Here is a 574,645-nt window from a genome sequence, read left to right as displayed (position 1 = left end):
ATGCAGAAAGCAAACCCCAAGTCTACAGTAGCTCCCAAAGTCCATCTCATCAAATTTGGGATGATTCGTTGTCTATTCAGGTATTCCACAGATGCAGGTACGTCAAGTTGATTGTAATTTAATCCGCTGCTCCTGAGGCTGCTGGGAGGGATTTCCCTTTCTCTTCTTTGTTCACACAGCTCCCGGGGCTCAGCTTTGGATTTGGCCCCGCCTCTGCGTGTAGGTCGCCGGAGGGCATCTGTTCTTCGCTCAAACAGGACGGGGTTAAAGAAGCCGCTGATTCGGGGTCTCTGGCTCACTCAGGCCAGGGGGAGGGAGGGGCACGGAGTGCGGGGCGAGCCTGCGGTGGCAGAGGCCAGCGTGACGTTGCACCAGCCTGAGGTGCGCTGTGCGTTGTCCCGGGGAAGTTGTCCCTGGATCCCGGGACCCTGGCAGTGGCGGGCTGCACAGGCTCCCTGGAAGGCGGGTGTGGAGAGTGACCTGTGCTTGCACACAGGCTTCTTGGTGGCGGCGGCAGCAGCCTTAGCGTCTCATGCCCGTCTCTGGGGTCCGCGCTGTTAGCCGCGGCTTGCGCCCGTCTCTGGAGCTCCTTTAAGCGGTGCTCTTAATCCCCTCTCCTCGCGCACCAGGAAACAAAGAGGGAAGAAAAGGTCTCTTGCCTCTTCGGCAGGTGCAGACTTTTCCCCGGACTCCCTCCCGGCTAGCCGTGGCGCACTAGCCCCCTTCAGGCTGTGTTCACGCCACCAACCCCAGTCCTCTCCCTGCGCTCCGACTGAAGCTGAGCCTCCGCTCGCAGCCCCGCCCGCCCCGGCGGGGGAGCAGACAAGCCTCTCGGGCTGGTGAGTGCCGGTCGGCACGATCCTCTGTGCGGGAATCTCTCCGCTTTGCCCTCCGCACCCCTGTTTCTGTGCTCTCCTCCATGGCTCCGAAGCTCCCCCACCACCACCCCCGTCTCCACCAGTGAAGGGGCTTCTAGTGTGTGGAAACCTTTCCTCCTTCACAGCTCCCTCCCACTGGTGCGGGGCCCGTCCCTATTCTTTTGTCTCTGTTTTCTCTTGTTTTTCTTTAGCCCTACCCAGGTACGTGGGGAGTTTCTTGCCTTTTGGGAGGTCTGAGGGCTTCTGCCAGCGTTCAGTAGGTGTTCTGTAGGAGCTGTCCCACGTGTACATGTATTTCTGATGTATTTGTGGGGAGGAAGGTGATCTCCACATCTTACTCCTACGCCATCTTGAAGCATACCTCGAAACTCAAATTTTAAATTGAATCATAGTCTAGTTAATCTTTTATAATTAATTACTCCACGTACAGCCACTGATCATTTCAGCATCCTAAGTCCCAAATCTGAGGTAACTGACGTTTGGCGAAGTTGTTATCTGCTTTTGATTCCATCTGTGCTGTCTTAACTGCTCTTTGAAATTACAGGGTCCAGGTGTCGTGCAGGTTAGACTTTTTTTTTTTTTTTTTTTTTTTTTTGCGATACGCGGGCCTCTCACTGTTGTGGCCTCTCCCTTTGCGGAGCACAGGCTCCGGACACACAGGCTCAGCGGCCATGGCTCACGGGACCAGCCGCTCCGCGGCATGTGGGATCTTCCCAGACCGGGGCACGAACCCGTGTCTCCTGTGCATTGGCAGGCAGACTCTTTGCCACTGCGCCACCAGGAGAGCCCTAGACTTTTTTTTCCGTCTCTTTGTTAGTCTTATTTATATAAATGGGTTAATACTGTTTTAGTTGTGACTCATCTAATTTTTTAGAAAGCACCTAATATTTGGATAGCCTTAGGTTTAGGTCAGAGTTTACAGAGATGCAGAGAGTTCAGACACACCGTTCCCATTTCCCCCGTTGCCGACATCTTACTACAGCAGGGTCTGCCCCAGGAACCAACAGTGGTACGTTGCCAGTAACCTGCATTCTGTTGTCAAATTTCATCAGTTTCCCCCAATGCTCTTCTCCGTTCCAGGATCCTGTCTAGGTTCCTAGATTACATTTAGGTGTCATGTCTCTGTAACCTCCTCTGGTCTGTGACAGTTTGTCAGGCTTCCCTCCCCTTGTGCTGCCCACTGACCAGGAACCCTGGAGGGCTTCATGGAAGAGGTCACATCCAGGATCTTTGCTTTACGGCATCCTTTTGATGGCAAACTGATCACTCACTTCTCTGAGAGTGAAAAGGACCCCAACCCTTTGCTTGTCCCAGTCAGCACCACCACCCGTGATAAAGGGAGATGTCACCAGTGTTGATGTCAATCTTCTCTCTTCTGCTGCTAAGAAGCAGATGCCTCTTCTGTGAAGCCTGGTCCCCAGTGCAGTTTGTAACTGTCGCTGGTCCCCCGTGTGGCCCCTTCCACTACGGCGTGAAGCTGGGACCCGGCCATGTCTTCATACCCCTGGTAGGGCTCACCGATGGGTGGAAGCCTGTGTGGTATGAGGGGTCAGAGCAAGGACCCTGTAGAGGCACGATGTCCCCACTCTGGACAGGCCCTGTAAGTCCTCAGCTGCTCTGGGGTTGGCCCCATCAGCTGCTCTGAGGTCAGGACCAGAGGGTCTCTGGAGGCCCCCAGGGGAGATGAGGTTGCCCAGCCATCTGGGAGGAAAGCGGGAAGAGGGGATAATATATGAGGACTGAGCCTTTTGCCGAAGGGAATGAGCAGGTCCCTGAGGGTAATGCTTCAATAATCCCATCAGACTGGTTTGACTGAATCCTGGGAAATTCCGTCCCCACCGCCTCTCTGCAGTGCCCGGGGCTCCTGGGGACAGGCAGCTCAGGGATGGAGAGGGGCAGAGGAAGGGGTGGGGGGGTGGGCGCTGCACGGGCCGTACATGCCCCAATCAGGTTCATCGTGGGCTGCAGCTGCTGGGGCAGAACCCCAGAGCATCCTCTGTTTCATGTCCCCAGCACTTCTGTAAGTATTGGAGGATAGATGGGCTTCTGCATTTCCTAGTTAATAAATTTCATCTTGAGTCATCACTCCTGCAAAAGGGACTCACTACGGGTTTCCAGATAATCACAGAACAATGTGACAGATGGAGCTGCAGACCTACTTTATGGGACACGAGGACGCTTTGCCTAATGAGGGAGATGAAACATTTATGACCCTCATGTTTCACTTCCAACCCAAAGCCTAGGATATTTCATAAATATTATTTTATATCAAAGCTTGCGGAATCACCATCCCAGGAGCATTTGCTCAGTCAGTTATTTCCTCTCTGGAAAGGCTCTTGTGAGATCAGAGCCATGTGTGTAGCTACACAGGACACACACGTGCAGTGGGGAGGCCGACTCCCAGCCTGGGCTGTTCAGCTGAGAGCTGCCCCGGGAAGGAAACACAAGGCTCTGCTCTGTTTCATCAGCACCAGTGCTGCGGGGAAGGGCTGAAGTCTGCAATGGAATTTAAACAGCTATGCGAGCTTTGGAGAGGTCCAATCCTTCCTGCGCTCTGGGGCACACAGAGATGCAATTTTCAGCACCTGGAAGGGAGAAAAATGGGGGATCATGGCATAGGATGTAAGCGCTGGGGTTTGCCGCGAGGGGGTGTGCTCACGCCAATGTCACCAATGAGGAAGCAGAGTCAGGGAGGTGCCGGGGATTTGGACCGAGGTCCCAGGGCTGCTCTGTGGGAACCAGGGCTCACAGCAACCTCTGGGCAAAACCAGAACAAACCCCCGACACTTCATCTGTGTAACTTTACCAGGAACTGTACTGCTTAGCATCTCCTTTAGTCTTCACTACAACCCTATAGATGATGTATAGCAAGAAGTCTTGTTCTCATCTGATGTAAGGATCAGAAGCTCAGAGGGACCAGTTTCCCAGCTTAGAGCTGGGCTAAGCCTCCTTCTGGCTCCACTGTGTGGTGCCCATTTCCCAAGAGTGGGTGAAGCTGGCCGAGGGCAGCTGCTTCTGACGTTTCCCACTGGCTCTCTAAAGGGGGCTGTTCTCTCCTCCTTCAGATCATGGCACTGCAGGGGGACAGGCCTGGTGGACAGTCAGGCTGAGAGCATCCCAACCACCCTCGGACAACCTGACACCGCCAGGCCGACTTCCTGGACATTGTTTGTCACCCTCACCCGCCAAGCCCCAGTTTCCTCCTTTGTCCAACGAGGATGCGTGTAAATCAGTAAACGCACACGCGGGCCCACATGCACACCCACCCTGTTTGCTGGTGAATAACAATGACACTTGCAAGACTTTTCTCAGGCTGAACACGCAACAAGCCTCAGTCACCGCATCCTTGCAGGGGCCCTGAAGTAGGGTGACCGTGATCCCCAGTTTGTGAAGGAGGAGGCTGGGGCATGGGGTCCCCACCTGGGGTCAGCAGAGCTTTTGCCCCCCAGTCCTGCCTCAGGGTGCCTGGCAGGTGGGGACCGTGCAGGGATGGTGGGGCCCACTGTGTCCATAGCCCTGACCACCTACGTAGAATCAGGAGATTTTTTTTTTTCACATTTTATTTTTTTTTAACATCTTTATTGGAGTATAATTGCTTTACAATGGTGTGTTAGCTTCTGCTTCATAACAAAGTGAATCAGCCATACATATACATATATCCCCATATCCCCTCCCTCTTGCGTCTCCCTCCCACCCTCCCTATCCCACCCCACTAAGGGGGTCAAAAAGCACCGAGCTGATCTCCCTGTGCTATGCAGCTGCTTCCCACTAGCTATCTATTTTATGTTTGGTAGTGTATATATGTCCATGCCATGCTCTCACTTCGTCCCAGCTTACCCTTCCCCCTCCCGGTGTCCTCAAGTCCATTCTCTACAGCTGCGTCTTTATTCCTGTCCTGCCCCTGGGTTCTTCAGTACCATTTTTTTTTTAGATTGCAGGCGATTCTTTGAGTATAACGGCCAACTGTTGCAAAAAGTAAGAAAAATCATTCCAATCGTTCCTGTCTCCTTTTTGAAAGTGTGCTTAGAGTCCATTTCTCATGTCCGGGTCAGAAGGATTCTGAGCGGGCACATGAATGAGCGGACTTCTGAGTGATGCCACGTCCTCAAAGGATCACGTCAGTGAAGCAGCCGAGCCCGGCGTTCAGGCGTAGATGTTGGCCTTGAATCAGGCAGCCAGTTAGCTGCAGCAGATCCTTCTTAATTATCCAAACTGTAACTGGGAAGCCTTGGTCAACCACTCGGTATAGGAACACCTGGCATCTGACACCAAAGTCACGTGTCCTTCCCTTGGAACACATCTGGAACCCCGGTACACACACCCTCACTCCTCCAGAAAGTGGACAGGCCACTCACAACACTTCGCTATTATAAAATACCTCTACCATTTTTCAGGTTCAAAAGCCAAACACACAGCCATCTCTGTGCAGAGCGCAGGCCTTGTTCTCACCACCTGGTCCTCGGACGCCCCATCCCCGAGGGCACGCAGAGCCGGCGGCTAGGCTCCCTCTGCCGGAAGCCCCAGGGTGCGAGGGGCCTTTCAGCACTGGGGGTGCTGGCGGGATCAGTTCCAGGTTGTCCCCAGGACGGGCTGCCTGTCTGGAGAGGACCGCCTACCTGGGGCCTGAGGTGCACGCCTGGCTGACCCCACGTCCCTCCCACCGCCACCGTGACACGGATGCCTCGCGGCCCTCTCTCCTTGCTTCTTCTTCCCAGGAACCAGTGAGCATCTTTTGTCATCTTTCTTCCTCCAGAGCTCACTTGTTTTTGGTTTCAGTCTTTCCACGCTCTTCTCTAAAGCGTCAAATATTCCGGATGGACCTGTGGCATTTTGATGCCACTTTGCTCACCCTGGACATCCCCTAATGTGACACCCAGGGCAGATTAAATACATGCTGAACAAACGAATGACCTGTTGGAGGAAGGGGGACCCCTTCCAGGGCCCGAGGGCGGGCTCTTGTCTAACACTCGGAAATGAACTGTCCGAGGAGACACACGTGCTGACAAAACAAAAGGCTTTACTGGGAAGGGGGGCCCGGGCGGAGAGCAGGAGAGTAAGGGAACCCAGGAGAACTGCTTTCCGCGTGGTTCACATTCTTGGGGTTTACGGTGACGGGGTTACTTAACGGGTTGTCTCTGGCCAATCATCGCCCTCGGCCCATATTTGGTCTGACTCGGTCCTTCCTGGTGGCGCGCGCATCTCTCGGCCAAGATGGAGTTCAGCGCGAGGGTTTCTGGGAGGCTGGCAGGACCAATCGTCTCTTCCCTCCTCCTTGCGGCCCCGCCCGAATTCTCCGGGTTAGTCCTCAGCGGCAGCGCTGCGTTCTTTTTGCGGCCCTCCTGTGGTGAGACGACTCACGGAAGTGGTTAGCGTCCTGTGGCCCAGGCAGGCCGTTTCAGTCAGCGGTTCCCTAACAGGACGAAGGAGTGAACTTCATTTTTGGCCACACGAGCCACACCAGCCAGGCCAAATCCCAGGCGACCATGTCGTTCACGAACAGAGAACTGGGACATATTTCACTTGCTGATTTGGGATCGAAATTGAGAAGCAAGACATTGAAGAAGGTTAAAAAACAGTAAGTACCGATTAAGATCTTAACGAGCTTTTTAGTGCTAAAAAAGGCCCTCACCTGGTTCCCTTGTGTAAGGAGGGCTCATTAACGGATATGTGAGGAGATGACGACGTGAGGCTGGGTCCTGTGGCCTCAGGAGGACAGAGCAGAAGCCTGTCTCTCTCAGTCTGAATGGGCCTCAGCTCTCAGGGCAGGACTGCCGAACGCCTTCTGTCTTTCACTTTGCTTCCACTATTTTCTGCTAACTCTGTCCCTGTATTTCACATTCAAACTCCCCAAGAGGAGAATCCGATTAGTCTATTCCAGTGGTGAAAATTAAATTAACCCCCAGCCCAGAGCAGGGATATTCAAACTAATTAAACCATGCTCTGGGCTTCCCTGGTGGCGCAGTGGTTGAGACTCTGCCTGCCAATGCAGGGGACACGGGTTCGTGCCCTGGTCCGGGAAGATCCCACATGCCGTGGACAAACTAAGCCACATGCCACAACTACTGAGCCTGTGCTCTAGAGCCCGCGAGCCACAACTACTGAGGCCGCGAGCCACAACTACTGAAGCCCGCACGCCTAGAGCCCGTGCTCCACAACAAGAGAAGCCACCGCAATGAGAAGCCTGTGCACTGCAACGAAGAGTAGCCCCCCCTCGCCGCAACTAGAGAAAACCCGTGTGCAGCATTGAAGACCCAACATATTTTATTAATTAATTTAAATTAATAAAATGAATTAATTAATAATTTAATTAATAAATATAAATTTTTATAAAATAAAAATAAATTAATTAATTTAAAAATAATATAATAAATTAATAAAAATAAATAAATTAATTTAAAAAATAATAAAATAAGCCACGCTCTAACCTGCTTAAGTGTTCATCATAAACCAGCAGAAAACAGAAGTAGAAGTAAAATCTGTAAACGCGACCCTATGAATCCAGAGGGAACGGCCCTTTCTCTTTCCTCCTTCGTCCTCCCACCCCCTCCACCTCCCTCTCTCTCCTGTACATACCCCAAACCACACTTGGTGGCTGTGTCAGTCCTTAGCATGACCCCCTCCCTGGCTGAGCAAACCCAGTCTCCCAGCCGGGGACGTGGGAGGGGAGAGGAAGCCGGGCTGGCAGTGTTGCCCAGAGGAGGGGCCGGGGTTGCCAATCCCCAGGTGAGATGGAGGACCCTGCAGCCAGGGCACGTATCCTGGTGTGGCGCCCTGACATGGGGCCCGCTGTGTGACAGCCTGTTCAGAGGATGTACCATGCAGAAACAAGCCTGTTAAGGCTGGAGGACTCAGCTCCGGTCCCATCACCCAAACCACGCTTGAGTGTGACTGTTTCATTTCGAAGAAGAAGGCCTGACGTTGCTATGATTTGCCCTGGGCGAAGGGTGGTATTTGTCTCTGGTGCCCGTGGTCCACTGACAGCCAGTTCTTCTTTTTCCTTGGGTAATGAAATCTCATTTCCATTCTGGGATTGGCTGACTGAGGGGAGATGGAACCAGCTCCAGAGGATGAATCATGATGGGTCTGGTCTAAGACAGTCCTGAGAATCCTATTCCCCTTTGTTAGTGATTGGGTTTGGGCAGCAGTGGAGTGAGGGCGTGCAACCCTGTCTGGCCAGTGAGATGTAAAGGAAAGTCTTGGAGAATTTGGGGAAATATTTTCCTTTTTGATGAGAACAGATGTACTTGAAGTGAATTTACCCTTTCCGTCCAGCCTTTGTATATTATTGTGGATGATGGGATGTTTGGAACTGTGGCAGCCATCTTGGGACCACGAGGAGAAAAAACAAACAAACAAAAGAAGACAATGCAGAGAGGCTGACCTAGAACCCTGATATCATCAAACCACTGGATCAATGTGGAATTTTCTACCTCTATACTTATTATATATAATAATAAGTCACTATTGCTTATGTGCTCTTAGTCAGGTGTCCTGTTACTTGCTATCAAGAGCTGGTTGACTGATACATCAGGCACCAACATGCCTTGGGACTTTCTTGGAGAGGCCCACAGTGGTGATGTAGTCTGGTGAAGCTTTTGCATACATGGCAGAAAGCAAGAATGACAGGAGAAGACGGAACAGGTTCTTTTATTTAAAAATGTTTTTTAATTGAAGTACAGTTGACATACAGTGTTCTTTTAATTTATGCTGTATAGCAAAGTGATTCAGTTTTACATACATATACATTCTTTTTTAAAATATTCTTTTCCCATATGGTTTATCATAGGATATTGAATATAGGTCCTACAACAGTAGGACCTTGTTGTTTATCCATCCTGTATATAATAGTTTACATTTGCTAATCCCAAACTCCCAATCCTTCCCTCCCTGAAACCCCTCCCCCTTGGCAACCACAAGTCTGTTCTCTATGTCCATAAGTCGAACAGGTTCTTTTTTTTTTGATAACCCCTAGCTGAGAAACAGCACTAGCTCCCAGAAAATGTCAGGATCCTCTGTTGTCCCCACCCCTTCCCAGATGGTATCCCAGTCAAGGGGACCTATTTGTCTCTCTTGGGAGAATTTGGAAAGGAAACGAATGAAGAGACCCCAAAGTCAAGGAATACCCTGTATCTTGCTTCTGGGACATTGGGCTAGGATGAGCTGTGTCTACATGGAAGAGAACCAGCCTGGAGCCATCTTAAAAGGGCCTTCATCCGACAAGGTCCCAGGCAGGAACACTGGGACAATGACAGAGGGTCTCTGTATGTGGGCAGGGGGTGCACTGCTGGAAACCTGGACCCTGTGGGACTGGGGCTGTGGCTGTGGTGGGGAAGATGAGGGCCAGCCTGGGGCATTGCCCACATTAAGGGGCCAGTGGGTGAAAAGACTCAACAAAGGAGAGTCTCTAAACAATAATTACGTAAAATCCACCCCTACCTGGAAGGAGAGTGAGCTTCGTACACCTGCCAGGTTCACAAGACACCAGCATTAGACGCAAGTGCACCTGTCAGGTGAGACGCTTCCTGCCCTTGTTTCCCCTCTGGTCCTCCTCCCAGCCAGACATCAGGTGTGGGCGGAAGGAGGGGAGAAGAGCCCTTTCACTCCGGTCCTCAGGCTAGAATAGAACCGGGCTAGAGAGAAGCATTGGCTTGTTAATAAAAAATTCTTTTAATTATTATGGAAATGGGTCTCACGTATACACAAAGGTAGAAAGGATAGAGTAATAAACCCCCATTTACTCATCCCCTAATTTCAACAGTTATCGATATTCTGCCTTTTATGTTTTACCTCTTCTTCCCCAATGTGGTTTCTCCTGGAGGATTTTAAGGCGAATCCCAGACATGGCATCACAGTACTGATCAGCACTTCAGCATGTGTCTCTAATACATAAGGACCACAATGTTGTTATCACACCCAACCACGCTTAGCAGTATCCCCATAATATCTAATATTTGAGAGGCAGCGCATGCTAGATCTTCCCCTTGACTCAAAAGTGAGTGCTTCGGTTCATTTATTCAAATCAGGCACCAGACGGGACTCCCTGTTGCCTTGCATTCCCGGGATAGGTCTCTTAGGTCTTCACGTCCTCCTGATGGCTTTTAACAGCCACTGATGCTCGTTCCCAAGCTCCACCGTTTCTTTGCAAGATTGTGATCTTCTAAGAATATAATTACTTGCATATTAATTATCTGGGTTCTTCTATTAAGAATTTTCCCCATCAACTGCTGGGAAAGGAGTCTTCTTTACATTCCGTCTTCAGAATAACATGTAGGTGTCCTAGCTGCCTCCAAAGATAACCAGTAGGTTTGGGACTTTTGTTCTTAGTATGTTTAATTTTGTTTGTTTCCATATTACTATGAACCCGTGAGTTGGTATATATTTGGTTGTCATCACCCTCCGTTTGGGCACTCAAATTATCCACTTTTTGGTGAACTGATGAGCCTTGAGATTGGGTCTTGTGGTCGTTTTAAAAATACTCTGGGCTCTTAGATGGTTTCCTATGTTCAGGCGCAGGATGTCAGTTTCATCTTGTACATTTCCTGCCCCAAATCTGACCAAAGTAATTGCTTCAAGGAGCCCTGGTTCCTTTCAGTGGAAAGTGATACTTAGAAACCACATCTAGATGGAGAAGCATTTCACTTTAAATGAATTTGGAGCCTCAGATAGCACATGGAACTGGACATTTTTAATTATGGAGAAGTAAGACCGTGCTAAAATTGATGGGAAGACTTCTATTTTCCAAGGCTGATGAGAGTGGCAGGAACTGCTCTAACTCATGCCAAGCTCTGCACAATTGAATGAACATTTCTAGCCTCAGGTTTTCTCATTTGTAAAATGGGAATAGCCAGTACCTACCAGTGGGCTCTGATGAGGAAGAAGTAGGAGTGCGCGTATCATTCTTATGCTAATGAATGCTCCCCAAATGGCGGACGTCGTGATAATTATTGTTGTCTCTGAAACACAGAGGAGAGACTCGCCCTTCTTGGAGACAGGAAAGTCACCCAGAGGATGGAGGGTTCAGCTGGGTAGGTAGGAGCCTTCTCACGGTTGACCAGAGGCTGACTGTGTACCCTGTGGATGACAGACACCAGCTCTGCAGCAGGATGGAAGGTCCCCATGAGACAGCACGTCGGGCATTCTGATCTACGGGCTGTTACTAATAGGAATTGCACTAATCACACACAAAGCCAGCATCTGAGATGCAACCGTCGCCCTGAGAATTGAAATAATGGACATAGAACTACGTGGAGCAGTGGACAAAAAGGAAGAAACCCCGCATCTGGCCGTTTAGAGAGCTGGTTGATTTTACCCACTGCTTCATGTCGAGCTTCTTGCTGAGTATGTAGCTCCGATGCCCGGCAGCCCTGCTGGGACACAGGGCTACAGGCAGCAGATGAGCCCCGGTCCCCACCTTTACCAAGCAGGCCCACCGGGTGTGCTGTGGAGTTGCGAGTGCTGGGGAGGCAGCATCAAAAGAGCAAGGCCGCGAGGAAGGGCGGGCGTTTGGCCACGAGAAACCTGTTTTCGGTGGGTGTCTCCTGAGATTTGGGCTGCTTTGTTACTCCGCACTATGGCAGCAAAAGCTCACTCGTGTGGCGTTGTTGCAGAACGTTGCCTGCAACTTCGTGGTGAAGAAACAGACGTTTATGTGCCGACCCCACGGGCCTAAGGGATGCCCAGAGAGCCAGTAAAAGAGGAGTTCCGAGTGTGTCTGTAGGGTGTTTCCAGAAGAGATTAGCATTTGAACTGGTGGAGTCAAGACCAGCCTCACCAATGTGGTGGGCGACATCCAACCCGTGGGAAGCCTGAGTAGAACAGCAGGGGGAAGGAGGGGGAGTCTGCCCGTGCCGCTTCAGCTGACCCTGCCCTCGATATGAACGCTTCTGGTCTTCAGACTGGCACTCACACCACTGGCCTCCCCCTCCCCTTCTTGGGCCTCTGACTCAGGCTAAACTGTATCACCTGCTTTCCTGGGCCTCCAGCTTGGAGATGGCAGATCCTGAGACTTCTCAGCCCCCATAACCGTGGGAGCCAATTCCTGTAATAAATGTCCTCTTATCTATATCTAGTTTTATATCTGTATCTATTGACATATCATTGATCTCTCAGTTGTGTTTCTCTAATGCATTATTTTGGAAAAAAAAAAAAAGAGCACGGATGCCAAAGAAGGTATGCTTTCTCTACTCACATAATTTTTTTTTCTGCGGCATGTGGGCTTCTCTCTAGTTGTGGCGCCCAGGCTCCAGGGTGCACGAGCTCAGTAGTTGTGGCGCGCAGGCTTAGTTGCCCGACCAGGGATTGTACCTGCATCTCCTACAATGGAAGGCGGATTCTTTACCACTGGACCACCAGGGAAGTCCCTACTCACATAATTTTTATCCTTTGACATTCATGTCAGAAATCATTTCTCTTTTAAAAAAAATGGTATAGATTACCTTATTTGCAAAGCAGAAATAGAGACACCCCAGCACAGACCCTCCCCCTCTTGCCCCAGGCAGGCAGGGCATCGGCTGTTTCTCCACATCAGAGGCTGTTTCTCGCCAGACAGAAGCTTCCAAACGCCACAGCCAAGGGAAGTACTTTGTAAAAGGCCTTCCAGGGAGGAAGGGAAAGCCAGCAGGCCCTCTGGCTCTGGGAGTGGAGGGGTGTCCTTCCTTCAGGATGGAGAGCATGACGTAGATGCGGTCTGTGTCCTCCTGATTCTCCTCAGCTGCCCTCTCCATGGAGACATGAGGACCAGCTGATGGTGGTGGCTGGGGGAGAGGTGGTTTGTGTCCCAGCAAATGTGGGAGTGGAAGCAGTTCAGCTGGGGGAGATTATACTTGGAACCCTGAGCATAGTGTTACAATGTTACAATGTTATGTTTGCCAGTGACTTAATGTTTAGGGTGTTATTTTATTTTGAAAGGTTATAATTTTCATTTCATATTATTAACTTTTATATAGTCACATCTTTTAATCATTTCCTTTCCTCACTATATATATTTTTTTAATAGACTGTTTTTTTATGAGGAGTTTTAGGTTGACAGAATTGAGTGGAAAGTGCAGAGATTTCCCGTATACTTCCTGCCCCAACATATGCACAGCCTCCCCACTATCAAAACCCTGCACCAGAGTGGCATATTTCTTACAGTCGATGAACCTGCATCGACCCAGTGTCATCCAAAGACCAGAGTTTACACTAGGATTCACTCCTGGCATTGTGAATTCTATGGATTTTGACAAATGCATAATGTGTAATCGCATATATCCACCATTATAGTGCCATACAGAGTAGTTTCACTGCTTTAAAAAATCCTTCCTTCCCATTCACCCCCTGGGAACCACTGATCTGTTTATGGTCTCCATGGTTTTGCCTTTTCCAGAATGTTGTAGAGTTGGAACCATACAGTAGGTAGGCTTTTCACATTGACTTCTTTCACTTAGTCGTATTCATTTAAGGTTCCTCCCCATCTTTTCATGGGTGACAGCTCATTTCTTGTTATTGCTGAATAATATTCCACCGTCTGGTTGGACCACAGTTTATTTATCCATTCACCTGTTGAAGGACTTCTTGGTTGCTTCCAAGTTTTGGCAATTATGAATAAAGCTGTTATGAACATATGTGGGTAGGTTTTTGTGTGGATATAAATTTTAGTTCATTTGGGTCAATGTCAAGGAGCGTGATTGCTGGATTGCATGATAAGAATATGTTCAGTTTTGTGGGAAACTTCCAAACCGTCTTCCAGCGTGGCTGCACCATTGTGCGTTCCCACCAGCAGTGAATGAGAGTTCCCGTTGCTCCACAGCCTCGCCAGCATTTGGTGTTGTCTCCGTTGGGTTATGGTCATTCTAAAGGTATGTACTTCCCTCATGACATCTCTTCCTATGCTTATTTGCCATCAGTGCATCTTTTTTGGTGAGGTATCTTTTCGGGTCTTTTGCCCATTTGTTAATCCAGTTGTTCATTTCCTTGTTGTCGAGTTTAAAGAGTTCTTTGTACATCTTGTATAGCGGTTGTTAATCAGACGTCTTTTGCAAATACTTTTTTCTCAGTCTGTGCCTTGTCTTCTCATTCTCTTGATGTTGTCTTTTGCAGAGTACAAGTTTTTAATTTCAGTAAAGTCCAGATTATTAATAATTTATTTCATGGATTGCTACTTTGGTGTTCTTTAAAAAGTCATTGCCATACCCAAGGTCACCTAGACGGTCTCCTCTGTTGTCTTCTAGGAGTTTTATAGTTTCGCATTGCACATTTAGGTCTACAGTACATTTTGAGTTATTTTGTGGGAAGGGTGTAAGGTATGCATCTAGATTCATTGTTGTTGGTGGTTCTGGCATCATTTGTTGGACAATGATCTTTGCTTCATTGTATTGCTCTTGTGCCTTTGTTAAAGATCAGTTGACTATATTCATGTGGTTATGTTTCTAGACTCTGTATTCTCTTCTATTGATCTGTTTGTCTTTTTTCCCCTCAGATACCATGTTGTTTTGATTGCCATAGCTTTATAGTAAGTCTCAAATTCAGGGAGTGTCAGTCCTCTGACTTTGTTCTTGTCCTTTAATATTGTGTTGGCTCTTCTGGGTCTTTTAATTCTATAAACATTAGAGTCAGTTTGTTAATATCCACAAAATGAATTGCTAGGATGTTGATTCAGATTGCACTGAATCTACAGATGAAGTTGGGAAGAACTGGCCTGATGACAATATTGTATCTTCTATCTGTGAACATATCATAGATGTTTACCAGGAGAGTCACCCTCCTGCAGGACTAATGCAGTGCCCGACATTCGATTTTTATTGAGTCAGAGAGCCCTCCAGTGCAAGCAATAGTACTGATGTCACATTCCTCCTAAAAGATGACAGGAAATTAATTCCATGCTTGTTTTCACAGCGGTTCCCATTTTAACCTCAAAATAAAAATAGAAGTAAAAGATGTTAGTCTAGTGACATGGTTAAACCGAGCTACTATAAATCTTTAATCAGCTTAAGTATTAATATGATTTGGGCATCTGTTACCTCCCAGAGGACCCTGTTATGTTTCCACTGCCCGACAGTAAGAACTAGTTCTTGGCTCAGCAAATGCCTTGACCACAGGGAAGTACCCTGTCTCTCTCTGAAATCAGACCCAGTTCATCACCCAAGTTCAGCTGCATTCTCCTCTTCGCTCCCTAGAATCTCCTCTGTTGAGGGTTTTCCAGCCTTGTGTGAAACACCCGCATCTGGACTGTAGTGGCTACCGGGATCCACAGCACAGAATGTACCACTGTTTCGTGCTCAGCTGACGCCGGTCCCTCCTTTTTGCAGCCCCGCCCAGACCCTGCTGCACATCTGTGGTTGACAATGCGTCTGATTTCACATTTTGGCTCTGCCGTGGCATTGTCATGGGAACTGAGCACATGCCCAAAGGTTATAAACAAGGGGCTCTTCAGCAACAAATATTAAAATGAAAAGAAAAGAAAAGCTATTTGTCTTTCCCTGTTGTTTTTGGTTCCCCAGGATTCCTTCTCAAGGCTTCATGAAAACGCTCTGGCTCTGTCCACCACACTGGTTTCCACCTAAATGGAAGCTCAAAGGCTTCTCTGGAGACAGATGGCAGGGCGGCATCTGTCCCGGGGCCAGTGTGCCCCTCCAGGACGTCTGCCCTCGTGAACTTTGTCCAAATGCCCGCGAGGGACAGCAAAGCACAGGAGGTAGTCCGGGACTCTTAGAACAGTCCTGCTGGGGTCAACAGCAGGAGAAGAGGGGGTGTCCTGGAGTGGTCAACCAGAGCAGTGGTCCCTGCTTCCCGCTGTTGAAAGGGTCCAGTGTCGTTGGGGGGAGTCATGGGATGGTGGGGGGAGTGAGGGAGAGGGGTACCCGTCCCTCCCAGGGCGCTCCCACCTGCAGGCAGCCCCGCCCTCACTCCCATCTCCTCTCTCCATCCTCGGGGCTTTGGAAGGTCCTCCTCTGGGCCTGTCTTCCCCCAGGTTGGCCCCTATTCACCTTGGGTCCTTAGGGACTCACAGTACTGAGATGTGAGTCCTGAGCACACTGCTTACCTCGGGGACCCCTCGGCCTCTGTGGGCGTGGGGCATACACAGAAGGCTGCACAGGAGCTGGTGTTTGTTCGGCGCGTCCACACACAGGGGTGCATGTATTTTCTTTTCAACATACGCAGTGATGCTGCTTGCTTTTCTACCCATGGAATGACCAACTCACCCTGGTCTGGCAGGGATTTTTTTTTTTTTGGCTGCATTGGGTCTTCGTTGCTGCGTACGGGCTTTCTCTAGTTGCAGCAAGTGGGGGCTACTCTTCATTGCGGTGCACGGGCTTCTCATTGCGGTGGCTTCTCTTGTTGCGGAGCACGGGCTCTAGGCATGCGGGCTTCAGTAGTTGTGGCACGTGGGCTCAGTAGTTGTGGCTCGCGGGCTCTAGAGCGCAGCCTCAGTAGTTGTGGTGCATGGGCTTAGTTGCTCCGTGGCATGTGGGATCTTTCCGGACCAGGGATCGAACCCGTGTCCCCTACATTGGCAGGCGGATTTTTAACCACTACGCCACCAGGGAAGCCCTGGCAGGGATTTTAAAATTAAAAGACACATCTCAGGAAACCCCTCAGTTCCAGGCAAACCAGGATGGTTGGGCTCTGTCTCTCTAAAGGAAATCTGGAAGATTTGCTTATGATTTCTGAAGGTAGGGTCTGTGTTTTTCTGATCTTTGTGTCCCCGAGTGGACTGCCAGCCTCACACGTAGCAAAGAGTGCTCAACCATGACGTGAGAGCTTTTTCTTCCTGGTGGTGTGGACCAAGGGCGCTGAGCGCTCACACTGTCTCAGCCGTCGCTCTGCATGTGGAGAACTCACAGGTAGCGCTTGGCTGTTCTGGAGCTAAGTCAGGGGACAGAGATCTTCCTACAGAAAAGAACCTAAGCGATGCCCGGAGCCCTGGGACTGCCTGGGCCAGATCCTCCCTCCGCTTGCCAGCTGGGCCCTGGCTAAGGGCAGAGCTGGTCTGGCCCCGATTCCCTCATTTCCAGCAGTGGGGGTCCCTGCCTCTTGTGATCGGGAGAATTAAGTAATAATATATACAAAGCCCTCTGCCTGGTGCCTGACGCATAGGGTAGGCACTCGGCCAACACTACCTCTTACTGCTGTTGTCATTATTCTTATTATTATTAACCAACTGGGCTCTTTGTAAATGGTTCCTGTATTTTCTAATAATGTTTAGGAATTAAATTACATGGGTGGAAAACAAAGCCCTCTAAAGAGAGAAACAGATGATGCCTGGAACTAGCCTACTGTTTGGATTCATATTTAAAAGATACAGAAAATGAATCGATCAACTCCAAAGGGGAGAGAATGACTTCCTCTCAGTTATTTGAAGAGAAGGTGGAAATATCTCATAAAGGACGATCGTGATTGGTAGGAAGACGGGTGGATGAAACCGAGGATCTCTGCATTTCATAGGCTTGCCCAATGTTATTGAGATGTATGTGTCTCAGGGAAATAATTTATATAGTTTAAAGGTTAATGAGTGAATTTTCCTCATTTATAGAATTGTGAGGACAAAGGACAAAAAGGGCTTGGTCTCTCTTCCGCTAACCTCAGCCCGTTTCAGGAGACGTCTGTGTATGGTGACATTTATGGTTCATAAATGTTCCTTAAACAAGAAAACCCTGAGGTTCACAAGGGTCTTTCAGGACTAAGGGACTATTTCAGCACAACTGGTTTGCAGTTGTCAGTAAATAAAAAATGAGAACGTGATTGACTTATTTTAAAGGCAGTATGGTTTCACCTCATCTCAAACATTCAAGGCTAAGGAAAATCAGTTCCTTTCATAAAGTTTAAAAAAGAATCATACAAAGATGTTGCCTGGCTCATATATCAAAAAACAAAACAAAACACATATGCCACAAAGTCACCATCATCTATTTATTCTGGGACTAGACACAGGACTGGACCAAGAACAGATTAAAATGGCTTGACTTCATTAGCTTAATTAGGGAGTTCCAAATTAGATTTTTGCATCTAAATTCTTCAGCCGGGCAGGGTGAGCAGCTGTTGCCAGGCGCAGCCTCAAAGGGAGAGCTCGCCCGGCCGTCTGGCCAGCCCCTGGCTCTCCCCAAGCTCATCTCAGAGGACCACTGTGCGGGCAGCCCAGGGCGCCACACCCCATGGTCCTGGCTCACTTTGACCCAAAGAGCCACTGCCAACACTGTTTGCAGGAGAGACCCCAATGACCTTTTCTGTTATTCCTGGTACCTTGAGCTCTGCAGCAGGGGCTGGCTTCAGAATCTGCAGGGCCCAGCACAAAATACAAATGCAGGGCTCCCTGTTCAAAATATATTAGCAATTTCAAGATGTGACAGTGGGCCATTAGCCCAGCGGGGGCCCTGTGACACTGGCCATGCCACGAAGCCGGCCCTGCTTTGTGGTCTGAACCAGGCACATACTTACCATCTGAGCTGTGGTTGCTTCTCTCTCGCCCCTCCCAGGTCCTACCTCACCCTTCTACTCAGGAAGGATGCTGAGGTCTACAGTAAGTGTGTTTTGTACATAATGCATGCAGGATTAGATTATTTACTGGGTGAACACCTTTATTTTGATCTTGATAACACATAAACATGGCAAGATTTTGGGGAGGGATAAACTAGGAGTTTGGGATTAATATATACACACTATCGTATATAAAATAGATAACCAACAAGGACCTACTGTATAGCACAGGGAACTCTACCCAGAATTCTGTAATAACCTATATGGGAAAAGAATCTCAGAAAGAAGAGATATATGTATATGTATAACTGAATCACTTTACTATACACCTGAAACAAACACAACACTGTAAATCAATCCAATGTAAAATTTTTTTAAAAAGCAAGATATCATCCCTAGAAGTAGTATTCATGAACGGCAATGCACTGTCACCAACCAAAAATACCAACAGATAACACTAACCTAGGGTTTGAGGAGCACTGAATGACTTTGAGATAGCCAGGAAGGCATAAATATATAGAATTCTGGAGGCCTAAAAATGCAGAACTATTGTATGATTTGAAAAATGAAGATCAGCAAGGTCATGGAACCAAATTCTGTGATGCAAATTTTGCCAAAGATCTTTCTCAGCAACAGTACATGCTATTACTTGGGAATCATAGTGTCCAACGAAGTAGAGACAGAAAACCCAGCCCAGCAAACCAGGAGGAACACTGTAAGCCAGCTGTGTGGGAGGGCGACATCAAGTTAAAGGTCCTGTTACAGAGCAAAGATATCAGCCCAACTCTCTGGATAGCTTCTATGCTGACCCTCTCTCCTTCCAGCTCCTTAGCTGTGGGTTTTTTCCGTCCCTCCTCTCTGACGAAAGAAAGCACCCGGGGGCTTCCCTGGTGGCGCAGTGGTTGAGAATCTGCCTGCCAATGCAGGGGACACGGGTTCGAGCCCTGGTCTGGGAAGATCCCACATGCCGCGGAGCGGCTAGGCCCGTGTGCCACAACTACTGAGCCTGCGCATCTGGAGCCTGTGCTCCGCGATAGTGAGAGGCCCGCGCACCGTGATGAAGAGTGGCTCCCGCTCTCGGCAACTAGAGAAAGCCCTCGCGCAGAAACGAAGACCCAACACAGCCATAAATGAATTTTTAAAAAATTTTTTTAAGAAAAGAAAGCTCCCAGGACCCAGAACACTGACTTTTCATCAGAGTTGAGGTTGCTACGGGACGGCTGATGGAGAATGCTGAGGTATTCCCCAAACCACACGGGCTGCTGCTGGTACCCGATTCACACCTGGAGTGTGTTTACGTGGGAAGAACCGGAAAGGAGGCGGAGACCTCTGCCCATCGGGGCCCTGCCCTGGTCCGCGATCTACCAGAGGGTCCTCTCTCCAAGCCCCTCCCTCTTCCTCTTTTGTGTTCCTTCCGCGCTGACTCTCAGATCCTCCAGCCCCTGCGCTGCCTCCGTCTCCCCCGGGGGGCGAGGGGGCGGGAGCCGCATGTCTAAGTGGGGCCCCTTTCTTTCGGAGTATTTCTCTGGGTCTCCGCAAGGACAGGGGATTCTTGCCTGGCTTCCTTGGGCCTTGGTCCTGCCTGAGGGCGAGCGGCGGTTGGCAGGAGACGTGGCGGGAGTGCTGGTGTGGAGCGGGGGCCCTGGAGGATTCGCACAGGTGAACGGGCAGTGCTATTCACCCCGAGTGACAGAACAGCATCACTTTCCCAGGTGCAGGAAGAATCGCTTCTGGGCTGCCCAGAGAACCAGCCTCTCGTAATGATTTAAGGAAATAAAAGAAGAGCGCACACCACCTACGAGAAATGTGCACATTCCGAACAAGGAAAAGCATTTTCTTTCCCCTCGTGCTTCCTGTCGGAGGTCAGAAGGGAGGAGAGAAGCTTACTCAGGAATCACCACCTACGAGCCGTGTCTGGCCTCAGACGAGCTGTGAACAGCTGCCTCCGAGACGTCCAGGACAGTAAGATGTGTGTGTGCTTCCACGGTATGCCCTGCGAAAAGTCAGGGAAACCGCTTCGGACTGAGATCGTAGCGGTCCTTCCGTATCCTCGCGGATGCTTGCGTTTCCTCTGGAAACACGCCTGCCAGCTGCGCAAGGCTGCGTCTGCATCCCGGCCTTGGCTGTCAATTAATCGGAAGCTACACGTTTGGCAGAAGTAATAAGCCCAGAGCCGCCCTGGTGAATGCCCTGACTGCTGCTCCGAGGAAAGAAGGGAACGCGTGGGCGTGAGAACCTCATTGGGCGGCTCCAGCTCTAGGGAGAAAGGATGCTCTGTGCGCCTGGGAACCAGCAGGTGCGCCCTCGGGTCTGCAGGGACTCGGGGCCACCATTCCGGCAGGAGCCACGTCCTCGAGGCGTCAGGTGGCCGGGGGCAGTCTGGCAACAGGATGAGGAGGAGTCATATAAGTAGATCTGCCTTTAAAAACATCGGGACCCTCAAGCTTTCACGTGAGGTCACGTGAGGTCGCTGGTTATCAGCAAGTGGGGCCGGAGCATCAGCCTGTCTGCGCCCTGGGTGGGAAGGAACCGCATTTTCCTGCCCCACACTGGCTTTTTGACTTTTTAATTTTTCCAGATGGTAATACCATTCTCTCAGGTACTTCCAAATATTTTCATTACCTCTGAAAACTTGGAAAATAAAGCCATGGACATACAGGAGAATAGAAATCACCCAGAGTCCAGTGACCAGAGATGGCCACCGCTACTGTCTGATTAAAGTCCCACCTGGATGCACGTCGTTTTGCATAGTTGAGACTACCCTGGGCATGATGTTAAGATGGTATCTTGCTTTTTTCCTGCTTAGCTCATGTTATCATAAGCATTTTCCCATGTCACGAGAAATTCCTCATACAATAATGTAAGGGGGGGAAATGTATATTATTAGCAACTGATACAAGAATTCCTTTTAGGGAAAAATTTGCCCCCTTTTTTGAGGAAAAAGCTCTGGAGAAGCGTGGAGACTGATTTGTCCGTTTCTCCAGGGAATGGAGAGTGGGCTGGCACCCAGCAGCCTCATCTAAGCCCCTCTGCACATCCCCATAATGACACTAAAGTCACCCAAACCATGAAATGCTTGGGGGCCGTGGAAGCTGAGTTTGGGCAGCCCTGGACAAGGGGCTTAGACAGAAAAAATGCATTTGGGAGGAAGGAAGTTCTTGATCATCCACACAATGAGCGGGAAAGCATTGCATTTTCATAACGTGTGGAAAGGAGAATCAGGGCACGTTAATCCCTGATTATCTGAGACAGCAAGGGACACCCTCTTAGGTCCCTAAGCTGAGATCAGGTTTGCGTCCACCATGGTCTTTTGCTGGTTGCCTAGTATTCCATTCAACGGTGGTATCATTTAAATAGCAGCTTGAACAACTTTGTGTTTGGATGACTTCCTCGGACTTTGAAAGCACTAGGTCAAATGGTACAAGCGCTTTAAAGAGATCTGTTACATCGTCACTTGGCTGTTCTCAGGAATGTCCGTGAACGTATAGGCCTGCAGGCAGCGGTGCTGGAGCCATCTCTCTGCATCCTCGCCAGCACTTAGCTGCTGTTTAGGATCTACTCCATATGCCTCCAAGAAGCTTTTTCTCTGCCCAAGGAGAAGTAATTTGTCTTATAAACCCTGTAATGGCTCACTTGCGGCCCTGTAAAGGTGGCGGTTATATTCTTTTTATCTTATTGTTACAAGCATGCACCTTGAACTAGACTGTAAGCAGCCTGAAGGGAGCATCTGCGCCTTTCTCGTGCTTGCCGTGCAATAAACGTTGAGGGGAGCAGAGATCCCCTTTTCTTGGAAAGAGTTGGCAGTGCTTGCTGCTCTAACTTTACATCTGCTGACCCAGATTCATAAGAGGATCAGACTGTAAGCAGTGTTGTGATTAATTCCATGAGCGCATCCCTGAGGTTCTCTCTGGGGGCTCTGGAGCCCAGGAGGAGTTCTGGAGGGCTTCAGATGGGTGGACGGTGCAGTGGTGTCCAGACAGGGCAGCAGATGGACGAGATGGGGGCAGGAGTCCACCGTCGGATGCTAAAGGGACGATTGGGGCAGGGGGGGAACTTGCCATCACTGGGAGTCAACAGGGGCTCCATGAGAAAATCAAACTGACTTGAATTCCTCGTTCTGCCAGGATCACGGTTGCAGCCCACCTGGGGAAGGCACACAGCAGGAAGTTTCTGGAACTTGAGCAAAGTGCCAGTGGTGGTTCTTATGCAAAAACGGAAAGAGGTGGGTTGGATGAAAGGACAAGTTAGTGAAGCCAGAGCTGCCTAGCAACCGCCCCATCATTTGCAGAGCTGCCGATCCATGTCTAGATTGTAGTGTGGAAACAGGCTTTAGTGGTGGTTCTCAGAGCTTTGTTCTTGTCTCCAAACAGGCCAATAGTTTTATTGGTCATGTGGCAGAAGATGTAGAGGGAGGAGGTAAGTCGTGAGTCAAATGTAGGTTTGACTGAAAGCTGGGAAGGGCGTGAATACAGTGGCAGACAAGATCAGGAGCCGGAAAGGCTCAGTGGATCAGAGAGCCAGGCTGGATTTCATAAGATGGAATTTAACGTGGGTCCCTGGAAACAACGGCACAAGTGCAGTGTGGGGGATGGGATTTCAGGTGAGAGAATTGCCACGTGCGGCTGTGTGGCAGTCAGCAATTCCCATCTGATCCAGTATCCACAGCTGCAAGACAGGGGATGATGGTCCTTCTGCCCTGCACCCGCCTAGGTACAGCCTGGACCATGACCCTCAGTTCTGAGCACATCAGAGGAGAAGGATAGCGTGGGTCCCTGTCTCATAAAGAACACTTGAAGGAACAAGAAGGCTAACTTCACAAACAGAAGACTAGGAGAGACATGGGAGGTAGAGCTTTGACTATGTGGAGAGGTGTCATTTGGAAGGTTCATGGACTTCTCTTCTGGAGAGGTGGTGTGGTGGTGTGGTTTTGGTAGATGGTGTGTCCCCACGTGGCCAAGACAATGTCTCTCATCTCACATGTCCTTTTGTGTTATGATCTTGCCATCCTTTGATAAATAAGTGGAGTTTGGTCATCCTCTGCTTGAGGCTGGGTCGCGCTGAGACTTGTTTTGACCGATAGAATTTGGTGGATGTGTCAGGTAACTTCTGGGTCTTGGCAGGTACGCAGCTTTTGCCTTTGCAGGCTGAAACGCTTGCTTTTGGGGTCCAGTTGTCATGAAAAGAAGCACACACTGGTCATTGGGCAAGAGCCGTGTGGAACGTCAGCTGTCCTTGTCACGTGCCAGATGTGTGAAGCCACCTGCACATCCCAGTTCTAGCTGCCGTCACACCTCGGTCCTCGAGGGACCTCAGTTGGTGCCAGTGGGACAGAAGATCTGCCCAGCTGAGCCCTGCCGAAATATCTGACACACAGGATTCCGAGCAAATCAAATGGTCCTTGTTTTAAGCCACTGACATTTTGGAGAGGAGTGTTATTCCACAATAAATATACCAGACGGTGATTGGGAACATAGGCTTGGAGCCAGCTGCGTGGCCACTTACTGGCTGTTTGATCTGGAGCAAATCACTTAATTTCTTTGTCCCAGTTTCTTCTGTAAATCAGGGAGGGCCCACCTCATGTGGTGACTGTGGGGATTAAATAATTTAGTGCGTGAGAATCACTTGGAACAATCACTGTTCCATAAAGCCTGGGGTAGAACGAGGAGGGAGGGATGGGAGCTGTGAAGGTACAAAATAATCCAACTCTATTAAAAATGCCTCCAATGGCATCATCCAGATGCAGAGTGAGCTGCCTCCGGAGGTGGTGAGACCCCTCCCCTGGGAGCCTTCCAGTCACGCATAGGCAGCTGCTTGTAGGGCGTGGAGCTCGAGGTCCTCGGTCCCGCCGTGCCGTGCGGGGGCTGTATCTTGCTGGAGGAGGTGCCCAGTGTGCTCCATGCGCTGCTCTTGAGTCGACAGATAAGAAAGAGCCCTCATCCCGCTCAGTCATTACAATTTCGAGATCAGCCAACGCATCTGACCTACCGTAATGCCTTCCCATCAGCCATGAGTGTTCCTGGACCGCTCCTCGTGAGGTCAGCGTCACCCCTTCTGTATGATCAAGGCCTTGAAGAGCCACGTGGCGTATTCATTACCGAAGGGGTTGCTTGCAGCCCATTCCTGCCTGTGAAGTCACAGCTGGACCACGAGGCCCTCACCTCTGGGTTTCCTTGCCCAGACCTTGTCCAGACTGTCCCGACCTCCCCAAATGCAGGGCCGAAAAAGCACAAAGACACAGAACATAGCTCTCTTCACTTCTCTCCAGCTTCTGAGACAAAGAAATAGCCCAGGTAGCCCCTGAATCACGGAGGCCAAGAAAGGAGCTGCCCACACAGAAGTTCACAGAGAAAGGGAGGCCTGGGTGAGCTGGGGCCAGTGTGATGGGAAAAGGCAGGGAAAACTTCCTGTCCGTTCCGATCTGATAAAGTGTCCCAGCCCTGGTCCCAAGGGCCCCGAGAGATAACAACCCCAAAGTCGCTTGCAATTCAGCTGAACACTTCTTACCAGGTCATTCTAGGGCAGGGCACAAGATAGGGAGAGAGAAGCCAGGGGGACAGGGGCCCCGGGCGAGCCTGGGGCGGTTCACTCTCTCCACATGTGGGCCTCAAGGGCAGCAGTCCTGGCGCCTTAAACGAGGACAGACTGACCCAAGAGACAGGGACAGGTGGTCACTTTGCCACTCAGTCTGAAGGCCCCCAGGGGGTACTTTCAGAGTGTGCCCCATCTGTGCCACCTTGGGGGTTCATCCCTGCCTCGTCTGAGCTGTAATCATTGGCTAATCAGACAAGGCACTCCAAGAAGCCCAGGCCACGGTTTTTGCTTGCTGTAATGACTTTTCTTTCATTAGAGCAGAGAGTAGGTGACCTAGAAATCTCCTGTGTGAGCTTCTGTCTTCCCCTAAACAAAAGCAGGCACTCTGAAGAAGCAGGCGTGTTTAGAATGCACAGCCCTCCCTCCCCGAGGGTGATTTTAGTCCCCGCTCCCTGAACAGACAGGAATGAGAGCCGCAAGGAGATCACATGATTCTGCGCTTTGCTGCAAACTGGAAAAAAAGAAAAAAAGAAAAAAGGGAGGGGGGAAAGAAAGCCTCCTGGTATTAGCTTGGGCTAATGAGCTCACTGGTGTGTGTCTGGGAAACATCCCAGAATGAATTCATCTGCTGAGATGTCTGTCTTTTGAAAAAAAAGTACCCTTGTAGTGGTGGATGGCAAAGGAAACACAAATGGGAGCCGCGTGAAGCCAGATCAGGGGCTGAGCCCAAAGCAAGGAGGCCCAGGAGGTGGCCAGCATCTGGGCACAAGCTAAGCCTGCCGTTTGGGGATTAACCCATCGTGGAGGTAAACATAGGGTTTGGTTTTTTTTTTTCCAAAGGAGAAAAATCTAACATGTAAGCTGCCATGTCCCCGTCATACTGGCCCAGCACCTGGGATGGAACAAGGTCCTGTCAGTCTGACCAGGTGGTAGCGTTTCACATTGAACTAAGTGTCACAGTGACGCATCTTCTGGTCAGCATCCAGGGCTGGCATCGTGCTTGCTTCACGCCAGCCCCCAGCACACGGTAGATGCTCCGTTAAATGCAAATGGACACAGCTAAGGTGACCTGGAGGCCCTTCCTAAGATACTGGAGGTGGCAGTAACCATGGTCAGGTGGTTAATTCGGTCTCTTTCAAACATTGGAATGTAATGTTTGTAATTACAAGCATTACATGTATGTAATGTAATTGCCTTAAACAGAAAACATTCTCTTTGAAGGAGAAGGCTGCAGGGTATGAGAGAGCTGGACGTGGGTGATGGAGTTGGGGACCCAGAGGTCTTGGGATCTAAGACGCCGGCTTGTGCAAGAGGAGGTGGGAAGGAAGGTGAACCCCGGGGGGGAACTCCCTTCCCCGCGTGGCTGCAGGGTGGGTGGATCTGTGGCAGCTGTCAGCTCGAATCTCTTCTCTCCTTCCCCAGTCGTAGGAATGCGGCCGGGCACGGATCCGACGGAATTTCCCACTCTCTCTGTCGCTAGATGCGGCCATATGACTAGGTGTCACCAACAGAACGTGAAAGGAAGTGAAATGCACCACATCTGAGCCAAAGCTTCTCCCAGGGTTTCTTCTCCCTTCCATCAGCTGGATGTGGATGGCAACAGGACCCCGGGGAGACACGGGGGTGTGGTGCCTGGGACCCTGCGTGGTTGATCACGTGGAGGAGACCCACTCCACTGACATGGACACTCACCCCGGACTGGGGGTTGAGCAAGAAACAGTCCTCCGCTGGGTTGAGTCATTATATTGGGGGATCTGTTTGTTTTAGAAGCCAGCACAATTCCAAATTAACACCTTAGAATAACCGAGGGAAGTAACCCAGCAGCCCACGAGACTCAGAAGGGGGAGATGGCGGCCCCAGAAAGCGAGGCATCAGCCTCTGATTGAGGTGATGGAGCGACTCACCTGCAGGGGAAGAGCCACACTCTCCACTCATCACCGCCTTCGTTTCCCAAAAGTCAGGGTCCACTTCTGGGAGGTGGGCCCTGGGGCGCCACAAGGACTGACACTACACAGAAAACTGCCTGACCATCTGTGATGTACCATGGCAATTTGCTGCAGCTCAGAGAGACACAGAGGAGCTGGGGTCCCAGCCATCACGGGGTGCATATGATTCGTTAGCTGTACGGGGGGGGCGAGGGGAGGACAGTGCTATCCCAGATGGTTAGTATCCAAGCTCCAGTGGTTCAAAGCAGGACAATACGTATCAGGGATTATGTTCAGACTTGTTGGAACACACAGACTGTGAGAGCGAGTGTGTTTGTGTGTTGTGTGTAGGGGGTTAGGGATGGGACAGGGCCAGGAAATTAGAGTAGCGTAGGTAGGCAGAGATGCAGGAAAAAAGAGAAGACTCACCTATTGAAGTCCAAAATAAACTTTGTAGCCCATGGCTAACACTGCCTCCAGGTCAGCCCCAAAGGAGTGGGGCTGGGACACCCCACGGGCTTAGGAAGGTGAGCGCCCTTGTGTGTGTCCCTGTGCCATTGCAGTAGCGGGGGTGGGGGGGGGGAGGTGCTATGACGTGGGGCGGGGCAGGGAAGCAGGGCAACTTTCTCGAATCTCCGAGTCTGAAGGGGAAGGGAAGTAGCTGAGAAAGGCAGCCAGCAACCCCTCAGGCATCTGCGTGGCCGTGATGAGGCGGTGCCGGGGCAGAGCGCCTACCTGAGCCGTGCAGGCGGTTCCTGCGCACTGCCTGCCTGCTGAGAAGGCTGGACCAGCCCTGTGTGTGGTGCTGCTTCCTGTGGAGAAGCTGATACGGAGTGGAGCTCCTTTGAGAGGACAGAAGCACACCGAGCGGCCGGGTGCTTGGACTTCCGTGGCTGTTTGCAGCCTCTCCGGCTCACTCTGGAGAGTTCCGGTGCCTGGCCTCCTGTTAACACATGTGGGCCCACATCTTGGGCTCTGGTTCTGCTTAGCGTCCCTGCTAAGATGACATGATTCCCGCGGCTGAGTCTGGCCTTCCCGAATGTGCGTTCATCCGCGACCGGGGCCTGGTGTCCGTCCACACGCCCTCTGCTACCTGACCTCATTCTGCCTGTTTTTGGCTTCCCTGCGGCCACCTTGGTGCCGACAGCTTGGAGAGACACTGCCCTACTCTGCAATCTGGGATGGAATATTTTTTTCTTTTAACATTTTATTTTATATTGGAGTATAGTTGATTAACAATGTTGTGTTAGTTTGGGGATGGAATATTTTCTGAGTAGCTCCACCCAGGTAGCAGACCAGGAGAAACGGGAACCGTTGAGTTACGTCCCCTCTGGATAATCCCGAGAGACCCCAGGATCTCACAGATGGATGTCAGGACCTAGTCCTCGCGGCCACCCCCATTTTCTTATTTATTTATTTATTGGCTGCATTGGGTCTTCGTTGCTGTGCACGGGCTCTTTCTAGTTGCGGCGAGCAGGGGCTACTCTTGTTATGGTGCGCAGGCTTCTCATCGCGGTGGCTTCTCTTGTTGCGGAGCACGGGCCCTAGGTGCATGTGCTTCAGTAGTTGTGGCTCGCAGGCTCAGTAGTTGTGGCTCGTGGGTTCAGTAGTTGTGGCTCGTGGGCTCAGTAGTTGTGGCTTATGGGCTCAGTACTTGTGGTGCATGGGCTTAGTTGCTCCGTGGCATGTGGGATCTTCCCAGACCAGGGCTCGAACCCATGTCCCCTGCATTGGCAGGCGGATTCTTAACCACTGCGCCACCAGGGAAGCCCCCATTTTCTTTCTTGTTCACTCTGGCTGGCAGTGGTACTGTCCCCTCATTGCTGGCAACTCCAGAAGTGCCTCGCATGACCTTGAAATCTGCCAAGGGCCCACACTTGCTGGAGCACCCATGCCCAGTTTGAGCCCACCAATGTGGATGTCTGTGTCGAGGGCACTGGTGACTGCACTGAGGAATGGAGGGGAGGGGTGCCATCACCATGCTGACAAGGATGCTTGTTGCGGGTAGAATCGTGTCCCCACAAAGATCTGTTGAAGTCCTAACCCCTGGCACCTGTGGATGCGACCTTATTTGGAAGCAGGGTCTTTGTAGGTGTGACTAAGGTGTAAGTTCAACATTGCATGGAGGTGAAGGCAGAGTTTAGGATGACGTGTCTAGAAGCCGAGGGACGCCAGGATTGCAGCCATCATCAGAAGCCACCAGAGAGGCATGGCCTCTGCCCAAATGCAGCACTGCCAGCTGCTGCATGGCCCCTGCTCCCGGATCCCCGGCATTGCAGAGAAGCGCTCATTTTGCTCTTATTTGGTCTCCTGTTGCACACCCCCGTGCCCCAGAATCCAGGTACAAACCCACGGGCCCCAGGCCGAGTGACATCTTCTGAGTGATGACCTGCTGAGCCCAGACCACCTCACGCACTGAGCTTCCCAGTCATTGCAGAACCCACGTGGGTTCTCGCTCCTCATGGGACGAGCTGTCTCTCCTCAGCAGCCCCAGTTGTGCACCGGGTTAATGTGGGAAATTACGCGTCATGCTGGGCTTTTTACACCTGCATGCGACTCGTTAGAAATGAGTTCCTCCTCTGAATACACATATACCCAGAACAGCTATTAACCCACAGTGAAAGCTGATGTTCGGGAAAGTCAGGAATCAAAGTATGAAAAAGAAAACATAAGACCTTCAATCTAGCTTGGGGCCTGCTGTGCTGAGGTCCCTGTAGTCCCCATCCTCCCGGCCCTGGCCCACGGCCCCCCTTCCTCAGGAAGGAGGGCACGGTAACCCCTGGCCAGGCTCCCTGCAAGGGGCACCCACTTGGGTCTCTCCTGACAACTGTGCACTTCTTCTTGTGGTCTCAGCTTGTACGAGGCCCACAGCATTCCTCAGAGGGCAGGGCCAGGCCTGGGATTTGTGGACAGAGTAGACGCTGGCTAAGGGTCAAGGCTCGCAAAGCTGGGGCTGTTCCTAACAGTCCCCATAACAAGGACTTCGGTTTGGAGCACGGTTGAGGTCTTCACTTACATCACAGGGCTTCTGACGCTTGCCCTGGAGAATAATCGTGGGGGTGGGAGTACAGATGGACAGGAGTGGGGAGCTGGCATTTCCAGTGGGGCTGGGGTCCAGAGCAGCTAAGTGGTCTGAGGATGAGAGGTGTTGGTCCCAAGTCAAGCATCATTTCCAGACTTCATTGATTAAACATTATCCCTTTAAAGACCTGAAGCAAATTTAAAGTAGAGCCCGTGGTCTCCTTAATGGGGATGCTGTTGCAGGGGCAGCTCCTCTGGCAGCCACACTGTGGCTTGAAGGGCAGCTTGGAGCCCCCCCTTCTCCACGTTATGTTCTGGGTGGTTCCCTTGAGATGGAAAATTCCCCTCAGGAATCTTAGGACAAAGGCAAGGGACAGGCTGGTTGGAAGACACCTGAGAAAGCAGTTGATGGTGATGGTGATGATGCTGGTGGTGGTGGTGATGGTGGTGGTGATGGTGGGCTCGCATGCATTTCTCCAGTTTTCTTGTTTTGATTATCCTCCTCCAATGGCACGCACTGCCTTGTGCAGAAAAGACAAGTGTGCACACATCTCCAGCAGAAGGCATGCGCTGTGTACATTTGTGATGCATCCCGCCATTTTGGAAGAGCTTTACCCTGAAGCCCCAGAGACGCTTCCTCTATTCCCTTCTCCTCTAATTTTCTGTTCACTCTCTAAATTTGGGGCAGTGGCAAGCTGGAGGAGAAAGAATGAAAGAAGAAAGCATAACCTAAACAGAGGTGCTTCTGGTAAATGATCTTCACGGTCACGATCTGTCTTTCAGAGAAGCAGTCACCATTCTGTGCAATCTTTGCGTCCCCACGCTTGCCTGTGAAGAGCAATGTAAGGTGTGAGAAGCCTTTGCAGGGATTCGTGACAATGGCCTTGACTTCAGTCTGCCACCCACCAGCATGATTGGACCCTAACCATCACCCTCCCGAGTGGCCGGAGGGTCTCCCCATCTGTCTGGTCCTTTTGGCAAAGTCCTTGTAAGCTGGCCTCCCTCTTTTCTCTCTTCCTGGTCCCCGTAACCAGGCCCTTGGGCTGGAGGACATCTGCGGGTCCCCTCCCACACCACAGCTTCTAAAGCTCACCTTCCCCGGGGCCCTTGGATGCTTCCTGCATGCGGGCTCCCTTCCACCTCAGGACCACCAGGGCACCTGCCCTAGGCTGAAGACTGCTTTGTCCCTTTCTCTTTGCGTTAGGTTCTGTGTCCTAAAGGAATGATGTCCATCCCAAAGTCCTGGCCAGACTTCTTCCTGGGGTCCCAAGGATTCTCACGTAAATGAGACTCATTCGGTCCGTCCTGTGAGATCAGAGCTCTCCAGTGGAAAAGCAGGTCCACCTTCTCCCAAATCTCAGGCTCAGGGATGGGGAAGGGAAGAGTTTCTATAGACCACTTCATTTCCTTCTGATTCCAGTCATCAGCTCTTTCAGACCCTGCAAGAGTTTATGAAAGAGTTTATTTAGCCTTCCACCCCAGGGTTACTACAGTTCTGTAGTAACCCACGTAGCTAAGCAATTGCATGGTGTGTGTAAAAGAGTTGAGAGGTTTTCAATGTCCCCCAAGAGGCTGTGAAGAAATAACAAATGGGTTTCTCTTTATGGTGCTTCATACCTATTTTCTCCCTATGGCAATGAGGACTCTGGCTCATCAGGGCAAGTGGTCAGTTAGAATTGGGAAAAGTCTGTCTGGTCTCAGCTTTGCAGTCTGTCCTGGCAGAGATGCATGCAAATAGTGGGAGAGAGCTGGGAAGAAAACCCTTTCCTGAATCCAGACTCTGATTTCTCAATTTTAAAAGAGTGTCTTTGATCGAAATCAACAGAAGAGGGCAACTATACAACTAGTAACCCCAAGGCCTAAATTCACACCGTGTTCCACGCTACAGAAGCTGCAATGGTCCATATGTTATTATGGACCATTATTATGAACACTCCAAGTTCAGTCCATGGGGTTGGGGTTTCTGAGGCTTCTGAGTAGTGCACATAAGACAGAGCTCAAGATGATTAGGGGAAAGATGGATATTTGTGTATATGTAAATATCACATGCTATTAAGTAATATTTAATGAATAACAATAAATACTGTGTAATAACTACTATTATTACATATTTATTACGTATCACTAAATAATATGAAACATAGATTATATGTAGGCACATGCTTCTCCAAATCTGCAGCCACTTTCAAAGTCAAAACATAGCAGAGATCCCCACATTGGGCTGTTCCCTGGGACAAGATTTCCTTTTTCCCAGACCAAGCAGCCAGACCAAGTGGCACTCAGGGACACTGCCAGGCTTCTCCTTGCCCCACAGGGGAGAGGACTGCAGGACAGTCCTGGGAGGTGGTGAACGGGGCTTGCAGCAGCAGGGGCAGGAGTAACGCATGTGTCCCGCTGGATGGAAAAGGAGAGGGTAGACCCTGGACTCCAAGGACCACCTGTGGAGTGGACCTCAAACCGGGTCCTCCGTCCTCAGCTCGGTCAGACTGGGTGGTGTCTTCTGTGACCTCAGCCCCAGTAGCTGGAGTCTGGGATAAAAGCCAAGGTTGTCCCAAAGGACCAGTCAACTTCCACCCCAGGGAACTTGCACTTTCATTGCAGAGTTGCTGACTGGTATCTGACTGATGGCCGATGCTTTTGTAGCAAGAATCTGAACCTCAGTGATCCGAGTTCCCCATCGACCCGGAGGCTGTGCTCAGCCCTGGACAAGACAGATGTAAACAGACATCCTCCGTGCCCGCCGGGCTTGGTACCCAAATGATAAAAACGGACATGCAGGGCGTGGGACAGGCATGAGGAGTCACGAAGTCCGGGGCCGGTGGTTAGAGAAATCAGTGTTTTGTGTTGGGTTGGATTTCTTTGTCCAGTCGGGGGTATTTTGCGATCCACGATTGGGCCTCTGAAAAGAGCGATCAGGAGGAGGAATCTGAAGGTGGGTGAGACTGGATGGAATTTGTATTGCAAGATTACGGCTCTAATTTCTGCAATCAGCTCGAGGAGGCTCCGCCGCCCGCTCTCGCCGCAGAAGAGCTGCAGCACAAAGCCGAGCCGGACGCGAAGTGGGTTAGGGCGTTATATAAGCCCCGGCGGGAGGGGAGATGGTCTTTTCTGCGCGCTCCTCCCGCGGCGGCGGCGGCGGCGCGGCTCGGGTTGATTTAGAGCGCGGCTGACAGCGGGCTGGCGCGGCCGCGCTGACGCCAGGCTGCTGCGTCGCCATGGAGACGGGCGGGCGCGGCGCGGCTGTCAGCGGCGGGCGCGCGGCCGCTGGGGGCCGCCGGAGGAAGGCGCGGGCCGCGGCCGGGACCCTCGCGGCAGACATGGACTTGCATTGTGATCGCGCCGCCGAGCCGCCGGCCGCCGAGCCGCCGTCGGGCAAGATTAACAGAGCCGCCTTCAAACTGTTCAAGAAGAGGAAGCCGGGCGGCGCGATGCCTAGCATCTTCGGGGTCAAAAACAAAGGGGACGGGAAGGGCGCGGGGCCCGCGGGGCTGGTGCGCAGCCGGACGCACGACGGGCTGGCCGAGGCTCTGGCGCTGGAGGGCGGCCGCCGCGAGGAGCCGCGCGCGGTCGGCGGGGACGGGGCGCGGCCGGGCCCCGCGGCCCCCCGGGCGGCCCCGGGCGGCGCGGGCCCGGCGGCCGGCGGCTCGGTGGCCAAGTCGCACAGCTTCTTCTCGCTCCTGCGGAAGAACGGGCGGCCCGAGAGCGGCGGGGCGGAGCAGGCCGACGCGGGCAAGGCCGGCGGCAGACAAAAGCGGGGGCTGCGGGGGCTTCTGGGCGGCGTGCGCTGGCGCAGGAAGGACCGGCGGCCCAAGGATGCGGCGCCGGCCGGGCGCGCGGGGGCCCAGGGCAGCCTGGCGCTGCCGGGCTCGCTCACCGCCAGCCTGGAGTGCGTCAAGGAGGAGGCGCCCGCGGCCGCGCGCGAGCCGGAGCCAGCAGGTGAGCCCGCGGCGGGGGAGCCGGAGCCGGCCTGCGCCCCGGGAGAGGGCGCCGCGGGACCCGGGCGCGCCGAGCGGCCCCGCGCGCCCCCCGAGCCCGAGCCCGAGCCGCGCGCCGGGGAGGGCCGGCCGGCCGAGGACGTCGCGGGGCCCGGGGCCGCGCCGGCCGAGACTGCGCCCCGGCCCGACTCCGAAGGCGGACGCGCGCCCGCCGCCCCCGACCCTTCTTCGGCCGATCCGCCCTCCGACCCATCGGCCGATCGTATTTGTCTGATGTTCTCTGACGTGACTTCACTGAAAAGCTTTGACTCTCTTACAGGCTGCGGAGATATTATCGCAGACCCCGAGGACGAGGCAGGGCCCAGCTGTGCCAGGCATGCCCCCGCGCCGGGCCAGCCGGGCCCCGCCCAAAAGCCCCCCGGCGTGGTGGCCTACCAGGGAGGCGGGGAGGAGATGGCGAGCCCGGCCGAGGCGGACGACTCGTACCTGCAGGAGTTCTGGGACATGCTCTCCCAGACCGAGGACCAGGGCCCGGGGCCCCAGCAGGGGGCGGCCCCGGCGGCGGCGGCGCCCGAAGCGCAGGTGGCCCCCGAGACCCCCAAGGACGCCAGGCGGGCCGAGGGGGCCAAGGACGCGTCCTCGGTCAAGCGCCGGAGGCTGCACCGGCTCCCCACGGAGCTCCAGCCGAAGGAGGAGCCCAAGCACCCGGACGAGGAGCCGCAGGAAGGCGTCCCCAACAGCGACGAGGGCTACTGGGACTCCCCCACCCCCGGGCCGCGGGAGGACGGCTCGGGCGGCGGCGTGAGGAAGGCGGGCCTCCCCCAGGACAGCGACAGCGGTGACGCGCTCTACGACCTCTACGCCGAGCCCGATGGAAGCCCCGCGGCCCTGCCCGCCGCCGCCGAGGACACGTCCTGCTCGTCCAGGTTAAAGCCCGTGTCTCCGGTCACCGTCACCTGTGCCCTGCGAACGCCGGGGAGCTTGCTGAAGGACTCCAAGATCCCGATCAGCATCAAGCACCTCGCGAACCTTCCACCCAGCCACGCGGTGGTGCACCAGCAACCAACCAGGAGCGAGCTGCCCAGAACCAAAATCCCGGTGTCCAAGGTGCTGGTCCGCCGGGTCAGCAGCCGGGGCTTGGCCGGGACCACCCTCCGGGCCGCGGCGTGCCACGACAGTGCCAAAAAGTTGTGAGGTCTCCGAGGCCGAGGTGGAGGGGCCGCTTGTCGAGGAACACAACTTTCCTCGGAAACCACTGCAGCAAGTTTTGCACCCCTCAAAGAAAGGTCTTTCGGACCGTCCCTGCTCCGAGCCTGGACCAAGGAGGTCTTTGTGTCGCCAGCAGGGGCAGGATACACCAGGCAGGGGATGCCACACGCGGGATTTCCCCTCCAGATAAGTCCCTGAGAATTATTTTCAAGCACTTTTTTTTTCTTTTTTACCTTTTTAAAAATCTTTTTTTTTCTTTCTTTCTTTTTTCTTTAATGCACTGAACGCTAGGAAGTCACCTTTACTTGCCTTTGCAGAAAACAGAACTTAACCCAATCTAAGGAAGCGTCACGCCATGATATTTGGCTGTGCCGGTGTCCAGCGGGCCAGCAGGAACCATGGGGAGAATCAGAGGAGCCCTCCTCTTCCTGACACTTTCCTCCCTTCTTTTCCTTTTCCTTTCCAGGAAAAAAAAAAAAAGGACCCTTTGCTGTATCACTGTGTGGAAAACATCTACAAAGCTGAGTCAGGTAATTTACCTGATGAGCGGAAGCATCGCTGATTGGCAGAAACCCCCGGTACTTTCAGTTGCTGGGTATGCAGATAGGTATTTATCTACCACTAGGACGATCAAGGAGAGTTTGGATTTGGTGGGTTTATTTAGATCATTTGTTTGGAGAGAAAAAAAAAAAAAGCTCAGCAGAGCAGGTTTCCCTCCCTTTTTTTTTTTCCACCCAGTGCAGAGATCAAGATCAGGAAAAGATTGCACTAAACACCAACAGACACAGTGTTTTAGCGTTTATAAACTGTAACCTTTTCATGTGTACATGATGCATATTTTACAGATTATTCAGCTGTCAACCTTTTATAATCTGTCAGTAACCTCGAGTTTAAAATCTGGTTTTATAGCTAGACACGATAACCATTCCCAAACCATTGGTGGTCTTTTATGTGCTCTAAGCGGAAGCAGTTCTGTTTTTGTTTCATGTGGGTTCTCTGGCTTTCAGTGCAGGAAAAAAAAACCCTATTGTGTTGATGTCCCAAAGGAATGGTTCTGCCTTGTCTTGGGTTAAGAGTCTGTTTCTCACCCCAGACCCTGGTTTTCAGAGATTTTACCTTGGTTATAACAATTTTGGATTCAACCGTTTCTCAGTATGGGGAGTCCAAAACGAGGAACACATAAAGAAAAACAATAGAAAATGTAGTTTTTCCTGTCATTTGACGTCTGCTTTATAGACTTAGGACTGAGCCACATATGTTCAGAATATGACACTGGGAAGCTTATGTATCATGAACATTGTGTGCCAAGATTATTTTTGAAAAGTGGTGACTTACATGTGTGTTTTCTATTATTGTAGATGAAATGTTTATTTCAGAAAGCATTACCATATGCCTCGATAGTTTGAATGATAAACTGAAGCCGTTCCTAGAACGCTCTTAGGGTCTAATGATTATAGAATATCCTCTTTGAAATGTATTTGAGTGTATTTAATCAAAAGACCAGAGCTTCTACTAGGAGATGATTCACAGTATCGGGAAGATGACACATATTCAAGTGAACATGTACACACGTAAGAGACACGCACACTTCTCTCTAACTCTCGTTTTCCAGAGAGATTCCCTGAGTCATGAACTGGTAGTACCCGTTTTTTAAGTTCATTTTCTGTTTTATAAAGGAAAGAAAAAGGCAAGTTAAGTATATGAAAACTTATTTTAATAATATGAAAGGAGTAACGAAATAAACAGATGTCAGAGGAATACAGATCCGGGCCAGCAGCACAAAGCAGGTTGTTCCCCGTTTTAAATATGCAGTGATTCAATTAGAAGAGGTGGTAGAGATTGGCTAAATCTCTGTATTATTCAGACTACTGGCTTTTATTGTGTCATGTCAGATCCTTAATGTGATTTTAAAGTAGTGTTTTAATATTTAATTTCCTTATGTCTGTAGATGAGGTCTGATAGGCAGACATAGCCTTAAGCACTCTGAATACACCACCAAGAATTCATAAAGCGGCTCACACTCACACGTGCTCATGCACTCAGCTGTGTACAACTAACAGACAAAGGCGTTCACCGTACACTTGGAGATGTTTCAGAAATTAGTTCTGTCTTGAGAAAGGGATTTGAATATGATTCAACGCTGGTAGTACTACTTAGACTCCAGATACATTCATTTCCCCCCAGTGAATGGGAAGAGCACACCTTTTATTCCTAGCTGTAAAACAAAGGATCTTTATTTTCTTCCTGTGCATCTTCTTGCAGGGGTTAGAAGGGTCTCCCCTGCATGAATCCATGACAGAGTTGGATCTGTGCACTTGTTCAGTTGAACAGGGACGGTAGGAGGCCCTGAAGGACTCATGAGGATACTGTAGTAGTAAAGGCCACCTACTTGTCTATTTTGTAAGCACTGGAACAAAGTATTTTTGCTTTCACTCACAGTTTTGGGACTTACTTCTGCATTTACCCCACTGTGCTGTGTCTTGTTTTTATAAGTAATGGAAAATGTCAGCAGCGTTTGCTTTATTTTCCCCCTGCCTGTCAGTGAACCACTTATGCAAGATTTAAACTATTTTCTTTTTTGTTCTTTTTTCCATATATTTTCCATGGTTTTTTGTTTTGTTTTGTTTTGTTTTTTTAACTCTATCTCTAAGAATTCCACCCACACCAGTCAAATGAAGGATTCAGGCAATGAATTAAATGGCCTCAGTCACTTGATGGGAAATCAAGACCAGTACAGGGAGGTGTGTCTTAACCTTTTCCAACCACAGACAAGGGATGGTAGTTGCCTTTTTGTACCAAGGGCTACTTTCTCTCATTCATGTTCATGGAGATTGTTTCCTAGGATTTTAATGGATTTACATTCCAATTGTTATGGGTTGGCCAAAAAGTTTGTTCAGGTTTTTCCGTAAGATGTTACTTTTTGGCCAACCCAATATTAATGCATTGTCTAATTTGGCCATATTTCCTGATTTTTTAAGGAAAGGATTGGATGTGGGGCTGCTGACACCTTTCCTGTGTATCTGTGTGTCTGAGATACTTGGTTGATTAAGTCCCTTTAGTCAGAGTTGGCCAAATTCTATCGGAAAAAGTCACATCAAAAAAAAAAAAAAAAAGTCACATCGACAGTTGGCCCTCAATTTGTCAGCCATCTCAATAGCCCTGCGCAAAGACAGCCTGGCCTCAGCGTCTGCGTTACCTGGGCAGTGTTACTTGGGCCACTGTGCTTCGGTACTAATGCTTTCCTGCTTCCGTTAGCCCTATAGCATTTTGAGTAATCGCAAGAGGAAAGAGATTTGTGTTATTTCACCTAACAACAACAATGGAATGTAGACTGTTGAGGACTTCCTTTAGCTCCATTTCCCACAAATTATCTGCCTATTTAAATACAGAGTGTGTGAGATCTATGGAAGTGATGACTTAGAAGTTTAAGGGTATCTGCCTATTTAAATACAAAGTGTGTGATATCTGTGTAAGTGATGATTTAGGAGTCTAAGGGTTTATTCATTAATCTCAGAAGTAGTGTTTCAGGTATTGGCGCTCCCATGAATATTCATATAACCCTTTGCCTACACAGTTGTCAAAGTAAAAAGGTGGTATTAGGGACCAAGACGTCTTTGGCTGAACTTTCCAAGTTTTCATTATTTACGTCTTTGTCAGATGGATTTTCAGCAACCTTTTACTGTTAACTTTGTATGAAGAGATTGGTTAATGAGCGTATGCTGTCTTCTCCCTCGGTTTCCATCATGTCTGCCTGGTGCCCTCAGGTAGCAGTACTGGGGCATGCTCAGGACGTTTGCCCGTTTTGACGTTCGTACAGTGGAACTCAGTCCCCGTTTATAGTCGTTGCTGATTTCTCTCCTGAATTAGGACTATCTGGACGCGGCCCCCTGTGCTTGGCTTCTACATTCGCTCGTACTTAGCTCCCCTATCACTGTTAAGGAATTAATCCAGAAGTTTATGCCCTTAAACATATGGAAAAAGAACCACAGTTGCCTCTTATTTCCCACCACTGAAGACGGCCCATTAGAAGTACCTGAATGAAATAAGAGGAGAAACCCAAATACCCGGCCCAAGCCCATTTCTCTCCCCCTAGCCAGGCAGACCGAGGGATGAACAACACAGTTCTTATTTAGGAATTTTCAATTCTCCACGCACGAACGTTTATAAAGCAGTTCAGGAGCCAAAGGCTAGCATGGCAGCTTGGTTTCTCAGGTGGGAAAGCCAGAGGCCGGCATTCACTTTGGTGAAGAGAGGAGGCTGTAACAGTGTCAGGTGCCGTGGCCATGTGGTCCCTCCTCGGGGCAGGCGCCCGTTCCGCGACCCGTGCTGCTCTGAAGGTTCTCCCATGGCCGCGCTGGATGGCTTCTTACAGCCTTTTCACTGTGATGACCACGGAGATGAGACAGTTCTTCCGTTGTAACAATAGCCACTTACAAGGAAAGATGTTATCTCCCTGCAGATAAGGCTTCTAAGGACTGATTCAGAATGGTTGTTTCATGATTACGGAAAGCAGCTCCTTCTCAAGCTGCAAAGCAAAAGGTTAAAGTAGCCACTAAAGCCTCTAGAACTGAAACTGGGCACATTTCATGACTGATATTTACTTTAATTCAGTGCAACACATATTCACGGGGCATATACTGGATCTCATGCTTAATAAAAACCCGTTCAGTTTGGAGCTCACAGGTAGCTGTACTGTAACCAGGCATTCTTAATATTCATTAAAAACACCTTTATTTTATTTTACCTACTTTTATTTTGTATTTTTTGCTGCTAGTCTGTGGGGTGGAGCAGGGTGGGGTGAGATTGAACAAGGGTGCTGTGGATTAAGTCACACAAATTCCTCTAAAAGTAAGAGTAGTAATTACAACAAGGATTAACGTGTGTTGAGTACTTACTACGTGTCAGCCCCTTCCAGGAGTTTAACAAATATTTACCTAGCCCTCTCACAGCCATGTGGGTTAGGTAATACTGTCTCCCTCACAGAGCATATTTAATTCATCCTTTTGGTTTGTTTCTCCCCCATTCATTCCATCCATGCATCCATCCATCTCTCTCTCTCTCTCTTCACCTAGGACAGGGATAGACACTCTTTAGTGACTTACAGTCATAGGAGAGCTAAGAGCTGCTAAATCTCATCACCAGCTCACTTTCAATAGAAAAAGAGCCAACCCGTGTCACGCAGCTGAGAACTGGTTTTGTGTCCGAGATGTTGGTACTCACATCATTCCGGGGGAAGGCTGCTGCTGGGTTCCAGAGGCAAACAGTCTGCCTTGCTTTGGAGGGAGCCTCACCTTTTGAGGATTAACTTCAGAAGTGTAGACAGACATCTCTTCTGTTGTCATGATGATACCTCTGCCCTGATAGGATTTCAGTCACGTCGAGCACGTTTCACTTGTTTTTCTACCTTAAGCCCAGTCCAGGCTGGTTCTGGGTGTCCTGGGTTGTTTGTTGAGATAGTAGCTGGCTCCGTGACGCCTCGCCTTGACACAGTTCTGAACTGCAGAGACAAGCTCCTGGCTCTTTAGAAAGTAGCGCATCCCATGTTCTGTCTCCAACCATTGAATCCTGGCCTAGATTTTCTGATTCATTCATTCGTTCAACTACTATTTTTTGCACGCCTATAAGTCAGTCACTGTGAGTTTGAGTATTTTATATTTAATTAAACTAGCCTAACCTATGCTGTGTGTTTACTGCGAGCTGGGGTGATGCCCTGTTTTCTTTGACAGTCTTTCCCGAGAACCAGGCAAGGTGGGGCTCGGCTTTGTTCTACAGAGGAAGAAAATAACGAAAAGGTAGAATACCTTGTCCGAAGCCACCCATTTAGCAAGCAGTGGACGGAATATGAACCAGAAATCTAACTCTCCTGCTTGTGCTTTAATTATAAACCTTTTCTTTTTAGCCATGTGATTCAATTTTTGTATCATTTAGTAAGAAACTGATCAAAATTCTGAACCGCAAGAACCAAACCAGATTTTTATGATGGCGGATACCATTAAAAGGACGACTATTTCAGTTAAAAGTGAACTTGGTTTTTTAAAAAAATTATTTGATGCCTTTTGTACATGCAAGGCCGAAAGGTAGATCTCAGAGCTAGCAGGGTTTTTTTTTTTCACACCTGACCAGTCAAAAATGTGGGCCATAGTCACCCATTATTACATGCTAGCAGGTCTGCATACAGATTTTATAATCTGATGACTGCTTTGTCAATAATAAAAACCTACAGAAGCGTTTTATTCATATACGGGCTATACCCACGCTTGACGAAATGCTTTTTTAATGAGAAGCAGTGAAAGAATTCAGTCACAGGTGATGAGTGTGTTGAATTGGTTATTTTTGGAAATTATTCAGTAATTGGGTAGAGTAACTTTCTGCTCTATGTGAGAAGATAGAGTCTTAATAAAATACAGCCTAGGTCATTGGTTATTAGAGGCATAATAAACTTTCTCAGATCCCTATCTGGTTGATTAATACACTAAAAAAGAAAATACTAAAGATATCTGGTCAGATTATACAAGGGTCTTGAAGTGACACACAGGAAATACTTGTTATCATGTCATAAGATGAAATGGACCCAGGGAGCCTGGAGGAATTCGTAAACTTCCTCAAATAACTACCTTACAAACCACAAATCCCCCACTACACAGTTATTTCTAAATAAAGGAGGAGAAACTCTAACAAAATAATATCTAGCATGTTCATTGCTTCCAGGATACATTTAACTGAACATGGAGGATCTGATCTTTTTACCAAGAATATCGGGGAAAATGGTTTAGATGTTATAGACAAAGTAAATTCCTGTCATTTTTTAATGGACTCCAGCTACGGACCGGGCTCATTGCTGACTTCAGGTTTTGCCCGAGTTATTTATAGGACATATCTCAGTGTAATATAGGGAATTGCAGGTTATTTGAAAATAAAGACAAAGAGAGCCCAAATGAGAAACTCCATTTCTAGAATTAGTTTTCCTGAAAGTCAGGCATGTCTCTGAGGACAGACTTTTGGCTGTATTATTTTTGTGCACAGGAAGAAAGTTGTGAGTAGGTTTATAGATATTATTTTTATAATAGAATGTTAAAGTCCCCCCAGACATCAAAAATTGTCTCCTAAAATTACTCTATGTTTTTAAGACTTGTTTTAAAAAAGGGTTCTAAATAGCAATAGGGTCTTTTCTCTTTTCTCCTCTCCAGTGGTTTAATGGGATAGATGAACCAATGTTTATATTTTTAAACCTGTAAATATTTTATTTTGGGTATTTTGTATATTTGTCGATATAATTCCATTTCGTGCATATGTATCACCGTGCATGTTGCTGGTTTTGATAGTCATTCTCTTAATGAATGTAAGAAGCTTGGACTAATTAGCACTTTTCTTCTTTCAAACATCTTAAAATGAAAATACAGCACTGCCATTTGAAATGTTGTGTTTAATTCAGTCAATAAATTTTGTTGCTCCTTTACATTGATTGTGAATTCTGCCGGTGGTTATTCTTCCAGGATAAATCTTATTTCCAGCCTCTTCAATATTTAGAATTTATACTAATGATGATAATGACTGTGTGTGTGGTGTGTGTGGTGTGTGGTGTGTGTGTGTGTGTGTGTGTGTGTGTGTGTGTGTGTTTGACCAACAGGAGGCCTGTATTTCTTTCCACACTTTGTGAACAGGTGAAAAGTTACTGTTTGCTTTGAACAGGTGCCTTTGGAAAAGCTTGTTCGTTGTTCTGACTCTGATCTGATTTCTGAGCCGTTTTACGCAGAAAATCTCTGTTCCTTATAACTCTCCTTGAGTTGGACTCGCCTGCCGTGTGTGACTGCAGCGAGCAGTGAACCGGAGTCTTTCTGAAGAGCTGTTTTCTGTTTTGTTTTGTTTGGGGGGGCTTGTTTTCACTTCATCTGTCCAATAATTCAAATCCATAGTACTTCTGAAACCTAATGTGAAGAATAATGAGATTGCGCCATCTTGTTTGAAAATAAGAATTGGAGTCTGCCCAGATTGTCTGGAAGTCTACTTCCCTGAGAATGGGCTTGTCCACACTGCAGTTACTTACATTTCTCTTAAATAACAAGAAAAAACTCATACTTATCTTTAGAACCTGATTAGCATAAACTTCCAAAGGGAGATCTGATTGGTACAGAGAAGAGGTAGAGTAAATGGACATAGAACCACAAAGAGTGAGACAAGAGGTTCACAAAGCCTGGATGCCTTTGCTGGCTCCCCCTTTTTCCAGCCCATGTCGTCCCTCCTCTTCCCCGCTTGTCCTAGAATTCACACAGAAGGCACCTCACGATAACACACTCAATCTCCCTTTCATGAGGCCACGAGGAAACTAAAGCCCAGGGATGCCATGACCTTCCTGAAGCCTCTGAGGTGGTGAAGTTGGTAAAAAAGAGACCGAGTTTGGCAACCAAACAGAATCTGGGTTTGAATTCTGGTTTGGACACTTACCAGCTCTGTGAATCCAGGCAGTTTCCCGAACTTCTCTGAGCCACAGTTTCCTGCTCTATACAAGGAGGATAAGGAGATTTAATTTACAGGGTATTCGTACCATGATTAACTTTCAGAAAGATAGGTGTTGAAGACATAGTGTATTTTTTGTATATGTTAGTTGAGCTCCTTTTGCTTTTTAAAAAGGGGGTATTTATAAACATTAAAACTTCATGGGTTAGAGTTGAAATACTCTTGAACAGAGAACTTGCTTTGGTGTAGGTAGAGGTAAATCAAACTTCTCGGATTGGTGAAGAGAGAGAAGTGTGCTGAGGAGTAGAGGGCTCTGAAGTGTGTTACTCTGAGACATTACTCCGAAATGAAAAGCCTACGTGTGCTTAGGGGAGACGAGGGGACGACGTCACGGATACCAGCTGAGTATGTGGGGTCTTGGCAGCCTCAAGAGCAATGATCAGACACCATGGTAGTCAAGTCAGAAGGCGGCTTCCTCCCCTAGACTCCAGACAACGGGCTGTAAGACTTGGTGCACGCAGAACCTCGGGCAGAGAGCCGGGTGGCTTAGTAAAGTGGAGAGAAATCAGTGGTGCATTAAACCTGAAAAAAAAAAAGTAACTGTATGGGCTTGAGAGATAGGAAATAATTTAAGCTCAAGGGCAATTTCCTTCTGCCATTTCAAGCAACGGCTGAGCAAGGCCTGTGCTCTGAATTGGCCTCAGTTCCTGAATGCCCCCCTCCCTCCCCGAGTGAGCATCGCCCTGCCCTGGGATGTGGGATTCTGGGGCTTAAGGATAACACCGTTTTCATACAACATGGCTGTCAAACTCAGAGCATCTCATCTCTCGCCAGGCCAGAGACACACCATCTATTCCTACACCGAGGGGGTTGGTGGCCGCTCTGGACAGGCTGGATGGGTGTCAGCCTCCGGTGTGGGCTTCTCAGCGGATTTTCAGGGTGTCCACAATCCTTACCTTTTATGCTGTTTTCACCGTAGGGAGAACTTTAGGCTGCAAGTTTAGAGTCCCGTGGAAGCAACTGTGTCAGGAATCTAACCCAAGAGAACAGAGCAGTGGAAAAGTGTCCTGGAACCTTTCCCTCCACCTAGGCCCTGCACTTGCAGAGGGCATGTTGGTGCTCATGACCAGCAGGGGTGTTGGGTGACACGTGGTGGGGTGGGGAGAGGGGTGTCCCCAAGAAAGAAGGCGCCTGGGCGAAGACCAGGGTTCAGGGCTGCCGACAGAGCCCGTTGACCTTGTTAATCCGGGGAGAAGCCCCAAAGAGTGTTTGGGCTCCATCAGAGATGGTTCCCCATTTCAGATCAGCTTTTCTATGTTTTTCTGGCTTCTAGTCCTAGGATTTGAGAGGTTAGTTTCCTCCTCAGCTCCTGAGGTCTTTCTAGCCCTGCACCCTGGGTGAAGGTGGCCTTTAGAAGTTAATTCAGAGTCCTTGGTGGTTATTCTCATGCCAGAAGCCACCTCTGTTTTGGGTTAGTTGTTTGGTGGAGCGAGGCACTTCTTAGACGTCTCTGGTCCTCGTGGGCAGCTCAGGGACGACCCTGGCAGGTGTTCACGTGGTCCCAGGCCCGAGGTCACATGCTTCTTCGAGCCTTGTCCATCTGACAACACGTCATATCCATCACATGTGGCAGTAAATGGATTCACAACTTTGGTTCAGCTCAACAAATATCTAGAACTTAATGTGTTGGGCTGTGTGCTAGGCGTGGTGGGTGCGGGTGAGACATAACACTGGCGCCTCTGCTAAGGTTGCTGTAACTTCCCAGTTAACTGCCTGTGCAAATCTGTGTCTCAGTGTCATCTCCCAGGGAACTCCAACCTATTCTGATTTCCATTTTCCGGTGAAAAAGTGAAGCTTAGAGATCTTAAGTGTTTTTGGCAACAGAAGGTTGGATAGAGTTAAATTTTTTTCTTGTACAGAATACTTACCAATGCCTGACAAAATTAATTTTTATTTCTTTAAATGCACAGTTGAGCTCTCCAGGAAGGGAGGCCAGTAATCCCCAGCTGTAACTACTGATGCCTGGAGGCCTAGAACATGGAAGAATGAGCTGGGGCCACATGGGAGACTTTAAATCCACAGCCAAAGCAGAAGGGCTATTTTGTAGACCTTCTTTTGGTAGTTGAAAGATCGAGCAGGCACAAAATCTTTATAGATAAAGATTTGAGCAACACATTTGCACACATATATAACCCTGGACCAAACAGTTAGAGAATCCACACTCTTTTCAAGTACAAATGAAACACGAAAACTGACCACATCCTAAGGCACGAACTAAGTCTTAACACGTTTCAAAAAAATCAGTTGCATACAGAACATCTTCTCTGACTACAATACAACTATGCTAGAAATTATCAGTAAAAAGATAACTAAAGCCACTCCATACATTTGCAAGTTTTTAGAAAATACACCTTTCAACAACTTATGGACCAAAGAAATGAGTATAAATATTAGAAAACAATTAGGAGTACTCATTATGAAAACATTGTATGTTAAAATCTGAAATGTAGCTAAAGGTTACTTAGAAGGAATTTTACAGCCTAAAATGCTTAGATGAGGAAAAAGTAAGCTGGGGATTAATGAGTTAAGAATCCATTTTAATCAACTGTAAGAAAAATTAGAAAAAGAATAAACCTATAGAAAGTATAAGTAAGAAGTAATATAGACAACGACAGAAAGTCGTGAGACAGAAGACAAAAATACTCTAAAGTGGGTGAACGAAGACAAACATTGATTTTTGGGGGGAAGAATATCTAATAATATTAAGAAAGAAATAGAGAAGATACAAGAAAGGTATGGAATGAGAAGATGGGTGTAACTATAGCTGCAGCAGAGATAAAAAGATAATGCTATAGAAGTTATGCCAATGGGTTTTAAAATTTAGACAAAATATACAAATTCCCCCCCCAAAAAATTGACAAAAGTGACTTGAGAAAAAGTAGCCTAAGGAGTCCTAAACCTGTGAGAGGCATTGAATTGGCAGGTAAACCTCTTCCTGCCTCTCCAAACAAAGCAACACCATAAAACCAGGTGGCAGAATGGGTGCGCCACCAAACTCCTAGTCATCAGATAACTTCAGCCCAACCTCTTTCCTAGAAGGAGGGAAACCCTCAGTGCATTGTCTGCCATCAGCAAGAGAGGAAAACTACAGACATCTCTCCATCATGGAATTCAGCATTTCTGTATAAGCTGTTGGAAAACCGAAATCTAGTGGTCTGTAAGACCGATCCTCATTCCAGGAATGCAGATATGGTTCACCTTAAAAAAAGAGTCTATTAAAATAATTCACCACATTAAGCGATGAAGGAGAAGCATATGACATCTCAAATATGTGGATTCACATGCCTAAGGCAGTTTTTAAGGTTCCTTAACAAATCCAGAATCCGAACACTAAATCCTGTCGTGTTCTTGAAACATTCAAGGTCTTAGGACAATGGGTTTCTTTCTTTTTTAAATTTTATTGAAGTACAGTTGATTTACGATGTTGTGGACACTGGGTTTCTTAAAACATTTTGTCTCGTAACATTCTTTCAAGCAGTTGACCGTATTTCATCCAATCTAAGATGCTATAGGTACACCGTTCTCTTCTATATCGTGAAGGAAGAAAAAAGTGCTGGCAGTTATCATTGTAAGACACCACTGATTGAGAGAAGCGCCCAATGTAAGTTGTTAAAATGCGCATCTTAGAATGGAGGAAATATTGATGTGTTTGTTAAGAGTTTTAATAATCATATTCTTCCTCCTCACTTAGGGAAACAAAGATTTACATGAAAAAAAGACAGTTATCTAAATGTTGGGTCTACAGCTACCAAATGTCCAGATGTTTGGAAGCAATTAATATTTAGTGAAGAAGATACCAAACAGACACAATCAAGGTCTCAAACTTTAGGGAAATGGTCTATTCCTTTTTGTGCAGAATTATACGCTGAAAAAAATTCACACATATGTAAAGTTATTTCTCAAGCTTCTCACTTTGAAGAAAACGAAGGCCTGCACATTTGACATCTTTGCTTCTTGTCTTTCTCTGTCTACCAGGCCCTCCACGTTGGCAGGCAGGAGCAGAATGATAATCTAAAAAGATCCTTGGCGGCGGCTAGCACCTTAGGGTTTCCCAGAAGACACCAGTTTCTCATAGGTGTACGTCTCATACTTATTTCCAGATGGTAATGTGCTTCTTAACAAGCGTCGAAATCTTGCTTCTGCCCACGGGACTGCGTTTCAGAGGCCTCCTGTCGCATCTTGTTTTCTTATTCTTGGCCTGATGCGCGGCCACACTCACCAGGACGTGCCTGGTCAGTGGGTGTCGGGGAATTTCTTCTGCGTGGGGAGCCTGTCCACTGGCTGCTCCAAGCCCAGCATTTTGCTCCAGGGTGTTTGTCTCCGGACTGTGATAACCCTCCACCTGTAGGTCTTTAAACAGCAATAAGAGGCGAAACCCTAGCTGGTTCCACCCTTTTCCCTGTGGTCTAAGTGCTCCCATTCCAAGGACTTGCATCTTTTACTTGATCACTCCTTTTCAGACTATGTATTTTGGTCGAGATCTTTCTTTCTTCTTACCATCTTTGCTCTTTGTTCTCTTAACGACCTTCTTTCCTACTGACCTTTAGCCCAGAATTATCTTCCCAGCAATTCATTTGTTCTCCTTTAGGGGAAAATCCATATAACATCTGCTTTTTCTGGGAGGCCTGTCCTGAGAGTTTTGTACTGATAAACTAGTGTTGTCAGGGACTGTTGTATAATAAAGGAGTTGCTTGGTCTTTGTTCCTGCTTCCTGGGAGTTAGCCTCGAAATCCTTGGAATTTCCTGAGTTACAGGAGTGTCTTTGCTGTTCATGGCGGGTCTCTCAGCCACACCCGAATTTACGCTGGTGAGGTGACTCAGGGTGGTCACCCAGAAAGACCGGCTGTGTGACTGGAGGGGTGCGGCTCTGAGCCATGTGATATCAGCTGGCCTCCTGACTTCCTGGGAGGGGAAGGGGCTGGACATTGAGTTCAACCACATGGCCAATGCTTGAATCACTTATGCCTATGAAGTGAAAGCCCAGTCAAGTCCCTGGGCACTGAGGCTTCTCAGGGTAGCCTCCTGGTGGGTGAGCAGAGAGGGGGCACGAAACTATGCTCATTTTGCGTGGCTAGCATCAGAAGCGGACTGCAGTATTGCAGGGACACGGTGAAAAGGAAGGCTTGATTCCAACAGGCCCAAATAAAACCTTTTTAAAAATTATTTTTATTCTATTATCTATAATGAAAGAAAGAAAAATTGGTACTCCATTCTCATAGCTTATATATCTAACTGATCGACCAGCTACGCTTGAACCTGAGTCATTTTAGGAGGCTGTTTCTCTGAGCTTTTAAAGACTTACTTTTCCACTCACTGCTTATGGCTTTAACTGGATATTACTCAGAGGTCTGCTGGGAGGACCTGATCTCCTCAGCCCTTTGGGCAGCCTGGCAGGGCCTGGAGTGGCTCTCCAGCACCCCGGTTTGGGGGTCCTTAGAGTATGGCTGGGGCAGAGGATGGGGGTCCTGACATCATCCCATGGTACCCACAGGCATGAGCACATGGTACCCACAAACCTGGGACCCCCTGCCATGCTGGAAAGGGCAGGCAAGGTGACCCAGCATCTGCTGCCCATTTGATGGGCAAAGGGTGGGGCTGTGAGTGGGGTTTGGGCTTGACAGGGCAGGGAGCAGGGCTCCACAGTCCAGGGTACAGCCAGGCTTGGGGTCAGGAGGCCAGGCCGCCATCGGCCCACCCACCTTGCGTGCTTCTGTCTGTTTCTGGCTGAGGGGACTTTCAGCAGAGTGGCTGCCCCCAGCGTGACTGTTCTCACACTCACGAGACAAGCAAAGGAGAGCTTCCACACTGCGGAGTCGCTGGTGTCAAAAAGTCCCACGGGGTTCAAAATCCGCTCGCTCTTCTTCCGAGAACTTCCATCACGAAAGAAAAGGCAGAGCTCCTAGACTGCTGAAAGCTAATCTCAACTGTTATAAATGTTTGAGAGGTTTGCAAAGTGGTTTTCAATTTTTTATCACCCATCTGTGTGAACACGTTTTCTCCTAGATGGTGACTGTCACGAGCTGGAAAAGAAACATAGAGCCAGGTAAGGCTGAAACCCCAAGAGACACGAGCTACGTACAGGAGAGCAAGCTGGAGTTTCTCAGGCCAGTTCTCGAAGAGATTTTATTGAAAAGTTTTATAGAAGGTCAGTGTTACGTATTTCCCCTGATACGTCCTATCTTATTTTTCTTGACATAATTATATAATATGAAGAAGATGTAATGTTTTTACCCAGTCCCATGTGGTTGTTCCCAGGCCCCCTCTGCCTTGCCCCCCAGTGCTGTGTTCCGATTGTCATTCTCTACCGGCCGGTTGTAAAGGGAAAAGCTTGGGGCCCGGCTCTCTTCGGTAGGAGGTGCCCAGGCTCAGGTGAGATTCACTCACATTTTAGGGAAACTCAGGATGTGGTCTGCAGTTACCCTCCCTGGTTCACATCAGAAAAACCCATTGATATTGTTCCATACCCCTCCCCCGACAGCTGTTACATAATAACAGTACCAACACCATAAATCTCAATGGATTCTCGTGTGACGTGTAATAGCGAACACTGGCAAATACACAGGTTTAATACTTTTTTTTACTCGTTTATTTATTTTTGGCTGCGTTGGGTCTTCATTGCTGTGCCCAGGCTTTCTCTAGTTGCAGCGAGCGGGAGCTACTCTTCGTTGCAGTGCGCGGGCTTCTCATTGTGGTGGCTTCTCTTGTTGCGGAGCACGGGCTCTAGAGCGCAGGCTTCGGTAGTTGTGGCTCTCGGGCTCAGTCGTTGTGGCTCGCGGGCTCTAGAGCGCAGGCTCAGTAGTTGTGGCGCACGGGCTCAGTTGCTCCACGGCGTGTGGGATCTTCCCGGACCAGGGCTCGAACCCGTGTGCCCTGCATCAGCAGGTGGATTCTTAACCACTGTGCCACCAGAGAAGTCCCTTAATACATTTTTTTTTTTTTTAATTTTTTGTTTAAATATTTATTTATTTATTTGGCCACACCGTGTCTTAGTTGCAGCACGTGGGATCTTTAGTTGCGGCATGCAGGATCTAGTTCCCTGACCAGGGATCAAACCTGGGCCCCCTGCATTGAGAGCACAGAGTCTTAACCACTGGACCACCAGGGAAGTCCCTTAATACATTTTTAATTGAAGGAGATCAGAGAGCAATGCCATTGTGTTATGTTACTAACGTAAGTGACAGCTGGAGTGGCCTGGGCCTCTGCGTTTAAATGCCATCCTTCAAATGGTGGGAAACCCAATTAAGCCAGGATGTGGTTTCAGGGGAAGCCCCCTCCACATGCCCCTTGGGGGCTCTGGAATGTGTAATTCACCAGAAAGTCACCCCTCCCTGAGCCCAGGGGCAGGGCTTTGCACCCTCCCCACCATCAGCCGTGGGTGTGAGGCCAGCATCTCTGTCTAGGTTTCTTGGCCACGTGGGTTTCTTTCTCTTTGCGCCCCTGCCCAGGCTTCCCCCTGGGTTTCCCCGACTTCCGAGGGACCACGCTGTCGCCCAGCCCCAGACAGGCCGAGTCAGGGCCTCTCGTACACAGGTGTTTCCTGAGTAGAAATCCGTGCAGCCAGTGACCCCACCCTTGCCATCTAGGTTGTTAAGTAAGAGAAAACGGGGAGGAGAGGAGGCGTCGCAGGTGCTCTGAGCCCTGCCGGGCCCAGGGGTGTTCACAGACAGCTCCCTGCTGCTGCCCAGGAAGCCTCCGAGCGTGCTTGGCTGGAGCTACGTCCCGGGCCTGCCTGCCGTGACTCGGGAGGGCGACAAAGCCCTGTCCCCAGGCTGAAGTCAGGACAGACCGCGCGGTGAAGCATGTGCCCTGGGCCCCCGTGGGGTCAGGCAGCGGGGAGACCCCCAGGAACCATATCCAGGCTTGGTCTCCTCTTCCTTACAGGATGCTCCTGGGGCCACCTGCCCAGGGTCCCTGATTCCAGGGCGCCCAGCCTGAGGCCGAGGTTCAGAGGAGGAGGGTCACGAGGATAGGGGGATACATGGGAGCATCAGGGACCGTCTGATTTGAAAGTAACAGCTGTGAGGGGAGAAAGGCGAGCAAAAGAGAAAAGGGGGCCACATCCTGCCTTTTGGGGGCGAGCTGCACTGGGGTTCGTGGTCCCCGCCTGTGGAGGCCGTAGGAACGTTCTCGAAGGCACCTGGGGAGGTTTGCAGCGCGTGTCCTTGGCCTTAGCAGGCGGGGCTGCAATTTTGCCCCCCGAGGACGCGGTTACGGAAAGCTGCGCCCCGGCAGGGCCCGGGGGCCTCGTTTGTCCGCGGTCCTGCTGCGCGGGAACGCTTCCGCGCAGCTTTCGCTTCACCTGCTCTGTCTTCCTGCCTCTGCTCACCTCCGGGGCAGCAAAAGCGGAGCCTCTGACAGCAGGCAGAGCGCCTTCTGAGAACTGGTGAGCGTCGGGAGACTTCCCCTTTTATATGAGCTCACAAAAGTGCTAACGGATGTAGGCAGCTGAGCAAACGTCTTGTACACAGTAAGCGCTCGGTAAATATCAGCGGTTATCTGTTGTGACGAGATGAATGAATGGTAATTAACCACCTGCCTGGAGATCTGGAAACTAATACGGCAGGGGGTCAAGGACATTCTCACATTTTCACAACAACCCTGTGAGCTAAATGGGGCAGGATGGTTAGAACCAGAATCCCAGAACTGTTGGGCTGAGGGGTCCTTGGAGATGATGAACGCCAGCCCCCTCACTTACAAATGAGGAAAGTGAGGTCCAAGGAAGGGAAACGATCTCCTCGGGATCCCACAGTGAGTGAGGGGACAGGTCCACAGGCAGAGCTGAAGGCAGGGCTTTGTCTGGGTCTTTTCCAGAGATGGATGGGATGGAGAAGGGCAAGGCTGGCGACGTGAAACCCGTTTTCAGGCTTTTGCTATAAATTCAAGTGAGATGTCGGCAATTCCTGGAAAGGGCCTTATTAATGAAGGCAAGTGCAGAGGAGGAGGGAGAGACCCAGAGATGAGAGGGGTTGAGGAGATAGTAACACTACTTGATGACCAGCCCTCCTGGTGCCCGGGCTCATGGCCGTGGTGTGGCCAAGCTCGCTCTGTGACTGAGCTGATCAGTCCCCTCTTGTAGTCAAGGTGATTTCAGTAGCCATGTGACACCTGTGACCAAAAAAAGGATCCTGACTAGGGCACTAGGAAACATTAACATTTAAAATGTGGTTCTCAAACTCGTCTTTGGACGTTGCGTGTACATGCACGGGGGCTCCGGGGGCTTGGTGAGGTAACGCTCCCTTCCTACAGTGCAGAGCTGGGAAGATGGAAATGACATTTCCCGTTCCCCATTGAAGCTCGGCTTCTGGGTGGGATTGAGATCCTGCCAGTAAGGTGAGCCGTAACAGACCTTGATGAGAAACTGGGCTGCCTCCTGCGACCCCGTGGGCCTCATGTGCGATTGATCTGGGACAGACTGAGAGCAGAGCGGGCTGCAGGCACCCCCTGCCCGCGCCGTTCCTGCCGGAGCTGGTAGAAATTTTGTGCCAGCAGCCCAGTGGTGGCTTTTTGTTTGGAAGCCTTCTCCCTGGGCAGAGGCAGAGCGGTTCCAGTGCGTGGGTTAGGCTTCCTGAAGTTTCACCCTCCCAGCCCTCGTGGGAACTCTGTCCTCTTAGGATAGTCCTTTCTGATTAAACTAGCTGAAGGAGAGTCTGCAGTGTGCCGCTAACAACCTTGACCAATACTGTGCAAAGCACATGTTTCTAGGGAAACAAACCACAGGCTTTGTCAAATTTTCAATAGGCTTGTAATCCCCAAAAGGCCATGCCCTGTTGGCTTGAGGGATGGAGGGTGGAGGAAGGAGCCCTGGGAAGGAGCAGTGAGATCTCTGGGGGCAGGGTGCTGGAGGGGCCATTCTGAGGAGGATAAATCAGCAGAATCGACTGTTCTAGAGGAGAGAGATGCCGGAATTAGGTCACTGCACTTGGCCGTTTCAGGAAAGTGGAAGCAGAACCCTAATTGCAGCATTCTGAGGAGTGAATGAGGATGAGAAAGTACAGGGGGTATAGAATGTTTTTGAAGCAAACACGCGAAGTAAAGAAAAGAAAAAGGATGATAGATTGATCTTCAGAAAGAAGGGAAATTGTTTTCCTTTCTTTCCTTCCCTCCCCCCACTTCCGCCCCTCCTCGTGCCTAATGGCTTCTCTTCTCTGTGGTAAGCAGGAGGACGACGGGGTGTGTGTGTGGGGCCTGGCAAGGAATGGCGGGGGCTGCCTTGGGGAGTGGAGAGGATTCGGGATCAGTCAGGCTTGTCCAACAACAGTGACAGAAAACCCTGCTCATCCTGACCTGAACAGAAGGGAAAGCTACTGGTCATGCAATGGAAAGTCCAGGGCAGGGCTGCACCCAGGAGTTCAGACAAGGCCATCAGAACTGGCTTCTTTCCCTCCCTCCTTTATGTTGGCTCCAGTTCTCAGTGCCACTGACCGGTCCCTGGCAACTTGATCCTTTGCTTGGGATCAAGTACAGTGAAAAAGGAGAGGTTTCCTCCTGGAGATCCTGCCTCAGTCCTGCATTGGCCTGGACTAGACCACTTTGGATCTTAAGTTCATCCTTGAGCCCATCACCGTGGCCAGGGATTTGAATGGCTCTGATTGGCTGGCCCCCAGAACATGTGACTGCCTCTGATCCAATCACATCGCTGGGAGATTTCAGAGGGAGGAAAAGCCAAATCTGCGTCCCACATTCTAGCCCTAAAGACTGCTGGGACCCGTGGTCAAACCAAATCACCAAAGAGGGAGGAAGATGAGGTTGATGGAGGGGAGGGAGACAATCGATGTGAACTACAGGCGTTGCTTTAGTACAAACAGGGCTCATATGTTCTTAGTAAAGGGAACGGGAAGCCTTCTGCTGCCAGGACCAGAGTGTGGGAGGAGCTTCAGATGACCTACAGTCAGAAACAGCCCATGAGGACCCAGCAGAAGAGACTGAAATATGAATTAAAGGATTGTGCGCCCGGCCCTGAGGTTAGAGAGCACAAATACACAGTTGAGTCCATCGGCACAGTTGTGAGACTTTTTTTTAGCAGCACTTGGAGTTTGAGGGGGGAAAGCCAAAATGTTGGTAGAAATAGACCCACTGCAGACACTTCTAGCCAGGATGTAAAGTGTTCTGTCTCATCGACAGTGCACTGACTCATGAGAGATTCCCAACCTGCCCTTGGAGGCCCTCGTTTGGGGCACACACAGACCAAAGACAAGGGCGGATGTGGCCCGTGGCTTCCTCATTTATGCTTGGGAAAAGTGTAACAACATGCTTTGGAATGGTCCCCAAACAAGGAGGAACAAGGAATGATGAGATGTGCCCTTCTTAGATTTGATGTGTTCGTGTTAATCACATGTAGCTAAGCCGGTACTTAAAATAGCTGGGCCACCAGTGAATTGGTATGTAATTCACATAAACTCTGCTTTCAGTTTTAATTTTATGTTGCTCCCCTTAGGGTATTTTTAATAGCAGCAATAATGTTTCTGGATTCCTGATCCCCTCCCTACCCTCAGTCTGAATTTTTCTCATTCACTCTCTACAATAACTAAGTCTTCTCTCTCAAAGATCTACAGCTGAGTCAAGAAACATTGACCCCGGTGGTGAAATGGGACAGTGAGGGTTCCAATAATTCCCGTGGAATAACTCTGAGACTAAGATATCAGAGTATAGGGATGGAATTAAGTATGTGTCAGAGGAAGAGCGAGAGAATAATGTTTTATCTATTGATACTGTAAGCAAATATGTGTATGTTCCCGAACTAGTATGGTAGGCTGCACCCTATCTCTTATAATGGGCATTTTGCGGCAACTTCCAAGCAAATCTCTTTGCCTCCAGACCTCTTCCTTCGTATCAACTCTGTGGCTGGTAGAATAATCTTTCTAGAGCACAGCTCTGCCAAGGCTGCGCTCTGCTCAGATACTTTTAATGCCTAGAGGGTAAAGTTCAGAATCCTAGGCATGACAGTCTAGATCCTTCCAACTCTGTCCTCAAACTTCCCTTTCATTGTTTTAATTTTTTATGTTTAAATATTAAAGATTTCAATACACAGAAAAGTTCAGAGAAGAATATAACAGACATCCAAGCGCTCACAACCAAGATTAGACTGTTAATTAGTTTGCCTTGTTTATTTCATATCTTTGTTTAAAGAGAGCCTTACAGGTCCAGCGGAAGTTCCCTGATGCCCTGCATGCCCAGTTGGCATTCAGTGTCACTGCCACAGCATCCCTGTCTGCTCCCTTGAGGGAATCACTATCCTGAAGTTGTTCTGTATCCTTCCCACCCAAGTTTATGTGTTTTTGTTAATCATATGTGTCTATAGACACTATCTAGCATTATTCAAGGAGACAAATTTTTAGATCAATTAAATCATACTATATGTATCATATTCCAACTTGCTTTTTAAGAGTCAATATTTTTGAGATTTATCCATGTTAATAATGTAGATCTAATTTATTTCAACTGCTGTATTATATTCCCGTGTATGGATATATCAAAATTTATTTATGCATTCTTCTAATGATGAACATTTATTTTGTTTCTATGCAGCAATGCTCTCATGCATATATGTGGGTTTCTCTAGGGCAGTGGTTTTTCAAAATTGTGTTCTATTAACCTATTTTGAAAACAATACAGATAAGTGCAGAAAGTAATGAAACAGAAAGCACAAATGTTACTATTATTTACCAAATCCCTCAAGAAATTGCCATTACGAGGCAGAGCAGAGAATGTTCTTTCAGTTTTCACAATCAAGAAACACTCTACTTCTGAACAACTTTTTTTTTTTTTCTGTGACCCTTATAGTAATTGGAGCGTGCTTTTTGCTTTGGCTGCTAAGAAGCTTGGCACCAGATTTGTAGCCCACACTGGGAACTCCATAGCACTGCATGGCAGGGATTCTGTGTTCTAATCTCTCCCTGGTCTTTTTCCTCCACTTTATCACCTCAAGTACCGTGCGTGTGTTGTATGTGTGTGTGCTTCCCAGAAGCATTTGTGGAGTGCAGCATAAATGAATCAGTGAATAAATAAACAGATTATTTCAGCAAGACTGCAAGACTAGACAGGGTAGAATGAGCCGATCACATTAACTGTACCCACTACAGAATACTGCCTAAAAGCTTATTTTTGTCAAGACAAAATTCCCCTTTCAAAATTAATATAGTTTATAATTTCTTTTTTTTTTAAATACTGATACTTTAATCCCAGAAATGGGACTTGAAATAAATCCAAATTCTTTTTTTTTTTTTAATTTCTTTATTTTTGGCTGTGTTGGGTCTTCGTTGCTGCGCGCAGGCTTTCTCTAGTTGCGGCGAGCGGGGGCTACTCTTCCTTGCGGTGCGCGGGCTTCTCATTGCGGTGGCTTCTCTTGTTGCGGAGCACCGGCTCTAGGCTCTCGGGCTCAGTAGTTGTGACTTGCAGACTCTAGAGTGCAGGCTCAGCAGTTGTGGTGCACGGGCCCAGCCGCTCCGGGGCATGTGGGACCTTCCCGGACCAGGGCTCGAACCCGTGTCCCCTGCATCGGCAGGCGGACTCCCAACCACTGCGCCACCAGGGAAACCCTGTAGTTTATAATTTCTTAACTTTGGTGTTTTCTACTGGGGAACTAAGCTCAACGCCATCCTATATAACTGTCTCCAAGATTAAAGGTTGGAGTGTCATGTTTCCTTGCTTTATCAGTGTTAGTAAAAACATCAGAAGGACAATTCATGAGCTTGCTAATATCCAGAGGTTAGAGGCGGGAACGACAAAAGCTGTTATAACTAACCCACACCGTTAGTCAGTGGATCCTTCCCTTTGAAGAAAAAGAATAATAAAAAGTTCAGGCTTGTGACTAACATAATCTGCCTGCAGAAGGGTGTATGTAAATCATATGCAAATTAGCACACTTTGCTGAAAGTGACTGAAAGCAGTTTCATGTCTCCCACGTTCAGCTAACAAGAAACGTGGGGTCTAACTAGTTCTTTAATAGTAGTTGGGGATCTAGGCCGTTCGTTGGCCTCAAATGAATAGGACTTTTCAGTGTCTTGCCCTGATTAAACTTTTGTGTTTTTCCACCTCAACTTAATAAGAACTTCTGATGTTCGGCCACTTCATTTCATTATCAAGGTCCTATTTTTTCCTTTTCTGATGATGGAAGCTGTCTGTCCGTAATGTGGAAGGGATTTTAAGTGCTTACTTTTCCCCCTCTGAGCTACTGTTCTGCTTCGGTTCTGTTTCACACAGAGATCAGTTTGGCAGTTTTGAATGACTTGGCAGGGCAAAGCATTTTCTGGGGAAAAAAAAATTGTTTTAAAGGAAAAACCAGTCAAACCAGAAATTTTTTTCCCAACGGACCTAACTGGTCATGGCAGCCACTGTCATTTTCTGGTTTAATGAACAATGAAGTAAAAATGAAATGCATATAAAAACCCTACTTAAGTTATTTTCATCTGGATGGACTTTCTCACCCCTCCCCCAATGGTGGTGTCTCTTAGAGGGCAGGGGATGCGGACAAATTGACCCATCGGGTGAATGGGGAGAGTTGAAAGGTCATTGAATCTACGAGTCTGGTTATCTTGTTTCAATTACCAGCTGAATCTTGTGCCACACTCTAGAATAATTCATTTCTTCTTCTTTATCTGTTGCCCGAACAACCCAACGGGAAGATTTAAAATGCAAGAAGAGGGCTTCCCTGGTGGCGCAGTGGTTGAGAGTCCGCCTGCCGATGCAGGGGACGCGGGTTCGTGCCCCGGGCCGGGAGGATCCCACATGCCGCGGAGCGGCTGGGCCCGTGAGCCATGGCCGCTGGGCCTGCGCGTCCGGAGCCTGTGCTCCGCAATGGGAGAGGCCACAACAGTGAGAGGCCCGCATACCACAAAAAAAAAAAAAAGCAAGAAAAATCAACTGAGATCTTATTCTCCCGATAACAAGTCTCGGTTCTCTTTTCAGAGACTTGTCCACAAGTGCACTTTGTACGTAGTTGTCTCCAACGGTCTTCCCATCCCCCCGGAATAAGAAATGCCATTTGATCTGAGAGCACGTACCTTCTGGATACAAGGTCTGTTTCAGTCTTTGACCTCAGCTCATGAGCGCTTGGGGCTGATGGTTCTTTGTGGCAGGGCCTGTCCTGTTCGTTGTCTGATGCTTAGCAGTATCCCTGCTCTCACCCACCAGGTGCTGGTAGCACCCCAGGCCCCCCGGTTGTGACAGCCCCACATGTCTCCAGACATGGCCCAGAGTCCCCTGGAGGTGGGGGACTTGGCAAAATTATACGAGGGAAGGCAAGGGTGATGAGAGGGAAATCCTGCGGTCCGGGGCCGTGGTGGCAGCCCCTGAGGACGGCACGCGGGCCTGCGTGGCTGATCCCCACGGGAAAGCCCACCAGGTGGACACGGGAACCCCAAACCCAGCTCTGCCCAAATCAGGAACAAATAGTCACTCTCTGTTGGAAATGTGCATTGTACCAGGTGCTGGATCTTAACCATAGTTCTCTGAGAGGTAATAGCATCCTTGGTTTACAGATGGGGAAACTGAGGATCGGAGAGGTTAAGGAACCCGCCCACTAGTAAGCAGGGGACCCAAGATTCAGGAGGACGTAAAGCGCGTGGTCTACTTCCCACCACTGGACAGATCCAGACCTGCAGGCAGGTGCAGTGGGAGGTAAGCTGCACCCGCCGGAGGGAAGTGGGGGGCAGGGGGGGAGCACCTTGTGTCCTGCCAGAAACCACGCCTGTGGCTGGATTACTCACAGGCGCTCCCGGCCTCTTGCTCTGGTTCGCTTTATGTCGTGGCTGACGGAGTTGATCTGGGCGTGTCCAGTGTTCTCATTAAACTGCGCCTGCCCCGGGGCAGGGCGGCGCAGAAAGGCAGTTGTCCCCTTAAAGCCCAGGGGCGCACAGGAGGAGGGCAGGACAGGTAGGCCCTTGCAATCGCAGGCCTGGATGGGCAGCCCTGAGCCCACCTTGCTGTGCGGACTCAGCAGCCCCAGAGAAGCTGTCAGAGAAGCTGGTCGCTTCTCACGTCGGAGTTGCCTGTGTCTTTCTTCCCTGAGGGTCGGAGAGCCCCAGCGAGATGTCTGGGGTCAAGCCGTGGGGTTTCAGGTCCACACCAGCTGGTTTGAGGTTGATTGCAGTCGAGGGAAACTTCTGAGGTGTTAAACGGGTGTACACGGGGCACTGAGTCCTCTTTACTGAATCCTCATAAAATCTTGAATAAAATCCACGTTTCACGTGATTGCCCCATGCAGTTGGGTCAGCGATGGGAGATGGGTCTGATGCCGCCCAGTGGGGCCCGGGGCATGCGCAGAGGCGGCCAGGCGGGGCTGGTCCATCCAGGTGTTACGGTGACCATGGGGGAACAGTCAGGACAGAACCCCCAGGGTCTCTGTGCCCTCCACGCTCTATGCTCACTGGCACCACCTTGTCACAGCCTTGTGTGGTTGGTGATAACTTTTGCCGTTTTACAGTGACAGGAACTAAGGCTAGGGAACTTATGCAACTTTCCTAAAACGATGCAGGTAGTAAGTAGCAGGGATTGGAATCCCCCTGTGACGGGCTGCCAGCCAGGCTCTTCCCTGCTCCGTGGTGCTGTCTGCTGAGAAGGAAGACAGGACCGAAGCGTTTGTCAGTTCTCAGGTGTCTTCATGGGCAGAGGTGTGTTAATATTCTTTTGAGGCAGAGAAATGAGGGCCCTTACAGGGGCTCTGCACCAGCCAAGCTCTATCAGCCCAACTTCACGGGAGACAGGGCAGGCCTCCCGGAGAGACGAACACCCCCATCATCCTGTTCTGTATCGCCCCCCGGCCTCTCTGCCCCAGAGGCCAGACAAACACATGATTGTACTCAGGCCTGGTTAATCTCAGAATGTACGTAACTCCTTAAAAGAGAAAAAAGCAGAGTTTAATGATTGCTGTATCGGCGCCTTCAGGTGAAGTCTGTTTGCAAGTTGTCATGTTAGCAAGCCCAGCAGTTTAGCCAGTCTGCAGCCTTTGGGCCACTCTCGTTCTGGTTGACCATATGATGGTGTGCAGAGGGCGTTACCCAGCAGCTGGCTTTGTTCCCTGAGAGCTCTTAGTTGCATATCATCAAATACCAACCATTAGCACCAAGCAGCAGCTAAAAAGGATGCTGTAATGCTTGAAGAGACCAGAAGCCAGGTATGTCATGTTTAGTTACTGTTTGGAGCTTCAAAGAAGTACATCAAAGTGAAGCAAAGAAGAAGCAAGGGCCCTTTGCAAGCTGGGTCTGGGGACCCGAGTGCGGAGGTGAAGCAGAAGTAACCCACAGGGCCAAGCCAGGACCCGGTGGACCAGAATCAAATCCGAGACGCCAACAGCAAGAATCAGATGAGCCCTCGCTGGCCGCCGGGGCGGCGAGGGATGCCCAGAACTGTGAAGCCCCATTACAGCCTTGAGGGAGGGAGAGCTCCGGTCCTCCCCAAAAGAAAACACAACGAAGACCCATCAACAACATTTTGAATTCGGGGGTAGAAGGAGGGAACCTTCACATTCATTTGTGTGTGTGTGTGTGTGTGTGTGTGTGTGTGTGTGTGTGTGTGCGTGCGTGCAGATATTAGGAAACTATGTGCGGTTATACCTTCGATGTGCTGGCGCTTTTCCAGGTGCTTGGGATAAACGGACAACATAAACCAAAAACCCTTGCTCACGTGGAGATAACACTGAAACCGCACACCTCAGATTGGGACTTGAATCCACGGTCTTTTAACTGAGATTACACATCTGGTCTCAAGACTTAATGAAGCTTAGGTTCTTGATGTCTCATTGCAGAAAGAATTCAGTGAGAGACAAAGTGATAGGTAAGAAGTGGATTTATTTAGAGAGAAACACACTCCACAGAGAGAGCATGGGCCATCTCAGAAAGCAAGAGGCCCTGAAATATGGCATGGTAAGTTTTGTTTTGTTTTGTTTTTTTTTTGCGGTACGCGGGCCTCTCACTGCTGTGGCCTCTCCCGTTGCGGAGCACAGGCTCCAGACGCGCAGGCTCAGCGGCCATGGCGCACGGGCCCAGCCGCTCCGCGGCACGTGGGATCTTCCCGGACCAGGGCACGGACCCGTGTCCCCTGCATCGGCAGGCGGACTCTCAACCACTGCACCACCAGGGAAGCCCAGGCATGGTTAGTTTTTATGGTCTGGGTAATTTCATAGGCTAATGAGGGGGAAGATTATTCCAACTATTTTGGGGAAGGGGCAGAGATTTCCAAGAATTGGGCCACCACCCCCACTTTTTGGTCTTTGATGGTCAGCCTTGGAACTCTCATGGCACCTATGGGTGTGTCATTTAGCTGATATATTACAATGAGTGTATGATGAGGCTCAAGGTCCATCATCTTGGACCTGGTTGGTTCAAACCAGTTTTTGTCATGTCCTATGGCTATGTCATTCTTTGAAAGGTTGTGCCCTGCCCCTTTCTCTCCTGTTTCAACATTATATATATATATATATATCTACTTTTCTATGTATATATGTGCAGAATGTATCTGTCTGTATTTATCAAATCACATCCACTTGAGACCATCCTAGCAGCTAATAAAGTATTGATAAACTGCTATTCTTTCTTTAAATAATAGATGATAAACATGAAATAAAGAGCCTTTTCACTGACTTTGAAGATTATATTGCAAAATGCAAAAGCACTTTGTTCCTATAGTTAGATTATTATCTTATTGATACTACAAATTGATTTAACAACTTTTTTTTTTTTTTTTTTTTTATGCGTTACGCGGGCCTCTCACTGCCGCGGCCTCTCCCGTTGCGGAGCACAGGCTCCGGACGCGCAGGCTCAGCGGCCATGGCTCACGGGCCCAGCCGCCCCGCGGCACGTGGGATCCTCCCGGACCGGGGCACGGACCCGCGTCCCCTGCATCGGCAGGCGGACTCTCAACCACTGCGCCGCCAGGGAAGCCCCGATTTAACAACTTTTAATGAGAAATGATGCTGTAGGAAGTAAACTTCTGTCCATTGAACACTTGAGCGATTGTGACAGGAATTAGGGTCCAGGTTCTACCGCAGGCATTTCAGCACAACAGGGTAGGGCTTTGGGAGGTACTGGGTTTGGACTAGAGTGTTTGAAAGCCTGGGTTGCCTCAAGGTGTTGACGTTCTTTAGACAGAATAAAATATGTACAGTAAATGACTCATCCACTCAGTCAAAGCTTTCTTATGGGAATCCATCTGACTTCCTATTTCAAGACTTGGAAAATAATCCACTGCAGTTGAAAATGTAACCGTTGTCATTTAACAACCACACTTCCTTTCCTTGAAGTTCTTTACCCTTATTTTGTTATTAAGACGTAACAGCATTTGACTGTAATAATATATGGCTGTAATACACTGCGTTTTCCAAAGCCCTGTGCAGAAACTGTGGGGAACTCTCATTCATGCTAGTGGGCAGGCATGATGGCGCAGCCTCTTTGGGAGAAGCTCGCAGTTTCTTACAGAACTAAGAACCCTCTTTTGCCGTATGATCCAGCAATCGTGCTCCTTGGTATTTACCCAAAGGAGTTGAAAACGTCTGTCCACACAAAGAATTGTGTGCAGATTTTTTTTTCATTCTTTTCTGTTTTTTAAATTTTTAAGTTTTTTTGAGGTATAGTTAATTTACAATGTTGTGTTAGTTTCAAGTGTGTAGCAAAGTGATTCAGTTATACATATAATGTATGTATAAATTCTTATGTATATATATTCTTTTCCAGATTCTTTTCCATTATAGGCTATTACAGGATATTGAGTATAGTTCCCTGTGCTATACAGTAGGTCCTCGTTGTTTACCTACTTAATATATAGTAGTATGTCTCTGCTAATCCCAAACTCCTAATTTATTCCTCCCCCGCCTTCCCCCTATGCACTTTGCCATAAGCTTGTTTTCTATGTCTGTGAGTCTATTTTTGTTTTGTAAATAAGTTCATTTGCATCATTTTTTTAGATTCCACAAATAAGTGATATCATATGATATTTGTCTTTCTCTGACTTACTTCACTTAATATAACAATCTCTACATCCATCCACGTGGATGTTTATAGCAGCTTTGTTCACAACTGCCAAAACTCGGAAACCACCTAGATGTCCCTCAGTAGGTGAACGGATAAATTAAACGGTGGTCCATCCAGACAATGGAATATTATTCAGCACTAAAAAAAAAAAAAAGAGCTATCAGGCCATGAAAAGACACGGAGGAAGCTTAAGTGCATATTGCTAAGTGACAGAAGCCAATATGAAAAAGCTACCTACTGTGTGATTCCAATGCTATGACATTCTGGAAAAGGCTATGGAGACAGTATGAAGGCCAGTGGTTGGCAGGACTTAGTGGGGAGGGAGGGATGAATCGGAGGAGCACAGAAATCTTAGGGCATTGAAAGTACTCTGTATGATACTGTCATGGCGGATACATGTCTTTATGCATTTGCCCAGAGCCATAGAATGTACGACACCGAGAGTGAACCGTGTGGTAAACGATGGACTCTGGGTGATGAAGATGCGTCCATGCAGGGTCATCAGTTGTTACCAGTGCACCATCTGCTGGGGGATGCTGGGGGAGTGCACTGGAGGGGCCACAGGGGCTGTATTAGAACTCTCTGTGCTTTTGCTCAATTTTTCTGTGACCTTAAAACTGGTCTAAAAAATAAAGTTTATTCGTTTAAAAAAAGAACTTAACAAAAACTGACTGTGGGTTTAATGAAGTTGACCATTCAAAGATGACCAATCAGACAGGCGTTCTTCTCACTTTGCCCGAGTGACCGGTAACAAATCTGTACAGAGATGTTTGTGGGTAGGGCCTTCGGCTCCCCGCCGAACACGAGCGTCTTTTTTGCTTTCTGCAAGATTGGCTGGTGCAGCCATGGTGCACGCCCCCCACCCCTTTTGATGCCCTGAAAGCAGCATTGTGTAAGTGCAGCCTCCGTGCCCGTTGGCAATGTTCACTAATTGTTGACAGTGCTCTAATTTTTACACTCTCTTTAAAGGATCTTTGTGTGTGCTGATTGCAGAGGTAATATTTCTGGTATCAGTAACCATGGGAATGAATCATCTGTCAGAATGGGTGCCAGCTGCACCAGTGTCTGGATAGCAGCATCCCCTGCGTCTGCTAACGAGCCACTTCCCTTTTGCTGGAGGGAGGACATTCCCGCTTTTCCACATTTGCTTGGGTTTGGTTAAGGGCTCTTCCTCGAGAACAACATTAGATAAAATAAATCCCATTTGCTAAAACCTGGATCTTAAGAGGAAAACATCCCTAGTTTCAGAAAGTAGAGCAAGCCTTTTGTAGAACGAAAAGCCCTTGAAGGTTGCGTGGGGAGGCCGACCCACCCGCACTCCCCCTGGGCCTTGTCTCCAGCCCCCAGCATCGCCTGGAGTCTGTTCCAGGCGTGCAGAGAGCTTTCCATCAACATTCTCCTCTGGCCATTGGAGAAAGGAGTGTAAATATTTCAAAGATTGCTGTTATGAATAATTGAAGAGAAATACAGAAAAAAGCTCCTAAACTCTCTTTGAAGTATGTAATGAGAGCTTTGAAATATGGTAGCATTTTGCCTTATCAGATTGAACTCTTTTCTGTGAGAAGATTGAAGTGGGAATGTGAGCCATTGTTTTCCTCGATGCCACTGACTAATGAGGGGACCAGGAGAGACGGAGAGCTTCCTGACCTTGGCAGAGATCAGAGCCTGCAGGAACGGATGCCCTTTGCATCCATGAACAGACAGGAGACCCTTACCAGCTTTTTCAACACTTGAATCCCTAACCACGGCTGCTTCAGCCCAGTGGCTTTTTTGCACAGAACTAAGGAAAACTGATATCCAGAATACCCGCTGAGTATCCGTTTTTCCTAGTCATTTAGACACGGACACGGGGTCATATGGTCCTGGTGTGGACCCTGGTCTTTATGCTGAGTGCTCACCAGTAGAGCGGCGTGTGAGACGCAGCACGTGTGTATATAAGTCTAACCTGTGGCGCTTTCCACGCCGTCCTGTGTGCTTTACACATGCCCACTTGTTTTCTCCTTCAGCTCACTCTTTTTTTTTTTTTTTTTTTTTTTTTTTTTTTTATGCGTTACGCGGGCCTCTCACTGCTGTGGCCCCTCCCGTTGCGGAGCACAGGCTCCGGACGCGCAGGCTCAGCGGCCACGGCTCACGGGCCCAGCCGCTCCGCGGCATGTGGGATCCTCCCAGACCGGGGCACGAACCCGTGTCCCCTGCATCGGCAGGCAGACTCTCAACCACTGCGCCACCAGGGAAGCCCCAGCTCACTCTTTGATGGGGACATCATTATTTCCATTTTACAGATGAGAAGGCAGGTACGCAGGTTAAGTAACTGGTCCAAGGTCCCCTGGCGGGTAAATGGCAGCATCAGGGTTCATATCCAGGAAGCCTGAGTGCAGAGCTCTTGATATTATCTATCTCTCTGTCTCTCTATCTCTCTGTCTCAACACTGTACTGTGTAAGGAGGCACCCAGGCAGGCTCGATTTCAAACCTCAGTGCTGCCACTTGCAGCTTGTCCCGTATAAATTCCTTTATCTCACTGCATCTAGGCTTTCTTCCCCATGAAATGGAAATCCTAGGCCTGGCTTCACAGGGTCCTTGGAAGCATCAGATGAGATTAGACAGCGTCTTCCCTGGTGGTCCAGTGGTTAAGACTCCACTCTCCCAATACAGGAAGCCCGGGTTCAATTCCTGGTCGGGGAACTAGATCGCTCATTGAATGCCGCAACTAAGAAGCCCTCATGCTGCAACTAAATATCCGACATGCTGCAACTAAGACCCAGCGCAGCCAAAATAAATACTAAATAAATATTTTTAGGTCTTCCCTGGTGGCGCAGTGGTTGAGAGTCCGCCTGCCGATGTAGGGGACACGGGTTTGTGCCCCGGTCCGGGAAGACCCCACATGCCGCGGAGCGGCTGGGCCCGTGAGCCATGGCCGCTGAGCCTGCGCGTCCGGAGCCTGTGCTCCGCAACAGGAGAGGCCACAGCAGTGAGAGGCCCGCGTACCGCAAAAAAAATTTAAAAAAAAGAGATGAGATTAGGCACATAAAGCCTTTTAGAAAATCTAATGTGCTGTGCAGATGGGTGATGTACAGGTGAAGATGATAACTATAATGATGATTGCTGGAAAGGAGAATCATAAAAAAATGCATCCCTAAAGGATATTAAAGTAAGTGACAAGGATTCAAGTTTCTCAGAGTTAGGTGATTAAGAACTCACTTATTTCAAAACATTGTTCCTATTGAATTAGTTCGTGAGTTCAAGATGCATCGTTCCAGGACAAGTCTGAGTCAGACACATTAAAAGTAGGGTCTTGGGCTTCCCTGGTGGCGCAGTGGTTGAGAGTCCGTCTGCCGATGCAGGGGACACGGGTTCGTGCCCCGGTCCGGGAGGATCCCACGTGCCGCGGAGCGGCTGGGCCCGTGAGCCGTGGCCGCTGAGCCTGCGCGTCCGGAGCCTGTGCTCCGCAACGGGAGAGGCCACAACAGTGAGAGGCCCGCATACCGCAAAAAAAAAAAAAAATATATATATATATAAAATAAAAGTAGGGTCTTGGGATTTCCCTGGAGGTCCAGTGGTTAGGCTTCTGCGCTTCCACTGCTGGGGGCGCAGGTTCGATCCCAGGTCGGGGAACTGAGATCCCGTGCGGATCGACCAAAAAAAAAAAAAAAAAAGTAGGGTCTTGCCCTGTCATGGTTATTGTCGGAAAATGTCCATCCTTTTCAGAGAGATTAATATGTCGCTTAAGAAAACAAGCCATAGGTCCTTTTCTCTATGCTTTGAGGCAACTTAGTGTAGGAACGAGAAACAACTGGCCAGCGAAGTGAGGCCCTTGATGGGAGCTGGTGGAACCAGAATAGTGCGACTCAGTAGTTAGCGCTTCAGCTGATGCAGGGAGGGGTTACAGCTCGGCTGCAGCTCGGGGACTTGGGGAAGGACAACATGAAGTGGCATAAATGGGACCGAGTACACGGTTTAAGGCTTAGTTAGCAGGATGTGTTTGGGAGGGGAGGGAGGAGTTAAGAGAGGGTGAGGGAAGGGCAAAGAGAGACAGAAATGAGAGAATTTCGAGTTTCAGGCTCAGTAAAGATCTCATGTTCCACAGCAGGGGGCTCATTTTTCTTCCTTGCAGAAATGGTAACCCGACTCTGATTTCCCCTTCGGATGTATTCCCAGTAGAAGAAAGAGCTGCAAGAATATTTACTATCCTTATGCATTTCTCTTAAGTGAACTCAAATCATCAGTTGCCTTATTATTTTTTTATTTTATTATTTTATTGAAGTATAGTGGGCGTACCGTATTACACGTTACAGGTGTGCAATATGGTGATCCACGATTTTTAAAAGTTATATTCCTTTTATAGTTATTATAGAATGTTGGCTATATTCCCTGTGTTGTATAATACATCCTTGTAGCTTATTTATTTTATACCTAATAGTTTGTACCTCTTAACCCCCTACCCCTATATCGCCCTTCCTTTCCCTCTCCCCACTGGTAACCGCTAATTTTTTCTCCATATGTGTCAGTCTGCTTATTTTTTGTTATATTTACTAGTTTGTTGTATTTTTTAGATTCCACATATAAGTGATATCATACAATATATGTCTTTCTCTGACTTATTTCACTTAGTCCATCCATGTTGCTGCAAATGGCCATATATATATATATATATATATATATATACACACACACACACACACACACACACACACACACATACACACAGACCACATCTTTATCCATTCATCTATTTATGGGCACTTCGGTTGCTTCCGTATCTTGGGAATTGTAAATAATGCTGCCGTGAACAGTGGGGTGAATCTATCTTTTTGAATTAGCATTTTCATTTTCCAGATATATACCCAGGAGTGGTATTGCTGGGTCATATGGTAGTTCTATTTTTAGTTTTTCGAGGAACCTCCATACTGTTTTCCACAGTGGTTGCACTAATTTACATTGCCACCAACAGTGTATGAGGGTTCCCTTTTCTAATAATCACTTATTTAAATGGAGATTTGTTTTTTGAACTTAGCTACTAGTGGCCAATAGTATTAAATCTTTTATTATCATAGCTGTATTCCAGAATCCAATTGACAGGTGGAAAATGTGGAGACTTTGGTCTTTCTAGCAGTGAATCACAGTGGAACCAGCTTTACTGGTGTTATCCTTTCAGAGATCATGACTATATTCCCTTGAAAAGTCAATTTTAGCATTGAGTGCCTGAGTCATGAGTGCTCACAATTTGGAAAAGCAGAGAACAGGTAACAAGGTCTTTTCTGGCACTGGTGAGGGTGGGAACAGAACAGTCCTCTTGGCGGTGGAGCATTTTTGAGCACATTCATCCCACTTCAAAACCTTTGCATGTCTTAGAAGGGATCCATTGGTAGAGACGCAAAAGGACAGATGGTGCGTGAAGGAGAGAGACCGATACCATAGAACATGAATTTGCTTATTAAGAAATCAGCTGCTTGAGATACCATGGCAAGGTTCCACGGAAGATGCATGGGGTGTGATTCAAAGAGGAGAGGGATTTCCCAGCTGCTCGCTCTGAAGTCAGGGTTTGTCTTTGGATCACCATAATTTACAGTCACTTTCTGAAAGGCTCCTTTGTGAGTCTGGGATTCTCGCGTCGATTCCTTGGCCCTCACTTCCAGGCCACTCCTCCCGGGCCCTGCCCCTCCCATGGATGCCCGGAGTAGGTGCCGAGAGCAGGAAGCACTGATCTGGCTTCTCCCCCGCTCTGGGCCCCGCGCTGGGCTTGGAGGGGGGCACGGGTGACTAGGAGACATGGCTCTGTGAGCTTGTAGGTCAGAGGAGACTAGGGGGTGGGGGAGATGCCCTGTGGAGGTGGAGACAGCAGATGTGAGCACACGAAGCGGCCTCCCAGGCGTAGGACGTCAGGGAGCCGGGAGGGGGGAGGACTGAGGCAGCAGATGTGAGCAGGGAGATTTTTGTGCGCAGACGTCTGGCTTTTAAAACACCTCTGGTGAAGCAAAACACACGGGGGGCTGAATCGACCCCCTGGCCGGCCAGCTCTCACATCGCCATGAGATGTGGGAGCCCAAGAGGCTGGAGGAAGAACCGGTCCAGGACACACCTGTCCTGTCCCCTTCCCCCTCAGAGCAGTAGACTTAGGATGTTAATATTAACAAACAAAACACTCCAAGGAGAACAAAAAGCAAATATGAACAGCTTAAGCTCCTACACAGCCTCAGCACACGGTGGTGAAGCCTACGGCATCGGGATGTCGGTTTGAATCCCGGTCTGGGGCTGGCTGGCTGTGTGCACATGGGGAGCCACGTCACCTCAGCCTCTTGGTTTTCTCATCTGCGAGATGGAGGTAATAGTAATCACCACCTTACAGCTGTCACGAGGATCAAATGAGTTGATACACGTGAAGGTGCTGGAAGTGTGTCTGGCACCATAGAAGTGTTAGCTGTTGTCAGAGTTATGGAGACAGATGGTTTCAGACAGGGGGGATCCCAGAAAAAGCACGAAGAGGCGACTCAGCTCCAGATGCCCTCAGTCCCCAGGCATCCTCTCCACCAGCATCTCCTCGGCTGGCTTGCGTGGTCCCTCCCCTCCCGTCCTTGTCTCCATCCTTGGCTGCGCCTTCTTCCCGGATTTGAACCAGCACCACTGGCGCTGTTATGTGTATATGAGCCACCTGGAGATCTTGCTGAAAAGCATATTTGAGTTTTATGGATCCGGCTGAGACCTGGGATTCCGCACGTGTAACAAGCACCCAGGTTTTGGCAACTCTGAGAAGCGAGGAACTGAAGGACACGCCACCCCCACATCCTCTTCTCAACAAAATTTTGTGTCCGCTCTTGCCTTTTAGTTTCAAGTCTCCTTCAGCCCCCGAGGTGCAGCCCGCGTGCAGCGTCCTTCCCCTCCCTTTGCACAGCTGTCCTACGCGGCAGCCGGGAAGGTGGACCCTGCACCCACAGAGCATCCCAGCTCGGGGCATCGCTCCATCCGCCTCCCCGGCTCCCCGTGACTCAGGCCGCACGTCCTGCTGTGGGAGCATCTCGTGTGAATAGAGTTTCAGAGCCATCCTCCGATCTCAAGCCACTGTGAAGAGAGTCATTTTTTCCCCAGAATAGACACAACACAACGGAGCCTTATGCCGTAGGCTTGCTTCCCCGGGACGCCCACCTTCCTGGCTCTGTTACACCCGCCGCGTGCAGTCTGCGTTCGGCAAACGTGTGAGGAGAGTGTGAAAGCATCTCCACCCCACGTGAGCGACTTGGACACAAGCCACACCTCATTTTTGCCCCAAGATGCCCAAGCCGCAGATATCCCATGAATTTATGAGAATGTCACAATTCTCTAGGCTAAAACTCCCCCCCAAATCCAGGAATATGGGGCCATAAGGCCTCTCTGTGTGTTGGTACTAACTAACCAGCATCCCAGCCACAAAGTAGCAGAAAAGAGTGTTATTAACAGAAAGAAGACTCTGTGAATGTATTTTTTTAATGGGAAAATGGCAATTCTCAAAGCACAATAACATGGCATTGTATTCCAAAGTTCCAGTGTAGGTAGCCCCAGTGCCACCGATACTTTGTCAGGGTCAAGGTCTCTTAGGGGAGTTTTACGGTTGGTCTCCATCCCCACCCGGACCCCATACAGCTTCAGGAATTAGCTATCACATCAGTGACCCTCCTGGTCAGTATCTTGTTTGATCGTGGACCTGTCCATTCTGCAAACATTTATTTCAGCCTGTTCACTGGCTGACGTGTGGGAGTGTAGACAAGAGAGTAGATTCGAGGTGGAACAAAAGGAAAGGAAAACACAGATGATGTGGGTGTCGTGTGATGGGAAGTTTGGGAAGAACAGAAATGAGGTCTGGTATGGATCCTGCCCCCCAGCCCAGCCCCTTGGGAAGTGTGCTCTACACACCCAGGGAAGATTCTAGACCATTCTGGTGGAGGATACAAAAGGTTTCGTGTGGAAAAATGGGATTTTAATTACACAACGATCCTGCAGGTGCAGGAGCGCGTTTCCCATGTGATGTTACAGAGACTGGCTCCTTCGTCCCCACTGAGGCCCCAGGAAAGACTCAGGGAAGGTCTGATTCTAAGCTAACCCATGAGAAACCAATCTCAGTTTTCCTCAAATTACGGCCCAGAGACCGTCCGCCTTGGAATCACATGGGAGCATTTGTTTAAAAATTGGGTTCCTGATCTCAGTCAGAAGCTCTGGGGTGGGGCTCCGGAATTTGCATTTTTAATAAACTCTCCAGGTGATTTGTCAGCACATTCAAGTTTGAGAACCACTGGCTCCAGAGGTGGAGGAACTTGCCCGCCACACACACACACACACACACACACACAGACATAGACACACACACACACACACAGACACACATACACAGACATAGACACACGCACATACACACACAGACACACACACAGACACACACACAGGCACACACACACACACACACACAGCCAAGACCAGGACTCAGCCCTTCTGGTCTGGTGGGCTTCCCACTAAACCCTTCCATCACTCACTAAACCGGGGTGCCCAGCGCCATCCATTGACACTGGTGTTTCTAAGATACTTGTCAAAATTCAAGTTCTCTCTTTTTCTTTAGGGAGCAGGGTTCAGATGATGTCTTGCAGGGCATATGAGTAAAAGAAAAGTATCTCCAAAGAGAAACCCAAAGGGAATGGGTTTGGTAAATGGGTGCAGCCACTATGGGGAACAGTATGGATGTTCCTCAGAAAACTAAAAATAGAACTACCAGATGATCCAGCAATCCCATTCCTGGGCATATATCTGGACAAAACTCTAATTCGAAAAGATACAAGCACCCCAATGTTCATAGCAGCACTATTCACAATAGTCAAGAGATGGAACTAACCTAAATGTCCATAGACGGAGGAACGGATAAAGAAGATGTGGTACATATATACAATGGGATATTACTCAGCCATAAAAAAGTATGAAATAATGCCATTTGCAGCAACATGGATGGACCTAGAGATTATCATACTAAGTGAAGGAAGTCAGACAGAAAAAGACAAATACCGTAGGATATCACTTATATGTGGAATGTAAAATACAACACAAATGAACATACCTATGAAACAAAGCAGACTCACAGACCTAGAGAACAGACCCGTGGTTGCCAAGGCAGGGAATGGAGCAGGGAAGGATTGGGAATTTGGGATTTGCAGATGCAAACTGATATATATAGAATGGATAAACAAGGTCCTACTGTAGAGCACAGGAAACTATATTCAGTATCCTGGAATGAGCCATAATGGAAGAGAATACGAAAAAGGATGTGTATATATATATATGTATAACTGAGTCACTTTGCCGTACAGTAGAAATTAACACAGCATTGTAAATCAACTATGCTCCAATAAAATTAAAAAATAAAGAGAAACTCGTTTGTTGAGAGTGGCCCCTGCCGTCTTGGTCAGTTGACGTCTTAGAACCTGCCCCTCCATCCTTCTTTACCACCAAGGGAAAGAGGTTGGTTGGACCTAGAAGTTAAGTTCTACGTTTCGTGGTGAAACTCTTGCTTTACTTGTGAAGCCTGCATACTACATGCTGGGATGAAGGTTTTCCTCACGTGGGATGTCTTGTTCTTGGTGAAGGAAGCGCCTTAGTTTGAGCCTCAGCACCCACTCTGGTCCTGATGGTGACGTGGGTGACGCAGCTCCACCCCCTCTCCTCTCAGGGCTGGCTCCCAGGTGGGACATGTCCTGCAGGGCCCCTGCAGGCTTCAGGTTTCCTGGGGTGGCCCTACCTGGACAGGGTGGGCACAGCACCCTCATTCCGGGGTCCGACACGAGGACGCCCACTCTTCCACGGCCATAAGCCCCATCCTCCAGTAATGGCCTTGTCTGTGATAAACGTGACATTTTGGTGTCCCGTCAGCCTTACTCTCTCTGTTTGAACTGAATTACCTGCATTTGATTGAGTTTGTTTCCTTCTGGAGCTAAGATGAGACAGAAGCTTGCCACCATGAGTTGTGTGAAAGGACCCCAGGTGTTCTGATGGACAGGGAAACACGGATTTGTTTAGTGGGCAAGGCTGTTCTTCCACGTGGCCTGCTGTTACTGAAGCCACAGAACCATGGCAGCCCCGAGCCCGTGGCAAACATCCCCCAACAGCTCTTGCAAAAAACAAGTCCCAGAGTCCAGGCCGTGAAGACAGGTGATGTTCCTAAGAGGGGCTGTGAGTCCCTGGTCTGGGAATGGTCTCCCTCAGAGCCTGCACTCTTTGACTTTTTTCACGTGGTCTAACCTTAAAAGTGATGTCATCTCCTGCTCTCGCTAACACATCAGGCCTTCTGGGTACCGACTAGACTGTTACAGATGCAGGATGAGTCAGGCATGACCCCGTAAGCGCCATATTCTAAAGTCCCGAGCACAGGACGCCTGTGACCTGCTTTCCTGGCCTGGGGTTTGTCACTTCCAGCCTGAGACTCCACTGGGAGGTCAGGGACCCTAGGCTGTGTTGTAAGCCTCATGAATATGCTGTTGTCTGACTCTGAAGTCTGCCTGGCCCCTGCCCTCTTCCAGAGGAAAACTCCTAGAGGCTTCCGGCTGTGCAAATGTGCGGGGAAATCATTCCTTCAAACACACATCAGAGTTGACACCTGTGCACATCTGGATGCTGAGTGGACAGGCCTGTATCCCAGCTGGAGAGTTGGAGCTGTGCCATGGTGAGAGCAACAGGGGAGCAGAGGGTGCCCGGCCAGCAGCGAGAGGCAGGTGACAGTTACGACAATGAACACGGCAGGTGTGGGAGAAGGGGTCCCGTAGACTGGAGTGCCCAGAGGGAGGGTCTAGGGGCCACGGCCCTGCAGAGGGGATGAACTGAGGCCTGGAGTGAGGAGGGGCTGCCATGCAGGTCGCCGGCCCTGCTGGTCTTGCTTCCCCTTCCTTTTTCTCTGCCAGCTCCCACCCGACCATCACCTTCACCTTTTCAGCTCAGGAGCCAGGCAGAGGTGACCCAGCCCCCAGGGAGCACACGTCCCATGCCCTCCCCCGCTCACCTTGATGTCCCCTGGGACGCCGTCTACCGTGTGATGCTCCTGGTTTGCACTGGGGGAGCTGATAACAGCGGGACGGCCGGGCCCTCCAGAGGCCTCCCTCCTTCCCGCCCTGTCCCCTAGGTGCCGCCTCAGATTGGAGGTGACGATGCCGAGTTCCTTTATCTGCTAGGAATGCTGGGACCAGGGCCTGGAGAGCCAGGGGTGGGGGGGGATGAGGGATTGTCGTCAGAGGGCTGGGGTCCTAGCCAGAGCCCTGGGGCCACCTGAGGGCTGGGGCACGGGTTGGGGTGGTGGTGGACCAGGCCCCGCCTTGAGGTGCAGAACGATGCCTGTGGACAAGCCGGGCTGCCATGTCCGCACAGGTGATCTGCGTCATCTTCTCTGCGACCGTGGCCACATTTTATTAATTCCAGGGCTCAATAAATGACTGTCCGTGGAATGAGCGAGTGGGTCATTTACTGCAAGAACTTTGGGGGTTTTCTTTGTTTCCTTTGCTTTTTGAATAATCTAAGAACTGGACAGAGTTTCTATGGAACTTGTTGCCCAAGTGGTGTTTCTTAGTGCAGGAGCCACGGCCCCTGAGTTCCAGCCCAGATACACTGGGTTCCTCTCCTTTCTCTGCCTTGATTCCTGGGCAGGTGGAGGGGGTCCAGCTGCCTTGTGGTCCTCAGCAGCCTGCCTGGAGAGCGTCCAGAGGCAGTGTCAGATGTGGTCCAAAGGGCAAACCCTACTTTACCCGTCTCTACCTTGAGGATGTGTGCTGGGTGGATGCACCTCTTTGGGCCTCAGTTTTGTCCTCTGTAAAATGGAATAGTAATCTCTCCAGAATTGCGGTGCGGGAGCCGGGCACCCAAAGGCAGGCAGTCCCCGGCACCATTCTGCCCAGTGGTGCCAGGGACACAGCCAGACCTTCGTGGTGTCATTTATTTGCACACCTGTCTCTCCCGCATAAATAACTCTGTCTTTGAAACCTCAGTGTCTGACACAAAGGAAGGGCTCAGTAAATGTTTGTTGAGTGAATAAATGATCTTAAGAAGAGGGAGAGAAAGGAATAGATGAAGTACAGCAGGACCTTCAACAGGACCTGTGATGTATTTTGTTGCGCTTTGTCAATGAGCTTTTCAAATCTTATTCAGATGTCGAATCACTGGTACCAAATTTCTGAGTATGTAGGTCACTTTTAGAGAAGTGGAACTTAGCCCTGTGGGGTTTATTTCTCACCTAGAGAAAGCTGTGCCTTCTGCAGGCCCTGAGGGAGAGAGCCTCTAGAGGGTGGGTGGTGTCCTCAGAGAAGTGGGTGGGGATGAGCCAGTTCTGAGGGAATCTTGGTGTCAGAGTTTGGCCCCGGAGCTGGCCCTGCGTGGGAACCGGGTGGACCGCGTGGAGGGGAAGCAAGTGGTCATGCCCTCGGCTGTACTTGGACTAGAGGTTGTTGCCCATCGGTGCCTGAGGCGCCCTCCCCGTGGTTCTGGGGACTGGGCCCTGTGTGAGCTACAGCAGATGCCCTCACCTGGGCCTGGGATTCATTGCAGGACTGCTGTTCCTCTCAACGTCTCCTTTCAAAATCTGCATGGGGAGTTTGCTGGGGAAAGAGGCCTGGATAGAAAAACGCTTCCTCCGAAGTGAGGGCGTGCCACTGCGGAATCTCCATCACCTCTGGCTGACAAACAAAAATACAGTTCTGACCGTGTGAGGTCAGGGGCCACGGGGGCACCTAGAGCATTGTGACCTGGCACAAAGGGAAGAAGCAGCTGCCCCAGTTCCAGCAAAGCCTCTGGCTGCTTTGACAGCTCTATAAAATACAGGGTTATCTGCAAAGACGGTCAGAGGGGAACCAGTGTCTCCACCGCTAACACCTCAAATACCGATGGCACACAGGAACTTGGGGGTTCTGAGCTACTTAATCACTTCACAGCAGAAGGGAGTGATTTTTTTTTTTTTTTCTCCCCCCATCCCCGGGAGTGATTTTTTAAAAGTCCCAGTGTGGCAGAACATAAAGGAACCTGAGGGAAACATCTGGTCCAACGCCTTACTTCTGGCTGAAGGTGCAGAGGCATGGGAAGGCCCTCGGCAGGTGCAGAGCCCCCTAACTGCAGAATTGGGGTTCGAATCCCTAATTTGGGGCTCTGTCTGCTCTGCTGTTGCTTCCCCTCACTAAGATGGGGTCAAACTGTCTACTTTGTGATTTCTAAACCTACATCTAGACATGCCCATAGACCTGTGGCCTTCTAAGTTCCGCTTGCAAGTTGCACTTCATAAATTTTGCTGAAATGAGATCATCAGCCTTTGTAGGAACAGAGTCTTCCTGAAAGGACTCAACCTGACATAGAACTTGTCCACTGGCGCCTCTTCTGGGGCATTTCACTGAGAATATGGGACTTTTCTGAGGAGTCCAGACCAAGAAGGTGCATCGGGTCGCGGAGGGACAAAGGCCCACCGGGCAGGGGCGGTGCTGGGCCTGCTTCAGAGATGAGGGAGGGGTTGAGGGCCTTGCGGTCCACCGAGCGGGGGGCTCTGCAGCCCCAGCAAGCGGGCTCCAGACTGTGTGGGCCCCGGAGGCCAACCCAGCTACGGCAGGGGGAGGGGGGAGGGGGCAGCTCTTCCCAGCAGAGGGCACCTGGTGACGCTGCAGGGCGTTCAGCCGGCACTGATGGCCCTGGATGGAAACAGATACCACCTCCCACATCCTCGACCCACTGAGAAAGCTCGGCAGCCAGCCTGGGGCAGTGGGCTGGACCAGGTGAGACCTGCAGACGCACAAGGCAAACGAGAGGGATGGCACCAGGCAGGAGAGGAGAGATGTTGGGATTTCCAGGAGGCAGATGGGACTTGGCACCAGCAAAACCGAGGCCCAGAAGTGCAAAGCATTCACCAAAGGCCTGACTGGGCAGTAGAAATATAGAAAAGGGCCATTTTGATTTCCACGTACCTGCCTCTGCGTCTTGTGCGGCTGAGCACTTGTGCATTTATGTGGCACCGCGATGCTTTCCGTCTTAGGGGCTCCAAGGCCTCAACTCGTGGCTGGGGATGAGGCCGCCACGAGTTAAGGGCTGGAAAGGGAAGATGAAGCAAACCGCTTCGGGCGGGGGGCTCAGGACCTCAGGTGCTGGAATCCGGCCCCCACCAGCCTCCCCTCCCCTACCCTACCCCCTCCCGCCCCAGCCTGAGCTGGGTTAGGATGTGAGATGCCCCAGTTTTGCCAGGATTCAACTCACTCTCCCTGCCTTCTCATACCCACGCCCTCCTCCAGACTCACACTCGTCCCCTGGCTCAGAAGGCAGGTTTGGCCCCGAGCTTTGGTGCCTGACATGCTTTTCCCAGCTTGTTGCCCACTGACCAGGGGTGTCTGGAGGAAATGACTTTGCCACAGTTACAATCATGGTGTGTCTCTTCCTATCTCATCTCCCACCGCTTTAATTCACCTTCGTACAGATTTTCCCAAATACCCTCTCTAGTCTGACCCTGCCCGCTTGACCCAAACCCAGTCCCTTGTGTCTAAGGGCCAGTTACACCGTGTCTCCCTGTCTTTTAAAATCATTGTGTTTCCAAATGAACTATCATCCTCATGACAGTAGCTCTGCTGGCTTCTCTGTGTCCATCCCAGGCACCCCATCTCCTAGCCACCTAGCGTTATAACCAAAGATCATTTTTGATTTTATCTTAGCATTTTTGTGCTGTAAATCCTTCCTTCCAATGTCTCATCACATCTGCATTTTCCTTTCTGGAAATAAAATTGCTGCAAGGATCCCGGCCCTCGCATGAGTTCATGTTTGGCAAGGATCGGTTATCAGTTGGTAAATGTTTGTTGGCAGAAATGATGAAGAGAGAGTCTGCTAGTTTGCAAGCCCTCGTTAGACGGTGAGTGACCGGATGTCAGGGGCAGTGTCTCATCCCCAGTGTATGACAATGTGATGGCACGGAGTAAGCCTTCTGAACAGGTTGATGGATGCTGGTTAGAAGGAAAAGACACATCTACCTGGTCCTGTTACCGAGTCCAAGCTGATGCTGCTTGCCACATACAGGCCAGTAAATTGAGAGACAAGGTGCTGGGACAAGGAATCGTGACTTCATTCGGAAATCCAGCAGACCAAGAGGACGGTGGGCTTGTGTCTCAAAGAACCATCTTCCCTGAGTTAGAATTCAGGCTTCTTTTATACTAAGAGAGGAGGCAGTGAAGTCCTGGTTCCGGCCAGACTCCGGAGGGGATGTGTTATTTCTTCCTTCCTGAGGTCATTCCTACCCGGGCCTAGTCAGAATGTTCCCTGTGAGCTAAGCAAAGGTGTTTTAGCTTAATGCTCATTACCTGGGGGGCAGGGGTCCCAGAGACGGGCCGTTATGTGTAATTTAAGCTTCTAGGTAACATCCCTTTAGTGATGAACTTGTAGTAGAACACAGGCTTCTCCCTGTTACGGTCTCTACCCCTGCTAATCCACCTATGGAACTTCCATAAATAGGTTTTTTTTTTTTTTTGTGGTACGCGGGCCTCTCACTGTTGTGGCCTCTCCCGTTGCGGAGCACAGGCTCCAGACGCGCAGGCTCAGTGGCCATGGCTCACGGGCCCAGCCACTCCGCGGCATGTGAGATCTTCCCGGACCGGGGCACGAACCCGTGTCCCCTGCATCGGCAGGCGGACTCTCAACCACTGCGCCACCAGGGGAGCCCCATAAATAATTTTTATTTTCAGGTTTTCTCCTTCTTCAAAAATTTCAGTTTTCTCTTAAAAATCTTTGAGTGTCTTTTGAGAACTCGTGCATTTGGCTCAAGGCAGAGGAGAGACGAGTGAGTGTGTGAGCGTGTGTGAGCGTGAGTGTGTGTGGTTAGAAAGACGTTGAGACTAGGCTGTATGAGGAGATGGAGTGAGGACAGAAAGCAAACTGCCCATCTCACACATTTCCACCCCCTTGGAATTCAATCACTGAGGTTCTGAGCTTTGGAAATGATGACTTGATTGGTCAAGAAGCAGTTCTCTGTTTATTTCCACGGCAAGTTCTCTCTTGTGCAACCTCCTAGGATGGGATTTACATCCAGGACTTACCTTTGAAGGATCTGCCTTTGGTAAAGGCTGAGGCTTTACCAGGTGGATTGGTGACTATGGGCTGGGCCTCTGAGAACGTCTCCTGTGCTGTCACTGAGTTAGAGAGGCCGTGTGGAGGAGGGGACGGTCAGAGCTGACCACTGAAGCAGGGCACAGAGCGCTTACCTAGTGAGCTCTCCCGACGTGGGCTCTAGCCTGCACAGAGGGAGGAGGAAGAAGCACCGCTGATGACGAAGGTGCTGACAAAGATGGAGATGATGATTTCAACAACAGAACCCTATCAGGCAGCCTGACATCCTGAGAATCAGGTGGGAGACCAATTCTCCAGCCCCATCAGTATCACCAGGAGTTGAAGCAGCCTTCAGGCAAAGAGCATATTCCCCCTTGTGGCTGCCGGGCACAGGGCTGTTTCAGCTCCTGTACTTGGAAACAGAAGCAGAGGCAGCGCGGGAAATGATTTGGAGAACTCTGATCCCATTTCTGATTTAAGTGGCCGTAGGGAAGGGAGAAGATAGGAAGGTGCTTTTACATCAAGATGGGTTCTCCCATGAGCTACAGTAGTCATTTATAGGACAGAGCAGGAATGGCGCCTTCTATTCTATGATCAGTCCTGTGTGATTTTCCTTCCATATTTCAGGAAGCCAAGCCTTTCCCCCATAAACACCCTGAAGCCACAAATGTAGCCCTGTTGGCTTTTCCAATAAGTGAGATTAATTATTCGGAGGTAATTTGAGTTTTAAAACCGTCTGGTCAATATTGCAGAGAATGGAGTGTCCAGATGATGGCAGCAGGGAGACACTCTCGGCCCACAGTCTTGGAACCTGCATGACTACTCACGCCAATGAAAACAATCACTAGATATAGAATAATAATAACAGGTAAGTCTTTCACTCAGTATTACTGAATCACAAAATGTGAGAAATAGGGAAAAACACATTTCCTGTGATTTCCCAATTTCCAGAAAGTAAATATTGCATATGCTGTCGAAATTCATTGCTTCAGTAGTGAATGAGGTCTACTGCTTAGAAATCTGCTTTTGCTACAACAGCTGGAAAACTGGAATTTTGGAAATATCCTATCAAATGTAAACTTTTGGGGAGAAGGGTTTTCTGTATTTTGGTGCGTCTCAGAAAGGGCACCAGTCTTTTTCTTACACAAGGAAAGACTGAACTTAGTTGTTTTATTGCCAGTATAAGAGTTAATTTTATTCCCAGAAAGACATCATTATGTGGGATTGTATATGCTCTTCTTGTTAATGTAAATAGGCTGAAGTATAAACTAATTATTATTCAAAAAGAAATGCAAGGTGTCTTCAAGAAAGTTGCCTATATAAGCATGTATATATGTAAATACATATATTTATAGTTTAACACACTTTTCTACTTTAAGAATATTTAAGAGATATATATCCACCATAAATATCCGGTATACAGATATAGGTCATAATTCACCTAACAGGAAAGTTCTTTTAAGCCCAATTTCATTTTATATTAAGATTGCAGGGGCTTCCCTGGTGGCGCAGTGGTTTAAGAATCTGCCTGCCAATGCAGGGGACATGGGTTTGAGCCCTGGTCCGGGAAGATCCAACATGCCTCAGAGCAACTACGCCCGTGCGCCACAACTACTGAGCCTGTGCTCTAGAGCCCATGAGCCACAACTACTGAGCCCGTGTGCCACAACTACTGAAGCCCGCACGCCTAGAGCCCATGCTCCGCAACAAGAGAAGCCACCGCAATGAGAAGCCTGCGCACTGCAACGAAGAGTAGCCCCCGCTCGCCGCAGCTAGAGAAAGCCTGTGCACAGCAACGGAGACCCAATGCAGCCATAAATAAAGAAACAAATAAATAAATAAATAAAAATAAATAAAATAAAAGATTGCAGATGGCTGCTGCTTTGGAGGTCTGTACCTTAGCTCAGTGGTATTTTTTAAAGCAGCTGGTCTCCATCTAGCTGTTTGTAGCTGGCAAATCCTGAAACTCATTGTGAAGCAGAGGGCACCTTACCTTAGTGCATGGTCCTGAGTGATGGAAATTGCAGTAGGGACAATGCCCATTAGTCTGGATGTACCTGAAACTCCTTGGAGGGCCACAGTGGGGATGATCAGTTGTTCTTTGGAACGGACTCCGCTAACTCTTACTGTCAGCGACCCTCTGTGTGTTCCGTGCTATTTTGTTATCATTCGTATACATAGGAACATATACACACATAAAAACATACCAACCCAGAACATACACACACATGAGAAAATCATTTCTGCATTTGTTTCGTCTCAATTGCAAAGGACCCAAGTTCCAGTCCCACCAGCAAAACTTCCGGGCATCACTTCTAAATGACAGACAGAAAAGCAGGGATGACAAAGGATCCAGAAGCTTCAACCAAAGTCCCCTGCAACCTTTGCCTCCATTTCATTTCCTTGTCTGTAAAAATAAGGGCTGTGGATGACATGGCTTCTGAGGGCTCTTTCAGGTTTAACATTTCAGTATTTCTTTTTCTGGAGGCATTGTGAGAGGATTAAGGATTTACTTCCTCCCCTGACTTCTGCCCAGCGCTACCAGAAGAAAGAGAGCACACTCTCTCTGCTTCAGCACATCCAGACAAGCCAGCTGAAGAGACACCACACCAAGGAAATATAGGACTTCCACCGACTTCCCAAACCTACGTTCTCATTTGGAACATACAGCTTTTACTTTTAGATTCATAAGTCTCAGATCCCTACAAAGGTGAATGTTGTATTTTCCGTAACTACATTCAGAAAAGCAATTCTTCCTATCAGTGCATATTACCACTGGCAGGAAGCCAGTGTCAGCTCACTCCTGTGTAATTGATCTGTGGCATCTTAGTTTCGAGGCTTAGCCAAAGTAGTTACTAATAGATTTTAGATGACAGATACGGAATTTTCTTCTCTCATCCTTCAGTGGGAGAATAAGAAGGATGAACTGCAATTAGGTTTTACGTCTTGATGGTAATTTTTGGAAAGCTTAAAATAATATTAAGAAAAAATATTGGAATAGGTATATATGAACAATGTTTTAGTAGTCTGTTTAATGAACACAAATTTATTGAATTGACTTGGCAGGTAAAGTGATTATTTTCTTTCATTATTATCGAATTTCACTCAGCTGAGGATTATGTATAAAAGCACCAGAACAATGCATGGAATGTAGTCACTCAACAAATGTTAATGCCATTTTTTTGTAGAATGTACTCGAAGGGTGATTATTTGTAATCATCTCAGGAATACCCAGATTATTTATGTGATAGCAGCTCACATTAGGAGACTAAAGATCTACAGATTGTCTTAAATCAACGTTGGCTAGTTTCGCAAAGGATTTTCTTAAACTAAGGTCTGCTGAGGCCTAAGAACTTTGAAGATGAATCATCCTGGCAGTGAGAAAGTGTTCATGGTCTGTGGAGCCCATTTTTTCCCATCTGGTCTGCTTTCCTTTAATTTCGGCTACAAAAGCTCAAAGACCAACGTCTCCAGGAAGTTCTGTTCTTGAAGCTTTCCTTGTAAACTCTGGAAGGTACAGGAAGCGTCACATAGGTACTAAGGGTTCATCAGATTTTCTAGTGTCACGAGATCTCTAGAAGAAATAGAATGTATATTTTACTATAGTAAGAAACGGACCTGCCTATCTCAATAGTTAGGAAAACTTGTGAGTAGTTGTTATATTTCCTCAAGATCTGCCCCAAAAGAGCCCTCTTTCTTTAAAAAATTTATTGATGTGTAGTTGATCTACAATGCTGTGTTAAAAAGAGCCTTATTCTTGATGGACAGCTGAAACTTCTCTCAATAAGTACCAGATGGCAGAGTCTCAGCATTTGTGACATGGGTGGAGGGACAGCAGGTTCTCTACTCATCCCCAAGGTGCCTCGAGATGTGAGCAGTAGAGCGAGGAGTACTGAGCACAAAGATGCTGGGACTTGGGGGCTCACTGATTATGACAGAGGCGAATTCAGTGAACCTTTGACAGAGAGACAGTATGTATTTTTCTAAAGGGAAACAAATGCCTTTTGGATTGTGAGATTCCTCTGACAAAGTAAATGTCAGGGTAATGCAAGTAATAGCCTGTGCTATCTTCTATCACCATGGTTACTGATGTAGTGAGTCATCTTAACTCTTTGGAGAATCAGTATTGAACGGCTTGATTTTTCCATTAACAGCCCTTAGCTGTGCTCTGTTGAACATCACCCCTCCTTTCTCTCTGTGAGGAGCCAATCCGATTACATAAAACTTTAGTATTTCCAGTTATTGAAACAATCTCATTCTAAAAATAACCAGTCCTGTTTATTTGCTTTAAAACCGTATGTTAATATTTTTTTACTGAGGTAAACTTTATGAAGTAAAGTGCATGTAGCTTATATGCAAGATTCAATTACTTTCAACAAATGTATATACCTATGTAGGATACAAGATTAATATCCAAAAGTAAATTGTATTTCTGTGTACGAGCTCTTAAAAATCTGCAAGTGAAATTAAGAAAACAGTACAGTACTGTACTGTTGCTGACAGAATTTAAAGAAGACCTAAATAAAAGAGAAGACATCCCATGTTAATGGATGGGGTGACTTAATACTGTCAACATGGCAATATTCCATGAATTGATCTACAGATTAAACATGACTCCTATAAAAATCCCAGCTACCTTTTTTGGGGGGCAGACATTGACAAGATGATTCTAAAGTGGAAATGCAAGGGACCCAGAATGACCAAAATAATCTTGAAAAAGAAGAACAAAGTTGGAGAACTCACACTTCCCAATTTCAAAACTTACTTTAAAGACCCAGTAATCAAGACAGTATAAAACTGGCATAGGATAGACATATAGATCAATGAGATTGAATCCAGAGTCCAGACATAAACCCTAACATTTATTGTCAAACGATTTTTTAAATAGGTCTTTATTGGAGTATAATTGCTTCACAATACTGTGTTAGTTTCTGTTGTACAACAAAGCAAATCAGCCATATGCAGACATATGTCCCCATATCCCCTCCCTCTTGAGCCTCCCTCCCACCCTCCCTATCCCACCCCTCTAGGTCATCGCAAAGCACCGAGCTGATCTCCCTGTGCTATGCTGCTGCTTCCCACCAGCTGACTGTTTTACGTTCGGTAGTGTATATATGTCGATGCTACTCTCACTTCGCCCCAGCTTCCCCCTCCCACGCCATGTCCTCAAGTCTATTCTCTACGTCTACGTCTTTATTCCTGCCCTGTAACTAGGATCATCAGTACCTTTTTTTTTTTTTTTAGATTCCATATATATGGATTAGCATACGGTATTTATTTTTCTCTTTCTGACTTACTTCACTCTGTATGACAGACTCTAGGTCCATCCACCTCACTACAAATAACTCAGTTTCGTTTCTTTTTATGGCTGAGTAATATTCCATTGTATATATGTGCCACATTTTTTATTTATTTATTTTTTTTTTGCGGTATGCGGGCCTCTCACTGTTGTGACCTCTCCCGCTGTGGAGCACAGGCTCCGGACGCGCAGGCTCAGCGTCCATGACTCACGGGCCCAGCGGCTCCGCAGCATGTGGGATCCTCCCGGACCGGGGCACGAACCTGTGTCCCCTGCATCGGCAGGCGGACTCTCAACCACTGCGCCACCAGGGAAGCCCCATGTGCCACATCTTTATCCATTCATCTGTCGATGGACATCTAGGTTGGTTCCATGTCCTGGCTATAGTAAAGAGTGCTGCAATGAACACTGTGGTACATGTCTCTTTTTGAACTCTGGTTTTCTCAGGGTATATGCCCAGTAGTGGGATTGCTGGGTCGTATAGTGGTTCTATTTTTAGTTTTCTAAGGAACCTCCATACTGTTTTCCATAGTGGTCGTATCAGTTTACATTCCCACCAACACTGCAGGAGGTTCTCTTTTCACCACACCCTTTCCAGCATTTATTGTTTCTAGATTTTTTGATGATGGCCATTCTGACCGGCATGAGGTGATACCTCATTGTAGTTTTGATTTGCATTTTTCTTATAATTAGTGATGTTGAACATCTTTTCATGTGCCTCTTGGCCATCTGTATGTCTTCCTTGGTGAAATATCTATTTAGGTCTTCCAGCCATTTTTTTAATTGGATTGTTTGTTTTTTTGATATTGAGCTCCATGAGCTGTTTGTATATTTTGGAGATTAATCCTTTGTCTGTTGTTTCATTCGCAAATATTTTCTCCCATTCTGAGTGTTGTCTTTTTATCTTGTTTATGGTTTCCTTTGCTGTGCAAAAGCTTTTAAGTTTAAGTCCCATTTGTTTATTTTTATTTCCGTTACTCTAAGAGGTGGGTCAAAAAAGATCTTGCTGTGGTTTATGTCGAAGAGTGTTTTTCCTATGTTTTCCTCTAAGAGTTTTATAGTGTCTGGTCTTACATTTAGGTCTTTAATCCATTTGGAGTTTATTTTTTGGGTATTTTTGTGTATGGTGTTAGGGAGTGCTCTAATTTCATTCTTTTACATGTAGCCATCCAGTTTTCCCAGCACCACTTATTGAAGAGGCTGCCTTTTCTCCATTATATGTTCTTGCCTCTTTTGTCATAAATTAGGTGCCCGTATGTGCATGCGTGTATCTCTGGGCATTCTATCCTGTACCATTGATCTATATTTCTGTTTTTGTGCCAGTACCATACTGTCTTGATTACTGTAGCTTTGTGGTATAGTTTGAAGTCAGGGAGCCTGATTCCTCCAACTTCATTTTTATTTCTCAAGATTGCTTTGGCTATTTGGGGTCTTTTGTGTTTCCATACGAATTGTAAAGTGTTTTGTTCTAATCTGTGAAGAATGCCATTGGTAGTTTGATGGGGATTGCATTGAATCTGTAGATTGCTTTGGGAGTATAGCCATTTTCACAATATTGTTTCTTCCAATCCAAGAACATGGTATATTTCTCCATCTGTTTATGTCATCTTTGATTTCTTCCATCATTGTTATACAGTTTTCTGAGTACAAGTCTTTTGCCTCCTTAGGCAGGTTTATTCCGAGGTATTTTATTCCTTTTGTTGCAGTGGTAAATGGGAGTGTTTCCTTAATTTCTTCTTCTGATTTTTTGTTGTTGGTGTATAGGAATGCCAGAGATTTCTGTGCATTGATTTTGTATCCTGCAACCTTACCAAATTCATTGATTAGTTCTAGTAGTTTTCAGGTGGCATCTTTAGGATTTTCTAGGTACAGTATCATGTCATCCTCAAACAGTGACAGTTTTACTTTTTCTTTTCCAATTTGTATTCCCTTTATTTCTTTTTCTTCTCTGATTGCCATGGCTAGGAATTCCAAAACTATGTTGAATAAGAGTGGCGAGAGTGGACATCCTTGTCTTGTTCCTGATCCTAGTGGAAATGCTTTCAGTTTTTCACCATTGAGTGTGATGCTTGCTGTGGGTTTGTCATATATGGCCTTTATTATGTTGAGGTAGTTCCCTCTATGCCCATTTTCTGGAGAGTTTTTATCATAAATGGGTGTTGAATTTTGTCAAAAGCTTTTTCTGCATCTATTGAGATGATCATATGGTTTTTATTCCTTAATTTGTTAATGTGGTGTATCACATTGATTGATTTGCATGTATTGAAGAATCCTTGCATCCCTGGGATAAATCCCACTTCACATTGATCATGATATATGATCCTTTTAATGTGTTGTTGGATTCTGTTTGCTAGTATTTTGTTCAGGATTTTTGCATCTATGTTCATCAGTGATATTGGTCTATAATTTTCTTTTTTTGTGATATCTTTTCCTGGTTTTGGTATCAGGGTGATGGTGGTTTTGTAGAATGAATTTGGGAGTGTTTCTCCCTCTGCAATTTTTTGGAAGAGTTTGAGAAGGATCGGTGTTAGCTCTTCTCTAAATGTTTGATAGAATTTGCCTGTGAAGCCATCTGGTCCTGGACTTTTGTTTGTTGGAAGATTTTTCATTACAGTTTCAATTTCATTACTTGTGATACGTCTGTTTATATTTTCTAATTCTTCCTGGTTCAGTCTTGGAAAATTGTACCTTTCCAAGAATTTGTCCATTTCTTCATGGTTGTCCATTTTATTGGCATATAGTTGTTTGTAGTAGTCTCTTATAATCCTTTGTATTTCTGCAGTGTCAGTTGTGATTTCTCCTTTTCCTTTCTTTTTTTTTTTTTTTTGCGGTACACGGGCCTCTCACTGTTGTGGCCTCTCCCGTTGCGAAGCACAGGCTCTGGACGCGCAGGCTCAGTGGCCATGGCTCACGGGCCCAGCTGCTCCGCGGCATGTGGGATCTTCCCGGACCGGGGCACGAACCCACGTGCCCTGCATTGGCAGGCGGACTCTCAACCACTGCACCACCAGGGAAGCCCCGATTTCTCCTTTTTCATTTCTAATTTTATTGATTTGCATCCTCTCCCTTTTTATCTTGATGAGTCAGGCTACAGGTTTATCAATTTTGTTTATCTTCTCAAAGAACCAGGTTTTAGTTTTATTGATCTTTGCTGTTGTTTTCTTTGTTTCTATTTCATTTATTTCTGCTCTGATCTTTATGATTTCTTTCCTTCTACTGACTTTGGGTTTTCTTTGTTCTTCTTTCTCTAGTTGTTTTAAGTGTAAGGTTAGATTATTTATTTGAGATGTTTCTTGTTTCTTGAGGTAAAATTGAATTGCTATAAACGTCCCTCTTAGAACTGCTTTTGCTGCATCCCATACGTTTTGGGTTGTTGTGTTTTTGTTGTCATTTGTTTCTATTATTTTTTAATTTGTTCTTTGATTTCTTCAGTGATCTCTTGGTTATTTAGTAGTGCACTGTTTAGCCTCCTTGTATTTGCTTTTTTTTACAGTTTTTTTCCTGTAACTGATTTCCAATCTCACAGCGTTGTGGTCAGTAAAGATGCTTGATGTGATTTCAATTTTCTTAAATTTTCTGAGGCTTGATTTGTGACCCAAGATGTGATCTTTCCTCGAGAATTTTCCATGTGCACTTAAGAAGAAAGTGTATTCTGCCACTTTTGGGTGGAATGTTCTATAAATATCAATTAAATCTATCTGGTCTATTGTGTCATTTAAAGCTTGTGTTTCCTTATTTATTTTCTGTTTGGATGATCTGTTCATTGGTGTAAGTGACGTGTGAAAGTCCCCTATAATTATTGTGTTACTGTCGATTTCTCCTTTCATGATTGTTAGCATTTGCCTTATGTATTGAGGTGCTCCCATGTTGGGTGCATAAACACTTATAATTGTTATATCTTCTTGGATTGATCCTTTGATCATTATATAGTGTCCCTCCTTATTTCTTGTAACAGTCTTTATTTTAAAGTCTATTTTATCAGATATGAGTATTGCTACTCCAGCTTTCTTTTGATTTCCATTTTCATGGAATACCTTTTTCCATCTGTTCACCTTCAGTCTGTATGTGTCCCTAGGTCTGAAATGGGTCTCTTGTAGATGGCGTATATATGGGTCTTGTTTTTGTATCCATTCAGCCAGTCTGTGTCTTTTGGTTGGGGCATTTAATCCATTTACATTCAAGGTTATTATATTTTATTTTATTTTATTTTTTAAATTTTTCTTGCAGTACGCGGGCCTCTCACTGCTGTGGCCTCTCCCGTTGCGGAGCACAGGCTCTGCATGCGCAGGCTCAGCGGCCATGGCTCACGGGCCCAGCCGCTCCGTGTTATGTGGGATCTTCCCGGACCGGGGCACGAACCCACATCCCCTGCATCGGCAGGCAGACTCGCAACCACTGCGCCACCAGGGAAGCCCCAAGGTTATTATAGATATGTATGTTCCTATGACCATTTTCTTAATTGTTTTGGGTTTGTTTTTGTGGGTCTTTTTCATCTCTTGTGTTTCCTGCCTAGAGAAGTTTCTTTAGCATTTGTTGTAAAGCTAGTTTGGTAGTGCTGAATCCTCTTAGCTTTTGCTTGCCTGAAAAGCTTTTGATTTCTCTGTTGAATCTGAATGAGATCCTTGCTGGGTAGAGTAATCTTGGTTGTAGGTTTTTCTCTTTCATCACTTTCAATATTTCCTCCCACTCCCTTCTGGCCTTTAGAGTTTCTGCTGAAAAATCAGCTGATAACCTTATGGGGATTCCTTTGTATATTATTTTTTGTTTTTCCCTTGCTTCTTTTAATATTTTTTCTTTGAATTTAATTTTTGTTAGTTTGATAAATATGTGTCTTGGTGTTTTTATCCTAGGGTTTATCCTTTATGGGACTCTCTGTGCTTCCTGGACTTGGGTGACTATTTCCTTTCCCATGTTAGGGAAGTTTTTGACTATAATCTGTTCAAATATTTTCTCAGACCCTTTCTTTTTCTCTTCTTCCTCTGGGACGCCTGTAATTCAAATGTTGGTGCATTTAGTGTTGTCCCAGAGGTCTCTGAGATTGTCTTCAATTCTTTTCATTCTTTTTTCTTTATTCTGTTCCTTGGCAGTTACTTCCACCATTTTGTCCTCCAGCTCACTTATTCGTTCTTCTGCCTCTCTTATTCTGTTATTGATTCCTTCTAGTGTAATTTTCATTTCAGTTATTGTGTTGTTTATCTCTGTTTCTTTGTTCTTTAGTTCTTCTAGATCTTTGTTAAACATTTCTTGTATTTTCTCAGTCTGTGCCTCCATTCTATTTCTGAGATTCTGGATCATCTTTTTTTTTTTTTTTTTTTTTTGCGGTACACGGGCCTCTCACTGTTGTGGCCTATCCTGTTGTGGATCACAGGCTCTGGACACACAGGCTCAGCAGCCATGGCTCACGGGCCCAGGCAGACTCTCAACCACTGCGCCACCAGGGAAGCCCCCTGGATCATCTTTATTATCATTACTCTGAATTCTTTTTCAGGTAGATTGCCTATTTCCTCTTCATTTATTTGGTCTTGTAGGTTTTTACCTTGCTCCTCCACCTGTGACATATTTTTTTGCTGTCTCATTTTTTTTTTTTATGAGTGGGATTGTATTCCTGTCTTACTGGTTGTTTGGCCTGAGGCTTCCAACACTGGAGTTTGTAGGCTGTTGGGTAGAGCTGGGTCTTGGTGCTGAGATGAGGACCTCCTGGAGATCTCACTCTGATGAATATTCCCTGGGGTCTGAGGTTCTCTGTTAGTCCAGTGATTCCAACATTGAACTCCCACCACAGGAGCTTTGGCCCAGCCCCCAGTTCATGAACCCAGATCCCGCAAGCCATATGGGGTGGCAAAAAAAAAGAGAGAGAGAGAGAACAATAACAAGGTAAAAAATAAAATTAGACTAGGAAACTAACAGATGTCTTAGAAAGAATATAAAAATAAAAATACACATGAATCAACAACTGGAAGGTACAACACTACCACAATAGTAAAAAAGGGGAGGAGGAAAAAGAGAAAAAAAAAAAAACGAAGGGGGAAAAGCTCTTGGCTGTGGAGGGCGGGGCCTAAGCACGGGCGAGGTTTGGGCAGTGGGCGGGGCCAATGCTCAGGACCCACAAGGCTGGAAAAGGCCCTGGGGGCCATGGGGGGGGTGGGGCTTAGGCTCAAGGAACAGAAGCGGCCCAGGCGTGCCCCCGACCCCTGGTCTCAGAGGGCAGGGACCTCACCTGGGAGCCCAGCAGGCTTCCTGGGCTCGAGTGGGCGGGGCAAATGCCCTCCTCTCCTGTTCCTCCGTCCTGGAGGGCCCCTCCGTCCTGCCTTTCCTGATCTCCCCGGCCTCCCTCCTATGCCCCCAAGGACCCACAAGGCCTGGAGGGGGCTTTGTAAGGGGCGTACCGGTCTGGGAACTCAGCAGGCTCTCCCGCCCGCGTGGGCCAGGCCATCGCCCTCTGTTCCTCTCCCGCTCCTCCCGGAGGGTCCCTCCCGCCTGCCTCTCCTGATCTCCCCGTCCTCAGGGGCGCTGTCCCTGTCTGGCCTCTACTTCTCCTCCCCGCTCAGTTCCCCTAGTCCTACTGGTTCACTTGGGGATTCCTCCCGTCTCCTTGGGCGTCAGGGTCCCCCACCAGCAGCTGGCAGGCGCCCTAGTTGTGGGGAGATGCTAACTCCCTGTCTTCCCACACTGCCATTTTTGTCGATCGATTTTTTACGAGGGTGCCAAGACCATTTAATGAGAAAAGAATACTCTTTCCAACAAATGGTGTTGGGACAATTGGATATCCACATTAAAATAAAGTTTGACTTTTACCTTATACCATATACAAAAGTTAACTCAAACCATATCATAGACTTACATGTAAGAACTAAAACACCCTGAAGCAAACTCAGGACTAAATATTCATTACCACGAGTTAGGCCTTGATTGCTTAGATATGACACCCAAAACACAAGCAACAAAAGAAAGAAGTAGATAAATTGAACTTCATCAAAATCAAAAACTTTTGTATTTTCAAAGCACACCATCAAAAGAATGAAAAGAAAACCCATAGAATGGGAGGAGATATTTGCAAGTCATATCTGACAAGGGGCTTGTATCCAGAATATATAAAGAACTCTTACAACTCAACAGTAAAAAGACAACCTGATTAAAATATGTTATAAAAAATGTATACACCTATGTAATCACTGACTTGTTCATTTTTAAGCTTCAAGCTCGTGTTCAATTCATATCCTTACTCCAACTCCAAGCTAGACTTCTGTTCTCTCCTTCTACCCCATTCCAGATCCCTTACTGGGAGGGCAGGGAGAAGGGAGAGAAAAAGATATTGTCTTCTTAGTTGACTGTCTGTTGCAGGTTATGAGGTCCTCCTTGATTGGCTGTGACTTCTCTTCTAGCCCATTGTCTACAGGCTTGATATGGACAAGGCTCTGTCCAGTAGGAGCTGTTGTCTTCCAAACTCTTCTAAACTTTGGGACGCTCTTGGGAGCCTTAGCCACATCTCTGGACTATTAGCCAGCTGATGGCATCAGCTGCTATTCCTCTGATGTGTGGAACTCTGAGGTCCTACACACCCCTGTCTCATCTGTCTTTCATGGTCCCCAGACAGTACAATATTGTGGGGATAAACACATTCACTGATACCTAGGTGCTTAAAATCTTGTTGAGGGAATGGTATTGAATATCACTGGTGGTCAAACCAACATCCCTTTTCTAGGCCCCCTTTCTCTTTCTAAGCAGCACCCTGATTTTTTTCCCCACTATCCAGCTCATCATCAGTCCTAGGGTTGGTACTCCTTAGACCAAACCCATCTTTGCAATCTCACTGATCCTTCCCTCCTCCAGCCAGCACTTGGTTTAGATGGAACTAGGACAAAACTTGGGCCAAGTCTCACTTCTCACGAGAAGTGATTTGCTGGAGGTTCTGGGGAAATTCTTCCTTACTATTCTGGGAGATCTTCCAGTAGCAATTCTGCCCACAAGGATGAGAAAGAAAGTAGCCTCCCCTGCAACTGTCTCACCCCCATGCATCCCTCTGGTGGTACAGAGGTGAGATGGAATGGTGGGATACCTTGGTGCAACTGGTCAAACAACCAAGAAGACCTTAGGGCTTTCCTTTAGGGAGGCCATATATTTCTTGGCTATTTAACCCAGTTGGAGTTGGATTTTCTGATGTTTTCAATCAAAAGCAAACTAACTGAGTCAGAAGCAAAACAGATATGAAGGGCAAAACCATCACTTACAGGATGGGGGAGATCAAAACTCAAAGCTGTTCGCTCTTCCATCTCACGCTACGAACCTAACTAGCAGTGTATCCTCACACTTGCAGACAATTAATTTGGGGTGCTTGCTACTGAGCGTGATGTTCCCCTTACTAAGAAGGTTTCTTGGTTTTAGATTAGTACCAGCCTGTCACTAGGGCAGGAGCTTGGTTTCGCAATTCTGAGGGGAATGTGTTGCTCTCACTTCTCCTCCTCCTTTAATTTTTAAAAGTCAATGCATAACTTACAAACAATATGGTGCACACATCCTAAGTGTACATCTTGGTGAATTTTTAGTTTTACTGTATTTTAAAAAAATTTTAATTGGAGTATAGTTGATTTACAATGTTGTGTTAGTTTCAGGTGTAATTTTTAAACACGTATATACTTATTCATCTACGACCCAGATGAAGATATAGAAAGTTATCAGCGTTCCAGAAAGTTCTCTCTTATCTCTGTTAGTCAGTGCTCCCACCCCTGCAAAGTTTAGCTGCTATTCCTTTTCTTTCACCATAGATGACTGTGGCCTGTCCTTGACCTTCATAGAAATGGATCACAGAGCATAGACCTTTTCAGTTATGATTTCTTCAGTTTAACACAATATCTGCGGATGTCATCCATGTGAATGCGTTCATCGTAGTTTGCCTTTTCGCCTCACCGCTGTGTGCTGCTCCATTCTTTAATATCCCTTTAATTAATTTATTTATTTTTGAATTTATCCATTCTTCTTCTGATGGGCATTTGGATTTTCCCGTTCCAGGGTGTTATGAGTAAAGCTGCTACGAACATTCTTGCACGTGTCTTTTGGATCTAGGAACTCATTTATGTTGGGTAGACGCATACAGATGGAGATGCTGGATCATGGTACGTACATCTGTTTTTGTAGAACGGCAAGCAGCTCTCCAGAGTGGTTGCCTCCATTAATACTCCACTAGCAATATAACCACATTTTATTTGCTTCACACCCTCTCACTTGGTTCTGTCAGTCGTTTTAATTTTAGCCATTCAGGTAGGGACGTAGTGATCTAACTGTGGCTTTAATTTGTGCTGTCGTGATGACTATACATGATGTTCAACATCTTTTTAGTACTTTCTGGCTATTTGGATATTTGTTAACTGCCTGTTTGAGTCTTTTCCTCATTTGATAAAGTAAAAATGAAATAAAATTGGATTGAATTTTACTATTATTTTGTAGTTCTTTGAAGAGTCTGAAATGAGTACTTCATCAGACATATGGACTGCAAATATCTCCTCCCCGTCTGTGACTTGCCTTTTTGCTTTCAATGTTGTCTTTTTTCAACAGAAGTTCTTAATTTTTTTTTTTTTTTTTTTTTGCCACATTGTGCAGTTTGTGGGATCTTACTTCCCTGACCAGGGGTTGAACCCAAGCCACAGCTGTGAGAGCGCCGAGTCCTAACCACTGGACTGCCAGGGAACTCCCAGAAGTTCTTAATTTTAATGAAGAGCAACTTATTAATCTTTTCTATCATGGCTACTTCTTTTTGTGCCTTGGTTAAGGAATTTTTGCCCACCCTCAATCCTAAAATTTGTATGAACCGCAAAAGACCCCAAATAGCCAAAGCAATCTTGAGAAAAAAGAACAAAGCTGGAGGCATGTCTTCCTGATTTCCAACTATATTATAAAACTATAGGAATTAAATGCATTCTTTACATGAAAAAAATTCTGACTCTACAGGTTTTTTGTTCAGTGTTATTAAGAAATACCTAGCCCACCTCACTTCCCAATATCTTTTAGTCTTGAGGGAGCAGGGGAGTTGAAATCCTTCTCCTTTGTGAACCTTGTCGATTTGCACGACCTATCCAGAGGACTCCGCGCTGACGGATGCTACCTGGACAGTGATCTAACCTGCAAAGTTTGCCCAATTTTTCAACACTGGCATGATACCTAGACCTGACGGAAATTCTGCTGCACATCCAAGATGTCTGATTAAGACAAGATTAACAACTAGCTGTGTCCTTATGCCAAGTTCATTATTCCTGCATCCGAACAGGAGGTAATTTCTCAACCTGCTTGGCAGTCTTCCCTAGGAAGAAATAAGCCCTCACGTGGAATTTCTCTTGGCCCCTGCACTGGAGGCGAGCAGTGGCATTTGTATTTGGTGGGCGAAGCCCAAGAGAGAAAATCCAAAATGGAGCTCATGCAAATGAGTCAGTATTGGGCAAAGACGTTGAAATGAACTCCGTGCCTCCTGATTCCCTTTCTGTGGAATGCGTCTGGGGAATCTGGGTGCAGCAGAGAGCTCTGGGGCTGTCCTATCCTGGTGGCGTCCATGGCTCTGGAGCGAGGGCTCTTGGATTTGAGAACTTCTTCCTTGATCAAGGAACCACTACTCAAGTCTTGTCTGTTTCCTGATCTTTAAAATATGCAAAGAAATAGTATCTGGGGGTGAACTAGATGAGAGAATTAGTATAACATGCTTATTATGGTATCTGGTAAAGTAAATGCTTAATGAATGATAGCCATCATTATCTGCTCAAAGATTTTTGTGCTCCTTTTTTCTAGTAAAATGGGTGTGGGAAGTAGATGCCTCAGCCTTGCTGTCCAATATGTGACACTAGCCGCTTGTGACTACCGGGCTTTTGAGATACGGACATCTGAATCGAGATGTACTGTCAGTGTAAAATTACCGCCGGATTTTGAAGTCTTAGTTTGACTTTTAAAAAAGAACGTAAAACATCTCATGAATAATTTTTATATTGAGCACACGTTAAAACAATATCTTGGATGTATTGGCTTAAAGAAAACAAGCTATTGAAATTAATTTTACCTCTTTCTTTTTATTTTTTAATGCAGCTACTAGAAAATTCAAAACGAAACACGGGGCCACTTTACAGTTCTGGCCCCAGAGCTGGCTTAGGCGGTGTCCACGCAGACCTGGGCAGTGGAGGCTACGCGTCCCACCTGTGCACCAGTGAACGCGTGAAAGGTCACCCCGCACTGCTGAGTCGGACCCGTGCTCAGCTCTGGCGTAAGTATGACGTGTTCTTGCGCCGACATGGTTCAAGCCCCAGGGAACCCACGTTTTACATCCTCATGCATGCATGTTGGGGGCACTGCCGCTGACTTTGGAGATGGACCTTGCTCCAGATTAACAGGAGGGATCGAGGGCCAGGGGTTGGGGGTGGATGAAGTATTTTGATAAAAGACACCTAACTTAACAAAGGCGTCCTCTCAGCGAGCGTGCGATGGGTTTTGTGTAACAGAGCATCACTTGCCCGGGGTGCGCACATCTCCCTTTCCCCGCTGCGGTCCTGAAGCATCGTGAATGCATAGATGCATGCTGGGCGGAGGAACCCAGTGGACACGCGGGGCCCCAGATCCTCTTCCCAGCCGCACACCCTACCCCTCCCTGGGGTCTCTGACAGGTGCTCACACCTGTGACCATCCCAGACACCTGTCCTCGGGATCCTGGGAGGTTCCGGAGCCCCCATAGATGTGGCCAAAGCTAGACTTGCCGTCCCTAACGCAGGAGTATTCTACAATATTAACGTGTATGTGTGTATATGTGTTTCGGTGTACACATAACGTGTGAGTATTTATCAACTTTACATTAGCAGCTAGATGGGCGTGAAACACTAGACCTGTGATAGCTTCATTTGTATAAATATGGTATATGTTTATATATTTGTATATATATTATACTTTGTGATAATATTTAATGAAATTTTGGAGAGAACATGATTTTCAGCTTTACTTTATTTTGGATTAAAATTTTGATCTTAATTAACTATAACTTATATCTTGCCTTTACATTTTAATAGTCAATTTTAATATGATAAAACTAACTTTTTTTGGGAAATTGTATATTAAAATAATTTAATTTCTTCATGTACTCTTCATCATATATATTTAAAATTTTCACACTTCAGCTACACTTACATTTTATTTTTAATCCCTTAGACAATAATTGTCGAAGAACACAAATTCTGTAAATGGCTTGATGATGAAAACCTAAATAGTGATTTTTGGACTTGAGTCCAAAATCTAAAAATCATAACTCTACACATCTTTTTCTGTTCTCCTGTTATGAAGCTCTATTTGACAAGGCAATGGATAGACCATTTTATTTATCTGTTGGTTGAGTTATAACTTTTAGTATTTATAACTTTTAAATACTTGGACAGATAGTAGGTGAGCCTCTGTTCCCTAACTGCAGGCCTGTAAATATCAGGAAGTGCCAGTCTGGGAGGCTAGATGGGCTTTTGGTGGCATAACTGATTTTTGACGTTTGTTCCATAAGCTATTTTATAAAATGCATTAGAAGGAAATAGTTCCTTTTAAATTGTGGTGACATTTCCTTGGAGGATGTGTGTGTTTCTCCCCAGCTTCCTACGTAGACGCGTGTGCCTGGTCACTGCAGCCTCCTGGGCCATGTTCTCATGAGTGTCCTGGTGTCATGTTAGTCATATCATGGTATATTTCTAAGAATGCGTAGTGCCTACGGATTCTTTTTTTTAAAATAAATTTATTCATTTATTTATTTTTGGCCACGTTGGGTCTTCATTGCTGCACGCGGGCTTTCTCTAGTTGTGGCGAGCGGGGCTACTCTTCGTTGCGGTGCGCGGGCTTCTCATTGCAGTGGCTTCTCTTGTTGCAGAGCACGGGCTCTAGGGGCGCGGGCTTCAGTAGTTGTGGCACGTGGGCTCAATAGTTGTGGCTCGCGGGCTCTAGAGCACAGACTCAGTAGTTGTGGCGCACGGGCTCAGTTGCTCCGCGGCATGTGGGATCTTCCCGGACCAGGGCTCGAACCCGTATCCCCTGCATTGGCAGGCGGATTCTTAACCACTGTGCCACCAGGGAAGTCCCATGCCTACGGATTCTGTTTTTAATAAATTCCATTGGAAGCTGCTTAATGGTTTCTCCTGCTTACTGACTTCCTGCCCCTTGAAAGCACATCTGTGTCCACTCCTCAAATACCGTGAATACTGCATGAGGTAGAAAGCCCATGATACCTGTATTGATGCTGTAAAAGTACCTCCATCTTTCTTTGGTCTAAATGCACTAATCTAGGTGCACTCTGTCTATTTAGGCAGGCGTATTCTGGGGAGTCATGGCTGGACCTTCTGAATTGCCCTCGATCGAAGCCCCAGATTTCTCGTTCCTTCGGCCAGGAGAGCTCATCACCCAACAGATACAATCCCTTTCTGACATACACAGTTTCTTGCCTTTTGCAGGAAAATGCTTGTCTCAAAAGCTGCGTAACCTTCTCCTTGAAGTGACAGCCATCGTATTTATATGTACATACATTTAAAAGGCCAAGCAATAACTCTTGAAAACATTCTGTCTCATGGCAAATCCTGGTGAAGCAGAAGCACTGACAGGTCCTTAGCAAAGTATGTTCTGAGCCTTTTTCTCAGTGTCTGTCTCCTTTAGGTTGACTGTTAGGTGGTATTTGGTCACCACTTTCCTTTGGTTGGAAATAAAAGCCAAGGGACAGGACGGGTAGCTCATCCCTTTTTTATCCAGGGTGCTTAACCACGTGACTCCTCCCAAATTATTTACAATAAAAATGATATGTTATTATAATGGCCATTAGCCCGGTGGTAGATCCCAAATGTGTCTGGATTTTCATCTAGCCCCGGGTGTTTTGTGTCAACATACGTATGTGTATGGGCCCGAGAAGAGTGGCTCATTACAGAGGTTTGTGTGCAGTTCTGTGTATGTCTTAATGGGCGTGTGATTTCGGAAAGGAGTCCCTATTTATTTAGAAGCTTCTTCTTTTCGAATGTCTTAGACTTGACGTATTCTAAAGGCTAATGTTAAATGTTAACTGGCTAGTGTCAACTTAAGTCTAATGATAAAATCAGACTTGACTGTAAGTTTCTGATCGAATTGCCGGCCTATCTTTCCCAAGGCAGGCCTGTCCCCTCCGTGGACTTTGGTCTCCTTGGAGCAGCATAATTACTTCCCATCTCCCATCAATTGCATTGTCCAGAAAGCCCTGGTAGCTTTCTTTGCCTTTTGCCGTTAGGCGTGATGCCCCAGGCAGGGATTCCCCAGCGAGCTCTTGGAAAAGAGGACAGTTTTGCTTACCATTCAACGACCCAGTTTTCCCAGCGGTAGTAGGAGCCACGGACAGCCCAAGGGAAACTAAAAACTAAAACTGAGGTTTGTCAGGTACAACCTCTGGCCGTGGTGGGGAGAAATGAAATCATCCTTTCGGGGGTGCCTTTTCTTCCCTTGCCCTCAACTTTCAGACCATGCCGTTTCCAAACACCTCCCACATCCCAAAGGACATATTTTATGGGAAGATTGTAGTGGAGAAGATGAGTATTTTTTCTTTCATCATTTTAACAGATTAGAAGCTTGTTGGTTTAAGGGTCTCTTGATGTCTCTCCCCCTTTGAGTGATAGATGTAGTGTGCTGTGATGATGTGACCGCAGCCCGTATCGCTCACTTCGTGCTTTCTTTTCTCTCCAGTTCAAGGAACGTGTTCCTAGTTGCTGAGCAGCTTTGTTCTTGGAGTGACTCTGGGGCCAAAGATTCTGTCTCTGACTCCTCTTTCTCTTAGGGGATTGGAATGCTTCAGGAGATGGGGGGAGAGAGAATGGAAATACACCTGTTTCCTAGCTGCCCATCACTCCTTGGGAGAGAACTAATGACATGGCCATTTCTAGATGTAACAAGGAGCTGAGAAGGACAGCCTTGGGAAGGGCAGCTACTTTCCAGAGACGACTCTACTCCACGGAAGGGAGAGGATGGTGAGGTTTGGCGAAGAGCCATCTGCCTTTGGACAAATCCCCTCAGCCTGTAACATCTAGTCTCCTCTTTAGCATCTAGCAAAATCCTGCTCACCTTAAAGGCTCGGCTTCAGTGCCATCTCATTCACCAGGTCCTCCAAAGCTCTCACTTTGGGAATTAATTGTCCTTCTCCCGTATACTGGGCTCGTGCCCCGTTACAGTCCAGGAAGCTTCTTGTTTCCCTGTCTGCCTTCCCAACTGTAGAGGGTGGGTCCTTAAGACCAAGGACCAGAAGCTATCTCTTCCTGTGCCCCCCATGTCACCTAAAATCGCACTGCACGCTCAAATCAACGTTTCCTCAGTTATCCTGAGAAATATTATTAGAACTGATGCACTTGAGCTTTAAGTATATAACCTTCCTCAGGAAGTATGATACCAGCCAATCGATAGGCACTTGTTAACTACTGACTACGCCAAAGCCAGTTTCTGTATTTAGGATGCTTATAACCTAAAAGAGATGTAAACTGTAAGCCCATTTTAAAAAAAAAAGAAGAAAATATTTAAACTCTTGAGGTACTGCTTTCAAAACCATCAGCAGACTGGTATTTAACAACCTGGAAACTGGGGAGGTCTCAGGGTTGCAGCACTGCTGTGTACATGGTATGTACATCAAACAGTATCTGTCAGTGAATAAATAACACAACCCAAATCCTTTTTTATGTTTTTTGTGATATAAATGTTCTGATTTCATGAGTTTTAAAAATCCTTTAAGTATAACTGCACCATATATAAAGTATATATAACCATAATTAAGTTCTCTATAACTTACCTATATATTGAATCCAAAAGTTGAAATCTATAAAAAACATTTATATCATTATGATATATATATACTCTATATGTACATGTTTGTGTACATATGCACACATTGTATTTACATGGTGATTCTCTATATATAGCTTATTGCAAAGAATATATGATTACATATAATGCAACATTATAACCTCTGTTCATCTCAAAGGAAAATGCTCATATGAGCTGTCCTTTTATACATTTCACCATTAGTGATGGAACATTAGTTAATATAAAGTAAATGTCTCTGTTAATTAATATAACCAATAAAGTAACTAGAGATGTGATAACTTATACTGGGAAGAGCGGCAGGAATGGTAGGAAGTGGTAAATAAAACATTCTCATCTATCGTAGCAGGAAATCAATAGTTCCATTGTAAGGCTGATAAAACAATAAATAACCGTGTATACTTATTATTAGAGAAAACCAACTGCTAGAAACACTAAAATCAAAACGTTAAACATCTGATAAGAAGTCAATATCAAAAATGTATGAGCACCTCCTACAAATCAGTGCAAAAAAACAAATAAGATGATTAAAAGTGGGCAAAGGACCTGAATAGACATTTCACCAAAGAAGATGTACAAATGGCTAACATGTATATGAAAAGATGCTCCACATCACTAATCACTAGGGAAACGTAAATCAAAACCACAGTGAAATATCACCTCACACCTGTCAGAATAGCTATCATCAAAAAGACAAGAACGAGAGGGCTTCCCTGGTGGCGCAGTGGTTGAGAGTCCGCCTGCCAATGCAGGGGACACGGGTTCGTGCCCCGGTCTGGGAGGATCCCACATGCCGCGGAGCAGCTGGGCGCGTGAGCCATGGCTGCTGAGCCTGCGGGTCTGGAGCCTGTGCTCCGCAACGGGAGAGGCCACAGCGGTGAGAGGCCCGCGTACCGCAAAAAAAAAAAAAAAAACAAGAAAAACGAGAACGAGGGCTTCCCTGGTGGCGCAGTGGTTGAGCGTCCACCTGCCGATGCAGGGGACACGTGTTCGAGCCCTAGTCCGGGAAGATCCCACATGCTGCAGAGCAACTAAGCCTGTGCGCCACAACTACTGAGCCTGCGAGCCACAACTACTGAGCCCGTGCGCCACGACTACTGAAGCCCGCGCGCCTAGAGCCCGTGCTCCGCAACAAGAGACGCCACCGCAATGAGAAGCCCAGTCACCACAACGAAGAGTAGCCCCCGCTCGCTGCAACTAGAGAAAGCCCGTACACAGTAACGAGGACCCAATGCAGCCAAAAATAAAAATTAATTAATTAATTAATTAATTTAAAAAAAAAAAGAAAAGAATTACCACTTGACCCAGCAACTCCACTCCTGGGTATTTATCCAAAGGAATTGAAGTCAGGATCTCAAAGAGATACCACATTCCTGTGTTCACTGCAGCAATATTCACAGTAGCCAAGAGGTAGAAGCAAACTAAATGTCCGTCACTGGATGAATGGATAAAGAAAATGTGGTATACACATACACAGAACATTATTCAACCTTCAAAAGAAGGCAGTGCTGCCATCTGAGACAACGTCGATGGACCCAGAGGGCATCACACTAACTGAAATAAGCCAGACAGGGAAGGACAAATACTGCGTGATCCCACTTTTATGAGGAATCTGTAATAGTCAAACTGATGCAACCAGAGAGTAGAATCGTTGGCACCAGCGGCGGGAGTGGGGGACATGTCCGTGACAGGTTACAAAGTTTCATTTGTACAAGAGGGGTAACTTGGAGATCTCTGTACAACTAGAGCCCCTGGTTACAACACTCACTGTGCCCTTAATTTGGTAAGAGGCAGTCGTTATGTTAAGTGCTCTTACTGCGAAAGGAAAAAAAGCTATTAATGAAAGTAAATGAATAAAGGAGGCAGAAAGAAACTTCAGGAGGTGATGGATAAGTCATGGCCTTGGTTGTGATAGTTTCAGGGATGTAATACTTATCCCCCAACTCATCAAGTTGCATACATTGAATGTGTACAGCTTTTTGTGTGTCCATCACACCTCAGTAAAGTGGTCTTGAAAAAAAGTGGTTTAACGTGATTACCTTGGGACTTCCCTGGGGGTCCAGGGGTTAAGACTTTGCCTTCCAGTGCAGGCGGTGAGGGTTTGATCCCTGGTCGGGGAGCTAAGATCCCACAAGCCTCGTGGCCAAAAAACCAAAACATAAAATAGAAGCAATATTGTAACAAATTCAATAAAGACTTTAAAAATGGTCCACACCAAAAAAATCTTTAAAAAAATAAAATAAAGTGATTACCTTTGTTATCAGGACAAGGCATGCCCCCTATTCAACTAGACTTTAAAAATTACGTGTGTATTTATCTTTGATTAATTATCTTTAAAAAAACATAAAATTTAAAATTAATTCTTATGATTTTTAAAAATGTTCCTGAATTTATAATAGCTATTTTTCATTACATAGTTATGTATCCTCTTCATTTATGAATATTAAAAATAAACTCTATCATGTAAAGATCTGAAATTTTGGTTGAAAAAAGTGATTTTCATTTTGGAAAGATATTGGGGGATACAAAAATCATAGTTCAGAAAAAGTAGAGAAAGGCCAGTAAAATTAGTGATTTTCTGAGGATAGCTTTCAGACCCCAAATTTAATATATCTAGGAAAAAATAGATCAAATGAAAAATTTTCTTTTTCCTTCCTACTTTATTAATATACACATTATGTGGGTTTTCAAATGTTTTAATTTGTATATATATAATGCATTCTGCTTTATATATAATATAAATGTATAACTATATAGTAAATATATGACAAATATGTAATGTTAATAATATAATATATATGTGTTCTCTTGGAGTCAGACTGGGAATTCACATGTTAAGTATGAGTTTTATACTCAAAAATACACAGCCTTGATCTTGGGACTTAATGTTGGTAGGTATCTAAGTAACTGACAATCTGAAATAAATCTGTTAAGAAAACCCTTTAAAAAAGGTCCAGTCCTGCAAAGAAGATCAATTAGGAGGATCTGTTCTTGTTACAAAGAATCCATTACAGAGCTTCTTTAAATAATGGTCTTCACGAATATAAAATTCAATTAAAGTTTTAAAAATTAGATTTATACACAGCTTTTTAGGAACACATCATTTGAAGAATGTAGTCTTGGAAAAAGCAAGTGCTAAGCAGGGTGTGATTAAGATGTGTGATGAATTTTCTGCCTCATTAACAAATGCAAAACGCTCTTTTCTTTCAAAGAAAGGCTGCATAGTAAAGCCATTTCAATGTGTAAATGGATAGGAAAGCAGATTCACAAAGATGTGAATACAGACTGGCTTTTATTGCCTAGACATGCTGCTCACGGACTGTTCACGTGAGTGGAGACCTATGATTCAATCTGTTAACTTCGTTTTCACATTTTCCAGACGTTTGGAGGATTGTAATCCCATGCCCAGGGACACTAAGGCATTTGAAACAAGGCTAGACTAGGCATCGGAAGGGCATTTCTGCTGGGCAACTAGTCGGTCCATTGTATTTTGGTTTATAGAAAACCTGACAGTGGTTGGCAAATGTCGATTTCTGAGGAAAATTTTTGTCTGGTAGGAAAAGGAACTGAACATACCAAAGGGATATATTCCTTCCAAGATGCTCCTGAGTCGTTGCTGGTGTATTGTATGGCTTCATCAGAGCTCTCAGTCACCATGGTTTCCAAAATAAAAGGAAAAATAGATTCGCACGTCTAATTCCTACAGTTTCCCTCTCCCTTTTGTGGAGTTTTCTGTTCATTTCATGATTTTCTCCAGTGACAGATTTGTATGCTCATCTGCTGGAGAGCCCACGATCTGTAGAAAACATCTCCTCCTAGATGGTTTTATAGGTAAAACTTACGGTAGTCTTATGTACAAATAAGGCTGAATGAAGTAGGTTCTTATGCAAAAAAAGAAAAAAAAGGGTAAAAGGAGAAGTATCACTCATGGGCTGTCAGGCTAAACTAAAGACCTATCATTTTTGGCAATGGTGTTGAATCGTATGGTGGGGTTGAAAATATTACAGCTGCGTATATTAAGTTGCTCAAAGAGAGAAGTACAACAGTGCTACGAAAATCAGTGCACGTGGGGACCCCATGACAAGAATGGAGAGGGGATCATACCTAGGGTGGTTCTCCTGCCTCTGAGTCCTGAGTCTGGGTTCTCCTGCCTCTGAGTCCTGAGTCCGGGTCAGAGCTGAGGAATAAAAGTCCTAATCTCATCTCATTAGCCAAACTGGAAACAAGGGCTACAGACCTGCTCTTGTTCGTTCTCTCTGGATGAGGACAGAAAATGTTCACGGTACAACATGGGCCCCAGGGGGTGTGAAGAACCCATTCTAAGTTAAGGAGTAATTCTTAGGTAACATACTAACCTCCATCATTCTGGGGTTCTGTTTTTAAGATTAATATGTCTTTACATTTTGAAAATTTTGCATAGAGGATATAGTTACAGGGTTCAACCTCTCTAAATATAAAAAGGTAAATGATGCAAGCCACTCTCCCATCTCTGTTCCTCATCCACCTAGCCATCACCCAGCCTTACCTTTGTCCCTCAGATAACCACTGTGACTAGTTTCTTGCCTGTCCTTTCAGAGTACTCTTTTTTTTTAAATTTAGTTTATTGAAGTATAGTTGATTTACAATGTTGTGTTAGTTTCAGGTATACAGCAAAGTGATTCATATATATATATGTATATATTCTTTTTCATATTCTTTTCCATTATGGTTTATTACAGGATATTGAATATAGTTCCCTATTATATTCAGTAGGACCTGTCATTCAGAGTATTCTTGTTTACCTACAAGCAAATCTATATATTCTTACCTTCCTCGCCTTTTTTGTTCATACAAACAGTAATGCACTACGCGCCCTCCTCAGAACCTTGCTTTTTTCAATTAACATTTCCAATGAACATTCTGCCATATCAGTACACGGAGGGCATTCTCCGTGTTTGTTCAGGCTGCAAAATATTGCATTCTATAGATACATGTTAATTTATTCCATCATTTCTTCATTGTTAGATATTTGGGTTGCTTTGGGGTTTTGTTTTTGTTTTTTGCTATTAACAACATGCTGAGATGGAATGTTTCTAATTTTGCACTTGTGCAAATATGTCTGCAGAATAAATACCCAGGGATTGCATAGCTGGATCAGAGAGTAAATGCATTTGGAATTCTAATAGACGTTGTCAACAGTCCTCTGCAGAGCTGGTACCAGTTTACTCCTAAGAGCCTTGTATAGAGGAACCTGTTTGTTCACAGGCTCACCAGGAACCCTTTATCACGTTTCTAAGTTTTCCTTCCTGATAAGTGGACAGTAATTTCTCAGCGTTGTTTTAATTTGCATTTCTTTTATTATGAGAAAAGTTGAGCATTTTCTCATGTGTAAAACTCTTTTGTTTTTATTTTCCTGCTAACTGATTTTCTGGTCATTTTTCTACTGGGTTGTTGGTCTTTTTCTTATGGATCTCCAGGAACATGTTATTTTATTCCCACTTCCTCTTTAGACATTACTTCTAGTTAAAAAAATTTTTTTTTGTAATATACTATTAAACAATTTTTGTCATGACTTCTGGGTTTTCACTTACAATTAGAAAGACTTTTACCACTCCACAATTATAGCAAATTCTCTCACATTTATTTCTAATACTTTTATGACTCCATTTTTACATTTAAATCTGTGATTCATTTGGATTTTTTCCTGATATATGTTAAAATGTTCAGCTGCATTTATTTTCCAGAATGCTGCCTGTTGTCCCCAAACCATTTATTAAATAGTTCTTTTCCCCACTGATTTGAGATGCGATGTTTATTGTAATGTTTCGTAGGTATTTGTGTATATTTCTGGGCTTTTGTTTAATTACATAGGTCTCTCTATTGACGTGTCAGTACGATAGGTTTCTTTAATTAATTAATTAATTAATTAATGTCTGCGTTGGGTCTTCGTTGCCGCGCGTGGGCTTTCTCTAGTTGCGGCAAGCAGGGGCTACTCTTCGTTGCGATGCGCAGGCTTCTCATTGCAGTGGCTTCTCTTGTTGCGTGGCACGGGCTCTAGGCGTGCGGGCTTCAGTAGTTGCAGCACGCAGGCTCAATAGTTGTGGCTCGCGGGCTTAGTTGCTCCGCGGCATGTGGGATCTTCCCGTACCAGGGCTCGAACCCGTGTCCCCTGCCTTGGCAGGCGGATTCTTAACCACTGCGCCACCAGGGAAGCCCGGTACCATAGGTTTTTTAAAAAAAAAATAGTGATAACGATTTTATGTTTTAATATTTACCCTTCTTTTTCAGAGTTTCCCTAGCGATTCTTGTTTGTTTGTTTTCCAACATGAATGGTAAAACGGGTTTAATTAAAAAATGAAACAACAACAATAATAGCAACACAACAATAAAAGTACCTGTTGGCATTTAACTTAGAAATTAACCAAGGAGGAACTGACGTCTTTATGATGTTGAGGCTTCCCGTTCAAGTACATGGATGTCTTTCCATTTAAGTCTTCTTCTGTAGATTTTGAAATGTTCTTTACATAATTCCTGCAATTTCCGGTTTGTTAATTTTGATGTATTTTTCCTTTTTTGTTGCTGTTGCGATTGGGCTCTGTATCAGTAAGGGCTCTGATAAGTAAAGAAACGACATCATTTAAGTTAGACAACTTGGGGCGATAAAGAAGAGAAAGGAGGGCTTCCCTGGTGGCGCAGTGGTTGAGAGTCCGCCTGCCGATGCAGGGGACGTGGGTTCGTGCCCCGGTCCGGGAAGATCCCACATGCTGCGGAGCAGCTGGGCCCGTGAGCCATGGCCGCTGAGCCTGCGCGTCCGGAGCCTGTGCTCCACAACGGGAGAGGCCACAGCAGTGAGAGGCCCGCATACTGCAAAAAAAACAAAACAAAAAAGAAAACAAAAAACCTGCAGAAAAGGATAAGACATTGACATGAGTGACTGAAAAACAAGGCAGCTGGACTAACAGGGGTTTAACTGAAGGCATTAAGGGAAATGTAGACGTCTCTTCTGTCTTGTGATCTTGTATTTTCACGTCGTTCAGGTTAGCGTATTTTTATCCTGTGATTTTTATGGCCATGTAAGTGCAAATGGGGCTTATCTTAAGAGGACTTTTACAGAAAAAAAAATAGCAGACAAGTGGTATTTTTAAAAATTCAATTAGTTTGCTCATCCCGGGTACAAATTTGTTCTTCAAAGAAATATGATTTGGCTTCCCTATTGCCCGTGTGTGTGTGTGTGTGTGTATGTTGTTAGTTTACACCGGCTAATCAGAGGCTCCTTCCTGAAAGGGTGTCAGTGGCCAGGAGACGTGAAGGGAGTGAGATGAGCCGGGCTGCTCTGTGGGGAGAGGTCCAGAGGAGAGCCAGCAAGTGTGTGAGGCCGGAGATGCACAGTTTAATGGACCGAAAGCATCAACATTGCTGGTTAAATGGCATAAATCCATGTATTCAACTTTGTATTTTCATTGCTTTGTCTTTATTCAGGCCATAAACACTTCTTAACTCAACCTGCCTCCTTCTGTGCTCATGAAATAGAAAGATGTGACGGCAGACTTCCAACATGTGATTTGTCAGTTTCCAAAAGGAAGCTGGTGATGTGTCCACGGGCCCAGCAGGAAAAGCCTCTTCAGCAATCACGCCTGCTGAGCACGGGTCTAAAGGTAACTGTAAAAGCATGTGGGGAAAGCCTTCCAGAGCTTTCTCCTGTCAGGACGGTCCAGGAGCCTTCAGCGTCTGTGAGCTGAAATCACAAACTTCAGAGCAGTTATTCGTTTTTCAAATGTGAATCAGTCGATGTCAAGTTGGCTGGAGATGACCCTGGGGTTTTCCTCTCTGGCTTGTCACTGATACGTTTTATCTCCACTCAAATCTCTTAAAAGAAAATACCTGTGTCCTTTTAGGATCACTTAGCTGCCAAGGATGACATCCTTGCCTTATAGGTTCTGGGCGAGGGGTTTAAGTATTTATGAAAGGATCTAAGTGACTTCAGCCTCAGCAAACCAAAAAAACAGATGGACGGACAGACACATACACACACACGCAGACGATCAGATCATGACAGCAGACCTAGAGTGCTGGGTTCTCAACATTTACAATTTAAGTGCATTTCAAAAGAAAATGAGATCAGTTCTGCAGTGCATGTCACTAAACCGTTTGTTAGGTTGGCATGAAGAGTGAAATAGCCTTGAGGGCATAACCTGAACTTTTTTGTCACGTGTCCACAATTGAAAGATTCTTCCATTTCAGGTCCAATGCCAAGAAAGAAATAATAAACCTTAAATTTAAAAAGTCAAGCGTCTAAAGAGACTTCCATAAAGGAGCCGGATAAAAAGATAACGGTTATTTACATGGAAAAGGGGAAGACCGAAAAGACAGACTATCAAAACCAAAAACCTGGCGTGCAGGGACAGGCGAGCTCCTGCAGTGGCTCGTGTTTGATTAGGGAGGCATCTCTCCTCGCTGCGCCCATGGCACCGGCTCAGATGTTCACACCTGCCTTCCAGCGGTAGGGTCGGTTTCCCAGTCTCTCTGCCATCAGTCTGTGAATTCCTGGAGAGTGGGAGCACATTGCTTTGCTTCCGCTGCGCCGGGCCCAGAGTCTAGCACAGGGTTTGTGCGGAATCAGTGCATACTGAGCACATGAATGAAGGCTGGATGGGGGGCCAACAGTGCTGACTGAGGGTGTGCTCTGGTGCAAGGTGCATCCTATCAAGGTCAGCCAAAAAAAGTGCCCGTGTAGACGATGACTGTAAAGTAGATGCAACTCGTTCTTCCCAAGAACAAGCGCAGGCTAAAATTAGACACCGTTCAGGAAGCATTTAAATAAGCTAATGGATGATGGATTATTTGAAGGAAGCTAGGAACAGAAAAGATAATACATGTCACTCAGATATGTGTATCCAGGGAGGTGAACAAAGGTGATGGTGCCAGGTATGCTGAAGGTGCTCAGTAAGAGCCTTTCCACCTTCCTTTGTGGCCGAGGGCAAACAGCCTGCGTCAGTTGGAGACCGTCCCCAGCCGTCTCCTCTGACTTACTCTCTCCCCACGTTCCTTGAACCTGCCTGACCCTGCCTTGCCCGGGCTGAGCCCTGTGACATCAATTCCTGTGCGACCAACAGCAGTGCTTGTTTTGCTGCCAAGATGGGAGCTCTGACCTAAGACCACCGACCACACCACCAGCCCCTCTTGGGGGATGCTGGTCACTGAATCGTATTAGCCAGAACCTCCCTGCCTTGATTAGAGGCCCCTTTGAATCTGGTGCCCTCACCTCTCCTCACTCTTGGGGGTCCCCATTCCCACCCTGGCCATCTCCCCACCTGCCTCTGCCGTGCTCTTGGCCAGTCCCTCGCTGTCTCCAATGCCTTTCCGCCCTTGGGTCATCCAGGAGATCTTTCAGGAAGAAATGTACTCCTCAGCCTCCTCTCAAACTTACAAATGCATTTTATCCCCAAATTCCAACTTACAAATTAAGAAAAAGCCGTTATTCATATTACAATTGGATTCTTAGCTTTATAAAACCGTGTTTTACAGAATTCTTCAAATTGTGTCTTCTTTTGATCAGAAATTGCCCTTTATAGTTTTTAATTGAGATACAATTGACATGTAACATTATATTAGTTTCAGGTGTACAACATAATGATTTGATATAGGTATATATTGCAAAATAATTACAAGTCTAGTTAACATTCATCACCACACAGTTACAATTTTTTGTAATGCAAAGTGTGTGTTTTAAAGCCACACTGAAACTATTTAATTTACAGGAATTAGATTTACACGTATATGTTATCTCCTCACTATATTTTTTTTGTTGTTGTTGTTTTTTTTGTGAGATGGAGATCTTTTATTTATTTTTTTTTTAATTTTATTTTATTTTATTTTATTTTTTTTTAAACATCTTTATTGGGGTATAATTGCTTTACAATGGTGTGTCAGTCTCTACTTTATAACAAAGTGAATCAGCTATACATATACATATGTTCCCATATGTCTTCCCTCTTGCGTCTCCCTCCCTCCCACTCTCCCCATCCCACCCCTCCAGGCTGTCACAAAGCACCGAGCTAATATCCCTGTGCCTTGCGGCTGCTTCCCCCCAGCTATCTACCTTACTACGTTTGTTAGTGTGTATATGTCCATGACTCTCTCTCGCCCTGTCAAAACTCACCCCTCCCCCTCCCCATACCCTCAAGTCCGTTCTCCAGTAGGTCTGCGTCTTTATTCCTATCTTACCCCTAGGTTCTTCATGACATTTTTTTCCCTTAAATTCCATATATATATGTTAGCATACGGTATTTGTCTTTTTCTTTCTGACTTACTTCACTCTGTATGACAGACTCTAGGTCTATCCATCTCATTACAAATAGCTCAATTTCATTTCTTTTTAAGGCTGAGTAATATTCCATTGTGTATATGTGCCACATCTTCTTTATCCATTCATCCGATGATGGGCGCTTAGGTTGTTTCCATGTCCTGGCTATTGTAAATAGAGCTGCAATGAACATTTTGGTACATGACTCTTTTTGAATTTTGGTTTTCTCAGGGTATATGCCAAGTAGTGGGATTGCTGGGTCATATGGTAATTCTATTTGTAGTTTTTTAAGGAACCTCCATACTGTTCTCCACAGTGGCTGAACCAATTCACATTCCCACCAGCAGTGCAAGAGTGTCCCCTTTTCTCCACACCCTCTCCAGCATTTATTGTTTCTAGATTTTTTGATGATGGCCATTCTGACTGGTGTGAGATGATATCTCATTGTAGTTTTGATTTGCATTTCTCTAATGATTAATGATGTTGAGCATTCTTTCATGTGTTTGTTGGCATTCTGTATATCTTCTTTGGAGAAATGTCTATTTAGGTCTTCTGCCCATTTTTGGATGGGGTTGTTTGTTTTTTTGTTATTGAGCTGCATGAGCTGCTTGTAAATTTTGGAGATTAATCCTTTGTCAGTTGCTTCATTTGCAAATGTTTTCTCCCATTCTGAGGGTTGTCTTTTGGTCTTGGTTATGGTTTCCTTTGCTGTGCAAAAGCTTTGAAGTTTCATTAGGTCCCATTTGTTTATTTTTGTTTTTATTTCCATTACTCTAGGAGGTGGGTCAGAAAGGATCTTGCTGTGATTTATGTCATAGAGTGTTCTTCCTATGTTTTCTTCTAAGAGTTTGATAGTTTCTGGCCTTACATTTAGGTCTTTAATCCATTTTGAGCTTATTTTTGTGTATGGTGTTAGGGAGTGATCTAATCTCATACTTTTACATGTACCTGTCCAGTTTTCCCAGCACCATTTATTGAAGAGGCTGTCCTTTCTCCACTGTACATTCCTGCCTCCTTTATCAAAGATAAGGTGTCCATATGTGCGTGGGTTTATCTCTGGGCTTTCTATCCTGTTCCACTGATCTATCTTTCTGTTTTTGTGCCAGTACCATACTGTCTTGATTACTGTTGCTTTGTAATATAGTCTAAAGTCAGGGAGCCTTATTCCTCCAGCTCCTTTTTTCGTTCTCAAGATTGCTTTGGCTATTCGGGGTCTTTTGTGTTTCCATACAAATTGCGAAATTTTTTGTTCTAGTTCTGTGAAAAATGCCAGTGGTAGTTTGATAGGGATTGCATTGAATCTGTAGATTGCTTTGGGTAGTAGAGTCATTTTCACAATGTTGATTCTTCCCATCCAAGAACATGGTATATCTCTCCATCTATTTGTATCATCTTTAATTTCTTTCATCAGTGTCTTATAATTTTCTGCATACAGGTCTTTCGTATCCTTAGGTAGGTTTATTCCTAGATATTTTATTCTTTTTGTTGCAATGGTAAATGGGAGTGTTTTCTTGATTTCACTTTCAGATTTTTCATCATTAGTATATAGGAATGCCAGAGATTTCTGTGCATTAATTTTGTATCCTGCTACTTTACCAAATTCATTGATTAGCTCTAGTAGTTTTCTGGTAGCATCTTTAGGATTCTCTATGTATAGTATCATGTCATCTGCAAACAGTGACAGCTTTACTTCTTCTTTTCCGATTTGGATTCCTTTTATTTCCTTATCTTCTCTGATTGCTGTGGCTAAAACTTCCAAAACTATGTTGAATAAGAGTGGTGAGAGTGGGCAACCTTGTCTTGTTCCTGATCTTAGTGGAAATGCTTTCAGTTTTTCACCATTGAGGATGATGTTTGCTGTGGGCTTGTCATATATGGCTTTTATTATGTTTAGGAAAGTTCCCTCTATGCCTACTTTCTGGAGGGTTTTTATCATAAATGGGTGTTGAATTTTGTCGAAAGCTTTCTCTGCATCTATTGAGATGATCATATGGTTTTTCTCCTTCAATTTGTTAATATGGTTTATCACATTGATAGATTTGCGTATATTGAAGAATCCTTGCATTCCTGGAATAAACCCCACTTGATCATGGTGTATGATCCTTTTAATGTGCTGTTGGATTCTGTTTGCTAGTATTTTGTTGAGGATTTTTGCATCTATGTTCATCAGTGATATTGGCCTGTAGTTTTCTTTCTTTGTGACATCCTTGTCTGGTTTTGGTATCAAGGTGATGGTGGCTTCGTAGAAGGAATTTGGGAGTGTTCCTCCCTCTGCTATATTTTGGAAGAGTTTGAGAAGGATAGGTGTTAGCTCTTCTCTAAACGTTTGATAGAATTCACCTGTGAAGCCATCTGGTCCTGGGCTTTTGTTTGTTGGAAGGTTTTTAATCACAGTTTCAATTTCAGTGTTTGTGATTGGTCTGTTCATATTTTCTATTTCTTCCTGATTCAGTCTTGGCAGGTTGTGCATTTCTAAGAATTTGTCCATTTCTTCCAGATTGTCCATTTTATTGGCATAGAGTTGCTTGTAGTAATCTCTCATGATTTTTTTTATTTCTGCAGTGTCAGTTGTTACTTCTCCTTTTTCATTTCTAATTCTATTGATTTGAGTCTTCTCCCTTTTTTTCTTGATGAGTCTGGCTAGTGGTTTATCTATTTTGTTTATCTTCTCAAAGAACCAGCTTTTAGTTTTATTGATCTTTGCTATTGTTTCCTTCATTTCTTTTTCATTTATTTCTGATCTGATTTTTATGATTTCTTTCCTTCTGCTAGCTTTGGGGTTTTTTTGTTCTTCTTTCTCTAATTGCTTGAGGTGCAAGGTTAGGTTGTTTATTCGAGATGTTTCCTGCTTCTTAAGGTGGGCTTGTATTGCTATAAACTTCCCCCTTAGAACTGCTTTTGCTGCATCCCATAGGTTTTGGGTCGTTGTGTCTCCATTGTCATTTGTTTCTAGGTATTTTTTTATTTCCTCTTTGATTTCTTCAGTGATCACTTCATTATTAAGTAGTGTATTGTTTAGCCTCCATGTGTTTGTATTTTTTAAAGATCTTTTCCTGTAATTGATATCTAGTCTCATGGCGTTGTGGTCGGAAAAGATACTTGATACAATTTCAGTTTTCTTAAATTTACCAAGGCTTGATTTGTGACCCAAGATATGATCTATCCTGGAGAATGTTCCATGAGCACTTGAGAAAAATGTGTATTCTGTTGTTTTTGGATGGAGTGTCCTATAAATATCAATTAAGTCCATCTTGTTTAATGTATCATTTAAAGCTTGTGTTTCCTTATTTATTTTCATTTTGGATGATCTGTCCATGGGTGAAAGTGGGGTGTTAAAGTCCCCTACTATGAATGTGTTACTGTTGATCTCCCCTTTTATGGTTGTTAGTATTTGCCTTATGTATTGAGGTGCTCCTATGTTGGGTGCATAAATATTTACAATTGTTATATCTTCTTCTTGGATCGATCCCTTGATCATTATGTAGTGTCCTTCTTTGTCCCTTTTAATAGTCCTTATTTTAAAGTCTATTTTGTCTGATATGAGAATTGCTACTCCAGCTTTCTTTTGGTTTCCATTTGCATGGAATATCTTTTTCCATCCCCTTACTTTCAGTCTGTATGTGTCTCTAGTTCTGAAGTGGGTCTCTTGTAGACAGCATATATAAGGGTCTTGTTTTTGTATCCATTCAGCCAATCTGTGTCTTTTGGTGGGAGCATTTAGTCCATTTACATTTAAGGTAATTATCGATATGTATGTTCCTATTTCCATTTTATATATTGTTTTGGGTTCGCTACTATAGGTCATTTCCTTCTCTTGTGTTTCGTGTCTAGAGAAGTTCCTTTAGCATTTGTTGTAAAGCTGGTTTGGTGGTGCTGAACTCTCTCAGCTTTTGCTTGTCTGTAAAGGTTTTAATTTCTCCATCAAATGTGAATGAGATCCTTGCTGGGTAGAGTAGTCTTGGTTGCAGGCTATTCTCCTTCATCACTTTCAGTATGTCCTGCCACTCCCTTCTGGCTTGTAGGGTTTCTGCTGAGAGATCAGCTGTTAACCTTATGGGGATTCCCTTGTGTGTTATTTGTTGTTTTTCCCTTGCTGCTTTTAATATGCTTTCTTTGTATTTAATTTTTGACAGTTTGATTAATATGTGTCTTGGCGTGTTTCTCCTTGTATTTATCCTGTATGGGACCCTCTGTGCTTCCTGGACTTGATTAACTATTTCCTTTCCCATATTAGGGAAGTTTTCAACTATAATCTCTTCAAATATTTTCTCAGTCCCTTTCTTTTTCTCTTCTTCTTCTGGAACCCCTATAATTCGAATGTTGGTGCGTTTCATGTTGTCCCAGAGGTCTCTGAGACTGTCCTCAGTTCTTTTCATTCTTTTTTCTTTATTCTGCTCTGCAGTAGTTATTTCCACTACTTTATCTTCCAGGTCACTTATCCGTTCTTCTGCCTCAGTTATTCTGCTATTGATCCTATCTAGAGTGATTTTAATTTCATTTATTGCATTGTTCATCGTTGCTTGTTTCATCTTTAGTTCTTGTAGGTCCTTGTTAACTGTTTCTTGCATTTTGTCCATTCTACTTCCAAGATTTCGGATCATCCTTACTATCATTATTCTGAATTCTTTTTCAGGTAGATTGCCTATTTCCTCTTCATTTGTTAGGTCTGGTGGGTTTTTATCTTGCTCCTTCATCTGCTGTGTGTTTTTCTGTCTTCTCATTTTGCTTATCTTACTGTGTTTGGGGTCTCCTTTTTGCAGGCTGCACTTTCGTAGTTCCCGTTGTTTTTGATGTCTGTCTCCAGTGGCTAAGGTTGTTTCAGTGGGTTGTGTAGGCTTCCTGGTGGAGGGGACTAGTGCCTGTGTTGTGCTGGATGAGGCTGGATCTTGTCTCTCTAGTGGGCAGGTTCACGTCTGGTGGTGTGTTTTGGGGTGTCTGTGGCCTTATTATGATTTTAGGCAGCCTCTCTGCTAATGGGTGGGGTTGTGTTCCTGTTTTGCTAGTTGTTTGGCATAGGTTGTCCAGCACTGTGGCTTGCTGGTCGTTGAGTGAAGCTGGGTGCTGGTGTTAAGATGGAGGTCTCTGGGATATTTCCACCGTTTAATATTATGTGGAGCTGGGAGGTCTCTTGTTGACCAGTGTCCTGAAGTTGGCTCTCCTACCTCAGAGGCAGAGCCCTGACTCCTGGCTGGAGCACCAAGAGCCTTTCATCCACACAGCTCAGAATAAAAGGGAGAAAAAGTAGGGAGAATTAGTAGAAGTATGAGTAAAGAAAGAAGGAAAGGAGGAAAGGAAGGAAGGAAGAAAGAAGCAAAGAAGGAAAGAAAGGAGGGAGGGAGGGAGGGAGGGAGGAAGGAAGGAAGGAGGGAAAGAAGGAAAAAAGACAGAAAGAAAGATGATACAGTAAAAATAAAATAAAGTATAATATAGTTATTGAATTAAAAAATATTTAGAAAAAAAAAAAAAAAAAAAAGGGACGGATAGAACCTTAGGACAAATGTTGGAAGCAAAGCTATACAGAGAAAATCTTACACAGAAGCATACACATACACCTTCACAAAAAGAGGTAAAGGGGGAAAAATCATAAATCCTGCTCCCTGAGACCACCTCCTCAATTTGGGGTGATTCGTTGTCTAAAGGAGGGAAGGAAGGAAGGAAAGAAAGAAAGAACGAAGGTAAAGTATAATAAAGTTATTACAATTAAACTTAATTAAGAAAAAGAATTTTTAAAAAAAAGTCATGGACGGATAGAGCCCTAGGACAAATGGTGGAAGCAAGAGTATACAGACAGGATCTCACACAGAAGCATACACGTACACATTCACAAAAAGAGGAAAAGGGAAAAAAATCATTGATCTCGCTCCTAAAGTCCACCTCTTCAATTTGGGATCATTCCTTGTCTATTCAGGTATTCCACAGATGCAGGGTATATCAAGTTGATTGTGGAGCTTTAATCCGCTGCTTCTGTGGCTGCTGGGAGAGATTTCCCTTTCTCTTCTTTGTTCTCACAGCTCACAGGAGCTCAGCTTTGGATTTGGCCCTGCCTCTGCGTGTAGGTCGCTGGAGGGCGTCTGTTTTTTCGCTCAGACAGGACGGGGTTAAAGGAGCTGCTGATTCGGGGCCTCCGGCTCACTCAGGCCGGGGGTTGGGGGATGGGGGAAGGAGGGGCACTGCGTGCGGGGCCGGCCTGCGGCGGCAGAGGCAGCGTGACGTTGCGGCAGAGGCCGGCGTGACGTTGCACCAGCCTGAGGCCCGCCGTGCGCTGTCCCGGGGAAGTTGTCCCTGGATCCCGGGAACCTGGCAGTGGCGGGCTGCACAGGCTCCGCGGAAGAGGGGTGTGGAGAGTGACCTGTGCTCGCACACAGGCCCCTTGGTGGCGGCAGCAGCAGCCTTAGCGTCTCCCGCCCGTCTCTGGGGTCCGCGGTTTCAGCCGCGGCTCGCGCCCGTCTCTGGGGTTTGCGCTTTCAGCCGCGGCTCGCGCCCGTCTCGGGGGCTCGCGCCCTCAGCCGCGGCTCGCGCCCGTCTCTGGGGTTCGCGCTTTTAGCCGCGGCTCGCGCCCGTCTCTGGAGTTCCTTTAAGCAGCGCTCTTAAACCCCTCTCCTCGCGCACCAGGAAACAAAGAGGGAAGAAAAAGTCTCTTGCCTCTTCGGCCGGTGCAGGCTTTTCCCCGAACTCCCTCCCGGCTAGTCGTGGTGCACTAACCCCTTCAGGCTATGTTCAAGCCGCCAACCCCAGTCCTCTCCCTGAGCTCCGTCCAAAACCAAAACCCGAGCCTCAGCTCGCAGCCCCGCCCGCCCCGGCGGGTGAGCAGACAAGCCTCTCGGGTTGGTGAGTGCCGGTCGGCACCGATCGTCTGTGCAGGAATCTCCCCGCTTTGCCCTCCGCACCCGTCGCTGTGCACTACTCCGCGGTCCCGAAACTCCCCGCTCCGCCTCCCGCAGTCTCCGCCCGCGGAGGGGCTTCCTAGTGTGTGGACACTTTCCCTCCTTCACAGCTCCCTCCCACTGGTGCAGGTGCCGTCCTTATTCTTTTGTCTCTGTTTTTTCTTTTGCCCTACCCAGTTACGTGGGGAGTTTCTTGCCTTTTGGGAGGTCTGAGGTCTTCTGCCAGCCTTCAGTAGGAGTTCTGTAGGAGTTGTTCCACGTGTGGATGTATTTCTGGTGTATCCGTGGGGAGGAAGGCGATCTCCGCGTCTTACTCTTCCGCCATCTTCAAGGTCCCCCCTCCTCACTATATTTTTATGTCCTTATGGACAACTGCTTTTTTGAAAAAACTCCCCAGGTGCCTGGCATCTTCCTCAAACATAGTTACTGGATAAACAGTTGCTGAATGAACCAGTGAACAAAAGTCAAAGTGGAGAGTAACAGTTTGTTATTGTGTCTTCGGTAGCCACAGAGCCACGTGCACAATTAATGCTTTGAGAGAAATCTGACTAACAATTCTTAAGGGTTTACTCTGGGGTGAATTTACTAGGAAACCTCAATTTCAATCTCTCTTCTCTGCCCTTCATGTCTGCCTGGTACACTGAGGGCAGCAGGTGCTTGTACGGGGCAGCATAACCACAAGGGGATTCCGTGCTACAACGATCCAGTTTGGCGTTGGTGGTTAATAACACTGTCAGAGCTTGTCGATTTTGTTTATGTGCCTATTTCTCTGGGGTACGCGATGAAAATGATAAAAAGTGACTTCAGGATCCCAAGGTGACATGATTGTTTGATGCTGAGAATAATTTAGGGCAGTCGACATGAGTCTTTCTTACCCACTTTTGATTTCCTCTCATTTAATTCAAGTCCCAATAATGCACTAGAGCAATTCATGGGAATAATATTACATCTGGAAATTTGGGGAGATTCTAGCTTGTGTATTTCTGTCTGCATATGGCTTAGATAAGGATCTTCCCACATAATTAGCCTAACATTACTTGTGGATTAACTTGGGAGTCCAGGGAGGGGATACAATGCATTTCTGTGTATTTCAAGTGCAGAAGAAATGTTTATCCAAATTAGTTAACCATAGATGATCACAGAAGCTGAGAAAAGAATTAACAAGAGTGGTAATTAAGCCAAATCTCATAGATGACAGTATCCTGCAAAGTATTGGGTCCATGACAAGATTCAGGATCTCCAGACAAGTGGACGAACATTTCACTGTGTTAGCATATGCTAGTGAGAGGCGTCATTTGTGTTCAGCTACTTCCTTGAGGTCTAGTTGGCATCTCCGGTTGTGACACTAACTTCTGTCTTTCCCGGGTCCCAGTGCTCGTGATTCATGGAACTGTGTTTCAGGGCGGCCAGCTCCTCCCAACTGGGCCTCCCCACCCTCTCTCTGTGGCCTCTTTGGTCTCTAACTCATCCTTTGGGGGAAGGGCGATCTGAAATCCAGAAGCATTGTCTGCACGCTTTCACAGACAGATTGACAGCCAGTGCCAGAAACGTTCCTCACCAGACGCTGTCAAGGTGGGCCCTGAGAAAAGATGGGGAAACATGTTTCCAAGTCGTTTACGGGAATCCACATTAGGAGAAAGGCTGGTCGACAGGACAGTTAACAAGCACTTACTGCACACACAGAGTGCAGAGCATCAGGTTAGACTAGGGCAGGGGTGCTTGTTTGTCCCTAGGTCCCACAGTGATTTTATTAAGTCTTCAGAAGTGACTAGAGCACTAGGGAAAACCGTGCTGTGTGTTGTCGGTGAGGAAATCGACCTCTCGGATCCTCTTTTGAATCTGTACAGCGGTTAGTGGTGGCTGCGGCCAAGAGATAATGCGCGTAGAGGGCCAGCGGGGGCCTCTGTTGGCGTTAGCCTGTCCCCTCACATCCTATTTCCCTCTGCAGGGAGAGGACTAGAGATAAGGGTCAAAGTTAGAAAGCGAGGTTAGTTCTCACAATCAGATAGCCACCACTTTCCAAGGATGTGCCATTGGGCCACCCTCCGGAAGGTGAGAAATTATTACAATAGCTAGCCCTATTATTTTTGTACCCCTCATTTATTCTCAGCAACCTCTGAGGTGGGTATTATTACCCCTGTTTACAATGGGGGCAACCTGACTTGGAGGTGAAGGACCTTGCCCAGCAGTCTGACCGCAGCATCCATGCCATGACCATCCGGCCACATGGACAAACCCTCTGCCCCTGTGTGTGCACGCCATCAGCGTGGCAACCTTCCCTGCCCACTAAAACTACTGAAAACATAGCCTAGCCTTTTGTTTGTTTGGTTGAAGAGGAAACAAACTCAGAAGGGTACCTGTATGCCTAAGGTTACACAGCTGGTGACCACAGAATTGACCTGAAACCCTGACAGAACACTTGGACTTAGTCTCAGTTGGTTCCATCCAGGAAGTCACGGCACCTCTATACCCTCTGGACTTCCAGCACCTGCCTTTCTAAATGGCTTTATTTTACTTTATAGCGATGATAACTCCCTGATTTTTTGTTCGCTTGAATTCTGTCTGGCACTAGAAGGCTGGCCCCCAGGGCAGTGCCCTGGGCTGTTTCATTATCATTTATCTCCCCAGAACCCACCATCCACTAGTAGATGGGCACCAGTGAGAACCTGCAGAAGTGGATTTCTAACGTCCGAGAGTCTAAACACCTGTAAATAGTGAGGGGAAAGGAGCATGGGCCACCTTTTTGGGTTAACAAATTTACATCTTAACAGGGATTTTTCCATAGGACTTTAACACAGAGGGGTAGATTCTATGGTGAAAGCATCGTGGCAGGTCGTTTGGGGGTCGAGTGTTAAGCAGAAGAATTTTGCATCCCTGTAAGTCACCTCCTCAGGGAACAACCTGTACTGTGAGGGGCAGCTGGATCTGAAGTCCATGATGTAATTTAGTGACGATTCCTATGATGGACATTTCAGGGAGGAGAGAGAAGCCATTCTGGAAGACCACTTGTCATGTCTGGGGGAAAATAGCTCCCCACCGATGGCTTTTAGCGCTTCTCAATCCGACTGTTCCTGCCCTCATGTGAAGTTTCCTAAGCCTGTCCTTTTCCTTGTGCTAGTTTTATTTTCTGAAAATGGGTTCCCATTAGCAACATAATTGTTTATAAATCAGAAAATCTTTTTTTTTGAGCATGGTGGAGGGCTGCACCACATTAAAAGCAGACAATCAATTATGATGAAATTCAATAAAATCACTGTAATTAGTAAGGCCTGCATATATAATTTTCAACAGCCATGAGGAACACATAGGTCAAATCATCTGTTAAAAATCCTTGCCTCCCCCCAAGTTCTCCAATTAGTCTACTACTATAATTAGGGCCAAGGGACTTAGTGAGGTCTTCCTTGAAGTTTCCTTTGCTCACTTCAGGAATGGAGGAAGGTAGTGTGTGTGTGTGTGTGTGTGTGTGTGTGTGTGTGTGTGTGTGTGTGTGCGCGCCCTCGAAGCCTGAATGTGGGGAAAGAAACTGTGAAACAGGACTCCTATGTTTGCTTATTTATGTTACCACTTCCTCCCCACCCTGTCCCCTCTTCTTCGCCTCGGCTTCCTCAACCCCGAGGATTCAAAAGAGACGGCAAGCGGCCCCGCCTTCTTATGAATATGCAACAGTAAGGGGCTGGGAGGAAGCCGGAGAGGAAAACCCTGCAAGAAATTCACCCTGTCTGCCTGAAACGGCTCCGGGCCGCTCCCAGCCTCTACCACGCCCTGCACCAGCCGGCGAACAATAGCACAGCCCCGGGGCGCGGAGGCGCGCGCCGCGGCACAGGAGCCGCTGGATGTTCGTCGCCCGGGAAACGTGGAGTCTGAACAGCTCTTCAGAGCCAGTCTGAACTCCGGCCGGGAAGGTAGCAAACGGACGGGTTCACCGTCTCCGGCCCGAGGGGCCCGAAGGTCCCGTCTTTTGCCCTGCAAATGAGGGGGGCGCAGGGGCCCTCGCGGCGGCGCCCGCCGGGGCCGAGTTCCCCACCTGCTTCCCCGTGACTTCCTGCCCACCGGAGCTCGGCGCGGGGTAGGCAGTCCCTCAAGAGAGCCCCGCTAACGTGCAGGAATGCTGAGAAAGGTAGGCGGGTTTTCTGTGCCTCTGGTCACCCCTCCCTCACTTTTGGGGAGGGGACCACCCAGCAGCAGGTGGCTGAACTCCTGCGTCCGTGGCACGCTTTCTGAAGCGAGGGTGAGAGGAGGCGAGGGGGAGCGGAGCGCTGGGTGAGCTGAAGGTTTGAGAAGTTGCCGCGGCCCCAACAGGTGCAGCGCAAGCGCCACGCTGCGCCCGGGAGGCGCGAGCACCCGCCGGCGGCCCGCGTCGCCATGGCAGCGGGGGCGGGGCCGAGCCGCAGCATGCGTCGCCACGGCAGCGGGGGCGGGCCGAACCGCGGCGTGCCCGGGTTGCCTGGCGACGGAAGGGCGCGGGGAGGGGCTCGCGGTGTCCCCGGGAGATTCTCCGAGGACCAGCCACCAAGTCTGGGGTTTCTTTGACGCTCGTTTCCTGGCCGTTAACTTCAGCCTATTGGCAGCGCTGGCCTTTGGTTAGGGAATCAGCCTTCTCGGCTACCGCCTACTCAATGCCATAATACTCTTCTTTTGAAAATACTCGGATTGTGGTCTGATGGAAGACGTGAAAAAGTAGGAAGATATTCCTTTCTAAAGCAACAACAAAAACGTGTACTGTTTCCTCGTTTTCAAGGATATTCCTTAATTATTATCATGTTTAAAAACTAAAATAGAGTACGTGGTTTGGATCCATGAAAACGAATTGACCTTGGGCCTTTCCGACACATTAACCAAAATCTTTGCTAAAGAACAGCGCATGCAACAGACAGCACTATTAAAAATTCAGACAGTCGCATCTTAAAATGTCTTAGAAAGACACGACTCTCACAATGCACGTGAGAGAATTAATTTCATTTCACTGGGTATTTTCTTGCATGTAAATGTACCTGATAATTTTGGCTTCTTATTTTAAAGGTTGTTTTAGCTCTACACTACGGAATAAAGTTGACAAGGACTTTGCATGACCTTTTCCAGGGCAGTGACTGACAGCGACCATAGTACTTCCCCCTACTCTTTTTTCCTTTTATCCTCCTATAGCTGAAAGTATCTTTTGGTGTTTTGCCAAAGACACAGGTCTGTTACCAGTACTTAAGATTTGTTTCACACACTAGTTTATTTCTTCTTCCTCCATTTTAAAATTATCTACGTATTATTTATTTATTTGTGTATTCGTTCATCAGACATGGATTGAGGTTCTGATACGTGCTGTGTACCTTGCTAGACTCCAGGGAAGAGGAGTAAGGGGTGGGAGGGATACACAAAGTTGCATCAGAAAAATTCACCGTTTAGGGAGAGGCAAAGGCTGGGAAGTCGTCAGAATCCACTATGATACTTTCTCATCTAGAAATTCCACCCAGGATGACCCCTGCTACTGGACAGGAGAGGTGCACTGATTATTCTTGCCCTTTCAAGGCAAAAGTAGCCATTTAAAATATGAGGAAGATGACACTCATAAAAGTACAGTAATATGGCCCAGGACTTACAGTCAGTAAGTGGTAAAGTCAGGATCCAAATTCAAATATGGCTCCTAAGGCATGTGGCTTCTGAAGCATTGAGCCATTTGACCCTATGTCCCTACTAACCAAATTACCATATTTTGAATTTTGTGAATTTCCACCAAAAAAAAAAAAAAAAACACAACTATACAGTTTCCTTTTTGGTTGAGCTGTTTTTAAAGTCAAGTATTTCAAAAGTCAGATATGAATTGCATTTCTCAAGAGTGTATGGTTTTCCTACTGAAATGTTGCTATCGTCAATAATCTTGTTTTCAAGGGTTCCCAAGTAGTTAATGAGAAAATTAAGATTTGGTTATTCAAATCGTGTTTTAAGAATATTGGAGGTACTTGAGTATTTTTTTTTTTTACTTATTTATTTATTTTTGGCTGCATTGGGTCTTTGTTGCTGCGCGGGGGCTACCCTTCGTTGCGGTGCACGGGCTTCTCATTGTGGTGGCTTCTCTTGTTGCGGAGCACGGGCTCTAGGCATATGGGCTTCAGTAGTTGCAGCACGCGGACTCGGTAGTTGTAGCTCACGGGCTTAGTCGCTCCAAGGCGTGTGGGATCTTCCCGGACCAGGACTCGAAGCCATGTCCCCTGCGTTGGCAGGTGGATTCTTAACCACTGTGGCACCAGGGAAGTCCCGGTACTTGTGTATTAAAGGATTCTGTTGTACAAATTGTTACACAATTAGATTTCTTTAAAGCAAAATACATTACTTCATTAGCATTCAGGTTTTTATTACCTTCCTGATTTTAAATGTTTTCAATCAGATTGGTTAGCTTCTTCTGGCATTGTCTTTAGATAGGTGATAATTGGAAATTGCTGTGTGGAAAGTTGTCCTAAAAAGTTCAGGTATGGGGCTTCCCTGGTGGCGCAGTGGTTGAGAGTCCGCCTGCCGATGCAGGGGACACCGGTTCGTGCCCCGGTCCGGGAAGATCCCACATGCCGTGGAGCGGCTGGGCCCGTGAGCCATGGCCGCTGAGCCTGCACGTCCGGAGCCTGTGCTCCGCAACGGGAGACGCCGCAACAGTGAGAGGCCCGCGTACCGCAAAAAAACCAAAAAGTTCAGGTATGTACCTGGCTTGACCTGCAGTGAGGTTTGGCTCCATACACCCCGTCACAGCCCTGAAAACCACGATGAACTAATTTCATAAGTGTTTTTCCAATTAAAGTGTTATTTTCCTGAATAGATTGCAGGATCGATGAAGGCAGGAACCAGATCTTTCGTGTCTTTAGAATCTTTCTCTTAATATCAGCTACAACACTTCATAAATCTTAACTGGCAGGAGAAACAAAAAAAAAAACTTTATCAGGCCAACAAAATATAGAGTAGAAGAAATAACCCTTTAAAGTATATAATATTCAGAGTCACAGAAGTTCTAATTATTTGTTGATTATTTTTTTGTTTGTTTGTTTTTTGGTGGGTTTTTTTTATTTTTTTTGCGGTTACGCGGGCCTCTCGCTGTTGTGGCCTCTCCCGTTGCGGAGCACAGGCTCCGGACGCGCAGGCTCAGCGGCCATGGCTCACGGACCTAAACGCTCCGCAGCATGTGGGATCTTCCCGGACCGGGGCACGAACCCGTGTCCCCTGCATCGGCAGGCGGACTCTCAACCACTGCGCCACCAGGGGGACCCTGTTGATTTTTTTTTTTCCTTGATACCTCACTATAAAATTCCAGGTAGTACCTATTTTGCAGATAGAAATTTTTACCGCAATTAATTATCCATAGATGATCACAGAAGGTAAGAAAAGAGTTAACAAGACTTACGGTGACTAGTATTTAAGTATTTTCCAGTGTGTTATCTTTTTTTTTTTTTTTTTTTGCGGTACGCAGGCCTCTCACTGTTGTGGCCTCTCCCGTTGCGGAGCGCAGGCTCAGCGGCCATGGCTCACGGACCTAAACGCTCTGCAGCATGTGGGATCTTCCCGGACTGGGGCACGAACCCATGTCCCCTGCATCGGCAGGCGGACTCTCAACCACTGCGCCACCAGGGAAGCCCCAGTGTGTTATCTTAATTGAACCTCACAACAACCCTGAAAGCGTAGGGGAGGAAATCTTTTTCCTCTACCCTCTGGGTTTTTTGGCTGGTCTAATAATCTAATTGACATAAGACAGATTAACAGGAGAAAAACAAATTAGGTATGTACGTAGGGGGGGTCCCAAAGATATGAGACCCAAGGGCATGTCGGGCAGCTGAGGCTTCTCTACTATCCTGAGCTGAGGAATGGGATGGGGGCCTGAGGCGTCCAAGGGGAGGAGGTGATGAACAGGACAATAAGAAGACAGATGTTTGGTAAGTTGACGGTTGCCCTGCCATATAGATAGGTCATTCAGATAAAAGGGATCTCTGGTAATAGCTCTCTCTCTCTGAGTCTGGCCCCAGTCTCAATTCCTTCAGGAAATTGAGGGGGAGGTAAAAATCCCCTCCTGGGTCTCTTGGGCCCTGATTCTCTTTAGCTCAAAGCAATCCACGAGCCAAAGTGGCACATTTTGGGGAGGCTCATTCTGAACCCCTTCAAAGGGATTCACAACACCAGTTTTTTTTTTAATGTATGAGAAAACAGAAGCTCAGAGAAGTTGAGCGACTTGGTCAGAGTCACCCAGCAAGGGAGAGTCACATCTTCTGATGAAGTCAAGTGATGCCCTTGCAAACCAGACACGCCTGTGAGCTCTGGGGGCCTGAGCCTCTTGACAGACTCGGGGAGTCAGGATGCAAAATGCCTTCTCTCCCTCTCACCTCCCCCAGGCTCCCCCTCTGTCTGGGAAGAAGGCGAGGGAACCTCTTTTAAAAGACAAGTAAAGAAAGAAGCGGGGCAGAAGGAAGGGGGAGCCAGTGTTCAAAATTGGTAGTGGGGAGACCCAAAGAGAGGGGTGTGCTAGTCTACTAGGGCTTCTGTAACAAAGTATCCCAGACTGGCAGACTTAAACCCCAGGCCTTTACTGTGTCACAGCTCTGGAGGCTGGAAGTCATCAGGGTGGGTTTCTTCAGAGAACTCTCTCCTTGGCTGGCTGATGCCTCCTCTTCGCTGTACCCTCATTTGGTCCTCCCTCCGTGTGTGTCTCTGTCCTAATCTCTTCTTGTTATGACACCTGTCATATTGGATTAGGGCCCACCCATCTGACCTCATTTTACCATAATTGCCTCTTTAAAGGCCCCAGCCGCCAAATACAGTTACGTTGGGAGGTCCTGGGGGTTAGGACTTCAGCAGATGAATTTTGAGGGAACTCATTTCAGCCCATAATAGAGACTAAGGAAGGTGAACTTGGTCCATGACCCAGAAGACAAGACATTGCAGTTGCTTTACGGTTCCCGTTAGTACTCTCTCCTGGCACCGATCAACGTTTGGGTGAGTTGTGGCAGTCTTTTACAACAGTGTGTTCCACCGGACGTATAAAGAAAACAAAGAGATTCAGAGCTGAACTCTTCTGTATTTAGCTTGCTTTATACTCCATTTTCACTCTCACCTCTGCAGGGCCAGCTTCCAACCTTGTCACATTTTGACGGGGGCAGACAAAGCTGACGATGACCCCCGTTTCCAGCTAGGTATGACCTGTCTCTCTGCCTTTTTTAGTGCCATGGAGTGATTTGAGTCACGTGTACTGCCTGGGGAGCATGATAAATCCCCTGAAAATGAAATCACAATACCGAAAGGACAGGGAAGCGTGGATTTTACAGCCCTCAGAGCCACGAAGATAAAAGCTAGGGCAACCTTCCATCTGAATGGCATTCTCCGTGCTTATTTCTAACAAAATATGCTCAGCCTCGTGTTTCAGACCGTGGAAGGTAGCCAGAAGAATTTGAAGGTTTTCTCTGAGGCACTGAACAACTTACAAGGTTATAATTGGAATGTATTGCAAAGACTCAAATTATGAAAATACTGTGGTCATAGGATATCAGGGACCAAGGGAAGCCTGCAGGTCTTGTAGGCAGTGCCTGGCCCTTGTCTGGACTCCACAGAACCTGCTTTGTGAAGGCAGGAATCCAGCCTAGGTTTCAAGGTAGCCCGAGAAGGCTCCAGAGTTTCCTGCAATAAAGGTTTCAGTATTCACTGAACATCAGGGTCTCAAAGGACTTTTGTTTGTTTCCTCGATTTCCTTCATTACTTCATATGGTACAGCATGGGTGTCCACTGTTTTGCATGGAATAGCTTGTCATTTGCTAGAAGAATCTTCATATGTCATTTCTTGGCTCTTTTTGGTAAGTTGAATGGAAACTCTGTCCATTGTGACGAATCTGTTTCTATCACAGTCCCAGGGAAGCCGCCCCTCACCATCCTGAGTTGTGGGTTGTTTTTTATGTCTTCACCGCACCTGCTTGAGTTGTGACTTTTGAGGGCTGTCCTATTTACTTCTAATCGTGAGGCCCTGGACTCTATTCTGAAATATCCTTACGGAAGAATGTGTATCCCGTACACTTGGGGAAGCTTTTTCCAGGAATACCAAAAGCTTTCAAAATGTGCTCTTTGGATGGGATCCAGCAGCTTTCTTTTTTTTCCTTTTTTTTTTTTTTTAACATCTTACAATGGTGTGTTAGTTTCTGCTGTATAACACAGTGAATCAGCTATACATATCCATACATCCCCATATTCTCCTCCCTCTTGCGTCTCCCTCCCACCCTCCCTATCCCACCCCTCTAGGTGGTCACAAAACACCAAGCTGATCTCCCTGTGCTATGCGGCTGCTTCCCACTAGCTAGCTATTTTACACTTGGTAGTGTATATATGTCCATGCCACTCTCTCACTCCCAGCTTACCCTTCCCCCTCCCCGTGTCCTCAAGTCCATTCTCTACGTCTGAGTCTTTATTCCTGTCCTGCCCCTAGGTTCTTCAGAACCATTTTTTTTTTTTTTTTAGATTCTGTATATATGTGTTAACGTACGGTATTTGTTTTTCTCTTTCTAACTTACTTCACTCTGTATGACAGACTCTAGGTCCACCCACCTCACTGCAAATAACTCAGTTTTGTTTCTTTTTATGGCTGAGTAATATTCCATTGTATATGTGTGCCACATCTTCTTTATCCAGTCATCTGTCGATGGGCGCTTAGGTTGCTTCCATGTCCTGGCTAGATCCAGTAGCTTTCCACAATGGGTGCTTTCAGAAATAGGTTCATGTGTGAGCCAGCTATCATTATCCCAGCCCAAAAGGAATGTGTCCTCCTCAGAGCAGTGCGTGCTTAATCAGTGAGGGGCTGGGTGCTGGTGCCTGAAGTTTGAAAAGTCAGCCTGGAAAGTTAGTGCAAGTTCCTGAAGGGCAGAACTGCACATTTCCCCTTCTGATTCGAGCCAGATATTTGTCTCCCTGGTCGGTTGCGCATATCGGCCGGCACAGGTCCAGGAGGTGGGTTGGTCTGTTCAACGGCTGCTTCTAGAACACCTTTAATTAAGATCTCCCCTCAGAGGCACTCCCCTCAACTTAGGAGAAAAGGCAACACTGATGTACGAAGAGTGAGGAGGAGTTGCTGTCCATGTCTGTTCGTGACTGCCCCAGGTTTTGGCTCAGTGAAGTCCCCTTCATTCCTCTACACTACTGGAGAGGGTCATGACCTTGAAGTGGCCTGGAAGTTCCCAGGCTTTCAGGGAGCATTTATCAGTCATTCCCGATCTTCTCAGGCTGCAGGGCATGAGAAGACATGTCATGGACTTTCTCCTCAAGCAGCTGATACTCTAGTTCAGGGTAAACAGATGTGAAAATGAGAAAGCACAATTCAGGGCTGTGTCGTGTACACGCTGGTAGGTGTGCTCCAGACACTACGAACAGCTGCTCGAGGTGGGCTCGGCAGCCAGAGAATTGCGTCCTCTTTTTTTTTTCTTTATTTTCTTTATGTTTAAAAAATTTTTATTTTTTATTGGAGTCTAGTTGACTTACAATGTTGTGTTAGTTTCAGGTGTACAGCAAAGTGATTCAGATATATATATATATATATCTCTCTTTCAGGTTCTTTTCCCATATAGGTAGAGTTCCCTGTGCTATACAGTAGGTCCTTGTTGATTATCTATTTTATATATAGTAGTGTGTATGTGTTAACCCCAAACTCCTAATTTATCCCTGCCCTCCATGTTTCCCCTTTGGTAACTGTAAGTTTGTTTTCTAAGTCTGTGAGTCTGTTTCTGTTTTGTAAACAAGTTCATTTGTATCATTTTTTTAGATTCCACATACAAGTGATATGGTATGGTATCTGTCTTTGTCTGACTTACTTCACTTAGTCTGATAATCTCTAGGCCCATCCATGTAGCTGCAAATGGAATTATTTCATTCTTTTTACGGCTGAGTGGTAGTCCATTGTGTATATGTACCACATCTTCCTTACCCATTCCTCTGCTGATGGACATTTTAGTTGCTTCCGTGTCTTGACTGTTGTCAATAGTGCTGCTATGAACATTGGGGTGCGATGCATCCTCTTTCCTCACTGTGGCTTCTCAGATGCGGATCTCCTTCAAGTTCCCATCACCCCAGCCCCTTAACCTGGCCCTTTCCTGCTTTTCCAGTGAGGCTGCTCAAGAAATCCTATCTCAGATGAGTTTAAACCAGGGTGAATCTGGCCACAGGATTCGAAGCCTTTATACTCCTGGGAGCTCCCTCAGGATTTGATGGAAATAAAGGAGGGACTGGGCTGAAGGAGCAGAAGAGAGAGCCATTTCTACTGTCTCATCATGGATAGTTCATAAATCCTTGGAAAGCCATAAAAAGACTGCCTGAGTATTCATTTCAAGGACAGAAGGATATGTAGGCAACATAAGAACAGGAGACTGTGTGCATGGCCACAGCAGGGCAGAGAGGAGAAAAAAGCGGTCCAAACCCTAGATGGTGATAGGATAGGGCACCTGCAACTGGTCCTTACCGCGAGACCACGGGAAGAAAGTAAACATGGCGGCTAGGAAGCCAGCTCTGGGATACAGACGTGTCCCCTGGGGTTATACCCCTGGAAGCTCTGTGCTCCCCGCTCCTGAGCTCTGTACTCCCCACCCACTGGGGCCCAGACCCCCCTCCCCCATGATGAGCAGCAGTGATTTGGAGCTGGAGGGTCCGCTGCAGGGAGAACAGAGTCTCTGATTCCATTGGTCCTGGCACGTGGAGCTGGCACAGTCAATTCTGTTGTAGGGGGTTAGGTGTGCAGGTGATTTTTAGCACACCACTGTTTCTTGTGCTTGTGTTAGGTATTTGGGGCTGGCCCAGGGACCAGTTCTGTATATCCTATTTGTAAGGAAAATATATGCTGAACCTGAAGCAAGTGAAATGTGTGTCTGAGCAGCAAGCCTTTGTGAAGTGAAGATCAGAGCAACTGGGAATTTTATCTGGACCACCAAGGCATAGAGGAATGAGCGTTAGAGGAAGGTGCGGAGACCTGGGTACAAATATCATCTCTAATACAAATTCACAGATTTTAGCAAAAAGCGAAATTCCCCGCGAGTTGTTATCTGTAAGAGGAGGGACTTGATTAGATGATTTCTGAGGTCCCGTTGTGTTCTGGAATTCTGCTCTTTCTGAAAGGCAGCCTAAAATGGGATGTGTCACCTCTAAGAATCCCAAATGCCGGTCAGGTATCCATCCCTTTGCCTTTTATTCGTGAGTCTCCTGGTGTCCCCATGAGTCTGTCATAGTCAGCGATGCTGTTTCCTCCCGGTCTCTCTGTACACAAGGTTGGGAACGTCTCTCCAGGAAAAGGTTTAGAGGTGAGAATTTCTCAGTTTTCTTTAACTGATTCTTTTGTTTCATGCCTTTGTAAAAATAAAATTGTCTCCACATGTTCTTGGCTTCCATGTCTTGGCTGTGAGGTCTCAGCCTTGAGAAACCATCAGGCCAGGTAAGCTGTTTTTATTGTTATTATATCACATCTCAAGGGGAGCATCCCAGGATGCATCCCCAGATCAAATGCCTGTAATTTCCTTTGATTGGAAACATGGAAGGATCTCCTTGTGCAGTGAATTACAGCATATACAAAGTGAAGGACAATTCTTGGTCACTTTACACGGAGCAGGGAATTTTGAAAAGTTTGGAATTTTGGTATTTTGGATGTATACCTTAAATGAACAAGGGGCTCAAACTAAATGGAACCTACACTGAATCTGGCTAGTGAAAATAGATCTCTTAGTTTATAGAATTTATCATCTTGGGATCTTATGTATCAGGTTTCCTTGTAGTGTCTCTATTTAGGTAGTAAATGTGGTGTTTTAGAAACATTTTTCCTTTCTAATTATATATTTATTTATTTATTTTGAAAGGAAAAAGAGAAATCCACACAAACACTTCTCGAAAGCTTCCAACTAGGCAAATCTTAGGAAAAACGCATATTACGATCTGAAATGCATATTATGATCTGTAGGTAAATAAGCATGTTTTGGTTTATAAGCTGAGTGCACCCATACCATCAGCATGAGATGTATATACAGTTTTCCCTTTGAAAACATTTCTGTCCAGGATCCAGGCGATGGACCTTTATTTCCTTTCTCTGGATCAGAGAGATCATTAAAAGGAATTCTAGCTCGGTACTTTGCTTACTTTCCCATCAGAGATAACTAATTCCGTCTCACCTGTGTTACAACCGGGTCGAAGCATTTGATAGTGTTTCTTTCACAAGCTAAGGAGTGGAGAAACGAACAAAATTTCTGACTGTGTTGGTTACAGTTTTGAGAACTGTAGTGGAATACACTTAATTCTTAGCATAAAAACATGTCATTGATTTTTTTTTTTTTTAAAGAAAGGGAAATAACATTAATGAGTGCTGACTGTGAACTGGACATTGATGTATTTATGGTATTTGGAGGTGTTGTTGCTTTTATGTTGGAAGTTAGTAAAGTGAGACACGGAGAAGTTACATCACCTGTCAGAGGACACACTGAATAAGCGGCAAAGCTGGTGTCCAACCTCAGAAAAAAAAAAAAAAGAAAAGAAGAGTTTTTACTGTCTAGCTGTTGAATATGTATTTCACTTGCAAATGAGGAACCACATTATCTCTAAGATACCCACCCATGTTTTTTGTGGGATGAAAGACAGCTGGAATAATGTGAAAATCAGCGGTTCCCCTGATTGTGGGAATATATTCTCTGGAGTAAAGTTTAAGCACTTCTAACATTAAATATTATATTAATCACTGTTAGCTCTGGGAATCTGCCCAAACAAGTCATTCTTCCAACAATGTTTGTCTTCAGCCAACTTAGGCAATCAGCCACTGAATGAGGCATTTTTCCCCCAAAAGACATGATTTGACCAGTAAGAATTTGGTTTTGCAATTCAGTGTTGAGAAATTGGGAGGTAAAAGCTCTGGACTTGGAAATCTTGGTATTTTGATGATCTAAAGTATAAACAGTTTTTCCCCCTGCAGTAAATAACAGCTGTACAAATTTTAATTTCAAATCGGCCAATCTTCCAAGCTACACTGCAAGCTATAAGTTAAGATATGAGGATAATAATTAAGAAAAGTCAAAATGCCATCAGCAGTGAGAACCTGTTTTTTAAAAAAGAAAAGGAAAAGAAGGGAAAATTCCTTTAGAAAATGACCTAAGCCTTTTTTTTCCTGTTAAAAAATGAGAAAAGTGAAAGAATTTTCAAAGAATGTCGACCGGTGATAGAGTTTCTTGTAAAAACTATACTTTTTAGTGGAACTCTAGTCAGAAGTTTAGGGGTCAGTAGCCTCTTCTAAAGGCAACAAGAGATAGTATTATCAGGATTTTATGAGTATGATATCTGCCATAATCTAGTCGGCGGCACTTTGTTTTAGTTGTGGAGTGACGGGCTTGGTAAAGTGGGCATCCACGGCTGCTGGAGGGAAGATGCCAGCCAGCAGGGTCATGGGCACCAGTGGAGCCACAGTGGGACCAGGGGATGCCAGGGTGCACCGGAAGGAGGGCGGGGCCTTCACTTTCAAATAGTTCATCCTTGATTATTTCTTTGGAAAAGGTGCTTCTGGAATTTCCATTGGTATCTGATATATGAGGACAGATGATGAGGGGCGAGAAAGATTTAGCCCAAGTAGTTGGGCTGAAAGCAATGTATGAATTAGACACATGATAGAAAACAACATCTTTTGTTAATATTTTTATTCAAGTGGTTTTATATTAAAAATGTAGTGTTCCTGATAGTTTAATTGCTAATTGAACGTAAAGATATATCCCACTAGTTTACTAAAGATCTATTTTTAATAAACTGATTATTTCAAACATAGATTTTCATAGTAGGAAAGATGGCAGCTTTTAGGAAAGCAAGAAAAACTCTATTAAAATTTTTTTTAATTATATTAATTTAAGATTTTTAATTGTTTTTATTTTTAAAAATATATAATTTATTTACATGCTATGAAATGAGAGGGTTATGAGACAGAATCTGCTGAAAAGTAATCTCTCTCCTCCGGCCTTTCACCCCACCGACCCTTCCAGGCCACCCAGCTGCCCCTCTGGGAGGGGCTGCCATTACCAGGTTTCCCGTATGCTTCAGAGAAGCTCTGCGCTTTTATAAGGAAATATGTTTTCTTCTATCCCCCTCTATTTTTTACACAAGTATTGACATAGTATACATAGTATATTGGATCCTTTATTTTTACTTAATGATATATTTCAGAGATGATATATTATGGTATATTTGACATATTACGATATATGATGTATTAATGATATATTTCATATCAGTACATAAAACGCTTCTCCATTCTTTTATTTCTATTGTGGTGAAGCAGACATAACATGAAATTTTCCGTTTCTAAGTGTACGGTCCTGTGGCATTACGTACACTCACATTGCTGTGCAACCATACCACCATTTATTTCGAGAACTGTTTCATCGTCCCAGCTGAAACTCTGTACCCATTAAACAATAACTCCCTCTACCCCCAGCCCGCAGTAACCACCATTCTACTTTCTCTCTCTAAGAATTTGACTATTTTAACTATCTCAGAATGAGTAGAATCATATAAATGTTATCCTCTTGTGTCTGGCTTATTTCACTTAGCATAATATCCTCGAGGTTTATCCATGTTATAACATATATCAGGATTTCATTTCCTGTTAATGGCTGAATACCATTGTATGCATATACCGCACTGGGTTTATCCATTCATCTGTCAACGGACATTTGTGTTGTTTCCACCCTTTTTCATTCTTTTTAATGGCTGTGTAGTATTCTGTTCTATGGTTGTAGCATATTATATAAACCGGTTCCTAGTGATGAGCGTCAGGTTATTTCCATGTTTAGTGAATAACAGTGAACCTACACTCTTTGACACATGCGTGTATCTAGTAAACAAATTTCTTGAAATGGATTGGCTAAAACGAAATGTTATGGGCATCACAAATTTTGGGCTCTTGCCAACTTGTCCTCCATGGACCTTGTCCCCATTTGCACCCCCCTAGAGACTGCCTGCTTCCCGACCCCTCACTAACACAGCGTCGCCAAACTCCCTTGCTCATCTCGCGGTGGAAAACGCTGTCTCAGCGCAGTTGTAATTGACATTTCTCTGGGGTGAACTCCGAGTGTTTCAGGGTCATTGTATTGTCTTTCACTGGGACTATCTTCATTTCTTTTGTTCATATCTCAGGTGGGCTGCTGAGTTTTTTCCTCCCTCTTCTCTATATTGGCTGTTGCTGAAAAATTTGCTTTCCTTTGGCCTCCTTACCACAGCCTGTGGGAAGCTTTTGGAACCCTGCTGTGAAACGGGAATTTTGTCTAAGAATAGTGAAACCTGCTTTTCAACACCATTGGCCAAATACCGGCTCAGTGACAATAGTTTTGTTAAGGGGACAGACTTTAGGAGGCAGGAGCTGTAGGGGGCTTTATATTCAGAAGAAAGTTTATCTACTCTCACAGTGTGTTTAAAGGACTTATTCATCTTTCAAAAGGTGGATGCATAAACACGAGACAATACATAACGTGAGATGTACTGAAAAAATAACCGAAAGATAGCAGGCTTTCACACCCACCCACGGACCAGGGCAGGGTGTTGGCAGGGGGTGGTTTCGGGTATGATGAGGCCTGAACAGAATACGGTTAGGAGGAAGCTCTTTAAGAAAAAGAATCCCAAGTGACCAGATTGCTAGCTCCCCTCGCAAGCCTGGGGAGGGGCCCTGCAGCCCCAGATTCCGTGGCCTCTTGGCACGTGGGACTCTGGAGTGCAGGCCGCACCAGCTGGGCCTCGGGGTCACAGCCACGCTGCCCGCAGGGTCCTGGGAGCACGTCCAGCGAGGCAGGTGACAGCTAGAGGTCTCAGTGCAAGCACCAACGTGCTTCCAACAGCGTCCACAGGGGGCGAGGGTGAGATGGCCCCTTTAGTGATGGGGATGTCCGTGTCACCTGCCTGCCCTCGGTGACTTCTCAGTACCGTGTCACCGACGTGCTCCGCGCACCCAGCCTCATGCTGGCACCACAGAGAAGCTTAAGGTCAGTGGTAAGTCTAGCTGAAGAGAGCGAACATACAGAAGCCTGACGTCAAAGAGACTCTGCAGCGTCTATACCTGTCATGTCCAGAGCGGGAGTGGTGAGTACTCCTCTTGGGGTGGGTAGATGGTATCAGAGTGTGTGTGTGTGTACACAAACATACATGTATGTACACATATGTACACATGCGCACATGTATGTATGGCAGAATGTATGTATATACCTCCACATCTAATAGAACCTTAATACTATTTATAAGTTAATAAATAAATGTGTGTAGGGATGTTCAGAGTTTTAACACTTTTTGCATATTGGGATGTGTCATTGGAAAGGCACGGAGACCATTCATCTTGACCGACAATGCCCTAGAAGCGGAACTGATGATGTAGCCCTTTAGGGTTGTACGTGCAGACATTTGAGACCCAGGGAGGGAAGACACTGTGCGGGCAGGGCTGTGCGGTGGTGAACTCTCTGTGTCCACTAGTCTGGGCCACAAGGTGCCCAGGTACTTGGTGAAACACTTTTCTGGGTGTTTCCGGGAGGGCATTCCTGGATGAGATGAACGTTTGAGTTGGTGGACTCAGTAACGCAGACGATCCTTCCCGACGTGGCGGCCTCATCCAATCCGCCAAGGCCTGAATAGACAGCAAGGCAGAGCGAGGAGAATTTGTCCCCTCTGCCTGCCTGTCCTCCAGCTGGACAGCGGTCTGCTCTCGCCTTCGGACTGGGACTAGAACGAGACCTTCAGGCCTCCTGGGTCTCCGGCCTCCAGACTCACGCTGCAGCTCGTGGACTTGTCAGCCTCCGTGATTGTGCGGACCAATCCCTTGTAATAGATCCCTATCCGTCGTCTGTTGTTTCTGCGTCTCTGGAGGACCCTGGCCAGCAACTGCTGGGCCCCCTGTAATCTCAGGCTGGCCCACGTTCCTGAGCCCCGGATCCCTGCAGAACCACGCGGGGAGCTTTAAGAAATACCAGTGCTTGGGTTTCTCAGAGAGTCTGATTGATTGACGGATTGATTGATTTTACAACACTAAACATTTATTACTTTCCGTGATTCTCTGAGTTGTTTGGATATAGTTCTCTTGGTCTGTGTTGGCTTGGCCAAAGCTGGATAGTCTACAAAGGTATCATTCACATGACCGGCCATTGTTAGACCTGTTAGTCCTGTTTAAAGCTTCTCTAGAAGCTTCCTTGGCCAGAGACTCTGATTGAATTGGTAGTTTTCAAAAGCTCCCCCAGCAGTCCGGGTGGAGAACAAGTGATGCAAATTCTAGCGTCGCAGTTGTTGGAAACCTGATCTGTCAGCTCGGAGACACTGCCTCCCATCTCAGGTGTGGCCTCAGGCTGGCCAAGCATGCAGGACGGAGGAGGACACCAGACACCTGGTTACACACCCTCCTGCCTGACGCTGACCGAGGGGGTTTAGAACCGGTTCTGAACTGGAAGGATGGCTCTGTGAGCCTGTGGGCGGGAGGGAGGGGCTGAGAGGCTGGGCGGGGCTGTGGTCAAGGGCCCGGCCTCCTGACTCTGCCACCTGCGTCCACCAATCCTCAGTTTACCCTTCTGTCGAATGGACACGGCTAAAGACAGAACCACCTCCTGGAGTTGTTGGGAAGATTCAGCTGACACAGAAAAAGTCCTTAGAGTGATAATTAGTTGTCACCTGCACAGGTGTTGGTTACTGTCACTGAGACACGCGTACCCCTCCACGTACACGTGCACCTGCCCCCAGGTTTGCGTTCTTGCCACGTTTGCCTTGCTGGCCAAAACGCTTTGGCTAGTTCCTTGTTGTTCATGTTAGCTGAAGTCCTTGTCTGGCTGTACTCGAGTTCTCCAGGCCTAGGGGTCCATCACATATGTAAGGCGACTTTGGATGTCTCTGCTCTGGACCAGTCTGTGCTCATTTTCAAGGTGCAGTTTTCAAGGGCGTCTTCATCTGGTTGTATTTCTAGGAGGGATGTTTCACTTTTACTCATGTCGTGTGCTGACAACACATGATGGTGCTGTCACCTGTGCTTTCGGGAAAGACTGGAAGCACCAGAAAAGATGGGGTTTAAAAACATCAACAACCTGAGTTGCCACACGGAGGGCAAAACGAGCCAGCTCTGTGGCCCGCGTGGCCCCTCAGGATCCCACGCCTGACGCTTTGTACCTGTGGGGTCACAGCTTATGGCCCCGCACGGGAGGACAGAGCATCCTGGGGCTGGTTCAGTGACACTGGACATCAGTCCAATGCAGCAGTTTTATATGGACGGCTACATTTTTACTGATGGTTTTAGTAGATCTGACGCCCACTAGTCTGTGACCCGTGTAAGTGGTATTAATATGCTGTTATTTTTAAGTGGGTTGTGCACGGAATCAGGCATACTGTCTTGTCAGCACATTGAATTTAGCCCAGTAAAGGAATTTACAGCAGCACTTCCTTCCTTCTGGAGGCCCTTGGAGAGAATCCATTTCTTTGCTTCTTCCAGCTTCGAGGTGCTGCCTGCATTCCTTGGCTGGTGGCCCCTTCCTGCATCTTCAAAGCCAGCCATCACCTCACTCCGACCTCTTCTTTCATCCTCACCTCTCCTTCTCTGACTCTCCTGCCTCCCTCTTTTCCTTATAAGGACCTTTGTGATGGCATTGGCCCATCCGGGTAATCCGGTAGGTAGGCGTTGCTATTCCCATGTTATGGGTTGGAAAACACGGCTCAGAGGGTCCTTGCTGTTCCTGGTGCCCCATTCCTCTTGAGAGCAGTGGATGATGGAATAGCCGGTACTCGTTCTGAGTTTCTCATCACTCTTGTAAGGATCCATTGTGAGTTAAAGAAAAATCTGGGCTTTTAAAATGATTATTTTTCTACTCTTTCCTTCCAGTTTTATTGAGGTGTCATTGACATACAGCACTACATAAGTTTAAGGTGTACAGCATAACAATTTAACTTACAGACATCGTGACATGGTGACCGCAATAAGTTCCGTGAACATCCATCATCTCGTAGAGATACGAAATAAAGGAAAAAGAAAACGTATTTGTTCCTTGTGATGGGAGCTCAGGATTTATTCTCTTAACAACTTTCGTATATAACATACAGCAGTGTTGATTATGTTTGCTGTTGTACATTACCTCCCTAGTACTTATTTATCTCAAACTAACAATACTGTGAGTGAGATGGTCTCCATTTTTGTTTTTCCTTTGCTTTTTTGTCTACTGAGGTATAATGGACATACAATACATTGCACGTGAATTGAAAGCGTACAGTTTGATCCGTGCGTGGATCTAGTTCCTATCGCTGTAGATTACACTGCATTTTCAAGGACTTTATATAAAAGGAATCACACGGCGTGAACTCTTTTTGCGCCCACAGCCGTGTTGGGATTCATCCTGGTCTTCGTGTGTGTCACTGGTTCGCGCCTTTGTGTTGCTTGGTGGCAGTCCCTCGTTGGTCCAGTCACCTGTGAATGGCCATTTAGCTTGTGTCCAGTTTGGGGCTATGACACGTACAAGCGTTCGTGCACGAGTCTGGGTGTGGGCCTGTGCTTTCTTTTCCCCTGTGGTAACGCCTCCTAACTGAATGTTGGGCCACGTGGCAGATTGTTTAACTTTTCAAGAAACTGCCCAACTATTTTCTGCCATCGCTGTACCATTTTACACCCCCGCCAGCCATGAATGAAAGTTCCAGTTGCTCTGCCCTTCTAGAGAACACTTGGTGTGGCCAGTTTTTCAGTTCTTGCAATTCTGACACGTGTGTGGTGGTATCTTAGAGTTTTCATGTGCATTTCCTTAATGCCTAAGGATGTGGGGTGTTTTTTCACGTGCATATTTGCCATCTATATATCTTCTTCCGTGAAGTATCTATACAAATATTTTGCCATTTTTTTAATTGGATTGTTTGTTTTCATATTATAGCATTTGAGAGTTCTTTATATATTCTAGACAAAAGTCCTTTATCAAGTATGTGATTTGCAAACATTTTCTCCCAGCCAGTGGGCTTATCTTTTCATTCTCCTAATAGTGTCTTTCAAAGAGAAGAACTGAATCTTGATGAAATCCAATTTATCAATTTTTTCTTCTGTGAATTGTGCTTGTTGTTGTATCTATGAGATTTGCCCAATACAAGGTGGCAATGCTTTTCTCCTGTGTGTTCTTATGGACGTTTTATCTATCTAGTTAAGTTTTATATATTCAGATTTTACATTTAGGCCAGTGATCCAATTTGAATTAATTTTTGTATATAGTGTGAGATATGAATCAAGAGTTAAAAAAAAAATATGTACTGGACCATTTGTTTCAGGACCATTTGTTGAAAAAGCTATACTTTCCCCACTGCGTTGCTTTTGCGTTTTTGGTGAAAATCAATTGACCGGGGGCTTCCCTGGTGGCGCAGTGGTTGAGAGTCTGCCTGCTGATGCAGGGAACACGGGTTCGTGCCCCGGTCCGGGAGGATACCACATGCCGCGGAGCGGCTAGGCCCGTGAGCCATGGCCGCTGAGCCTGTGCATCCGGAGCCTGTGCTCCGCAACGGGAGAGGCCACGGCAGTGAGAGACCCGCGTACCACAAAAAAAAAAAAAAAAAAAAGAAAGAAAAGAAAAAGAAAAAGAAAATCAATTGACCATATAGGCATGAGTCTATTTCTAGACTCTCTATTTTGTTCCATGATCAATTTTCCATCTTTCCATCATTACCAGGCTGTCTTGATAACTTTCTAAGTCTCAAAATCTCAGGTACTGTGGGCCCTCCATCTTTTTTCAAGGTTGTTTTAGCTATTCTAGGTACTTTGCCCTTCCACATATTTTAGAAACAGCAGAAAGGGCAACTGTTTGGAAGTAACTCAGGGGCTAAAATATGACGATTGGGTTTCACAGCGCCCTTTGCCCGAGCTGTTTTGGGGGTGATGGAGGAAGCCAGCCAAGGACGGAGCCGGGGGAGACGTAGGGGCAGGTTTGTGTTCAGCAGAGGGGGAGGCGGAAGCTAGAGACGCACATGGGGTTCAGAGGGGAGAGAGCCCTTTCAAATTGGGGGGATTTTAGTCTGTTAAGATGGAAAGGTTCACATTTCAAGGAAGTAGTCAAACACACAAGAACAGAGAGAGAAATACTAGTGTCGGGTTATTGTGGGGATGGAGGGCGGGCCCCTCCCTGCCCACAGTGGGATGCTGGGGAAGGTATAAATAGTTATAGGGATGGTGAGGGGATTTGATGGGGCTTCTGTCTGATGACATCTGTTTTCTCTGAGGATTAGGGGCTGAGGTCTGCTGAGTAGGGGGAAGTTGGGGGCGGAGTGGTTGGAAGTTTGAGGAAAGTGCGGAAAGGATGAAGTGGTCCGCAAGGCAAGTTAGGAGAAGGAGTTGACCCGAGAAATGGGACAGGACTACCACCCGGCTGGGGGATCCTGAGTCACCTTTTCTGAGCTGCTGGGCTGCTCCCTGGGAGGGAGAGCCCTGCAGCAGATAAAGCAGGGAGCTGAGCTGGTCCAGGCGAGCATGGGGGGAGTTGGGGGTGTGTGTGCAGGCCGGGCTACGGATGCTGTTCAAACAGCAGGTTGTCTACATGAGAAAGCAGGGGACTGATGGTTTGGAGAAAGTAAAGGAGTTGGTGCCTGAGCTCCTCTGGATGGAGCAGTGGGGATGCCTGAAGAGGCTGCGGGATGCGTACTCTCCAGACTCGGGCATGAATGTCGGGAGGACAAGACCCCGCTTGTGCCTGGGGAGGATGGGGGGACGCAGGGAAAGATCATGGGAGCTGGGGAGTCGAGGGGGCCAAGAGATCAGGAGGCATCCGCGTGGACCCTGACCTCGCCCGAGCGATGGTGGGACCCAGGATGGAGAGGGGGGCTGAGCCAGGAGCCAGGGGCAGGAAAGGACAATGGCAGAGACAGGCTCAGGAGCACGGTTGAGGCGTGAGCTTCAGAGAAGCAGCGTTAGAATTCTCTTCCTCTGACGCAAGAGGTAGCGGTACCAGAAGAGGGTTAAGATTCATGTGAGGGACTCACCCATACAACCCTTCAATAGCTCACCCTAGCACCAGGGCTGTGGTGCAAAAGACTTTCAAAATTTTCTTTATTTGTGGGAGAAATTTATTTATTTTTTGAGTGAAAATAAATTGAATGACGGGAGTTAGGCTTGCAATCACAGGGGTAAAGAAAAAACGGAAAGAAAAGAAAGAAAAAGAAAAGTCTCTTCTGGAGCTATTCACAGTTGTAAGCAAGACTGGCGCGTCAGCACATGAATTCCGGAGGCAGATAATGTCTGCTGATCTGTATTCCAGAGACAAGAGAGAGTCAGGCATTCGGCTGGGTGAAGCAGGGATTCTGGTGATGGTTTTGTAAGACAACACCTGGGACTTGGGCAAACACACGATTGTCCTCAGTGGCTTGAGATGTGGACAGAAATGGGAGTTTCACTGGACTTTGGGGTCCCTCAATCCCTCCTGTTGGACCAGCCTGACTACCAGGAGGCCAATGAAGTTCCCCAATTCCCTCTGAGAGCCTCTTTGAAAGAAGACTGCCTTGTCTAGTCTGGCTTCTCCAGGGAGGGAGCCGGTATCTCAGGGCACCGGGAGGCCGTCCCACAGGGAGATGTGGGCTGTGCTCTCTGATGAGGTACCACCCCCCCCATGCTGCTCTGCTTCCCTTATTCCTCAGCCACATCCTTAAGAAGCCACACCTCCCAGTCTCCCCAGTAGGTAATTACATGCATTATTGGTAAAGCATTAAAGTCACAGGCCAGCCCCTATCAGAACATTTGCTTCTCACGTTCCCAGAAGCGGTGCAGTTAAATATTCTTCTTTTTCAGACCCTGGGGGCAAACAAAGAAAATCACTGTTATTTCTTCTGTTGATTCTCCGTGTGAACTCAGGGCTGTGTGTGCAGATCTAGGTTCCCCAGGCCATTGGTTCCTTCTTTAAAAAGGCAGCCTCGGACTTCCCGGCTGGCGCCGTGGTTGAGAGTCCGCCTGCCGATGCAGGGGACACGGGTTCGTGTCCCAGTCCGGGAAGATCCCACATGCCGCGGAGCGGCTGGGCCCGTGAGCCATGGCCGCTGAGCCTGCGCGTCCGGAGCCTGTGCTCCGCAACGGGAGAGGCCACAATAGTGAGAGGCCCGCGTACCGCAAAAAAACCCCAAAAAACAGATACACAAAATACTTTTCCTTAGCCATAACTAAATGAAGAGTTAGTGAAATAGTGCCTCCATGTACCCGCAGCCTATACGCACACTTTGAACAGATACCCTTTCTACCGATGTTCCAAAGTTTTTAACCTGGTAGATAATGCTTGCTTCTTGCTTGCCGAGTTGATCAGTGTAGGTTGGGGTGGCATCCGTCTGTGTGAGATTCATGTAGTATGGAAGCTGTGCCGTGGCTCCTTTATTTTCAGGCTGTACACTTCTCAAGGTTTTGTTGTCTTAACTCACTGGCCATCCAGGACTGTGGTGCTTCCCTCAGGGGAGAAGATGCAAAGTCACGAAAGAAGACGGGTATTGGAAAAGAATCTGAAAAAGAATGAATATATATATATATGGATGGATGTATATGGATAACTAAATCGCTTTGCTGTACACTTGACACTAATGCAACGTTGTAAATTAACTATACTTCAATTTAAAAAAATAATAATATTTAAAAAAGTAAAGAGGATGGGCCCTCCCCTTTCATGAATGTTCTTTGAGGTCTCCTCCCAGAACTGGCAGTAGGCAGTACAGGTATTACCAGGAAGACTTGGGATGGGCCAGAACATTGCATCAATTTAATCAATTCCAAGACGACTCCGTTACACAGGCCTGAAAATCCGCTTTCCATCCTATTTATCATCCCAAATTACGTTCAGTCACGTTATCCAAGGTGAACTACCAGAGATTCTACAGTGAGAGAAAGCCAGTAGTAAAATACAACAGGGCCCTCAGATAGCAAGGCGCCACCCACCTGGAAAGCCCCAATTGGACTATAAACCCCTTCCCGCCATCAGATTCCCAGCGGAAACTTAAAGCTCGTCTCCTGCCTTTAGCGTCTCTGTTATTATTACAACCTACTGTGTGTTCGAATAAGCTCAAGGAATTAATTGATATGCATTTGAAAAATGCGTCCACATTCCTTTTATGTTACTACCTTCTTCTAACCTATAAATTATCTTTGCCGACTTGCTTTCAATTTTAAAAGCTGTAAGATTTCCTCAAAGTAAGTAATATTTTAGCATCCGGATTTTAAGAGGGATGCCTCTCTAGGGAAGGAGTTAAACGCTGGAAGAAGACACCAGCATTTAATGGTAAAGAAATTCTGCTCTTGGGCAGCCGGTATGCGGTGCTCACATTTCAAAATTGTTTTCATTCTTACGTTTTCGTAATTTTTTTTTTTTTTTATAAATTTATTTATTTATTTTTGGCGGTGTTGGGTCGTCGTTTCTGTGCAAGGGCTTTCTCTAGTTGCGGCGAGCATGGTCCACTCTTCATCGCGGTGCGCGGTGCGCGGGCCTTTCACTGTCTCGGCCTCTCTTGTTGCGGAGCACAGGCTCCAGACGCGCAGGCTCAGTAGTTGTGGCTCACGGGCCCAGTTGCTCCGCAGCATGTGGGATCTTCCCAGACCAGGGCTCGAACCCGTGTTCCCTGCATTGGCAGGCAGGTTCTCAACCACGAGCGCCACCAGGGAAGCCCCGTTTTCGTAATGTTTAACCAGTCTGGATGGACATAAGAAACCATGGTCCTAAAAGAAATGCATCTGCTTGGAGGCAAGAGTCAGGGATCCATTTGGATGGAGTGAGAGTTGCCCGGTGTCTTAGACCAACCGAATGCCCACCGGGTGCCTGGCGGGGGGCCGGGGTCCTGGGCAGGGGCTCACACTGAAGCAGGAGAGAGAGAGTATTTGCAGTTATAAAGTGAAAACAAGTTTAAGGATGCTTGGGGACTATGGAATGGTTGGTGATGAGGTACAGCTACATAGCTTTCTTGCCTGTGAAGGAACGAATTCGTGTGTTTTGATCACTCTTGGAGCAGAGAACGGGCAAAGGACAGGGACACAGGGGCGAGAAAGCTTTGCGTTCATGAAACTGTCTTTCAAATAGTCACTGTGAAGAAGAACAGCTGCTAAATGTCACGAAAAGGCTCTGAGGACACAGCGTTTAAAAGGGCATTTCCCAAGGGCTGCACATTCTTTCAGATTTGTCAACAAACCATCAAAGTTGCATACAGGACACAAGAAGTAACAGCCTCGGCATTTTTGTCAGTGGAGGAGAGGATTCCTTGCTCTGCACACGGCAGCATAACTGACATTTTTTTCCTCCTTAGTAAAGACTTCCGCTCCCTTGACCTTGCGAGTTGACCTCCTAAACTACAGTACAGTGTTTCTCGCATAATTATCACCTGTTCCGATACGAAGTCACCGCGCTCAGACTCACTTCTGGACAGAAGAGACATTCAAAAATGTTCCGATACGAAGTCACCGCGCTCAGACTCACTTCTGGACAGAAGAGACGTTCAAAAATGTATGAAAAAACACAACACACATCTGCGTACACAGTACCCATAAAAAAGAACCAATACAGGTAAGGCCCTGTTCAGAGCAGTTGGCTACGGGAACGGCCGTAGGTCTGCAGCATTCTGTGGGGCTTCAGTTGAAACGCAGGGAAAATACGACAACTTGTGAGTAACTACCTATGATTCTATTATTAAGTGGGAGGCTGATGATGGACGTAGTAAAGTGTATCTGAGAGGCTACGTGGAGGGTAAGTTACATATCCGCCTTGTCTCCCCACCCCCGTGTCTCTGTGAGCTGTCACCCTTGAATCTTAGGAGACCCACCAATTGATTGGCAGGGAAGCATCCAGGCCTTCCTAGCATCCTTGAGCATCTTACAACGTCAGGCTTCCTTGGATTGAAAATGTGGTAGAAAAAAAAAAATCTGTAAATGGTCTTAATGAGCAACAGTTTCAGATAAGGGCGTGGCAGGATTGCCGCAGCCTGTTCCCAATTTCACCTACTGTGACACACGGAGGAGGGAAAGGCCAGAGGAAGCAAACGGAGGGGGTAGGGGCCCTCTGGGGCCAGCGCCAGGCCAGGCCCGTCCTCGTGGCAGCTGCGTCGGCTCCTGATAATAACAGGCATCGCCACAGCCCCTGTGGGGTCCCGAGCACCGAGGCCCTGAGCTGCCGATCTGAGCCCCCGCCCGGCCCAGCTCATCGACTCCTGGCAGGAACCCCGGGGCGTGGGGGGCTATGATCCCATCTCACCCAGAGCAGCTCAGTCTCGGGGAGGCTGGCACCTCACTCACGGGGCTGCGAGGTGGCCCCAGGGGCCCACCTGACGCCAGCCCGGCTCCTCACGCCGTCTCCCCTGCGTCTCCCAGGCAGGGTGTGGGCGACACTCTAAGTGGGAAGAGACGATGCTCCCCGTCAACTGGAGAGGAGGCTCTTGCTGTGCGAGGAACAGAAGACGCCTTCCTCCTGGAGGCCGCAGGTGTGCCCACTCCCTCCTGGGCTCCCGCTGTACCCCTTAGGACCGGTCGCTCTCCAGGGACCCACAGGTACAGGACCTGGCCTCACCCACGCCGCATCTGTAAGTAAAGCTTGGCGATGGACTCACGGAGAGGGTGGGGCCTTGGGCGTCCTGTGGGCGTTGCCTCTGGCCGTTGCCTGTCACCACGGGCCCCAGCAGGGGGTGAGGGACCCAGGCACCGGCAAACGCGGCCAAGAAGCCAAGGGTGTAGCTGACCTACGATGAAAGGTTGCTGCGGGATTCGGTCACCTGCTGCCTCCACCTTGCATCGCGGCCAGACCCTCCATCCCGCATCGCGAGCACGGGCGTCTCTGGACCACTCCAGAGCAGGGAGCTTCCTTCCACTTTCCAAATGAAACACTTTTAGACTTGGGGGCACAGGGCAGCTCAAGGACAAAACTCTCATCTGTCTTGTCCAAGGTTGTCCCTGGGAAGGAGAATGTCGGCCTCAGATGGTCCCTGCTGGTCAGTATCTGGGGGACCCTGTTAGGGCGTGCCCCAGTGTCACTGCGACGGGTACAGAGTTTACACCTACTGGCTGCCCATTGGCGGTGGGTTAGGACCCTTCGAGTTGGCCAAGGTGACCAAGGTCGTGGCCCTCCAATCTCCGTGGCTCCCAGGGCCCACCTGCCTCTGCTCGGACGAGCTGTGCCCTACTGTCTCCAAAACCAGCCCCATGAGGGACCTCCCTGGCGGTCCAGTGGTTAAGACTCCGCACTTCCACTGCAGGGGGTGCAGGTTCGATCCCTGGTCCGGGAACTAAGATCCTGCATGCCGCGTGGTGCGGCCCCCAAAATGAATAAAATGATGAAAAAAAAGTCAAATGTTAAAAAATAATTAAAAACCCATCCCCACGAGCAAGGAGGGGCTGCAGGCCTCAGGGCAGCCGTGGGCACTGCCCATCTCCTGTTCCCACAAAAACGCCACCTAACAAACCACCCAAGTCCAGGGGCTAAAGCAGTAGCGTTCATTTAGCCCACGTGCCTACAGGATGGGCCTCAGCTGGGCTTGCCTGGTTGGTTCTTCTGGGCCTGACTAGGCTCACCCCCAGGCTGGCAGCCAGCTAGCTCTGGGGCTGCAGCTGGGCAGGTGCCCCCTCCTCCAGCTGCCCCTCCTGGACGCGCTCTGAGTGGGACGGCAGAGGGAAGGCCGGCAGGTCCAAACCATGCAGGAACTTTCCGAGCCTCTGCTGTGCCCCGTCTGCCGATGCCCAGCCCACATCTGAACCCAGAGCCAGGGCAGAGGCCAACCAAGGTTACGTGGCAAACCTTTGCCAACGGGAGAAACCTCAGCGCCATCCGTGTGAGGCTGGAGCGCGCACTCCCCTTTCAGGCTGTGCAGTTCCTGGGCCCTTTCCCTCGGGCCCCACTTCCCACTCCTGGAGCAGGCCTCTCTCACCTGGACGTGAGTTCCCTGGTCTCCCCAGCATCCGATCCATCTGCCTGGCTGTCCCTCCTCTTCCTGACTCCTTCAAGCTGACCGTGTCCACACCCTACTCCGTTTCTCCCTCTGCCATCCCAGCTCTGGGCTGGGGAGCCCCCAGGCAGCCACGCCTCGCCCTGTACTTCCACCCGGCACCTGGGACAGAGTTTGGGGACTGTGTCCTGGGTTCCACCTATTCTGAAAATGGGGACGAGATAGCTACAAACAATCTTCAGTCCCACTTAGCCTAAAAAAGTACTTTTTTCTTGACCTTGTGAATCCATCAAGGTCTCATTTCTCTCTGACTTTCCTTTTCCCAGAAAAAAGCTTTGAAAGCGTAATCCACACCCACTTTCTCCCTGCTTCCCCGCAAACTGAGTTTTTCTCTACTGTTTTGCCCTGAAAACTACTCTCTCAAAAGCGGGCAGAGTTAGGAAGGTCACGTGCATGCTTTTATTTAATCCTCGCAAACCCCCTATGAGATGGGTCCGAAGATGATCGTGGCCGTCTTACAAATGAGGGAATCAAACCTCGGGCTGCTTGAGGAGTTTATGAAGTTGCTCAGGGCAGGTAGCGGCAGGTAGGCCTGTCTGATTGCAGGGTCTCTTTGGGACCATTTTCCTGACCCTGACTGCGGCACTGGAGTGAGACCCTCCACTTCTGGCCACGGGAAGGGCAGTGCGTTCGTCTGCTCAGGCTGCCAGGAAGAGTGTGGGACAGAGGGCCTGACAGTAGACTCGGTTCTTCCTCACAGCTCTGGAGGCTGGACGTCCACGATCAAGGTGTCCTCAGGGCCCCGCTCCCTCTGCAGGCGCTCGGGAGGGACCTGCTCCGGGCTGTCTCCCAGCTTCTGCTGGTGTATAACCCCATCTTCAGTGGCTTCCTGTGTGTGTGTTTGTCTGTGTCAGATTCCACCTTTTTATAAGGATAGAATTTAGTTTGGATTAGGGCCCAGTCAATGACCTCATCTTAACTGATTACATCTGTACCAACCCTATTTCCAAATAAGGTTCCATTTACTATGCATCCCAACACGTGAATTTGGGGAGGACACAGTTCAACTAATACCAGGGGTCCATGGATCACCCATAAGCGGGCAGCCCAGGTGTCACCCGGGAGCCCCTCCCCAGATGTACTGGACCAGAATTTGCATTTTAACAAGATACCCAGGCAATTCCAACACACATTAAGGTGTGGGCAGTGCTGGTCAGAAAGAAGTGTGACAGCATGAAGTAAGATTCTCAGGATGGTCTTGACTCTTGAATTTCACTTAGGATAGAAATAATTTTAAATACGGGCAAAGCAATGCGTACAAAGATGTTTATTCCAGGCCATGCCATAGAAATAAAACATTTCTGTGCAGTAAGTGTTACTTTCTACTGTTTTTTAGCTGGAAAATTGTTCTGTTTCTGGTGACATGTAAGTTAAAGATGCATATGTGGGCAATGGTTTCTGAAATCTAAACAATGGACTTATAAACAAATTTCTGGAACAACATCTATTTGTTTTTTTTTAAAATTTAATTTAATTTTTTTATACAGCAGGTTCTTATTAGTTATCTATTTATACATATTAGTGTATATAAGTCAATCCCAGTCTCCCAGTTCATCCCACCACCACACAACATCTATTTGTAAATTTGGGTATTACAGCAAATAAACCACTGGACAAAAGAGTGAACTAAAGAATAATAATTTTGGTTAATGTGTTAATGGCATTGTGACTATGTAAGAAAATGTCCTTTTTGAGAGGATATTGAGTGATTTAGCAGTGAAATGGCATGAGAAACTGGATTTACTTTTTAAAAAATACAGCAAAATAAAAATAAATGAAATGGGTGTAACAAAATGGAGATGGTTGTTGAAGCTGGGTGAGGAGTTCACAAAGGTTCCTTGAAGTCTACTTTTGAGTATATTTGGAAATTTTTACGATAAAAAAATTTGAAAATACAGTCATATAAAGTATTTAAAAATTAACTAATTTCCCCTCAGGTGTTCTCTCGACCGCTACTTCTTCTCAGTTATTTTGGTCAGACTATTTAGAAGCCTGTTTACCTGTTTCCGTAGTTTCTTCGTTTGTAACAAGATTGTGTGTGTCTTCCGCCAAAGTTTATTACTGTTATTTCATAGTCTCCTTTAAAAGCACGATTGTGTGGTGTAGCTGGGACTGAGGAAGTAATTGCTTTAATTGTTAAGGAAAGCTGTAATTCACACAGTATTTATCCTCATGCTGTCTTCTCTTTCTGGTTATAGTTTCTGTGGGATTGGTGTAGTTCTGGAAGATCTACCTTTCTGGGCACTCTCTGAGTTTTTATGGTAATAGCGATATTTTCTCGACAGAAAATATTTTCTGTCGAGAAAATATTTCCAAATGATGACCTCTTTGAAGTTTTACAACTTCAAGGTTGTAAAGTCAAAATGTCTTTTCTGATGGATGGGTGGAAATGTTGCAAAAGATCATGTTTTCCATCTTAGCATTATTTATAGCTGTGATTTATCTATTGGGTAACTAGGGACTAACAAGTGAGGTATCTAAGGAAGGCCATTTAGGTATTGAATGAAATATCCTTTCGTATTCCTTATTCTCCAAGTAAAGTAGATGTCAGAGTGTGAAAAGCTTTAACTGAGCTCAGCCATGCAAAGTTTAGAAAATTTAGCCTGAGATCACATTTATACGTCAGAAACCCAAAGAGGTCTACCGTTAATAGCCACTGATGACAACTAAATTACAGCTTATCAGCTTGGCGACCTGCTGGGCTTGTTTGAAGTTCAAACGGGATTGTCACTTGGTGCACCATCCGCCTTCCCTGAAGTTGACATTCATTTGCTGTTTACCGCTGACCTGAAATAAAGAGGCAGTTTTTTCTATATTTTGCCGATTTAATGCATTCTTTTTGAAATTTTAGCTATTTGTGTTTGTGGAAAAATGATATTATGGCATTTGGATTCCAAAGTTTTGCATGTTATATGAATGGATCATCACAGCTTACTTCAGAAGCCTTTGGTGTACACTCAGGTGAAAAGAAATTATGAAACACTATTAAACATGGACTCGGTCTGTTTTATAAGGATGTTTTCAATATTTAGGATGAAGGTGAATACTTAGCCCCCATCCACCCCCTGACTTCAGAGGACATATGGTCATAGCTTGGGTGGTACTGAGTGCAAGTCAGTGTGTTTCTAGAGAAGAAGAGGGAGGCTGAAGGCTTATGACTTTTTGTATGAAAGAGAAACATAGTATTTTTGTAACGGTATAATCAGTACAAGTTTGATGACTAGTAAAACTAGTTATAATTTCTAGATGTTTTTTGCTGTTTTGTTTTTTGGTAAACTCACCATTAAAGAAATCTATTATTCAGCCATATTTTTATGTATATTTTAAAACATTTTTAATGTCATGTGCTAAACGGTTATCACACGTATCAGACAGTGGGTTTCCTTTTTTTCCTCTGTGCAGCCTTCGCAAATAGGATAAATATCATGAAGGAAAATGCTTCTCTGAGGTTAGATTTTATTTAAAAATAAAACCGTAAGGGGAAAACGCTATAGAAATATTTCTAAAAGTGTGATGTTTGGAAATAATTGTTGGACTCCCGGGCAGTTTAGAGGTTCTGTGCAACCATGGGAATCCAGGGGGAAAGGGACATTCTGGGAACAGGAACAGCGTCTATTAAATAGATTTCTAATCTTCCAGACGAGGCCGCATTGGCAATCATGGCACAGATTCCTGTGCTACCTCCCTTTATTCTGTCCTCTCTGGAGCCCGCGAGGCCTGGGGGGGTCAGGGTGGCCACCTGTTTCTCCCTGAAGCCCTTCTTTGGAGTCCTCTGGCCAGCTGGATCTCTTTGTTCATGGGATTCAGACTCTCTACCTTTATTGAACTTCTGCCCTCACCGTGCAAGAGGGACTCCAGCTGCCCCACTAGGAAGCCCGCCTCAGAACGCAGACCCACCAGGAGCCAGAACTGCTGGCATGAAGCCTCTACCACAGACACTGGTGACTTGAGGGACTTGGACCTCAGCGGGAGCTGTACTTTGGGTTGAAGGTTTTAGAATGTTACTTAGTTTCTTGTTTTAAGTTGTTGCGTTTCCATCTTGAGCATTTGCTTGTCCAGTTAGCATGCTTGAACTTTTAACTTATCTGCAATTGATATTGTTCCAAATTAGGAAAAAAGCAAAAGTAGAATGCTATATATATTCTCACTGAAATCCCGGATTTATTCACTCCCACGCACTGAAAAAGAATATGTGACTTTCTGAAAAAGTTTGCTTTTTAACCTTTGCGGTACGCAGGGCTCTCACTGTTGTGGCCTCTCCCATTGCGGAGCACAGGCTCCAGACGCGCAGGCTCAGCGGCCATGGCTCACGGGCCCAGCCGCTCCGCGGCATGTGGGATCTTCCCGGACCTGGGCTCGCACCCATGTCCCCTGCATAGGCAGGCGGACTCTCAACCACTGCGCCACCAGGGACGGAAGCCCCTATACGAATATCTTTTAAAGTAGGTTTACAGTCATTTGAGATGGAAACCACTGACCTAAGTTTCAAATAACTGCTTGTGTTTATTCTCGGCCTAGAAACGACACTTTCTGCCAAATAAAATTTACCATCAGTGGTAATCTGAAAAGTGAAGTTTTTTGATAACCTCAAAACTGAAATTGATTGAGAATCACTTCAAATTCAACTTCGAAAAACAAATTGGAACTCTGGCTTGACTGTTAACCTCTCGCGGCCAGCAAACCCAGTTTCCCTCAGAGGCCACCAGAGGGAGCTGTTGAATTTTAAATGAAAAGTTTGTTTCATTTAAAAAGCCAGGTAAACTAGGCCAGATAATTGGCCCATAAAATGTAATGTGATGTAGTAAGCAGTAGCATAGTGTTTAATTCCTATTAAAACAAAAGTTATGCATATGGGCTTCTCTGGTGGCGCAGTGGTTGGGAGTCCGCCTGCCGATGCAGGGAACGCAGGTTCGTGCCCCGACCCGGGAAGATGCCACATGCTGTGGAGCGGCTGGGCCCGTGAGCCATGGCCGCTGAGCCTCCGCATCCGGAGCCTGTGCCCCGCAACGGGAGAGGCCACAACAGTGAGAGGCCCGCGTACCGAAAAAAAAATAAATAAATAAAAATTTATGCATATAATTAAGAGACACTGCAGTTAAATTCAGTGAATACTTTTTTTTTAACGTCTTTATTGGAGTATAATTGCTTTACAATGGTGTGTTAGTTTCTGCTTTATAACAAAGTGAATCATCTATACATATACATATGTTCCCATATCTCTTCCCTCTTGCGTCTCCCTCCCTCCCACCCACCCTCCCTATCCTACCCCTTTAGGTGGTCATAAACCACCGACCTGATCTCCCTGTGCTATGTGGCTGCTTCCCATATAATATGTATGTCTATGTGTGTGTACATTTGCATTACAAAGTAGAACGTGATCTATAAGAACCGTAAAAAAGAAGCAAAGTACTACGGGGTTTCAGAACAGAGAGGTGGCCCCAGAAAAGGCAGTGTGGACGAGGTGTCATTTAGTAATGGCCACAGTCAGGAGAGAGGGGCTTCTGGGGTGTGACAGATGGAATGGGGAAATAGTCTAAGCACAGAACCAGGTAAGTGTAGAGAAGCCTGAAGAATCCGGTTTGCCTGAAGCAGAGGTCGCAGAAAGGTGATTACAGGGATACCAGGCAGAAAAGGTCCCTGGGGCTGCACTGGGATCGCCCATAGATGCCAGAGGGCTTGTTTGTCCCTTTTCGCTCGTGAATGTTGAAGTGTGGCCGGGTGAATCCTTGGCTGGTGGGTGCAGACCCCTGGGTGGGAAGCATGTCTTCTACCACCTGTGGCTTCCCCTGTCACCTCTGATCGGGTTGGGTCTCAAACCCACAGAACATGCCAGTAGTGTTTAAAGGTCAGCAGGGCTAGATTTAGATAAAATGCCAGTATTCCCTGTTCAAGGGCGTTATTCACCAAGCATCTACTGAGCACATAGGTTCTTAGAAAATCTTCATATTTCTTAATTTTAGTATTATAAATCTGATGAAGCATTTTTAGAATCTAAAAAAGTAGTTGAGGGTCTTCCCTGGTGGCGCAGTGTTTAAGAATCTGCCTGCCAATGCAGGTTCGTGCCCCGGTCCGGGAAGATCCCACATGCCGCAGAGCGGCTGGGCCCGTGAGCCATGGCCGCTGAGCCTGCGCGTCCGCAGCCTGTGCTCCGCAACGGGAGAGGCCACAACAGTGAGAGGCCCGCGTACCGCAAAAAAAAAAAAAAAAAAAAAAAAGTAGTTGAAAGTGATCTTCTTTTAAAAATGATTAATAGGTGCTTTATCTTTATTAAGACAATGGCGACTCCTTAGGGTACTTGAAGTAGCTTTAAAAATCTGTGGCCAGTATGTTTTTTCATTTGGTGATCACATGCAGAATCAGAAGCTACCCTGGAATTAAACTCAAGCAAAAATGTATAGTGTAGGTTCTTATATAAAAGGAGCAGTACAATAACTTCCATTATTGTTTGTAAAACACACATAGCGGTGGTTCAAACATGCTTGGGTCCTTTGCAAAGGTTGCTCTTTAGAGCAAAGGGACATCCTCCTTCTAATTGCTCTTTAGTAACCAGACTGTATACATTTTTTTTTTTTTTTTTTTTTCACAGTGTCAGACTTTCTGATTTATTAACATTTATCAGATGTCCCAGAGCTCTCCCTTGTCTCCTCTCTGCCAACTCAGGGGCCCTCTGCCCTAGGTCAACAGCCCCTGAGAGCTCATCTACTACAGAACCCCTCCTCCCTGCCAGGGAAGGGGCAGCCTGGAGGCCGGAAGGGCTTGGTCACATGGGAGCGAGGGCAGGTGCAGATCCCTGAGGGATGACTTCCTGCCCTCACCATTCCTGAGATGCCCCAGCCCAGGACGGGCATGGAAACAAGGCCTCTTGTCATTTCTCCTCAGGCCTGAGGAATCAAGCCAAGCTGGCTCCCTGCTGTGCTTTCTCATCCAGTTAAGACCACAAATAGGCTGATGAAGCCCCCAAGTCAAGCCTTTGCTGGAACTGCTCACACACTGGGGGCAGCTCCGCCCTGTGCAGTGTGCCGGCCCTCTCAGCCATGGCAATAGGAACGGCACCGCCTCACCAGTCTGAGGAGTAAATGAGCACTGGAGGGGGCGTTCTCCTGGGGCCACCTTCGGATTCACCCGAATTCAACTCTGCCCAAGTTGACCTATCAAATGAAAGACACTGTGCTATAACCAAGCCCTCGCATCACAGCTCCTCCCTCACCCTTTGCCCCGTGGCAGGGAGCCCACGTGCAGGCTCACAGGTTATTCCGCTGGAGCGCCTCGCACAGGTTCTGGTTGGCGTCGGGCTCCTCCGTCAGCACCTCCACAGCCTCCCACTCCCCGGATCGGCTCGACCGTTTGATGGCATCCACCACGCTCTGCATGTAGAGCCCATCCTCGAATGAGGCGGCCATGGAGACGGGGGTATGGTCCCACGTGCGGCGGTCACCCTGCCCCTGGAAGGACTGGCGCAGGGCCTGCACCATGTAGACCATGCCCTTCAGGTAAAGCAGCGGGACATCCTGGGGCCCCTGCTCGGGGAGCCCCGTGCCCACAGCCAGCGAGTCCCTCAGCAGCAGCTCCTCTTGTGTGGCAGAGTTCTTCTGCCCGTAGAGGTCAGCTCCCCGGGCAACAAGGCGTCCCGCAGAGCCCACCACCATGACCTCGTGCACGAAGGCGCCTGGCATGTTGAAGTTGAGTGTTACTATGCTGCACACACCCCCGCCCATGAGCATCTTCTCGGCTTTCTGGCCAGTCAAGTGGGTCAGCAGGTCCACAATGTAGGTGCCCATGGTGTGTAGGCCCCCACCGCCCATGAGCTCATCACAGATCCAGCCGTAGTTGGGGCTGAGCAGGCTGCCCGAGCAGACGCGGGCATCACAGATCATCACTGCACCCACGTAGTGCTCGGCAATCAGCTGCTTCATGCGCACGAAGGCAGGCAGGAAGCGCAGCACGTTCCCCACCAGGCTCATCAGCTGCGGGTAGTAGCGCGAGGCTGTCACCATCCGGAAGGCATCCACCGAGGTTGCTGCCTTCTCACAAACCACATTCTTCCCAATGCCTAGAGCCTTCACAGATATCTGTCGGGTAAGCGGAGGGGGGATGTTGATGCACACCAGATCCACGTCTTGATGCAGCAAGACGTCATCGGTCCGGCTGGTGTAGAAGGTGATGTTCATCTCGTCGGCAAGCTGCTTCGCCTCCTCCTCAGTCTTCCCCCACAGGGCCTCCACCGTGAACCCTTCTGCCCGCAGCAGTGGGACCAGAACCCGGGCAGAGCTGCCAGTCCCAAACACGCCCACTCCGGGAAGCTTCTTCATGCTGGCTTCTCTGTTCACCAACTCATCTCCTCACAAGAGTCTCCAGCATGAGTACGACCATCCCACAGTCCTGGTCACACATGGCTCCTGGATGAGTGCAACAACCTTCTACTTGATCTCTCTTGCTTCCATTCTTTCCTTCCTTCATCCATTCCTCATACTGCGCAGAGATCTTTCTGGCAAACTGGCATGCCCCGCCCTGCGCCGCACCGGAGACCAAGGGTCTGGACGGGTCTCGGCGGCCACCAGCCCTCCTTGAGGAAGGCTGGCGGGGACGCACGGGCCCCAGAATCTAGCGCGCAGCCACCGGGAACGCGCCGCCTGGTTTCTCTGTATACATTTTCACTAAAGTATCTCATTGTACTTAATCCCAGAAAGTGCTCATATGCATCTTTTTTCTCCTATGGATGAAGATTTATTTCCAGTCTTACCTATCATGGACACGCTTCTGTGGACATTCTGTTCATGTCTCCCAGAATCCATGTATGAGTTTTTTAGGGCACCCATTTAGGAGTTACTGGATTATACTGGAGTTGATGTTCAGCTATAAAAAATAATCCTAAACTCTTTCCCAAAGTGTTTGTACTAATTCATACTTAAAACCAGTTGTAGATACAACTGAAATTCAGTATTCTTGGTTTTCAAATTTCTGCAGTTTGGTGGATAAAAAATGGTATCTCATTATGATTTGAAGTTTACTTTTTGTGTCTTCTAAGGAAGTTGAGCATTTTTTAAAATAATTATTAGCCATTCACATTTCTTTTTAAGAAAATATGTGATCATATATTTCGTCCCTTTTTAAAAATATTGACTTGCTTGTTATTCATATATTTTGGATACTAATTCTTTGTCCATTATGTAAGTCCCAAATATCTTCTCCCCAACGAGTGGCTTGACATTTCAGCTGCTTTTACGGTATCTTGAGGAACAGAAGTTCTTAATGTATTCAGTCTTTTTCCTTTTATGATCAACGCTTCTTGTGAGTTAAGAAGTCCTTTCCTATCCCAAAGTCGGGGTCTCCTATATATATTCTTCCAGAAGTTTGTTGTGTGCCCTTCACATTCTGGGCATGTGAACTATTGTTTGTTTCTGATGTGGGCAGGGAGGTAGAGTTTCTCTCCCACCTCCCAGGTCTGCTTTCAGTATTAGTTATTGATTCTTTTTCTGTTCTCTGATCGAGTTTGGGTGAGATAGAATTATCTGATCCTTTACTGTTTGGTAAGATTGGTTATAAAACTGTGTATAGAAACTGGTTACAAAACTATGGTTTCTTCTATAGGAAGATTTTAAACAAATGATTTACTTTCTTTAATTCTTATGGGTATTATTTCTTTGTAAGTCAATTTTCGACTATTTTTTCTAGGAATGTGTGCATTTTGTTTGTGTTTTCAAATATGTAGGTCAAAAAATGATTATAGGTTAGTCTTATCTTTTAGATCTGTGTTATGTTACTGTCATATCACTTCATTCCTGATATTTTTGGTTTTGTCTTTTTTTGGGTTAATCTTCCTAGAGGTTTATTAATTTTATTAATATTTTCAAAGCATCAACTTTTGACTTCCACCATAAACTTTGGGAAAGAAAAGGATTTTTGTTTTAATTCTTATTATATTTTTTCTTTGATCCATGAATTATTTAGATGTTTTTATAATTTCCAAACATATAAGAAGGGTTTTTTAGTTATTTTAAAAATTGACTTATTAATTATATTGTGGTCAGAAAACATGGTCTATTTGATACCAGTTTTTCAAAATTTGTGAGACCTGATCTGTGGTGTAATACGTCCTTTTGTAAGCTTTGGTTTGTTTTGTTTTGGTTTTATCCCCACAAGGTAGACTAGCACTTTCTTTGCTCATCATTCCCTTTTGTAAATGGGCTCATTTTCTCTCCTCCTGTAGTAAATTCTTCCAAAAGCCTTTTACAGAGAGTCTCTTGTTTATATACTGCTCCCAATTTATCTGAATGTGTCTGTGTATCTGACAATGTCTATATTTTGCCATCATTCTTGAGAGATAGTTTTGCCGAGTGCGGAATCCTAGATTGACGGTTATGTTTCTCCTAGTATCCATAGTTTACAGATCATATTCTTCTGACTTCCATGGTTGCCGTGGTGAAGTCAGCTGAGAGTCTAATTAGATACAAGGTACTATCTCTTTTTTTCTTTGACTGCTTTTAAATCTTTTCTTTGGCTTTGGCATCCTTCAGTTTTTTAGTAATGTGTCTAGGAGTGGATTTTGTTTTGTTTTTAAGTGATCTTGCTTAGTATTCTTTATGCTTTTTAATTCTGAGGATTGATACCCACTGTCAATTTTGGAAAATTCTAATTTCCTGTCCTTTATTCATTTTACTATTTCTTTATGGAATTTCAGTTAAATGTTTGTCGGTTCTCGTTGAAGTTTCAGTATGTTTACCTTTCCTCCATATTTTTCTGTCTGTTTCTCTGTGTTGGACTGTGGCTTCTAGATCATTGATTTTTTATCCAATCATGTATGATCTGCGATTTAACCGTTTCTTTGAATTTTTCATCTCAATAATTATATTTCTTTATTTTAGAGGTTTGTTTGTTAATGTTTCTGGTCATTTTTAAAACTCTCCTTGCTAATGGTTTCAGTTTCCTCTTTTATTTCTTTAAACATGTAAACATTTTATTTTTTATATCTGACAATTCTAACATCTAAAGTCCTGGAGTCTGGTTCATTATTTATTTTTTTTCTGTGGCTCTTTTGTTTCCTGGTATGTTTGTTGTAAATCTATTTGTGGGAATTCTTTGAGTCCTGGGGAAAAGATGCATTTTTAGAGGGAGAATTTTTTTTTTTCTTTTACCAGGACTGTAGGAACATTTAAATTTTGATCTATTTAATGTAAACATTTGGCCTACAGTTTTTTGGCAGATAATGTGAATTCGAGACCCAGATACGTGTTAGGGCTGACTAATAGCCATGGATTCTCAGGAAGTAGGGTTGCCATAAAAAATACCGATGCTCAGTTAGATTGGATTTTCCAATAAACAATGAATACTTTTTTAGGAAAAGTATGTTGTTTATATAAAATTGAAATTTAACCGGGCACCTCGCATTTCTTCACATATATAGACTTTATTTTTAGAGCAGCTTTGGGTTCACAGCAAAATTGAATGCTAAGTATAGGGCTCTCACATTCCCTGCCTCCTCAGAGGTACACACAGCTCCCCCCAGCATCAGCACACCCCACCAGACGGTGCGTTTATGACGATTAGTGACCTGACATTGACACGTCATCGTCACCCAAAGTCCATAGTTTACAGTAGGGTTTATTCTTGGTGTTGCACAGTTTATGGATTTTGGCAAATGTGTAATATTCTGTATCCACCATTATAGTATCATATGAAATAGTTTCACTGCCCTGGAAATCCCCAGCACCCTGTATTTTTATTTGCTATGTCCGACAACCAACTTGGGAGATTGTTTTCCTTCCACTGAAAGCCAAACCACGACAGATCACTTTCCTTGTCAGCTGCTTGTAGGGTGTTTATGTTTCCCCATTAACATTTCTCTAAGGGCAGAGCCTTTTATGTGTCTTGCCTTTCTTGGTCTCTCTGGTTGTCCCCGCACCTAACCACCCACCACCCAGGTTTCCATTGAGATTAAAGCTCTCAGCCCTCAGGGGCTGGAAGATGCCTCCCAGCTAGAAAAATGGTCAGTAATCTCTCACTTCCTTTGGTCTGTCTTACAGCTTCATTCCTGATTCCTCAGGAACGCTTTATGCTCTTGCTACTCAGCCATATATTTTATTTTATTTTATTTTATTTTATTTATTTAGTTAGTTATTTTTACATCTTTATTGGAGTATAATTGCTTTACAATGGTGTGTTAGTTTCTGCTTTATAACAAAGTGAATCAGTTATACATATACATACGTCCCCATATCCCCTCCCTCTTGCGTCTCCCTCCCTCCCACCCTCCCTGTCCCACCCCTCTTGGTGGTCACAAAGCACCGAGCTGATCTCCCTGTGCTATGCGGCTGCTTCCCACTAGCTATCTATTTTACGTTTGGTAGTGTATATATAAGTCCATGCCACTCTCTCACTTCGTCCCAGCTTACCCTTCCCCCTCCCCATATCCTCAAGTCCATTCTCTAGTAGGTCTGTGTCTTTATTCCTGTCTTACCCCTAGGTTCTTCATGGCATTTTTTCCCTTAAATTCCATATATATGTGTTAGCATACGGTATTTGTTTTTCTCTTTCTGGCTTACTTCACTCTGTATACATTTTAAAAGACGATTTAAAAAATGTTGACTCTCGCGTTCTTATCTGTTCTGTATCAGGAGGCTTTTTAGGATCTCTTGTCCATTCTGTTGCCAGCAGTGGAAGGTATAATGTAGATTGTCTCTTTCAATCCTCACAACCTAAGGAAATAGACGGTATTTTTATGTCAATTTCACAGAGAAACTCGAGATTTGGAAACGTTCAATAATTTGCTCAAATCCACAAAGCAACACCCCCAATTCAACCCTAGCTCTTCTGATCTCCAAAGCCTGCATTTTCACCCAGTTGGCTGCATTCTCTTCCATTTCTCAATACCTTTTACTATTCAAAGTAGCCCAAAGTGTTAAACCTTATGTTTGTTTACTTAGTTATGATTTCTTGATTTATTTATGCCTCGGTCGACCCGCTGCCTGTGGGAAAAGCCCTCCCGTGGCTGGCCTTCGTGCTAGGGCCGGGCCTGGCCTGTGGTTTAGGCAGGACCTCCCCTCTGCTTCGAGGGTCGCCTGAGGGATTTAGCATAGACCAAGATCTTGTCCTCGGCTTTACTGGTTCGGAAACTTGACCGTGTCAGTTTACCTGGAGCTAATCTGACTCTAGTGAACTGATTCATGTGGACAGATCTCAGAGGCCAGAATTCCAATTCAAGGGTATTAACTTACCCTGGGGGGTGGTCTTTTTTCAGTGACCAGAATCCTCGCGTCCACTCTCCAGGGCCTTTCCAGGTGGCAAGGCAGTGGGGGAAACAGGTCGGTGACGGGCTTGGTGAACTTGGAATCAGCAAAAGGAAAATTCGGTGACCTAAGAAAATGACATGACCTTCAGGCTGTGGAACATCTGACAAAAGTTAACATTTGTAGGGCTTCCCTGGTGGCGCAGTGGTTGAGAGTCCGCCTGCCGATGCAGGGGACGCGGGTTCGTGCCCGGGTCCGGGAAGATCCCACATGCCGCGGAGCGGCTGGGCCCGTGAGCCATGGCCGCTGAGCCTGCGCGCCCGGAGCCTGTGCTCCACAACGGGAGAGGCCACAGCAGTGAGAGGCCCGTGTACCGCAAAAAAAAAAAAAAAAAAAAAAAAAAAAGTTAACATTTGTAACAGCGGAGATTCCCACCGCAGACAGGGATAGCGAGGCGTGTACACTGAGCGCCTGTGTGATCACCACGCCACGCACTGTGGGTGCGAAAGAGAGTAAGATGGTGACCTGCCCCCGGGGAGCTGAGCATCTCGGATCCACTCTCTCCCTCAATCAGCTCTAGAAAATTCTCTTATGTCTGTGTGCAGCGTGCTTCAGTTAATTCCGGGCCTGGGAAACCACATGCCCGGGTCTCCAGGGTGCTCTCAGCACTGTGTGTACAAGCTTCTCTGTAGGCAAGCTGCTTCTCCGGGCCCCTCTCCTCCGTTTTTAGGTAATCCCTCACCCGTCGTTGTTCTCTGTGTGCTGAGTGCACAGGGCGTTGCTTCTCAGCAATGACTCACGTGGCACCGGCAGGAAGGGGGGATACACCTCCTGAGTTAGTCCCCTTTTGCTTCTGCCAGAGCGTCCCCAGGAGCGACGGCAGACGTCCTGGGTTCCCTCACGTGTTTGTTCACAGGGTGGCCTGCTGGCGTATCCCTGTAGTGATGGAAAACACGGAGGCTTTGGGTTACAAGTAAGACATTAGAGTTTTGGGGAACATGGGAACGTCTAGTTCGTGAGCAGAATAACTTCAAAATAACTTGACACTTGACAGCTCAGTTTGCCCCAAATAGGAGGAAACTTGAATGCACTCGGTCCATTGTGTGGCCCTGCCCTAGAGGGTCGCTGTAGTTCTGGCTGGTTCTCGTCCTTACAGTTCAGTGAGTCAGTAGGTCTGAGGCTTGATCTTTGTTTTCTGGGTCATCAAAACTGGGCTTTTTTTTTTTTTTTTTTTTTTTTTTGCGGTACGCGGGCCTCTCACTGTTGTGGCCTCTCCCGCTGCGGAGCGCAGGCTCAGCGGCCATGGCTTACGGGCCCAGCCGCTCCGCGGCATGTGGGATCTTCCCGGACCGGGGCACGAACCCACGCCCCCCGCATCGGCAGGCGGACTCTCAACCACCGCGCCACCAGGGAAGCCCCGTGCTTGTTTTTTGATGGGGCCAGAAGGGCACCAGGGTTATCGAGGGCCAGACACCTTGGGAATAGAGGGAAACTCATTTCCACTAGTGAGAATGCTAATGGGACCTGCGTGCACAAGACTCTCTGGCGCCTTCCCCAGCCCCAGTGTTCTGCTAACCTCCTGGTTCCCGCTCAGGCTGGTAAACTGACTTTGTACTTGACCTGACATGAAGGAGGACTTAGTAGAAAATGGACACAAAGCAGCTGATTTCGCCTCAGGCTCTGGGTCCCTGGCCCAGTCCCTGCTGAGGGGCTGCCCAGCATCCGCAGGTCTCATGCCAAGTGAGGGGCAGCTCCGTTCAGGATGTTGCTTGGTGTATTGCTGGGAAGATCACCTTGGCCCCGGCTGCCTTGCCATCCACCTGTTTTGGCAGGTAAGTCCTATGGTTCGACTGCATGACAGCCTTGGGAGGTGAGTGCCAGGAGAGACGTGATAAAGTGAGGTCCGGAGGCCTGGGTAACTGCAGTTATGGGAACCACCCGTTCGCTTTCCTCATTTATCAAGAATGGGGCTTTTCCCTAAACAGAAGGATGGAGGCTTTAGGTTTAGCTGTAGCAAGTCCTTATTTATGGAAGAGAAGGCTGTTTATTGACACCGAGATTCTGAGAATTCCATCCTATTTCTTTCATCCCCGCAGTCAGCCTTCAACATGTACCAGACTCGTGGGCGGTGGCTTCCCCCACCCACAGACAAATTCCTTTAAGGAATCATGAGAGCATCAATACTCAGCAGCTGTTTAAAAGACTGTTTAGACTCCTGGAAGGATGCTGGGAAATTCTTGGATTTGTGGTCTTGGGCAAGAAGGGAACTCAAGAGTGAGAAATCAAACAGTGAGAAACCAAGCAACGTAATAATCTCAGTTGAGACCCAGGGGAACCTTCTTTACAAAAACTACTAGTCTGCTCCTCTTAATAAAGTTACTGCCAAGTAGCAGAGTTTAATGGGAAAAAAAAAAAGTTACTGTCCTTTCTGCTCTGGATCACGTATAACAAGGGAGACCAAATTCTCCATGAAATGGATTCAGTCATTTCAGGCTAAATGCTTACTTTAGAGACTATAGTTCTCATTGTTGGTTACGAGCCAGTGAATTCTAACAGGTCCTGATAAAGTGGTTTGGGATGCTGGTCACTTCTCCATCAATTCAAGTGCTCTCTCCCTATGTGATATTCTTAAGCCACCTGGTTTAGCTTTGGCCATGGAGACTTGGAACAGAGCGGTGGGAACCTTAGGGGCAGGAATTCCTGGACACACAGCCTAACTTAGAAGAAATAAGAAGCAGACATGAGCAAACACATGCCAGAGCAACAAGACTAATGGGATGCGTGTTCCTGAGTGTATCTCGTTCATACGAGCCAGGGGTTCTCAAACCTGCTGGTCTCAGGACTCCCTTTTGCTCTTAAAAACTGAGGATTTCGAAGAGTTTTTGTTTATAGTGGGCTAGATTACTAATATTGACAATATTAAACAAAAATAAAATTGAGACGCTTTCAAAATGCTTATTAACTTATTTAAAAAGCACAGTAATAATCCCAAGACATAAATAACATATTTTTATGAGAATTAAGTATATTTTTTCAAGACAGAAAAAAAAAAAGGAGTAAGGAGAGTGTCACTGTTTTGAACTTTGCAAATGTCTTTAATGTCCATCTTAACAGAAGACAGCTGGATCCTCAAACCTGCTTTTGCATTAAACCTGAATCTGTCACAATATGTTGTCTTAGTTGAAGAATAAGGAGAAACAGAAAAAGATAATTTGCGGGGCCCATTGCAAAGCGAAAATGCTGTCCCTTTTTTAAAAATTATTAGAAATTTTAAGAAAGTAGGGACTTCCCTGGCGGTCCAGTGGTTAGGACTCTGAGCTTCCACTGCAGGAGGCACGGGTTCCGTCCCTGGTCAGGGAACTCAGATCCCGCAAGCCGAGTGGCACGGCCAAAAAAAAAAAGAAAAATTTAAAGAAAGTGACGGCAGAGTATCAAGCCAGACACCCATGAAGCCTCCTCTGCCCAAGATAGGCTGTCGGCCCAAACACAAGTCATAGTGGCGCTGATAGTCAAGGTATGAGACGTGGGGACAGTTTGCAAAGATCTCTGAAGCCTCAAATTCTGGTGACTTTTAAGGTGACTGCCTTTTAGGTGTGTTTTAGGTGCTTCTCTGCTAGGGGCCCACACATAAGAACCCAAGACTCAGAACTCTCTGAACCTTGAAGACATTTGTAGTCCAATCCTCCCTGCCCCTTTCTGCTTGCCTGAAACCTAGCCGTTCTTTCAGATCTCAGGCAAATCACGTTATTTCTGTGAGGCCTCCTCACGCTTAACAACAATAATCTTTCTTCTCCCAATTCCAATAATGTTGTTGTCTGTACCACTTATTTGGCACTTAGTAGATGCTGTTAATTTTAAATTAATCGCCAAGAGCTTGCTAATTGCTAATTAAGCTAATTGGAAAAGATTCTTTGACTAGTGCTTTAAAAAAATTTTTTTTTTTTTCTGGCCGAGCATCGTGTGGGATCTTAGTTCCCCGACCAGGGATCGAACCCGTGCCTCCTGCATTGGAAGTGCAGAGTCTTAACCACTGGACCGCCAGGGAAGTCCTTTTTTTAAAAAATTTGTTTTCCTCACAACTAGCAAAAAAAAAATTTGATCAGTGTTTCTTATTCTCGTGGATTAGCTTCTGGGGGTTCAAGTGCCCCCAGAAATTATAAGTAAAATTGTGAATGGCTACGTATATGTCACTTTTTCAGAAGAATGACCCTCTCTTTTCCCCATAAAAAGGTTAATAACAACTAAGCTAGATCCTCAACAGATTGGTCATTGGGGCATATTAAACCCAAGATCTGCTATCGTGTGGTCAGGAAGGGTCACACAGGCAGCCCAACCTTCAGACCCTCAACTCTAGAAGCAATTCCTTCCTTGAGTGGGCCAGTGGGCGTTATTTTCTCTGCTGTGTGTTTATGTGGGAAGTCCCGTCATCTGGTCACCTTTGAAATTCCAAGGTGGGGGGCTCTACGTTTGGAAGAGAAGAAGCCTTGGTTTACCTCCTGCTTCTGTCCTGTCTCACGCAAACATGTGCTTAGTTCCAGGGAAGCAGGACATGTGCTGAGCCGGGCACCTCCTTTCTGCTGGGAAACAAGCAAGAGGTCAGCAAACTTTTCCTGTAAATGGTAAATATTTTAGGCTTTTTGCAGGTCATATGGTCTCAGTGGCAACTACTCAATCTACCACTGTTGCAGGAACGCAGCCAGAGAAGACAGACTTGGGTAAACAGTAGGTGTGGCTATGTCCAAGCTCAGCTCTATTTACAAAAACAGGCAGTGGCTGCATTTGGCCCCTAGGCCAGAGTTTGCCGACCTCTGATCTAATTCATGGCTGCCTGGGACCTAGGAAGTCCCAGTTATAATCAAAGAGCATAACACTGAGAAGGCGGGCAGGTCTTTCCGATCTGTGCATTTCACCCACAGCACGTCATTGTAACCTTGGCCGCAAACGTGAGTGCACAGACAGAGAATCCTCCTTGTCTCAGGTAACGGCCCAGACAGGCAGCCCCAGTGACGTCTGCAGGGAAATAGGGGCGATTTTGTTATCACCCTGCCAGTTCTCATGCACCCTTTATCGGAGACAATGAAAAAGGTTATTGTTTACACCATCACAAACAAGGAGAGGGCAGGTCCTGGTGTAAAACCCGGATCACTCCCTCATCAGCCTCCTCTGTAATTACTGACCCTTTCTTTCTCTGTCCTGGGCAGAGGATGAATAAAAAGTTCACGGTGTGTGATGTCACCAGGGCTCTGAAAACAGTCTCTCAATTGTTTAAATTCTGCCTTTGCGCCCGCTGTCACTGGACCGCTGGCCAGCTCTCCATCAGCTACTCACTCGCGCTCGCCCGGGCTTCGTCAGTGCCCCTCACCGACCTTCCTGGCGGAAGCAAGGCCCAGGTGGGAGCAGGGATCGGAGGTGGAAACTCATAAATGTGGAAGCTGATTCACAACTTTTAATGATCTGAAAACACAGATTTGCAAGTTCAACTTGCAAATCTGCATCTGAAAACTTGGCAAGTGCTCAGACTTCCTTAGATTCCCTTTTCTTACAGTTTCACCAAAGGCAGCATTTCTGGTTTATTCTCAGCAGGAAGCCTTGGATTTCACTGGTCTTGTAACTCGCTGCTCTGTCCCCTCGCGGGATCCATCAGTTGTGCGTTTCTTGTTTGCCTCTAGTAAGTTGCGCGGGACCGGGACTAGGGGGGAGATTGCGAAGCTCGCTCTGCCTGAACTTGGTTTCCCGGCAACTGTCAATGCTGCCCTCCTGGATTTGCCCCAAGAAAGCCCCCTTCCCGTCACCCCCGGTGCTGGCTCCACTGCCCTCGCCTGGCGTTGCTCTCCTGCGTCAAGGTGCGCGGGGGGGTCCCTGAGGCCGGCGGGGGCCAGCTGTGCCCCAGAAGCCGGGCAGCCTGCGAGGAGGCTGCGTTCGGACACCCTCCCCGGCCCCGCCCAAGCACCATTTGGTCCGATTGGCACCTTCAGCCACGACTCTCCTAAACTTCCACTAAACCCCATTTGGCAGCGATTCCCCAAACAGAGGCCCGGCGGAGATGCTGGGCGGCGGACCAAATGACCAGCGCTTCTGCGGCTGCTGAGCCGGTGCAGGGCAGAGGGTTCTGGTCCTGGAGGGGCGGCGGAGGGAAACACTGTCCTCACGACTCGTCCGGCTGGGACGGGGCACGGTGTATCTACCTGCACAAACCGTACTTCTACACCAGGCACCTGGGGCTTTGAGCGGAGAGGTCCCGAGGCCTCACTGGCCGGTAGGCGGCCGAGCCAGGATTGGAAGCAAAGTCTGTCCGAGCTCTTTTTGAGAGGACACAGGTAGTAATTAAAGTTTGGGGTGGAAACTCATGACACCCCCGTGCAGGGAAGCCGGCAGACTCCGCTTCTGTGTCCTCGGGCAGGATGGGGTTGGCGAGGGAAAATCGCCACCATTTGCTGACGCCGCAGAAGATGTGGACCCAGCCGTCCCATCGGTCCAGGGAGGGCGGCGAACGAAGCTCAGCTTGGATGATGGGAGATTACCCGAAGAGGATCCAGGTAGGATTTCTTTGTTACGGATGAAAATCTTGCCAATTGAAAGGGAGAAAATAAGGACTTCAAGGCACTTCAGTTTTAAATCCTTGAATAGTTTAAATCTCTCCTCTCTGGCTCTGGCTAATCGTTGATTATAATTCCTTTATAAAGCTTTTTCGAGATCAGAGACTGTGGTTGGCCAATCACAAGAAACTTGCTCAGGTTAGACCACCACGTGAACTAAAACACTGTAGTCGTGGCTCCAGCAGGGGACCCCAGAGTGGTGATGGCAGCAGAGAGAGGGCGGCGTGGGGGTAAGGTGCGCGCAGACCCTGCAAAGCTCCATTTAGACGAGAGCAACGGAAGCGGTTTTACTTTCTGAAGCAGCAAACAGAGCAACCTGTGCTGTTATCTGTAGGGACTTTGTGGGATGGGGCTAGGCTGGAGCCCAGGTGGTCCCAATAGATCCACTTCTCTTGGTTCAACCTTCAGTGTGCTGGAAACACACAGGAAAATTGGGAAAGCTTGACTCTCATAATCAAGGTGACATGTCCTCTTTGTACCAATATAACCTCCTGGCAGTTTCAACGTTATACAGGTTACTTGGATTTTTAAAGGGGTTTTCAACCTGAATTTTCGATAGAAAGGGTTTCTGGTTTTGCTTCCTCCCTCCCTCCTTCCTTTCTAATTGTAGTTGATACGATGTTTCAGGTGTACAGCAGTGTTTTAGCTATATATATATGTATAGAATCTTTTCCATTATAGGTTATTATAAGATATTGAATATACTTCCCTGTACTATATAGTAGGTCCTTGTTGTTTATCTTTTTATATGTTCTTTCTTTCCTCCTTCCCTCTCTCCGTCCCTCCCTCTCCCTCCCTGCTTCCTTCCTCCCTTCCTTCCTTCTTTCTCTCTCTCTTTCTTTCTATATTTTAACACTCATTTTCCCAATTGAAAACCCTTGACTAGCATTAGATCAGCATAACCTATGATGCCTATGTCAAAGTTAAACTCCCCAGAATCAGACTCTCACGATTAAATAGCCCTGGTATAAAAGACGTTGTTATATAAAACGAACCAAAAAAGTATCAGTTTTGTCAAATAGCTTTTAGCTCAAAGGTTTAAAGGTATTGGAAACACAGACAAACCTAGAGTTGGGTTAGGAAATCATCGTGGTGTTAGGAAAACGCTTTCTTTCCCGTCTCTTTGCTCTTCTCCCCGCCCCCTCCCCACTTCCATAGCTCGTATTTTCATGCCTCCAAATCTGTGGGGAAAGTGTCAGAGAGTAGGAAAGTTGGGAGGTGAGGGCTGGTGTGGGAAGGGCCGCTGTCAGGGGCGTGAGGTTCAGCCTTACTCAAGGACATGGTCACCCTCACTGCACCTAAAAGGACGGAGGGAGGGGGTGGGCACAGGAAGCCTGCCCCCAGCCTGAGGACGCCCAGGGCACCTGGTAACCAACCGCAGCTTTGCAAAGGCCAGTTGGGGTCAGAATGAGCGTAAAGGTCAGTATTAATGTGTTTGACATTCAGCCTCCGCCTTTTCATCATCGTATTGGGAAAACGCAATGGGAATTCCTTGCTCTGGGATTGTGTGTGGGACACGAAGCAGGCTGTGTGTGTCTCACCTCTTAAGGTGTGTGGACCAACTTCAGTCACAGGGTCAGCCTGCCCTCGGGCACATTTGCTGAGAAATTGTGACATCCTCTGTGTTACAGGAGCGCAGGCTGTGGTCGATTCGTGAGATCATCACAGAGAAGGAAGAGACGGTTTTGTGACTTTTCTTCTTATTCCCAAATTTTAGGGACACAGTATTTGCCCTGAAGGCTTATGGATAAGCAACGTTGGTCTCATTGGGAATGTTAAACTCTAATATTCCCAATGGAATGGGAGAAGGGAAAAGTACCCTAAAATTAAAAAGCACAGTGGGAAGCCCGGAGACGAAGTGCTAGGCCACATTCTTAAATGCTGTGTGTTTAGAGTACCGCAGTTTTCAAAGCACATCAGGTTTCCAGACGAAATCGCTGTTTTCTCCCCACCGACCACTTAGATCAGAGACGGGATGGCACGCTCACACACGTACCTGACTCACCATTTCACAGCACGGGTTCACACGTAGTCATCAGGTGTCCTGACTGTGAAGACATGAGCCTTCCTGAATTAACTTAAAGGACAGACGTCAGAATGCCTTGTGCATGGACTTAATCTGAGCAGCTTGATCAAAACAGAAATTCCTCCATGTTAACCAAAGAGTCATGTACCACAACGTTCATTGCAGCACTATTTACGATGGCCAGGACATGGAAGCAACCTAAGTGTCCATCGACAGATGAATGGATAAAGAAGATGTGGCACATATATACAATGGAATATTACTCAGCCATAAAAAGAAACGAAATTGCATTGTTTGTAGTCAGGTGAATGGCCCTAGAGTCTGTCATACAGAGTGAAGTAAGTCAGAAAGAGAAAAACAAACACCATATGCTAACGCATATATATAGAATCTAAAAAAAAAAAAAGTTCTGAAGAACCTAGGGGCAGGACAGGAATAAAGACACAGACGTAGAGAATGGACCTGAGGACACGGGGAGGGGGAAGGGTAAGCTGGGACGAAGTGAGAGAGTGGCATGGACATATACACACTACCAAACGTAAAATAGATAGCTAGTGGGAAGCAGCTGCATAGCACAGGGAGATCACCTCGGTGCTTTGTGACCACCTAGAGGGGTGGCATAGGGAGGGTGGGAGGGAGACGCAAGAGGGAGGGGATATGGGGGTATATGTATATGTATAACTGATTCACTTTGTTATAAAGCAGAAACTAACACACCATTGTAAAGCAATTATACTCCAATAAAGATGCTAAAAAATAACAAAGCAAAAAACCAGAGAGGCTGCCCCAACCAGCCAGTGGCAGAGCCCGGGAATCTGCATTTGATCAGGCCCTTTGGGTTGATTTCGACACTGATGCTCTAAGAAACGCACTTAGAGAAACACTGCTGGGAACTTCCATTAAAAACTGGTTTGCAGAGGTCTGCTGTTGGCTAAATTCAAGTTCAAAGCTTTAACAACAGTGCAGCAGTTGACGGGATGATGCAAATGTTGTATGAAGATATATGTGTAAACATATTTTAAACGGGTCTGAGTCGATAATGAAGCCTTTTTTTGCACATGGGTCTTGGTTAATGATGCCAATCGTGGCTTAGTTGAGCGGAACGTACAAACTCACTCAATCTAAGTGCTTCCTGTTTGGTGTTGCCGTAGTCCTTTCCTTCTTCAGGGTACATTCGCAGACAGAGGGATGTCCCAGCCTAGCTCGGCTTCCTCCTCGTCCCGCTCTCTGACTTGGTGCTGTGTTACTTGTCTGCTCGACCTGACGTGGACCCTTGCTTTGGAAAACGACATGTGGGGGACATGGGGGTACAGGGGCTTAGGTGATGAAATGTCAGCCTTGGTTTCTCTTCCAGGGTTATTGAGACGTTATTAACATATAACACTGTGTAAGTTTAAGGTGTACAACATAATAATTTGACAAATTGTGAAATGATTACTACCAGTTTAGTTAACCTACTGTGAACTCGCAGTTACAATTTTTTTCTTTCTTGTGATGAGAACTTTAAAGATCTGCTCTTTTAGCAGCTTTCAAATGTCTTTTTAAAAAAATTTATTTATTTATTCATTTATTTAATTTTTGGCTGCATTGGGTCTTTGCTGCTCCACGCGGGTTTTCTCTAGTTGCTGAGAGTGGGGGCTACTCTTTGTTGCGGTGCACGGGCTTCTCATTGCGGTGGCTTCTCTTGTTGCGGAGCATGGGCTCTAAGTGCGTGGGCTTTGGTAGTTGTGGCGCATGGGCTTCAGTAGTTGTGGCTCGTGGGCTTAGTTGCTCCGCGGCATGTGGGATCTTCCCGGACCAGGGCTCGAACCCGTGTCCCCTGCATTGGCAGGCGGATTCTTAACCACTGTGCCACCAGGGAAACCCAATGTTATCTTTTTAAAAAATCAAACTTCTCCAGTCTCAGCAGCTGTGGCTGAGAGATGCAGGAGATGGGAGATGCAGGAAAGAGTTTTTGGCAACCTCTTCTCTACTCAGTGGGGGGAGAAAAGAGAACGCTCCATCTCCCAGATTCTGGACAGGGATTGTTTGATGGTTACATACACACACGTACATGAATACACATTTACATGCATACATATCACACACACACACACACACACACGCAGAGTGTCAGGTTCACTGGTAATTTCCAGGCTGTAATCCATGACGGTTGGCTTCTAGGAACGGAGCGTGCTGCTCTGGAAGAGCAAGTGCTCAGTGAGTTTCACGCCACGTTTTGTGTCTCTCGTAATTTTAAGTGGGGGACTTTTGCGTTTATAGGCTCGTATGGGGGGGGCAGAACATAGGGCCAGCACAACTCAGAAGGAAGGGTCGCATGGTTTTAATTCTGTGCTGATTCATCCCACGTTGGTATTTTCTAATAAACGCGCTTCCTCACAAAATTGCAAAGGACAGCGAGTGGAACGAATGACAGCATCTTCAGGACAAAGGCTGCGAGGAGAATGACCAATGTTAACTGCTTCTCAACCCTGGAAACATGAGTTGTGGTTTCCCTCCACCCGCCCCATTTTGATGGCACTGGTAGAGGTCAGATGATGGATTTGCAGTGGTCAAGCATTTTGCATTTCCCAGAGTGCTTTAATGTGAGAGGGCAGGGAAAGTGTTGTTGTTTCCACTTTTTCCCTGTAGGGAAACCGAGGCACAGAAGGTGCAGGGCACGTCTGGCCCCGTGACTGCTGAGTGACCCCTGAGGGTGACCTGCTGTCCCGACCGCCGCCGCCTGGGCGGCCCAGTGTGTCTCTGCTGCCTTTTAAAATCCACAGTCTCTGTTTGTTTTCTTTTGTTTTTTCCTTGGAACTCATTCTCAAAAAATAAAATCCAAGGCTGTTTTGTTTGTAAAAGTTTCCTCCTAAAATGGACTTCTTTGTATCACTTTACATCTACATATATCACTCATTATCAGACCTTTTGTATAAGGTTTTTGGCATGCCTCTTGGAAATTTGTATCTGGAAAACTGTCTTCTTTGAATAACGGATCTATTTTCTGTTATCAGATTAGGAGATTTACGTACTTCTTGTCTTCCAGAAAGCTTACAGCTAAATTTAATATTCAATCACGGCCTTTGTATTAACTGCCTAAATTAATTTCCTCTCTTTCCATGAGGTTTTTTTTTTTTTTTTTTTGCGGTACGCGGGCCCCTCACTGCCGTGGCCTCTCCCGTTGCGGAGCACAGGCTCCGGACGCGCAGGCTCAGCGGCCACGGCCCACGGGCCCAGCCGCTCCACGGCACACGGGATCCTCCCAGACTGGGGCACAAACCCGTGTCCCCTGCATCGGCAGGCGGACTCCCAACCACTGCACCACCAGGGAAGCCCCCATGAGGTTTTAAATTGTGTATTTCAGCTTTATTTTACAGGTACCTTTTATGATGCACGAACACCTTTTGGAAATAGGGTGTATACATTTTGAATAAATATTTTTCGATCTGAGTTTAATTTACTACAAACACATCAAATGCCTTAAATAAAGCTGTAATATTACTTTATGGAATTGGGTGAATCATATAATATACTTTTTTTAAAGTTACAAATACTGTAAGAGTAAAAACTTGTTGTGGAAGAAATTTATTGTATAAAATGACACTATAAACAATACCAGGCTTTATGACGACGGGGAATGAAATAAAACCAGTGTGGAAGGGAATTTGGGAAGTTAGATGGAGGAATGCTACCGTTTAATTTTAGTTTGAATTATCTCTAAGCAATTCATATGAAATACCTTGAGGGAAGATCGTTTCTACACTTCACAGAAAAAATAATCTGCACACAGGTTCCTGAGATTTGTCCTCACTCCAGGCTCTCAGCTTCAACAAGGCTACCTCACCCTCATCGTGTGGTCACCACTAGAACTAAAGAGCTCCGCCCCTTCCTCCCCGCCCCTCGGGAGGGAGAGATCTGCCCTGGAACACGTGTGTGGTCTCAGACGACTCAGATTCCACTCAGAGCCTTGTTTGGCTAATCTGTAAAATGGGACCATAACACCCACCTCAGTGGGCAGTGCTGGCCGTTTAACGTGAACGGAGTCTCATAACAAAATTTAGGACAAGAAATTTGCGCAGCGCCTGACACATGTTTCCTTGGAATTTGCATTCTACCTCGTGAAAAAGATAAAGGTTCCATTTTCTGTTTCATTAACTCCTGGGTGGAGCCCTGTACTCGATGTTTACAAAGCAGGTTTGCTGGAATATGTCGCACACACAGAGAGAAATGCGTAAGTGGTAAGTGTGCAGGCAGCCGCTGGGATTTTCACACACTCAACACAACCAAGTACTAGCACTGAGATTAAGAAACAACTTCCAGGTCCCCTCTGGTCCCCTCTCGGTCACTGCTGTGCCCTAGGAAGGGACCCACCCACCGTTCAGACTTCTGGTTTTGCCTATTTGGGGGTTTTCCACAAACGAGTATAGCACACTCTTTGGTGTGTGGCTTCTTTCACTCAACAGGACGTTTGCAAGATTCATGCCTGGTGTGTCTACCACACACCAGCCGTGGTTTGTTCATTCCTGTGACTGCATCTACCGCACGACACCAAATGTATGTGTCAGTTCTACCGATGATGGAAGTTTGGGCTTCCAGTTTGAGGACTTTATGAGTAAAGCGGCTGAGGGCCTTCTCGAACTGTCTTACGGTAAATGTATATGCATGTTTCCACGTGATGAATACTGAGGGGTGTAGCAGCTGATTTGAGGGTGTGCAGATTGGTAAGCCTTAGTAGGTCCCATCAGTTTTCCAAGGTGCCAAATTTATCCCCACTGGAGTGTGGGAGTGCCTCTTCATCCTCATGGCCACGTGTCATGCACCCTTTCTCATTTTGGTGTTCCCACTACATGGCTGTGTAGTGATAGCTCAAGATGCTTTTAGTTTGCGTCTCCCAGGTGACAAATGAATCTGACGTTGTTAACATTGTTATTGTTTAAAGTAAGATGCCTGCATACCTAATACAGAAAGCAAGAGCTACTAGAAATATAAGCAGAACTTGATAAAGCACAAATATAAGGAATGGTTGTAAATATTCTTATTTTGTAATGCAGCGGATCTAGTAAACTTTAAATAATCAAAGATAAATGGGATCCTCACACATCCACAATCTCATGTAATAACACATGTGAAGTTTGTATCCTACAAATACATAATATATCGTTTTCCCTTAGGGTTTTTTTTGTCCTTTAAAATGTATTAAATTTATAAAATTCAATTTGGTACTTGATGATGAAGGACCTTTCAACTAGTTCACGAAAGTCGAGATTTTAGAGCCCTTGGTCTCTCATCAAAATCCAATAAAATTAGATGAACTGTGTAAAGACCCAATCAAAATGCTTGGGAATCAGGGAGCACACTCACACAGTACCGGTAGAGCAAAGAGGAAGTTGAGGGTGAAATTACAAGTCATCTAGTGTGCATTAAAACTAGAGGAACTTATCCCAAACCTATGGGGTCCAGGGAAAGTTGTCATTCAAGGAAATAGCCTTAAATACCTTCTTGGGCCTAGAAGGAATTTTAAAAATACAGGTTAGAATTCATTTTAAGATGCTGGAAGAAAAAAAAATAACCAAACAAACCCGAAGGATCTAGGAAAAGGAAACTGAGATAGGAGCTGGTAATAATGGAGTCAACACAAGGACTATTAAGTCTTTGGCTACGGAAACTCAGTATCAGGTTCAGAAATTGTTACCAACCCTGTGGAGTCAGGCCCAACGAGGGTCCTCCTGCCGGTGTCGTTGGAAACAATAGAACGAGACGGAGTTCGGTTCAAAAGCGAAGGAAAGTTTCCTTCTTTGATCGAAGAACCGGGAGCGGCCGCGTTCTAGAGCCCACGCTCTCCCGGCAGCCTGTGCGGGGGCTGCTTTATACAGGACGGGCGGGACTGTGGGCGGGGTTCTTGCGGGGCGGGCGCAGGCGCCGCCCGAGCGGCTCAGGCTCCAGGCTCAGTGCCGGCGCCGCCTCTCTGCACACGGCCCACTGCGGCCGCCATCTTGAATTGTGTGTCGTGGGTGACGCGTCTGACCCCGGCCCGCTGGGGTCTGGGGTGCGAGGCGCCTGCGCACGGCCCTACAGGCAAGTGCAGCTGGACTAAGCACGAAAGGGGAGTTTGGACTTTATCACGTAGATTCCAACTTATGTTTCCTGAGGACCCCCGTGGGCTTTGATGGTGACGAAATGCCTGAATCTGACCCTGGACAAGATGAGCGGCCTGAAGACAAATGTGTCGCCTGTCTGGTTATTTTGTTTCCTTTGCTATAAAATAGCAATAGCTGGAGCAGAAATAATAATACCCAAGACAGTGTAAGTGGTCATAGTAAGGTCTAAACATGCAATATTGTTGTGTCATGATTTCCTGTCTACGTCTGCCAAGATGCTCACTTTGGAACACTGCAGGCACAAAAGTCCACGCACATTTAAAGGGACCGTGGGAGCTCTGTTTATCACGGAGACCTCTGCACCGCGTGTGTGGATATTCTGCAGAAAGTTCCTAAACCACCTTTACCGCGGAGCCACGTAGATGGACGCCTGCAGGGGCCATACAAGCCAACAGGAGGTGAGTCTGATTATTTTTGTTTGCAGACACATTCAGACTCTTTCTGAACTCTCTGTAGAAGTCAGAGGGTGGATGTTAACCACAAATTTATGAGAAATTCTCATAAGGTTCCTTGTCTATAGTAGATATTAGAAAACAGATATAAAGTTGATCTCAGATAGTAACAGGACATGACAATCTTCGGTGTGTTCTGGTTCCTTGAAATCTGATAATGCTGACTGACTGGTCAGGTTCCCAGAGCCCAGTTTCCCTGCTGGACCAGTTCTCCTGAGAAACCAGCCTCCCTGTTAAAAGACGAGACCAGTGAAACAGAACAAACGCAGTCAGCACAGTTAAGGTGCCTTATGTTTATAGGACAAGAGGCCGGCTCCGACCATGTACCGTCAGGCAGGGGCCACTCTTCCTGAGTCAGGCAGCATCTGGGGAAGGAGGGGGGCAGCCTGGGACACGGGGCAGCGGGCTGGGTCTCAGCCATGGGCAAGAACTCACCACGGCGAAGTCGTTTTCTGTGCTGTGTCTCAGGCAGGGCTTTAAATGCAGGGATGGTACTGTACTTTCCTGATGTTGCGTGAAACCTGTCCTCATCCAGCTCCAAATTCAGGATTCCGTGTCATGTGGACAGTTGGTGTCTCTAGGTTGCAGGGCTGCGCCCGCCCTGCAAGCCCTGTGGGCAGGAGCTGCGCGCCGCCCGCGTTTGGTGGTGCTGGTTTGCACAACATAGACTCGACATCTAGAGGGAAGCCTCCTGCACTGGTGCCTCTGTGACGTCCCAGGAGGCTTCCCCACTTCTCAGAAACGTGCTACTTGTTAACTTCTGAACTAAACCATCTAAGTTGTGTGCTTGAGGGTTTTTTTCCCATCACGTTCTTCCAGGTGAGTGTATTGTCAGCTAAAATGAGTTCTAGACCCAGATCTGCCAGGGACTGGTTGGGTTGCCATAAGAAAGCCTTTTCGAGGGACTTCTCTTGTGGTGCGGTGGTTAAGAATCCACCTGCCAGTGCAGGGGACACACGTTCGATCCCTGGTCCAGGAAGATCCCACGTGCCGTGGAGCAACGAAGCCCGTGTGCCACAACTACTGAGCCTGTGCTCTAGAGCCTGTGAGCCACAACTACTGAGCCCGCATGCCACAACTACGGAAACCCGCGCGCCTAGAGCCCGTGCTCCACAACAAGAGAAGCCACCGCAGTGAGAAGCCTGCACACTGCAACGAAGACCCAATGCAGCCAAAAAGAAAAAAAAAAAAGAAAGAAAGCCTTTTCTCTTCTCTGGATTTCCTTGACATATGTGAATGGGAGAGTCTGTGACCTGTACGGGACGCTTTGGCACTAACCCCCATAGCTTCTCCCTTTCTGTTCTCCCCACACAGCTTGTACCTTGTTGCAGGGTCCCTGTGACCTGCCATGAGGATGTGACCGGCAGATGCAATTTCCAGTCCGGTGGATAGGCTGTGTCTGCAGTCATCAAGATTGTCTGTCTTTGTCTGGACATTTTGGGTGGATGACCTTATCCTAGAGGAGACGACACTTCCTCAGACGCTGGATATGTTCTGTCCTCGCTATTCCTGCCCAGTGGCCCCCCACTGACCCCTGTCACGGTCCCCTCCCCCCATGCACTCCGGGTGCAGCCTGTCCTGTGCCATCAGACACCCCTCATGGGTGGCCTCTGGGCTGCCTGGCTGGCCCCCTTCCAGCCGCACCTGCTGACTCCCCTGTGCAGGCTCTGACCACGCTCACCAGGACCAATTGACAGGGTCTTGCCCCAGGTTCACGCCCCTCGCCTCCCGCTGGGGGCTCCTGGAGGATGCCCGGGCGTGGGACTTGGGAGTCCTGGGATGCACACATGCACAAGCCAGTGCGTGGGGGAGGTTAGTCTCTGGGGGGTGGTCGGTCGAAGGAAGCCTCGAATAATGGTGTGCCTGCTGGTCACGAGAGAATGGTCCCTGTAGGGGCTGGTTCAGGGACAAGGGGAGGAGAGAAGAGGTTCCATAGAGGGGGAGAGCCTCCGAGCTGAATCTTGAGAGAAGCGGGTGGCTTCAGGGGCAGGCGCTGAGAGGAGGGTCGGGACTGGATGCAGAGGGCGCAGCGCCGTCAGAGTCACGGGGAGGGGCCTGCTGGTGGTTGGTTCCCCAGGACCAGAGGAGGGCGGGGAGGGCGCTGGGGGTGTGCAGACAGCAGGACCCCGGGGATGCGTGTCTCTGAGGCCTGGCTTCTCTGTCGTGTTCTCTTCCCCCAGTGTCTCCTCTGCCACATGCAGATGGAAATCTGCCTCGTCGTTGAGGGGCCCCAATGGCTGTAGGCAGAGCTCAGCCGTGTCTCCCCGCTCCATCCTTGCTGGGCCTCAGGGCCCCTCGGGTCTCTGCTCTCCGTACAGCTCCCAGTGGAAGGACGGGAGGACCAAGACCGATTCCAAAGGCTCTCTCGGGCTCAGCGGCACAGTTTGATCCTAACATTTTTGTTCCTTGGTTGTCATTAAGAAATGATCTTATATTTAAATTCAGAATGGACCTTCACCTAAGTCAGGGTGCTTCCTATTGATACAGACTCTGTGTGTGTGTGTGTGTGTGTGTGTGTGTGTGTGTGTGTACTTTTAATCCGTTATGTGAGGCACAAGTGTTCCCGGCGTGTTGCTAGGACTCGTCAGCACATCTCTGCCCGACTCCCCCATTTCCAGCTGAGAACTGGTCTCCGTGGACACCAGCCAGACGACAAGGGGAGACGGATGGTGTAAAAGGTCTTACTTTAGGGGACTCTTTGGACACAGTAGGATGTGACTAATTTCTCTATGAAAGACACATTTGATAAGAAGAACATATATATTCAGCGTCTTGGCCTTGGACATCCACCCCCCCGCCCCGCCCCTACCCTTTGCACGGTGGGAGGCCTGCGCCCAGAGCCTGCCTGCGGCTTCCCCTCCTCCCCCAGCTGGGTTCCTTGTTTGACTCTCAGTCCTGCCCAGCTTTTTATTTATAAGAATGTGTCTCCTGTTTAACATGGAAAATCGTTCCACCGAGCTTCCTGTAGGGATATTTGGGGACTAAAGACCTTGGCTTCTGATTTTTCCCCTCTACTTGACGTAACAGCTCTGAGGCCTGATTCTTTTGAATTTTCTGCTTCCCCTGCTGCTCTTTAGGCTAAAAAACAGCAAGTGTCCTTTAGCATCTTGTTTTCAGTTTAGGAGACCTGCCTGTACCTGCAGGACAAATTCCTTTAGCTCCGTGATATTTTCCTTTTGGATCTAAAACATCAAGTGTTTGAGGAGCGAGAGCATTCTGTCGGCTTTTGCGTTTTATGGTCACGAAAGGCAGAAAGGGTTTTGTGTGAGGTATGTTTGCAGAGAGTTTCAGAGCTGGGGCACTGTCTGAGACGTTTTCTCCAAGACTATCTTGACCTCTTTTTCTTTTAGACTGGAATATGAGTTTCAGTTTTTTTTTTTCCTTTTCATAAAGCAGTGCCATGATCGATAAAAGATGAGTGATAGAATTTGGAAAAATCACTGCATTTAGATGCAAATACCTAGTGAGCCCTGAGCCACTGAAACTGCCTCTGGGCGCTCAGGGTTCACAGGTGATTTGCCTGGAGCGCCTGTGTATTCATGTTCAGGTGGAAATGATCTGTGGGGCAGAGGCGCTAACACCACCTACTGGAGCCATGAGATTGGGTGGTTCTAACCCTGGACCTCAGCTTTCTCACCGGGAAATGAGGCGGGTCAGCCAGCTTGCCGTCTGACCATCCTTCTGGACCTGCTTGCTGTGTGGTGGCAGGTGCAGGACGGTACTTCTCTCCCCAGCCACGAGGTGTCCGAGGAGCACACACCTGCGGGGCTGTCTCCCCTGCGGCTTTGTCCTCCCTGGGAGCTCGGGAGCCCCTCACATGTGAGGAGGGCGATGCTTTGGTCTCACATTTGTCATATTTGGGGGCCGGTGACTCAGCCACCCAGACTCAGACAAGAATTTTAAGAGACACCAAAACAATCCCTTTGTTTTCTTTTTCTTTTTTTTTTAAATTTTATTTTATTATTTTTTTGGCTGCGTCGGATCTTCGTTGCGTGCGGGCTTTCCCTAGTTGCGGGGAGCGCGGGTTACTCTTCGCTGCGGTGCGTGGGCTTCTCATTGCGACGGCTTCAGTAGTTGTGGCGCACGGGCTTAGTTGCTCTGTGGCATGTGGGACCTTTCCGGACCAGGGCTCGAACCCGTGTCCCCTGCATTGGCAGGCGGATTCTTAACCACTGCACCACCAGGGAAATCCCTCCCTTCATTTTCTTGATGGCTGTTTGAAACCTGGCTGGGAACCAGACCCTTTCAGGAATGGATTATCGTGTGGGCCACGAAATTGGAATTTACAAGGGTTTTTCAAACACGAACACGTCGACCAAGGAAGAGTTATCGTGGATTATTTATACAATTTAGGTGTAGACACCTTTAGAAATAAAATGGCAGGCGGCAGGCTCAGGCTCCCCTCTGTGTCCAGGGTCTGCGGGGGCTCTTGCAGAGCTTTGCCTGTGCTGGGTCACCCCGAGTAATACGTGCCCTGCGCTCGGGGCAGCGTGCAGAGGGGAGGGTGTAAAGCGCCCACAAAGAGCCGTCGCTTCAAGGACATGCCAGCTCCTTCCTATGCTTCTTCCCACAGGGGAGGGCCCAGTTCCTATCACACCCACAGCAGCCCGGGGTGGTGGGCCACTGGTTCACTTAGCCGGGAGAGAAGGGAAAACCCTCCGGGGGGGAGTTCATGAGGCCTGCGCATCCATTTGCAATAAGCATGGACAGACAAATGTCAGGTTTAGCAAAATAAGCTCTACCCCAGTGAGTCTTGAAGGAGGAGGGTTCCTGGGAATAACCACCAAGCTACGTGTGGAGGTGTCGATGATGAGCCTTTAGAAATGTCAGCACCAGCGAGAACCTTCCAGTTAGGGTGGGAAGTTGTATGATGGTACAAGGATCGTAACCCTGACATTCATGCAAGAATAGCACTAACTCCTTGTGATACTATGCCCTTTGCCATTTAAAAAAGTAGATTTCAGCTAGCTACCTTTCAGAAGGTGTTATTATGACTATGCTTTTACATTTATAATTCAAATTTTTTATGAACAACAGAATGCCAGTTGCTATAATTCAAAATTTATATGCCAAGAAAACAGATGCTGTGCCCTGTCTTATTTTACATAGTCTTTGCGGTTTGGATCAGCAAACCTATGGTCTCTATCAGTCCGGAGGGTGATGTCCCACTTAGGGTAAAGGGGCCTCAGCCTCTGGTCCACATGTGGATAGTATGAAGCATATGTGTTTGTGGTAATACTGTCCTTTCGTGTGACACTCAGTTTCTGTGTTGCTCTTAAACTGTCCCCGGTCTCCCCTGCTCCTTCAGGGTACATACGTTGCTCTGTATCCATCCTTTCGTCCTTGGTACTCGGAGGCCTGGGTTCACATGCTGCCCCTGTCCTTTTCTAACTGCGTTGTTTTGGGCACTTTCCGTACCTTCCGTGTGACTCAGCACATTGAGGGTAGAAAGGTTCTGACCCCGCTGGGTTGTTGGGAGGAGTTAATAATGAGTTGGTGCCGCACCTCACACATCCCCAGCTACCGGCCTCGTCCATCTAAAGCAGGTATCGCATGGTGTGGCCTGGTGCCACGTACCAGGCACTGTGCCGGGCCGTGGCATTCAGTGCTGGTGAGAAGAGCCCTCGAGACCAAGGGCCCCAACACCGGTCCTCGGGTGCTACTGGCCCTACTAGCCAAGTGACTCTGGACAAGTCACCCGACCTCATTGGGCCTCAGTTTTCTGTTTTGTCAAATGGTAAAGATGGAGTCAGTAATCTCAAAATTATGTTCCAGCTCTAAGTACTCTTGGAAGTCCTAATCCCCAGTCAGGCGGCCTCATGGAGATTCATGGCAGGGGGCTGAGGATTTCTGTCTTCCCCTGGCCATGACTCAGAATAGAGCAATTGCGATATGTTAGGTAAATGACCTTGGCAGTGTCAAATCTTATTACGGAAAGTGTCTTTTGAGTGTTTGGGTTGGAAGAGTTATGAGGATATCACATATTAAGATTAGTGGTTTGAGAATTCAGGGAGTATATTAACAACAGGTTTTACTGCTGTAGGGAACCAGCACATTTCTCTATGAAAAGCCCTGTAAGACGTTTTAGCTGGTCTTCATAATGGGAAGTGGGGTAGAAGCAGGTCCCAGGCATTTCATGGATGTTGAAACAGTTGAATGGAGGAAATTAGTCACTTTTTACCAGATGAATAAATAGATAAAGTTAAGACTAGAACTGCTGGAAGAATAGAAGTGCCCAGGGTCTGTTGTTTGCCCACATGTGAAAGTACTTTACGATCCGTTTAGAGATGCTTTGGAAGTTCCAGAAAGGGGCAGGCTGGCAAAGCTTACGCACCTGGCTCAGCAAGTTCCTCTGCCTTGAAAGTAGTAAAAGAATAAACTTAACCTCAGATTCGTCGTGCCTTTTCCATATAAAATACACGATTAATTAAGTCCTCCTCCTACACTCTCCCATGGCACCCTGTTCTTCTGTCCTGCATGTCAGCTCCGTGGAGGTGGCAGTGTTATCTGATCGTTCACTGTCGTCCCCTTGGAGCTAGCAGTGTCCAGCACCCAGGTGGAGAATTCCTATACACGTGTGTATTCACCTTGAGTGAATGGAAAGACGGCTTCTTTTAGCGACTCGTTTTCTGAGCTGTGCGTACTCAGCCTGGAGGACCGTTACCTACGTCTGTGTGTTTGGGTGGCTTTGTTTCGGAAGAGGAGTGAGGCTAAGAATAAGCAAGTTGCTCTGTGTGTCTGGCTGGACAAGTGAACTGATGAAGCCATGGGTCTGGTTTTGCTCCTCAGATTGTTGGGGGTGCAAGGGGAGCGGCCTTCCTTACCTACTGCGGCTCCCGGGAGCCTTGAGTTGGACATCGGGGGAGGGGATGGAGCTCTGACCCAACCTGGCCCACGCCTCAGCTTTGGCACCTTGCTACCCCCCTGCTCTGGTTGGTCCTCTCAAGGAGGTCCTGAGTCTTCCCTCTCTGTCTGCCAAGGGGTCACCTCTGGGGAGGGGCTTCCTGATGCCCCCCCCCCCACGGAGAGGGCCTCTGGGAAGCCCTGTTCCCGGGTCCTGGGACCACGTCGAGTCAGACCAAGTGGCTGTGGATCTAACACCGAAGGCATTGAAGCTTTGGGTCCAGGGCAGGGAAGCTGATTTCCCTGTTGGGATGTAAAGTATTTCTTTGTTCTCCTGGCTCTTCCTCCACCTCTGCCCTTCCCCCTCCAGCTGCATCCGACCACCACGTTACTAGAGACCCCGAGTCCTGGAGGCTGGCGGTCGTGGCCTTTCGGATCTCCACACCAGCTGTGTCACTGTCACTGCTTTCTTTCCTCCTCTCTGAGTGCTGTGACCCCAAACCAAGCTGCAGTGAGTGGCAGAGGAGCTTCCCGGCCGGCCCTGCCCGCGGGGTCCCGGGGCCCAGTGAGAGGCAGTCAGGCTGAGGTCTCCTCCCCACATCTCCTCCCATTTTCCTTGATCTCAGTGCGTTATTGTACCTTTATCCCACAGACACTGTGACAATGGACTGCAGAGCTCAGAAAGGAATGTTCGAGGTCCAATTCACACTTGGCGAGCTGCCATCTGCGCAGCGCCGTGGGTCCCCACGCGCCCAGGGCAATCCAAGAGGAAGCCCCATTTCACCACGCGGATGTCCTGGGCACCTGAGGCCACACGGGGCGGGGGGAGTCACATCTTTACATTTGTTTCTCTTTTCATGTTTATCATGCTACGTAAAGTTTTGCTGACCGTGAAGGGAAACCCAAAAAGTGGACTTTGTTTTTGTTTTAATTTTAGAATTTTATTTATTTTTTTATACAGCAGGTTCTTATCCGCTATCCATTTTATACATATTAGTGTATATATGTCAATCCCAGTCTCCCAGTTCATCCCACCACCACCACCCCCTGCCACTCAGAAAGTGGACTTCGGATGGCATGTCTTCATCACAAGGGGAACGGATATAGGCTCCCAGGGCAGGAAGCTGTCTGCATCCCATGACGTGACACCATGGGCCGCGCATCAGATTCAGATAACGGCAGCAGCGCGGGCTCTCTCTCTTCCTGGCAGCGTTTGAACCATTTACACTGTATGGGCTCATTCACACCTCACCACCGTGTTAAGAGAAGGTGATTCTAATACCTCCATTCCAAAACCGAGGAAATCGAGGCAAAACAGAGGGCTTTAGACTCCCTACCTAGGGTGCTATGGCTGTACACGGGATGAAAGCATTTCTCAAGCTTAAGACTCATCTTTAGGTTATACGAACTACATGTTATTTAAAGTAATGACGACCCTATTAGAGATTCTAGCAAAGGAAATTATCAATAACTTTCTTGGTTTGAAGCCCAAGGCTTGGAAAATGCCATCTAATTATGACATTCAATTAATGTATTAATTATTTTTGCTTGATAAAACCATGCCAGGTCAGTGAAGAATAGCTGATTATTTGGGGAATTGTCGAATTGTTCTTTCTTACAACTTAGGTAAGGATGCTACAGGTCCATTGTTTAACATATGAAGTAGCAAAACTTGTTTTTAAACAGTTTCTGGACTGTCTTGGACCCCACGCACATCACCTGGGAAGAGCCTGCCTCTGAAGAGCGGGGTGTTGTTTTTTCCAACAGCGATGTCGCTGCAGCTCACACAGCCCCGCGAGCTCCACGGGACAAGGGCCCAGTCACTGCTGTGGCCACACCACCAGCCCAGCACTGGAACACGGTGGGCATCAAGAAAAGTGTCTTCGATCTACAGGAATCAATCTCACACTCACACAGCAGCCCCACCCTGCATTGTCTGCTCAGTTGCTGGTCTTATTTATCTCGCTGGAACCCTAATAGCTTTGGGGCACTTCAAAGGTGTAATTCATCTTCAGAAGATGAAGGCTTGGCGCCGTTAAGTTACTTAAGCTAACGCTTCACTTTTGAGGACAATTCCCAAAAGAAGAAGAAAGGAAACATTTCTGAGAGTCTGTCATGTACCAAGCACAGGTACATTCATTTCCATTATCTTACTTAATCCTCACATCAGTTCTGTAACATAACCATGAGTCTGTCCATTGTATAACCGAGGAAGCTGCGGTTCAGAGAGGTTAAGTAACTCACCCAAAGTCACACAGCTAGCTAGTGTGTTTTAGAACTAAGATTTAACTTAGGTGCCTTGGACTCAAAACCTACTTTGCACCGCTGGTGCCGTCTGGGAGAGGAGGCCCAGAGCTGGAGAGAGACGTAACCTCCCGACAGGAGTATTCTGAAGGAGAGCGTAGGCATTCACAGGAGTAAACGCTAACAGGTCTGGTTACATGTGAGCGTGCTTTGCTGTGACCTTGGGCACGTTACTGTCTTTTAATGCTGACGCTATTCCATGAAGAGCTGTGGGAACTTCGAGCCCCACGCCCACCTCTCGTGGTCGCCAAGCTCTATTTACTGAGCACAACCAGAATGGCTGTGGGTCTGGGTGAGGGGACGGGGAGACTTTGGGGCACAGGACTGTGTGGAATTGACCTTCTGACGTGCTGACCTCCCCGCGGTGGGGGTAGGGCAGGCGCTGTGAGTGAGGAGGGCTCCGCCCGCCCAGAGGCCCGTGACCCTTGGTCAGGTCACCTCGCCTTCCTGGAGGCTGTCTTTCTTACCTGCGACATAGAGGGCATTGGATCAGGTGACCGAAGGGCTTCCATCCAGCTCTGGTTTCCATGTTCTTACAGTGCTAGGACCCAACCCGCGTGAGGGTTAAGTACGGGAAGAATCGGAGCTTCTGACTCTGACCCTGGCCTCTGCGGGCGCTAGGCCTCCCAGTTGGCTGGACGGCGACGCCTGCGGGCGGGAGCTGGGGCCCAGCAAGGACGGGGCACACTTCTCGCTACTGCCTGGAGCCCCGGGTGGCGGCCTTGACCCCGAAGGCCTTTCTTTGCAGCCAGTGTAACCAACACAGACGCACATCAGTAAGGCTGGTGTGAGTCTTCCCGGGGACCCGGACTCCCCTGGGCCCGCAGAGGGTGGGCGTCCTGGCGCTGAGAGCCCATCAGGGCCGAGGCTGCCCATCCCACAGGCCGTAGTCCCCTCCCCAGAAGGCATCCGTTTCCCATACTTCACGAGTCTGGGAGGCCAAAGGTCCCACTGTCTCCTGCCAGCTCACCCGGAAGGAGAGCAGCACGGAGCTGGCCCCTGGGAGCCGGGCCACACACGTCCTCCTGGTGCCTTGGGCCGCGGGCCCGTGGTGTGCGGTCAGATCATGGCACGCCTGCGTGCAGAGCACCCCTGGCCTGGGGTCACGCACAGAACCAAGGTTGCAGACCGGCCGGGGCCTCAGGGGCCTGCCTGCTCTGACCCTTCCCTCCCCGCCTTCCCCGCACCCCACGCGGCTGCACCGTCTCCTGCGCTCTCTGCCCAGCTGTCTGCTCAGCAGGCCCACGTCTGCCCCACGAGCAGGCAGGCGCCGCGTGGTGAGGCCCTTGGGCGGGTCACGTCTGCATCCTCGATGCCGAGCTGCCATCTGGCACAGAGGATGACCCACGGGATGAGCCCATGAATCACTGTCATTCTGGACCCGTGCCCAAGATATAAGCCCTCTGGCCAGCCCCCATCCTCTGGTCTTGACCCCTAGCTGGCCTGGGCTTCCTCTCCCCTGGCCCAGGGGCCCCGGCGTCTCCCTCCCAAGCACTTTGTCCTACCCTCTGGACCGTGGCTGCAGGAAGACAAGGTCCCCTACATCATCCCTAAGTGCTCCCTGACCTCGTCGCCTGGGCTGAACCCTGGCTGTCACCCAAGAACACGCTGCCCCAAGGCCCCTCCTTCCCCACATCCTCTGAACCCCAGGGTCAGGAAGAGGGGTCAGCATCCCCTGCTTCAGTTTCATCTTTTGTAAAACAGATGGAAGCAGAAACCCGCTGCCTGCGGCCCGTCGTAGGGTCATGAAGCCGCGCCATTTGTGGCGTTCCCGTCACCCCCTCCCGCACTCAGGGCCCCAGGGTCACTCTGGGAAGCTTCCTGCAGTGACTTCCCAACTGCCCGGTGTCCCAGGTGGCTCTGCTGCGGCTCCGAGGGCCTCCCGTGGCCACACCTGGAGCCGCTCCACCTGAGAGTCTTCAGTCCTCCATCACGACCTCCCACCCCCCCGGCCCTTCCTCTCCGATTCGCTCTTGCACCTGCCCGTCAGCTGCAGCAGACCCAGCTCCAGACTCCTTTCCCCTGTGAGTCGACCATCCTGTTCCAGAAAACCGAGTAAGTTCTAAGGTCACAGCACACCAGCATAAGAGGAACGAAAATCTGCTGAAAATGGCTTGTGACTCACAGCTCCATCAAGCTCACATCTTATGATTTAGTGACTCGATGACATTTGGATGTAAAGCATTACAAGTAGGGCTTCCCTGGTGGTGCAGTGGTTAAGAATCCTCCTGCCCATGCAGGGGACGCGGGTTCAAGCCCTGGTCCGGGAAGATCCCACATGCCTCGGAGCAACCAAGCCCGTGCGCCACAACTACTGAGCCTGCGCTCTAGAGCCCACGAGCCACAACTACTGAGCCCGCGAGCCACAACTACTGAACCTGTGCTCTAGAGCCTGCGAGGCACAACTAGAGAAAGCCCGCGTGCAGCAACGAAGAACCAGCAACAGCCAAAAATAAATAAATAAATTTATCAAAAAAAAAAAAAAAAGCATTACAAGTAAATCAAAGGGAAAGGAGAAACTCACAGCAGAGAAACCTGTAAGAGAGCACCTGAACCAGGTGAAGAAGGCTGATGTCACCACTGATGTCATGAGGATGCATGTACCCCTGATGTAATAATTCCCTAAACCTAAACCCGGTTTAATTACGAGAAAAATATCAAACTCAAATTGGGGGAAATTGTATAAAGTATTTCAGTTCTTTTTAAAACTGTCCTGAAAAACAAGAAAAGCCTGAGACACTGTCCCAAGCCAGAGGAGATTAAGGAGCCCCATGGTGACAGCCCCATGCAGTGTGGCTTCCGGACAGGAGCCTGGAACAAAGGGAAGGGCGGTCACTGGCTGTGTCTAAATCCACGCCAGGGCTCAGGTCATAGCTGGGCACCCATCTTGGTTATGCAGTCGTGACAAGCGCCCTCGACAGTGAGGTGACAAGTAAAGTGTTAATAAGGGGGGAAACTGGGTAAGGGACGTACAAGAGCTCTCTGCGCTATCTTTGCCACTTTTACCAAAATAAAGAGTTTATTTACAAAAATGAAGTTTGAGTTTACCTAAGACCCCTTTCTGGTGGTCCCAGCATCTCTCTGCGCCGAGTCAGTTATGCCAGGGCAGAGCGATCTCCAGGCTCCCGCGCTGGGCCCCCCTGCATATTCGTCACCCCAAACACCGTGCTGACGGCAGGACAGAACCTGCCGAAGGAACTGAAACCATACTCTGGTTGGAAGTTCCGAGAGGCCAGAAAGACTGGAGAATCCATCCATCCATCCATCCATCTGTCCAGTACTGACCAGCACTCCAGACCAGGCACTGTGTGAAATGCTGGTGAGAAAGTGGTGGGTGAAACAGATGTTGTCCGTCCCATCTTGAAGGTCACAGTCAGCAGAGAAGACAGACAAGTACGGGAAGACACTGGGTGACTTGGCACTGGAGCACCGTGGGGCACAAAGAAGGAAAACCAACCCAGCTTTCAGCCAAGAGTACCCATAGAGTATCCTAATCTGGGTTCTCACAGTCCTACCTCAGCACTACTGACACCTGCATTGCATTATAGAACTTCATCACATTTATATAACTTTAACTGATGGACAAAGCTAATAAATCATTTAGTAGTAAAACTCTAGGATGCTGTACCTGTCAGCAGGTTGTCCGATAATGCACGTGGAACAGAAAGCACTTTGACAGCTGCGCAGGAAAGAACTTTTTAGGAGGCGGTCAGGCACCAAGGCTGCCGTGTAGTTGGAGGTCATGTTTAAGACCCGCCGGGTGCCGAGCTCCAGAGCGGGGAAGCGGGTAGGAGGTAGGGCGGGCACTGGACGACGGCCAGCCTGCCTGGGTTCCATTGCCGCGCAGATCTGTGCCGCAGCAGATTCAAGAAAGAGAGACTGGCCCTCTGGAAATAACGTCCCCATAACTCTGAATCCAAGTCTGGCCTTGGAGCAAGTCTCACCTCAGTCAAGCACTGAGAACTCACCTGACCATTCAGAGCAGAATCGGGATAATGAAAGCGGAACATCCTCCCAGCACGGTCCCTGAGCCACACCTGGCTGAAAATACCGATTCCTTAGCGATGAGAGTGTAAGATTAACGCTAGAAATGCATGGTATTGTGTTGGGGGTTTGTATATATTTATGATGAGGCCAACAGTTTGGTAAACCAGGCGTAATTCTTTTCATAACGTTGTACGTTCTATTTTTCTCATTTAAACAGTGATAATGATTCTAAGTTCTAAAGCATGGTCTCTGGAGTCAAATTATTGGGGTTCGAACCTCAGCTCTGCCACACAGTACCTAGGTGATCTTAGACCACTTCAGCAGTCTGGCCTAAATTTTGTCACTGGTAGCTTTGAGTTTATTGTGGTCTCCGTAGGGTTGTTATGAGGGTTAAATGAGAGAGTGCTCATGAAGTGTTTTGTACAATGAGAAGAACAGAGCACGTGTGAAGTAAATGTAACCTATTACTGTTATTTTTTATTATGTATTATTAAGGTAGGTACCTGTAATGTACCTTTAGGTTACAAATGGACCCAGATAATGGTTAGATGAGTTAGTCAATTTATGATCAGAAGGGACTGGACCAGGCGGGTAAGGAAATCCTTCTGCCCACCCCTTCCCCGCCCCACCAGAGGTCAGTGACTTCAGTAAGATTTGTTTTATCCAAGTATGTCACACGTGAATATGTCACATACTTTGTTTCATTTGATCCTCATCAAAACGCTTGGAAACAAGCGTTCTTTCCCCAACTTTGCTGATGAGAAAACCGAGATTCAGAGTTTAAATGATTTGCCCAGGGCTTCCCTGGTGGCACAGTGGTTGAGAATCCGCCTGCCAGTGCAGGTGACATGGGTTCGAGCCCTGGTCTGGGAAGATGCCACATGCCGCAGAGCAACTAGGCCCGTGAGCCACAACTACTGAGCCTGCGCGTCTGGAGCCTGTGCTCCGCAACAAGAGAGGCTGCGACAGTGAGAGGCCCGCGCACTGCGAAGAGTGGCCCCCACTTGCCGCAACTGGAGAAAGCCCTCGCACAGAAATGAAGACCCAACACAGCCAAAAATAAATATAAATAAATAAAGAAGCGTTCGTTTAAATGATTTGCCCAAAGTCCTACAGCCAGGAGGTTGGAATCTCAGGGCTTGAATGTTTGTTTCCGGTGTCAAGCCCTGATGAGCCAGCTGCCATTTGGGGCCTCTGGGGCAAAACTGCCTTTAAACTGCCCCTGAAAGCGGAGACACTTCTCAGAGGCAGTAGTGCTGCATGTGTGGAGGTGGCAGCAGCTGTCTGGCTGTGCTCACAAAAGTCCTTTCATCACTGGCTTGGGCCCTCTCTTTCCTTGGGCCAGAACCCCTCGGGCTCCCTCTCCAGCTCTGTTCCCCTCGTCGATCTTTCAAACGGAACTCTGCTGCAAGCGCAGCACAGCTTAGAACCAGTGAGCAGACCCAGGTCGACCTCCGCTCCACGATGAGTTAGCAGCGCCAACCGGCTGTCAACCTTCCAACTCCAACAAGCACGGACCTCTGCAGCATGAAGTTCAGAAAGTCAGCCTGGGAGAGGACAGACCAATCCAAGAAGAAGCCGGGGGTTGCCATTTGCAAGGTCCTAGCGCAAACAGCCTCTGCTAACCTCTGCTAGCACCCAGGGCTTTTACCCCGCGCCGTCCTGAAGACGAGAGTTCAGGGCCAAATTGGAAGCAGATGACATTGGTTCTACTTCCTTCTATCCCCGAACTGAGTTGTCCCCAACCCAGGCACTGCTGCCCTTCCTGGACCAAACCTCTAAGTCTTTACTGCTTTCTCATCCGTGGTCAGAATTTAACTCAGTTGTGACTTTCATGAGTAAAGACTGTAATCCAGGCAGCAAGCACCTGGAAGTCCTGCCAGTCCTAGATCCCCGACTCTTGCTTCATGGTTATTCTTGAGCTATAAATACTGTCTGTGAATGGAAGGATTATGATTAGGTTGAATAAGGATCTATTCATTAAACTTCAGAGCATCGAAACTAGGTGGCTCAATAAAAAGATGTAAAAGACATGCCCAGCGTTAAGCCTAAACCTGGTCAAGAATGTAAGTAGATTGAGGATGGTTCTATGAATAAATTCACAGATGACAGGTCTGCAATAAATATGAAATTGAAGAGTCACCGTCGTGGGACGTTGAGGCTAATAATTCTTCTTAAATTAGCAGCATGGAAGGCAACTATTACACTCTTTCACAAACTACCTCTTGTTTCTTTCCTCAGGAAAGAATCTTGGGAGAGAAAAAGCTACTGATTTGACCTAATACTGTTTTGTTTCAAAAACTGTACTCGCCCACAATAATTCTCTATTTAATCATTCATCTTGTTATTCCTGTCGTAGTACCAATTCCGTAGTTCTTTCCCACATTTGGTCAGAATCCACGACCAAATGGCTCTGCCTATTGTGAAAGGAGAAAGTGGGAATGGGCGGGGTTGGGGGGCCTGACCCCCAAAAGGTGACCAGTGGTTCAAATCTCAGTGTCCAAGGGGATGTTCCAAATGTGGGTTCACTCTGGGGCAGCATTGCTATCTGCTTGAGATTTGGGGGGCAAGATGGGGGACGTCCTGCTGAGCTGCTCATGAGGTAAGACAAGGCAGAGGTGACCTCGAGGGACACTGTCACAGCTCTGGTTATTGCTTAGCTCGGGCAGTGTCCCAAATACTGACTGCTGTGCAGGGAACAGAGCTCCGGGACAGGAGAAGTGTTGCTGACAAGACCAGTCCCGGTGTTGGAGGAAGCAGACCCATTAGACTTCACGCTGCAAGTTACAGAAAACCCAACCAATTGGGTTACACGGTAAAGATGGTGGATCCACTTGGGTAGCTGAAACATCCCACCATGATCGGACTTTACACGGCGTGATCGAGGCTGCAGCATCCTTCTTGGATTCTCCTGTCCTGCTCTCTCCTCACACTGGCTCCCCGCTGGACAGTGAACAGTTGCAGTGGATCCAGGCCTCCCACTGAAAGGAAGAGAGAGAGAGGATGGCCTTCCCAGGAGTCCATAGCATGTGACTTCTCTGGCTACTCTCACTAGTGTATTGTCAGGGGTCTACCCTGAACCAGAGGACTTTTATTGATTAGTATAGGCTGAGCCCTGGGACTCTACGATTATTGTCATGGTAGGTCTGTGTGTCAACTTGTCTGGGCCACAGGGTGCCCGGATATGTGGTCAGACATTATTCTGGGTGTGTTATTCTGAACAAGATTAATGTTTAACTCGGTAGACAGAGTAAAGCAGATTGCTCTTCCTAATGTGGGTGGGCCTCAGCCAATCAGTTGAAGGCCTGAGTAGGACAAAAAGGCTGCACTTCCCCAGAGTAAGAGAGAGTTCTTCCTGCCTGACAGCCTTCAAATCGAGACATCGGCTCTTTTTCTGCCTTTGGGTTCAAACCGAAACACTGGCTCTTCCTGGGTTTCCAACTTGGCAGCCTTCAACCTGCAAGGCCTTCAAACCCATGGCCTCTCCTGGTTCTCAGGCCTTTGGACTTGGAAGGAAACCATCAGCCCTCCTGGGTGTCCAGCTTGCTGACTCACCCTGCAGCTCTTGGGACGTGCCAGCCTCCATAGTTGTATGAGCCAATTTCTTTATATATTCTCTTTATATCTGTTTTTATATAGATATCTTATTGGTTGTTTCTCTGGGAAACCCAAACACACTTATGGTTCAGGGAAGGGCTTATGGTTCAATCAGGGGAACTAGAGGTGCTCAGAAAACCAATGCCTTAGCCCCTTACAGAAGGGAAGTCTTCATCTCAGGAGACTCACGGGAGCCTAGAACTCATTCTAGACACATGAGAATGGAGGGCAGCCAGAGCGAAGGGCGGGAAGGCCAGCGTCGTGAGACGCGATGCAGAAGCCATCTGGGGTCCAGCCTGCTCTGAGGAACTTCGGTGGACGTACCCAAAGTGGAAGAATAGCAATGCCACCACCACTGCCGGGGCAAGGCACTGGAGAAAGCCCCTACCTGCACTGCCGTGCTCAGTCCTCATAAGAAGCCGGTGCAGTGGATCTGACTACCCAGAATTTACACACAAGGAGGCTAAGGCTCAGAAAGGAAGTACCTTGCCCTACACGCCCAGTCGCTTCTGTGAGGTGGAACTGGGATGTGAATGTTGGTCTGATTCTGTGATCTGGCGCTTATATCCCAGTGATCTCCGCGCTGTGCATCCAGGCAGGCCTGCCCCGCACTGTGCCGGGTCAGATTTAATGTTCACGGTGGTGTCCTCGCTGCTAACATTTTTGTCTACGTGGAACGGCGTGAGTGAGGAGGAGGTTCTTGGCATTGTCACCCACTTCATCATCTTTCTGGAAGACCGTTAGCTCTGTTTTTATGTTAGCAAAAGTTTTAACATTGCAAGACGGTAAAGAATTTCTGAGCAAGGGGATTTTCTCCACGCTCGCGTTATAGCAGCCGTCGCTGGTGCTCTAGAAGCCAGAGGACTTGAAGAAATGAGATTTGCAACTGGATACGGCAAGTTATTGCTGGTTTTGCTGGCATAATTAGATTGTAACATGTGCCTATGTTAACAATTCAACTCATATGTCCTTTTCTCATTTTTTATAGAAAATAAAAGAAGTGCACGTATCCAATCAAGGATGTTAAGTAAGAGCGAATTGGGGAAACTAAAATTGAACACACAAGTGTGTGAGGAAAAAAGTTATTCTTTGTCAAAGGGTAAATGTTTTCTCAGAATCACGAGAAGTGGCTTGTAACTAACCCTAGAAAAAACAAAACAAGACATCTGGCATTACTGATGCAAATTTATTTTTATAAGCCCCTAAATTATTGTCAAAGCCATAGTCCCTATTTAAGTAAGTACCCATCTGCAGAACTGTTCTGAATGGAGACAGTCTTTAGAATCTTCACTCCTGGATAAACTCAATGGAGCCTTTGCAAGATGCTGGATGAGATACAGGAAGATAAAGAGACATGGAAACTCAAGCCCACATACGAACTGGGCACACAGGCGATGGATGCTCAGGCTGACCCCCCACTGTCCACCTCCACTGTGGGTGCCTTTGAGGTGGTGTCAGCCGCCCTGTTACATCAGGGCTCCTGCCACGTACTCTCTTCTGTTGACAGACGGACTTTGTCGCGTATAGATGGGTCCCCGCCCCCGCTGCACCTCCCACTCCTGCTCAGCTCAGTCCGCTGAATTCTGGCTTCCACTCTCGAGCTTCGGTTGAAACCGCGTTCTGGAACGTCACCAGGGATCCACGCGCCGAACCAGAGAGTCTCCTTTCTCCCTCTGTGCCGCCCGCTGTGCTGTGACGCTCTTGGCAGCTCCGAAGACTCCTCCGCTTTGCTCCAGGTTCTTCTTCAGCCCTCGATGGCTCGTCCTCGGTGTCTGTCGTTGGCTCCTTTTCTTCTGCCACCTTCCTTAAGTGTCACGCATGGTTTCCTCCAGCGCTGAGCCCAGTGCACAAACGACCCCTCAGCTCCCACGTCCACACCAGACCATCTCCCGAATTCCAGACCTGACTTTCCCTTTATCATTTCAAACTGAGCCTGCCCAACGCTGAACCCATTAGTTCTTTTTTTTTTTTTACTACCAATTATAAAACATTTATTATATTCTCAAATGGCTTCTTTCTTTAAAAATGTATCCTGTTCTTGTTTCATGGCTACAATATCTTCTTTTTTTAAATAATTAATTAATTTTTGGCTGCGTTGGGTCTTCGTTGCTGCACACAGGCTTCCTCTAATTGTGGCGAGCGGGGATTACTCTTCGTTGCGGTGTGCGGGCTTCTCATTGCGGTGGCTTCTCTTGCTGCGGAGCGCGGGCTCTAGCTGCTCAGGCTTCAGTAGTTGTGGGGCGTGGGCTCAGTAGTTGTGGCTTGCGGGCTCAGTAGTTGTGGCTCCTGGGCTCAGTAGTTGTGCACGCCACCACTACGCCACCAGGGAAGTCCCTGGCTACAGTATCTTCTATCTTGCTTTTTTTTTAATTGAAGTATAGTTGATTTACAATGTTATGTTTCTGTTGTACAGCAGAGCGATTCAGTTATACATACGTACATGTATTCTTTTTAAAATATTCTTTTCAAAATATTCTTTTCCGTTATGGTTTATCACAGGATATTGAATATATATAGTTGCCTGTGCTATACAGTAGGACCTTGTTTATCCATTCTACATGTAATAGTTTGCATCTGCTAATCCCAAACTCCCACTCCATCCCTCCCCCACCCCCCCCTCCCCCTCGGCAACCATAAGTCTCTTCTCTATGTCTGTGAGTCTGTTTCTGTTTTATAGATAGGTTTATTTGTGTCATATTTTAGAGTACACGTATAAGTGATAGCGTATGGTATTTGTCTTTCTCTTTCTGACTTACTTCACTTAGTATGATAATCTCTGATTGCATCCATGTTGCTGCAAATGGCATTATTTTGTTCTTTTTATGGCTGAGTAGTATTCCTTTATATATATGTACCACATCTTCTTTATCCATTCATGTTGATGGACATTTAGGTTGTTTCCATGTCTTGGCTATTGTGAATAGTGCTGCTATGAACATAGGGGTGCATGTGTCTTTTTGGATTAGAGTTTTGTCTCGATATATGTCCAGGAGTGGGATTGCTGGATCATATGGTAGTCCTATTTTTAGTTTTCTGAGGAACCTCTATACCCATTCTCCACAGTGGCTGCACCAACTTACATTCCCACCAGCAGTGTAGGAGGGACCCATTAGTTCTTATCTCCTTAAGTTTAAAGGTTTGTGTAGGGATCATTGATATTTTGATAATGTCAAGTTGTTCTCTCCCAGACAGTGGTGGGAACTTGCTGGTCATTTTCTGGATGACGTTATGGTTGCAAAGGGTGAAGTGAGGGAGGGGAGAGTATATTGATTCTGGAAGATGGAGGGGTGGTGTGGGGAACTGCGGGAGGGGAGAGTATACTGATTCTGGAAGATGGAGGGGTGGTATGGGGAGCTGCAGTGAACATTTGTTAACACTGTGGCTACCCTGTACTTTTCACCTTTGCTGTTTTGTAAAATTTCCAGATTAATGAATCCCACTATCCGAAGAAAGAACCCAGAAACTCACTTTGCCAGCCTAGGGCACGGATGGGCAGCTTCCATCCACCAGTCAGAATCGCCTTTGCGAGGTTTCAGTGTGCAGGTTGGAAGTTTGAAACAGGAAGTCCCACGGGGAGTTCCCCTTGCTGATGAGCTCGAGGCTGAGGCCAGCAGTCCTTGGGGGTGGCAGACTCTGTCCCTACACCCGTGTGGCGGTGCAGATGGTGGCGCAGCTACTGCTGCATCAGCCTAAATGGTAGCGTGCGGGACTTGGCGACATCAATGGCTTGGTCTCATCACCAGCCCTGTAGGACAGCGTGATCTGGGGTCTCTTCCTGGAGGCTTAGCCTTGAGCCTTGTTCTCAAGCCTTTGTAATATCTTGCAACAAGAATCTTGACTAGCACATCAGGCAAGTATGGGAGGGAGAAAGAGTCTTAAGTGGGAGTCGCATCGGGTCCCCATGAATATCCAGGGAGGCTATGAACTCAGCACCTCTGGTGTGAATGGAAACTCTTGGGGACACACAGCCTCTCATGTCCTGATGGTCTCTGCTGCCACACAGCTGCTGCTCTGCCTCTGCCCTGGTCTGACCTCACACTGTACTTTAGATTTTGTGCTTTAAAAAATTAGGGTAAAATACACATAACGTTAAATTGGCCATCTTTACCATTTTTAAGCTCACTGGTGTGAAATACATCCGACTCGTTGTGCACCCGTCACCACCACCATCCCCAGAACTTTATCGTCTTCCCAAACAGAAACTCTACACCAGCTAAACAATAACTCCCCATTCCTTCCTGCCCCCAGCCCCTGGCACCCACCATTCTACTCTATATCTAGGGATGTGAATACTGTAAATGCCTCATAGAAGTGGAGTCATGCACTACTTGTCTTTTTGTGTCTGGCTTACTTAACTCTCCATAATGTCTTTAAGGTTCACCCATGTTGTAGCAGGTGTCAGAATGTCTTTCCTTTTTAAGGCTTAATAATAGTCCACTGTATGGATACACGTCTGGGTTGCTTCCACCTTTTAGCTACTGTGAACATGGGGGTATATACCTAGCACTTTTAATACTAAAAATAATGACTATCCCTTATTTAGCACTTTCTGTGTAAGGCACGATTCTTTTTGTTAAATTATTTTATTGAAGTAGAGTCGGTTTACAATGTTGTGTTAATTTCTTCTGTACGGCAACGTGACTCAACTATATATATATATATATATATATTCTTTTTCATATTCTTTTCCATTATGGTTTGTGGCAGGATATTGAATATAGTTCCCTGTGCTATACAATAGGACCTTGTTTTTTTAATTTAATTTTTATTTTACACTGGCGTATAGTTGATTTACAATGTTGTGTTTGTTTCCGGTATATGGCAAAGTGATTCAGTTAGACGTATACATATATCCATTCTTTTTCAGATGCCTTTCCCTTATAGGTTATTACAGAATACTGAGTAGAGCTCCCTGTGCTCTGCAGCGGGTCCTTGTTGAGGCACTACTCTAACATATATTAATTCCTTTAAACCTGGAAGCAAGCCTGTGAGTCGGGAACCATTATTATCCGTGTCTTACCAGTGAGGACTGCGTGGGCTGCCTCGTCTACAGCAGAAGAGGCAGGACGTGTCGCCAGTGCTTGTCTGGGAATATCATATCTGTGTTATAATGGAAGGTCTTTTGTGATGTGTGAAACGTCTGTGCTTTGTACACACACGGGCATAGCTGGACGAATGTTGTGACCATGCCCCTTTTCATCTGGAAAGAGTTTAGTGCATACACGAGGCCCTACTTCTGATTTATTGCAGTGTTCAGTCCTAGTTTTTACTTTTATGCTTCAGGCGTTTGCTTTTGCTTTCAGTTTAACATACCTCCGTTCTGAGCCAGGTGTGCAGACGTGTACCGATAGTTCCCGTTTAGGCGCTGCAGGTAATCATGCCATGCCGTGTCGATGCTGTGCTGCGTTATGTAAATAACAAGAGCCATGTACAGAGGGAAAAAAACCCTCATAAGCGCTGGGAACTTGGTCCTGGCTGCTTGACTCTGGTGGTGGAACCAGGGTTCAAATGCCCCAGCCTGGCTGTGAGTCGAGACCCTCTGGTTGCAGCCTCTGAACGTGCTGCCCCTGGGCCTTGGTCACTTCCTCAGGGTATCACAGTGTCTGATGCTCTGTGTGCTGCTCCTGGGCCGGGGTGTGTCCCTCTGACCTCTGACAGCTGACTCCTTCTTGCCATTTACACCTCTGTTTAAGGCCTTTCCTGACCATGCTGTTTTTCTTCATCACTGCACCTGTGTTAAATCCTTGCCTAGCCTTTCCTACTCTCTACTTTTTACTATTCTTTGACGTTTTGTTCACCACCAGTCTCCTGCTGAAGTGTAAGCTCCATGAAAGGCTAAGCCTGTGCTTGTTTCCTACTGTTTACACCCCCATGCTAGAACCTTGATTAGCAAGTTGTAGGTACAGAGCCAGTAAGCGGAAAACAATGAATGGACGCATAAGTGGCTGTCTGGCAACTTAGAATCTTACCATAATATAATTGAAAGGAAAACTAAACGTTAATAAAGGGGAAACCTTTCTCGAGTGTATTTAATTGAGGTTAAATAAGCTCAGAGGTAAGGACAATTGCTAAGATACGCCCCGTTGCTGATGACCGTGCGATGTTCTGAGACCCGCTGCTGTGCTTGCTGATTAGATGAGCTCTAACTCTGCCACCACTTCTACTTTATGGATTGGAAAAGTTACGACAAAGTTGCTGATCCAGCTTTGTAAAACTTAAGTATTTGGTTCAAAGAAACATGGAGAGTGTCTGTAATTTCAGCTGGAGTCAAAATGAGTGAAAGTTTTTCTTCTTGCCCTCTAAATCGGGAGTGCAAAAGATTTCCTGGATAGGAGCCTCTGTGCTCTGCTGCTGGTCCCAGGGCCGCCGTTCTGGGTCTCACAGCGTCACCGTGGGGTGGGGAGGGAAGCAAGGTCCTCGAAGTCATTTACCACCTTTCTTTCTCCCTTAATTGACATTCTCTCCCTGTGGAAGAGAAATTCTCCCTGTAGAAGAAAGAATTTCTGTTGAAAAGTTAGGGCCAGAATAGACTGGACTAGAAAAAAAGTACCTAAAACTAGGAAATCATGTGGTGGAAAACACTCCGTTTCCTATAAAACCTGTTCCTGCCCATCTGTAGCTGCCCAAATTAAGCTGGCCAGTTTCTTTTCCTGTCTCGTACAAACGTGTTTTTCCATCTGTAAAACAGAGAACGTGTATACTCTGGACTTCATTAAAGATAATAAGCGCCATCAGTGTACATTTTTCTTTCTGGAAAGTTCTCAGAGCTCCCAAGTACAAACACAGAGTCATAGCATGTTACGTGTTCTAGTCCTTCATGAACTGGCACAAATGTGGTGCGTAACTAAACTGTAGTTATGTAAATAACTAATGCATCAAGGAAGACGATTTGGACCCCACTATGTTAGAAATGAGGACATTTACGTTGTAAGTCAGGGCTAGGAATCCAGGTGTTCAATCAAAATCGATTTCGTATCAAATGCCCAGAAGAGAAACAGGAGGAGCTGGCAGTGAACACAGCCCTCCACTTGCCTGCTCTACAACCAAGGAGTAGGTCTATCCCATTGGGAATGATTTGTCCCATTTTCCTCGTTAAAGTTGTATGAAATACAATGTCCGTACTGATCATAAACTGTGCAGGCTGGACTCTTCCTGGGCACAGAGTCATCATCTTTGTGCCAGGTGGGCGCTCCATCCCCACCTGAGTGGTAAATGAAGGCCAAGTAGATCCAGGTCTGCACTTGGGCGAGGAGTGGGGGAAGGTGGATGTTCCAAAGGAGAGTCAGGTTTACAGATTTTATGTTGTTTTGTGTCTTTATGCTCATTTTGATATCATTTGTGCAAAAAGTGAAACAAAGCTCTTTGTTAATGGAAAAAATAAATATAAACAAACCAGCAGAACCTGGGGCATTAAAACTTAAGGCCGTATAGGGTCTTATGGCTCTGGTTGCCTATGTTTTGGGGTGATGCTGCAGTGGGTGTGAAATGTAAGAACTAAGGCCACAGGTACCTCGATGAGATGGGGGGAGGGACACAGAGGGAGGGATTCTGTTCACAAGAAGAAAGAAAATCCAGGATGTCATGCTTCATCAAAAGGAAGTTGCTTGGGCTTCCCTGGTGGCGCAGTGGTTGAGAGTCTGCCTGCAGATGCAGGGGACACGGGTTCGTGCCCCGGTCCGGGAACATCCCACGTGCCGCGGAGCGGCTGGGCCCGTGAGCCATGGCCGCTGAGCCTGCGCGTCCGGAGCCTGTGCTCCGCAATGGGAGAGGCCACGACAGTGAGAGGCCCGCGGACCGCAAAAAAAAAAAGGAAGTTGCTTCCCCCCAGAAAGAGGAGGCAGATGACAAGCTGAAGACAGGCTGAGAGCAGAGTTCACATGGGGTCCCCCTGACGTGCAGACAAGACCCCTCTCGTTCTCAGGGACTAGCTGGCCTGCTGGGTCATCAAGGCGATGACCCCCATTAACCTTGCTCTGCTCTTAAGAACAACAACTAGCTTTCAGTTAGAAAACGGCAAACTCCTTCCCTTTAATTCAGACACTGTTGAGGGGACCCTGGCTTCCTTGTGAAGCCACAGTTTTCACCATGGCTGCTTTTTGTTACAATACCATCCCTTGTGGATAAGGAGAAAGTGGGATATGTCAAGGAAGTGTACAGTGTCATTATAGTTGAACTTAATAATAGCAGATGGATTTTTCCAGCGGGTAGGCACTGCCCAACCTACGAATGGGTTCCGTTCCAGAAGTTCTTTGGAACTTGAAAGGAATTTCCCCACAGGAAATAGAAATAGGAATTAGGATCCCAGTTTCAGTCCACAAGAGCTGGTTTAATTTACAATAGAGCTGAACTGTAGTTACAGGGGCCATGTTTTCTGAGCCCCAAACTGGGATGCTTGATTTGACAAGTAAACATGTTCTTACTGAAACAGTAGAAGAGAATATGGAAATTGGATTTGCCCAAGGAGACCTGGGATGTGCTGTGCTGTAGCACTGCAAACGCTGTTTCTCCATGAAAGTGCAGTGCCCGCTCCAATACGGGAGATCAGGCTCGTGGACCTCAGGCTGCTGTCTGACCCCTCCCTGCCCGCACTCACCCTCGGCTTCAAGCCTCAGGAGGTGGCCACACTGCTCTTGGGGCCACTGGTCCAGCGGCCACCGCTCTGATCCCTCAGCTGGTCCCTCAGTGCCCCCTGCCATGGGCTCAGGCCCACCACAGGCCCGGGAAGAATCCCACCCTTGATCCCAGGGCCTCTGGGGCCGGGCATGGTATCCTCAGCCACCTTGCTCATCCCCCACTAACCTAGCAGACTGCTCCCAGCCGCTGTGAGCTTTGATGGAGCTTCCCGGTCTGGTCACTTGGTCTCTGGGACTTAGACTCTGTTTGGACCCCTGTGGCCGGAGCCATGCTGGCTGCCACTCTAACCGGCCCCCATCCAGCCCATCTGCAGACACCGAGGACCCCCAGCCCGGAGGCTCAGTGCTGCCACCTCCTCGACCCGACAGGGTCGTGAGAGGAAGGGCTTTGGACCAGACACACCTTGGTCTGAGTCCTTGCTCAGCCACTTACCAGCTGTGGGGCTTTAAACAAACTGATCAAAGTTTCTTTTCTTTCTTCTTTTTTATTTTTTATTTTTATTGGAGCATAGTTGCTTTACAATGCTGTGTTAGTTTCTGCTGTACAGCAAAGTGAATCAGCTATACGTTTACGTATATCCCTTCTTTTTTGGATTTCCTTCCCATTTACGTCACCACAGAGCATTGAGTAGCGTTCCCTGTGCTATACATTAGTTATCTATTGTATGATCAAATTTTCTGGGCCCCCAGTTCCTTCTGTTTGGAACGGGGATGATGATAATAATAGGTGTGATGTTTTTCGTGTTTACTACGTGAGAAATACGATTGTGAGAACTTTGTGTTTGCTCCCTTAAACCTCACAATAACAGTCTGAGGTCAATGCTGTTATGACCCTATTTTACAAACAAGGAAAGGAAACTGGCACTTCAGTGATTCGCCTAAAGAATCACTTCTAGTAAGTGACGGAGCCAAGATTCTAACCTGTTGTGACTTCAGATCTGCACTCACAGCCTCCAGAAATGGCACGTGTGATGCTCCCAGCCAGGGCCCAGCATGCGGGAGGCCCCAGTAAGTAAATCACTGGCCACACGCAGTTCTGTCCGTCCAGATCTCCGTCTCCCGGCAGGTGTGCTCGGGAACTAGCTGTTGCCCTGATCTATAAAAGCATGTGCCTAAATCCGTAATCCTCTGGCCGCTACACAGCTTTCCCAGATCTTCCCCAAGTCCAGAGTCCCAAGTGTGTGAGAAGGTTTCAGCCCTGGTGTGCTCATTCATTCCTTTATCCATCAAGGCAATTATTACATAAATGTCCTCTGGTTCCTTACTGTACCAGACACTGTGGACGCAACCATTTGCCAGATACAGTCTCTGCCCTCTTGGTGTTTACAGTCCAGTTGGGAAGTCAGTCCAGTTGTCATCCCGTAAGTGTAAAGTTACAGCTGGCAAGTACCGTGAACGATGGTGCAGCGTGCTGTAAGCCTGTCGTTGGATTTGATGTGACCAGAGAATCAGGGAGGGGCCCTTGGTGGAAGCGATGTTTATTTGGGAACTGAAGGGTGGATAGAGGCCGTGGAAGAGTGAGGACCGCGTGTGCAAAGGCCCTGGGGTGTGAGGGAGCATGACGTGTAAAAGCAGAAACCGTATGGGGTGAAGTGAGGCTGGAGATGCAAACAGGGACCGACCTTCCAAGGCCTTGTCATCTACTGAGCGGTTTTATCTTTATACCAAGGACACTGGGGGCTTGTGGAAGGGTTTTAAAACAGAGGTGAAGTTGGGGAGGGGGTGACATGATCCAGGTTACGACTTGAGACAAGCACTCTAGTTCACGATGCGGATGGATTGGAGAGAGGCCAGAGGTGGAGAGCAGCAGGGGGCTTCCAGGTCTGGACCTTGGCATTTGCGAGACTCCGGGTTGCTGATTGCTCTCAGGGCGTCTTGTCTAGAAGGTTTAGCTGATCATCCTGACTTGAGACTCGGTAAGATGTGCAGGTATGTCACCCTGGAGACTCCTGAGGGTCAGAAGGGGAGGCTTTCCGACCAGGTGTGCGGTCCGGTACTTCCCTGGTCTCTGCTTCTGACTCTCAGGTGAGGATGCTGTTTCTTGGGGATATTCACGTGCCATTTACGATAAATCACAAAATCGATCTGTATCTCCAGCCAGCATCTCTCTGAAGATACTAAGACTTTCAAATCAAGATCTGATGGCTTTTCTTGCTTTGGGATTCTGTTTGTAGACACCAACGTCTCAAAACAGAAATGACACCAGAAATGAGAAGTAATTGAATTAAAATATTCGGTAACACCAGAATGAAGGAGGAGGAGGAGATTGAGAATTCTGAAAATCTTGCTTCTTGGGTTCTTTATCTTCAACAGACCAATCTAAACCTAAAACCCTTTTAACACCAAGTTCACCTCTGTCCTCCGACCATCTCTTTCCTTTAACTGTCTGTATGTCAACAGAGAAGTACCTAGAATAAGATTCTAAAACACACCCCAGTGACTTTGATTGCTATGAGCAAACAACTTGGGACACTGCAGCAAATTGGAAAGTCTCCTTCTGTGGAATCAATGGACGGTGACGAGATTAATTAGGTACCAACGACTTATCAGAAATTAAGGCAAAGGATCAGACCTGCTGCTTGATTCCCAGTTGCTCGCCACCGTGGCATGCCTCATTGCCTCAAAATGCAGGTACTGCCCCAAAGGCCCATTCTCACCCTATAAATACAGAGCGGGGCAGGAAGGGAAAATCAGGGTCACATTGAGTGACCCGATCAGCACATTTGCAGTTGGGAATTTGAGCCCAGTAGACTCTGGAATCCATTAGCTCTGACGGGCCATATGTCATTTCAGAAGGGAATTGCCTCTCAAATGTGCAATTAGGTCTGAGATCTGGCCGACGTCCTTGATGTCACAGAGCATCAATCATGCTGCAAGAAGGCATGTACCGTGTACCATGTACCATGTACCGTGGAGCCACAGTCATGTTTCCGGTTCTGTAGGGCTCAGGGCCCAAGGCACTTGTCAACTTTGTGCTTATTGTGTGCTCTGGCTCTGTCACTGACTGGCCTCATGTGTTTAAGTCTTGTCTTCCTCCAGAGAGTAAAGCAGCCTTCCTGAGGGTTGGCAGCCAGCTCCAGCAGCCTTCCTAGTGTCTCCTCCACTCCTAGAAACATACTTGAACTTCTCAGTAGTCTCAGTATGGAAGGGCTGTCTCCTCTTAAATTTGTAAGAATTGCATTTATGTACAATTTGTTATCAGGGTTTCAGAGAATAAATCTACGATAATGATTGCAACTGCCTAAGCCTCTTTAAAAATGGACCAGAAATTAAAGCATCCAAGTGAGGGTGAAAACTCATCCGTATTATAAGAAACTTTTACGGCTGCCAAGATGGATGAGGCACTTTCTCCAGTCTCGGGGTGCTTACAATCTGAAGAGAGAAAGGCATCAGTGAATAATCTGGAGACCGAGGAAGTTCTGCACCAGCAGATGTAGAGCTTCCAGGGAACCAGGACAGAGACAGATGCCCAGCGGCAAACACGGGTGATGGATGTCAGCTCCCGGCATCGGAGGAAGGCTACCTGGCCCAGGTGCCAGCCTCAGCCGTGCCTCCCCAGACAGAAAGGGTCCACAAGCGTGCGGTGGCGTCAGGGCGGAGTGAGCCTGGCTGGGCCGAGGACACCTGGCCATATGGGCCTGAGCAGCTAACGGCGGGGCCAGCTTCGGGGGGATGACGATGACCTGTCCTCTCTCGTCATGTGCTCAGAGAATTATGTTCCAGGTGTCAAGGGAGCTCATTTTGTAATATTAATCAGAGTGGATTAAAACTTCACTTTCCTCTGATGTTTGGGAAATCAAAAGGAGTCCCTTTTCAGACAGAAACACTGCCCTTACTGGTTTGGAAAACCAGATTCAGCCAAATGCTGGTTAGACTGGTCCCACTTGCTGCTTTAGAATTTTATGAAGTTTTAACTGCTCCTTTCCTGGCCTCTCCCACCCTCCTCCCTGGGCCAGCAGTCCCGTCTGAGCGCGTGTGCTTTCCTGACTCTTTCTGTGAAGCAGGGCTGGGGTCCAGTGAAGGATTTCAGGGGTTTCTGCAGCAACGTGGGGTCATCCGTGCGGTTTGCAAGAGCCCACCGTGCTGTGCCCATCACCTGGGTTGCCTGCTCCAAAAACGAAAGGTTTTGCTTGATTTCAGTTTAAGGAACATTTTTCTCCTGGGGGGGGGGGGAGGGGGAGGGGAAGGGAGAGGGCGGGGGGAGAGGGGGAGGGGGGGAGGGAGAGGGAAAGGGAGAACCGTGCCTGGAATTGTAATGAGCTCCCAGACCTGTGCCTAATTGTCTTCCGTAACTTAGCAACGTGCTGGAAGAGAGAAGAAAGGGGAACAATTTCAATTCACTGGTAAGATGTGGGTGGAAACAAGGGAACAGGGCACCCCGGCGCCCCGGTACAATAAGGGAGGCGTTTGCTAGGTGGAGGAGTGTCTGTGCGTGCAGTTCTGCTGCTTTTGAGAAAGCAGGCAGAGGGGGAAGCTGGCCCACGAGTGATGGAGAAGTTGCTTGCAGGGATACTTTATGGCTGGTGGAATGCCCGGGAAGGGCATCTGAATCCTTCACTGTTTGCTTCTAAACGTATGCAGTGGCCGTGGGCCGGCTAGCATGGGTTCTGGGCCCCCAGCCCTCTGAGCGCAGCACGGTCTCCCTTTCAAAACATGCGGGAAGCTGCTGTCTTGTTTTCCTTATGGAAAGAAATACAGTCTACACTTCTTTAGCTGGAGATGAATTTCTGACCGCCTGGGGCCTGTTGGTGACCAGCTCAAGAGGGGTCAGAACCAGGTTTCAAAGGGTTTTGAGGGCCTCCCTGGTGGCGCAGTGGTTGAGAGTCCGCCTGCCGATGCAGGGGATGTGGGTTCGCGCCCCGGTCCGGGAGGATCCCACATGCCGCGGAGCGGCTGGGCCCGTGAGCCATGGCCGCTGAGCCTGCGCGTCTGGAGCCTGTGCCCCGCAACGGGAGAGGCCACAACAGTGAGCGGCCCACGTACCGCAAAACAAAAAAGGTTCTGAACGCCGCCCTAAAACCCAGGAGACGTGTGACAGCACTGATTCCAGTGGAAAAGTCAAGTGGAGGTGGGAGAAAGCTGAGCCTGACCACCATTTATGAGAAAGAGGTTTGGGGATTTTGCTGAATCAGAGCTAAGTACAAAGCCTGGGGGTGATGGGGGTAATGGACACCTAACTCCATCTCAGGGGAGCTCTTGGAAGCACAGGGGCAGGTCAAGGGGAGACCGTTTTTTTTTTTTTTTCAGACATATTCCTTGAATAAAGATTCAGTCATATTCCTTGAATAAAGATTCCATAAGTTGTCATGATCTTTCAGTTAGTTTACAGGGTTCTGAAAAGGGTGTTTTTGACAAATTTTGTCAATTTCTCATTTTAATGGAGGGTTTTGAAGGTCCTTACTCCACTATTCTGGAAGTGCTTATCCAGTACTGACCTTTTTAGAGGGCTTTTTTAGAGATTGTGCCTTTTCTCAAGCAGGAAATCATAGCCATGTGGTGTTTTGGGGCACCCTGGCAGTTGTAGGGGGGAGGCAATTTTAGGAAGGGGATTCTTAGTGCCTCTGGGCCCAGTTAAAGGGTTAGGTGTTCATTTCACTTATTTTTTACACCCCCAGTAGGCTTTTATTACTTCCTTGCTGTTGCTTAGGGCTGTTGAATGATTCCAATCCATATCACCTGAATGACAAGATAATGGTTTAGATTTTCAAAGCAGATGAGTCAATGAGAGGCAGAATTTTTGAAACAGTGTTGGTAATGAAGTAAGATGAGAAGTAATGAAGAGTGAGAGAGTGTATGAGAAGAACAATTTAGAAATAAGATGGTCAAAGGTGATTAATTAGAAAGCCCGGCCTCAGGGTCTCTTGGAAATGGACTGTGTGTGGATAGCGCACGGGATGCCTTCTGTTGGCCTTGAAAGCACACTGCTCTACTGACGCACCAGTTATTCCCCTGCACACCGCCTCAGGCTTGTCAGATCAATATTTCTACGTGTTGAAAGCTGTCGCTTTATAAAGAAGGCGGCCATCTTTCATGATCGTATTTGGGTATCTTTATGTGGAACTTCTGTACTCCGCGGACTCTGTGTCGACTTCTTGAAAAAGCTGCTAAGCATTGAAAGATTGCTTGATGGAGCCTGAAGCACTAACATCAAGTTGGAGTTTTGAACGTTTGCTGTCTGCTCATTAACAATAAGGATGACCATTCTCTTTCACATAGGATGTGGGGGCACAGAAGCAGGCTGGGATAATTCATCTTATTTTTCCAGAGCATCTGGGTGAAACAGTGAGAGTGATCACATTTTGTTAGCGAGGTCTCTTTTTACTTGTATTATTTTCCAAAGCAATTCACAATCCATCCATTTTCCCCCCTGACCCTAATAAAGAGGCCCTATATTTCAGGGGGTTAAAAGGCCAGCCACCCCACTGAGAAACATCAATGGGACTCTGCCGTTTCTCTTGGTGACTGAGCCTGGTTTTGAATATATTTTATAAAGGGTGAAAATAAGCATCTTTGGGTTCACTCAAGCTATTCATCCTTCCGGAACTGCATGAAAGTCAGGAAACGCTGGACTTCACTGTCCGTTCGCCAGGTCCCATTGTTCTGTGCCGCAGGGGATGCAAAAACTCTACAGTAATTTGCCAATTTTAAAAGAGACCTTACAGTTAGTGATCTAGGTAAGTGGTCAGGTAAAATGACTTCCTAAGAGCTGAGGTGGACCTTAGGAGGAAGTCTGCAAAGTTCAAGCACATTTCCCAAAGGACAGCGGAAAGCTTTTGCCCAGATGCTCTCTGAAGTCTGGTTGACCTCTTTCCTGCGAAGTGGGGTGATTTTGGGAAGAGGCGATACCACGGAGAAGAAAGAGTCACTTTGGCTTGGTGACTGGGAGGAAAGTGCAAGACAAGTCTGTTTTAAATATTTTGAATTTTTTTAATGTTACAATTTTAAGAAAAGTCAAACTGCTTTAAGAACCAAGAGTCTAGGTTCTAACATTAAAATACAGGACAGACATACAGAGAAAGAGCCAGGTTGTGGTCATGATACTTCTTTTTTTTTTTTTTTTTTTTTTCCGGAGACTAGTCAAACATTTATTGGTGTTGTTCACAGATTTCAAGTTATCCCTCCATCTCAAAAACTGTGAATTCCACAGTGAGTTTGTGTACAGGTAAATATATTCTTCCATAGTTTCTATAAAACTTGATGTTACATATAAAACACAAGTTTTGGTACGTCAGATCTAGCTGAGAATTTTATTTTCAATTCTGAAACTCATACATTCCCTCAGGAAAAACTTATCTGAAGCCAACTCAGCATTTGGGTCGTAATACTTTAAGGGATCTTTCTCGAGGCATGAGTCACAGGACTGTGTGAATACACGGACTGTGTGCTTGTTAAAATACAGCCTCCTGGGTCTTTCCCTGCCCGAATAAACCAAAATCTAGGACTTGGGATTTTACTTTTAATAGTCACCCTGCCAGAACTTGATGGACTCTAAAGTTTGAGAACCACCAACTAACAACTTCATGGAACTCCTAGTTTCTTCTTGTAAGCAACTTAATATCCCAGTGAGCACAAGAGTTAAATACAAATGAAATACTAGCACAAGCTAAATACGAAACTCTCCTTTCTTAACTGTGACAACCTCTGCTTCCTAGATGTGTTCTTTCATGCAGTTCTCTCTTTCTCCTTCTCTTGGCTTCTTTAAACCGTCTTCATATCTCTTGCTGGTCTTCCCTATAAACATGTTACCTCCTCCATAATTTTTAAAGCCCCCCTTTTTGGTTCATTTGTCTTCCCAGACGAAGGGAAAAAAAAAAAAACCCTCTTTATTTCTTCGTGTCCTTGCCTCATGGCAAAAGTTAAGGGCAGTTCTGGCATCACCTAGAACTGAGAACATTTCTGTCTATACTGATATTAAAAAGGGTGAGTTCCTAAGTCCAGATCCCTGAGTCTCTCAGTTATCCACATATGACCTGAGCTCAGTCACTGCATTTATTTATGTATAACTAATTAATTAGTTAATTAATTTCTCATTGGAATATAGTTGATTTACAATGTTGTGTTAGTTTCAGGGGTACAAAAAGGTGAATCAGTTATACGTATACATACGTCCATTCTTTTATAGATTCTTTTCCCATATAGGTCATTACAGAGTATTGAGTAGAGTTCCCTGTGCTATACAGGAGGTGCTTATTAATTATCTATTTTAGATAAAGTAGTGTGTATATGTCAATCCCAGTCTCCCAATTCATCCCTCCCCCTCCCCCATCGCTGCACTTAAACCACCTTGTCATCACCTGTGTCATCTTTCACCTTCCAGCAGCCACCTGAAGGGTAGCGAAAAGGCGTAGGAGTCCCCTGGGGATTTGTAAAAATAGACATTCCGGTAACCACACAGCTACTGACCAGTAAATGTGAGGCGGACCCAGGGATCTGTCTTTTTATCAAGTGCACCTCCCACTCCAGGTGATTCTGGGGTCCTGAGCCCACCTTTGAGAAAACTTTCCTAGAGACATTTAATTCCTGTAGTCAAGGACAGTTTTGCAGTTCTTACCAAACATAGCACCGGGAAAAGAGAAGCTCTTCAGAGAGCAGAATGCATGGTCATCTGTATCATAAAGGCGTGTTTTGTCATTCAGTGAAGGCGAAAGGGACATTGGCTTCTAAGTCAAATGGCAAGAAATTGGCAGATTTATTGTCTGCCCTGAGATTTAAATAGAAATGTTTTTAAAAAGTGGTTACAGTCATTCTTCCGAGGGACTTTAATAAGAAAAGCTGTATTTATTGTCTTAGTAAATCGGTCAGTTTCCACACACCCAGGGTCCTCCAGAATCTGCCCTCCCCTGGGGGTGTTAAACTACTTCCGCACCGTGTTCTCCTGGGCCCAGGAATGCCGCAGTGTGTGTGTCTGCCAGGCGCTCACGGCATTTGGGGTCCTCACTGTGATGAGGTGTGTTTGCAGGTCGTGGGGGAGGTGGGGAGACCTGATGTGGCCCCGGCTGCACCCAGATTCTGTATTTCAGGCCTCTCCCCAGCCCAGAGGTTAGCCTGGGTGTCACCGCGCTGCAGGCCCCCTCCTTGGGGCGCAGGCTTGAACAGTGGATGTGAGCGTGCGTCAGACTCCCGGGCACCTGGGAAATTCTGGAACAGACCCGGGCTGTAAGCTTCGGGACAAGAGCACAAACAGCTTGACGTGGGCACATTCTGGCTGCCAAGCTGCCATCCCAGCCTGTGGCAAAGCACTGCTTTGTCGCAGCAATTCAACCCCACCAACGTCTGTGTCCCTCCGGCCGTATGGCCACGAGGCCTTTGGGAGTGTGTGGTGTCCAGTGGATGGAGATCGGGTCAGTGTGGAACACCCAGGTTTGGACCCGTTTTCCGCTGGTGCATTTAGTGATACAGAGTAAATATGTCTGCTTGCTCAGATAATTGTGAAAGACACATGAACATTTTTGAGGAGAATTATGTAACTTGAAAAATCTCCCACCACAAGATCTCTCAGAATGGCAGCACACAGCCTCGTGGGGGGGGTGGCGTGTACGGCAGAGCACTGGCATCTGACAGGGCTGAGGGGTGGACGCACAGACATTCGCTGTGTTAGTCCCTGCTCCTTTCAGTATGCTTAAACTAGTTCAAAATAAATAAGCAAAATTCACGTTTGTGATAGCCTTTGCAGACTCATAAAGTAAAAACCACCTTACTACCTCGTCCACATTAGAATGATCAAAGGAGAAAGAAAGAAAGGAAGGACGGAAGGGAGAGAGAGAGAGAAAAGAAAGGGAAGAAAATGACAAGTGTTGGCAAAGACGTGGAGAAATTGGGGCCCTTGTGCACACTGCCAGTGGGAATGTAAAATGGTGTAGCTGTTATGAAAAAACAGTATGACAGATCCTCAGAAAATTAAAAATAGAATTACCATATGATCCAGCAATTCCATTTCTAGATATGTGCCCAAAAGAATTGAAAGAAGGGTCTTGAAGAGATATCTGTACAGCCACATTCATAGCAGTGCTATTTGCAACAGCTGAAAGGTGGAAGCAACCCAAGTGTCCATTGATGGATGATGGGTAAACAAAATGTGGTCTACACATACAGTGGAATACTATTCAGCCATAAAAAGGAAAGCGGTTCAGTCACATACTACAATGTGGATAAGATTGAAAAGATTATGCTAAGAGGAATAAGCCTGTCACAAAATGGCAAAGACTGCATCATTCCACTTATACGAGGAGCTTAGAGTAATCAAAGTCGTAGCAACAGAAAGTGGGACGGTATTTGCCAGGGGCTGAGGGCGGGGGGAAGATAGGCAGTTGTTGTCTAATGGGTACAGGGTTTCACTTTTACAAGACAGTTCTGGGCATTGTGCGACAACGTGAATGCACTTAACGCTACTGAGCTGTACACTTAAAATGGGTAAGATGGGAAACTTGATGTGTGTTTCGTCACAATTAAAATTTTCAAATTCATCGAAGTATAGTTGGTTTACAATGTTGTGTTAATTTCTGCTGTACAGCAAAATGACTCAATTATACATATATATACATCCTTTTTCGTATTCTTTTCCATGATGCTTTATCACAGGATATTGAATAGAGTTCCCTGTGCTCTGCGGTAGGACCTTGTTGTTTATCCATCCTGTATACAATAGTTTGCACCCACTAACCCCAAACTCCCACTCCTTCCCTCCCCCACCCCCCTCCCGCTTGCAGCCACAAGTCTGTTCTCTATGTCTGTATCACAGTTAAAATTTTTTTAAAAATTTAAAATCCACCTTGGATAGACAATAAAATTATACTGGGTATTGCCTCTATCCGCAAACTCCTGTCCTCTGGGGATGCAAAGCTCAAAACAGAGAACCTGAAATGTACCTCCCTTTCCCTGCATGAAAATGTGGCTTCCCAGGTTGACTGTCTCAGCTATCCTGTCCCAGAAGAGTCTTCCTGTCCCAGAGAAGTGCTTCGACTGGTTGAGTTGTAAAAATTCTCATTTCTGCCTTTGAGATGGGTCTTGTCTGGTGTTAACAGACCCATAACACTGCATCTCTCAGACCCCCTTTAGCTCAACCAGGTTCTTGTGACAAGAACCCAGAAGATGTCGAGGCTAGATCTAGCTCTTTCTCACAGCAGAAATGTAACACAGTGACTCTGCCTGCCACTAAGGACCTGTTCAGCTGTTCACATCCCAGCTCAGCCTGGGTGGAGTTCCTTATCTCTCAGCTCTCGCCATCGACATCACTGTATCCGGCCATACCTGGTTTTATGCTTTTGTTCAGTGACTTTCCATTGTGAACCTTCTGTGTGCCAGGCGCTAGGCTGAGCCTTGAAACACAAGAAAGGAAAAAAGAGATGCAGCCCATGCCCTCCTAGAGCTTATAGTCTTGGGGAGGATATAGACATGAAACAAATTAAAATAGAATTTAAAATTATGATTTAGAGCTATAAAGAAGAGCAGTGTTACAACTGAAAATCACCAGGAGGTGATTTGGATAGGTGGGAGGGACATGGTTTTTCCTACATGAAGATTTGGCCCCCAGGTTAACTTTCCCTGCTATGCGGTCCCCTATGTAGGCTCTGAGTCAGAGAAGGGCCTTGGAGTGAAGTGGTGTTTTAACTGATCAGTCCTGGGTGAGCAGAAGTTAAACAGGAAGAGACGGGGAAGAGAAGAGCATTCCCTGCAGAGGCAGCACCAGGGCGCACGCCCTGCGGAGGAGGGAGCTCGGTGGAAAGCCGGTGTGGCTGGACCACAGACGGAGGTGCGCTATGTGTGGTCAGATCATGCCGGGCCTTGGAGACCACGCAAAGAACTCTGGATTCTGTCCCCCGTGTAAGGGGGTGCTTTTAAGGGTTTAAGCAAGAGCGTGCCACGGTCAGATTTAAATTTTAAAAGGTCACTCAGGTTGCCTCGTGTGGAATGGATTGATGGTGGTGGGAGAGGAAGCAAAGCAGGAAGCAGGGAGTCTAGTTAGGAGGCTACTGCAGCAGTCCAAGCACAGACGGAAACGGTGCCAGCAGAGTCGAGGCGAAGTGGAGATAGAATTAACAGGGCTTCCTGGTGGAAACGTGCCGAAAGCGTAAGGGAGAGGGAGCTGTCCAGGCTCCATCAGGAGTAACGGGGTGGACAGAGGAGGCGTTAATAGCCCTTATACATGGACAGTTCACACCAAGCTTTGTGCTAACACCTTACGCTACCCACTTAATCCTCCCAGTAATCCCGTGGGGTGGGTGCTTACGAATGAGAAATTAAATAACTCTCCTGAGGTCACATGGCTAGTAAGTAGTCAGGAAACTGAGAACCTAGTCTGCTGACTCCAGGACATAAAGTTTATGGGAAGATGAGAAGAAAGTCAAACTGGGGAGAAAAGAGCCAGAGCTCAGTTGTGACTCGTCCAACGACCGCTTCCTCCTGGTTCCGAGATTCCAGGGAGATGCAGAGTCTATGCATGTTTCTGAATCCCAGCATGAAATCAGAGAAAGCAACTAGACTGGAGAAGCAACCACCTCCAGGGACCACAGTTACAACAAAACCAGGTGCAAGATGTCGCTGGAACTCAAGCGGGTAGAGCCAAACCACCAAAAACAACAGGACCTGCATGGAGAGAGGAGGGGGCTCTCGGGGCACCTGACCAACTTACGTATGGAGAGGAGAACCTCAACGTTGCCATCAGGTGGTCGGCAGAAAACGTGGTGGGCGATCCGAGAACAGCAGCGGAAAATGGGGAGGTTTTCCCCACCCTCAGTGCGTACCAGGGCCCCACCCTCAGGAGGAACCTGGCAGTGGAGTCAAACTTGAACAAGACAGGGACAACAGAGATGGAAGGAGAAGGTCCAGACAGAAGTGGGGGAAGGGACAGAGTCGGTCGTGTTGATACCACGTGCAAGAAGTAAGAGGAGCTCTGGGAAGTCAGAGCTGCTTTGACCAGGCCTCCTGCTAGCCGAGCAGGAAACCTGATTTCACATGAAAATGGCCAATAGAAAATGCCAAATACAAGTCCCTACAAAGTTACCCTAGAAAAAAACAAGGGCATCAGAGAAAGCTATGTTCACAGAACAGAGCCAAAAGGAAGCTTCCATTTCAAAGCAATCTAAAAAAGTTCTTAATACAGTGATACAAAACATGAAAGACTGCAAAGTAAAATGGAAAAACTCAGAAGTAACAAAACAGGAAATAATTCGAAATAAAAGAAAAAGTCATTTCAGAAAAGAAGAACCAACCAAAAGGAACTTGAGAGTCAATAAAGAAAACAGATGATACTTTAAGAGAAAAAGAATGTGAGAAGGAAGAATTTTTTTTATGCTTTAAGAAGAATTTTGTGCTTTAAGAAAAAGAAGAAATGAAAGGAATGACTTTTGCAAGAGGGTTTGAGAGAAAATGATAAATACTTTTAAAGAAGCAAAAGAGAGGTACAACCTACAAATATTGAAAATCCCTGAAGAAGAAAAGCAAAGAAGGGAACAAAGCAAATATAAAAACTATCTTTTAAGAAAAAATTTTCTGAAATAAAAAATTTTTTACACTACCTCTTGACCTTCTGATGGAACTGGCAAGGTTCTGTGTGTTGAGTTGGGTGCAGATAACAAAAGTGTTCATCTTACAATAGCTCATTAAGCCAGGGCGCTGTGACTTTTGCTTTTTATGGCTTTCTCTATGTTTTCTTTTATAATAAAAGAAAAAAAATTTTTAAAGGAACCTAGGAGTACCTCATCAGAGCCCTGTGCCTCTGACAAGATAATTTCTTGTGATTTATGATCTTTCAGTTTCCTTAGCTAACCTTTTTCCTAAGTGACATACCTTTCCTCCACTGCATTAACATTTAAGAAGATTGCACTCTGTTCACTGTAAGGTACCAACCCGCTCTCTAAAGGAGAGAAAAGTAACTTTCCATTTGGTCCTGCTGTCAGCTTGTGCATTTCGTTTTCAGAGGGTTTTGCTCTTCTGTGGCTCACGTGTCTGGAAACGCGCTGCTGAGACCTGGTTCTTGGCCCTCTCTCTGTCAATTCTGTCCAGGAGAACATGGCACTTTTTACATTTCCTTGTCTAGTGCTGGTAGAATGTTCTGCTGGAAAACACATGGAGATGATTGATTCTGCTCAGCCCTCTCTAATAGTCACTTACGAGGACTGAGCCCCGTGGAAAGATGAAAAGGTCACAGAACTCATTGGAGCAAAGCTGGGGACTGGAACTTTGATTTTCTAATCCCCCGGTTCTGCTTTCTCTTCAAAAGCCTCTGTCTGGACTAGGACAGCCTTTTGTTTTCACCTGAGCTCCCTGCTTCTCTGCCGCCCACACTTCTCACCTTTGCTGATAAGAGTCACCCTCCTGCCAAGGACCCCTCGCCTTTGAGCCAGCGTTTTGATAGTAATTTCAAGGGTGCATTCCACTGGCTTTCACAGCGTTGAGAAGGGGAAAAACATCTATTTGGTGTGACCGACGATATCGCAGCGTTATTACTGAGAAATACGGCCACCATAAGAGGACACGAGTCACATGTAATACGGACTCCGTGGACTCTTTTGAAGGGAAATTCACATCCCCATGGGAATCTGGGAGAAACTGCAGCAGGTTAAGTGTGACTTTTGGTGCCTCTGCTCCTCCGTGGCCATGGGCCCTTTGGCTGCCCCCCACTCGGGGGTCCTGGGCTTCTGTGCCCCTCCCTGTGCAGCCGCTGCCCCCAAGGACCAGCTCCCCTCGACCACAGGGACATCCCCGCCCAGGCTCCCTTCTGTCCCTCTAGCTAATCTGATGTCCTTTTACATTTTAAAAGCCATTTTTCCCAGGATGTCATATTACAGACCTGTTAGAAAATCTTGAAAAGTATAAAGAAAACCATCGCCCACTATGAATATCTGACTCTATTTTTAAAGTGTTTTATTTTTTTTTTGTTTGTTTGTTTTTTTTGTGGTACGTGGGCCTCTCATTGTTGTGGCCTCTCCCGCTGCGGGGCACAGGCTCCGGACGCGCAGGCTCAGTGGCCACGGCTCACGGGCCCAGCTGCTCCCGCGGCATGTGGGATCCTCCTAGACCGGGGCACGAACCCGTGTCCCCTGCATCGGCAGGCGGACTCTCAACCACTGCGCCACCAGGGAAGCCCCCCGACTCTATTTTGCCTGTTGATTGTGCCCTTGCTTTCCCTCCACTCTTTTTTCTCTTCTCCACCCTTCTGTCCTTCTGTCCTTTCCTTTTCTCATCTATTCCCTTCTCCCCCCTCCCCGCTACTCACACTCACAGACACATAAGATTTTCCAAAAATGCTCTTAAAGTTTACATACTGTGACGTAAAGATCAATGCGTGCTTGGTCTCTGCTCGTCCCCCTTTCCTGGCACACGGTTCCTAAACCCTTGTGTCGAGTGTCTTTTGCATGCTAACCAGATGACCTGTGTCTGGGGGTCCCGGGGAGCCTCAGGATGGGGACTGGTTGCCAGGGGACCAACCATGTGGTTGGAGGGTTAGAACATCCAGCCCCACACCTGCCCTCCAGGGAGGAGAGAGGGACTAGAGGTTGAGTGAATCACCAGTGGCTATTGATGTAATCAGTCCTGCCTGGTAATGAGGCCGCCATAAAAATCTGTAAAGTGTGGCGTTCAGAGAGCTTCCAGTTTGGTGGAGGTGCTGGGGGGTTGTGCACCCGGAGAGGGCCTGGGAGCTCCGCGTGCCCTTCCCCTATACCTCGCCCTGTGTTCTCATCCGTCTGGCCATTTCTGACTTTTTTATAAATAAACCGGTAATGGAGTGAGTGAACTGTGGTGCTGAGTTCTGTGAGCCCTTCCAGCCAGTGACCAAACCCGAGGGGGGGGATTGTTAGGAACCTCCCATTTTTGGACAATTGGCCAGAAGCACAGGTGGCAGCCTGGACTCAAGTGGGGTGGGTAATCTTGTGGGATGGAGCCCTTAGCACAGTGGGGTCTGTGCTAACTCCAGATGGATAGTGTCAGAATTGAATTGAAGTTTAGACACCCAGTTGGTGCTGGAGAATTGGTCAGCATGGGGAAAAGCCCCATACGTTTGATGGCCAGAAGTGAAGAAGAGTCATGCTAGTAGTAGAGGGCAAAGGAGGAAACTGAGTTTTTCTTACACACAGCACTTCATCACACAGATGTGCCCTGAGCATTCTCTACTTTGGGATAAGAAGCTTATTCTCAGTTTGAGAACACCTGCTGGACTTGATTTTTTTTCATGTTTTAATGCTAGCCTACATGGTTTATTATTTGCCATCAAATGTAATATTTTTTGTTCCTTTAACCCTGTTTAATACTGCTACGTATTCAGTTACTCTATTTTTTTATTGTGGTCCAAACACATGTAACCTAAAATTCACTGTCTTAACAATTTCTAAGTGTGCAGTCCAGCAGTGTCAGCTGTGTGCACGTTGTTGCACTGCAGAGCTCCAGAACTTCCCCTCTTATAAAAGGGAAACTCCACCCCCACTGAAAACCCACCTGCTTTCCCCTCCCTCCCCAGCCCCTGGTAGCCACAGGCTACTGGCTGTTGCTATGTGTCTGACTTCTTCCAGTACTTGATAGAAGTGGAATCATACATGTTTGTCTTTTTATGACTGGCTTATTTCATCTCGTACGTCCTCAGGGTACATCCACGTGGTGGCGTATGACAAGATTTTCTTCTTTTTTAAGGCTGAATAATATTCCACTCTATGCCTCCACCCCATTTTATTTATCCATTCACCTGTCGACGGACATTTAGGTTGCTTCCACCTCTTGGCAGCTACTGTGGACAAAGCTGCATCATATACATGGGAGTGGACATATCTCTGTGAGATCCTGGTGGTTATTCTTTCGTATATACACCCAGACTGGCAATGCTGGAGTGGATGGTAGTTCCATCTTTTAATTTTTTGATGAATCTCCACTGTCTTTCATAGCGACTGCACCATTTTACATTCTCACGAAGAGTGCACAAGGTCTCCCTTTTCTCCACATCTTCACCAACACTTGTTATTTCTTGTCCTTTTGATAACAGCCATTCTAACAGGTGTAAGGTGATATCTCATTGTGGTTTTGATGTGCACTTCCCTGACGATTAGTGATTTTGAGCATCTTCTCATATGCTTTTTGGCTTTCGTTTATCTTCTTTGGAGAAAGATCTATTTAAGTCCTTTGCCCATTTTTTTTTTTTTTTTTTTTTTGCGGTACGCGGGCCTCTCACTGTTGTGGCCTCCCGCTATTGTGGCCTCTCGCGTTGCGGAGGACAGGCTCCGGACGCGCAGGCTCAGCGGCCATGGCCCACGGGCCCACGGGCCCAGCCGCTCCGCGGCATGTGGGATCCTCCCAGACCGGGGCACGAACCCGCGTCCCCTGCACGGCAGGCGGACTCCCAATCACTGCGCCACCAGGGAAGCCCCTTTGCCCATTTTTTAATCGGGTTATTTGTCTTCTTATGGTTGAGTTTACATGTTCTAGATATTAATCCCTTATCAGATACACAGTTTGCAAATGTTTTCTCCCTCCATAGGCTGCCTTTTCACTCTATTCATTGTTTCCTTTGCTGCACGGTTTTTTCCTCAGCTTTATTTAGATGCAGTTGACATATAACGTTTCATAAATTTAAGGTATACAGCATGGTGATTTAACATATGTATATATTGTTAAATGGTTACCACAATAAGATTAGTTAACAGATAATTGCCATTTTGTGGTGTGAGGTGATAATTTTTAAAACCTACTCTTTTAGTAAATTTCAGGTATACAGTACAGTGTTTTAGCTGTAGTCACCATGCTGTCCATTAGATCCCCAGAACTTACTCATCTTAGAACTGGAATTTTGTACCCTTTTGACCACCTTCACCCATTTCCCCCATTAGTATCAGCCATTATTGCTTTAAATATACTTTCTGTCCCTTTCTCTTTTCCTTCTGAGATTCCTGTAATGCATATTTTCTCTTGATGGCGTCCCATGAGTCCTATAGGCTTTCTTTACGCGTTTTTCATTCTCTTTTCTTTTGGCTCCTCTGACTGCATAATTCCAGATCGTCTGCCTTCCAGATCACTGGTTCTTCAGCTCAGTCAGGTCTGCTGTCGAAGCTCTCCGTTGAATTCTTCTGTTCAGCCACTGTACCCTGGAGCTCTAGGGTTTCTGTTTGTTTGTTCCTGATGTTTCTATTTCTCATTTTGTTCACGTGTTGTTTTCCTAAGTTCATGTAGTTGCCTGTGTGTCCGTATGGTTTGCTGACCTTCTTTAAGAGGATTTTTCTGAGTTCTTCATCAGAGAGTTCACAAATCTCCATTCCTTTAGGGTCGGTTATTGGAGCTTTACTAGTTTCCTGTGGTCGTGTCATGTATACCTAATCCTTCATGGTCCTTCATTTCTTGCATTGTTATCTGTGGATCTGAGTAAGTGGTTTCCTCTTCCAGACTTTACAAGGTTTGTCTTATCACACATAGTACAAAACAGCCAGATACCAAAATATATTGAAACATATAGGTTATATATGTATACCTATATGTAATTAAGTAAGTATATGCATATATTATATATGTAATATAAATATATATCCAACAAAATTGGTAAACGGTGGTATTTTCCAGTGGCAGGAAACATCCTTCTGAAGATAAACGTCAACTCAGTATCCCTCTCATAATCTCTCCAGGCGGGGAAAGGACAGGGGTCTTTCCAGCCCCGTCGTGTTCTCTCCTTGAACTGGGGTTAGAGAGACTCTACCCACACACAGTTGAGGATGCAGGACAGTGTTAGCTGGGGGTCCTGGGAGAGGGCCAGCTGTGCACCCAACTGGAGCCCCCTGAAGCCGGGCTCTGTACCACAGGACTGAATGCCCTGGGCAGCTGTCATGCACACAAGCCCTGGTGCGTGCTCAGGACCATGGAAGCACATGCATTTTCTCCTCCCACAATCAGCACTTACTACTATCTCCCCTGTGTGTTCAGGTCGTCTGGCGCCCTAGACTACAGATAAGTCTTTCTTTACTCCTTTTAACCCATGCCTCCTCGCAGCGCCCGAATAAACGCAGGGGCTATGTTTCCAGGTTTGCATGAGAGGCTGCTCTGTGACGCACAGCTCAGAGAAACGGGCTCATCTGTTCTCCAGGTGGGATTCAGGTGTGGTGTCTGAGGGGCAGGGAGGAAGGATGGGGGAGGAATGAGATAAGGATTCCCTGTGGAGAAGCCCACACTCAGGCATACATCCCTTTGCGGGGAATTTTCATCCTTTTTCATAGATGTAGCACTGCATCCAGAGCTGCCGTTTCATCACTCTTGTGGGGGAAAAGAATAGCAAAGGTGATCGTCCCCCGTGCTGCTGTGGCACGCCCAGCATGCCACTTCTCCTGCTTATTAGCTGAGGAGGAGTTGCTCTAAGTAGGGCTGATTTCAGCACTTCTCAGTGATTACTTCATTTGTTTCCTGCAGCCTTTCAAATTTCAATGGCCTTAAATAATCCTGCCACATTAAAAAAAAAAACACCGGAAGTGGACCTCCCTCTCAGCTCAACTCTGCGTCAGCAAGTCCTCTCCCTGCTACTGATGTTTTTATCCTCCAACAGCAAGAACACTTGCCGCCTTACTTACCAGATCTCTTTAACAAAGAATCTTCATTCTAGAGTCTAACCAGATTTGATAGAGTTGAATTTGATTAGCTATTTAGATAGAATCTAAAAGTTGTTTGTCCAAAAAAAAGAAAAGAAGCGTATCCGTAAACTTTTAAGCAATCTGTTACCTTACTTTACACTTACAGAAAGTTTTAAGGCATTTAAAAAATTGCAACACAGGGCTTCCCTGGTGGCGCAGTGGTTGAGAGTCCGCCTGCCGATGCAGGGGACACGGGTTCGTGCCCCGGTCTGGGAAGATCCCACGTGCCGCGGAGCGGCTAGGCCCGTGAGCCGTGGCCGCTGAGCCTGCGCGTCCGGAGCCTGTGCTCCGCAACGGGAGAGGCCACAACAGTGAGAGGCCCATGTACCAAAAAATAATAATAATAAATAATAATAATAATAGTGGCCCTGTGATCATCATTGGCCCTGGGGCCTCCCCAGGCCACCTCCACACTCAGCCAGAAGCAGGAGGGACAGGAGGCAAGGCTCCTCTCCTGGGTCGTGGGTCCCGTCCGAGCACAGCCTCAGTGGGGCTCCGGGCATCTTGCTTTATGAAATGCACGATCACTTCTGGTGAACTGAATTGAAATTGAAATTAGCTGCTGAAGTCCAAGTTAAGTCTGACCTGGTTGGGTCAACAACTTATTTGATTTCAACTGCCTCTCAGCCACAGAAAGCTTTGCTGATAAAATCCAATGTTCCGGAAGAATCTTGACCCCCCCAGAAGCTCTTGCTTTGATGTGAATTTTCACCAGGACTTTAATGGTCTTTCCAAGAGGCAGTAAATATAGACACAAAGAGCTGGGCTCCTCTAGGTGCTGGAAATGTCGCCACCTAGATCTGGGGACAGAGCTGTACTATAAAGATATTTTCTGTTTTTGTTTTTGTTTAATGTATACCCTCATTTAAAATATTTTATATAAGGTAGACAACTTACCATTTCGTTGTAAACACTTGATCATGCATCTTAAGAGATAAGGATCTAAAAGAAAATATGTAAAATATGCTATTTTATTCTAAACAAAATCGACAGTGAAAAGTTGTATTTTACTGCTTGTCACTTATACTTCAATTTATAAGGAGAGAGAAATGGACAGGGTCTGAAGTCGGGTCAGGGAGAAAGGAGGGGACAGAAAAGGACTGAGGAAAAGGAGGAGGGGGAGGAAGAGGGCTCTGCGTGTGCAGCTGTGTGACCTTGACTCCTGAGCCTCCTTCCCTGTCTGTAAACGGGAGGCTGGTTCCTCCTGCTTAGGGTTCTTGGGGGAGTTTAAATGAGAGTGCAATAAAGCACTTGGCCCAGTACCAGCCATTTATCAAGGTAGTTATTATTATTAACTATCATTTATCCTTCATAGTTTTAGAAACAATTTTCAAGTTATGGTAACCACCATTCTCCGTTCAGAGTCTCTTTGAGCCGTATTTATAAAAACAAAAGCCTTTTGGTGACGTATCTGCTGGTGCTCAGGGAGAAGAAAGCAGACCATTGTCAGTGGCCTCGTGCCGGCCACACACACAGGTCTATTGACCTTGCACAGCTGTAAGGCTCGGCGCCTGGCACAGAGCTGGGCGCCACGGTGGGACGCGTTGCCAGGCACTGTCCTGGGAGCCCAGCAGCCGAGTGGACCGAGGGGTCCAGCCCTGTCACCAGTCCCCGGGCTCAGATGATGTGCGGAGTGTGAACAAATACTCAGGAAACCTTGTAACTCGTGTGCTCGAGATCCAGACCCTAGAGCCACGCGCAGCACGACGCCTACTCACCGCTGGCGAGTCGCCGCTCCTCGGGCAGCTTGCTCAGCTTCCTTGTGCCTCAGTGTTTACATCTTTAAACTAAAGATAATGACGGTACCTACCTCACAGATTATTACAAGAATTAAAAGAGTTCATGGTCCATAAAGTATTGGGCACCAGGTACTGTGTTTGCCGTCACTCTTTTCTGTAGTCCAGGCGCTGTGGGTAATGGAAAGATACAAATGTTGTGCTTTTAACGGTTTACAAAGGGAATTACTTATCCGGGCAATATGTAACAAGCGCGAGGCTGTCCACCACCTGCATAAATGCTGAGAAAATGCCAGTAAGGAACGGGCCCTGTGGGGCGAAAGTCTTGTTTTGTTGACCAGTATAAAGATCCAATGGGGCCTTTTTAAGAAAAGGGTGGGCTTCCCTGGTGGCGCAGTGGTTGAGAGTCCGCCTGCCGATGCAGGGGACGCGGGTTCGTACCCCGGTCTGGGAAGATCCCACATGCCGCGGAGCGGCTGGGCCTGTGAGCCGTGGCCGATGGGGCTGCGCGTCCGGAGCCTGTGCTCCACAACGGGAGAGGCCACAACAGTGAGAGGCCCGCGTACCGCAAAAAAAAAAAAAGAAAAGGGTGTTTGGTGTTTGACAAAAAGGATATGTTGATTTCACTTCATGTTAGTTTAAAGGGACCCTGGTTCCATCAGCCTATAAAATGAAGGATTCAACCCGCTCAATTTTTTAAATAGTTCTGATTTGAAACTTCTGAGAACAGGCATAAATCCAGAAGTCCTTACAACACTTTCCCTTAAATATACATATTAAGGAAAAGTGTTTTATATACACATCCATATGCGAGCATCTTTGTCTTTGTGGATAAGCTTCAGGCATAGAGACAATCGTTTCTTGGAAAGAAAAGGCTTCCTATTCATCTACTCACGTTTTCACTCATGGTGACAATGACAGGAGCGTGGGAAGGCAAGTGAAATGGCAGGTAAAGGTGTGCAGTCCCTGAGCTAGGAGTCTAGATGGCAAGGAAAATTACTCAAGACTCAGTAATAGACGACAGTACTCAGAAACCTAGAAAGCACTCAGAACTAGATTTTAATATATTGATTTACTAGTTAATTACTGTTTGTAAATGTCAGTGGGCTGGCTCTGGGTGAAGTCCTAATCTCCTAGCCTGGCCCCCACCCACCTCTCCATCTTCACCGCGTCCACTCCCTGCCATCCGCCCTGCTCACAGCCACTGTGCCGTACATACCCTGTTGGGCTTCAGCACGTAGTACGTTGTGTTCCTTTTGTCTAGAACGATGTTATCTCCGTGTCTCTTCCTCATGAACTCATAGCCATCATTTTAAAAGCTTCCTGCCTATCATCTTCTCTGCTCAGACTTGTCTGCTCCCAGGCGGGCGTCGCTGGTCCTCTGAACTCCCAGGAAACGTTATCCGTCCCTTCTTTACGGTACTAATTGGGCTGTTATGATATTTTTACATGTCAACTTCTGCTCAGTGACAGGAGGCATCCTGGGATCTCCAGCGCCAAGCACAGTGTGAGGAAAATCAGTATTTATGGAAACTCAGTATCATGGGAACTCAATAAATAAATGTTGAGGGAATAGAAGGGGAAAAGGGGGGTATATGAAATGAGCTAAAATAAGCCTACAGAGAACGCGTTTTAGGATAGACATGGAAAGAACATGAAAGGTCTCTGTTACAGGCTGATCTTCCCGCCCCCCCCCCACAATTCGTGTGCTGAAGTCCTTAACCCCCAGCACCTCAGATTCTGACTGTATTTGGAGATGGGGCCTTTGAAAAGATATTTAAGTTAAAATGAGGCCATTGGGAAGGGCCCTTACAAGAAGAGGAGATTAGGATAGACCCAGGTAGAGGGAAGGCCATGTGAAGGTGCAGAAAATGGTGGCTGTCTGCACCCCAAGGAGAGAGGCCTCAGAAGGAACCAACCCTGATGACCCCTTGAGCTTGGACATCCAGCCTCCAGAACTGTGAGAAAATAGGTTTCTGTTATCTGAGCCACTGAGTGTCTGGTTAATATTAAGTAATAGAAATCTTCCCCATTTTTCATCTCTCATCTGTTAGAAACTGAGTTATCTTTCCTCTGCCCTCAACTTTTCCTCGTATATGGAAATGTGAACTACTCTACCACTGGAATTGGTGGGAATCATGACGGATTCTCCTCTCATGTCCGTTGAACAGTTGTTGAGTGGAGACCAGCCCTGCTGGTTCCCGTGTAGCCGTGGGTCAGCGGGCGGCGTGCACAGAACAGTCCCCGCGTTGTGTCTCGCTGGGTCTGAGTCCCAACAATTCCACCGGCTGGCTCGGGCTCCAGAGCAAACCACAGACAAGTTCAAGGTGAGGGCCAGGTCCCCTCTACACATACCCCACGCTGCAGGTCTAAAGCCAAGAACCTGCTAAAAGAAACGGGAATAATAGGTAAAGCTTGTAGAGAAACAGACAACAAAAGAAAAATCTTGTTCCTGAATTCACTCGAGATTCCAGATAAAGTGGATCAGGTGCGTTTGAGCGAATGTGGGAACGCGAATTCGAAAGGTAACCGTGTGCACACCTCTGCGGGCCTTTCTGAACATTTGAGGAATCGGCTGATAGGATTTTAGTTGCATTTCCTCTCTGAAAGCTATATTTCTGGGAACCTTCAGATTAGGCACAAACGCGAAGGGGAGATAAAGGCAGTAAAATGGTGGGGGAAGGAATGTGCACTTGCCAGAGCAGTGGAGGGAATGAAAAAAGCTTTCACAGCTCTATCAGGGCAAGGAAATACTAGAAATTAAAGTAGATTTATTAAGTGATGGAGAGAGTGAAATCCAAGATGATTACTAAATGGCTGGGTACTCAAATGCCCTTTTGAAGTCTCCCTTTCACGACAGAAAATGGTAAGGCTCTGGCTCTCTGTTCAGTCCCAGTTACCTGGGTTTTGCTGGTGAAATTCTCCTATGTACACAGGAAGCAGTGAAAGCTGTATGCAGAACGGGGAGCGTTCACAGTCAAACGCCCTGCTGTGTAGTCCCAAGAAGCCAGGGAAATGGTTTGCCAAACTTGAAAAGAAACAAACAAAACGGAGGCCCTAGCGAGGCATAAAAACAGAAGCAAATACAGCAGCTTTTGATTTAGATAAGCTGGTTCTCTCAGAAAGCATTAAAAATGAGTGCCGTCTGTTCTGTGTTTATGGAAATTCACAGAGAAAAATCATCCGCTCTCACCAAAGGCACCTGAATGCTGACTTTTTATGCTTACGGATCTGAATGACACATGGGAAATAGAAAAGCACAGTGGTCATTTCTATTACGGTCTCTTCCCTTTATTTTTAAAATTTTATTGAAGTTATATATGCCCACGGTAAAAAAAAAAAAAAAAAATCAGGGAGTTGAGAGGGGGCAGCTTCTTGTAATCATGTTTGCTTTAGACCTTTAGGTGGCAATTCCCATGACTCTAAATAAGATGCTGATTTGTTCGTTATCTATACATTCATATATGGATTTAGGGTGTCTCTTGAGCCTCTGGTAGGAAAGAAATTCATTTGCACTCTTCTTCTCCCAATTTTAATGCTTATTATGTGTAGTTCTTCTATTGGTCACCTTCACACCTTTGTGCCTAGGCTGAAACCTCTATTTCTTGCTCCTCTAACATTGGACCTGACCCCTCAGTGTAAGATGTGGCCTGTTTATTGTCAGAACTGAGGCCTCAGTCAATCCCTGGGATGCCTGGGCTGTGCAGCGTGTCCCCCTGGGGGGTCCACCTGGGCAGGACCTGCCGGATGCAGGGACTTGCTCGTCTGTGCAGAATCACTCGCCCTGAGAGAGGGAGTCTCCCTGGGCAGTGTCCTTGGCTTCTCTTTAGAAGAAGCCTCCACTGTGGGGTGGAGTAATAAATGCGCTGGTTTCCATGGCACGCGGGATGGGGAGACGGGCGCTGAGGTTTCCCCGGGACGACTTCCAACTGGTTTCTGTTTTTCAGCACCTTCCCTTGTTCTTACTCTTTAAGCCCATTGGCCCCAAGCCCAGAGCTTCCCCGGGGTTATGCCAGAAGGATTGCCCGCCTCCCTCCCATCCCGGCCCCTCCTGTGAGTGTTCTGGACCGCAGCTCACTGCACTCAGTTTTAACCATCAACACCCTTGCACTGGCTCTGTCTTCTAGAAGGGTTGAAAATCTCTCTTCCACTGACGACAGTCCCCTCTCCAGTGTGTGTGTGTGTGTGTGTGTGTGTGTGTGTGTGTGTGTGTGTGTGTACACGTGTCCTGAGTCAGCCGTAGGGAATCAGAGTGAGAACTAATGGACACTTTAAAAAAAGAGCTCGTACCATACATACTCTGTTGGAGGCTTTTCTACCCCCTTAGCCATATGTTTTGAAGTGTTTCCTACGTCATTATTATTTTTCAATTTGTGCATGGTATTCCATTATATGGATAGACTGTAATTCACTTAACCAGCACCCCATTACTAGGCATTTACGTTGATTGTAAATTTTGGTCCAGTAAAGTCATCTACAGTGAACATCTGTGATAGTGTCATCTGAGGCATCATGGACCGTGTCCTTGGGAAACATTACTGGAAGTGAAATCACTGAGTCAAAGGGATTCTTTTCCCTTACAGGTTATTACAAGATATTGAATATCGTTCCCTGTATTATATAGTAGATCCTTGTTGGTTATCTGTTTTATATATAGTAGTGTGTATCTGTTAATCCCGAACTCCTAATTTATCCCTCCCCTCCTTTCCCCTTTGGTAACCATAAATTTGTTTTTTATGTCTGTGAGTCTGTTTCTGTTTTGTAAATAAGTTCATTGGTGTCTTATTTTAGATTCCACATATGAGTGATATCATATGATATTTGGTCTTTCTCTGTCTGACTTACTTCACTTAGTAGGATATCTCTAGGTCCATCCATGTTGCTGCAAATGGCATTATTTCATTCTTTTTTCTGTCTGAGTAATATTCCATTGTCTATATGTACCACGTCTTCTTTGTCCACTTATCTGTCAGTGGACACTTAGGTTGTTTCCACGTCTTCGCTGTTGTATTGTAAATAGTGCTGCTGTGAACAGTGTGGTGCATATATCTTCTCAAATTAGAGTTTTTGTCTTTTCTGGATATGTACCCTGGAGTGGGATTGCTGAGATCATATGATAACTCTACTTTTAGTTTTTTAAGGAACCTCCATAGTAGCTGCACCAATTTACATTCCCACCAACAGTGAGGAGGGTTCCCTTTTGTCTGCACCCTCTCCAGCATTTATTATTTGTAGACTTTTTGATCATGGCCATTCTGACCAGTGTGAAGTGATACCTCACTGTACTTTTGATTTCCATTTCTCTGATAATTAGCAATGTTGAGCATCTTTTCATGAAAGGGTTGCACATTTTCAAGGCTTTTGAAACACATTGTCAAATTGCCTTACAGAAAGTTTATATAAGTTTCTCACTCCTCTTCTAGGCCAGTACTACTTTTCTACCAACCCTGGATGTCATTATACTTTTAAACTTGCAAATTCGACAGGCAAAAACATCATGTTATTTTAACAGTTTGCGACTCTATTGTTAACTATTTAGTTCCAGCTATATGAGGAATCGTGGCACTTGGTTTCACCTTTACTGGCTGCCCACAGAGGAAGTGGGGAGCCCATAGAATCAGTACTGCCGTGTCCCCTGCCGCCTAAGCCTGCTCTCCCTGAGCCCTCAGCCCTCAGCCGGGAGAGCGCCGGTCAGGGGGCAGGAAAGAGGGGGGAAACGCTGGTGGATCAGACCTCATTCCCCCTTGTCCAGTGGATGCTACAAGGAATAAGGGAAACGTGAGGACAAACCTGAGGAGTGGACTGCGTTTTGGAGCCAGGATTGAGGGAACTAGGTCCACATTCACTGAATATTAAAATAAGTCCATGGGTCAACTCCAAACCCCCTGAACCTCCTGAGCTGCTGGGGAGGTCAAGTGCTTCCCTTGAATCTGCAGCCCTGAGCACTTGTTACCCTGATCTAGGCCTCAACTTGGCTAATACCTAGTGGAAGGTAGGGGAGAAACAGGGTTTGGGGGTAAATGACCATTTATTATTTATTTATTTATAATTATTTATTATAATATCTATTATTTATTATAATTTTTTATTATCAGGCCTTTATTGAGCCCCTACTGTGCTAGATCCTAGGGACATAGAAACAAAGTAAATACAGCCTTGCTGACAAGGTGCTTGAAAACGATTTAGGGAATAAATACTTAGCCTGTGACACTGGAGTGATAATTTTATAGCCCATGAAGCAGAGTACACAGAGGCGGGGCAGCCCTTTCCAGTCAATAACCAACTTCAGGTAAGGGCGTGAGGAATTACACCTGACACCAGGCTCGGAGGAGCCGACACCAAGGCTTTTGGACCACTGATAAAGACTGAAATGTGTTGTGTTATCTGTGAGTATAATCTTCTTGCCTCCTTCTTTATTCATAAAAATAAAGAGACTAGGGAAAAAATATTTCTAATTCCAAGAGAATAAACTGTAACGTCTTCCATCCAGTCCACCTCTATTGCCAGTATCCTAATTCAGATGCTCCTGATTTTTTCTCTCCAGCATGGATCCTGGAATCCACCCTTACATGGGGGCTTTTGTTGACTCCATATATTTTAAAAATTGAAGTATAGTTGATTTATAATGTTTTGTGAGTTTCAGTTGTACAGCAAAGTGATGCAGTTATATACATATATGTATATTCTTTTTCAGGTTCTTTTCCATTATAGGTTATTAGAAGATATTGAATATAGTTCCCTGTGGACTCCATATTTTTATGTAAACCAGTTTATCATTTTTTTCCTCTATTGTTTGTGCTTTGTCTTATTCGAGAAACTCTTTCCTCTACCCCAGTGACATATATATTCTACTTTCAGTTTGGTACATTTAGTTATGTCTTCATTTGGCTAGAGTTATTTTTATGAGATATGGATACAATTTCCTGTGTATGATGGCTGTTTGTCCCAGAATCACGTATTGAATGGTCCATTATTTCTACCAAGTTCTAGCGCCACCTTGTCATGTACTAATTTATCATGTATATGTGGGTCCATCCTTTTGGATTCTCCATCTGTTCCATTGGTGTAATTGTCTCTGTTTCTGTTATCATACTGTTTTAATTACTATAGCCTTATTATATGTCTTCATTTCAAATAAGTCATGCTTACTTCTTTTTCAAGATTATCTTTGGTCCTTTACTTTCTACGTGAATTTTAAGAACAGCTTGTCAACTTCCTCAAAATATCCTGCTGGTCTTTTGATTGGAATTGCACTGATATTTACATTATTTGGGAGAAAACTGCCATCTGTATGATATTGAATCTGCCCATCCGGAAATATTATAAATCTCACCATTTTGAAAACATCTTCTTTAATTTCATTCAGTAAAGTTTTATCATTTTCTATACAAATATTTCATATATCTTTTCTTAGAATTATTTCTAGGTACCCATAAATTTTGTTATTGTGAATGGGATTTCTTAGTGACCTGTGCTAGTTGATTTTTTTTAATATAAATTTATTTATTTATTTATGGTTGTGTTGCGTTTTCGTTGCCGCACGCAGGCTTTAGTTGCGTGCGCGGGGGCTTCTCTTCGTTGCAGTGCTTGGGCTTCTCGTTGTGGTGGCTTCTCTTGTTGTGGAGCACAGGCTCTAGGCACGCGGGCTTCAGTAGTTGTGGCACACGGGCTCAGTAGTCGTGGCATTCGGGCTCAGTAGTTGTGGTGCATGGGCTTAGCTGCTCCGCGGCATGTGGGATCTTCCCGGACCAGGGATCAAACCCGTGCCCCCTGTGTTGGCAGGTGGATTCCTAACCACTGCGCCACTAGGGAGGTTCCATATGCTAATTGTTTGTTGCTGGTATATGGAAATGCTGTGGTTTTCATGAATTGATTTTGCAGCCAGCAGCCTTGCAGAACCCTCTTCTAGGTTTAATAGTTTATAAATACCAGGGTTTTTGGGGAATTTTTAATTTAAACTCTCATTCTCTGTTGTTAATGACAGCTTTTTCTTTCTTTTCAGTCCTTACATTTCTTTTTTCTCTTGTCTGCGGGCTAGATCACTAGTGTAATTTTTAATAGAATCAGCAGTAGCAGGTCTCTGCTCCTTATTTTCTTTGAAGGGAAAGCTCCTAATATTTTACCTTTAAAGACAATATTTGCACTAGATTTTTGAAAGATGCCCCGTATAAAATTAATAAATATTTCTTGAGCTCCTAGTTCACTAACAGTAAACTAGGAAGGACTTGGATAGTGTTAGTGGCCGTAAAGGAGCTGCAGTGGTGATCTATGTTGATGGCTATTCGTTTGATTTGTTACACCAACTACAGCTCATAAATTGATTGGTTAAAAACTCTGAAAGAGAGAACGAAAGTCCTCACGTCCGTGAGGCAGTCCTGCAGAGCGCATGAGTCCAGGTAGGACCTACCAGGAACCGGGAGGCAGGTCTGAGCCAGGCTGCCTGGCGTCCCTCATCCTGTTTCCTCGATGCCTGAGAGGGCTCACGCCCCGCACCCTCTCAGCTTGCCAACCGGGGCCTACCTCTCTCTAATTAAGTGATCCATTGTTCCTCATTTGCAGCAGGAAAATGCAGAGTTGGAGAAATGCCACGTGTGCCAATCTCCGTATGCATTTACGGTAGGTACCAGAAGTGTGTCTGGGCAACTCTTGGCGTCCGTGAATTCCTCACACATGGTGTGTTCAGGAACCGAGGGAGCTCAAAGCACGGGAAACTCAATTCACTAAAATTCAGCATCATGACGAAAAGCACGTCAGATGCGCGCCATTCATTCTGTCCTGGCTCTCAGCCTTTAGCTGCGAGTCACCTGGGGGCTTGTAAACCGCAGGGGGCCGGCCCTGCCCCCAACCCCCAGCGGCTCTGATGCAGTAGGTCCGGGGCGGCTCCTGGAAGTTGGGGTTTCCCGCAAGTCCCTAGGATGCTGCTGCTTCGGGGACCAGACTTTGGGAACCATGTGCTGGGCTGTTTCCCAAGGGGAGGGACCACATTATCATCTGGCCATCTCTAGCCCTGGCTTGGCGCCTGCACCGGGTTACCTCTCGCTACCTGACGATGACAGCAGGATGGAGAACCAGCTCTTATTTGGGACCTACGATGCGCTCGTCCCTGAGGGAAGAATGTTACGGGGATTACGTCGTCGAAGTCTCAGCCCGTCAGGGAGACACTAACCCGGTCCCCATGGCACAGAGAGAACCTCGGAGCCCTGGAGAGTTGCGGTAACACGCCCGCAGTCACACGCCAGCGTGGAGGGGGCCAGGAGAGGCGTTCGGGGCTTGAATTGAAAAACTGAGATCCTCAGGCAATGTTCTCTTCTTTGCCATTGTTTGCAAGTTCCTATCAAGTCCTTGCCAAGGATAAACCCAGGAACAGTTTACAACTCGAGAATCCTATACAAATTCAACAGAAAAGTTTTCAGATTGATATTGAGGGAGAAAAAATACTGACCAAACCTGCCTTTGCATCTGGTGGCTGGCTTCCTGTGGACCCGGGTGTCGAGGGAATCACCTTCGTGGGGCAGCTCCCAGAGCTGCTTCTCAAGACTCCTTTTGCTCCCGCTGAGGTGGGTATCTGTGACACCCTCTGCTGGGTCCGAGCAGCTGCCTCTGCAGAGGGTCCTGGAAAGTGCTCACCTGCTCAGAGAACCACAGCTTTCCCCAGTCTGTCTCCTAACTTAGCCGAGGATCCCAGCTTGTCCTGTGGGCAGTCGTATCTCCTGTATCCTCTGTAACCAGCCCTCCCAAGGGCTGGACCAGCTCCAGCTGCCCAAAGCCGGGGAGGGAGCCTCTCAAAGCCCAAGACAAGTGGAGACCCTCGAGGGCAGGTCCACCGATGCACTCGGGGTCCGTCCACATGTCCCCAGGAGAGTGCTTTGAGAGAGCATCCCAGAGCGGAATACCCAGGCGTTTTAGACGGAATTTCTTCCTGCCAGCGTTACCCCTGGGGATCAAATGCTGGCATCCCTTCAAACAGCCTGTGGCCTCTTAGTTATGTGCCCCTAACGTGACAATGAGGGGCAACCACCGAATGCCGCTGTCGGTGTGTCTGTGGAAGGTGATGGGCTCCCGCCCTGCTGAGATCTGGGTTTGGCACCGAGATCCCTCCGTCCTGCAAACTCCTGGGAGTGTTTGCTTCTCTGCAAAAGTTGGATTCTATGACTGCTGCTTAATTTCCTAGTTAGTGATTATCAAGAAACTGGCGTGTGACTGCAGCGAAACACTGTAGAATGCAGAAGACTTCCTGCCGCTCTGGCACATGGCCTGGGTTACTCACATTGGTCCTGCTGTTGTTTCTGGGAAGATTTATGGCGTGAGTGGTCTTCCCTTGCCTCTGCCCCCCATGCCCAGCAGCAGGAGGAGCTGCAAGGAAAGTAAGTTAACTTTATCTACATCGTCTCTGCGTAAACTGTGGTCCTCGGGGCCAGATTGCCTGGATTCCAGCTCTGGCCTTGCCACTCACTCACTGTGTGATCTCAGGCAAATTACTATGCTGCTCTGTGCCTCCATAGTCTCACCTGTAAAATGGGGATCATAGTGGCCCCCAGTTCCTAGGGATCCTTGAGGATTCAGTGTTAATGCTTGTGAAGCGCTTAGGCAGATTCTGGTGTAAACACTCCATAGATGATGTTGTCATTATTACTAAATGCTTAAAATCGGAATCAAAGTGTCAGCTAAAAAAAGTCTCTGTGCAAGATTAGGAGCTGGAGGGGCTGCCTGGTGTTCTGGAATCCTTGCCAACCAGGCAATTACAGTTTAATAGAAGAGAGAGAACCACACATGTATGGGGAGGGACGTTTGCTGCGTTCTCCTTACAAGTGGGAATGTAGGCTTGGTGCTTCCATGAAAGGTGGGCGGAAGCTTCCTGGGACAGAAAAATGCAAGATAACAAATGATAAAGAGGAAGTAGGAGTTGTCTCAGGCTTGCTTTTTTTTTTTTTTTTTTTTAAATTATGAAAGCAACGAAGGCCCATTGGGGAATATACAGGGATGTTTAAAGCAGAAATAAATCATTTAAAACTCCTCCACCCAGAGAAAACCATTGTTAATTCCTTAACAGATTTCCTGTTTTTGGCTTTTGAGAAAAGCTGGGCACACGGGCCCTGGGAAAGGATGGCTCAAATGCCCAGGAGATCCGACCTGTGTACCATGGGGCCGGCCCCAGGCGGACAGGGTCCACGCTGGCGGGCGTGCACGGAGCCCAGGACTCTCACAATCATAACCAACCTCCTTTCCCTCCTTGCCAGGCCCAGCCTGTTCAGGGCTGAGTCTTGAAGCATCAGAAAGCATGTAAGGTCACCAAGAAAGCAGTTGTCTGAGTTCTTTTAGGGAAAACAGCTGATGAGAAACTGATTTGGGGGTTTTAAAATTTTTATTTCGCGTTGTTTGGGGTGTTTTAACCACATGGTGAAGAATCCCTCTCATTCCCCGCCCGTGAGATGACAGGCACCGTAGCCACGCGGGGCTTGCCTCTCCAGGGGAGCAGGTCTTCCCAAACGAGGGTGGACCCCTCCTAGAGCGCTGTGCTCCCTTACAGACTCTGGTGGAAACGGCCATTCTGGAGGCGGATTTGCTCGAAGGCCAGCAGACAAGCCTACCTGAATATTAGGCGATATATCAGCCTTTTGAAAGCTACAGAAACATTTGACTCCTGTTTGTAAATTCCGGTCAGTTGTCTTGAACAGCACAGATCCTACTGTTGTCCCCTGTGACACACGGCAGGGGCTCCAGTTACTCCAACTTGTCTTTTTTTTTTTTTTGGTACGCGGGCCTCTCACTGTTGCGGCCCCTCCCGTTGCGGAGCACAGGCTCCGGACGCGCAGGCTCAGCGGCCATGGCTCACGGGCCCAGCCGCTCCGCGGCATGTGGGATCTTCCCGGACCAGGGCACGAACTCGTGTCCCCTGCATCGGCAGGTGGACTCTCAACCACTGCGCCACCAGGGAAGCCCTGTCTTTTTTTTTTTTCACGTGTATTTTTATATAGTCAATGTTTGGCCCATTTTGTTGGTTTCTAACATTTCATGCAGACTTGTCCAGATGTTTGCAGAGAGACCAGATGCTCCTAGGATAGTATCAACTTCTTTTTCCATGCCAGCCTGCCTGACCAGGTTTATGAGAGCCCCTAGACGGGGTCAGGGGTCTGAAAGGAGCTGAAACTCATTCACAGGGTGAGTGGGGTGGAGGCAGAGGCGAGGCCTAGGGGCTGCCGTGCGAGGTGGGGTCTCTGCACCCTGTGCCCAGATGGCTCCATGGCCCATCCTGCGTCCTCTGTCAGGCTCCTGGTGTCTGAAGCGTGCACGCAGAGGGGGCTTGTAAAGGCACTGACCCTGGAGCTGGCCTTTGGTGGCTCTGAGCCCACCTCCTCTGGATTCTTTAGCAGACAAGTCTGGAGGCTCCGTTCCTAATGAGGGTCAGGCCCTCTCATTGCACTGGGGAAGGGACATTCGGAGCCTTGGGGTCCAGGGAAGGGGCAGAGGGGAGACAGGGATGAGAGGAAGATGTTTGCCTCTTGACAGAAGCGGGTGAGTGGTCAAGCTGTGGTGAGGTGAGGGGTTCTCCATATTCCTCCTCCAGCACAGGTAAAGAACGCAGCGACCCCTTGACGGGACCCAGGGAGCAATGTAAACTTCTGTAATGGTCACCAGTTAGAGGTCCAGTTGGTTTAAGGAGCCGGGGAGAGTTCAGGAGAGCTGTCAGGCCACCTAGCTGAGTTAGTAACCAGGGAATTTCTTCCTTATACATGGCTAAGATGTTCAAGATTCCAGGGATGAAGATTGTCTTGCCGGGGAGTGGGGAGGAGGGGAGGCGTCATTTTAGAGGTGAAGAGCAAGCCGGAGACGGGGTAGAAGTGCTTTGATCGACCCAGGAAAAGGGTGCAGGAGGTGGGAGAAGGATGCAGGAAGCCCAGCGCTCTTCTTGAAAATAGTAGACGCCGTGTAGACATCTGGCCAGTTCATTGGCCGAGTAAATGAAGGACCAACAGGAGGGGCAAGTGAGCCCGCTCCAGAGTGTGGATTTCAAACATCCCCTTTTCCCAGCGATGACTCTCCCAGCAGCTGAGAGCAAATGTCTTCAGCTCTGCTTCACGCCGGGCCTGCGGCTCCTGGAGAGACGGGGACGGACCGGGTACAGACAGGGCAGCCTTGGCCTAGGAGTGATGTGGGGAGCATCCTCCCTGCCGCCCCCAGTCCATGGTTTGGTCCCGCTGCAGTTCCGCTTCCTTCTCTACCCCCGCGTGCTGCGGGGCTGCCTCTCCCGGGCAGGCAGTGGGGCAGGGCCACTGGGTCTCTGCTGTGGTGCTGGGTGCTTGGTCTGGGCAGGGCCCCCGGGGGTTGGGGGGTGCAGCCTGAGGCCTGTGACACAGCTTGTCACAGCATTAAATTAACCAGAAACGCAGTGAGGGGCTCAAAGTGGTCTCACTGCTGCCACACTCTAACCAGCCAGTCGGCTGACAGATTCCTCCTCAGGAAAGGTTGGACTTGAGTCATTTTCTGAAGCCAGTGACATTTGCTGTTCAGCCTGGAGTTTCCCTGGACAGAATCAGGGAAAGAAACCAGAAAATGGGCATTATTATTTTCATTATTAACTTGCCAGCTCTTCACTAATCTGTACCACAAATCTTCTCTCCCTCCCTCCCTCCCTCCCTCCCTCCCTCCCTCCCTCCCTCCCTCCCTCCCTCCCTCTCTCTCTCTCTCTCTCTTATCAGGAAAACCAGAGGTTGTAAAGCCAAACAGAAATGGGTTTGAATTCCAGCAAGTCCACTGTCTCACCTGTGGTCTTGGGGAGATCCCCTAACCCGCCGGAGACTCCCTTGCAGGGTCTGTAAAGTGAAGTTGATAATACTTACCTCGTCGTGCTGTTTGAGGATTTAATTAAGTAACTCCAAAGTCACGGGAGAAATGCCAGCCAGGGCTGGCGGGAGGGGCTGACATGAAGAGTGTGTCATAAAGGAGTAACTCACTAGGTAGGGGAGCCACAGGGCCCGCCCGCCCTGGCTGGTGGCCGTGGAGGCACCAGCCCCAGGAGGGGGCTTTCGCAGACCCGGAGGTGGAGAGGGCTGCCTTGCAGGGACCGTGGCCTCCTTGTCTCTTCCCTCCCTCCCTCCTTCCCTTCTGGCTGGGCTCCCAGTTGTGCAAACCCAGCAGAAGCCCGAGGGCATGGAAGCCCGGGTGTAGTCCACTCCAGGCAGCCTCTAGGGTTGCAGCCCGGTGGAGGAGGTGAGCTGTAGGCTGAAACAGAAGCCGCGCGGCTCGGGAAGGGCTCCAGAGATGAGAGCTGTTGTGACCCGTCACTTCAGGTCCAGTTGAGAGCCTGTCAAGCCTGGAACTTGAACGTTTCTGGAGAGCAGTCATCTTGTTTAGCCACAAAGCAGTGGTCCATCCCGTCCACATAGTACGTGCCAATCAGTGCTCGCTGAACAGTAGGCAGGTGCTGGAAAGGGCACGAAACACTGACTTGCCAGCAAGTGTAACGTTGGAATGGAATGGAATAGAAAGCACAGTGTATTCAAAGATGGCGATGTTGTACATTTCAGTGGTACGTCCCAGGTGGAGATAGAATAGAAAACAACTATGGCTTTATCCGTTTCTTACGTTTCCTCCCCCAGTGAGTTTGCAGCCAGGGGCCTCTTGCTGACCCCTGCACTCCGTCTCTGATGTCTGTGAAGTCTGACTTCTCTGAAGTCGCAGGGGCTCTTGCTGGCGGGGGGAGACTCTGGGTGGATGGAACCTCTAACAAATCATTGTTATGCCGCGGGGGCCTGGGGTGTTAGGGAGTAACGCGGCCCTGTAGGGCTGTGTCCCAGACCAGGGGCCTTGCCCTTAGAACTGGACTCCTTGGTGGCCGATCAGACATTTCCCTGTGCTCTGTGGGGTGACTGCATACATGCACTTGTCAGGCCCGGGAGGGGAATGACCTTCTGCTCGGGAACCTGCCTAACCTGCTCCGTAAAGATTTCCAAACTGTTCTGAAGTAGCAGCTTTAATGTATTCTAACCTCATGCCTGGCCAGATTTTTCTGGTTTCTGGTAGCTGTTTGGAGACAAGGGTAAAGCCCAGGTAATTCAGTAGTGGGCAGAGCAAACAGCAAAGTCCATTGGGCCTCAGGCCGCTACTGGTTAGCCTGTGCTTTGCTGTCCCCAACTAAGGCTCTGGGAACCAGCTGTTCCTGGGCCCAGGAATCTGCAATTTTACACCTCGCCATTGATGTGACATCCGGGCTTGTTTTGGCAACAGGATTCCTGGAAGCAGAGCAAAAAAATATATTTAAAGAGGATTTAAGCTTAAAGATGTCCTACCTTCTATTCTAAGAACCTGCTTATTTCCCACTGAAAATATGAATGAAAGGTTAGCCTTTAGTTTATCTTATTTATGAAATAATTTCATGCTTACGTTTTCAATACGACATTTCACGACACGTTGCTCTTTAAAAGCTGGTAGGAAAGCAAATGAGCTGACCACTTTGAAAACTTTCTCTGCCAGCCAAAATCAGATTATTTTCTTTATTTAAGACGATAGTGGTTACAGGGAAGTTGCAGTGGAGCGCCCATCTAATCCGCCCCCTGCAAACGTGAGATAAACTCAGCACCAGGAAAACAAGCACCCTCAGCTGTCAGCCTGTGGCCGAGCCATCCACTACTGAGACCCTCGAGGGACCACTGATTTTGAAGGGGTGGCTTCTGCAATGCGGGCCTTGGAGCCAAAGTCCGGCGGTGCCTGCCGTCAGAGGGCCTGTGTGGACTTTGGTGCCAGGCCCACTTTCCCAGCCCTCAGTGACTCGGTGACACGGTGACATGGGGGGGGGGGGGGTCAGGGGAACATCCAGTGATCAAAGAATCAGGGAGACATCTGTCCTGTGGGAGGTTGGGGGGCGGACGGGAATCCGCACCTGACTTTAATCCTTAAATTCCCAGGTAGATCCTTTAACCCTTTGTGTTTCAGGATTTAAGGAAAAAAAAAAGAAATCTGCTGAAAACACAGATTGGGGCTGGTCTGAGGCGTGCGGAGGGTGTGGCCGGAAGTTTAAGCCTGGCTTCTGCTGGAGCCCTGAGCCTGAAGTTAGGAAGAGCTGGGTTTGTCCTGCCTCACAGCCCTTCACAGCCCTGAGCCCAGAAGGAGGGCTCTCCAGGTCTGGGGTGAAAGGAAGAGCTGGCGGCTTCTGACCCCAGCAGGGATCTCTGGCCGCGTGTGCTTTGTGTCCTGAGTGTGTGCGCCCGAGGGCTGCGTGACGGACATGCGTTTATATCACTCAGAACATACAACGTACTGTTCACAGAATTCCTGCCAGGAACTAACCCCAGCGCCCCTCTTACTGCCTGGTGAGCGCTGTGACCCCTCCTCGGACTGGGGACCACACAGCAGCTCTGGGACCGGAGGGAGGGGCGGGTGAAAATCGCAAGACCCTGGGCCAGAGGTCCGGGCCCTGGAGGACCCTGCAGCCCCAGCCTGGGGCGCCCTGTGCCGCTTCCCGATGACCCGTGGTCTTTTCCTGATGCAAAGCTCACCTGGGCTCCATATCTATGCATTAGCATACGGTGTTTGTTTTTCTCTTTCTGACTTACTTCACTCTGTACGACAGACTCTAGGGCCACCCACCTCACTACAAATAACTCAATTTCATTCCTTTTTTTGGCCGAGTAATATTCCATTGTGTATATGTGCCACATCTTCTTTATCCATTCAGCTGTCGATGGACACTTAGGTTGCTTCCATATATGTATATGTATAGCTGATTCACTTTGTTATACAGCAGAAACTAACACACCATTGTAAAGCAATTATACTCCAATAAAGATAAAAAAAAAAAAAAACAAACCTCACCTGGGGCCCCTCCGACACCCCAGCATCATAGGGAAGTGCAAAGAGGGGCTGAGGTGCCCAGAGGCTGCCCACCCCGCCCTCCCCTTCAGGAATTTCGCTTTCTGCCCTGTGCTGGCAGTGCACCCTCAGAGCTCCCTCATACCCTGATTGGGGCCAGGCGCTGGAGGAGGTGTGTTCGCACTCTGTGTGAGGGAATCGTGCCAGGGAAGCCTGAGTCCACTCGGAGCCCCCGGCTGATGCAGCAGAGGGCGGCTTTGCACAAACAGGACGACGGTGCTGGTGACCAAGTGGGGCCCCGAGCTTCCTCAGCCGAAAGGAAAAAGCTGTCCAGTGTCCGGTGTGAGCCGTACGGACACCCGCCCATAAGTGGGTGAAAAGGACACTACACAGCAGACAGGGCTCAGACCACCATCCCGGGATCCAGCTGGGAGGAGGGAAAACACGAACAGAGGAGAGAAAAGGGCGAAAGGTCAGAGATGAGCAAAGTGGAGCTGATGAGAACTCTGGAAGCACATGGGGGGAAAATGACTTTGCTGATTCATGGGCCACATTTCACCTCACGACTGGGTGTCAAGAGGGCAAGCTGCTTATCAGGCGAGGTCAGAAGCTGAGAGGAGGCCTGCTGCCCCGGATGAATCCTTCCACACCCATGACGCTGAGGACATAAGGGAAGAGTTCTTGGTGCCGAAGGTTTAACAGCTTCTCAGGATAAAACCCGGACCACGTGTGAAGTCATAAACACCTGTCCTCTGACCAGGAAGACAGAAATCCACAGACCCAGTAAACACACCATTGTCCTGGACTTAAATAAAGGCCTCTTCAAATTTCCACTGCCTTTTGAATGTTTTACTTTCTTCCCTGGGGGCTTTGCATATGTGATCTAAGGAGCGGGGCCTCTCTGACTGAAGATAAGCTTCTTACAAGATAGCCGTGGTGAGCTCTTAGCAGGGCTGCTCACCTGCTCTCTCCTGATTCACGTATTTGTCTCCCTATGTCCCTCTGTTCCCCTATGTCCAGAAAATAAAACCCATCCTAAGGGACAAGGATTTTCCAGTGAGAAAAATTCCAAAGATTTTTATATAGTCTTGAAAGTAATTCAGAAAAGGACTTGCATTTGAACAAATTGCATTTGCAAAGGAATGCTTTGAACAAAGGCTGCATTGTTAAAGTCCACTTGGTGGCTGCTTTGAAGAGACCAAAGTTTACTCGGGTTTTTAAGTTCTTCTGCATTTGCTTACAGCAAAAAAAAAAAAAAAAAAAAGAGAGACCTTGTCCCATCAACGGTCCTCTTCCTGGACTCCTGCAGACACCCATGTCCCTCCACTTCACCTGGCCAGGACCCGGGATGTCTCCCATCCAGACACAGAGCACCTGGAGGGCAGGGTCAAGGGCTCAGAATCCAGACATGTAGGATAAAGGGGCGTTGTGCTACTTCCGGACATCTAGGAGGTACAGTTTGGATGCTGAAATGTTGGGATTTACAAGACGTAAATCCCAACTGTTCATGAGAACCATAGGACCGTGGACTTGAAATGGGAAGTGTAACAGAAAATCCAGGATGAACACAGCTTTCACGTGGTCGTATTAATTACTTTAAGAGATGGTTGCTTTGAACCCTTCTCTGGGAAAATAGAAGTTTTGCTGAGAAACAGGAGCGACAACCGTGGAGCTTGGCTGTCTTGGTGTATCGGGACACTGGTGGTGGGTGGGGAACTGGGGTGAGAGGGGACAAGGAGATGACTGTTACTTGGCAACATGAAATAGCGGAAGGCAGGTTCGAGGCATTGGCAGCTGTAGCAAACACAGCCCACCGTCCATTCCTTGTAACAGCCCAGGTTTTGTTCGGGGCAGTGATGTGCACTTCAGGCACCCAGCCTCCCAGACTCCCTTGCAGCTACGACTGACCAGGTGACACGTTTCAGCCAATCAGATGCAGGTGGAGCCCCTGGGCAGGGCATGCGGGAAAGCTTCTCCGAGAAGTAACTGCCAGGGATCATTTTGACCTTTGCCCTTTGCCCTTCTCCCCAGGACACAGAGCTGGTAGTTACAGATGGGAACCGTCTTGCCAAGCGTGACAGAACAGGGATATAGAAGAAACCTGGAACCTGGTTACATGATGGAGCTGCCATGTCAGCCTTGGGTGGCTTTTCTCCAAATTTCCTGTTATGGGAGAGAAATAAACCTCTATTGAGTGAAGCCAGCATGACCAGTCGTCAGGTCTGCGTGGCTGGCCAAACGCAAGCCTGGTTTATGCCGCCCTGTGGGAGAAAGGATGCAAGCAGGCGGCCTGAGTTCTCGCTCTGGCTCGGTCCTCATTTATTTACTGTACGACCTCAGGCAAATCACCCAGTTCTCCTGGGCATCAGGAGACAGCTCTCTCCAAAGGCTCCAGGGGAGTACCCTTCCTTGCCTCTCCCAGTTTCTGCTGGTTGCCAGCAATCTTGGTGTCCTTGGCTTACAGGTGCATCCTTCCAATCCCCACCTCCTTCTTCATGGTGTTCTCCTTATGGGTCTCTGTCGACATTTACAAAGACACCAGTCAGATTAGGGCCCACCCCGATCCAGTATGACCTCATGTTAATTTGACTACATCTGTAAGGACCCTATTTCCAAATAAGGTCACATTCACAGGGGTTAGGACTTCACCCTATTTTGGGGAGAGAGGGAGGACACCTTCCAGCAAGAGGTTCTTTCACTGCCATATGTTACATCAAAGGTACTGCAGAAAGTCATGTTTTTAAAAATTTTAGATTTGGATTTTAAAGACATATAAATTAGTTGTTAAGATGTCAGAATACTGTTTGCTAACCACCGGAACTATAAAACTAAACTCTGGCCATCTGGAAAGGTAGAAAACACCTTCTACAAAGAGTCAGCTGCTCAGGCTTTTCCAGGTTCTGGCACTGCTTAGCTATGTCACGTAGAACAATTTGCTTTATTGACGTAACTATACTTGTTCCAAAGTCTGTAACCCACAGGGTATAGACCACTGTTAAGGCCCTTTCTGATTCTGATAACCTGTGGCTGCAAATGCCATAAGTTAAAGCCATCTGCTTTGGTTTTCACGTGTATATTTGTAGGGGTAAAAGGTCCTTCAATTTTGTGTTTGGTAAACACAAGCCTAGTAGTCTAGGTTAGAGTTAGTTTATATTCCAGCCGTTGTTACCCTTGAATACGGTGTTGGACTCGGGGAAGGTCAAGAGCGCTGACGGATGCTAAGATGCTCAGACAATCAATCCACACTTTGTTCTTCCTACAGGAAGAGAGGATATTTTCAAAATATAAAAGGCTCATTGATGTCAGAAAGTGAAACTAGTGATTCAACTATAGGGTTTTCATGTTCAAAGGCCTTAGTGGGACGGGGTAAGAGGTTCCGGAACCCAAAACAAATAGGGTCAGGTGTCGAAGCAGAACTCCTTGGATCGAGAGCCACCCTCTCTCAGCTGAGGTCAAACGTTCTTGTTCAAAAGTTTGGTTTCATGTGTGTTTCCGTCTGTGTGTAGGTCCTTCTGAAATAGCTCTCTGTAGTTTATGAGGCTTTCAGGACCATAGTCAAGCTAGGGATTGTTTGTGAATCTCTGCAGTTCACTTAAGTGAAAAAGCCAAGAATTAATGTGATGGGGGGCGCTCACAAAATCTGGGCTAATTTTCTAACTTCTTTACTGATGAGCGCCCTGCTCCTCTGATGGTTCTCTGCTGCATTTTATTTTATTTATTTTTTGTTTTGTTTTGTTTTGTTTTTTTGTGGTAGGCGGGCCTATCACTGTTGTGGCCTCTCCCGTCGCGGAGCACAGGCTCCGGACGCGCAGGCTCAGCAGCCATGGCTCACGGGCCCAGCCGCTCCGCGGCATGTGGGATCTTCCCGGACCGGGACACGAACCCGTGTGCCCTGCATCGGCAGGCGGACTCCCAACCACTGCGCCACCAGGGAAGCCCTCTGCTGCATTTTAAACATTACGATCACTAAAGTATCTCTGTTTCGTATGATCTTGAAGAGGAGTGGTGAGGATTAGTATTTTAAAAGTTAACTTATTACGTGTTCTGAGGAATTCTAATGAAGGTCACTCTTTAACGTTGGGCCAATGCTTTTGACTCTCCCACCACTTCCTGCTTCTCTGTACGTTCTAGTCACCCTCGACTCGTGAACGGGTCATGAGATTTCACAAGCCCACACTCCCTCCTATACCTGACAAACTCCTACTCATAACTCAAAGCCTTACTTGACCTCTCCACCTGGGCTAATCCTTCTCTCCCCCATGTTCCAAAAATACTTTGCATGTTCCTCTACTATAGAGCTTTTCAGTATAACATGACTGTCTGCTGGAATATAAACACTGCTTGAGGGCGGGTCTGGGTCCTGTTTGTCCTTGCAGCTTCAGTGCCTTCTGTCCAGGACGTGTTTAATGGATATTTGTTCCGTAGTAAGAAATAGGACAACCTGTAACCGTTGTTGCCTTTTTAATACTTTTTTTTTGTTTTTTCGGTACGCGGGCCTCTCACTGCTGTGGCCTCTCCCGTTGTGGAGCACAGGCTCCGGACGCGCAGGCTCAGCGGCCGTGGCTCACGGGCCCAGCCGCTCCGCGGCATGTGGGATCCTCCCGGACCGGGGCTCGAACCCACGTCCCCTGCGTCGGCAGGCGGACTCTCAGCCACTGCGCCACCAGGGAAGCCCCCAAAATTTTTAAATTAATTTATTTATTATACAGCAGGTTATTGTTGCCTTTTATGTCAGTAACTGTGAAGCCTCAGATGGGTGAGAACAGACCCAGATGTACTGTAAAGTGAACGTTGTCAGTTTTTTTTTCTGAATTCATCACTTCGAGGGCGATAATGTGCTGTTTCAGGGCACACTAACCACCACTTGGGCAAGTCTGCTGTTTTCCTTTTCTTCGAAACTGCTGTTTAACTCCGCCTGGCCGATGGAGTGTTAGGTCTTCGTGGAGCTGTTTATCCACGGGCTCAGGCATCTCAGAGGGATCTTGTAGAAACAACACCCTAGAAACAGCGTTTCCAGGATTGAGCTAAACATGACTTAGAAACGCTCTGCGGATGCCCCAGCTTGTGTGATTATAAAAAAGTAGACCAGGTAGTGCTTTCTTCCCCATTTTGTCACTTTTCACTAGAAACAATCCAGCAAGTTTTTTCCAATTATGATTTACAGTCCTGATGTTAGAGCAGCTTTGGACAGTGTTAATCATTTGCAGGGAACATTGTTTTGTTTTTTGTTCTTTTGCTTTTAGCTTTTACATTAAAATAATTTTAACCTTAAAAAATGTTATAAAAGTAGGAGAGAGGTGCCGTGTATCCTTCACCAGCTTCCCCTGATGCTGACATCTGGTGTGACCACAGTGCTGTGATCCAACGAGGATGTTCACACTGACACAGTTGTACTTACTTTATTTGGAATTCGCCATTTCTCCCACTAATGCTGTTTTCTGGTTCAGCGTCCAGCTTGGGATCCCTACTACATTTTGTTGTCAAACTAAACTGTTTTCTCAAACTGTTATGTTTCTTTAGTCCCCTTGCCTTTCATGACCTTGACAGTTTCAAAGAGCCACATCAGTTATTCCCTCCAGGGAATTGTCAGGGATTTGTCTGACGTTTTCTCACTTTATTTTTTTATTTTTAAAAATATTTATTTGGTTGCGCCGGGTCTTAGTTGTGGCTCGCAGCCTCCTTAATTGTGGCATGCGAACTCTTAGTTGCCCTGCGGCCTGTGGGATCTAGTTCCCCGACCAGGGATTGAACCTGGGCGCCCTGCATTGGGAGCACAGAGTCTTAACCACTGGACTGCCAGGGAAGTTGTTTCCTCACTTTAGATGGAGGTTATGCATTTGGGGCAGAAATACCACGGAAGAGATATTGTGCCATTCTCAGTATATGTAAAAAATTTTCACATTGGCTTTTTCTGTGAGTGCTGGAACTTGCTCCTTAAAAGATAACTGCTCTTTTTTTTTTTTTTTTTTTTGTATTTATAATCTCTGGATTCTCAGGAATTTGGTAGATCACTCAGTGACTTAGTGTTTGGAATCATGATTCATGAACCAAGATTCCGTTAGGAGGTTGTTTCTTTCCCTGCCTCTGGGGGATCAGAAACGCCGGAGCTGGCCTTCCTTCTCTTTGTCCTGCCGGCAGAGACTCATCATCAACCAGCCGCCTCTCCTCTTGCCCACGCAGCTCTCAGTTCCACCTCCGCCTTTTACTGACTCCACACTGCTTCTGGGGTTGGGTGCATCGGGAAGCTGCCCCCCTGCCCCAGGGACAATCATGTGGGTCTAGGTCACGTTTGGGAGGGGAGCCTGGGCAGGCGGAGGGAGGAGGGAGGAGGACTGGGTGCTCAGGCTGCAGCCCCCGCCTCCATCGGGCCAGGGCTGCTCCCAGGGGCCTCGCTGTCTGGCTTTCCGGCCCTTCCAAACCAGAGGATGCCCTGGGAGGAGGGTCACCATGTCTGTGGTAGAATCTCTAGGCAGCTGCGAGTTCTGGAGACCTGGGGGCCAGCACGTGTCTGCCTACCTCTCTTTTGTCTCCACCCCGCTTTTCTCCAATATTAAAAAGACATCCTAAGTGGAAGATGGGGCCTGGGGAGGGGAGGGCATCAGAATGAAAGTTTTGTGGAGGTATGAATCCTCCGATACTCTGGCAGTCCTGACGTTGGTATACTCTTTTATTTATTTATTTATTTTTGCTTTGCATTAAAAATTATTTTTTTATTTTATATTGGAATATAGTTGATTTACAGTGTTGTGTTAGTTTCAGGTGTACAGCAAAGTGATTCAGTTATACGTATACATGTATCTATTCTTTTTCAAACTCTTTTCCCCTTTAGGTTATTAAAGAATACTGAGTAGAGTTCCCTGTGCTCTACAGTTGATCCTTGTTGCTATACTGTAATTTTTTTTTTTTTTTTTTTTTTTTGGCGGTACGCAGGCCTCTCACCGTTGTGGCCTCTCCCGTTGCGGAGCACAGGCTCCGGACGCGCAGGCCCAGCGGTCGTGGCTCACGGGCCCAGCCGCTCCACGGCATGTGGGATCTTCCCGGACCGGGGCACGAACCTGCGTCCCCTGCATCAGCAGGCGGACTCCCAACCACTGCGCCACCAGGGAAGCCATGTAATATTTTGGATCAGTTGATGCCTAGTTCTATTTTTTAAAGATGAATGACCCAAGGTAGAAAAGAAAGATGTGTTTTTTAAACTTAAAAGTCTTTGTTTTCCAAGTTGTGGTTTTTCTTCCCAGGCTTTAGAACCATGAGGTCAGGTGTAAAGAGAGATGTAGCCCCTGAGCTTGTGGATGTCGCAGTAGCACCCACACTTAACCCCAAACACCCTGCAAATGAAAACATACAGCACCCAGCACTGGGGGCTTAACTCTGTTCAGAGACTTTCCGGCAATTTGATTCCACATTGTGCAGAGGGACGGTCCCAGAGGTTCTGTGGCCACCCCCAAACTGGAGGGAGGGCTTATTTATCCGGTTTCCTCATCTATATCATGGGAATGATCACGCCTACCTCATGTGGTGGCCCTGAAATTAGATAAGGTCGCATCGGTGAGTAGTGCCTGGTCCAGGGTCAGGCCCTTAGCACATGGGGGAAGGGGGCGTGGGGAGGCCGCCGTTCTCTGAACCTCGGACCTTGTGTTTCCTCGAGCCATGCGCGCTCTATCCCAGGCTGTCAGAATGCTGGCCTGCTGAGGTCTCGTTATCATCCCCGCTTGCAGACTAGAAACCTAGCTCCCAGACAGGCTGGGCCTCTGCCTCTGGCCACACAGCTACAAGTGATCGAGTTAGGGTTTGAGCCCGGGTCTGTCTGGCTCCGGGACCCACCGTGCCCCACGCTTCACATACATCACGAGCATCACACTCAGGTTAATCTGAGGACACAGAGGTCTTCAAGTGGAATGTTAGCGGATGTCAGGAGAGTAATCTCAGCCCTCCGCAGGCAGAGTCAGAGCGGGAGGCTGGCATTTACGTAGCTATAGGTTTGAGCCGGGAGAGCAGGGCAGGGTGAGTACATACTTCTTCCAGCTCCCAGCTTGCAGATCGGAGAATGAAGGTGTTTATCTGACACGAGATTTGTTAGGCTTTGGGGGGCCGTCTGGAGAAAGTGCCGGCACGTGCCATGGGAAAAGGGGTTCTTCGGGCACGTGAGCTTCTAACGACCAACGGGGTGTGGCTTTGCCTTTCGTGTGACACACACAAGAATCACAAAGGAACAAAGTTAACACGATGAGAGTCCATGTGGCTGACTTAATCCATGTTTCCAGAAGTTCTCTGTGCAATGCAGTGGGCTCCGCCGTAATCCAGGTGGGGAGAAATCTGCATGAACAAAAAATGGAGTCGGTGCTGCCGGCTGGGGGCGGGGCGGGGGGGCGTGAGGGAGGCGGGGAGGGAAGTACACCTGGTGGACGAGAGAACGCCAGCTGGGTCTTGAGCAGAGAAGGCTGTGTGCTGGCGGAGGGGATGGGGCGGGAGGAAGGGGGTGGACGGGCACCCCCGCCAGCAAATGACAGGCGTGCGACGTGAGGCCTGGTCAGCCTGCAGCCGAGTAGAGGGAGTGGCGACACCTGGGCTGAGCAGGTGGTATGGGGTCCTTCGGGAGAGCCCTGGAAGCTGGAGAGGAGAAAAGGGCTCTGGGCACCTTGGCTGATGGGAGGAGGGTGCACCTGGGGAAATCTGTCCCCATCCTGCACGGGATGGAGGGAGCCTCAGGCAGTGGGCTTCGGGTATCCTGTTCCCACTGACAAAGCTCGTCCCAATTCGGAAATGTTTGCTAGGGATCATAGCCAGTCCAGCGTGAGTAGCCCAGCCCTGGCAGAGCCGTGGAAGGGAGAGCCAGACTCTCTAAACCTGACCCGACAGTCCTGCAGTTCAGCCAGCCCCTCGTCCCCATGCGCACGGAGCAGCCCTGCGATTCCCAGTGGCTTCCTCGTGGGCGGGTCGACAGGAACTTCCTTGGTCTTAATTTAAAGACAGGAATGGATAACTAAAATGGCTACTAAGGAGAAACGTACCTAAGTCTGTAGTCTTATCTATGTAGCCTTAATACGATAAGAAATAACATATAAACTGGTGTGATACCTAATGTAGAGGAATGTAGGCTATAAATAACCTCTAAAATGTTCTTTTAGCTGAGCTCATTACAGGAAGTGTACAGAAAAAAGAAATCGCCCATAATTTTCTTACTTGACCTTCAGGATTTAAAAAATGTCATGATTACATTATACATTCAGTTACCATGTCCCCTTGTATCAAAGCATTTTCCATTGAGCTTAGCTATGTGCTGTACAGTCTTATAGACCTTCTACAACACCGTAGACTATCCCATCCCACAGATGGGCTGACATTTGTTTACTCCTTTCTCTATTTTTGAACATTTGTGCAAGTTCCTCCTTTAAGAGCCGTCGTTGGGACATAAAAGGTTTTCTTCCTAGAAAAACGGTGCAATTCCACGTGGAAATAAAGGGAAGGAAAATGTGGGTGATTCTTGATCTACAGTAATAGATTCTTCTCGAGATAGGCCTCTAGGTGAGTTTACGATTCTTCACCGTCTCAGACACTCTGACTCTGACAGGTGGACTCTGATACCTGGTGCGGAAGGTGAGAGTGGAATGCCTTTTCAGGGACTACAAAAACTGTGTTCCAAAACCACGCATGAGAAAATCACTAGTCCGATTAACGGGCACGGTGAGGGGGATGCCATGGGGGTGTCACGTTTGTAGGAATTTAGGTGAAGGTAGAAGGAGGCGGGATGATGAGGAACGTAGTCGTGACTGCCTGGTACCTTCTTTTGGCTGAAGGGGGTGTTTCCGTAAGGCTTTGTAGCTCAAGCGACTGCCAGACCGGGGAAGGACCTCAAGATAAGGAGAAATTTGCGCCGGTTCACAGAGATTCCACGTATTAGCTCTTGGTGCCTCAGATAAGGCAGCAGAGTGAGAGAACAGCCGCCCGCAGCCTCCCTCGCCCACGTCCTTCTGGCCCCAGCTCTCTCCACCTGTACCCTCGGCCCCAGTCTTCATACCTCACAACTCTTAAACCCTTTCCGTAAAGCTACCTGTGCCTTATTTTTTTATTTCTTTAAAATATTTATTTATTTATTTTGGCCGCGCCAGGTCTTAGTTGCAGCACGCGGGATGTTTGTTGCGGTGTGTGGGCTTCTTAGTTGCGGCATGCATGTGGGATCTAGTTCCCGGACCAGGGATAGAACCCGGGGCCCCCGGAATTGGGAGCATGGAGTCTTACCCACTGGACCATCTGGGAGGTCCCTTATTTTTAAACATTGTGGTAAAATACACAGAACATAACTTTTCCCATCTTCACCATTTCCCTACGCACAGTTCCCTGGCATTAAGTACATTATGTGATTGCACCTGTCACCACTGTCCCTCCATCCGTCTCCAAGACGCTTCGTCTTGCAAACTGGAACTCTCTGCATTAAACACTGACTCCCCACCCCCTGGAAACCAGCCTTCTCCTTTGTGTCTCCCTGATTTTGACTACTGTCTCATGTAAGTGGAATCATACACTAGTTGTCCTTCTGTGTCTGGCTTATTTGACTTTGAATAATGTCTTTAAGTTTCATCCGTGTTGTAAAAGGTGTCAGAATGTCCTTCCTTCTTGAGGCTGAGCCAGGTTCCGTTGTGTGGGTGGACCGCACGTTGTTTACGCACTTACCTGTCGTCGTGGACACTTGGGTTGCCTCCCCCTCTTGGCTACTGTGAGTGACGCTGCTGTGAACATGGTGTGCAAATGTCTATTTGAGTCCCTACTTTGCATTCCCCCCTTTTAAAAGATGAAGCCCTATATTTGCTTTTGCATTTCTTTACTAGGAATCTAAGGTGCCTTTCCCACTGTGTAGACTTTTCATTAGGATTATCGCTGTTTTGCTAGGGCTCTGCTCCAGAGCTGTGAGGGTCTGAGTAGTCTGCTCCGCCCTGCTCCTCCCATGAGCTCTGCTATCTTGGTGCACAGTTCTACAGAACAAGAGGGGTGTTTGTTTATTCAGAAATACATGTATGCGTCACCTCACAGCAGAGATGCCTGTAGAGTTGGATGACGGTAGCTGGGGTCCAACAGTGCACTGACCACCTTGCAAACTTAACCGAGCCCAGGGTCTTCCTCAGTAACTGCCCGCCAGGGCCCCTGGGGGAGCACCTGACCCGAGGCACCAAATCCCGACACCTGGGCCACACACCACAGGAGTTCAAGACATCATCATTTGATGAAGAACCTAGGGGTAAGACAGGAATAAAGACACAGACCTACTAGAGAATGGACTTGAGGATACGGGGAGGGGGGAGGGTAAGCTGTGACAAAGCGAGAGAGTGGCATGGACATATATACACTACCAAACGTAAGCTAGATAGCTAGTGGGAAGCAGCCGCATAGCACAGGGAGATCAGCTCGGTGCTTTGTGACCACCTACAGGGGTGGGATAGGGAGAGTGGGAGGGAGGGAGACGCAAGAGGGAAGAGATATGGGAACATGTGTATATGTATAACTGATTCACTTTGTTATAAAGCAGAAACTAACACACCATTGTAAAGCAATTATACTCCAATAAAGATGTAAAAAAACAAATAAATAAAATAATTTAAAAAAAAAAAAAAATAAAGAGGACTGAGCAGAAGCTGGAAACCCAAGAGGGAGCTTGGTCAGCGTGGAGAAGCCCTGAGAGCCGTCGTCTTGGGCCCATGACTGTTCACAAGGCTTGAGTGACCAAGCAGATTGGATGAGCAGAAGCCGGAACCACACACCTTGTGGTCCGGCAGGAACCTGTGTGCAGAGAATCCGAGAGCTGGCGGAGGCCACGGTGGGCAGCTCAAGGGAAGGAAGGAGGCAAGAGTTACGGTCCATTTCGGTTAGAGCCGCCTGTTTCTTAGCTGTGGTTTCCGCGAGTGTTTCTACCAGGAAAGAAAGGCTTTCAGCGCACAGAGGAGGTTTGTGACTGCCCGCCGGGTGACTGGTGCCCTGGAATGTGGACTCAGGCCACCGGCAAAGACGCAGGAGGACTGGAGGGTCTCTTCAACCACTCGGTAAAGTTACTTGTGACTGAGAAGGGAAGGGGCTCAGACACCCACCGGGAGTCCAGGATTCAGGTGGATCCTTGTCCTCCTGAGGGCTGAGGAAAGATGGTATCAGTCTTGTTCTCAGCCTCGTTCAGCCTGAAAAAGCTCCAGCTCTGCGTTCTTGGGCTGTTTGATGGAAGTATTAGAACAGAAGAGAAAGAACCGCTTTTTGGTTTTTCAAATATATGATAAGGTAGAACATATAATGTCAAATAAGATGTCCAGTAGCTTAAAGATACAACTAGAATTTTCCAGACAAAGGGAAATAACGTCTGTTTGTTGGGAGGCGGGCCTAAGAGGATGGCTTGCTGAAACCAGCCATCTTGCTGTAGAGGAGGGAGAGAAGGAGGCATAAAGGGAGCGGAAAGAAGAGACGGGCAGAGGGGAGGGGTCACATCTGCTCCCCCCAGTTACCGCACCGTAGTTTTCACTTTCCAGCGCATCCCGTTTCGCTGCAGTGCTTTACCACCTGTGGGATTCATCCCATGAGTGGGTCCTGCAGCACCAAAGAAAACAATCTAAGAAGGGGAGAATCTCAGATGCATCGCAGGAGGGGAGTGGCAGCATCGCTGGTAAGCATCCTTTCCCTGTGTCCATGTTCATCCATGTGTCACTGGGCCACGATGTCAGATGTGCTTCTTACTGTGGCTGCAGCCGCAAGTTTGAGAAACATTCTGACGTTTCGCCTGCCTTCTGATCCTGGATCTTCCTTTTCAGTCAAAGAGAATTTTGTGTCCAAATTGGGCTCCTGTTAGACCCGAAATTGATGGTCTGGTTGATTCCGATGCTTATTAATGACTTTCCACCGTCACCTACTCAGGATCGCCCCAAAGGTGCCCCGACCCCAGTGTGTCTGCCAGCTGAGGTGTAGGGAAGGGTCCTGAATTCAAAGCTGAAAACTTGGAGTTGGATCTCAGGTCAGCCACGGAAATTGTGCTTAAACTTCTCTCCAATCCAATCCAGTCTTTTCCAGCCCAATTTAATTCAACAGGTGGTCCTTGAATGCCTACTAGATCCTGGATATGAACGTAGATGACACTGGGCACCAGGGACCCACGAAGCTCGCAGGCTGATGATATAGATAAGCGCAAGATCCTAAAGGGCCTGTGGGCGGAAAGATGAGAGGGACTCAATCCTGCCTGTGACGTGGGGACTGAGTCTTGAGGAGTTGCCCAGTGGAGAATGCAGGACTGTTTCCAGGCACAAAGGTCCGGAGGAAGCTCCCGGCGTGGGTCCTGAAGCAGCATGTAGCCGGCTAAGGCTGAGATTTCAGCAGACCACGTCAGAAAACCCGGAGTCGGTAGAAGCACTGGCTGTGGGGAGGAAGTGCCTCCGGTCTGAAAGGCCTCCGTTCTCCTCCTTAGCCTCACACCATGGCTTCAGTTCAGCCTCTGGACAACCCGTCCCTCCCCACGCCCACCCCAGGCACATCCCATCCCCAGCCTGGCAGCACTGCAGGGCTTACCTCCTGCCAACCATGGAGGGCAGGTGATCGCCTGAGGTACGTCTCAGCATCCCATCCTGTTAGGCGCCTGATGGGTACATGGATACTCTTGGTGGGGGGACTGTTCAGGCAGGGTCTCCTTCTTGACCACTTTCCAGACTTGCCCTCCATCCCTGGATTCCAGAGAAACAGAACAAGTAAAATAATTAATGCTGCCTAAGGCTGCATACACATACTATATAACTCCAACTGTATGACCTTCTGGAAAAGGCAAAACTACGGAGATGGAAGGAACCTCTGTGGGTCCCAGGGGTTAGAGGGGAGGGAGGGATGAACTGGTGGAGCACAGAGGATTTTTAGGGCAGGGAAACAATCCTGAGGATGCATGGCATCGCGTCTGGCAAAACCCAGAGAACTGTGAATGAAGAAGAGTGAACCGCGGTGTAAACAGTGAGCTTTAGTTAATAAGGATGTATCAGTACTGGCTCAGCAAGTGTAACCCATGTGCCACACTGATGTAGATGTTAGTAATAAGGGAAACTGTTGGGGGGTAAAGGGGTTATGTGGGGACTCCCTATACTTTCTTTTGTTAATTGAAGTATAGTTGATTTACAATGTTGTGTTAGTTTCAAGTGTACAGTAAAATGATTCAGTTATATATATATAATATATATATAACTGAATATAATATATTCTTTTTAAGATTACTTCGCATTATAGGTTATTACAAGGTATTGAGTATAGTTCTCTATACTGTCTATACTTTCTGATCCATTTTTCTGTAAACCAAAAACTGCTCTAAAAAATAGTCTTAATTAAAGAGGTATATATTCACTGCCCTTAAAGAGCTCGTAATCTCTTTGGTCAGCGCTAAGACAGCCATGTGTCTGAGAACATATCAGGGTGTCACTGACTATGAAATCATGAACCCTACCCAGGAAGCCAGGGAGGCTTCAGAGGGGAAGTGGGCTGGAGGTAAGCCTGACAGTCCCTGGTGCCAGCAGGCAGATGTGGGTTTGCCTGCAGATGTGCTCTGAGCGGTGGTTTATGTTCCACACTCTCTGCAGGTCAGGGGATGCTAGACTCTACGGAGATTCTCTCATTTCATCCCCACTACAGCAGGGCAGGGCTATTATTTCTATGTTATAAGTGAAGAAGCTAAGGTTCAGAAGAGCTCGTCCAAGGCCACCCAGCTAGTGAAAGCTGAGAGAAGGGGGAGTCTGATGACCTGCCTGACCCTGAAGCAGCGGCTCCATCAACCAGGTAGAGATTACCTCAGGGAGAGGGTTAGGGGCATTCTGTGTCACATGCAGGGGTCAGAGGGGAAAAACAAAGATTGATAGGTAAGGGCCTCAGTCAAGGTGATTTAATAAAGAAGATGGATTTCAGGAGTGGCTTGATCAGGCAAAGAGAAAGTCTGTGGAGAACCATTCTAGTCACCTAGTCAATGTGCATTCCCAATCCCAGATTCACAGGGTCTTTAGAGCTGTCAGAACCACCTTGGAATAAGGACATTGTAGAGATAGCGACTCCTCTCCTTATCCGAGTGGCTTTGTGTAAATTCTGGGCAGCTGGTAAGAGCTGGGAACTTTGTTTTACTGTTCCTTCTGCTCTTTCTGAGGGCGGCCCTGCCCGTCAGTTTCCCTCCAAATCCAGGTGTGAGGGCATCCCTTTGCTGAGCACATGAGGATGGCACTGCAGACAGACGCTGGGGCGGGCTCCTGGCACATCTCCCGTCTTTTGTCGGCCTCTGTGCCCCATTCCTGGGCAAAGAGCAAGGAGAACTCCCCCCTGCTCTTCCCCTAATAGATACTTATGTGCCAAAATAATTTGATGAAGGCCAAACATTATTCTTTCATTCTAGGAAACTTAGATATCTTCTCTAATAAACTGTAGAAGACAGCAAATCCTCCTTATCCATTCTAGTCAATAAAAACAGCCACCGTTTACTGAGATTTAACCACGTGCCAGGCTCTGAGCTGGGACATTATCACACTTAATCTTCACCCCAGGGTTTCACAGATGAGGCAGACTCCTGGGAGGTTAAATCATTTCCCCAGAGCCCCAGGGCTGGAGTGGAAGACCTGGGCTCTCGGGTCTTACCTTCCACCGCAGGGGCCAGCCCATCCCCCTCGACCCCCTCCTCCCTTTACAACCAATTAAGAAACGAGACACTGGAGACGGACAGGTGAAGATAAAAATGTCAGTGATATCGCCAGTCGAGTCAGTTGGAGAATGTGACTTTAGGTCTGAGAAGAGTTCTTGCTAATATGCTCTGAGTGCCCCCTGCCCCCCAGCCAGCTGTAGAGCTTCAGCCACTGGTTCCACACCCGCCCTCTACCCCCCAGGTGACAGTCACTGACTGCAGATGGCTCCCTGCAGATGTCTGGGTGGAGAGATTAGAAAGGAGTGACTCCTCTGTGCTTCCGAAGAATTACTGTTAAATTACTAATAAATTAGGTCTGTTCTATCAAGGTAGGTGGACCAGTGGGTTCCTCCCACCAGTCAGTAACTCCTTCTTTGGTGCAGAGGGTGGGGCCTGAGGCCGGAAGTGTTACTTTGTGGAAGCTCCTCAAAGAGAAGAATCTGAATCTCGGAGAAAGGAGTTTCCTTACTGCATGAGTCAGCTCAGGCTGCCAGGACAAAATACCACAGACTGGAGGGCTTAAACAGCAGGAATTATTTCTCACAGTTCTGGAGTCCAAGATCAAGGCACCAGCAGATTTGGTAAATGGTGAGGACCCACTTCCTGGCTTGCAGATGGCCACCTTCTTGCTGTGTCCTCTCATGGTGTGGAGAGGGAGAGAGAGACAGAGAGAGGGCTCTGGTCTCTCTTCCTCTTCTTATAAAGGCACTAATCCCATCATGGAGCCCCACCCTCTTGACCTCATCTAAGCCTTAACAGTCCCACCTCCTAGAACCATCTCATTGGTTGTTAGGCTTCAACATATGGATTTGAGGACATAATCATTCAGGCCATACACTTCCCTCCCTTGTCCTGTGTGACCTTAGGTGAGTCTTTCAACTTCTCTGAACTTTGTTTTCTTCATCCATAAAACGCGAAAGATAATAGTACTCTAAGGGCTGCTTTGAGGCTTTAAGTAGAGAACGAATGTAAAGGACATAAAATGTTAAGTACTCAGAAAGTGTTAACAGAGGGACACATAATTTCAGAGATGTTATTGTGTGAAAAAAAGTGCATCGTCGACTTGATGAGAGCTGGTAGTTTCTATCAGCACCGGTGTACAATGACTCTTTGGTGAGAGCTTTGCGCTGACTTCTAACAGAATTATAGAGTTTAAGCTGCTGGTCAGAGTTGGGTACCAGCGGATCACTAAGAGAAAAAAGTCCAAAGAAACCTTTGGAAGTTCCCATTGGTGGGGAAGGTAGAATGCAGATGTCAGCTTTGTTTGCAGGCCTGTGAGTGATGGCTGGTTGTGTGGGCAGAGAGAGGTCACTGTAGGAGATTTAGAGCCTTTTTACGCAGAAGCCACAGTGAGATTCCCCATGGAATGATGGAGGCTGAAGGAAACTTTGAGATGGCTGGTCCGCATCACTCATTTAGCAGATTAGGAAAGTGAGAGCCAGAGAAGTTTGGTGATTTATTCCCTCGATGCCTGTTAACTAGTGCTGGCTCTGGATGTAGAGCACCCAGTCTCTCCATGTCAGATCCTGCTTTGTCCAATAAGTTAATAATCTAAAACCAGAAATATCTTTTTATCTCAGGAGCTCAAGAGCCCCACTAAAACAAAACAAAACAAAAATTGTATTTTTTAAAGGACAGGAACTAATAATTATTAAGCACCTGTATGTATTATACCAGGAGTCTTATATGGGCTAAAGTTTGGTATTAATATTTTCCAACCAATCCAGAGAGGTAGGTTTCCCTTTTCACCGAAGGGAAAGCTGACACTCAGCAAGGTAAAGGGCTAGCCCAGGTCACAGGTATCAGGGAAGCAGGCCGAGTCTTTACAGCTCTAGAGAAATCCGTTTACCTGAGAGCCAGTGTTCATGTAAATATTAATAACAGTTTCCAGGCAGGCAGAAATGATCCTCTGAGACACAGATTTTTTAAAAAAGAATAATCAAAAATTTCTCCTCAGATTTGTGCTAATTTCAGAGAGCTAATTTAAAAACTATCAATTTAGCCCTCGATATTCTTTTTTTAAAACAGTACTGAAATAGACGTCATTTTTAACATTTGTGAGAGCTTCATGCAGGTTTCGTTAAAGTTATAGAAAGTAGAAATAAAATGAAATATTTGATATTAGCCTTTCATGCTATGTTTCTAAAATTTTCCATTGCTTATTTATTTTAGGTTGGCCAAAAAGTTCGTTTGGGTTTTTCTGTAAGATGTTACAGAAATACCTGAATGAACTTTTTGGCCAGCCCAATATTATGTGTTTCTGCTTTAAAAATATATATTCACTGTCAAAAATTTGGGGGAGTTTCAAATAAAGATCCGAACAATAAAATAAAAACTTGCCCATATTTCCACAACCCAGAGATAATGATCATTAGTATTTCGGTGTGTGTGCTTTAATTAATGGGCTGTTATTTTAGAGCAGTTTTGGGTTTACAGGAAGACTGGGAGGAAAGGAGAGTTCCCATGGATTCCCTCAACTCCTCCCTGTACCACACCCCCATCCCCCCAGTTTCTCCTGTTACGGGCATCTTAACATCAGTGTGGCACATTGGTTGCGATTGATGAGCCCATATTGATACGTTATGATAAACGACTTCACATCAGGTTTCACTCTTCGTGTTGTATATTCTGTGGGTTTTGACAAACGCATAACGACATGTACCCACCGTCTGAGTATCACACAGAATAGTTTTCCACTATTTAAAAAAGCGTGTATAGAATTAATTTTGACTTTTCATTGTGTAATTTAATATTTGTATATGTTCTTTAGTTTTTACATAGTGGTTATTGTTCTTCTTTGATTATAAGAGTAACATGTATAATTAGAGTGCTGGCAACGCAGAACCGCTCAGATGAATCATCTAAAAGACAGCAGTTTTTAAAGGAATGTGTTTATTGCATGAATTCCATTAGGTGCACATCAGGAAACAATCATGCAACTTTTAGGGCCCAGATCCTTGCGCAGAAGGGTTACCTTCGTCTCTGCGGTTTTCCTGTGAATTAGTGATTGCGCCATGAGCCACCCGGGAAGGGTGAGAGTTCTGAGTGTGTTCACCCAGACAGTCCACGGAAGACCTGCTCTAGGTCCTGGGGAAGTGGGTAGGTTTAAAAGTCCTCACCTAGGGTTTTTTTTTTTTTTTTCTGTTGTTGTTGTTGTTGTTTTTGCGGTACGCGGGCCTCTCACCGTTGTGGCCTCTCCCGCTGTGGAGCACAGGCTCCGGACGCGCAGGCTCAGCGGCCACGGCCCACGGGCCCAGCCGCTCCGCGGCACGTGGGACCCTCCCGGACCGGGGCACGAACCCGTGTCCCCTGCATCGGCAGGCGGACTCTCAACCACTGCACCACCAGGGAAGCCCTTGTTGTTGTTGGTTTTAATACATTTATTTATATATTTGGCTGCGTTGGGTCTTCATTGCTGCGTGCAGGCTTTAGTTGTGGCCAGTGGGGGCTACTCTTGGTTGCGGTGCGCGGGCTTCTCATTGCGGTGGCTTCCCTTGTTGCGGATCATGGGCTCCAGGCGAGCGGGCTTCAGTAGTTGTGGCACGCAGGCTCAGCGGTCGTGGCTCGAGGGCTTTAGAGCGCAGACTCAGTAGTTGTGGTGCACGGGCTTAGTTGCTCTGCGGTATGTGGGATCTTCCCGGACCAGGGCTCGAACCCGTGTCTCCTGCATTGGCAGGCGGATTCGTCACCACTGCTCCAGCAGGGAAGCCCTCGCTTAGGGTTTTCTTTTTCACAAAAAGTGTAGCCTGGGCGCTTTGGCCTGGAGTGACCTCTTCCCTGTCAGAGGTGGGGCGAGGGGGCAGTGAGGGGCGGTTGCCTGGGCGACGCGACTGCTCCTCCCGCCCAGGGCCGATGCTGGGGGGTTGATGAGGGGGAGGGGAGCCGGGTTTAGGGGGGGCCGGGCTGGGGGGTGCTGACATGGGGGGAGTTGCTGGGGGTGGATGAAGGAGACCCCGACTGGCGGGTGTAGCTGGGTGGATGAGGAGTTAGGGTCGGGGGAAGTGTAGCGGGGCGGGCGTGTGGTGGGGGGATATCCTCGTGGTGGAGCAGGGTGGGTTGGGAATGTCTGCGAGGATGGTGGGGACAGCAGGGCCGCTGGAAAGGTGGCCGGGGACGGAGGGGGCTGGAGGGGAGGAGAAGAGCCGAGCCAGGGGCGTGGTCTGGGGGCTGAGCTGGGGGCGTGGCTTGAGGCAAGAAGGGAGAGCCTAGCCGGAGCGGTGGCCTGGAGCCAGGTGTGGCGTGGTCCGGGGTGGGGGGGTGGAAAGGTAGCTGAGCCGGGGGCGTGGCCTGGGGCTTGGGCTAGGCCTGGGGTGTGTGTGGAAGAAGTGCGGGGTTTGGGGCGTGGCCTGGGCCGGCGGGGGCGTGGCCTGGGCCGGGCGGCAGCGGCGGGCTGGCTTCAGCGCCGCGCTCCTCCCCCGCAGCCCAGCCCGCCGCCCGCCCGGAGTCCGCGCACTCGAGCGGAGGCTCCTCCGAGAGCCCGGCGTGCTCGGATCTCCGCGGCGCCAGGACCAGCCCTGGGTCGCTGGGACGTCTTGGATCGGCAGACTTTGGAGGCTCCTTCGAGCGGGGCCGCGGTAGGTGAGGCTGCGCCGAGGCGCCGGGCGGGCGCCCGGGTGTTGGCGAGGAGCCCGAGCCCGGGAGCTGAGTTACCCTGACGCCGGCCCCGCAGCCCCAACACCGAGTTCGCTCGGTGAGCTCGCTGCGGGGCTGGGCGGCCCGAGGGCGAGGGACCCCCGGCCCCGCGCGCCTGGGGATCCCCAGACTTAACCCGCGCCCGCCGCGGGCTGCGGGCGGGACAAAGGCGCAGAGCGCCCGCGCCGCCCAGGGGATGCGCTGGAGATCTCTCCCAAAGCGAGTTTCTCTCCGGGTGCCCCGGGCCTCATCTCCCGAGAAAGGCGGGACCCTGAGTCCGGCGACCCTGAACTGGAGGGATGAGCTCCAGGGCTGGTTTGCTTCCACTTACGTTAGGCGAGGTGAGGGAGTGGGCACGCCAGCCCAGGGGGACACGGACCAGCGCTGCGCCTACGGCCGGGGAGCTCAGGTGACCTGGGCTGGAGGCCACCAACCGGCTGTGCAGTCTGAGCCCCGGCAAACCTCCCCTCCCTCCAGGTGCGGAATAAAGGCCAAACCAACCAACCATACAAACAGAACTCTCTCCGTCATTTGCTTCCCAGCACTGGACAGTCTTGTTGATAAACAAAAGAATAACTTGAGTTTATTTAGCACTTGTTACCGAGGCCATCTAAATTCATACATCATCCGCCCCTCCTACCACGCTTTTCCCTGCGTCTCACCTCATTTTCCGTGTTGCCTGGTGTTTTCTACCCTATTAACCCCTCCAAGTCCCCAAGTACTGTGCTCTTCTCTAACAGGTACAGAAGTTTCACCCATTTTATTTTTCCTAACACATGCTCCTTTTCTATGCCCCCTTCTTGCAGATTTCCTCACCGCAGTGTCCTCGGGGTCCTGGTGATTACGCTTCCTCCCTGTGCTGAACCTTGGCCTCTGCCCCCTCCCCCCATCCTTTAGAGTTTTATGTGACTGTTTCTTACCCAGAATTCTAATTTTCACACCCCTCCTTTGGTCCCCAGATTTTCCACCTTCCTCCCACCCAGGCTGGCTGGCTGCCTTTTTGCCTGTGCTCCCGTGCTGTGGGCTGTCTTGCCTTTTACCTACTTCTCCCTGTGCTTTTCCCGCCTCCAGAGCGCACCTTGTTTCGGTTCCTCTGGTTGTTGATTTTGCCGCTGCATCACCACTCCTCGGTTCCCTTTCTTCCCTTCCAGTCGGTCCTCCAGTACCCGGCAGACGTCTTTATTTCAGAAGGTCTGAAAGTGTTACAAGTAGGCAACCAGCTTCCCCAGGACCTCTGTGGACGTCAGGACCTTCCCATCTGCTCCTGGTTCTGTGTGTGTTCTTACTGAAGAAGTAGTATCGTATGTAGACAAGTTCTCCGACTATGTCGATATTGATGTTAATGTGAATATTAGGTAGCAGTTGTCAAACACTTAGTAGGAGCCGAGCAGTCTTCCGAGGGACGTGCATGCAGTAATAACTCATGAATCCTCCTCGCTTCCCTGTAATGTCGATGCATTCCTAGCCCCATTTTACCGATGAGAAAGGGGAGGCTCAGAGAACTTTAAGTACCAGGCCCAGTTTCTCGTGGCTGTGTGGTGGGAGAGCCCCTCTTCTCGCCAGGCGGCTGTGCTCCCAGGCCGTGCTAACTTTGGAACTCATACGTGGGCTGGGATTCGGCCTTGGAAATGAGGTCATTATTTGCGTGTTTTACTTGGTCTGCAGTTTACTGCTGTTGAGGGCATAATATCTATACTGTAGAGCAGTGTGTGGGGAAAACCTAATGCCTCCTGTCCCTCAGAAAGACTGGGGACACTGCCTGGGCTGGCTTCCAGCTCACTTTCCTGAAGAGACCACCTGGCCCCCTTGGCTACAGGAAGGCTGGAAGAAAGCTTCTTGCAAAGACCTTTGCCAGCCGGCTCCTCCCCTGCAGTGAGAGGTCAGTTTCACTTTAGCTGGCCAGATCTTTAGGGTCCTTGAGAGCCCTGTGATGTGGTGAGTCCTGCTTATTTCTGCTTCATTATACAATTTAAAGCCTTGCTCCTGTGCCTCCTTCCTCTTCCTGAAAGTTGGAGGCAAGTGTTTGTTCTCAGGCAGATGCTGAGGCAGAATGTCGGGAAAGTTTTATACTTCGATGGCTGGAAGGGGCCTTACTTTCCACAGACGAGGAAACTGTGGCCCAGAGAAACAAAATGATATGTCCAGGGCAGGCAGCGGGACAGTAGATCCCTGACCTGCCGACCTCTGGTTCAGGACTCTCCATGCATGGCCCTGCAGCTTGGTGGGGTGACCTCTGGGCTTGCTGTGCAAAGCAGTGAACGAACCCTTTCCTTCCTGAGCTAAGAGGCATTGGGAGGATTCATTTGGAATGGAAATTGTCAGTGGGTTCTTTTTTTTGTTTTTTTTTTGGTCTGAAAACTAAACATTTAAAAAATGTTTGCTTTCGAGATACGTAATGGCATAAACGGGATCATAAAATCGCAGAAGTTTAAATTCAGATGTTTTTAGAATTTTCCGGAACATCAGGCAGGAGCGCCAAACATACATTGCTTTCTAGAGGCAAATTGTACAATCCATGGCAATTTGAAAATCAGTAACTGGAACGATGAATTGTATCTTCATTTGCAGAGAGAAAGGCCTTAGTACAAAGCGCTAATGTGATTTCCTTCATCTCTGCATCTCAGATAAAACAGGGGTGAAGGGGGAGCCTGTCCAGTTAGATGCTGTCTCTGTGTTGGCTCTGCCATGCCCCGCCCCCATCTACCCCTGGCCTCGGGCTCCCAGCCAAGCCCCCCCATTCCCAGCTCTGCTCCCTGCTGTCTGGTTCATCTCTTTCTCCAGGAGCCCTCGGGGAACCTGGAGGGCGCTGCTCGCCCAGGATTGCTCAAGCCATTCCACAACTGCCTTTCTTGACACAATCCAGCCCTAATGCCCTAAGGTGTTCGTTGCGTGTAATTAACTTCTCTCTGATGCTCCAGAATCAGACGCGTGGCTCAGTGCGTCCTTGGGAGAAATGCTGAGACATTCACTGTCTGTGTTCTGTGGTTCGGATGGATCATCGGTGTAAACTGCAGAGCAGGTTAGGTTCACCGCTCCCCTCGCACAGGGGGAGGAATCGAATGTCCTGGCCACAGCCCCGTAGGAAGAGTCAAGGCTGAGATTTGAATGCGATGCTGCCAGGCCCAGGAGATCCACAGGCACGTCCAGCGTCTGTCTGCTCTGAAGCTCATACCCCTCCACAGCAGCTTCCCAGAGCCTTTCACGAACTAGAGGAGGGAAAACGAGGGGCACGTGGGGCCTTGTGGGCGTCCCGGACCAGCCCTCCGCAGTCTCCCTTCGGGGCCAGGGGTGCTTTCTGACTGTGGGCGGCAAAGCCCCAAGTGGCCAGAGATGGTCCCTGTTTCTCATACATGGCTGTGGCCATTTGCTGTGGTCGGAATGTCAACACTTGTGGCCACAGGTAATGCCCCCTCCTGTGCTCGTGATCTTCAAGTGTTACCTAACCAGGACCTTAAAGGACCTGATTTCTTGGCCAGAAATAACCTCCACCTGTTTCCGTGACACAGGACTGCTCTTTGTCACCGTGGAAGCAATGCAAGCTTAGCGTTGTCACTTCAGGGACCGTGTGCCTGACTCAGGACATCTTTTGCTCTGGTCAGAGCTGAGCTGGACCCCCAATTCTCTCTCGGGGTTCAGCCATGGGGCTGGGGATCTCTAAAAGGACCCTGCCTGCTAATCTGGGAGAGGGAGGGGCAGCTTTTTCCCTCTCCCATGAGCACCGTTTCAGAGTTTGTTCCCTAAGCCTGGCAGGCTGTCCTTAGAGAAAAACAGAACTCAGGTCTGAAAGGGCTAGACTGGAAGGTGTGGGCGGGCGAGATGCGGCCTGCAGGAATCTGGGATCCTTGCCCGCCATCTCTGGCAGGTGCGGGGCGCTGGGGCCCCGTGTTTGTTGTCTTAGAGCAGAGGGGGCAGGAGGCCAGGGAGGAGACGTGTTCCTGGTATCGGAACTTTGATCACAGGCTTTCCTGGCAATTACTGTTCTCCATAATAGAAGCAGCGAGCAGTCTTGTGGAGGAGTGTTAAAATTACAGTCACATTAAACGAGGTCAGGCCCTACTACGTCACCACCACGTGTGCTGTATAAAAAGAGAGGAGGCCCGAGTCCTAAAACCACTTAAACCATGTGGGCATTGAAACTTGTCCAGTTCGGATGTTGGGACTCTGCGGCTGAAAGGAAGAACAGCTTCAGAAAGTTTGCTCCCTTCCCCCTTTCCCTTTTATGTGCTGGGTGCTGGGGATGGAACCAGCCCTTGCCCTCGTGGAGGCTCACACTCTTTCCGGTGGGAGTGGTAGGCATGTGAAAGGAAAGACCTGTAGCAGGTGAGGGATCAGTTTATGGGGAGGGCGTTAGGGGAGCCCATGGGAGGCCGAGGATCCAGGAAGCCTTCCTGGAGGAGGAGCTAACCACAGCCAGGGCTGAATAGGAGGGTGCAGGTTGGGGAAGGGGCTGACAGAGGGAGGCATTGTAGCCTCTGGGGACAGAATAAGCAGAGGTGGGGACACGGACCCCAGCTCGGAGATGAGGGACCCTCAGACAATTCTGCCCATCATTCATGACTGTTAACCATTTGCCCAGAGCAGTGGTTCTGCATCTGCGTCAGCTGAGAATTTGTTAGAAAGCGAGTTCTGGGGCTCTCCCCCGGACCCGCCGAATTAGAGTTTCTGGGGTGTGTGTCTGTATTTTAACAGCCTTGCAGGTGATTTTCACACACGCTGAAGTTTGAGAACTAGTGCTTTAGAACGTATGCTTTTCAGACACCCTAAAAACAGCTGCTCTTCACTGCTACCTGGTTGTCCTTCAGAGTGACTGTGTTCCTGCCTGGTTGGACGTGTCAGACCTCCCTCGAGCCATCAGCTGTCCAACCTTCTCGTTCTCCTCCACCGTGTACACCCTCACAGTTTCTCTTGCCCACCCTGCTTCATTTCATCACATACTAGTTATTTATATTATTTCTATAACGTGATTTCTTAGTGTTTGGCGGTCGTGAGGTAAACTGGGTTCAGGTCCCAACCCTGCTGCTTGCCTGCTGTGTGACCTGGGGGAGGCATTGACCTCTCTGCCTCAGTTGCCTTATCTGAACAATGTACATAATGGTACCCATCTCTTCACTGAGTGTTTCAAACTTTGCTGGACATTGGAATTACCTGGGGGGTCTTTAAGAAAGATTGATGCCTGTTCCCATCCCCAGATTGTAATTGCTTGTGGGTGCGACCTTGGCATTGGAATTTCCCAGGGGCAGTAAAGTTGGGAACCACGGTCACAGGCTGTGGTGCTGTGGTGCGGATGAGATGAGTCCCCACTTGCAAAGTGCTCAGAAGCGGGTAAGGCCTGGCTCTTCTGTCTGATGCGGGAGGGGAGGCTCTGTTGGTTCTGTGGTGATGGGGGAGAAGGCAGAGCTGTGTCGCTCGTTCTGTGAACACCTGTTGGATGTCGAGGGCCTGTCGGTTTGGGGATCTCCTGGTGACTCCGTCTTGTTCTGAGACTTAGGAGGTGAAGTAGCCCAGCACAGTGGGTCTCCAGGTCTGATTCTCTGAGCATCCGCTGGGCAGGACTACAGAGGTCCTGTGTGAACAGAGCACATGGGCTGCCACCCCCTGGCCAGCATTCCCAACACGGGACACCCTTTTCCCTCCTCTGTGCAGAATAACATGAATTTTCGGAATATAACCAGCTTCTAAAATCATGAAGGAGCGTGCTTTTCAGTGAAAATGGGAATCGGGCCCCCCCTAGGGTTCTGACCTGCCCTAATCTGTCATTTGAACTTAGACGCCAGTTTCCTAAATTTATTTACTTATTTTTGGCTGCATTGGGTCTTCGTTGCTGCACGCGGGCTTTCTCTAGTTGCAGCGAGCGGGGGCTACTCTTCGTCGCGGTGCGCGGGCTTCTCATTGCGGTGGCTTCTCTTGTTGCGGAGCACGGGCTCTAGGCGCGCAGACTTCAGTAGTTGTGGTGCACGGGCTCAGTAGTTGTGGCGCACGGGCTCAGTTGCTCCACGGCACGTGGGATCTTCCCGGACCAGGGCTCGAACCTGTGTCTCCTGCATTGGCAGGAGGGCTCTTAACCACTGCCCCACCAGGGAAGTCCCAGCCGCCAGTTTTCAGACACACAAAACATCTCTGGACTTGATCTCTTTGGCACCTGAACTGTCTTTTAGGACAGTGTTCCCCAACCTTTTTGGCACCAGAGACTGGTTTTGTGGAAGACATTTTTCCACGATGGGGGTGGGAGTTTTTCAACGATGGTTCAGGTGGTATTGTGAGCGAGGGGGAGCGAGGGGGGGGGATGGGGAGCGATGGGGGGATGGGGGCGAGGGGGAGCGAGGGGAGCGAGGGGGGAGGGGAGCGAGGGGGAGCGAGGGGGGATGGGGAGCGAGGGAGAGCAAGGGGGGATGGGGAGCGATGGGGGGATGGGGGCGAGGGGGAGCGAGGGGGGATGGGGAGCGGCAGGTGAAGCTCTGCTCGCTTGCCCACCGCTCACCTCCTGCTGTGCAGCCCGGTTCCCGACAGGCCTCGGACCGGGTGGGGACCCCCGTTCTAGGATCTAAATGTCACTATGTTATAAATTATGTATTTCTAACCGTTATTTGAATAACAGACAGTCTGTTTGCATCATACCCTGTCCTGTCACATGTTCATCCTACGTTCATTCATTGTTTTATTCATCCAGTGAATGTTGACGAGGATCTGCTTTGCATCAGACACCAGCCTGGCAGTCTCATCCCTCATTTCCTGTGGAAGGACAAGCGTATCTGTCAGCGTGTAGAAAGTGTCTTTTTAGGTTTTACTTCATAGCTGCAGTCTTCTCTGTACCTGTCTCTTTTGGTGACATAATTACTCCACTTTTAATAATAGAACATCTGAAGGGCATTTTTCATGTTGACTCCATGGGCCTTCTTTGAACCCTGCTGAGATTAATTAAATCAAACCCCATGCAACAATTATCCTAAAACATCCCGACAAGTTATTAAAATCCAGTTTGCCTGGAGCCGGGAGTCAGTGACCCACAGGCAGCACCCTCAGGATGAAATCCGCAATCCAGTTTAAGGTCTGGGGGTTTCTGATTTCTTTTAGTCCAGAGTCCGTCCTAGTGGTTTGGCCAAATTAATTAAAGAAATGAGAAATAGGGGAATGCGTATCTCGAGTTTATGATTTGGTCTCTTCCTGTGGAAAAGTGAGGTTCTGTTTTTGGTTTTGTTTTGCCATGCAGGGCATACAAGGAGCTGACGGTGACTCTTAGCTTGCCCCTAGCACATGTAAATGTGTGTTGCAAATAGAAATAATTGATTCACTCTATTTGTTCTGCTCAGGCCTGATTACTAAGTGAAAATCTACCACCGGGGAAACTTTTGTGTAGCCAGCACACAAGTAGCTCAGTATTATGGTAAAGACTAGCCTCCATTGTGTGGTCTTAACATTATCAATGGTGTTACCCACAGACTGAATAGGCTTTAGAAATACAGGCCTTCCCAGGAATTGCCCTGGCTTAAATGTTCCATGGAGCCTTCTGAAATAACATCCCCCAAACCTTCATTTGAAACAATAAAGAAGGAGGGGATATATGAATATCTACAGCTTCAGTTGTATCGCAAAGAATTAGGTGTTTAAAATGAGAAAAGGTAAAAATATATTTTAGCTTTAAGAATCTGAGGTTAAGAAGTAATCCAAGATATACGGGGAAAAGTCAACAATATTCTTTAAAATGGTATGTTCTAAGATCTGCCAGACCCGCTTTCTCTGCTTTTTCTACCTTTGACTTTTCTGAAACAAATCTAAACTCCCCAGAGTGGATTGAGTGGCCCATCTTACTGAAGAGGCTGCTTGTCTTATTAAGTCAAGCCCAACTCTGCCGTTGGAGCATCTCTCTGAGTCCTCAGGCTGCTCGGCCAGAACCGTGGTGTCGTGCACTTCCCAGAAAAGGACGGGGGACTTCACTGTTAGGGCCCAGCTCCACTTCTGGTGTGTGTGTGTGTGTGTGTGTGTGTAGGTCTAGGGTAGGGCCAGCCTGTGTGCTCTGCTGAGTCAGTGTGTCTTGGAACCAGTGACGTTCCCGCCTAAGCGCCTAAGTTGGGTCTAGACTCCTGGCCTCCCTAAGACATGAAGCAGTGGGAGTCTGAATAAGGAAAGTGGCAGCCTCTTTTGCAGATTCATTTTTGATGACACGTCATGGCAAGGTGGGAGGGAGAAGGCTGATTTGTAAACCTGCAGCTTGTGGAATTGGGCTGAACGTTGGGATTTTCTTTTTCTTTTCTTTCTTTCTCCCTCCCCTTCCCTTCCCTCTTTTCCCCGAACCGTGAGGCATGTGGGATCCTATCTCCCGACCAGGGATCAAAGCCACGCCCCCTGCAGTGGAAGCGCTGAGTCAACCACTGGACCGCCAGGGGGGTCCGTCTATTCGTGTTTTCAGCGGCTGTCCTCACCCGACAGCATCAGTGTCAACAGCCCCGCTCATGATTGAGCCGACTGAAGGCAGACCCTGTGCCCAGACTCAGCTCTTGAACTGCCACGTGCCTGGCAGAGTGTCTTGTGCTCATGGATGATGACAGCGCTCACTGGGACGAGGGACGGTCCATCCATAAACACGGTCGTGGTTCTGGCCGGGGGAGGCGCTGGCATTGTCCAGTCTCGGCTAACTCCTTCCCTCCAGCCTCGCCTTCCGCCTTCCCTTGTTAGATTCTGCGTTGGGTTGGAGGGGAGTGATGTACGTTAACCTCCTCTGGACTTTCTCTCAGGCTAGAATCTTCTGCTCCCAGGGACGGGGATACCCAGAGGAATGGAGAGGATGCTCGGTTAGTCCCCGCTCTCCCCCTCCATCTGCTGGTCTGCGCCTCCCATGGCTCCACTCAAAATTAGGAAAAGTACTCAGGCTGAGAGAACACCATCTGCCTTCCTTCTGATACAGAAGTAACCTCGTTGGAGGAAGCAGGAACTCTCCCTGCTTTTCCTAGTCTTTATTTCTAATCCGACCCCTCATCCAAGGTGCTCACCCTGAGTGGGTGCTGACCCAGAAGCCTTCAAGTGGGACATGGAAGCAAGAGTGTTCTAGCATTACAAGATCAGTGCCTGCGGGTGGACAGGTCAAAGCGTACGGTACCACTGCCGCTGCCTAAAGATGTCCGAGTTGGTAGTGTGGCTGCTTGCATTCTCAGACTAGCACATCTGAAGGAAGTTTATCACACTGATTTCCCGGGGGCTGTTTCCAAGCCTGCTGAGATTAATTACATCAAACCCCATGCAGCAATTATTCTGAAGCAAAATGGTTTATTAAATTCCAGCGCATTTGCTGGATTACCGAATTTGTATTGTCCAGCTAGATGATTATGTTTTTGTTTGTTTCCTACTACAGGACTTTAATATCCTTTTTTTCATTTCTGTGGGTGGGTACAACCAACCTCTTTTGGTTTTTCTTCCCTGCTGGGACGAGGAATCTCTAGGGAAGAAGGAAATACCTGCTGTGAGTAGGACAGTACTGTTTTCTAGGCTTTCCTGGAAAGTTGTTTCTGTAGAACTAGGTCTTTCTCTCCACACAGTGCCTCTGTTTTTTCTTGGGCTGGGAGTTTTAAGAAGGCTTTGTGTCAGTTGGAACACTTGTCTTCTGAGATGAAGATAGTGGCCATCTGTGCAGATCGGTCCAGGAGGAACAGAAGGTTGGCTGAGCAGGAAGGTTCCTGGTCCCTTGTCACCCGGACCCGGGGCAGCCACTCCTCTGTGTGTGCTTCTGGGTCAACTAAAAAGACCTAGGAAGCACTTTGGTCATTATTGAGAGAGGATTTTTTAAAAAAACATAATGCTGTTGAAATCATGTGTGTGTGTGTGTGTGTGTGTGTGTGTGTGTGTGTGTGTATTTTACTGTTTCTTCAAAACAGAAGAGTTTCTTTTATGTGATTGTTTTAAAGAGAACTGGTCATGCAGTGATCAGTTATTACACATGACATGCCTGGCTAGTGAACTTTTCTCTTCCTTGTACAAACTCACGGTTGCAGGATTCAGAAAGAATTAACTTGGAACACATTTCTCATGGGCTTTTAGATGGAAAGATATTTCCCCATTGGGAGGATCCCACAGCTTTTACCTTAGAGGAGTGAGAACTTCAGCCCCATGTCGGGATCCACTCACTGAGGGCTCGGGAGGAGATCTGGGTGGTTTCGGGTTCCCAGGGCAGGGTGCCATCTGAGTGCAGAAGCCCTTGGAATGCGCTGCCCATTGGCTGCCTCGTGTGCTCTGTGCTGCCTTGGCGAGAGGCGGAGGGAGATGGGGGAGTGGTGGCCCTCATCTCAGAACCTGTGGGACAGATCTGAGCACCTGCTCCTTCCATGTGGAGGACCAGATGCTGGAAATGTTACCAGGGTGAGGTGGATGGTTTCAAAGAAGTGGTTACAGAGGGCTGGTAACTACGGTGATGGCCCAGCGGGGAGGTGGCCACACCTGCTTGCTGGTGCTTGACGGGGTATCTACGTGGGAATTCAGACTTCTGGCATCCGTCCTGGGCTCCCGGCTGAACCTGTCTGCGTCAGTCATGAGGTTTGGATGGTCAAGGGAAGGTCTCTGTAAAATACCCAAGTCCTGGTGTTTGGTTGTGTGGAAGACGCAGCAGTGGTGCGTAGGTGGTTTTCTTTAGCTGGACTAACATTGGTAAAAGTCAGCATCTGACACAGAAGAGGCAAGTGTTGGCAGAAGAGAGAGGGAATTCGAGAGTTAAGGCAATGTGTAATTGTATTCGTGGAGAGTTTTAAATTCTTATTTAATTTAAAAAATTAAGCTTTTTTATTTTGAGACAATTATAGATTCACATGCATGGTAAAATACAGTGATATTTATATGATATTGTACAACATCACAACCGGGATATTAACATTGATACATGAAGATAAATAACATTTCCATCACCAAGAGGGTCACTTGTGTTGTCCTTTTATTCCAAAAATGTTATAAAATTCGAATCATACAGTGTGTTAGGTATTGCTTTTCTTACCCAACACAATTCTCTGAAGATGATACTACCCCTTCTCTGGATATGGGCCTTGCATATTTGTTCTCTTGACTCTGCAGCTTGACTCTCTTTAACCTCTTAACAGGGTCCTTTGCAGAACAAAAGTTTTTTGTTTTGATGAGGTCTAATTTATTGATTTTTTTCCTTTTGTGGATTATGCTTCTGGTATCAAGTCTAAGAACTCTTTGCCTAGCCCTAGACCTTGAAGATTTCCTTCTATTGTTTTTTAAGTTTTATAGTTTTACATTTAAGTCCATGACCCATTTGAGTTAGTTTTTGTATGAGGTGTGAGATTTAGGTTGTGGTTTTTTGTGAGGTTTTTGTTTGTTTGTATGTTTTTGCCTGTAGATGTCTAATTGCTCCAGCCCCTTTTTTGTTAAAAAGGCTATCCCTCTTCTGTTCAATGCCTTTTGCACCTTTATCAAAAATCAGTTGGGCGTATTGGTGTAGGTCTGTTTCTGAGTTCTCTTTTCTGTTGAATTTAGCTATGTGTCTCAGCCAGTATCACAGTCTTGATTACTAGAGCTATGAGTCTTGAAATTGGGTGGATTGATTCCTCCCACTTTATTCTTTTTCAAAATTGTTTTAGCTAGTCCAGCTCCTTTCCCTTTCTACATAAATTTTAGAATAATCTTCTCATATCTACAAAAAAATCTTGCTGGAATTTGGGGAGAATTGACATCTTTACTATGTTGAATTTTCCAGGCAGTGAACACAATATGTCTCTCCATTTCTTTCATCAGCATTGTCTAGTTTTAAGCATATAATTTATGTTCATGTTTGCATAGATTTACACCTAAGTATTTCATTTTTTGGAGCACTTGTAAATGGTATTGTATTTTTTATTTCAATGTCCATGTGTTCATCGCTAGTATATAGAAATACAGTAATTATTTTTTTTGGATGTTTAACTTGTATTATTTAACCTTGTAGAGCTCACTAATTAGTTCTAGGAGTTTTTTGGTAGATTTCTTGGGATTTTCTGTGTAGACAGTCATGTCATCTGCAAATAGGGATGGTTTAATTTCTTCCTTTCTAAGCTGTATGCCTTTCATTTCCTTTTCTTGCCTTATTGCACTGGCTAGAACTTCTCATGCTGTGTTGAATAAGAGTGGTGAGAGCAAAGTCCTTGCCTCTTCTTTCTGATCTTAGAGGGAAAGCATCCTGTCTTTTCACCATTAAGTATAATGTTAGCTGTAGGTTTTTGGTAGATGCTCCTTATCAAGTTGAGGAAATTGTCTTCTATTCCATTTTTTTGAGAGTTTTTTTTTTATGATGACTGAATTTTATCAAATTTTTTTCTATCGATTGATATGATCATATGATTTTTTTTTCTTTAGCCTGTTAATATAATGAATTATATTGATTAATTTTCAAACACTGAACCAGCCTTGGATTCCTGGAATAAACCCAAATGGAATAAACCCCACTTGGTCATGTGTTATAATTATTTTTATATATAGCTGTATTCTCTTCTGTTTTATTAAGCATTCTTATGTCTATATTCATGAAGGATAGTGGTCTGTCTGTAGTTGGGTTTTTGTTTTTGTTTTCATTTGTTTTTGGTGGTGGTGGTGGTAGGGTACTATTTTTATCTGGTTTTGGTATGAGGGTAATACTAGTTTCATAAAATGAATGGAAAATGTCTTCCATTTCCTGGATGACAAAGGGTGGAATTGGTGTTAATTCTTTCTTAAACATTTAGTAGAATTCTTCAGTGAGAGCATTTGGGCCTGGAGATTTCTTCTTAGTTTTGAAATGACATATTCAATTTCCATAAATGGTTAAGGTCTGTTGAAGTCACCTATTTCATATTGTGTGAATTGTGGTAGTTTTTGTTTTTTGAGCAAGTGATCCATTTTGTCTAAGTTGTCCAATTTGTGTGTGTAGAGTTGTTCATAGTATTCCCTTATTATCTTTTTTTTTAAGAATCAATTTTATTTATTTATTTATTTTTGATCGCGTTGGGTCTTTGTTGCTGCGCGTGGGCTTTCTCTAGTTGCAGTGAGTGGGGGCGACTCTTTGTTGGGGTGGGTGCGCGGGCTTCTCATTGTGGTGGATTCTCTTGTTGCGTAGCATGGGCTTTAGGTGTGCAGGCTTCAGTAGTTGAGGCACGCGGGCTCAGTAGTTGTGGCTCGTGGGCTTAGTTGCTCCGCGGCATGTGGGATCTTCCCGGGCCAGGGCTCAAACCCATGTCCCCTGCATTGGCAGGCAGATTCTTAACCACTGTGTCATCAGGGAATTCCCCCCTTATTATCTTTTTGATGTCTGCGGTGTCGGTAGTGTTACCTTATTTCATTCCTAATAATGGTATATTGTGTCTTCTTTTCTTTGTCAACCTTGTTAGAAAGTTTGTAAATTTTATTACTCTTTTAAAAGAACCAACTTTTAGTTTTAGTGATTTTTGCTGTTTCTCTGTTTTCAATTTCTTTTATATCTGTTCTTGCCTTTATTATTTCTTTCCTTTGCTTGCTTTGGGTTTAATTTGCTCTTTCTCTAGGTTCTTGAGGTGGGAGTTTAGACTACTAATTTGAGAAGTTTCTTATTTTCTTATATATTTATTTAATGCTATAAATTTCCCTCAGAGCACTGCTTTAGCGGTGTTCTACAAATTTTGATATGTTACATTATCATTTTCATTTTTATTCGGTTAAATGTATTTTTTAAATTTCTCTGTAGATTTCCTCTTTGACCTGTGGATTATTTAAAAGTGTGTTGTTTAGTTTCCAGATGTTTGGAGATTTTCCTTTTATCTTTCTGTTATTGATTTCCAGTTTATTCCATTATGGTTGGAGAACACATTCTGTATGATTTCAGTTCTTTAAAAATTTTTGAAGTTTGTTTTATAGCCCAGAATATTGTCTGTCTTGATCTGTGTTCTATGTGCATTTGAGAAGACTATATATATCCTGTTGCTGTAGGGTGGAGTTTGCTATAACTGTCGAATCCTGTTGGTTAATGCTGTCAATCCTGAAATGGAGTGTTTTGTTGTAGTGATGTTAATAGTTATTATTTGTTTCTTGCTTTTGTTTTTTTCTGGTGAGGGAAGGGCAATGAGGATTAGACAGTGAAGAATTTGAAATCATATTGTCTGGCAAGAATAAGGAGACTAAAACTCCATATTGCCAATTTAGGGCAACTTTGACAACCATCCAAGGAAAGAGTAGAGTTTATATTCTCTATTGAAAATGTAGGTACCAGAGGGCCAGTTTATTACACCATTGTTTTAGGATTAGAAAGTCTGAAGAAAACGATGCTTGATCTCAAAATTAGAGGTCAGGCAGCTAAAGTTGCTGACCAGGACTGGAGAAAAAGGATATATTTCAAGGTTGTTTACATTACCTCTTGTTGAGTAGTATTTATTAGTTAACTGGCTTATTGCTTATTAAGTATTCAACCTTTAATTAGATCTAGAGCAGAGTCATGGGTTATTGACATAAAAGCTATATTATTAATCTATTCTGAAAAGTTTGTTATGTAATTCCTCTATTCCAGATGTGGTGTTAGTTCCTGATAATATAAAAATAAACTAGAGAGACATGGACTTAAGTATTTTTTATTCTCCCACAGAACAAAAACCTAGAAATCTCAATGGCTTCCACAAAGACTGATTACTGGAAAACATAAGAATAAATTAAACATTGAAGATTATTTTAGTTTCAGATGCTGCCACTTAAATATGAAAAACAGTATTAAATATGCAGTGCAGGGAACCTATTTTATTACATGGTTGCATAGTTGCTTTCAATTAAAAGCCTGGCATTTCTTGCAGGTCTCCTGTGTGTCAGGCACTGAAGTGAGTGCAGGAGATCTGGCTTTGCTTAGCCCCTGGTGTACTTTTTCTTTCTTCAGTCTGATTGTTATAAAGATAGAGGCCAAGTGTAAATTTCTTAAACTTTATATACATTTGTATGTATTATTTCTTGAGAAATAGAAGCTTCCGTGTATACTGAAAATTTTTATTTACATCACTTTTTCAGTAACACAACTATAAAAGAATATCTACGTAAGTCATGTTGAATTTAAATACAAACAGATCGGGTATCAGTGTCAGTACTGAAGTTACCTCACATCGTTTTGTAAACACACTATTAGTTTAACCTGTTTAACCAGGTATAATTATAGAAGGGCAGCAAAGACCTTGGTCTATTACTTTTCATGTAACACAACAAAAAGTGAGAAAATACAGTTAAATATATCATAGTATTTGCTCTCTTTTTCACAATGACATCATAGTTTCCCTTTAATATCTCTTTTTCAGATCACGAAAACATGTTATTCTCCCAGAAAACCAGTTGCTTTGATTAATGGGGCCAGGCCAGTCCAAGGACAGATTAAGCACACAGGAACCTGGCATGATCCCTGGAAATGGTCCTGTCTTCTTTCTGTCACCGTGGGGCTCTTTAATTTAATCACTGTGTTTTCTGTTAATTCTCTAAAGAAGCTCCATATATCTAAATAAACGGTAGGTGATTGGTTGATAATCTATTTTTGATATTTTACTTTTTATTTAAAAATATTTTTATTGGGAATTCCCTGGTTGTCCAGTGGTTAGGACTCCCCACGTCCACTGCAGGAGGCCCAGGTTCAGGGAACTAAGATCCCACAGGCAGCGTGGGGCGGCCAAAAAAAAAAAAAAGATTTTATTGAAATATAGTTGATTTACAATGTTGTATTAGTTTCAGGTGTACAGCAAAGTGATTCAGTTATACATACATATATAAACATATATATTCTTTTTTTACATTCTCTCCCATTATAGGTGGTTGACAGACTATGAATTGTTAAAAAATAACAAGCTCACGCTTTATTGTTTATCATGTTATTAACGAGCCTCCTCCTTTCTTCCTAGTATAAAAAGAAGTGGGAAATGGTCTATTCAACTTCTCTGTTATTCCTCAGTTAATCTCAGCATGGTGGACACGGACACCGCCTTACTTCCCTGATTCACCATCATTTTTAACTGAGACATTAAGTTCTTAGAGATATTTGGAAGAAAGTGATCAAACGCCTCTATAACAATTCAGGCATGTATCCGTTGGTCTGGCTGATACGGTTTGCCTTAGATAAATCATGTGACTTCTTTGAGCTGTTTCCCTGTCTCTGAAATGAATCTGGCTGATCATAAGGGACCCCGCCTATTTAGTTATGGCTGTTTTCACTGGCATCTCTGGCTGGTCTCTGAGCTCCAGTGGGTAGAGAGCTGTGGCCGGTGGTCTTTGTATCTGTGACAGCCCCAATGTTGCAAATGCGTTTGCCTTTTGGGGCCGGGCATGTAACAGGAGCTATGCAGTTTGGATGGAAACTCAGTGGGTTCTGCCTGTCGGGTCCCAAGGGAAGGTGGCCCAGTGTTAGCCAACTTTCGTATTTTCCAAGAGAATCCAGAAATCTTAATGCAAGTGAAATATCTCTATTCTTTTTCTAAATGTTTTATTTATTCTATTTTATTTATTTTTGGCTGCGTTGGGTCTTCGTTGCTTCGTGCAGCCTTTCTCTAGTTGCGGCGAGCCGGCGAGCAGGGGCTACTCTTCGTTGCGGTGCGCGGGCTTCTCATTGCGGTGGCTTCTCTCGTTGCGGAGCACAGGCTGTAGGTGCGTGGGCTTCAGTAGTTGTGGCTCATGGGCTCAGTAGTTGTGGTTCGCGGGCTTAGTTGCTCCGTGGCATGTGGGATCTTCCAGGACCGGGGCTCGAACCCGTGTCCCCTGCATTGTCATGCGGATTCTTAACCACTGAGCCACCAGGGAAGCCCCACATCTCTCTATTCTTAAATATTGAAAATGAACTCGGTTTTTAAAAAACTCCCCGTGTAGGCCAAAAAGGCACGAGAGCTATGAAATGCAAGCTGAAAGCCCGTGCCTGCCAGTCCTGAGCGTGCTCTTAAAAACGTGTGTTGAATCAGCAGCAGTGCATTGAGCTGCTTTATGCTATGGCTGCCACAAATAGAGATCTTTTAGAAACGTCTGAGAAACATGCATCTGTCTTCTTGTAGTAAGAGCTTGTTTTACTCCACAATTGTGACATGACTTGTCTTTTTTTAAAATTTTTATTTTATATTGAAGTACAGTTGATTAACCATGTTGTGTTAGTTTCAGGTGTACAGCAAAGTGATTCAGTTATACATGTACACGTATCTATTCTTTTTCAGATTCTTTCCCCATTTAGGTTATTACAGAACATTGAGCAGAGTTCCCTGTGCTGTACAGTAGGCCCTTGTTGGTTATCTGTTTTAAATACAGCAGTGTGTACATGACATTACTTGTATATAGTCATTAATAGTACTAGTAATACCAAGTGCCATAATAAGCATGCTTACTGTGTGCCATGCAGTGCTGGGAGGGTGTTGTTGTCTGCATGAGAAAGATGCACATATTGGAGATCAGAAAGTTTAAACAATGACCTGAGCTGACACATGCTGTCTAACGGCTGAGCTGCGATTGTAACCCTGTGGTTCATTCTTCACCATTCCTGCCTGTTACCACCTTCTTACTCTTAAGAATGAATGGACTGCATGCATGAAACTAACACAACATTGTTAATCAATTATGCTCCAATATGAAATAAAAATTAAAAAAAGAATGAATTGGCACCACAGCAAAGCCACCGGCCTCATTTGTTTCTTTTTTAAACAGCTTTATTGAAATATAATTGACATACACATGCTACTATATATAAAATAGATAACCAACGAGGACCTACTGTATAGTACAGGGAATCATACTCAATATTTTGTAATAACCTATCAGGGAAAAGAATCTGAAAAAATATATGTGTATAGCTGAATCACTTTGCTGTACACCTGAAACTAATACAACTACAATTAAAAAAAAAAGAAATATAATTGACATACTGTGCCACTCATCCATTTAAAGTGCAGAATTAAATTGTTTTTATTATATTCACAGAGTCACGCGAATCATCCCCACGGTCAATTTTAGAACATGTTCATTGCCCCAAAAAGAAACCCCCATGCCCACTAACAGTCACTCCCCTTTCCCCCCAAACCCCCAACTTTTTGTGCAGCTAGTTACCAATAAATAATGACGGTTACAACTGATGGCTTAAGCTCCTTTTAAAGAATGAAGCTGATATTAGCCATATTTTAATATTCATATTGAATATTTATCTAGTATTAACCATATTCTAGTATTTGTTTGAAATAATAGATGATTTGGTTCAGTGTATGAAATTTTAACAGCTGATTAGCTGAAATTTTTCCTCATTAAATTCTTTGACAAAGGAGTACTCTTTTTTTCTAATAATTCTTTGGAATGTCTCTGGAAGCTGTTGTAAAAGAATGTAGTTTTCCCTTGAGGAAATGCCTAAGGTCGTGGGCTCCAGAGTCAGCCGGCCTGGGCCCAAGGTCCGGCACTCACTGGCGTGTGGTTTTCCCTGCTTCCTGATTTCACACAGGAGCTGGCGTTCAGTAAGAGCTGAGGGTTAAGTGATTGTGCTCCCGTATTTGTCATCAGTACCTGGTATAACCTGGCAGCCAATACATGTCTGAGTGAAAAGTTGCATTGAAATTATTAACCTACTTGTGGAAAACTCCTCTTCGGTTTCTTTCTTTTTTTTTTTTTTTTTTCCCTGTAGGAAGAATCCCGCCTTGGGAAGGAAGCCTGGCTGGGTGACATGCAAGCTATTGCTAGAAAGGCTGAGTCTTCCCACCACCCTTAGCGTAAAGATGAGATTAGCGTGACTTCAGTGCTATGATTTTTATGGTCCTGTCTTTATCCTCCCTTAAGCTGTATCCCTTAATTTTTCAAAACCTTCATTTCTAGTAATTTTGGGTGCTACTAATGGGGTTATAGTTTGCCGTGCAGATTTTATCGGCATTAGAAGACTCACTGTGTTCTGCATCGTTAAGCAGACCCATTAAATGAGGCCTAGTCCATCCAAACGCGCCCGGTGAGACCCCGGGGGGTGGGCTGGGGGTGTGTACCGCAGTGACCCGCGTGTCGTGGCACCGTTCTCCGTGCTGGCGGGGGGCCTCACAGGGGCGAGGGGCACCATGATTGTGATTGCTGCATTTGGGATAGGGTTTTATGGAGCTTCTCAGGAAAGACGTCTACTCACATATATTTCCTGCTCATGGTAACGGGCCGGCAAAGGTAGAGAAAGTACTCTCTTGGGTTCTTTCTCTTACTGAGTCTAAATCTCTTCATTTCGTTTTCTTTCATTTGTAGGTTGAGGTTGTTTTAGCAGAGGGCTGAGTGTTTCAAAAAATCACACAAACTGAACATACATTTTTCACCTATAAGTCAAATATAATGAACACAGTCTTCCTTCCATGTAGACATAACTCTTCCCTGTGGAAAATGCCATCAAAGCAAACCAGGGTTGGTGGCAGAACTAGAAACATCTGACCAGGCATCCTCACTCCTTAAACTTAGTACCCAAAAAAGCGTCATGTCCAAAAGTTGGAACGCTTCCTACATGGAAAGTTTTCAGAGATCCCAATCAAGGCATTTATTACTTCATAACGCTCTCCATTGGCTGACGGAGGCCTTACCTGTTGGCGCACCTGGCCTGGGGGAGGAAGAGAGGTGACCCGCATTGCTCTCCACACTGGGATTGGAAATTTAGAGCATTCGTTCAAATCCTGATTTTGCCCTGTGCGATTTTTTTTTTTTGCGGTACGCGGGCCCCTCACTGTTGTGGCCTCTCCCGTTGCGGAGCACAGGCTCCGGACGCGCAGGCTCAGCGGCCATGGCTCACGGGCCCAGCCGCTCCACGGCATGTGGGATCTTCCCGGACCGGGGCACGAACCTGCGTCCCCTGCATCGGCAGGCGGACTCTCAACCACTGCGCCACCAGGGAAGCCCGCCCTGTGCGATTTTTAAAATGATCATGTAAGCGTCCTCTGAAATGGTGCTACCTGGGTTTTTCATATATTGGTTCACTTCGTACATACAACACAGTGAGCAGACATTAGTACTCGCACCCTGTGAAGGAGACTAAGCTCGGGGAGATTAGGGGACTTGTTAAAACTCACCCAGAAAAGCTAATTTCCTTCACAGGACTGTTGTGAGAAGTTACATAAAGTACTAAGTGAAGAGTCACTAGCTGATTCTTTTTTTTTTTTAAACGTATTAAAAATCATTCAGAGCTTCCCTGGTGGCGCAGTGGTTGGGGGTCCGCCTGCCGATGCGGGGGGCGGGTCCGGGAGGGTCCCTCGTGCCGCGGAGCGGCTGGGTCCGTGGGCCATGGCCGCTGGGCCTGCGCGTCCGGAGCCTGTGCTCCGCAGCGGTGAGAAGCCTGTGTACCGCAAAAAAAAAAAAAACAAGCAAAAAAACAAAAAAAAACCCATTCAGTTTTATTAATTAACATATTAAGTTCCCACATAGCCTAAATAAACCTTTAACGATCCACCTGTGATTCTCTATCAAAATAAAGATTACAGGAATTCAGAAGGATTCTTATTCTTCTGGTAGAATGATCTGAGAAATGTGATTTCCATGGTTTACAAAATGGAGGCTAATTATTTAGTAAACAGGGATGTGTTATACATTAATTTTATAACATCTTATGGAAGAGTTACCTATCCTTTTCTTGGATATCGATGAAGATGTATTTATTTCAAACATGCCAACTAATATTCAAGACTTCTGTCTATTGATTTAGTGCATGTTTATCAGGATTTTAATGAACTACCATCTTTTTATCCTAAAAAGCAATTTAAAATTTAGAATGATCCTCTGTCTTAGTTGAATACAAAGAATGGTTCCCTGAACGCTTAACTATGGGAATGCTTTAAATCAATGGCAGACGTCATCTCCATTTAGATTTTCATTGTACATTTTACATTACAGTGTTTGTAAACATCCATGGGGAAGTAGACATAAAAGATTCCCATCAAAAACCTGAGTTTACATTTCATACTAGAAAGAAAAGCATGTAGTAATTTGATAGTTGAATTATATTCATAATTGTTTTCAAATCACCTCATATGATGACTGGCTCCTTTATTCATGGCAGTGTTGACTGCCATGTTTGAATGACTGATTTTGAATAGGTATCTGGTATCTGTGCTCACTGAGAATGACTCATTTTGAGAAATCAGTGTTAAACTCATTTGAATGTTGAAATTCCCACAGAAAATCCTCTTGGAAGAATTTTTGGTTCTACCCGAACCCAAAGAGTCAGACTGCTTTTGTCCTGAAAGCCAAACCATGCAGCTGAACAGAACCGCCCCTGTTGACTGGGTCACAGGTGGGCCCAGCTGTCACCTGTCCACACACCCACTGCCTGGTCCCAAGCAGGCACCCTCCCACGTATGGGAACGAGGGGGAAACGTACAGATAGGGCCGGCCGCATTGCCAAGATGATCACATTCTCGTTGTTGTTGCTAGTTAAGGTTTTTCTGGAGTGTATATTTAACTTGTTGATTTCTTTTCTCTCTGATGTGTAATTGTTGTTATACATTAACTTGATGCCGGGCAGCAGCATGAACCTACAAATCGCACTGGTGGGTTTTTGTGTTCTGCGCAGGACAAAGTTCAAAGCTCTGATAATTTCATGGTCTGAGCTCTCCTGCTGAGCGACCGGGACCTAAAATAAACCCATCCCTACTGTGGCGTGACCTCGGTGGTGGCCTTTTGAAGACTTGGAAAGGTAGGATGGGTCCAGTCTGCCGTTTTTAAATGAAATAGTTCTTTCGTTATCTTAATGGAGATCGTAGTTAAAGGAAAACCCATTGTTTTATTTTTGTTCTGAGTTTAAGGTCAAGTGGTAGCGTGTACCGGAAGTGAGCATTGCTTTACTCTTACAGAATTTGAGTGCATATGAGTTGTTCCCCAGGAAATAGATCACGCCCTTCAGGGCAGGCGCCGGGAATCAGTCTTTCGAAAAGTGCATTCGTTTTACATTATGTTTTGCTTCTCCAGGGGACCTACTCTGTAATTGTATTTATTACCAATTTGGGCATTTCCCCCCTTTACGTAACTTAATATAAGCCTTTCCTAATAATGGAGACCAGAGCACCTCACTGTGACGTGTGTTTGTGGCGCTGAGTAGATGCTAGTTTGTGTGACCAAAGAATGTACAGTAAATGCTTCTGTTTATAACTGTTCCCAGCACACATGACAGGCACTAGGTAAAATTTTATTGCTTGCCCTATGAAAGATTTTTTTCACAAGGGATTTTATTTATTGGCAGCGTTCGGCCACGAGTGTGATTTTTTTAGGGGCCTATAATTTAGATTTTTCTGATTCAAGGCTATGATTTACTCGAAAGCTACTTGGAAATCCATTCTGTAAGAAATAAACCAATGCAGAGAATTAAGGGACTGAGGTGTGCAAGGGCCAAATTAAGTTAGTACTTTGATTTTACCTCTGGGAATAATTTACTTCCTCAACTTCGAGTCCATTAGTCGCCTGTCACTTTGGACATCCTGATTATTGACAGTCCTGCACATCTAGTCTTTGAATATGCTCTCATTTCAGAAACCTTCAGCCGATCATTGGTCTCAACATACAAGGCATGGCATTTTAGAGATCGTATGAGGCATTTTATTGAAAATTTCTGATTACCTGGATTTAACAGTTTCTTCCAGAGAAACAGAACTGAAATGAGAGAGCGAGAGAGACCCAGAAGCTTTGAGGAATGAGCTCATACAGTTGCGGGGCTGGCAACAGCACAGTCTACGGCAGCTCGCCAGGCTGGAGAGTCTAGCAGGAGCTGATGTCGCGGTCTTGCCCCGAAGGCAATCTTGAGGCTGAATCCCTTTCTCTTTGGTAGACCTCAGTCTTTTAAGGCCACCTACTGATTGGATGAGGCCCACCCACATTATGGAGGGTCATGTCATCTGCTTGACTCAAAGTCTCCTGATTTAACTGTTCATCATATTTTTAAAAAGTGCCTTCACAGCAACATCTAGACTAGCGTTTGACCAAATAACTGACACCATGGCCCAGCCAAGTGGACACGTGACATTAACCATCACTGCCACCAAGTGGGGAGATATGGATGTGACAGTTTACCTGTGTGGAGGATAAAAGGTTCTCTTTCCTCTACCTGCTCACATGATGTGGAGTTAATTTCAAAGTAAAAGTGGAAAATTAGAGAGCTGGGGAGTAACCACAGTAAAATTCGATGCGTCACCAGTGATGAGAAACGAGAAGTGTGACTAAGGATAGGAGGGGAGGACACGTCAAGGATATGCCAAGGTCATGTCCTGCAGGTGCAGGGGCTGAAAGCAGCCTTCAGACAGGGAAGGGCGTGCGAGTTGGAAGAGCGGCGGCGACAGCCCAGTAAAGGTGATGCCCCGGTGCCCTAGAGCCCCAGACCTGCACCCAGGAGGAAGCTCAACCATGCGCCCTGACTTAAGGCTCCAGCAGAAATGATTCTCGGTTGGCATCAGGGTCTGAGTCAGGCCGCTGTGCCCAGCCCCCTCGCTAGAGAGAAGTTACCTTTCAGGATCTTGCAGCCTTAAATTTCAGGAAGTGAAAGCAAAGCACAGTAATTGAGTGGGCACATTAATTTTCTGCATGGAAAACACAGGTTTTAGAGAGAAGGGCTCCACGGGGCAATTTGTTTGAAATGGGCAACAGAACTATTAGATAAAATCCATCAAATGGAGAGAAAAAGAAAGCAATTCCAAGAGATAGGGTAGGAAATCGTAGTGCCTTTGGCTTCTGTAAGTCCTGGGGAAGTTCTAATTGGCTAATTTATCAAGAAAGCGATTCCGTTTCCACAAAGTCACACTTCGTCTGCTGTTCAGTTAAAATGGCCTTGGTGTGGGTCAGGTGGGTGGGAGCGGGTTTGTGCAAACGGGGCAGGATCAACAAAGAGCTTTTTATTAACCCTTCTCCTTCGGGAGGCCCTTCCAGCAGATGCCGAGCTCTACATCGTGACACTTCGGCAGCAAACTCCTTTTTTCAGAGCAGCGTCACCTGTGCTGTCACTGGTCACAGGCTCCCAGGCTTTCAGACCCATGAATTCCTTCACTGTCCCAAGAAAGGGGAGAGTGCCAGGCCAACCCAGACCTCTTTTTCTGAGGCCTCAGGGTGTGCGGGGGCCATGTCCAGAGGCCACTGAGGGTCCCCGAGGGTCCGGTGGCTGCCTTTCTGAGTGGCCGCAGCCGCCTCTGGTTCTAGCCAGCCGTGCTGCCAGTGTCCCTGCGGCCTCCTGCTACAGAGGTTTGACAGAGGCATGGAGAACAGCCACCCATCTCCTCCCCCTGCGTTTACTTCTGGTCGATATAATTTGACGTACGTCATCCAGGTAGTGAAAGTACACTCCAAGTTAAATGGTGATCTCCGAATTTTCAAATCGACGGCCTCTTCTCGGTACTCCTGGGTTCTCTGCAGCCATGACCTGTCGATCGGCGTACTCGAAGCTCTGCCTGGTGGCCGTGCACCTGCCCGCCTGGCTCTGCCCTGCCAGTGCTCCGCAGTGCACTGAGGGCACGTCCTTCTGCATGTGGGGCTCTGGAGCTCTCCTCCCTCTCAGCTCCAGCCGTTCACTCACTCCGCACATCCCGGGACACCAGGGTCTCTTCTGAGTCAGGAACCAGTTATGTGCACGTCTGATGTGGCGGCAGAGCCCAGCCACCAGCTCTCAGCGCCGTGTCCCCTGCCTCGGGCTCCAGGGGACGGAGTTGGTCTGCCCACTGCCGGGGCATGGTGGGGCGGCGGGAAGCGCGGAGGGTGTGGCTGGGGAAGAGAGGCACGGGAGGCGGGTCTCAGCGGATTTTGAGAGGCTCCGTGGCCACAGAGGCCTCCGTGCGGGTGGGACAGCACAGACCTGCGGAGACGCGGGCGGACCGAGGTCCCGAGCGTCCGCACGGGGTCGGATGAGAGCGTCCTGTTCTTCCTGCTGCTCCCTGAACACCCGGCTCGGAGCCTCGCACGTCCTGGGAGTTCCTTACGGTTTATGAAAGTCGGTGTGAGTCAGGGCGGCTGTGAACGATGAGGGTCTGAGGACCAGGCTGGGGAGGTTGACTTTCGACCCAGGAAGGGACGGGAGCGTGGAAGGTGCTGGCTGTGACTGGGGACACACTGTAGGACCTTTCCCTGAGGACATGGCATTGAGTGTGGAATGGATGGAGAGCAGGAAAATGATCACAGCTCTCGGTGAGAAGTAGCACAGCCCGAGGCAGGGGGTGTGGATGTGGACATGGACACAGAGACCTGGGTGTGAGGGCGGGAGACAGGTGAGGACACGGCGGGGACGTGGGGTGTTCTCAAGCCATGGGTGTGGCCAGCGGGGAGGACGGGCAGCGCTAGCAGGAGACGCTGGAGGTTTCCTTGTCTCGGGGGCTGCTGAGAAGAGGCCGTGGGTCCTGGTTCTTAGGAGAGTTCATCCCCGAGCAGGGAAGGGGGGGCACACGGAGCTGGAGAAGTCCCCTTGTGGAGCAAAGGGCAGCCGATGAGGAGATGGATAGACAGGGAGCGGCGCCGGGTGGAGCAGCAGCCGGGGCGTCCCAGGAGCCTGGAGAAGAGTGGGGGGTCACAGCGTCCCCGGCTGCAGGGCAGTCGGGTGGGAGGTGAGGAGGGCACCTTTGATTTGGTGCCGGGCAGTAGCACGTCGGCAGTAGTATAGCAAGAGCGGTTTCCAAATGCAGCGAGGCAGCGGCAGCGTTAAACGTGCAGCAGTTCACCTCCGGACAGTCCTCTGTCGAGGGCTCTGCACGCAGACGTGTGCTGGGTGATGGAGCTACAGCGACAGGCAGGGCTTAGGCAGCCTGGTCCCTCGTAGCGTTTCCGGGCAGTGAGGTGAGATGAGTCATCAGGGAACGGGGATCCGTTGAGAGAAGTCCAGACGGGAGGGGTCCTGAGAACCGTAGGAACACAGGAGAGGGGTGGGAATTGGAGAAGAGAGTGTGGGAGCCTCAGCTGTGCGAGCGTCTGGTCCATCTTCCCACCTACAGGCCCACGTTTTAGGCCCTGACGGCGCCTCATGGGTCTTCGCTGCCTCTGGTTACGTGGGCTCTGGCAGCTTCCCCCGAACATGGAGAGGGTCCTCGAAGAACAGATTCTAGAGCGGTGAGACCCCAGTTGTACATGGAGCTGAAATGCATGTTATGTCGGGTGAGTGCCCCTAGACGCGGTGGTTTAAATGTGCATGTCTAGGTGTCCTGAACTTTTGTCATTCAGACAAGATTTTTTTGTTTAAAGAAAAGAAAGGAAAGCTCACGTAGCTAACATCACGCTGAGATTTCTCTTTCCCTTCTGGCCTGCAAGAGCAGGGCAGGACCTGGAGAGGAGAGTCAGGGCCCTTTGCTGGAGGCGGAGCAGCCCTGCGAGAGTTGGGATGTGGCCGGCGGGGGGACGCGGCTCTTGATATTGCGGTAGTTGTTTCCCGTGGACATCTGAGTCGTTCACGGACCGTGGCGTTGGATCGCTGATTTTTCATCCAACCTCCCCCTCACGTGACTTTTGAAAAGACAGTTACTTCACGGCTTCTTAACCTGTGACCGTTTTCGAACTGTGGTCCTTTGATGACTGCATCGGTGATATTCAGACTGAGTTGGCCGCTGTGCTAAGTTGGGTTTCTTCTGTGGCCGAATCACTTGTATGCTGTTTAAAAATTCTACCTGCTTAAGGTATGTGGAGTCTTGACTTCACCTGCTGGGTGTGAGTCAATGATTTCGTCTGTACTGTCCAAGGACAGCTGCAAGATGTTTGCCTGTCGGAGCAGGAGGTAAACCAGTGCACCGTGTAAGGGTGAATTACGGCTAAATTTGTGGGAAGAAGGCAGTGTAGCTTTCTGAAAGTTTCCCCATCCCCTCCCTCCAGCGCCAGCCTCTGGCAACCACTGGTCTGCTTTCAGTCTCCATGGACTTGCCTGTTCTCGACATGTCATGGAAATGGGATCTCATAGTATATGGGCTGTTGCGACTGGCCTCTCTCACTTAGGATAATATTTTCAGTGTTCATCCACGTGTAGTATGTATTAGTGCTTCTTCTTGTGGCCAAATAGTATTCAGATCTATGGGTGCATTATATTTGGTTTATTTGTGCATCAGTGGGTGGACGTGTGGTTTGTTTCCACTTTTTTAACTCTTAGGAATAATGTTGCTATAAACATTCATGCACAAGTCTTTGTGTAGACATGTTTGCGATTCTCTTGGGTAGATACCTAGGAGTGGAGTTGCTGGGTCGTATGTTAACTTTGTATTTGAGGAACTGCCCAACTGCTTTCTAAAGTGGCTGCGCCATTTTACGTCCCCATCTGCAGTGTCAGAGGGCTCTGATTTCTCCACATCTTTGTCAACACTTGTTATTGTCGAGAACAATACAGTATTCTGGCAAACTCCTAATTATTTAGGCACTGATTATCTGTGAGGTGGGTTTTCTAGGATTTTGGTTTCTCTTTCTTTCTTTGTCTTCCAAGCAACTGACCTGTTGGTTTCACTTCAACAATATCTAGTTTCACTTCCCTGGGGATAGGAGGGAACGTGGGAGAAGGTAAACTGGTTAATGTAGGTACATATTAACACCTGTTAACAAGTTGGCCAGAAGGGTTTAAGGAGAAAGGCTGACTGTGTTAGCTTACATGATATTTTGGATTAACGGCAAGTAGCTCTCTGTAGGACCAGGGCTGTGTCCTGAGGTACTGTGATAATTTGTAAATTTTGTGTCTTCTTTAATGCAAATATTGAAAATTAATTATTTTCTATATTATCTGAATGACCACTGTATAGGGGAAACTGCAACTTAATTTTATCACCTCTGTCTGCATTTGAATTTAATTTCTTGGTGCCAAGAAATTCAACTAAAGTGGCGGTACTTAATTTCATGCAGGGTTTTCAAGACACCTTAAGGGGTCTGGGGTAATATTTCCAAGAGCTTCCTGTGTTACTCAAATGTGGTGAGGGGGTGTCATGGTCAGTACCTCTCCGGTGTTTTCTGTGAAGCCCCCGTAACGATGGTGAGCTGGAAGACACACTCGCTCCAACGGGGTGAAGGCTTGGCGTCAAGAGGTCCTTCGCCAGCGAACGTCACTGTGAGCTGTCAACTCCGGTCTTTAACCGTCGCGGAGTTTGCATTCTGTCTCGTGATGGTCACAGAATAGATAACTGACATTTATCTTACTATAAAACCAAGTCTTAAAAAACAAAAGATCAAATAAAAATAGCTGCACCTTTCCACAGCACACTAAAAAATGCTCCAGTTTACATAGAGCACATTTTTACTCCACGCCATTCATGTATTTAATAAATGTTTATTGGTCACTGAACTAGGGATAAAAAAGTATACAGATGTTATCCCTAATTTTTTTCTTGAAGGATTTCTTTTTTTAAATCTGGACTTTTAAAAATTGATGTATAGTTGATTTACATTGTTGTGTTAGCTTCAGGTATACAGCAAAGTGACTCAGTTATATATATATATGTGTGTGTGTGTGTGTGTGTGTGTGTGTGTGCGTGTGTATATATTCTTTTTCAGATTCTTTTCCCTTATAGGTTATTACAAAATACATACTGAATATAGTTCTCTGTACTATACAGTAGGTTTTTGCTAGTTATCTATTTTATATATAGCAGTGTGTATATGTTAGTCCTTAAAGGTCCTACAAGGTACTTGAGGAAACATCATTAAGACCTGATAGAAGAAATCAAGTCAACGTGAAATGAAAACGACGCAGGGATGCTGTGGAGATTTGGGGGCCGGGGGCTTAAATATTCGTGACTAAGTCATTGAAGATGACAGTTTACAGCTGAAAGGACCTGAGTTTGTGTTCCAAGTTCTCATGCTGGCTCTGTGACTTCTGTCAAGCGACCTGCTCTTTCTAAGCATCCCTTTGCTTCCCCCAAGGGATCAGGCATGGTTAAGTTCTTACTGGAAATTTCTGGAACCGGGACCGTGCTGAGAGGCAGTGTGGTGTGGAGAAGAGAGAAGGTCAGGCTGCTCTCCTGTCAGTGCCCAGCTCGGGCCTCCTGCTGGGAGCCCTGGACCCCCGTGAGTCCCAGGACCCACTGTCCTCTGGGTGAAATGAAGGTAATTAGAGCTGCGCGTGGAGCAGAAACGAGTGACCAGACCGCACGGATCTTGCATCCGTGGGGGCATCCGGTGTGGAATCGGGAGGGTGAGCAAAGCAGAAGGACATTTCCAAAAGCTCTAGAAGCTAAGTAGGTCCATGTACCATACTGCAATATAATATCAATAATAACAGCATAGGAAAATGAGAGATAACAAAGATGGAAAGCACTTAGAGGGTAGAAAATCACGAAAAGGAGATGGGAATTTTGAGAATCACCACTCGGGGTTATGGCTTTTAAAGAGTGAAGTAAAGATGGCAGCTCATTTTTTTTTTTTTTTTTGCGGTACATGGGCCTCTCACTGCTGTGGCCTCTCCCGTTGCGGGGCACAGGCTCCGGACGCGCAGGCTCAGCGGCCATGGCTCACGGGCCCAGACGCTCCGCGGCATGTGGGATCTTCCCGGACCGGGGCACGAACCCGCGTCCCCTGCATCGTCAGGCGGACTTCCAACCACTGTGCCACCAGGGAAGCCCGGCAGCTCATTTTTAAAACAATTCTGGTTTCCTCGTTGCCTGTTTGTTCAAACACACGGATCGTCTGATACAATGTCTGGCGGTTAATGTTCTATAAATGTTATTTGCTCTCTAAAGAAATCGGCAGACCAGTAGGAAGCAGCGTATTTTAAGAGACAATAATAGGCATGATTTCTAAATTAGACTAGAGTACTGGATTATCTAGAAAAAGAGAACCAATTTGAGGAGAAGGAGTCCAGGTTGAACTAAGCAACCAGTTGCCTGTGTAGGTGGGCAGTGATCAGATATATTGGAAAAATGGAACTTGGTTATTTAGAAATCTTAACTTTGTGATAAAACTTTTTGTTGTTTTTATTATAACTGCTACAAAATCGACACTATTTGTATTATAAAACAGTTAAGAGTATATGATAACAGTGACAAAAACTGTGACATAACACAGACTCAGCAGAAGGTTATAAAGATGGAAAGAGTAATGGGCCAGTGGTGGCTGAATATAGATTAAATGTATCAAGGTACAATTTTCAAAGTGTTAAAGCATGACTAGCCCACAGATCCATTGTGAGCTTGTGTGAAAGACATCTGGCTGGTGAGTGAGGGCAGGGGGCTGGGGCCGGGGCGCTCAGGATCAGAGCGTTAGACCGTCCGGCAGGAAGGGCTGAAAGGTTTGCTGAATTGGAGACAAAACCAGGTAATGCCTCATAGGCAGTAAAACCGTGACCTTTGTGGTTATCTTTTCTGCATGGCAGAAATGATCTGCATCTCTACTGGCCACAGATAATCTGCAAATTAATCTGTAACTTACCAGATCATCACAAAATAGCACATCAAAATAAGACACATTCTCCTAGAGAATGAAACGGCCTTTGGGTGGTCCTGTTGGAGCCGCTGTGGTGTGAAAGGTGCCACCCTTTGCTGGGTTTCCATTTCCGGATGTTTAAAATGTGTATAAGGATTAGAGAGGGACCATTAATATCACTGAAATTACCAGGATGCCTGGGACTCGGCGTGCACGGGGCGTCCTGGGGGACAAGCCGCCCAGTGACATGTACTCGGTTTCCTGGAAGCAGAGCCCTTGTTCTTCCAGCTCCTCCCCTCGCCCACCCCATCCTCTCCTCTTCACTTGTTTTGTTTCTAAACTGACTGTTCTCAGTGTCAGGTCCTCACAGCCTCCCTGCCCCCGAACAGGCAGAGACCCAGGAATAAAGCAGCAGGCCTATTTCAGAGACAGATGGCTTTGCTGGTTGTTCCAGCAACAAGAAAAAATGGCTAGCGGTCTCTCAAACCGTTTGTCGTGAAATCCTTTAGACTCAGTAACAACATTGCAGGCGTCTCCCACTGGGGCCTGGTTACGTGTGGTTCGATGCCTGGTTAATTCTGCTGAAGTGTAGTCTGGGGTCACCGTGGAAGCATTGTGCTGTCTCCTTCTTGGGGCAGCTCAGTTCACGCCGGTTTCCTAAGTTAAGTCTTGCGGGAACTTAAAGCTGGACGTCTGGTTCAGCAAGTGAGCAGGTGCATTTGTTCCAGTCTCTTCTCCTTGTCCTTGCTCTGCAAAGCCCGGAGTTGTGTGGCCTGTCCCACCTGTGGTCACGAGGATGTGGACACTGGGAGGTGACTGGGGCTCAGCACGGTCAGAAGAGCTTTAACCAAGTGATGACCCGAGGGCGTCCTCAGTGGGCGGTGCCCTCCCCAAAGGGCCCTGACTGCTGTTTATGGAAGGATTGTATTTTTAGGAGATGTAGTACGTATTTTCAGGATCACAAAACCGTAAAGGTGGAGGAAACCTCAGAGGTGATGCATCCAGCCCCCAGGCCCTCTGCGGTCTGTGGTCGCTGGGCCGTCCTGGGGGCTAGACGCATGTTCCCGATTCCTTGATTGTTCGTAAATTCTTTGTTCCGGAAGGAAAGCAACCATATTCTATGCACTGATTCTCCCAGAGGGTGCACGTGTGAGTAAATCTGTACTCCTTCCCTAGGAAAATCCCTAAAATTTGTGTTAAAAGCTGAGTATCCCAGGATCCTTCTACTGTTTGTGAAAGGACGTGGGTACCAGGTCATTGTCCAAACCGATCTGCAGTGTGTCTGTTCTTTTAAGATGTGGTGCTTAGAACTGGATGTATTATCCCAGGTTAACTGGCCAGGGTACGGGTTAGGGGAGGGCTGGGAAAGACCGTTGCCTCTTTGATCGAGCTCGGTTCCTATCCTGTGCGTGGAGTTGAATGTACTGGAATTTCTGAGAGTCGCGTGACAGTGTCGGATCACAGTGGCCACCCGGCTTTCTACATCTTTGGGTTCTTTGTGTCAAGTAGTCCCATGTTAGCCGTGTATAGGTAATTTTTAAACCTAATTTTTTAAACCGTGAATAGTTATGATGGTGAGCAACACCATTAATAATAATATAGGAGTTTTATCAGACAGAAAGAGTAGCAGGATGGTTACTAGCCTAGCACCGGAGTCAGACTGTCTGTGGGTTCAAATCCTGTCTCCTTTGTTTATTACTATATGACCTTGAGATAATTCAGTGGGATTGTGCCTGTAAGGTACTTCCCAGGGCTCCTGGCATGTGGTCAGTGATCTGAATGGGAGCGGTTATTCTCTTTGCCCAACTCCTCTGAGCTCTTCAACAGGCATTCTGCTATTTAACCCAACTCCAACTTGGAGAATACCATTATTTTCCCCCTTTTTCTAGATGGGGGAACTGTGTCACTTGTTCAGGGCTGTTTGGTTGCTGAATCTGCAGTAGCAATTTGAGCACAGGTCTGTCTGATGCCAAGTGATTGGTACAGCTACTTAGTCCTATTAGATTATATGTTTTTTGCGGTACGCGGGCCTCTCACTGCCGTGGCCTCTCCCGCCGCGGAGCACAGGCTCCGGACGCGCAGGCCCAGCGGCCATGGCTCACGGGCCCAGCCTCTCCGCGGCACGTGGGATCCTCCCGGACCGGGGCACGAACCCACGTCCCCTGCATCGGCAGGCGGACTGTCAACCACTGCGCCACCAGGGAAGCCCTATAGGTTATTTTTATTAGTATTTGCTGACTCATCCTTCTAACACTGGTATACCTTCCAGAAGATGACCATTAAATATTTAATTTATACAAAGAATCTTTGTAACATGTGTAAGTTTAACAACTCCTCCTGAGAGGTAACCATCACCCTGAATTTTGGGCTTATCACTCCTTAACTTTTCATTATTGGTTTTCCACACAGATAAATATTCCTCAGTAATACTTTATTCTTTATAATTTCCTAGTTGAATAAGCATAACGTATGAGATGTGACTATGAGGCAGTTGTTTTTCCTGCTCCCCATGGGGCCTGTGAATTAATTCTGTGCTTCTTTCCTTCCCTGACCTCCCTGAAAACCCAGCTAGGTCCCCTGACTCTCCCTGTCACCTGTGGGTCATAAAAATCTCACAGTCACTTCCAGTTTAAACAAACTGCTCACTTCTGCAATTAAAATGCTCGGTTTCGTGTAATAACCCAGCTTTAACCTTGTGATAAAATCGAGGCCCTTGACCTGGCACCTCCCTGTCCCCCTCCACCCAGAATATGACAGGTACCCCAACCCTTGCTCTTTCGTGTGAACGTTGCAGTCGGCAGGTTGGGGTGACACGCACAGAGTTTGGACGTTGATGGCGGTTCCTGAGTCTTGGTGATGCAGTGGTCCTGGTTCTCCCCTTACAAGACCTTGGGCATGATCGCCGACCCAGGGGGCAGGTCTCTGGGCGCCTGCCTGGATGAGCGGGCCTTCTGCGTCGTACGCAGAGCTCTCAGGTAATAAGGGCCTGTGTCACTGGCTTGACCATCCCACTTACTAAGCAGCTGTTTGTTTCTTTATGTTTTAAACTTAGACCCTTTTTTAGAGTACTTTTAGGTTTACAGAAAAATTGATCAGCAAGTACAGTGTTCTCAAATACCCCTCTGCCTGACATACGGTTTCTCCCTGCTGGTAACATGTCACATCAGCCTGGCACAGTCGTTCCAATCCGCAAGCTGACACTGACACCGTGTCATCACCCAGGGTCCATGGTTTGTTTACATTAGGGCTCACTCTTGGGGTTGTCCATTCTGAGTCTGCACAAGTGCAGAGTGACAAGTATCCACCATGACAGCATCGCACAGAGTGGTTTCACCGTCTGAAAAATCCTCTGTGCTCTGCCTGTCCCTCCCTCCCTCCCGTAACCCCTGGGAACCACTGATGTGTCCATTGTCTCCATGGTTGTGCCTTCTCCAGAATGGCATATAGTTGGGACTATCCAGTATGTGGCTTTTTTGGATTTTATTCTTTGAGGGTTTCTCCATGTTTTTTTTTTCCAAATGGCTGGCAGCTCAGCTCTTTTTAGCACTGAATACTACTCTGTCATCTGGATGCACCGCAGTGCATTTCTCTAGTCACCCCCTGAAGATCATCTTGATTGTTTGCAAGTTTCGGCGACTGTGAATAAAACGGCTATGAACGTGTCAGCTATTTCGACTTGTTCTCTTGGGTAAAATGAGGCATCGGACAAAGCTCTTTATCGCTTCCAACCCTCGGAAATCCCGTCTGTGAAGACCGCTGAAGAACTAGGAACAGGACCAGGAGGATGGGAGACACTGTGGTCCCCAAGAGGAGGGGCCGCGGGAGGGGAAGAAGGGGGAAACAGGGGCTGGATGGAGCCCCGAGCATGAAGATGGGGATGAAGTCTTTTAAAATGGAAAACAAACCCCAGAGCAGCAGATAGTGGAGGTGGGGGAGCTCTGGGGGCTGCTGGGTTTACGGGACTAGTTTTCAGCCTGTAACCGTTGTCATGCGTGGAGCTGCCCAGGAGGGCCTGGGACGTGGGCAGACGTGCTGAATGCTCCTGCTTAGCGGGGCGGGGGTTGAGGGTGGGGTTGCATCAGCTGAAACGCGGCAGCCCCGCCGTCCGGGCCCCGGCGCCCACGCGGGCAGCCCCTCTCGATGCCCAGGGAGATGGTCCCTCCTGCACGCACGCCCGGAGGGCCCGCCGGCCCGGGAGCCTGGCTTTCCGAGGAGAAGCATTGGCTCACACCCGGTTTTGAGCGCTCCTGGTCGCTTTGCTGTGAGGGTCTCTCTCGTGGCTTCTTCGCTGCTGGTCACAGGAAGGTCACAGGAAGGAAGGTGGCTCTCCTGTGTGATTTAGGAAGTCCACACGGGCAGACACTGAGCAATCAAAATCTTCGTTTTAAAGCCCCTGAAAAGAGTGCTGCGAGAACCGTCAGGAGAGAAGGCCTTTCCTGAGGTCGCTGGTGATGAGGGCGGAACCTGCGGCCCTTCCGGCTGGGGACTCGGGAAGTCACTGTGGCTCTTTTGACGGAAATACGTGCTCTGGGTACTTAGAGTAAATACATGCTTTGCCTTGAATTATGTGTCTAAGTCCTCTTCAGAATGTTTATTAGACTATGCCCGAGGCCATTATGCTTAATATCATCAACTTTGTGCTTTTAACAGCTTTCCTGATACAGTCTACATACCATAAAATTCACTCACTGCAATTGTACGATTCAGTTATTTTTTGGAAGTTTTACAGAGCTGTGCAACCATCGTCCCCAGAAGAACCCTCGTGGCCATGTTTACTCACTGCTTGTTTCCTCCCCAGCCCCCGGCTACAGCCCTCGACTTGCTGGGTAGAGTCACCCTTCCGGGACACCTCAGTGTCGCCAGGACCCGACAGCATGCCATCTCCGCGCTGTCTGCCTTCACTTTGCTCTTTAAGGCTTCATTTAGCTTTTGAAGGCTGTCCATGTTGCAGTAACATTTATTTTTATACAATTACAATAAGTAACTCTATAATACTTGACTCCTATATTCTTTGCTACATCTGAGTGTATTCTTCCTTTTAAAAGACAATCACTTTGCTGTGTGTTTGCAAGTTTGTTTCTTAATTCTTCCAGGACTCAGTTTCAGAAGGACATGAATAATTGCACTGTGGAGAAGAGTTTGATCTTCCTTTGATGGGGCCCCCAAGCCCTCTTTTGGTTGTAAAGCCGCACGGTCACCCTAAATAGGTGGCCAACAGCCGTAAATATTTTGCCCATGATCATAAAGGGGTGCTGGTCCCACGGGGAACAGCACGTTCTTGAGACCAGCCCGGGGACAAGTGTCTCTTCTGCACCCGAGCGGACGGAGCACCCAGCCAGCAAGCTCGTAGAGCCCAGTCCTGGGCCGGCGGGTATGCAGCCAGCACAGTCCATAGACCCCCCCTCCCACCCCAGCACTGGCCTCCATCAGAGACCTAATAAGTTCCTGTATTTTAGCCTCACCTGTACTTTGAGGTACAATATTAGGATGCTTCTGTGACTTCGTGTGTGCAAATTGGGGAAGAAAGTTAACATTGGGGTTTAATACCTGAAGGGAGAAGGAGGAAGGATCTCGCAAAGTAACAGACAACAGAGCTGCTACTCCTGTCAGAAGACACAGGTGGGGGCCCTGACAGCTCTCATTAGACCGGTTTTGTCTTTTGTTCTGCGTCTCCACTTACACCTCTAATGACTGGACAGCAGAAATTTTCACTGCGCTAAGTTAACAAAGCCCCGCGCCGGAGATGAGAACAGTGTAGGGAACTCCACCAGTTTTGTGAGCTAAAGCATCCCCGAGCTTGTCCACTCTGGCCATGGAGTAGCTGAGAAGGGAGTAGTAAACCCTCACTTATTTAGGAGTTAGTAAACGGCCCCTAGAATCACGCACGGGTTTATTCTGTGAGGGTTTCCGAAGAGCACACGTCTGGAGTTGGCTCTTTGCAGGGGACCCTTCCGGGCAGGATGTAGATGGGTGCCTGGCCATCCTCAGCAGGAAAGGAAGCCATGCCAACACTGCAGCTTTTTCCATCTTTTTCTCAGTTCATCACAGAGACACGAGCTTCGTTTCATTGTCTGTTTTGGTGACGAGTCAGGTGTCAGATTCAGCCAAGGGCAGACCTCCCTGGCCCTTTGCGTGGTTTCCCTGAATTCCGTTGTCAAGGATGGGCCATGGGTCCCTGTGTGGGTCTCCGTGTGTGACCAGTGGGTGACAGTCACGTGTGTTGGAAAAGCCTGATCTCAGTAACGTGGGGCCTTCCCTTCACTCCAGGGCCAGTTCCTAAAGGCGAGAATTGGAATTTGCTGCTTAAATTCAGTGGCCCCCTCCAAGTTTCAGACTTATTTCTCATTTCTCTTGGTAGAGAGGTGGGAAGAGAAGCCAAGATTTTTTTGGATGTTAACAGTGCCCAGTTACTTCAGGAGGAGGACCTGGCAGTCTCTCCCGCAGGGTAAGGTTACTTTGAAGGCATCCGGACTCAGTGTTTACACGGAGGCCCTGGATGTTTCATCAGATATTCATTGAGCTGCTGATACATGCCAGACACGCTGTGTCCACGTGGACGCGAAGGACGATGAGGACGGGCCCGTCCTCAAGGACACATGCACGTTTCTGAGCGAGCCACTCCCAGAGGCAGTCCTGAAGGCCCTGTCGGGGGAGGTGCTGTCCAGGCTGCTCTCTGCCGCGAGCAGGTTCGACCCTGGTCCAGAGGGTCCCAAACTTCCTTATTAGTCCATGTGTCCTGGTTTCTCAGCAAGTCTCTCATGCAGCCCCTCGGCCAAAAGAAACACCTAAATATTCCATTTATTAAGTAGTTTTTAACTAGCCATCCAAAGAAGGCTGTTTCTAAGTGTAGAGAGAGAAGAAAATTAGAAATTTCATGAATTCGTGTGCTTGATTTAGTTTGAAGGCAAGCAGGAGTCTCATACATGAATACACACTTTTCGTTGAAGACTGGATATAGGGGGTTTTTAACCTAAAGTTTTACAAAATTATGTGGAAAACGCAGTATTCCCAGAAAATAGGAATCTCTGATGATGTTTTTCTTGTTTTCTGGACAAGATTACAATCTCCTGCAGAACAGGCCCGTGTGGACCTTGGCATCAGTACCGGTGGGCTCTCAGCGCGCACGCAGGGACCCGTAATGACAGCGATAGACTCAGTGAGAAATGTCCCAACCCTAACCGAGGGGATCAGGAGCTATCCTTAGGGCCAAGGTAGACTTAGGAATTCAGCTTGAAAATGCAGTGTGATCGCAAAAACATCAACAGTAATTGTCGTAAAGGCCCCCGTTCCTGTTTCTCTGTTAAAACCCAGTTATGTTCTCAGTTGGTAAAGGCCCCCGTTCCTGTTTCTCTGTTAAAACCCAGTTATGTTCTCAGTTGTCTCCAGAGGACAGGGGCTTTGACTTCATTTAATTTCTAATTTTAGAAGATTGGTTGAAACTCAGTTGTCACACTTAAGGCGTGGGGCGCGGGAATGAAAGACGGTTCTTGTCGAGGTCAAGTCAGCAAAGTAAAATGCGGACCTTTGTCAGGTGCTCCCACCTTCCATCAGCTTCAGTTCTGGCACTGGTGTCACTTCTGAAGGAGCCCGTCCAGGTGTCATAACGATGCAGACTTCATTGCTTGTTTAATCATGTGTCTCCCCAGTGGGATAAAGGTCTGTGGTGGCTGAGACGGTGTCTGCTGTTCCCCTCTCTCCTCCTCTGTCTGTCCCGACACCAGTCAGACAGGAGGGATCAGGGGAACCTCCTGGAATGACTGAAGGAACGGATGATGCCTCACGTGAGGTTCTTTCTTGTTACGAGATGAAGTTTCAAAACAAGCCGCAGGAAGTCCACTTAAATGGAAGCCACCGGTGCCTCTTTCTAATCCTCTGCACTCAGGTGATGCCATTACCTGCACGTGGCCCTGAGCTGCTTGTGTCCCCGCCCGGAAGCAGCGAGGAGAGATTTCTGCCAAAGCACGGTTTCTTGCATCAGAGCGTTCGGTCTGGGAGGGATGACGGGGACTGCTGTATCATTACAGCTCTGAAATGATTGTTAGCAAAGAAATGAACCAGCAGACTTGGGCAGGGTGTTTTTTTTGCAGGGGACATGTGAGGCCAGAGGAGTCCAAGGACAACCCACCTGTTCCCAGTACCGCAGAGGGGCTTTCCCATCCTTCTACTTCTGCTACCATACGAGCCCCTAAGCCAAAGAAATCAGGTTCATCTTTTTATTAATTCCTATTATGAATTGAGTATAATACACTAATAATTAACGATAATTAATGATAATTAATATAGTGAGCACATTCCTTACTATTGGTGACATAGTTTATTTACATTAGGAATTAAGGGGGGTTGAGCAGATGATAGAATCTTACAAGAAAATGTGTTTTAAATTCTGAACCATTGACTTCTACACTGACATTTAGAATACCACGGGTCCCAATTGGAGATGTCAGTTACTTACAAGTCATAGTCAGGGTTGAAAGGAGTCCTGAAGCATATATTATCCATCTGTAAGGAGAAAAGATAGAACTAGTTTAAAAATGAAATAATGGCATTCCCCCCACATCCACGTTTAGACATCCCTTCTCCGGTCCTTCATTGCGGTCTGGCAGTGACCTTTGACCCGGCAGGCTGGCTGGAGGGTGGAGGAGGTGCTCCGATCTTGGATCACAAAGCAGTGACCTGTGCAGGTGGGGCCTTTTCTGCACCCCCATGGACCCCGTGGGAGATGCTACTTTTGCGTCAGTCCAGATTCGCCTGTAAGAGGCTTATATCCATTGAATTTCCAGCAGAGAAGTATTGCACTTCTTTTTGATCTATAAATTTGAATTCCATTTCCTGTTTACCTTTTTCACATTAACCTACAACGATAAAACTTACGCTTTACAGGGAGGGGTGTCCTGTTACGAGCGGGACCGATACTCCAATGAAAATATTCTGTTTAGGGTGCATTTGCTTCTCCTGAAAACCTGTGAGGTGCTCTCAGGGGTGTTGGGATCCTGTTACCCCAGCCCGGGGACCCCCTGACTCTCTGAGGCTGGTCTTACCGAGGAACGCGCCTGGCTTTGTCTGTCGTCACCGGCTCCTTTGCAGCGGCTCTTGGGGGCGGGGCGGGGAGCAGACCCGTGTCCTTTCTTGGTCGCCTGGGGCTCACCTTCCCCGAGCCTCCTGGGGAGTCCCCCCACCTTGCTTCCCCCCCCTTCCTCCACTCTCCTTATTTTAGGTTCAAGATAGTTCCGTCTTTGTCATTCTTGAGTTTTTTTTAGCACCTAGACTGGTTTTGAACTTTTCATGAAAGACAGAATATAATGCTCGTTTCATGTCAGGTCCTCCGAGCATCTGACATATTTAGAACCTTATTAAGCTTTGTGTCAAGGGAGCTGTGTCAGTGGGGTGTGATGCCGGGGTTTTCCTGAGTCTGACACATGCTCCTGTCTTCTGTTGGGCTTCCAGAAGCTTCTGACATGAGAGAGCTAGAAGCATCCCGTCGGGTGAACGGGGCTGGGAGTGGGACGGAGCCACCTGGTGGCCAGTGTCCGCACGGGCAGAGCTGGAGGCTGGCTGAGGGTGGGGGTGTGAGAGCCCGCGGGTTAGTGGGACAGGCGGGGGCGGAGGTCAGAGCTGAACCTGGGAGGAGAGGAAGATGCTCGCGGGCTGCATCTGGAGGGTAAGATTACGGGACAGAGCACGTCGCACAGCCTGTCTCCTGCACTAGTAGGTGGTCGGCTAGTAGAGAGAGTGGACACAGGAGGGGTGCCACCTGTCACTGTCCCGTGAGAGCTTGCTGTGCGCAACCCCAGGAGCGGTGCCCTTCCTGTAGCAGGGGCCCTTGGCAAAGAAGCCGAGCGGTGGAGCAGGCCATACGATCCCGTGGAAGCTTCTGGCCCAAGTCTTTGTCGTAGAAAGAATGGTAGAACCCCAAAGAAGCTGCAGAGGAGCTCTCCTGAGTTGCCTGCGAGTCCCTTTTCGAAGGACAAACATGAACTGAGAAGTTGGCACTGAGCGAGGGCCTGAGATGCGCGTGGCGTTTTCCTCCGTCAAGGTTTCCTCGCCCTGGGGGCCGGCTGGCCCTTCTGAGCCGCAGGAGGGTGAGGCCGGGCCCCCTGAGTACAGGAGGTCTCCTTTGTGCTCGAGCACAGTGTCTGAGGCCCTCAGCATCCCTTCTTCAAGCCTCAGAGGGGCCATTGATGTCCCCTGGGGCGGGCTCGTCACAACAGCCCCTCCTCGAACAGAGTGGCCCCAGCGCAGCTCCTGTGGGGCTGCTCCCCCCCCCCCCCCCCCCCACTGTGGAGGCATGGGTGCGGGCGCCTGCTGGTTACCACTGCTCCATTCACGTTGGTACCCAGGGTGCCTCCTGCGGGATGACGTCTGTGAAACAACAGCCAGACGTCAGTTCGGTTCAAAGACGACGTTTAAATTCGACAAACACGGCATTTCAGCAACTGCTTTGCTGTGAACAGTGTGAGGATGCGGGATGCCGACTGAACAGGGCAGGGGAGGGTGTTCTCTGGACCCCTGTCCGTAGTGATGGCAGGGCGTGCTGCTCCCACACCCCCTAAACTGAGACCTAATTGGATGGAAACGGAGTGAAAGGCTGATCTTGTTTCCGCCAAAAGGCAGTGTTATCAACTGGGGTTCTATGCCCAGAAAGACATTTTATGCAGAAAGACAAAACCAAAAACCTTGAGCGGTAACATAAGTTCAGGGAAAATACACCACCAACATATATACCCTTATAAATGGTTTTTACCAAATGCTGGGTATACAAGCTGTGTTGATCGTTGGAGGGGGTTTCTGTGCAGCCTGCGGGGTGAGCCCAGTGACGCACAGCTCCAGATTTCTGCCAAACGGCCTCTCGCAAGCAGAACCGTTGCTTTTGCTCCAGTGACCTTCAACGTGCCTTCAAGATTAGGGCCACCCATCTGGAAAACTTTCTTTACTCTGAACTGTCAGTGCAGGGGAGGCCCCGTTGCTGTGGTGACATCCTTTGTGGCATTGGCTGCTGGCATGAGGTAGTCCTCACCGAGAACTTGGGAGGTTACTGCTGCAGACTTACCGTGAGAAGGATGGGGGCTGGGGAACAGGTGCAGGAACCCCGGGGTTTAGAGTGGGGGGCAGGACGCGGGGTTCAGAGGCTGGCACTTCGCTGAGCGTTGGGGTCACAGCCAGGAAGCACAGCTCAGGTGCAGACCTACCCTAGCACGCCTGGCTAGACCTGCCCACCCCTGGCTTCAGAGACCAAAGGAAGGTTTTCCTCTCTTTGGCCTAAGGCCTGCCTTTGCAAACCCTCAGAATTGACAAAGCAAACATCCACTCCCTACTGGGAGACCCCATTCTCACATGCAGGAGTGCGGTTTACCCTAGTAACCCAGATAAGGCCAGCCAGCCCGTCACACCTTGTATAGAATCCACACCCTTCCCAGAGATACAGTGACCCAGTCTTGTCCGAGCTACGGTTTTATGTACACTTTCAGTTTTAGACACTTAAATGATTGGGTATTTAAATGAAGGCAGAGCTCTGCTCTTTTGAACCATCCTCCCCCATTGTCACCTGGAGAGACCCCAAGGATGCCATGTCCATGGGGGAAGGACAGTCTTCCTTTGAGATGTGGACACGGGGGTCGAAAGGGAGAGGGAGAGGGTTTTGTATTAAGGACCGGGCAGTGGGGAAAGGAACGTCATCCTTGGAACTAGAACCCACCATTGAATCTTAGATGCATTTTCCTATGGAAATGTTATAAATTATGGTTAAATTCACTATATTATCGGTTAAATGTAGTTTGGTGGACAGAGTCTATGGGGAAATAGATTGCCCGTAAGTAACCCTTTAGAATACAACCTGTTCATAAGGTGTGGATGCTAGAATTTGAGCTCCCAGTCAGAGTCTTGATTCCAGCAAGGTTCTGGGAAAGATTTTGGAATGAATAAGAGAATGAAAGGACCTACCAGGAAGGGAAAGGGGAGGATAAAACGGGCAGGCTCATCCTACAATGCACAGGCCAGCCTCACAGCTGAGGATGATCTGGCCCTGGATGTGCAAGAGGAGGGGGGTTCCCATCCTTCATTAGTCACTGGCTGGAGCAGAGGATGCAGAGTTCAAGAAGACCTGGTCTCTGCCTTCAAAGAACTTCTCAACCTCACCGGAGGTTGACCAGAAGACCTGGTCTCTGCCTTCAAAGAACGTTTCAACCTCACCGGAGTTAACGTGGAGAGAGCAGACAGAGAGACCAGAGTTGCAGAGCACTGTGGCGAGTGCTGAAACAGCAGCTCCCACAGGAGCCCACAGAGGACGGGCATCTGAGTTGGGGAGGAAGGAGAGAGAGCCTCCAGGGAAGAGCTGATCTGAGTTAGAGACAGGCGGGGCGTATGTGTATCCGTCAGGAAAAGAGAAGCATCTCTAGACGTTCCGAAGAGACCCTAACTGAGGGATTATTTTGCTCAGCTGAGAAACGAGAAGCCAGAAGAGCTCAGATGGACAGTAGCAGGAAGGTGCTGTCTCCCGAGGCTGGAGAGAAAGGGGGGGGCCAGGTGCCCCACCCCCCGCACAGGAGCGAGGACCAGCAGGGACCCCAGCAGGAGTGGCAGCTAAGGAGGGGCACAGCAGCTTCTGGACGAGCCCCAGCAGCGGCCCAGGCAGAGGGGATGCCCCGTCATCTCCCTTCTTCCCGCACACGGCGTCTCCCGCCCGTGCTTCCCACTGGCCAACCTGACCGGAAGCCATTGGTCAGGGGAGCCTGGGGACCGTGGTCCCCTAATACAGAGAGACAAGAATGTCTGCAAAAGACTCTGAGAGCCAGTGAGGAAACGGCCCAGAGCATCGCAGTGCGAGGGACTGTGGCTGTAAGTCACTCGGCATCCCTAGAGGGAAAGGTATGGCATGCTGGGCTGAGACGGGACACTTCTGAGGTCTGGAGGCAGCCAGCATCCCTAGATGAAGTGGCACGTGTCCGTCTGCACTCTGGGAAGGACACTGTGGCTGAATGGGAGGTGAGTTAGACCGCAGGACAGGGGACTTGTCAGGGAAGCCTTCCAGGTGGACGCACTGGTGGTGGGGGGCAGACCAGGATTGTCGAGATGCACAGTCTAATCTCTTAGGCTAACCGCTGAGGTCTGGCGGGAAAGGAAGAGGGCTAGGGTGACCCTGGGGCTTGGCCAGTACGTCCTCTGCTGCCCAGTGCTTTCACCTGTTGTAGCTTGACCAAGGGTCCTCATCTTTACGGTAAGGAGTTGGACGTTCCCTGAGGCCATATTCTGCCATGCTGTGATTCCAGGCTCTGTGCTTTCACCCCTTTAGCATGCAGATTTCAGTGTTTGCTTCCAGTGTCACATTTCCTATTATTTACCCGAACATGTAACGAAAACCTTGTTTGTACATCAGCCTGGTATGTATTCCTGAATTTCAAATTCAAGTACAAGTTCTTATTTAAAAATGACTGGTCATTGTTGTTTTCAGAGAATTCTCATGACGAATGAAAAGAAATGTTCCCTTCTAAAGTTCAAACAATCCAGAATCCAGCTGCTAGACAATGGATTTCACAATATTCCCATCTAAAATTCTTTCTTGTAGTTCTGTTCATAAATATCTCTGGCTGAGCTCCCACAATTTACAAGACTTGCTACAAAACCACTGATTGAATTGCAACCCTTGTTAGTGAATAGAGGTCAAAGTATTAGTTCTAAATAATGCAAGTTGGTATGTTACTCGGAAATTCCAGGAAAAGCTTTCTTCCGTGATTTTCCGTTTCGTTCCAAGCAGCAGACAACAGTCACGTTGTTCGTGGAATAGTAAGTCACTGGTCTTTTAAAAAGCATGTTGCCCCAATTAGAAACTCAGATATGTATGTATTTTACTGGATCTGTATCCTAAAACTTATATAAGCTTTAAGTACATACTTAGACTTTTGAGTGTTGTAAAAATGTGAACATCTTCACATTGGAATAATATGGTGGTACGTAATGATGAATTGTTAGCCTTGGTACCGTTATTGACGAGGCAGGATAACAGATACAAAATTCATATCCAGATAAACTTAAATAATCTTGGTGTGCAAAGCACAGTTCTTACTCTCAAAGAGTTACTGGTCTTGTTCTGAAGGCAGCCACGTAAACGTGTTAAAATGATAAATATAGATCAGTATAATATGCTTTTATAAAACAATTTGGTGATATGCCTGGAACCCACAGAGTAAGGGGTCTAATTCACTTTAGGGGGAGCAGCAAGGGATTCTCAAAGAAGGTGACAGACACCTGCAGATGGTCTCAGAGTTAGACTAAGGGGAGGTAGGTTTTTCTAAAGCTGTTTTCACCGAGTTTCCACTATTACATCGATCCATCCTTCCAACTACATTGTTCTCCTTAATGTAGGGAAATGTCGGCACCTCTTATAGACGATGCTGAAGCACAGATTGCTGAAATGACTTTACTCAAGATTCAGGTGGCAGTTTAGACCTAGACCTGGCCCCTGGTCCTCCACAGACCATTCTCAAACCACCCAACAGTAAAGCAACGCTTCCCTGCACCCCTTGAGCCCTTAGGGTCAGCTTAACAGTTGCGTCCTTGGTTATAGACGGTCTCATAGCGCCCTCTGGTGGTGGTGTCAGTATGTTGTCTTCGTCCAGCCAGATTACAGGGCAGGGATCCTGTCTGTCCTGTGTCCAGGGCACGTCATAACAAGACTGTTATTACGTAATGTGCAGTCAGTGGACTTGACTTGCGACTGGACTTGACAGTTGGCACAGACCATCCTCTTCATTTCAAGATTGTGAGAAGCTGCAACAACCCTCATGCCCTGTCCCTCGCAGAGTAGGTGAGGATGGACGGGGGATGCTGGGTGTTGGATTCATTCTACAGCTGGTTGTAGGTTTCACATCCACCCTCGGCGCCGCGATGATTTGAGATTTTACTGATATGGTTCATCCAAATGCAGCCTACAGCTCTTCAGGCTCCTCATTCCTCTGTTTGAACATTAGACTGCAGAGGGCATGTGGGCACCCCATCCATCTTCTGATGAGTGGAACTGGGTAAGTGGACATCAGAAAGGCTCCGGGGTCTACATCCGTGTAGCCTCCCTGGTCCTGGATGGAATCAACGCTTTAACCATGATTCTCCCTGGAAATCCCTCCTCAGTGGGCACAAGGGAGGGGCAAGTGAACATGAACCCATCAGAGAATTTGGAGAGACGCAGCAGATGAGACCTCTTTGCATGAGGTCAGATTTTTTTCCTGCATGTGAGAGGAATAAGCCAGACTGGGGCCTCACCTCAAGGTCTTTACACAACTTGCTCCTTCCCTTCTGCCTTTAATGTTGCCTCCGGAATAACGGCCTTCACTGCTGTCGTGAGGGCTTCCGGGATCTGACTTAAGTCCGGGTTATGTCATAAGGCACTGAACTTGGAGTCATGCCTGCGTTCAAATCCCATCTCTGCCTCTGTCTTCGTTCATTAGTTTGAAGCAGTGAAGAAGCGCATAGGCTTTGGGGTGGGGGAGCCGCAGGACCCCCAGATGAATTACCTAACCTGCCCAAGCGTCCATTTGATTGTGTATGAAATGGAAATCATTCGGTTGACCTTGTAGGTTTGCATGACTACTCAGTGTCATGATGTTTTGAAAGCACTTAGTACAGGGGCCTGACATGTAAGCACTTCATAAATGGTGGCCTTTTCGGATTATGATCAGACTCCTTCCTTCCTTCCTTCCTCCCTCCCTCCCTCCCTCCCTCCCTCCCTCCCTCCCTTCCTTCGCTAATCGTTCATTGAGTGCAGGGGAGCGTGCTAGCCCTTGAGGGCTGATGGGCAAAAGCCGAGGGAGCAGCATTTGCACCTGGGGGAGAGCACAGACACAGGTGTGCAGAGGGCTTCTGGGTCTGAGGGAGCAAGGTAGACGGTGCGGGTATTTGTTTAATTTGAATTTCTGTGTCTGAATTTCTAATGTTTCAGTATTATCCTCACCTCCACTCCCCAGCCAGTTACAGAGTCCTCTGACAGAGGCCCTTCTAATGCGGTTTCCTTCACAGAGCCTGACCTGAGGCCACCTCGGCGTGGTCCCTCCTGCTCTTGTGGCCCTGTGGCGCTTTGTAGCTCACTCAGCCTTCTACCAGCTGCATTAAATTTAACCTAGTTCAGCGTTTCCCCGTGACACATTTTGAAATAGTGTTGGGATTTGTGTGTGCGCGTGTGTGTGAGATAACTGAAGATGTCTTCTATTTCGAATAAAGAGAAGACATAGTCTTGAATGATGCCTTGGCTTTTTCATTCTAGAAGTTTTTCAAAAGTTTCCTGTAACGAGTTCCAGTGCATTTCAGGGTTTACCATCATATTGAATGCACAACCTATAATTATCTTTTTTTAATGAATGCATAATTTGCATTCTTCCCTCTCATTTAATGCGAAGTGAATTAGGAGAAAAAATGAACATTTTAACTTAATTTAAAATAGGTTTTATGTGATCGGCCCTGTCAGGGGGCAGGTCTGGTTTTCTGTTAGCAATTATTAAACAAAATAGATGAGCCCCCGTTGATAGAGGGAGGCTCTTCTGGGGGCAGACGGCTAACTCCCTGCTTTGTTTTCCGCTGCAGGCGGTGACCACGACCGCGGAGCCCGATGTGCACGGCAGGCGGGAAGGCCAGGCCGGCGGCCTCTGGGAGGAAGGCGTGCGCGAGGAGCCGGGGGACACGGAGGCGCGCGTGGGTCTGAACCGCGCTGCCCGGTGCCCGCGGGCTCCCGGCCCCCAGACCATGACCACGGCCCAGAACGGCCACGGGCGCGGAGCTGCGGTCCCCGGTCCCATCTCTGATCCCAAAGACCCCGGCATGGTGACCTACCCGGCGTGTCGCCGGGAGGCGCGGCTCAGCCCGGCCCGCCTCCTGCGCCTCTTCTCCGCCGGCGCGAACAGGACGCGCGCCGACCCCGAGCGGCCCCGGCCCGCCGGCCTCGTGGGCAGCTCCTCCACGTGGAACGCCCTGGCCTCCTTCCGGAAAATGGGGTCTTTCAAAAAACTGAAGACCTCGGTCCTCCAGGGAATTCAGAATCGGGAGGGATGGGACGCCGCCAAAGAGGGGGCCGAGGAACGCGACCTGGGCAAGGCGGTCCCCAACGGCGCGGCGGCCGGAGCCCCCGCGGGCAGGTGCCCCCCGGGGCCGGGCTTCGCGTCCGACGGCTCGGACCCCGAGGACCCCGACGACGGCTTCGCACGCGGCGCTCTCCGGTCCCGCAGCATCCGCCGCGCCTACGGCCTGGGGCGCATTCGCCTCCTGGACCCGGAGCCGCCCGACCCAGAGCCCGCGGCACGCGAGGCCCCGGCGCGGGAGCCCGAGAGGAACGGCGTCTGCAGGCGGAGCAAGAGTACGGACAGCCTGACCTTCCTCAAGAAGAGCTCTTTCCGGAGGAAGTCGGCCTCGCACCTGGCCGAGCTGCGGCGCGCGCCCGAGAGCGGGGCCCCGCGGAGGACGCTGAGCGGCTCGTCCGCGGACTCCGACAGCTCCGGCGGGGCCCCCGCGAGGCCCAGGCGCTGCAGGAGCCCGCTGCGGGCCCCGGACCTGGCCCGGGTGCTGCGGCTCGTGGGTGACGGCGCGGCCGGCCGGCCGGGGGACCCCGGGGGCGCCCCGCCCGGGCCGCGGCCGCACAGCCGGCTGCACGACGACTACTCCCGCCGCGCGGTCGCCGGCCCCGAGCGCGGGCGAAGGGGCGACGAGCCCCAGGACCCCGGGCTGGCGGGTGCTGGGGGCTCGGCCAGTGACGCGGCTGCCGGAGGTGCCGTTCCTCGCGCCCCCGGCTCTTCCTCCAGGCCCCCGGCCCGGGAGGTGTCGGACAGAGGCTCCAAGGAACCGGGCCCTGGCGACCGGTCTCCCGTGGAGCCCGAGCCTCCTCTCGGCCCTCCGAGGCCCACCACGCCCAAGCCCCCCAGCCCTCGGAGCCCCGACGCAGCACCTGCCAAGTGTCCCAACAGCGTCAGCGCGCTGTCCCTGAGTTCAGTGGACAGCGAGGAAAGGGCAGAGGGGCCCGTCCAGAGGGAGCAAGGCCCCGGGTCCTTCCAGGATGCGGTGCAAACCGCCTGTGACCTGGGCAGTGAGAACACCGGCGCCGGCAGCCACCCGCAGCAGAGCCTCGGGGGGACGAACTCTCCAGAAGAAAAGACGGACGAGGTAAGGGCCGAGCGGGACATCCTTGGTGACCCGCCACTGCTTTATTTCCCGGGAGTTGAATTAGAAACGTGCAGTTTGATAGCTGTCAACGCCTGAGTGTTGATGGTTCAAAGGAATTTTTATGATGGTTATTGTACTTAGTTATTTTTTACTGGTAACTACATACTTTAATTTAAAAATAGCCTGTTTATCTAAAGTAGCATGTACTTATTTTTGAGTAGAACATAAGCGTCTCATGAATTGAATTCACTAATAACTGTCAAGGCTCCGAGAGCAATGGTCTTTTCATATCCTGTCAAGAATCCGGGCAACCTTACTGTGTAATTTTCACTTTACGAATGCATTCGGTAATGTTCCCTTACGGAGCTGAGAGCCGAGGAGGCAGATGCGTGCATGTGTCCGTATTGCAAATTGTTCTCTCCGTAAGTTCCTAGACTATATCACAGGTATAAGTTGGTGCTTGCAACGGTTCTTTCCCCCCGACCCCCGGATAGGACCTCAGTTTTGCCTTGCTGCCTGCAGATGAGGAATGATACAGCAGACCTGGAAGCCAAGGCAGCCTCTGGACTGATTTTAACCTTTGCTTTACAGGGAGTCTTAGAAGGTAGAGCCTACCACACATCACTTAGAGGAGATCTCAATCTGCCTCATGGGTCCCTGGGTAGCCAGAGAAGGGAGGCTGCCTCACCTTTTCTGGATCTGGGTTTGCATGGAGACCTGGGGCGGCCAGTCTGTCTTCCAGAGGTCTTGTATGTTGATGAACACTTGCTCATTTGCATATTTCCAAAGAAGTCCATGGAACAGTGGTAAGGACACGGGACTAGGTGTCAGCTGTGAGAAGGACTCCCGACTCTGCTCTGGTTTGTGTTACCGATCAAGGCCTGAGCCGGTCTGCGCTTCACCTCTCCCTGGATGATGAGATGAAGTGTAATTCCTTACACCAAGCACCTTGTCCTGCCATACTGATGGTTTAGGACACCCCCCTCCTCCTTCAAAAGAGGGATTTGCCTAGTTCTAGAGGGTTCTTTATGCTAAAGGTGGAGATTTTATTTTCTGCTTAACAAAATCAGTACAAAAAAAAATCATTAAAATATTTTATTCCTGAGCACGTATTAACTAAACATATTCAAGAGTTAAGTTTCTAACTTAGTTACTTCCCAGGGTAACTTTTGACCATTATATACTTTTATATGCATATTTGCTGTTCTTAGTTTATATCATTTAGTTTCTACCCACAAGGGATCACCAAAGAGAGAAAGCAGAAGGACACAAGTTATTAAGAGTGCATGCATGTTGATAATTCTGCGGATTTTCTTGAAGATATTCATTACATTTTTAGGTTGCATTCATTTCCGCAAAATTCTCACGTAGCACAACAAGCTTCCTCTTGTGCTTTTAGAGTAAATGTCAGAAAGAGAAAATATAGTGATGATTTTGCCCAGTTTGCATTGTATATATTGGTAATAGTGTTACTTGCAGAGAAGTACTTGCAAAATATAATCTGAAACGTCCTCTTTTATTTTGACATTTAGAAACAAAGTGCAAACAAAACAAAACAAAAAGCACCTTGTGAAATGCAACAGTTCCAACCTTCATGGGTTAGAAGCAGTATTTATCAGTCTTACATAGCCTCCCATAAAACTAAATAACAGTCTTTACTATATTTTAATGTACACTGTTATTTTTTAATTTATTGAGGGTGTGGTTCCACCTATATATGTTTAAAGCTATTTTGAGCTGTGGTTATGGTTGAATTTTAAAAAGTTGAAACCTGTGTATATTATGATGTTATTTAAGATGCATATGAATCATGAAATTTTCAATAAGGGAGAATACTTTTTAAATTTAGAATCATTTATTTGTAACATACTACTCTGCAAGGGACAAAATCTTTGAAACACTGCACAGTTTAACAAGAATGGCCAAAAATAGCCTCCTTGGCGTTGTACTCCTGCCACCTAGTGGTAACCTTTGTTGTAACAACGATGATCTGGGGAACGAGACTGAAATTGTTACTTGGTTGTGAAATGCAGCTGAGCATTTATACCTGTTGCCCTGTAAAGGTACAGACACAGGCCCTAGTTCCTGGTGGTGCTGACATGTACCATGGATGAAGCTCTTTTAAGCGATGAGAATCCATTGTAACTCCTTTACAGGGAGCTTAAGTCTTCTTTGGGTAAATGTTTCTAGTTTGGTTGGGGTCCCAGCTCTGCCTTCCAAAAGATGCCAAACGTTAGGCAAAAGCCCTTGAACTTCTCAGAGGTGGAATGTGCGAGAGCTTTCTGTGCCTTGGAGGTTTGTAAGAACCAAGGAAACTGTGGCTGACGGTCCACACGGGCGGACGTTGTCTGCTGGTCACTATCCATTTGATGATCTTTCCATCCTCGATTGACCTGACTTCTTCAGACGGTGGCCAGTTAAGGTCAGTTTTTTCCAAAACTGGTTGTTAACACTCACCATGTTGCAGGCTTCTGGAGGACTGTGAGATTTACATGTTTATTCAGTAACACGTCTCATCAAATTGTGGAGTACCTCCCAGATGTAAGACACTCAGGTGTAGCTCTAAGGAACAGTGGGTGATGTCGAGGAAGATTATTGATTACCCAAGATGTATCTAAGTCATAGTAGAATATGAAGAATGGATTAAATTCCTCAAAAGAGGTAAATCCATAATGCTGCGGGATTTCACAGGAGTTGTGGTTCTTACCCCCGTATCAAATCAAGGAAAGCTTAATAGGGGTGATCACATCTGACTTGAAGAAGGTGAGATTTCTGCAGGTAGTTATGGAGAGGAAGGTGGGGCATTTCAGTGGTCAGATGTACAGCGATTTTATGTGATTTGAGAGAACAGGATGTAACGGTCTGGTGTTGTGGAACCATCCCAGTTAAGATGAAATTGTTAGGTTCAGATCATGGACTCTTGGATTCCAGATAGTCTGTACGTTACTTGACAAGCATTGAGGAATCAAGGATGTTTCTGAATAGAGAAGGGCCAGGCTCAAAACTGTGTGTTGGGGAAGTTAATTCACCATCAGTAAAGAAGAAAACTAGCAAGGTGACCGGAGGGAAAACTGTCAGGAACTTATTGCCACAGAGATCTTGGAGGTAACAAGGCTCTGAAACATGGGGGAGGGAATCCAGTATGTGAGGAAGGACAGAGTGAGTGAAACAACACATAATAAACAGAGCGTACCTTGTCATTCATTTATTACCTGCCTGGGTGTGCCAGACACGGAAAAGAAAGAGTTAAAAAGCAAATGGGGGCTTCCCTGGCGGCGCAGTGGTTGAGAGTCCGCCTGCCGATGCAGGGGACGCGGGTCCGTGCCCCGGTCCGGGAGGATCCCACATGCCGCGGAGCGGCTGGGCCCGTGAGCCATGGCCGCTGAACCTGCACGTCCGTCCGGAACCTGTGCTCTGCAACGGGAGGGGCCACAGCAGTGAGAGGCCCGCGTACCACAAAAAAAAAAAAAAAACAAAAAAAAACAAATGGCTCTTATTCTCATGGGCTCGAAGTCCAAGTGGTAGATTGGGATATATAAGGGTAATTGCGATAACTAACGTGTCAGGAGGAATGTACTAGGCGCCTTGGAGCAACACAGACAGGATTCTTAGCTCCGGGTGAAGAGGGCACGATATAGGGGGAAACACCGGAGTGGGGTTTTGAAGGAGATCAGGATGGGGATGCACCAGGTGGCAATGGAGGGAGAGCGGCAGGGCCTTCCAGTCCAGGTGGAAGCGTGGGGAGGGGGCAGGTGTGGGACACGGGGCAGGACTCAGCCAGGGGAGCGACCTGAGCTTCCTTTCCTCCGCTGTAAACTGGCAAGAGTGGCTGCCGGCTGCCGAGAGGGTGCCCAGGGTCTTCGGGAAGGTTAAGAGGGTGATGCACGTGGAGTCCTTAGCTCCCAGCTTTGCTGTAGCGTGTCCACAGGAGGTGAGTCTGCTGTGCTCATTGCTGGACGGGGTGGCTGGGTGAGCGGGAGCGGTGAGATTGGAGAGGCCCGTCAGCACGGTTAGGAAGGCCCTCGCTGGGCCCCGCAGGGTGTGGACTTGACCTTGCAGGCTGTGGAAAACCAGGGGAGTGTGAGGCAGGGACCACAGAGTGCGGCCGGCTACACAGAGAGGCTGGGGATGGGACGACCCTGGGGACAGATGGAGCCCCTCGATAGTCTAGTCCAGCGGTGATGAGCGCTGAACTAAGGCCATGGAAATGGGGCAGGGGCTGATTCCAAAGTGATTTTTGCAGTTTATGTTTTTAATTAGCATTGGAGTGTTTGGGGGGAAAGTCAAAGGTGACTGCCGACGGAGAGGATACTGTTGTGTTGGGACCCAGAATCAAGCCCCAAAGACACTGGACCAGCGCTGAACTTATGTCCTCACCCAGCCCTTGCGCTAACACGATGGCAGCTCAAGGGGACCCTTGCAGTTGGCTCCAGCACTCAAATGTTTGAGGGTCTTGTAGCTTTCTTCCTCAGGGACTTGTGCCCTCAAAATCGTCGGAAGCCCCCGCAGTATGCAGCCTTATGCAGTTGAGACGATTTGAGCGCTGGACTGGGAGACACTAGTTCTGCGGGGTGCACGGTGTCATTCCTGCGTGGGGCTTCGACCCGCCAAGGTCACCATCCCCGCCCCGGCCTGTCCGGCCTGGGCACCTGGGGACTTCATGTGCTCCGCCGGCCCCCGCCCCCGGACCGCTGCCCGCTTTTTGCTGCTGCCTCTGAAAAAGGAGGGGATTTCTGTGGCATCACCAGGTACACTGTCACTAAAATAAAGCCTCTCTCTAGCTTCTAGTACGGAATAATCACTCCAGTAGGTCAGGAGGAGCTAAATCAGGCCTATTTTCAGCGTGGATTAGGAACTCTGGAGCTTTACGATGCTCACAAGGGGTACTTCATACATAATGATGGTTCCGAGGTACTGTTTTTTCTGTAATTTCATCAGAGACACGGAAATATTGCATAATTTTGACTCTTTGCGGATTACTTAGACATTACTCTCCATGTTACTTAAATAGGTACTTGGGAGATTTAAGCAGTTCTGCTGGAGGTTAGAATTATCCACAGCTGTTTCACAGAGCCTAGAAATTCCAGAAAGATGAGGTTGCCTACATAGAGGTAAATGTAGTGACCCTAGAAAGCCTGCCCAAGATTTTTAGGAGCTTTATTGAGGTATAATTTGCATGGCAAAATTCACCAATTGTAGGCATACCTATATACCTGTGCAAGAGCCTAGTTTTTATAGAAATTACTGTAATAACCATTTGTAGTCACGTATAAATGATATACTGTATCATATTTGCTATGAACTTTAAGCTTTCTAAAGTATATGAAATTCTTCAATGATACGAACCAGTATTGCAGTGTATTTGTCAAAGTTTTAGTATTTTTGCTTATTTGGTGCCTTGTTTTAATTTGTGGGTAACAAAGGTGGGTAACAAAGGCTTAATGAAGTTATGAAATGTAGAAAAGTAGTGTCCGTATTCTTTGCGGGAAATTTGAGCCTGATGATTAAGAAACTGATGGCAGTACATATGTTTTTCTCGTGTTCTGTTTTTCTCATCCTAAGCTTCCCTATGATAATCAAGAGGAAAGAGTGTCCGAGGTTGGGAATTACTTTCCCGCTGGCCCGGTGACACACGTTCACTTTGATGTGTCTGCCACGACCGTCAGAGGAAGGCCGTAGGCATGAGTTGACAGGAGCACGTCAGCACAGTTTGTCACACGTCCCTGTATAAACCGAACGCTACTTCTGTTTCTCCCACCAGGGACAGTGTGAGGACACAAGGACCACGAGAATGCTCCATTCACTCAGGAGGAGCTCAGTGAGGCTGAGGGGAGGACTTCAGGGGGTCTCCCCCAGTTCAGGAATGGGGGGCGGGGGAGCCTCAGGATGGGTTGCCAGCCAGCGATGCCAGCATTTCCGAGCGGTGGGGAGGCTCTCCGGTGTAGAACAGTCGGGCTTTGTAGGAGCGTTGCCCGAGTTCAAGTCCTGGCTTTGCTGCTCACCAGCTGTACGTCCTTAACAAAAACACTTGACTTATTTAAGCCTCATTTCTTTAAAAATGGAGGTAATAATAGCTATCAGGAGTAAATGAAATAATGCATATAAGATACATACCACAGTGCCTGGAACGTAGTAGAATATTATTAAGTTTAATATCATTTTTATTAATCTTATAGTTTAGCTGGTCATATTACAAACTATATTATTATATTACATATAATATTATATATATTATTAAACAATATTATAAAAATTATATTAATTTTATAATTAAAATATTATTACATTACACGTTATATATTATAATTAAAGTTATACTATTGGCTATATCAGTAATCATTAATATTAACAATAAAGCATAAATATTAGCTTTTATCATATTCATTGTTGGTTAAAATTGCCGCCTTTGGTCAGACCCTTCAGTACAAAGCAGTTAAATTCTGCAAATTACTTCCCATCTTGTAGCCTGAGTTTCTCACAGTTTGGAATCGGACCACCCAGGTTGCAAGGTGAAGGCACAGGTCCTGAGCCCCACCTGGGGCTGCTGAATCAGAAGCAGTAATCTGGACCTTTAACACTTTACCCAGGGAAATATCTCAGGCACTGAAGCTTGAGACCTGCTGTCCAGGCTGAGGCTCCTCTAGGTACTGACATATCCTGTATGTTAGGTTTGGGCATTTCTCTTCCACATCTACCCCCCGCTGACTCTTGGTTTAGGAAAGAGAGGCATTAACCCCTGAAAGAGTTAAACATGACTTGTAGTCCTGGTTTTCTCATTGGACTCTATTAACCGGATACGAATCTCTATAGAGTACAAACAGCAGTTCCCCAGGGATGAAATTAAAACCTTTCAAGCAAGAAGTAAATGGTGGAATAAAGAATTTGGTCTAAAATATGTTGATCAGAAATTGCTACACCCTCTGCTGGGGACTGGAGTTTTACCACCTCCCTTTGGAACTTTAAAAATGTCATTGGCTCTTACAACTAAAAGTACCAACAGCAACCACTCGTGTTTATCGGATGCTTTTTCAGTGAATAAAGATTCTTCTCAGCCACCCTGTCAAGGAGGTCAACATTTTTGGATTTGGGTTTTTGTTTTTAAACAATGAATAAACTGAGGCCTGGAGAGGTTACAGGCCCCTCCCAAGCCCCACAGGGGCTGGTTTTTTTGTTTTTTTTGCGGTACGCGGGCCTCTCGCTGCTGTGGCCTCTCCCGCTGCGGAGCACAGGCTCCGGACGCGCAGGCTCAGCGGCCATGGCTCACGGGCCCAGCCGCTCCGCGGCACGTGGGATCTTCGCAGACCGGGGCACGAACCCGCGTCCCCTGCAATGGCAGGCGGACTCTCAACCACTGCGCCACCAGGGAAGCCCCATCTGTAATTCTTTTACTGCAGGTTTTGAACTAAACATCCGCGAGATCTTTTGCAGCATCACGCGTTCAGTTCTCACGGAGCACCTTGGTGTCGCCTCGTGGTCTTCCTTCCCTCCGGGGTGGTCCCTGTTCCCACAGCCCCAGGAGCTCTACCCAGAGTGCTCCTGGGGAACAGCAGATCTAATCAGGCTCGGGGTTTGCTTGACTCCTCAGGTTCATGGGCTGGACGCTTTCAAGTGTAAAGGAGGGGGTGACAGAGTGTATCTGACGTCAGTGAGTGTTGCCGAGAGGAACAGCGGGTCCCCGCGAAGCCCTCCCTCCTCTGACTTCCCTCTGGAGTGCTTTTCCCACCCTCCCGTCACCACGCCCTCGTCATCCACTGCCTCCTGTCATTGCGTCCCGGGCCCTTTTCTCCTCCCAATGCGGTGATGCTTCCCGCTGAGCCTAAAATATGGAAGAGAGACGTTTGGAAAGGCCTAAATCTTTCCTTTTACGCTCTGTTGCCAGCAGAGAAAACTTGTTGGTTAGAAAAGACGCATTACCTTGCCCCTCACGTGTCTGGTACCAAATAGGAGACTTTATTTTGTTTTTATTTTTATCTTATCTATTTATTTTTGGCTGCATTGGGTCTTCGTGGCTGCACGTGGACTTTCTCTAGTTGCGGCGAGCGGGGGCTACTCTTCGTTGCGGTGCGCGGGCTTCTCATTGTGGTGGCTTCTCATTGCGGAGCACAGGCTCTAGGCGTGTGGGCTTCAGTAGTTGTGGCGCGTGGGCTCTGTAGTTGTGGCTCGCGGGCTCTAGAGCACAGGCTCGGTAATTGTGGTGCATGGGCTTAGTTGCTCCGTGGCACGTGTGATCTTCCTGGACCAGGGCTCGAATCTGTGTCTGCTACATTGGCAGGCGGATTGTTAACCACTGTGCCACCAGGGAAGTCCCAAATAGGAGACTTTAAAACAGGATTGTTGACAATGGGGGAAAGAAAATTGAAGTCAGCTTGTTTCCAGGGTACATGGAATTCGAATCGGTTATGAAAGAGACAGGAATGGGATGGTTGATTTCCTGATCTAAGATATTGTTATAGGTTTTGAGATATTTAGTTATCCTCAAGTGATAACTTAAGTTCATTTTTATAAAATCACGTATAAATGTAGGGTGAGGACAGCTTCCTTGCCACCCAGAACTGCTCACTTATTTGCTCCTTTGTCTACCAGTCACCCATTCGTCCCTTGACCCATTCATGAAGCTTTTTAAACTGCCAGTTTCCCAGGCTGCAGACTCTGGGGATGTCACAATGGTACTGGATAATTTGGAAAGAATGTAAGTAGCTGCTGTCATGTGACAGCCAGATAAATAAATCAAGGCTATAAAAATATCGCAGTGGTTTTAACAGAGGCACAGGAAAGAGAGCTCAGAGCCCAGGGGAATTTATGAAGTTTTCCTGCAGGAGGTGATATTTCAGCTGAATGCTGAAGGATAAAATTTCCAGATTGACAGGGTCAAAAAGGTATCGTAGCGGGAGCACCCTTTCCCTCATTTCCAATTGCCTCAAGTGGTGTGGCTGGTGAATAATTGCGTGTGAAGACGGAGCTGGAAAGGCACATTGGATGAGGTTTTGAATGACCCCGGGTTTGTTCTGGGGTGACAGCCAGCCGCGATCTGATGTGTGTTTTAGTGGTAGGATGGAGAATGGGTTGGAGACAAGGAAGCGTTAGGAGAGACTGTTCCATGGGACGTGATGGACTAGATTCCTCCTGAGATTAACTGTAGCTGTGGTTGGGGAGGGAGAGGGAAGCGTTGAGGGGCGCCCAGCGTGGGACGACTGGGTACCTGGGATCTCCTCAGCTAGGACGCGGAGGCAGTCATGATTGTGAAGATGCTATTCTGCACTCTACTCCAGTGGCCCTTAGTTTCCTTGATTCTAAAGACATTCTGGGCTGTTGATTTGGATATTTGTGCTGCCAGCCGTGGCTTGAAATGCGTTGATGCTGGGGGCACAGACATCACCCTTCATTGTCCTCCACAGAGAGTAAGCTGGGCCCTGCTTCCCCTTCTCCTTTCCCCCTCACAGATACCAAAATCCACGAACGCTCAAATCCGTTACATGCAATGGTGTATTATTTGCATATAACCTACTCACATTCTCCCATATACTTTAAGTCATCTCTAGATAGCTTTTATTTTTTGGCCATGCCATGCGGCAAGCGGGATCTTAGGTCCCTGACCAGGGATCAAAGCCATGCCCCCTGCAGTGGAAGCTCAGAGTCTTAACCACTGGACCACCAGGGAGGTCCCTTTCCCCCTCCTCCTGATTCCTCTCTCTCTCTGTACAAAGGAAGTCAAACAGCGTTAACAAAGTCTCATGTTTAGAAAGGTTTAGACCCAGCAAGGATCTCATTCAGATTTGACAGAGAAATTAAAACCTTTACAGACAAGCAAAAGCTAAGAGAATTCAGTACCACCAAACCAGCTTTACAACAAATGCTAAAGGAACTTCTCTAGGCAGGATACACAAGAGAAGGATAAAACCTGCAATAACAAATGCAAAACAATTAAGAAAATGGTAATAGGAACATACATATCAATAATTACCTTAAATGTAAGTGGATTAAATGCTCTAACCAAAAGACATAGACTGACTGAATGGATACAGAAACAAGACCCATATATATGCTATCTACAAGTGACCCACTTCAGACCTAGGGACACATACAGACTGAAAGTGAGGGGATGGAAAAAGATATTCCATGCAAATGGCAATCAAAAGAAAGCTGGAATAGCAATTCTCATATCACACAAAATGACTTTAAAATAAAGACTATTACAAGAGACAAAGAAGGACACTACATAATGATCAAGGGATCAATCCAAGAAGAAGATATAACAATTGTAAATATTTATGAACCCAACATAGGAGCACCTCATTACATAAGGCAAATGCTAACAGCCATAAAAGGGGAAATTGACAGTAACACAGTCATAGTAGGGGACTTTAACACCCCTGTTTCACCAATGGACAGATCATCCAAAATGAAAATAAATACAGAAACACAAACTTTAAATGATACATTAAACAAGATGGACTTAATTGATATTTATAGGACATTCCATCCAAAAACAAAAGAATACACTTTCTTCTCAAGTGCTCATGGAACATTCTCCAAGATAGATCACATTTTAGTTCACAAATCAAGCCTTGGTAAATTTAAGAAAATTGAAATTGTGTCAAGTATCTTTTCTGACCACAACGCTATGAGACTAGATATCAATTACAGGAAAAAATCTGTAAAACATGCAAACACATGGAGGCTAAACAATACACTACTAAATAACCAAGAGATCAGTGAAGATATCAGAGAGGAAATCAAAAAATACCTAGAAACAAATGACGATGAAAACACAATGACCCAAAACCTATGGGATGCAGTAAAAGCAGTTCTAAGAGGGAATTTTATAGCAATACAATCCTACCTCAATAAACAAGAAAAATCTCAAACAACCTAACCTTACACCTAAAGCAATTAGAGAAAGAAGAACAAACAAAACCCAAAGTTATTATAAGGAAAGAAATCATAAAGATCAGAGCAGAAATAAATGAAATAGAAACAAAACAATAGCAAACATCAATAAAACTAAAAGCTGGCTCTTCGAGAAGAAAAATAAAATTGAGAAACCTTTAGCCAGACTCATCAAGAAAAAGAGGGAGAGGACTCAAATCAATAAAATTAGAAATGAAAAAGGAGAAGTTACAATGGACACCACAGAAATACAAAGCATTGTAAGAGACTACTACAAGCAACTCTATGCCAGTAAAATGGACAACCTGGAAGAAATGGACAAACTCTTAGAAAGGTACAACCTTCCAAGACTCAACCAGGAAGAAATATAAATATATAAACAGACCAATCACAAGTAATGAAATTGAAACTGTGATTAAAAATCTTCCAACAAACAAAAGTCCAGGACCAGATGGCTTCATAGGTGAATTCTGTCAAACATTTAGAGAAGAGCTAACACTTTTCCTTCTGAAACTCTTCCAAAATATAGCAGAGGGAGGAACACTCCCAAACTCATTCTGCGAGGCCACCAACACCCTGATACCAAAACCAGACAAAGATACTACAAAAAAAGAAAATTACAGACCAATATCACTGATGAATATAGATGCAAAAATCCTCAACAAAATACTAGTAAACAGAATCCAACATCACATTAAAAGGATCATACACCAAGATCAAGTGGGATTTATCCCAGGGATGCAAGGATTCTTCAATATACACAAATCCATCAATGTGGTATACCATATTAACAAATTGAAGAATAAAAACCATATGATCATCTCAATAGATGCAGAAAAAGCTTTTGCAAAATTCGACACCCATTTATGATAAAAACTCTCCAGAAAGTGGGCATAGAGGGAACCTACCTCAACATAATAAAGGCCATATGCGACAAACCCACAGCAAACATCATTCTCAGTGGTGAAAAACTGAAAGCATTCCCTCTAAGATCAGGAACAAGACAAGGATGTCCACTCTCACCACTATTATTCAACATAGGTCTGGAAGTCCTAGCCATGGCAATCAGAGAAGAAAAAGAAACCAAAGGAATACAAATTGGAAAAGAAGAAGTGAAACTGTCACTGTTTGCAGATGACATGATACTATACATAGAGAATCCTAAAGATGCCACCAGAAAACTACTAGAGCTAATCAATGAATCTGGTAAAGTTGCAGGATACAAAATTAATGCACAGAAATCTCTTGCATTCCTATACACTAATGAAAAATCTGAAAGAGAAATTAAGGAAACACTCCCATTTACCATTGCAACAAAAAGAATAAAATACCTAGGAATAAACCTACCTAGGTAGACAAAAGACCTGTATGCAGAAAAGTAAGAGACACTGATGAAAGAAATTAAAGATGATACCGACAAATGGAGAGCTATACCATGTTCTTGGATTGGAAGAATCAACATTGTGAAAATGACTATACTACCCAAAGCAATCTACAGATTCAGTGCACTCCCTATCATATCAGCAATGGCATTTTTTACAGAACTAGAACAAAAAAATCTTAAAATTTGTATGGAGACATGAAAGATTCTGAATAGCCAAAGCAGTCTTAAGGGAAAAAAATGGAGCTGGAGGAATGAGACTCCCTGACTTCAGACTATACTACAAAGCTACAGTAATCAAGACAATATGGTACTGGCCCAAAAACAAATATAGATCAATGGAACAGGATAGAAAGCCCAGAGATAAACCCATGCACATATGGTCACCTTATCTTTGATAAAGGAGGCAAAGATATACAATGGAGAAAAGACAGTCTATTCAATAAGTGGTGCTGGGAAAACTGGACAGCTACATGTAAAAGAATGAAATTAGAACACTCCCTAACACCATACACAAAAATAAACTCAAAATGGATTAGAGACCTAAATGTAAGAGCAGACCCTATAAAACTCTTAGAGGAAAACATAGGAAGAACACTCTTTGACATAAATCACAGCAAGTTCTTTTTTGATCCACCTCCTAGAGGAATGGAAATAAAAATAAACAAATGGGACTTAATTAAACTTAAAAGTTTTTGCAAAGCAAAGGAAACTACAAATAAGACGAAAAGACAACCCTCAGAATGTGAGAAAATATTTGCAAATGAATCAAGGGACAAAGGATTCATCTCCAAAATATATAAACAGCTCATGCAGCGCAATATTAAAAAAACAAACAGCCCAATCCAAAAATGGGCAGAAGACCTAAATAGACATTTCTCCAAAGAAGACATACAGATGGTCAAGAAGCATATGAAAAGCTGCTCAACATCACTAATTATTAGAGAAATGCAAACCAAAACTACAATGAGGTATCACCTCACACCAGTTGGAATGGCCATCATCAGAAAATCTACAAACAACAAATGCTGGAGAGGGTGTGGAGAAAAGGGAACCGTCTTGCACTGTTGGTGGGAATGTAAATTGATACAGCCACTATGTAGAACAGTATGGAGGTTCCTTAAGTAAGTAAAAACAGAATTACCATATGACCCAGCAATCCCACTACTGGGCACATATGCTGAGAAAACCATAATTCAAAAGACACATGCATCCCAATGTTCATTGCAGCACTATTTACAATAGCCAGGTCATGGAAGCAACCTAAATGCCCATTGACAGATGAATGGATAAAGAAGATGTGATACAAATATACAATGGAATATTACTCAGCCATAAAAAGGAATGGAATTGGGTCATTTGTAGACACGTGGATGGATGTAGAGACTGTCATACAGAGTGAAGTAAGTCAGAAAGAGAAAAACAAATACCGTATATTAACGCATATTTGGGGAACCTAGAAAAATGGTACAGATGAACCGGTTTGCAGGGCAGAAATAGAGACACAGATGTAGAGAACAAACGTATGGACCCCAAGGCGGGAAAGTGGCGGGTGGTGGTGTGATGAATTGGGAGATTGGGATTGACATGTAGACACTAATATGTATAAAATGGATAACTAATAAGAACCTGCTGTATAAAAAGAGTAGAAGTTTGAAAAAAAAAGATGTGGCATGTATATACAATGGAATATTACTCAGCCATAAAAATAAATGAAATTGAGTTATTTGTAGTGAGGTGGATGGGCCTAGAGACTATCATACAGAATGAAGTAAGTCAGAAAGAGAAAAACAAATACCGTATGCTAACACATATACATGGAATCTAAAAAAAAATGTTCTGAAGAACCTAGGGGTAGGACAGAAATAAAGATGAAGGCGCAGAGAATGGACTTGAGGACATGGGGAGGGGGAAGGGTAAGCTGGGGCAAAGTGAGAGAGTGGCATGGACATATATACACTACCAAATGTAAAACAGATAGCTAGTGGGAAGCAGCCACATAGCACAGGGAGATCAGCTCAGTGCTTTGTGACCACCTAGAGGGGTGGGATAGGGAGGGTGGGAGGGAGGCACAAGAGGGAGGAGATATGTATATGTATAGCTGATTCACTTTGTTATACAGCAGCAAATAACACACCATTGTAAAGCAATTCTACTCCAATAAAGATGTTTAAAAAAAAAAGGTTTAGAAAAACAGTGGGCTTCTGACATTCAGCTCTAAAACATGGTTCTTGAATTTGGAATATTCAGTTGTCCTCAACCATGAAACAATTTCTAAAGAGGAAAGCAAGTTCATTTTTATAAAATCATGCTTTTTATTAATTGAAAGCAAAGTTTGAGTAGACCTCTCTATACTTCATCATGTGTTTCAGATAAAATACATTTTAATGTGGAGTCATTATGTGCATTTATTTCATATGATGGTTTTAAACTGTCTCTTCACTTTTCATGAGTCCACACGTAAAACAACAACCTACAATTCTATCATTTCTCTACCTGGATGTCAAACTAGCGCTGTGCTGCTGTTGATTTTGAGATGGTAGGACGGTGGGGTTTTAGTTAAGCCCAGAAATGGAATTCCTGTGAATGATTTATTACAAAGGCAGGGGAGGGGGGACTTCCAGAGCCCAGATTTTTCATAGTTACTATTAAGGGTTTTTTTATGCTCGGAGAACTGGGCAATCAGTAGTAAATTAAGTGTCCGCATGCGCGTTAATATTTGCTTTTTTTTTTTTTTTTTTTTTTTTTTGCGGTACGCAGGCCTCTCACCGCTGTGGTCTCTCCGGTTGCGGAGCACAGGCTCCGGACGCGCAGGCTCAGCGGCCATGGCTCACGGGCCCAGCCGCTCCGCGGCATGTGGGATCTTCCCGGTCCGGGGCACGAACCCGCGTCCCCTGCATCGGCAGGCGGACTCTCAACCACTGCGCCACCAGGGAAGCCCAATATTTGCATTTTTAATGAATTACCTATTCTGCCTGTCAAACAAGTTACAAAGGCCGTAGGCTCACAAACTCATTTCAGCACATTTTATCATCAATTTTCCACATGTTAGGACAACTGAAGTATCTATTACCACCACTGTGCTCTCCAGGGAGACGAGAAGCATTAATTGCTTATGTATTTTAAATAAGTGGCCTGAATCCAAGAGACAAGGCCACTGCTTTCCAGATTACAATAGTTTCTTTTTTTTTTTCGAATTTTTAAAAGCTACGTCAAAATTACTGATGCACATATAATCCGATTCCATAAAAGTCAGAACAGCTTTCGGCTGGCCATTTGCGTTTTATTTGCTGTTGGAATTCTAACAACCACTAAAGATTCTTCCAGCTTAGAACCTGGCATCTGAAATGACAGCTGCAGCACAGGGGTACGAATGTAGAACGTAACCCAGCGTTCATAGCTGCTTTGCCTGTAGAAAAGCTGTGGAAGGAATAACCCAGTAAAGTGCGTTCTACTCTCCCATCTGTTTCTTGCTCGGGCCCATCCAGAGCCAGGTGGAGTCCAAACCTGGGGCCTGAGAAGGGGAGAGACGGGTTGATGATGATGCCTGTCTCCTCACAAGACGGCCCTGAACCGGAGAAGCCAGTGGCAGGTGGAGCTGAGCCATTGAACAGTCATGGTTTTAGGGGGTCGTTCGCTAAGCGGAGGGCGTTTGGCCACTTAACTTATTTCGGAACCAAGTCAGCGGCTGCCCCTCCCCGCTCCTCCTTCCTTGGGCATTTTCGCTCTTACAGAAGTCCCTCTTCAACGCTGATTGTTCCTTAACTCACCCAAATGATGTCAGAAAAGATCCACGACCCCCTGAAAGAGTTCGGGGTTTGGGTTAGGAAGCCTGTGTGGTAGGAAGTGTGTCCAGTGCGACTCACCTTCTGTCAGGATGATCCCCAACTGCTGCCGCTAAGGACAGTAAGAGAAAAGGCAGCTGTGGAGAGAGGAAGGCTATTGCACTGCTTGTTCTAAAGACTAAGGACCAGAAACCTAGTAGGATTCCGTACTTGAAACAAAACCGATTCTATTTGAGGTCCAGGTATGGTGGGTGAAGGGAAAGTTTTGGGCTCGGAGGAGAAGAGAGCAGGAAGCGAGCAGAGAAGCCAGTGGAGGTGAGAGGCTGCGGGGGCGGCGGGGATGGAGGGGGCAGCGGATGCGCTGTGCTCGCTGCCGGCAGGGGAAGGGGTCACAGGGCAGGGTGGACCACACGCGGAGGGATGTGGGCGTGATGGAGCAGCGTCACGCCGTCTAGTGTTTTGGGAAGTTGCCGCAAAGGGTTTTCACCATAAACCATAAAACGCACTGGCATTTTTCTTCCCTGCAGCTGCAAAGGGAGGGCTCGTGTCTGCGGGCCTTGCAGAGATGACATCAAATGAGGTGCCCGAACTCTCTCCCTTCAGCCCATCACCTGCTCTGTCACTGGCTTCTCAGCTCCAAAATGGGGGGCATAATGTCCTCCTGACTGATCTGAACATACAACTCTAGGTAGATGTGGAAGCAAGTTGATGACAATTTCAGATTTGTAGGTACAAATCTCTAGTTAAAAGATAAATAAGCCCCAGGGGTGGACACAGTGGTGACACTTGTCAACCCTGCTGTTCAGTAAATTTGAAAGTTGCTAAGAGACTAGACCCTAAAAGGTCAAAGGGGAAGAGAAAGCTCTTTTTCCTTCTTTTTTTGTATCTGTATGAGATGACAGACATTAACCAAACTTGCTGTGGTGGTCATTTCACAATATATGTGAGTCACATCGTTATGTTTCACACCGTGAACTTAAACGGTGCTGTATGTCAAGTCTATCTCAGTAACACAGGGAGAAAAATAATTTTTATGTAAATGTAAGATATTATCCCTTTGGTCTTAAAAGTAACCAAAAAAGGGAAAAAATTGTATTAGGGCTCAAACTTTTCTCTTTCTAAATGTGTAAATGTGTCCTTGTTCTTGGCTTCAGTGTCTCAAACTATGGTAGTTGATCTGGGATCTTACGAGTTCCCTCCTCACTTAAATTCCTGGGACACGTGCCGACCACACACCCCATTCCCGGGACTCTGCCGAGCCGAATGTAACGGGCCTGCACAGGTGCCCTTTTATTATGACACATTCATGTTCGCTGAAGGGAAATAAGGTAATGATGTGCAGCTCTGAACGGTGAGCTGCTACTATTCTGACTTTATAATAAGTAAGGTCTAAAGTGTCATTTTCTGGAGTTGGAGCCCACCACTGGCCCCACAGTCCACTCTGAAGTGATATTATGTGAACTAGGAGTTTGTTTTTTTTTATTGGAGTATACTTGATTTACAGTGTTGTGTTAGCTTCTGTTGTACAGCAAAGTGACTCAGTTATATATATATATATATATATATATTTACATTTTTAAAATATTCTTTTCCATTATGGTGTATCACACGATATTGAATAGAGTTCCCTGTGCCCCACAGTAGGACCTTGTCGTTTATCCATTCTATGTGTAATAGTTTGCATCTGCTGACCCCAAACTCCCAGTCCATCCCTCCCCCAAACCCCTCCACCTTGGCAACCACAAGTCTGTTCTCTATGTCCATGATTCTGTTTCATAGATAGGTTCATTGGTGTCCTATTTTAGATTCCACATATAAGTGATATCATATGGTATTTGTCTTTCTCTTTCTGATTTCACTTAGTATGATAATCTCTGGGTTCATCCACGTTGCTGCAGATGGCATTATTTCATTCTTTTTTATGGCTGAGTAGTATGCCATTGTATATAGGTACTACATCTTTTTTTTTTTTTTTTTTTTTTGCGGTACGCGGGCCTCTCCCTGTTGTGGCCTCTCCCGTTGCGGAGCACAGGCTCCAGACGCGCAGGCTCAGCGGCCATGGCTTACGGGCCCAGCCGCTCCGCGGCATGTGGGATCCTCCCGGACCGGGACACGAACCCGCGTCCCCCACATCGGCAGGCGGACTCTCAACCACTGCGCCACCAGGGAAGCCCCCACATCTTCTTTATCCATTCATTTGTTGATGGACATAGATTGCTTCCATGTCTTGGCTATTGTGAGTAGTGCTGCTATGAACATAGGGGTGCAGGTGTCTTTTTGAATTATAGTTGTCTGGATACATACCCAGGAGTGGGATTGCTGGATCATATATGATAAATCTATTTTTAGTTGTCTGAGGAACCTCCATACTGTTCTCCATAGTGGCTTCACCAACTTACATTCCCACCAACAGTGTAGCGGGGTTCCCTTTTCCCCACACCCTCTCCAGCAGTTTAAACTAGGAGGTTTTAACTTATGTTCATCCAAGGACTACATCAGTGGAAATCAGGAAGTGGGGATTTTATTATTTTCACACTAGAAGATAGCATTTCCTTCTATTATGAATGTAGGCATCAAACCAGAGCAATTTTAGCAACACCTGTGATATAATCGCCATGGAAATCACAGACCTTTTTCACATCTTATGACAGTTTTTGCTGATATTCTTAAAATTTCTTGTACTCCTCAGTGCAGTACTTCAAAGTGTGACAGCTTTTAGACCCATCTCCAGTCCTCTTAATTCATATTACCTATACTACTATATCAAGATTCTTTTAATATTTTGAAAATTGCGTTTCAAAATAATCAGCTTCATTCATAATACTATCTTGTCTTTTTTTCTGTAAATGTTTAATGTGTATATATTTTTTTCATTGAGGTATAGTTGAGGTACAATAGTACATAAATTTCAGGTATATAACACAGTGACTCACGATTTTCAAAGGTTATATTCCACTTACACTTATTATATAATATTGGCTGTATTCCCTGTGCTGTACAATATATCCTTGCAGCTTACTTATTTTATATATGGTAGTTTAGGTCTCTTAATCCTCGCCCCCTATCTTGCCCCTCCCCCCCACTGGTAACCACTAGTTTGTTCTTTCTGTGGGTCTGTTTCTTTTCTGTTCTATTCACTAGTTTTAGTTTTGAGATTCCACATAGAAGTGATATCATATGATATCTGTCTTTCTCTGTCTGACTTACTTCACTTAGTATGATCATCTCTCGGTCCATCCATGTTGCTGCAAATGGCAGAATTTCATTCTTTTTTATGGCTGAATAGTATTCCATTGTGTGTGTGTGTGTGTGTGTGTGTGTGTGTGTGTGTGTGTGTGTATCACATCTTCTTTATCCCTCCGTCTGTCGATGGAATACACTTTTTATCTTACGCATTTAAAATGAGATTTTGAGAAGCGGTCTGTGGGTTCCCCAGGCACAGTTGTCAGAGCCTCTCATAACTGCCGTCTCCTCTCCGCTCCCTCCAAACACTCGACAGCCAAGGGCTGGAAAACCTACAGAGTTCTGTTTTCCTTCTGTAATGGTACACGCCTTGGATGCAGGTGGCCGAGCAGAAAAGGCAGAAATTTTGAAATCGGACAGACTGGGGTATAAAACGGGCCCCTCCCCTTTCTGGCTCTAGTAACGTGAGCAAGTAATTTTATTTATTGTAGCCCCAGTGTCCTGATGAGTAAAATGTGGCCCCTACCTCGTAAGGTGGTTGTGAAGATTAAATACGGTGACGCGCCTGGTGTGGTTCCAGCAGGTCACAGGTGTTCCAGAGTCACAGCTGTCGTTACGTAACCTTGTTCCACGGTCTCTGCCACATGCACTGTCAAGATGCTTCTCCTTCCCCCTCCAGCCCGGTGCCTGTGCTGGGTCCCCTGCGGAACCCAGGACTCTGACAACCTGTGAAAACCTGACTGTGCTCGTTGTACTCATGTGCGTCTTCACGGTACCTCTGGCTTATCCAGAGGAAGGTCTCCTTGCTTTAGTTTATTTTATTTTTTAATCTTCACATGGTCAGAATACGCTTTTTGCCTGTAATATTTTCTTCTGAGTTACCTTGCTGTGCTGCTTCCCTGGAGCTACTGTAACAAATGACCACGGGGGCTAAGACAGCTGACATGTATCCTCGTTGCTGCGGAGGCCAGATGTCTGCAGTCATGGCTGGGCAGGCGGGGCCCCACCTCCGGAAGCCCAAGAGGTGGACCCCCTGCCTCTTCCAGCCTCGGGGTTCCCTGCAGGCTCCTCGGATCACGGGTGCGTGGCTCTCATCTCTGCCTCGGGCCGCACATCTTTCTTCCTCTTGTCTCTGTGTCCACATTTCCCTCCTCTTCCAGGGACGCCAGCCATTGGATTAGGGCTCATCTACTAGTATGACCTCATCTTAACTCCACTGCACCTGCAGACTCCGTACCTGCCACTATGGTCACATTCACAGGTATGGGGGTGAGGACTCCCAGTAGATCTTCAGGGGACACAGTTCAACCCCAGCTCTTGCTGTCGGTCCTGGAGACTCAACGTTAGACGGGGTTCTGAAGGGACGTGTGTGGGATCAGTGTTTTTCCCTCAAGTTAATGATTCACTTTCACTGTGGTTTTAAAATATGTTTTGAAGTGTCTAAGCAGAGGTAATGAGATCTATTTTGCCTTTTACTTTTGTAACGTAAAGGAGGGAATCTTGCATAGAAGAAAAAAATGCAAACTGCCCCTCAACTAGGGAAAGTATTTTAAAACTATGCTGGGAAGCAAGAATTAACGAGGCCACGGACAGGTCTGTTCACAGACGTTGGTGACTTGGGTGTGAATTGGTCCCGGGTGGGTCTGCGCTGGGCTGCTGGGCTGTGAGGAGAACCTGGGCTAGCAGAGCTCTGGCCCAGCCACTTACACCCAATGAGAGTGTGTTTAAAGAAGGAAAGAACTCCCGGAGGGCGTGGATGTGGTCACCTGCTGTCCCTTCACAGTGTCTGGGGCTACTGCCTGTAGCAGAGTCTGGGGTAGGTCCTGGCTCGTTGGGTGTGGAGCGTCCTTTGCTGGGTGTTTGTATTTCCGGGAAGAGTCGCACTCAAGCTGTGTTCCCCGGGACGAACCAAGGGTGTATTTCAGAAGCACATAATGTTTGCTAAAAGAAGATTCAGTTTTAGAATTTGCAGGAAAGTTCACATCTGTTTTATTTGAATGCTGTCTTCTGGCAAAGCCTCACTGTTTGAATGTGAGCTTAAATCTGAGGGATTTTCCCCCATCCCTCTGTCCCTCCTTCTGTACTTTTGCTTTGAATAAAATGGATGTTTCAGTTTTATATATTATGATTCTATTAACTAATTCCTGCACCTCCTGGGGCATCTGGTACCACTCGGAAGGCATGCTTTCTCCTTTCAGGTCTCGGGTGGGGCTGTACGGTACTGATGTGTCACACGAGAATCATGGTTGGTTCTCCTCGTGCTGCCCTGTGGGCACGAGGCTTTACGCAGTCAGTGTCTGATTTCCTGACCTCTGCACGCCTTCCTTTACCCGCCCCCATCACTTCCTGGAGCCTGTTTGCTCTCAGAAGGATTTGTTACCTGAGCAACTAAGACAACTGCAGGTTTTCCTAAACCCACGTCTCCTTCTCTCTCTCTCTCTCTTTTTTTTTTTTGGCATCAATGAGGAAAGCAGGCTGGAGGTTGCATACGTGCAAAAAAAAAAAAAAAAAAACCCACAAAACCCACAAAACCCCACCAACAACAAAAACAACAACTGCACATAGATTTGTGACCAATTTATTGCCTGCAGTTTTGTTGTACTGTTTTTCTAAGCATGTTGTTTCCCAACCTTTTTATCACTGGGTGATGATATTGGTTTATTCTCACTGTGTGCTTAAGTTGTCTGTGCCGTTTGATTTAGTAATTGAGTTAAACAATCCATAATAGCCTGTTTTTTATAGGTATGTACTGCAAAAAAACAATATTAACTTTTCCATGATTACTCTCATATTTTCCCACGGTGTCAGAGGAAAATGTTTTAATACACCCTCTTATACATTCTTTTCTGGAGGTGTGCGAATTAAACTGACAGAAGACAGATTTTTATTCATGTGAGTAAGTGGGAGTTCACAGGAAACTGTGGTTCCAGGATGTGGTTAGCCCTGGGAGCTTACAGAACATCTTAATAGGGGAAAGAGGGTGGAGAAAGGCTCCCACGGGAAAGCAAGTGACTTTTGGGAAAGATTAGGGGCCTGTAGGTGAACAGCTGGGAGACAGGGTAGTTTTGTGCCTGCGTCTGTTTCGGTGAGGGCTTCTCCTCTCAGTGACAAGAGCCAATCTTCCCTGGCTGGAAGAAAGAGAATCCCGTCCCAAGGGAGGGGACTTATGACCACTGAGTTCTGCTTTCACGCAGAAGAAAACCCTGTTCTTAAGTGCCTTCCACTCACAATGGTGTTTATGCTACAGTGGTGTATTCTGGACTCTGTCCCTGGTGACTTGAATTAAAGATAGTGGTCCAAGCTGTAAGAATCGAATCCGCAGGTAGCAAGGGAGTGGTGTTTGCTAGAGCCCTCTGTCTCTCGAGCAGAGGTGACTTGGTATATGGGAAGTGTCATGGCTTAGTGGGGACAGAGGTTACAAGGCCCATACCTGGTGTCTCTGTTGCTGCTAGCTGGCTGCGTGGCCCTGGGCAAGTCACCTCGCTTCCCCGGGTCTCAGCTTGGAAACATGGGACCTACATTTCTGGTCTCAGTTGCCACTGACTGGCGAGAGCCCAGAGTCCCTGGGCCACTGCTCAGGGCAGGGTTGCAGGGGGACATCCGCCCCGCTGGGCGCTCGGCCAGGGTGGCCCGCTCTGCCTGCCCTGCAGTCACATGACTTGCCTGGTTAGCACAGCCCTCCCCGGGCTGGGCTTTGTTCTATTTTCACTTGGTTGTTACAGGATGTCTCGGAACGGAAGAGCGGAGGGTACGGGGCTCGCGGGACTGCGCCTGCATGCTCTCCTGCCCCCCTCCCTCCCACAGAGCCCGCAGTGGCCTCCCCTGAGCCCAGACTTGGAGGACCCGCTGGGGGAGAGCTCGTCTCCGGGTAGGCTGAGGCCTGGGACGGTTGTTCCCTGGCACAGTGTTTTAAGAGCAGCGATCCACCAGGGCCGATGCGGGTGGCCCTCTGACTCACCGTGGTCGCAGCTCATCCTCCCAGGTCCCAGGAGGGGACAGGGGCTGAAGCAGGCCTGCAGACCTGAAGCACCTTGCCTGGGCCTACAGAGCCAGCTGGGGGCCCAGCCGGATTTACACAGAAGTCTGCCCGTTTCCACACCTCGTGGTCTTTTTCCTAGTGCATTGCCTTTGCCTCTGAAAAAGTTACTTGAAAACTTAGGAAGTCTTGCCGACTTCAGGGCTGCAGACTCTCCAGCTGTGGGATCGTCTAGTCTGGAATCTGAGATGTTGAAAGGGTAGTGGTGACCAGTCCCAGCGCACACAGCCAGTTTGTCGGCTGATCTTGTCCTTGGAGCCCCTGGTTCAGTGCTCGCCCCAGCAGACTAAGTCCCCAGGTGTGAGTACCGTGCTGAGCAGCCCAGGCTTGAACCTCTCGAAGCACCTTCTGTCTGTGAATGTAGCTGAGAGAAGGGGCCTCAGGTTGCCAAGTGCAGCCTTAGGGCCATTTCTCCTACAGGCCTGCGTTACCCTGCCTGTTGTTATGTATATTTGGGGAGACACCCGCTGTAGTTAAAAGTCATTTTTGTTAACTTACCATGGTGCCGATTTTCTCAGTATCTTGTATCATGGCTCATCATGGGTCACCAGACATCACTAATGAAATTAGGGTTTTAATTCAGCCTCCGATTAAAGACACGTTTGCTTCTTCTCATCCACGTCTCGGTCACATCTTTCCGGTACGCAAACAATTTGGGGGGCTGGGGAGGGGTCGGGGACGTCTGGCTCGTACCTTTTCTTTACCCTCCTGGAAGTCGCCCTCACCTAACTTTTTCGCATTTGAAAAGGTTGTGACCGAGGGGTCCTGGAGGCGGACCTCCGCACCAGAGGAAGAGAGGCTGGAGGCTCAGAGGGTCCCCAGGAGGAGATGCGGACCCGGGAGGAGGTCAAGGCCCCGACCACTCTCTGACTACGGCCAGCCGGTCAGCCTAAGTCTGTCCATCCCTGAAGACGCGATCGCCGTAGACCCCCAGAAAGAGGACCCAGAGGACGGTGACCAGCAGCCCAGCAGGGCCCCCATCGACCCTGCAGACCAGACCCCTGCTGGGGGCTGCCCCCGGGGGGCGCCGAGAAGACGCCCCATCTCCGTGATCGGCGGAGTCGGCTTCTATGGGAGCAGCCAGGCGGAGGAGGGGGAGGCCATTCTGCCCCAAGTAAGCCCCGGCGCGCTGCCACCAAAGCCACTCAGCCCTCCAGCCGCCTGGCCTCTGTCCTCTGGCTGCAAACTTATGGGGAAACTTAACGCTTTCCTTTCTTCTCTCTGCCTCGAGGATGACGTCATCTGCTCACAGCCTTTCTTCCTGACTTTGAAAACATGCATGAATTAGAACTAACCCGCTGACATTTGGATGTCTCTTACTAATCCTCTTTCTGGGATCTTGAATAATACGGGAAACCGGTTTGCTGTTTGTTCTGGATCGTCTGGGGAAAGTAGCCTTGCATATTTAGTGAGCTTCCTGAAAGAAGAAATCTGGAAGGAGAAAGTGTCGCTTATCCTTAAAATGTAAAGATACGGAAAAGATAAACCAGTTTTTTTCTAGATATGAGAAAATATTTTTTCCTACCATTTTCTTACTCTTTGCACGTCAGTTGCAGCTTCGTAACTGTTTTGACAATAGGTTAAAATCTTACTATTATTCCCTTAGTATACTTTAGTAATTCAACAAGTGTGTATCAATTACCCAGAGAGCCCTTTGAAGCTACAAAACATTTAAATAAAGGCCCTGTTCCGAAGGAGTTTCTATTATTTGGTGAAACTCATACCCCAGCCATGGTCCAGGGTTCACAGAACCATACATGACTAGTGCCAGTTTCATTTTTTTTTAAACTTGCCAGCTGATATCACAGCCCATAAATTCTCTTAAAAGGGCAGTTCTATATTGGTATTGGATTTTATGTTTACATTCTCCCTATAAGCCGAGCACAATGCTTATTTATAGCAAATACCCAAAAACCTCTTGCTTAATTGAACTAAACTGAACTGAATTTTTAAGGTAAAAAACAAATTATGTTGAAGAATACCTCAAACTCTTTGTTGTGTTAAGATGCCCTGCATGCTAGGAAATAAGTCTGGAAGGCGGCTCTGCCCACCAGTGGATCACCAGTGCTACACAAGAAATAATTCTGAACGAAAGCAAACTGTCATCTATTTTAACTTGAAACACACACAGCCTAGGGGAGATCTAAAGCATTACAGACATTTTTTCATTTCAGAGCGTCCAAAAGAAATGGAGTAAGATAATTTTGTGCACTCATTTAGGGAACTGGGTAGAAAAATACTGAGAAAACCTGCGGAAAGCAGGGACCAACTTGGCCTTGAGTGTAGTTGTAGGGACAATTCATACGGAAGGTCACAAGGACATACGGATGATTCTAAATCTGTGGAAAACCAACTCTCCTCGTAGACAAGGCGCCACCGCCCTGTTAGTTCAGGTGAATGAGAGCTGTGCTCCACACGTGCTGGTCCCTGCCTGCGGGTGGGTGTAGGGCGGAGGCCGGGGGTGGGGGTGGCTGGCGTTGCCTCTGCTTCCCTGGGGCTTGCTGGGCCGGGGGTGGGGCACCACTTCCTCCCCCAGCTTCCCCTGCTCCACGCTGGCCTTTCCTGAGTGTCCCCCGGGGGTGTGTCCTGGCAGGTGGCCAAAACGTGATGCCCTGAGGGGTCGGCACTGGGGTTTCCGGTTAGAGGAAGGTCGTCCTTGAGCTTGCGCAGCTCGGGCTGTGATCAGAGCCTTGAGGTGAGGATGCTGAGATCCCGGGGCCCCTACTTCCTGCCCCTTCTCACCGCCTCTCCTTTCCTTTGCAGCCAGCTGCCCGGCCGCCCGTGCCCGCGCACCAGGTGCCGCCCTACCGCGCGGTGTCGGCCCGGCTGCGGCCGTGCGCCTTCTCCCAGAGCACCCCCATCGGGCTGGACCGCGTGGGACGCCGGCGGCTCATGAGAGCATCCAACAGTGAGTGTCGCGGGCCTCCCTGGTCCGCTCCCGGAGATGGGGGTGGAGTCCTCCACCGGGCAGCTTCCATTCAACGGAGGCGCCCGGGCCGTTGCGCCCCGTCCGCCTGCCCTGGGCCAGGGGTGGAGAGGACCCACCGGGTGTCAGGAGCTGCCCCTGCAGGGCCCGGCTTATCGCCCCCTGTCCAGGGAGGGTGCCCTGTGGGCTCTGAGCCACCACGGTGGCCCTGACCTTGAGAAGATCTGGGGACCAAGTTCCTACCACGGAGGAATGAACTCCTGACGGCGAATGGGCTCCCGGGGAGGATTTGTCTTAGTCTGACTTTCAGAGCGCTTTCTGGGTGTTTGAGGTTCACCGGTACTGTTTGAGCAGCACGGAGGAGTTTTTTATCTGATAGAGTTGTTCATACGCTACCTTAGTCCTTATCCGGTAAATACCTGCTGACCTGAATTCACGGAATGATTCAGATTCCTGAGAGCACGTTGACGTCCGAGCCAGCCCGCTGGCTGGACAGTGGCCTGGCCAGGCACACGGGGCAGGAATAGGACGGGCGCTTACCGCGGGGCAGACGCCGCCCCGCGTGCTCTGCTGCTTAGTTCCTTTGATCGCGTGAACCTCCTTTTACAGACCAGAAGCCCCAAGTGTAAATAAGGGAGCCGCCAAGGATGTGGCAGAGAAGGGACTTGAATCTGCAGTCAGATAGAATTTTCACTGCAGGCCCATGTTTTTAACCACTGAACTGTGCGACTCTAAAGAGACACAGCAGCCGGCCGATGACCAGACCTTCGGTTGCCGGGTTTACCGTCTTACCTTTGAAAAGCAGCATCGCACGGTGCGCGTGAGTGATGGATGGGGCACTCGGACGCCTGGGTTCTGGGCAGCGCAGCCGCCCACCAGCCAGTGGGCACGACCTCCATGTGACCGTGGTGACCGGAGCCGAGCCGCAAGAAGGGGCGGGATTTACAGAGTGTTCTTTCCAGAGACTTGAAGGAGGCCGAGGGCATCACTCGGCGTCTTTACATTTCAGGGAGAGGGAGTGGAGGGGGGACCACAGAGGGTGGAGAAGAGAAAGGGAACAGGTGGGGTGAGGCCCCAGTCATCCTCCCCTTGAAGAGGATGGAGGACGGAGAAGGTGACGAGAGGATGGAGATGGTGACGGGAAGGTCGCTGATGGATTGTGACCCAGAAATGGTGGCAGAGGGTGTCCTGGGAGGGCCGTGCCTGGTGCTGGGCGGTCAGGGAGTCATGAACGGTGAGGGTGAGGGAATGTCTGTCCTCCACATGGTGCCGCCTGGCTTCTGGCTCAGGAGGAATCCGGGCTGGACTCTCGTCAGACAGGGTGAAAAGGAAAGAGGAAGCGGGGGTCGGCTGGAGGCCGAGGAAGTTTTCGAGCATCTCTTGCTCTTGTGGTCCTCTCGGCCGAGCAGGTGGGGCCCCTGGGATCACACTCCCCGCCCCCCCAACCCCGTCCCGGGGCCCCTGCCCTCTGGCTCCCCCGCCACCTCCTCAGGCCAGGCTTCCGCCCACGCTGGTCAGAGTTCCTGTTTGGTTCTTACTGCTGTTTCCCTGTGAGCTTTCCCCACCGTCACTGGAATGGAGTCCCAGCCCCTTAAGCGAGTTTGCAGGCTCTCTGCCGCCTGCCCGCCGTGGTCTGCTGCTCTCGCATCTCCTCCGGCGCTCCCTCACCACCCGGCTCCCCGCTTGCTCTGCCCAGATTCCCCTTCCTTCCCTTCACATACGGCAACGTTCATTCCATTCCAAATTCAAAACTCACTGCCCTGGGGACCCTTGGAGACAAATGCACCGTCATCTTTCTGCACAGCAGTTGCTTCTCTCCAGCCCAGTCATCAGCGTCTGGTGATGCATTTCGAGAAAGTTGTCCTAAAGGAGAGAAAAGGCTGCAAGCACATGATGCCTTCAAAATGTTACTAGTGATGGAAAAAAAGTTGAAACAATGGAAATGTCCACTTTCAGTGGGATAGTCTAGTGTCATATGGGCGACCACTTCAAAACAGTTTACGGCATCGTTAGGGAAAGCCCGTAACAACGTGGAAAATGACCGATGTAATATTAAAGTGAGAAAAAGGGAAATAATGTTGTATTAGTTTGCTAGGGCTGCTGTCACAAAGTACCACAGACCAGGTGCCTTAAACAGCAGGAATGAATCGTCTCAGTTCTAGAGGCTGGAAGCAGGTTGGGTTCCTCCCGAGGCCTGACGGGGACCCTCTGGCGGCCTTGGGTCCCCTGTATCTCGGCATCTGGATGCATCTCCCTCACCTCTGCCTCCATCTTCACGTGGCGTCCTGTTGAATCAGGGCCCACCTTGATGATCGCATCTCAGCTTGATCATCTACTGAGACCTGTTTCCAAATAAGACCACAGTCACTGGTACTGGGGGTTAGAATTTTAGCATCCTTTGGCTGCGGGGGGGGGGGGCACAATTCAACCCATAACATACCATGATTGCAGCCGTATACGGCGTGTACACATGTGGTCAAAGGTTTACCAAGAATATGCACAAGTGAAAATAGTGTAGTTAGGCGGGTAGGAATATAGATGGGTTTTCTTCTAACCCTGTACTCATACAAACAGCTGTGTTTTGTTTTGAGTTGAGTTTTCTTTTGCTGAGAAGCAACAAAAACTGACTCTACCTAGTTGGAGCAAAAGAGAACGTCTTGGAAGGGTGTCAGGTGTTCCCAGAATTGATGGGGTGTCTGGGAACCTGTCTAGGAAATGGACGGCAGTCGGGGTTGCTCCTGGGAGTCGGGGAGCCACATGCAAGGAGCCGAGGAAGGCCAGTCTGTCCGTCTTTGCCTCTGAAGTCGCTCAAGAGCCAAAGTCCCAGGATGGGGTTCAACTCCTCAGCTCAGGTGACGTGTCCACCACCTGGGGGCACTGGGACAGAGTGGAGGATGGGGTCCTCCAGGGATGGACCCCTTGTCTTCAGTACAAGGAGGCAGGTGCGTGGATTCCCTGACCACGATGGAGGGGAGGTTGTTCCCCCAAAGGAAATCCAAGTGGTGTTGGAACTAGAAATAGATTCTGGACAGATGCCCCATTTGTTCATTCATTCATTCAGTGTCTGTTGAGGACCTGCCATGTGCCAGGTGACAGCCATGAGCACAGCAAAGCCCTTTACCTCACACACATTCTAGTGCGGGGATGATAAATTAACAAGGAACTGTAACATGGCAGGTGGCACACCGTAAAGAAAGATAAAGCAGGTAGAGGGTATTCGTTTTTTGTATTTTTTTTTTTTAATTTTTATTTATTTATTTATTTTTGGCTGTGTTGGGTCTTCGTTTCTGTGCGAGGGCTTTCTCTAGCTGCGGCGAGCGGGGACCACTCTTCATCACGGTACGCGGGCCTCTCACTGTCGCGGCCTCTCTTGTTGCGGAGCACAGGCTCCAGACGCGCAGGCTCAGGAGTTGTGGCACACGGGCCTAGCTGCTCTGTGGCATGTGGGATCATCCCAGACCAGGGCTCGAACCCGTGTCCCCTGCATCGGCAGGCGGATTCTCAACCACTGTGCCACCAGGGAAGCCCGAGGGTATTCATTTTTAAAAGAACATCGTTGTAACAGTGACGCACCTATTCCACGTCTAATTAAAACCCTCTCACTCCTTCCATGGAGGGAAACAACCCAGAGGCTCACCGGTCACTGCAAACGTCTCCCAAGTCCAGGGCCTCTGAGTACCTCCATCTGTGCTCCAGCCCCACTGCAAAGCCTCGTCGGTGTTTATGCCCAGAAGTAAGTCCAAGCAACACACCCTTCCATAGTGGAAAGAGGTGGAGGAAAGGAAACAGAAAAGACATAAATACTGTGTGTCCATACACACGTGACGCCAGGAGAGGACGCTTCTCTTCTCTGCCTCTGGTTTTGAGGCACACGTGCTACTTCTGACTCTGCCCGACTTGACCCCGTCGTTTGCTCCGGAGCCTCTGCCCTGAGCCCTGCCTGTGCTGGTCTTTGCCAGCTGAGGTGCTCCAAGCCTTCACTCCAGGCTCTCGGCTGGTACTGGTTCTACTTGCTTAGAGTCACCATGGCCTCCTGCATTACCCTCTCTGCGTCAAAAATCAGTCAGTCTACGAAAAAAAAAAAAAAAAAAGTGTTGCGCACCAGCTCTGAGCCAGGCACCACTTCCAGCATTTGGAGAACAGCAGAGATAAAAGCATCCCAAAGCGTTTACGTTCCAGCATTTAAACAGATTCAGGAAGCGGGTAAGTAGGATTAGCTCAGGCACTGATGATGGTTCTGGACAAGGTGAAGCTGGACAAGGTGGAGGGCGACCTCGTGTCCCTAAGAGGTGACGTTGGAGCCGAGACCTGGAAGATCTGAGAGAGGAGAGGTCCCAACGGAAGGAGCACCAGATGCCTGACTCAGGCAGGAGCTTGGTGTGCCTGAGGTTCAGCGAGAAGGCCGGGGTGCCTGGAGCTCGGGAATCGGGTGGGAGCGGACGGCGCAGCCTGGAGGTTAGAGAGAAGCTGGATAGAAGGGGCGTTGCAGGTCTCGAGAAGGGGTCGGGGTTATTCCGAGTGAAACGGGAAGCCGTTGGCAGCTGGGCTTCAGAGAGGAAGGCTGTCTGGGGAGAGAGGGCAGAGGAAGGAGGCTAATTGGAAGGTTATTGCGTTGGTCCAGTTGGGAAACGATGGTGGGCGACCACAGAAGACACCCATGTGTTCCCTGGGCACTCATTTTCCAGAGTGCGAGGAAGCTTGAAAGCCAGTCCTTCGCTCTGAGTCAGCGGGGCCAGGGCTGGGGGCTCTGGCGGAAGGACTTCTCTCTTGGGGGAGGAAATTCAGTTTTGACAGAGCTGAGTTACCGGATGGAAATAAAATACTTTGTCAATGTATTATTAAGTGATCCCAAACCCCTGTGTTGCCCTCTTCGTTTCTGGGCTGTGGTGAACATCACCCTCTCTCCGGGGAGATTCCAGCAGGGGTCTGATAGGTAAGGCAGGCAAATCCGAATCTAGAATAAGTGTCTCTTCCAGTAAGGACAAACCATCTACCCCTCTGTTATGGAAAGGGTCCATTGTAATCAACTCCCCACAAGTAGTCGTCTGGGTCCTTCAAGGAACCATATCATTAACTTTGTTGAGGGGACACCCTGTGGTTTAGCCCAGCCTTGGCATCTGTGGCTGCCACCAGAGCCATTTTGTTTTTTTAACCCACTGAGTCAGCATCAAGACAACCAGGAACCAAGATGGACATTTGCCCCGTGGGACATAATGTCACACGGTTGTCAAACAGCTCCGTTTGCTGTGGGATTCCTGTGGGACAGATGATTTCCCGTGCTTTCAGTGTATTCTGACGTATCCAATCACACCCCTTCCCCAGAGCCGTCCATGAACCCATTTTGTTCTCTCCAAGCTCCCCCAGTGGCTCCTCAGACAAGCCATTTGCTCTGACCGTGAATCCACACAGGCTAACCCCTCACTGAGGCCAGAGTATCGCTTAGATTTTACTGCTGGGGGGACTTCCGTTTCCGGGGGCACCAGGGAAGTGACAGGAGGGCTCGAAGGAAGAGTTGCAGTAATGGGACCCCGGACCCCAAGGTCACCTGGCTTCTGCTCCATGAGGAGGCCCTGAGTCTGGAACCGACTTAGATCTGGGAGTTGAGTGAGGTCCCTCGATTCCCTGTGGTGGTGGCTCAGGTGCGCCCTCTGCTCACCGGAGTTGACCATTTCCTGCTACGCGAGTCAAGCAGTACCTTCATGGAGACCCTCATCAGTTTTGTCCCCCAGGGACCCTGTATAAGTGAAGCGCAGCCGGAGATCAGGTGGGTCACACTGTCCCAGTGACCGAGCAGGCCCTGCTGCCTAGGGCAGAAGCCACGCCCACTTACCCAGGTGGACATCCCACCTCCATGGAGTCCTGGACTCCTTGAAATAGAAGCCTCTCCCGCTGGCTCCCTGGGCCCAGGGAGGTTAGCAGCAGGTTGATTATAACGTAGCTGCCACGTCCATCATCTGGTTTGGGAGGTAAGCCCAGGGGAGGGTGAGGACCTGACACACCGGCTCCAGCGTTTCTGTCCCCAGACTTGCACCCCTTCTTCTTCATCTTCCGAGAGCTGGCCTCTCAGCTGCCTTATGAGTGGGCAGCCCTGGGTGCCGGTTCCCGTCCCAGCAACGTGCTGGAGTGGCTACCCCGCCTCAGGAGCCCATGTGTTGAATGCACAGTCCCTGGTGCGTGCCGCCCAGGTGGGCAGATTCGGTCTGATCTGAATTATGTTTAGTAAATGCAGTGTGTGGGAACCTTGTTTGGATTCTCATACCAACCAGCCGGCTGTGAAAAGGTCATTTCGAGACAAGGGGGGACATTTTCCCATGGAATCAGTATTCAGAAAAGGAATTATTGTTAATTTTGTTCATAGGGATAATGAAAGTGTAGTTAAGTCCTTGTTAAGTCCTTGTTCATTTGGGTACATACTAATATTTGTTGCACGAAATGATACGTGGGAGATTTGCTTTAAAATATCCCCAATATTATTGGGAACTAGTTGGGAAAAATTGTAAAATATTGATCCTTCTGGGTTCATCATATAATTTCTCTACTTTCATGTTTGTTTGCAATTTCATAGAATAAAAGGTTTTAAAAATAATGAAAAGGGTGTTTCCTCTGCCCTGGTCAAGTGTTCTCAAAACCTCCAAATCCCAGAAGTGCCCACAACTAACATTTTCTCAAAATGTCGAAATGTGACCATTAGCAGTTTAACTTTTCTTAAGAAATGAAGACCTAATCCTTTTAGGTGAACGTGAGGTCCTCCTCAGAACTTTGCAGCACGGTGCTGGGCTCTCTTCCAGAACCAGCTACTTCTCTCTGGCTTTGTTTAGAGCTCTTGTCTCACCTCCTCCCTGGCCCATATGTCGCTGAGGAGAGCTTATTACATGGAGCAATCCTTGGTCATGCTTACCCACTGCATGGGTGTGGTGTTGGAATAATAGAATTCCACCATGAATCACAGTGGTACTCAGAAGTGCTTTTCTCAAGTTCACGGCTGGGAGGGGGCCAGCCTATAAAAACCCTGTGGCTTTGTTGGCAATAGAGTTTGTGCCCCTTGCTCTTCCTTGGGTCTGAGCAAGTGTGCCTGTGCGGTGCTGACTTTCTCCTAGGGAACTACCTTTGCTGCCTTTTATGATGTTTTCTCTTACATCCAAGGCAGCTTATTCCATCACAGCCTGATTTTCCCGTACTTATTTCCGTTCCTGCCATCTTTCCTCTCGTAACTAGTCTACCTGTTCTGATCAGAAGTCAGATGTGATCGCCCTTCAGAATTCTTATTTTCACGTCCACTCATGCTTCTCTTTCTACCCATCCCATACATCGAGTTCAAATTAGTTTTCTCCTGTGATGTAAACAAAGTGATTGTCTTAACTGTCTCTCCCGGAAAGAACGACATCCAGTTTCCTTCGCTGGATGGAATCTTAATGGGTCACAAGCAAAGGAATACAGCATGCCACTGAACCAGTAGATTTGCGTATGCCATTTAAAAAATATATTTGTTACATTTTCAATAAGGCTTCTACTCAACCAAAAAGTATTATTTTGTAATAATGCCGAACCACAGAGGAAAGAAAACGACAGGATTAGGGCCAATGAAAACTTATTATAAAAAATAGAGAAAATGACTTTCTGGGGAGACACAAACGTGAGTTGACTTGATGGACTTTTTATGGCTTTTTAAAGTATTTCGTCCCACATGCTGTGTGGAGTGGCCAAAAAAATAAAATTAAAAAATAAATAAATAAAAGGGACTTCCTTGGCGGTCCGGTGGTTAAGACTCCGCGCTTCCAACGCAGGGGGCGTGGGTTCAATCCCTGGTCGGGAAACTAGGATCCCACGTGCCGTGTGGCACGGCCAGAAAATAAAATTTAAAAAAAAAATTCAAAATTACTCAAATGATTGCTTGATTTGATTTTTTTCTCACATCTTAATTTCTTATGAATATAGTCCCTTTGCACGCTAGGAAAGAGGATCATGTTAAACCAGTGTAGCCCTCCAGTGACCTGGGCCAGAACTGCTGGGTCTGCAGTCATGTATGTCATCACTTAAGCCGTCACCCGTGGCGTTGTAAAACTCTAACTCATAACCACCTGTGTACATTATGTTTTCGTTAGGAAACAACCAAAAACTCCAGTCCTTAAGGGCATGATGCCTATGAATAATACCTTGTTCTATAGAAGAATAACCCAAGTTACACAAGTGGCCACCTATGTGTGAAGCACACCCGTCCGGCCAGCGTTGCTGGGGGAGGAGGTATTTTGAAAACCTACTCTTAGGTTTAAAAATTCCTAGTTCTGCTGTCAGTGAGAAAGCAAGAAAACAGTGCTGCAGACCGCACCGCCATTGATCAGGGTCTACCACGAGAATATAAATTTAGAGATAAAGGGTGGGGAATTGGATAACTTAGAAATTTCCAAACTGATGAACTTAATGACGAGAAATCCAGCATGCTGCCTTTTTCCTTTCGCCGAGAACACACTGAGGCCCGTCTTAGAGACGCGTCCAGGTCTGAAAGGGGAGGGCAGGTGTCCCCCCGAGTGGGTTCCTGCTTCCTCCGTCCGTGTCCGCGGAAAGGCCGGGCGGGAGCTCCCGCGGGGGGCCGGGCCGGGCCGGTCCCACTTAGCCCATCATGAGCCCGGCGACCTCTCTGGGGTGGACCCGTAAACTCCCGAGCCCCGCACGGGCGCTGCCTTCCGCCGGGGCCCCGGGGGGAGCGGCCGCACGTCCGCGGCGCTGGAGGGCCTGGGGTCTTGCGTGCGGGGCTGCACACGGGGTCCTGCACGCAGGGGTGGGGGCGGAGCCGCCCGCGCACCTCCCGCAACGGCCGCCTGCTGCCCTCGCGCAGCCCGCACGCCGGCCTGGCTCTCCTCTGGCGAAGGTTCCCACACAGCTTTCAGGCTGGTTTGTCTACGGGAAAAAGGCGTGTGTCAAGACGGTCCACTGTCTTTAAAGCCCAGTAGTTTCAAAGGGCAACTGAGGTTATCACTCGGGATATCCTTCCCCGCCCGCAACTTCCAGTCGCTCTGTTTGGTTTTGTGCAGAGATGTATTTTCTCAGCCCCGGAGAGATCTCCTTATGTATGTGCTTATTTACTTTCCTGCATTTAGGAACTAGTATTGGTTGTAAAGGCCAGTTTATCCAACCTCATTAGGAAATGATGTAGGACGTGCCATTAGGACATAGTCAAACAGTGGCATTTCAGGACGCGTCCAAGGTGCGCGGAAACCTTTCTGACTTGAGCTTTCAGTATGCTCTTGGGTCAGGAGACACCTCATTGGTATTGATCCACTGAACACATACACCTGCTGTTGTGTAACACATATGTATATATCAGTATGAGCCCTATGGTAAGTGAGGCACTTTGTGGAGGCTGGCTGCTCCCAGAAGCCAGAGACTGAGCTCATGGAACCTCCCAGCTGGTGTCCAGACCCGGAAAGACACTGCAACAGCAAAGGAGGTGAGTGTAACCGCAGAGCAGGTAGATCCCGTCTGGGGAGTCCCCAGGCTTTCCCCAGAAAATGACGTCAAAGCTGAGACTTGAAGGCTGAGCTGGAGTTAGATGAAGTGTGTTGTTGACAGAAGGTGTATTCCAGGCTGGGAGTGATACCGACCGGGGTTCTTGGCCTCCTTAATCAATAGAAATTGATTAGAGGCCAGATGAGAAATTCAGGCAGGGCTTTACTGGGGCCCCTGCTGCAGCAGGGGGGATTGAGAACAAGTAACAGTTACCTTTGCTCCCTCATTCCCGGAGGGGTGGGGGGAGGCGGTGTGGTCCCTTATACGGGGTGAGGGTAGGGGTGTGTCCAGCGCTGGAGGGGCAGTTGGCCCACCGCTTTGGTGGTGCTCAGGGCAGGGGGCATGTGCAGTGCCCTGCCATTGCTCCAGGCTCTTCAAAAGCGGCAGTTGAGTTTTTTTAGTTTTTTGTATCTTTTTGTCCATAATTTGTCCCAACTGCACATGCATGCAGTTATTTTTAGTGCCGTATAGTTTCTTTGTATTTTCTTGCTGGAGGAGAAGTTTGTCCAGGTGCAAGCATTGAAGCCCTCGCAGCAAACGGTCCCAGATGTCAGGGGAACAGCATGTGGGGAGTGTAGGAGCCAGAGGAGAGAAACTTGAGAAACCCAGGTTTGGGTCACCCTCAGAAACTTTCTTAACCCAGCCATGCGCTCATCAGATGGAAGTGTCCTTGGTGCGGACAGGGCTTGCACCTGCCCAGGGCTTGCTTGGGGGGACGGCACCCTCTATGCCACTCTCATGGGTGGAGTTGTGTCCTTCTCGGGAGTCAAGGGCATGGCTCCAAGCTAGCTCTGGCTGCTGTAGTCATTACTGTAGTCACGGAACTAGTTCAGCTCCATAAGCAAATGAAATGTAAATATGAGACTCAAAAGAGATTCATATTTATGAAAACTAAACACTTTGAAGAGGCTTAATCAAGGTGAATTGCTAAAAAATTATTTTCAGCCAGATAAAAATTGAGAGCTGTAAAACATGGAAAAATCAGGGAATCTGTGCTCAGAACGCTTCTGGTCATTACTTTAAAGCATCCAGAACTGGTGATCATAGTTGACGCCTCATGGGTGTGACGTGCAGAATTCCTGTCCCATGATCACAGGGGGAGACCTCTGGTCCTCGATGATAACAGAGGTGAATCAGCTGCACCTTTGTGCGTTGAAGTTGAGGTGTTCTGGGCATGATGCGTGTGTCATGTTTTTGACTTGGGCCTTTCAGGCAGCCGGACTACCTGGTGGGAGGGCCTTGCAGCAGCCCCTGAGGCTGTAGCGAGATGAGCTGAGGGGCAGGGTCGAGAGGCGGGTCTAGATGAGGGATCAGACTACCAGAGGTCAGACAGAGCCTGCCCATTCGGGGCCTCCTGTGAAGGAGGTCAGACTTTATCCTGGGGGCAGCCAGGAGCCGCAGCAGGGTTTTAAGTGGAGTAGGATGGTCAGGTTTGCATTTTGGTGATGTCACTGGCTAGATTGTGGACCTGCCTGGGGACAGAGGAGACAGTCAGTGGGCAGAGCCCTGAACTAGAAACAGGACGGTTCTCCTGGAAAAATGAAGGCGTGGAGGTCGAACAATTGTCCGGATGTTTGGGGGGCAGACACCCCGGTGCCCCGGTGATGGGGGGAGCATAGGAGAAGAGCACACGAGTGGGGGGCTTGGGTCTGTTCCAGGCATTGAAGTTGGAGGCGCAGGTGGGACAGCTAGGTGGAGGTCTTATCCCCTGGCCTTCACCATGAGGGTCTCATGAGGAGGTGGCCCAGGCTAGCGGGGAAACTGGGGAGTCAACAGCAAGTGATTGGCTCTCAAAGCTGATGCAGGGAGGGGTACCATCCAGGGTGTGTGTGGAGTGAGAAAAGAGGGTCAGCATTTGGGAGCCAGTAAAGAAAGGAATCCACAAAGAAGATAGAAAGGGAGTGGGGCTTCCCTGGTGGCGCAGTGGTTAAGAATCCGCCTGCCAATGCAGGAGACGTGGGTTCGAGCCCTGGCCCGGGAAGATCCCACATGCTGCGGAGCAACTAAGCCTGTGCGCCACAACTACTGAGCCCGTGTGCCACAACTACCATAGCCTGCGTGCCGTAACTACTGTAGCTCACGCACCTAAAGTCCATGCTCCACAACAAAGAGAAGCCACCGCAAGGAGAAGCCCATGCCCGTGCACCGCAACAAAGGAGCTCCCGCTCACCACATCTAGAGAAAGCCGTGCACAGCAACAAAGACCCAATGCAGCCAAAATAAATAAATAAATCTGTGACCCTGTTTTTTTTTAAAAAAAAAAAAGAAAGAAAGAAAAGGAGTAGCCAGACAGGTGAGTGGTGTCCAGATGTCCAAGGATGCTGGGCTCCGGGGAGGTGGTGGTTATGATGTCACCTGTGCCCAGGGCCAAGTCGGATGCTCTGAACCATACGCATGGCTCCAGCAGCAATTAGGAACTTGTGGGTTTTGAGAAAAGCGGTTTCAGTTCAGCGAGCGGGCAGAGCCAGGATGCGGGAGGGTGTCTGCAAGATTGTGCGGGGAGTCCAGACCTTATGTGTGAGTGTGAAGGGATTTTATCGATTTTGTTTATTGGTGTTGGTTTTCTGATTTGATAGCCAAAAATTTCCCATAAGTGCTAGGGCTAATTAAAAACTGTTTTGCTATCATATTAAAAAAACTATTTCGGCTTTACATTACCATATCTGAAAGCGCGTTAATTGACTGTGTGAATGTTCATTTGTACTAAATATTTTTGAAAGAAATAGTCTGTTAAATATACACCAGAAAGTTCCATTCCTTGATCTAGAGTTCTGTTCTAATACCCCAACATGAAGGAACTGGGGGCAGTTTAATCATAAGGGTTTATGCCATTTCAACTCTGATTTTTTTAATTAAATAAATTGTAAGAAATTACCGAAGCATATTTTTTTAAAGTCTTGCAATGAAGTTAATAACTTCATTAAGACTTTAATTTTATTTTTTACTTGGTCAAGACAAAGAATATAGGTTTCTTCCCTTTGCTTAGTTTTTTGTTGTCGTTGATCCTACTTCTAATTTGTTATTCTGGCGTTGTTCTATTCTAATAATTGTTATGAAAGTTAATTTTCTTATGAACCAGCCTTTGGCTCAAAAAAACAGTGGAGTCCCAGTCATCTATTGACTAGCCATGTGACCTTGGCAAGTTATTTAACCTCGAAGTCTTAATGTCCTCGTCTGTAATAGGAAATACTACTGTTGTCCATCCCCCAGATGGGTGAGAGTGACCTGATACACAGTAACTATGCAGTAAGTTATTACAGAGACCTAAAGAGAAGCACTAATTGTTCCAGGGACAAGGATAGTGATGAGTGGTGAGCTGTGTTCGCAACCAGAGTTCTGAGTTCCTAACTCACCTGCGCTAACAAGCAGTTTAACCTTTGACAAGTCACTTAATCTAATAGGTAAGGCCCTAGGGCACCAGGAGTCCATATGGAACAATATTCTGTTTAATTATTATCCAAATATAGGTTAAACTGATCTAAAATGCAAACTCAGGTTATAGGAAAAAAGAAGGTAACTCGAATGAATGTTTTCTGTTGACTCTCTTGATCGTATCACCCAGAGACGCCTCTCAACTTTTTGTTAAAAGGAAAGAAGAAAAGAAAAGGAATGGCAGGTGTTGAAGGGTGTGTGTGATGCCTTGAGACTATTTTAACCAGACCTCGTCTGATCTCTTATTGTTTGAATGAGCTCTTTCTGCGTCTGCTTTTCCAAAGTTTTCTTTCAATGATGAATCAGAGAGAAAATATTTAGTCGGATCATCCTTGCTCAGGACCCGTGGAGGGTGATCGTAGCGGAGCTCTCGGGAGGCTGGTTGGAGGGTCGGTGACATCGAGCCCTGATGGTCGGGTGTGTACGTGCGTCGGGTCTGGAGCTCTCCCATCTCCAGCCCGCTTCACGCTCTCCTGCCGGTGATGGCGGGCGCTGGGTGTAGATATCGGTGAAACAAGATGATTCTGTTCTCTTGTCTTCAGGCGGGTGTCTTCCTGCCTCCTGACACCATCCTGGCTAAAATCTCTCCCTGCTGACCACGCCGTGAGACCACATGGACTCCATGGTCAGACCGATTTAGAGCCAGGAAAGGGTTCTATCTGCAGGCACAGGCCCTGCAGATACAGACACCAGGGCCTTAGACCGCAGGCCTGCATGTCTGAGAGGTGTGTGGGCTTCAGCAGCGCTTAGCTGCTGTCTCAGCCTTATCCGTGCCCAGAATCAAGAGTTGGTTGTTTTTTTTTTTAAAGGAACACAGTGTTCTAGTTCCTGTCTCAGAAAAACATCATAATGTTTCTTTAATGTTTTTCCAGCAAACTCTTGAAATTCTCATCTTCTAACATTTCAAAGCTTCTCGATTCTAAGATGTGTATTTGTTCCAATCATTCTAAACTACAGAGTTAAAAAAGTTTTCAAAATAGCATGTGTCTAATGCCAAGTCTAAGAAATTGGATTTTTTAGAAGGAAAATCCTATAATAAACCATAATGGAAAAGAATATGAAAAAGAAAATATTTATATATACATGTACAATTGAATCACTTTGCCATACACCTGAAACTAACACAACGTTGTAAATCAACTATACGTCAATAAAATAAATTTTTTAAAAAAAGGAAAAGAAAGAACATTAAAAGTCAGGGGAAGGAGAGCAAGAGAACTGAACATGGAGCAAACCACCACCAAGCACCCAGCCTCCGCTCGTGTCACTGGTCTTGGGGACATTCCGAATCTGAGGCTTAAAAACATGCCATGCTTTTTACTCGCTCGCTAATCGAGATCTAAGTCCTAGATAGTGAAGCCAGCCATCAGAGCAGGTCAGACAGACCCCAAAGCCCACATTGATCCGTTCCACTTGCTGCCTCCCAGGCACTGTGCTTTTGCAGCAACAGAGCACAAAGTTATTTCATTTATGTGCACAGAAGTTTACCCATGTGTCGGTTTTTAAGTCCACACCCTAATAGTTGCCTTTGATTACAACAAAGGAAAAAGTGAAATTCATCCATTATCTTGTTTTGCTCTTGTTATGTTTGAGCCATATCCTAAGGATCCAAAGACAAATAAATACAGAAAAGAAGTGAAATGTGTCCCAGGCCTTGAAGGATGGAAACCCCACATGGTTGTTTACAGAAGACAGGAAAGGCTTCCGTCTTAACGTAGAGATGGCACCTTATCGTTTAAAGGACAATTTTGTATCTGTTTCTGAATTAGTGTAAAAGCTGTAGTCAGAGCCCAGGACCACTGTCTTGTTTGGGGCGGTTTTGGAGTGGGGGGCATGGGGTGGGGTAGATGGGAGGGTTCACTAAGGCATTGAGAGCACATCTTCCATCAGTTAGGGTGGATAGGCACACGGTACCTCGGGTGAAAGAGCAATAGCTTTGAAGACACACCTCTTCACCCTCTGCCTTTGGTTCTCAACGGCTTGTTCGTGTTTCCCCCGCTCTGTTTCCTGTGTCTAAGTGATGGGGCCTCCCCTCTGCGTTCAGGAGGCTGGCTGCTGAACGCTGTTTCAGGAAGACCTAAATGGAGCCTACCTTAGCCATCCTCGGGCAGGCAGCTTACCGAAACGGGGTCTACAGTTCTACGTCTGTATGTGCTAGAAAACGTTATGTGTTGTGTTGACTGCCTCTGGTGGTGTTTTCTTACGTTCCTCTGGGAAATGGCATAACTGTGACCTGTAGATTAGTACTAATGTTTGTCTTTAATCCATTTAGAATAAAGGCATCCCTCTGGATACTCCATTATTTATGCTAATAGACAAGGGAATGTGGGTCTGAGTAACTGATGGCAAATGTAGCTGATTACTTCCTGTTCAGAAATGCCCCCACTGCAGCTTTGGGAACTGCAGCCCTGTGTCAGCAACGGGGACAGCGGGGGAGTGTACTCAGAACCCTCGCTGTGTTCCTCTTGATTCTGGGGCGTTGTTGCTCAGGTGGGGGTCTGGGCTGGGGCTCAGTCCAGCCGAGGGCAGGGGCTTCCTCGGTTCTGACGTGCACCCAACCTTGAGCTCATTTTCTGAAATTGGCAGTAGTGCTGGGCCGGAGAACAGCATGACTGTCCTCGGGGCCGCCTGCCGCCCTGTGTCTGTCCTGTAGCTCTTGGTAATGGGGCCTTACCCAAGCCTAGGAAAGAGGGGAAGTTCTAGAATCTTCCCAGGTTAAGGACATCTCTGAACCATGCAGGGAGGCTGCAGCTTTGGTGAAGCAGCAACAGCCGGGAAACGTTTGTTGCTGAGTAGATATCCAGTGCTGGTGATCTTTCTGCCCAATATCAGAAGGTGGCCATGTAAGAAAACCTGTACCTGGACTTCCCTGGCGGCGCAGTGGTTAAGAATCCACCTGCCGATGCAGGGGACACGGGTTCGGGCCCTGGTCCGGGAGGATCCCACATGCCGCGGAGCAACTAAGCCCACGCGCCACAACTACTGAGCCCGCGAGCCACAACTACTGAAGCCCACGTGCCTAGAGCCTGTGCTCCACAACAAGAGAAGCCACCGCGATGAGAAGCCCGCTCACCGCAACGAAGAGTAGCCTCCGCTCGCCGCAACTAGAGAAAGCCTGGGCACAGCAATGAAGACCCAACGCAGCCAAAGGAAAAAAAAGAAAAAGAAAACCTGTACCGTATTGTACTTAAGAAGGTACCAAAAATTCAGAGCTAGATAGAACCTTAACGATCACCCGCTCATCTCAAGAGCCAGTCCTGGGCAGGTGGAGGGATGAGTACTGGTTTGAGTTGGAGGTTCCACTGCTAACTTACCTCGCCAGCAGCCTCCTTTTCCATACGTATGGATGTAACTATGTAGGGGTCTTAGGGCCACTGGGCCGAAAATAGCCTTACTGTAGAGTAAAAATGATCATAACATCCCGCGTGATTCTGACTTTTATCATCTCTGATTTCTAAATATTTGATATTAATGTGTAATTTGGATTCCTCCACTTGCCCGTGGGACTTAATCCCTTGCTGAATTCTTTTCGTGGTACCAGTAGTCAAGGTTCGTGACAGCTTAGTCTTGACCACATAGCAGCATCTTATCCAAGGAGAATAGATTGATGTGTTGGTGGGGGGCGGAGGGGTTGGGGGGATGGAGGGTTTTGGGGGGGATGGAGGAGGTTAAGACTTCCTTCCACTATGCTTAAGGTCTTTGTTGCAGTATTCTTATTGATCTGGTAAATATAGGCTCTAATCACTAAAGAACTTTCCAGACCTAAAAGTCTAACCTTCTCTGTAGCTTCTTCCAAAAACATCTTGGAAGCATTTTTTGGGTCATCTTCCTTTGAGAAGTTACCCCACTGAATTCAGTGCAGCTTTTGTTTGTTTATTTACTTTTTTCCTTCTTTTTATCTTTATGTTTGTTTTGAGTGTCTGTGCAGTAAAGTAAGTTTACTTAGTGAATGCCTTTGGTTTAAGATCCTGAAATCCCAAGGGCCTTAATCTAGCACCCTGACCCCATCTCTGGATTTAGAAAAAGTCCTTGGGAAACAGAAGCTGCCCTTTGTACCAGCTGCCCAGGGAAAGGGAAAGTGAGCCGTAGAACCAAGTTAAGACGATACCAAGGAAACGTGGCCAAGAGAGCTTCTTCTTTTTGAAAACTTGCAACTTTAACCAGAAAAAAAATTGAAGAAAATGATGAAAACACTCTGGGTTTTATTTGCCTCCTGCTGGATTTTAAGCTTTGTTAGAAAAGACGCTCATCAGAATTAATTCCCGCCTCACTGCTCTGTGTCTCAGTGTTCAGCGTTTCACTTGTTCATTCTAGTGAAAACCAGGTCCACCCTTGCATTCCATGGTCTTCCTTCGTTTCCGAATTAACACTTCTCAAGCCTGAGTGTGCCTCTGATCCCAGATCCCTGGGTCTGGTTAAAGTCAGGCTGTGATTCCACAGGCCGGTGGGGTCTTCAGTCTTCACTCCCCACCAGGGACCCGCTCTCCAGTCACCCGGCGCCGCTGGTCCCTGGACCGCACCCTTTGGGGCAGTAATAACGTGTTATCGTGAACAGAGAGTTTTGTGGCCTTATGGGAAATTCTGTGTTAAACAAGGTGACACAGATGTCACGATCTGGATTTGTAGCCTGTGGGGACTGACGTATCCTCTGGATTTCCGGGAAGTAGGTACAGTGTTAGTGGTTTTCAGACACTTTTCATGGACCATATTATACTAGTATTCCACATGGGATATAGGAAACTTTACCTCACAGAGAGTGGTCTGCCCTGAAAAACAATTTCAAGGAATCTTTTGAGTCCGTCATTTAATGAAGCACTGCCTTTATGAAGAATAGATATGCCCTGGGAATCCCCTGGTGGGTCCAGTGGTTGAGACACCATGCTTGCACTGCAGGGGGTCAGGGACTGAGATCCCACATGTCTTGCAGTGTGGCCAAAAAAAAAAAAAAAAATATATATATATATATATATATATATATATATATATATACATACACACACACACATCGGGGGGAGAGGGAGGGAGGGAGAAAGGAAGAAAGGAAGGAAGAAAGAAAGAATAGGTGTGCCCCTATTGAATGAACTGTCTATTCATCGTTTTTAAAAATTTTACTCTTTTCAATCGTTTAAAAATACTTGCAAGGGGTAGATTCGAAGCCGATCCGGTTTTCCGGTTTTGTGAGCGGTGTATGTGTGCTCGCAGGTTTCGCCTTTGTTGTGGTTTATTGAAGCCTTCGCTGGATTTAAAGGTGGGATGCACCAAATCAATAGAAACAGCCACAAATAGTTGAAGATGAGAAGAGCCTATGATAAAGCACGTGGTCGGCGTGGGTGACGTCACCGATCGTGCAGCTTTGCCCACTGAGCGTGGTCAGCGGGCCTGAGGTTTGTCAGAGTAGCTGCCGTGTGATCTGTCCTGTTCATTAATCCCCAGGAAAGTGCCCGCATTGTTCTAAACTTGGTGATACGTTCTCAGGAACCCTGAGAGCACTGTCGGAGCCTGGTTGTCCCCGCCGTACAGACCAGACACGGAGCCCCTGGAGGTTTGAACTGGTGGAGTGATGCCAGGGCGCCCATCACCCCAGAGCCGGCACGCACTCACGGGCTCAGTTTTTAGCCATTTACTGGGGGACGACCATGTGATCCCTACTCTGTGGATACCGTCTCCTTGCTCGTTAACTTAAAAAGTCAGCATCTTCAGTGCTGTGAGGAAATTGAAGGAAGCTGTTTGTTAATAGGTGTCGTTTCAGGATATGACTTGCTTGTTGTAGGTAACTGGGGAAAAAGTACACAGGAAATAAATAACCCGTGTCAGCTAGAGAGAGCCTCTTTAAAAAAAAAAGGCAATTCTCTTCATTATAGGGAACAGATACTCTATATAGCAAGAGATATGCACATCCTTGTCACAGCATAGAAGGTACACACATATTTACACATACGTTTTTAAACAAATCCCACTTTTAAAATGAATTCACAGATTTGCAGTTAACAGTGTAATATCACAACTGAAATTTTTGTCATGCCTTAGCGTGAAATCCCAACTCCAGGTTTGAACCTAGCGAACTCTGCTTCTTCCCCCAGGAAATAGGTTCCTTCTTTTTTCTTCTGAGGCGGCCCCTTTATTTTTTTTAATTGAAGTACAGTTGATTGACAGTGTTGTGTCAGTTTCTGCTGTACAGCAAAGTGATTCAGTTATACATATACATACATTCTTTTAAAGTATTCTTTTCTATTATGCTTTATCACAGGGTAGTGAATATAGTTCACTGTAGGAGCTGGTTGTTTGTCCATCCTGTATGTAATAGCTTACATCTTGAAAGCTCTCTTCGGGTCTGCCTCGGGCTTTGGGATTGTAATGAAGAGCAGCCTTTCTCCCACCGTCATCGGAGGCTCTCCGGGGCCCCTGGTAGGCAGATGTGGTGCCTGGTTTCCTGGGTGGCCGTCTGGCCTGCGTTTAGGCTTTCCTCCCCGCCGTCCAGTCTGAGGCTGTAACCTCAGCCGCCCGTGGGCGGGCGCTGTGAGCAGTGAGGCTCTGGCCGGGCAGGCACAGGCGTCAGCAGTGAATAAGCGATTCTGTCGTCTCCTCAGCCAGAGCCTGTGCGAGTCTCCGTGATGCACAGTCACCCCCCAGCCCCGCTCTGAACGCGGCCGTTTTCCAAACAGAAGGATGGTGGCTAGAGGGGAAATTGCAAGATTCTGGAGTCTGGAAAGCCTTCACCTGGGTACGTGTGCAGAGAACGGACTCCTGTGTCTGGCCATGTTGCCGATTCCCCTCTGTGTCCTTGCAAGTTGCAGGGCTCTCTCTGCTGCTTCTTGTCGGTCGGATGTGTGTGTGTGTGTGTGTGTGTGTGTGAGAGAGAGAGAGAGAGAGAGAGAGAGAGAGAGAGAGAGAGAGAGAGAAAGCTCACTTGTCCCGGCCCGGGTTCCTGAGGGCAGTTCTAGGCATGGGCACAGTGAATCAGAGAAGCTGGTTTGGGTTACAGCACAGCCTTTGGTGTGAAATAGAAAGTAGTAAGAATCAAACGTGGACTATCCGTTATGAGTTACGGATCTGGTTTTTGTTGCGCTAGTTTTTGCTTCTGTTACATGAAATTTCTTTATACAGGAGATTATTGTTGGGGTCCGTAACAGTGTTCCTTGCTAACTTGGGGTGTGTGAGGTTTAAGGGTATGAATTGATTTTTGAAAAATACTGTCGACTGTTTGCGAAAGTGTTATTGCCCAAGACTCCGTTACTGTATGGTGCTTTATACTGCTTGTCAGTGTTTTTCTGAGTGTTGTCAGCTGGACTAATTCCTATTTAAGTGTGAAAGAAACATGGTTCTCTGATACTAGGAAGTTATCAATTGGAACCCGTGTATTCTTTAAAGGGAGTGAGAAAAAATGCTTCACAGAAAGAATTCTGGCTGACTGCTACACATGGATGCAGTAGGATGCTTTAAAAAAAAAGAAGTCTTGTCGCTGTTTTTGCCTCACATCAGTAGCTCAGGCTGAAATGAGTGGGAGTTACAGGTGAGTCTGAAGTCAGCCTTGGGCCTTGCAATGCAGTGTGTATTTTGTGCTTCCTCCTTGTTTTGGCTGGCTTTCTGTGCAGGCCGACAGCAGACAGGGATGTGATTAGGGCTCCTGCTTCTGGCCTCTTCACTAACAAACATTTAGGAAAAGAAAAAGAAGTAGCCCAGATATTCCTGTGTTCAGAGCACAGGCCTGCGTGCCAAGTGGCTGTGCTTGTCACTTGAGTGGCCGGTGGTCCCACTGTCCGGCGTGGAGGAGTGCTGGCCGCCCGGCCTCACCCTGGGCGGGGGAGGGGTGTGTGTGCGCCTGTGTTTATTCCAGGGCAGCCGGCCTGATGGAGCCCGCCCTCCGCATTCCTCTGCTCCTGGGAGTGGGCACGGGTCCCAATCCTCACTCCCAGTGTGCGGAGGCCGAGGGAGGCTGGACGCAGCCTCCACGCTGAGCCAGATGCTCTCCCGTCGCTGGGAGGCGCAGCTGGTCAGGCCTCCTGCGTGGGGTCCGCACCCCCCCCCCCCGCCCCCCGTGTGCCCTCCGGCTCCCGCACTCCAGCCCTGCCGGCCTTTGATGAGCCTGGCTATAAAGAGAAAGAAGGAGGCAGCTCGGCCCGAATCTTCTCTTTCCCACTGGTTCGGTGTGTTCCCTGGACCGTCTTTCACGTACTCGCTGTACGAAGCGTGTATGTGTGTGTGATGCAAACGCAGTGTTTAATCATCCTTAAGTGACATGCCAGCGTAAAATAAAGCGGAGAGCTTGCTGAATGGGGGGCTCTGTTTTCTTTGAGATCCCTGATTGGCCAGGGGGCCTACGGGACAGCTCGGCGGCTCCCGGGAGGGATGTCCTGCAGGGACTGGGGGCGGGAGCTCTCCAGTCACTGCGGCTCAGAGAGGCCAGGGCCAGGCAGGTGCGTGGCAGGATGGCTTGGGAGCCAGACAGATGTGGGGTTGAATTCCAGCCCCACCTCTGGGGAGCAGTTCCTTAACCTCTTTGAGCCACAATTTCCTCCTGTTTAAACAGACAGTAGTAATTCCTGGAGGCGTGCATGGCTTGGATGGGATGATTTATTTAAGCACTTAGCACAGTGCCTGGTACACACTGTGAGCTCATTCTGGGGATGCGGTGAGACTGGAAGGGATCCTCCCCAGGATTTGTTCAGCCAGCCTGCAAGGCAGCTGCCAGGAGCTGGGAGGGGCGTGGTGAGCAGCCTCGAGCTGCCAGGGGGCGGCCGAGTGGAGGAGAGGGGCGATGGACGGGCAGCCGCGGTCAGAGCCACACCCAAGGAAGAGAGGAGAAAGCAGACTGCGAGGGGCAAGCCCAGGGTAGAGCGCCCGGGCTCGTGGCAGGACGCGGAGGAGCCCAGAGCCTAACCCCAGGGCTGGGTTGGAGGCTGACGACTGTCCAGCTGCTGCGTCCCCAGGAGCACAGAGACCCCGGGGGCAGTGCCTGCCCAGGGCTCCCGGCCCAAACCCCAACCTGCCTGTCTCAGGGCTCAGAGTGCCCCTTCCGCAGGTGATAGAGAGCATATAGGATACACCTCTAGGGCAGGATTTGCCTTTACATTGAGAAGAAGGAAAATTTTTCACTTTTAGTGGTTTAAAACAAACCTTTTTAAACTCCTTGTAGAAACAGTGCACCTTGGAGGTTTGGTGTAAATTAAGTTCCACCGTGACGTGACTGCCATCACTGCTCGGGCATCAGAAGGTGGCCGAGGCCCTAAGCTGAGTCCAGATGTAAAGTTCTCTGCTGGGAGGGCTATTTCCAGAAGACCCGTGGACATTATAAAAGGTTATCAGTGAAGGGTAGCGCGTCCATTTCTAGTACCTTTTTGACCTTCTTAATGTCAACATGTTTAAAAGATTCAAAAATACTGTGTATGGAAAGTGGTTTGAAAGTCTAAATTAGGCTAATAGGGACTTTCCTAGAAGCAACATTAAATTCTAGGCAGGAAGAATTTCGTGCTTTAATTCGGTGACCTGACACTGACGAATAAGCATGGTCTTGCCCCTGAGGAAGTCAGATGGGGCAGGAGTGGGGCAGACGTGAGGAGAGACGCACACACAGCTGAGGAGGATATTGTAGTGAAACGGCTAAAATCTGATGACAGTGTAAATATGGTGAACGTTTGAAAACCGGACACCGTTACTGCACAGGGGCAGGGAACGTAGGCAGGAGAGTGGAAAATCATAGCCCATCACTGGGGCGTGAGAGCTTGGCCGCCCCGAAGGAGAAGGGGGCATTTGATGGGCTCTTCGGGTGGGGACATCGCTCCAGGTGGGCAGGTCAGTGTGGACCACAGGATCGCGTCCTTTTTGTAGAACGCAGGGAACGCTAACAAAGTGGCTACAGCGGAGGTGTTCAAGCAACGAGTCAGAATCCAGTATTCTCCAGCCTATGTCGCTGTGTAGACGGGCCACACAGCGCACATCCCAGGGCAGACCCCTGCACGTGGGGTTAAGGAAGCTTAGCCTGAGTGCCTGTGGTTTCCAAATGTAGCCAGGCATCAGAATCGCTTGGGGAGCTTTGGAAAGAGGTTCTCAGCAAACCCCTGTGATGGGACGCCATCCATCCTAGAGGAGTGGCCCTGGAGTCGGGGGTGTGTTCCGACATCCAAGGCCCCCTGTGGCCGGGTTCATGCGCCCTGTTGCATCTTGGGGCCCGGGAGCTGCGCCGGGTGCAGGGACCTGGCCGGTGGTCCAGACACGGCTGCAGCAGCTCCCCGTGAAGGCCGCCCTGGGCTCTGAGCGCAGACCGCCCACCCGCCCACCTGGCTTTGCCATTTCTGCTCTTAGGATGGCCCGTGAGAACGGTTTGTCTCCAGCCTGAGGAAGCCTGAGTGACCAGCAGGTTTCCTAACGTCCGCGTTTTTAACGGATTATTCTAAGTACGGGAACTTCCCTGAAGTGACCCGCGTTCAGTGGGACACCCCTGGAGAATGTTGTGCCGGTCAGGTGTCCACACCCATGTGGCCTGCACGGCAGGTGCCCAGTTATGACACTCGCCATGTTAGCTCTTACCTTCCCCTGATCTGTCCCCTGCCCTCCCCGACCCCATGTGACAGGTAAGGGGACAGTTTTCCCCAGCTGCAAAGAGGGGCCTGGCTGGGGTCCCAGCAAGGTCTTGTGCTTTTGAAATTCCATCCCTCTGATCAAAAGTCCTTAAACGTGCAAAATTAAGCCAAACAGGAGAGATCTGATGTGTGTCCTGAGAAAAATTCCTGCTGGGACACGGGCTGGGGACCTGTTTGCCGCAAGTGGGACTCAGGATCCTGTAAGAAGGCCTTAACCTCCGGCGTGTGTTATAGGATAAAGTTTTCCGTTGTTGCTGATGTGTGATGTGTCCTGTCCTAAAAACTCACCTTGAGGATCAGTTGTCAGGTTTTGTCCCCTCACAGACGTGAAATCCAGGTTCAGACAGAGGAATGTCACCCTCCCCAAGGAGTGTGGACACTGTTCATCGTTGGCCTTTTTTATAAGACTCCCATTGTCGGACTTCCCTGGTGGCGCAGTGGTTAAGAATCCACCTGCCAATGCAGAGGACATGGTTTTGAGCCCTAGTCTGGGAAGATCCCACATGCCACGGAGCAACTAAGCCCGTGCGCCACAACGACTGAGCCCGCGTGCCACAACTACTGAAGCCCGCGCGCCTAGAGCCCGTGCTCCACAACAAGAGAAGCCACCGCAATGAGAAGCCCGCGCACTGTAATGAAGAGCAGCCCCCGCTTGCCGCAGCTAGAGAAAGCTCGTGCGCAGCAACGAAGACCCAAGGCAGCCAAAAATAAAATTAATTAATTAATTTATTTTAAAAAAATATCCTGCAAGCCTCGCAGCGCGTCCAAAAAAAAAAAAATCAAATTGAAAAAAAAAAAAAAAGACTCCCATCGTCTCCACTGTCTGCAGCCGTCCTGACTGTACAGTGGCACGTCCTCTATGGCTACAGGGTTCTCTGCTGAATGTTTCTGAAGCTGTGTCAGGCCAGGGCTGGAAATGTGGACGGGGTTTCCTCAGATCGGTTCATCCAGGAAGTGTGTAGAGATTTGGGGGGAAACGAGGATTCAGGGGCTGAATCTGAAGGTACGACTGTGTGAAGGGACCCGCGGGTGAAGGGGGCAGTGGTCCACCCAGTGCATCCCCTCGAGACCCGGGATGACATCCCCTTTACAGGGGATGTTGACCATGATGATTAGACAAGCGCGGGATAAATTCATGTTACAGAAACGTAGAATGTTTATGCACATTTACTCTGTGGTCCCAGAACTGTCCCTGCAGAGGTGGGTGCTGTCATCAGCACGCAGAGCCTTTAGACCAGAAGGATATTCCCACCGGGCGTGGTGGCCGCTTTGACAGGCGTGGTGGACGAGCAACACGTCTGCTCTCAGGATCCTCTGTCTAGGAGCTCAAGGTTTTCATTTCAATTTGCAACAGACTTCGCTCAGCGTTTACAAGATGCTTTCCAAACACGGCTTTTCCACACCTACTTATTCAACAGAAGAAATAGTACAGCTGGGGAGGATCTGGAGACGCTGGAACCCCACGTGCCATTGGTGAGAGTGTAGAATAGTGCGGCCACCATGGAGAAAGGTGTGGAGGTTCCTCAGAAAAGCTGACATCGAATTTCTCCACGACCAGCCATCCCACCTCTGGATACACATCCAGAAGAATTTACAGCAGGATCTCGAGGAGGTATTTGCATGGCCACGTTCAAGAGGCAGAAGCCACCCAAATGCACCTGGACAGACGGATGGTATTAGGTGCAGTGGCGTGTTATCCCACCTTAAAAAGGAAGGAAATTGGATACAGGTAACTCCATGGATGAACTTCGAGGACACTGTGCTCAATGGAATAAGCCAGCCACAGGAGGGCAAATACCGTGTGATTCCACTCACATGAAGGATGTAAAGCGTTCAGATCACAGGACCAGAAAGCAGAAAGCTAGTTGCCAAGGAACGGGGCTGGGGGAGAGGAGAAAGAATGAGTCTTTAATGGGGACAGAGTTTCAGTTTCGCGAAAGGTGAAAACGTTCTGGACATGGTTGCACGGCAATGTGAATGTACTTAACGCTGCTGAACCTACATGAATCTACATCATGCAAAACACCCCAAAGGAAAAGTCACCGCTAAAAAAGAAAGAATGAAACTTAATCTCCGAGAAAGGCACCGTGTGAACCTCCGTCTGCAGTGGAAGGTTTTACGTGACACACACGCTCCTTGGTGAGGAGATGCTGTCGAGCTGGGGGCTGCTGGGTGGGGTGGGGGAGGGCAGCCGCGGGGAGGAGGTCTGCCCAGCGGGGTGGGCTCTGGGTGGGACAGGGGACTGTTTAACTGGTGGGGCCGGGGTAGGTGGCATCCTGCGGAAGAGTTTGTGATGATGTAGCAGATCCCTGCTGTGTGGTTTCTTGCACACACGGTGGAACCATGTTTTCCGAAGTTGGCCTTGGGGCAGCATGGGGGTGGCCCGGGGCGGGGTGGAGGCTGGAAAGAGGGAGACCCAGGTGAGTACCTTGCCTCCCCCGAGCCCTCGTGCCCCCAGATGAAGAGGTAAACTTCATCAGCAATTTGCAGTCCACTTAACTGCATGCCTTCTACATGCCAGGCATGACACTGGGTGCTGGGGGTACAAAAATGGACCCCGTCTCTTCTCTCAAGGGAGTTCCGGCCTCAGAAGGGAAACACACATGTAAAGGCGGCAAGTGTGGGTGTGACAGGGAACCGTGCTCCGTGCAGATAGAGCCTCAAAATGTACCACCTAATCCCCCCCGCGCAGGCGCTGGAAAAATCCAACTCCATAAAATGCCTGTAAATCATGGGACAGAAACACAGGGAGCCATCAGCTTAGAAGGGACTTTTAAGACCATGAAAGCAGTTAATGCCCTGAACGGGAGAGGATGAGGTCAGTCAGATGCGCTGGGAGTGGGGGCAGGAAACGGCGAGCAGAGGGCCCTGAGCGACGCGGAAGTGCTAGGATGTGGGCACCGCGTGATTTCTGACACCGATAGCAAAGGCAGCCCTGGGAGGGCTGGCCCCCAGTGGGCGGGATGCAGACGCCCTGGGCTTGGGGCCCTGCTGCTGCCCCAGCCGTGTGGTGTTGGGGCCTCAGTTACTCATCTGTAAGGTGGGAAGGCTGATGGCACCCGCCCTCAGCCGCGCCTGGCACACTGCAGACGCCCGCTGAGCTGGCCTTGCGCTTTGCGTTGCCTTTCAGCCGACAGGGTGCTCTTGTGTATGTCATTTCACTCGAGGTTCCCAGCAAACTAAGAGTAACAATTATTGGTTGAGAACTGACAGATGACCCGTTGAGAAGGGTATTATCATCCACGTTTGCAGGTGAAAAAACAAAGGGGTGACCAAGGGCCCCCACCTACACAAAACCCATCGTGCCGCACCGTTGTTTGAAAGCAGTCTGTCTGGCCCCGAAGCCCCTTCCCGCTCTTGCCCGTGTGCTGTGTTTCCATCCGTCCGTCAGGCCTCCAGCAAGTATTAACCAAGCACCTGTGCGCCAGGCAGTGGTCCGGGTACCAGGAGTACAGTGGAGAACAATGCAGGCTTTAGGGAGCTTACCTTTTACTGGGGGAGACAGATGACAAGCAAAGTATCCTAGGTGGTGATAAATGCTCTGGGGAAAATAAACTGGGAGAGAAGACTGGGCAGTTTTCGGTGGGATGTCGAGGAAGCCCTTGGGGGAGGGGACAGCAGGCCCTGAGGAGGGGAGCCAGGTTCAGGAAGCGGGCAGCCGTCAGGGTCAGAGCTGAATGTGTGTGTGTGGGGGAGATACGGTGTGTGTTTTGGGGGGGTCTTCAAGGACCTGGGCTTTTTCCCCCGTGGGTGGTTTGGGGCAGGGGCCTGAGTGGTCCGATGTCTGGGGGGTTTAGCACCATCACTCTGGCCGCTTTGGTGAGACTCGTGGAGGGGGCGGGGTGGGGGCGCAGAGGGGCTTCTGCAGTGACCCAGCTCGAGGTGGCCGAGGCCACCACAGCTCCATGGGGAGCTATGGGGAGCCATGGGGAGCGGCAGGTTCTGGACACGTGCTGAGGGGAGGGTCCGGATTTGCAGACGCGTCAGAGGTGGGACGTGAGGCAGAAGAGTGACCTCTGAACAGATGGGACGTGTGGACTTGTGCCCATTGTACAGATGGGCACGTGGGGTGGAAGAGGCCCAGAGGCTGGCTCCAGCTCATTTGGCTGGAAAGTTGGTCAAGCTAGGACATTTGCCAGGGGCTTTCTCTCCGATTCCTTTGCTGGTCCCTGGAGACGCGGCGTCTCTCCCGCCCAGGCCCCCCGCTCTACCCCACCGAACGGGCTCACAGCACAGGGACCACCTCGTTTCTGTGGCTCAGGACACGCTGACCCGAGGGACCCAAACGCTCTCGTGAGGCGCCTCGGCCGGAGACCTTTTCCAGGCGTTCGTGATGCGGTCAGACACCCGTCCAGCATGTGAGGTTCACGTCTGTTTCCAGATAACTCTACCCTCTGCCTCCCGTAAAGGTTCAGCCTTTTTTTGACAGAATCCTTTTTTCATTAAACTCCTGTGAACTCTGGGTTTGCACGTTATCACCTGGCTTTTTTCCCCTTTACTGATTTTTGTAGCAACTCCAGACGAGGTAGTAAAGAATTCTCCTGGGAAACGCAGTTCGGAGGGTCTTTAGGGACAGCGTGGTTTCTGACTCCACTGTGGGGAGGGGCCCAGGTGTTTGACTTTCCTGAGCGCAGCAGTCCCGCTGAGACGGGAGGAGGGATGCTCGGGGCTCATCGCGGCCTTCGGTGCTCTGGGCCCTGACAGACCAGGCCCGCTGTTACTCACCGTGCTAGTGGGCGCAGTGCTGGGTCAGCTGCCTCGATTAGAGGAGGGTTGCAGCCTTACCGTTACCTCCCTGCTAGCCTGATGAGAAAGGCTCGTGCCTTTACCGCAAGTGCGTTTGCCTCCTCTGGGTTTTCTCCCCACCTCCCAGACGCAACCCAGCAACAGTCAGGTGACCTCGTGTCCTCTGCCTGAGAGCGCTGTGACCACAGCGCAGGGCAGGAGTGGCCGCACGGAGCCTGAGGATGGACACGGACACGGACACACACACCCATGGGAGGTGTGCATCGCGCGAGGCAGGGCCGGAGTGAGGGCAGGAGGAGAGCCCTGAGGGCCTGGTGTGCAGAGCTGGGAGCCCGGTCGTGGGACGGACAGGTGTCTGCAGGGCACCCGAACGTGGCTCGTCCAGAGGGGATGGGCTGGGAATGTAAGAGGCACATCAGATGTTGAAGACTCAGTACAAAATAAAGACTAGGAAATAGCTCACTTTAAAAAATAAAACGAAACACAAATTTAAAATAAAAGAAAATATCTCATTTTTAAAAACAGATTCCTCAGTTTAGAAAGTAGACCCGTCCCCCGAGGGTAAAGTTACTAGAAATCCCGACTCTCAGGCCCTTGAAGGAAGCAGGGCGCATGGAGCTATCCCACTAGCATCCAGCTCGGCCTTCACCCTCCTGCCCCACCGGCTCCTCTCCAGACTCCCTTTCTGGAAAGTTCTCCCAGTAATTCGGCAGTTTCCGAATCATCGTTGATTTCCCCCTTTGTTGCTGCCACACCAGCTGGACGTGCGGGTCCTCGCACTGCGCTTCCGGCGGCCGGTTCCGTGTTGTGGCACGGTGAGCCCTCCCGATCCAGCTGGCCCGCCTTCCCCGCGGTCTCCTGGGCACAGCGCCCACCCCGCCCGCCGCGTGCTGAGGCCAAGGCGCGCTCCTTCAGCCCAGCCACGACCGCGCTCGCTGCCATCACCATGGTGGGTCCTCTGAGCGAGTCCCAGCCACGGACCAAGGATGCTGGGAACGTGACACACATCATCCCACCTAATTCTCCAAAAAGAAAGAAACTACCGTTTACAGCGGAAGCGCGTGGAGCTGGGAGAGTCTGACTTACCTGGTTCCGGTCCCCGCCCGCAAGGGGCGGGGCTACGGGTCAGACCGGGCCTCCGTCACTCGAACGCCTGGTGTCTTTCTGCGGTGCCAGGGGGCCTCTGTTCAAACCTGCCACTCCCTTGCTCAGGCCCTGCGAGAGCAGCCCCGGTGCTTGCCCTAACCCTTAGGCTTGCCTTCCGGTCCCATCCTTTGTCAGATGTTCTCGTGCCCAAGGCCAGCCACACTGCGTCCTCAGGCAAGAGCCAGGTGCCTGCGCCATGGGGCCTTGGCCTCCTCACAGCGGACGTTCAATGACAGACGAGCCTTGGTGAGGGGCCTACTGTCCCAGCAGGAGACCTGAGTGCCAGGTGGTCCGTCCAAAATGCCACAGCCGTCCTCATAAGGGCTCTCTCTTATTTTGGTAAAGGTGCCAGCTAACTGCTCATCCTGACACTGAGTCCTGGCCCTTCGCTCTGTGACAACTAGGAAGCACGGTGCACGGCTTCACTCACGGTACCGTCAGCACCTTCTGATTTTAGCAGCACCTCACTGTGCCTTGCGGGGAAACGACGGAAGCAGGACACTTTTTAAAAGAAGGATTGTATCAATATTTTCCACTTTCGTTTCCTCCTCAAGCTTACTGACACATGAGTTAGAGACATTATCTGGATCTTGTATATCCACTGGGGAGCACAAATTTCCAACGAGATCACACATCGTTCGCTCAGTATCCTGACTCGCAAAATAACCCTGTGCGTCACCGTTGGCGGTAGTCTCTGAAATGTCCCCTTTCTCACCGACAGGGACACCCAACCCCGGCTCTCCTTAGCCTCAACTGCTACCTTTGGATTACTAGATCAGTAGACATTTTCTAATGGTCTCTTATTCTGGGTTAGATACAAATGATTACTTTCCCCTGAGGGCATGTTCTCAGAGGTCATAGGTTTTGTGGTTATATTTTTGACATTAGCTGTGTCCTTTAAACTGCACCGTCTCTCTCTCTCTCTCTCAGTTTCTTCTGATGGCGGTGCGGAGTCATCAGCCCTAGCGGATGACAATGGCAGCGAGGAGGACTACAGCTATGAAGACCTCTGTCGGGCCAACCCCCGGTACCTGCAGCCGGGCGGGGAGCAGCTGGCCATCAACGAGGTACTGGGCTTAATTCCACACGGCAGCAGCCAGCGCAGGAGGCCCGGTTTTCAGGGTCCGGAACCCACTCGTACTTTGCTCTCTGATTATTTCTTAGTGAACATATGCTAAAACCTAGAATTCTGGTTAGAAAGCCAGTATGGTTTTCTTGTATTTTCAAGGTTGATTTATGTGATTTAGTGTTGCAGGTAACTAAAGACATCCCTCCCGGTCAGAGCGGCCATCCTTATGTGTGGAGAGGGCTTCTCAGTTCAGGATATGCCTTCCCTACATTTGTTATAATAAATCTAGGCGGGGAACGTTAGTTACCGTCCGCATTTTAGCAAACACTCTGAGACTGAGGCTGAACGACTTGCTAGCAGACGGCAGAGCTGAACGTAACCATGTGTTCCTCACCACGGATCTGGGCTTCTCCCCGCCGCTCTGCATCTTTAGGCCTTTTTACAGAAGTCTTTCCAGAAGGCGCCTCTAGCCTTTGGAGCTCGTGAACAGAGCACGTGGAGTGTAACTTCTCTGGCAACATCACCAGTTGTTGCTATAGGATCCACGGTGTCCCCATGACATCCCGGGAGCTGAGTGGTTGCCCGGCCCTCAGCCCCTACAGCTGGCTTACAGACGAGCTTAAGTTACCTGCTGAATATCTAGACGTCATGCTGTGTTCTCTTTAATTGCAGTAAACAACACAGTGAGATGCAGAGTCCGCTAAGATTGTGAGGAAAGAACGGAGAGCAGGTTCTGGGTGGCGCGCGGGGCTTGCAGGAAAGGGTGTGCCGACCTTTGACGGCTCGGCTCCAGGACGTCTAGTTTGGCTGCTCAGAAGCCCTTCCCGGGGCGAAGCGTCCAGATAGTCACACTTGCTGGATGACCGATGCCCAGATGAGTGGACCTGGGGGTTCCTTTAAGAGCACAGGAGGGGTGCCCGCCCGGTACTTCTCCCCATCCCTGTCGTGTGACGTCACACGCTGAGCATCGGCTGAGCGCCATCGGCGTGAACACTCGGGGGCCGGGCGAGCTCAGGGTCCCCGCGCTCCGCGCTGAGCGCCCGCCTCTGCATTCCAGCTGATCAGCGATGGCAGCGTGGTCTGCGCCGAGGCCCTGTGGGACCACGTGACCATGGACGAGCAGGAGCTGGGCTTCAAGGCCGGGGACGTCATCCAGGTCCTGGAAGCCTCCCACAAGGACTGGTGGTGGGGCCGCAGCGCAGACAGGGAGGCCTGGTTCCCCGCCAGCTTCGTCCGAGTGAGTGTCTTCCTGCCTCTGGGGGCTCAGGGGCAAGAGCCACTGTCCCCTCGTCATCCTTTGAACCAGACCTCCTAGAGGCTGGGGTGTGGGAAGGGAGAATTCCCACCGGGGTCAGCGGGGCGGCTGGCACCGCCGCTGCGTTTGCGATGCTCAGCTCGGCCCGTGCGTGCCCGGCGCGCCCCTCCCCCCGCTACCCTCCTCACCGTCCCCGGGGAGTGGAAACCGGGGGCGGGCCGGGTGCCGCCCCGCTGACCTGTGCCCTGCGTGTGACCGCAGCTGCGGGTCAACCAGGAGGAGCTGGCGGAGGGCTCCAGCGGCACCCCGGGCGAGGAGCCGGCGGAGGACGCGGGCCGGGGCCGCCACAAGCACCCCGAGAGCAAGCAGCAGATGCGGACCAACGTCATCCAGGAGATCATGGACACCGAGCGGGTGTACATCAAGCACCTCCGGGACATCTGCGAGGTGAGCTTGGGGGCCTCGTGGCACCGCGTGCCGTGCCGTGTGGCCGCTCCGCGCCCAGCCAGACCCTCTGCGCACGCGTGTTCCTGGAGCCCCGTCGCCACCCCCGCCTGTGGTCCCTGTACAGGCCACTCGCTCACCAGATGCTGGTCCACCCCGGGCAGCGTGAGCGGCCGGCCGTCTTCAGGGTGAGATGCGGCGACCTCCTTGCGGGACTTAGCTGCCACGGGTACTCAGAGGCAGTGACATTCAGGGGAGGCGGCACCTGTGAGTGAGACCCAGCTGACTGCGAAGAACCGAAGGTCTGTCACTGTCCACCAGCCACTGCCTCTCATCTCTGGCGCACAGCGAGACCCCGAGTCATGCAGATGCGGGCGTCTGGCGACGTCCCGGGCTCTGTCCTGCAGGGTCTGGGGTCCCGCTCAGCAGCCAAGTCTCTCCCCTGTGGTGTTTTCAATTCTGTGGATTCTGTAGAGCGTTTCCCTAGACCGTCGTGCGCCCCGCGGGTCACCCCGGCGTCCTGGCCGTGAGTGCTGGTGCCTGCGCCTTCCGTGCAGCTGCGAGGGTCCAGCAGGAGGCAGGCCAAGTGCGGGCCGCGTTCCCCCCGCCCCGCTGACCCCCAGATGAGGACCCCCCGGCTTGGGCGTATTTGTGGCAGCCGTCTTGTTCCGTGTGAACCTGCGGTTGAGGGAGTTCCTCTGAAGTGGCATTTTAGGGAAACAGTCACTGCTGATACCTGTTGAGCACGACCGTGCCCTTCACTGGCTTAACTCGACCCCATGACACTCACGCGCCCCCATTACGGATGAGAAAGCCCAGATGTAAACCAGACCTGCTGGCCTATAGCCTGTTAAAATTCATCCCCAAGAGTCAGTGGTCTGTGTTTTACCGTATAGTCAGTTCAGTCTGTGTAATTACGCGGTGCCCATCTGGGCATAATTGTTACACGTTTTTATGGCCTTTCCTTCCTACCCCCGTATCCTACCCAAGCTGCGTACAAGCAGGGCATTGGGCGTAGAGAATTAGTGGTGCTCCGATTAGGCCTCAGATTAGATGTCTACGGATCTGTGTTGTTTTCTGTAGAAACTGGATGATGGTGGAACCCTCGGCTAAGCCGTTCTTGGCTCTGGGCCATGACAGTGAGCGTTGCTCCCTGAGCGGCTCAGCCAGCGATGGCGTCTGTATTGGATAGGCCTTCTCGGCTGTGAAATGCACTTAGGAATGAGAGAATGGTTATCTTAAGAGTTTAGAAGAAGTGTGACAGTACCAATTTTTGAGCTCTAATATTTGAAACCAAGCATCACTTTCCTATTTTGTAGGGCTACATTCGACAGTGTCGCAAGCACACGGCGATGTTCACGGTCGCGCAGCTCGCCACCATTTTTGGAAACATTGAAGATATTTACAAATTCCAAAGAAAGTTCCTGAAAGACCTTGAGAAACAATACAATCAAGAGGAACCTCACCTGAGTGAAATAGGGTCCTGCTTTCTTGAACATGTACGTCGCCCTCCACTTCTTACTGATAGCGTCCGGCTAACTCATTTTGAAATGTTTCTCGCTGAAGCGCAGGGGTCCTTTTTGTTTTGCTCCACTTTGTTTCATTTCTTCCTTTGTTTGCTAGATTAATTTCCTGCAGGACGGGGGCTAAGGGGACTGCTGTACGTGGTTGGTCTTTATCTGAGTGCCCTGAGTCCATTATTTCAAAATCTTTTCAATTTTATGCAGTTTCGACTTAGGGGTTGTATTTGGGGTAGTTTCTAGTAGTACCTACCAGGTGTCTATTATATTAATAGACAGTGTTAATCGCTGTGTTCAGGGCTGTATGCCAGCTCCTGTACTGCTGTGCTGCAGGTATGATTATTTTCCCCATGTTCCAGATGCAGGAGCCAGGCTTCACCCAGAGAGTAAGTGACGCAGCGTCACACATGAGTAATTGGCAGAAGTGGATTCAGGCCAGAGGCGTGCGGCTCTGGGACCCAAGCCTGTACCTGCCTCAGAACAGTCTCCGGATGCTGGGCTAAGCTCGCTCACTGGTGACTGACTGTCACTTTTTAATACAACAGATTTCAGAGCAAGAAGATTCCATCCCCAGCCAGAATGGTCAGGGCGCAGTACCGGTGGTGCTAACACCAGTGACCGGGCTAGTGTAGCACTCGCTCCTCTGGGCCCAGCAGCGTTACAGTGGCTGTGGAATGGGGGCCGGGCCGATCCTCGGGTGGACTATCTTTAAACGGCTGGAGATGCTGTTGCTGGTGGCCGTCCCCAGCTGGAGGGGTGGGCCCGTGACGGCTCTGGGCCTGTTTGAGGCTTCGTAGGAGAACTGTTTGGCCAGAGCAGGAGGTTCACGGGAACAAGTCGTAGGAGAGAAGCTTCCAGGTCAGCCAAGGTGAGGCTGCAGAGTGGCACGCGGATCTTGCTGTGGAGGACAGGAGAGCCTAGCTTGGGGACAGAGGTGTCACTGCTTCTGGGGAAACAGGGAGGTGGGCCTGGGCGAGGGTGACAGCATCAGGGACGCAGAAGGAGGGGTTTGGCTGGAGAGGTGGTAAGCCAGAGGACAGCCAGGTATAAACTGGGGTAGGACCCAGGCCGAAGACACCGCAGCTGCGGGCAGGTGGACCTGTGTGAAGGAGGCGGCCTTGGGGCTGAGGAGCCTCAGGGGGCTGGGAGGGGCCCCCTCGGAATCCCGGGGGGTGGGGCAGCCTGGAGGAGGGAGGGAGGGGAGGAGGGGGGGGAGGGGAGGAGGGGGGGAGGGGAGGAGGGGGGGAGGGGAGGAGGGGGGGAGGGGGGGAGGGGGAGGGGAGGAGGGGGGGAGGGGAGGAGGAGGGGGAGGGGAGGAGGAGGGGGAGGGGAGGAGGAGGGGGAGGGGAGGAGGAGGGGGAGGGGAGGAGGAGGGGGAGGGGAGGAGGAGGGGGAGGGGAGGAGGAGGGGGGAGGGGAGGAGGAGGGGGGAGGGGAGGAGGAGGGGGGAGGGGAGGAGGAGGGGGGAGGGGAGGAGGAGGGGGGAGGGGAGGAGGTAGCCCCTACGTAGATGGCAGGTGGCAGGGTGGGAAGGAGACCTGTGACCAGGAGATGGGGCTTTGCACCCACCTGCCCGGGAGAGGAGAAAGGACAGGCGGCAGCCAGGCGCAGGGACAGCACCTCCCTCTTCTCCTGGATCAGGCGACACAAGGGGTGACACAGAGGGCCCCGCTCCCCAGGGCGGCCTGTGCGCGCGACACGCCCTTTCAGGGTCTGTGGAAGGGGCCTGGCGTGGGCCGGGACTCTGCGTCCTCGGCAGCCTCTCCCTCCACCCCCAGGGTCTGGACGTGGCCCCTTCCCACGGGGCCCCCTGTCCAGGAACCTCCCCGGGGGTGGGGGGGGGGGGAGGCGCTGGGTGTCGTCTATCCTCGTCAGGGTCCAGAGACGCCTGTCCTGACAGAGCTGTGCCCCCCGTTCCCAGCAAGAAGGCTTCGCCATCTACTCCGAGTACTGCAACAACCACCCGGGCGCCTGCGCCGAGCTGGCGGGCCTGATGAAGCAGGGCCGCTACCGACACTTCTTCGAGGCCTGCCGCCTGCTCCAGCAGATGATCGACATCGCCATTGACGGCTTCCTGCTGACGCCCGTGCAGAAGATCTGCAAGTACCCGCTGCAGCTGGCCGAGCTGCTCAAGTACACCGCTCGGGAGCACAGGTGAGGCAGCCACGTGACGCTGCCGCAGGGCGCTTGGGGGCGGGTGCAGGGGAGGGGCTTCCCCTGGATGCCGGCACGCGGGGGGCGGTGCGGGGGCCGGAGGGGGTGCAGCGGGGGGCGGGGTGGGGGGCAGCGAGCAGCGGGGGGGCGGGGAGGGCTGCGGTGCCCTCCTGGTGCTCTCAGTCAGCTGTCGGGAAGACGTTTCCAGGTCGTTTAGAAAGTTTAAGGTTGTTAACTACTGAAATGGGGTCATTGAAGAGCCTCCCGAATATCCATTTCTAGAGATATTAGAAAATAAGAATTCTTAAGCCGTGTCATGAGCAGGTGGGGGATTTTTATTGTGTTGTCTGTCATTATAATTGACATGTGTTTTATAAATACTCTTTTTGTAGCTACTCAGTAGTGAATAAAAACAATTAAAAAAAATAGACTGGTGTGAATACAGTTTCAGAAATATTTTCTTTCCTCTTATTTATCCTTAAGATATTTCAGGCCAGCTCACCCTCAGAGCAGTACAGTCAGCCCTCGGTGTCCGAGGAGATTGGCTTCAGGGCCCCTGGACACTAAAATCTGAGGATGCTCAAGTCCCTTATAGAAAATGGCTCAGTGTTTACATATAACCCGTGCGCAGCTCCCACATAGTTTACCTCATCTCTAGATTACTTCTGATATCTAATACGATGTAAATAGTTATAAATACAATGTAAATGCTGTGTAAATAGTTGCTGGCCTGTGGCAAATTCAAGTTTTGCTCTTTGGAGCTTTCTGGAATCTTTTTCCCAAATATTTTCAATCTGCGGTTGGTTGAATCACGGATGCAGAACCCCTAGGTGTGCAGGGCTGGCTGTGTTATATGCTGGAACAAAAAGTTCCTTCGCAGAGGGGTGAGGACACAGAAAAATTTGAACTCTGAAACAGAGCAGGGAGTCTCAAGGGTGTACTGTAGTGTGTGGGCTCCACTGCGGGGACACATCCTCCTGAGATCCTGTTGGGCTCTGAGCCCTTTCTGGTCCAGATCGGTGCTTGTTCTGTCTCCTGATCCCATCCACCCTGTTCCCTCTGGCTCTGAGCATAGGGCTTCTCGTCATGGTTACCTGAGTGCTCCATCTCCCTTTGGGGCTTACTTTGTGAATTCTTCTGAGGGACCCAAAAATATTGACTTCTGCTTACCGAGTAGCAACTCATCACTTCCCCGCATGCACAGAACAACGTCTGATGGTGCTGTGATTGTACGTGAGCTGTCACCCATTATGTGTTGGAGCAGGCCTGCCCCCTCTCTGAGATGTGGGGAAGGGTCTCCACCGCAGGGCCCCTTTCGCCGGCAGCCATGGGGTCCTTGCTCTGTTCTCAGCAGCCCACAACTGGCAGGCCAGTGGGGACACAGCCGTCGTCCAGCAAGGTTTTAGGACAAAGCTTTTTGTTTTCGATGAGAACCAGACCTCATCCGTGACATCCGTGTCACGGCACAAAGCTTCCACTCCACCTGCAGCCCTTGGAAGGACAGTCTTGAAGGGGTCTAGTGAGAAAAGGGAGCGGGGAGAAATCGTGCCCAGAGGAACTCCACTGCAGCACACGGCACGGCTCTGGGTTTCAACATCTAACTGTTGCCCCGAGAGCAGTGGGATTCTCCACGGCAGCGCCTGCTCCGGAGGATGTGGGGGACGGGTCATTCTTCTGTCCTCTGCACCTGGACTCCTGCGGAGATACGGGGCTGGGACAGGGGTATTTCGACAGAAGGTCGAAAGAAAGAGCTGGGTCGCTAAACAACATACCCAGATGATGATGTTAGTTTCAAGAATTAAGGTGAAAGGAATAAGAGAAAGGAGTTGATTGAAATAGATAAAAGGAAAGAGCTATGTTACGTTTTTCTTTTTCTGATGGAAAAATCAGAAAACTTTGACAGAAAGAAAATAGCAAAGTCAAGCGAGTCACAAATTTGAAGACATTTTTTTAAAAATAAAAAGTCATCGTGATGAGGAACCTGAGATAATAAATAAGCAAATCAAGAAGCAGAACATCTCGAAAGACAGGGAAGCTATGCCAGGAGTGTACTCATCACCCTTCAACACTTAGTTTTCCTCTTTTAAGGGCATTTTTCACTATGAGGCATCCGCATGGTCTGATTGTTTCAAAACAAATCATTTAAAAAATCATTTCCTCGTCTGAAGTAAAACAAAACGAACTATTTTAAAAAACCATTACACTCTCCCTCTTTCCTGGAATTGTACAGAAAAATTTGTGGGAAAAACGTACAATTCTTTTGCACACGTTCTTCATTGCTGGAGCCCTTTCTGAGGGGGTGTTTGCTCCCATTATTTTGGCAGCCCCTGTGTGTCACTCTGTTCTTCTTTTCTGCTCCGCTTCTGTCTGAAGACAGTGGGGTCTGGTCTGTCCAGGAATGGGGTAGCGGGGATGCCCAGGGACCTCCCAGGAGTGCAGGTGAGCGGTGTTTGGTACATAGACAGCAGAGTCTGCTCCCAAGGCTTTTTTCCTGGCTGTGCAGGAGGACTGCAATCCAGTCCACCTGAGACCCAGAGGCTCTGTGTGTCCTGGAAGACACAGGAAAGTGTGGGGGAAAAAAAAAGACTTAGCTCGTTAGCTGGGCGACCGGTTTACGTGTCCCTGAATTGTTAAACGTGAAGCGAGACTTGAACGTAAACGTTTCCGGCCCCAGACACACTCTCTGGCAGCCTGTGTGCAGATCGGAGCTTCAGTTTCCCTGGTGCCTCCAGGGTTAGAGGAGCTGCTGGGGGAGACATGTGAGTCTGATTTGACTGTGGCCGGTAGAAAGCACCAGAAGTAAAGCTGCGTGGATGAGGGAAATGTCGTCTCCGCAGTTACGTAACTCACTTGTGTCCTCCCCTCCTTTCCTGACTCAGAGCAAATCACCCCTCTTGAGAATGGGTGGGGATCATTAAAGTACTTTATATGGCAGAACTAGCTCTATGAGGATCAGAGCAATAACAGAGGCCTGTCTTTTCTTTATTAATGAAAATAATCCGTCATCACTGTGACTAAAATTTATTTCTTGTGACCTTTGCTGCATTTCACTGTGGCTTCTGGGAAACGAACGACAACATTCTTATTCCACAGAATTCTGGGTGGCATTCGGTCGGCTCCCTTAACCTCTGCGAACTGTAGCCTATTCACGAAGGAACAAGGGAAGGGGAACAATGGCTGTTGTTTAAAGGCCATCTTGTCTAGACTGTCAGTGCACGGTCACAGAATGGAATGTATTGTTTCGTAGGTCCTCATTTGCACGGTGCCCATTACGTGGTTAAAATTAACCCCTCACTTTGCAGCGATTACAGGAACATAAAGGCAGCGTACGAGGCCATGAAGAACGTCGCCTGTTTGATCAATGAGCGAAAACGCAAGCTGGAAAGCATAGACAAGATAGCACGGTGGCAGGTGTCCATCGTGGGCTGGGAGGTACGTGGGAGCCCACCCCCCTACCTGCGGTCCATCGTGGGCGCGGGGCACCTGGGAACCCTCCCCGCTCAGCGCGCATCTCGACCCACACACCCCCGACCTGTGGTCGTCTAAGGCGACGGCCCACTTTGTGTCCCGTGGTTGGCGCCCTGTGCTCTTGGCTTTAATGGCATGATGTTTCGATGCATACTGTTAAAGCTAGCAGTCAAACGCTTACCCTCCACCTCCTCCAGGGAGCGCTCTGAAGAGCGTCTGTGACCAATTTGTTGCGTATACCCTGTCTCTCCTGCTTGACTGTGGGCTCCGTGAGAGCAGCTGGGGAGCCCTCAGAGTGCAGGTTATGTCATGGTGGGAGTGTGACCCCTGTATGATCTGGGCGAGGTTGATGATCCATCTGTATGATGGGGAGGGAAACGTTACCTATCTCGTAGGGCTGTTGTGAGGATCGCGTAAGACGGTGCCACGGAGCACTTGATACGCAGCCTGTGGCGGTGGCCTGGTGCGCACGCGTGCACACACGCGCTTTTATTTATTAAAACAGCAGTGACGGCTAGTGCTTGTACTGTGTTCACACATGCCTGGCGCTGGTCTGAGTCGTTTAAATGTGTGAACTCATGTAACCCTCTCAACAGTCCTATGAAGTAGGAACTATTATTACCCCGTTTAACAGATGGGGAAACTGAAGCAGAGAAAGGTGAGGGGGCAGAATGGGGCCCACGGACTACTGCACCTGAGGCCGTCACCGAGGACAATAGCCCACGTTGTTCAGATGGTTTTCAGACACAGGAAGAGTCATCCTGCATCAGATCAATCGATCAGAGCTCACTCTCCCCAAAGATTGTGAAAGTTTGGATGGAGCAGTTAGGTTTTTAACTAAAGCGGGTGACAGCAGTGAACACTGGAGAGAAATACTCTTCTTTCAAGGCCCTCATGGACTCTGGGAGTTCAGATGGGACCTTGGGGTCCGTGGATCTAAGTCTCCTGTGAGCCCAGAATCCAGGGCACAGAATCACTGTAGGCAGGTAAATAGAAAAGCTATTTCGGAGTCGAGATCGTTTGCCTCCAAAAACTATTGTGTATAACCGGGACTAGAGGAGGGTAAAATCTTACAATCAAAGGCCAGTGTCATAGCAGATACCACAAAGTTACACTGGATTAGAGCCGACCTAAATATTGCAGAAGGGTGTTTCTCCTCCTGTTCTTGGACTCTGACATTTAGGGGATAACTTCTTGTCAGAAGTTTACCAATTTCTTGCTGGCAGCTTGCCAGCTGGCCTCTTGTTTCCAAGACCCTGAGCTAGTTATGCCGGGGAGCTGCATAGAAGCCCCCCGAGTCCGCAGCACTGAGCCCCTAGCCACAGGGGGTCTCCTTGTTCTCGGGGGTCGGTGCAGGCCAGCTGCCATTTCGGATCCTGATTGGATCCCACCCATCCAGAACTTTTCACCAGATCTTTCTGATAAGGGTAACATAGGGGCTCAATCACATTTTCCCATGGAATAGGGAAAAGAGAGAAGAGTTTTCCTGCCCAAGGAGGCTGACGGCCGAGGTCTGACCGGCCTTTGAGGCCTTGCCCTGCGCGTGGGCCTCGTGTAACTGGCCCGCCCGTGGGGATTCGTGCCAGGGCCTCCCCGCCCAGCTCCACCCGATGCCCGGTACCCTAAGACCTCGTGTCGGGGCACCTCAGGACCTGTGTCCACCCTTCCCTCCAGGGCCAGGACATCCTCGAGCGCAGCTCGGAGCTGATCCACTCCGGGGAGCTGACCAGGGTCACCCGGCAGGGCAAGAGCCAGCAGCGGACGTTCTTCCTGTTTGACCACCAGCTGGTGGCCTGCAAGAAAGACCTGCTGCGGAGGGACGTGCTCTACTACCGCGGCAGCACAGACATGGACGCCGTGGAACTCGTGGACCTGGAGGACGGCCGCGACGGTGCCCGCACCCTCGGCGTCAGAAACGCCTTCAAGCTGGTCAGCAGGACGGGTGATGAGGCGCACCTGTTCTGTGCCAAGAAGCCTGAGGACAAGGCACGGTGGCTGCAGGCCTGCAGGGACGAGCGCAGGCGGGTGCAGGAGGACCGGGCGATGGGTGAGCCCTGGGGTCTCGGCCCTTCCCCCGCCTCTCCCGGTTCACCCCCCGCGGGGAAAAGACCAGGGAACTGCAGGTCCTGATATTCCTAGACCTGCTTACAAGACCAACAGGGACAGGTGTGCCGTGGGTCCTGTTGTTGGACCCATTTCACAGATGAGGAAACTGAGGCTGAAGGCACCAGCCCACTCTTAGAAGGCGGGTGGTCACTCTCCACGTGTCCCGGTAGGGAGAATGGTGGTGTGGCCATCCTGGTGCTAATCCTCCTCCTCCACTCTCTTCAACCCCTTCTACTTCCTGAAGGATTAAGGCTCTTTGCTTTGGGTTATGGAGCAGACCTCAGGGTTAATGTGGGTTCGGTGCAGGTTTTATTCTGAAATGTTTTCACTTGTTTTGAATACATATCACATTTGTTTCTAAATACAGGAATGGAAATTTCAGAAAATCAGAAGAAACTTGCCATGTTAAATGCTCAAAAGGCGGGACATGGAAAGTCAAAAGGTAAATTTTGAAGAATGTTTTTCACCTCTTCAGTGTGTGTATGTCAGTACTGGAATTAAAATGGGGAGAAGCGCCGAAGCTGTTAGGTGTGACCGACTCTTAAGTGAAGGAGGGAAGTGTGCGTAAAACAAGATGATAGTTCAGGGCAGTGGACGGTTTAAAAACCAAATCTGCATTTGGTTCTGCACCTGCTTTAGTGCGTGCTTACGCTTGAAGAGGAGTCTGTACAAGGTGTTTGACTTGGGGCCGAGGAGCTTCTAGACCCCCCTGCCCTGCCCTCTGAGCTTCCCCCCTGCGGAGGGAGGGATTATCCATCCACAGGCCAACCAGCCCAGGAGTCTGGGGCACGTGAGGAGGAAATCTCCAACCCCAGACTGCTTGTCAGCTGAAGGCATGTCCTAGTTCAGATGAGAAAAAAGATGTCAAAGTTCACTGTGTCAAGCAGGGAGCGAAAGCAAAAGGAGATCCTCTGGCTTCTTTAGAGCCTGGATCCTCTACCCCACAGGCACATTCTGTGGGAATGACCTGGGCAGCTCTTACAAAATACCAAGGCCCGGGACACGGACCCCAGAGTCCACACATGCATAGTACAAATATTCTAGCCCAACAGAAATGAAACAGTAAGGGTTCTTATTCCAAAACTACATGTTGGATTTCTGCAAACTTTATTCACGTGAAATTTATCCCATTGGGTATTTTCCTACCCGAAAATGCAAAAACAAGGACCAGTTGAGCCCAGGACGGATGGGCCGAGAAGAATTTATTACCAGAACAGCATTTAGCAAAGCCCTGCTTCCTCTGCTCAAATGCAGAATTCCCTGCCGCCGCCCCCCCTCCCCCCCCCCCCCACGCTAAGTTAACGGATATCTTCAAGGCAGAAAATCTCATTTTAAGTATTTCTTGCATCTCCACTTTGGATGGCAGGTGACTGGTAAATACCAGTTTATTGGGATCCACTAGTTCCCGTCCATATCTTCCAAGGATCACTGGCTCAGCGGCCAGGCAGCTAGTTCGAAGGAGCTCTCATGCTTCTGGGGGTCACCTGTCCTGCACTTTCCATGAGTTCTCCCATGTCATCCTCTCTGCCGCCCTGGAAGAGGAGGAGAGCCTTGTGGCAGGTCAGGGGCAGGGAGGGATTGTGGACGGAGGCCTCTCTTTTTCCCAAACTCCCACTCTCTCCTCTCTCCATGCTGACTTTCACAGTCAGCGCGTGGTCTTGTAGCTAATTTAACACAGCTTTCTGACCGCCTGTGCACAGGTTTTATATGCCAGCTGCAAAGAAACAGTGTTGGTTGATTCGATGAGGTGTCAGGGCCCTACTCTAGGCACGTTACTTACATTCACTCATTTAATTCTCATAACAACCCAGTGGGCACCGTTAACCCGTCTTAGACATTGGAAAACTGAGGCTCAGAGGAACCAAATCATTGCATCCCGTAAGTGGCGAGCAGTGTGAGCTCCAGGCTCTCATAGAAAGCACTCCACTGCTTCTCATCCCACACAGACGTCCAGATCCAGTCCTGCCGGTGAAATTTACACAGTGGCCCTGGGTTTCTGTTTCCTTCCCGGTCACTTGGCTGTCACGGTACTGTCCTGGGAGGGTTTTAAGTGAGGATTCAGGGCGGTAGTCTGTGTCCCGATCGGCGCACAGGGTCTGAGTGTGTCAGGATGGCCGTTCGGGGCCCCTCTGGGGGAGGTGACGGGAGGGTCGGCCTGGGGCGTGGGGCCCGGCACTTGCTTTTCCCTTCGGGCTGCGGCCGGCGCTGAGTCTGTGGCCCTCTGCCCTCCCCACCCCTGCACCAGGCTACGGTGGAGGATGCCCCTCGGCCCCCCCACTCCAGAGCCTGCGGCCGGTCCACCAGCGCCACGTCACCGTGCCCGCCAGCCTGCCGCAGCAGCAGGTGTTCGCCCTGGCGGAGCCCAAGAGGAAGCCGTCGCTGTTCTGGCACACCTTCAACAAGCTCACCCCCTTCAGGAAGTGACGCGGGGACCGGGGAGGGGGGCCCCCGTGCCCCTCCTGGGCCCCGTCCAAGGAGTCTGCTCCGCATGTGGCACAGGGATCCGGTGCTGAAACCTCTCCCGGGGACGCAGTGAGGAGGACCTGGCCTCGCCTGCGGTCGCAGAGGCCCAGCTACCTTCTCGGGAGGGAGGGGGGTCATGACGCACAGCTCCAGTGTCCCCTGGACCGCTCCCCGCCGTGAGCCCACCGAGGCGGCCGGCGCCGGGGCATCGGAGTGGGCTCTGGAGATGCTGGGCGGGGAGCCGGGAGCATCGCCGAGGACGAGCTGCAGTCCAGGCCCCGGGAGGGGCTCCCCGAGGAGGGTGGGCAGGGCCACTTTGCCTTCGGTCTTGAAGGGGAGGGGAGTGCCGGGGTCACGGGGTGGCGGGCGGTGACCGCAGCCCCGTCGGGGCCCTGGGGTCCCCTGGCGTCTTCCTCATCCACGCAGTCGCCAAATGGTGGGCCGGCCTCTCCCGCAGGCTCCTGCGCACGTGGTCCGGGGCCCGCGGTGCACAGAGGCCCACGCGCTCCAAAGACGCCGTTGCTCTCAGGGGGCAGGGAGCCCGCTGCTGGCTTTGTACACTTGTCCCCGCCCGTGTGCCACTCCCCGAGCAGAAACCTGAGAAACTTCACGCGTGTGCACTTCCAGTGGGAAAACCGGTTTCATTTCGTTTGAGAACGAAGTGAACGTGTAGACCTCCCAGTTGAAACGTGTCCTTAGAGCATCCGTGTGCCTGTTCCTTCCTCTGCCTCTGTCCTCGCCGATCAAGGGACAATGACACGTACCTTCTGCCACTGAAAACCACGAGGCCCAAGGGTCCTGCTTCCTCCATGTTTGAAGCCAACTTTGTCCCACGCCCCCGAGCAGTAGTGCCAGCCGTGCCATGATTAGCATGTCGACAGGTTTCTGAAGATCGGTTCTGTATGGAAGAGACCTCACGAAATAGATCCAGACTCGGAGAGAGCAGCCCGCTCTAGCGAAGGCCACGCGGCTGACGCCGGTCGGCAGCAACCTCCTTGCCTTTTCTCGATGGTAAATTTTGATGAAAATGGCTTTTAAACGTGCCGGGAGGAAACAGGCTCTGCCAGAGAGACACCTTTCCATTGACCTCATGCGCCGGGCGGGGGTCCTGTTACATGTCTTGTGGTTTTCTACTCGGGAACCTCTTTTTGGTGTTGAAACCTCAAAAGTTCTCTTTTCTACCCAGTCCCTGCTTGAGAATAAACACACCTGTGTGGTCCTAACAGAGGGGACACCTGAGACTCCAGGTGTGGGCCCCCTCCTCCTCACACCCAGAGCTGTTCCCGGGGGGCGGGGGGACCCAGGCGGTGCTGCCTCTGCGGACCTCGGGGCCCAGGTCCCGGCACGGAAGCCGCTTCTGTGAGGAAGCTCCTCGGGAGGTGCCGTGGGTCCGCGTGTGTGTGTGTGTTTCCTTTCTGAATAGACTTCTCAATTTCCGTTGCGTTTATATAACTGACCTTTTTACTAACAAGACATAATGATACATTTTGAATACCATGCTTAATATGCTTTTCGTGGGCCGCCTCAGCAAGCATTGTTGGGCCTCTGTGCTAAACAGAGTTGTTTGTTTATACGGCAGTTGTGAACAGTTGGGTTGCTTTTTTTTTTTTTTTTAATAGAATTACTTTGAGGAAGTAAAGAAAATCAGTTGCTCATGTTATATTTCCAGTGAGGACTCACCTCCAGTGCAGAAGCACCCAGAGGCCCCCCATCTCCCCCCCACCCCCGTTGTCCAGAGCACAGGGACAAAGGGCTGGACGTACTGTCGGCAGCCCTGGTCTGTCTCTCGGCCGAGCCCTGACTCCTGGCTCCCCCTTCCTCCCCTCAAGCTTCCCAACAGAGGAGCAGGAAGCATGGACACCAGGGCATGTGGTGACAGTCCCTTGGTCAGATGTCCATCCTAGGTGGCTCCTGCTTGGATTTCCAGGTGATTTGAAAACTGCTAAAACGCGTTTAAAAGGATAGAACGTCCTTTGTCCTCTTCAAATCTGTGTGTCTAGCTTGGGTTTATTAGCAAATGCCTGCGTTCTCTACAGGGTAGATGGCTCGGTGTTCTGTTTTTACATTTGCAGAACTTCCTTCTTTTTTTTTTTTTTTTTTTTTTTTTGGGGTACGCGGGCCTCTTACTGTTGTGGCCTCTCCCGTTGCGGAGCACAGGCTCCGGACGCGCAGGCTCAGCGGCCATGGCTCACGGGCCCAGCCGCTCCACGGCATGTAGGATCCACCCGGACCGGGGCACGAACCCGTGTCCCCTGCATCGGCAGGCGGACCCCCAACCACTGCGCCACCAGGGAAGCCCTGAACTTCCTTCTTGATTTCTCGCATGTTCCACTTGGAGAGAAAAAGAGAAAAAACGAAGAGACTGCCTGTACAGGTTGTGTATGAATTTCACTGGGAATCTCGCTTTCTCTGTCTGTCTTTTTCTCTTTTTAACACTACACTGCGTGGTATCGGTGGACCACGCCCCCCCCCCCCAAAATAAAGATGGCATAACATTTTGATGAATTTCACTTACTCTATCATGTTTCAGAGTTTGCCAGCTCTGTTGAAAGACCTTTGAAATGGCCTCAGGTCCAAAGCAGCCTTCTCGGTTTTTGATGATGCCTAACATGTATAACAACCTTGCAGTAGATTGTAAGCAGTCGTACAACAGAATACCTGTGGAGTCCTGGAGAAATGGCATTCTTTGTCTTTGGCCTGCAAACTGGAAGAAGAGTGGCGGGGATTTGCCAGGGCTTTCCTGGGACACCTGTGTCTCTTGTTCTCGGTACATCTGATCTCTTCCCACCCCCTGCCGTAGACCTGATTTTGTAGTTGAAAACATTTCACCCCCATCTCCACACTCCTTCTGAATATCGTCGTGCCTTTTTATTCGTAATACGAGGACTGAGCTCCATGCCTGTTCAGAAAATCCCCTCAATCCTACATTGCTGTTGTCTAGACACAGAGCAAAAGTACATTTAATTCAAAACCTGTTTCACAATAGAAGTCTTTTGTAAAAGCCATGCGCCGGCATTTTATCGGTTGGGAATCTCTCCTCAGTGCAGATCAACTTAGTCACCAAGCCAGGATAGAAAAACCCGACCACCTGAGTTAGGGAAGAAATCACGGTGTGATATTTTGTTGAGGAGAGGAGAAACAGACGTGTCCCTCACAGTCCGGTGCCAACAAGCGTGGATAAATGTGGCTCACAGGCCAGGGATGCCAGGCACACATCGAGAAGGCCAGACTGCCCCAAAGCAGTGGTCCCTGTAATAAGCTTAGCCCGCAAGTCCTCCCTGTTAAAGTTTCACCTGGCAGGTGCTGCCCTTCTCGGGATGGATGCAGCGAAGGTGGAGTCCAAAAGATTCGGAAAATAATAAGTGGAAACTGTGATCTTGAAGAAAACAAACAAACCCAGGAGCATAAATATCGGATGCATATTTAGTAACAACAAACTTAACATTACTGTCTTCAGTTGTTTATTAGGTATCTGACACTTGAATTTAGAAAATACTGTAACTGATTCTGTAATTTACCAGTCGGTCTCTTTTTGTAAGTATTAGCGTCCACAGTGTTTGACTTACCTGCTTCGCAAGGCTTTTGGTGACCTGTTCCCTCAGTGTTAACTCCCCTGCATCAAGGTGACGTTGTCTGTATAGGTCGAGTGACAGCTTCCAGACTGATGGAGCGGCTGTTGACAGCTGGATTGGGTTGTACAAGATCGCTGTAACGTGATACGTATTTTCTCTGAAGTTTTTGTAAAAAAAAAAAAAAAAAATTTACAATGTGATTTGAATGATTTCTTGTAAATGCTGTGAATCTATATTTGTTGTTTTGTATCTGTATATTAAAGTTAATTTGCCAAACTGGCTGTAGTAATGCATTGGAGTGTGTGTGTGTGTGTGTGTGTGTGTGTGTGTGTGTGTGTGTGTAACATATATATATATATATTTTTTTTTTTTTTTTTTTTTTCAGTACGTGGGCCTCTCACCGCTGTGGCCTCTCCCGTTGCGGAGCACAGGCTCCGGACGCACAGGCTCAGCGGCCATGGCTCACGGGCCCAGCCGCTCCGCGGCATGTGGGATCTTCCCGTACCAGGGCTCGAACCCGTGTCCCCTGCATCGGCAGGCGGACTCTCAACCACTGCGCCACCAGGGAAGCCCCGTAACATATATTTTAAATGGAGAGTGAGTGCTAGGAGGCTTTCTAGGATTTGCAGCTCCTTCCCTGCCTGGACACTGACAGATTTCTTTTCAGCAAAAAAATCATCCATTAATGAACTGATGAAAACTGCTGGGGTGGGTGCAGGAGAAGGAAGGCCCTGAGGGGAACAGAGAGCGGCCGCTCAACTTGAAAGAAGCCACCAAATATCGGAATGAGACTGGCAAAGCCAAAACTGGAGTGAGAAGCACAGCTCTGGCTCCCGGGGGCACGAGGCAGATGCGGGCCCTTCCCGGTGGTTCCAGATCCGCAGGTGGCCCCACTCACTTAGCCTTGGTGAGTGGGCTGAATAAGAATTTCCTTCCCTAATTAACAGCTCCGCAAAGTTAAGCAAATAGCCCATTGTTGCTGTGACCGTCATCAGGAAAGCATCCCCACGAAGGTTGCCGCAGCGCCCCTGCTCAGTTGTTTACTCGTAACGGCCTTCGGCTCCCCTCCTTGGGCTGGACTGAAGGGGCTTTGCTTAAGGGGCCAGGGGTGTGGAAGCTCTGGAACCTAACCCCCCCTCGGAGGGCAGTTCTCGCAGCTCAGGAGGGCACCCCGTGGAGGGAGGAGAGGGCTGAGGGTAGGGCCGTCCTCAGAGGGATTTCGGGGAGATGGCCCAGCCCGGGAGCCACTGTCCCACCGGGCACCAGACAGACGGTGAAACGGGCGATCCTCCCATGGGGCGTGTGCTCCAGGGGGACGAGCACGTAGAGCATTACTAGAACGCAACGTGCATTGTAAACATTTGAGTTCTAGAAGGACTTCAGGGATGGGGGCCTTTCTGGGGGGGGTTGGGGCAGGAGGCAGGGCCCACGCAGACCCCTGAAGGGGAGCCCCGAGCAGCCCTGGGTGAGCTGCTGGGATCCAAGTGCGATGGGAGTTGAGACACCAATGGTGGAAGGTCCATCTCAGGGCTGCGGGCCGGGGCGCTGGGTTGTACCGGGCAGAGTCTAGGCGAGGAGAGCTGCTCCAGGGGCAGAGAAAAGGCGGACTTAAAACCAGAGGCTGGGGGATGACTGGCGAGACAGAATCCAGCAAAGAGACAATGAGAAAGGAGAGAAGGCCGCTGTCAGGATGCTCGGCGAGGATGCAGGTGCCCGTCATCACCTGGGTGCGTGCTGGGCGCTGCTGCCATAATCGGATACAGGAAGGGATGGCGTGGAGGGTGGGTCTGTGACTGTCTGGACCACCCGGTGGAAGCACGGGGCTGGGATGCAGATGGGGGAGGGCTGAGCAGAGAGCAGGCAGCTGGGGGTGAAGGTGCACCTGGGGCCCCTGCCTCAGCCCTGAGCGAGGCAGAGAAGGGGGAAGCGGCCCGGGGTGGGGAAGGGGACAGGAGGGCAGAAGGAAGAGACTGTCCGCAGGGCCGAATGCTGCCCACGCGCCTGCCCCAGAGGAAGGACCCAGGTGTCTGGGCGGAGTTAGGCGTCAAGAGGCCAGGTCCTTAACCTGTGACGTAATTAAACCCCGCCACTGCCCTGTGATGCTGGTACTGTTTTGCCTGCCATACAGAGAAGGAAACTGAGGCACAGTGAGGGTAGGGGATTTACCTCTGTTCAGGGGGTCTCTCCCTGCACCCCACTCTCCCTGGGGCCTCTGCATTCCAGCTTGGCTCTCAGAGTTGGTTCTGTGAGAAACAGCATTGGGTGCATTTGTTCTCTCGATGCTATTTTTAAGTCAGAAATCAATGTTAATAGACACTGATGGGAGAAGATAAGAATCAGTGATCACATGGGATTGAAAAAATAGTTGCACCATGTTTTTCTTAGTGCCGTGTGTGTGTGTGTGTGTGTGTGTGTGTGTGTGTGTGTGAGAGAGAGAGAGAGAGAGAGAGAGAGAGAACAGGCATTAAACTCCTAGGCAGTCGAACGCCTACACTAAAAGGAGCTACACAGAGTCAGAGATCTAGTTAAGTGATGTCAGTTCTAAGGGTCCGGGATCCGATCGAGGCCTAACAGCATCGTCTTCAGTTTGATCCTATTAGCTCGTGATTGATCGCGGAGAGGAAGCAAAGGCACAAACATCAGTCTAAGGGGAAACACCTGCCGGGGGGACTCCTCCCTCCAGACCCACCTGGAAGCTGCCTCACCTTCTCTCGCTACCGAGAGTCTGTCATACAGAGTGAAGTAAGTCAGAAAGAGAAAAACGAATACCGTATGTTAACGCAGATATATGGAATCTAAAAAAAAAAAAAGGTTCTGAAGAACGTAGGGGCAGGACAGGAATAAAGACACAGAGGTAGAGAATGGACTTGAGGACATGGGGAGCGGGAGGGGAAGCTGGGACGAAGTGAGAGAGTGGCACGGACATATATACACTACCAAATGTAAAATAGCTAGCGAGTGGGAAGCAGCCGCATAGCACAGGGAGATCAGCTCGGTGCTTTGTGACCACCTAGAGGGGCGGCATAGGGAGGGTAGGAAGGGACATGGGGATGTATGTATATGTATAGCTGATTCACTTTGTTATAAAGCAGAAGCTAACACACCATTGTAATGCAATTATACTCCAATAAAGTTGTTAAAAATAATAATTAAAATAAATCGAAAAATAAAATTAAAAGGACGGAAAGAAGGAGCTCAATTGGCTGAACTAAGTGGTGTTGCTGGAAGATGCCCCTGGCTCAAGTGTTGCCTCAACTTTTGAAGTTCTTCCAGGACACCTTGTGCTTACTTGTTCCCTCCCCTTCCTGCTGTTTTGCAGATCCATCCACTAGGGAATTGTGTGGCAGGAAGGTGTGATTTTTATTTAGTTTGCTCCTGATTCCTTGTTTGCATCGCACCTGCGTGCCGCCTGCAGCCCTGGGGTTCAGGTAAGAGCCTTAGGAAACAATTTCTTTAAATTCAGTTTAAGGCATCAGAGTTCTAAAGCAGCTCTTGTATTACTGGTGTGTGATAATCCCGCTTAAGTAGGTATCTGTCTACAGGGCTTTGGGTAGGAGAGGGGTTAAGCCAGTTCTGAAATACATTCTTCAGAGGCTAAACAAGAGGCGGAGGCAGATTTTGAAGTTCTTCTGCTAGAACTCTGCAGACTGGCTGCGAGGAGGGATGAAACCGTAGCATAAATCATGAGAATTAGCAGACCTTTCTAGAGAGCTTTCTAGAGAAGCCCATGGATTATTTTGCACAGATGTTAACACGTACATTTGTATATTCGTGGCAATACTAACTTACCCAGTGTAGTTTAAAACAAGGCCTTCAGCATATGTTGAAGAAGAAATACATATGTACAAAGTATAGAGAAAGTGGAAGAAAATGTATTCAATGAAGGCAATTTGGAGATTTAGGTTCTTGGACTGTCACGTCTGGGAGGGATGCTGGGTTCACTCATCCCTTGCATTTTTTGCAACCTTTAGAGGCTAGAGGTTTGGAGAGCCAGTAAAGATTGCTCAGCTGGGTTCTGGCAGGTCTTTATTAAATCTCTGTATTTGGGCAAGTAAGAATGATGAAGAGTAGAAACCTTTAATCTTGGCCGTGAATTAGGGACAACACGTCCTTGGAGAAAATTAATCAGGAGGGGCCCTGAGTAACCTTTCAGAAAGAAATTCAGTAGTGAAGGAGAATGTAGGCCAACCATAGGAGAAGCAACCCCGAAATAGGAAGTAAGAACCTATTTTATTTGGGTCTAACAAACAGTGACTCCAAAGCCATTTGCAGTCTGTATCCCTCTGCCCCTAACCATTTCCGTATGTCAGGTTTGTGGGGTCACAGGGGCTTCCCAGGGTCCCTCTTTCCCCCTCGACTTGACATTCAACAGAAGGACTGTGTCCATTCTCTTTGCATTCACACGGACTGTATTGCTCTAAGGCAGGGCCTGCTGTGGGATTTTTAATGTATCACCTGAAGGGTTTTTGACCCAGTGGGTCCTCAGCAACTTTGTTGGGCTGACTGACTACAGATGTCAAACCCTCCTCACTTTGGTTGAGCACGCACCCTTTGACAGCTGAAGCCTTGCATCCATCAAAACTTAGGTTAGCTCCAGGAGGGAACCTAAATAACAGGCTTGGGTAGGTTAGCAGCACGTGTGTTTCTCTCTCATGTCAAAGATGGGCTGGGAGGGCAGGGCTGGTCTGTGCTGTCATCAGAGACCAGAATTTCTCTGTCCCCAAAGTGTTGCCCTCCAGTTCATGAGGGAGGGCGCACCCCTTCCCGTGAAGGTCCTGGCCCATCAGGTGCACGTGTCACTTTTACCCGCTTCCCACTGGCCAAAATCTAGTTTCACGGTGATACCTGGGCTGCAGGGGTGGCTGGGAAATGAGTCTATTGTGGGCAGCCACGTGCCAACCAACATTTCTGTTACCACTATGATGGTAACATCCAGCCACCTGGATGGTAACATCCAGCCACCTCCCTGGTGAAGATTTGCATGTGGTTGGAACCAGGATAATATTTATTTATTTATTCACTGTCATTCATTCACTCAACCACTCAACAGATATTTGACTGTGAGTGCTGAGAATAAGAAGGTAGGAAGATGCAGTTGCTCTCTTCAAGCTGTTACCTGTAAGTGACGCTAGTCTAGGTGCTGCGTGGAGAAGGGGCAGGGCAGGGGGGGCAGTGATCCAGAGAAGACAAGAGGGAAGGTGGAAGCCGGGGAGGGAAGGATGGGAGACAGACGGCGTCCTAGCTCCAGTGCACTCTGGAGAAACACCAGAAGTAGGAATTAAACATTGAGGAGCCAGCCAGAGGCTTTGTGAGAAACGCAAATGGAACTTTTTATTTTGGAAGATAACACATGAATGTAATTTCCACTCTATTCCTTGTGCAAACCGTCATGTCCTTCTTGAAAAATTTTTTCTTTAGAGATGGTGCCACAGCTTATCTCACTGCTTCTTTGGGAGCAAAGCATGTTCCTTTGTTCATGATCCTTTGTTGAAGTTTGTCTATCTGCCGGGCCTGGGGTGATACATCTCCACCCATGTCAGATGTGCAGAACCAGGGAAAGAATCACAGAAGGACGGATGTTTGCTTTTATCTCAGCTCTCCTCTGGCTGGAGAGCAAAATGGAGTTTATCCCAATTTGACACCTGTAGGAGCTCCTGATCCTTTTTATTACTGGAATAATCGTAACACATTTTGAAACAATTAAAAGGGAAAAATCTAGAGCCCCTGCAGAGGCTGGTCTGTGCACGTTAGATTTGACTAGGACCAGTCACTTCTGAGTTAAACAGAGGAGGAAGGTGTAGGTTATTTATGGAATTTGGCTCTAAGAAAACTCAAGTCAATTTCCTGAAATGGCGTAACTTTGTGATTTTAAAGGGAAACATCTGTCCTTCCGTCCCCAGATACTTCTATTTGCATCAAGCTGCACCCTGAGGCTCGTGGAGTCTTCCACATGACGGCGATGGGACCCTCTGGATGACAGTCTAGCTGGGTCTTAAAAATGTATACGTAGAAATAGTTTTATAGGCACTGTAAAAAAGCATTTTAAAAAAAGATAAGCTCCCATAACCTCACCATTCCGAAGCCACCACGTGCGTTTGGATATATCTGCTCCTAGTCTTTGTTACTATGCATATAGGCACACGTTGCTTTATTGTGCTTCACAGACAGCGCGTTTTGTCACAAACTAAACATTTGTGGCAGCCCTACATTAGGCGTTTGCTCGCTTTGTCTCTCTGCGTTCCATTTGGGTAATTCTCACAATATTTCAAACTTTTTCATCACCCTTACATTTGTTCTGATGATCTGTGATCTTTGATGTTACGACCGCTACTGCTGAAGCCTCAGACAATGGTTAGCGTTTTTCAGCAATAAAGTATTTTTAAACTTAAGGTATGTACATTGTTTTTCAACATAAGGCTATGCGCACTTAATGGACTACGGTATGGTATAAACACAACTTTGATATGACCTGGAAACCAAGAAATTTGTGTGACTCAATTTGTTTCTGATCTTCACCTTATTGCAGTGGTTCTGGAACCAACTTTTCTACTCTCTGTCTCTGAATTTGACTATTCTCAGTACCTCATGTAAGTGGAATCACACAGCATTTGTCCACTTGTGACTGGCCTAGCTCACTGAGCACAGTGTCTTTAAGGTTCACCCACGTTGTAGCCTGTGTCAGAATTTCCCTCCTTTTTAAGGCTGACTCATGTCCATCCTGTGGGTGGACCACATTTTGTTTATCCATTCATGCATCGATGGACACGTGGGTTGCTTCCACCTTTTAGCGATTGTGGACAGCATTGCTGCTGTGAACACGGGCGTAGAAATATCTGCGGGAGTCCCTGCCCTCGGTTCTTTTGCGTGTATGCCCGGAAGTGGGATTGCTGGAGCAAATGCTAATTCCATGTTTGCTTTACTGTTCAAAATGTGCTTTCATGCACAGTGCGCTCCAATTTGGTTTTTACAGTAGCCCTGTGAGGGGAGCATTAATCTCTCCTCTGGCTGCAAGGAGGGGTTTGCCCAAAGTGAAACGGCCAGTTGGAGTTTCTTTGCCCAAAGCGAAACAGTCAGCGGGGGTTTCCTGACTTGGAACGTGGCTCTCTCCCGGATCGCCCACCATTAGAGTCTCCCCAGTCACACGCGCCCTTCCAAGGACAGTGTCCTTCGATTGTGAGCGGCCAGTCTGCTCCCAGCTGCCCCCCGACCCGCCCTGACTGTGCTGTCCAAGCTGGGCCACTGCAAAGAGCAGAGGCTTTGTCCGTGGCCCCGGCGATGAGAGTTTCTCCCTTCAGTCTGTTTCTGTCTTTCCGTTCAGCTCTGTCATCTGAGCCATGAGGATCTGGTGGCTCCTGTTCGTCTCCGGGGTCTGCGCAGGGATGGTGAGCTCACAGGACACCTGCAGGCAGGGCCACCCTGGCGTCCCCGGGAACCCGGGTCACAATGGATTGCCCGGGAGAGATGGACGTGATGGAGCAAAGGGCGACAAGGGGGACGCAGGTACCCACCACCTGTGCCTGCAGCTGCCCCCCGCTCATCCCCCTTCCTTTCACCTCCTTCATTCATTCATTGCCTGTGTGCTCTCCCCTCTCCATCCATCCATCCATCTATCCATCCATCCATCCATCCATCCATTGCCCAGAAGACACCGATGGAGAGCCTGCTCCGGCCAGATCCAGACTGGGTGTGGGCTACAGGGCAGCACGAGCCATGAGGACCCCTGTCCTCGTGGGCTTTCCCACTGAGTGGGGCTGCCTGTCTGCTGGCCACCATCTCCGATACTACAGGGCCGTTTTCAGGAGCTTGTGATGTCATAGATCTTTCTGCCTCAGGCGACAGGTATGAGGGATCTTTGGCACCGGGTCCTAGAGAGACATCCGACGGATAGGTCTCTGGCAGAGAGCACCCAGCACGGTGCAGGCCTTGCCGTGAGGCAGGCGGTGCAGAACGCCAGAGAACAGGAAGGGTCCTGGAGCCACACAGCCGCTCCTCGGGTATCTGTGCTGTGTCCCGGGACCTCCCCACGGTTTGGGGACTTGGGGACAGGATCCAGCCTCTGGGAGGGACAGTCCCAAAAGCCAGGATGTGTGAGTGGTTTCCATGACAAAAACCTGTAGGCTTGATTTCTGAATGGGGTTCTTGAGCCCTGGCCTGACCATAGGGTCCTACACCTAAGATGTAAGCAGAGGACCCATCTGGGTGCAGGAAGAAAACATCGAAACTTCTAGTGACCTCTTAAAAGATAAATTTAGGTGAAGAAAAAATTGAGGTTTTAAAACGCTTGCTATATGAATCCGTGTGAATGGCCTCACTTGGTCGGTGTGCAGATACACATGTGTCATTTGAGGCCTGGGCCATGTCCCGTGGGAAGAGTGGTGGCCCACAGTGTGAGCAGGCTGGCCGGGACCCTCCCGCGTTCACTGACCTTCAGCGTGTTGGGATGTTTTGCACTAAGTGTGCCTGGACCAGGGGGTTCTCAGATTATGCCGTTGAACGATCACAAAGAGATGGGTGCTGAAAATACTCCCGCAAAAAACCTGATGGTTGAAGGTGAACTTGATAATGCAAAGCAGTAAAGAATCCTGAGAAGGGCAGAGCTGCCATTTCTATTAATGTGAATTCTTCAAATGTGCATTAGAAGGAAAAAACAATGATGAACGTCAGTCAGATCTGTCAAGACGTCTGCCCCCGCAACCCGGAAATTATTACGACTGTGGGCAGGTGAATTTACATTTACGTTCATTGACGTGCCCTTGTCCTGACTGTGGATGTCCCAAGGGTATCACAGACTCATAGGAAGATGCACACCAATTAAGTAAGGCATTTCAGGACTCGTGAACACAAGCCGCTGTCATTTTTCTCAGTACGTCGTATGAGAGCCTCACCAAACTTAATGATAAACATTTAGAAGCCTCTTTTGATATTTCTTGATTATACCAGGGAATTAGATATGCCTCTGGCAATATTAAAGTGGCATAATATACAGAAAGCAGTTTCAGGATGGACTGAAATTAATGCTTTGCCAGTTAAGTGCTGTTAGAATATGGATTTTGAAAAAGCCTTTAAGATTTGGAGAAACAAGGATCACTCAGCGTGGGAAGTCTGCTGCACAGATGTGTGACATTCCAGGTGTTTGTAGGTGTTTCCCTGCTCAGGGCGTTTGTGGTCTAGCGCTTACTGAGTAGGCTGGATGGGGCGGAGGGTCACCAGGGGCAGTGTCCCTTCTCACCAAGCCCCGCCCTGCACTCGGCGCTGGGCTCTCCTACCGGATAACAACACCTCCAGTAAGTCCACGCCGCTTTGGGACATTAGGCCCGTCTCATTCTGGGGAGTGAAAGGTCCTGTCCAAGTGAACGGCAAACCGTCCATCTTATTGAAATCCATCCCTTATCCTCCCGCTGGTATCACGTGTGTACGTGTATGTGTACATGTGCGTACACGTGCGTGCGTGTGCCCGCACACGCGCACAGGATACCCTGTGTCTTTGAGATCCCTCCCCCCCACCCCGCCCCTTCTCACTGCGAGGACCGCCTTGGATCCACCAGCGGGCTGGGCCGGGAGAAGCGCGGGAAGGCATCGCTCAGATGATGCTGTCGGAACCTGACTCCGCGGCCCTCCAAGCGTGACGGCCCGACGCTGGCCTTTCTCCTGGGAGGCTCTTTGTGGGCCTCCTGTATCACCCCTCGGAGTGGACGGTGCACTCGCTGCCTGCACCCCCGGGGCTGGGGCACGTGCTCTCCGCGGCCGCAGTTTTCTCACCCGGTTCCTCGGAGGCGCCCGCCGCCCAGGGAACCTCAGCGCTTGTGCAGCGCCGGGCAGCCTCCCCGGCTTCTCCTTTACACTCTTCTCGGTGGAAGTGTCGCATCCGTCTCCGTGACTCAAACTGCGGGCTCACAGCCTCGCTTTCTCTACAGACGTCTGAGTCCCCTTTGCTCCAGAGCCGAGGCAACATTTCTGCAGGCCAAGGGCGCGGGTGGGAGCCAGGTCACAGCCCCCGTCTGGCGCTCATCCTGTCTCTCCGGCTTAAGGGCGCATGTGTGCGCTGGGTGGTCTATCTCCAAATTTGGGAGGTTTAATTTAAAACGCTCGTTATAACATATTCTATACACACAGAAGAAGATAGATGGAGAGAGAAGGAAGACAGATGCTCCTGTATCCAACACCAAATTTCTCTACCTCTCCGCTACTCATTCTCTCTCCTTCTTCCTCCATGGTCCCCGTTCTTTCAAGTTTCACATACTTCCTTAAGACTTGCACGCTACATATATAGTTTATTTAGATTATATACAACACGCATGTTTCTTAGAAGGATATTATGTCACATTTCTCACACTAAAAATTAACTTAATCTTTGTCTTGCCGTTTTCAAGTGTATTTGCGTGTATGTTTTTAATTTATTTATTTTTAGCTGCATTGGGCCTTCATTTCTGCGTGTAGGCTTTCTCTAGTTGCGGCAAGCGGGGGCTGCTCTTCATTGCGGCGCGCAGGCTTCTCATTGCGGTGGCTTCTCTTGTTGCAGAGCACGGACTCCAGGCGCGTGGGCTTCAGTAGTTGTGGCTCGTGGGCTCAGTAGTTGTGGCGCACAGACTTCGTTGCTCCGCAGCACGTGGGATCTTCCCGGACCAGGGCTCGAACCCGTGTCCCCTGCATTGGCAGGCGGATTCTTAACCACTGTGCCACCAGGGAGGTCCCGTGTGTATGTTTTATAATGAACATGTTTTTAGAACATGACCTGTACATAGCTTACAAACATACGTGTGTGGACATAACATAGGATGCTGGTGCTTGGGGCAGCCTGTTCTGAGCATCAGGACTCCTGTGTGCAGCAGAACCTCATGGCCTGACGTCCCAGTGGGTCTCCACGGCACCTTGACCACCACTGTAAGGCGCTAGAGAGATCCTTCTGGAACCCTCTCTCCCATGCCAAGTAGTGTGGTGTAACCATGGTCATCTGTGCTTTCATAGGAGGCTAGTACTTCCACTCCACCCCCCACAGAGTGATGGAAAAGGAGCACAAATGACAAAGCCACCCCCCCAAGTCCCTGTCACGTGAGAAACATGCAATCGTGATCATCATCGAGCCGGCTGCTTGGGAAGCCCACCGGTCCACTGCACAACCCGCTTCTTGGCGCACTCAGCACCCTTGCTGCTTGCCCCTGCCTGCCCTCCCCCCGCAGGTCTGGGAGGGGTGGGGTGTGCGGGTCAGGCTGGGGCTCCCCGGGACCCTCCGTCGCTGACTGGGACCCACATCGAGGGAAACTGGAGCTAGAATTTTAACTTCTGCCTATTTTCTCATTTTCCATCAGGAGAACCAGGACATCCTGGTGGCCCAGGGAAGGACGGGACGACCGGAGAGAAAGGAGAGCCAGGTCAGAGATGGCTTTCCGTCCTGCTGTGTCCGCAGCCGGAGCCGTCAATGATAGGATAGGAATTATTAAGTGCTTACCAAGGACAAGTCCCTTAGGAGGCTCCAAGGATGCTCCAGCGATAAAGGCCACACGGTCCTTCTCTCCAGAAGCTCAGGGTTCACTGCAGAGATGGGCAAACTTTCCATAAAGGGCCAGCTAGTAAATATTTTCAGCTTTGCGGGCCACGGGGTCTCGGTCACAACTACTCAGCTCTGCCGTCATAGGGAAAAGCTGCGTAGAGGATGCCTTAGTAAGTGGGGCTGCGTTCCAGTGAAACCTGAATTTTACATAATTGTCACGCATCTCAGAACAGGATTTGTGACCATTTAAAAGTGTCAACTGTTCTTAGCTTGTGGGCTGTCAAAAACAGGTGGAGGCTGGACGTGACCCGCGCTCCATGGTTTACTGAAGCCTGATTTAGCGCTGGGCCCTGAGGAGGGACGCTGGATTCTGACTCAGCGCCCGGGGTGGCACTGCAGCAGAAGGTGGCCCTTGAGCCGGGCCCTGGAGGCAGGGAGGATGCTGGCAGCTGTCGCCCGAGGGGGAGGGAGGATGGTTACCACGGCAACACGAACAGTGTTCTCGCCCCACTGGGTCGTTCTAAGTGCCTTCCATGTGTTGACTCACTTAATACAACAGCCTATATTTTATTTGTTATCCCAGCCGTACAGGTGAGGAACCAGGTGTAGCTGGGGAATCAGCTTGTGCATAAGCGGTGGAGACTGGGCTGGATCCTGGCGTCTCACTCCAGAGCCGGAGCTCGGACCACGGCTGTCCAGTCAGGGCGTGGGAAGCGGGAGGCGCCGGGGAGGGGGGAAGGCGGAGCCACGACAGCGCCACGCACCTGGCGCGGTGCACAGGCCGGCAGACGCGGCGAGCAGTGAGCGCCCGCCCAGGACCACCTGACTCCAGTGAGGGGATTCTCGGGGGGCGTCACGTCATCGGGGCTGCGCGTCAGCTACCAAAGCAGCCCTGGTGAATCTGCTGTCTGCCTTCTTCCCTCTTCCAAAGATGCGTCCCCTCAGGGACGGGCAGAGAGCTGTCATTTCTTTCTTTTGTTTTTGGCCGTGTAGCTCGGCATGCAGGATCTTAGTTCCCCAACCAGGGATTGAACCCGCGCCCCCCGCATTGGAATCGCAGACTCTTAACCACTGGGCCTCCAGGGAAGTCCCAAATAACTGTCATTTCTAACGTGAGCCCCGATGCTGATATAGTAGAGGGTGTTTTGTGCACGTGTATGTACCTGCACAGTTAGGAGTAAATTAACTTTCAAACCCTGAGCACATGCTGAAACCGTGCACTGCCTTATCTCATTCACTTGCTCAATAATAGAAAAACCAAAGTTGTTTTCACAAGCAAAGTTTCACAAATCGTCTCTTCCTCCGTTCTTTCTTGTCCTACCCAGGAGCCGATGGAAACGTTGAAGCAAAGGGCGTCAAAGGTGATCAGGGCTCAAGAGGCCCCCCAGGGAAACACGGGCCAAAGGGACTTGTGGGCCCCACGGGAGAGAAAGGCCTCAGAGGAGAGACCGGCGCCCGAGGGCAGAAGGGGGAGAAGGGCGACGTGGGTCCCGTTGGCCCAGAAGGGCCAAAGGGCAGCACTGGACCTTCCGGCCCAACCGGTTTACCTGGCCCCGTGGGCCCCACCGGAAAGCCGGGTCCCAGGGGAGATGCCGGCCCCCTGGGGCCCCAGGGTGAGCCCGGAGCCCGGGGAATGAGAGGCTGGAAAGGGGATCGAGGAGAAAAAGGGAAAATTGGGGAGACGCCAGTCTTGCCCAAAAGCGCCTTCACCGTGGGGCTCACGGTGCTGAGCAAGTTCCCTCCGTCAGACGTGCCCATCAAGTTCGACAGGATCCTGTACAACGAGTTTGGCCACTACAGCGTGGCCACGGGGAAATTCACCTGCCACGTCGCCGGCGTCTATTACTTCACCTACCACATCACCGTTTTCTCCAGGAACGTCCAGGTGTCTCTGGTCAAAAACGGGGTAAAAGTCCTGCACACCAAGGACGGTTACATGAGCTCCGAGGACCAGGCGTCCGGTGGCATCGTCCTGCAGCTGAAGCTCGGGGACGAGGTGTGGTTGCAGGTGACGGGAGGGGAGAGGTTCAACGGCCTGTTTGCGGATGAGGACGACGACACCACGTTCACGGGCTTCCTTCTGTTCAGCAGCGCGTGATGGGTCGGGGGGCGGGGAGCGGTTATAACTGTCTCTCCATTCCCCCAAATCAGCTTGGTGAAGACATTATTTGATGATTTTACCACGTTAATTATATCACCACTGTCATAACCATAAAAAGGTGAAAGTAGGAAAGTTATTCCTAAAACTGAGTCTATAGAATTCGCTATCCTTCCAAGAGTAAATGTAAAAATGCCTGCTCTGCTCTATTACAGTGTATTTGATATGTTCCATCATTCCCGTGCTCTGAAGAATCCTTTGCTCGGGCGTTCCTTGTGGGGAGTGTTTTGGTATCATTTTAGTGCTCGAAGGAGCTGTGTGATGATGTATCTCCCATCTGAATTCCTGAGGACATTCCAGGGAAAGAAAAGGAAGTGTTTATTCCATCTGTGACTAATAAGAGTTTGGGCTGGTGACAATGGCACAGCCCAGGAAACTGCAGGACACTCTGCTCACTTTCTATCTTGGGTTTTCATCACCATTCAACTCAACAAACAGTTGTTAGTAAACTGTTTGCCAAACGTGACTGTTTTAGTTTCCCTCCGTGTCCACAGTTCCGTATCTGCAGATTCAACCAACCATGGTTGGAAAATATTTGGAAAAAAAAAAAAAATCAGGAAGTTCCAAAAAGCAAAACTTGAATTTGCCAACCTGGAAACTGCTGACATAGCATTTACACTGTACTAGGTAATTTAAGTAATCTAGAGGGGAACTGCCCTGTGTTCCAGCGAATAATCCCCTCCTAAAATTCTGGAAGCGTTAACTATGCTTATGTTAACTCCATACACTTTTCCATCAGCTGAGAGCAACTAATAAAGAAGCAAGAGGAGACAAGCCCAGTGCATATTCAAGCGACAGCATCTTCCAGACCACAGCCTGGGACTCTGACGGACTTACAGCCGTTCTCTCCACACGTCAGCCAAGTCAGCGCAGTTGTGACAGTATCTTCATTCCTTGGGAAAATGGGAATTTTCTGAGTTATCATTATAAGCAGTCAGCACTGCTATAGATGAAAAGGTGAAAAATTACTTGGTTTTGGAAAACTTTGGATATATGTGGAAATCATTTCTGTTTATAGGTATTTTATTGGCTTTCCTTAATGTATGTTTCTTCTACAACAGAGCCAGGACTCGGGTGAAGCACGTGAGACACCCCAAGTCCCCCACTTGCCTTGGCGCCCTAACGTTGGCCCAGCTGTAGGGACTGATCATTTTCTTTACTGAGCCAGAGTGTCCTTATGCTTTGGCTTCTTTCAATTGCAATAAGCCGAGCTGTTTTTCCCCAGTGTTAAGTCTGGTGTTGTTATGGACCAAACAATTCGTGTACTAACTCCCTTCTGTTTAGGGTCAGAACTTTATAGGTGAGATAGGCATAAAGGAAAAAAGTACAGTTTATGACCAGAATATTGGATACAAGCTTTCATAAAATTCTTTTTTTTTTTTGTTTTGCAGGGCAAATGTATAAGATGAAATGTAAAACATGTTATAAAGCACTTCAAAAGGATAAAGTTGATTGGGGAGGTGTCTGATCTGCCATTTGGAATTATCTCTCATCTGCTGTCTGTGGATCTGGTCTGCAGTTTTTACAAGTCTAACTACGCCAGGCTCCCTGAGACACAAGACACCTCGTTAACGTAGCACAAGCCAGCATCCTTTGAGGGTGTTTTTACGCTTCAATGTTTGCATTAAAAATGGTTAGGAACCATTCTGGGCTAAAGAAAAGCTCTCAGATTTGAAACTCCTTTTTAAAAAATATGATTAAGTAGTTTTGTCACATATATTGATGAATATTTTTACATGGCAGATTTGACATCTGTGTAAGGGCCTGCCGTGCAGGCCTGCGATGTGGGATGGCTGTCCCCAAGGACCAACCAGCCACAGACGATGCGGTATTAATCGCTACGGAGTTAGGACTTTGGGGATTTTAAATAATTTGGAATCTTTGATGAAAAAGTCCGCAGAAGATGAAATCGCGACTTACCGTATGTACACAAACAAACGCAGAATTTCTAGTAAGCGCACCCTGGCGCTTGCCTTTACTAAATTTTCATTGTTCTCTTTTTATCACTGGGGCTTTTTCTCCCCACCAGGCTACTCTGAAAACAAACTCCATTTAACAGTAAATTGTTGTGAGGACGGAAAGGGGCGGGTTAGAAGCCCGCCCCAGTTGGCCCTCGATTCTGGCTCTCTGGAACTTCAGAGAAGGTTCCGGGGCTGCTCACATCCAACAGGTGTTCCCAGGAGCAGACTCTACCTCAGGCCCACGCATTCAGGTGAGATACAAGGTTCCGTTAGCGCTGGTCCTTGGTACAGGGACACGAAGCATCCTTCCGCACGGCACGCAATGCCCTGCGCGCTGGGCGCTGGGGGACTGGATCGGGGCGTCCGGTTCCGCCCGAAGCCGAGGCCCAGCAGCAGCCTCCGCGCTGTCCTCCAACAGGGTCATCCTCACGGGCCGTACAGAGGATGCTCCGAGCGCTGCACAGCCTCTGCTCGCGGACACCGGGAGGGCGCCCCCCGGCCGCATCCCTCACCCTCTCCACCGCTGCCCTCCCGCCCCCGTACTCCCTCCGTCGGTGACTGCAGCTTGGCAGATTCCACCCCCCAACAAGCTGCGTTGTCGATTATGTTATCGATCACTGCGAGTTTACAGTCGATGGATGGAGGTCCACCGACAGCTCTGGCTGCAGGGCTGGGACGTGCGGGCGCAGTGCCTTGCGTCTCGCACCCTCCTGGAGCGGAGGCCTACGGAGGGCGATGGGTCTCGGTTCAGGGCGCCGGGCAGCGGTCGGCCTGCCGCCCACGTGTGTTCCCGGCAGCGGGTGCGAGGCTCGGCTCCGCGCAGACCCTGCCACCCGCCCGGCCACGTGGGAGGGCAGGGCGTCCTGCGGTTCCCCCTCCAGGCGCGCGGTGGCGCTAGACGCGGCGGCCCGGGAAAGCAGCGGGCGACGCTCTGGCCCTGGGGACACCGATGTGCGCTGGCCCCGCGGCCTCCTGCCTTTCCCGGAAGCGCGGGGTCACGTGGGAGGCGGGCGCTGCCGTGGAGACGCGGCGCCCTCTCCGACGGAGCTGCGGGCTGGGTAGTGGAGTCCGGTTTCGTGGGCCCTCGCGGCTCGGAGCGGCTGCCGCAGTGCGATGCTGTGCGCCCGGCGGCTGGGCGGCCTCGGGGCTGGGCTCCGGGGCCGGTGGGTCAGCACCAGCTGGTCCCCGGTGGGCGCCGCCTTCAACGTCCAGCCCCAGGGCCGCCGCCTGGACCTGTTCGGCGAGCGCCGGGTGAGCGGCCCGCGGGACCAGGGCGGGGGTCGTCGGGGTCCGGGCGGCGAGCCCGCCTCGCGCGGGAGGGAGGTGTCGTTTGCCCGGGGTGACCTTGCGGGCGGCCCCCCCCTCTCTGAGGGGCAGGTGCCGGGGGGCGGGGCGGCCCCAGGTTCGGGTCCAGCACCTGCCCAGCGAGGGCCCCAGGTGCAGTGGTCCTGAGCGCGTCCCCCGAACTCCCAGCGCTGTAGCTCAGACCCGACCCCAGTGAGGCGCGGGCCGCGCGGTGAGCTCACCTACGGCCTCGGTGTCTTGATACCAGGACCCGCTTCTGTCAATTAGTGTCATTAGTCTTTCCATTAGATGCCCGAAGTGACGTTATTAATATTTTCCCAAGCTTTTCGGCTTTGTTTCTTTTCCTTTAAAACACCGAGTTGGAGAAGAGTCTGTTGTCCTCTAAGGCGGTGCAGCCCATCCCGTAGATTTTTCCCACAGAAAATCACTGACTTCTTGTGTTGTTCCTAGTTGTTTGCGTATCCACGCGACCCGCTCGGTGTCTGGCATTCAGTAGACACTCATTATATTTTTCCTTTTTAAAATTTATTTTATTGAAGTCGAGTTGATTTACAATGTTGTGTTAATTTCTGCTCTACAGCGAAGTGACTCAGTTATACACATATACATCCTTTTTCGTATTCTTTTCCATGGTTTAGCCCAGGATATTGAATATAGTTCCCTGTGCTCTACAGTAGGACCTTGTTGTTTATCCATCCTGTATATAATAGTTTGCATCTGCTAACCCCGAACTCCCACTCCTTCCCGCCTCCACCGCCCACCTCCTGAAACTCATCATTGAATGATTGACTGAATTAAAGGTGAAAGGAAGGAAAGCTTGGAAGGGATTTACCTGTGCCTGCTTTACTTTGCGTTTATGGATTTTGCTCACTTTGCACTGTTACTTTTATTTTTGCCTTTTTAATTTTTTCATTATTTCTACTCTTGCTTTTCTTGGAAAGGTGAGTGTGGGATATAATTACAGTGAGGCTAATAATGTGAGTTTTTCTTATTTAACGCCCAGATTTCTTCGTCTTAAAATTATTTTTGAATGAAATTTGCTACACCAACTTCCATGGGGGTAAATAACGTTGGTACTGACGTAACTGGTGTGAGGACGAGCACAGCCTGTGGGCACTGAGCAAAAAGACGTGAGGGGTAAGCTTGGTTATGGGTGGATGAAATAGATCTAATTTTAGCTTTATTAATTTTTCTTTTGTACATCATAATTTTAGGTGCTGATATCAGATTTTCAAATACGTGAATTGGTTTTTGATTAAAAAAAGAAACCCGAAGGCTTATGTAGTTTTCTGGTATCACCATAACTTGGTAGGCTGAGATTTAGAATTCCCCGAGGAGTGTGGGGAGGTGTGCTGAGAAGTGAAAATAAAGTCTGTAATTGAGTCATATTAAATCATTGTAATAACCAAGTATATTTTTGGTCCTCATTCTGTTTTGCCGCTGCCTGTCTTTATTTTCTCCAACTCGTTAATATAGTTTGAAAAGAAGTTAACAACTTCCTGCATTCCTTCTTGCAGAAACAGTGGGCCTTGTCAGGCCTGAAAGCTTCGCCTCTTGGTATTTCCCGCAATTGACATGTTAAGCATCTCTTGATACAAAGCTGTCTACACAGCCGTCTGGCCCTGTTCATTTGCCTTATTCGTGAGTTCCTGCCTGTGGTGGGCCCTGCGTTGGGCAGCTGGTTAAAATGGCGAAGAGCGGGGTTCCTAGTCCCCGGAGCTGCCCTTCTGCAGAGGCAAGACTTTCCAACACCAGTTGCAGTCCACGAGCGTGGAGAACGTGTGGGCTTTAGGGATGCTTGGAGCAAGTTGAGGTTGTGGCTTTCCCACTGTTTGCTAGTGACCACAGACATGTTCATTTAACCTCTGCAAGTGTTACCTTATCTGTAAAAAGGTGATTGATAGTTTGTGCTCTAGGATTGTGTGATTTACACGGGAGAACCTGTGTAAAGTACATGGTACACTTTTGGCATGCCGTCGATGTGTAATAAGTGTTTGTGGTTTTTGTCTGCCTTCCTGGGCATCATAACAAGTGTGATCGAACCGGTACCAGAAGATGGTCCTTCCTTCCCATTAGACGGTGATTTTTATCTTTATCAAGGTGCTGAAGTGCTTTTGGAAGGTATAAAATTTGCTGCCCGTTTCCGCCTGTGACTTGGTTTAGCATGTTTATTAAATCTTTCTAAAATATATATGTACTCAGTAATCAACTCACCGTCCCTATTTTATTCTCTGTGGAGTGCTTGATGCTGTACCCTGGACCTCACTCAGTGCCGGGCAGGGTCTTGAGAACTTACTAACCTCGTTCCTGTGTCCGTGCTGTGAGACACAGCACATATTGTCATCCCTTCATGCCTGATGAAGAAATTAGGCCAAGGAGGAGAGAGAACTGGACCAGGGTCACACAGCTGGTAGCGGTTACAGCTGACATCTGTTAAATGCTTTCTGTGTGCCAGGCACTGTTAAAATGTTTTTTAAAAATGTGTATTGTTTAATCCTTGCCACTTCGTTAGTTAGGTTCTGTGGTAGTGACAGAGCTGGATTTTGAACCCATATCATTCTATTTTTGTTTTTTATAAAATAAGTAAAAATTGAAGAAAAATTACATTCTAAAACATTTTTAGTGTCATGTGGAATGTCGCGGGGAATGTGAAAGCGATACCTGTGATGACAGGTGTCACCATGATATGAGCTATCAATGAAAACCAAGATTTTGTTCATGAAAAAAGTATTTGTATTCAATACCCCCAGGTCATGTTTTTAGTTATCAGTGGAAACTGTTCTTTGGGTTTCAGGGCCTGTTTGGAGTTCCTGAGCTCAGCGCCCCGGAAGGATTCCGTGTCGCCCAGGAGAAGGCCTTGAGGAAAACGGAGCAGCTGGTGCGCCGCGTGTGCTCCGCGCCTCCTGGGCCCCAGACCGTGCTCATCTTTGACGAGCTCTCGGACTCCTTGTGCAGGGTGGCCGACTTGGTAAGACGCCGGGCATGGGCCGCAGACCACTTCTCACTTTTGCAAGTTAAGCTCAGTGTATTAGGTTCAGTACTGGACTGTAAAGTTAGGAATGTCTGAACTGTTTGAGAGCTCTTGGGTGTAATGGGTTATAGTGAAGCGTGCTGTTGAATGGGAAGAATGTACAGGAAAGGTCAGATTTCGTACTCGTACTTTAATATGTATATTTAATAAAATAGATATGTAATAGGTAATGGAAGAATGGTTATGCACGTGGCAAAGACTCTTTGTGTTACAGAGGTTCTTCATTTATAAAAATGTCTACCAAAATTCTAGTAGAACGTTTACCTGTACCTTTACAGTAAAATTAATCTTAGAAGAAAACTAGTTTTTATAAGCCTTTTCAGGAATGTCTTTTCTGATCCAAAATAAGGTTTTGACATCAAACTGATTGTATCAAAGGCGTCTTTTCCCCACGTTTTGAAGTTGAGATAGAAGTGCCCTCAGGTCTCTCCGCCAGCTGAGACGCCCACGGCCGAGGTGGAAGCAGGCTTCCCTCTCAGCCCAGGGTGGCCGCGACATCGTAGTGGCGCGCAAGTCCCCAGTCGTGGTCACGCCTGCTCCTGTCTGTACAGCTCGCTCTTCACGTTCATTCTACGCGCAGCCCCACCCTGGTCAGGCACTGGGAGTGTGGTCCGACCTCGTGGGGCTTATGTTCTGGTGCTGGCTGTTCTGTAGCTCTTGTTGGCACTGGACCCAGCTAAGAGCTTCACCTGGATTGACTGATGCAGCCTTCTGGGCATGTCTCCACCTGTCGACGAGGAAAGAAAGGCACTAAGAGGTTAAGTCCCCCGGCCCGTGAGTGGTGGAGCTGGGCTTCGCGTCTAGGCAGTCTGGCCGCAGAGGCCTTGCTCTCCACACTTCCAGGACTGCTGCCGCCCGGGCCGGATGGAACCTTACCTGGAGTGGCAGGAAGGTCGCCTCCCCATCTTGTGAGAAAGTGTTTATTTTCAAAATTATTACGCAGTAAAATCTGCTTCTTCTAAGGGATGGTGCAAGTCTGTGAACGTGGACTCTGTGCATGTAGCCGCCCCGCGGTCAGGCTGCGTAACTCTTCCATCACCCCCAGAACTCTCCCTGTGCGTCGCACCCACCTTGCCTCTCACCTCTGGCAACCTCTGATCTGTTCTCCATCCCCGTAGTTTGTCTTTTCTTAAGTATCAGGTAGGTGGAATCATATTTACCGTTTGAGGCTGACTTTCTTCACCAGGGTGGCAGCTCCCCGTCTGTGGTTTCCTTCTTCGAGAGCCTCCTTGCTCTCAGCATCTGCGCTGAGCCAGTAGCACCTCCGCTGTCCTAGACCCACTGCTGCAAGTTTCCCAGTTGTAAAGAGATGGGCAGAGTATCCACCCTGAAGGGCTTTCCTGAGGGGAAGTGAGCTGTGCCGCGGGCTCCGTAGTCAGCTCTTGCTTTTTCTGGGTTCGGGTTCTGTCCCTCCAGGATGTGCTCAGTGAGGGCTCGTCTTGTTGAGGGACGTGGGAGACGTACTGTCCTAAAAGAGGTTTCGAACTGTCTCTGCTTAACGGTGCCGCTGAAATCTGAAAGGAAAGCGCTGGTCAGCAAATTTCACTTATTTGTAATCGAGTATTGGCTTTTGCGGTCAGAAATCCCAGAACTTACTGGGTGTTTGTTGTCTTAGCCTCTGTCTTAATTAACCAGTGTTCTAGCATTTTTTCCACATTTCTACTTCTGCTCTTCCCTAAAAGATTTTAACTTCTCTGCCCCATAGCTTGCCCTATTTTTGAAGTTTTTTATATTTATGAAGTTTGATAATGTCTCATTCAAAAAGACTAGGATGTGATTTATACATGTAAATATTTGGGTCAAAAAGCTCAAAGAATCTTCTTCCTTTTTTGAATTTTTAAGATTTTACCGGCTAGTGAGATCAATACCATGTAAGGCATGAGTTTTATAAACTGGTCGTTTCGTTTTCTTTTTCTTTCTTAACACAGCCCCCGTGGAACTGTATTATTTTCACCGCTATCACAGACGAGTTTTAAAACGTTTGCTGGTGTTTTGAATTTTAATATTGATTGTAAACTGTGCAGCTTGCAGATGAGTAATTTATACAGCATCTTTTGAAGTTTACACAGCTCGCTTTTCAGGTGCCTGAGTGCAGGTGTTATCCTACTGTTACGTCAAATGTTGTATCAAACTATGGATCTGTCTGCTTCTGCATAAAAAACTCTTTGATCATGAAATTAGAGCATTTTACTTTGTGGTGATTTTATTTCACGTGTTAGCCGTATATGTTGTCTTCATGAGAATGAAGAAAATACGCAGGTTTTTGTAGTTTCCCTGCATTTCTTTTTTTTTTTTTTTTTTTTTTTTTTGCGGTACACGGGCCTCTCACTGTTGTGGCCTCTCCCATTGCGGAGCACAGGCTCCAGACGCGCAGGCTCAGCGGCCATGGCTCACGGGCCCAGCCGCTCCGCGGCACGTGGGATCCTCCCGGACCGGGGCACGAACCCGCGTCCCCTGCATCGGCAGGCGGACTCTCAACCACTGCGCCACCAGGGAAGCCCTCCCTGCATTTCTGTTTTGCAGTGTACTGCAGTTAACATGGAAACTAAAATCTAGTTTTATGGGATTTCGTTAAAAAAAAAATTAAAAGAGGGATTCTGGCTTAGTTAAATTCTAAGGTCAGTATAGCAGCTCTAGTCCTGAGCCTGGTTGGCTGCACCTGGGGATCCCTATTTACTCAAAGGCAGTCTTTGTTCTCCGCACAACGGCTGGAATGCACTTAACTCAGCCTTGAAAAGACACCAGGTGTGAGTGTTAACTAGAAGCGCCTCCAAGCGGTGTTCCCGGGAGCCGTTCCCGGGAGCCGGGTAGGAACGCTTCGGTAGAAAGCTCGGGATTATTTGAAGCGAGAGCCTGCTCTTTTGAATGATTAGAGGTAGGAAGAATTCACTTGGTTTTTACATTTGCAGGAGGGAGGCTTCTCTAAAATAAAGTCACTAAGAGTATTTTGGAATGTATTAGGAAATGAAACGGACTTGGTTCCCGGGAATAACAGAATTAAGGAATGTTCAGGAAGAAGCTGCTCCTCCCGCCGTCTTAGGAAAGTTCCAGTAATGGAAATTCCTGGTCAAGGCAAATGGCACATTTTAAAGCTCACGTTTTCATTTTCACCCTCAGACCCTGGAAGCAAGCTTCCCATCAAATGCCCTCTTGCTTTTGTCTCCCCTCCATTAGGCCGATTTTGTGAAAATCGCTCACCCCGAGGCAGCATTCAGAGAGGCCGCGGAGGAAGCTTGTCGGAGCATTGGCGCCATGGTGGAGACGTACGTCTGCCCCTCCTCCCGGACCGTGCTGGGCCGCGGGCTCCGGGTCTGTGCCCCAGGTGGTCTGTGTGCAGGGCTCGCCCGCTGGCGGGGGATGGGGCACGGGGTTGGTGTGTGAGCCACAGGGCTGCCCGGGGTGGGCGGATGGGGGGAGCCCGCGGCCTGACTCTGGGCCGCCTCCCTGTCTGCCGTCCCTCGGTTTCCTCACTGGTCAGGGGGGTGGTGGAGTGATCTGCGTCTCAGGGCTGCTGGGAGGAGGACGAGGCGGCAAATGCAGAGTGCTTGTGGTGCGGGGGGGCACGCGGCGGACACCCGGGGCCTCGTTCTCCTCGTTGAAGGGGTCGTCAGCGTCTCGGGGGCGGGCAGCGCCAGCTGGCACATGGCCGTGCGGTGGGATCGCTGTCGCCCTGGAGCTGTGGCTGCAGGGCAAGAGGTCAGCGTGGTCACCTCTGCCCGGTGGCCGTGCGGTCCCCTTGGGGCTGGGATTTGGGGCATCGGGGCCCATCGTAAAGGCAGTCTGGGAGCTGCGGCAGGCGCAGGCTGGGGTGAAGTCTGTCACTTGAAAGGGATTAGGAGTAAATGTAAGAATACTGGTCAGAGTAACGGGGACGGGGTGGGGCGCCCACCAGGACGGGGGTCAGCCAGTGCGGGCGCCCGGCCCCCCCGGCTGGAAAGACCTCGGGACCTGTGCCCCCCAGCCCAGCGGAGGCCCCCCGTCCCCCGGGGCTCGCGTGGGGTGTGCGGCTGCTGGCCGGTGCCCCCGGCAGCGTTTGCCCTTTGGGGATGGTGCGTGCGAAATTTGCCTCCTTGAACGGGAAAGCTGGTCCCTGCAAACTCCAGACCCTGGCGTGCTGAAGGCGCTGGAGCCGAGGGCTGCTGCGGAGGTGAGCGAGAGCGCCCGGCCCCTGCCTGGGGCCTGCGTGCTGCGTCGGCGGACCTGGGCTGCTGGTTCCGTGGGGGGACAGTGGGCGCCTCGGTAGGTAGAGAGGTGGTGTCGGAGGCTCGGCCCGCGGTCCCCCCTTGGCCGTGGAGCGCAGCTCAGTCTTTTGCTGGGACCGGGCCCTGCCCCCCCGGGGGGGCGTGGGTGCTGCCGAGGGACCTGGCCATCGTCACCGGACAGAACCCAGAGCCTTGCCCTCCGCCCTCCTGAGCGCTGGCTCCTTCTCTCCCGTAGCCTGAGCTGCACCCTAACTGCCCAGGGCAGCTTTGAATAGGATGCCTTCCGGTGCCCGAGTAGAATCGACTGACTTTCCAGTGGTGGGAAAGCAAGGATAAAGCTGGATGTATTTGTTTAGAATTAATGCCAAATATAGACTAAAATACAGACTTTATCTCAGAGTCCTACAATGTAGGACACGATATGGGAGATCTGCTCAAACCTCGGACGTGGGTCCGGCCGGCCACCTCGGAACGGCTGCCCTTGGATGTGGGTGGCCGGGGGCCGAGCAGCCAGAGGAGGCAGCGGTCCTTGCTGACCTTCTCCCGGTTCCTGGGGCTGAGGCCGAGCCTGCCCCCGTGCTGAGCATTTCTCGGGCCGGCGGGGCTGCCTTGGTCCCTCAGGTTCAGGGTGGCCCGTGAGCACCGTGGTGACAGAGGCCCCTCGGTTCGTATGAACCTGCAGGGGTTTGATTGTGTGTGAGCTGCCCGGGGAACCTGACCGCCCACGAGCCCCTGAGTGGACCTGGCGGGCGGCGCTTAGCCCTTGCCCTTCCCCGAGGCAGGAGCCTGGCCCGCACTGTGCTCTTGGGAGAGGGACTCAGGAGCTCTCGGTGGTGCTGGGTGGGCCGGGCCCGAGTGCAGCCGTAGACAGTAGCCGCCTCCTCTGGGAGTGGGGGCTGTGCCCAGCGTCTCGTTGAACCCTGGGGGCCACCAAGGGTCTAACCCTTTCGGACCAAGGGCACGGTAGCCGGGGCCCACGTGGCTGCAGGGTGTGGCTCTGAAGCCTGTGCCCTCGAGCTGTCCCCGGTGTGGACCTGCCACTCCCGCTGGTGAGCCAGGGCAGCCCAGGCTGGGCGCCCAGTCAGGACTGCAGGTCGTTCCTCCCCTCCCATCCCCGCTCCTCTCCTGTTAGAGAAACCAGTGGTCCTTGGCATGTTTGCTGACGCGGCTGGTTCTCAATGGAAGCGGGGTCACGTCCTGTCTGCTCTTCTGTCCCCAGCTGTGGACTGTGGCTTTAAGTTTGTGCTTTTACTTTCCAGGACAGTTAGTACTAACACACTTCCCGTCCCTTAGTACCTGCGGTTATGCCATTCCTGGTCCAAAGGAAGAAACAAAACAATACCCCAAACCTTTGGCCTCTGGCCATGTGGATGCTGGAACTTGACACCATTCTCTTCACGTAAAGCAAAAAAGGAAGGTACTAGAAAATCATTTAATTTTTTTTATTTGTAATTTTTCTAGGTTGAACACAAATGTGGAATTGTATCAAAGTCTGCAGAAATTATTAGCTGATAAAAAACTTGTGGATTCCCTTGATCCAGAAACCAGGTACTGCTTCCTTTGCGTTCATCGCGGTTGTGACTGTGGAGCTGAGCTTGAAAGCCGTTCCCTCGGTGTCCCTGCGCTCACAGCCCCTCTGTCCGGACAGTTTCTCCCCTTGCGGCGAGTCCCGCACCCTCCTTGGACGCCACTCAGACGGTGTCTCCTCCGAGAGCTCTGTGCCTGTCTCACCCCGGCCTCCTGCCCAGCTCCACTTCTCTCCGTCCTCAGGCTCCCAGCCTTCTCTCCTCTGCCCGTTTGTCAGCTCAGCTTTCCCACCCGCTGGACGGGAAGCTCCTCGAGGGCAGGGCCTGGTCTGATTTGTTCACTGCTGCATCTTAGCACCCCACAGCCGCGGCCTGCAGCAGGGCCCTCTCCAGGGAATGGATTCCTATGAGCAGTTGACGGTTCCATTTTAGCTGCATTCCTAAAGTTCCGTCATTGCTACAGCAGGAGTTGAAAGCAGAGTGCTTTTATTTACTGGTGGATGTCAAGATCCTTGAAATGGTTGGCTTTGGTTCATACCATTTATGATTCTGAATTGAAAAGACCTAACTGAGTACACAAATATATTTGATACAGGACTGTGGATATTACATTTCTTTGCTCAGATTTATTTATTTATAAAACGTGGTAGTTTGTCGTTAACCTGCCTATATGTTATTTGTGTCATGGCACAGAGACGAATGTCTTTCCCTGCCTTTTGCACTTGTTTATCTCCTTTTTCTTTATGGGATGCTTACTTGGCCCCGTCTGCTTCCTCCTCTGTTGTCTGTGTCCGTACGTGGCCTGTGACCCCAAGTGAAGCCCAGCCCACAGGGGTCAGTCAGCGGTGGTGTCTCGTGTTGATCTGGTGTACGAGTGATCATGCCGTGTGAGAAGCAGGGAGGGGTTGTCTTCGCCTGTCTGCCTGTAAGCGGTTACCTGTGGTCCTGTTTCAGTTCATTGATCCTGATGCTCAGGATATGGGTAAAGCTGGCTGTATAATCACAGCAGTGGGTCTTTATTATAATTTTAGGTTTGAGCATTATTACCTTCGTTAGCAAAATGAGTAAAAGTTGAATGCCTGCTAATTGTGCTGGATTTGTACCGAGCTGCTGCTGACTTTGAGTAACAACAGGTTGTTCATGATCTGACTTTACTAACAGATTTGCTTTCCCATATTTAATGTATAAAAATGGAAGTAGACTGGCAGACCATTTGAGGTACAAAGGAGTTGTGCTAATTGGGCGTGTACCACATTTCTAGATGTTACTAAGATGCCAATAGGATTTTTATTTTTATAAATATTTTTTATTTATTTCTGGCTGTGTTGGGTCTCTGTTGCTGGGCGCGGGCTTTTCTCTAGTTGCGGCGAGCGGGGGCTACTCTTCGCTGTGGTGCACGGGCTTCTCATTGCGGGTGCTTCTCTTGTTGCAGAGCACGGGCTGTAGGCACGTGGGCTTCAGTAGTTGTGGCACACGGGCTCAGTAGTTGTGGTGCGTGGGCTCTAGAGTGCAGGCTCAGTAGTTGTGGCACACGGGCTCAGTAGTTGTGGCTTGCGGGCTCTAGAGCACAGGCTCAGTAGTTGTGGCGCACGGGCTTAGTTGCTCTGCGGCATGTGGGATCTTCCTGGACCGGGGCTCGAACCCGTGTCCCCTGCATTGTCAGGCGGATTCATAACCACTGCGCCACCAGGAACGCCCACGAGTTCAGTATTTTGATTCCCCTGGTCCCTGATGGGAAAGTAAATCATCTTAAATTAGCTTATAACTAAAAAGGGAAAGATGGGGACTTGACTGGTGGTGCAGTGGTTAAGAATCCGCCTGCCTTTGCAGGGGACACAAGTTCGATCCCTGGTCCGGGAAGATCCCACATGCAATGGAGCAGCCAAGCCCGTGTGCCACAACTACTGAGTCTGCGAGCCACAAGTACTGAGCCCGCACACCTAGAGCCCGTGCTCTGCAACAAGAGAAGCCACTGCAATCAGAAGCCCGTGCACTTCAGCGATGAGTAGCCGCCTGTTCGCCGCAACTAGAGAAAGCCTGCACGCAGCAGCAAAGACCCAATGTGGCCAAAAATTAATTAATTAATTTAAAAAAAAAATAAAAAGGGAAAGATGAACTTGTAAGTATAAAATATCACCGGAGAAAATTACTGAAAAGTTGCCCCTTGCTTTAGATGTTATCCAGGATACTTTATGTTCTGCTGTTGCTTTTTTATTACTGCTAATACTTGACATTAGGGTGAAATTGTTACATTAAGGAAAGGTTCGGAAAATTCGGGCCTGTTGTGAAGTTTGCGGATGCATTTACGATCATTAAAAACCGGATTTCTACAAAGCACACCGGTACCCATTCTTGAAATGGCCATCTTCCCTCCTAAGTCTAAGCAAACGTAGCCCAAGGGGAAGAGGATGGTGGCGTGAAGCTGATGAAGAGTCTGCTTTTTGATAGCAGGAGAAAAAGGTGATGTTTCAGATATTGCTGACCTGTTGAAGGGTATTGCTGACGGTCTTTGAACTCCCTAAGCACTTTATTTGTACCCCTGTTAGGAAACTTATTATTTCTTTTGCCTTGTGTTCATTCATTCAAAAAGTACTTATCCCCGTCTGGGCCACGCCTTACGGGTGAGCAGAGTATCGCTCTGTTCGGTACACATGCTGAGTAGGAAATGTGCTACAGTTACGCAGGGTTCAGGCAGCATGTGTATGTCCCACAAGGACTTAATTTGGTGCGTTGTGTATCGTTTGCAGCAGATACTCTTGAAGGAAAGACAGTTGAAAAGATGTACATTTTTTCCTTTCTAGAAAACGGAAAATTTGGCCTTGTTGGAGTAATTGTCATTCATTGTCAGTTTAAGACTTGTTGTATAGTTAGCACGGTGTATCTGATACCAAATCATCCATAGGAAAGCTTAAAACCCAGTCAGTCAGCCAGCTGTTTTGCCTGACTTCTAAGATGTTAAGCTCCTGGTTTCAAGCAAACAAATGTGTGTGTGTGTGTGTGTGTGTGTGTGTGTGTGTGTGTTGAAACATCCGGCTTTTGGGCAGTAAGGTTGGAAAAGATGGATTTATTTTGCAAAAAACTGATTTTTGTTCATAATTATCATTACCTGTTCTAACCTGTCACCTATTTTATTTACAGGCGAGTGGCCGAACTGTTTATGTTTGATTTTGAAATCAGTGGAATCCATCTAGACAGAGAAAAGGTAACCTTGTTTTTTGGCTCCTCTTGTTTTACTGATATCTAGTTGGTATATTGTTGATGTGGTTCTTGTATGTTGCTTGAATTTCCATATTATAAAGACACCTTGGTCGGTTACGTTATAAAATTCTCCTGGAAGTTGTATTTGAACATAGTGCCCTCTGGAAGTTGGCCTGTCACCCAAGATAATTCAGAGTTAAGAAATGACTTGAGGCAGGGCATTTTAGGTGTCATGGAAGTGGGATGAGATGGGCCGTATCAGGAAGGCCAGCTAGTGAGTAGGAAAGCTGGCGCTGTTGAAGATTAGGGTCTGGTTGCAGAAGTACAGGAAGTATTGTTGAGACCCAGTGCAGGTGTGTTTGTTGATGTAATACCTGTCTTGGACAGACCCCCATAGTTTCATTCTGAAAGCAGTAAGCATGGGTTATACCATGTTGAAACTGGGATGGGAGGGGCCTTCTTTGTCCAGACCCCTCATTTTACATGTGTGGGAACAAGGCAAAGCGATCTGTTCAAGTTCCCATCCTTTGTCCTGAGGATCTCTCACCCTGGCTGCTGCTCTTCTAGAACGTGACATCCCAATGCGCGCTTATTCACTTCAGTGTTAAGCTCCGGGCCGGGAGAATGGGATGGTCCAACCAGCACCCAAAGAGCTGCCTGCTCCAGCGTCTCGCCCTGCCTGCCTGCAGCCTAGACTGTTACAGTGCCTCTTTCTTTTTTAGATAAATATGTTTCTCCTGGTAAATATACGATAAAGCCACTTACCTATTAACAGAGATTGGTTTATCAAAGTGTCTTGGAAAGTAGAGGGCAGGATATTGAGAATACGTGTCACATACATAGATGCTGTCATTTTGGTTGGTGCTGAGTGTGAGTAATTCTGAGGCTGCTCACATGTCTGTGTACTGGTGTGGCCTTAAGGGCTCAACATGTGACTCCTGGCCTAACCCAGCCGTCCCCAAGGCTGATAGGCTCTACTGCAAACTCAGATTGCCTGAAATGGACACATTTGCCCCTTTCCAGACCAGTTTGTTATTAATACTTCTCTGTACCAATAATGCCACCATTCTCTGAGTCACCCAAATCCAATTTTGGAGTCAGTTTGCATTTTTTTCCATTCTCAGTGCTTTCATATCTCAGTGACCAAGTCCTTGGATTGTTTCTGTAGGGCTTCACTTGCCTCTCCGCATCCCCAGAACAACTCACCTTGATCCTTATCACCAAATACCTGGGCCATCCTAAAAGCCATTGTCTTCCTACACCCATTATAAGTAACAGTGATTAAGCATTTGCTCTTTAAAGCACGTATTTCTCATCAGATCTTCATAACAGCTTTGAGGTTGGTACTACTACTATTCCTGTTTCATGGGTGAAGACGCTTAGGCACCTAGAGGTCATGTGATTTCCCCAAGGTCACAGAGCTTGTAGGTGGAGGAGGCTATTACATAAGCCAGGCCGACTCCACGGCCTGCCCAGCTGCCCTGCCTGCAGGCCTTCTGGCGGTCAGTCTAACCTCTGTCTGACCATTGGAGTACTTTCCTTAAAGCGCTGATTCAGTTGTTACTCTCCCACCCAGAACCTTCCAGTGCCTTCCCATTGCCTACTGAAGGAGTATGAATGGTAATTAATACATAGAATCCCCCGCTCTCCCTGCCCCTACCCCCGTGTTACTCATGGCACTGCCCTCCCTGCTCTGGTCCTCTGTCCCCTCTGGGTTTGCCTGTCTGAAATCCCCATTAAGCCTCATCTTCAGGCCATGGTGTCTGCAAAGCTGTTCTCAACCCCGCAGGTGGAATTTTGTATTCATCCGCACGCACGGTTTACTTCACACATGCGGCGTTTACCTTTAGGTTGTTATTACTGCGTTGCTTATCTGAATCACAGGCCTCTCAAGGACAGGGAGTGTGGGTTCTCTTTTTTCACGCACGGGAGTGTCAGGCTCGACAAAATACTGTGTGAGAATCACAATGATGCTCACCAACATTAACCAGATTCGATATTTTCAGGAGGAAGTTTTGCTCTTAGAGAATCTGGCAGAATAGTTTTATTATTTTGTAGAATCTTCATGAAAGATGTTTTCGAAACTTTATTAAAAAGTAGCATGTCAGGTCAAGGTCAGCTTCACCAGCACTGACTTTGCTGCTCTTATCTAACGTGTGTTCTTAATAGGACAGCTGCCCCTCCTAGCAGGTAAGTCCCTGCGAGCCCACCCACAGTGAAGATGCAGTAACGTAAACCTGCTGAACTCTGTGTTGTCACTTCAGTGTCTGTTGTCAGAGGTGCTCCACTAGGACAGGGGGCAAGGGAGACAGCACACTTTTAAGAGAGCTTGAAATGAAGCCGCTAACATAACCTACAAACCGTAAAGGCCTACGTTCTTTCTGTATTCTTTCCAGGTCATTCCTTACTTACATTTTAGGGTCTCATGAATACAATTAAAAATTAAAGGAAGTGTGTTCCTCAGCAGTCATTTAATAAATGCAACAATCTCATAGCATTCTTAGAGCTCCGAGTACCACGTGTTTAATTATGTCCAAATGATGAAATGATATGCTTAGCAGACTGTTGGTGAAGTTGGGAAATAAACCGTTTTTATTTTTCCAGGGATTGTAACAGGTGATGAACTCCTTGAAATAACTAATTTTATCACTTTTTTTTTTAAATAGTAAAAGCTTTGAGGAAAGTTTTTGGAACTGTAGTATAATTTCCAGATGTCTTTCTTTTTTGTTATTCCACTGGTCACCATTAGGGGGTGACAGATCGCCATATCAGAAAGAAAACGGGCAAAGAGAACAGTCTGGATGATAAAGGTGTAGGAGTAGCTGAAAGCTTATGTTTCCTATGAAGTTTGAATTGTCTGTATTGAAATTTTTTGTTATTAAAATGCACTAAGTTTTTTCCGGCAGCTTAGCAGGGGTGCATCTGCGTCATACATAGTTACCTTTTAAAACTACTAGTGCTGCCTAATCATTTGTTAGGGTCATCGCGTAGATTAGAACCTGTCAATAGCTGTCGACCCCCTTGCCGGGAAGCTTGCCTGTGATTTCACCTGAAGCCCGTCCTGAGCCCAGGTCTGGATGCCTGTCTAGTTTTCCTGTAACAAGTGCCTGAAAATTCACCCCTTGTTCCCGGGGGGACCTGGCCAGTGACGTGGACCTCAGTTTTAAGGACCTCGTCCCGAACATTTGTGGCGCCCCTTTGATGGCACAGGTTTCCTCAGGAGGTGGTGTCCTAGGGGTGTGACTGACGAGGAAACCCACCCCATTCTGTCACTGTCACTGACGGCCTGAGGCCTGACGGTGCCAGCCGTGGGGCTGGGGGACGTGGTCTTGCCCCAGCAGCCCCGACTCCAGCCCTCCTCACCTCTCTGCTGCTGTCCTGCTGTAGCCCCGCAAGTGGGTGCCCAGCAGAGCTTCGGAAGTGCCCCTTCGCGGCACTTCAGCGAAGAACTGCGTTAATTATATCTTCCTTCCCCTGCCCTTGTATCTGATCTTTTAAGACTGAGAATATTTTCTAATCTGCCCTTCAAATACTTCCTGTGTTTAGTCTCAAAATACTTTTAAGTATCGTATCAAACAGATTCAGCTACTCCCTGGCTCACTTAACTAAGAGGTTTTCAGCGCCAGGGGAGGACCTGGACTTCCCAACGTTGTTAATTTCACAGATGCGTTGTATAACCCAGACTTTGAATAGAACTCTAGAAGTCACATACGTCTTAAAGCCTAGAAGCACTAAAAATCCGTAAGATAACTTTTTGGTCAGGATATTAAATATCTTTCGAAAGTAGAGTTAACATTTGTAGTACATCACTGTGTGCTAGACATTTATGGGGCTCCCCTGGTGGCGCAGTGGTTGAGAGTCCGCCTGCCAGTGCAGGGGACACAGGTTCGAGCCCCGGTCTCGGAGGATCCCACATGCCGCGGAGCAGCTGGGCCCGTGAGCCACAATTGCTGAGCCTGCGCTCTGCAACAAGAGAGGCCGCGATAGTGAGAGGCCCGTGCCCTGCAATGAGGAGTGGCCCCCACTTGCTGCAACTGGAGAAAGCCCTCGCGCAGAAACGAAGACCCAACACAGCCATAAATGAATAAATAAAATTAAACATTTACGATACAAATTATATTCAGTATTCATTTTATCACTTAATATATTTAGTATCTTATTAAATTATAATTCAGCTATATATGTTGCTTTGCTGTCTTCATAGATCACCTATTAAGTTGTGAAATATTACTTAAATAACCTTTATTACTGCCACTACGTACAGCGTAAAAGAGCAGTAGACCTGAACGTTAAAATCTTGGATCTGAGCAGCGCGTTTCTCATGGGAACCCACTTTCCCAGCAAGATTGAGAAGCATCTCCTGCCGGAACACATTCGGCATCACTTCGAGCAGGCCGGGGACCATGTGCTGGTGGATGGTCTGCGTACAGAAGTGCCGGATGACTTGGTACGTGTGCTCCATCCTTCATGCAGTTTGGTCCCCGTACCGGGGCCACGTCTGTTGTGACCCCCAAATTCAGTGATAAGATAGTCACACCTTTAAAAATACGTTAGTGTCACTAAGCACGAAAACTTGAACTGGGGGTTATTAACTCTGTGAATGCTTTGCATAGTGAAAATGGTTTGATTACTCCTGTTTAATAAAGGGCTCCTCATTTTCAAAGTGTGATGAACAGCAGCCGTGATGGCCATTCTAGGGACTCAGACTTTAATTGCAGGTAGTTTTCACGTCACCTGGTTAAAGGTGCTTCATGGCACATGTGTTGGCTAAGATTTGTGCCACCCTGCCCCGTAGTAGCGAACCCAGTCGAGTATGATTTGTCTCCCATACCAGTGATGAATTCAGAAGCTTTACTCCCTTTGTGGAGACCATTATTCTAAGGCTGGGGGAGGTACCCTATATTATTATGGTGTAGGACTTTGTACTGCGTGTGGATGTCTTTTACCTTTCACTTTCTAAACATAGGTGCGAGAAGCTGCTTATAAAATTTTTCTTTATCCCAATGCTGGTCAATTGAAATGTTTAGAAGAATTGCTCAGCAACAGAGATCTTCTGGCAAAGTTAGTGGGGTATTCTACATATTCCCACAGAGCTCTCCAAGGAACAATGGCTAAAAATCCAGGTGAGCCTGTTTCTCCAGCTTTAAGGACAAAGTAGGGATTTTATGAGGCTGAACTTATGACTTTAAACAGCTATAAATTGCTGTTCTATTTTTCATATAGTCAGAGACCAGTTACTGAGATTTCTGCTTCTTTATTAGGAAGAATTTTTAAATAGAGCTAATAGCTTGGAATGTATTCTGCCCAACCTATGTATTTTTATGTACACGTTGAGAGCAAATCATACTTAAAATTTCACTGATGATGATTTGAATTGTTTTCATTTTAACTCAGCTGGTTTCTGTGCTGAGCCTAACCGGATTGGTTAGAATTAGTGTCAGAGAGAATATTTCTGCTGAAGTCAAGGTTCAGTGTAGGCTGGGTCATGTAAAAACCCATCCTTTCAGAGAGAAGAGGGCTGCTTCGCAAAGTTGGTGCTGGGGCGGGCGTGGGGGGAGCATCTCCTGGGTTTGCTCCGTCCAGTTCTCTATGATTTATGATCTTTAGGGGAGAATGGTTTGCAATGAAAACGATACAAATGTATATAGCGTATCTTTCAAAGGTGTGTAGTAAATTACAGTTACATTTTAGACACTGAGTTCCGGGTAGGGTGGCCTCGATGGTGGGGCTGTTCAGACCCAGGTGTGTTGTAGGGGTTGGGTCTGCATGGCTTGGTGACGGGCTGAGTGGGGGGAGCAGATGGCCGTGGACACCCGGGGTCTCTGGCCGTGCGTCGGAACAGACGTGCCGATCGCGGGGTCGGGGGACACTGGGAGGGGCTCTGTGCTGTCTCTGTCCCTCCCGTGTTCCCCGCGGTGTCCGTAGCTCCTCGGAGGTTTTCTTGAACCCAGCCCGCCTTGTTTCTTTCTCGTGCACGCCGTCCCCTCGGCCTGGCCTCACTCCCGCCAGTCAGCCGTGGGCATGTCTCCCGCACTCGAGGCCTGCTTGCTGCCTGCGTGTCTGTCCGTCAAAATCCTATCCAGGGTGTCAGTGCTGGGCTCCCACCGCCCTCTCCATGAAGCCTGTTAAAACGTTTCCACGTCCCTTGGGCTCCTTCGTCCCTGAACTCATAGAACACTTAAATTTGTGTTATATACTTCAGCTCCCAAACAGGTATTCTGTCCCCTCGGGTGCTTTTCCGCAGTCACTGTTGTCACCACGTTGTTATAATGACGTCTTATTATTTTATACGATATGTAATAGTTATATAATGCCTACTCTGGGCCGTTGTTTCCTTTCATTCCTCTGTAGCCGTGTGAGATAGACGGTTGTATCCACTTCACGGATGAAGAGCTGCAGGTCAGGTCGATTGCTAAGACGTGGCAGAGCTCAAGGCCAAACCCAGGCTCTCGATTCATGCTCCTCCATCGGCCGCCTGAGACCACATGCCCCTTTTTCTGTGTCACCTGCATCGGCTCTTTCAGTTCATTGGTTCGACAGATACGCACTGAGCGCCCGCTGTGTGCCAGATGTTACTCTAGGCGCTGGAGATAAATCCGAGTAGCACAGATGGGAATCCCTGCTTGTGTGCAGGTGACAGAGGAAAACAGAAAAGCAAGGGAAGAGTCCGGTCTGTTCCTGGCACCTGCAGGTTGTGGAGAAAGTGGTACAGGGAAGGGAGGACTGCGCGTGTCAGGACGTGTGCGGCCTCGCACAGTCCGCGAGGGCTGGTGAACGAGGCTGTGAGCGGAGGGTCCGGATGGGGGCGCAGGTGTGAGGCCGGGAGGAGGAACAGGGGGAGCCCGCGGGGCAGGGCGGGGGGAGGTCACAGCTGAACGAGGCTCGTCGTCGGGGGAGGTGGGTTTGAGCCGGGACTTCAGTGGTCATGGCCCCACCGAGGGGGCTGAGAACCGCCACAGGGAGGGGCACCCGGAGGTGCTTTGCAGTAGCCACAGTGAGGGACGCAGCTGCTCCAGGCCGACGGCGGCTGTACGGGTGGTGAGATGTCACGTTTGGGGCGTGTGGCACCCGAAGGGAGAGCCAGGCCTTGGACATGAGCCACCGGGAAGACAGTTCCTGCTGACAGGGGCGGGGCAGGAGCGCGGTGGGTCTGAGTTAGGTGTGAGGTGCCAGTTGGTCAGTGCAGGTGGAAACACTGATGGACAGCAGGGCACACACACGCCGGGACGAGACTGGTCGGCTTGCCTGGACGCTGGGGGCAGTCGGGGAAGCGGGGGACTGAGCCCCGGCTCGAGTGACTGGAGGTCACTGGAGGTCACCGGAGGTCACCGGCCCCGCAGTAGCGAGCGCCCAGGGTGATGGCCAGCAGATCCATGGCTCGCAAGGTGGTTAGCACAGGAATGTCTTGGAGCTGGACTCTGTGCACACAGTTGTGTCGAGTGTGACCTGTCATTTGGTTGGGGAGCTTGGACGTGTACATAGAAAGATAAACCTTAATACAGATCAGTGTCTTTTTAGTTCCAAATGCACAGCATATGGAAAACAATGCCCTGGGATTTTAGGAGCGCAGGAAGTTTGCAGATGCTTGGATGGTTGTTGAAAGTTTCACGAGGGAAGTGAAGCTGGAGGTGGACAGTGCGGAACAGTGAGCTGTTGACAGCGGGGGCGGGAGGTGGGAGGGGTACAGGTTAGGGTGGACCCCACGTGACAGGTGTGCCGGGTCCTCTTCCAGCGAGGCGTGCGCTTGCCCAAGGCCGGCAAACTCATTCCTTTTTATTGAATACTACGACGGTATCCAGGTAGATTAATTGAGGTAGATGTTTCATATGTAAGAGAGCTAGGAAAACAAAATAGGTGAAAGTTAGTAAACAATGGTTATTTTGAAATAAAAAGCCACACAGAGAGATATATTTGAAAACAGTTCTCTATGCTAGCTGGTTTGATATCCGGAAATAAAGACTTTAGTGTAAACTAAATAACAGTTGTTTTTCTTAACACGGTCTAAAACGAGGCAGCGTTTTTCAGGTTACGAGATACGGGCTTGTTCAGCAGTGATGGTGGGGAGACCCTTGGGTTCCTGGAAAAGAGATAAACTGAACAAGAAACTGAAACATATAAAAGACCATCTGGAAAATAGAAAAACAGTGTGTGTAGCCCACTCTCAAATACATGTGAAAGCCGTGTACATGTTAAACAGTGGCAAAAAGTGCTAAATTCAAAAAGTCACATGAAAAATTTCCTATCATGGGAAACAACAGTAACTCCACTACATTGCCTTTGTGGGTTTGTACAAAATAGTGACTTATGGCTGATGTATTTTAAGTAGTTAAAAAAAAAAAATTCCAATAGAGCCTAAATTTTTAATGTTCTAATTTTGCAATATTTTCTTTGGATACTGATCCTAAATAGATTATTCTGCTGTGTATATAAAAATAAAAATATTGGGCTTCCCTGGTGGCGCAGTGGTTGAGAGTCCGCCTGCCGATGCAGGGGACACGGGTTCATGCCCCGGTCCGGGAAGATCCCACATGCCGAGGAGTGGCTGGGCCCGTGAGCCATGGCCGCTGAGCCTGCGCGTCCGGAGCCTGTGCTCCGCAACGGGAGAGGCCACAGCAGGGAGAGGCCCGCGTACTGCAAAAAAAAAAAAAAAAAAAAAAAAAAAAAATTTTACCCAGAAAAACACTGATTTTTAAAATCTGATGTTTCTAAGTTGTAGTGATTTTTATGAACAAATCAGAGGCTAGCTATCTCTTGAAAACTCAGAAAAAAATTAGACATGTCTGACAGACATTTTTTTCCCTTAAACATACGAGTAGATAGAAATAGATTGAACCTTTGGATTCTTTTCTTTCGTTTCCCCTTAACTTTTTATTTTGGGGTATCATTTAAGGCTTTGATTATTACTATGTCAGTTTAATTCGTTTATTTAATAAAGATTATCATCATCCAGAAATGCCTAGCATATGTTAGCAACCCAGCTTCCCTTTGAGGATCCTCACTTTAAAGGCGTTGTAGTGTATGGACTTATGATCACCACATTATAATTTTAACAGGCATGTACATTTTATTTTATGTAGTTAAAGATATTTTCTTTTGGATTTTCATTTTAGAGACTGTCATGCAGTTCCTTGAGAAGCTATCTGACAAACTCTCTGAAAGGTTCGTTTTTGTATTCTCTTTAGAGTACATGTTATTTATTTAGGTTTTTTTTTTTAAGACTTGATTTATAAAAAAACAATTAGTGACCTGTTAAGAATATAAGTGTTGGAATATTGCGTCAGATCTGTGGACTATTCAAGAGATTAGATGAACAGTGAGCCCTCCTTTGAAAGTGCAAAGTCGTCCCCCGAAGGTGACAGTCTCGGAAACTTGGGCTGTCCCCTCTGATGAACCAGTCAGCCGTCTTGAGGAACTCATCATTGATAGGGACTTCTTAAAATTTCCCAAACCTTTTGAAACTATATATTTTAGCTTGTACCATCAGTTTTATCATCAGCTGGAAATGTAGTATTTCTCTTCTGTCGGCCTCAGTGTGGGTGGCTGGTGGGGATGGTAGATGGATCTGTTTGCCCTGCTGTGTGCTTTAAGAGCGCTCTCAGTGGTCCCTCTGTCACAACTGCCTGCCTTCTCCCTGCCCAGCCCCCTGGGCTGGCCCTCATCCTCGGGGCCACTCTGGTAGTGCTCTTTCTGGGGGCCAGCCCCCCAGGAGCCTTCAGACACCCTGGCTCTAGGACGAGGCATGGCACGTTTGTGAGAGACCGTGATCTCTCCTATGGCACTGCCTAAAACCTCGTTTGCTGCCTGACTGCAGCAGCGTGTTAATTTTAGCTCCAATTTCCATCTTCTGTTATAAACTCATGCCTTAGAACACAGTCCTCTCCAATTTGGATTCTATTTATAAATTCTAAAATTATCTTTCAATGCAGTGAGCTGTCGTGGCTTTGATATAATGAAGTAGTGTTGATTATGCAGTTATTTGAGACTTTATTCTACTTTGCCTTGCTGGTTAAGCATTATTATTCTTTTTCACTTGTATGTAGCTATAGATTATATTTTGAGCAGACTTATCTTCAGATTTTTATAGTGGTATATAGGAGTTCATTCTAACGGAAATTTCATATTCTGTGAATATTAAGTACATATTTGATTATTGCCCAGCTGGAGGTTTTTGGTAGGGGAAAAATTATGACTAGCAATCTTAAATATAATCTGTGTTAATATTCTTTTATAGGAAGTAATTTGTTAGCCTCTTTTTTAAGGTGTAGCAAAAAGCAGTGGTTTAGGGCTTCCCTGGTGGCGCAGTGGTTGAGAGTCTGCCTGCCGATGCAGGGGACGCGGGTTCGTGCCCCGGTCCGGGAAGATCCCACATGCCGTGGAGCGGCTGGGCCCGTGAGCCATGGCCGCTGAGCCTACGCGTCCGGAGCCTGTGCTCCGCAATAGGAGAGGCCACAGCAGTGAGAGGCCCGCGTACAGCAAAAAAAAAAAAAAAAAAAGCAGTGGTTTAAAGTTTACTGATTAACACTTTGCACTTCGCATGTTTCTGTTAACACTGCTAGTTTTTCCAGGCTTTTAGTACTTTCAAGACATATCTCTGCCAAGGTGCTTTTTAAGGTAGAAATTGTAGTAATTTATTGATGTATATATTATCGTTTCTTCTAGCACATGTAAAACTTGGTTAATACTGGTTGCGTTTGCACTACAAATTACTTCTAATTTTATCATGAGTATTGGAAAGTAACATAAGCAGACTAGTTCTTTTATAATGTAATTATGAAAATTTTGTCCTAACAATTACTGATAAACCTGTTTTACAGAACTATGAAAGATTTTGAGATGATACGAGGGATGAAAATGAAACTAAATCCTCAAAATTCTGTAAGTGACCCTCTTGGGATATTTTTATTATAATATAAACAGTCTGTCAGCTGAGGTCTTTATCTTTTGACTCTAGAACTTTCTTGTGATTTGCTGACGGTGTATATAGTCTTGTTTCTGATCCTTGGATTTGGGGAATAAAGTATTGAAATATTTGATACAAATGTCGGAGTCTGACATTCCAGGAAATCCATTGTTTTTGTTGGTTAGTTGCTATCTCTCTCTCTCTCTCTCTCTCACACACACACACACACACACACACACACACACACAGAGTCTGTTAACACAACCTGTGTTAATATCTGCTCACACAAAGGTTGCTTCTGTTCTATGGAGAGTTGGCGTCTGTGTGCGAAGCACCTTTAGGGGGCTCAGGAGGGGATGGCCTGGCCGGTGGCAGCTTCAGCATCAGTGCTCACCTTGCAGTTGACACGTTTGTTTGCTAACCTGTGGAGCTCAGTTAAGTAGATCAATGTTGACTGACAAAGTGTAACCCATCTTGAAAACACTGAATCTTAAGATCAAATGATTACATGATTCTTCCAGTCAGACTGAGTGTCCTTAGGGCCAGAGTGTGCCCTGAAAAGGGATGAGATCCCAGGTGTGAGGGCTCGGGTCCTCATCTGGCTCGGGGTGCCACGGGATTGCTGGGGTGTCTGGACCCCTCTCCTGTAGCTGCTGGTGGTGGTCATTCTTGGTTGCTGGTGGCTGCTGAGCAGGGTTAGAAACTCTTTACCAGCTTCCCAGATCCTACCACCATGAAATGGAGTAATTCTGTCATAGTCACTGATTTCTGGAGCAGCATGTGAGATTGTTAAGTGGTAGTCAGAGCTGTATCTAGCAGAGTAACTAGGATTAGCCATCCACCCACTTCGGCTTCGTAGGTAGGTCCACTTAGGAAACTAGATCATGGATCAGAATTCAGCTTGGTGAGCACAGGAACAGAAAAGGTGAAGTGTGTTGCCAAAAGCTAATTCATTAATATGACTCGAAGTTGTTCTCCCTGGACATGTTTTTGTTTGTTTGTTTTTGGCTGCATTGGGTCTTCGTTGCTGCATACGGGTTTTCTCTAGTTGCGGCAAGTGGGGCTGCTCTTCGTCGCGGTGTGCGGGCTTCTCATTGCGGTGGCTTCTCTTGTTGCGGAGTACGGGGTCTAGGCGCGTGGGCTTCAGTAGTGGTGGCTCGCAGGCTCAGTCGTTGTGGCTTGCGGGCTGTAGAGCACAGGCTCAGCTGTGGCGCACGGGCTTAGTTGCTCCACGGCATGTGGGACCTTCCCGGACCAGGGCTCGAACCCGTGTCCCCTGCCTTGGCAGGCGGATTCTTAACCACTGCACCACCAGGGAAGCCCCGGACATGTTATGTAGCTACTGATGCTGGCTGTTCTGAGGATGTTTGGGAAATGCCCTTTCTTCTCTCCTGAACCCCCCGTTTTGGTGAAGGTGCCACCGTTCCCCTAGGTGCCACTGTTCCCCTAGCCAGACCCTGGACTAAGTCTAGACCAGGGGTTCTCAGACTGCTCCCTGGAAGGCAGCACCTGGGCACTTGGTAGAAAGGCAGGCTCTCGGGCGCCACGAGCTGTGTGTCAGTGAGCCCTGCGGGTGTTCACACCCGCCCCCGCCCGTAGTGTCAGGTACCGAGGCCTGCGGCTTCTGCCTTCCTGGGAACTCTGTCCCCTGTCTGTGCCCATTGCCACAGCCCTGGCTGAGGTCATTATTCCTTCTCCCCAAGACGACAGTGACTGGTTTTCTAGCCTTTTGTTCTGCTCCCCTCGAGGTTGTCCTGCATTCCAACTGCTTTGCTGGGTGCCTGGCCCACGTTGGATGTGGAGAAGGTCCTGGGTACTTACTCGGAATGGGAATGAGTGAATGCAGGGCTGCCAGAGGGATTTTTCTGAAACGTTGATTGGGCCTTGCACTCTTTAACATTTTCAGGTAATTATTAGATTTACCTTCCCATTTCTTGGCTTTCCCACCAAGCCCTTCGTCATCTTTCCCGACGTCCTCCTCTTCTGCCTGGGAGCCCAGTCGGTGCTCTCCGCTCACTGCTGACAGCCGCGTGACGCTCGTGCGCTCTTTTCACTTACTTTTTGCTTTGCTTCCCTTCTTGTACTTTATTTATTTTTTATTGAAGTATAGTTGATTTACCATGCTATGCTTTATTTTTAAATTGTAACTGACGTTTATGTGCCAGCGAATGCCATACATCTGGATTACGTGCTCCCATTCTTCACAACCCAGCTCAGGCTCTGTCTCCTGCAGACGTCTCCTGCCCTCCCCTGTGATTTAACACCCTTCGTGGGCTGTTTGGCGTGGTACAGCGTCATACACGTGACACACTGTTCTCTGATTGGCGGGCTGCTTGTCTGCCTGCTGCCTGGACTGTTGTCAGCTCTTGGTACAGGGACGGTGTCTTGTCTCTGTTGCATTAGAGCCTGCGCTCTTTCTGGCACGTAGCAGTTAGTAAACAGTCATCTGTTGGAGGCCATGAGTGCCAGAAACTGATCACTCAGGGGCCAGAGTCCCAGGGATGCTGTCCCTGCCCTTCAGGAACTCATGGGCAGAAAGAAAGGAAACCTCCATGTCTTACCTTGGTTCCCTTCCCTGATAAAAGTATGAGCATGGCGCATGAGAAAGAATACCTTGTCCGCAGAGGAGATAATGTCTAAACTGAACCTTTAAAAGACCTTGGTAATAAGGATAGAAGCCTCGTTCACGGAGCTCTTCTCAGTGCCAGGTGTTTTGTTTTGCAGTTGAAGTGCATTTAGCAATACTGTCTGGGAGATGCTGTTGCTTTATTCAACAGATAACTCTTGAGGGACTACTGTGTAACAGGCAGAATTCAGGGGCCAAGATACAACGGGAAAATTGCAAACAAAATCCCTGCCGTCACGAAGCTTACGTCGTAGGGGAAGAAAAGAGATAGTAAACACATGAAAAAAATCAGTATCGTGCTAGTCCTGTGGTGATAGGAACTGTGGGGGAAATAATGCAGAAAAAGTGGATGGAGGCTGTTGTCTTACAGGGGCTGGGCAGTGAAGACCCCCCCCCCCCCCCCCCCCCAAGGAAGATGACACCGGAGCAGCCCTGAAGAAGTGAGGGGCTGGCGACCGCCAAGGAAGAGCCCTCTGGGCAGAGCCGGAGGGAGGGGTCTGCCTTGCAGTGGAGGAGCAGCAGGAGGCCGGCGGGGGTGGGGGGGCAGGGAAGCCCTGCGAGTCCCCGTGCTGTGGACTGTGTACCAGGGGTCAAAAATGGTTGTTCTAGTGTTTCTTTATGACATATTTTCTTTGCCAAGATTAGAGTTAATTCTGCCTTAGTTACGTTTTAAATTGTTGCTTTCATTTCTGGGATCCACCCTAAGCTTCTTGCTTAGATTTAGAAAGAACTCTAGTCTCACCTTTAGTTCCCTAATCTTACCTGCAGTATGTTTTATGGATTAAAACATGGGTTACATTTTGGGGAAAATTTCAGCGTGGCTAATTTAATCTATCAATTTTGACTTCCATTAGTTTACATTTTAGAATGACATTTGTTTAGCTTTTCCCCAAATTCTGCAATTATGCTTTATTTATACCTCTCAACTCACTGATTGCAGGGAAGTCAAAAAGGCACGTATCTCCTGCCAAGTCATGAATTTTTAGGCTTTTTATAAACCTTTTTCTGGCATCATAACAGGTATACATTTTATAAGTTGGCTAAATTATTGATTGAAATTGTGAAATAGTCAACAGCTTTCATAACAGTGAATTTTTCCTTTGTAGGAATTAATGCCTTGGGATCCCCCCTACTACAGTGGTGTGATTCGTGCAGAGAGGTACGTTTTTTGAGAAATACTTGTATGTGAGAAGGAAGAAAGAAATAACGTATTGAGCGTTTTGCCTGCTAACTGGGCAACTGTCCCTTCACTTGGTGCCCACGTTACAAACCTGCGTCCCCTCAAGCTCAGGCCCTGTGACGGAGTGGCCAGCAGCTGCCCTCAGGTCACTTATCTGGGTTGGGAAGCCCCTCCCCCAGGCCTGTAGTGGTCCCTCCCCCATAGCCCGTCCTCTGTGGCTTCTGTCATTCCTGTTTACACCTTGTGAGTATCTCCCGCATGGCTGGAATCCGGCCCCTCCGTCTCTTCCTGTGGGTGCTGTCCAGGCTTCTAGACCCTGAGCTGGGGGTGCTGGGACTTTGCTAGAACCCTCGTCGTGTCCCGTTTCGGGCCCGGGGTGGGTGCTCGGCAAATACTTGTTGAGCCAGTAGAGGAATGCGGTAGTACTTGGCATGGTACAGTGTGGTTTTCTTATGTTTTCTCATTTTGATTGGAACACGTCAGCATGTTATTGGCACATCTGGGAGGATATAAATGAAATAAGCATTTGGGAAACTTATGTTGATACAGGGACTCCTCTGGCTTCTGTATTCCTCTGCGTCTATTAAACTGTGGCAAACTAGGAGCTATGCTTTTTCCCCTAAATGTACCCTATTTCTGTCATTTTTATGTTTGCTTGTAAACCCACAAAATAGGGAGGCCTGTTCGGAGTGAACACAAAAATGTTTATGTCCCAAGCAACTTTACATCTGCAAGAGGAATATATTTTTTAACAATCTCAGAATCTTAGCCTTTAACAAATCCTTAACATTTTTCTCTTACGGTTCATTTTTTAGATATGCAGTTAGGATTGACTTAGGTCCTGGAAGAGAATAGAAGTTTTGAGCCGCTTTCTTTACTGAATCGTGATGGCATATATCACGATAATATACTTACTCAGTTGGCACTAAACTTCGGAGTCTTCTGGTTACCATGCATTATATTCAAGCACCAAGCAAAGGGTAGTAAGCACCTCACTAAAATTAGACGCCGCTTCTTCTAATGGTTTCTTTCAGCATTTGTCATAGAAGCAGAAGCCCGTAGCTTTTCCTGTTCGTTCTGCCCCAGCAGCAGGAGGTGGCCTGAGATCGGTCAGTGTGTCCAAGAGCTGACCCACTGAGTTCCCATCTGTTCCCCTCTGTGGCCTCTCCTTACGTATCTGTTCCCCAAACCAGTGTTACTTACAGAGCATAGGCGTCTCCTAACCTGTAGGTAATAATGCTTTGTCAGCTGGTATTTCTTGTACATGTGTCCCAGATTCAGCATGTGTCGTCACCTTCTCTATGAAAGCATGTAAACTGTAGTTCAGAGTCTATAATAACTTGATCCTGATGAACAGTGAGTGCTTAGAATACGTTATAGCTTAACGTAAGATACGCTAGTAATAAGACATTACTCCACAGTTGTGTTTTATGGCTGCCAGACTTCATATCCTGTTCTTACAGTTGCATTAAAAAATAGCATTTCTCTCTTAAAATCCTTTCCAAGACATAGCATACAGGAATGTTAATTTTTTTATTAATATGTTCCATATTTATGTAAAGTTTTTCGTTGTATTTTTGACATTGGAAAGTAATGTAAATTAGATGTCCTTGTTTCTTTCTGATTTTTGCCACTGTGATTTTTATGTGGTGTTCCTCTGCATCATGTCCCCCACCCCTTATTATTACTATTATTATATTTTGTGGTACGCGGGCCTCCCACTATCGCGGCTCCTCCCGTTGCGGAGCACAGGCTCCGGACGCGCAGGCTCAGCGGCCATGGCTCACGGGCCCAGCCGCTCCGCGGCATGTGGGATCTTCCCGGACCGGGGCACGAACCCGCGTCCCCTGCATCGGCAGGCGGACTCTGAACCACTGCGCCACCAAGGAAGCCCGATTATTATTATTTTTGACCGTGCTGCGTGGCATGCAGGATCTTAGTTCTCCGACCAGGGATCAAACCCACGTCCCCTGCAGTGGAAGCTCCGAGTCCTAACCACTGGACCACCAGGGAAGTGCCTCCCATCCCTTATTTTTTAATACCTTAGCCTTAAATTTAAAAGCGATATTTTTGTCATTTCACTGTGCTCTGTAAGTATAGCATACCCAAGTGGTGGTTCTGTGGAAATTACATGTGGATATTTGAATACTTGGAAAGATAGAATCAGTTATGAAGTATACGTATGCATTAATCAGGGCGTGCGATCCCTGAGAAGTTTGACAGTGATCTTAAACAGAAGCTGTTGAATAAAGGGGAGCGAGTCCTCCATTTATACCAAAATGCACCACTGGGAAGTCTTTAGGTTGCTGCCTGACTCCGGACTCAGTACTTAGAGATCCCGGAGCCCCCCGAAGGTTGGGAATTCTGACTCCTCTGCACCCACCACAGAGATGGGGTCTTCTTGTCCAGATGGGAGGGTTGGGGACAGCGTGGCCCTGTGGCCAGGAGCTCCTGAGGGCTGAGGCCCCGGACAGGCCTGGCTCCCCTATGACACGTGCTACACGCAGTCTGGGAAAGTGACTTATCCTCAGCCAGCTTGTATTTTTAGTACTAAAATAACATTATTATGTGGAATTGGCCATCTGTAGACCTTCTTCTAGAGAATGGTCCCCTCTAAGAGATGCTTTGTAATTGTCCTCTCAAATCTTTTGAAGGAGGTTCAGTTCTGCCTTAAAGCTTCTCTGAGAAAACACTCATCTGAAATGTAGTGACTATATTAAATGAGTAGCAGAATACATCAGAGAGCTTTTGGTGAGAGAGACAGGGGTCCACCTTGCCTGTGCATCCTGGTGGCCGTGTCCAGGGCAGGGGAGCTTGCCTGTGGCCGGCAGGACAGCACACAGGGGTCCCTTCCGTCTTCAAGGTCACAGCCCCACTACCGCCTTTAAAATGAAGCTGGAGCGTCGCTCAAGGTCCGCGTGGCTCTAACGAAAGATACACACATGCCCTCTGGTTCTCCCTCACCACCCTTGTCCTCCTCAGGTTACCTCGGCCAAACTGAACCCTGTCCCCTGCCTGGTCCCTTTCTGTGTCAGAGACTGCGGCTTCCTGCCCTGCCCTACCTGTGACATTGTGCCTGGAGTCCCCGAAGCCCCCTGGCCTGTGCTTATAGCCCAAGTGCCGCACAGCCGGGCGCTCACAGTGTCCTCTGGACCTCACTGTCAGCCACGCCCGGAAGCGCAGAGCAACGTTTGTCTTGTCTCCTCTGTTTGAAGTGCAGTGGGGAACACGCTCTGGGCCCAGGAAACGTGCTGGCTGACAGCCGTTGTTGGAGCCTGTGTCTACACCAGTGGTTGGAGATCCGTAGTAAAAGCAACCCAGTGATCACTATTTTGGTGAACATACTTTTGTGGATGGCATTTTTCATCTGTCAGGTTTGTTGAAGGCAGCGTGACCTCTGGAGGTCTTCTGATGCTCCTTTGTTGAGAGGTTTCCCCCAGGCTGGCTGGTTCTTAGAGTAGAAATCACCACTCTCCTGGGAACACAATGTAACCCACCTGACAGCCGCAGGGGACTTCAGTTCACTTATTTGGCTGTTAACTCAGTAAAAGAACCAGGAAAAGGGATGCAGAAATGCTTTAGGTGGGATTGTAAGAATTGGGGCGTTTAAAACCTCTATTTTGAGTAGCTTGAAAGGCAGAGGATGGAGTTTTGGTTTGCAGTGTCAGTCATCTTGATTGACTAGAGTAGACTGAGAGGCGCAGGTAGTGGAGGAGAAAAGAAAGGGAAAATGTAATAGTTTGGGTTTGGGGTTAGAAGGGTAGAACAAAGTGAAGATTTCTAAATCCTCGTTAAACGCCTCTACTTGCAAGTAAAGACTAAAATGTGTGGTTTGACATGAAATGAAAAGCAGAAGGGGCTTTCCTTGATTTGAGCTTTTTTTCAAGTTACCCAGGGACTTTTTTTGGCCTACGTGTTAAACACTTAAGATTTATTTCACATTTCTTAATGTTCGCATAAGAGAAGAAAGAACCTGTTAGAAAGATAGGAAATTGTGTTTTCATACTGTGAGAGGTGAGTCCTGGGAAACAGTGGCAGAAGCAGCTAATGGGGAATCTTCAAGAGCAAAAATACCTTAATTTTTTTCTTTTTCAAGTTTTAAGTTCTTCATGGAAGAGTGAAAGTAATTCTTTACGAAAAGCGTGTGTGCAATGATTTTATTTAAAATTTTTATTTTTGAAGAGTTAATACATTCACGTGGTTGGGACAAAACTGAAAACAACACGAAGTGTCCATTGAGGTATTTCGAATGCTGTGCGCGGCCTCCTCCCACCCCTGCCCTCAGGAGCAATCATTCTTACAGTGTTCACTGCATCCTTCCAGTGTTTGATTTTTGTTTTTAATGCTCGAGGACTTTATTTATTTTCTGCCAAGGATGAGTTTCAGTGAATCACATTTCACTTGTTTTGGTGCTGTTTTATAGAATGATGTCATTGGGATGTGGGATTCAGTAGAGTTTATTCCTTGCCAAGGTATATTCTGAAATGTCGGGAGCATTCACAGAATGATATAGGAATGTTTTGTGTTTTAAACTATTCATGAAACATGGGACTTCCATAGAAGGATGGTATGGTGTTTCAAGATAATACGACTGCTTGATACGTGAAATTGTGTAGTCTATTTGTTAGCATATGTATACTGAGCTCGTTGCTTTCAATTTTTAAGAAAACCTTTACAATGAAAACTTTCAAAATAAACAGAAATAGGGAGAATAATGTAAGTAACCCCCATATACTCATCTCCCAGATGAAGTAATTATCAAGGTTTTGTTTGCCATGTTTGCTCACTGGTCTCTCTTATTTCTCCCTTCCTTCTTGTTACTAAAGTATTTTAAGCTGAATCCTAGCCCTTGTGTCATGTCACTCTTGTGTATTCTTTCCGTCTCTCAGTACGTTGCTGTTTTCTTATATGACTCCAGAACCACCAGAACCCAGTAAAGTTGGCAGCAGTTCATGGGCGTCATCTCGTACCCCGACTACAGCCCTGTTTCCTTGATGGTCTCCAGTCTGTTTCTTCCCAGTTGGCTTGCTGGGCTTTCTGTCTGAGTCTCTTGCTCCAGAGCTGCTCCCCACACGTCATGCCCCAGCCGACCTTGTTCACATTGCCACTCGCTAAAGAGACCAGGTCGTTGGTCCTACAGGATTTCCAAGCTCGTGGGCTGATCTGGTTGCCTTCACGTGGGGTCATTTCCCTGGTTCCTGTCTTCCTGTAACGTGGCTCTTGTGCCCCTCCCCCCCAATTGTGTTGGTTATGCTCTCTTGTGTTTCACGTGTGGCTATTTGATTTTACGTATTGATGGAACTGAAGAAGCTGAGTGAGAGGCTGTCATAATAGAGGTCTCCCTGCTCTCCTGGGATTTGGCTCCAGCCTCTATGATGGGGTCCTGTCACCTGGTGCCATGTCAGCGTGACTGTGGTCATCCTTTCCCCTAAGGTTCCCTTTCCTACCTCTCTAGGGTGAGGATGAAATTGTATTGTGATCTGTGTTAAGAGCAGTTTCCAGGACTTCCCTGGTGGCGCAGTGGTTAAGAATCCGCCTGCCAATGCAGGGGACACGGGTTCGAGCCCTGGTCTGGGAAGATCCCACATGCCGTGGAGCATCTAAGCCCGTGCGCCACAACTACTGAACCTGTACTCTAGAGCCCGTGAGCCACAAGTACTGAGCCCACATGCCACAACTATGCACGCCTAGAGCCTGTGCTCCACAACAAGAGAGGCCACCGCTTCTGAGTAGCCCCCGCTCTCTGCAACTAGAGAAAGCCCGTGCGCAGCAATGAAGACTCAACACAGCCAAAAATAAGTAAAATAAATAAATTTGGGGAAATAAAAGAGCAGTTTCCAGTGAACCGTGTATCTGATCTCCACCATTAAGGAAAAGAGCCCCCTCCTTACCAGGCAATTTGGCTGGAGCTGTTTTCTTGCCTCTAGAGTCAGAAGTCAAGATAGGACCAAACGGACGATGGCCAGTTCTTTATGAAACAGAGACGAAAACGGTATTTTCAGTGTGTGGTTACCTGAAAGGGAAACAGGGTTCCTACTACCTTTCGGTTCTTTCATTGCTACCTTACCTTTATTTAGCTGGAGAAAACAGTCGTTCTCCCGGTGGCTTCACGATGACAAGTTTCATGGTGTCATCCAGCTGTCACACTGTGATCCTGCCGAGAACATCATTCCTGATGCCAGAAACATTCTGTGTGTTCCATTTTCCTTTGGTGAGGTTGAAAATAGCTCTGACGGTGCCGTCACACATCTATGTCTGCGCCTCCTAAGTGTCTGTTATCTGTCGTGTTTGTCCTGCAGGGACCCTCTGTAAGCACTTGTCTGCTGTGCAGGTTCCCACACCTGCCTTAACTTACTGAATAGAATAGGGTGGGACTGAAACCTGTGGTACCCGCAGTTTCATCCTGGATTCACTGACCGTACTGAACTGTGTTTTGTATTTTCACTACGTTCAGTGCCAAGGTTTTTGGAAGTAAAGTCCAAGTTCTTTCTTTACCTTCATCCCAGGTGCATCAGAAGTTGACATGTAAGTCTGACTCATAGAGTGTGCTTCACAGAGACACTGATATATTGATTTTTAAATTTTATCTTATTCTTAAAAATTCTTTTAAATTTATTTATTTATTTTTGGCTGTGTTGGGTCTTCGTTTCTGTGCGAGGGCTTTCTCTAGTTGCGGCGAGCGGGGTCCAGTCTTCATCGCGGTGCGCGGGCCTCTCACTGTCGCGGGCCTCTTGTTGCGGAGCACAGGCTCCAGACTCGCAGGTTCAGGAGTTGTGGCTCACGGGCCTAGTTGCTCCGCGGCATGTGGGATCTTCCCAGACTAGGGCTCGAACCCGTGTCCCCTGCATTAGCAGGCAGATTCTCAACCACTGCGCCACCAGGGAGGCCCCCATTGCTTGTTTTAAAAAACTTAAATTACAACAAATGAATTCTTCAGTGGAAAGTCTCTTACTGACTAGTATTTCTGTACTTACTTTAATGATGGTGTTCCTGATGAGGATTTTGAGATATTGCTAAATTCTATTGTTTTTAATAAGAAAGACCTAATTTATACCATTTACCATGTTGATTATAATATGTTCTTTGAAAACTGAAAATTTGTAAACCCACACGTGGCATATTTTTAACCAGAAGAAATAGCAGAGAATTTACTGAGCTTCACTTACCAGCCATGGTAGATGAACAGTAATCTTCCAGTTTTTTTCTGAGGATTCTAGAGATCTCTTATTTCTGCATTCAAGTCAGGGGAGCACCTTTACAACAAATAGCAGTAAACTTCTTGCAAAACTAGGAAAGAGTTTGGGTGATGAAACCAAATCCTCGGAATACACTTAAATTTTACTGTGTTTAGGTTGGGCTGTGGCTGTGACATGCTGTGAGGTTTTGTGTCACCTGTTGTGCTTTTCTCTTGTTTGGGGGGAGGTCTCTAGATGAGGGAGGACATTTTTTTCGCAGTGGTTTCTCTTCTTACGGGGATCATGCTGCGAGCAGGTGGCATGGCAAGCGGGGGTGGGGGGGGGGAGCAGCATGGTGGCCCCGGGGGCACGGGGGTGGTGGTGGTGGTGGTGGTGCTGCCCCCTGAGCCTGGCATCCCGGAAGGCCTCAGTGACCTGTGACGCTGAACATCCTGTGGGTTGCGGATGTAAGCTGAGTGCACAAAGGCAGTCAGGGCGCCTCGGCAGGGGTGTAGCTGCTGGAAATACCTTGGAGCTTCCTGAATCCCTCACAGCCTGTCTGGGCCTCTCCCTTCCGGCTGCTCTTAAGGAGGGAATAGCCTCTTGTTTGAGAGGGTCATGGAGAGCCTGGTGGGGCACCGGCCTCGGGGGTCTCTTCCTTGTGGTGTGAGACCGCTGAGTGAGGCGGGTGGTCTTTGTGGTTGAGCCTGTGGTGCTCTGTGCAGCCGCTCCCTCCCCTGGTTCTCCTTCCCCCGATGCCCTTCCCTCCTTCCCTCCCATGCGCCCCACTTCTCCCTGACCCTCCCCCCTTGCTTCTCCCTGACCCTCCCCCCCATGCTACTTCCTGACCTCATGCCCTCCCCCCCAACAGAACTGACCACAGCCTCGTCTTCATCCCCTCTGCACTAACGTCCCTTGTCACTTATATTAGGTGCTCCTTATGGTTTTGGGGCCTTACTCTTTCCACACTGTCATCAGGCACATAGTAGGTGATTAATTCGCAGCATTAAGTCAAGCTTCCTGACAGAGTGTCGCTGTGATGGACGGAGTGCCTGCTTTTCTCCAGGCACAGTGCCAGCTTCTTTGCATGCATTTGTCTGATCGTCAGCGGGGCCTGGGACATGTTGTATTGGGTTGGCCAAAATGTTCATGTGGGTTTTTCCGTAACATCTTATGGAAAAACCTGAACGAACTTTTTGGCAAACCCAATAGTTCATTTTCCTGGTGAGGAAGTTGAGGCCCCCAAAAGCCAGAAAAAAAAAAACTTGCTCTCAAAGCACAGAAAGAGATAGAGCCAAGGTTTTAACTTCCAACCCAGGGCTTTTTCTTCGAGACTGCCTTGGGCTGTCACCAGCCTCTCCCAGTCTCAATTTCCTCCAGTGAAACTGAGTAATAATTCTAGCCTCACCTGTCTCACAGGATTATGTAAGGAATATGGGAGGCTTCTGATTGAAAGTGCTTGGCAAATTGTGAAGCACTGTGCAAGTCTAAGATAATGTTGTCTCACACCGTTAGAGGCGTTGCTTCAGCACTTATTCTGACTTTATTACGTATCATCCATCTCTTCCTTTTGATTAACTTCTTCCCCTTTGCCTGCAGAGGTGCTGAGATATTCCTTGTCATGAAACAGACAGTCGCCCCTCCCATGACCCTTGCAGAGATTGAAGTCCTCGTTTTTTCTTGCCAGACCTCCCCCAGCAGTCTAGACCGGATGCCTCCTCTCTCTGGTCTCTGTCGTCTGACTTGTGGCCCTGACAGTCGATCAGATGCTCTCTCCGAGTTACCAGCCACCTGCCACGCACACAGTTTTGTCCCTTGCTTTAACCCTGAACACCCCGACCTCTGCGGTTCCTGACGGTACTTATTTCCTGCTCCCTGAAGTTCCTTCTTCAGTACACGGGCCCTCAGCCCTGCTCCCCGCCTTCTCCCCGCCGCTCGTTTCCCCTTCTGGTTTCTTCTCTAAACTGGCAGCACCTTTTTGTTCGCGGGGTGCAGCTTTAGCAGTGAACTCAGGGCTCTGACTCCCGACCATTGGGAAACGTGACTGAGGACGAACATCCAGGTGTAGCGCTTCCTTTAGTACTTCCACTGGTAACACACTGTGGGAGGGACCTCAGTGCCTGGGCCCAAAGAAAGCAGGCCTGCAGGCCTCTTTTTGGTGTCGTTTACTCCCGGACTGCTGTTGTCCAGTTAAAGAAGCCTCAGCCCTCGTGCTCAGTCCTGTCGTAACCTGGGGAGGTGACTTGTCTTTGTGTAAACCTGTTTCCGTACTGGTGACATGGGGGTAAAAGTGTGACCTTGTAGGGCTGTTTCTGCTCTTAGGTGAGGTATATATAAAAGGCTGGGCCCAGGGTCCTCGTGAGCACTTGTCACCCGCAGCATCACCCAGATGACAGTGGGTAAGCTGTCATTTTGTAGATTAAATTTAGGGAACATGGACATACTTGCCATGAGGAGTCCTCCCTTGCCAAAGTAACGAATCTCTGCTGTCTAGACTGTGTCCGTTCCCCGTGCCAGGCCCGTCTTCAGCATTGCTGAGCTCCTCTCCTCGTCTTTCTAGCCACCGATGGGGCTGCTCCTGCACTGCGTGCATTCTTGGGGGATGCCCAGGAAAGGGTGGCAAAGCAGAGGCCTTTAGCTCTATTCCCCTCCTGACACCCGGTACACTAACAAGGTCATCAGTATAGCTGCATCTCCATCTCTGTGTAACAGAAAACTTGAGGAGGGTGAAGTAGCGTGTGGCGTCATGTTGTACCGGGATCAGCAGATGTTATCTGAGAGGGACACACCAGTAAATAAATAGTTCAGTGTTTCAAAAGTGGTGGAGGAGCAAAACCACATTGCCAGAGAGGAAAAGAAGGTGCGGCCACAGAGCCAGAGGGAGAGGCAGGGAGCCTGAGCAGCCCACAGAGCCAGAGGGAGAGGCAGGGAGCCTGAGCAGCCCACAGAGCCAGAGGGAGAGGCGGGGAGCCTGAGTGCCCACAGAGCCAGAGGAAGAGGCGGGGAGCCTGAGCGGCCCACAGAGCCAGAGGGAGAGGTGGGGAGCCTGAGCGGCCCACAGAGCCAGAGGGAGAGGCGGGGAGCCTGAGCGGCCCACAGAGCCAGAGAGAGAGGCGGGGAGCCTGAGCGGCCCACAGAGCCAGAGGGAGAGGCAGGGAGCCTGAGCGGCCCACAGAGCCAGAGGGAGAGAGGCAGGGCGCCTGAGCGGCCCACAGAGCCAGAGGAAGAGGCAGGGAGCCTGAGGTGCCAGGGCCCAGGCCTCCATGCCTGGAGGGCAGGCGTGCACACTGTCACAGCTTGCGGGGTTGGCAGGATGACTTGGCAACACCTGTTTAAATATCTAAAATCTCATCCTCTGTGCAGCGTCGTCATTTCTGGATGGATCCCACAGAGAGGTCTGTACCTGTCTGGCAGGGTGTTTGTGGGCTGTTTGTCACGGAGGTGAACTGACAGCAACTAACAGCAGCTGACTGCACAGCTCTGGGTGCATTTTCTGTAGAGAAGTTAAAATTGACACAGACATGATCAGAAGTCCAGCTCCTCGTATCCCCGTGTGTGGGCCGTTTCAGACAGTGTCAGGGACGGGACACTCGCTTACAAGGTGCGGACTCTCACTGGCCACGCACACCAGGGAGTGGACGCTTTGGAGAAGTTATGGCAGGTGCTTGTCGTGGACCAGAGCTTTATGTGCCGAAGCGGACAGTATTTAAAAGTACATTTTTGTTAAATACAGGAAAACATATTTTTGTTAAAGATGTGTGTTAAAAGGAAATTGCAGGATAAGAATTGTATGATTCTGTATGTGTGTCTACGTATATATATCTCTGTGTATTTCTGTACATGTAGATGTGTATACACACACACACACGTAAGCCTTCTTACACAGATAAAATGATGATACACAAGTGGTTATCTCTAGATGGTGGGACTGGTAAGCCAGGGGATATTATTTGAGAGCTTTTTTAAAAACAGGGAGTTTATAGTACTGTTTTTCTTTTTTTGCGGTACGTGGGCCTCTCACTGCTGTGGCCTCTCCTATCGCAGAGCACAGGCTCCGGACGCACAGGCTCAGTGGCCGTGGCTCACGGCCCAGCCGCTCCGCGGCATGTGGAATCTTCCCGGACCGGGGCACGAACCCGTGTCCCCTGCATCAGCAGGCGGACTCTCAACCACTGTGCCGCCAGGGAAGCCCTGTATTATTTTTTGATGCATTTGTTCTCAGTCATTTCAAATGAATACCATTTGCTTTTCACCATTGATAATAGTTTCATTTAGTTTATACAGAGTGGAAGTTGTAGGTGGAGTATTATACAAGCCTATATTCTGTACCTAAATTATTTTCTCTAAGCTAAATTGTCTCCTTGAGCTTCGCCTGATTACCATATGTAGGTGTCGTGGGCAAGTTAGTACATATTTTAGGTTATGCATAGGCTGTGTTGTTGTAGCTTTACTATGTTTCTTTTCTATAAAGTGAGTTTCTTACAGCCAACATTTAGTGGGTCTTGTTTTTTAATCCATTCTCATATTCTCTGCATTTTACTTGTTACATTTAGACTATTGATGTTTAAAGTGATTAGTGATATTATTGGGTTAAAACCTACCATGTTTGTTACTGTTTTCTATCTGTTGCCTGTATCATCTTTTTTCCTTTCTTTTTTTTTGTCTTCCACTCTTTTTCTGCCTTTTATGGTTTTAACTGAGTATGTTGTATGAGTCCAGCTTTTCTCCTTTTTTCACTGTTGGAAGTAGTTGCCCTGAAGTTTACACATCCATTTACAAGCAGCGTGAGTCTCCTTCCCAGTAGTACTTACTGCGTGTTGCTTAGTGCAGGCACCTAGGTCTCTTTCCAGTCCCTCCTAACATTGCTGTCATTATGTCACTTATCCTTAAGCTATAATCACCTAATACATCATTGCTATTACTATTTTGAACAAATACGGAACAGAAGAAATAGAACGTTTTTTAATATCTTCATTTATTTCTTCTAACCCTCTTCCTTTATTTACGTGGCTCCAGGTTTCTGACTTACATTATTTTTCTTCTTCCTGAAGAACTTCTTTTAACATTTCTTATAAGCCTGGTCTACTAGTGAGAAATTTCCTCAATTTTTGTTCGTCCAAGAAAGCCTTTATTTCTCCACTTTTGAAGGATAATTCTGTTGGGCGCAGAATTCTAGGTTTGTGGGTTTTTATTTCAGAACTGTAAGCATGTCACTCCATACTCCTCTTGTGTGGTTTCTGGAGAGAAGTCTGATGTAATTCTTACGGTTGCTTTTTAGGTGAGGTGACGTTTTTCTCCTTTGGCTTCTTTGAAGATTTTCTCTTTGTCTTTGACATTTTGCAGCTTAAATATGATCTGCCTAAGTGTTGTGTTTTGTTTTTTCCTACTTGATGTTCTGACCTTCCTGGATTTGTGGTTTTGTGTTTGTCTTCAGTGTGGAAGGTTCTCAGTCATTATTACTTCAAATGTTCCTTCAATTCCTTTCTCTCTTTCTTCTGGTTTTCCCATCATGTGTGCATTGCACCTTTTGTGATTGTCCTACAGTTCTTTTGGTATCCTCTTCTGTCTCTGTTTTTCTTTTTTGTCTTTGCATACCAGTTTTGAAGTTTCTGTTGACGTCTCTTCAAGCTCACTGATCCTTTCCTCGGCTGTACCCAGTCTACTGATGAGTTATCAAGGGCGTTCTTCTTTTGCAGTGCTCTAATTTCTCGCACTTCCTTTTGATTCGTTTCTAGCGTTTCCATCTCTCTGCTTACGTTACCCATGTGTTCTTGCACATGGGTAAGGTAAGCAGAGTTTTCTACTTGTTTCTTCAGAGTGCTTGCGGTGCTAATCACAGTTGTTCTGAATTCTCAACCTGCTAATTCTAACATCCCTGACATATCTGAACCTGGTTCTGGTGCTTGTTCTTTCTCTTCAAACTGCGTTTTGTGTCTTTTAGCATGACTTGAAATTTTGTGTTGAAGGTTGGACATGGTATACTGGGTGAAAGGAACTGAGATAATGAGGGCTTTGGTGTGAGGTTAGATATTTTTCTGGCCAGGAGCCTGGCTCTGCTTGCTTTTTCCATTAACCCTGGGGCTGGAGGTAACTCTCCTTTGGTGTGCTCTCTTTGTCTCCCCTGTTTGGGTTTCTCGGGAGACTTCTGCTTAACTAAGGTCTGGGACCTGCAGGCCTGGGTCGTGTCCCCCGTTGTTTTACGGGAGCCCTGCTGACGTGTGGACGGAGGAGATGTGATCTGCAGGCCTCTGGTTACGTCTCAGTCTGTTAGGGGCCCTGCGTCTCAGCTGCGACTTTCACAAGTGCTTTCCAGTCCCCTCCGCTTTGATGAGATGGGAAGGCTGGGGGGCGTGAGGTGGATGTTCTTTCTGGTGAGAGAGTCTCTCTGGAGGGCAGGCCTTATTAAGAAGAGCAGAACGTGCTGGTGGAGTTCATAATGGCTGCTTTTTCCTTCCTCTGCTGGAAGATGGGGGAATTGTTCTCCATCTTCACTGTGAGAACCTGGTGGGGCTCCTGGAGGGAAAACTCATAAAAGTGTAGGGATTCCCCCTGGAATTTTTAGCTCTCAGACAATTTGTCGATTGTCGTTTGTTTTCCTACCTCGGTGCTCGTCTCCCCTGGAGCCTCCTGTGAATTGTGGCTCTCTGGATCTGCCTGTGTGCCTCTCCAGTTTTGGGGCCCAGCGATCTGCTCTGTGGCCTCACTTCTCTGCTGGGTCTAAGAAGAGCTGCTGGTTTCAGCTTGTTCGGCTTTCTGCTTGTCGTTGGGAGTCGTTGGGACAGCGCTGCCCTCCAGGGTCCTTACGCGCTGGGCCGGGGGCCAGACGTGGCAGCTACTTCCCGTGTTACAGCACATCCCCCTTCCCCATTTCTGTGACACCCCTTTCTTCCAATTCTCTGCCATCTCTAACTGTTTTTAAAATTTAATTTTATTTATTTACTTTTTATACAGCAGGTTCTCATTAGTTACCTGTTTTATACATATTCGTGCATACATGTCAATCCCAATCTCCCAGTTCATCCCACACTCCCCCTTCCCCCCTTGGTGTCCATACGTTTGTTCTCTACGTCTGCGTCTATTTCTGCCCTGCAAACCAGTTCATCTGTACCATCTTTCTGGATTCCAAATAGATGCATTAGTATACGATACTTGTTTTTCTCTTTCCGACTTCCTTCACTCTGTATGACAGTCTGCCGTCTTTAACTCTTCTTCCTTGTCTTCCTTTCCACCCCTTCACCTGGAAGTCCAGGGACCTGCCCTTGACCCTCCTGTCAGCCCCTCCCCTTCTCCTTTTCCAGCTCACACTCTCCACGGCCATAACAGCCTCCGTGCTGACTTCTCCCAGGACCTCAGGGTCAGTGTCTTCAAAACTGAATCTCGCTTCTTCTCCTGCAAACACACCCACCCTCCCCTCTTCAGTTTGTGTGTGTGTGCGCCTATGTGCGTGCGCGTGTGCTCATTGCTCTGATTAAATGGCTCCTACCCACGCGGTTGCTCAAGCCAGAGACCTGCATGTTAGTCTAGGCTTTTCTTTCTCCTTCAGCCTCCAAATCCTCACAGTCCTGAAACTTTTTCATCTAAAAGAAAAAGAAACTTAGATCTCGCTCCTGGTCTTAGAGCCCCTGCTGTTGCCCGTGTTCAGACCCTCGTTGGGTGACTCCCGCCCTCTCTGTGCTGCGTCCACTCTCCTCACCGTCAGCCTGGCAGGTTCCAGGTACCAGGTCACTCCTCTGGTGTCTGCAGAAGTGATGTCCCACGTCTCCCAGGCCGCAAGCAACCCCGTAAGATACTAGGTTATCCTTTTTAGGATAATCCACTAGTCCTGTTTAGATTTACTTTTCTTAATCTCAACTTATAAAAATGTCTTGTCTTGAAATGTAATAGATCAGTAGCCCATGCCTATAATTTATAAACATACCCATATTAAGGGTGAAATAAGTCCAGTTATTTTATTGACAGGGACGCGCAATCAGAATGTTGGGAGACCCCATGCCTGAGGGCACAGTCCCCCCTCCTCAGGCTCGCGGGCCAGGCTCTCGGTTCCCTGGACCCCCCGCACGGTGTCAGCGTCTCCCCCCCCCCCCGCTTTCCCATCTACCTGCGTCCTGAGCTCTCGTTTAACCCCCTGGTTACTGCAGTGGCCCTGCTGCCTCGTGCCTTCGTACTTTGGTTGCACCGTGGCCTCTCCTGGGCTCCCCTCCCATCTCCACTGCACAAGGAAGCCCTGGCCCTCGCCGCCCCACTGTGCATGCCCTGCCCTCTCTCCCTCAACACCGGCCCCTGAGCCTACTGGGCGCCCGCTGCTCTGCCCCTTCCATCCCCGGCGTCCAGCGGGCCAGTCGACGGCTGCGTGAGTGAACGAATCAGTGAGCGAGGCCGCTGGACCACTCGAGTCTCTTACTCCACTGAGTCTGCTTTTATGAAAAAGTGATCAGAAATTAAGGGGTAAATTGGTGGATTCTGTACCAAAATCTCACTTGTGGTGCAGTTCATACTCACTAAATCCGGTCCCCCAGTTAGTAAGGAGCGTAAGTTTGTACATATTTGGTTAATCCCAGGAAGTAGAAATAGATTCAGTACCTACTATCATTCTAGATCTCTTCTTTCTGGCTATGGTTATAAGGTTTGGCCTGGCGTAATGATTCAGAAACATTCACCTCACGCATTCTGGGTGTATTTTGGTTTATGTTGGAATAAAAAACATAAAAGAGTTGTTTTGGGGTGAAGAATGATTAATATTATGAGAATATTATCCTTCGTTTAAGATATATAACAAAAAGATAAATTAAGATCTGATTGTTTATATGACAGAGCTTCGGAGCTTTCTCCATTAACAAATATTTTACCGGACGTGACATGTGACATTCTTTTTTGAATATGACGCATTTCATAGAGTGAGTTTTACCACTATAGTTCCAACTGGTATTACTCTTACTACAGTTGTAATCAGACTGCTGTTCTTCTGAAGAAGACTGAGTCTGAAAGTCCCTCAGAAGCTCGAAACCTACCATAGGTTTTCAGTCCTTTCTTGGCTCGTAAATTGTCAATGAAAAGTTAGCTGAGTTTAACCTCAAGAAACTGAAGCCAGCGGAACTGTGATTGAGCTGCTTCTCCTCCGTAGGTACGACAGCGAGCCCAGCTCATACTGCCCGTTCTTCTCCCTGGGAGCGTGCATGGAAGGCCTGAATACCTTGTTTAACAGGCTGTTAGGGATCTCGCTGTGTGTGGAGCAGCCTGCAGAGGGAGAGGTGTGGAGTGAAGATGTTCGGAAACTGGTAAGCGGCCCGGTTGGAGTGAAGAAGCCGCGCTCCTGGACTCCCGGGCTTGGTACTGAATTAACAGCGGTTTCATCTCAAGTTAGCTTTGCCCCGATGGCGCTTGTCTTTGCCCGATGGAAGATCTAAATCGCCACTTCTGATGTAGGATGCTACGAAAGAAACACTTTCCTCTAAACATCAGTTGTTGCCTGAAATTAATGTAAACATTTAACAGCAGAGTTGTTTCTCTGGAAAAAAAATTTGTTTTTAAGGAAGTTGATAGAAGGTTGAGTCTTTTATGTCGACAAACCCTGGTTAAACGAACGTTTGTCGTTGCCCTTCACGTCCCCGTTGTGCCAGGTGTCGCATCTGTTAATTCCAGCTCCCTTAGGCACCTCCCACCCCTTCCCGCCCGCCCGTGGGGCTCACGTTCGCGCCAGATGCTAGCCTGCGGCCTGTGTTCTTGGTGAGACTCCTTGGACAGTCACTCCGAGCCTGGGATCCACCCTTCTGTCAGGGCCCGCTTCATGTGAGCTGCGACTGTCATTGTTTTTTCCTGATAAGATTTTGAGGCTTTATGGGCCCTACGGGGGTGTTGTTCTCTTGTTTACTCTTTGCTCACGTGCTTAGCGCACGTTCACGAGAAACGTGAACTGTCTTGTGGCCTCCTGGCTGCACTTCGTGATCGTAGGGCAGGTGGTGGTGGAGTCGGGAGATCAGCGGGGAGCATGGTTGTCACTGGGCATCCTTCTGTGTGCTTCACAAAATGGCAGCAGTGGGTGATGTGCAGACACACCGTGAAAAGAGTGAAAGGGCACGATGTGGGCAATGAAGAGCTTCCCCAGCTCAGGAGGGAGCCCCTTGCGGCTTTGCTCATGGCCGTTCCCCAGATGCCTTGAGCAGTCCCTGACACCAGGTAGATGCTTGGTAGACGCTTGCTGGAGTAATGAACATATGCTTGCAGGAAGCCCTAAAGCATAAGGTTGCCGTTCTTTATGGCAGAGGCCCCAGGTTGTGCAAAGATGGAGACCATCCCTCCTGCGAGCTGGGCCTCTTGGAAGCCTGACTTGGGAGAAGGATGTCAGTGGTGGTATTAATTACTGCTCTTCAGCTGAAGGCAGACACTGTGTATTGTTCCTGTATCCCAGGGTTAGAGTTGGTGTGCTCGCGTATCCTTACATCCTAAGATCGGAGGAGCTATAATTTTGTCGCTAAAATGGTCCAGCCAGCACCGCTTCCTACCTCTTGTGGGTGCTGTGGGCCCAGTGGCAGAGCCGCGTCGCTGCAGACTGCCAGTCAGGACGCAGGGCTTGTGGAGGAGGGTGTCCTCTTCCGACAGAATTCCCAAATCATAGTTGTCCTGGAGATGCAGGAGAAGAGGCTGAGGGCAAAGTGGAAGCCACCTCGAGGTCACATGGGACGTAGGAAGTAGTGAAACGTCTATATCTGTGGCTCTGGGTGTTTTGTGAACGGGTTCTCGTGCTAGGAATGTGTTTCTTCTTTCAGAGTTTCTAAAAGCCTCATTCCCACTAAATTCATTTTTTCCCCCCAGGCCGTGGTACATGAATCTGAAGGACTGTTGGGGCACATTTACTGTGACTTTTTTCAGCGAGCAGACAAACCTCACCAGGTGATGCTTTGTTTACAAAATGGTCTCTCTAAAGCAATCAGCAGTTAGTTTGTATTGATGTGAACTTTTTTTTTTTCTTTTTTTGCGGTACATGGGCCTCTCACTGTTGTGGCCGCGCAGGCTCAGCGGCCATGGCTCACAGGCCCAGCCGCTCCGCGGCATGTGGGATCTTCCCGGACCGGGGCGCGAACCCGCGTCCCCTGCATTGGCAGGTGGACTCTCAACCACTGCGCCACCAGGGAAGCCCTTGATGTTAACTTTATACCTCACTTTTGTAGTTCCTAGTATTTAAAAGGCATCACTGGGGACTTCCCTGGCAGTCCAGTGGTTAAAACTTTGCCTTCCAATGCAGGGGGTGTGGGTTCGATCCCTGTTCGGGGAGCTAAGATCCCACATGCCTTGTGGCCAAAAAAACAAAACATAAAACAGAAGCAGTATTGTTAACAAATTCCTTAAAGACTTTAAAAATGGTCCACATCAAAAAAATCTTTAAAAAAAAAAAAAAAAAAAAAGGCATTACTGATGGTGGCTAAATATATAAATTTGAAATTTGGGTAGAATTTAAAGCTAATAAAACTTATGAAGGTAATTGCATAGATCTGTATCTGTCACTCTTATCTGGGTCATGGTAACGGTAGTAATAATGATAGTCGACATTTTACCAGCCCTTCTGTGGGCCCGCCAGTGCTCTGGGTCCTTTTTCATGTCACATCTTTGAAAGTTCACATCAGCCTTTTGAACCGGACACTGACATTATGAGGAAGCTGATGTCAGAGAGGTAAGGTTACTACTTGCCCAGAGTCACACAGTTAGAAGCACTAGGATTTGAACCCAAACTTCCTGACTAGAGCCCCAGCTCTCAGCCACTTTCCATACTTGACATGGACCTAGTTTCAAATGGCACAAGATGTGTCCCTGTGGAGACCCTATCAACCACCACTTCACTCCTTACGCAGAAAAGTGAGGTTCAGTTCCTCGAGCCGCAAACCAGGTTTCCTGGTCGATCAGCTTCAAGCAATTTTGGGCAGTGTGATTGGAATTGTCAAGAATTCGGGTTATTAAGTTCCAATAGAAATAATGGTACCTTATATTTAAATAGTGGTTTCACAGCTTCCAAAGCAGTTTTAGCAGACATGAGCTTATGAATCTGGGCAGCTGCTCTGGCGTTTGACAGGGTGGAGGTGAGTCTGGTGGAGGTGAACCAGTTTCCAAGGTGATTTGGCTGGTAGATCTGGACGGTGGGACCAGAGTCTGGGTCGTTGACCTCTGTGTCCTCTGTTCCTTCTGTCTGCTTGAAAGGCTGGAGAATCCGGGTTAGTGATCTGAGCCCCAGCTCCTAGTTGCCAGCCTGGGGGGTTCAGGTTTGAGATGCCGCAGCCCTAGCTGTGTGCCCTTGGACACGTGACTTAGTATTTCCAAGGCTCAGCTTGTTTTCTCACCTGAAAAATGAAATACTTGCCTCATAGACTCATCGTGAAGAGTAAGTGATGAAGTGTATGCGAGCTGGGAAAGATACTCCAGGTTCCTTGCTTTGTGACAGTTGAGAGCTCGTCACCTCCAAGTGATGGAGACGGTGGTGTGGAAAGTGTCTCCTGGTTCATTGCCTGACACAGAAGGGGCTCCATTAACATCAGTGCCCCCCCGCGGTCCACGGCTGTCCCTTCCTACCTGCCGTGAGCACCTTGAGGGCACAGGGCTAAGCTCAGTGGTGACTCTGTCTCCGGTATCTGGTATAGCGTCACTCAACACATACTTTTGGAGTGAAGGAATGAGTTCATCAACACAAGCTCAATGTATTATTGGTGTTTTAAAAAAATTAATATGTTAGCAAAATACAAAGTATTGGGATAAAAGTGTCTGTAACCAAATAAATAGAAGAATGGAATTAAGGTAAAATTTGTACTCACACATTTTGATACAACTTTATATTACCTTTCACTTGTCGTGTTTTCTTAAAGGACTGCCATTTCACCATCCGTGGGGGCCGATTAAAGGAAGACGGGGGCTATCAGCTCCCAGTTGTCGTTCTGATGCTGAACCTTCCCCATTCCTCAAAGACTTTGCCAACATTATTAACTCCTGGGATGATGGAAAATCTTTTCCATGAAATGGGACACGCCATGCATTCAATGCTGGGACGGACTCGTTATCAGCATGTCACTGGTAAGCCAAGAAGAGGGGACTTTAAACGTGTACGTTTCATTTTAAATTGGAAGAAGCTTTCCATTTAGAAAATCTGTGGTCATTTCTCGCAGATGGCATCATCTTGTCCTTCCAACTGTGATGCTACCCGATCTTCGTTACGTTTTTTTCCGTCCTTGACAACAGTTCTCACCAAGGAATATCTCAGTTGCCTGTCTTTTCAGTTTGTACCATTTTACATTTTGTCCTCTATTATGTGGAATTTCAGTCTGTGGCCGTGTGTATGAATAAGCGTATCTCCTTAGCCAGGAACACAGACTTAGCAAGTGAATAAGTGAATGAACCGTTGCCTCTTTTTATCCAAACCCAGTTAGAAAACCTCAAGGCATGTTGTAAAGGTTTGACCGGGTGCTTTGTATTTCTCCTCTGCTCTCCCCTGCGTAAAGCTGTGGTCCCCCTGCTGACAGGTTGCCCTGTCGGGTGACGCCCCAGGCTTCCCTCCTGCTTATCCTCTCTGAGTCTTAAGCTTGCGATCAGACAGGGTCAGTCAGCCTTAGACCACCTGGGCAAGTGGTCTTCAGTATTTAGTAACTAACTTTACACACAGTATTTTGGGGGAGGAGGGAGGTATTTGAAAAGACTGCGGTAGATGGGCTGGACAGAATCATCAAGTGTCGCCAAGACTTGCTTACAGGATTTGTTCTTTAAATAATTTTGAGTTTGAAATGTTGCTTTTCTATATTGAGGATTGACCTTGTTACCAGAAGCAGTCAATAGATAAAGTACTTTTAAAACAAATGAAGGATACGGACGGGCACTTGGTGATAGAATTCATGAATTAAATTCAATTGCTGTGTTAATTAAGTAAGAATGTTGTAATTTGTGTTTCAGATATAGCCCAGCATAGCTGAAGACAGTTTTGTTTGTAGAGGGTGTGAGCCGTTGCTTTACAAGGTGTTCTATCCAGCTGTGCAAATATATTGTTTTACTTCTGATAGATGGGAAAATAAGAGGTTACTACAAACTTCTCTGTAAATATGTACAATAATTTTATAGAAGTAAAATATTGACTTAATGAATTAAAGATTATCATAGTTCATCAGAAGTACAAATAAAAAAATTTTAAAAGAGTGTTTGTAGTAGGATGAACGTGTTGATGTGATTCATGCCAACTTTTTTCTTTCTCCCCCATTTTAGGGACCAGGTGCCCCACTGACTTTGCCGAGGTCCCTTCTATTCTGATGGAGTACTTTGCAAATGATTACCGAGTGGTTCACCAGTTTGCCCGACATTATCAGACGGGGCAGGTAGGGAGCGTTGACTTTCTGTACCGTCCTCTGGGGCGCGGGGGTGGCTTTTGTGACCTGCAGGGTAGTGGGAACTCTTACCGCTTTTTCAGAACCTTCTCTGAACCAGAATCCTTCTGCCGTTTCCTGATTCCCTTTCTTCAGCTGTAGCTACAGTCATGTGTGGGCAACAAGTAGCTGCCCTTTATTATATGCCCAGTAACGTCCCATTTGGTCCTCAGAGCTGCCCCCTGAGGAAGGCGCTGTGTCCTGTTTCCAGAGGGGGAAACAAGCCTCAAAGCCTGTCTAACCTCAAAAAAGCCTTTGCTCTTTCCTCTACCCTTTATGCTTCTGAATATTCTCTCGGTCTGAACGTGTGTGTTGTTTGGTAAACTATGAGGCCATATTTCCCCGATGTGTTTAGGTAGCATCTACGTGATGCCAAGTCTGAAAATTCCTTAATTTTGAGGTTTAGGTTTAAATAGTGCCTTGTAACGTTAAAGGTTTTTAAGTTCTGTAAAGTAGGATTAAGTGAGTGATGCTTTACAGTAAGTTAGCTCTAATCTAATTGTCAACGTTGTATGTTTACTGTCTGCATGTCCCATGGAAAATGTATTCTTCTCTCAGAATTTTGGTGATATACTGTTACATTAGGTAGTGTTTTTCCGCCTTAAACTGTACCTCCCTGAGTGCCTGTGTACAGTTATATTCATCTTTGAATCTTCCACATTTAGAATTGTGCCTAACACAAAAAAAGCACTAAAAGAAATTGAAGGACTGAATGGAATCAGAAAAAGAAGGGCCAAAGCCCACCTTTATTTGTGACTCTCTTTCCGGTTGTACCTCTGGATGCGTAATGTGAATCCGCGATTTCTGTTGTTTGGACTTGACCTTAACCACTACTGTCAACTGTAGAATAATGGATGAGTTCCTGGAGAACTAATCTGAGTTAGTCTCCATCATAATCTGTTTCTGTGGTTAAGAGGACAGAATTGAAATATCTGTGATCCAGTCAGCTACGTGCCCATCAACGTGCAGAGCTGCTCTGGGGATCGTCACCTTAGCCAACGACGTAGAAGCACGTAGCCCAGCAGGCGGTGGCCTAGTCCTCCCGGCTCCACGCTTCGGGGTCTGGGAAGGGGGAGGATGGCCTGACGTGCTGCTGCTCCCGTAACCACCCCCTGCCCGTCCTCGGGGGCACGGACGTGCTCAGGCACGGGGCGCGGGCTTGCGGGGAGCCGGCCCTCTGCTGGGGCCTCAGGACGGGCTTCACCAGGAGCTCCTGGAGGAACCAGGTCTTGAAAGAGTGTGTCGGGTGGCAACTTGCCAGTGCGCTCGCAGCAGCCCTCATCCGTCTCGTTGCAGGACGTTTACTGAGGACACACTGAGGCCATAGGTGAGTCCTTCCGTCGGGAAATGGGCTCCGTTCTCAGCACCTGAGAAGCAGCCGGGAGTAAGTGTGACAGCATCCCTGCACTTGTGGCCTGGTGTCTCGGGGCGCAGAGCAGGGCTGAGGGCAAGGCGACTCCAGCCGAGGGACAGTCCGCAGGGCTCAGAGATCCCGACACAGGCAGGACAGCGCGTGTGGCAGGGTCAGCGAAGGGGGGTAGGGGGACGGACAGGGACGAACGCGGGAATGTCCTTGTGTTCAGAACCTGCACCCCATCTGTCTCTGCACCCGCCTTGCCCACACCGCGGGAGTCCCGGCCCCTCCGCTCGCCTGCCTGGTGACGAGGGGGATTCTCCTGTGTCCCGGGCTTCCCCTCGGGGCCGAGTCCCTCTTGTGACTCTGCCCCAGCCCCCCTTCTCATTAACCTCCAGCCGGCAGCCTCCCTGGAGTCCACCTTTGGACCCGAGGGCTCGTCCGTCCTTTGCTGCGGTCAGCGGTGACGAGCGCCAGAGCCAAGGTGCTGGCAGCGGGGCTGGGAGGGGAGCAGCCGTCGGAGGCTTGGCGGGAAGGGCCTGCGGCTGGTCAGATGGCGGGGAGGGTCCGAGAGCATGGAGTCCGGGAGGAGGGCCACGTCTGAGGAAGGAGGACGGCTCTCGCCTTGGATGTCCGCTGCATAGCGTTGCTGCCCACGCGGCCGCTCGCGGCGCCGGCCTGAAACCCAGAGTCAAGTGGACACGCGGGCGTGTGGGGCCGAGTGGTGGGGAGGTTAGAAGCAGCCCGTGAGAGGAGCTGCCTGGGGGCTCCGGTTCCCGAGGACGCGCAGAGCGGGGCTCCTGCGAATGGTGGCGAGACCCTGTCAGCATCGGACCTAAGTGCTGGGCTGAAATGCACCACGATACTGAGGTCAGTTTAAAAATATTGTCTGTTTCCAGAGCAATGAGAAAAGCCAGGAAGGGCTAGAACCACTGCTTGGAGGGTGGTGTAATGTCCTCAAAAAAAGACAATCCCTGTTTTACTACTGAATTCTTCAGTCAGAAGAAGCATTTTTGAACAAGATCATTTCAAGAAAAGAATATGAAGTCCAAAACTGCACTTCAGACGAGATGAGATGGGCAGCGAGCAGCAGGCAGCTGTGGATTAGCTCCATTCCGGACTCGGAAGGCACGGCCAGCGGGCCGAGGGGATTGCAGACACAGCCTCCAAAGCAGGGACCAGGGCTGGGGCCCGTGGAGTCTGGAGGGGGCGCCAGAGGCACGGGGCACCTCGAGCCCCGCCGAGGACTGACTCGCCTCTTCTTGTCGCTGACTAAACACCCACTGGCTGGATGCTTTCACTTTAAGGGCAGTTCTAGCCTAAGGGCAGGAGCTAATTCCCTCAAATCTAACCCTCTGTAAAGAAATAACGTTAAAGAGGAACAGCAGGGTGCATCTTTCTGCTTCATTTCATCCTGCTGCACCTCAGGGAAGGAATGTTTCCCCGTCACGTGGTCTATTCCAGAGAGCTGTCCGCCTCGGGAGAATGTATTGGTGACTTATTAACACCTAGAAGTATTTTATCTGAACCTGAGCATCCCAGAGCCAGTGGATGCCTTGTGGTCACAGAATTAGAAGTTTGCCTCTCAGATCTGCAGGTGCCATACAGCTGTCAGGAAACAAATACCAGAGGTGCTCCTTCAAGGTTCAAACCGTCCTGACAAGCTACAGCATCAAAGCTGAAGCAGAATTAGTTGTAAATCAATCTTAAAATCAGCAGCACAAGTGTAGCAGAAATACAGACTTGGCAGCAGCTCCCGTGGAAACATCCAGGTTTTTAGACGTGATGAACTTGTGAATCAGCGGTCTCGGGGAGTTCCTCCCAAACCTCGGTCGACCTTAGGCTGCGTCGCAGGACCTGTGGGATCTGGGGAACGGGGGTGTTGTCTTTCTTCTCCATGCTCGTTGGTTCTGGCCTTCAGCCTGACCCTTCCAGTTGCTTCCAGCGGTCCCACACTTCTGGAAGCACAGGCTTTGTCCTCCCTTGACCATTTTCATACTTGGCTCCTTTTCCAGTCGTGGTAAAACACGTACGTCCAGTGTGCCAGCCTAACCGTGTTTCAGTGACTGTTCCGGGGTGTTAAGTGCATTGTCGTTGCTCTGCTTCCGTCACCACCGCCATCCCCAGAACGCCGTTCATGCCGCGCACCTGGCGCCCTGTCCCCCTTAGACGCGAGCGCCTCATTTCCCCTCCCCCAGCCCGTTAGCCAGCACTCTGCTGTTTCCTTGAATTGCACTGTTCTAGGGACCTCATATAAGTGCAGTTATACAGTATTTATCCTTCTGTGGCTGGTTTGTTTCATTTAGCGTAATGTTTTTAAGGTTCATCCAGGTGTAGCCTGTGTCAGGATTTCTTTCTAAGGCTGAGTGATTGTCTTTGTGTGGACGGACCACACTCTGTTCAGCCTTTCATCCGTCGGTGGACACCTGGGTTGCTTCCACCTTTCAGCTGCCGTTGTTACCAGACTCAGGTTCGGCTGCTCGCCGCTCAGAAAGCCGATAGTTAAGAGACAGGTGCTGGTAGGAGCAGAAAGTTTGCTTTATTCAAGCGGCCGGCGACCTGGGGAGAAGGTGCACTCGTGTCCCAGAACCAGTTCTGAAGATTCCACTCAACCAGGAAGGTTTTTCAAGGGAAAAGGGAAGCGATCTCAGTGGATCGTCGAGGCCAGGGTTGTCGCTGCCCCTGCTGCGTGCAGCCTTGCGCACTCCTCGTGGTCTCTCCTCAGGTGCTGTCTTGTTCACAGTCTGCCCGCGAGACTCCTGCGCAGGGGGCTGCAGACTGTTATGAGAAACAGTGCTGGTCCCGTTCTCTTGAGGCCAGCCCTTAGAATCGTGCTGGCCCGAGATTCAGTACTGCTCAGGAGGGAGCGGCTTGCGTCACGGCTGCGGTCTGGTCATCACGCAGCGTAAACTCCTGTGCGGTTGAAAGGGGCGTGACGAGTGACATAGATGCTTCTCTCACTCCTCGCCTCAGGAGGTTCTAGGGGTTTAGAAGCCCTGTGCCAGGAACCAGGGATGAAGACCGCATGTATATTTCTTCCTGGATCCCAGGAAGAAACATACGCCCTGTCTCCCCTCCCAGGGTCTGCCTCATCCGTCCCCTTTGTCCTCGGTCCTCAGTTCCCAGCCCCCTCTCCTCCTGCCTTGTCCCCCCTCCTCGCCAACACGCCTCTGCCCTCAGCGCACCGCTTGCAGCAGGGCTGCCAAGCCCAGGGCGTTGCAGGCTACGGGGACTCTTGTTCCTTGTGGGATGACAGTGACACCGGTGATCCAGGAAGCACCCTGAGAAGAGGCTGCCACATCATGTAAAGTTGGGAACCCCTTCCTCTTAGGAATGTTGTAAGAATATGGTTTTAGACCAGAAAAAGAAGCTGCAGTCTGTCCTAATATTTGAAGGATACCATGAAGAGGAAGAAAATATATCTGCCGTGTCATTCCAGAAAACAGTATTACTGGGAACAGTGGATGGGAATCAAACAAAGCTGATTTCAGCTCAGTAGATTCTTCTCAAAAATGATTGGAAAGGAGATGCCTCTGAAAGTAGTATGTTTTTATTTAATGCTCAATGTTGCAAAATCATATTGTAGAATGCACATCTAGGAAACCAGCGCCCAACTTAAAAAGTAAAGTGTTACCAAATGCTCCTCTCTGGAGGTAAGGGCAGTCTTGAATTCCTATTAGTCTTTTGATTAAAAATAGTTTTTACACATAAGTTATTTATTCCTCAGCAACGTAGTGTTTAGTTTTGTATTTGAGTTTTAAAAAAATATGGTATTATACGGTTCCTAACCTTCTGTGATTCTTTTTATAATCCTGGTCTGCCTGAGATTCGTCATTGTTGCACGTGGGTGCAGTGTATTTACTTTCACTTCAGCATAGTATTCTGTGATGTATGTACTCAGTCTTCCGTCACTGAGACGAGTTCTTCCAGGTTTTTACTAGCTCGTCTGTATCTGCTGTGAACGTTGTTTTTACTCTTCTCCTCACATTCACGTGCGTGATTGGAACTGCTGGGTTTGTAAGGTGTGTGCGTCTTCAAGTTCATGAGGTAATGCCACGTTGTTCTTTTTGAATTGAGATATGTTTGACATTGTATTAGTTTCAGGTATATAACTTAATTTGGTATGTGTACATATTGTGAAACGATCACAATAATTTTAGTTAACACCCATCACCTCAAATAGTTACGATTTTTTGCTTGTGAAGAGAACTTTTAAGATCTCTTTTAGCAGCTTGCAGACACACAGTATAGTAGTATTAACTGTGGTCGGCATGCTGTACGTGACATCCCCAGACGTCTCCACCTTATAACTGGACGGTGGTACATTTTACCCGCCACCTCTGGCAGCCACCAGTCTGTTCAGTTTTTTTTTTTTTCCTTAAGATTCCACACATAAATGAGATCACGCGGAGTTTGTCTTCCTCCGACCCACTTCCCTCTCCAGGCTGCCGTCCAGACCGTTCATACTTATGACCCTTTTCGGCCGGAGTTCCCCTCGCACCTCATCCTCATGCTGTCAGAAGTTTTAACTTTGCCAGTTTTGTGGTTGTGAAATGGAATGCCGTGAGGACCTTCACTGCCAGCAGGACTCCCCGAGTACGTCTGGGTTGAACTTCTTTTTATCTCCTCATTGTTCATCTTTGTTTTCTCTCGCACGCCTGTTTCTCTTCTCATTTTCCCGTGTGATGTTGGCCTTTCTGTATTGATTTCTCAGGTTTCTTGACATGTTGGAATAATAATCCTTTGTCAGCTGTATGTCTGCTCTCAGTTTACAGCTTGTCTTTTCACTTTCTTTATGGTATCTTTTGATGGATTGAACTTCATCTTAATTTTGTTGAATCCAGCAGTCTTTTCTTTTCGTCCTAGTTAATGCTTTACATATCCTATCTTTAAAAACCTTTGTTTCCCTAGAAGTCATAAAGAGATTCTGTTTTTTCCTGAAGGTTTTAGTGTCTTTCGCTTACCTTTAGGTCTTTAATCGGGTTGGCACTCCTCTTTGTGTGTGGTGCGAAGGGGAAATGCAGTTTCCCTTCTTCCTGGTGGACGACCAGTTGTCTGAGCGCTGCGCACTCTTCGTCCAGTGACCTAGGGGCCGGGCGCCCAGTGCCCACCTGTGTGCACTCATCTGCTCTGGGGCCCCTCTCATTCCGTTGTTCTGTCTGACCTGATACCAGTGCCGTGCTGTCTGCATCACTACAGCTTTGTACTAAGTCTTGACATCCGATACGGCACATCTTTTTTATTTGTTTTTCAGAAATTTCTTGTCAACTCTTGGGCCTTTGTCTTTTTTCCTACACATTTTAGAGTCAGCTTACCCATTTTCTTGAAAAAAAAAAACTGTGGTAAGCGTTTGGTTGGGGTTCCATTAAATCTGTAGGTCAGTTTAGGGAGAACTGATATTTGAATATTGAGTCTTCCAGGCGACGATTGTGACACACCTCTCGCTTCCTTAGGTCTTTTAAGAAGCCTTTTAAAGTGTTTTCAAACCTCCTTGCAAAGAGTCTTGCTTAACTTTTATTAGATTTAGTCCTGGATGCCCCACCTTTTTGATAGCTTTATAAATGTATATTTTAAAAAATTACGTTTCTACCTGTTTGTTGCTGGTGTTTAAATGTGCAATTTTTCCTTTATTGGATAGATCTTATTTTTAGCAACTTTGCTAAACTTCCTTATTCATTCTAATAACTTGTCTATGGAATTTTTAGTTTTTTAACCAAACAGTTACTCTTGCTGCAAATAATAAGCTGTATTTTTCCTTTCCCATTCATAGGTCTTTTATGTCTTTATTTTGTCCCCCTCGAGTGACGGGATCCTCCAGTACAGGAGTGACGGGATCCTCCAGTACAGGAGGGACGGGATCCTCCAGTACAGGAGGGACGTGGAATAGAAGTTGTAATATGAGCATCATTTACCTTTATCCTGATTTTTAAAGGAAATGTTTCTGATGTTTTACCATAAAGCAAGCTGTGTGTGGTCGTAGGTTTAGTGGAGATAACAGGAAAAGGCAATTCCTTCCTATTCCCAGTTCACTAAGGTTTTTTCTTTTCTTTTTAATCGTTAACAGTTATTGCATTTTATCAGACTTTTTCTGCATCTTTTGAGGTAATTGGGTGGTCCTTTTCTGTTTATCTGGCAGTGTCGTGAATGTTGATATTCATGTTAAGCAAGCTTTGCGTGCCAGGGTTGAGTGACTTTGGTCCTAACTTAATGTTATCTTTTTAACGCAGTGCTGGCTTCAGTTTGCTAATGTTTTGTGCGTGGAGGACTTCTTGTATCTGTGTTTATGAGAGGGATGCGCTCGTGATTTTCTTGGTCCTCTCACTCTTGCTGGTGTTGGTGCTAAGTATATCCCATTTCGTAAAATGAGTTGCTGAGAGCTCCTTCTTTTCCTTACAAGCACTTTTGTGAAATTGTAATAATCGGTTTCTTGAAACTTTGTCAGAATTCAGCCATGAAACCATTCAGGGTCTGTCATTTTCTCTGTGGGAAGATTTTGTAAATGACTGATTTCCTTAATAGTCACAGGAGTCTTTGGCCTTCTTTTCTTCTTAAGTAAGCTTTGCTAACTTGTAATTTTCGAGAAATTTAGCCATTTAACCCAAGTTTTCAAGTTTATTGGCATGAAGTTATTTATAACATTCTTTCATGCTTCAAGTCCTGCCACATCCATGCTTATGTCCTTTTCATCCCTAATATTCTTCTCTCATTTTTTTTTTTCTCTATTAACCTTGGCAGAAGATAAGTATCAGTAGTATTTACAAAGAACGAACGCAGACTTTGTTAATCCTCCCTGTTTTGTTTTAGTTCATTAGTTTCTGTCTTTATGATTATTCTCTCCCTTCTTCATTTTTTCCCCCAGTTTCTTAAGGTGGACACTTAGCTAATTGAGTTTTAGTTTTATCTAACATGTGCATTTACATTTTAATGCTATAAATTTTAAACTGTGTGATGCAGTGCTTTAGCTGCATGCCATGATTTTAATACAAAATGTTTCTAAGGTTGCTAATTTCCATTGTACTTTCCTCTTTGACTAGTGAGTTGTTTTGAAGTGTAGTTTACAATTTCTAAACCTTTGTAGAGGAGTTGTGTATCTTTTTGTTGTTGATATCTAATTAATTTGTCCGACTGGTATTGATTTTGCATTTTGTTGATATTTATTTTATGGCCTAGTGCAGTTTTTGGAAATGTTCTGTTTGTGCTTGCGTACATTGTATATTTTCTAATTGTCGGGCTTGGGGTTTCAAACCCTTCTGTTAAGTTAGCCTTTTAATTGTGTTGTTTAAATCTTTGATATATGACTAATTTTTATGACCCAGCAAAAATTGAGAGATGTAAGGCTTCCACTAGGATGCTGGATGTATCATTTTTTCCCCTTAGTTTTGTCTCTTTTTAAAAATTATTAAGACTTTATTTATTTAAAGCAGTTTTAGGTTGGCAGCAAAATCGAGGGGAAAGTGTAGAGATTTCCTGTAAAGCCCCTGCCCCGACTCATGCACAGCCTCCCCTGCCATCAGCACCCTCACCGGAGGCTGCATCTGTAACAGCTGGTGAACCTCCACTGACATGTCCACAGTGCACATGGGGTTCACTTGTGGGATCGTACGTTCTGCGGGTTTGGGCAAATGTAGAATGACATGTATCCATCATTATGGTGTCATACAGAGTAATTTCAGTGCCCTATAAGTGATTTCATTGCTTTTTGCTCTGTTTTGAGAATATTTTGTTAGGTGCATAAAAGTATAGAGTTGAGCTATTCCTTTCTTCCTCGGGTGTTAGCCTTTTAATCTTCATAATGCTTCTTGTCTTCAAGTTTATTCTTTTTTTTCTGGTAATTTTGTAACCCCCAGCTGCATTACTAATCACCAGAGATATAGTCAGTTGACTTGCAAGAGAACCTAAATTTTTTGCATAATTTTGTCCGTTAGCCACTACACTGAAATGTTTGTTCTAGTTATCTTTCTCACAAAATACTTATCAAGCAATAAATAACAGAAATTAACATTTATTATTTCATATTTTTTTTCTTATTTAATCTGTCCAGCAGTGTATGACGTAGGTACATAGTTATCCACACTTTGTAGGAACTGAAGCTCAGACAGGTTAAGTAATTTTTCAGGGATCACACAGTAGTACTCAAATCAGTATTATAACATTGTGGGTGTTCTCTTTTTCCAGTTTTTCCTAGTTAAAAATCCCTTAATATCGTAGGAAATGGCTTATACTTCTTGCACGTCTCACAAAAAAAAACAGGCCCATTTCCATAGTAAGTGTTATTCTTAGCACGGTTCTAGTGCTTTCATCTTAGAACTGTTGTGTGTCGCGTCATTATAAGATTTCGCTTGTTGCCTTCATTTGTGAGAGTTAGCCCAAGGCTAAAATCGCTTAAGATGTATTTCCAAGGAGACGTACAGCCTTGTAATAAATCTTCTCCTGTCATCCTCCCAGGAGATATGAATAAGGATTGAAGGTAAAAATTATAGTGCAACTAGAACTAGATTCCTTTTGGCAAGTTTAAGTTGTTTTGAAACATTTCTTATTTTCGGCTTTAATGCTTCTCAGTTATGTCTAGACAAGACCATTGAACCGGAGAGCAGAGACAGGTCTGACCCCAGCCCCACTCCCGGTGCAGGTGGCCTAGATCAGTCACGGAACTTTCTGAGACTTCTCTGCTCTTTCATATAAAATAAAAATTTTAAAGTTAGAACCTAAAAACTAATAGCTCCATACTCACATCAAAAATTCTAGTCAGTCAAATTTAATAATATATGCCAACTGTAAACAAGGTAGGACTGCCGTTTTTTTTTAGGAAAAGAATAGAAGTTAGACTCTGTTACACATTATAGTGTTTCACGGTGAGCCCTGTACGACTTTCTCTGTGCCGCCCGTCAGGTGAGTCTGTGATACTATGCAAGCATTTCCAAAGGTTCTTTCATGCCATCTTAGTTCGTAAGAAAACACTAAACCACTGAAAGTCAGGTAAGAAGGAAGTGACGCTATTTGCTCTGGGTTTAGAGCTGAGACTTCGCCTCTCAGGGCCTGGCAGCATTTTCATTGCATTGATGATGTGCCATCGGATTATTGACTAACAGCGAAGCAGGCAGCTTGAGACACGCCAAATCCAGTGGTTTCCCCGCCGTAGACGTGGGCCGAGGTCGAGGGCTCGGGGTGCTGGGATCAAGCTGCGAATCGAAGCCGCTGACTCGTGGGCTGGACGGCTTTGGTCTTGGCCTGCTGCCTCGGAAGCCTCTTCTTGTTTGAGGGGACCGTGTCTCAACAAGTTTGTGTCTTTAGATCCAGCACGTTCCCAGGGGATTTCGGTGGTAGGAAAACAAGGATTGGTACCAGAGGATGTCTTAATTTTGAATATTGGTGCAGCTTCTACCGTAATACATTTTCTAAATGCTCATAAATAAGCCAGGTATTTTATTGCAGTGCCTTGGCTCTGTAAGAATTTGATGCCCAAACTTTTCTTTTTTTAGTGAATGGTGTTTTTTCATTTATTTATTTAGTTTTTAAATTTTTAGCTGCACTGGGTCTTTGTTGCTGCACCCGGGCTTTTCACTAGTTGCGGCTAGCGGGGGCTACTCTTCGCTGTGGTGTGCGGGCTTCTCATTGCGGAGCAATGGGCTCTAGGCACGCAGGCTCAGTAGTTGTGGCACGTGGGCTCAGTAGTTGTGGCTCGCGGGCTCTAGAGCGCAGCCTCAGTAGTTGTGGCGCACGGGCTTAGTTGCTCCGCGGCATGTGGGATCTTCCCGGACCAGGGCTCGAACCCGTGGCCCCTGTATTGGCAGGTGGACTCTTAACCACTGCGCTACCAGGGAAGCCCTATGCCAAAACTTTTAACGTGACACTATTTAATGCAGACTGGTGAGTTGTTAAGTGAGCGAAGATTTCTGACAGATTATGAGGTTTCGTGCGTACAAGTTAAGCGCACAGGGAAACATTCAGAGAATTCAAGTAATGCCAAGTTTGCTAACACGTTTGCGCTTTTGACAGCATTTCAGAAACCTTACCAAAAATGTTGTGCTTTCTGAATATAATAGGAAATCTATTAGCATTTTGATGTTCCTGTTCCCATGTGTGGTCAGCACAGTGCAGCTGTGTTCACCCCGAGAACACAGCGAACCGCGCCCTTCCTTGTGAGGCGGGGCACAGTCAGGAAGTTCTGGGGAAAGTTCGCTGCGCAGGGGCGGCTGCGTGAGCTGTCCTCCGGGCCTGAACACTGTGAAGAAGGAAGACGGGGCCATTCTCCGTCTCGCATGACAGTACCCTGACCTGACCTGAAGCCACCAGGCCCACCTGTACGCATGGTTACCCTTTGGCAGTGTTTAGAAAGATACCTGAGCTACCCGCAGGGACTTCCGTTTCTTCCAGTCAGTCAGTACTTTGCACAAGTTGATTGAATAGCTATTACCTCACCAAATTGTCACAGTAATCTTTTGCAGCTTTTTTTTTTTTTTTTTTTTTTTTTAATTCTTGTCTTACAAATGAGAAAGCAGGATGCCCAGAGCCTCGCCTGCTGTCAGAAAGCAAATGAGCAGCCTCCGAAAATGCCAGCCTGCAGCTTCGGCAGCGGCCTCTGTGCTGCCTTCCTGTGGCCAGTTCCTTCGCTCAGAAGATCAGGACGATTTCATTTTGCTCGCCTTTGTTTTTCAAATCATTCTGATGATTATGTTTTTCTGAGTCAGGGCATCTCAAACTTTAATATGCATGAAATCATCTGGAATCTGGTTGAAATGCAGATTCTAACTCGGTGGGCATGGAGCGGCCCGAGACGATGTATTTCCAAGAAGCTTCCAGATCACACCATGACAGCTGACTGCGCCTCAGAGTCCGGTTGGGGCTCCAGAAATTTACATTTGAGACGTGGATGCATCGGTGGATTTGGAGGAAGACATTAACTAAATGCTAGAAATAGGAACTCAACACCCAAGCAGATCCTTGGGGTCTTTGGTTGCCGCTGAGCCTTGGCATTTACTGCTGACAGGCTGCACTGTCACTGTCAGTGCCATAGTCACACAAAGCCAGACTGCAATTCAGAACTCAACACGGCGTTTTTGTCTTTAAATAAGGAACAAAGATAATTGTGGACAAATTCATATTGAATTATTAAAATAAATTAGAACAAATTAGGTCACCATAGTTAACTGTTGGCATACATATTATGTTCTAGTTGTAGAAATAATAATTCTGCCGTTTTTCTGTTTCTCACTGGGGGTAAACCTACAATGTCTTTCTACATTTTATAGCTAAAATGCGTCTTTGAAATAGAAATACCCTCCCCTACAGTAATACAGTAGGCATAGTTAATTGTGGCGGCAATCGCCTTTCAGTCACTTAAGTAATTGCTGTCATCTGAACTCCTGTGTAGCTTCACCGGTACCTCTCCCGTGGCAGGCAGGGCATTCCCCATGTGACTAATTTTGACGCACATCCCTTTCCTGGGTCCTGGCAGAAGGATCAAGGGTCCATTGTAGTGTACCTGGCTGCAGGGTAGGGTGCTGTGCACACAGAGGGTGCTTCATAAAGGGAGTGCAGTGGGCCTCCCTGCTCCCTGGCCTGCTGGGCTTCCTCTGTCCCTCCCAGAGAGAGGCAGGGCCGGCTTCAGCCCTGGGCTGTTCATACCTTGTGGGCCGCTACAGAGACAAAAAACTGCAGGTGTGGTTTTTTTTGTTTTGAATTTTCTTTCCTTTTCTTTTTAAACAGCTGGTTCTTATTAGTTATCCATTTTATACATATTAGTATATATATGTCAAACCCAGTCTCCCAATTCATCCCATCACCACCACCCTGCCACTTTCCCCCCTTGGTGTCCATACATTTGTTCTCTACATCTGTGTCTTAATTTCTGCCCTGCAAACCGGTTCATCTGTACCATTTTTCTAGGTTCCACATATATGCGTTAATATACGATATTTGTTTTTCTCTTCTGCCTTACTTTACTCTGTAGGACAGTCTCTAGATCCATCCACTCTCTACAAATGACTCAGTTTCGTTCCGTTTTATGGCTGAGTAATATTCAATTGTATATATGTACCACATCTTCTTTATCTGTTCATCTGTTGACGGGCATTTAGGTCGCTTCCATGTCCTGGCTGTTGTAAATAGTGCTGCAGTGAACAGTTTTCTCTGGGTATATGCCCAGTAGTGGGATTGCTGGGTCATGGGGTAGTTCTATTTTTAGTTTTTTAAGGAACCTCCATACTGTTCTCCATGGTGGCTGTATCAATTTACATTCCCACCAAGAGTGCAAGAGGGTTCCCTTTTCTCCACACCCTCTCCAGCATTTGTTGTTTGTAGATTTTCTGATGATGCCCATTCCAACTGGTGTGAGGTGATACCTCATTGTAGTTTTGATTTGCATTTCTTTAATATTTAGTGATGTTGAGCAGCTTTTCATGTGCTTCTTGGCCACCTGTATGTCTTCTTTGGAGAAATGTCTGTTTAGGTCTTCTGTCCGTTTTTGGATTGGGTTGTTTGTTTTTTTAATATTGAGCTACATGAGCTGTTTATATATTTTGGAGATGAATCCTTTGTCCGTTGATTGGTTTGCAAATATTTTCTCCCATTCTGAGGGTTGTCATTTCATCTTGTTTGTAGTTTCCTTTGCTTTGCAAAAGCTTTTAAGTTTCATTAGGTCCCATTTGTTTATTTTTGTTTTTATTTCCATTCCTCTAGGAGGTGGATCAAAAAAGATCTTGCTGTGATTTATGTCAAGGAGTGTTCTGCTTATGTTTTCCTCTGAGAGTTTTATAGTGTCCAGTCTTACATTTAGGTCTCTAATCCATTTTGAGTTTATTTTTATGTATGGTGTTAGGGAGTGTTCTAATTTCATTCTTTTACATGTAGCTGTCCAGTTTTCCCAGCACCACTTATTGAAGAGACTGTCTTTTCTCCATTGTATATCCTTGCCTCCTTTGTCATAGATTAGTTGACCATAGGTACATGGGTTTATCTCTGGGCTTTTTGTCCTGTTCCATTGATCTATATTTCTGTTTTTGTGCCAGTTGATTACTGTAGCTTTGTAGTATAGTCTGAAGTCAGGGAGTCTGATTCCTCCAGCTCCATTTTTTTCCCTCAAGACCGTTTTGGCTATTTGGGGTCTTTTGTGTCTCCTTACAAATTTTAAGACTTTTTGTTCCAGTTCTGTAAAAAATGCCATTGGTAATTTGATAGGGATTGCATTGAATCTGTAGATTGCTTTGGGTCGTAGAGTCATTTTCACAGTATTGAGATTCTTCCAGTCCAAGAACATGGTATATCTCTCCGTCTGTTTGTGTCATCTTTAATTTCTTTCATCAGTGTCTTATACTTTTCTGCATACAGATCTTTTGTCTCCCTAGGTAGGTTTATTCCTAGGTGTTTTATTCTTTTTGCTGCCGTGGTAAATGGGAGTGTTTCCTTAATTTCTCTTTCAGATTTTTCATCATTAGTGTATAGGAATGCAAGAGATTTCTGTGCCTTAATTTTGTATCCTGCAACGTTACCAAATTCATTGATTAGCTCTAAGTGGTTTTCTGGTGGCATCTTTAGGATTCTCTATGTATACTATCATGTCATCTGCAAACAGTGACAGTTTTACTTCTTTTCCAAGTTTTACTTCTTCTTTTGTATTCCTTTTATTTCTTTTCCTTCTCTGATTTTCGTGGCTAGGACTTCCAAAACTATGTTGAATAATAGTGGCGAGAGTGGCCGACATCCTTGTCTTGTTCCTGATCTTAGAGGAAATGCTTCCAGTTTTTCACCATTGAGAATGATGTTTGCTGTGGGTTTGTCATATATGGCCTTTATTATGTTGAGGTAGGTTCCCTCTATGCACATTTTCTGGAGAGTTTTTATCATAAATGGGTGTTGAATTTTGTCAAAAGCTTTTTCTGCATCTATTGAGATGATCATATGGTTTTTCTTCTTCAGTTTGTTAATACGGTGTATCGCACTGATTGATTTGTGTATATTGAAGAATCCTTGCATCCCTGGGATAAATCCCACTTGATCATGGTGTATGATCCTTTTAATGTGATGTTGGATCCTGTTAGCATTTTGTTGAGGATTTTTGTATCTATATTCATGAGCGATCTTGGTCTGTTATTTTCTTTTTTTGTAGTATCTTTCTCTGGTTTTGGTATCTGGTTTTGGGAGTGTTCCTTCCTCTGCAATTTTTTGGAAGAGTTTGAGAAGGATGGGTGTTAGCTCATCCTAAATGTTTGCTCGAATTCACCTGTAAAGCCACCTGGTCCTGGACTTTTGTTTGTTGGAAGTTTTTTAATCACAGTTTCCATTTCATTACTTGTGATTTGTCTGTTCATATTTTCTATTTCTTCCTGGTTTAGTCTTGGAAGTTTATACCTTTCTAAGAATTTGTCCCATTTCTTCCAGGTTGTCCATTTTATTGGCAGTGTTGCTTGTAGTAGTCTCTTAGGATGCTTTGTATTTCTGCAGTGTCTGTTGTAACTTCTCCTTTTTCATTTCTAATTCTATTGATTTGAGTCCTCTCCCTCTTTTTCTTGATGAGTCTGGCTAACGGTTTCTCAATTTTATCTTCTCAAAGAACCAACTTTTAGTTTTATTGATCTTTGCTATTGTTTTCTTCGTTTCTATTTCATTTATTTCTGCTCTGATCTTTATGATTTCTTTCCTTCTACTTACTTTGGGTTTTGTTCGTTCTTCTTTCTCTGGTTCCTTTAGGTGTAAGGTTAGGTTGTTTATTTGAGATTTTTCTGTTTCTTGAGGTACCATTGTATTGCTATAAACTTCCCTCTTAGAACTGCTTTTGCTGCATCCCATAGGTTTTGGATTGTCGTGTTTTCATTGTCATTTTCTCTAGGTATTTTTTGATTTCCTCTTTCATTTCTTCAGTGATCTCTTGGTTATTTAGTAACGTATTGTTTAGCCTCCATGTGTTTGTGTTTTTAATGTTTTTTCCCCTGTAATTGATTTCTAATCTCATAGTGTTGTGGTCAGAAAAGATGCTTGATATAATTTCAATTTTCTTAAATTTACTGAGGCTTGATGTGTGATCCAAGATGTGATCTATCCTGGAGAATGTTCTATGCGCACTTGAGAAGAAAGTATACTCTGCTGTTTTTGGATGGAATGTCCTATAAATACCAATTAAATCTATCTGGTCCGTTGTGTCATTTAAAATTTGTGTTTCCTTATGAATATTCTGTCTGGATGATCTGTCCATTGGTGTAAGTGAGGTGTTAAAGTCCCCTACTATTACTGTGTTGCTGTCGATTTCCTCTTTTATAGCTGTTTATAGCTGTTAGCAGTTGCCTTACGTATTGAGGTGCTCCTGTGTTGGGTGCATATGTATTTATAATTGTTATATCTTCTTCTTGGATTGATCCCTTGATCATTATGTAGTGTCCTTCCTTGTCTCTTGTAACATTCTTTATTTTAAAGTCTGTTTTATCTGATATGAGTATTGCTCCTCCAGCTTTCTTTTAATTTCCATTTGCATGAAATATCTTTTTCCATCTCCTCGCTTTCAGTCTGTATGTGTCCCTAGGTCTGAAGTGGGTCTCTTGTAGACAGCATATATATGGGTCTTGTTTTTGTATCCATTCAGCCAGTGTATGTCTTTTGGTTGGAGCATTTAATCCATTCACATATAAGGTAATTATCGAGATGTATGTTCCTGTGACCATTTTCTTAATTGTTTTGGGTTTGATTTTGTAGGTCCTTTTCTTCTCTTGTGTTTCCCACTTAGAAGTTCCTTTAGCATTTGTTGTAAAGCTGGTTTGGGGGTGCTGAATTCTCTTAGCTTTTGCCTGTCTGTAAATTTTTTGATTTCTCCATCAAATCTGAGTGAGATCCTTGCTGGGTAGAGTAATCTTGGTTGTAGGTTCTTCCCTTTCATCACTTTAAGTGTGTCATGCCACTCCCTTCTGGCTTGTAGAGTTTCTGCTGAGAAATCAGCTGTTAACCTTATGGGAGTGCCCTTGTATGTTATTTGTCATTTTTCCCTTGCTGCTTTCAATAATTTTTCTTTGTCTTTAATTTTTGCCAGTTTGATTACTGTGTGTCTTGGCGTGTTTCTCCTTGGGTTTATCCTGTATGGGACTTTCTGCGCTTCCTGGACGTGGGTGGCTATTTCCTTTTCCATGTTACGGAAGTTTTCGACAATAATCTCTTCAAATATTTTCTCAGGTCCTTTCTCTCTCTCTTCTCCTTCTGGGACCCCTATAATGCGAATGTTGTTGCATTTAATGTTGTCCCAGAGGTCTCATTTCTGTCTTCATTTCTTTTTTCTTTGTTCTGTTCTGCAGCAGTGAATTCCACCATTCTGTCTTCCAGGTCACTTATCCATTCTGCCTCATTTATTCTGCTATTGATTCCTTCTAGTGTAGTTTTCGTTTCAGTTATTGCATTGTTCCTCTCTGTTTGTCTGTTCTTTAATCCTTCTAGGTCTTTGTTAAACATTTCTTGCATCTTCTTGATCTTTGCCTCCATTCTTTTTCCAAGGTCCTGGATCATCTTCACTATCATTATTCTGAATTCTTCTTCTGGAAGGTTGCCTGTCTCCACTTCATTTAGCTGTTTTTCTGGGGTTTTATCTTGTTCCTTCATCTGGTACATAGTCCTCTGCCTTTTCATCTTGTCTGTCTTTCTGTGAATGTGGTTTTTGTTCCACAGGCTGCAGGATTGTAGTTCTTCTTGCTTCTGCTGTCTGCCCTCTGGTGGATGAGGCTTTCTAAGAGGCTTGTGCCAGCTTCCTGATGGGAGGGACTGGTGGTGGGTAGAGCTGGCTGTTGCTCTGGTGGGCAGAGCTCAGTAAAACTTTAATCCACTTGTCTGCTGATGGGTGGGGCTGGGTTCCCTCCCTGTTGGTTGTTTGGCCTGAGGCGACCCAGCACTGGAGCCTACCTGGGCTCTTTGGTGGGGCTAATGGTGGACTCTGGGAGGGCTCACGCCAAGGAGTACTTCCAGAACTTTTGCTGCCAGTGTCCTTGTCCTCATGGTGAGCCACGGCCACCCCCCGCCTCTGCATGAGACCCTCCAACACTAGCAGGTAGGTCTGGTTCAGTCTCCTATGGGGTCACTGTTCCTTCCCTTGGGTCCCGATGATGTGCGCACTGCTTTGTGTGTGCCCTCCAAGAGTGGAACCTCTGTTTCCCCCAGTCCTGTCGAAGTTCTGCAGTCAAATCCCGCTAGCCTTCAAAGTCTGATTCTCTAGGAATTCCTTCTCCCGTTGCCGGACCCCCAGGTTGGGAAGCCTGACGTGGGGCTCAGAACCTTCACTCCAGTGTGTGGACTTCCGTGGTATAAGTGTTGTCCAGTCTGTGAGTCACCCACCCAGCGGTTATGGGATTTGATTTTACTGTGATTGCGCCCCTCCTCCCGTCTCGTTGTGGCCTCTCCTTTGTCTTTGGATGTGGGGCGTCTTTTCTGGTGAGTTCCAGTGTCCTCCTGTCGATGATTGTCCAGCAGTGAGTTGTGATTCCGGTGCTCTCGCAAGAGGGAGTGAGAGCACGTCCTTCTTCTCTGCCATCTTGAACCAATCCTCCTGCAGGTGTTTGAATAAAAGAAACTCAGGCAAGGGTGTAAATTATCTGAAGTACGAAGTTCATTCAGTCGTTGTTATTTTGAGGTAAATTTGCAGTAATGCTCTCCAACCCCATTGAAAACGTGGTTTAGACTGTTTCACAAAGTTGCTTCTGAACGGCTCTGCACTGAGTTTGTAAGGGTTGTGAAGTGCTGAGCGTGGTTGAGGGTGTAACTCGAAGTACTTTTGTATTGAAATGAAGTGGCTCAGTGAGAACAGCACTGATAGCAGGAGACCCTCCAAACAGAGCACAGTGGAAATCTGCCTGTCTTTACTGCGGAAAAGGAGCCTTGGAAGAGAAGACTGTGGGGCTTGGGGCTAGCCGTGGACATTGTCAGCGTGGCCCGGTTGTCAGGGGCTGGCAGTGTATGGGGCTCAGGCCCCAGCCACAGGCTGTTTGGAGCAAAGAGGTCCACGTTTGTGCAAGGCAGGCACTGCCATCAAATGTGTTTGTGTCAAATTGGTGAAAACTTTCAGTCCTCAGACTTTCTGGAGTGTGGGATTCCAGTGGAAGGATCTAGTCCTGTAGTCAGAGCAGTTTGAATGAGGGACATCACTGAGTTCCGCTCTGTCCATGGCCCAGCTGTGAAAGTTGAATGAAACTTTAAGTTTTATGTGCCTAACCCCAATTCTGACCTCCTTGTATTTTCACCTCCACTTCCCCTGTCCCTAACTTCCTCATCTATTCATTGTATTCTAATTACATATTAAATACCTGTATTTAGTATCAATAGTCACTGAAAATTTTATTATCACTGCTAATCCAGTTTTGGGGGGAACTTGTTGGAGTAGTAATGAAACAGATTTTGCAAAGGGTTATTACTTTTATCATCAAGTGGTAGTGTGCAGTGTTGAATTTTGAGGGGTACAGAAATAAGTTGAAAATAAATCTATAAAACTGAAGTCACACAACTACAGCATACATAACAAACTTCACCGTGTAAAGCAGGTATCAGAATTGTAAGGCTTTTGAGGGCAGGAGATGGTGTTTTGTCTTTCTTCCTGTGTTACCTGGAATGGCACCTTATGCTGAGAACTTGTTGAGTGAAGGATGGGTATTGTGTTGTCAGCGTATGTTGAGGTAATGTGTTTTTGCATTTTACCACTTCAGTCCCTCTGGAAGCGTGTGAGTGTCAGTGACAGGCGTAGCTAACCTTCACACACTGTTGACTACCTGCTATCTTCTAAATGCATGGCGCGGAAAACTCGCAAATGAACTTAAAATGAGTAAAGATCACATGTGTGAACAGCACTGTAACTAGTACAGTCTGACCCTTTTGGGTGGCCTGAAGGAGGTGATGCGTTAAATCTCTGTCCTTTTATTCCTGAGCCTGTAGGAACTGAAATAAAGAAAGATGTCCTTTTTTCCATCAATAGTAATTTTTAAGTTAACGAAGTCTCCTAGAATGCAAGCCCCTTGAGAACTGGACTTTTCATCTGTTTTGCTCACTGATACGTCACCATAATGGGCAACAGTAAATGTTTGCTGGGTGAATTATGACTCAGCAGCACGCAACCCTGGCTCCCACTCAAGGACACCGTGAGAGTCAGACTCAGGGACTTGAAAATAACTAGTAACTGAGATAATTTTAAAGTAACTCTTGGGTGGGGATTTAAATAACTGTGTGAAAGGATATCATGGGTAAGGTGGACAATATGTATGAACGGATGGAGGAGAGAGGTGGAAACTATGAGAAACAGTCAAGTGGAAATGCAGGAAATAAAGCCATGGTATCATATTTGAGGAATTCCTTTGAGGGGATCATCCATACACTTGACACAGCGGAGGAAAGCGTGAACTTAAAGATACGTCAATAGAAATTGTCCTAACAGAAATACAAGGGCAGGGGGAATGTTAGGGGAAGGGGAGGCAACATAGAGCATGCAAGGAACTTTGGGACAATATCAGACAGTGTAACATACATGTAGTTGGAGTTCCACAAATGAGAAGAGAGAAATAAGGCATGAGAAATAGGCGAAGGGATAATGGTTGAGAATTTGCCAAAAATGATGAAAATCAAGCCAGCAATCCAAGACGCTTAGAGAAGCCCATGCAGTATAACTGAAAACAGTATACACCTAGACACATAGTAGTCAAACTGCTGGAGACCAAAGCTAAAGAGAAAACCGTGCAGGAAGCCAGAGAAAGAAGACACATTACCAACAGAGGAACAAAGACGGAGATTATGGAGGAACGCTCGTCAGAGACAGAGTCTGAACTGCAAGATCCATAGCGTGAGATGTATTTGATTAAAGTATCATCAGAAGGAACATTTCCTCATTAGCACCAGTCTTCTCTAGATATGAACTGGACCCTGCAGATGAGGCACTGACTCACTGATAGCTAGTTCTGCTTAAAGTGAGAGAAAATGTTTTCAAAACGTGAGTTAAGGACCAAGTTCTGTGGCAGATGTTGAAATAGGAAAGATATACTAGTAACACAGTGAAACGAGATTTCATTGTTGTTCTAAAAGCCTTAAGATGATCACAGTGGAGAAAGTGTCCTTTGCTAAAGCTGGGTAATTTGAGGAGACATGTATTTCGTTAAGCATACTTGACTGTTTTATAAATGAAAAGAAATATAAACAGGAAGCGAAGTACATTTTCTTATTAAGAATTTGTTAGGTGCTACAGAGAGAGAACTGTTTAGCCATAATTCCTGTCTCCTAAGAATTTATAAATCTGAAACAGACCATATTTAGAGAATATGTAGAACAGTAAAATGTAAATAAAGTGGTCAAAGTCAATGGTTATTGTGTCATATAGAGCAGCTATAATCGTGAGAATACTGGCTACCATTTGGTCAGCATCTGCTCTGTTAAACCTGACATAATACACTTTTAAAATACATTATCTTGTTCATTTGGTATCTAATTCTCTGAAACCGTAACATGGACGTTTTACAAGTGAGGAAAACGTGGCTTAGAGAATTCAGTGATTGGTTCTTCACTGTGATTGGTTAATCTGAAGGTTATTCTTGATCTGTAGCATCCTCTGTATGCTTTTCACTCTTTGATGAACACGGCAGCATCCAGATCTGCAGGGGAGCAGACAGCTTCACATCATGGCTGGGATAGGAGACTTAGTGATCAGTAGAAGGGGTATTTCCTACTTTGGAAATCATGAAGATCGTCGTAGAAGCTGGTAAAACACACAGCTGATTATATGGTGAAAGAGTCATTATCATTTCTACTGCCTTGGACTTTGTTAAATTTTCATTTTAACATAATGAAAAAATACTGTTGGAGGTTCAGGTGTTTTAAAGTGCTTTCTCTTCTATGTGGTTGCTCATTGCCTGCTGGCTTGGATGTGTTCATTCTGTCTTTCTTCAATATATTGATACTAGAAGTGAGCCCGTACTTTGACTTCAGGAGCCAGTACTGTGAAACATCTGTGCTCCTCGGTGGACACATCCACCTTTGGAATAACAGCAAAGATTGAATTATTGGTGTCAGTATTGGTTGCCATGACTCTGGTTGGTAAAGTGATATTCACAGAAGAAAATCTTGACCAGGAAACATTGTTTCTAACCTGAAGTTTAAGGTTTAACGTCTAAATACTGTATGTTTAAAAAAAATTGTATATAGGGGATTCCCTGGCCGTCCAGTGGTTAGGATTTGGCGCTTTCAGTGCCATGGACCCAGGTTCAATCCCTGGTCAGGGAACTAAGATCCCACAAGCCGTGTGGTGCGGCCAAAAAAAAATTGTATAGAACTTAAGATCAGTGTGGACGTTATTTAAATTTTGTTCTACTTTATCTTTGTTATTGTTTTTTAATTTTGAAGAAGGCAGTACTTTCTAAGGGAGTAAATATATAACAACTCCCTTCCGTGAGCTGAAGTACATTAATTCCAGTTGACTAACAACCCAACTAGATTAAGAAAAAAAGAACATCCATTTTCCTGTTTACACCACACATAATATAAATGTATTACTTAATTTGTGATTTGATGGGTTAATAATTCTTTCCGCTGAACTGCCTCTATTAGGACAGTATTTACCGTCTACTTACATGTTTCCTTACATTTTTGGTAAACATTCTTTGTATTCACTACTCTATGTACAGTGGGCCTTGAATACATACTTCGGGGAGGTTTTTTTATACTTTTTATTTTGAAATAATTGTAGACTCATAGCGAGTTGCAAAAAGTAATCCTGGAGTCCCATGTAACCTTCACGTCCCCCAACATTTTATAGAACTGTGTAGCACATGTGGGTTTTCTGAATACGTAATGGTTTTTTTTCCTTTTTGGCTGTGCCACTCAGCTTTGTGGGATCTTAATTCCCCGACCAGGGATCAAACCCAGGCCCCAGGCAGTGGGAGTGTGGAGTTCCAAACACTGGACCATCAGGGAATTCCCTTGAATACGTAATTTAAAAAAAATAAATTTATTTATTTATTTTTGGCTGCGTTGGGTCTTCGTTGCTGCGCTCAGGCTTTCTCTAGTTGTGGTGAGCGGGGGCTACTCTTCGTTGCGGTGAGCGGGCTTCTCATTGCAGTGGTTACTCTTGTTGCGGAGCACGGGCTCTAGGCGCATGGGTTTCAGTAGTTGTGGCACACGGGCTCAGTAGTTGTGGCTCACGGGCTCTAGAGCGCAGGCTCAGTAGTCGTGGTGCACAGGCTTAGCTACTCTGCGGCATGTGGGATCTCCCCGGACCAGGGCTTGAACCTGTGTCCCCTGCACTGGCAGGTGGATTCTTAACCTCTGCGCCACCGGGGAAGTCCTGAATATGTAATTTTTGATAAACTGTTTTCAGTTGTCTTTCTGTGCTCTTTTTCGTTGCGTCTTTTGTTTTATTGTAAACCTGAGCAGGAAAGAATGAAGCCTCCTTAAATTTGTCCGTTTGTTTGCCCTTGCTAGATGGGTTTGAATCTTGGGAGACACTGGCCTCAAAGTAAACTACTTACAGATGAAAGGAGTCTGTTGGGTTTGGTTCTTAGACCCAGTATTGGCATTTCCTCCTCACTGTCTCCAGGCAGGACTTGTATACCTCACCGAGAGCCAGGACCACGGCCATGGACGCCCCTCCACTCCCCACTCAGTGCCTGCGCCTCCGCACCTGACCTTGCTCCCCGTCCACCTCGGCCCCCTGACCGGCCTGCCTCTTCCCCCGTAGTCCAGCCCCAGTCGTGCCCCAGCTGCCCACTCTGCTCTGGCTGAGGTCACTGGTGGTGTGTGTGTGTGTCACTGGTCCCCACTCCTGGCCCCCTCCTACGGCGTGTCTACACTGCAGCCAAAGGAATCTTTTCAGAACACAACTTGGCCCAGGTGACTTCCTTGGTCGAAACTCTCCAGTGGCCTCCTGCAGGATCTGAGGGTGGGCACCCCGTCCTTGTCTGGCTGAGCCCCCAGGCCCCCTCTTCCGTGCCTCTGCTCAGGGCCCTTCTCCCTGCGGCCCCCAGCCCCGCTTCACGCCTGTGCACTTTGTAGGTCCCACTTCTACGTTGTCCCCTCAGTCAAGCCCTTCTGTGTCGTGATTTCACATTCCTGTGCAGGGTCCTCCTTCCTCTTGCTCGTTGTAGCTCCGTTTACGGTTCCGCGCACATGGGCAGTGCTGCTGGGACCCCAGCTCCACCTCTTTCTGTCCCTCAGGTCTAATAAAGTGCTTGCCCCCAGGAGTTTCCATTGTTTGTTGATAATCCTTCCACACGTGCTATTTTTTTATGGGAAAATAAAACCATTAAAGCTTTGTGACGCTTGAAAAACCCAAGTGCAGCAGCAGTCCTGTCAACAGAAGGTATAATGTAAAGTAGGGTTTGAAGAAAGCTGAACATCTTGATACAGCTGCTGGCGTGTATGACTTCACTGAACCGTGACTTTTTCAAATGCTGTTGCAGGAGATTTTCGTTTTATGTCGGGAAGACCCAGGCCTTTCCCTGCACCAGAAGTTAACGCTGCGCAGCTTCCTTCAGTCTGTGTCTTTTAACTCTTGAAAATTTGCCTTTTTTGGCTGGTTTGCTTTTCTTATAGCCAAACGGAAAGAGAAGAGAAAAGGCCTTATTGTCTGAGCCTTCATCCTGCTACAGAAGTCAGGGTCGTCCTTGCGTTAGTTCACTCCTCCTGCAGACGTGCTGCACTGAGTGTCTGCTGTGTGCCAGGCACTGTTCTAGGCCCTGGGGAGAGATCTGTGTAGATATATAGATACACATGTGCGCACACCCGCGGCAGTGCCTGCTTCCCCTTCCAGCTCACAGCTCACATTACCACTCACCAGTGTTTAGTCTATACAGCTGTAGTGCAGAGTAACCTGCCATAAGTCTCTTACATAATTCGTTTCTCTTTAGAAGCGCTTTTAACTTGATTTAGATTGTAAATAGAATTGTATAAAATGGCAGCTGTCTTCAGTAAACACCAGCATTAATGATTTTAAAGTAGAGTGCGGGCTTCCCTGGTGGCGCAGTGGCTGAGAGTCCGCCTGCCGATGCAGGGGACGCGGGTTCGTGCCCTGGTCCGGGAGGATCCCACATGCCGCGGAGCGGCTGGGCCCGTGAGCCATGGCCGCTGCGCCTGCGCATCCAGAGCCTGTGTTCCACAACGGGAGAGGCCACAACAGTGAGAGGCCTGCGTACCAAAAAAAAATACAAAAAGTAGAGTAAGATTGGCTACAGCACTTCCTCAGCTACATTATTAGTTTGTTTGTAAGAGAATACGTGATGTTACATGATTATGCCTGATTACTCTCGGAGAGGAAGCCCTGAATTGTATAGGGCTGTTAACCAGACTGAGTTCCCAAGCCCTGCAGTTCTTTCAGGTTGGAAAATAGAAGAAGGCACAGTTCATTATCATGGTTATTTGTCGGGATATGTTGTTCGGCTCCGGTACTGACTGGCACCATGGGCTAGAGTTTATTTCTTGACTTTGTGACCTTTGATTCCTGTCATCAGTCATTACGTGCTCTTAAGGTCAACAGAGCACTTGAATGGACTTTCATTGCTAACAAAGGAACAGAAAAAGTACTAACTTTTCCTAACGTTTTAACTAGAGTTTTAAAGAACAGTGCCAATGTCTGACTTCCCTACAATCCTGTATTTTCACGTACAAACCCCTATTTGATAATTACCACTTTCTGAAATTCAGTGGAATGTATTCATCCTTTATCTTGTCCTCGAAAATATTTCAAAGTTATTATTAAACCAAAATGAAATTGTATCATTTGATGTTATTTTTAACCTTCCTGCCTCAAAAGTACACAGTGCAGTTTACTCACACACATATTGTTTTGTTTTTCAAGTCACTGCCCAGAAATATGGTGTCTCGTCTTTGCGAATCTAAAAAGGTTTGTGCAGCAGCGGACATGCAACTTCAGGTGGGTGTGTGCCTTTGTTCTGAAGCTTTCCGCAGATATTATTCAAAATAAATGTATAACTTTACATTCTTGCCAGTGCTACCCATTTATTATAATAATTATGCTTCCAGAACATCTTTTGTCTGAGTTCAGAGAACTTGACCTTGACTAATCATTTGGTCTTCCAACCGTCCTTAGGAAGTAGGTGTCAAATAAGGTTATTTCCCAATTTCAGTGGAAAAGCAAAGCGTGGAAAAGTTTTACCTGACTTCTTCTAAATGGTGCATTTCAGCAACCAAGTTGTATCTATTTGTTCACTTTGTATCTTTTTTTAAATTTGTGATTTTAGATGTGAAGTTTAAACAGTAATGACTTAGTTTTTAGTAAAACTCAAAGCCAGTGTTCCAGGTTTCCAGATAAAGACGAGATATATTTTATAAACCATCTGGATGTCAGGTCTGTGTGATACCAGATGTTTAGGTTATTTGTAATTTCTGAGATTGTTTATGGAATTCTTCCTCTTCATCAGATCTTGAGTGTTACGTAAACACAGCCTAAACACCCATCTTTAATCTCTGGCAGTATTCACTTTCTAATGATCCACTCACCTGTTTAAAAGTGTAGCCACTATTGAATTGCTTTATAGGTGTATAAAGTTCAGTCCCTAGAAAGTAATGAATGTGCTCTGTTTTTTTGGACCTTAAAATACACGTTTCAGTGAAGAAGATGCCTGCTATAGACAAAACCATGGCTTAACGTTATTTAGTGTCTGTTTGTATCACACAGTTGCAAAAAGATTTCTGGATTATTTGAAAGGTTAACATTACTTGGCAGTAGTCTTCCGATTTACTGGTATCTGTCTTGGGAGTCCTACCTTTTAAAAGCCCGTGTCCTGGCGTCCTTTGCAACACTTGTTCCAGTGATTTTCTTCTGAAAAGGAAAACCAACCATTCTGTACTTCTGCCCTCCAAAAAGAATAAGGAGAGAGAGGGAGAGAGAGGGAGAGGGGGGTTGAAAAGCTGGAGGAGAAGGGAGGGAAGGAGGTTCCCGCCCGAAGGGCCGCTCGCGCTGCTTTCCTGTCACACAGCCATCCCCCGAGCCGTGGGGACAACCCAGGGTGGAAGGGAGTTGCTGCAGATTTCTAAGCGGGTATCAGTAGTGGTTTTTAAATTGTGCCTTTTAAATTTGTATTTATTTCTTGCTGTGCATTATTTTAAAAATAGCTCCTGTTTTTCTGCAGCTGTAAGGTTCCTGGTCCCAAGCACGCAGGACCCCCTGGGTGGGCTTATCGCTTAGAATTGTTTGGTTCATCAGCAAATGAGCATGAAATATTGGGGTGGCCAAAAAGTTCGTTCGGGTTTTTCTGCACGATGTTGCAGCTTACAGAAAAACCCAAACGAACTTTTTGACCAACCCAATATTGTTACTCATTACAGAACATAGACTGGCAAGAGCTGTATTTAGTATATGTTTAGATTGCCAGTTAGAGCAAAGCAATATTTAGGAAATATCTGTATTTTTCCAGCGAAGGTTTAAACTTGACTTTATAATTTAGAACCGTAATTCTCTATCTAGATGAAGCCAGAAGTTATAGAGGTCATTGAAATTTTTTCTTTTATACAAACTAATCCTCACTTCTTTCAAGTCAACAGCTGCACATTCTCTACAAATTCCTATTTTGAATCCGAAAGATAACGTATCGGAAACAATCACTTGACAGTTTTTTCTTTTAAAATAGAATATTTTCTACTTGCTTGCTTCAGGTAAAATTCAAACAATGTTAATAAGTCAAATGTTGCAGTGAAAAAGCACTTTACTTGAGGTTTTCTGCGCAAAATTTAGCTTTCAGAGCTTGGTAAATACGCAGCAGGGTTCATGTTTAAACTCCTTCTAATGCTTTACTCTCCCGTCATGTTTCAGTGGCCTCTGTCCTCTCCTTGGAGGGGAGTGAGCCTTCCCTACCAGTCACCTCCTTAAGCCAGGGTCGCCCCGCCCAGCAGCTGCTTCCTCTGAGCCCTGACAGCAGGGCTGGGGTCTGCCTTGGTCCTGGCCTCAGACTCTCCGACAGCTGCTCCTGAATCCTGTGTAACACCCCTGCTTCCTCACCTCACTTCACCCCGCCTTTCACCTCTCATCAACGAACTAGGATTCTCACCCCGTCATTTTTCTCATTTAATTATATCAGGATTCTAGGAAGAAGCCAAACAGTATTTATTAGCTCCAGGAGGTCACAGGTCATAACTTAATTTTTTCATATTTCCATATATATATATATTTCCGTGTGTGTGTGTGTGTGTGTGTGTGTGTGTGTAGTTCTGTGGTCACAAATTTAATTTACTACACTGTACAGAAAGAGTACCTTATAGATAGGGTTCAGAATTCCTTAATAACCTTAATCATGGAGAGGTTGAGAGCTTTCCTTTTCATCATTAACATGGTCTTAAATGTGGTATGAAATGCGAAATACGTCTCAAGCCTCATACACTTATACGTGTGACTGCCCAGCTGCGACTTGCAGTTATTATTCTGGTAGACTTGTGACACCTTTGGTCGCCTGCATCATAGATGTAAGCGTGGTGCCCAAACTAAACCGGTGCGTTCTTCCATCAGGTCTTTTATGCTGCTCTGGATCAGATCTACCACGGGAAGCACCCCCTGAGGAGCTCAACCACAGACATCCTCAGGGACACCCAGGAGAAGTTCTATGGCTTACCGTACGTCCCAAACACTGTGAGTCTGGCGTTCCGACCCTGTCGTGTGCCATTGAATGGGTGTACGTGTCAAGTGGGCGGGGTGTGAAATCCTCTCCTGGATGTTGAGGTTTCCTGAGGGGCAAGTGCTAGAAACGCCTGACTCACTCACTGCCCACAGCCGTCCGTTTACATGCACTTATTTTCCTCCTGCTAGCAGGGTTTTTCTAGATTCCTAGGGAAGTGGGCTATAGAAGGGCCCTTGGAGTTAGTCTGTGTTCTTTGTCATCATTTATTTGTGACAAGAAGAACAGCGATGTAAGATGGACGTGATGATCGGTCCCCAGCCGCTCGCACTGCAACGAGAATCCACACTGATTGAGGACCCGCTTGTGTCGGGACCGTGACGGGCATCCCCGGTGCTCTGTCCGAGGACGGAGAGCGGGCGCATCGCCACCATTCGCTGAGGACCAGGTGCCAGACTCCGTCCGATTGCTTGGCAAAAACCCTGACTCAGAAGGACCCTGTGAATTCGATGCTTGCCCGTCATAGGGGTGCATGGGGGCCTTGTGCCAGTTACGTGTCTTGTCTAGGGTCACGTGGGTAGTGAGCGGTGGTGTCGGGATTCCCACCCAACCCTGAAGCCGCGTGTCCTCATCAGCCCAGGTTCCGTGAGGAAGCTGCGTGCTGGGGAAGAGTGCCCTGGGTCCTGGCGTGAGACTGGCGCTTTCATACCACTCGGGACCTCAGGTCCAAGCGATGGGAACCCGACTCCTAGTGGCTTAAGCAGAAAGGGTGTTTATTGAGCCCCGTGGCTGGAAGGTGCAGGGGTCGGTCTGTTTGGTTGCCGGTTAGCTGGGTTGAGTTAGTTCTTACACAGTGTTGTTAGAAATGTTTCTCCTTCTTTCGTCTTTCAGCTGTGTCTTTCTCTGGATTTGTCTTACTCTCAGGGAGGTGGCCCTGACTTGGTGGCATGGTGGCCACCGGAAGGTCCAGCTTAGCCCATCTCATAGAAAGAAAGCTCATTTGAAAATGCTCTGTAAGCCGTAAGATGCCAAATAAATGTGGTTTCATTTGATAACAGTGTTGGATACCAGCATGTGTTGTGCTGAGTTTAAGTTCATCAGTAAACTGTAACTGTCCACTAGATCTTCAGGTCCTAATACTCGAACATGTGGGACTGGTCATCTTTACCAGACAAGGAAAGTCACAGGAAATTTCATCTTCGTAAGGTTCCTTATCAGCAGTGTTTGATTGTCATAGAAGCTTCGCCATCTATTTGTGAGGCCTAATGCTAGTCACACTGCCTTCCTTTTTTTGACCACATACGTAAGAAATCTGTTGTTCCAGTGCTGTGCACTGCTGTGTACTTGAATTATCCGTACTAGCGAAAATCTGTAATAAGAAGAAGAGTCTCACTCTCCATCAGTGGAATCATAATGACACGTGCCTACATTTAGGGAAAAACGACATCCTTTAAGGGTGTTTTCCCGTTTACGGAGCATTGCCTGACCCACGTGCTTTTGTGCTCATTTTATGTTCTTCTTTGCTTAGCTTTAAAATCAGTGTGACTTGAACTCCACGTGGTTTATATCACCAGAGGGTAGTAAAGTCGTAGGGACACCAATATTAGGACGGACTGGGCTGCTTTCTGAAGCCACTTCAGCTTGGCTGAGTTGCTCGCCCCCAGCTTTCTTTACCTTAAGTCTTATAATAATTGAGCTGTGTCTCTTTTTAGAAGAAAACCCAGGAAATTCCCTGGTGGTCCAGTGGTTAGGATTCGGTGCTTTCATTGCCGTGGCCTGGGTTCAGGCCCTGGTCGGGGAACTGAGATCCTCTAAGCCGTGTGACATGGCCAAAATAAAAATAAAAACAATGTTAGAAAAATAAAAAGGAAGAGAACTCAGATTTCCTCACCATGCAGGTTTCTTTTGTGTAGTTATTAAATATACAAAGATGAGGTGACATTGGTACCCAATTCTGCATCAACTCTCAGTAAATTATTGTTAATTTAAAAGGAAGGATGTTGTTGTTAAGTCCACGATCCTTATTCTAACTCCTTTGAGAAAATATAAAGGTTTATCTCTTCACTGAGATTACCTCCCCCATTCATGGTCAGTAAGCTGTAGCTCTTTGTGCCAGTTGTTTTGGGAGGTCTTTAGAAGAAGCATAGCTACATTTAGAGAAAAAAGGCATTCTTTAAAGGCTTGTCTTTTTTTTTAACGTCTGAGCGTTCGTGTAGATTTGCACAAGTGTTCTGTTCTTCCTGCCTAGCAACTTCGGCCTCTCATCCATTTGTCAGCTCATCATGAGACCCGTAACAAACCTTCCCGTAAACATAGAAAATAAGACCAGGGTGCTCGCTGGGATCCTTCAGTGTCGTATCCATCAGGATAGGAAGACAAGAAGAAAAGAGAGAAGCACTGGAAAGGAAGGTACACAACTGTCAGTATTTGCAGATGATTGATTGCTGAGAAAATCCAGAGTGTGTAGAGGTAAATTATTAAAAGTAATGAGAAGTTAGCAACTTTTCTAGATAAACAATACATAAAAATTTAATCCATCTCTGTTTACCAGCAACAAACACAAAAATTGTAAATAAAGGCAAGAAAAAAATATAAGGTGGTGCCTCCCCAAGCATATTATCTTTAACTTCCGGATCCTAAGTAAACAAAGAGCTGAACCGCACTTCTAGATAGGAGGATTTGATATAAAAACAATAGCACTTTTTCTCCATTTAATCTACACTCTTAACGTAATGGGATTCTCCTCGTTTGTTGGCTTGAAGCTGATGAGCTGAGAGTATGATTTTATGTGGAAGCGCGACGGCCGAGGAGCAGCTTTGAAGAACAGTGGCAGGTGGGCGGGCTTGCCCCGTCGGGATTAGTACTCAGAGGAGGCTGTAGGGATTAGGACGGTATAACGATGCTGCAAGGGCTGCAGGGACAGATGGTGGAGCAGAGCCCAGAGCCTGAAAGCTGGCTCAGCACATTTACGGCCTCTTGACCATAAGCTGAATAACACTGCAGGTCTGTGGGCCGAGAAGAGATTGGTTTATTTTAAATGGTGCTGTCGCTATCCATCGTCCATATGGAAAAGATGAAACTTGGATCCGTCTCATGCTGTGATAAATAAGTAAAGATTTAAATTTGTAGAGATGATGGGAGTGTCTTTCTGACAGCTCCCTTCTGTTCCTGCTCAGACTCGCGTGTCATACAGACAACACAAAAGACATCAACTGTAAAACAGAAGACTGATACATTCCACTGTATTAAAATCTGCGTCTTCCGTTCATCAAAAAACCAGGTGAAAAACAGTGAAAAGCTACAGACTGGAAGTAGAGGTTTTCAACACATGTAACTGGAAAAGGATTTTTTTCCTTTTTAAATTAATTAATTTTGATTGTGGTACAAAAAAACACAGGACATGAAAGGTACCATCTTGAACCATAAACAAGACGAAAAGACAACCCTCAGAATGGGAGAAAATATTTGCAAATGAAGCAACTGACAAAGGATTCATCTCCAAAACATACAAGCAACTCATGCAGCTCAATATCAAAAAAACAAACAACCCAATCCAAAAATGGGCAGAAGACCTAAATAGACATTTCTCCAAAGAAGATATACAGATTGCCAACAAACACATGAAAGGATGCTCAACATCACTAATCATTAGAGAAATGCAAATCAAAACTATAATGAGATATCATCTCACACCAGTCAGAATGGCCATCATCAAAAAATCTAGAAACAATAAATGCTGGAGAGGGTGTGGAGAAAAGGGAACCCTCTTGCACTGTTGGTAGGAATGTAAATTGATACAGCCACCATGGAGAACAGTATGGAGGTTTCTTAAAAAACTAATAATAGAACTACCATACGACCCAGCACTCCCACTACTGGGCATATACCCTGAGAAAACCATAATTCAAAAAGAGTCATGTACCAAAATGTTCATTGCAGCTCTATTTACAATAGCCAGGACATGGAAGCAACCTTTAAGTGTCCATCAACAGGTGAATGGATAAAGGAGATGTGGCACATATATACAATGGAATATTACTCAGCCATAAAAAGGAACAAAACTGAGTTATTTGTAGTGAGGTGGATGGACCTAGACTGTCATACAGAGTGAAGTAAGTCAGAAAGAGAAAAACAAATACTGTATGCTAACACATATATATGGAATCTAAAAAAAAAAAAAACAAGTTCTGAAGAACCTAGGGGCAAGACGGGAATAAAGATGAAGACATAGAGAATGGACTTGACACAGGGAGGGGGAAGGGTAAGCTGGGACAAAGTGAGAGAGTGGCATGGACATATACACTACCAAACATAAAATAGATAGCTAGTGGGAAGCAGCTGCATAGCACAGGGAGATCAGCTCGGTGCTTTGTGACCACCTAGAGGGGTGGGATAGGGAGGGAGACGCAAGAGGGAAGAGATATGGGGACATACGTATATGTATAACTGATTCACTTTGTTATACAGCAAAAACTAACATACCATTGTAAAGCAATTATACTCCAGTAAAGATGTTTAAAAAAAAAAGTACCATCTTGGAAAAGACGGTGCCTTGAATGCACTGCATAAGATGACCTCGGTGTTCGTTGGGGCATGCGGTGAAGCCGCGTCAGGATGCCGTCTCACTCTCACCCATCAGGCGACAGAGAAAACCACAGACAGTGACCAGTGCTGGCCAGGCTATGGAGTCACAGTCACACGTGGGCGGAGTTGCGTTTGCCGTGACTACTTGGAAATCAGCTGGGTGTCACCTCTTAACGTTGAGGATAGACCCCGTGACCCAGCAGTTCACCTGCTACGTGGAACCCAGAGAAAGTGTTGTCTTAGGTCCTAAGCGTTGAGGATAGGAATGTGTACAACAGCACTGTTTGTAAATGGGGGGGGAAAGGAGGGGGCTTCTGGGAAGAACCCACGCGATTGTGAGCACAAAAACAGATGAATGATTTCGGGCGTATTCATCGGCTGGGATACTGGGCAGCAGGGAAATCGCGATGATGAGCTTGAGAAGCAAAATGAGCTTCAGAAGAAATAGATTTTGTACATTTATATGAAGTTCAAAATCATGCAGAACTAAGCAGTGCATTATCGTAGATATCTACATAACTTAGTAAAACTGTAAAGAAAACGAAGGAATAGTAAGCCCAGAATTGAGGCCGTGCTAACCGCTGGAGCAAGGAAGGGGAGCACAGAAGTCTTAGAAATATTTTCTTTCTTAAACTGATTAATAGGCTTGTGGTTGATAAATTGGCCATTCCGTGGAGTATAGGAGTATATTCTTGGTGTGTGGAACGTGCCCTACGTGCTGAAAGGCTGTTTCGGCTGCTGGGTATGGGGTACAGAGGGGTTGGGGGACCAGCTGGAAAGTTATTCCCGCGTCGTCGGGACAGCGCTGCTGGCAGCCCTGGTGGGGGGAGGGGGTGTCGGGCAGGTTCGGGGACCGTGTGGAAGGTGGGTGGGGAGCCTGGCGGGGCCGGGGCGGGAAGTTGGGTTCAGGGCGACTGCCGGGTTCTAACGTGAGATGGACAAGAGACTTCTCGAGTCCCCCGAGACCAGAGGAGGGGCAGTTTTCCCCTCTACTCATCTCCAGAGATTGTTTTTCTCCAGTGAATTATTTTATTTCCTCAAATTAAACAATGAGAAAAGGAAAATATAATTTATACGACAACCTACAGCACATTGAGGCTTTCCGATGCATCATACAGCTGGTACAGCTGGTACAGAGGGTACGCTGGGATATTAGTTTTCATTTCCAGAGGCAGGCTTCTCCCCTGAAGGATGGGTGAGGAAAAGAAGCGCCTTCGTTTTCATCAGGCCCTGCGTTCTTCCTCCCCCTTGGTGGGCTGGGCCAGCATCCCTGGGGGCTGAACACCCCTCAGGTGCATCTCGGTGACACTGTGAGGTTAGCTACAAGGAGGAAGAGGCGGCTGGGCGGGCAGAGAAGGGTCAGAGGCTCAGGAGCCCGCAGACCCACTTGGTGCCGGCGCTCCATAAGCCGGGAGGGGCGGCCCCCGCGGTGGGCAGGGGGTGGCGTCAGTGAAACAGGAAGACGGGAGGGGTGCAGAGGGGAAGGGTTTAGTCTGGGGTGAGGATGCTGTTGGATCCATGGGTCTGAAGGCCAGGAAGCAGATCCTGGCGGGAGCCGTGTAGATTTGGGAGGTGTTCACCTACAGAGAGGATGCTGTGAGCTATGGAGGGAGACAGCGCCCCTGAGCGGGGGACCTGCACACCCGGGTCAGCCGGTGTTGGTGGAGAAGATCTTCTGATTGAAATAGCTTTTTCCCAAATACCAGCAAAAACTGAAATTTTAAACGTATTTCCTATTTCTACCACTCTTACAGTATAGCGCTGTGCCCTTTTCTGTTAATTTAGGGTTACATTGTGCTACGTCGCTTGGACCATCAGTTGTAGGACATTTATTGTGGATGTGTGTTGTGAGTTCCCAAAGAACAGACTGATAAACTTTCATCAGGCAACTCACATGTGATCTGAGAGCTTCCCGTCTGGAAACTGCTCAAGTTTTCGAGCAGATTCTTAAGCTGGTGTTTGCCGCTGTCATGATGATATGTGCAAAGGACAGTGGCGGCTAGTTGACCAGTTGGGAGTTGGAGTGCAGTCAGGGGTGACCTGGTCGTTTGCCCAGTGTGCTCACCCGGGTCAACGTTCATTCACGCGCTGCCCCTGACCCCGGAGGGCTGAGCCCGCAGAGGGGAGGGAGCGGGAGAGGCTGGGGCCAGCCCTGCCGTGTGCGCTTGCCTTGTGGTGTTTCCCTTTGGTTGGTTTTTCAAGAGTCTCAAAAAGAAGAAAGGTAACAAAAACACTCGCCACGAGAGGACGTCATTGCTCCCCACGGTTGGGGTGTGCTACCGCTAGAGGTTATTTTCTCTCCTGCTCGCTGAAGAACTTCTTTCTTCAAAATATATACGTGGAGTGTGTATAGAGATCCATGCAGATACCCGACATGTGTGCATTCCAGCACATGAAGAATTCCGGTTTTATAGCTTTAATTTTGAATGTGTATTTCAAAGCTTTTCATAGGAGATGTCACAAGTTCAGTTCATAATAAAATTGTGTCAGCTTATTGACCATGTGGCATCAAGCATTCATGAGTTTATTTTAAAAGCTCTAATTTTAGATTAACTGATAAAACACTAAGATAAGGAAATATTATCTATTAAATGATTTCTCTCTAGATTAAAATGGCAATCAGATGTTTTCTTATTAGTTATTTTTAAAGAAAGCCTGGTGAGAGAGAGCTTTGATCACGTGGGAGCCTTTATATAGACATCTGAGGTCTGCTTCTGACCTTTGGCTATTCTTACCTCACACTTGCTCAGATGTGGGTTCAAAGAATGGCATAAATGTCTCTTTTTTTTCAATGTGTAAAAAAAAAAAAGAAAAAATACTGTCTATTAAACAGTAGAACTAGACCCCAAGGTGGTTAAAAGTTCATCATTTTCTCTCCAGAGGATTCCACTTCAATTATTTGGTAGAAACTCTCATTTCTCCTATTTTAGCTCTTTTTCCCCCTGGGGAAGAGGTTACATTTCCTCCTGTTCTTATGCCCTGGCTCTGGTACAAATGAAAAAAGTCTCCTGGGAGGTAAAGGCATGCCCAGGTGGCACAGTTTGGAGTATCTGACGTTGCTAAGCAAACGTTAGATTAAACAAAACAATATTTATTTTTTTCTCTATCTTAAATACAAAGACCATATGGCACATACCTAGAAAAACCTAAGTGGTTAATTGCATGTTAAATTCCTTTCCTCTTTGGCTGCATAAACAACCGAGAAAATATTTACCTTCTCTGTCATGCTAGGTTTATTTATGACTTTGTAACTAAAACACAGAAGTGTTACAAATTGAAACTTTAATCTCACAATTGACTCACTTTCTAAAAATTTATATGGTTTCAGTTTGTGGGACAGCTGCAACTCTAGATTTCACTGATTTAAAACATGAGGAAATTATGTGACTACCCGGTTGTTTTTATAATGTAGTCCTTTGAGCCAAGTCACCGACTCTCATTTTCATCTTGGTTTTCATGAACAGTGCTATGCTTTTTTTCTTTTGCCTGCAAATTCACATAGGCTAGATAAAATGAAATTTAAAAATCCAGGATATTCATTTGTTCTTTACCAGGTAGACTTTGCGTTTTAAAAATACACGTGTGTCTTGTAGATTTGATGCTGTTTACATTTCCAGAAGCTTCCGCCCTAGTGATCGTCTGGGTGAGTCACGTTCTTGTCCATGGTGAGCGTGGGCAGGATGCAGGGAGCTCGGGGCCCAGAGGGCTCGTCCTGGTGTCTTTTTATACCTGTGCCCCTGGGACTCTGGGGGCAGCACCAGCCCCTGTAAGAGGCCTCTGGTTGAGTGATGCTGATCTTACATTTTAACTATGTTTGAGTCATGCATGCATGTGACCAAAAATCCGAAGGCGTGAAAGGGTTTGCAGCTGGTCTCCCTCCCACTCTGGCCCCGTCCCCTGGGACACCGTGTCACGTTGTTCTCTCACATGCACCTGAAGATGGAACCAGCTCCCACAGACACAGACATGCGTCTCACCCGCCTCTGCTCCGGGTGGGCCGGCCTTACGCGGGGCAGTTAGTGAGGAGCCCTTGTTTCTGCAGCGAGACCTTTTCTCAGTGCGCCCTGGAAACCCTTCGGGGGTGGGCCTTCCCGCCCCAGTCCTGCGGGTCCTGCATTCTGGCCTCAGGCTGTGGCGCGCCCCCTGCCCGGAGCCCCCTCCTCTTCTCCACGCTCGCCTCCCGGGAAAGGCCGCTTCTCCAGACCCCGTCCTTCCTCTCTCGCACAGTCTCACAGAAAGCAGGTCTGCCCTCCCTATCCTTCACCCCAGGTTCTCATTTCTTGATGTCATTTGACTAATTCCTGTCGTCCCAAATGGAGTGAAATTCCCTAAGAGCAAGGCCCATTCTCATTTATTCACCGCTTCTCCAGGGCCCCCACACGGTATGCAAGGTACACACCCAGCAAATATTTATTGAAGGTTTTTTTAACCTTTTAATTGGACGTGACTTACATACAGTGCACAAATCCTGATATACAGCTCCGTGAATTTTTATATACGTACAGACCTCTGTAACCACACCCAGGTCAGGAGACCAACATTTCCAGGACCTCAGAAGGCACTGAACCCCTCAGTCAATGCACCTTCCCCACGAGGTAACCCCTAGCTCTGCCTGTTTGAGCCTCATGCAAGGGCTGTCGTGTGGTTTGTATTCTTGGGTCCTTGGTGACCCAGGTGAGAACAGTACCGGTAGAGCCATGGGAGTGAAGGCCCAGTGAGTGCGGTCAGGAGAGGACGGAGGGAGGGGACTTGGGGATGCTCTGGTGGTTTCCTGCCGGGGGGAGAAGAATGGGGCTTGGAGGGGGCGTGGGGCAGAGAGGCTGTCTCTCTGTTGGATTTCATTTTGGTTTTTAAGAAGAGAAATGACACGCAGAGGCTGGTGGGAAGGATCTGCGGAGGCTGACAAATAACGCTGCCCGAGAGTGGAGAGCGGTGGGGACGTGGCCGGGGGTGGGTCTTCCACAGGCGCGCAGGGTTAGCCTCGCCGGCGCACGCTTGTGGGAAGAGGCTGGGGCCCGGAGGGGCCGTGGTGGACGTTCCCTTCGGGCTGCTTTGTTCTGTGGTTCAGGACGCGGGCGTTAGGGAGTGAGTGGGGACATGGCGCTGCTAGCTCCCAAGACGGCGTTAGGGGCCCGGGGCCCACAGGAGGCAGGCGAGGCCCGCCGGGCCACGGCACGGCCGTGGGGGCTCAGGCGCCGCGCTCTGGCCAGAGCTGTGGCTCTGCCACGTGGGTCTGGTGGCACGGGAGGAGGTGGTGGCCTTGGAGTGTGCAGAGCTGTCCTGATGACCCACCGTGGGCTTGCCGGGCGGAGAGAACATGAGTCCCGGGGCTGCGGCCTGTGCACAGGCGGCGGGCTCAGCGGGTCCCGAGTCCCGGCGGGGTCTGGGACCGGCTCCTAGAGTGAGGGAAGGGCCTCGGAGACAGCGATGGTGCGGGCGTAACCGTGGGCGCGAGACACGAGTTGGGGCCGAGGACGGCGTCCCCCAAGGAGAGGAAGAAGGGAAGGAGTCAGGAGGCCAGGGCGCCGTGAGCTCCCTGTCGCTGCTGTCACAGGTCTCTGCCCATTTAGTGGCTTAAAGCAGCACAGGCGTTTCTCTTCTCACGGTTCTGGAGGTCGGGAGGCCGAAACGAGCCATGGGCTAGAGTCACTGTGCCGGCAGCCGGCCCCCTCGGGGGCTCGGGGAGGCTCACTCCTGCGCTGGCCTCTCCTGGAGGCCGCACGGCTCCACCTCGTCGCCCTCTCACGTCGCCTCCACCCTTGACCTGCCTGCTTCCCTCCTGCAGGGACGCGGGCGGTGGCATTCGGGGGCCACTCACGTAAGCCGGGGTGCCCCCTGGGGTGCTCCTGCGGCGTCCTGTGAGGGCAGCTGCAGGTTCTGAGGCGGGGGGAGGGGCATTTAAGGACTCGCTGTGCGGTCGCTGGCGTCCTCAGAACTTCGCCAGGAGCAGCCTTGGCGAGAGCGAAGATGAGGCAGAAGTGAGAGCCTCCGGGAAGGAGTGGCCGCAGCCGCGGGAGCGGGGAGCTGGGCAGCACCGCGGCCTCCCGTCCAGGCCGGGGACCCGGGGGAGGGCCCGAGATCGCGGGGAGAGCCAGGTTTCTGTTGCAGCAGAAGAGTGAAGGGGGCCGTCAAGGGGGCAGGTGAAAATACAGGCAGTTGTGCTCCCGACGAGAGCTCAGTGGAGAGTGGGCGGGAGAAGAGGGGAGGGCGGGAAGTGGGACCCATGGAGGGGGGCGTCATGTGGCCCCCTGAGCCAAGAGGGCGGTGGTGGTGATGGAGCAGGTAACCCTGTGGACGCAGACTGTGTGCGCCCGCCCGGCTGCTCTGTTGTCACAGTAAATTCCTCAGAGTGGGATTGCTGGGCTGCAAGTCACGCAGTTTATTTCCCGCACACGTGCAAAGTTAAAGTCCAGATGGCGTTCCCTTGACAGTGTGACAGGCCACACATGCTGTAACTTATTTTTACTTGTAATTCTTTTATTACCAGTAAAACCAGCATCTTCCCCTATGACATTTTTCCATCTGTATGGAAGTTAGGGGGTGAATTGCCTATTTTTGTCATTTTCCCGTGTTTAGGTTGATCTTTTTGTTACTGGTTTTTATAGGAATGTTAACCTTTTATCTTTTTTGTTGTAAATATTTCCCACATCTTGTTATTCAGCTTTCAACTTCGTTTGTAATTTTTTTTTTTTTTTTAACATTCAGAAGGTTTTATTGTCAGTTTGCTAGACAGTGGTGATTGTTGTTTTTAGTTAAATCTATCAGGCTTTTCTCTGAGTTTCCTGTCACGCTTAAAAATAACTTGTTAGCCTGAGAATATTTAAATTTTTGCCAATATTTTCTTCTAGACTCTTGTGGTTTTATTTTTGACTTTTAAATCTTTGATTACTTAAGCCTCTAGTGGTGTAAAGTATGAGATTTGGAACCAGCTTTACTTTTTCTAATTGGTTTTTGAAAAACCCACTTTCCCCACTGATTTGAAAAGGCCTCCTTTATGAGATGCTGAGTTTCGTATACAAGATTTGTGTCTGAGCTTCCGTTTCAGGGCTCCTGCTGAGGCTGGATAATCATTTGTGAAGTTTTCTGTTATCAGCTGTTCTGTTTTTGTTTTTTTCACACAGATGCCTTACTCTGTTATGGATCTGCTTGTTCCTATCACACCGTTTGATATTTACTGGTCTTCTTAGAAGTGCCTCATACATCTTGTTAAATGTATTCCTGTTGTATGACTTTTTCTTTTTTTTTTTTTTTGCTGTTGTAAATGGGTCTGTTGGCCTCTCTTTCCCGCTTCCTCTAGCTGTTTATCATCGGCACATAGAGAGTTATTTATTTTAGTTTGTTGATTTTGTGGCTGGCATTCTTAATGAATACCACCTACTGCTTTTGAAACATATTCACTGGACTTTGGAGGTTTTCCAGATACCACTCTCTCTCTCTAAATGTGTATTTACGTATATAGATGAAACCTCACAACGTGTATAAATAATGTTTTGCTGCCCCTTTTCAGTATTTCTGTGACCCTGGTGTCCTTCACTGGTCCAGTGGCTTGAACTTTCACCATCGCACCAAGTAATACTAGGGGCATTGAGCATCCTGGTTGTGTTCACGGTCTCAGTGGCACATTTCTGGTTGGATCTGTGATTTGAAAGCGAGCCAGCACGTGTGTTTGAGCCTATTCCTGGATCAAGAGTGTGTATTCAGATTATGAAGGCAGGAGTGAGGCAGTGAGGTGTGGACACAGGCAGGGAGGCTGGAGTTCTTGGGGGCGGGGGGGATGAGCAACAGAGGCTCCCCCAAGGGTGAGGTCACCCCACGTGGTGGGTGATGCAGGCGCAATGCGTATATGGACCTCTAGGCTCAGATGCCCGCTCGGGGGCCTCAGATGTTCCTCTGTGACGGTGAGCTCTGACCTGTGTGGTTATTGCGGAGAGGGAGTGAGATCACGCGTGTCAGAAGCACTTAGCCCAGTGCCTGGCACGTATTGAACACACAACAAATGTTAAGTATCATTGCTGTTACTATTCTTGTCAGTGTAATACATGATTATTGAAAGGGGGGATTTCATGATACAGACGGTGTGCGGGAAAGATAACTTCATCAGTTGCACGTAGGATGGCTGAGAGCAGAAGCATGTTAATACATGAAAGCAGACGGACATCCCTGTGTGTTCGGCATTGTTTGGTCCGGATGTTGAGGCTGATCCCTGCCCCGCAAGGACAGCCGTGGGCCAGGCCACTGAGTCCCTGGAGTAGTGCGCCCACGGCCATGTGCTCCAGCACTGTTTCCCCGACCAGGTTATTCATGTATGAGAATGGTTTACCTTGGGAGTCGTTTACATCTCGATTTGTAATGTATATAATTAATAATTATGAAAGCAAGCACCCATCTAGTTCATCTGTTTAATATACTTTCTCTTCAGGTCTCTAACTAAGTGATGACGTAATCATTCTTTTCACATGTGTATATTTTTTCAAGTCTCAGGGAAGCTTTGAAATACTTGCTGATTTATGGAGAGTAAAAAGTGAACCAGACTTTCTCAGAACATTTAGAAAAATTCAGACACTTAAAAGCTAAAATCAAACAATATTTGAAATGATTTATACACTTTCAGCAATAACTTTTTTCCACTTAAGCTGGCGTACAGTCTAAACAGCCCTTTCATGCTCAGTCTTTTAAATGAAAGCAATGGAGGCCTATAAATCAAATGATCGTTTACACTTATCTCATAACACTTTTTCTAACTCATTTTCCCTCTTAAAACTTAGTATATCCTCCAGAAATTTGAACCCGTCCTATGTGGAATTTAAATTAAAGTGAATAAGTAAATACACAAGAAGATCTTGGAGAATAATATCCGGCCTCAGCTTAGTTTAGAAAAGCAGCGTGACAGCAAGTGCCGCTGCACGGGCTCGTCTGAAATGAGGGAACCTCTGTAGGTGGTCGGTCTTGGGGGTGAGAGAGTAACCAGCCCCGTCTGTCACTGGGGGAACCACGGCCGCTGGTCCCGGGAGGACCCACAGCACTTCGTCCTGATGATTTCTGATAACCTCGTATTTGAAACAGTTTACTCGTAAGTTGCAGACATCGCTCCCACGTACCTTCCCCCAACTTCCCCGATGATGAGGTCCAGTGCTAGCATGGTACATGGTCCAGTCTGGGAAGCGACGTTGGTACGGTCCTTACTCGGTAACCTGAGTTACTTTCACATCTGCATTTGCTCGTTGTGGTCACTCCTGAAATTGACTGCCGTTCATTTTCCAGGGTGGTGCGCCTCAGAACGCTCACACCCCATGAGCCTAATCTGTAACCTACAGCTCCTTCTGTTCAGTTTAGAGGATGGCCAGGCTTCGTGATCGCTCTGGAGACAGGACGGTAGAAGCAGGATCGGGAGAGACTGGCCCACATCCGAGAGCCTGCTTTCTAATCACTAGAGTCGAGCAGTAAATGCAGAGCGCTGCGGAGAGGGGCTCTTGATCTCTTCGTCGTCTGCTTCCCTGTTGGGGGAAATCCACTATCTTAAGATCACCCATCTTAAGCTTTTTCATGTGTTGTTATATCCTTGGCATCTCTCTGTACTTACAGTAGCACTGATTTTCTTATCAGTGTCCTTGAACTGTTAACTCATTGACTTTCAAGCATTCTGACCAAACCCACAATACAAAAATGCTTACGTTATACGTTTAGGTATGTAAAAGGGAAACAGAAGTGCCACCGACTAAAAGTTTCTCTGATTTGTATGCACTGCACTCTAGTATTTTCCCTTTTTTTAATTTTTTAAATGCTCATTACAACCTGCTGTACTGGTGTCACAGACCACTGTAGAACACGGCCTCACAGTCTGAAGAACACCATGTTAACTGATCTTGTCCTGTTCTTTTGCTTACTCGACCCTTCTTTCCCAAATCAACCAGAAGACCTTTTCAGAGAGAGATGCTTTACAACTACGTCATTTAGAAATAAACCACGACTCCCATTTGATCCCAGCCCCGCCGTTTCTCCTCATGTGGTACTTCATTTGACAGACATTGTCTTTTAGGAAAGATACGTGTGTGTATAAGATAGTGTGAAAAATGACATGATGCAGTCTGGGATGCTCTGCTATAGAGCGGGGAGTGTTCAGGTTTGCCTCAGGGAGTACGAGATAACCTCTTACCTGGGCTTGGTCACTTCTGATTCAGATTCTGCCCCAACGGAAGCCAGGGTAGGAGGAGGGGAAGAGGGACAAGTGACGTGTGACAGGAGGAGAGGTCTGAACTTTGTGAGCAGAGCAGGGACGTGAGCAGATATAAACAGAAGGGAAGAGTTATCGTTTCAATACAGAGGATGAGGTGGAGGGTACAGAGACTGAAGGCAGGGAGAAAAGAATCTATCCAAGTAACAGAGAAAACATAAAAATGTAGTGAGTTTACCATATACTTAGACACATCCATTTTTATTTGTAAAAATGATCTACTTGATCATCTTGATAATATTTCATTCCCTCCTATCTCAGCAATGCATTCACAAAATCTTTTTACAAAATATATTTTTATCCAGCATTTCAGTTGTTTCATTCAGGAGGGTTGTTCGAAATACCATGTTCATCGTGCAGGAAAACTGACGTCCCTCCGTCAAGTTTCTCTTTCTTTCCTTCAGGTCTTCCTGTTATGCTTTTGTTTAATGTTATATTGGGAGATTGCCTTCATTTTTTTTTTTCTTCCTCCTGTTTTTGGCTTGGTTGGTTTTAGTTTTGATTTTCATGATTATATTTTTATTGCCAGTAGCTGATGCGTCTTCTTTCTTTTTCATAGCATCTTGATCTTGTTTAATGAATGCAGCTTTTTTGGTTACAAAAATAAATGCCCATAGACCCTGCCCTAAAGCTCTTACAATCCAGGCAAGAGATGATGAGTTTCTAAATCTGGGCATTGACAGTAGGCATGTATATAAGGGAAATGAGATAAAACTGTCAGGACTTGAGGACTGATCAGTGTCTGGATAAGGAAGCAAGGGTCAGCGCCGATTCTCAATCTGATAAAAGAGCATCTAGGAAAAACCCACAGCTAACATTCTACTCAGTGGTCAGAGACTGAAAGCTTTCCCCTAAGACAGGAGTAAGACAACACTGTCTGCCTTCTATTCAATATTGTATTGTAGGTTTAAACCAGAGCAATTAGGCAAGAAAAAGAAATAAAAGACATTCAGACTGGAAAGGAGGAAGTAAAGTTACCTCTCTTGTGAGTAACATGATCTTGTACATAGAAAATCCAAAGGAATTTACAAAAATCTATTAGAGCTAAAAAACAGGTTCAGTAAGGTTGTAGGATATGAGATCAATAACAAAAATCAGTTGTATTTCTGTACTCCAGCAGTAAAACCCCCAAAATTAAGAAAACAGTTCAATTTACAATAGCATCAAAAATAAACTGATTTTTAGGAATGAATTTAACAAAAAAGTTTAACACTTGTATACTGAAAACCATAAAATATCATTGAAAGAAATTAAAGAAGACCCAAATAAATGAAAAGATGTCTTGCATTCATGGATTAGAAGACTTATCGATTAAGATGGTAACACTCTCCCAATTGACCAGCAGGTTCAATACAATCACTATTGAAATCTCAGCTGGCTTTTTGTTTTTGTTTTGTTTTTTTTTTTGCTGTACGCGGGCCTCTCACTGTCGTGGCCTCTCCCGTTGCGGAGCACAGGCTCCGGACGTGCAGGCTCAGCGGCCGTGGCTCACGGGCCCAGCCGCTCCACGGCACGTGGGATCCTCCCGGACCGGGGCACGAACCCGTGTCCCCTAGCATCGGCAGGTGGACTCTCAACCACTGCGCCCCAGGGAAGCCCTCAGCTGCCTTTTTTGCAGAAACTGTCAGGCTGATTATAAAATTCATATGGAAATGCAGGGGACCCAGAGTAGCCAAAACGGTCCTGAAAAAGAAGAGAAAATTGGAGGACTCACATTTCCTAATTTCAAAACTTACTACAAAGCAATAGTAATCAAGACTGGAATTTCAAGAGTAAAGTCACCAAAATGGTAATGTAGGAGATCCCAGTCGCAGTCCCCCACAGAGATCAACAGTTAGCTATCCCTGAGCAAAAACATCTCTGGGAGAGTCCTAGAGTCCACTTAAGAAATATCAGAAACAGTGAAGTAAAAAGCCTTAGAATAACCTCACAAGACGAGAAGGGAGCAGCTGCACGTTGCTGCATCCTGCCGGCCCCCTGCCAGCCCCACTCGACGTCCAGAGGGAGCTTCCCTGCCGGACATTGTGCACCTCACTGGGAAAGGAGGGGAGGGGAGGTGACCAGCCTCCTCAGCCTTTCAGACACGTGCAAAGGTCCACTTCAGTTTCACCCACCCCAGATCAGCAAAGGTGAGAGGTACAGAGATGGCGAGGAACCAGGAGGAGAAGCAGGGGCCGCCAACAGCAGCTGTGTCGCAGGAGTGATGGCGGATCACAGACCTGCTCTGCAGACAGACCCAGCACGTTCTGCCGCCAAAGAAACCAGCGTGCGGGACGGCGCAGACCCTGCAGGTTTCACCAGTTCTCCCCCAGGCACACGTGCCCTCCACTTCCGCTCTGACCCCTCCTGGTGGAGCCTGGGAACTGCACCTCAGGCCTCTGCAGCTACCTGAGTGCAAGACGCCAGCCTAGACCCCTGGGGCTGACCTCCACTGCCATGTATGCCTCAGGGCCCAGCAACTGACCCCAAAGAAATGGAGATCCAGGAACTGTCCAACACAGAACTCAAAATATTGTTCTAATGGTACTCAGAGAACTAAAAGAGAGCACAGAATAACAATTTAATGATATAGAGGAAAACAATACAAGAGCAAAATGAAAAGTTCAACAAAGAGATAGAGAACATAACTGGAGAATTCAATAGAGAGCTTCAACAGCAGACTTGACCAAGTGGGAGAAAGAATCAACAGAAGACAGATCAATCGAAATTATCCAGTCAGAGGACCAAAAAGTAAAAAAAACTGAAGAAATCCTACAGACTTAATGGGACACCATCAAGAGAAGTAATGTAGTTATCATTGGAGTCCCTGAAGGAGAAGAGAGGGAGAGAAGGGGTAGAAAGCTTATTTAAAGAACTAATGGCTGAGAACGTCCCAATCCTGGGGAGTGATCTGGATATCCCAAGTTCATGAAGCTAACAGGCCACCCTGAAATTTCAATCCAAAACAGTCTTCTCCAAGATACATAATAATAAAACTGTCTAAAATCAAAGACAAAAGAATTTTTAAAGCTACAAGAGAAAAAATCCTTTCATACACAGAAATCAACCCCATAAGGCTATGAGAAGTCTTCTCAGTAGAGACCTTATAGGCAAGGAGAGAATGGGATGAATATTCCAAGTGCTAAAAGAAACTGCCAACTAAGAATACTTTACCCAGCAAAACTGTCCTTCAGAAATGAAGGTGAGATGAAGACTTTCCCTAATAAACAAGAGCTGAAGGAATTCATCACCACTAACTCTGCCTTGCATCACTAAACCTGAAAGGAATTCTTCAAGCTGAACTGAAATAAGGCTAATTAGTAACATAAAAACATACAACATATTGGTAAAGACAAGCATATGATCAGGTGCAGAATACTCAATATTGCAACATGGTGTTAACTCGAGTATAAAGGTTAGAAGACAGAAGTATTAAAAAATAGCTGTTGCGGGCTTCCCTGGTGGCGCAGTGGTTGAGAGTCCGCCTGCCGATGCGGGGGACACGGGTTCGTGCCCCGGTCCGGGAAGATCCCACATGCCGCGGAGCGGCTGGGCCCGTGAGCCATGGCCGCTGAGCCTGCACGTCCGGAGCCTGTGCTCCGCAACGGGAGAGGCCACAGCAGTGAGAGGCCTGCATACTGAGAAAAAAAAAAAAAACAACAAAAAAAACTGTTGCTATAGTAATTTGTTAATAGATACACTATATAAAAAGATGTAAATTCTGACATCAAAAACATATAAGAAAAGGAGTAAAAGAAGGGTAAATGTTTTTATGTGATCAAAGTTAAATTGTGCTCAGTGTAAAATAGACAGTTATATCTATAACATGTTTTATGTAACCCTTATGGTAACCATAGAGCCTAAACCTACAGTAGATTCAGAAAAGATAAAGAGAAGGAAATCAAAGTGTACCGTATGGAAAATCATCAAGTTACAAAGGAAGTTAATCAGAAAAGGAACAAGGAAACTACAAGTGAGCCAGAAAAACAATTAATAAGATGGCATGAAAAAGTCCTTACCAATCAATAATTACTCTAAATGTAAATGGACTGAATGCTCCAGTCAAAAGGCATAGTGTCTGAAGGATTAAAAAAATAAAACCCAACAATAAGCTGCCTACAGGAGACTCACTTCACCTTTAAGGACACAGACTCAAAAGTGAAGGGATGGGAAAAGACGTTCATTCAAGTGGAAAACAAAAGAGAGTATGGGTAGCTATACTTACATCACACGGAAGAGACTCTGAGCCAAAAATGGTAACAAGAGACAAAGAAGGTTATTACATAATGATAAAGCAGTCAGTTCATCAAGAAAATATAAGTCATAAATATACATGCACCTAACATCAGAGCACCTAACCGTATTAAACAGATACTAACAGATCTGAAGGGAGAAACAGACAACCTTATCATAGGGGACTTCAGTATCCCAGTCTCAGCAATGGATAGATCATTCAGACAGAAAATCAACGGGAAAACGCTGGACTTGAGCCATGTTTTACACAGACGGACCTGACAAACACAGCATTCCACTGAACAGCAGCAAGATACGCATTCTTCTCAAGTGCACGTGCAACGTTCTCCAGCACAGATGATGTGATAGGTCACAAACAAGTCTTAGCAAACATAAGAAGACTGAAGTCACACCAGCTATCTTTTCTGACCAAAATGCCATAAAGCTAGAAATCAGTAACAGGAGGAAAGCTGGAAATTACACAGATATGTGGAAATTAAACAACATACTCCTGGAAAACCAGCAGGTCAAAGAAATCAAAAGAAAAAATTTTAAATATCTTGAAACAAAAATGGAAGCAAAACATATCAGAAATTATGGGATGCCACAAAAGTGGTTCTAAGTGGGAAGGTTTTGGCCATAAACACCTACATTTAAGAAGAAATACCTCAAATAAACAACCTGACTATAAACCTCAAGGAACTAGAAGAAGAAGAACAAAAAAAGAGAACAAAATTAAACTCAGAGTTAGCAGAAGAAAGGAAATAACAAAGATGAGAGAGGAATAAATAGAGACTAAAAAGACAGTAGAAAAGATCAATGAAACTAAGAGCTGGTTTTTTTTTTTGTTTTGTTTTTTTTTTAAATTTTTTCTTTGCGGTACGCAGGCCTCTCACTGTTCTGGCCTCTCCCGTTGCGGAGCACAGGCTCCGGACGCGCAGGCTCAGCGGCCATGGTTCACGGGCCCAGCCGCTCCGCGGCATGTGGAATCTTCCCGGACCGGGACACGAACCTGTGTCCCCTGTATCGGCAGGCGGACTCTCAACCACTGCGCCACCAGGGAAGCCCAAGAGCTGGTTTTTTGAAAAGAAAAACAAAATAGACAACTGTTAGCTACACTTAACCGAGAAAAAGCGAGAACTCAAATAATACTACAAATGAAAGAGGAGACATTACAATTGATAATACAAAAATACAAAGGATTGTAAGAAGACTATGAACAATTAGACACAGATTGGACCACCCAGAAGAAATGGATAAATTCCTAGAAACATACAACCAACCAAAATCGAATCATGAAGAAATAGGAAATCTGAACAGACCAGTTACTAGTTAGTAAGGTGATTGAATCAGGCATCAAAATTCTCCCAACAAACAAAAGCTTAGGACCAGATGGCTTCATTGTGAATTCTGCCAAACATTTGAAGAAAAAAATACCAATCCTTCTCAAACTCTTACAAAATCAGAAAGGAAGGGAACGCTTTGCAAATTAATTTTACAAGACCAGCATTACTCTGATGCCAAAGCCAGACAAGGACACAAGGAAGGAAAATTAGAGACCAGTGTTCCTGATGAACATAGATGCAAAAATCCTCAACAAAATATTAACAAACCAAATTCAACAGTACATTAAAAGGACCACACACCATGATCAAGGGGAATTTATTCCAGGGATGCAAGGATGGTTTAACGTCTGCAGATCCATAGGTGTAATCACCATATCAACACAATGAAGGATAAAGAATTACAGGATCATCTCAATAGGTGAGATGATTTGTGGCCTTGGGTAAGGCAGTGGTTTCTTAGATTTGACAGCTAAAGCACAAATCACCAAAAAATCCACAAAGATAATTTGGGATCATCAAAATTTAAAAATCTGTACTCAAAGGACAGCATCAGGAAAGGGATACAACGACTCAGAATGGAAGACTAGATATCTGATGGGTATTAATCTCCAAGAATACATAAAGAACTCCTATAACTCAAGGATAAAAAGACAACCCCAATTAAATATGGGGAAAGGATTTCAATAGACATTTCTCCAAAGAGGATACACAGATGGCCAATGAGCACAGGAAAAGATGCTCAACAACATTAGTCCTTAAGGAAGTGCAAAATCAAAACCACAATGAGGTTTACCACTTTTTGCCCGCTGGGATGGATATAATAACAAGAGACAATAACAAGTGTTGGCAAGGATGTAGAGAAACTGGAGCCTTAATACACCTCTGGTGGGGATGCAAAGTGGTGCAGAGGGTTTGGAAAACAGTTTGGCCAGTGCTCAAAGTTAACACAGTTTCTGTATGACCCAGCAGCTCCACTCCTAGGTATATACTCAGTGGAAATGAAAACATGTGTCTGCCCCCAAGTTTGTACACTACTGTTAACAGCAGCTTTATTCATAATAGCCAGAAAGTGGAAGCAAACCGCACGTACTCTAGTTGACGCTGGACGAATGGACATGCAGATACTGCGTATCCACGCGGTGGAATATTATCCTGCCATTAAAGGGAATGAAGTACTGGCACGTGCTACAACGTGGATGACTCCTGAAAACAGTACGCTAAGTGAAAGAGGCCAGACACACAGTGCCGGTTACTGTGTGGCTCCACTTATATGAAATACTCAGAATAGGCAGATCCACAGAGACAGAAAGTAGAAGGTGGTTGTCGGCGGCTGGGGGAAGGAGTGCAGAGTGAGTGCTGGCGGGTAAGGGGTTTCTTTGGGGGATGATGAAAATTTGATAGCGGTCATGGTTGCACAGCTTTGTGAATATACTAAAAATCACTTGAAAGATGTGAATTTTATCTGAATTTTTAAACAGAGTGAATGCCGGCAGCCGCCGGGGAGCAGGGCAGGGCTGTGATGGGGGACACTCCTTCCCGCGAGGAGGACGTTGAACTGCGAGGCCAGCCGGAGGTCAGCTAGCGCAGAAGGTGTGCTGGCTGTTGTGACGTGGAGTGAGACTTAGTACCCTAGAGATTTAGAAGGAAGTAAAAGGCCATCGGTCCATTTCAGCCTTAAACAAGCCACTGCTCACAGCGGACCCTTTGGAAGATCACACCTTGAACTTTCAAACTCAGGAGATACGAGACGAAGAAAGCCTACCCGTAGCACCTGTTACTATAGCACTGTGAAGTAATGCTAGTTGATAGTATTTTTATATGAAGGTTGTAATAATACTTAGGTGTTGATTCTTTTTATCCAGCACTTGTTTTGAGTTGCGGTAGTATGCACTGTTGGGCATTACCCAGGTTTTCCATATGTTTCAACCATAAGTATAGCAGGGTTATTTTGGGGTTTTTTTTTTGGTAAGAAATTGCTAAAAGCTGTTACATCAGGAATTTTGGACATTCTTCAGACAAAATAATCGGGGAGGACTGATGACATGTTGATTGAAAGCAGGCAGCCCTGGTAATTTCAGTGGATCAGTCACGAACTTTATTTCTGTCAGTTACTCTGTACAAAATGCAGGTAGTGACACGACCTGCAGATGACATAGCATGGTGAGCCCCGGGCTGCACTTCTGTGCTGCCGCTCAAGGAACTGCTGGCAGGGGCCCAGGGCCTGCCTCACAGGCGGGGCAGGGACGGCGTGCTCCAAGGGGAGCGTGTTCTTACCTCTCTATAGTTCAGTCATCTCGCCAGGGGCATCACCCTTAGTGAGACATATTTCTTCACTGCACACGTCTGTCTTTTGTATGATAACACATCGTAGGCAACACAAATGAAAGTTAATAGCAGATTTTTTTTTTTTCTTGCGGTACGCGGGCCTCTCACTGTTGTGGCCTCTCCCGTTGCGGAGCACAGGCTCCAGACGCGCAGGCTTAGCGGCCATGGCTCACGGGCCCAGCTGCTCCGCGGCATGTGGGATCTTCCCGGACCGGGCCATGAACCTGTGTCCCCTGCATCGGCAGGGGGACTCTTAACCACTGCGCCACCGGGGAAGCCCCAGATGTACTTTTAATATGATGCAGAGGGATCTTTCACCTTGCGAGTTAGGAAATGAGTTTGCAAAGTAGCAGTTATTCCAACCAAGGTAGCTGGATACATACCTTTTGTCACTTCAGAAATTGACTGTGCGTGTGTGTGTATAGTCAGTACACTATTTTTTTTTACCTATTTGTTGACATCTTAATAATTTCAGGGATTACTGAAACTAATACAGAAAGAGAACTGGGGCTGACAGATGTCAGTTGTGTCCAGATTACAGCAGTTTGGTTCTAACTGTCCTGCCTTTCTACCTGCTTTCTGTGACTGTCTCTTGAGAGCAGCATGCTGGTCACAGTGTTGTCCCCGACTGCAGAGGGTCAGGTCTGTGGCTGAGGAGTGGAGGCCCCCCCAGGCCGGCACAGTGCGGGCCTCTTCCCTACTTGCCCTCGTGTAATCCGCACGGCAGCCCTGCCAGGCGGGCGTGGTCAAGGTGAGGGTCCGGGAGTCTCACAGTGATGAGTGCCAGGCCGGTGGCCCTTGTTAGTGTCCGCCTCCCCGGCCGCAGTGTGGCCGTGAGGGCGGCGTCTGTGAAGGCTCCCCCGGGCATGGAGAGATGGATGACTTCGGAGCCATCGCACCAAAGCTCCCCACCCCCGGTGGGTAAGGTGCCAGCCGCCGCTGCCGGTATGGAGGTCAGGGAAGGAGGAACGGCCCCTCCAGTTTTCTCTCTGGAGACTCTGAGGGCACGATAAAACTCCTTTGGAACTGGGAGAGTATTTTGAAAATATGAAGCAAGTGTGTTTTCATCCCCCCGTCTGTAGATCCACCTTCCCCAGCCCATCCACAAGGATGATCCGGGTGCTGACCAGAGAATAGAGGGGAGAGGGGTACCGTGCTGGGGGCGGCGGCCCTGAGCCCAGGACTCTGGTCTGACACCGGGGACACACTGCGCCAGGGCCCCAACCAGCAAGAGAGGAGGGAGCGGGCGGCACAGCCCTCCCGCCGCCGTGAGGGTGCGGCGGGCTGGGGGGGAGACCCCGTGTGTCCCCCACTGGCATCACTGCTGGAGGAGGCCTCGAGCTGCAGTGTCATTGGAATGGAAACGGAGGGAAGTAGGGAGGGAGCCGCACAGGTTCCTGACTGCTGGCATGCAGAGTGAGGCGGGTAAGGCGGGGCTCCAAGGGAAGCTCCCGGGTCCCGGGCCTGTTTGCTGCGGGAAGGTGCTGAGCCCTAGTTGACATCAGATGGTTGCAGGTGTCCTCCCCTCTTTGTACCTCAGCTTGATCTCACAGGAGAGGGGGCTTCCGGCCTGTAGGTTGGAGACAATAGCTACTCATCTCTGAGGGTCCCTGGGAGGGGGGAAGGCGGAGCTTCAGGAGCCTCTGCTCCCACCGGTTCGATACCGGCCCTGCCCCCAGGGTGCGGTGGCCAGGGCTGCACCCCTGCTCTTGGCTCGTCTCCCTGCCGAGGAGTTCCTGTTCTGTGTTCCCTTCTTTATGCACGAGCAGAAAGTCCCATAGTCTACGAAGGACACACCCGTGGAGGCCCTGCTGCCTTTGTTGAACTGCGCAGTCATGAAGACAGTAGCAGAGTCCCTCTTCTTGGTTCTTTTGGTTTTTTTTATGTATGTATTATTGAGCCATTCTGACAGGTGTCAGGTGACATCTCATTGTGGTTTTGATTTGCATTTCCGTAATCATTAGTGATGTTGAGAATCTTCTCGTGTATTTGCTGGCCATTTGTCTCCCTTGGAAGAGAACGTCTTCAGACCCTCTGGCCCTGTCTTAAGCAGGTCGTTTGCTTTCTGTTGGGGTGTATGGATTCTTTACGTACTTTAGACATTATATAATGACATCATATATCAGTTGTTATATGATTTGCAGATATTTTCTCCCATTCCGCAGGTTGCCTTTTCATTTTGTTGATGGTTTCCTTTGCTTTACAGAAGCCTTTGAGTTGGATGTTGCTCAGCTTAATTTTGCTTTTGTTGCCTTTGCTTTTGGTGTCAAATTGAAAAAATCACTGCCAAGGCTAATTCAAGGAGGATTTTCCTGTTTTCCTCTTGGAGTTTTATGGATGATCCATTTTTCTAGGTTGTCCTTTTTGTTGGTGTCTCATTGTTCATGGTAGTCACCTATGATCCTTTGTATTTCTGTGGCATCTGTTGTAGTGTCTCCTCTTTCATTTCTAATTTTATTTGACTCCTTTGCATTTTTTTCTTAGTGAATTTAACTAAAAGTTTGTCTATTTTGTTTAACTTTTCAAAAAACCAGCTCTTAGTTTCACTGATCTTTTCTGTCGTCTTTTTAGTCTCTATTTCATTTATTTCTGCTCTGATTATTACTTCCTTCCTTCTGCTGACTTTGGGCTTTTCTTCTTTTTCTAGTTCCTTGAAAAGACTAAAGCTAAACGCAGCATATGGCTGGGTCTTGTTCTTAGTTTATTCAGCCCATCTGTGTCTTTTGATTGGCGAATTCAATCCGTTTACATTTAGAGTAATTATTGATAGGTACGGACTTACTGTTGCCGTTTTGTGAGTGTGTTTTGGTTGTTTTAGTGCCAACACCAGAGCTTCCGGATTGTGTCTTGTCCTTGTGGAGGCTCGCCTTGCTACCCTGGGCTGCCCTCCTGACCCCAGAGGCTCTCTTTTTCTGTGGAAGTCCTTATTACTTGACCACGGGTTCCTTTAAAATAAAGAATCTGCCATTTTTTCCTTGAGATGTTACAGGCAAGGGGAAAAGCAATATTAAGGAGCTTTGATTAGGAGGAAAAAAACCAGCATGTCTAGTTTCCAGTTCTGTTTATTGCTTTTCACCTAATTATCTCATTTAATCAGATTAACGTTACCTTCCCATGTTCCATCTAATAAATGCATTTCCATGTGGATTGGTTACATCTTTGTTCTGCTCGTGGATTTGCTTTTGATAGACACATACAGCTATTTCCAGGGGGGGGTTAAGTTTTGTTCTGCAGAGCTTTTATTTTTTTCAATATTTATATATAAATAGAATTGACGGTTAATGTTTTGTGTTACTATTAATTGCCTAAAGAGATTTGGTCAGGTAGTTAGAAGTCATTTTTTCTCGTAAGACCGGGTCTAGTCTCCTTAAAATGAGCCGTAAGTCTACCATTAGCAGAGAAAGTGGTTTCTAGTTGTCATTGAGATCTTATAAAGTTCTCATATTGGCACTTTGGAGATTATTCGGACTTCGATGGTAACATGAAGGAGGGATCTGTGGCTGCTGCCTATGTTTATATGTTGCAGAGCAGTGTTAACATTGTAACTATTGTTATACTTAGGATCGGCATCTTTATGCTTCAGCCACATTCTTGCCAATGTCAGCACTGAGCCACCCGCATGTCCCTGAGTCCTCCCCCTGGTCCAGCAGTGTCAGCATTTTAACTTATCCTTAGTATAATACTCGCTCGTGTATCAACTTGCATAGGGGCTTTCCTTTTTAGCTGTAAAAATAGCTATGTGGTGTGTTCTGATATGTGTTGAAGCTGACGTGATGGAAATTAATTTACAAGTTGTAGGCGTCAAATATAAACACAGGAATACGGCATGGGGATCTGCTGGGGGGGTCAGGAATTTGAAATCAAGACGGTTGCAACTTTCACATTTGTAGGGAGCAGTAGGTCCCATATTAGATACTTGGGGTGTGCAGTGCAGAGCAGCAGTGAGGCAGGGGCTCTGAATTAGAAAGACAGCCGGGGGGGCTTCCCTGGTGGCGCAGTGGTTGAGAGTCCGCCTGCCGATGCAGGGGACGCGGGTTCGTGTCCCGGTCTGGGAAGATCCCACGTGCCGCGGAGCCTGCGCGTCCGGAGCCTGTGTTCCGCAACGGGAGAGGCCACAGCAGTGAGAGGCCCGCGTACCGCTTAAAAAAAAAAAAAAAAAAAAAAAAGAAAGCCGGGTCTGAATCCTGTGTGATCGTCTGTTGGAGTACAGGCTAAGTTGCTGTGACAGAGACCCCCAAATACAGTGATGTAAGTAGGATGAAGCTCCTTTCCTCCTGCCCAGCAAGGCAGAGCTGAGCAGGTAGGGCCGGTGGGCTGGCGGCTCCTCCACATGTGGCTTCTCTGAGTCCCAGGTGTGGGTCCGGTTCTCACTTCTTTAAGGGGTAGCAGGAAGGGGAAGGAGGTCAAGGGTGTGAGCAGCTTTCTTTTGAAGCACCTGGGAAGTACGTTATCTCCATTCACATCGGGTTGCAGGAAGTAGGGGCACAGCCACCCTGAGCCCAGAGGAGGCCTGGAGAACAGTGGCCACAGGCCTCGCTCCAGCTGAGCGGCAGAGGGGCAGTTCTGTTTCTGAACGGACGAGGGGTACTGGGCAGTCTCTGCCGGCAGCCTTGACCAAATTACACTTTTGAGTCTGTTGTAAAATGTAAGCTGTTAAAATATTTACTGAAAATTATGAAGCATTTGTAGGAATACCTTCCTCAAAAGATATCCATGAAGACACAGGGTTATACATTTAATAAATATAGGTGCCCTTCCATGTTTTCCATTTACTTTTCTTGTTAGTATTTTTGGACACAGCTCTCGTGTTGGAATAGATAACGGTGTTAGTTTCTATCGCCGTGGGACAAATGGCCGTGCGCCTAGTGGCTACAGCAGCACACAGCTCACGGCCCCCGCGGGTCAGGAGGCCGCGCCCCGTGCTTGGGCCCCCACAAGGCTGCAGTTGGCCGGGCCCATGGCTCACCTGGGGGCTTGGCTGCTTCACCTGGGTTCTCGGCAGAATTCTTTATTTTTTTTAATTGTTTATTTATTTGAATTATTTATCTTTGGCTGCGTTGGGTCTTCGTTGCTGCGTGCGGGCTTCCTCTAGTTGCGGCAAGCGGGGCTACTGTTTGCTGCACTGCACAGGCTCTAGGCACACGGGCTTCAGTAGTTGTGGCACGCGGGCTCTAGAGCGCAGGCTCAGTAGTTGTGGCACACGGGCTTACTTGCTCTGCGGCATGTGGGATCCTTCCGGACCAGGGCTCGAACCCGTGTCCCCTGCATCGGCAGGTGGATTCTTAACCACCGCGCCACCAGGGAAGTCACTCGGCAGAATTCTTATCTGTGCACCTGTAGGATGGAGGTGCCCAGCTTCTTGCTGCCCGTCAGCTGTTGGACACCCCTGGGCCCCAGAGGCCACCCCCAGATCCCACAGGGTCCCTGCTGGTGGGCTTTCCCACCAGGGCCGCTGACCTCGGGCAACAGGAGGGTTTCTGCAGCGGGTCTGCAGCCTGGTAGACATCTCAAGTAAGTAACTCGCTGTGGCTGTGACATCCCGCCTCCTTTGCCAGTTCCGGGGTCAGAAGCAAGGCTCTGGTCCTGCCCACACTCATGGTGAGATTTCACACCGGCATCCACGGAGGCCGCCTGAGAGTGTGCCCACCACAACGGCTGTGTTTCATCTAAAATAAATTCTCGGTTTTATTCCAAACTGAGAATGCCTGTTTGTTTGGCATTGTTGTTTCATGGGTTTTGGTAAAATGTCAGTGGGGACTTTTTATTAAATGAGAAGTACTAGTGTGTGTTACTTCACGGAAAACATTAAGGAAGAGAGAACACGAACCTGAGAAGGCAGGTGTGGTTGGGTGCCAGGGTTGGGTGTCACAGGACGTAATCCACAAGCCGGCAGCACTGTCGTCCTGCACCGCGAAGCCTGCTGTCCTTTAGTCCTGTCGCAGCAGCTGCACCGCGAAGCCTGTGTGGTACTGCTGGCCCGTGGCTTGTTCAGAGTCTGTGAAGCTTGACGGAGATTGAATCACACATGAGGAAACACCACACAGATGCCGTACATTTGGTGCCAAAACTAGCCTCAGAAGTCTTAACTGTCATATAATGTAGTCAAAGAATTCTTTAAAAAATAATAATAACAGCCTGAGATCCAGAATGTGTTTGTAGCAACTGTGATGTCCTCGTGCTCGTGGTCTGGACGTTACTCCTCATCTCAGTCCAAAGTCCAGTCTGTCGGGAACACGGAGCATCCCTGTGACAGAATCCTGTAGCGTCCATCCATCTGTTCACCTGTCCGTCCACCCATCCAGCACAGCTGCTGAGTTCCTGCTGTGCTCCAGGCCCCGTGCTGAATCTGGACACAGGCACAGCCTCGTGGACCTTGCTCTTAAGGAAATTTCAGTTCTGTGTGACCCAAACCAAGAAAGCAGTGATGTCGTTTCTGTTCTCATGTGGTGGTTTAATATTCTAGTAATGAGATTGTTTTAAAATTTTAGTTAAATGCACTTATCCATGTGTAACTGGAAGTGGAGAGATGATGTGCTGTTTGAGAGGATAATAGCAACGATTAGCTCCGTCACTCAACTTCTAACATGTAGTTATTGGGTGCTGGCTCTGCACGAGTCCCTCATCTAGGTCTGAAACTGAAACCAGGTGTAAGTGACTGGCTACTTTGCTCCTTTCCATTCCTGGGCCCGTCTCTGATTTGGACAGACGAATGTCATGGGTAAGAAGGGGGCTGTAGCAGGTAGGGATCCCTGGAGGGCCTCCCACCCAGGGCTCCAGCTGGCGGCTGTGCTCACGGGGCCCCCGCCGCGCTGCCACTCCCGCTCCAAGGTTTTGTCTGAAGTGCGGATCGCTGACGTTGTCTAACTCAGGACAGACAGATGGAGGGCTCGTGTGAGGATGGGACGGTTCCCACCTCTAGTCAGAACAAAAGAGAAAGTGCAAAGGCTTCTGAGTCCTTTGTTCTTAAGACCAGATCCTCACCTTGCGCTTCAGAGGATGGGTGAAAACTTCTGTTCATCTGGCAAAGGTCCCTTTCGGAAGAAGGAAACTTGGTGATAAAAGGAAGAGGATAACATAATTCCAGAGCTTAAAATGAGATGCTGTCTTTTATTTTTCCAGGTGAATGAGTGAAGTGGTAACAAGGACTTAACATTAGGCTGAATTATCAGGAGTTCAGCTATTTGTGGTCAAACAGCAATGGGATTGTAGGTCTTAGCATGCCATAAACTTACAGACTGCTGATGAAAGGTGTCAGGTGGTATAGTTTATTTAGCAGGTCTTGAGGTATGGAAACCTGTAATTTAAGAACAAGACAGCAAGGTGTGCGCCCTGCCTGAGTAGCTCTGTCCAGGAGGGAGGCTGGTGGGAGGCAGACGCCGTGGACTCTCTGTATCCAGGTATCCAGGTGTGGATCCTGCCGGGCGAGCTGCCGGACTTCGGCACCTCTGCTCTGCCGGGTGCTGGCACCTGTGCCTGGGGGTCTGGTTACTGTGACAGCCTTGCGAGTGTACCGTCCAGCACCAGTGGTGGCCGTGTGGAGTCGGGGACCACTGCCCTGGGTTGTGGTGCCCCACCCCTGGGGTCTCGCCTTCACAGAGGGCCGGGCGAGGTGTCCCACACAGACGGAGGGACACAGCTCGCGAGCCCCCCTTGCTTCCAGTCGCTTCCCGGTTGGAAGGGGAGAGTGGATCCCGAGGGTTCCCGTTCCCTCCGCCAGACCTCCTCCTGTTCCAGCTCTAGCTTGAGAGCTGGCCGGCCTGCCCTACACCCAGCCCAGGCCGAGCGCCCGTCGTGAGGTGCTGGACGCCACTCAGAGCGCCGGGCCCGTGTGCCACGTGGGGGACTCTGAGGTGTCCTCGGATCCGCCGCCCCGCCGTCAGCAGGGAACTGTCTGTTCGCTTGTAGTTTGTGGCTTGATCAGTTAGGTGGAAATTGTTTATCTAGTTAAACACTTGTGGTGATGATTAAACTTTATACTTTATTTTCCAGGGGGTGAAAAGATTTATTAGATAATAATTTACCTTAGTTTAAAAACTTAGGCTTCCAATTTTTTTCCTAACAGTTTCACCGTCAGCTAAAGCACACGTGAAAAGACAGCAGTATTGTTGCACGTCAGATTTGTGTCAGTAAAGTAAAAATTTTAAGTTACAAGCGTGTCATTTGAGGATGGCTTCTGTAATTCTGGCTTTTGTAGCAGTGGTGCCGTGACTGTGCTGTGGGCAGCTTATGCCTTTGCACTTGCATAACTCTCTTCCTGCTAACCACCCAGAACCTATTTGTTTTCAGCTTGTAGGTCCAGAAAAAGAACAGTATTTGCGGGAAAGGAGTTTTCCAGTGGAAGGGTATTCTTCCCTGGGAACTCGCGTGGCCTTTTTTACAGTACCAACGTCACTGTCCTCAAAAAGAACGGCACCCGGAGCCAGGCCAGAGCGCCCTCTCCCGACCCGGTGGCCAGGCTTCCCAGCAGGCCGGAATCATGGGACACGCGTGCTGCCCCGCTGCTGGCGCTACGCTGCGTGTCTGGGCATCCTCCCTGTTTCTGCCAGACACGAGTCCAGGCGCAGTGAACCTGTACAGAACAGTCCGGTGTCAGGGTTGGTTCTGCTGAGGCCGCCTTACTGCCCCGTCCTGGCGTGGTCTCCCCCGTCGCACGAGGACCTACATATCCAGCCCTGGTGGCCTGGGGCCGCCCCGGCGCCTCGTTTACCTCCGTCACCTCTCTAGAGGCCCGTCTCCACAAACGGTCTCACTCCGAGGCCCTGGGGCTTGGGGCTCGGCTTGAGGGTTTTGAGGGGACTCACTGCAGTCCCCACAGTGTGCACCACGTGGAAAGTGACCACCTGTGAGGCCGGCCCCCTAGGGTGCCATGTAACGGGCACGTCTGCAGCTTCCTGTGTGCCTCCCCGCGCTGGGCCCACACGGCGTCTGGATGCAGCCTCACCGCCTCCTGTGTCCTTTCTGTCCGGCAGGCCTGGCAGCTGCGCTTCAGCCACCTCGTGGGCTACGGTGCCAAATACTACTCCTACCTGGTGTCCAGGGCAGTGGCGTCCATGGTCTGGAGGGAGTGCTTTCTCCGGGATCCGTTTAACAGGTAAAAAGACGGGGGGGTTCATGGCCTGCTGCATCCCCGCAGGACGCTGGGGCTGCTGCGTGCCGGGGCCCCCTCCCCAGCAGGAGCCCGGGAAGCCGGCTTCTGGTTCCACGGGTCCTTAGAAGGACCGTCCTTGGAAAGCAAAGCACTAATTTGAGACCTGGTCTCACAGTCGTTCAGAGCGGTCTGTCTGCACCACACAGGTCGCACGGTCAGGAGGCCTCACTGCGCAGGTTGAGGCCCGTGGCCCCTTAGATGCCGGGAGCGCCCTCGAGTTTCCCACGCAGGTTATTACGTTAGTCCCAGCAGCCTTGGCGGAGCAGGAGTTTTCATAAGAGGAAACCGAGGCTCAGAGGGGGTGATTCGTTCAGGGCTTCACAGCGAACCAGCTGGACTCAGATGGGAACCAGGTCTGCTGATTCCCAGGCCCTCGTCCCCCACCCGACCCCTCAGCTCTTCATGTCGTTGGCAAAGGCTCGGGTTTTCTCGGCAGTTATTCATCGCATTCAATTCCAGGATCTTTTGAACTCGAGTCTGATGTAATAGAATTTTTAAACGTTTTACAGCTTGGTACCCACAGGCTATTGTGTCTTCCACCCTCTGCACACTGTAGACATTTGGTCTACTTTTTAAATTTTTATTATTTTCAAAGGCTCTGAAGCCAAAATTGAGTACCATAAATCAATTCTGGGCATTATAATTCTTCACTGAAGATTTCTATAAAATCGGCAAAATACTATCTTGTTTAAAGGAATCACACTTTACTAGAAAACCACATGCTTTTAAATACATGTATTCCTCAGTATTTATATCTTGTTTATGTATGCATTCTCGCCTAGACATGCAGTTGCTATACTTTGACGGGCATGTAAGAAAGTAAGCTAGTAAAAATACTCAGTGGACTAGAAAATTTTTAACCTCTACCAAAAGATCCTTTTTGATCCCAGTTCTGAGAAATCTCCCGGTTGGAAGCAGCAAAGCCGAGGCCAGGCGGGGCCTCTCAGCTGCCCTGTCCACGCCCCCTGCCTCAGGGCCGCGGGGCCTCGGGGCCTCAGTGCTCCCTTCAGGGCGGAGCCAAGACGAGGGTTCGATGTCATCCTGTTGCTGAGAGTGAAGTGCTGGCAGCATTTCCGATTAGAGACCATGTTCGCAGAATTGCCCACGGAAAGATCCTGCAGAAATAGTGGAGCGAAAACGTACTTTATTTAACTTCAGTTATTTGCATTAAAGGAATTGCATTTTCTATTTAAGAAGGGAGTAGCCATCAATTTAGAGGATTTCTGTCTGCCCCCCTTCGAGTGTCAGGGACACTGTTCCTTATTGAATCCAGCTGGTGAAGAGCAGCACGGACCGCAAGTGTTCTCTGTTATCCTTAGCCAGGGCCTCCTGGTGTAATGAACCCTCTCCTGACAGCTTTTCTGACTTTACTCTTAGGTCACAGTGTTATTTTCTCTCTGTTGGGTGCCATTTCAAATTCTTTTTTGAGAGAAGAGCATAAATGATTTCAAATCTCACTTTAGAATAATCCTATAGATGACGGAGAATGGGGTACGATTTCCTACTTGTTCTGTACCACATAAACTAAACAACCCTTTCTAGAAAGAGCAGGCTTGCTCTTACAGTAAATATATCACCACTGGTCTGTCTTCATAGAGTAGGTTAAAAATCGGAATGAGACTTTTAGAAGCCAGAAGATAATGCATGGCAGCTTTTCTGAATCTGACATCAGTGTGGCTTCACTTGGGGGACTCAGGCGGGTGTGGGTGGGTGCGTGCAGGCTCCAGTGACAGTCCTCTTCTCCCCAGGGCGGCGGGGGAGCGCTACCGCCGGGAGATGCTGGCGCACGGCGGGGGCAAGGAGCCCCTGCTCATGGTGCAAGGTAAGCCCAGTGAGACGCGCTTTTTTTTTTTTTAAGGTTTATGTGTTAACATTAGCACTTTGGGTTTTGTTTCGTGTCATCTGTAATGAAAGATGTTTCCAATTTTGTCTATTTGTTTTTTCTTTTAAAGACATGATGCTTCAGCTGTGCACTTTGTTCTGAGCATCTGTTTCATGGTGTCCCACATAAGTTAGTGTGATTTATTTAGATTGAGAAAAAATTTCAGGCTTTAACTCTCAAAATGTTACTAACACTCTAATAGCAAACTGTTAAGTTATTGTGAATCCTCAGAAAGTCTGCCTTCAGATTTTAATACTCATTTCTTACTCCCTTACGAAAGCCTAGCAATACATCTGTTAGAAATTCCAAGGCATCAGGGTGGGTTTTTTACTCAAAAAATGAGAACCTATTTCAGTCTTAGACATCTCACGATGCTTGTTTTCCTACGTGCTTTTTAAGTATTTCCACGGAAAATTTAATTGTGAATGGAAGTGACCGTCGTGATGTTCCTTAGAATGTTCTCACAAATACTGCAAGGAAACGTGGGTGATCTTGGGTGCTCTCAGGATGCCGGCATTTCCATGCAGCCGGTCCCTCTGACGACCTGATGAAAGTGCATTTAGGAGATGACTCCCAGCCTTAGGGGGATGCTGTCTTCCTAGTGGCAGCGGAGCAGTCCTGCTCGTGATGGGTTGAGGTGACGTCCCTCGCGCACATCTGTTGCACCTGCTGTCCCCTCGGGCAGGGCGGTAGCTGCTCATTCATCCAGCCCGGTGGCCGAGAGCTGCTCACGTGCCAGGCACTGGAGGTGACAAAATCCCGCTGGGGACCTCGATTCCGTCAGCTTTTCTGGGAGGACGTGTTCGTCCAGGCTCAGTCTGCCCACTGCCGTGGCCAGTGCGTAGAGCGGGTCTGCCAGCAGTTTCCTGTAGCCCGGCCCTGCTGTGCTTTGGGGGTGATGCCGGTCTCCCCATCTGTGATTGCGAGAGGGTCACCCTCGACGAGGAGGCCTGTGATGCCCCCCACTTTGCTGGCTGATCCTGCCGGCCCTTGTTGAATTCTGCTACGTCCAGTCACTGTTTTACTGATTAATGAAATCTTCCAGCAGCCCTCTCAGGTGGGGTGTTCAGTACCTTCTTACCGATGGTGGAACAGCTCAGGCCCCGGCCCTGTGGTGCAGCAGGGACGGAGGAACCCCACCAGGATTGGAGCCTGGGACCTCCGACCACAGGGCCGGAGCTCTGAGCAGCTCCCTGGGTAGGACTGCCGGCCGTGGGCCCCTGTGGACTCGGTAACAGTGAAATTACCTGGCTCGTGATGGCCTACGTGGCGCCCTTTGGGCCGGTAGTTTGTGGTGCTGCGTGGACAGCCCGCTGTGAGTGGGGGCAGAAGAGGCTCCAGGGCTGGTTCTCATGCGGATGTTCTGGTGGGAAAGCTCTCTCAGCAGTGGTGCTTAGTTTATCCTTCCTGACACCAGGGTCTAAACGCCGTCTGCACATAAATATTAGCTTACATATGGCTCCAGCAAAAGAAAAATATTCAATCCTTTTCAGTGTTTGTCTTTTGGTTGGTGTATTTTCCTACTCTGCTTCCAAGATGGTTGTATCATCTCTCTGGAAATTCTGTTCTTCATATGAAACATTTTTGTGTGAAGAAAAAATATTTTTCCACGAGAGAAAAACAAGCCTGTGGTTCAAACTAGAAATGAGAATGTATTCAGACCACAGCTAACACCAGCAATAGAACTGCTCGGCTTGTAAGTGTTACCCTTTTCCTCAGTGTTCCACCGGACCTCCTTAATTCACGTGATCGGTTACAGGGCGGATGAATGGGGCCACGCGTAAGAGGGTGTTATGCCAGTTGTCACTCCGTAGGGTTGGGTTTGTAAGACAAGATCAGCAGTGGCGTCCCCTCTTCCTGTGTGCGAATGGCCGGCCTGCACCCCCAAAGCAAGAGCGTCCTGCACGATGGCTCCTAGCATCGGGGTGGCCCTAGGAGGAGTGACTGTGAAATTACTCAGCGTCGTGATATGAAAGAAGAAATATTCTAGTTGGCATTATTCTTTTATGAAAATGTAATTTTTAAAGGTGCTTCATCTGTTTTATTTAACTACTTACTAGGTAAATGTAAAGAATTATGTTACGTAGCAGAAGGTAAAGAAACTGAATCCGTACCTTCCAGTTATGTACCTCTGTGACCAAATGCCACCTTTATTAACCTCCTTACTTAAGACACAACATTTCAGGTGAACGCCGAGCCATTCCTTAGTCAGGATACCGTGCGCTGTGCTGGTGCTCTTTGTATGACCTACTCAAGTCAAACACAGCCGTGCTTTTGATCTTTGAACGATAAACGCCTCACAGGTGAACCTTGAGCTCGCTGGCCTTTTTTAGAGCCGCCTCAGGTCTGAAGGGAGCGCCGCCGCTGCGCCAGGAGCCTCGGGGAATATCCACGTGAGGCAACACAGACTTTTCTTCAAGGGCCTGTAGTTTTTTCCTCTCAAAACTCTAAACACCATTGGAAGAAAACAAAAAGTGGTTAAGAAAGTATTTCCTTCCTCGGGGGGGCGGGGAGGCAGGGAGCCGTCACATCACACAGTAAAACAGAATTGGATTTGCCATTGCCAGCTCCGGTACTTAGCAAAGTCCTCGACCAACTCGATTTCCCTAAGGGACACAAAACGTGATTTGACACCAAAACACTTTTCTAATCTGCAGGTTGAAATTGTGTCCTTATCTAGTTGTAAACACATCTGTAGCACATATAAAGATGTTATAAGCAGAATATTCAGTTACTTTAATCCTCCACTAAAACACAGGGTGGCAACACACCTGACTGAATTCAACTCTCCTAACTGCCGAGGATTCTGGGGTGAGTTGAACTCTGTACATTCCATACAGTGTTTTCTCGTTTAAGTATCACATTTCTTAGTAATAAGAGAACTTAGTTTTTGCTTAAAATAAACCAGGATGATATGACATTTTCATTCATTTTGCCATATACTAGAAAAGTTTTTAGGTGTGCTGTGGTGAACATGACCCAGAGTTCAGTTTCTGCAGACCATTTCAGAAAATGAATGTCTCTCTAGAAAGATAAACAGTGAGTTTGTAACAAGGAGGTAATACCTGGTAGCCACCTGGAACGAGAATTGTTTCTACCACAGCAGGTAGAAGAGGGGGATTATACAGCTGTTGGGGGTCGGAGCTGTATTATTTCAGCAGTTCAAGAAGGACAGGTGAAGTCCCCACAGGAGGTTACATCTTCCAGTGTAAACTGCTTTATCTTTTACGTTACCCGAAATTCTTGAGTAAATGGCCCTTGTTGAGTTTTTAGGTTCAGATGTTACTTATCTTTAAATAACTAGGAAAAAACCAACACATTGAAAGACTTGCACTTGCCAGGTGCTTCCTGCTTTGCTGCTCATTGAATCCCTCTAAAGTAGGTCTGATTTCCCCCTTTCCATAGATAACGAGGCTCATTCTCCTCCCTGCCACCTTCCTTCCGATGCCTGCGTCTTCCTCAGGCGATCTTTCCTCCCTGCCACCTTCCTTCCGATGCCTGCGTCTTCCTCAGGTGATCTTTGAAGGCTGACGTGAGACTGAGTTGGTCTTAGAATGTGAAGATGTCAGTGGCCTGAGCCTTGAGGCCTCAGTGATCCCCAAAGTCTGTGTGTTTTCAATGTCACATCCTAACTATTCCCATTGACACTGGTGAGGCCTGCCTGACAGCCGCTGATGAGCAGTAAAATTTTCCGTGATCTGTTTTCATATAAGCTCTTTAGACTTCTGTGGCGAAGCTATCAACTTGAGTCACAGTCGTTCCCGTGGGATGATTCTCACCACAGCCGCGTAAGCACGGTGCCCACCGAGTTTCACATTTCTGCTTCTGGTTATGGATCCTGTGTGCTCTCGCCTGCAGCCTTGGCACAGAGGATTTTGTGGGGAAAGGAAAGGTTAAAGCCCAAGATTTTAGCGTTCCAAGTGGTTATTTTTAAATATTAAACAACTTTATTTCTGTTCTCCTTTCCAGAAAAGAGACTCTTAGCTTTATGACTTTTGGCCCAAAGCAGTATGAAAGTAGAGATATAACATTAGAACTTGACAGAGTTTTAAAAAGGACGAAACATCAGATAAGATGAAAAGGAATAGTAGATAAATTCTCAGCGAAGCTCCCTTCAGTCTGTTCTGTGTCACCAGACTGACTTATGGAACCAAAGTCTAGAAGCCCCAGGCCTCACTGTAAGCTGATTAAAATCGCAAGAGCTCACACTTCTGCAGAGCTTCATGGCTTTCAAAACACATTCGTCGTTGCCATAACTATCCTATATCATCTCTTCTTACTACATCGTACTCTTATTCAAGAAACAAGTCAGAAACGTGTGGTGTGTATTCCAAATGGGCACCCTCGTCCCCCAGGGAGATTAATACAAACGGTGTACAATGGTAACCTCTCTCCTTGGTCCTAGGAGCAGGGAGCACCCAGAGCTTGGTTTGACACCTTCTCCCCTAGAGGAAGCAGGGCTCCTTGGGGGAAGGGCTGACTCCAGGGCTGGCCTGCAGCACCAGGAAGGAGGAAGGTGCCCAGGAATACACACGAGGATGGGCATGTGTGTCACGAGGGACAGGCTCCCACTATAAACGAACCCTCAACGGCCAGAACTTTAACAATTTGAGCAAAAAAGTAAGGCAGCATTGGGAAATAATACCAAGTATAAGTGTGTATCCATGAGCCCGCCCTGACAGGAACGATTGAATGAATCAGCGGGGCAGACCTCCCGTGCAGGAGAGTTCAGATGGTTTCTGTAGGTGCCCCCTGCCCCCCGAGTGTGGGCTGCATGGTGACCTCCCCCTTTCATACTGTGCTCTGGAAGAAAGGGAGAGAGACTTTACATGAAACTCTGCCTCGGCCAGGTGTTCAGGGTCAGCACCAGCAAGGTGAGTCATGCTGCCACGACCCCTAGTGTGATGAGAAGGGCACCTCACCTCTGGGGTCTTCCTTCCCAGGGCGTCACAGACAAGGGGCACCAGAGTCGAGCCTCGGCTCTCTGCGAGGAGGAGACGGCTAGGCCCGCGCTGTGCCCTGGCGCCTGCAGCAGGCTGTGCCGTGCACGCCCTCCGTGGGCACCTGCTGCGTTAATGCATACTTAAGTGTTAGAGTTTACCTGGAAGAGCAGGTGTCTCCTGCGCCATTAACAACGTGATTATGGGGGATCGAACAAGATGGTGGAATAGAGGAGGGCATGGAGCTTACCTCCCCCGAGGAACACATCAAACACACATCCATGTGTGGCATGAGTCTCACGGAAAACTAACTGGAAACTGGCAGGAGGACTCCTGTACAAGCGAGGCTGTAATGGGGTAGGAAAGGAAGAAAAGTGATCGGGTCTGGACCAGTGCCCCTGGGAGGGGACTCAGAGGAAAAGAGAGACGACACAGGCAGAGACGTGCTCTGGGCAGTGAGCGGTGAGAGCCGCAGACTGGGCACCTCTGTCCTGGCGTCCAGCACAGGGCAGGTGGGCCCCGAGGCACAGAGGAAAGGGCGGGTTGAAGGCTTCTCTGGTGCTGACCAGGTTTCCGCCGGCTGCCTCAGCGCACGCTCCAGCCCCGCACGCTCCACGTCACCGGGCAGCACAGGGTCTACGGCAGAAGACTCACGTGGGACCCAGAGGCCACTGGGACAGAGCCTGGACAGGGTGGTGGCAACCAGTGTTGGCGCCCACTCAAGCAGTCCCCCCGAAGCCCAGAACTCTGACAGCAGCTGCTCCACCACAGCTCACAGCCCAGCGTGCACTGAGGCTCCACTTGGGCCCCATCCGCCCTGCAGTGCGGCCCTACAACGGGCAGGGGCGGCCATGAGGGACGAAGGGGACTCTCTCCTGAGGCTTTCTCCACAGAGCCAGGGAACACGGCGGGCACCGCACAGGCCGTGCGTCAGAGACAGCCCAGACCTCTGGCTGCAGCCAGCATGTGCCGACAGCCTGCACAGGCCCCCTTGCTTCAGCATCCCCGCCTCTGCAGCAAGGGTCCCAGCGTAGGGAGCAGGGAAAGCACGCATGTACAGGGAACAGAGCCAGCCCAGGCCTGACCCTTGGGGCTTCTGCTCCAGCACCTTGGGGTCAGATCCCACCCCCAATAGGGCAGTGATGGCCACTGAGCAGAAGGGAAGTCTTGCTTCACACCCAGCTCCAGCTCTAGCTCCTCCAGCCCCAGCCCCACCCCTACCAAGGTGATAGCTTCCAGCACACCCTGAGGAAGACACGGCTTGTGTCCACATCAGATCAACTTTCCCACCAAAGGCATTAGACACTCACAGTCTGTATAGGGCCAGTCCCTCATACGAACGTGGTCCCTTCAAGACCACAGTAGGAAACTGTTGCATCTAAATTCACAGAGGCAGAGGAATTGCTCTCAGTTGAAATAATGAGAGAAAACCCCTGAAAAAAGCAATAAAACAGAAATAATTTATCAGATGAAGAATTGAAAGCATCGGTAATAAAACTGTTAATTAGAGAACAGTGAGCGTTCTAACAAGGAACTAGAAAATATGAAAAAGACCCAGTCAGAAAAGAAGAATTCAATCACTGCAATCGAAACACACACTAGACAGAATGAACAGCAGACGAAGCAATGCAGAAGAACACTTAAGGAAGATACAGTAAATGTAAATGTAAAAAAAAGTCAATGTAAAGGTTACAAGATCTCTGGGTAACATTAAGCATACCAACATTCACATTATAGGGGGTCCCAGAAGAGAGAAAAGGGTACTGAAAGTGTATTTGAAGAAATTATGGCTGAAAACTTCCCAGATCTGGAGAAGGAAACGGATATCCAGAGGGTCCCAAACAAGATAAACCCAAACAGACCCACACCAAGACATTGTAATTAAAATGGCAACAGTTAAAGAGAGAAGCCTAAAGGCAGCAGCAAGAAAAAAATAACCATATACAAGGGAATGTGCATAAGGCTACCAGCTGATTTCCCCCACAAGCTTTGCAGGCCAGAAGAGACTGACACGATATATTCACAGTGCTGAAAGGGAAAAGCCTGCAACCTAGGATACTCTACCCAGCATGATTTTCATTTAGAATCTAAGGAGAGAGAACTTCTCAGACAAACAAAAACTAAGAGTTCATCAATGCTAAACCTACCCCAAAGGAAATATTAAAGAATCTTCTCTAAGTGGAAAAGAATCTACAGGAAAGGGAAACTCCGTAAGGACTGAGGATCAACCACTTAAATAAGCCAGTACGAAGATAAAAAGACAAGAAAAATGTAAAAGCAACTATAACGATAATAAGCAGTTAAGTGATAAACATGAATATAAAGTATGACATCAGAGTCACAGAGTGGGGGAGGGGTAAAAAGTGTGGATCTTCTAGAACATGAAGTTAAATGACTATCAGTTTCAAACAAGTAGGTAAAATTATAGATCAGTATATATATAAACCCCATGGTAATCACAAATCAAAAACCTACAATAGATACACAAAAACTAAAAAGAAAGGAAAACAAGCATACTACTAAAGAAAATCGTCAAACCACAAAAAGGGAAAAAAAAAGAAGAAACGAACAGAGAAGAACTAAAAAAAGCAACTGGAAAACAAGGGAAAAAATGGCAGTAAGTACATACCTATCAGTAATTACTTTAAATGTCAATGGACTAAATGCTCTGATCAAGAGACATAGGGTGGCTGATCGGATTAAAAAAAAAAAAACAAGACCCTTCTATATGCTGCCTACAAGAGACTTACTTCAGAGCTAAAGACACACACACTGAAAGTGAGGGGATGATAAAAGATACTTCATGCAAACAAATGACAAGACAGTGGGCATAGCAATACTTACCAGATAAAACAGACTTTAAAACAAAGGCTATAACAAAAGACAAAGAAGGGCATTATACAATGATAAAGGAACTCAATATAAGAAGAGGATATTACACTCATTAACATATAGGCAGCCAGGACAGGAGCACCTAAATATATGAAGCAAATACTAACAGACATAAAGGGAGAAACTGACAATAATACAATAATCTTAGGGGACTTTAACACCCCACTTACATCAATGGACAGATAATCCAGACAGAAAACCAATAAGGCAACAGTGGTCTTAAATGACACAACAGACTAGTTTGACTTAATTGATATCTACAGGACATTCCATCCATAAACGGCAGAATACACATTCTTCTCACGTGCACATGGAATGACCTCTAGTATAGATCACATGCTAAGCCACAAAACAATTCTCAAAAAATTGAAGAAGACAGAAATTATAGCAAGCGTTTTCTCCCAACCACAACAGTATGAAACTAGAAATCAGTTACAGAAGGAAAAATGGGAAAAGAACAAACACGTGGACACTATAAAAACCAGTGGGTCAGTGAACAAAGCAAAGAGGAAATCAGAAAATACCTCGAGACAAGTCAAAGTGGAAATACAACTCTCCAAAATCAGTGCAAGCAGAGGGAAGTTCACGGCAATACAGGCCTTCCTTGAAACACAAGAAAAATCTCATATAAACAGTCTAACCTACCACCTAACGGAATTAGAAAAAGAAGAGCCAACAAAGCCCAAAATCAGGAGAAGGAAAGAAATAATAAAGATCAGAGAAAATAAATAAAATAGAGATAAAAAATAGGAAAGATCAGTAAAACCAAGAGCTGGGGTTTTTTTTGAAAAGATAAAATTGACAAACCTCTAGCAAGGCTCACCAAGAAGAAAAGAGAGAGGGCCCAAAGAAACAAAGTAAATGAAAGAGCAAAAATAACAACCAATACCACAGAGATAAAAAATCATAAAAGAATACTATGACAATAAATAGGACAACTTAGAAAAAATGGACAAATTTCTAGAAACATACAGCATGCCAAGACTGAATCAAGAAGAAACAATTTGAACAGACTGATCACTAGCAGTGAAACTGTAAAAAACTCCCAGCAAACAAAAGTGAGGACCGGACGGCTTCACAGGGGAATTCTACCAAACATACAAATAAAAGCTAATACTTATCTTCCTCAAACTATTCCCCAGAATTGAAGAGAGTGGAACACTCCCAAGGTCATTCTACAAGACTACCATTACCCTGATACCAAAACCAAAGACGATACAAAAAAAAGAAAATTACAGGCCAATATCTTTGATGAATATAGATGCAAAAATTCTCAACAAAATATTAGCAAGCCAAATCCAAAATATGTTAAAAGGATCATACACCATAATCAAGGGAGATTTATTCCAGGTATGCAAGGATGGTTCAGTACTCGCAAGTCAATCAGTGTGGTACAACACGTTAATAAAAATCAAATGATCGTCTCAAAAGACACAGCAAAAGTATTTGACAAAATTCAGCATCTATTCATGATTAAAACTCTTACCAAAGTTGGTATAGAGGAAATATATCTCAACATAATCAAGAACATTTATGACAGACTACAGCTACCATCATACTCAGCAGTGAAAAGATGAAAAAAGCCTTTCCTCTAAATTCAGGAACAAGGCAGAGATGCCCACTCTTGCCATCAATTTAATATAGTATTAGAGGTCCTAGCCACAGCAGTCAGACAAGAAATAAAAGGCATCCAAATTGGAAGGGAAGAAGTCAAACTGTCACTATTTGCAGATGACGATATTTTATATAGAAAACCCTGAAGTCTCCACCAAAAAACTGTTAGAATAAATAAATTCTGTAAAGTTGCAGGATACAAGATTAATATACAGAAGTCTGTTGCTTTTTCTATACACTAATAATTAACTATCAGAAAGGGAAAGCAAAACAAAAAAATCCTATTTAAAATCACATCAAAAAGCATAAAATACCTAGGAATAAATTAACCAAGAAGGTGAAAGATCTAGACACTGAAAACTGTAAAACACTGATGAAGGAAACTGAAGATGATACAAAGAAATGGAAAGATATCCAGTGCTTTGGATAGGAAGAAATAATATTGTTAAGATGGTCATACCTCTCAAAGCAATCTACAGGTTTAATGCAATCCCTATCAAGATACTGATGACATTTTTCACATAACTAGAATAATCCTAAAATTTGTGTAGGACCACAGAAGACCCAGAATTGTCAAAGCAATCCTGAGAAAAAAGAACAAAGCTGGAGGCATAACACTCCCAGACTTCAGACTGTACTATAAAGCTACAGTAATAAAAAGTGTGGTAATGGCACAAAAACAGACACACAGATCAGTGGAACAGTTAGCCCAGAAATAAACCCACGCACCTATGGTCAGTTAATCTACAACAAAGGGGGCAAGAATAAACAATGGAGAAAAGACAGTCTCTTCAAAGCTTAGCAGCAAAGGAAACCATCAATGAAACAAAAAGACAACCTACAGAATGGAAGAAAATATTTGCAAATGGTATGACCAACAAGGGGTTAATATAAAAAAATATACAAACAGCTCATACAACTTAGTATCAAAAAAACAACCCAATCAAAAAATGGGCAGATGACCTGAATACAGGTCATCTGTGACCTGTGGCCAACAGGCACATGAAAAGATGTTTAACATCACTGATTACTAAGGAAATACAAATAAAAACGACACGGAAGTGTCGTCACACTTGTCAGAATGGCTGTCATCAGAAAGTCTATAAATAAATATTGGAGAGAGTGTGGGGAAAAGGGAACTCTCCTGCACTGTTGGTGGGAATGTAAATTGGTACAGTCACTATGGAAAACTGTACGAAGGTTCCTCAGAAAACTAGAAATAGAGTTACCATATGATCTAGCAGTTCCACTCCTGGGTATATATATGTAGAACAAAACGAAAACACTAATTTGAAAAGATACATGCACCCCATTGTTCATAGCAGCACTGTTTACAATAGCCAAGACATGGAGGCAACCCAGGTGTTCATCCAGATGAATGGATAAAAAAGGTGTGATACACACACACACACACACACACACACACACACACTGGATTATTATTCATCCATAAAAACAATGAAATTCTGCCCTTTGCAGCAACGTGGATGGACCTAGAGAATATTATACTTAGTGAAATAAGACAGAGAAAGGCAACAAATACTGTATGATATCACTTATATGTGGAATCTAAAAACTAAAACGAACATATACAGCAAAACAGAAACAGACTCACAGATCTAGAAAACAAACTAGTGGTTACCAGTCGGGGGGAGGGAGTGGCCAGATGGGGTAGAGGATTAGGAGATACAGACTACTATGTATAAGATAGATAAGCAACAAAGATACACTGTACAGCACAGGGAACTACAGCCATCGTCTTGTAATAACTTTGAGTATAATTCATAAAAATCCCGAATCACTACGCTATACACTTGAAACTAAAATAAAACTGTAAATCAACTCTACTTCCAAAAAATCGTGATTATTAGAAAAGGGACAGGTTTTTATTCACATTATGAAATTTTTTCTAAATATTTTGTCGGCCCAAATATTTTTTGTGGTATAACTTTTATAACGCAAAAGAGAAGCAGGTCTAGGAAAGACGTCTGTCACTCAGCGGCTCCCTCTGCCCTGACTTCAGTCCCCATGTCTGCTCAGAAGCCTGGATGCCAGCTTTGCTTTTGTGCCCTGCTCGCCCACAGCAGGACTCCTGCTTCCCCGGCCTCAGTCCCTGGGGCGGGGCGGGGAGGAAGCCCCCCTCCAGGCCATCCACTTGCTCTGTGAGGTGCTCTGCCCCCTGCAGAGCTTTGCCTCTAGAAGCAGCGTGTGTCTCTTACGCGCGACACACACCTGGTGTCCCACAGGGCGTAATAAGACAGGCCTGCCCTGGTGTTTTATAATTCACCTAATGCAGGACCAGGTCAGTCTGGTAGATTACTGCAGTTACTTAAGGAACGGACATTAAAGTGGAGAATACTTTCCTACTGGGGGAGGTCGGAGGTGCATTCTGCCACCTCGTTTCTGGCACCGGGCACTGCACTCTGTTACCGAAGGTGAGTCCGCTCTCGGGGCTTTGCTGCAGTGGACTCTGGCCGCAGCCCTCGCACCCCGTCCCGCTCCGCCTGGAACCCGTGGGGACCTCCGGGGCCGAGTTCTCTCAGACACACCACCTCCGGGCCTGAGACTGAAACCTCTGTCCAGGGCGCTGGCTTTCATTCAAAACTATTACGGCAGTGTCCTTGTGTTAGTGACCAGTAAGTAATCTGATTGAATGAAAAAAGCTTTATGTTAGTTGTTGATGAAGTTAATTCATTTAACTTAGTGAATATTTAGCAAATACTTGCTGCTAACCAGGCATTTCAGGGACACAGAAATAAGAACGATACGGATCCTGCATTTACTTGAGGGGTGTAGCATCCTGTAGGAGTGACGAAGAGGATCCCCTCTGGGCCGTGTAGGCTGAGCCTGGGCACACGGCTTGGGGACTTCAGGACTCTGGGGGTTCAGCCCTCCGACCCGTCAGCTACCTTGCACCCACGTCCTCTGCACTGGTGGACGAGGCGACCGTGAGCACTGGGGGAAGGGGCCGTGCGGAGGGTACGGACCCAAGTGGGCAGGACAGGCCGCCTGCCTCGGGGGGCTCTGGACACGCCCCTCACGCTAGCAGCCGCGTCCACTCCCCGACATGTGTCCAGTCTGTTCTGGAGGCAGGCTGCCCCCTTCCTAGAGCTCATCACATTCTTTGCTTATAAATAGCAAAGGTGGAGCTTGGAGAGAACAGAAAGTAGAGTTAAGAGATGCGAAGAGCTGAGGCTGAAAGACAAGGCCGGTATTTCAAAGACACGATAAACCAGGAGAAAAGGTGGGAAATGCCCTCCTGGAAAGAGCGCCGTTTTTCACTTTTCTGAACGCATGGACTTTGGGATCCCAGGAATAAGCACCTTCTGTGGGTTATGGTGTCTTGTTGACACATCAGAAAGATAACCGCGTCCCGCGTGCTATAAACCGATGGGCGTTGTGTACAATTTGGGGTGTAGGGCAGTGGGAAGCACAGGCGCATTGATCTCTTCACCTGGGTAGGAGGAGTCGGCCTTTACCAGGAAGCGACAGGCCTTTCCTTCTCTAAACTTAGCCCAGAAGTCTCTACTACCCTTGGATTCCCCCCCCCATTTTACTGTCAAATGCTCCAGTGAATAAATTCAACCAACATAATTTTTGCTAGCTAAGATGGTAAAAAGCCTCTGGGAAAGTAGGTTTTAAACAGAATTTTAACTTTAACGTGTCGACCGCACTTTGCATTGCACACCCCGCGTGGTTCTGGCCCTGGGAGAGCGAGTGTGTCCACTGCACGCTCATGGCCGCCATGGTCCAGCCTCTGCTCCTGCCCTCCCGCTTCCAGATAGTCTGCTTTATAACAGGTTTATAACAGACGACAGCACGCCACAAGGAGAGTCACTCTCCGGAGAGGAGTGGGGACAGTGGCCCCTTAGTGCACCCGCGCTGCTCTGGGGAACAGAAGTAAGGCCGGGAGAAGCCGATGGGCCCCCTCGGTGGTGCAGAGCCCTTTACCAGCACCCGTCCCCCTGGACAGCCTTTCAGCCGCTGTTCACTTTGGGTGGGCCGTTTTCTCTGAACAGCAGCGGACTTGCTCTCTGCCTGCTGCGTGCATGGGACGGGCCGTCTCCCTTTGCGCCCCTGGAGCCTGACTGCACTGAGGTCTCAGAGCCTTTCCCTTGCGGGTAGATACCCTGTAGGGGACTCACTCCAAGAAACACCAACTATTCTGTTTCCAGATCCTGTTGCGTAGACAACGTTCTAACAGGAACGTAGATAGTATTCTTTGGAGTCTTCTGACTGCTTAGGGGAAACATCATAACGTGCTCTTTAAAGATGGTCGTTACAGAGGATGTTCCTGACGGGTGGGTACAAGTGTGCTGTTAGAAAAGCAGGTGTCACCTCCTCAAAGCTCTCACCCTAGACTCCCAGCTGACAGGATGGGGCTCAGAGCTTCCAAGGCTAAGGAATTAGGGGCCACAAGCGTCGTGGCGGGGCTGATGCTGGGGACCCACTGAGGAATCTACACTCCAGAGTCCACTGATAAAGGGTAAACTCGTACTAGTAGAGACTTCGAGCAGATTTCAGTGGAAGAACTGAAACTGACATTTGCTAAGCACCTCCGGGAATGTTGCCAGAGAGCATGGAGATGGGAAAGTTTCTCCTGGTTTAACTGGATCATCTCCTGAAGGATCCTTTGCAAGGTATCTTCTAGTGTTTGAGTCTTTTCAGCTATCTCTAAAAGAAACTTTTCCCGTGTGACTCTTATGTAACATCACTAATAATGAAACTAGATTAAGGCATGATTATACCTAAACCTAATTTTCTTCTTTGCTTAACAGTTCATCTTTACATTAAAGTTTGTAAGATAGAATAATCCCTCCTTAATCTCAGAATTTGCACATCTCAAAACATTTGACTACCATGATCACGTTCTTTTTTGACCCCATCACGTCAGGGTACGTCAAGTAAGACACGTTTAGTTTCTTAATCCCTCCTCTTACAGCACTGAGTATGTTTAGTTTAAGCTGTAGGGTCAGGACAATAGCTAAACTCCACTTACATTTTCCCTTCAAGCAGTTTAAACAAAACAGAGCTTTAAAAAATTCTTAAAATCTTAAATCACACCCTCAAAGTAATTGGAATTTCAGCCCCACATTCATTTTTGTCTTCTTCCTGCACGTTTTTTTTTTTTTCACTTCTGGGTGGGAATTTTATTAACATGTTGCAGTAGCCTTGTGTACTGATTTTCCTAAGATACTTTAATGTTGGACATTACCAGTAAGACTAACTTCTACTACTTTGGTCTTCTCCAGTTGAACGGACAGGAGAGAGAGCAGTGCTGGCAACGTAGCCATAGTGAGAACCACTGTGCCCGCGTGCTGGGTGCTTTGCCAGGTGCCGTGCCAAGCACGCTGCACGCTTAGGTAACCTCTTCCTGCCCGAGGTCACACCGTGGTGGGCAGTAGAACCAGGATGCCAACTCAGGCCCTCCGACCCGTCCTGTGTGGACTGCTGGTCTCACAAACTTCTCTTTCAGGTTAGGCCAGGAAGCTTTTGCTTTGGAAGTAGTTGCGTGCATGTTGCACTGTGTCTCCCCTCTGCTCTTTCATAATTTTCGGTGACTGAGTTGCCTGGTACGTTCCCCGGGCAGGACATCACAGAGACAGATCTGAAAGACCACACATGCTAACTAGGCCTGACGAGGTGTCAGCTGCCGTCCGCGTAGTAGTGGTTTTATGGCAAAATAAGATTTGCTGAGTGAGAACGCGTGAACGCAGGGCCAGCTGTGGCACCTCACCACACACCCACTGGCAGAAACCTTCTTTTCCTGCACACAGTAACAGGAGTACGTGAGGAGAGCACGTCAGGGAAGCAGACCTAGAATTCAGCGGCGCTATGGGACCTACCACACAGTTTCAGTAACGGGGTGGATGGCGACCCCGAATAACAGCCAAGTAAATAGAACCCCTCCGCCCTGGCTTGTCTGGCTGTTTACCCAGCGTGGCCTCTGCAGTAGCTGAGCGCTTTCTGGAAGAAAGCAGTGGCAGCGGGCACCTGGCTTCCCAAGGCTGAGGCCTCCCTTTTGTAAACGCGCTGATTTTTTCAGAGGGTGTGTACATGTTTAACGTGTGGGTGTGTTTGTTTAAGGAAGGCACGGAGCTTCAAAAGGCAAGATGTTTTGTAACCCAGAAATGTAACCGGTAAATGGAATGGTTGAATCTGACCATGAAATTAGAACAAACTGATTAGTAAACAGAGCACGCCCGTGGGCTCCCCTTGCTGGGTTAGCTCCCACCCAGCAGGAAGCCCTGCGGGCAGGGACCCCAGAGGCAGAGCCATGTCTCCAGTGTGACAGGTATTAGCCCAGCCGAGGGGGCAAGAGAGTTCTTGAGTTTGAAGGAGGAAAGGCATTTCACTTTCTGGCTGACATCCTCGTTCCCCCGAGAACTGATTGCAGATAGTGGGAACCACCTTTAGGAAAAGGTGTGGGCAGCTGCAGCCTCGCAGCCCAGGAAACTTCAAAGGAGAGAAAGATGAGCCAGCTGCCCGAGGCCCGGGAGAGACAGCTCTGGAATGAGCTCTGATCTCCTAAAGTTCACTTCAGCCTCTTCAAACTGCCAGGCCAGCCTCTGTACTGGAATTCTTCATCAGTCTGAGCCAAGTTTGACACACATAATTATTTCAGCATAAAAAGCAGCCGTGAACTATCACCATGGGCTTTAGAACCGAGGGGGGTGGTGGAGACATGCAGACTCCTCACCCGTTGCCCAGTCCGTGCGGATAACCCGATGTTTGGTAACAGGGGACGGAGCCACGGCAGCTGAATATGTAGGCGAATCGCAGGCTCAGGAGTTCTGGTCGCTTCTTTTTTAAGTTGTGGTTAAGTGTATATAACATAAAATTTACCATTGTTGCCATTTACGGCCCTGTGCGATCATCACCGCTGTCCAGCGACAGGACTTTTCCATCGTCCCAGTGAGCTCTTCTTGATAAACCTTTTATCACAGCTGCTAACAGGTAGAAATGGATTGACTCTAGTTCCTTCTTCCGTTTCCATCTTTCCGTAGATAAACAGTTATCTCATAAAAAGCAGATGGCAAAAGCCAGAAAAAAGCAAAGCAAGCAATGATTCATTAGCTGGGTAATTAGCTTGCGATTGTGTTTGATGATAATGTCCTAAATACTTAATCAAAGACCAGACTTTGAAATTCAACTTGTGCAGAAAAATAAGCAGCCTCATCCTTCAACTCTCGAACTTTCGATCTGAAAGCTCTGATGGTTCCTGTTAGCAGTTAGGGAGCATTTTCCATGAGTTAATCCTTAGAACAATCCAGCAAAGTAGATGACATTATGCCAGATTTTATGATCCTCAAACATTGTATTTCACTCCACCCGTCTGCCTCTGCTCCGACTGCTTCTAGCAGAGGAACGGAGCCCCAGAAGTTACGTGACTGGTCTGAAGTCCCTAACCAGGTGGCTGATGGGGTAGCTCAGGCCGCTGCACCAGTGCCTAAGGAAGAGTTATCTTTCCACTCTTCTCCTCCTTGGTAACCCTTCAGAGGAAGACATCGGGATAGGGAGGAGAATGGACTGAAATTTTGAATTATAAGATGCTGTGCGGAAGCAGGGAATGTCCCACTCAGCCTAAAACCCTAACCTGCCCAGCACTTGCTCCTGCATGGCAGCTCCTCTGCTTTTCAGAGCTGGCTTCTTGTCCCCTAGATAAATGACACCTGTAGACCTTAAACAGAAACCCGACAGACATACCTTCATTTAAACCAAGTACTGGCGCTGCGTCTGAAATACAAGAGTATGGTTGCTTTCATCTCTGATTTTAAAAGAACTGGGCAGGGGCGGGTTACGCGTCCCGACCGCCTCAGGCACTGATTGAGGGCCTGGCCTGACGGGTGCCCAACCCATGCACCTCCACTGCACCTTGAGGCCCACAGTCAGAAGGGTGTTCCCTTCCCCGACCCCACCAGGAAGGAACCCATTTCAGGAGGACCCTGGAGCTGCTGGGGCAGTGTTCCCGCCCCCTCACCCTGCCCACCTCCCACTGCAGCGGCCAGGGCTGCGGGCGGAGCCGTCTCTCTCCCTGCTGGGCCAGGGCCGCTCTCCTCTCCCCACCAGTGGGCTTGGACAGAGGGAATCTGATAGGAAAGCCTGCTTGTGTGTCACCTGTTTACTTTATCTGTGGGGAAGAAGACATGGTCATTTAAATGAAAAAAGAAGAAACAAAACCCACCTGCTTCTGGTCTAAACCGTGAGTCTAGAAAGTTGGTCCTTAATCAGACAGAAATGTCAGTGTCCCCCGGGCATCGCTCAGTCCCTCTTCATAACATGTGAACCAATCTTTTCATCAACTGGCAATCTACTTGAAAGGAACAGAACCAACTTAGACTGACCAAGCAGAAAAGGAGTTTGGGGGAACAGTACAGAGGTCGCCACGGAGTCAAAGGGAGAAGCCGAAACACAGCTGAGAGCGCGTGGCTTCCGGGGCCGGCGAAGGGCGGGGACGAGCTCCTCGGGGTTGCCGGGTGCCGCGTTCAGCCGCCCCATGGTCCGCAGCTGCTCGTCCCTCCGCCCCGGGAGCAGGTCCTGGAGGGCGCGGAGATGGGCAGCGAGGCCTGCCCCCCAGCTGCCGCAGTGCCGGGGCCTCCGAGCAGAAGCCCCTCCTGCCTCGTGACGCAGTCTGCGACCCTCGAGACCGTAACTCAGGGCCGTCAGGCCTTTTAGGGCAGCTGCCCCGTCCTTCGAGGTCCCGGAACACGTGGTTTGAGCAGAGCAGTCAGGACCAAAAGGTTCGGGTTTGTTCCAGTTTGTATCAGCGTATTTGCCTCTCTGGTAAAACGAGGAGGAAAACAAACTAAGTCATCCTCCGCAACTGCTGTGGCTCCAAGGAGGGCGGGCAGTGGAAGCCCGCTGTGCTCCCTTCCGCGAGGACTCGGCCGGCGGGCCCGGCGCACCTGCCTTTCTTACATCGCTGTCCACGCTTCTCCTTTCAGGCGTGAAGCTGCCCTCGGTTTTGTTTTACTCTTTCGGCTCCCTGGCCCCCGACTCAGGTGATGTCCACAGAGAAACGTGTGTAAACTCACCCGCTCGTGGACTCGGCACCTCCAGCCGGGGTCCCGGGGCTCCTGCGGAATTGCACGTCTCATCACCACCCTTTTAAGACTAAGACTTGAAGACGAAGGGGACGTGTTCGTCAGCTTTAAAAACCTCCGAGTTCCTGGAATCTTTATTACCGTCCACGTACATAAAAGCCAATTTCAACTTTTCTTATTCGTGGAACTGCCTGAAAACATTGTGTTTCTCTTAATTCTTTGTGCCGAAGTTAGTTCAGGTTGACACTTGCCAAACACTTGAATCTAATTAAAGCGAGGACACCGCAGCCATATTCCAGGAGAATCCTGCCCCGGTAACTCCCCCATCCCTCTCGGTCTGGATTCTCTTTACCAGTCACATCACACACACAATTACTGAACCATTCACCTCTGACGGGATTTTATTTAAAACTGCCCTGAGCGTGTTACATTCTTCCTGCGCTGCTGCCATGACTGCTGTTCTCTGAGACGCAGAAGTGGCTGGAGGTGGGCCTCGCCGGGGTCGTGTGCCCCTGAGGTGCGGCCGCGGAGGACAGAGCGGGGCCCTGTGAACGTGGGCAGCTTGTGGAGGGGACGTGACACTTCACAGGGACGCGAGGGCCAAGCTTGACTGCACAGGTCGGCTCCACCTCTAACGTGCTCCCCGGGGGGGTGACCGTGTCCGTGGGTCCAGGCCTGGGCCTGCCCCGAGCTCTGCATTCCACCGCGGAGGGCACCCAAACGTCATGAGCGGTTGGTTCCCGGCGCTCTGTTCTCCCTCCAGACCCCAGACGCTCTGTGCGCTGCCCACCGGGTGCCTTGCCTAGGCCGCCCTCTCCACCGCAAAGGCCCTAGCTTGAGCCTGGGCCTTCCCCGTCTCTCACGTTTCTGCAGGCCCCCATCTGCCCCACAGAGCCTTCGGAATCTCTGCCACGCACGACATCCTTCTCCCTCTGTTCTCCCGCTGGCTGCCATCTATGTGCTGTTAACACCCGAAGCTGACTCTTCCCCGAACGCTTTATGTGGAAAGTTTTCAGGCATTCAGAAAAGTCACGTGAACTGTAGACACTCACATACTTGCCCTTTAGAGTCTACACTTAACATTTTGCTCTGTCTGCTTTGTCACGTATCCCTCTGTCCATTCCTCCATCCACCCATCATATATATGTATTTTCAGAACAAGGTGCAGACGTAAGTATGTTCTACCCCAGACGCTTCTGTGTGCGTATAACTAGAGTTCAGTGTTGGTTACGTAACATTTGCATGTGGTGAAAGGCACAAATCCTTAACGTTCCATTTACTGAATTTTGACGAGCTATATACCTGGGTGTCACAAATCACGGTCCAGACAGAGAACTTTCCCATCACACCAGGACCTTCTGGGTCGGTCACCATCTCCACTCCCGAAGGCAACCACCGCTCCAGTTATTTTCGCCACGGCTTAGTCCGGACCTTCTTGGAAGTGAATAGAAACGAAACGGGCAGCGTGTGCTTTGTGTGGGCCCTTGTATGCAATGCACTGTCTGAGGCCCGCCCGAGGTGTTGTCTGGGTCAGTAGTTCTTTCCTTCTCGTTGCTGGTGCCGTTCCACTGTGTGAAAACGCCACGAACGTCCACCTGCAGCCTGGTAATGGGAGCTTGTGTCGTTCCACTTTAGGCTGCTGGGAACGTGCCTGCGTTTCTCTCGGCTAATGCCTAGGAGGAAACAGCTGGGTCCCGGGGCAGGTGTGTGCTGAGCTTTCTAGAAACCGCTGGACCTTTTTTCTGAAGGGCTCTCGCATCTCACCGTCTGCCCCTGCTGGGCGACAAGCCATGGCGCCCGGGGCCTTGACTGCGTTCGCTGTCCTCAGCCCTGGGACTTCAGCCGTCCCGGTGGAACGTCGTGGTGTCTCTGTGGCTTTTCCTTTTCCTGGACGACAGTGATGCTGTGTGTCTTCTCAGGGCCTGTTAGCTCCGTGTTTATTCAGATAGCCTTTCTTGTGAAAGGTCTGCTCAAGTCTTTCGTCCATCTTTTATTTTTACAAGTATTTTTATGATGAGTTGGAGTTCTTTATATTTTCTGGATACCAGTCCTGTGTGAGATATGTGTTGTGTCAGTATTTTCTCCCATTCTGTCATTTACCTCTTCATTTTTTTTTTTAACAGTTTCTTTGCAAGGCGGGAAGTTTTAAATTTTGATGAACTCTAATGTATCTTTTTTTCTTTTACGGTTATTACCGTCTGTGTCCTAAGAGACCTTTGCCTACCTCAGAGTCACAAAGATATTCTGTGTTTTCTTCTAGACACTTAATAATTTTAGCTTTTACAATTAGGTCTGTGCCCATCTCACATTAATGGTTATGTACGGTATGTGACAGGGGTCGAGCTTAACTTTCCCCACATGGCTGTCCAGGTCCACAGGGTGTACTTCTGTGATTGTGTCCTTCCTGCCCTCATACTGTGACTTGGCCTGGTCCTTCACACAGCGAACACTCAAGGCATGTTAACAGAATTGCACTGACGATTTAGAGGAAATAGGGACTCCGGTAATCTTTTAACGTCTTGATGTTGGAATCCATTTTATAGGATCCATCCCCCAAATTGAATACTGGTGAGAGAGCCCTGTTCAACCTTGAGTTAGCATTACCTGCCAAGAGCACAGGCCGGGGCCACAGGGTTCATTGCTCGAATGTTGTCTTTGGCTTCTTGCGTGAAGAGTGGAGATCAATTCAGCTTTTTACTGAATTGCTACTATATGCTAGAGAGGGTGCCTCACTGCTTTCCAATACAGCTTCCTACTCTAGCTTTACTGAAACCTTGTATGTCAGAAGAGGAAATCTGAGAACCAGACATTAGGAGCTCTCCAAGACAGGCAGGTCTGGAGGAAAGCCAATAACTTGTGTCTGATGTAAGACTTCTGCAAGACCATTAACAGCTGAATGATTTTAAAGTGCAAAGGACTTGATAGTAACACTTGGCGGCAATTAAACATATTAAATTCTGAACCAGCCAAAGACAGCGGAAAAATTAAGTCTTCTGACATCACTCCAAGTGTATAGTAATATGTGCAAAATAAAAACCCCCCGGGAAACATATCTGGCTCTAAATCTCTAAGCTAAGAGTTTGATTAGATAGTAAAAAAGGCATTAAAACAAGAAATAGCTTCGGGGCCCATGCACTGCCCAGGACTTTTTGAAACGTCCTCACAGTCAAGCTCGCGGTTCACAAAGCCGAATGTCCCCTGACCGTGCAGATTTGATGTATGTCTTCGTCCCTGTGTACTGTCTGCGGAAAATGAGCCGGCTCATCTTTTCTTCGTCCGCAGGTATGCTTCAGAAGTGTCCTTCCATCGATGACTTCGTAAATGCCCTTGTTGCCGACCTGGATATGGACTTGGAAACTTTCCTCACGGATTCTAAATGATGGGAACACCGTGAATCCTTTAAGTCAGTCACGGAGATGTCAATTTTGTTGTAAATGCTACAACTTTGAACGTTTGTTTCTGATTTCAGCATTCAATTCTGTAATAACTTATGAAAAACCTCAAACCAGTGGAACTTGGAATAAATAACTTTTTAAAATTATGCTGGCTTTTAGCCTGTTTGTTTGGCAGATTTTTGAACATAAGGAAATCCATTCAGTGAGCGAGTGCAAACCAGAACACAGAGGTGTTAGCGTCAGGGGCCAGACACCCTCAGCCCAGCCCCGCCCCTGGTGAGCTTTTCCCTGCCCGATGACCTCTACTTGGTTAGAGACATAATGAAAAGCAAAATTATTTCAGTTTGAAGCAGTCTTCAGGAAGATTAGACATATAGTTCCTCTGCATGGTTTCTTATAGGTGGCTTTGAAAACGGAATAGTCAGTTACAGTGACCGAGAAACCAAGTGTGGTTTCCAAAGTATTTGTAATCGATTGTGTTGGCTTTTCCTGTGTGTTTAGATTCCTAAACTATACAGATGGACTCAGAACAGAGGGCACCTGAACTCACACGTTTCTGACCTGACAATGAATATACAAAAATAAGTGCAGGTACAATTAGTAAATGATGTGTCAAGTCCAGCAACTGATAAATACGGAAACTGGGATTCAAACCCTGTCTTGTCTTTATCCTAAACATTACTGCATACTGTATCACCACGTGTTAATAGCAGAAAAGAAAGACACCGTTTAATAGGCTTTTCACACCTTCAAAGTCAAGAATTTAATTACAGGCTTCCATTTAAAATGACACCTGCTAGTGGCCTCTTCCTGCTTCTCCCTAAAAGACCAGTGATGATGCAAAAAGGCAGGATTAAAAATCCCCCAAACTAGGACACACGTCCAACCTACTCACAGAATCTGGAGGAATTTCTACAAGCTAGAAACAGACGAGACAGGATAAAGAAACGTCAGTGACGCACGCATGCCGGGTCCACCTGGATGCTGGGGTGAGGGGAGGGGTGACCCTCCATTCTCTCCCCACCTCCTGCCCACACAGGTAACACGCTGTGTGCACCAGCCAGGGAGCCGCGGCCCCGCGAACCTCCTGTGGGGCTTCCGCGTCAGCCACACGAGGCCTGTTCTCCTCTCCCAGCTCCTCCCCGTTTGGCTCTCTCTGTCTGTGAACACGTGGAAACCACAGTGCAGAGAATCCTTGGGCGGGAAGGAGGGCAGGCCTGCAGCAGTCGCTCCCCCGTGGGAGGTGTGGGGTGATGCCGCAGGGACAGCCGGGTGCCAGCGCCCAGGGCAGGAGCGGCTGCTTCTGTCCCCACCCACACGGTCTGTGAGCTGAGGGAGGCGACGCTCTTGCGGACACAGACGCTAACTCTCATCTGGGAAGCGGATCCGGAGAAACTGACACCAACCTGCCGTCCGTTACAGGGAAGTCTGAAAAGGTGCTTTAACAGCTCCAGGTGTACCGAGCCACCAGCCCCTGGGCCTTTATCCTCCCTTTTCAGCTGAGGGTGAGTGAGCAGAAAAGGAAATCTGTGCGGAGCTTCAGAAAAAGGAAGGGAAGACGCGGGAAGATCCCAACTTTGAACACTATTCTTAAAAGGAACTAAGGCACGCTGTAGAAAACATCTCTGCCATTCTTAGTGAGACTTGAGAAAACACGGTATTTATGAAGCCGAAAGCCATAAAGAAAGAACAAGCGGAAATTTAAAATAGGCGAATCTAAAAAAGAAGACAGGCAGAATAAGAAAAAAAGAAATGCAGAGAAACTGAAACGTAGTGCAGTGATTTAAAACATGATCAAAGCAGAAAGGACCAAAACTGCCAAGGAGAAACGAGAAGCCTCTCACTCAGAGTGCAGGTTAAATTCCGGGACACGGTGAAAGCCGGCAGCCAGGAAGCAGCGCAGAATCCCGGGGACAAAGCCAGGACAGCTGGAACAGAAACAGCAGCAAAACCCAAATTCTCGTGTCCTCCTGTGTTCCCAGTGCTCAGAACAGTGACCAGCACATAGTAGGAGCTCTGGTGAAGACGTGCTAGTCAATGAACTTAAGGAAACTGTTTTGAGATGAAAAAAAATGGATGTGTAATTTAAAAGGGAATCCTTGATGGCTGCCTAACAATGAGAATGGGCTTAATGCCACTGAACGACATACAGTGAAAAATGGTTAAAACAGTAAAGTTTCTGTTATGTAGGATTTACCACAATTGTTTAAAGCAAAGAGAGAGAAGAGAATCCTGCATTCTAGATCAAAACGAACAAAGAAAACAGTAAAAAGAGACCCCCCACACACACCTAGACAGACTCTGCCTTTCACTTTGAGAACTTAATATAAATACAACTAAAATTACAAGCCAGCTGATCCCAAACTGGGCATTTCCCAGGGGTTGTTAGTGTTCCACGAACTCAGAAGGGTCGCAGTGTTAAATACATTTGTAAAATACAAGTGAGCTCTGTGTTTCACTATATGCACATCAGCAGTCCTGCACTCACAACACCTATTTCCCAAACGTGTTTGATGAGGGGGCCCCCCGCTTTGTTGGAGGACCTACTGATGACATTTGTCAGAACACTGGGGACTAACTGTTGAAAGCATCCAGCTAGAAACAACAGGCTTACACAGAAAGGAACAAAGCGGACAGCGCTCCCAGGATTCAACTGTTCAGCGCTGTGAAAGCCGAAGGACGGTGAAAAAAAGTTTTCAGAGGTAAAGGCTGAGATGCAGAATGGCGTTCTCAGATATACGAGGGCTCAGGAGACATCTCAGCTTTGTACCTTTCTTTAAAAATCACTAGAAGAATAAGTAATTTCGATCGAGTCAAAGCGAAGGAAATCCCTAAGGAACTTGTAAGCATTCTGAGGGGTCATTGCCTCTTTTCTCAACAACAGCTGGATAAATCATAACGGCAAATTATTTTACTATGAATGCTTTTCCTTATGATGGGAATAAGCCCACAACACACAGCAGTTCCTCTGGGAAAAATTCTCTCCAGTACTTTACGGTTTACCAGCAGCTTCCAAAAATCCAGTTTAAACTACTTATGTGCTAAAAATAATAATCATCATCTAGAGAAAGGACTGGAGGATAATGAGTAAAATGTTAATGTGACTGTCCTTAGTGTTGAGATTTATTTTTCTTCTATTTCCAAATTTAAAAAAAAAATAGGCAATGTGTTCATTTTAATATAATTTAAAATTTGCAAAAAGTTTAATCGTGACAGAGCTAAACTTAAAAGCGTGTTTCCAGTTCTGAAGGAGTGCTTGGCTGATGTAAGCAAATTCAGAAAATGCTTCTGAGACATTCAGGGAACAACCCGTACAGTCAGAAACTTTACCAATACCCAGGGGTTAGCGTGATTTGCTCAAAGCGACTGAGATCAAACATGAACAGCAGCAGTGCTTGACATTCATTTAGCATTTTTCAGTTCACGAAGAACTTTATCACGTGGTCATCTCAGGTGCGACCCATCACCCAAGAGATAACAGGGCGCAGGCAGTGTCAGGACTCCGTCGCCACAGTGGGGCAGACAGGCTGGCGATGCGTCGGCTGCTGAGCTGGTCACGCCGATGCAGGACTCCTGGACTGTGCCCCCTCCCCTGCACACGGGTCTTCAGGAGAGGATGTGGATCTCCTGCAGGGGCTCAGGTGCACATTCAGACAGAGCGCTGGGTGGTTACAGGGCCCACTGGGCCTGAGGTCACGCGTGGTCTTTCTGCTTGAGGAAGCCTGTGCCCGTGGACAGACAGACAATGAGACATCACAGCACCAGACCAGGAGGGACGAGGGGTGGGAGGAGAGAGAGGAGAGGCCATCTGGAAAAAGTCTTCCACAGAACTTGCCATCCACTGGGTGGTGGCAGGTGGCAGGGTGGCACCTTTGTACTCTTTAAATCGTGACTCGATGTTTTTAGAAAACCATGTGGGAAGCAGCGCGAGGACAAGCCTGTGGTGGCCATCGGGACGGTCCTTTATGATAAACTGCTTAATTCGCATCCTTTGAGTAAGACTGTCCAGCAGGGATGAGCTGTTCTCCAGGCCCGTTTCTCCCTCTCACCGACAGAGAAACCAGCAGGACCGTGTTAGGTGCCCTTCTGCGATCCCGACGCACTGGGCCAAGGGTAACTGCTCTCCACAGGCACCCGATCTATTTATTATTTCCTCCAACCTTATGTTTATTTTCCTATTCATTTTCTTATGTCTTGGGTTAATTTTTAATTTTCAGCCTTTCTTTTCTCAGATGTGCATCTCAGTCTATAAACTTTCTTCGAAGTACTGCTTTAATTACATCCCAGAAGTGTTCACATGGAGTATTTTCATTATTATTCTATTCAAAATATCTGATGTAGTCTAATGGGTAATTTAGAAGTGTATCTTTATTGCATTGTGGTCAGAGTACATATTCTGTACCATTTCAGTCTTTTGCAATTTATTGAGACCCACTTTAGGGCCCTGGTCAATACCGACTGTAAACATATTAGATGTGCTTGGGAAGAACGTGTATTTTTTAGTTGTTATGTGCAAGGTGCGTTTTCTTCATCTTTTGTCTGCTTCATCTGCTTTAAAACATCTGAAAGATGTATTAAAAACCTCTTGCCATAATTGCATATTTATCTGTTTACTACTGTAATTTGGTCAGTTTTCGCTTTATAGATTTTGAGGCCATATTGCTAACTACAAACAAATTTAGAATTCTTATATCTTCCTGGTAAGATTTTAAATTATTATGATGTGATTCTCTTTATCTCTCCTTGTACCTTTTAGCTTAAAACCTATTTTGCCTGATTTATTGTAACTACACAAGTTTTCCTTTGTTTAATATCTGTATGACATATTTTCTGTTCCTTCACTACCTCATTATTTGGTGTGTCTTTTATACATGCCATGTTGCTTCTTATTCTGATATTCTTTTTTTTTTTTTTTGCGGTACACGGGCCTCTCACTGTTGTGGCCCCTCCCGTTGAGGAGCACAGGCTCCGGTCCCGCAGGCCCAGTGGCCACGTTTCACGGGCCCTGCCGCTCAGCGGCATGTGGGATCCTCCCGGACCTGGGTACGAACCCGTGTCCCCTGCATCGGCAGGCGGACTCTCAACCACTGCGCCACCAGGGAAGCCCTGATCTAGTTTTAAAAAACTGTTTTCTGTGGGGTAGTCCAAATGCCTAATCCACCATTACCAGAAACCTATAATTCTGTTCCTCTAAGATCTAAACATAGAATTACCGTACGATCGAGCAATTCCACTCCAAGTTTTATACCCACAGTTATTGAAAGCAGGAACTCGAATTTATATTTGTGCACCAATGTTCACTGTAGCATTACTCACAATAGCCAAAAGGTGGAAACAACCTAAATGCCCATCAACAGACAAATGGGTAAACAAAATATGGTGTATCCCTATAATGAAACATCACTTGACCATAAAAAGGAATGAAGTTCTGGTACTTGCTACAACATGGATGAAACTCAAAAACTTATGCAAAGAAGCCAGACACAAAAGGACAAATACTGTATGATTCCACTTACATGAAATATCTAAAATAGGCAAATTCATCACAGACAAAAATTAAACTAGAGGTTACCAGGGGCTGGGGTGGGGTAATGGGGGAGTTATCATAGAGTTACAGAGTTTCTGTTTCAAGTGATGCAAAATTCTTGAAAATAGAGAGTGGTGATGGTTGCCCAACAATATGAATGTAATTAACGCCACTGAATTGTACACCTAACAATGGTTAGAATGGAAGATTCTGTGTTGAAAATACTTTATCAAAATGTTACACAGTGACTGGTTCAAGATGGCGGAGCAGAAGGACGGGCCCTCACTCCCTCTTGCGAGAGCACCAGAATCACAACTAGCTGCTGGACAATCACCGACAGGAGGACACTGGAACTCACCAGAAAAGATGCCCCACATCCAAAGACAAAGGAGAGGCCACAACGAGACGGGAGGAGGGGCGTAATCACAGTAAAATCAAATCCCATAACCGCTGGGTGGGTAACTCACAGACTGGACAACACTTATACCACGGAAGTCCAGCCACTGGAGTGAAGGTTCTGAGCCCCACGTCAGGCTTCCCAACCTGGGGGTCCGGCAACGGGAGGAAGAATTCCTAGAGAATCAGACTTTGAAGGCTAGCGGGATTTGATTGCAGGACTTCAACTGGACGGGGGCGCAGTGGGAGGAAACAAAGTGTGTGCATCGGGACCCGGGAAAGGAGCAGTGACCCCATGGGAGACTGAACCAGACCTACCTGCTAGTGTTGGAGGGTCTCCTGCAGAGGCAGGGGGTGGCCGTGGCTCACCATGAGGACAAGGACACTGGCAGCAAAAGTTCTGGACGTACTCCTTGGCGTGAGCCCTCCCAGAGTCCACCATTAGCCCCACCAAAGAGCCCAGGTAGGCGCCAGTGCTGGGTCGCCTCAGGCCAAACAACCAACAGGGAGGGAACCCAGCCCCACCCACCAGCAGACAAGTGGATTAAAGTTTTACTGAGCTCTGCCCACCAGAGCAACAGCCAGCTCTACCCACCACCAGTCCCTCCCATCAGGAAGCTGGCACAAGCCTCTTAGATAGCCTCATCCACCAGAGGGCAGCCAGCAGAAGCAAGAAGAACTATAGTCCTGCAGCCTGTAGAATAAAAACCACATTCACAGAAAGACAGACAAGATGAAAAGGCAGAGAGGGCTATGTACCAGATGAAGGAACAAGATAAAACCCCAGAAAAACAGCTAAATGAAGTGGAGACAGGCAACCTTCCAGAAGAAGAATTCAGAATAATGATAGTGAAGATGATCCAGGACCTTGGAAAAAGAATGGAGGCAAAGATCAAGAAGATGCAAGAAATGTTTAACAAAGACCTAGAAGGATTAAAGAACAAACAAACAGACATGAACAATACAATAACTGAAATGAAAACTACACTAGAAGGAATCAATAGGAGAGTAACTGAGGCAGAAGAATGGATAAGTGACCCGGAAGACAGAATGCTGGAATTCAATGCAGTGGAACAGAACAAAGAAAAAAGAAATGAAATGAAGACAGAAATGAGACCTCTGGGACAACATTAAACACAACAACATTCGCATTATAGGGGTCCCAGAAGGAGAAGAGAGAGAGAAAGGACCTGAGAAAATATTTGAAGAGATTATTGTCGAAAACTTCCATAACATGGAAAAGGAAATAGCCACCCACGTCCAGGAAGCGCAGAAAGTCCCATACAGGATAAACCCAAGGAGAAACACGCCAAGACACACAGTAATCAAACTGGCAAAAATTAAAGACAAAGAAAAATTATTGAAAGCAGCAAGGGAAAAATGACAAATAATATACAAGGGAACTCCCATAAGCTTAACAGCTGATTTCTCAGCAGAAACTGTACAAGCCAGAAGGGAGTGGCATGACATACCTAAAGTGATGAAAAGGAAGAACCTACAACCAAGATTACTCTACCCAGCAAGGATCTCATTCAGATTCAATGGAGAAATCAAAAGCTTTACAGATAAGCTAAGAGAATTCAGCACCCCCAAACCAGCTCTATAACAAATGCTAAAGGAACTTCTCTAAGTGGGAAACACAAGAGAAGAAAAGGACCTACAAAAACAAACCCAAAACAATTAAGAAATGGTAATAGGAACATACATATCAATAATTACCTTAAACGTGAAAGGATTAAATGCTCCAACCAAAAGACACAGGCTCACTGAATGGATACAAAAACAAGACCCATATATATGCTATCTACAAGAGACCCACTTCGGACCTAAGGACACATACAGACTACAAGTGACGGGATGGAAAAAGGTATTCCATGCAAATGGAAATCAAAACAAAGCTGGAGGAGCAATACTCATATCAGATAAAACAGACTTTAAAATAAAGAATGTTACGAGAGACAAGGAAGGACACAACATAATGATCAAGGGAACCAAGAAGAATCCAAGAAGAAGATATAACAATTATAAATATGTATGCATCCAACATAGGAGCACCTCAATACATAAGGCAACAGCCTAACAACTATAAAAGCGGAAATTGACAGTAACACAATAATAGTGGGAGACTTTAACACCTCACTTACACCAATGGACAGATCATCCAAACAGAAGATTAATAAGGAAACACAAGCTTTAAATGACATAATAGACCAAATAGATTTAATTGATATTTATAGGACATTCCATCTAAAAACAGCAGATTACACTTTCTTCTCAAGTGCACATGGAACATTCTCCAGGATAGATCACATCTTGGGTCACAAATCAAACCTTGGTAAATTTAAGAAAATTGAAATTATATCAAACATCTTTTCTGACCACATGCTATGAGATTAGAAATCAATTACAGGGAAAAAATGTAAAAAACAGAAACACATGGAGGATAAACAATACATTACTAAATAACCAAGAGATCACTGAAGAAATGAAAGAGGAAATAAAAAAATACTAGAGACAGATGACAATGAAAACACCATGATCCAAAACCTATGGGATGCAGCAAAAGCAGTTCTAAGAGGGAAGTTTATAGCAATACAATCCTACCTCAAGAAACAAGAAAAATCTCTAAACGATCTAACCTTACACCTAAAGGAACTAGAGAAAGGAGAACAAACAAAACCCAATGTTAATAGAAGGAAAGAAATCATAAAGATCAGAGCAGAAATAAATGAAATAGAAACAAAAAAATCAATAGCAAAGATCAATAAAACTAAAAGTTGGTTCTTTGAGAAGATAAACAAAATTGATAAACCATTAACCAGACTCATCGAGAAAAAGAGGGAGAGGACTCAAATCAATAAAATTAGAACTGAAAAAGGAGAAGTTACAACAGACACCGCAGAAATACAAAGCATCCTAAGAGACTACTACAGGCAACTCAATGCCAATAAAATTGACAACCTGGAAGAAATGGACAAATTCTTAGAAAGTTATAACCTTCCAAGACTGAACCAGGAAGAAATAGAAAATATGAAGAGACCAATCACAAGTAATGAAATTGAAACTGTGATTAAAAATCTTCCAACAAAGAAAAGTCCAGGACCAGATGGCTTCACAGGTGAATTCTATGAAACATTTAGAGAAGCGCTAACACCCATCCTTCTCAAACTCTTCAAAAAAATTGCAGAGGAACAAACACGCCCAAACTCATTTTACAAGGCCACCATCACCCTGATACCAAAACCAGACAAAGATACTACAAAAAAAGAAAATTACAGACCAATATCACTCATGAATACAGACAGAAAAATCCTCAACAAAATACTAGTAAACAGAATCCAACAACACATTAAAAGGATCATATACCATGATCAAGTGGGATTTATCCCAGGGATGCAAGGATTCTTCAATATACACAAATCAATCAGTGCAATACACCGTATTAACAAACTGAAGAAGAAAAACCATATGATCATCTCAATAGATGCAGAGCAAGCTTTTGACAAAGTTCAACACCCATTTATCATAAAAACTCTCCAGAAAGTGGGCACAGAGGGAAACTACCTCAACATAATAAAAGCCATATACGACAAAGCCACAGCAAACATCATTCTCAATGGTGAAAAACTGAAAGCATTTCCTCTAAGATCAGGAACAAGACAAGGATGTCCACTCTCGCCACTATTATTCAACATAGATTTGGAAGTCCTAGCCACGAAAATCAGAGAAGGAAAAGAAATAAAAGGAATACAAATTGGAAAAGAAAAAGTAAAACTGTCACTGTTTGCAGATGATATGATACTATACATAGAGAATCCTAAAGATGCCACCAGAAAACTACTAGAGCTAATCAATGAATTTGGTAAAATTGCAGGATACAAAACTAATGCACAGAAATTTCTTGCATTCCTATACACTAACGATGAAAACTCTGAAAGAGAAATTAAGGAAACACTCCCATTTACCACTGCAACAAAAAGAATAAAATGCCTAGGAATAAACCTACCTACGGAGCCAAAAGATTTGTAGGCAGAAAACTATAAGACAATGATGGCTCAATAACAAAAAAACAAACAACCCAATCCAAAAATGGGCAGAAGACCTAAACAGACGTTTCTCCAAAGAAGACATACAGGTGGCCAAGAAGCAGATGAAAAGTTGCCCAACATCACTAATTATTAGAGAAATGCAAATCAAAACTACAATGAGGTATCACCTCACACCAGTTAGAATGGCCATCATCAGAAAATCTACAAACAACAAATGCTGGAGAGGGTGTGGAGAAAAGGGAAGCCTCTTGTACTGTTGGTGGAAATGTAAATTGATACAGCCACTATGGAGAACAGTATGGAGGTTCCTTTAAAAACGAAAAATAGAATTACCATATGACCCAGCAATCCCACTACTGGGCATATACCCAGAGAAAAACATAATTCAAAAAGACACACGCACCCCAACGTTCACTGCAGCTCTATTTACAACAGCCAGGACATGGAAGCGACCTAAATGCCCATCGACAGACGAATGGATAAAGAAGATGTGGTACATACATACGATGGAATATTACTCAGCCATAAAAAGGAACGAAATTGAGTCATTTGCAGAGATGTGGATGGATCTAGAGACTGTCCTACAGAGTGAAGTAAGTCAGAAAGAGAAAAAGCAAGTATCGAATATTAGCGCATATATGTGGAACCTAGAAAAATGGTACAGATGAACCTGTTTGCAGGACAGAAATAGAGACACAGATGTAGAGAACAAACGTACGGACACCAAGGGGGAAATTTTGTCAGGGGTGGTGGTGGTGTGATGACTTGAGAGATTGGGATTGACATGTATACACTGATGTGTATAAAATGGATAACTAATAAGAACCTGCTGTATAAAAAAGTAAAATAAAATTCAAAAAAAAAGTTATATAGTTAATTATGCAATATGCCAAAAAAACACTGCATTATATGCTTCTTATGGGTAAATCTTATGGTATGTGAATTATATCTTAATAAAGCTGTTTAAAAAATAAATCTATAATTATGCTTTATCAGTATTTATCTCCTTACTACACTGTGAAGCCAGATGTGTATCCTTTCATCTTTATTTATTCAGTAAATAATAGAGTGCCTTGTATATGGCAGCCCAGCTGGCTGCATCTTTATCAGAGCTTTACTGATCGGCAAATTCTTGCTAAATGATCTTTTGCCATAACAGTTTTCTTCCTGACAGCGGTAGATATGTGTACTTCCTTCCTCTACTCTGTGGGTAACAAGCTCCACAACACAGGGTTTGACTGGAAGTGTAATTGTTTCTGTATATGATGAAACAATTCCATTTTGTTATGAAATTATAACTTCCTGAAAGTACCTAGTACATATTAATGCTCATAATTCTTATTTCCCTCCCTTTTCAAGGTACATAACCACTTTTTATTTAGTTTTTTTTTTTTTTTTTTTTTTTTTTTTTTTGCGGTACGCGGGCCTCTCACTGTTGTGGCCTCTCCCGTTGCGGAGCACAGGCTCCGGACGCGCAGGCTCAATGGCCATGGCTCAGGGGCCCAGCCACTCCACGGCATGTGGGATCTTCCCAGCCCGGGGCACGAACCCGTGTCCCCTGCATCGGCAGGCAGACTCTCAACCACTGCGCCACCAGGGAAGCCCACTTTTTATTTAGTTTTAACACCTTCAGAGATAGATGAAATATTGTCACATAGAGAAAGTTAGAATGAAGATTGATTTTCACTTGCCCTGCAAACTAACTCTGTCAATTTATCTTCTTCCTACACGATTTTTAGAAACATAAACACCTTATTTGTTTACTCACTTGATTGCAGGTGATAGAATGCAAACTTGAACTACCTTGAATAAAATGGATGATTTCTTATAAAGATACTGCTAGAATGTCTCCAAGCCACCCGTGTACAGTCAGCAACAGTTAGGGTGCTTTGGCTGCAAGTAACATAATTCTAGAATCAAACTGGGTTAAACCACAAGGGAAAAAATTGTCATGCCACATGGTTACGGGTGATCAAGTGAAAACCGCCCTAAAATATTTCATCTTCATATACTGAAAAACTGGCCACTTCAACTCTCACCGTTGAATGGCTACAGGTGGGACATTCAGAGCTGTACCTGCTTACTCTCATGAAAAGGGTCCTGGGCCCCTGTCTCTTAAAAGAAGGGGTGTTTTCTAGAAGTTGACATTTCCCTTCCCTAACTGATTGATGTATTTCCAAGTACTGTATATCAAAAGGGTTTGGAATGGGATTTAGAAACTCCAAGCTTAGGACTTGAGTCAGTTCAGCTTCTTTGAGGAGATGTTGAGACAGGAGATGCACTGGAGGAAATGTCTGTAGAGGATAAACAGGAGGTAGCAGAAGGAGGCAGGAAGTGCCTCTAGACACTGATGCAGGTCTGTCTGACCCCTGTGAAAGGAGAGGGGTGGAGAAGGAGTGTCAGGCAAGAAGAGTCTCAGCACAGCTCTGAGAAAGTTTCAGGCAGGCCAATGTGGAGTCCCCAGGTCAAAACTGCCCATTAGATGGGTTCTGTGTCCCAGAGAAATTACCCAGCATTCATATGGAAATGGACTCCCAATAACCAAAACCATCTTGAAAAAGACAAAGTAGGAGGACTCACACTTCCCAATTTCAAAACTTACTACAAAGCTACAGTAATCAAGACAGTGTAGTACTGGCATAGGGACAGATATATAGATTGACAGAATAGAATTGAGAATCTAGAAGTAAAGCTTTGCATTTACGGCCAATCGGTTTTTGACAAGGGTGCTAAAACAATTCAATGGGGGAAAGAATAGTCTTTTCAACAAATCAGAACAGCTGGATATCCACACACAATAGAATGAAACTGGACCTCTACTTCACACCATATACGAAAATGTACTCAAAACGGATGACAGTCCTAAATGTAAGTGCTCAAACTATAAACATAACTGTACATTTTTATGACTTTGGGTTAGGTAGTGGCTTCTTAGATATGACACCAAAAGCACAAAAGAGAAAGGAGTAAACTGAACTGCGTCAGAATTTTAAACTTTTCAATTTAGCTATAAATTAAACCAACAAGAAAGTGAAGAGATAATCCACAGAATGGGAGAAAATATTTGCAAATCCTATCTCTGATAAGGGGCTTCTATCCAGATATATAAAGACATTTTATGATTCAATAATAAAAGACAACCCAATTAAAAATGGGCAAAGGATTGGAATACACATTTCTCCAAAGAAGACATACAAATAGCCATCCAAGTAGGTATAGAAATCAGCATGTGAAAAATGCTCAAAATAGTTAACCACCAGGGAAACGCCAATCAAAACCGCAGTAACACCATCTCACAACCAACAGGACGGCTACAATAAAAAAGACAGTAGTGACAAGTGGTGGAGACGATGTGGAGAAACTGGAACCCTCATATATTACTAATGGGAATGTAAATGGTAAAGCTGCTTTGGAAAACAGTTTGGTAGTTACTCAAAAAGTTAAACATGGAGTTATTATATGACTCGGAAATTCCACTCCTAGGTATATACCCAAGAAAATGAAATATGAATATATTGAGTATATCAAATATATTTGGTATTTATATGAATATAACCCATTCATATATATATATATATATATGTGAAATATGTCCACCCCAAAATCTGTACATGAATGTTCACAGAAACTTTATTCATAAGAGCCAAAAAGTGGAACCAACCCACAGTTCATCAACTGGTAGGTGGTATATCCATACGGTGGAATATTATTTAGCAGTAAAAGGAAACAAAGTATTGTCACATGCTACAACACGGATGAACCTTGAAGATGTAATGCCAAGTGAAAGAAAGACCACAAACTGTGTGATTCCAATCACATAAAATGTCCAAAATAGGCAATTCTATAGAGACAGAAAGTAGATTAGTGGTTGCCTGGGGCTAGGTGTGGAGGAAATGGGGAGTGAGTGCTAATAGGTACGGAGTTTCTTTTAGGGAAGATGAGAATGTTCTAGAATTAGTGGTGATGGTTGCATAAATCTGTGAATATACTAAAACCCATTGAATTATACAGGCGAAATGACTGAATTTTGTGGTACGTGAATTATACCTCTATTAAATCGTTCAAAATTTAAAAAGAAATGGTCCATGCTCAGTCATTGATTGGAGGAGCCCAGGGGAAACATGGCCCAATAACACAGTGGTGGACCTCAAAGCTCAGCTGAAACTGAGTCCCCCTACAACGAAGCTACTCTGCCGAGTTATGATTAACCTCTCTATCCAAAACTTTATTCCCTTTCTTCTTCCACATCTGTTCCCCTTCAAGACTGAGGAGTATCAAAGAAAAGGGGAGACTGTAACTGAGAAGAACCCTATGGGGCCTTCCTGGGACAGACCCCTCTCCCCAATGTCCGCCAAATGCCTTCTTGTCTGTAGAAAAACTTTAGCCTCCTAGGTCTTCCCTGGGTTCCAAAGAGCAATTTTTTTTATTTTTATTTTTTTAATTTATTTATTTTTGTCTTTTTTTTTTTTTGTACGCGGGCCTCTCACTGTCGTGGCCTCTCCCGCTGCGGAGCACAGGCTCCGGACGCACAGGCTCAGCGGCCATGGCTCACGGGCCCAGCCGCTCCGCGGCATGTGGGATCTTCCCGGACCGGGGCACGAACCTGCATCCCCTGCATCGGCAGGCGGACCGGGGCAGGAACCCGCGTCCCCTGCATCGGCAGGCGGACTCCCAACCACTGTGCCACCAGGGAAACCCCAAAGAGCAAATTTAATCAGAGAAGTGAGAAAATGCAGAAACAAAGGAACACAATCAAACAATTCCAAACAATAATAGTTTAGCCATTAAACAAAGTCAGAGACCTTTAGTTCCTTCTTCAGGGCTGTAGATAACATTCTGAGCCATCCTTGAGTCGTTCTGCAGATACTGAAACCCCCATCAGGTGGAAGAAGTTAACTGCCGCTTGACCACCAGCGAGTAGGCCCCAGATGGGCTGGAACCAGGTTGATGCTGTTGACTCCTAATTACCTCACCACCAGCCAATCACAAGAATGTGCACCAGCTGAGCACGCACCCCCCTACCCCTCTCCCTCACCCTGTCTTTAAAAACCTTTCCTCGCTTGCCTTGCCAGAAAGGCTGCCCTTTCCTTCACCACAAACAGGTGTCATAGATTGGCTTTACCACGCTGGGCAAAGGGACCCAAGTTTGGTTCAGTAACATAGCGTCAGGGGCTGCCAGTCAGCTGAATCCCCACGACAGAGTCTCTTGAAGAAGACACACTTCCACAGCCCCATGCAAAGCAAGAACCACCACATGACATCCGCATGCAATGATCTTCAGAGAAAACACTGTTCTTTTGCAATTTCACGTTCATTCATTTAATAGAGATCAATTCGCACCCAGTGTCCTGCTATGAATCAGGCCCTAGCGTGGCTGGGGAAAGAAACGACCTCCTGGCCTCAATTCCTCGCGAGGTTTTCCTTCTCCCAACGTTACAATCACTGCTAATTTTAAATGAAAGTGGCTTTTCACACGTGCACACTGCTTTATCTGATCCTCACACAGCACTTCATGATAATTACCGCTACTAACCAAGGATAAGCTTACAGTTTACGTTTGCCCAAGATCAAAGAAGCCAATAAAAGGTCATTACCAACCTCCAAATTCTACTCTTGCCGAGACAACTGTCTCCGTCCTGCGTCCTCGCTCCTGGGCGGCCCCATACCACCGACTCAGCCGCAGCCGCAGGTCTCCACCCAGGTTCAGCCGGAAGGACGGAGCATGCGCGCCAGCTGGACCACGCGAGCCACGCCTGGGTGGATTCAATTGGACCAGCCCCGGTCACATGCTCGCCGCTCAGCCAAGCACTGCCTCGGAGAGGTGCCGAGCTCACCGGTGGCCGCGTGAGGCTCTCGCGAGGTCTGGGCCACTTGTTCCCCCCCCCCCACCCCCCGCCAGGCAGAAGCAGCTGCGTATCCGAAACACGCGGAGCGAGGGAGGCCAGAGCGGCCCCGCAGAGAGAAAAGGTTGCAGTGGGTGATGTTAGCAGACTGGATGCTGGGCGGGAAGCGGTCTGTGCTCACCGCCCTAGTGGAGGGGCCCCGCGGCTTTGCGGTTTGCGGGGCAGACCAGGTGATGCAAAGTGCCGCACAGGGGAAGCCAGGCTCTGCTGGGATGGACAGTGTCCAGCTTCGGCTGCTCTTCTCAGCCGAAGCCACGACGCTTAGCCCCCTAGAGCCCGGGACTGGTGGGGTCATAGGTTGCTGATTACACCCGTGTGCAAGGGGCGGCACACACCGGCCGAAGCGTGGGGCTGCGCCGTGAGATGAGCAGGAAAGGTCTCCCTGGCCTCACCTTGGAATCGTAGCTGGGGAGGGACTGCCGTGTTCACCGGGCCGCCACCCCCCCGCCACGCCTTCAGGCAGAGGCACGCCCAGACTGCCCCGCGTGGGTGACAGGCTTCCTGGTTTTACCGTCTGCAAAAGAGGCCAGCCTTCTCTAGAGCTACTTCCAGCCCCCCTCCCTTTCTTCCGTCCTGTCCTGAAGAAGAGTCACCTGCTCGCCATTTCCTCTGTCGCCACCCTTTAGGTACGGGAACCTTGTCCTTCTGCTCAGATACTTGGGACAAACGTCAGCTGAGCGAGCACCAATTACAAGCCAATGCCTGCTGGTTACAGTGGTCACAGAGATGGAAAAGATAAGGTCCCTGTCCCCAAGGAGCTTGCAACCTAGCGGAAAAGAAGTATCTGCATAAACGCTTCCATAGTGACGTAATAACCAGTCCAAGTGCGGGTGTGCGGGGCCTCAGAGGAAGGCGTGCTGCGGCTGGGGAGCCAGGAAGATCGGACAAGGGCTTCAGAGCGGATTGTTCAAGCGGAGTAAGGTGTTAAATATAGATTTTCTTATTTTTAAAGGCTCGTTTTAAAAAACTTAGAGAATGTAGAATAAGAAAGAAGAAAATAATCACAATCTATGGGTATCTCCCCATTTTTCTCCGCTATTACATATTGTTTTGTAGCTGACTCTTTTGCTGTAAAAATACAACCATTTTAATCATAAGTATTTTTCAGGACCAGTTTTCATGGCGACGTCTTTGAAAGAAGCCAGTGGGTAGCCTCCATCTTCCCTACCCAAAACAATCGAGAGATAAGACAGCTGGTGGAGAACCAGAATATCACCGTATTCATAATTAAGGCTAAATGGAAGGCAGAGCCCAGAACGAGAAACAAACTGGGCCAGCTGGTCATTGCCTGGAGGAGCCCAGGGGAAGCAAGTCTCTGCTCAGACCTTGCAAGAACCCACTGCAGGGAAAGCGCAGGGCAGACAACTCACCAGGCCCCCGGCGTCCATCGGCCCAAGTGCAGAGGGATGGAGAAAGGGGACAAAATTCTCCTTGCAGAGGGCCTTTGCTCACCCCCACCTGCTGCCTGTAACTCACCAATGGCTGCAACTCCCAACCCTCTCTGGGTGAGAGGAGGGGGTGGGGAGAGAAGCCAGTAGGATTGAGGAGAAGGCTACAAAACCAGCAGCTGGGATGGAGGCGTCCCCTCTAACATGAAGGTCCCATTACTCATTGAACCAGCCCTCTACTGTTGTATGTTTAGGTTGTTTCCAGACAACATAGACATTAAATACCTTTGTAATTAATCTTTCTCCATGTTTATGGTAATTTCCTCAAGATAAAGTCCTGGGAGTGGAATCTTGGACCAAATGATGTTAGCATGTTTAAAGCTTTCGATGCCACGTTTCCGTCTAGAAGGTTTGTGTTACTGGACGTTGCCACTAGCAATATGTGAGAACATGCTTCCTTAACACACACCCACCCTGGGTCGGGCCTTTCTTGTTGATCTTTGTGAATTTGATGGCAAAATGTCTGCACCTCTGTGTTATTTCAATTTTGAGCCGTCTAAGGGAGCCTTCCATTAGAAAATACAATTTCTTAGTAGTTCTGGGGCAAGATAGGCCTAAACGTCCTTATCATAAAATGGGACTAAAGAGCCCCTACCTTTTGGATGAGAGTCGTGTGGACATTGCTTGGCCCTTGGTGGGCAGTGAATAAATTGTAACCATTGTGGAATCACCTTAGAGCCCCTGGGAGGAGGGTGGGGCAGACACATCTGAAAGCCTCCGCCCTTCTCCCTCCCATCTTTGTGTTTCTGTATCTCTGTCTCCCTGGGGCCACGCAGGGAGGAGTGGTAACTTACAGGGTGGTTTGGGCATTCTCGGGATTTCTGCCCAGAACACCACCTAGCAACCCTCCTGGGCCACCAGGATTTCTAGCACCTGGAGGTTGGCTCGTCAGCCCATCGCCAGGCTCTCCGTGCACCGTGTCGCTCACGCTGGGGGCTTTCTCAGGGCCCTTCAGTGTGTGCCCCGCAGCTGTGTGGGGTCTCGTCGGGTCGGCTCCTCGCCGTGCCGTCCCCTCCCCCCCTCCCCAGGCAAGGGGAGGGCCCACCATCCTCGCTGCCCTCACTTTGTCTTTGGTTCCCCACCTCTGACTCGCCTTCGTCTTCAGACAGACACCTTAGAAGAGGTCTCGGGTTCCACCACCAGCAGCCCACGGGCCCCGGCAGCAGGCGACAGGCCCCTCCCGGCCGCGTTCACTATTCGGGGCCGTCCTCTCTCTGGGAGCTGCTTGGCTGCGCCTTAGGCCCCTTGGTTTCTTTCTGGAAGTTAGCGAGGAGAAGCAGATAGGAAACCGACGGACAAAGGTCCCTTCTAAAGCCCAGTAGCGGACAGTCCAAAGGCGGATGGAAGGTCAGAGCAGCTCCGGTGCGGGCTGGCCTCTGAGTGGAGGGGGCAGAGCGGGATGTGACCAGCCTGGGGCTCGTGACTGGGGCTCACTGAGCGCTTGACGCCATGTGGTGCTGTCTGAGCAGTGCGCTCTGTCTATCCGTCCGTCCGTGTGTGTGTGTGTGTGTGTGTGTCTCTGTATGTCTGTGTGGGGTGTGTGTGTGTTGGAGTGCACTCTGTCCGTGTGTGTGTCTCTCTGTGTGTATGTCTGTGTGGTGTGTGTGTCTCTGTGTGTGGTGTGTGTGGTGTGTGTGTGTCTGTGTGGTGTCTGTGTGTCTCCGTGTGTGTGTGTGTGTGTGTGGTGTGTGTGTGTCTCTGTGTGTCTGTGTTGGAGTGCACTGTCCGTGTGTGTATCTGTGTGGTGTGTGTGTCTCTGTGGGTGTTGGAGTGCACTCTCTCCGTGTGTGTATCTGTGTGTGTGTCTGTGTGGTGTGTGTGTCTCTGTGTGTCTGTGTGGTGTGTGTCTCTGTGTGTGTCTGTGTGGGGTGTGTGTGTGTCTGTGTGTGGTGTGTGTGTCTGTGTGTGGGGGTTGTGTGTGTGTGTGTGTGTCGCAGAGAGAGAGGCTGGCCACAGGCAGGACCGTCATGAATGCCGCGGGCCCGGGTCCACCACTCTCTCCCTGGGGAATCTCTGCCACAAACGGCACCAGACGTTTACCTGCTTACACGTTTCATCGTTTACATAGTGAACAAACTTGGGTTAAAAAATTCACCACGTGGCGCGAGTACATGTTCAAAACACTTCAACCCACAAGTAATGAATCACCCACTAAGCCGCGCCTCCTTCGGGGCCCCCCGAGGACGGCGCTCTCTGCCTGGCGTTCGTGCGAGTCGACCTCAGGCTGGTCAGACGTGACCCCGACACCGACCCGGCCGAGGCCTGGGCTTGGGCCTCGGGAGCGCGGGCCGGTCTCTCCCGACAGGCGCTGACGGCACCAACCATCCACGGGGTCCCGGCAGGCGGCGCTGTGGGGACGCGGGAGCCGAGACGCTGCCCCGCCTCCAGGGGGCGGAGCCGAAGACCCGGGGGCACCTCCCTGCTCACGTGGGCGCGCGGAGCGGGGCCTGGCCTGCCCCGGGGGTCCCGCACGCCGGGAGTGAGCCGCGCCTCCCGCCCGCACTCCCGCCTCCCTGCGGCCCTTTCTGTCCCGCCCGTGCTGGCTGTTCCCTCGGCCTGGACGGCCCGGGCACCCTTGAGGTTTCCGCTCAAATGCCGTCGCCCGGGAGCCCCTTCCCCGCCTGCGTCTGTAGGAGCAGTGACACGTCTCCCGGCACCACCGGTTACACCTTTACGTTCATTTATCAGGGGCTGAGATCACCATGTGATTTATTTGACATCTTGCCTATCGTCTCTCCTCTAAAATGAAAGCTGTCTAATGCAGAGATCTCATCTGTTCGGGTCCCTGTTGAATCCCCAGCATCTAGAAAAGTACCTGACTCATCGTGGTTACTCACAAGCGACTGATTCAGCAAAGGGATGATTTCTTTGTGTCTCAGCTACAACCTCACCAGTTTGCAGACATGGGATGCAGGTTAACTGTGTGGCTGGGCCTCATAGGGTCCGTGGAGCCCCTAGATGCGTACGCGGCACGTTGTGTGCACGTGTATTTCCCTGAGGTGACAGCAGCTTCGAATTCCCAAAGGGACCCGCGACACAAAAAGAACGGGGCTGGGGGGTGGGGAGAGGAGCTGGCGGTCGGAGCTGGAGGACGAGGTCCTTTGCCAAAAGCTCAGAACAAGGCAGGTGCCTTCTCTCCCCCGCGGGTGATGTGAGAGTCGCAGAGGATGTCGTGACTTAGCCGCCACCAAGGGACCGACCGGAGGACTGGAGATTTGCTTTAGGGGGGAAAGACCGCGTCGGCTTCCGGAAGCTGAAGGCGTCAGATGAGGTGGAAGGTCTGAGACTTATGCCACCTCCAGACCGGACACGAGCTACCGCTGAGGGGCCGAACTGGCCTGACAACCAGCTTCACTGGGTGTTGGATGCGCCCGTCAGACTGGAGAGGACTGGCTGAGGGGGAGGGCAGGTCACAGAGCCCAACAGAGACATATTTATTCTTCCACTTTATTGTGGAAGAAAAAGTGAAACCAAGAAGCGAACTAAGGTAAGCTAGAGCTTGTACTTGGAGGCAACAGTGGTAAGAGGGACAAAACAGGCTCGGAATTTGATGGATCTGTGGGCAAATCCCTGGACCAGCCGTTCACTAGCTGTGCCCCTTGGGTGGAGTCAAGTTGCTTGCACAGGAAACGGGGGTTTCACACAGCAGAGGCCACGTCGGGGGTGGGGTGGTGCCCTGGGCCATGCAAAATCCCAGGGGACCAATGGCATTTCCATACCTGGAAATCAGACTTGAAAATGTCTAAAACGTGTTGGAAGATTCTTCCAGCTCTGAATGCGGTAAGATGAATTTCGGGCCAGAATATCTTTGTGAAACGTCACTGCAGCCCTGTGCTAAACCCTGTTATTACCACTTTCTAATATCCTGTAGTTTCTAGGGAACGCTTCAAAGAAAAAACCCCCAGCAACCCTGTTGGCCCCTCAAGGACAGGAGAGGTGGCTTCCGCAATGAAAGCTCAAGAGAGAGTGTTCGGGGCCCTTTGCAGCCAAGCTGGTGGCGGTGACAGTGGCCCCTGGATGTTCTGGTGAGAGAAGAAGGAATGAGACGAGAGGGAGCCTAGCCCCACAGCCTGTACCTGCCTGGACTTTGCAAGACAAGCCCCCCACCTGCTGCCATATTTCAGGGTTCCTGGACCTCCTGGGCCGTTAGGAGCCTCCCGCCCAGCACCGAGCTGGTGACGTGGGTCTCTAGCTGACGGCATCGACGGTGCCCAGATGCCCCAGGACAAGACCTCAGGATGAGTTTCTAAAATTTCAAGCAGCTGGTACACTTCCCAGTCGGGGCCTGGTTTTAAAATCTGGCCATTGTTACGTTCTGAAAATCTTGAAAAAGCATCTGAAATGCACCACAGAGAGGGTGAGCAGACTTTCCCAGAAGTCATGAATGAGTTTAAATGATTCTGAATTAGTCACGGTTGTTACTGAAGGACTTCGTGGGAGTTTACATCTAGATCTGATGGTGAGACCAGAGTGCCTTACAGACACTGTGAATGTCTTAAGACATTAAGACATACAGAAAGGAGCCGTGCACATCATTCACTTGATAGATTAAAGGGAATCCTGACTTGGTTTCTGTTACTGCTCAGGGGTGTGTGTGTGTGTGTGTGTGTGTGCACACGTGTGTCTGTGTGAGCCTTCCTGGTATCCCAGAGGCAGGAGACCTGATTTCCTGAGGACCCTGCTGCAGAAAAGCTCTGTTACCTAAATGGTAAAAGTACAATAATTATCCCTTGTTATTAATTTGCTGATTTGGAGAATCTGTAGAAATTTTATGATATGCTATTAAATTCTTTACACATCCATGTACTGTGTAGGACGCTTCTGAGGCTAAGGATCGTGTCTTTGTAACGTTCGTAGTTAACACGCTGTCTGGCACACAGCTGGCATTCGGTAGAACTTTGTAGAATGGAGGAACAGACGAACGAGTACGTGAATGAACGAACAAATTAACAAAGGACTGAAGGACCGAGCGAATGAATGAGAGAACGTGAGGGACAGTTTCCTTCACCTGCAGACGAATGAAAGGCTGTGAGAACCTGGCTGTTGCTCGGTACACCTGATGAGTGAACGTGAGGGACAGTTTCCTTCACCTGCAGACGAATGAAAGGCTGTGAGAACCTGGCTGTTGCTCGGTACACCACATGAGTGAACGTGAGGGACAGTTTCCTTCACCTGCAGACGAATGAAAGGCTGTGAGAACCTGGCTGTTGCTCGGTACACCTGATGAGTGAACGTGAGGGACACTTTCCTTCACCTGCAGACGAATGAAAGGCTGTGAGAACCTGGCTGTTGCTCGGTACACCTGATGAGTGAACGTGAGGGACAGTTTCCTTCACCTGCAGACGAATGAAAGGCTGTGAGAACCTGGCTGTTGCTCGGTACACCACATGAGTGAACGTGAGGGACAGTTTCCTTCACCTGCAGACGAATGAAAGGCTGTGAGAACCTGGCTGTTGCTCGGTACACCTGATGAGTGAACGTGAGGGACACTTTCCTTCACCTGCAGACGAATGAAAGGCTGTGAGAACCTGGCTGTTGCTCGGTACACCTGATGAGTGAACGTGAGGGACAGTTTCCTTCACCTGCAGACGAATGAAAGGCTGTGAGAACCTGGCTGTTGCTCGGTACACCTGCCTGCTAGGTACGCCTTGCACACACTTACACTCACAATGATAGAGGTAAACTAATTACCGAGAGAAATAGGTAAATCAAAAAACACTAGGACCAAAAGACCTTGAGGCCTGTGAATGATGGGAGAAAAGAGGAATGTGACATTTATCTAATTAACTTACTCAGGTGGATACCTAAACATATTTCTGGGAGGAAAACCACATTGGGTTTTGACACTATCCACTTAACTTTATTGTGGAAGAAAAGAAAGTAAAAACCAAGAAGCAGACCAGAGTAAGCTAGAACTCGCACTTCGAGGTAACGTGACAGCAGCAAAACACGGTGAGAGCTGGGTGGATCTGGACAAATTCCTGAACCAGCCATTTCCTCGCTGTGCCCCTTGGACAGTCAGGCTCCTTGTCTGGAAAACTAGGGTTTTGAAACTACCTTGATGGGTCAGAGAAAATCAGCTTCCTCAGTGCCTGAAACACCGGTACGAAGTCATTCATGTCCAGTTCCAGTTGCGGGGATAGCACGAAGAACAGTCCGTAAGATAAATGTTCAAACACAGATGGAGGGTTATCTGAGTTGAAGCAAAGGGCACATCATATGATAACAATCTTATTGATGAATCTTATCAAACCACCTTGATATCTGAGTTAAAACCCAGACTTACTAAACTTCACAGCTGAAGCTTTAATGCAATTTACCACGATTATTACGAAGTTAATCAGTCTGAGAATTTAGCTGAGCCCGAAGAGACATACGTATTCCTCTATTCATTTCACACTTACTCAGCACCTGCTGTGCATTTGGTACTTTTTAGGCACTAGGAATACAGTGTTGAACAAAACAGTGAAAACTCTCTGCTGTCATGGCACTTACATCCTAGCAGGGAGTGATGGAAAATAAAAGAAGTAGGAGGTTAAAAGGTAACAACATTTATGGGAAAGTAGGGAAGGGAATATGGAATCTGGGGGAGGGATGCAATGGAAAATTGGGCGGTCAGAGGCAGCCTCACTGGGAAAGTGACTTAAAACAGGACAGTGAAAAGAGAGAGGAAAAAAAAAAAAAAGGACAGTGAAAGAGCTGTGGGGTGTCTGGGGGAAGAGCCAAGGGAACAGCACGTGCAAAGGCCCTGTGGTGGAGATGCGCCTGACTCTTTGAAGGCTGTAGAGGTCTATATTAAGGCACTAAACTCTGTTAACTACTAACAGTGTATTTTAAAAAGCAATAATCTATTTCCTTCCACACTTAACTATTGTCTAACATTCTTTGCAGGTATGTGAGCACCTGTTTGTGAACTGGTCCTTGGACATAGAAACATTCACAACAGGAACTCAGACCTCTTTCTTCCATATTTTATTTGGAAAACATTTAAATATTTACTACATGCTAGGTGTTTATAAATAGAAGCTCACTCAATCCTTATAACAGTTCTCAGGTAGCTACTACTGTTATCCCCATTTTACAAGGGGATAAGCTGAAGCACAGAGAGGCTAGGTTACTTGTCTACGATCACACAGCTAATCAACACCAGAGCTGTGATTTGAACCTAGTCTGCCTGGCTTTAGAGTCCACGCCCTTCACCTCTGCCCTCTCCAGGCCCTGGTCCCCACCAGCGGCGAGCTGGCGTCGGTGGGAACAGCTCCAAAGAGCCAGTTATGCACATCTCTTCCCAACTCCTTGTTCGGTGGCTTCCCCTGGGTAACTAGAAACCGGCCTGATGGGAGTGTTGACAGCGGGGGAGTCGGCTACGGAGCACGGCTGCATCCTGGTTGCCAGGCAACCACCGGCCCACGACTGCAGCCTCTCACCCTTCGCCCTGCACGACGGGCTTCTGTCCTCCTGGCTTCCCGATTTGCTTCCACCCGACGCCACTCACTGCAGGTCCAGCCAGGCCCCGGCGGGTTACGTCACAGTGGGGTCCGTGTGAGTCAGGGTCGTGTCCGGTATTCGAGTGGCTCCCGTGGGTGTCAGTGTCACGGAGGCCTGGGTGTGGGCTCCAGCTCGGCTCGGGGGACGGGCAGCCCCTCCTGAATCACGTTCTCTCTGTCCGCGAGCCTCCTTCACCCCTAATTCACGTCTACTGGGAGCCCGCTGTGGGTCCCCGAGGCCAGGGGAGAGTCAGGTCCGAGCCCGTGACCCCGCCTCTGCAGGTCCCACCCCCCACACACCCCCAGGAGCCCTTCCTCTCAGCGTCTCAGCCCGGTTCCCGGGGCTTCAACCATATCCTGTCTTGGGACCCACACTGGCTTCCCTTCTGCCCACGGGTCCCCGCTGACTGCTTCCTCCCAATCGGAGGCCCAGCATCCCTGCGGCCGCTGCACACCCTCTCCTCTGGCCCGTGTCCTGTCCCGCGTCTCCCCCTCAGTACCAAACATCGTCTACCTTGATAACAGCCCTTCACTTTCCACTAAGCCCCTTGGTGACAAAGCAGTGTTTTCACCTGTGTGTGTCCCCAGCACGGAGAGCAGCGCCTGGCATGACAGGCCTCCAGAAAGAGCGGGCGACCAGCGGCCAGTTCCCGGCCGGCCAGGACCTGCTGGACGTGTGTGCTGAGAGGAGCCTTCAGTTCCCCGGGTCTCACGGCCAGGGCTCTGGCCACGCGCGCTTCTGGCCCACACCGAGGCCGGGGTGGGGGAAGCGAGAGGCTCCTTCCTCCCAGGAGAGCGGGGCCCTGCGCTTCATCTGGGCCGGGAGCGGGGATTGCTGAGCAGGAGTCTGTAGCCAAATGTTTATCAAAGACTCTGGACGTGCAGACTTGCAGTTCCAGGAGCGCAGAGCAAACCACTCTCTTTCAAGTGGCCTCTGGCAGGACCTTCTGGCCGCCCACAGACGGTTAGTGGGAAAGCGTGGGCGGGGGAAGGGCTGTCGAAATCCAGGGTAGAATTTCCTGACCTTGGAGCATCTTTTTAACTCTCTACGTTTCGGCCGCTGCCATCAAAGGAGGGATCCTTCTCAGCTGTCACCCCACCTTGAAGGTGTCAGGACACCCAGGATTTTGCCTGGAAATCAGTGACCCGGTGAAGTCACTCAGACCCCTCCTGGCTTCTGGAGTCACTGCTCCAAACCTCAGCGCTTCAAGAGGCCTCAAGAATTTCCAAGCATCCCTGATAAAGTAGCTCGCAGTTTTTATGAAGGCTGCGTGGAAAGTGGCCCACAAGAGGCCGGAGGGAGGTCAGGCCCTGTGGGCATCCGTGGAGCCGGTCCCGCTTCTTTGTTAACCGCTGGGAGACGTGGCCGTCCTGGCCTGTGCCCCTCACCCTCCATCCCCGCCCAGGCCCTGGTGGTGCCCACTGTGTTCCAAATGCTCGTCCAGCTCGGTCACAGCCGCTGCTCCCGTGGGGCTCTGGGTTTGGCTCCGAGGTGTGAGGGCCTGGCGGGTGGGCGTCATCAGAGCACGGCAGGGTCTTCGGGCTGCTGCGGCTATAGCTGAGGCCGACGCCGGCGACAACGTGGGGCAGAGGAGTCCGGTTTTCCAGACCCCCTGTGTCCCTCTCGCCTGCCCATCAGTAGCACTTAAGTGATGGAGGAGGGGCCAGCGGTGATCGGGACCCAGGTGCTTCAGTTTGGGTGGTACTGCTGGTATTAGAGGCCATTATGGCCACGGCCACAGGAACACTGCAGCTGGCTTCGTCCCAGCAGCCTCTGGGCAGGAATGCTGGGAAGGAGGCCTCTGCCCAAATACAACGGCCAAGTAGCCAAAGTAGCACATTACTGCATTTTGGGCTGTGAAGCCCTCTGGAAACCAGGCGTGTGGCTGGGGCCTGAGGCCTGACGGGGCCGGGGCTGGGGCTGGGGCTGGGACTAGGGCTAAGGCTACGGCTAGGTGTAGGGCTAGGGCTAGGGCTAGGGCTAGGGCTGGGGCTAGGGCTAGGTGTAGGGCTAGGGCTAGGTGTAGGGCTAGGGCTAGGTGTAGGGCTAGGGCTAGGGCTAGGTGTAGAGCTAGGGCTAGGTGTAGGGCTAGGGCTAGGTGTAGGGCTAGGGCTAGGTGTAGGGCTAGGGCTAGGGCTAGGGCTGGGGCTAGGGCTAGGCTTAGGGCTAGGTGTAGGGCTAGGGCTATGGCTAGGGTTAGGTTTAGGTTTAGGTCTAAGGCTAGGGTTAGGGCTAGGTTTAGAGCTAGGGCTAGGTGTAGGGCTAGGGCTATGGCTAGGGTTAGGTTTAGGTTTAGGTCTAAGGCTAGGGTTAGGGCTAGGTTTAGAGCTAGGGCTAGGTGTAGGGCTAGGGTTATGGTTAGGGTTAGCGCTAGGGCCAGGTGTAGGGCTAGGGTTCGGGTTAGGTTTAGGACTAGGTGTAGGGCTAGGTTTAGGGCTAGGTGTAGGGCTAGGTTTAGGGCTAGGTGTAGGGCTAGGTTTAGGGCTAGGTGTAGGGCTAGGCTTAGGGTTAGGTATAGGGTTAGGGCTAGGGCTAGGTGCAGGGCTAGGGTCAATGTTAGTGTTTGAGCTAGCACTAGGGTTAGGTTTAGGCTTAGGGCTAGGGCTAGGCGTAGAGCTACGGCTAATGTTAGGGCTTGGGCTAGGGTTAGGGTTAGGCTTAGGGTTAGGGTGAGGGCTAGGGCTAACTCACTGGAGGACAAAGGTTATGAGGGCTCATGTGTGTTTGAGAGCCCAGAAGAGAGAGAGGCGGCGAGGTCCACCCAGGTCCGTGCCTGAGGCAGGGCATTGCACAGGAGAAGGTGAGGGCGAACAGCGACTGCCCAGCTCCTCCAACATGTGGCCGCACTGAGACCCGGCCCCTCCTTCTTTCCTGTTCTTTGGTTCAGGAGCCGGGAGGAGGGGGGCCGAGCCCTCTACAGAAGCCCGGACTGCAGAGTAGTTCGACATTCCATCTCTCACCTGGAGAAATGCAGCTTTGGGGGAAGGTCTGTATATATAATATTTTTAAGAAGCAGAGGGGAATGCATTATACATTAATTTTAAAGTCAGTGTCTTTTTCATTACCTAAGAGATTTATTGAGGTTTCTCCCCGGGTTTTTCTGACCCCAGGTCCTCTCCTGGGCCCTGAGCACCTCTGCCCGGCACCTCCCAGGCCAAGAGCCCGAAAGGGCAGCAGAACCTTCGAGCGCTGCATTTAGGTGAAGGATTTCATAAGCGCTAAAATGCCAACGGTCTTTGCTTTGATTACTTATCTTACCATCTGGGGTCACCTATTTCTGTAGAACTCATTTTTTCTCCTTCAGCTGCCCCAGCGTGATGCATTTTTTTGGAGCCAAATAATAAACTCTGACATTCATTTTTGTTTGTTCTTTTGGCTGCAAGTAAATGCATGTTTAAGCAATAGCTGTGTACAGCTCTTGCATGACACGATATAAAAACAGCAGCGTGTTTTAATTTCAGGTTTGTAGGTCATGGAATTGGAAAATGATTTTAAATATAATGAAAAAAGTAATATACTTAGAAACCTATAACATGAGAGGTAGAAGGCTATTTCTCATCTCAGTCTCCGAAAGACCCAAGGCCTGTGCCTGCCCGAGGTGACTTCTCAGGCGTCGCTCTCCTTGTCTGCCCGCTTCCAGCCCTCGAGCTTGTGTCTCTCTGTCCCGTCCAATCACACGGAATTTCCCCAAGTTCTCCCAGCACATGACAAGAGACAGCCGCTCCTGTTTAATGAACACTTTCTTTGTGCTGGACACGCATCTAAGGTCTTTAAATACATCAACACGTGTAATCCTCAGGACGACCCTGGGAGGTAGGTACCATTTTCCATCCTTATTTATAGATGAGGAACTGAGGCACAGAAATGTTAAGTTGCTTGCCTGAGGTCACACAGCTTAAAGGTCAGGCCGAGTGAATCCAGCCTCAACCTTATACTCCACACCTGTGCAGAGCTGCCCTCACCCCTCGCCCTGCCTGGCCAGACCCTTCTCGGTCTGCAGGAGCCCACGCATCCCCCCCACAAGGTCTTCACTGTGGGCGGAGCGGCAACTCGCACCCCAGGGTCCCATTTCATGCACCCACCACCCCGAGCGTGACCATCTGCTTCCCCGTCCATCTCCCCCTATTCCATGTCCCTACCGGGGTCCACAGCGGTCATTCTGCATTGTGAGTCTGGTGCAGGGGACCAATACACATTTGCACAAGGCACGGGAGACAGGCGTGTATCACACAATGGATGAGGCTCTCAGCTGCTTGTGGCTGAAAGTGGGCCCGGGCCCCGGGGATGGTTTCCTGGCCTCAGCCTGCTGTCTGATGCCCTTGGAGGCTACCGCCAACACCGCCTTGGCCCCTGTGCCCACCCTGTGCCCACCCTGTGCGGGGCCTTCTCGCCTTCTGCTTCTCTCTGTCATCTCCAGTCTCCTCTGCTGACAGCCCTTCTCTCAGTTTGAAACATGGGCAGACAACAGACCCCAAGAAATGACAGAAAGACCAGGCCTGGGTCTCGGTGGACAGAGGTGGGAACAGGCCACCCAGTCCCTGCCAAGTTCAGCCTTTGATGGCGTCCGGCAGGGCTGCCTGGACAGGCTGAGAAAATGCCCATCCCTTCCCGAGGAGCTCACCCAAGGCTCCTAGGGGGCCACGGCCACGACTGCTCTGCAGACCCCCCCAAGGGCCCACGGCGGTGGTGTTGCCTGTCCCCCAACATGCTTAGAAGAGCTGCTCGGCCAGTGGTCCCACGGCCTCCGGGTCTGCACACACTGGGTGATGACCTGTCCCGCCCTTCTGGGCCTACCCGTCCCCTGGGGCTGGGCCTGGCTGGCCTGTCCGCACGGGACCAGCTCTGCTGGGAATTCTCTCCATCCAGCCCTATCCGCTCACCCTCTGCAGGGCCCTCTTAACATCCCCTCCACCCCAGCTAAATCTCCGCCATCTGCGGGCCGGCCTGTGGGCTCCGGGGGCTCCGGGGGCTCCGGGGAGACGGCCCTCTTCCCTGGTCCATGACGCAACACCTCAACTGCTGTGCTCCGTGCGGTTGTTTCCCTGGATCCCGTTACAAGCTCACATATAATTTGTCGGCCTTTTCTCATTCCCCCGAGTCCTCGCTCAGTGTCTGTCGTTTCCAAACACTTTATCTCCTTGCCATTAATAACTATGTTTGGGATTCTTGTCCTCCTTAGGGTAATCCTTGCATTTTTTCCACCCCGGACCGCCTTTTATTTACTGCCCTTAATGATCGCCCCTTGCTCTTTGCATCCTATTCTCAACCTCAACTGGGAGGCTCCTGGAGTTTCGGTTAATGGGCAGCTGCCTCCCTGGGTCTTCTGGGCAGGAAGGCGATGCCAGAGGGATGAACGTTACCATGGACACCCCTCCTCCTCCTGCCTCCAGGCCCTGCCCGCTGGGGCCTCGGGGAAGTCCTGTGAAGACACAGAGACGTGAGCTCTGATGAAGACATAAAATAACAAGGACCGCGTGACTGGGATCTCACGCTCGGGCCCAAGTGTTCCTCCTGGGGTGAGGCCTTCTTCTATCGAGGGCAGAATTTAGCTGTGTTTCCCATCTCTTTTACATGATGCAGATGGGTTAGTACTAGAACAAGATTTGAGATAAAGTTTCTCTGTAGTTAATCCTGAGGCATGGGATGGGAGCCAAGGAAAGATTTCCTGGGGTGGGAGTGCGGGCGCTGGTAGGGAGAGTCTCTTCCTGCATGATCTTTAGAAATAAAATGGAGATTTATCAGGAGGGCTCAAGTCCAAGCCTTGTCAAATGGGATCCTTAATACATTTAGACTCTATCAACATCTTCTGGCTTTGATTTCAGCCCTTTGGACACTGTTCTCAATAATACTCTCTCCTTCTGTTCTATGTAACTGTTTATCACAGTATCTCCAGAGTTATTTTGGTTTAGGAGCACACTGTAAATTACAAAGGAGCAGGTTTACAACAGGCGTGCTTGATCCTGGAAACTTATTTGATCTCCACACATCTGCTCTCAGATGTGAACCATGTAACCACCCTCCTCGGTTCTCAAATCTCACCTTAAACTGACAGTTTCAGGATCAACCGTCTTGGCCGTCAGCAACTCCGGGGAGGGATCTCAGCTGAGGGAACAATTTGAGCCGAATACCTACACTGCTGACACTTAACACTACATCCCAGTTGCCTGCGTCCTGGGACAGCTGTCGCAGGAAATGTGGCAAATGCAGTGTATGAAACAGACTAAGTGGTCGGTGAACGTGTGGATGGTTAATGGTGATGATAACATGATGGCAGAAGTGGTCCTAAGTCAGTGTTTTTCCCTCTGGGTCTCACTTTTCCCATATTGATTTTTTATAGTCAGGACTTTTCCCATATTAATTGTTTATAGTCAGGACCTTTCCTTTACCCTCCCAGACTCCAGACCATACTACAAAGCTACAGTAATCAAAACCACATGGTACTGGCACAAGAACAGACATGTGGATCAATGGAACAGAACAGAGAGCCCAGAAATAAACCCACACACCTACGGTCAATTAGTCTTCAACAAAGGAGGCAAGAACATACAATGGGAAAAAGACAGTCTCTTCAGCAAGTGGTGCTGGGAAAGTCGGACAGCCACACGCAAATCAATGAAGCTAGAACACACCCTCACACCATACACAAAAATAAACTCAAAATGGATTAAAGACTTAAATATAAGACATGACACAATAAAACTCCCAGAAGCGAATGTAGGCAAGCCATTCTCTGATATAAATTTTACCAATGTTTTCTTAGGTCAGTCTCCCAAGGCAATAGAAATAAAAATAAAAATAAACAAATGTGGGCTTCCCTGGTGGCACAGTGGTTGAGAGTCTGCCTGCCGATGCAGGGGACACGGGTTCGTGCCCAGGTCCGGGAAGATCCCACATGCCACAGAACGGCTGGGCCCGTGAGCCACGGCCATTGAGCCTGTGCCTCCGGAGCCTGTGCTCTGCAACGGGAAAGGCCAAAACAGTGAGAGGCCCACATACTGCAAAAAACAAAAACAAAAACAAATGAGACCTAATCAAACTTACAAGCTTTTGTACAACAAAGGAACCATAAACAAAATGAAAAGACAACGTACAGAATGGGAGAAAATATTTGCAAATGATATGACTGACAAGGGCTTAATTTCTAAAATATACAAACAGCTCATACAACTCAACAACAAAAAAACAAACAACCCAAGCAAAAAAATGGGCAGAAGACCTAAATAGATATTTCTCCAAAGAAGAAATACAGATGGTCAATAGACACATGGAAAGATTCTCAACATTGTTTTATTAGAGAAATGCAAATCAAAACTATGAGATACCACCTCACACCAGTCAGAATGGCCATTTCTAAAAAGTCTACAAATAACAAGTGCTGGAGAGGGTGTGGAGAAAAGGGAACTCTCCTACACTGTTGGTGGGAATGTAAGTTGGTGCAGCCACTATGGAAAACAATAAGGAGGCTCCTCAGAAAACTAAAAATAGAATTACCATATGATCCAGCTATCCCACTTCTTGGCATACATCAGAGAAAACTACAATTCAATAAGATACATGCACCCCTATGTTCATAGCAGCACTATTTACAATAGCCAAGACATGGAAGCAACCTAAACTGTCCATCGACAGAGGAATGGATAAAGAAGATGTGGTACATATACACAATGGAATACTACTCAGCCATAAAAAGGACCGAAATAATGCCATCTGCAGCGGCATGAATGCAACTAGAGATCATCATACTAAATGAAGTAAGCCAGAAAGAGAAAGACAAATACCATATGATATCACTTATATGTGGAATCTAAAATATGACACCAATGAACCTATCTATAAAACAGAAACAGACTCATGGACATAGAGAACAGACTTGTGGTGGTCAAGGGGTCGGGGGTCGGGGGAGGGATGGACTGGGAGTTTGGGATTAGCAGATGCAAACTACTCTATAAAGAATGGACAAACAACAATGTCCTATTGTATACCACAAGGAACTATATTCAGTGTCCTATGATAAACCACAGTGGAAAAGAATATGAAAAAAGGATGGAATTTTATATATATATATATATATAACTGAATGACTGATGTACAGCAGAAATGAACACAACACTGTAACTCAACTATACTTCAATAAAAAAATAAATAAATATAGTCAGGACTTTTCCCATATTGATTATTTATGGTCAGGACTTGATTACACATAAGTCCTTTCCAACTCTCAGATTTATTCCATACGTCTGAGTTGGCAAGGCACACCTCTCACCCCACCCCACCCAGACCAAGGCTCATAGAATGGCATGGATTTTCATGGAATGGGCTAAGTTTTCCAAAATCCTGTATGTTCCATAAAGTGCTACTTTTCCAGCCTTTTTATGTTTGCATGAGAATGAGCTGGAGCTGGGGGTGGGGAGGTATTGGGATTGACATGTACATACCACTATATATAAAACAGGTAACTAATAAGGACCTACCGTAGAGCCCAGGGAACTCTACTCAATACTCTGTAATAGCATATATGGGAAAAGAATCTAACAAAGAACGGATATGTATATGTATAACTGATTCACTTTGCTGTACACCTGAAAATGACACAACATTGGAAATCAACTATACTCCAGTAAAAATTAAAAAAAAAAAAAAAAAAAAGAATGAGCCAAGGCATCGTAGGTCAGAGAAAGAGGCAGGATTCCAGGGTTCCCTTGTCCAGTCTTCCAAGGCTCCCCCAATTTCCATTCCTTCCTTCTCCCCGCACTGCGTCCCCCATGCTGGTCATCAGGGCCCCTTGTTTGTAAAGCCCAGGGAAGTAAATACGGAGGCCAATCTTCTCCCAGACTGAGGAGATCATGAACCCACACCCAGAGAGAGTGGAGTCACCTGTCGGGCTTTCTTGGGATAACCTGGACTGCTGTCCTCAGAGCATCACAAACGCCACCCATTCTCAGTCTCTGGAGGATCACGCCAGGCATTTAAAGCCATCACTGACTGCTTTTGCTACATTTCAGAAGACATTTGCTTTTCTCTGATTAGCCTATACCAGGAAATCCAAAGGAAGCTTCATCTTTGTTTTCAAGGCACCGTAATTTGAGATGCTTCGGACACAGTAAAACCAGAGGCAGGGGCCCCGTTCCCTGTCCCCAGGGCGGGGGTTACTTGGCTCACGGGGACAGGGCTGCCCGGCACCCTTCTAGGCCCTGGTCCCAGCAGGCACAACGGACATTTACAATGAGAGACACAGTTGGGTCGGGGCAGGGGAGGAACGTGGGGAGGACCCCCATCCCACCTCCTTCACCCTCCCCCTCGGTCTCCCCGCGTCTGCTCACCCCCAAGTAGTCCCATGAACGTGCTCCAGGCCGGGCCCACGTTTCTACCCCACGGGGGTCCGATCCAGAGTGAACACAGGGGTCCCTGTTCAAACAAGTACTGAGAGTCTCAAGATGCTGACGGCAAACGGGGGGTGAAACCAAGCGTGGGCCCTCCTGCGAGCGAGCAGGGCCGTGTGGGGCTCTCGGGCCGCAGAGCCTCGAAGCTGCCCGATCCCAGGACATGGTCACAGAAGCTACGCAGCCGCGCCAGGCCCAGGCGGGCTTGTCAACACCGGGGCCCGGGCCCCTGCGGCTACTGGGCGGGCCTGCTCCCTCTTCTCCGCTCTGGGGGCCCTTCGTTTGGGGGAGAAAACAGCCGCGGCCGAGATGGAATCTCAGCTTGAGCCCCGAAGTCGGGGAAAGGGAGGTCAGGAGAGCCGGGCTGTGCTCAGAGGGGCTTCAGAGGAATGCGAGCCCAAGGCCTTCAAAGGAGCCACAACAAAGGAGAAATCCTTCCTCCCCACCTCGGGCTGGGATCACATCAAGCCCCGCAGCGCACTGGGGAGGGGCAGCAAGAACGGCGAGTTAATAGCTGCCTCGAGGCCCGAACCCAGGCTGCTCCCCGGGGCGGGCGCGCACCCCGCGTGCAGGACACTCGGGAGGCCCAGACGCATCCGGGGGACCTCCGGCGTCCGGAGGCTCGGTCACCATCGCCGAGCTGGCGCCCCCAGTCCGACACGGTGTCCCAGCAGAAGAGGGCGCTGGGTCCCCGCAGGGTGGGCACGGGGCGGGCGATGGGGAAGGGACCCGGACAGCTCAGTGTCCCCAGCGGGCTCTCTCCGCGGGCTCCCCGCCTTCTTCTGCCACAAGAAAAGCAGGCAAACCCCCAAACAACCTTTCTTCCTACCAGCGTTGGAGCGATCTTGCCGAGAAGGCTTGGCCGGCAGCTCCCGGTGCTTGGGGTCCCAGTGCTGGGGTCTGAGCCGGCGGCTGTGGGTCTCTGTGGGGACTCGGGGCCGCTCCCAGGCCGCGTCCCCCGGCCTGAACCTCGGGGAGAAGGCCTGCTGACCCCCGCCCGCTTGGCACTGCTCCTCCGGGGCCGCCGAGGGGCCGGATATCCGGGCTCGCTGATGGATGCTACTGGGTGCAGGTGTGGCTGCAGCCGCCCCTCCTGCCCTCCATCAGCTGCATCAGCTGTGGGGCCGGGGGCTGGGGCCTGGTTATTCCAGACGCAGCCGGCATCCTGCGTGGGCCCAAGTCCTGAGGCTTCGCAACTCAGTTACTAATCATTCGCCTCCTGACTTCCTTACGCTGCACGTGGTTTGACTGATTCTATTGTTTGAATCTTGCAATGCCATATACCGATGTTCTTGCACTTAAGTGCACCTTTGGGCCTGCGTGTTCATTTTGAGCATTAAATTATGCCCCATGGGGCTTCCCTGGCGGCGCAGTGGTTGAGAGTCCGCCTGCCGATGCAGGGGACACGGGTTCGTGCCCCGGTCCGGGAGGATCCCACATGCCGCGGAGCGGCTGGGCCCGTGAGCCATGGCCGCTGAGCCTGCGCGTCCGGAGCCTGTGCTCCGCAACGGGAGAGGCCACGACAGTGAGAGGCCCGCGTACCGCTAAAAAAAATAAAAAAAATTAAAACAAATATGCCCCAGGACAGCCCAGAGGGGCAAGACTGGATGTGCCCATAAGCCAGATGGGGAGCCAGGCCTCTGTCCACCCTGGCTTGTTCCGGGTGCTGGGCATCCTGACTACACACTGCCAGCCCTGCTAATCCTCGCCTTTGGAGCAGGTGTAGAAAACCTTGAGGAAGGCGCTTGGCAGCCCTGGGGCTCGCTGAGATGCAGGGCCCAGGGCAGGGTGCCTGCTCTCCTGGATCTAAGGGCGCGACTCTAGCGATACACACTTGGTCCTGGAAAACGGCCACTGTGAATTTTCTTTCCCTCGTCTTCTATTTTCTTTCTTTCTGAAACTTCTTTTAGATACGTTAGACTTTCTCATCTTATTTTTCACGTGTTCTATCATATGGCCCTTCTATTTCCTCAGATCCAATTTCCAGCCCACTGATTTTCTTTCCAATTGTCTCTTCTGCTTCTTAAACATTTATTGTTTTAAATTTCATGTTTTTAATTTTTAGAAGTTCTATTTATTTTCTACATCTGCTTGTTTTCCTCACCCATAATTTTTTTTTTTTTTTTTTTTTTTTGGCCATGCCGTGCAGCATGTGGGATCTTAGTACCCTGACCAGGGATCGAACCCGTACCCCCTGCAGTGGTAGCACGGAGTCTTAACCACTGGACCGCCAGGGAAGTCCCATAATCTTTTATTTCTTCTTTTATATCTTTAATCGTGTAACGAGATTTATTCCAGACGGTGGCTGGATGGCAGCACGTTCCTGGAGATGTAATCTGGCCCTTGTTGTGTCAGCTGGTTCTTGCTCTGGGTGCCTGGTTTCCTCTTCTGAGATACTTTGCTGACAGGGCAGGAGGGCTTTTCTCAGATTGTTCTGTCTGGTCCCTCTTGCCCTAGGTTCTTTCTTCAGAGTCTCTTCTGTCCCTGCAGGTAAACTTCTGTGGCCCATTAGCACGGACAGAGCCCCCGCGTGGGGTGCAGCCGGTGCTGCCCGAATCCCTGGCTCTCTGGGCTTCCTGGGTAGCTGGTTTTTCTCAGGCCTTCATCCCCTGAGGCGGTATTGGATAGGTTTACCCAACAGGGACTGGTAGAATCCCAGAACAGAACAGAATCCCAGAACAGAATCCTCACAGAACAGGTGGATCACAGCAAACACCCTGGGCCACGTGCCGACACCAACTTCCTAGCTGCTGTCACCTCTGCAGCCTCTGCCCGTCACCCTTGCTGCTTCCTCCACACTTGCTGGTCTGGCACCTGCAGCCCACCTACAGGGAGTGGCCTTTCATGGCTGAGATCTCCTTCCTGGATGCCAGGTTCTGGGAGATTCCCTGGGAAGCCTGGCCCGCTGCTTCCCAGCTTACTGCCCTCTCACTGTCTGCACGTGTGCATGTGTGCACCCAGGCTTGGGGGGTGCACATCTCCATGCTGGCCCAGAGCAGTTTGCTTGCAGCGGTGCTGGAAAACCACCCCAGGCTCCAGGATGAAACACCCTGGTCTCCTTGTACCCTCTCCCACCTCTTCCACCCTTACACACACCTCCTGGAGGGAACGAGGCCGCCAAACCACGGTCTGGCCTCAGTCTCCCTCCGCCTCCAAAGAATCCCACGTTACTGTGGGAAGCTCTGAACTGACCCCCTGAACCTCACAAACCCAGATGAACAGGCAGAGGCAACTGGTCGACTGAAAAAGAAAAACGCACAACCTACAAGTTGTGAGTTATGCTTCATTCGGGGAGCTTGCTGAGGACCGTGGCCCAGGAGACAGCCTCTCAGATGCTCTGAGAAGCTTCTCCGAAGGGGTCAGGGAGGAGCCAGGATGCACAGGAGTTTTTGCCGGAGACAGTCAAACATGTGGTGGAGCATCAAATGATGACCGCTAATCGCAAAACACAGACATCGCAAGTTAATGGTTTTCGTGCTTTTCTATGGATGGGAAGATGCGAGAGTCTGGGCTCCTCGAAATTCTTCCTCAGATCTGCATCTTAACTGTCTAGGGCCAGTGTCCTGTTTTTCTCCATCCTGAATCCCCTCAGGGTGCCCCGTCCTGGCTGATGGTTTGATGCAAGCAACATTCCTTTTTTCCTGGAACGGCAGGCAACATTTTTTTGTCCGAGGACTCTCTCCATTTTGCTTGCAGACTCTTTCCACATCTTATTATACTGGTAATACATGTAGAGATAGTAATGTCTTCCACTTATGGAGCACCTATTCTGTGATAGTTTTGCATATTTTCTCTCTGATTCTTACTATATTCTTTCTGGAGAGTTAGAAATCATCATTTTGCACAGGAGTAGTTAAAAAGAAACTCAAGATGAAATTCTGACACCTGCTACAACATGGATGAACCTTGAGGACATTATGCCGGATGAAATAAACCAGCCACAAAGGGATAAATATTCTATGATCCCATTTATATGAGTCGTCAAATTCGGGAAGAATGCTGGGGGCCAGGGCCTGGAGGGAGGGGCTGGGGAGTGAATGTTTAATGGGGACAGAGCTTCAGTTTGGAGAAAGTTCTGGGGATGGATGGGGGTGACCGCTGCACAAGTGTGAAGGTACTTCACGCCACTGAGCTGTACACTTACGATGGTTAAGACGGTAAATTATACGTTACGTCTCTTTTGCCACAATTAAGAAAACGACTCAGAGAAGTGAAGTGACTTGCGCGGGTGCCGGCACCGGGTCAGGGCCGAGCCTGCCCCGCTCCCCGGCTGCCGCTGCCCCTCCCCCGGGCGGCCCCACCCACCCGCTTCGCTGGGGAGGGAGGCGAGGCTGGGCTGGGCGCACGGGCACGGCGGCCGGCGGGACACTGGACACGGCTGGGGCCAGCGCCGGGCTCAAGGACCTGCCCACGGCCGGGCTCCTTGTCTTCACGGGAACTGGACTCTCCGCGTCCTTGGTGACTCCACCCGAAGGAAGGAAGGGATCCCAAGGGCAAGTCAGGATGGAACCCGGGGCGGGCGCTGCGCCCGCCGACCCCGCCCCGGCGACCGAGCGTCCGAAGGCGGCGGCTGCGCGATGGCCCCGCTGGCCGAGGTCGGCGGTCTCGGCTGAGCCGCGTCCCGCAGCCGCAGGTGCTGGGAGTTCTGGGAAGGGCGCGCTGGGAGCCCGGTGCTCCCGGCCTCACGGGCCGCAGCCTCAGTCTCCCCGCCGCGAACAGCTCGGAGGAGCGTCCCAGACTCCGTGATTCACGTCGCCTGGGGAGCTGCGTGTGCAGCCTCGGGCCCACCTGAGAGGCGAGGGCTGGGCCCCCGGGGCCTTGATTTAGATACAGACTCTGCTTTAAAAAATATAAAATATACACAAAATAAAACTTACCGTTTTAGCCAACGCAAGCGTGCATCTCAGTGGCACCAAGTACAATGCGCCATGTTGTGTGACCGTCACCACCGTGTCCACCGAAAACGCTGTCATCTTCTCACATAAACTCTACACCTGGTAAACACTAACTACCCCTTCTTCTCCCCCAGACCCTAGAAACCTCAATTTCACTTTCTGTCTCTGTAAATTTGCCTCTTGTAAGTACACCACAGTAAGTAGCGTCACATGCTGTCCTTTTGTTCGTGACTTATTTCACTCAGCATAATGTGTTCAAGGTTCACCCACGTTGTAGCAGGTGTCAGAATTTCCTTCCTTTTTCCTTTTTAACATCTTTATTGGAGTATAAATGCGTTACAATGGTGTGTCGGTTTCTGCTGTATAACAAAGTGAATCAGCCATACGTATACGTATATCTCCATATCTCCTCCCTCTTGCGTCTCCCTCCCACGCTCCCTGTCCCCCTTCCTTTTTAAGGCTGAATAATATTCCATTTTATGGGTAGACCACGTTTTGTTTATCCATTCCACTGCGGATGGATAAACATTTTTGAGGGAGGAATAAAAGGATCAGACGACCTCCCAGGGACCCATGGCTGCTCTGGCGTTCCATTGTCTGCACACTTTTCGTAGGAGCCTGGTGTTTCCGCCCCAACAGCATCCAGAAATGGTGGAGGTGTGGGGTACGGATCACAGCCAGGTCCTGCTATTTTCCCGGGGTAACAGTATAAGAAGGATGGGACCCTGGGGCTTGAACTGGAAGCCACCAACGGTATGTGGCAGATATGGAAGGTGAGCTTCGTTGAAGGGGGCAGCGACAGTGCTGTGACATGAGGGGCTGTGCCCTTGTGGTGGCCGCTCTGAGTCTCCATAACCCAGGATTCCAGCTTGAAGAACACAAGGGCCTGAAAGAACCTCTGATTCCTTTATATTACGGAGTAAGAAAAACAATCCAAAGAAGTGATGGGCCCAAGCTCCCTCAGCTGTTGGTGGCTGAACTCAGACTAGAATCTGGTCTCTCTGCTTTTTGTCTTGGTGTTCATTATCATCAAGCCATTGCTGTCCTCCATGGATTCAGAGCCAGGAGACCAAGGATGGAGGGGGGATTCTCTGGGTCCATGTCTGTGCATTTGCAGAGTAAGAGGTGAATATGGTCCTGTGTTTGGAGCAGGGCTGAGATGGGCCAGGTGCCCCCTGCAGGCCTCTCTCACTCCCTGGGGCAGCCTCCTCAGAACTCTGGGCTCTGCAGATCTCCAGGCTGAAACTGCAGGACCAGACAATCTCTACGGTCCTTCCAGCTCCATCCTGGGGCTGCAGGTGAAGCCAGGAGTCCCACGCCTTCATCCCACACAAATGCGGCCAGAAGCCCAGGTCCCCTCTCCCTGCACCGCAGCGGGGCAAGGGACTCCTCGGCTGCATCGCGTGACCAGGAGATCATGGCTCTGAGGGTTGGAATCCAGGGTTCACATCTCAGCTCTACCACTATTGACTTTAAGGCTGGTTTTTACTGTCTTTGAATCTCCATTTCCTCATCCGTAAGATGAAGATGGTAATCCTGCTCGTAGGACAGATGTGAAGACCAAATGAGATAACGGATGTAAAAGTGCTGAATAAGAGATGAGCTGTTTTCAAATGTCACGTTATTATCAGGAGGTCCCCGAGCGCGGAACCTGGCTTTGAGCACATTCATCACCTCCGACAGAAATGTGCAGCGTGTGAGGTCTAGCAGTTAAGTACTGAGATTTTACAAAACAAACAAGCCTTGAATATCCAGATAAATATCATTAACTTCAAAGATGTTCCTTAACTGGGCGATTCATTATTCTGATAATGTTGCTGTTACTTAAGATTTCTTTCAGATGCATCTTTTAGAGCTGTCTCCAAAGCTGGTATTATCTTTGGTAGAGGTAACTCTTTATCCATTGGATTGAATTTTGGTGAAAAAACAAGATTTATAGCCATGGAGCCATATAGACTTTTGACCATAGGGGCAGATCAAGCGAGATAAGGCACATGTCTTTAAAACGAGGAATACCTTCTACGCCACGAGCTCGTTATCCTGTGTGGCGGACTCTACTGTACTGTTTAATGTACAGGCTCCTGCTCTACACTAACAAATTCTACATTTTGTTTGAAGAGGTGTGGAAACTGACAACTGAATTGGTTTGCTTATGAAAGGGCATGCTGGCATGTTTAGGAGATGCCATTCCCGGGACCCTGAATCCCAGTCAGAGGGCAGCACAGAACTTGTGTTTAGAACGAAGACAGTGTTCCCCCAGAGTGATTTATACGATCATGCAGGTGGGGTTGGCTTTTCAGGACGGGAGAAGTGATGCCTGCAGGGACTCTGCTTTGGGTCTTGGGGAACAAGTTTCTCCTGGACTCCTGAGAATGTCCTCGGGAGCCGTGGGGGACAGCAGAGGTTCTTGCTCCGATTCTGCCTCTGAGTCCCCGGAAGACCTTGGGCTCCTTCTGTACATGAGTCTCTTCACAGGAGGGCCGTGCCCACTGCCTGGGCTGCTGAAGAGGCAGAGTAATTACGAGTTCTCTGTACTGACGCTCTCGGCCAAAGGGAATCACACTCGCCGGCTGTTCTGCACGTTTCACAACAAACGACAACAGTGTTTTCAGGCAAGCGCTCACCTCAGAAAGTGTTATTTTGGCCGTTCCTCCAGAAGAGAACCACAGCTTTCTTTCTCTTATTCTCCCCGAACCAACGTCCAGTCATTGTATCAAAACCAACAGGCCTTTCCCTTCAGGGACGAAGCCTCTTTGGCAGGAGGCCGTCTGCACGGTAGAGAGAGGAGAGAGGAGCGGGGAGACCGGATGGGAATTATGAGAAGGGAGGAAAGGGAGTGGGGGATAAAGGGAGATGGGCCTGAGAAAAAGACGAGACGGTCCAGCGGTTTCCGAGCAGCGACCTCTGGGTGGTGTGACTCGGCCTTTAAGAACACCTGGAGCCCCTCGAGACTCTACGGTCTGCCCGACAGAGAACCTTTCACTCATATTACGGCTCCACAAGTTCTGGTCACTGGTGTCTATGCAGCTTGGGGATCGACTGATTGATTAATCTTTGGTCCTTGTAGTAGTCAGGTTTTCCCAAAGAAACAGAACCGGTAGGGTGTGTGTGTGTTGGTAGGGGGGTAGATGAAGAAAGAGGGAGGTTGATCTTAAGGAGGTAAGAGATTGTGGAGCTGACGAGCCTCAAGTCTGCAGGGCAGGCCAGCGGGCTGGAGACCGGTGAAGAGATGATCCGAAGGCACCTGGAAGCAGAATTCCTTCTTCCTCAGGGAGCTTCAGCCTTTTCTCTTCAGTCCTCGACTGACTGGAGAGGCCCACCCCACTAGATGGAGGGGCATCGGCCTGACTCAGAGTCTGCTGCTTCAAATGTTCATCTCATCTAAAAGTCTCATCTAAAAAACGCCTTCACAGCAACATCCACACCAGTGTTTGACCAAATACGTGGCCACCGTGGTCCAGCCAAGTTGACACGTAAATTAACCATCACCCTCCCCAACGCAATATCTAACTGGGATCCACTCAGAGAGCGACTGGAATCCACAGCGTTATGGGTGGTAGACTGGTTTATGAGCTGAGAGGAGACATTCTCTCAAGAGGCCTCAGCTGGAACCTGACCTTCCATAACCTCCTCATCAAACTCACCTTCCAGGAAGGGACGTGGGTAAAGGCGCCTTGTCCTAAGTTTGACAGCCAAGCGCAAGAATTACCATGCAGGTTTATTAGATGTGCGATTCCTCGAGGGAATACAACGTTCACGGTCGGATGGGACTCGGAGGCAACCTGAGCTCCCCTCCTGGATGCGTTGTGGGCGCTCTGCGTGGACGGAACCGCGGCCATGGGCGGCCCAGGAGGCGGTCCCCGCGTTAGCTGGAACCTGCATGGCTGGGAAACCAGGGACCCAGACCTTAGGCCACGTGGTGAGGGCCACAGAGGGGGACAGCAGCAACGGAAGGAGGAACGCTTCCTCTCTACAAAAGCTCACACGCGAGTCTTCCCTACCCACTTTTGA

At 48.0% G+C, this 574,645-nt stretch overlaps 5 protein-coding genes and 1 long non-coding RNA gene across 8 annotated transcripts; 5 read left to right on the top strand and 1 right to left on the bottom strand.

Annotated features, from left to right (window-relative positions):
- The first annotated feature begins 33,087 nt into the window (after positions 1-33,087).
- AMER2 (APC membrane recruitment protein 2) lies at positions 33,088-42,406 on the top strand. The gene has a single exon (XM_032611739.1). It carries the CDS (start codon positions 33,124-33,126, stop codon positions 34,933-34,935), a length of 1,812 nt encoding a protein of 603 aa, XP_032467630.1. The 5' UTR covers positions 33,088-33,123; the 3' UTR covers positions 34,936-42,406.
- A 111,833-nt stretch (positions 42,407-154,239) lies between these two features.
- Positions 154,240-156,362, bottom strand: LOC116743352 (glucose-fructose oxidoreductase domain-containing protein 2-like). 2 transcript variants are annotated; one of them, XM_032611761.1, is made up of 3 exons: positions 155,758-155,862; positions 154,898-155,702; positions 154,240-154,800 (listed from the first exon to the last, which is right to left on the bottom strand). In XM_032611761.1, exons 2-3 carry the CDS (start codon positions 155,644-155,646, stop codon positions 154,710-154,712), a joined length of 840 nt encoding a protein of 279 aa, XP_032467652.1. In that variant the 5' UTR covers positions 155,647-155,702; positions 155,758-155,862; the 3' UTR covers positions 154,240-154,709. The 2 variants fall into 2 exon arrangements, with proteins under 2 accessions (XP_032467652.1, XP_032467651.1); XM_032611760.1 differs by having other exon boundaries at positions 154,898-156,362.
- Positions 156,363-259,681: 103,319 nt separating this feature from the next.
- SPATA13 (spermatogenesis associated 13) lies at positions 259,682-382,172 on the top strand. Its single transcript, XM_032611681.1, has 13 exons — positions 259,682-259,813; positions 306,678-308,243; positions 332,264-332,629; positions 334,279-334,423; positions 364,777-364,913; positions 365,973-366,152; positions 366,432-366,617; positions 367,934-368,113; positions 370,055-370,287; positions 373,590-373,719; positions 375,430-375,802; positions 376,229-376,303; positions 378,107-382,172. The coding sequence occupies exons 2-13, from the start codon at positions 306,837-306,839 to the stop codon at positions 378,283-378,285; spliced, it is 3,591 nt and encodes a 1,196-aa protein (XP_032467572.1). The 5' UTR covers positions 259,682-259,813; positions 306,678-306,836; the 3' UTR covers positions 378,286-382,172.
- A 1,168-nt stretch (positions 382,173-383,340) lies between these two features.
- LOC116743123 lies at positions 383,341-388,372 on the top strand. Its single transcript, XR_004346687.1, has 3 exons — positions 383,341-384,638; positions 385,216-385,324; positions 387,797-388,372. It is a non-coding gene; the product is annotated as an uncharacterized LOC116743123 (long non-coding RNA).
- Positions 388,373-389,230: 858 nt separating this feature from the next.
- LOC116743217 (complement C1q and tumor necrosis factor-related protein 9) lies at positions 389,231-395,482 on the top strand. Its single transcript, XM_032611553.1, has 3 exons — positions 389,231-389,396; positions 393,203-393,265; positions 394,710-395,482. Exons 1-3 carry the CDS (start codon positions 389,231-389,233, stop codon positions 395,480-395,482), a joined length of 1,002 nt encoding a protein of 333 aa, XP_032467444.1.
- Positions 395,483-398,489: 3,007 nt separating this feature from the next.
- MIPEP (mitochondrial intermediate peptidase) lies at positions 398,490-531,694 on the top strand. 2 transcript variants are annotated; one of them, XM_032611433.1, is made up of 19 exons: positions 398,491-398,754; positions 401,603-401,776; positions 405,014-405,102; positions 407,503-407,589; positions 410,706-410,769; positions 415,030-415,212; positions 415,732-415,888; positions 419,876-419,924; positions 421,580-421,640; positions 425,398-425,450; positions 441,768-441,921; positions 443,456-443,533; positions 445,492-445,696; positions 446,873-446,982; positions 473,166-473,240; positions 475,830-475,949; positions 507,603-507,724; positions 509,530-509,603; positions 531,436-531,694. In XM_032611433.1, the coding sequence occupies exons 1-19, from the start codon at positions 398,617-398,619 to the stop codon at positions 531,531-531,533; spliced, it is 2,091 nt and encodes a 696-aa protein (XP_032467324.1). In that variant the 5' UTR covers positions 398,491-398,616; the 3' UTR covers positions 531,534-531,694. The 2 variants fall into 2 exon arrangements, with proteins under 2 accessions (XP_032467325.1, XP_032467324.1); XM_032611434.1 differs by lacking the exon at positions 443,456-443,533 and having other exon boundaries at positions 398,490-398,754.
- Positions 531,695-574,645: the final 42,951 nt, after the last annotated feature.

Source organism: Phocoena sinus, chromosome 18, assembly GCF_008692025.1.
Source record: "Phocoena sinus isolate mPhoSin1 chromosome 18, mPhoSin1.pri, whole genome shotgun sequence".
NCBI classification, from domain to species: domain Eukaryota; kingdom Metazoa; phylum Chordata; class Mammalia; order Artiodactyla; family Phocoenidae; genus Phocoena; species Phocoena sinus.
The sequence above is the reverse complement of the archived record's forward strand: the minus strand, read 5'-3'. Positions and strand labels throughout refer to the sequence as shown.

Bases quoted from the DNA above. Each gene is read 5' to 3' on its own strand.
- AMER2 (XM_032611739.1), top strand. From the start codon at position 33,124: ATGGACTTGCATTGTGATCGCGCCGCCGAGCCGCCGGCCGCCGAGCCG.
- LOC116743352 (XM_032611760.1), bottom strand. From the start codon at position 155,961: ATGAAGAAGCTTCCCGGAGTGGGCGTGTTTGGGACTGGCAGCTCTGCC. The intron at 154,801-154,897 runs GTGAGCCTGCAC...TTCATTTGATAG, and splicing joins GCGCTCCAGCGGAATAACCT to GTCAACTTGGGCAGAGTTGA.
- SPATA13 (XM_032611681.1), top strand. From the start codon at position 306,837: ATGACCACGGCCCAGAACGGCCACGGGCGCGGAGCTGCGGTCCCCGGT. The intron at 308,244-332,263 runs GTAAGGGCCGAG...GCATTTGAAAAG, and splicing joins CAGAAGAAAAGACGGACGAG to GTTGTGACCGAGGGGTCCTG. The intron at 366,153-366,431 runs GTGAGTGTCTTC...GTGTGACCGCAG, and splicing joins TCCCCGCCAGCTTCGTCCGA to CTGCGGGTCAACCAGGAGGA.
- LOC116743217 (XM_032611553.1), top strand. From the start codon at position 389,231: ATGAGGATCTGGTGGCTCCTGTTCGTCTCCGGGGTCTGCGCAGGGATG. The intron at 389,397-393,202 runs GTACCCACCACC...ATTTTCCATCAG, and splicing joins GGGCGACAAGGGGGACGCAG to GAGAACCAGGACATCCTGGT. The intron at 393,266-394,709 runs GTCAGAGATGGC...TGTCCTACCCAG, and splicing joins CGGAGAGAAAGGAGAGCCAG to GAGCCGATGGAAACGTTGAA.
- MIPEP (XM_032611433.1), top strand. From the start codon at position 398,617: ATGCTGTGCGCCCGGCGGCTGGGCGGCCTCGGGGCTGGGCTCCGGGGC. The intron at 507,725-509,529 runs GTAAAAAGACGG...TCTTCTCCCCAG, and splicing joins CTCCGGGATCCGTTTAACAG to GGCGGCGGGGGAGCGCTACC. The intron at 509,604-531,435 runs GTAAGCCCAGTG...CTTCGTCCGCAG, and splicing joins GCCCCTGCTCATGGTGCAAG to GTATGCTTCAGAAGTGTCCT.